Here is a 546,206-nt window from a genome sequence, read left to right as displayed (position 1 = left end):
TCACCCATTCAAAGCACTAACATACCATAGTTACTTGATCTTTGTGTATGGGATTATATTAACAAAAAAAAGTGATGATCTCTTGCTATTTGAAATCTCTACTTACTCCTGTGTCCTGAACTAGCATGAAGATATCACTATGAGTGATAAGTAGTTATGTTGATGTACTAATTGTTATATTTTTATAGATTTCAGATTTGCTGTTGTATCGGGCAGAATTTAACTGGTGCCTATCTTGCAATAAGGATAACATTGGGTGAAGTCGTGATGTAGGTACATTCTGTATTGCAGAGAATTCATAAATGAATGATGCAAAATAAAGCAGTTTCAAGCCATGTAATAATTGTGTTACAACTATCACAGATAAACCACATGGCATTTGTCATGAGTGATGTCAAATGAAGAACCACATAATATTATTAAAAATAGAAGTAGTTCCTGTGATGTTGAGAGCTTGGATAATTTGTTAGAAAGTAAGTAATGATATTAAAATTAACTGGAATAATATCTTTCAACAGTGAAGCATCTGGTTTAGTAATAGAAGTAAAATTTTCTTTTCTTATTAGATTAACTTTAGAGTTGGGATGTTTTTGAAGCTATTATTTTGACTTACATCATTCATGTACATGAAAACTGAAGTAATATATCCATGTTTGTATATAGTTATTTTTGATAAGTGTAAAGAATATCTGAGAAAGAGAAGAGAATAATATCAGATTTAAACCAAAAATACAGACATCTGTTTATCTCCAAGCTGTAGTATTATAGGTTAAAATTTATTTGATAAAGAATTAATGATAAGAGAAAGTCATCTACAATGACATGTAATAACTAGAAGCTGGCAATCCAGTCACAGAAGATCAGAAGGAAACCATAAGTTGGTAACTTGTTGAGAAGGGCCCCAGTGCCAGACATGATCAAATGCCTTGGAAATATTAAGAGCATCTATATCATTTTCTCCAAATTTCTCCATAGTCTGTGAGGAGGTTTCTAGGTAGGGAAGAAGTAGTTGTTGACGACCTTCTCCATTGCTTTGAGAGCAATGAGATGATAATTTGATGGCTAACGTTTTTAGAAACATGTTGGATAAAAGCATGCTTCTATGCTGAGATAAATGCTAGAAGTAGAAGAGCTTGTAAAGGCAATGCAAAATTGGAGAGAAATAATTATGAAGTACAAACTCAGTACAACTGCAGAGATACCATCTGGGTCAGAGAACTTATTACTATCAAGTCTATTCGGTATTTTTCTAATATATCTTTGTTAAAACATCAGAGCATCAGAGATGCATGTGGTGATCAGTTCATGGTATTACATGTGACTTGTCTTGGTTATTTATATGAGAGTTGGACGAAAAATCCGAAGATAAGTCTGTCTACTTATCTTTGGATGATATTACCATAGTACTGTCAGGATATGAAAGAGGTGGAAACAAGGAATGGCAAATGCACTCAACAACCTTAGTGAAGGGCTAGAAGATTTGACAGACAGTGGAGCAGGAGACAGGGTTTATTGCATTTCTACCCTGTGAAGTCTGCTTTGGATTTGTTGATAATTTTCCTACACTTGTTTCAGGCTGTGGTCTATGAGTGAGAATCTAGTTGAATATATGCAATATATTTATAATGGAATGCAAGTACACATTTTTTAGAGAACAAGGGTTTGAAAGGGGTCAGGTGATTGCAGTGGAGTTGGGAATGACAGCCATTGATCCCAGTAAGGATTATTTGGTCAGAGTACATCTTTGGATCAGGAGAGCAAAAACAGCATAATAAGTAATGTATATTCAGTTTATTATCTTACATTTACAGCATCACAATAGGAACTAGATTACATGCTGCCCAATCAACAGAGTGGTAATTTACTGAATTAATCGAAACGGCCTTCACGTGTTTACACGTAAATAATTTCATGGGTGCGAAGTATCCATCGAAAGTAATATAGCATTTTGGATACTTTTAAAATCACATGGATTCGATATGTGAATATCTTTTTGGTTGGTTATAGGATTTTGCATGCTATGAAAGAAAGGAATCTATAGTGAATCACTGTATACTGTAATAAATTTAGTTTATTACAGTATACAGTGATTCACTGTATACTGTATATTCACTGTATATTAATCCTTTATCCAAGTGTGTGCAAACAAAGTTTGCGCCTGAAAGTATCTTTCTTCAGGACTGGGGTAAAGTAGTACAACACCGGGCGACTCCTTGCAAAGGTGGAGCAAGCTACCAACACTGCTGTCTCAGTATCTCCCACAATGCAAAACACATCTCCTTGCGGATATGTATAATGTTAAGCATTAAGGGAAGGACCACTACCCAGACTAGTTTCGACCTTTATTGAGGTCTCTTCAGTGGGAGCCAGGCCCAAGTGGAGATACCAAGGCAGAGGCATTAGCAATGTCATCTCCTCCTGTAGGAGCTGCCAAACGGTGTGCCACCTTTTTATTAAATTACTCTGGATTTAGAGAAAGATGTTGAAAGTTTATTTTTCACTTGGTCAGACAATAATAAATTTAGTTTAATCCTTTATCCAAGTGTGTGCAAACAAAGTTTGCGCCTGAAAGTATCTTCAGGACTGGGGTAAAGTGGTACAACACCGGGAGACTCCTTGCAAAGGTGGAGCAAGCTACCAACACAAGTGAAAAATAAACTTTCAACACTGTATACTTTTTTGTGTGGGGGTGGGGGAAAGGAGGAGAAGATGAATACATAATGAATTTATGATAGCAAATATACGCGCTCGCAAAGCTTTGCCATATAAGACAAATCTGGTGTGCTGTACCGCAGTGACAATATCAAAATCTTGGAAGATTTTAATATTTTCAGTATCAGTGTTAATTGAAACCCCTGTTTCACTAAATAAGCATAAAAATCTCAACAGCTTAGACTCAGTGACTCGTCAGCAGCCAGGTAACTTTTATATAAACTTAACCAAATAAATAATTAGTCATTAATTATTTATTAATAATAAATAATTAATGACTATATTTTCTGTTTCTTTTCTGGTAAGATGAATTCTGTCATCGCCATCTGAAACCAACTAACTTGTCCTTAGTTGAAAAGCTCTAATAAAGATTCTTTGCATCCTGGGATGCTAGATTTCAATAACAGTCTTGGTCTATGTCATATTTAAAACCAAATAATAATAATATGAGATGCTGTCTCCATTAAAAAAAAAAAATATATATATATATATTGGTTGTGTTTCACTTAAAGGTAGTGACTGCTGGAAATAATAAAGACCGCTGACTAGATAAACAACTGAGTAAATTAAATAGCATTTACATTAAAATAAACCAAGCTGTAATGATGACGCACTTCTGATCACGTAATAAAAGAACGGTCAGTTAATAGTGACAGTTATATGCGCGCCTATCTCACTAGTAAATGAAATTTTGGTAAACGCTTCGTGTAAGCTTGAGAATCTATTTCATGCACGTGAAATGGTTAAGGTATATAAATTTTTTTAAATATTATTTATTATTATTATTTTATTTATATGATTTTTATTTTATTATTTATATTATCTTTTTTTAATTATATTATTATCATTTTTTAAATTATTTATATTATCTTTTTTTAATTATTTATATTATTTTAAAATTTTAAGTCATGACTTAATTTGCGACTAGTAACGACAGTAAACTGCTGCGTTTCTTTTAGTTACTAGTGAAACTTGCATCCAAACGATAGAATACGTTTTGGTTGACAAAACCATCGCTGTCGGCTTATTTTGTAATTCATCCACAAATAGCAGCAATGTTAGTCTATGTCAGAAGGTAGTCCAAAATTAACTTACATCTTCCTTGAAATGAAAATCTGCATAGATAATTAACATATAGATAGTAGTTAATGATCAACTATATACTTTTCGGCATTTTACCACAAAAAGAAAACCCAGTACAGAGCCTCTAAGCAAAATGAAAGATTATAAATGATCACGATAGACTTCAGTTCAAATTTATTAATGATTCTGATATTGAAACACCACCATGCGGGTGTTATTGGCGTTAAGACATTATGATTTGGAAGAAATAAAATAATATAGGCGCAGTGAGATGTTAATATCAGAAATGCTATCATAAACTCGAAAGGAAGTTCGTTGTTCCTTTTAACAAATGCATTTATATACCGGGTTTCGTACACCTTTAATTCCTCAAAAGAAGATCCAGGACTAGATCTGCAGGTCTAGAGTCGTTGATGCTGATAGACTAAGTAAGTACCTTCCATGGAATCTGTTATTAAATTACTGATTAACAACATGCATATTATTGAACCGTTCTTCATATTTAATAGTATCACAATCATGTAGATACTATCAACTCCAAATACATATATATTATTTCCACTTCATGTGGAAATAATAAAGGCGATGAACTTGATAATAATCTTAAAATTATGAGCCTTCTTTAATAATAATAACATCATAAGTCAAAACTCTAGAAACAAAAATTACAAGTTGTTACAAAACAAACTATCTACGAAGACATAAAGTTCCAGTAATTACTATGTATTCCGCAAGGGGTCCCTTCCTTCGTTCCTTCAGTAATAACTTATAATTAGCATTTGCCACTACACAGTGTCATTAGGGATCTGAAGATGGGAAAAGGGGGAAGAAACGAACAGGAGATCATACATATATTTATTATGACAACCATAACAAAAGCAGGGACTTTTCGTTTCCCTCCCTTCCTGTAAAGTAAGAGGGGGAAACGGATGAATAATTCCCCTTCTCGGTGAAGCTTTGGTGCCCATTCGAAATACGCAAAGGTAATTGAAAGCTGTCCACCCCTTTTCATGACAGCCATGAGCACAACGTGTGTTTACTGATTGTACTATGAAGGAGGGGGGGGGGGGGCTACCAAGTTGCACGTGCAAGGGTAATTAGCTCGGGCTTCTCCCGCCTTTTGTGGTTGAAGTGCAAGCGACTAGCCGTATCTGAGAGGCACACAGCAAATGCGGTTTGGCCATACAAAGGCAGATAACCGTTGCTAGTGGCTTGGACAGAGGTGATAAATACGTAGATTCAACTACACACGATGAGCAAGATTGTTTTTTTTTTTTATTATTTCTTTTCTTTTCGATTCTGTACTATGAAAGATGCTGTTTGTTAAGTTTGCTTGTCTTTAAATATCTGAAGATTTTAATGAAATCAAATAAATGTTTTCTTTTTTGTTTTTCAGTTTTATGAATTACTTTATGTTGTATGAATTGCGTAGTAATTTTAAATATGAGAAATAACGTAATATATTTTTAATTGGAGGGAAGCCATAAGTGAATACAATCAGCAATGTATACTGACAATGCAGACTTTAATGGGAGGGATGTTTAGCGGGGGAAACGGTTAAGAAATACTTATTCAGTTGTTTTTACTGTTAAGATTTCGTGTTTTGTTTTGGTTACCTCTTTTCGTATTTATTTATTTACCTGTTTTCCCAAATTGGTCCCCTGCGCTTTTTTTTTTTTTTTTTGTACCAGAGGTAATTGCTCGTGAACCATGAACTCCCTCTCTCTCTTTTCTTTGATTTCGCCACTGGCTAGAGGCGAACTCTGATCAGACTTTATTCATTCATGATCACTGGTACAATATACAGTATATATGTTGTATACAAATGCACCTGCCTTCATGACACGTAGGGATATTTTTGAATCCTATATTTCTCAATTTAATATATACGGATGCATAATACTAAATACCACTTTGAATCGATTATTAACTTTTAGCAAATATAACAACAAAATTTTATACAAGCATAGCGCCTTCTTAGCGCAATTGGAAGAACGACGTACGTTGCGCCCTTCGATTGGAAAAGGCTTAAGTTCGATTCTCGTCGTGACGGGAGGAATCTTTATATGGACTTTTTTAATTGAAGGTGAGGTAGCAGGGATTTTTCTCCCGGAAATTCGGGTTTTTCATCCCGCATACAGACAAATCGGCCCATGAGAACATACGCAATTTACAGACAAAAATACTAGTTGTGGTGGTGGGCAGTAGATGACATTAATGTAGGTGATTGGTAGTAGAAGTTCGGCGCAGTAATGGAGAGGGAGAGTTGTACAGTGGGTGTCCTCCCTCGATGAGTCTTCGGACTCCTTGGAGGTGTCACGAATAATAATAATACCCCCGTCATATGACACGTTAGGTTACATAACACCCTCATACAGCGTATTTCGTCGTATAGCTAGTCACTGCCATTTCTTTATCTCCCACTTCTAGGTGCATGTAACGTTTTAAGCAGTTATATATGTGCGTGAGTGACGTAGATGAAGTATTTATTTATATCACATTTAGAATAATTTTCGCAAACGACAAAGTTATTATCAATTGTTCGCATTAAGGCAACACATAAAGTAGTTTGTTCATTAATCTTCACAATTAAAAGGTTTTTTTTCCCCTCATTTCGGCATTAAAATTTTGGAGAGTAAATTATTAACTAGTGTAGCTCTTCTCTCTTAGAACATCTTTGTTTTTCCCAATTGTAACAGCAACAGTGCGTAAGTTTATCCTGAGGCCTAACTCCGTGTTCAATATACCATCGTCACTAAATTTAATAATTTTAAACTTAGCATGTAATGCTATAGGTTTACATGTCTTCTTTTCAGTGGAAGCAACAGCATCCTTATTTTGAATTTCATCTACCATTGTTAAGAACAATAAAATAAAATAATACTTATAAACAGTTATAAAAATTCTCTAAAACCGTCGTATGAGCGAATGTCAGTACAAATCGGCATTGGCCATAATTAAAAAGCGTCGTATGAGCGAGTCGTCGTAAAGCGAAACATCATAAGGCAGGTATTGCTGTACATACAAACGAACCCGTCAATCATTGTTTAGGAGCGAAGAAATGGCAAAAAAAAAGGTTATTTTTTATCTAATTTATAACGACTTTTCAACTGAAGGTTGAAAAGTCGTTATAAGTAGTGTGAAACTTAGTTTATTTCGCAAAAAGACACTTGTTCAGAGAACACGTGCAGTTAACAAACAATACGTTATGGTATTAGCTGCTTCCGTAGTAATTCCAAATAACTTCCAAACCAACTCATCTTTGTCTTTTTGGTTAACAATTTAGGGAATTAACTTATTGTCTTTGATGCATAACCATTTAAAGGCTTCGCTTGTGTTTCATCTTTAACCTCATTTGAACATCTGTAAAATTAATTTACAAAATTGTTAATTAGTAATAATATTAAGCAGTTTAATCATAGATTAATATATGATCATAGTTAGTAAAAAGAAATTATTAAATAATCGACAGCGGTAACACCGTTATCATCAAAAACGTATGCAGTTTGCTAATGGTAATACCACTAGCGACACCGACGTTAGAAATGAGAAATTGTTAATTTAAGTAATGTTGTTCACTTAAACTATTTGATTTTTTTTTTTTTTTTTTTTTCAGGTTAGTGGTTGTTGATTGCTGCTTAAGTTTAGGTTTGTAAGGAAACCACCATGTCTCATGTTATGATATCTTTAAAACAGTTCTTCCTGCTTGTATGACGTCTCTAGCATCATGGGTTCCATTGCACATAGCATCATTATTCTAGTTCTGCAGTAATGTTTCGAAATCGACTTGAAACTTCTGATTCGTGCTGGATCGTCAGTATGAATCTTGTTAAACAGCGTTTCTGTGAGGATACACAGATGATGGTTTTCTAAATATGGGTATTTAGGGTGATTTGGAACTAACCATCCTAAATACTATGCAGCACTTTCTGGGCATTGTTCTAATCGATGGAAACTTATCCATTCGCTGGAGGAGTACCTGACGAATTATAGTGGCTAATGCTTCTCTTCATGTGTACAGCAATTCAATCACAGACCATTATATGAAATGAGCATCCATATTAGTTACATAAACAAATGTAACTGAGAACACTAAAGATAAAGTCCACAATTAATCTGCCTTTGTCATTTATTTAATTTTGTGCAAATAACTTTATTTAAAATTCTTAAATAAAGTTTTATATAAGAATTCGAATTAGACCCTTCATAGCTCAATTGTAGAAGAGCCCTTTAGTTGGAAAGACCCAAGTTCGAATTCCGTCTATGATGTGAGGGATCTTTAGCAGATGTTTTCAATGAAACGTTGAGTTAGCTGGTCTGGTGTGGAGGTGAAGAGTTTTCTCCAGGAAACTCGGGTTTTCTGTCCTTCAAAACATGCAAACCGGCCACGTGAATACATAGATCTATATGCATACTCGTTAATACTTGTCCATAGGAAATGCAGTAGTGGGAATAGAAAGCCAGCTGAGTTAATTGCCCAAATTCGGACTCAAGCTCAATGCACGAGAATTTGGAACTGAATAATTAAGAAATTATTTTGCCTCTGCTTTTTTTTTTTTTTTTGAGTGAGTGAGGAGGCGATCGCTATTATCTTCCCTTTGAATATATCAAAATCCCGCTAGTTTCACAAGAATTCAAGAAAATAAAAGTTGAATGAAATAAAAGAAAAGGACAAAAAACATCTTTTTCAGAAATGCATAGATAGATGTACCGATGGGATTCGAACCCCAGATCTACTGTTTACAAGACAGGCGCTTTAACCAATTAAGCCATAGCTCATTATTTTACAACTTTGCAACTAACCAGTTTGTTGCAGTCTCAGCTTCTTGTCCAATACTATGTTATTGTCAGGTTACATCCCAAAGCATCCCTATTTCTAAGAAGGAAAATCATCATGATCACGCTTTTCAAGGATTTAGGCCTAGAGTGGCTTGTTCTGGCCTTAGAAGTCATCATTGAATCTCTTTAGAAGACGTCCTAGTTTTCGTTTTCATCATAGTTTGTAATTTAAAACTGGTTTTGGTAAGCATTCTGTTTTCATTCTTTTAATATGTTCCATCCATTTTGTCCATAAAAATGTACAGCTCTTCATCACAAATTTATATTATCATTCTATCCTTCTCATCCGTCTCTTAGGACGGATTAAGTCCCTCCTGATGAAGGGCTTACGACGAATTAATGCAGTCGGTTTGTCATCACTACTCTGCTGCATCCCCTAAGGTCAATATTCATAACTGTAATCCGTATGTGTTCACGGGACAGATTTGCCTGTTCTGGGGACGAAAAACTGGAGTTTCCTGGTGAAAAAAAACCTTCCACCGCTGTATGAGACCGGCTTACGCCCCTTTCATCGAAAGAGACCAAATAAAAGTTCCTCGCGTCACTGACGGGAATGGAACCCAGATCTTTCCGACCAAAGAGCTTCGTCTATATCGACTGAACTACGGGGACTCAACATCATCATCATCACAAGGAAATTTGGCTATCCAGGATTTGAAGGTATGATTTGATCATTATTCCCCAACAAAAATATATCTAATACCATAAAATGCAGTCACATACTAACACCAGTTTCATAATTGGCAGGATGCAATCCCGTTTGCAAGCCTGCCAAATCCAAACTACCATATGATTTATTCTTCTGTCTGATGGATAAATGAGTTAATACCAAGAATGTACACTGTAGCGAATACTTTCCACTCCTCCAATGTTTGAAGTGTCTTGATGTACAGTAATAACATTAGATCTAATCACCACTGAGCATTCATAGTCTGTAATCATGGATTTATTGGTTGTGCAAGTAGCCTATGAACTTCGGATGATTCAATGTCCTGCATTCAACGATGTTTCCATAGTATCTTTTTTACATGAGTTATTATGCCGTCTTGAATGGAGGAAAACTCTTAGGACTTTTAACTGACGTTAAATTATCTAGTGTCTTAAGAAGCAGGAAGGAACTGAAAAACATACGTAGCAGATTAATAAGTTGGGATTGATTGCTCTATCCGAATAATATGTAGTTGCGGAAAGCCAAGTTGCCCATCTATCTATCTATAGAAGAAAGATAATGAAGGTTAAACTTAATAGTGACAAAATTACTTCTTATAAAGAGGGAATAAATGGGAGAACTTTAGTAAGGAAATTCAACAGCAGGCGCCGTGGCTTAGTTGGTTAAAGCGTCTGTCTAGTAAACAGGAGATCGTGGGCTCGAATCCCACCGGTGCCTTTCTTTTCTATTTAGTAACAATTCCTCAAAAGCGATCCCAAAAATTTCCCCACAAAGAACAAATTTTTAACCAAAAATGAAAAAATAGAATTAAAACATTAATATGTAGAAAAATTATAAATAATCATAATTTGAAAAGCACTGATGATACCTGAACCCACAATCTCCTGTTCACTAGAATGCGAGTTTTAACCACTTGTTATAGACGCTCTAATCCATGGCGTTTTCTTGTTGAAATATGCAATAACTTTCTTGTTATATTATATGACGAAATAATATTATTTCATTGCCATGTAGATGGCAGCACAAAATAGGCTGTAAGTGATGTGGCGAAAAAGAATCAGTGTTGCGTGAATGTTGATAATTGAACCCAAGTTCAATTACAGAAAAGAACTGCAGTTATTCATGAAAAGTTGTAAGTGTATGCCACGTTGTGGGCATGTCTTCATTGCCAGGTTATTACAATACAAGTAGGATGTCATAAATTAATCATTGGTAGCTGACTATGAATAACAGTTAACCAAACATAACCTGGTTGACCCCTACTACAACTGAGTTACTGTAGCCGAATCTCACACGTCAAACCTTGTATGGATCCTGGGAATATCAAGAAAATATCGAATGCTGCTAGACCAACAATTATCAACACGGAGCCTTACAGGTGGGAATAGTTTTGCAACTACCCATGAAAGGAAGTTAAGATTCTGCGTAGTGCTACGATATGCCAACTATACCCCAAATATCACCACCACGCTCATCTGATAAATGCGCATGTGGACTCAGGTGTCTTATGTGTATATACCATGCGATTTTAATGTTATCAAATTTGACATAAGCCACTGATCTTAAAGAGTGGGGAGGGGTTACGGATGCTAATCTTCTTTAAATTTGTCCAATGGACTTGTTTTTATATTATAAAATGTAACCGGCTTACTTGAAGCAAGACATCCCTTTAACAAACCATTGCTATTCTCTCGAAGAATTTCTATTCACATTAATCCAGGATTATATTCTATCTGTTACTAGTCTCTCTAATACCTCTACCACTACATTGACGTATATCTAAACACCACCGACTAGGATTCTCTCTCTGTGTCTGTCTGTCTTGTGCAATGGCAATGTTTTTCCCTCTTTCTACAACTCGGAACTATCCCTCTCCCAGACTACAACTTATTGAAATATTAATTATTAATTTTTTACTGAAGAACCAAGTCAAGGGAAATGCCGACTCCACGCTTATTGGTATATAGGTGGCGATATCGTACTCCTTCCACAGCTTTATGATGTGGAAGGAGTACGTGAGCTTTATTAATATGAAGCTCACATTAAATTCTAATTTACATTCAGGGGCGCGCCGGTCATATGTGCAGTGTGTGCGAAGCACACTGTTTTTTAAAGTGATTTTTTTATTGGAGGGGGGGGGGGCAATAGGAGGGCCAACTAAAGTTTTGCACATAGGCGCCGGACACTACTGGCGTGCTACTGGGTATAGGGGCGCCAACTAAAGTTTTGCACACAGGCGCCGCACACTACTGGCGCGCCCCTGTTTACATTCCGTAATTGTTTGCAACTAAACTATAAATTAAAAAAAAAAGAAGTAATTTTTTTCCTTTCTGGCTATAGTAGTGGCCCCATACCTTTTGCCTTATCTCCACTTCTGTTCATGAGGAGTACCTTGTTTTTTAAATAATTTCCGTAACATTCTCTTTCTCACCAGCTCCTGAATATTTCGTCTGTCATGATTCGTCTATTTTATTAATCCTCCTGAGCTTTAGTATACAGTCTGACATTGCCGTAAATAACTGACTTGAAACTCAGTCCCAGACACTGTTGATTTGTCTTTCATGCAGTTGATCAAGCCACGACAGATCGCCAGTTGATTTCCTTAATTTATCATAGATCACCTCTTCTGTAATAACTAATTGCGCACATACTCTTTTTCTTTTCTTTTTTTTTTCTTTTTCCCGGCCTGGTTGGCCGAATGGTTAGCGTATCTTCTCTCCAGCCAAAAGGCTGCGAGTTCGAATCGCGCCAATGGGCATGGATGTTTGTGATTATCTGTGAAAATAGTGGTAGATGGCGCTGGTATGGATGATGAAGGTTGCGGTTAGTGGAATGGTAAAGATGGAAAATTTGGAGCAGGTGCCCTCCCTCGATGAGTCTTTGGACTCCCTGGAGGTGTCATGTAATAATAATAATATTTTTAATATCACATAATCAACTAACTATTTTATAGTTGGTTAAAATTATTAAAACATTTTAAAATTTTTTAAAGTAATTATCATTTTAGTAAACGTCTGGCAAATGTAAATAGAAAAGGAATTAAAATGTTTTGTTAAATTAAAAAAAAAAACGCTGTTAAAAATAAATATTATTTGTTCGAATGTTACAAAACATATATAAAAGCGTTTTGAAGTGATTTTATCGAAAGTAGTTTTTAATATTTGGAAATTATACATTTCGCATTTTATATTTTATATCGCAACACGGAATGTACGTGTTGTGGTAATTTATATACTGTATTTTTAATATGATGAAAAAAAATACGCAGACGTCGACTTGCGTATGAAAGTTGTAATTGACATAATTTGAATCTTCCGACCCGCTGAACTGTCCTGTACGCAATTAGCTCATTCAGTGACTATCAACTATCCCAACGTCATCATCCTCTCGTTTGTTTCCATCGAGATCGGAGGGCTGATGGTTCGAAAGACCGGGGGAAAGCAGAGGAAGTACAGGTGACAGAACATCGCAACGGGTCAGTCCCATCATTCATTTCCTTTCTATGTTCCCTTTAAACTTTTCCGTTTCCTCATATTGCCGTGGGCGAGCGGAACGATATGAAAAGCAGAGCAGCCGAAGGTCTTATTGTGCGACTGTTGGGTGGAGTCACCGGAAACGGAAACGAATGACTGAAATCCTACTGGTGGTAAAAAAAATATCCTAACATTTTAGATGCAGCACTGAAATAAATGCAAAGAATAAATAAATAAATCTCAACTCAGGTATATTATTGAGTAATGTTTAGCTATCTGAATTTCTTTACGTATATTGTAATAATGCTTTTATATATTTATTTTTGTTTCTTTCTCAAGCCTACAGGTGGCTGCTCTTGCATGTTGAAATAAACATAATGTAAATGCGTAAGACTGGTCAACCGAATGAGTCTTATCGCGTGTACAATTACTATAATCTAGGCTCAAAGCCCTTTGCCCTTCAGCATGTAAACTTAGTAAGCCAAAAAGCTAAACGTTTGGCGTATTAAAAGCAAAGAATTTCGAGAAATGCAGTATTGCCTGGTGTATAAGCAACCAGCAGTGCATCCGCAATTTTTCCGAGTTATATGACATAAAAATTTTGTTTATTTTATTTCTCTGTGCAAACATGTCCTCCCGCGATGAGTCTTCGGACTCCTTGGAGGTATCAGGAATATAATAATAATAATAACATATTTATTTTATTTTAACAAAATTATGAAAACATCTGAAATGTAAATAATATTATTACAAGGTTCATAAAAGAAACTATTTAGGATAGAGAACCTGAAAAAGTATATTTTGTACCGGAGTAGAATTGAAATTATGTAGAATGATGTCACAGTGCAAAGAAATGTAAATATATTTTAATTAAAAAAATGATTTTTCAGATTAAAAATATAGACCTTACCATTTCAGAAAATCTTTAAAGAATTTTTTAGAAATTCCAAAAAGTTGATAAACAAAATCTAATGACGGCATTCAAAATACATATATATATATATATGTATATATATATATATATATATAAGTAATTTTAAACCTGGTTTTACTCCATTTCCCAAGTAAGCAAATAGACAAACAAGTCAAGTTTGTGCCTGCAAGTGATGCAAGTCTAGCTGATCCTACAGGTAGTGCAAGACCAAGGCAACTCGTGGTAAAGGTGGCATAAGCTCTGATCACTAATCTTAATATTTACCCTTAATGCCAAAACACATCTCCAAGAAGGGGATGTATGATGTTTTATATTAAAAGCAAGGGGCCACTACCCAGACCGGTTTCGACCTTTATTGAGGCCTCATCAGTAGGAGCCAGGCTAGAAATACCAAGATTTAGTAATACAGAGCTTATAAGTATTTTACCAGAACAAGTTGCCATAAGGTGTTTTAACCTTATTAAATAAAAATCTCTGGAGGAGATATAAATGTAGAAGGTATTTTACCTTGGGTATAGTAAATGTTAAAAATACCAAGTAATTTTAAACCTGGTTTTACTCCATTTCCTAAGTAAACTTGACTTGTTTGTCTATTTGCATACTTGGGAAATGGAGTAAAACCAGGTTTAAAATTACTTGGTATTTTTAACATTTACTATACCCAAGGTAAAATACCTTCTACATATATATATATATATATATATATATATATATATATATATATATATATACTGTGTATTTAAACAAATATTTAATGCCTAACAAACCGAGAATAAGTTAGAAAAATTTAATGATACAACTATTTTCGGCTTCATCAGGTATCTTTGTAGGTAGAAGAAACAATAATAAAATACTGAAGATATTAAGAAAATGGAGAAGCACAGGTTAATTGTATTAGATAATTAAAAATAAAAAACGTTGTATTAAAGTTCCAGTAGTTCTATTTACAAGTGCCTATGAGTTGTGGAAATACTTTCTGAAAATGAAAGCTGTGCCGAACAAAGCGGCCTTTTGCAGCTGCCCAATTTTTAATCCATCTAACTCGAGTGCTTCTAGATGTTTCTTCAATGTTTTAGGGATGGCGCCTAAAGCACCTATTATTATGGGAACAACTTTCGTTTTCTTTTGCCAGATTCGTTCAACTTCGATTTGCAAATCGCGATATTTTGTAATTTTTTCATTTTCTTTGTTGTCAATCCGACTATCTCCTGGCACCGATATTTCGTAAACGTAACACCCTTGTTTTCACTTTTTTCGACCACTGTAATATCGGGTGTGTTACATTCCAAGCTTTTGTCAGTCTGAATTTTGAAATCCCAGAGTATTTTAGCTTTTTCATTCTCAACCACTTTCTGGTGAACTTTATGCTTCCAGTAGTCTTTAGATACTTCAAACGCATACTTTTTACATAAATGCCAGTGGATTATCTTAGCTACGTTATCATGCCTTTTACGGTACTCAATTTGTGCGATTTTGCTGCATCCGCTTATAATGTGGTCTACCGTTTCTTCCTTTTCTTTACACAATCTACATTTACTGTCTTCTTGAATTTTTTGTATTTTTGCCTTCATAACGTTGGTTTTAATGGCCTGTTCTTGTGCTGCAAAAATTACCGATTCTGTTTCTTTCTTTAGTGCTCCATTTCTCAACCATTGCCAGGTCAAGTTGCTGTCAGCGCTGTCCTCTATGCTGTGAAGGTATTTTCCATGCAATGCCTTATTTTTCCATCTTTCGGTTCTCACTTTTACTTAGTTGGTTTTGTATTCCAATTTTATCTCCATGGGTTTAAAAAATCCTCTTTCCTTACCTCAATTAGAAATTCTTCCGTTTTTGCTGCAGATAATCATTTAAATTTCGTTTTTCTTCTTCAATAACTTGCTTCACTTGTAATAATCCTCCACCTCCTTTTTTGTGTGATAGATATAGCCTATCAATGTCATTGCGAGGATTGAGGGCATGGTGCATTGTCATTAATTTTCGAGTTTTTCGGTCTAAATTTTCCATCTCTAGCTGGGTTCATTCAACAATGCCTGCTGAATATCTCAGAACAGGTATCGCCCAGGTATTAATTGCTTTTATCGAATTTCTAGCATTAAGCATTGACTTAAGGAGTTTTCTTAATCGTCTTATACACTCTGCTCTAGTTCTTTCTTTGATCTTATTGTGCAGAATTTGTGAAGCTTCTAAAATTCCCAAATATTTGTAGCTGTCTTCGAATTTTATTGCCTTGATTCTTTCACCATTGAGCAGCTCGATTTCATTCAGATCTTCAAACTTTCCTCTTGTTATTCCAGCAATTGCACATTTGTTTAAACCAAAATCCATTGAATTTTGTGCACAGTGTTAGGCAATGATCCGAGCTCATTCTCTGATTTTGCATACAACTTCAGATCGTCCATGTATAAAAGGTGAGATACCTTTGCACTCTTTTGCGCAGTTTGATAACCATGAGCAGTTTTATTTAAAATTCTAGTTAAGGGGATCAATGACAAGATAAACAATAGAGGAGATAATGAGTGTCCTTGAAAGATACCCCGTTTTATGTTTACCTCTCCAATTTCTTCTCTATTCAGAACCAACGTTGTTTTCCAGTTTTTCATGCTGGATTGCAAAAAATTTTGTACGTTTTCGCTAATACCGAATACATTTTAAAATCCAACTATGATTATAAAAACATTTTAAAATCCAACTATGATTATAATTATAAAAGCACCGAATCAAACGCTTTTTTATAATCTATTCAATCCATATGAAGGTTGGTTTTTCTAAGTTTTCAATTTTTCAGAATCATTTTATCAATCAGCAATTGGTCTTTTGTGCCTCTTGAATTTTTGCTGTTACCTTTTTGTTCAATTGGGAAAAGAGAATTTGCTTTAAGATACCTGTATATTTTATCAGCTAGTATGCCTGTGAGTAGCTTAAAAGTTGTTGGCAGGCAAGTTATTGGTCGGACGTTTTCTGGGTTTGGACCTTTTCTTTATCCTTTATGATCAAAAACGTTTTCCCTGCTGTGAGCCACTCTTCTTTGCTTTTTCCTTCTAAAACATCATAAAATTGGTTAGCAAGTCTTTCGTGTAATCCTGTTAGATATTTCAACCAGTAGCCATGTAATTCATCCTTCCCGGGTGTTGACCAATTTTTGTAATATATATAGCATGAAATCTCATTATGTTGTACTATCATATTGGCACTACATAGTAAAAAATAAACGAAAAATGCGCGCTCACAATTTTCTTTTCTTGATCATAAAGGATAAAGAAAAGGTCCAAACCCAGAAAACGTCCGACCAATGTTTATTTTTTACTATGTAGTGCCAATATGATAGTACAACACAATGAGATTTCATGCCGGCTGGGTGTCGACAGGTTAAACAGGGCCCCGCTGTTTTTTTCAGGGCACCAGGGCGAACATTGGAAAGTCAGGTACTAGAACAAGCTCCTTTACTCAACATCTAGAAGAAGAAGAATAAACCCAACATCAGAAGAACTGAAGATAGGAACCATCAATATAAGAAGTATTAATGGAAAGGAAATCCAATGGCATAGCTAGTGGAGGATGAGGGGGGGGGTTCCACCACGGGCAGCACTTTTCACGTGAGACACAATTTTATTTTTCGACGATTCTTTTATTTATGTTAACTAATTAATAATTAGTTTTTAACAACTATACTTACAACTAAAGTAAACATAAACCTAAACATAGTGTTTTAATTTCTTTCCCTACGTCGTTTTGACTTTTTGTAGTATTTTTGGTGTGTATTGAGAGGGGCGGCAAACTCAGGAACCTCCCCGGGCGACAAAAGCTTCAGCTACGCCACTAAGGAAATCGAACTTGTAGATGAACGTTATGTGAACAAACTTCAAAATGAAGAAAGGAACTATGAAACTTATTTGTGCCTATGGTCACGCAGAAGGTGACCTCTAAGGAAGAAGTGGAGGAATTTTTTTGAGTCATTGGAACAGGCGGCTCACATAAAGAAAATGGAAAAATTGATGTATTAGAGATCTGAACAGAAGAGTAAGAAATGAGTGCCACCAGGCATATAGGAACGTTTTGGGAAAATTTGGAGAAAACGGCAAAGCTAATAATAATGGTAAATATTTGCTGGACTTCTGCTCAGAACATGGACTAGTCATTACTTGAACCATGTTACAACATAAAGATGTGCACAAATTCACATGGAGAGAAAGCACAAGAAATAAGAAATATCTCATTGATTACGTCAATGTTGATAGTGATATCATCATGCTGGCTCAAGATACAAGAGTGTACAGAGGATTCGAAATTTTAAGTGACTATTGCTTAGTAATAAGCAGGATAAAAATGGATATCACATTGAAAAGAAAAGTACACGGTGGCCATAAAATAACTTTCCCTTTTTGGAGGCATCTGTAGATAAAACATAAACGGAATGAGACCAAATTTTATATTGAGACTTTTGAAGGCAAGGGGAGATGATTTCCGCGAAGAAAAAAAAGAAGATTTAGTACCAAATGTCGCCTATAGGGGAAATTTTGGCGCTGGCGGAGCTGAAAACAAGCGGATAATTACATTAAAGGCAGATAAAATGGAATAATAACATTTCGACGGTGTAAGCGACAGCCGCGTCACTCATTCATTCCAGCTGAATATGTGGCGCGTTACAATGATAATAATAATGATAATAATTAAACTAAAACAACAACTTGCGAGAGACACGGAAATTAATGTAGTGATTGAACTCACAGGAAATAATGTTTTATTCATCAGAATCAGGGTCCCCTGGACCACATACACGATTTTCAATGTGCTGACCTTTCTTGTGTACAACAAATTGCACCGCTGTTACTGTCTCTTCTTACACTGCTTTCCGTCCTCTGCCAGGTCTAACTCCTAGTGATTCAGTTTCTTGAAACTTCTTAATCATAGCTCTCAGTGCTACAGCTGACATAGGACCTGTACACAGGTTATGAAGCCTTCTAAATTCCCGAAGGGCCGCTAGGAATTGCACTGTTTAAGGTAAAAAACAACTTAATAAGTAAAGCACACTGAGGCATGATAATACGCATATTGAGCATAATTCATCAGTCATTCGAATAACTGCCTGAACGTTCGCAATCCCTTTTTTAAGTAGAATTGGTGGCGCTGCTGTCACGTAAGCACAGTAAAATTTGCATAATCCTTTTTACCTGCGTTTACTGATATCTGACTACTTTCAGCTCCGACAGCGCCAAAATTTCCCCTATCGGAAACATTTGGTACTAAATCTTTTTTTTTTTTTCGCGGAAATCATATCCCCATGCCTTCAAAAGTCTCAATATAAAATTTGGTCTTATTCCGTTTATTGGTTGTTTTAGCTATAGATGCCTCCAAAGAGGGAAAGTTGTTTTATGGCCACCCTCTATGTAAGAAAGTTTAAAAAATAATTAAGCTAAGTGACTCTTACCGGTGAATTGAATACTCGACTATACAAAGATTATTGAAGAAAATATGAAACAAATCGAAAACAAAAGCCAAACCTTGGAGTCTCAGTGGCATACTCTGAAAAAGACATTCATTGATTTTGCTAGGGAGGTATATGGTGAAGTTGTCTGCAAGGATAGAAAAATAAGAACCCCATGGTGGACAAAAGAAGTCAAAGAAGCGGATCTGGAAAAGAAGAAAGCATATCAAAAGTTCTCAGCAAATAAGCCGGCAGATGTCCTGAAAGAATACACAGAAAGATGTAAAATAGCTAAGCTACATGTAAAAGTAGCTAAACAAAAGTCATAAATAAATATTATAGATTTATGCAAGCATACTTGAAAAGAGGATGAGAAAGATTGTGGAAGAGAAATCTGGTGCAGAGCAAACTTGGTTCAAGCCAAATAGACGTTGTCAAGATCAGATTTTAGCTTTAACACAAATCGATGAGAAATCGTGGGATTGTAGCAAGGATCTAGCAAGGAAAAGGTATACGACAAGGTGCCCGGAGAAAGGCTTTTTAAAACTACAATTATATGGGGTGAATGGAACATTATACAGAGCAGTTGTCTATATTTAAGTTGTAAATAAGCGGTTAGAATTGAAGGAAAGATATGAATATGGTTTGATGTAAAATCAGAGGTAAGACAAGGATGCACATTGTCTTCACTCTTATTAATCATCTCTATTGATCACATTATGAAAGAAATTGGCATTAGGCCTGATATCAGAATTGGAGACGTCAATCTTAGCTCTTTGCATTATGCAGATGATGTTGTGCTCCTAAACTCATTTAACAAGCTTCAGGTTCTCTGACTAAATTGAATAACAACTGTAACAATTTGGCATGAAAATCATCAATGAAAAGACCAAAACCACGAAAAAACAGGCAGGAGGACATTAAAAAAAACTGCAGTTCCATTGTGAATGGAGATACTATAGGACAAGTAAACTATTTCATTTATTTAATTAGTTTTTAGTGAAGATGGCAGGTTAATCTGGAAATAGACAAAAGAATAAGCAACTCTGTTATGGTGGGTAGCTAACTGAATAAACTTATAGGGAATAAGAGAGAAATTAGCCAGAACGCCAAACTAGCCGTATACAAGACAGTGTTTAGACCAGTTTTTTAAGTGATGGATCTGAGAGTTGTATTAGAAATAAAGCACTTGATCAAAGACTAGAGATCACAGGTATGAGAGTTCTGAGAAAAATTAGCGGAGTGAACCGATAGCACCAATTGCAGAATCATATTAAAAATGAAGATATTAGAATGGAACTTGACATTATCAACATTCAGGCATATCTAATCAGAGCTAATCTAAGGTGGTATGGCCACTTGAATAGAATGGGTGAGAAAAGAATAACAAAACAAATCTTTGATGCAAACATTGCAGTAAAGAGACCCAAAAGAAGACTAACGTCTAGGTGAATTGATTCAGTGAAAAGTGCCTTAGAAGCACGAAATGTTAGATATGACAATATGTTCAAGTGTTCACAAGTAATAGATTGATTGGAAGAAAAATTTTGATAGGAAATTAACGATAACTCAAATTTAATCATGTATAGTATCCTGAGCACCCATATTGATGATGATGATGATGATTTATTTTTTACAGAGTCGAAAACCCTGCTCTAGAAACAAAACATGGAACTTTTTCAAGCCACCTCAGGCCTCCAGTAAGTGGGACGATGGTCTCACACCGGTCGATGACATTCATCTCCCACCTAAAGACAATCACAAACATCGATGATCATTTGATATATATATAAATATATATATATATATATATATATATATATATATATCAAAAGATAATGAAAAGGACATACCTTGTTGTGTATTTTTTTTAAAAATCTGATGACGATTTTTAAATGTCCATCATCATGGACATCAAGCGTAATGAGAGACCATTTTGTTTAGTCTGTCTTTCTCTTGTGAAATAATATCGTATAAGGGACATTAGTGGCTCAGTAACACAGTGTTTCAGCTGTAAAAGATCTGGCTTTAATCCCGTCTACGACTCAAAGGACCTTTATCAAAGTTTTTGAAGTGAAGTTGAGTTAGTCCGTCTCATACGATGGCAGCAAGGTTTTCATCCCACAAACAGGAAAAGTAGTCCGGGGAACACACCTATCTGCAGACATAAAATACTTGTTGCGGTAAAAGTAAAGCAACGGGAAACCACCTTGTTCTATAATAATTCGCTAGTAAGGTGGCGGTATGGATAGAGCTGAACTGCTACCGCTAACCAATATTCGAACTGATGCACTTGAGGAGGGATTGTTAGAATGAACATCAAGGAAAATTTGATTCTTTGACTAGTTAACGTAAGAAAAATAAAATCAATAGCTGATCGATCAGTAAAATATCCTGAAGAAACAATTAGTTCCTATCGAAAGTGACAAAAATAATTGGATAAACAGGAAGGTCCTTTAACTCATCTTCCCTTTCGCGTTAGGCTCAATAGCCTGTCAAAATCAAATAACTTGGCTTCTTAGGAACTTGGTGCTGTTACAGAAGTTCTTTCGCTTTGCATGCCATAAAGAAATATTTAGGAAGCTAAAGTATTAAATTTTAAGCAGACATTCAGGCATTGTTGCAGATAACTGAAAATCAGTTATTTGCAACAAAATATTGCATTAACTGTATTGAAGAAATACTTTTAATCTTAAAGAGAATAAATTTGCAACTTTTAACTAACTTTTTGAAGACTAGTAAGCAGATTCTATGTTTCAAGACACACACACACACACACACACACACACACACACACACACACACACACACACACACACACACACACACACACACACACACACACACACACACACACACACACACACACACACACACACACACACACACAGAGAGAGAGAGAGAGAGGATAAAATCCTACTTGCCCGTGGCAGTGATAGTCAACCTCGGGAACCTGCCGAACAAAGGCTTAGAAAAGGTTCATCTAATCGGATCGAACCTATAAGCCTTCCTTCAGGAGGCCTAGCTTCGTGGATGTAAACGCAATTTCCACAGGCACCATTGCTTTTTTTTTATTTTATTTTATACAAAATAAGGAGTAATGTACTGGTAAATAGAAATTATGTTAGTAAATAACACAAGAATGAAGTACAAAAAATTTTCTCATTGCTTCAACCATTGCTGCATTTTTAGTTACCAGTACTGTAAACTGATGTAGCATTACATTCACATAAAAAGTAAATCTCACTATAGTATAAAATCACAGAACCGAAAGGCTGATACACAAGTAGCTCTAATGAGTATAACAGGCAACACAGAGAATGAAAAACCAGAAGTAGATAATGAGGAAGAATAGCCAGGCTTCTGAGAATAGGCTGTCCCTCACCAGTGCATCTTTGCGCTGCATGTTTCCCTCTCTCCTAATATATGACATAAAAAGATTAATTAAAAAAAGCAGTATAAGCAGTAGTGGATTTAGCGGCAGCTGTATTTAACTGGTAGCTCTAGCCTCCTATTCGTTGAACTAATCTCCATAGCCATTTAGCCTTATTTCTTAAATCTAATTTTTGAGACACGATCCTAATTTCCTTGCCTATATGGTTGTTAAAGAAAAAACTTTTAATTTAATATTACGGAAAGTAATTAAAACTGAATACTTTTCTTATGAAGGCTACTCCTTATTTAATTAAACTTAATTAAAAACAGAAAGTGCAAGAATGTTCGTTTCCATTTCCGCAACAGCATAACAGCATTTGGGCTCGTTCTGGGGCTAATTTAGAACAGTCGTTCATATTTCTGCCACCAGTGAGTTAATTCCGTGTGTGTAGACTAGTGAGAACTGTAATAGGATTATGGTCACGAGTTGTATAATTCAACAAGAAAGTAAAAAGTTTTTTTCTCATCCATTACTGCTATTGAATATATTATTTTGATAAACAGATAAGAAAAATTCACTGAACACATAAGCATTGCTTAATATTTGATGCACTCACCATATACTTCATGTATTATTTTTGTCAGCTGTAGATAATTATTATTATTATTCGTGACACCTCCAAGGAGTCCGAAGACTCATCGCGGGAGGACACCTACAACTGCCTCAACCACTACACCGAACCTCCACTACGAATCATCTCCATCAACATTATTATTATTTATTACAATATTACAATAATATTGTAATAAATATTAATGTGTTTCGTTACTTTGCTTTTATATTAAAACGTTTCGTATAAAATGAGAAATATTTTGAAAAAGTCTTTATATTTATATTACATATAAATTACTTAAATATTAAAAATAAACACCATCACTCTTGAGTAGCGACATTTCTATTATAAAATTCGTAAGAAGATGAAGTTGTTGTTTTCATGTATTTTCATGTATGATGCAGCGCTACCTACATTAAAAAATCTGTAATGCATCTGGAATATGATTATTGAGCATAAAAAATACATTATTTATATAATCTTTAAAATCAGTTGTGATTTTAAAAGTAATTGGAATTTTTTTTTTTTTTTGAGTATGCTTCCCATCTTTATATGACATGACTTAATTATTATTATTTTTAACCGTAACATTTGTCACAAAGGAAAAAAAAGTTGATATTCTGAGTCCATAATGAAGTGCAGTGTTCAAAATCAACAGCAGTCATGATCGTTTGGCCCTCGGTGCTAGTTGCGGGTTTAATAATGATAACTGTGATGTAAGTACAATCCCAAGGATAATTATTTATTGATTTTCAATTGTAGCCTGCATTCGTATTATTACAGAAAGCTGCACATATCAAACAGTAATGACTATTCTCTCATTAGGGTAATTTCGTGTATTTCTTCTCTCCAGGTGTAATTGGCTTGCAATGGATTAATGACATGCTGCATCCTGCTGTATTCATTAACTGATTCCGTATTAAGAATAACTATCTTATTAATGTGACTTAAAAAGTCACATTAATAAGGAGACTTGAAAGGGTGTTGTTGAATGAAGTGGATGTGCAGAATCAGGGCAACTAGAGTTATTAAGGGGAGGGGGAAGTAGATATGCAGACTTTAGGGAGACAGTTGAGTGTATGAATGTGTATAATATGCCAGAGCGAGTACGAAGGACAACAAATCAGAATGCGATAGTTCGTATAAGGCATCAAAATAGGGATGGGACAAATGGGCTTCTGCAATTCATGTATACTAATGCCAGAAGTATTAGGAACAAGAAGGAAGAATTTTTGGCCTTGGTTGGCACTTCCAGGCCACAGGTTATTGGCATTAGTGAAACATGGCTGACAGAAGATGATATAGCTAGTGGGATTAAATGTGAGGGGTATGGTGTGTTCAAAAGGGACAGGAAGAATAAAATGGGGGAGGAGTGTTATTGATGATAGCTGATGAGCTGCAGCCAAGGAGAATAGAAGTTGAACTGCAGGATAGAGAAAAGAGCACATTTAAGGCTATTTGGTGTGAGATTGAGGCTGGCAGAACAAAATAGACAATTGGGTGCTGCTATAGACCAGGTGATGGAATAGATGGTGGAGAACTTATGCATAAGCAAATAGAAGAAACGAGTGGAAGGAGGATAATTATTATGGGAGATTGCAACTATGGTAACATTGATTGGAAGGAGGAGAGGATACATGGGAAGAAGGAATTGGATTTTATGCGGTTATTAAGGGATAACTATCTGAAACAGCATGTAATGGAAAATACTAGGGGTCAGAGAGTGCTTGACCTGAGAATTTGGCTGTAACGAATATGACCACGTTGCCACCAATTGGTGCGAGTGATCATAGGATCTTGACTTGGGAGGTGGCTAAAGGTGTGGAATTTACCACCAAGACAGGGTACATATGGAATTATCGGGCTGGTAAGTATGACAAGCATAGGAGTTTGATTGGTTCAGTGCCATGGCATGTAAAACTGCAAGGGCTGGATGTTACTAGTGCATGGGAGGCGGTTAAGAAGTGTTTGCAGGAGGCAATGGCTGACTGTATACCTAGAGTCCAAATAATAAATCAAATTGGGGTTAAATGGATGAATAACACCATTAAGCTTGAGCTGCAAAAAAAGAAACAACTGTGGAGGGAATTTAAGGAGAAAGGTGACTGGCAGGCACATGAACGGTATAAAGCGCAGCTCAAGTGTGGTAAGAAAAGCAAAAGCGGATAATGAAAGAACATTAGCCATGCAGGCTAAAGAGAATCCCAAACAGTTTTTACGATATGTTGTAAGTAAAAGAAAAAATGTATATGGCAGAATGATTTTAAAGAATGCCGAAGGTAGGGAGGTAATCGAATCAGTTGATATAGTGGAATTACTGAGCGAGCACTTTGCAAAAGTATATCATCCAGGTGGTTACATCGCAGGAATGAAAGAACCAACAGCTTACGGGAATTGTGGTGAATGAAGTGGAGGTGAATAGTCTATCACAAAATCTTAATGTCAATGCTTCTGTGGGATTGGATGGTATACAAGCTCGTGTCGTACCTGAAGCGGCTAAAGAATTGTCAGTGCCCTTGACCATTTTGTTTAATTTGAGTCTCGGGTCTGGGTTAGTCCCAAGGGGGTGGAAAGAGGGGAAAATAGTTACACTGCATAAAGGAAGTTCCAAGACTGCTGTTGTAAATTACCGACCGATCAACATATCAGGAATCGTTATCAAGGTCTTGAAGAAAATAGTCAAGAGGAAAATACAGGATTGGATAGATGAAAATGGGATATTGTATGGGGGACAGCATGGTTTTGTGAAGGGTAAATCATGCCTCAGTAACTTGCTGGATAAGGGTAATGGGTTTACAGTGATTCTACTGGACCTTGCTAAGGCCTTTGACAGGATACCACATGGAATTCTAATCAGTAAACTGCAGCATATGGGGATGGATATAGGGTTGGTGAGATGGATAGGAAAGTGGTTGATGGAGAGATATCATAGAGTGGTATATTCAGGAGTAGAGTCCAAAAGACGGCCCGTGACTAGTGGTGTGCCGCAGGGTTCTGTTCCCGGGCCACTACTGTTTAGTTTGTTCATTAACGATATAGGAAAGGATCTGGAAGGAGCTGTTCATTTGTTTGCTGATGATACAAAGTTGGGAAGAGAAATAGTGAGTGCACAGGATGTCAAAATTTTGCAGGATGATTTGAATAGTTTGGAGGACTGGGCTAAGGAGAATGGATGTCATTTTAATGTAGCAAAATGTAAGGTTATGCATTTTGGGGTGAAAAGATGAGCAGCAGTATATCACATTGGTGGAATCGTGCTCCAGGAGATTGATGAGGTCAGGGATTTGGGAGTGTTGGTGGATAGGGAATTAAAGTTTAGGGGGAACATCGCAAAAGTGGCTAAATCAGCTCATCAAATCACTTGATTGCTGAAAAATACTTTAACAAGCAGAGAGAAACAGGTTATTGTTCCTCTGTATCGAGCCTTGATAAAACCCCATCTAGACTACTGTGCCCAGATATGGGCGCCATGGGTTTCTTCTGAATGGGGAGGAGGTGGAGAGGATCCAGAGACGAGTGACCAAGATGATAGCAGGTCTATGGAATGAATCTTATGAGAACAGGCTGAAGATTTGTGGGTTGCAGAAATTGGTTGATAGGCGGAAAAGTTGTGATATGATTGAGATATTCAAATTACTGAAGGGTTTCTATAAGATTAATTCAGAAGATATTTTTGAGAATATGACTGGTGGTGGGAGGACTAGCGATCATACATGGAAGTTGGGCAAGAGTGTGGTTAGCAAGGGTGTTAGAGCCAGGTTTTTTACTTGGAGAGTGGTGAATGAGTGAATGAGTGGAATAAGCTGGCAGAGTCTGTTGTGGGTGCCATGACTGTGAATGAGGTTCAAGGCGAAGTATGATAGATACTGTGTGAATGTCGTATAGTTGTTCTTGACATGATGTTAGAGCCTCCCTCGATGAGTCTATGGACTCCTTGGAGATTCCCGTAATAATAATAATAATAATAATAATAATAATAATAATAATAATAATAATAATAATGTTTTTAGTTTATGTCCACTCACGAGTGAAAACATGACCATTTTGACGATTTCCGTCCAGATTTGCGTTTGGCTCGAAACAGTTTGGCGTTGTGGATATCCTGATGTGGTGACTGAATCTACTTTGCCTGTTCCAAGGGTTAACTAAATCTGTAATCGAAGAGAAAACATTCCTCTAGCGATTCAATTTCAGTCGCTGAAATTGAATCGCTAATTGCTTTTCTTCTGCACAGACCTAAAATAGTAGAAATTATTAAAAAGAAAAAAGAAAAAAGAAAAAAATCTTTATTACTCATCCCAGCTTCCCTTTCTTAGAATATATTTCATTCTTTATTTATTAATGAATATAGAATAAAATGAATCCTAATCGGATATAAATATAACGAAAATAAAAACGATTTTCTGCATAGTAGATGCTTCAGAAATCGGTTTAACTTAATACTTAGTGATGAACAATTTTAAGAAAGCGTTCTTGTCGTGGATTTATTTTGTTCCACCCTTAACAAAATAAATAAAATGAATAAATAAAAAATCATAAAAATAAATAAATAAATAAATAAAACTCATTAAGACATGGGAATCGAAGCGACGATGTGCTGTTTACTAGAAAGAGCTAAATAAGTCACTGCGTCACCTATGGAAACCTAATAATGTTCTTCCTTTATATTAAATAATAATATTAAGGCATATTAAATAATAAAATACTACAAAAAATAAAAGTTTCTTCTGTATTTATATGTTTATGAAAGGGACTTAATATTTTCTGCAAAATTTTAGGAAGCAGTTTTGTTATGAGGTGAATTCATTCGAGGGTTACCCTACTCAGAGTAAACCTTTGCAACGAAGAATGGATAAAATAAGATCATGTGAGGCACCGGTGGTATTCGAACAAGCGATCTACGAGGCACTTTAGCCGACTAAGCCACGGCGCCTTATAACAATATGCTTCAAATGTAGTTGGATATATCAAAAAGAATAGTGTAATTAATATGACTGATTTAATTAACTTCTGTTAGGATTTTGATTGAGGCGTCATCCTAAACTTAAAAAGCAAGAAAGAAGAGAATCGCAGTTCATCTCATGTTCTTGGAAAAATTGTCAGTTTTCCGACAACATGAGCTGAATGAGATAGTTCTTATCCCATCCCTCACCTCATCTGTCTTTCCTGAAAGTAAAAACCAATGCTATGGAATCTGGAGCAGTTCACTAAAAACAAGAAAGTGGTTGTCGTTTTAATGAATTATAAACGGAAATTATCAAAACGTATTTATTAACTTTTAACAGCGATAGTCTCTATAGCGATTGAATATGCAGTCTGCCAAGAACATTAAAAACATGTCTGGTATATATCTCTCTCTGTGAAATTCTCGATTTTTTTTTTTTTTCACTTAGAAGGATACAGTTAGATTCATCAATGAATTCACTCTCTCATTGACTTTCTTCCTATCATATAGAAACGGCAATGAATATACTAAAGATGCTTATCACATTCCCCTTCCTTCCCCATGCTTTGTAATAACAAAAAAGTTGTGCACATCTACATCGAAATCATATTCATCAAAATTAGGGGAAAAAAACATACAAAGCAAAATATAATTCCTCTCTTGGCATAATACTTACGTTTTCACTACATATCAACAAAGTTCGAAATGGTTTGCCACCAATTAAATAAATAAAAGGGGTAGATTACATTTAAAAAGTTCCCACGCATTCATTATTTTGTAATAGCGTGTTTTTATAGTTCGTTTATTTTACAAGTTACCACAACTTGTGATCATAACTAGTTTGTCATGATCACATGTTATAAAAAAATTAGACACAATTTTTATGTAACTCCATCCACAAAAAGTTGTAAATTTATTAGTAGCATCTTAGAAAATAATACCGTATTGTATTTATTTCATTTAATTATTCTTGTCATATTTTTTAAAAATTTTGGAAAGCCTGCTCTAAAGGTCAAACGTGAAAATTTTTCAAGCCACTTCAATCAACAGTAATGGTATATTGATTATGATATTAAAATCGCATTCGATATACGTTTAAGATGGATATGCAAAACAGTTCACTGAGAGTCAAAACATTTTACGCAAATAAGGCCTGAACGTTAATGATAGCTATTCATAAATTTTTACACATAATTCCATGAATGTTATTGGTCCGAATGTGGTCATTGCTGTGGAAGGATCATAACTAGTTTATCATGATCGCATAGTATTAAAAATCATGGGAGATAAAGGTGGTGTCATAGTGCAAAGTTCGTTCCCAAGAAATTTTCACCGTGAGGAATCCCAAAAGGCGTGAATAGAATAATGGAAATGGCATCTCCAATTCTTTGTTAAAAATTGAAGAAGAAAAGAACATGCAGCAACGCGCCAATTTCAATCTCGCCTATCAATCTTTTTCTATATGCATTCACTTTAATCTTTAATGAAAATTAATAAACTTAATTATCTGAACATTTGTTCACGTCTCTTTCTCTTTCTGGTCCCTTTCATAAATACTTAGATGGAGCAGAGAAGTTTGTCTTCTTTCAGTATCACAATGCTTTCCTCATCAGGACTTGCGCATTTTGATTTCTGATAAAAACAATTGCACTACTGGAACTCGAAAGGTCGGTCACCGAAGATTTGCAGAAGAAACGTGGGTGGCTAAATTTATCTCAACTGAAAAAGCTTTCCCCACACCTGCAGAATTCTGTATGTAACAAAATGTTTACCATCGTCGAAAATTAACTCTTTTTTTTTTTTTTTTTTGAATATGGATATTCAAATCTTAGTTTTTCTCCTGCAGCTTTTCCCACTTAAGTAGGGTCGCTGTTTGTGGTGTCTCCTCCACAACTTCCTCTCTTGGACTGTAGCCACATCTAAGTTCTTTATTCTCAATTCCTCCTCACCATCTCTCTCCATCTCTTCTTTGGCCATCCGCGCTTCCTCTTCCCCTGCACATCCATCTGCATGACCTTTCTTCCCACATACTCTTCCTCCCTCCTCATGACATGACCAAACCATCTCAACCTTGCCTCCTGTATCTTTGCTCCCAAGTTCGTAACTTTCACCGTTTCCCTTATATAGTCATTTCTCAGATGATCCTTTCTGGGAGTGCAGAAAGGATCAGATGATCCTTTCTGCACACCCACCTAAGCATTCTCATCTCTGCTACCTCCATCCTGCTGATGTTATTTTTCCTCAGGGCCACGGTTTCCAAAGCATACTTCATAGTTGGTCTCACTACTGTCCTGTAGATTTTGCCTTTTAGTTTGATCGGCACCCTCTTATCACACAGCACTCCAGCCATCTCTCTCTCCCCAGTTCCTCCATCCTGCTTGTATCCTGCATCCCACTTCCTTCTCAGCCTCACCATCCTCTTTCATTGTTGAACCTATCTAAAGTCACTGACTTTCCTGATGACATTTCCTTCCAGCTCCAGATGTCTCCTGGCTGCCATCCACTTTGCAACACATATACTCAGTCTTACTTCTGCTCAGTCTCATACCTCTCTCTTCGAGTACTTTTCTCCAATTGTCCAGTTTGGCTGCCACTTCTTCTCTTGATTCTGCACACAGCACGATGTCATCGCATACAACATAGTCCAAGGCACGTCTTCTATCATTTCCTCCGTCACCACCCTCCATCACAATATTAAACAGGAACGGACTTAATGCTGACCCTTGATGCAAGCCAACTGTCACTGGAAAACTTTCTGTCTCTCCCAGGCAGGTTTGAACTCTTGTCTTCACATTTCTGTACATCTCCTGCACCAACCTGATATATTTCTCCGGTACCTTCTTCTCCCTCAGACACCTCCAGACTTCTTGCCTTGGCACTGTATCATACGCTTTCTCCAGATAAATAAATACCAGATGTAGCTCCCGTTGCTTCTCTCGAAACTTTTCCATTATCTGTCGTATCCCAAAGATAGCATCTGTCGTCGATCGACCAGACATGAAGCCAAATTGCTCTTTTACAATCTCCACCTCCTTCCTCATTCTTCCATCAAGAACCCTCTCTAGTATTTTCATTGGGTGGGACATCAACTTTATTCCTCTGTAATTCTTACAGTCTTGTGCATCCCCTTTAATCTTGTAGATGGGGACAAGAGTACTTTCCCTCCATTCCTCGGGAATATTTTCCTGTTGACAAACTTTTATTAACAGTTCCCACAGCAGGTGAATTCCTTCTTCCCCCAGTGCCTTCCATGCCTCCACTGGGACCCTGTTAGGGCCCACTGATTTTCCATTCTTCATCCTCTTTATGGCTTCCTTCACTTCCACTCTACTAATGTTCTGCACCATCCCCTCATAAGGCTCCCCAATATTCAGATCTTAGTTATTCCATTGAAATCCAGGTTGATATAATTACCTATAACTATGCTGGCTTTTTTGTATGCTAAAAGATTAACAGAAGGTGCAGATTTTATAAAGTCATCTTAGGAGAGTTTAAAAATAGAACACAGGGGATATAATTGAGAAATTAGGAAGCTAAAACTGAACGGCTTATCCCAATAAATGCGAAGCGAAATGTGATATTACGAAGATGTAAATGAGCAAAATCATACCTGCGATCTCCTGTTTACTGGAAAGGTGCTTTAGGATCTAAGTCACACCGCCTAACTTTAATGCTATAAAATCACATAGTTGGATAACATAGAAATAATAGGAAAAAATGGAAATAACATATTTTCACTAATAGCAGCTATGATTCTAACCTTCGTTTCTGATAGGGGCAGTCATTGAGAAATTCCCTACAAGGAAAAAAGGACCACAGTGGAACTCATGATGTCAGAATAACTGCCATGAAAAAAAAAATAGAATTCCATTCACATTAGATATCAGTGTCCTGCATATGCAGGTAGGTTGAACAAAAGACTGTCAGCCATCCAATTCATGTTTTGTTCATAAAGTTTATTTTTGGTTCTTGTTGTTTTTTTGAGAACGGTTGGATAAAAATTGGTCGTGTACTGAAATAATATATTCCAGATATGGGAAGAAAATAGTTTTTCTTTTTTTTTACTAGATGCGTTTGAAGCATCTAGGGAATAAGACGGCGAAATGAACGTCTTCGATTAGAAGGGGAGAGAGAGAGAGAGAGAGAGAGAGAGAGAGAGAGACGTGGATTGAAATCCCATTCAGGAATTGAGTAACTCATGAAGCATTTCCAGTTGAGGCTTGTTAATCAGTCTCATACGAAAGAGGGTAGTGATTATCTGCCCTAAATTCTTTCGACAAATACACAAGCCTATCTCTGTTTATCTGCAACTAACAGACCCACCCCTAATAGAAACCATTCAAGGAAAATTAGGATAATAGAAGGGAAATGACTTCTTCTTCACCAGTCATTCTTCCAGAAATAGAAGACAATGAACTTAGTACTGCGAAACAACCACAATAAAAAAAGTTATTTTCACGGATAGAATTTAGTCCTAAACTTTCCTATTCGTTAAAAATCGAAACCCAAATGGAGATGTACATGACAAACAGTAAGAAATTATGAAAGTCGTGAGTGGGATTTAACACAAATCTCTGGTTTACAAGTTTTAAATGAAACGAAAGTAAGGCTAGGTGGCTGTACTTCACTTGGTTAACTTTAATAACCTGTTGTCATATTATGCAATCAGAATGTGAAGTAGAACTAACGGTCTTCTTCCAACGTGAAAAAATTCAACCATGCATTCTACTTGGGAGGAAAAATTCACGTGTAATAGTTCATCCTGGATTGTAACAGTCGGAACAAGTAGTTGCCACCCTGTGAGGATAAAGTAAGAATAAAGAAATTCCTAAAAGCAAGATTGAAATCAAACCCAACGATCTTCTGTTTACAAGGTGCTTTAGACCAGTGCTTCCCAAACTTCTGGATGTCAGGGCCCCCTTTGCAAAAATTAAAATATTTCACTGTCCCCCTCGAAAAAAATTCGTAATAGAGAGATATATTATTATAATATTTATTGTATTTATATTCAATACAAAACATACACAGCGAATATTGCAAAAATCAAATGCATATATTACATTTTTTGCCTCTTACCGTTTGGTTCTGAAGACGATGCTGGCTGTTCTGGTAAAATATGAAATACTGTCCGTTTTTTGAGTCTGTTTCTGCTTCTGATTGTGCGCGGGAATTTTTTTTTATTTTTTATCAGCCACTTATCCACCTCAAGGTTAAATTTTTTAACGTAGAATAGATCAAATAATATCACCACTTACCGATACTGGCACACCACAGACTGATGAAATCACACCACAGAACATGAAATTAGTGAATATTACCTGAATAAGGGAAACCCCCGACCAGGAACATTTTTCTCTTTTGTGACTTTTCTCCCTTTACGGTAATTAAGCCTAACGCGAAACAGACAGCAAAGGCAGGTTATTAAAACGTGCATATGATTGGTGCGGTATTAACAAAATATCGCGCAACGAAAGATAAAAGCATAGCTGACAATTGAGTTGAAATGCTAACTCTCTTCAACCGAATTCCATATGTGAAACTGCCATAACATTCATTATATATATATATATATATATTACTTAGTTTTAAGACTTTTACGAATTTTGATATGTTGGGTTGAATTTTATTGCTGCCTTGGGAAATCGAACTCACACACATCTAATTAATAACAATAGTTTCTAGTTAGATACTGTGTTTGCCCATGCAACATATGGTTTTGTTTCAGTCTATACAGCATAGTTTCTGTATGAGTGGACATGTGATTCATTAATTAGTGTGTTTTTATCCCAGTTGTCTCTAATTGCACTATTTGTTGAGAAATATATTACACAGACTCCTCATACCTTATTCGCTGCATAATAAAAGTACTTATTTTTATTGCCTCTGCAGTATAGTGGCTGTTAGGGAGGGCGTGTTGTTTACCACTGCAAGCGAGTTACTATCTCCCCACATGAACTTGTTTAAGCTTTTTTTCATGTGTGAAGTATATGCGAAACTTTTATTGGTAACAGAAAAATAGTTCGGATGACAGTGATAATATAAAACGAGTTTTGATATGTATATAAAAATAAATATCAACAGTCCCTGATTACAAACACAAAGGGACAGGAAGATTTGGAGCTTCCCTGGAGAGCATTCGAAGTAAACACAATTAACCACTGCTTTGAAATGAAACATGAATAAGCAATATTTATTAATATTCATTAAGCGCCGAAATACGCAGGAAGAAAAGTTTGCGAACCAACACCAATGTGTGAATTATTCTATTAAAATATAAAAAATAACAAAAAAGAAATAATAAATAATAAAAGTTAAATACGTTTCTTTTAAAATAAAAAAAATCTACTTAGTCTTAGAACATTTTAAATTTGTTTTCATTATTTCACGGTCCCCCTCAACAAAACCTACGGCCCCCAAGGGGGCCGCGGCCCACAGTTTGGGAAACGCTGCTTTAGCCAACTAAACCACGGTGCCTCTTATATTGTCTCTTCCAAAATCAAACAAATTGCAAAATGGATAAATCATAGCTTCAGTCATTATCTATACTAGTCTATCTCTCGTTCATATGTGACATTCTTTGAGAAATTCGGAACAACAAGAATCTAAGCACTACAGTCGATCTCGTGTGGTCGGAGTGTTGGTCAAAAAACTTGTCGAGGAAACTTAAATGAAGAGAAGCGAAATTATTCGTTGTAAGCAGCCATTCATCAGGAATGATGAAAATAATATTCAGCTAACGCTTTTTATTCTCTTATAGAGAGTAGGCGAGGCCTTTTAACCCTATCTAGCTTTTGGAGACTGAGTGGACAGTTCAATCTCCACCGGTAGCCAATCACAGATAGCTGTCCCAATACTATCGCTAATTGTGAGCGACAACCGATGAAGAAACCGGCAAACAAGTGGTGCCATCTCTTGGTACCTAGTCCTAATAAGATATGTTACTGACTGAAATCATGTGGCTTCTGCAGTCGATTTTTTGAGTTTAAGGGAAGAAAAATCAGAGTTACTGGGAGGAAAAAACCTGCTTGCCCGTGCCAGAGATCGACTAATTCGGGAACCGGTCGAAGAAAGCCTTAGAAAAAGTTCCTCCAGTCGGTGACTAGACATGAACTTAAGTCTCTCTTTGGGTGGACAAGCACATAAGATGCAAGAGCCACTTCCACTGAGCTACACATCCGGAATGGATCGACAATAAACTTAGTTCTGGGTTACGAATCCGAAAAAAAAATAATAAACGTTGTCTTCATGGGTAGAATTAAGTCCTAAAGTTTCCTAGTCTTTATTAATCGAAAAACGTGGTTAGAAATTATGAAAAGTTAGGGGGACATTTTAAACCACATTCTCCTGTTTACAAGCAATTCGCTTTAACCAAACTAACGTACACAAGCGATGCGAGCTGCTGTGACTTAGTGTTAATTTTACTATAATGTCTCAACATGTTGTACTATCAGAATGTTAAGTAGAAGAAGCAGTCTTCTTGTACCTTGAAATAATTCAACCAAATGGTCATTTTAAAAATATTATTTTAAGTAAGAAAAAGGGAAAAAAATCAGTGGAGTGGTGAGATTTTTTATCCTGGATTGTCCCACAGAACCTATTATATTTCCCTTTATATGATTTTTTTTTTAAAGAAGGAGGTACTTTAAAGGCACCGGTGGGATTCGAACCCACGATCTCCTGTTTACTAGACAGGTGCTTTAACCAACTAAGCCACAGCGCCTTACAGTGGTCTCTCCAAAATGTAGCTTGGTACATCAAAACGAATAATGTAGTTAATATGACCTGATTTAATCAGTGTAAACCATAACTTCTGTTATGATTTCGATTGATTCGAACCTCATGTTCTTAGAGGTATCATCAAAGTTACCCAAAAATTTACCTAGCTAAGCTACGACGCCTTTCTTTGGTACTTTTTCTGTAATGCAGATGATATAAAGAAGAACAGCACAGTAAGTATTGATTTTTTTTCATCATTGTAAATTATAACCTCTCTTAGGATTTGTATGAAGGTCAGTGGAATTCTACTCCCAAATTTACCGACCATTTTCCCCGCAAAGATACAAACCAACATGAACGAATAGGCGCAACTAATAGATCTGCTCATCACACTAAGAATTAAATTCAATGGTCTATTCGAGTAGAATTAAGTGCAAAAACAAGTGATTTGTTCCTTTCATATTATTCGTGTGGAAATGGAAAAGCAATAAGGTTAACAGTGCATAACAAATCTTGAATGAAAATAGAAAGAGAAAGGTTTTGTCATAAGCGAGTTTGAACACTTAATTTCAAATAGTTTATTAGTGGGAGATGAGCATACGACGTTCAATTGCTACACAAGTGCTTTACCAAGTAAGTCACATCTAACGTCATCATCTTTAAAGGTTATTTTCTTGGATGTTGTAATAATAATCGTCCATCTAATATCACTTTGTATATTTTAATAACTGTAACATCATCAATATATACTGCCAGGGTTATGACTTGGCAAGAAAGTTTAGGACCGGATGCACTAAGCATCTTGTTAAACTTAATAGACGCACCCACGAAGTATTTCCTTTCACTGCAAGAACTCCTACAAGCATCCACCACCATTTCTGCTGTTGGGTATTGAGGAAACAGTGAGTGCAGAACGTTGTTATCCTGTTGTCAATGGATATCAAATTCTGTCCTCCTTTAAGAGAAATACTTAGCTTGGAGTAAGAAAGCCAGTTTGTTTGGTTCCACATGAATCGATAGATGGTTGATTTTATTTGTTTGATAAATTGCACTGGTGGCGTGAGATTCTTTAGTGTATACCAAAGGACGCTGGTAGCTAGTTAACAATTAGTGCTCTCCGTCTTATGGAGACAGAACCTTGTATTGTCGCCCACTTTCTTAGTACTTACTTGAAACGTTTAATGAGTACATCCCGGTTTCTATTCACGTAAGCGGTCATGTTTTCTAGGTGAACTCTCAAATATTGTTTTATTCTGCAGACCAGTGGCCAGACAGAAGGGAGTCAGTTCGGTTTTTTCATTTGCCACACCACAGCCCTATGGATTTTATGGACATTTAGTTTCATTCCTGAGGCTGCTTGGTATTGTTGGTATGCTGTTCGTATATAATGGAAATTCTCTTTGAGAGAGCTATAACTGTACATCATCAGAATATGCTGTCAGTGTTATGGCTTGGTAGGAAAATTCAGGATGGGTTGCACTGAGGAACATGTTTACTCTTCGCAGAAAGGGCCGTATGGCGATTGTGTAAAGGGGACCAGAAAATGGACAGCCTTGATTAATACTCTGCTATATGGATATCGTGAGCCTGTTGTTTATCTTTATGCAAGAGTGTGCATTTGCATATAACATCTTAATAGCTTGAATGATGTGTGGGCCAAAACAAAAGGCTTTCAAGCAGTGAATAGGTAGGGATGTTCAATGCGGACGAAAGCTTTATCTTGGGCTAGTGTTACAAGACCCATGGTTTCACTTTTCTTGTTGGCTATGATTATCAGATCCTTATGAGATGTATGCTTTCTTGGAAAGATTGTCCTGGGATAGAATAACTCTGGGACCTGGCTGTTATTTAGTTCAATGCTATTATTTTATTGCAGTCAGTGTTTATAATGGATATGTGTCGCCAGTTTCCTGATTTTGTAGCATTTGCTTTCTTTAGGATAAGCTTAATAACAGATGTTGTCATATTGGATGGGGAGCCATTGATAGTGGCTTCGACATATATTCTGTGAGAATAGGTTCAATCTGTTCCCAGAAGGACTAGTAATGTTCAGTAGTAAGCCTGTCTATGTCAGGAGATTTAACTTTTGCTAAAGAAGTGTAGGCAGTAATCAAATCGCGTAGCGTAATGGGGAGTTCTGTCTTATGCTTAATGAGTATTTATAGAAACTGCGGACACCATAAAACCAGTGCAATCAAACTCATCAGTTCACTGGAGCTGTCAGTGATTTGGTTATTTATAGAATTACATAGAGATGATTCAAAGATGATTTTCTTGAAAATTTTCGGCAACGTTGCCTTCAGGATTGATTGAGTGGTTAGTGTATCCCCTATTTAACCATCGGGATCACGTTTTAATCCTGCCGTGGACTAGAATCATCATCATCATCATCACGAATCATGGGTTCACTGCCGGTTGATGTCCGATACCTCATTCACTATCTTTTTCCACCTTTCTTTTTCCAGTGCACAGTGTCGCAGTTTCTATACATCCATTCCACACCAGTCCTTTATGTCGTCTATCCATTCTCTGTATGGTCTACCTCTTCACCTTACACCATCCATAATACAAACATGAATGTCTTTATCTTCCGTCCTCATTCGTTCTGCAGATGTGTCCAAATAATAATCTTCTGCATTAGATTCTCCTTCTTCATTTGTGACTTTCTGTTCCCATCCTATTCTTGTAATCTTCCTGTAACAATTTCCTTCAAATGCCAAAATTCTTTTTCTTCATTCCTTATTTATTACCCACGTTTCAGATCCATATAGTACACCGCTAAAAGATGCATGTTTAAGCACTCTTAGTTTTGTTTGCAGGCTGATCACTTTACTTTTCCAGATGTTATCCATGGCCTTCAGATATGTTCTTCCCTTTGCAATCCTGATCTTTATTTCTTTTTTACAGTTCAAATCATGTCATTTTACTTCCCAAATATGTGAACTGTTCTACATTTTCTATATCAATTCCATCCACTTATATCTTTTGTTTCATATTCTTCTCACCAAATACCATTGTCTTCGTTTTTCCCAAGTTTATAGCAAGTCCAAATCTCTTTCCTTCCTCATTTAAAACTTTCAATGTTTTTTGTAGTTCTCTTTCTTCTTCTTCCATAATAACAATGCCATCTGGAAATCTCAGATTGTTAATTCTCATCCCATATACCGATATTCCTTTTGCACCTTCCTTCATTTTATCCATTCTATCCCAATGGCTTTAGCAGGCCTTTAAGGCCCACAACCTTCCACGCATGCTTGGATTTCGTAACCGAAATACGAGGATAGAATGGTCACTCCTATGCCTTCATTTTATCCATTGCTCTTTCTAAATGTGCGATGAAAATGCTTGGTGATATTGGGTCCCCCCTGTCTAGTACCTCTGCTTGCTCTAAACCATTTCCCCAAATCATCACCTATTCTAACTGCTGCAACTGCATTCTGATAAACATCTTTTAATATGGCTATTAGTTTTTTATCAATTCTATAGGATTCTAGAATTGCTAATGTCACTTTTTGGTCAATAATGTGAAATGCCTTCTGAAAGTCAACGAAACAGGTATACTCGTATGTTTGTGTTTTTTCTCTTAGCTTTCTCAGCTATTAGCTGCATTGTCAAAATCTGTTGAATTGTGCTTCTACCTATCCTAAATCCTGCTTGCTCGTCTGCAAGGTATGCTTCCAATTGTGTTCTGAATCTTTCTGTCAATATCATCATCACCTTACCAAGGTGGCTGGTCAAAGCAATTGTTCTATAATTTTTACACTCTAGCTTATTTCCTTTCTTGTATAATGTCACTAATATCGATTTCACCCACGCCTCTGGCATTTTCTCTTCTTTCCATACTACATTACATAGTTGCATTTCTGTAACCATACTTTCGCAACCAGGATGTTGGTGATTATATTTAGGTGAGATCCTCCGTATCTGAATTGGTATCGTATGATTAAAAAGACCCTGGTTCGAATTCCGTCTAGATGCAAAGAATCTCCATAAAGACATTTGGAGCGAAGGTAAGTTAGTCATAAGGAACTGACACAGTTTCTTCCTCTGGGAATATGTTTTTTTTTTGTTTGTTTGTTTGTTTGTTTGTTCTGCAAATAAAGCCAACTACTCAGAACAACTCACTCGACGTACAGGGATGTATTACACTACATTTACTCTAACCATTCTTTTTTAAAATCTTCTTAGATTTTTTTAGTTTTCAATCAGACCCATTTCAAAACCCATTAATGAACTTGCTGAGGAATTCACATTTTGATAGACATTAATGCAGAAAATTACATGTTCAATGTGAAGAATGGTTACATTTTCCAACTCCTACAAGCGCATGATCTGAAATTTAATTTAGAAGTGCATAAAATTCCAGAGAAGTTACAACTGTTGCCAACTGTCGCCATGTTATACACCACATCGCAGAGAACGCTTGATGACGTAATCGTAAACCAACAAAAAATTATATAAATTTTGTGTAAAAGTGTTTTTTAGTGAAAGAAGATGATAAAATTATTTTTCGGAAAGATTATTCTACAGTAGAGAGAGAGAGAGACTTTGATATTAGTCTTGTTTATGATTTTAAAGCAATAGAAACAGAGATGCTTTAGCCAAGTATACCACAGCGGCGTATTACGTCTCTATTTTTGAATAATGTGTATTTGCATGGCATAAAAAAGAATAATCGAGATGATATTTCTTTACAGTATCATCACTTTGCCTTATACTAATTAGAATCTCATGGCCTTAGAAGCCTTCACGTATGCTAAACAACAAGAAAAGTTGATCACGTGTCAGGAACTGTCCCAGAGAATTTCTCTCTCTCTCTCTCTCTCTCTCTACCGAAGCCAAACATTATCGTGAATGGTGGAAATAAGAACATTATGTCCTGTCCAAGCCAATAAATACATGTATACAGAAGTGAAAAAAAATAAAACAAAATAAAATACAACGAAACAAATAAATTCTGAGATCAAACCTACTTTTTTATTGGATGTTAGCATAAATTGAAAATTTTATTACCTTAAACTGCAATGGAAAATTAAAAGATAAAAATAGAAATTTCAGGGTATGAACCGTATCAACCTATGAGTCGTATTTCTCTTCATATGTCAAAACGGCTCATACCCCGTTCATATGCTTACTCCTAAAAATCCTTTTATAGCTCGTTATTGCTTTGAGTTATGTTTATATATTTCTTGCCATTTACTGTGTATGTCGGCGTATAAGACGAGGCCTAAATTTTAGGTTTTAAGCTTATGTCGGTTGTATAGGACGACCCCCCCCCCAATTTCTTCTTTCTTGTATCAATGCAACGTTTAGGTATTGTTGTTATATTCGTTATTTTTATATCTATGCATATCCGTTGTTTTTTGCATAGCATAGAATTACCCTAATTAAAAGTGATTAGCCCCAATTTTAATTAATTATTAATTTTAAATTTTTTTTTAATTTTAGGATTATTAAAATTGTTATCATTTAAAATCATGGAACCAGCAATAAAAAGAAGAAAACATGAAGCTCGATTTAAAATAAAGGTAATTGAAATGGCAAAGCAAACTAATAAGTGTGCTGCTGCAAGAAAGTTTGACATAACCGAGAAGGTGGTAAGAGAATGGAGGAAGAAAAAAGATATTTTTAAAAAAATTGCCAAAGAAAAAATGTCCTTCAGGTGTTTTTGTACATTTTCACGAAAAAGGATGTATGGACGAAAATGGTGTGAAAATATGGATAAATAATGTATGGAACACGCGAAAGTTATACCAGGTGAACAAACCATTTAAAGATCACATGCGAGAAGAGTGGAATATAATTGGATGTTGACTGGTGAAAAATCATTTACAAACGTGGATCTATGCGCGCTGCATCACTTGATATTTTGTGATCAAAGCATGGAATCAAGTCAATATCAAATCAATAAAAAAATAGAGACTGTAATAAAATCATTCAAAAAATGTGGTATCATTCTTATGGATGGTATACGGAAGATGATCTGTTGTGGGACACTGATGACGATAAAAACGAAATCAATTCACCGGATTCGAACTGGGATCCATTATGACGATCATTTAAACGATGAATCTGAAGAACTATTTTCAACAAATGATGAAGAAAATGAACATGAAAATTGAGGTTAATAATTATTATTTGTTTTTTAAGACTTAACATCTATTGTAATATTTTAAATAAATTTATGTAACAAAAAATTAATCTGATTTGTTTATAAACGCTACCTATTTTCTTATATAACGATGTATAGTAGCTACCTAAATGATCATCCAAGAAATGAAAAGATTTATTTTTCATAAGTGTCAACGAAATCGTTATATTTTTTATTCATTAAAAAGGTAAAACTTACATTAACAAGAACGCAGGGGAGGGGGATGAGATAAAAATAATTAAAATAACTTCTTTACAAACATTTTTTGGTGGAATGAAAAAGATTTCTTCTTTCTTACTTTATACTTTAGAAAGAGTTTATTGAATACTATATGGCAGATTTGTGACATTTGAAAGCGACCTGTGTCTTGTGGTTGGAAATGTCTGGGTTCAAATCCTGCTTAATAAAGCCAGTAACATTAATATGAGCGTTTCAACTGAACATTAATTGCTCGATTTTATCACCAAAACTTACCCAAAACTAATAAATGTATTCATCTACTAATAAATGTATTCATCTACGTTTATCACAATAAGAAACAATGATTGACAGTCCCAGTCTAGTAAAGTCACATGGATGGCAAAGCTTGGTTGTAACTGTCTATTCATTCTTTCATTCGAAAATGAAAGATGATAAACCGAATACCAGATAACAAATCCATTCTTAAGGGAGGAAAAATAGTTCTTATTAGATAGAATGAAGATTTGAGATCAAAACACACACACTCACAATCAGAAGAAACAGGTACCTGCTGAATCATAGAATACAGGTCTAGGAGAGGAAAAAAATGGAATCACTTTCGTAAGGTACTGGTGGGATTTGAACCCACGATCTCCTGTTTACAATACAGGCGCGTTAACCGACTAAGCCACAACACCTTCCATTGACACTAAATAAAAGGTGTATTTGACTGCTTTGTGTTTATTTTTTAGGAGCGGAGAGAGGAAAGGTAGAATGCTGTCCCTTTTTCTGATTGCCCATGTAATTTTCATTATTTAAGATGGTGTTTGGCCTTTTTTGGGGGGGGGGGGACTCGGAAAGTTTTCTACTTCTTAAAAAAAATTACAATTGTCTGTGATTGGGAAAAGGGTAAATCGATGAGATTACTCGCTTAACTAAAAATAAAGTATTACTTTCTGCTTTGAAACATTGTTACGTCTCAGATTGTTGTTGTTACATTTGACCAGTGGAGACAGATTGTCTCTATGGAAATACGAGTTTATTTTAGGGTTTCAAAATTCATTTTAGGTTCAACATTTTCGCAGAACTCATCGTGTGTTATACTTAAATCTTTCTTCATTACGTAACAGGACTGTAATTATATTAATACTATTACTTATCAATAAAAAAATAAACTCTATTATAATGCACCTTGCATTGAGTTAAATAACGTGTATACTAAGCGAAACTATAAAGAAAATTGGTAGTATTTATTATTATTATCATTATTATTAAATGATAAACAATTCTGATGACATCAGGCTTGCAAGCATCCCCACATCCCAACTTTAGAAATCCACAGACTGGGTACCTTATATTTGAGTCTACTTACTGTATCGTTACTGTTACAGTGCTAGACGTGCAAAAAAGTTAATTATGGTCATCGCTAAGTAACTGCTTAAATTGGTAAGCTACAACCAACTCGTACGACTTACTGCTGAGATGATTGCACCAATTTATCGTCCTCTGCTCCTGAAACCGAGGGAGGAAAAGAAAGACACACACACACACACACACACACACACACACACACACACACACACACACACACACACACACACACACACACACACACACACAAATTCTTGGCTAGTACCTGACACGTGATCAGCTGTTTCTTGTTGGAAGATAAATGTGGAGACCTTCAAGTCCATGAGATTCAAATCACCATTAAGACACACTGGTGAAATCATAAAGCAATATTGCTGTAACTATTTTTTTTACATCAAAAGTACATTTTTTTTATATTTTAGGAAAGGAAAAAAGGACAGCATTCTACCTCTTCCCTCTCCGCCCCCTCAAAAATAAACACAAAGCAGTCAGACACGTTTTTTATTTATTGTCAATATGGAGGAATAAAAAAATAATAAATTACACTGAAATGTACGCAAAGATTTCATTTATTCTACTATATCGTGTTTTTATAAATTATCATGGTTGTTCCTGGCGGATAATTGAACGAATCAGCTCTGTTATGTGCTGGAGAACTTATTTTGAAAATAAAATTAAAAGGTCAGAGAATCAATGAAAGAGAGAGAGAGAGAGAGAGAGAAACGATAAATAAAATCAATATACAGAACTCATCTGTAACTTGTACGAGGGTGGAGAATTTCACAGTACGCGTATTCGCTAAGACACCTAGTATTCTTTTTTTTTTTTTTTTTTTTTACTTTGAGATAATCGGTGTCAGACTGTCACTGTGGAGTTGCTATTCGTCCCTTGAATACATTTACTAGTAGTCACATTTATTTTCATCGGTCATTATAGATCCAATGCTCTATACAGACCTTCCCAAGATGACTCCAAGTCTGTCAGTGGCTTTTCTTTCTCATGTCACTCCTTCAAATCTACCAATTTCATCAAACCATCGTGATTTTGGGAGACATTCTGGTTGTTTTGTTTCCGTGGAATCCAATCCAGCACTTCTTTTGTCCATCGTTGATGGTATCTTTCACCAATATGCCTGTCTGAAGGTTGAATATTTCTTCTAGACATGCTGTAAATAGCTTCGGGGCTATTTTGTCGCTTTGTCTTATATCTTTCCGTATTCGCAGTGGATATGGTATCATTAAAGTCAAGTTATGTCCAGGTATCAATAAGAAATCTGGACAATTTGTATAGTTCATGCAGTTCCCATCTTAAACGGATTTACGTCTCCTATTGGCATAAATTACGCAACAAAAACAATAATGAAAACAATAAAAAAATTAAAAGTGAAAACTCTTTTATTAGATGTAAACCCAAATTAATAGTCCCTTAAATTACATTGCACTGAACAACTATTTAATTGAAATAAGCAAATTGGTTAAATTCGTTAACTTATTTTAAAGAAAAAAAAATGAAAGATATTTTGTGTATAATTTTTAGTGAAGGGGAAAATAAGATAAACATCAGTTCCTCGGAAAGATTTTTCTCTGTAGGAAGAAAACACTTCTACCCAAATATTGCTTTTGAAACAGTTTATTGAGCAGAATGTAGCGCATTTCACAGTGACACATGCACTCTGGTTGGAAACGTCTGGATTCGAATCGAATACCAGTTGTAGGACGCCAGTAACATAATATGGACTTAACTGAAGATTAGTTAACCGGTGATATAAGAACAGCGAAGAGGATTTCTTCCCAGAAATTTGGAGTTCTCGCTCACACAAACCTACCAAAGAACACATGCAAGTTTCAGGCTAAGGAGCTACGATACGATCCTAATAGAAAACAAAATTAAGCTAAGAGAAATAAGCAAATTGATAAAATTAATGAATTCATTTTAAAGAAGTGAATTATTTTTTGTGGGCCGAAATGATTACGAAAATTTCTAACTTGTTATTTTTCAACAAAAGAAGAGAGAGAGGCCAAAGGGTTAAAAATCATGAAAGGCACTGATAGGATTCGAATCCACGATAGTCTACTTTCCGGGCACAAATAATCTATATTTGGTGATAATTCCTACTCCGTTAATTTCGCCTAAACATGTTGTAATATGTTTTATATAAGATAAATGTAATGCATGAAAAAAAAAAGTAACAGCATTGCACATTGTTTGGATATAAAGTTATCTTGCAATGCGTGCGTGAATTCATTCATGTATAAATCAACTCATAGCAAACAGTTTCAATCACAAAATCATCCTTAAGGCATTGATGGGATTCCAACCCATGATCTCCTGTTTACAAGACAGGCGCTTTAACCAACTAAGCCACGGCGCCTGTTTGTGTTGAATTTAAGTAACATGCTTACATACACACAGTTGGATGGAATAAAGAGATAGTGTGAGTAATAAGTCTTTGATATTCAAAGTATCTTGATCATTAACATTCGCAGTGAGAGGAAATAGTCATCATCTAAACCACAGAACAAAGACCATCAGAAATAAATTCAATAAGTTTCCTGGAGTAATGGTGGGATTCCAACCCATGATGGTATTTACAAGAAAGACCCTTTAACCATCGAAGATATGAAGCCTCGTGTTCAATTATGTTACTAAATACAACATAAGGGGAAAAATTTTTTTTTTCACTTACTAAGTCCTTTTGAAATAGATTTAAATTTTTTATTGAAGAATAGACAATATTTCTCGCCATAAGCGGAATTGGATCCTGTGTTTTTCCACTTAGATCTCTTAATTCGCTGAGCTCCTGTGGAGTTGAAGGCACACTATTTTGTGTTTCAGATATAGATGCTCCATCCACACAAGAGAGCCCCACATCACTATTTTTAAATAATATGTACTTCAACGATATAAAAAGAAGAGTCAACGTGATATTGCTTTATAATTTCACCACTCTGATTTATATTAATTCAAACAAATTTAATTTATGGCTTGGTTGTCTCCGTATTATTACAAATGATAAGAGACAGTCGATTCTAATGTTGAGCACTGGACCAAACTGAGGTTAACCTACTGTTTGTGTTTTTCTTCCCACTTCAGGATTGAGTTAGTCGTTTTCAGACGATGGCTACAGAGTTGATTTTCTTCCCTATGATGTAGTTTTTCTTCTCAAAGGTGGCAGTTATGTGTTCATCCAGATATAGATATGAATTTGGATAATTCATGCAGTTCGTACGGTTTCTATTCTAGATGAATTTATATCTTCTGTGGGAAGGCCATTAATAATAATGTTAATAATAGTAATAATAATAATAATAATAATCCCAGAGAATACAGAATTCATTTTATCACTTGTAAAACTGAAATTCATAAATATATAAATAACATCTCATGTAACATTTTTAAGACAAATGTACAGATTAAATCGATCGACTATATACCCCCCCCCCCGAAAAAACAGTTTAGTTTTTTAAGATATCGAGATAAAAAATAAATAAATTGTAGAATAATTTCTATGGACGAAAATAGTAATTTCTCCATCTTTTTATATGCTTTTTATAAAGTTTATTGAATACTGTAAAGCATAAATTATACATTAATATAGAATTTTCGACTGAAAATTACTTAGTCGGTCTTACAGAAATATGAACAAAGATTTTCTCCCAGAAATTCGGGGTGATCGCTTACAGTACTCATAGATCATACAAGAGAGCACACTGAAAGGTGCAGTCTATTAACAGACTAAGAAGCTAGAATAGATCTCCCTATTTGAGTAAAATTAATCTAAGAGAAGCCAAATGACGTGCTGGTAACCAGTTGTTTCTCCGAGGGTGAAAAGTGCTGGACAAAATAATGCTGGATGAAATTACGTAGGGGGGCGGGAGGAAGGATCTTCTTGTCATCAAAAGAAATAAGTTCTAAAATTTCTCACTGCTCGATATTCTTCCAAAAATCCAAGGACAGAGGAGTGGTAAATGAAAACTGTGACAAGCGCAGGTGGGATTTGAATCCACAATCGAATTTGTGTTTTCGTGAAAAATTAGCCTCGTTGTATGTATGCTGATATAGCATAGTCAGTTAGTTGTACCATAACATGTCTTGTTTATATAAACTGAAGGAGATTAGCCGGCCTCATAATGAGGTTAGGACCTTCCTCTCAGAAACTCAAGTTTTTCCTCCAAAACATAGTCTGTTCAGCAGAACACGGGTCTCATAGGTTTCAGATATAACTTCAAATATAAAGCATTTTAAGCAATCCGAAAACCATTTAGAACGAGTGCCTATTTTATTAGGAACGATAAAAAACAGTAGTATGAACTTTAAATGGCACCGATGGGACTCGAACCCATGATCTCCTGTTTACAAGACAGGCGCTTTAACCAACTAAGCCACGGCGCCTTACAACTTGAGCTCTAAAAAACATACAATTGGATGACATAAAAATAATACTGCAGCTAATTATGGCATTGATTTATCAGCAAAAATCATAACCGAAGTTATGATTTATGCTGATAAAGAATAGAAGACCTCAGCTGATCTCACCCTCTCAGCATGCTGATCAAGGAAAATTATTTAAAAACTATTTTAAAATTACGTAGCAGTCTTATGCATAACTAAGAGGATTATTTGAATTATTCTTAGGACATCTGAAGCATTATACATCCTTCACCGTTAAAGTTTTGTTCCTTTGTTTGTAAAACTAAATTCTTCAGAAGAAATTTCAGAGAGAAAAGTGTCTTCGGTTGAAAAAAAAAAAAAAAAAAGGACTCACCATCACGTTTTAGTAAAATTATATTGAGAATAGCAAAGTATTTTGATTAAAAGTGGCCATTCATCCGGAAATGTAAGATAATAAATTGAATACGAAATAACAAATCATTAAAATAAAAAAATAAAAAAAGATCGTTATTGCATAGAATGAGGATCTGAGACAAAAAATCACATATTTATGGAGAGAAGAAATAGCTGCTTTCAGAACCAAAGTATCCAAGTCCAGGAGTAAAAAAAAAAAAAGAAACAAGACCACTTGTTGTTGACACCGGTGGGATTCAAAGCGATGCCCTCCTATTTACAAGAGAGGAGCTTTAACCAACTAAGCCATGTGCCCGCAGCTGCGCCTTCATCCACGTTTTCTTCCATTTAGTAATTCTGAAAGAGACTTCATATTTAGTGAAAACTAGAAACGATTTCTTACACTGAATGGAATTGCATCCCAGATTTTAACACTCAAATACCACATTTCCACACGTACTCTGAATAGAAATATAACAACAACAAACTCTTTCCGTTCTAGTTGGAGTAGAGGACATTATTTCGGCCTCTTCTATAAAAAGATGTTTTAGCTTACTTATTTTATATTGGGCATATAAACTAAGCCCAATAAGATTTTGAAACACTTAAATGCAGATTACTAAAGAAAACATAAAATTAAACACCGAATTGAAATTAGAAGAATTTCTAAATTTCTACACAGAATTGTGGACAGATAAATATTTTAAAAAAGACAACTGGCAAACACTTAATGAAATTGAAAAGGAAATAACTAAAGAAGAATTAGAAATCAGCCTGAAAGAAACAAGAAACGGAAAATCACCTGGAGAAGATAAGCTAGGTTTATAACTATATAAATATGCAGGAACAAGATTCAAAGAAAGACTCCTATTATTTTTAAATAAAATTTGTACAACTGGAATCCCCCAATAGAATGGAAAAAAAGCAATTGTTATTCCTATCTTTAAAAAAGGTAGTAGAGATGACACCCTAAAAACTATAGAGGTATAAGCATACTAAATTCCTGTTATAAAATATATAGCAGAATTTTAAATAGCAAACTAATAAAATATTCCGAAATCTTTATTTTAGAAGTACAGAATGGATTTAGAAAAGGACGATCATGTACAGACCCGGCCTTTTTTTGGGAGGAGGAGAATCCCTTCCCCCCCAAAAAAAGCTTTCAATAAAGTCAATAAAAAAATTTTTTATTGATTGTCCATATGCAGAAAAAAATTTTTTTTATGGAAAAATGAATATGAAATTTTTTTTCAATAAAAATAATAAATTGCATTCAAAAGTACGCAAACATTTCATCATTCTACCATATCATGTTTTATACTTTGTCATATGAATTCTTTAATTTGCCAGAAAAAAAAATTATTACATGAATCGAATTCCAACAGAGTTAATATAACTTGAAGAAAGAATAAAATGGCTGTTATGGCTGGAAGACTACCGAATTAAACACGTAAGTTTGCAAAGTTGAGCAGGTCGGTATTGTTATGTGTTGATATATAAATATGTATGGACAGAACGAAGAGACAGAAAGACCATCTAAAAACGGGCTGATAAGTTTCACGATACGCGTAATGATTTGGTCATATGGTGATCAGTCAGTATACGAGCCGAATTATGATTTGGCTCGTATACTCGTATTATGATTCATATGATTCACCCTAGATTTCTTCTCTCTTTTAAACTTTGAGTTCATTAGTCTCAGACTGTGGCTGTAGGGCCACTTTTCTTTCCAATTCATTGACTAGTTTTCCACATACAAATTTAGAATCAACCTTGAGCACAGCTAGTGGAAGGCTGAAATTAAAAACAATAAAAATCCTAAAGGAGTTAGAACTACCTCATCTGCTGTAAACTCAAATTACAGTCCTATAAATCGTATTCTAGATAAGATTTATTTATGATAAATTAAACACATAATAAGTTTATTAACTTATTATAAAGTCAAAAGAAAAAAAAAAGATATTTTGTGCACAACCTTTTTTTTTTTTTAGTAAAGGGAAGTGATTGATGAGATAGAAATCAGTTGCTATGGAAGATATTTTTATCTTTGGAGAAAAATTTCATCTTCCACTCATTTTACGGTATGCTTTTGAAAGAGTCTATTGGCACATTTAGAAGCGACATGTGTCATCCTAAAAATGTTAGGATTCAAATCTATTCTGGGAAGTCAGTAACATTAATAATGACTATTTATCGAGTGAATATTAGTTAATCGGTCGCATAAGACCTCGGGAGAGATTTTTTTTTTCCTCAGAGAAATTCACAGTTTTCACAGACCAAATGTTTGTTTATATATACGCGTATATATAGACAGATAGATAAACAGACAGACATACACTTTTCACACTAATAATCAAGAATTAATAATCCTACCATCACAAAACATAAAATTAAAAAGAAATAACTCTAGGCACCGATGGGAATCGAACCCATGATCTCCTGTTTACTAGACAGGCGCTTTAGCCAACTAAGCCACGGCGCCTTCCGGTAATGTAACTTACGAAACCTACAATAGATGGAATAAAAGAAAATACTGAAACAATGCGACTAATAAGACTTGGACATCATCGGTGTACATCATGATTTTGGTTATGATTTACACTGATCATTCATTATGATTGAACTCGTATGTTTGGCGGTGTGATATCCACATAATGGAGAATCACCAGAATACTAGTCGAGAAAAATTACTTCAGGATTTCTTTAAAATTAGACAGCAGTGTTATGAGTTTAGTAAGACGGTAGATTATACAAAGTCCGCGCGGTTAGCCTAGTGGCTATGTGCTTCGCAATATGCCTGGGGAAGGAGTGCCCTAGGTTCGATTCCCGTCGACGACGTGGGAAGCTCAAGGCTCTTCCTCAGCCATAGCCAAGTTAGCTGGTCTTGAGCGTGGACAACAGGGTTTTTCCCCAGTTTATCTGGGATTTTCATCCGGCATCCAAGCAAACCGGCTCAGTGAACACACGCGGATTACAGTTATCGCCCTTAAGGGATGCAGCAGAGGAGTGGAGAACCGGCTGCATTAATACGCCAGTAACCTCTCATTAGGAGGGGGACTCAACCCGTCCTAAGACGGACGAGAAGGATAGAATAAACCAAAGCATTATATATAACTTGATAATAAAATGTATTGATTTATTTTGTTTCAATGTGGAAGATGAACATTGTCGATACCCGATCACAGGTGTTTTCTCACACACTCTAATTTTTTCCACCTCCTTGAATAGGATAAACCTACCCAAATACAGACAACGAATAGATCTACTCCGCCGCACTAAAATGCAGAGATTGACCGTCTCATTGGAGCAAAATTATATTATGATTTACCAAGTAGCTTTAATATTAAAGTGCTCATTCCTCTTTAAATAAATGATGTCAAATTGAATACCGAATGAGTAATCCTAGAAGGGGAAAAGCATTCTTACCATGAATAAAAATAAGAACAAATTATTGTAATCTCTGCTGGAGAGAACACACCATTTCGTGTTTTCCATACAGATGCCTCGTCTACATCACAGTCCCTAAATCATTATTCTTAAATCATATACACCTGAATGACATAAAAAGAAGAGTCAAGGTGATACTGCTTTATAATTTCATCACTGTTGTTTGTACTAATTAAAACCTCATCGCTTGGATGTCTCTACGTTATCGCAAACAAGAAAAAACAATCCATCCGATGTAGTATTGGCATTACTAGGCTCGCCTGCTGTTTGTGTATCTCTTCTCACTTCAGCGTTGAGTTAATCGTTCTCAGACCACTCTGGAAGATGGCTTTTCCTCCGTGTGCTTTGGTTTTTACTTCTCGCAAACTTAAAATTGAACACGTATGGTCATTGGTAAGTGTATACAAATACGAATTAAATTATTCGCGCATTTCTTGCCATTTTCATCCTAGATGGATTTATATCTCCTGTAGGAAGACAAATAATGATGATGATGGTAATAATAGTGATAATATTAATAAAAATGCCGGCTTGGTTGGCCGAGTGGTTAGCGCATCCGCTCTCCAGCCAAGAGGCTGCGGGTTCTATTCCCGCGTAGGCATGGATGTTTGTGATTGTCTTCCACCTTCATACATTCATTCATTCACCCAAGTATAGATACACTTTCCCAATATGGACTAGGTCACCATGTGAGTAGTAGACCCAAAACCTCCCTCAATAGGAGAGGACATCACCCTGCAGTGGGTAAAAAATAGGCTGTCCATCATCATCATCATTAATAAAATAATTCTAGTAAAGTTAGAATTCCTTTATCAACTGTCACACCAAAATTCACTAAGATGTAAATCGCATCTCAAAGAAATATCATATCATTATCATAACAGAAAATCGGGTTCATCATCCCGGAAAAACAAACTGTTCAGAAACACGCAATTTTCAGACAACTCTTCATCTTCAATCATAACTCCCAAATAAACCATTCAGTCCTTCTTTTTTTTTTTTTTCTTGACACAAATATACAAGGAAGAAATAACAGCGTCATACTTCTCCTTAGTGCATCCATATGATACAAAGTTAACTCAATAGTCGTTGAAATTTTTAGGCAATAGTTCTTGTTGTGGTGGTGAATACATCGCTGAATTCTCCAGGTAACCAATGGTTGCTGTCAGAAATGAAAAAAAGAAAATAGAATTACACTACACGTATTGACCATTGAAATTAAAAACTTTATGCAGATGTACATAAACGTCACTTACTCAGCGTATATGCAAAATACTTGCAAAATAAATATTGTGGGTAAGCAACCAGTGTAAGTGTTCATCCGTTCGGAAATATAAAAACAATGATAAGGTGAATACCGAATAACAAATCCTGGAGGGAAAAAACAAGTTCTTTTTATGGATAGGTAACTTTGATTCTTGTTAGGACAATAATTTCTTGTCACTTACAGTCTAAATTATTTGTTGTCAATCCCAAAATAAATTCTCTGATGAAAGAAATCTGGTGATTATGATGTGGATTTTAATTTTTTTTTAAAGGTGAAATAATTTATCCTAAATTCTAGAATGAAAGAAGAATTAAATAGAATTACGTTTAAAACTAAATAGTATAATGGAGAGAGAAAAAGGAAATAAAATAAAATTTCTATACCCGTTAAAAGAAATGTGCGAAAATTTAATGAAAAAGTTGACATAGAAGGAAGCCTTAATGTGAAAATAGGGAAGAATGCAAATGTCAGATAGTGGTTTTAATTTAATATTCTTTGAAGCTTCATCTGATATTAAAATGTAAAGAATATTAAATTAAAAACATGCGCAACTTACACGTTATATGTTTAATAAATTAATCTTTTAAATCTAATTTAATAATAAAAATACGAGGACAGAATAAGACAATATGTCTGCAAAATGAAATTATAAAACATTCGAAAAAAAAACGTTTTCATGGAACAAACTGAATTCTAGATTTTTCCACTAAGAACAAATGAATGTAAAATAATCCATAAATTGGGAAAAAAATAAATAGAAAATGAACATAAAGGTACCGATAGGATTCGAACCCACGATCTCCTGTTTACTAAATAGGCACATTAGCCAACTAAGCCGAACGTATCAAGAGATTCTGCGCTGAAATTATATAATAAAAATAACAGTTCGCTTAATCTTGATTTCTCTCTAGTATACGAACAAGTTATAATGCCGATTATGCGGTTGAAACTCATACGGTTTCTTGAATAAGAAGAATAAAGGGACGCACTGTCGGTCAGAAAACTATAGATAAGATATGAAGTCGGTGAGAGAAGGTCATCGAAGTATAGGAAAAGAAAGACATAGCCTCAAGGTTCTCCCACATTAGAAGAAAAGTCTGGAGGGAAAAAGGCATCCACCATAACAATGCGTGTCATGGTGGATGACTTTATACATGAGAATTTTATAAATCAATGTTTACAATTGTAAGATACAATACATCATTGCCTAAGGAAAAGTATAATACAAAAATTGAAAATTGCATCACAGCTTTTGTTTGTAATTGTTATTTTGTATTATTCTGTATTGTATTTTGTTTATAATTTTAATTCTTATTTCAAAAAATAACAAAAATCTGTTTTGTGTATTATAGACACGTATTAAAGAAGAATTGATTGCAGTGCTAAAATTGAAAAAATAAAATAAAATAAAAGAATTATTATTCGACATTTTCAAAAGAAAATAATGATAATAGTTCATTCAAAAATATTATCATTCCCGAGTTTGGGAAACTAATTAATTTTTATTTATATTAATTTATTTATATTTTTCTTTATATTCTACGAGTATGAAGAAAGAGTTTGATGAACTGCTGACCTATTAGTCTTTTGATTGTAATTATGTTTTCAATAAAATGATTCTGCAGAAGATGTCCTAATTTTTCAATTCCTACAATAAGAAAGAGCTCAGTAAATGATTTAATATTATCAACAAATCTCTACACACCCCACGAACAATAAGAAGAATGTTGAATATCAATCAACTTTTACCTTATCCTGCCTTCAGCATGTAGGAAAAATATTTGTCCAAGTATAATCGGTATCAAACGTCTCTAATATTGCAAAAGATAAATAACAGATATAAAATTTATAGAAAAAAATAGAAATTAGGCAAAACGTTTTTTCCTTCAAACATTAGGAAATTGGTAGGTAGCCTTCCATTTTTCAGTAATCACCGGTAGTTGAGTTCATCACTGCCGACGATTTGTGGATTAATGGCAAGAATTGCAGATAACAGCATCTATCTCGTGTTCCTTACCTTTTTTGTTATTCAGATCAAAATACGAGGGTGTTTCAAAAATAAATTAAAAAATAATCATCTAACGCCTTTTTATTCCTTATGTGACACGTAGATATAGGTCGATTTTGGCATATGTAGTTTCCAACGATATTTATGTAATTTGACTGTAGCACAAAAGGCATCTATCCCTAGCATATAGGTATCAACAACGCCATCTTGCTGGAAAAATTGGATTTCGAATTACGTCTAGGCAGCGAAGAACCTCCATAAGGACTTTTTCAATGAAGGCGATTTAGAAAGCTTTTTCTTCTCGAAAATTGGATTTTTCATTCAGCAAAATAGGCAAACTGGCTAGAAGAACACATGCAATATACGGACATAATAGACTGGCCTCGGAGTCTTAGCTGCTTCAGCTGTAATTCCAAAGCAATCAACCCTAGCATAGAAGAAATCCGTGATCAACTTCTTCAACCAGGAAAAAACAATGCTGCCCATCGTCGGTTGCCTGTCATATACTCTTTCACTCCGAAGAGATAGAATATATCTCTATAGAATTTATAGAGATAAATTCAAGAGGTCTGCGCGGTTAGCCTAGTGGCTATGGGCTTCGCAACCATATGCCTGGGGAAGGAGTGGCCTAGGTTCGATTCCCGTCTGAGATGTGAGGAACTTTAGGATCTTCCTCAGCCATAGCCAAGTTAGCCGTTCTTGGGCGTGGACAGTAGGGGGTTTTTCCCAGTTTATCCTGGGGGTTTTCATCCCACAAACAGGCAAACTGGACCCGTATACACACAGCATACAGCCATAGGATATAGTATGGCAAGGAAGGCAACGGGAAACCACCTTGCTCATAGTCACTTCCCTAGTATGGTAGCACAGCTGCTCCCACGATCCGTATGGATGAAAGAAAACTAATCATTCATCAAAATCAAATGCAAGAGCAAAACTGTATAGCAAGTGATCCAGAGTCTCCCAGTTATAAGCCCATAACCACTTACATGGGCCAATGGGGGATTGCTTGACATAATTCGTACTAGACGATACCTACAGCAACTCGGGGGGCTTGCAATAAAGCTAGCCAGATAGCGTTGTGTTGAAAATTTACATTGCCATCTTTCCAGTAAAGGAACTCAACAAGAAACTTATGCTTATGATCCCAAAACACTGAGATCCTGACCTTTGTTGAAGACATTGGAATGAATTTTTCGACAAGGTAGATGAAGATTGTTTCCGACCAACGATGAATCTTTGTTGGTTTGATTTCTGTATGTTGAATCCTCAACATACAGAAATCAAATCAGGCTGCATACCTCTATGGAATACCATATTTCTAAATCCTAACATCTTGCAGCTAATGACGAATCCGTATGATGTTAGTGTGATGGCAGATCAGGGAGTTTATTCAAACTCTCCCCACCCACGAAACTTTTCCTTTTGATTTTTAACAATCTTGTTAAAAGGCACAATCAACACGTGTTTGTTGTGTTGCTCATTGGCATTTGGCACCATTGAAATACATCCAGAACCTAATATCTTATTGTTTTGAAAAAGCAAACAACACACGAAGTTGTTGTCGTTTGCAAACAGAAGTTTGATAATAGGAACCTTGATGCTATCATATAATGAATAACGTAATTTTTTTAAAATTAAGTTTAATCCTTTATCCAAGTGTAAGCAAACAAAGTTTGCGCCTAAAGTATCTTCGGGACTGAGGCAACTCGTGGTAAAGGTGGAATAAGTGCTCATCACTTGTCTTAGTATCTCTCATAATGCAATGCACATCTCCTTGCAGACATGTATAATGCTATGCATTAAGGGAAGGGCCACTACCCAGACCGGTTTCGACCTTTATTGAGGTCTCATCAGTGGGAGCTAGACCCAGAAGTGGTGATACCAAGGTGGAAGTAATGGAGAAGTCTTATTTACCTACGAGTTGCCAAAAGGTGTACCACCTTATTACTAAATTACTCTGGATTTAGAGAAAGATGTTGGAAGTTTTTTTTCCACTTGGTTAGACTATAATAAATTTGATTTAATCCTTTATCCAAGTGTAACAAACAAAGTTTGCGCCTGAAGTATTTTCAGGACTGAGGCAACTCGTGGTAAAGGTGGACTAAGCTCTCATCAGTTATCTCAGTATCTCCCATAATGCAAAGCACATCTCCTTGCAGACATGTAAAATGCTATCCTTGGCAACTCGTATAGGTAAATATGACTTCTCCATTAATTTCACCTTGGTATCCCCACCTCTGGGTCTGGCTCCCACTGATGAGACCCCAATAAAGGTCAAAACCGGTCTGGGTAGTGGCCTTCCCTTAATGCATAGCATTTTGCTTTGCATTATGGGAGATACTAAAACAAGTGATGAGAGCTTAGTCCACCTTTGCCACGAGTTGCTTTTGTCCTGAAGATACTTCAGGCGCAAACTTTGTTTGTTTATACTTGGATAAAGAATTAAACTAAATTTATTATAGTCTATCCAATTGGGAAAAAACTTCCAACGTAATTTTTTATTGATACAGAACAAGATTTTGCACTACATTAAACAAAAGATAATATTTCATGAAAGTGTTTGTAATTAAGCTCATATTTAAACTGGATGTTTTATCTTTTATTTAATATTTTAATGTATACTTTATCCAGTGCAAATAAATAAAATAAAATAAATTCGTCTCTAGACTTTTATGCTCCAGTGGGAGCAGGATGCGATCTCTATCCTTTACTTTTGTTAATTCGGTTGGTAGTAAGTCTTCACCTTTACAATCATCTGAAGATTAGTGCGATCTCTAGTCGGCTTGGACAGGTGAAAACACGTGAGAATATGGCAAACAACTGCCGCCATCACATGTTCCCAATGGAGAACGCAAACCGCCCAGCAAATGACATACCGAATGCATTATAACTTTATATTTTTATAAAAACTTTTTTTAGATATTTTTATATAAACTTTATATTTATAACATTCTTTATATAAATAAACCCGCTTACGCCTTTTTATTTCCGAAATAAGTAGGAATATCCCATTTAGCTCTAAGTAACTTTTTGAAGACCTGTGGGCAGATGGTATATGCCCGTCAGCCATCAATAATGAGCTCGAGGTACATCAAGACTTTCAGGAGAGAGATTATAATAGATATTGCTGCAATCTTGTGGCACTACACACTAACAGGTATATATATCGTGATTGAAATAATGTGAGTTTTATGGTGGATTTTTAGAGCTCCAAGGTTCAAAACAGAGAACTGTATGAGGATGATTGTTCCAAAAAAAACAGAGGAAAAGAAGTTTGACTCTATAAGCTTGAAGTGCATGGAAGTTACTTGGCATGTTGGTGTTTTAAAATGCATAAAAGAAAACAGAAGAATGATGGTCAGTTTAGAGAAGCAGCGCCCGTGAATATGTCCGTAGAAAAAGGCATAAAAGAAAAATAGAACGTTTATAAGAAAATGGTTGTAATGAATCTGTGTGAGAGGGATCGTGAAATAATCAGACTCCCTCTTCCGGATAGCATCAAGCATTTTAAGAAAGTTTGGGTACAGCACTCAATGTGAGAACAATGTTCCAAGGGCTGACGGATTTCTGATTTATATAGAAGAAAACAGAGGAATGATGGTCAGTTTAGAGAAGCAAAAATAGTATTAGGAGTTGTAAGGCTTTGAACTAATATTTTTTTAAAACTGAAAGGGACTAGTATCTGATGCGTTTGTGCCAGACTAGACATGCCGAAAAAGAGAAATATGATCTTGTCTGGACATCTGGTCATTATCAAAGGTAAGGGGAAAGTGGTGTGTGATTTTTAATGCAGGAAATAAAAGAATTTTGGTAACCTTAAAAAATGTGGTTACTGTTTTTCGTATTAGAATAGACATACAGTAATGTATAATTAATCTCAAATTAATTAAGTAGTGTATTTTTAATTTCTGGTTGAATTAAAAAAAAGAAATGAAAATTTTCTGTGGGTTTTTGTCGGACATTTATTTGGTGAATTGTAAGCAATCACAGTAGAAGTCAATCGACTACAAAATTCTTATTTTACACCCAGCACAAACAGATAAATCGATTTTAGATAATAGATGAATCATGGCCTTAGTTGCCTTTAAGATAAATTAATCCAGCAACCATTCAACCAACTAACCAATCATGTGCTCTGAAACTATATTCGGCTTATAATTAGATGGGATATTCAGACATCTGTGTCCACGATGAGTCGTACAATCTTTCATTTGTGGTACAATGCCCCCTGCATCGCTTCGGCATAAGTGTCATCGTCTTGCATGGTTTATCAAATAGAAGGCTAATCGCATCCGTCATGTCGATAGTGTTTAATATTAATGTAATAGTTGAAGGGTATAAAGTCATATCTGTCAAAGCTTATGTGTCTCTAATTAAGCACAGAAAAGGCAGCTGTAATGTGCATACAAAGCGTAGTTTTTATTTTAAAAAAATATTCCTTGTCATTTGGCAGAGATAACACTCACTTTTCGAAAATAAGGTAGGAGAAATATAGAAAAAAAAATAAAATGAAATAAAACTCTACATCATCAGACGCTTTGAATTTATTTCTAATACTATTTTATTTTAAAGTTTAAAAAGCAGACTGCAATATGATGGTGTTACTATAGCTTTGTTAATAACATTAACAAATTAATTTTCATTTCTTCAAAACCGTGATCAATTTTCTGCTCATTCCTATGAAGATATTCTGACTTTATTTTTTTAAGAGATTCTGCTTTTAGATACATTATTTCTCATTATTATTTTTTTGATACATTGTTAGTTATCAGACCAAATCTTTACATCTTAATCCAATTTTTCTTAATCAGCTTCTGTTATTTCTGGCTATTATTCCTGCATTTGTGTATCCTAGGTTTAATGCTTGATTTAACCTCTCTGGTTGGCCGCGTGGTTAGCGTGTCCCCTCCCCAGCCAAGAGGCTGCGGGTTCGAATCCCACCGTGGGCATCCCACCGTGCGGGTTCGTGATTGTCCTACAAACTTTGTGTGGGAAGGGAATCTACGACCCTTCCACTTATTCTAGCAGAAGACATCATTGCCAAAAACCATATGAGGTACAGCAGTGACCATACGGCGTCTACGGACGTCAAATGTGAAAATTTATTTAAGACACTTCATCAAATACCTGCTAACTTACTCGCTATTTCCACACTTATTTTTGATCCCCCCCATACTTTAGCGTTGATTCATGTGCCTCTGTAGTTTTAATGGTACTTTCATATCGGCAAACAAGAAGAAGAAGAAGAAAGAAGAACCATTATAGGTTCGATTCCAGTCATCAACTAGAAGAGATTTTGCTAGGAATCGGTTTTTACCGGTTCTTTAGTTAGTCAATTTTTCACGGTGGAAAGTAGCACTCCTTCATCCGAAACTTGGGTTTTTAACCCTTGCAAAGACAATTTCAAACGATAGTATCAATTAGGATTATATGAGTTAGCGGCAGTGGTCCACGTGCTCTTGTCACCCGTAAGTCTACGAATCGTCGGTACGATTAAACTGAACCACCAGTGATTAGTAAGGATGGAGACCAACTGCTTTCGGATTTCTAAAAGTCGAGGTTAAGAAAGAGTTCCACTTCATCCCTTTAGAAAACAAAACAAAACGAACAACAGTTAGAGGATTTGCTTATATTATTTTACGTTTCTTCTTCATATTCTGTTTTTCTTTTAGAATACTAAGTTTATGTAGTAAAATTAATTATATCCAAGCTACTAATCCACACTTTAGATTTTAATGTCTCCAAATAGAACTAATCAAAATGAAAAATATTATAAACATTAATGAACAAATAGCAAAAAAAATCATGTTTATGATTAAGTGTTATTTTGACATTCAGATTAACGTTCTATCGATTCATTTTGGAAAACTCACTTTGCTGGGAAATATGAAAACTCTATGCCTTGTCATAATCAATTACATGTGCTGATAATTTCGTTTTTAGCATGTCTGTATTTCAATATTTCATTTATTCCAATAATATTTTTCTGTACTGTGCAAGGTTTGATGGTACTCAGTATATTAACAATGAAAAGCTCTCAGTTTATCTCGAACATTTCAGCTACTCAAGATTTAAAAATAAATAAATAAACTGCATACATGGGTTTCATGATTACAACTATAATATTTATGACATTGTTAGACCATGAATTTCTCCTGAAATACGCAATTTAATTAACAAAGGTGATTTAATTAGCAAACACTATTAATTAACAGAAAGAAGAATTTGTTTTCTCCTAACCCTTTCCCTTGCTCTACCATTTGAAAAATCCCTCCTATAGCCATCTGATTAATACTTCTGAACAGCTTCAACATCTTAATCATATCACCTCTTCATCTGCTGTCCACCGCCAGCTGTGTAAATCTCCGAGGTGTATTATGTGTGTTAACTATGTGTGTGTGTGTGTTCTCCAGCTGGTTTGTCTGTTTTGTGAGAGGAAAAAATCGCGTTTACGACAGGAGAACCTCTGCTTCGCACGAGAGACTGGTTGGTTACTTACTTTCACCTTCAGTTGAAAATGGCCCTCATAAAGGTTATTTGCATCGACAGGATTCTGATCAAAGTCATTGCAAACGAACGTAAATGTGACGCTCGGAGGAGATAGAAAAAATGATACTTTTCGAGATTTGGAAAGGTTATATTTAAAATGATGACACTTTATAAAGAAATCTAGAAAATTCATTTTCGTAGAAAAAATTTGACGCTTGCAAATTAGAAATACTCTCACAAGTTTTCACTTTAAACATTGTTTCAAAACATGATTCCAAAGTCCTTTTTAAAATCTTTGCTGCTTATCAGATAACTTCCGCTTAATAAAGATAAGTCATTAGTTGATCCTATAATTTCAGAGTAGATAAATGTTCGTTTTATTATATGTAAATGGTGCAGATACAAAAAAATCGCAATATATTAAAAGCAAAACTATGTTTCTATACTTAAAAAAAAAATAATTTGTGATATGCTGAAGGAGAAGGCGAATTCTACAAAATTTTCTTACAGTAGGAGGGGATTGTTGTTTTTGAAGTAAGAGCTGAACCAGTCTATAAATTGAGTATGTTCTCTTGGCCAGTTTCCCTGTTTTGCAAATAACAACGACTTTCTAAGAGGAAAAACAAACCGTATGAAACCTGAGAAGAGGGAAAATTAGTCCTGATCAACCTTTAAATATAGAATCATTTAAGTATTTTTCCAAAAATTATTTCTACAGATTTAATTTTACTCTCTCTCTCTCTCTCTCTCTCTCTCTGGAGAGAATGCAATGGTCTATAGCAGCGTTTCTCAAAGTGTGGTACGCGGACCCCGGGGGTTCGCGAAAGGTCTTCAGGGGGTCCGTGGCAATTTTCTGCTATTCATCATTAACGCATGGAATAAAATTTAAGTTTGAGATCGTAAAACGTTCCTATTGTATCACTGAATAAGGTACAGAGACATCTGCAGGCTGTGTAATATGTTTCTCAACAAACAGTGCAATTAGAAACAACTGGGATAAAAACGGCACTAACTAATGAATTGCTTGGCCCCTCCCACATAAAATGCTGTATAGTAGACAATCAAAACCATATGGTGCGCCAGCAACATATGGTTTTGTTTGAGTGAACGTGTTAAAACTAAGAAATATATAGTGAATGTGTTTCAGATATTATATAAGGAATTCGGTTGAAGAGAATTAGCATTTCAACTGAACTGTCGGCTTGCCTTTGTTAATTAGTAGCGCGATCTTTTGTTAATACCGCACCAATCATATAAATCACAGCTGCTTTATCTCTATTGGCTTACCATTGCTGTCTGTTTTGAGTTCTGATTTCACTAGCCATTTGCTGAAGGACTATTCGTTAAATACGGCGATTTTTTTTTAGCTTTCAAATTCTTAAGTATGGATCACTGGTTAAAGACTGAATTTTTAAAATGCACAAAAGAGAGGAACATAGTAGATACAAGTAGCTGTCAGCAACAAGAAAATGTTGATATTGTATCTGGATCAAGTGAAATTGATAAGTGTGTGTCGTCTGACATCTCTAAAGAACCAAGAACCAATTAGGAAGAAGATGAGAAAACTTTGTAAGTACGATATAAATTACTTGAAATGTGGATTTTCATGGACGGGAAATGAAGAGGAAACTATTCCATTATGTGTAATTTGCGGTGAAACTTTAAAAAATGAAAGCATGAAACCACGTAATTTAAATCGCCATTTTGAATCGAAACATAATGAATGAATGCAAGGACAAACCTGTCGAATTTTTTCAAAATAAACTAAAAAATTTAAAAGAATCTCAAAAAGTGATGTCGATCGTGTCAGGAGGTGAAAACATGAAGGCTTTAGAAGCTTCATATCGTGTGTCGCTATTAACAGCAAAAAATGGTGCAGCGGAAACAATTGGTGAAACTTTGGTCAAGTTTGCAGCAAAAATAATAGCGGAAATTATGATCGGAGATAATGCCAAAAGATCTTTTGATCGGATTTGCTTTTCAAATAGTACCGTTCATCGAAAAATCACTGAAATGGCTGAAAATATAAAACAAACATTGTTATAATTATCCGATATACGTAAGAGTTGTTATTATGCGTTGCAGGTAGATGAATCCACCGACATTACAAATTTTGCAAATCTTCTAGTGTTCGTTAGGTACGAAAAAAATCAAAAAATTCATGACGACACCTTTTATATTGCCAACCCTTGCCAGAACATACAACAGGAGAAGAAATATTCAACAGTATAAATACTTTATGCATCAAAACAAGCTTGATTGGAAAAGTTGTGTTGGAATAAGCACGGACGGAGCGAAATCCATGCTCGGATCTAAAAAAGGGCTTGTTTCAAGGATTCAAGCTTTTGCGCCAAATGCAAAGCCGACACACTGCTGCATACACAGGGAGGCTTTGGCTAGACATATGATGTCTACAGACCTAAGGAAGCTGTAAAAATCATAAATTATATTAAAGGTCGTCCTCTAAACGCCAGACTTTTCTCTCAACTTTGCAAAGAAATGGGAAGCAACTATACACAACTTCTTTTCCATACCGATGTTCGTTGGCTTTCTCGTAGAAAAGTCCTTACTCGTTTATTTGAACTTCGGAATGAACTACAAGTTTTTCTTGATGAAAAGTTTGAATTGAAAAAGCATTTACATAATTGGAAATGGCTCAGTCAATTAGCATACCTGCCAGATATATTTACTGTATTAAATAGTCTTAATTTATCTTTACAAGGCAAGGAAATTTCTATATTTCACGTCCAAGATAAAGTGAACGCCACGTTGGCAAAAATGAAGTTATGGCAAAAGCGGGTTGGTAATGAAGAATTTGACGCGTTTCCATCGCTTCATGAATTGATCGCAAGTTCAAATGAACAAATTGATGATGATGTGAAAATTACTATCATGCAGTATTTAAAAAGCTTACAAATGAATCTAGAAAAGTATTTTCCTGAATTGGACCTTAATATTGAGTGGATAAGATACCCTTTCAATAAAAACAAATTTATGCCAAAGGGTCTATCGTCAATAGAAGAAGAACAACTTTCATAACTAGCTTCTGATGGTTTCCTAAAAAATAAATACAGCGAGAATACGTTATCATCATTTTGGTTACAAATACAGAATGAATTTCCTGAATTAACAGATAAACCTCTAAGGTTCATTTTTCTATTTCCAAGTTCATATCTGTGCGAAGTTGGATTTTCGGCCCTTGTAGATATTAAGACGAAGAGGAATCGCATTATAGATGTCGAACCGCATCTGAGATTGAAATTAACAACTATAGAGCCAAATTTTGCTGAAATTTTATCTCACCATAAGCAATTTCACACCTCTCATTGATGATAAATTATTTCAAGTAAGTAAAACTTTATAGTATCTTTATAAAGTTGTTCTATTAACAATAAATCATATTTTTTGTTTACATGAACATAAATTCAAATAAAATAGATATTTAATTTTTAATATTTTAAATTAATTTATTAATTTTAATTAATTTAATCGTTTTAATTAATTTAAATTTATCGTTTAATCGTTTATTAATCGTTTATTAATCGTTTTAATTAATTAATTTATTTATTTTAATTAATTTAAACGTTTTAATTAATTAAATAATTAATTTTAATTAATCAACGCTTTTTAAATCAATTAAATAATGTATTTTTAATTAATTACTTAATTAATTTTTGCTTCATTAATTAATTTATTTTGATTAGTTAATTTTTTTGTTAATTTATTTATTTTTAATTAATTAATTAGGGGGTACTTGGTAATAATGAAAATTTAAGAAGGGATCCGCGGATATCTGAAGTTTGAGAAACACTGGTCTATAGTAACGAGAAATCATTACACTCCAACTCGCTGAAAACCTTGCAAGATGAACTTAAGCAATTTATCTCTCATGTGTAATAAATGTGAATATTCTTTATTCAGTTTACATTTTTATATGTTTACACGTATGGATGTCATTCCGGAGTTCAAACTCATTTTTCATGTAAGCTAACAGATTTGCACTTAAAATGCCAGCATTTCATTTTTATTTTTATTTTTTTCATTGTTAAAAATAATTAAGTACAGTACTATCAAATGTTAAACTGTTATGGCTTTAAAAATAACAATTGACATTTAATCTTCAATTTCATATTCAAAGTACTTACATTTCGCAGACTTCGACCGAACAATAAATAAGAATACATTCTTTTGATAGCTAGTATTTTAAAATTAATTCAGTGTATTTCTATGAATTAAATTTATACATGTCGCTGTATAAATTTATTCATACATCGAAATGGTTTCTCAACTACAAGGTTGAGAAACTATTTGGCTGTAAGTGCCAACTATGATTTCCAAACTTACATACCAGACAACAGTCCTTGCCCTTGTTTTTAAACATAATGTTGGCAACATGCCGAAATAAAAACCACTTTACTGTAAATAGGACTGAAGGAACCTTTTCGTTGTTGCATGTGTGTGCGTGTGTGTGTCTCTGAGAGAGAGAGATAGAGACAAAGTATTTATTTTTATCGTTTGCCTCCTGATGACGTAATTTGATTAAGCTTGAAAGATCAGAAGTGTAAACAAAAGATCATTGGCTACTTAAAATCAAACCAAATAAGTCAAGCTTTTGACTGTTTCTTTGTATTTTGTAAATTTTATAAATAACACTGGATATACTATTAGATTACAGTTGTGCTTCTGGTGTTTAGCATTTGTAATTTTAATTTGTCAAAATTCTGTTTATCAGATCTTTAGCAATTTTACCATTATTTAGTGAAACTGAAGCAATTATCACACTGGAAGAATATTTAAACATTTATTTGTTATGATAAAAGTATGATGCACTGTGCAGCTGAAATATTATTATATACAAACTAAATTTATTGGACAAACGTAATCTCCTTAAAAACATCTCGTGAAAAATTTTGCCTGAAATTTAGATGTTACTAGGCTGACATTCTTTTATACACATCATAACCATCACCTGACGTTCATAGAGGTCTGAAGTAGCTGTCCTGATTATGTAAAAAAATAATAAATAAAAATCCAAAAAATAAATAAATATAGAATAAGAATTAAAATTCTTTTTAGTCCGTAGATTATATTAATGCGCTATAGGTTTACAACCTTCCGTGAGCCATCTGTAGAGCCTGTTGGGAGTCACATAAAAATGTAAGTCACAAAGGATTTATGTCAGATTAATGCAGAAAACTTTACTCATAGCGTGAAGGAAGACGGAAAGAACAAACGCCCATCCCTGAAAATGCCTGGAAGTTGTATCAGGATGATGTCAGCAAGGGAGTATGGAGCCGGTTTTTTGCTTGGAGAATTAATAGTAAAAGAGTTGAAGACGCAGCTTAATGAGCATCCTGCTTGATTGTGAGGACCTCCCACAATGAGGCTTTTGACTGTATGAAAGTCAGGTGATGGTTATGATGTGTATAAAAGAATGTCATAGCTTTTTTTTTTTTGTTTGCAGATGACATAGCTGAAGTACTGCATTTAATGGGCAAATGAAGTTATTTGGTGCTGGTGATAAGCCCGTAAACATAAACAGTCAATCTCCTATCCGATCACTATTCTGCTATCAAACGTTATCCATTCCAATTTACATACTAACCCTATAATCTATTACACACATTAAACGACCTCCATCTTAACAAGCCTATCCCTCACAGTGATTCCAGCTCATATCATTTCAATTCAGGACCCGTCCTCATCAGACGTTTCAACATCTTAACCACAATCCAGATACACACAAAATTTTGCCAAAAGAGTATTTTCAAGTAAAGCCAAAAGAGTATTTTAAAAAATATACTCTTTTGGCTTTAACTTTCGCAAGACAGTTGGCAAACAGTCATGCGAAGAACTACTTTAACTTCCTGTTTCCCTCAATTTCCTAGTGTTCTAAGTATCTGTACTAGCTTTTTTGGTAATGCATTTATTATACATTATTTTTGTTTTGTCCTTGTTTATGTTTACGGGCTTATCACCAGCACCAAATAACTTCATTTGCCCATTAAATGCAGTACTTCAGCTATGTCATCTGCAAACTGTGAAGTGTCCATTTCATCAGCTGATATTTTTCAAAAAAAAATAAAATAATATATATATATATATATATATATATATATATATATATATATTAGCTTTTATGCTTTTACAGCATTTTACCTTGCCTTCTACAGCATCATTTTTCTTTGCTTTATTTCGTTCTTCTATTCATTTGAGTATTTCATGGGTAATCTAAGGCTTCTGCAGTTGCAATTTGGTAAATCCTAACACTTTATCATTTGACTTTCACTATTCTTCTCAAGCATGCAATTTGTTGCTTTTTTAAATTCATTTTTTTTACATCTGTCTTCAGTAGTCCAGTATTCCATTTTCATATATATTACATGAAACACGAAAAGAAACGGAATAGATCTTTATTGTAAAAAGAACAGAAAAGTCTCCTAACACTTTCCGTTGTTCCTTTATTTGTAATTAGATTTATTCAGTTTTGTTTATTTCGAAGGGAAATATGGCAAATGTAATATGAAAACAAATTTATGATACTTGTACGGCCTTTTTGCTTCATATTCTCCAAATTTTAGAACCCTCTGGAGAGAGAGAGGAGGGGGCGTCGAATACCTTTACCTCATCGTTCAATCAATATTTCGATCAGTTTGAGACGCATTTGCTTCCTTATGATGCTTATAGCACACTTGAGAATTTTCGCACAGTAACCAAATAGAAGTACTGATAGTAAAAATTCTGCAAATACCTTTTAATAGTTTAAGTTAAGGGATATTATATCCCATATTGTTTCTTAGCCGAATAAGAGACTCAAAGAGTGTCATGCCAAATATAGAAACTATATAAAGTTCGGCGATTCCAAGCGTAAGCAAATACCTGGATAGTGCAGCAACTGACCCTTGAAGGTAGTGCAAGCTGAGGCAACTCATGTAAAAGGTGGAGCAAGCTCCGATCACTATTCTTGATATTTACCCATAATGTGAACTTAAACCTGGGAGCTGTATTATTATTCAACATTATGAGAGAAGGTCACTACCCAGACCGGTTTCGACCTTTTTTGAGGTCTCATCAGTGAGTAGGTAGACCATGTTAATACTAAGTTTGAGTTTCTTATTCGGCTAAGAAACAATATGGGATATAATATCCCTTAACTTAAATAAGTTCATGTCGCCGAATTGAAGCCTTTGGCCCTTTATTATAATTAATACTTTAATAGGACACCTCTTGGCAATTCTCATTAAAGGGATGTAAGTTCTGTTCTCTACAAACTTGGTATTAACTAGGTCTACCTACTCACTGATGAGACCCCAATGAGGGCGGAAACCGGTGCCGGGCAGATCTGGCTTTGAGAGGCTCCACTTAGATGTAGGTTTTTGCCTGTCTCTGAGTGGGGCCACCGCTGAGATTATGGCTCTGGCTGGTGGTGGGGTGAGCCTGCCACTGGGTAGAACCAATGCTGAGAAGTTCTTCTCGGTGACGGGGTGAGCCTGTCATCGAGTGGAACAACGCTGAGTTGTGCGATCTTTCGGGATCGTCTTATTTTTAGAGCCCGCTTCACCTATACATAAGGTCGAAACCAGTCTGGGTGGTGACCTTCTCTCATAATGTTGAACAATAATACAGCTCCCAGGAGTTTAAGTTCACATTATGGGTAAATATCAAGAATAGTGATCGGAGCTTGCTCCACCTTTTACATGATTTGCTTCAGCTTGCACTCCCTTCAAGGGTCAGTTGCTGCACTATCCAGGTAGAATCGCCGAACTTTATATAGTTTCTACATTTGGCATGAAACTCTTTGAGTTTCTTATTCGGCTAAGAAACAATATGGGATATAACATCCCTTAACTTAAATAAGTTCATATCGCCGAATTGAAGCCTTTGGCTCTTCATTATAATGAATACCTTTTAATAGTTTTCAAACCTCATCCAATTTCGACAAGTTGTTCTGAAACTGTTTAACCTACCCCATCTTAGAGGCGGCTATTCGTCATGTTTATTGTTTTAATTGCTGAGAATTTAGATTTCCTCACAATGACTGTTATATTTGTGTTCTTCTCGTGATCTTGTGTACTTGAATAATTGGAGTGAATATGGTGGACGATATCAGCTGATGTTGTTGTTGTTATTGTCTTGTCCTTTGAAAAGTCTTAGATATTTCCATGTGCTCCTTGAACTGATTTATACAGCAATCCTATCTTATTTCAAACAAAATAAAAAAAATCACACTTCGCTTCCTAATCTTTGATAATACCGAATTCTCCAAAAGAGATAAAATCTTCTTCTTCTATGACTTACACCTCTAGCCTTTACTGGCATAAGCACACCACGTCTGCCACTTCCTCTTCCTCCTCCAAAACTAGGTATTATTTTCCACTCAAGCCACCTTTGTCGTCTGTAAACACCGTATAAATCCGAAATCAGCCTTGTTTATAACATTGTTTTCATATCATATGGGGTGGTACCAGAACCCCTTAAAAATGTTTTCTATTATCCAGAAGTGGGCGGATCTGTTAATTGGAGACCCATCTCTCACAGACCTCACTTCAATCACTATCTCACAGACGTTCTATTTTCACCTTATGTCTCTTATTCAGGTATTTTCATTGGTGCTGTTCAGCTAAAGTGGCTGATACTTCCTCTTGCTTAACTCAAACACTTAAATACACGAGCAAATACTGGTCAATATCCGTTCGCTATCCTGCTCCAAACATACTAAACCAACATCCGGCACTCCTCTTTCATTCTTTCTACCTCTGTTTTTTGGAACAGTCCTCCCCACAGATTTTCTTGAGGATTATAATTTCCAGTGCTCACAAAACATATCAATAGCTTCTTTCTTCTTTGACTAAAGCCCTGATGTGCTATAGAGAGAAAAGAAAAGAAAAAGGAGTGACGACATGCGAAATACGAAAAATGTGACCTCATTTATTTATCTTTAATCTTATATGTTAGGCTGACTGAATGGCCATTCATGACCAAGTAACTTGGCTTCACAGAAACCTAATTAATTCTGTAATAGGGTAGCTAATCTTATCTGCATAGTTTGCTTTGTATGAACATTGCTTATAATCTCTGGCTGATTTGTCTGAATAGCAGATGATTAAAAATTCGAGCTTCTAGGGGGATAAAATCCTCCGCCAATATAAGGAGACCGGATTACTCGTCTTCAGTTGAAAGCCTTTGTGAGGGTTCTTCTATTCCTAGACCTGATTTGATCCGCTACATTTACAACTAAACCATCTTCTTGATTTATAATGGGCTCCTGCAGTATTATACTAATGGGTATATATAAATAATTATAGTATGTATTTTAACAAAATACCTAAAGCTTAAAAACAAGTTTTTATAAAACTATCGATTTGAAGCGAAAGCCTTAATTTTTCCTAATCTGTAAAGAAAATGCAAACAATATACAACTATTTTTCCACATCAGCACATTTATGATATGCTGAAATGATATCAAATCTAGATTTTTTTATCAATATGTTGATAGATATGCTGATCTTCCATTTTGTAATATATGAGTGCGATTTATATATGACTGTAATGTTTATTCATGTCATTCAGATAAATTTGCAGTTATTTACTTAGGTAATAAAATGAAGAGGGTTCTTTCGAAATTTGCAAATACAAAACGACTGTAATCATAATTATTATGTTAAGTAGAAACAACAACCCAACCCTTCTTAGATATAACGATGACAAAAACGATGAATGACCTTTAAAACAAAGCAAAACAAAACAACGAAAACAAAAAAAAAAGGTCTTTGCGTCCTAATGGACCAATAATATCATCCAATCCCAAAAACTTTTAGAAGTACATGAAATGACTAAAGAACAGAAGAGCAATTTTGAGACTTTGTTCGAGGACAAATTTAGTCACCAGAATGGTTAACTCAATAGCCTAATACGGAGGAGTAACTTGGATTCTTATAAATCTGATTTATTCTATAATTAGAAGAAACACACGTATAAACCACAGTGAAAATTATTTAATTGTAAATATTTCATCCTAAGTATCTTAGGACATCATCAGTACAGTAGTTTAAAACAATAATAGGAATAACACAGTTAGGGCGCATGACTACAATAGAATCTCATGAAAACATGCATAACATGCTAAAGTAGTACAAAAAAAAAAAAAAAAACGTTAATTATTTAACACAGTTTTGTATGATAATTTCCCATACTTTAGGAATAGTAAGAACGACGTTGCGGTTTAGGTTTGGTCTAGAGCTTCAGAACTTTCTTTGTATAAACGTTCATGTTTAAATAATGATCTATGTAAAAGTTTAGCCTTTTCCCAATGGATCCTATGGTTTGGATTTTCAATTCCGTGTTGAGAGAGGCCAGATTTCTGCGGTTTAAGAAGACGAATGTGGTCTTGATGTTCCGAGATGCGTTTCTGAACAGACCTACCTGTCTGTCCAAAGTAAGATAATTTGCATGAGCATGGAATCTCATAAACACCAGGTAACATCAAGGGTGAGAATTTGTCCTTAGGAGAAGGTAATAAGTTGTAAATTTGGTTGATAGGTTTGTAAGTAGTGGCAAAATTGTATTTCTTCATAATTTTAGAAAGACGTTCTGAGATGCCTTTAACGTAAGGTATGGGAATCCTATGCACTTCTTCCTGTCTGGTTTGATGTATGCAGAAGTGACTGATGATTTTTTGAGTTGTTTTGGGATTATATCCATTTAGGATGGCTGTATTTTTGATAACTTCTAATTCCTGGTTTAAAGATTCTTCAGAGGAGCAGAATTTGTGTGCTCTGGAAACTAGTGATTTAATAATGCCAGATTTCTGAGATGGATGATGAGCAGAAGAATTGTGAATGTAGCGACCTGAGAATGTAGGCTTGCGAAAGACGGACGTGGCGATGGAACCGTCTTCTTTTCTTTTGATGTGTAAATCCAAAAAAGAGATACCCTGTGGAGATTCTTTTTCTAACGTAAAGTTGATGCGATGATGAAGAAGGTTAATTTTATCTAGAAACAGTTGTAATTCAGGTTCGGGATGATTCCATACTGCAAATACGTCATCGACATATCTTAGCCAAATTTTTGGTTTGGGTTCAAAAGTGAATATTTTTTCCTCAAGGTGTTCTAGAAACAAATTTGCTAGGTTTGGTGATAAAGGAGATCCCATTGCTGTTCCTTCCTCTTGCTTGTAAATTTGACCTTTCCAGGTGAAGTAACCTGATGCAATAACAAACTTGAACAATTCAACTATATCAGACGGAAATTTTTGAGTTAGTAATTCTATTGTTTCTTTATGGGGAATGTTAGTGAAGAGGGAGACAATGTCGAAGCTGATTAACAAGTCAGTTTTTGATAGTTGAATCTTTAATTTTTGTGTGAAACTCAGTAGAATTTTTGATTGAAGAGACTGAGTGGCCTATGTGAGGGCGGAGAAGGTTAGATAAGAATCTTGATAACTTGTACGTTGGACAGCCGATAGTCTACGACAGGTCTAAGTGGAACATTAGTTTTGTGTAGCTTAGGTAAGCCATAAATTCTAGGAGGTCTTGCATGGTATGTCTTAAGTTTTTTGATTGTTTCTTCATCTAAGGAGGAAGTTTCATTAAGTAGCTTATTTAATTTTCTGAGTTGACGATTCGTAGGATCAAAATACAATTTGGAGTAAGTATTACGATCTCGAAGAAGTAAATTAATTTTTCGGTCATATGAATTGGTATCAAGAACCACAGTGGTATTTCCTTTATCAGCTCTAGTAATGATTAAATTTTTGTTACGTTTTAAGGAAATAATAGCTTTCAATTCCGACGGTGGGATATTTAATTCTGAAGGTTTGGCATTGTAGATCACTTTAGCTACTTCGAAACGAAGTTTGTTGGCTTCAATACTGGAGAGATGCTTGATGTTTCTTTCTATATTATGTATAAAGTCTAAATATGGGAAATAATTTGGTGAAATAGCAAATTTATGGCCTCTTGCTAGAATATTTAATTCATCTTTTTTTAGTTGACGGTTAGATAAATTGACTACCCATTTTTCCGTTGGTAATTTGTTAGTGATCTTTTCTGATCGATTTAATAGATTAAGGTATATGTAGAGCAAAAATGATTTATTCTATGACGGGACTGTTAATACTGTCCACATAGTATATGCTGTGTGTGTGTCAATGCATATGCCTCTCTGGGATATGTCTGTTTTGTACGAGGGGAAAACCCGTGATTTCCGAGAGGAAAAAACCCTGACGCTTCGATGCATGTGCGCATAAACTTTGATTTTGGTGCTAAATACTGTTGTCAATATGATAACACTCAGTATTACCAAGTAAAACTTCTTGTGGTCTAAAATAGTTGAGGGTTTCATGTACTTTCAGATTTAAATTATCTTTCATTTCGTCTGAAAGGTGTGATCTTATATTTCATTGTCTAACAAGGTTGAAACTATGAACACGTATAAATTAATCTAATATTCTATCCCAAAGGCTTTAACAGGCCTTTAAGGCCCACAACCTTCCAAGCATGCTTGGATTTCGTAACCGAAATACGAGGATAGAATGGTCACTCCTATGCCTCATGGTACTCTTGGCTGTATCCCTGTGTGTTCACGGGGCCGGTTTGCCTGCTTGCGGGATGAAAAACACCAGATAAACTGGCGGAAAAACCCTACTGCCCGCGCCCAAGACCGGCTAACTTGGCTATGGCTGAGGAAGATCCTTCAGCTCCTCACGTCTCCGACGGGAATCGAACCTAGGACACTCCTTCCCCAGGCATATGGTTGCGAAGCGCAAAGCCACTAGGCTAAACGCGCGGACAATCTAATATTACTATTGTATATTAAAAACAACTGCTTTTATTTACGACTTCAATTTTGAAGGCATAAACTAAGCCAGCTCTACAAGCTACGGAAACCATTTAGCTGTAATTGCTCACCAATGATTTATAAACTTAGATACCACTAACAACAGTCCTAGCCCTTGCTTTAAAGAGTAGGTTGGCAATGTGCCGAAATGAAAACCGCTTTACGTAAATAGAGCTTAAGCAATTATAAAATCAAAAGAAAAGAATGAATAGGTGAACGATATTGGGAAAAAAAAAAAAAAAAGACAGCGAGCACCTTCCTCGGCCTGTGCACACCACCAGATGGCAAACCGCTACCATGCCATATAACGCTGGCAATCAACATAAGAAGTTCTGGAACTTCGGATTAAACTTAGTGCTGGTGAAGAAAAATAAACAATTAAACAATTAAATGAAACATGAGGAAAGAAATAGTTTGTTCTTTTCTTTTTAGAGAAAGAATAGTATCCATTGGTATCTAATTCTGCTTCTACTGATGCCTGTTTGAAATTAATTTTTCTGCTACAAATACTTTTCATAGAAATCAATAATACTCACCTGCGTGATTACTCCATCGTCATTCTAAATTATTTCAATTAATCTTCTATTGTAGATTTGTAACTGGTTCTTTTACCCACGTGATGAAGTGGTTATGTATTTAAAATAAAATTCTATACTGAGAATTTAAAAAAAAATCATGTAAGCTTGCATCCAATGAGGGAATCTATGAGAAAATAAGTGATGGAGCATTTTCGACTAGACAATATCGTATGAACCTTTCCAATCAAGAAAGGTTCATATATCGTCTTGACTTTTAAAGGCACGAGCAGCAGGGATGCGATGGTTAACCATTGATTATTGGTTCATTTTGTCTAGGAATTCACTTGAGTGCTTCAGGACTTTCACAGTAATGGCAGACGTTATGAACAGTAGAATACGAATGGAAAAATTCACAAACTGTTTTGTAACTGATAAAAAGAAGAAAAAAAAAAACTTCAGATGGTAGGTCATACATACTGCGAGGGACAATTGAAAGAAATGGACGGTACTAGTAATAGAGTAGAGATCTGCTGAAGGGAAGAGAGGAAAAAATAAGAACTCATACCGCAGCAGATGGGAAGAACGAAATAGAAGAGAAGCTAGGATCCAGTTACAGAGAAAAGAGGAAGATTGAATGCTTTGGAGACGTATTGTCCTTCTATTTCTTCAGAAAGAAATAGAAGGACAATACAAGAAAAGGAGTTGACTTAAAATGGATGATGATGATGTCGATAAAGAGAGAAAAGAAGGAATTCGATCAGAAATAAATTTGATATGGTTACAAAAGAAAACGTTTATTTCCTTATTTTCAGTTTAAGCGTTTAAATTTAGAGGTTATGAAGCAAAGCATGCATGTAGGGCGTAAGTGCGAAGAGAGAGAGAGAGAGCAGAATTATATGTACATACGACAGTACCACACACGAAATGTTATACATCTGTAATATCACACCCGTTATCCAATAAATAAAGTAAGATAATTGAGAAGTGCTGTTCTATAGACTCATAAATCACAGGTCACAGTTATAAGTCATAAGTCACAGCCAGCTAATAAGCAAAGTGGTGGTGGTTTCAAAGATATCATGGACAGAAAAAATTACCAATGAAGATGTCTTAAAATCCATTGGCAAAGCTAAACATCTTGTACAAATAATCAAGAAGCGAAAAACATCATATCTTGGCCACATCATGAGAAACAGCAAATACCAACTTCTACAAACTATTTTGGTAGGAAGAATTGATGGCAAAGGAACTAGAGGAAGAAAAGAATATCATGGTTTGACAATATCAAGACGTGGACAGGAAAGAGCAGTGCACAACTGCTCAGATTAGCACAAGAGCGCAGTTTGTTCGCCAAGATGGTCGCTGACCTTCGATAGAAGATAGCACAATAAGAAGAAGAAGGTGGTGGTTTCACTTGGGCGATAAAAATCATTCAACACTTAAAGGCATTTCCAAACCTTCGTGTCACTCTAGGATTCGAATACAGCCTATAAGTTGGAAAGCAGTAACACTATCCACTCAGTCGATTAATCATTTGCCAATATTTATTATATATATGTAATTTGCTTAGATTATAAACACAAGTAAGAAATGAGATGCATGTTACCATCATATTTTTTCTATGTATATGTAACTACGCGTTGATAAATGCACCAGATGCAGAAATAAAATAAAATACTTACTTTATGAATTCTAAATTCAAATAATTCAATTATCTAAAAATTTTATCTGAAAGATCAAACTCAAGAAATCTGGTTTACATTGGAGCGAGAAACCTGGTGGCTGGATAATAATTCGTCAACAGGGACAAATGAGATATAAACACTTATGCTAAAGGAAAGTTCAGCTGAACTAGCTAGGTCCTTCACGTGTATAATTTGAGTCAGCTCAGAAAATATTCCACAGAAAAATAAAAGAATTTGTGATAGTTCCGTTGTAAGAGTGGTGCAAAAACCGATGAGTCTAACAACCGATCTATCCGTATCTCTGGAGTGGTGGTGAAGATTTTAGAGAAGTTGATAACAACTCGAATAGAGAAATGAGTTGAAGACGAACTATATTTTGCAAGGCAAAACACGAGTTCCATAAAGGAAGTTCATGTCTGAGAAACCTGCTCATATTTTTTAATAATGTTGTAGCTGGATGGATAAAAGGAATGGATACACGATGATACTTCTAAACTTTGCTAAGACATTTGACAGGATACCACACGAAAGGCTGTTGCATAAATTAGGAGAGGGATAAAAAATTCAAATATATTGGGGTGCGAATCTGCTCTATTTAAGGTTAATCATTTAGAGTGTCGTCCAGTCTAAACCTTAATGATATTAGGAAGCAAGTGACAGGAAATGCTCATTTGTTTGCTGATGGTCTAATGTAGAGCGATCAGAAATACACACACACTTACACAATGACTCCCGTAAATTTATTGGTTAGAAAGTATAAAGTTATGCACTTTGTCATGATGACATTTCCAATGGCATATTACATTTGTGGGATTATGCTTGGAGAAACTGATGAGGATAATGATCTTGCGAAGCAATGGTGGATAAGAAGTTAAAGTTCAATTGTCACATTTCAAAAATTGCAAATACAAGTCAGAGTATAATTGAGATGCTAAAATGCAGACTGACGCTTAAAGATGAAGAAGAAGCCATTTTGTCTCTTTACGAGGCCTTGATACGATCGCGCCTGAACTATTCTGTGCAGATGTGGTCTTCTGGCTTCCGAGAGGATGAAGAAGCAGTGGAAAAGAAGTAAAGAAGAGTTACAAAGATGATATCGGGATTATGGAATGTAGATTAGGAGGAGAGATTGAGAGTATGTGAGTTGCAACCCCACTGATAGACAGGAGAAAGAGAGATGATATGATAAACTTCTTGAATGAGTGTTAGGATACAGATTAATGGAACTTTTTCGTTATATAAAAGGTGAAGAGAAGGAAGGCAGCTTCCTGGAAGTTGAATTTGTGTGCAATTAAATAAGGGATTGCAGCAAGATTTTTTAGCTGTTGAAGAGCACTGAGTGGGGGGGAATCAGCTTGCCTGTTAAAGTGGTAAGTGCATCATCTAGTGTGAATGAGTTTGATATGATATGATATGATATGATATGATATGATATGATATGATATGATATGATAGCTGATGTGGGTCACGTAGGACTTCCCTCGATGCTTCCTGACTCCCTGGAGATCTGTGATGAAGATCATCATCATCATCATAATAATAATAATTTAAAAAAAAAAACACTGGAGAAGAAGCTCTCTTAAACTATTAAAAAAAAAAAAAGCGGGTATTGTTTTGCAAACAATTATTAATGTCGAAGGGGGGAGGAAGAAAAAAAAGGATCTCCAGCAGTGTATACATTTATAATTTGCATTCTTTCATACGCGTTTTTCCCCCCTTTAAGGGCAGAGCATATAAATTTGTACCTTGACCTGTATTCACAGCATGATCCTGTCCATACACGATAAATAAAGCCCACTTCTAACAGCTTCTCACCAGATTAGTAATTAGAAGGTGAACTTCAGAATGTGCATTTTTGTGGTCAAGAAAGAACAAATATATCTAAATTTTTAGATATTTAAAAAAATCTAAAAATTTTAAATTAATACTTTATACTTAATGTATATAAACAAAAAGCTGTTTGGTTTATATACATTAAGGTGTTTTTCATAACTGTATTATATAATTACTTCTAAATTAAGTTTTACATAATATATTATATAATTATAATTAATTGTACATTAAATTTTTCATACCTGAAGCTGTCCGAAGCTGAAAAATTATCATTTAATGGTTTAAGGCGATATACGACGAAATTATTAACTGATGACACAAAAGCAGATCGTTTTGTGATCGATAATTAAAACAACTTCTCATAAGACAATTCTTTAATAATTTAAATTTTTGTTTCAAGCTTAAATTTTTAGATATCTCACAGAAGGGTTAACGGATATTATTGATAAATACGGATGACTCACTTTTGTTGCAAAGAATATTAACCCCGAAAAGCAATTAGTATTCATGAGAAAACAGTAATGAGACATTGCACGCATGCGCCAAAATGAATGCACCTCGCACTAATCGCGACAATAACAGCGGTACATGAAATGAATTTTAATAACTTGAAGAACTACTAAATTAAAAAAAAAAAAAAAACGGAAGTTCAATAGATTTTTAAATATAGCAGTTAATGTGCATTTTCAGAAAAGAAATAGCGTGTTCTTAATATATATATAACTGATTACGCTAACCAAATATAAAATCAGTAATTCAGATACAATTTCTCATTTAACTTTAGCCAGGGAAGTTCCAACATACGTCTGCTTTATAATTATTATTATACAAACATCTCCTGGAGTCAAGAGACTCAACTACAGGATTTAAATATTATGCAATATAGCCCAAAATCAGTAAACAAATGAATAAATATAATAATGCGTGCTTAATTTACTAAATGAAAGTAATCAAATTAACAAACTATTGCTCTCCGTAAACTTAGTTTTATCACTTACACAGACGTTTCCATTTCAATCCTATTTTCCTAGATTTTACATGCTATGTCATACTTTCTAAAATTACCGCATATAGCGCTGCGTGTCATTCATAAACACCTTAATTTCGGATTAAAACCAGCAATGATGTAACAAAAAAATTATTATTTTTGTAACATTATTACTCATTTTTGTTATAATTAATAAGGAAAAAAAACCTGAAATAATTATGTAATAGCGTGTACAAAGATTATAAAAATTATGTGTATAGTAATTTCCCGATTTCTTGATTAAAATGCATGATATCTTTAAGAAAGGTTTATTGACTGTAATATTATATCTCTTCTGTATGGAAATGAATTTCGCTGAATTTGCCGAAGTAGAAGACACGCTGTCTACTTCACGGGTAGGATTTTAAGAGTAAAAGCAGCGCAGAAGTTTTCTGCGCATTATGACCACTTAAACAAAGCATCTCAGTAGTTCCAGACTGTAGAGACCTTCGGTGAAGAGCCGACAGCGTTTGTTGGCTACATTCTTTGCTTCATCGATTGATTATTCTCCGAGAAGCACCCTCCATGGCGAAACGTCCAGCTGCCGAGTGACGTCGCAAATGCAGCAGCAACAGCATGAGCGCACGCGTCTATTGATCGTGGCGCTGCAGAGCAACGTCACTCAGTTCGCTTGAAGGCAGAAGCCACAAAAGTAGGGCAGTTTGCTGTTGTGTACTTGGATGATGTTTGTGTTCGGAATGTTGTGACATGTGTGTGTATGTCCAACGAACATTTGTCAATTTTTGTATACTCCGTAAGTGTAATTAAAATGACGAAACTGTAATTTTGCTATTAAGTTATCGTTCATATGCAAAGCTTTTTTTGGTGTTGTCAACAAAACCCGTTCTCAGGATCAGTGCTATTATTGACAGTTAAGCCTAATGGTATTGGAAATATTAATGTGAATTACAAGTGTCTGGTGTGTTACCGATTGGTGTGCTTTGGCAGAAGAGTTAACCTAGTTGATGTCAACTGAAAACCGTTTTACAAACTACAAAAAAGTAAAGCCAATTTGCTTCCAACTGACTTAATGTCACTTATAAATGCCATAAGGCGACATATCTAATGTACTCAAAATGACTGGTGTTATAGAGTGAGGAAATTTCGATATATGTTTTAAATATTTGAAATTTTGTCAAAATCAGCCAGACATCATGGCTGCCTTTGTTGACAGATACCACTAACCTAGTGACGAGACCCAGATGTATATAACTTCCTGCCCTCTGAACGGCTGACATATACAAGCCGTTAGTTATTTATTTTTCTTTTCTTTTCTTTCTTTTTTTTAATATCGTAGTTTCAAAGTGCTTCCCGAGGTGTTTTATCTCATTGTCCTGGCTATTGCAGTCGTCCTCATGCTGGGGGTGCTGCGCCGGCACTGGAAACCTAAGCGGTAAGTTCAGTGTTCCTTTTCGTATATCTTGTTTATATCCAACGCAACACCACGGATATTTGTCGTTGAAACGTTATAACCATATGATATTCATTGGGCTAAATTTAGGCTAAGAGATAATTTTTAGAATGGCTTTCATATTTGATGTTACTGTGTAGTTTGGAATAGTTATTTTAATATCATGATCATTAGTATAACGAAACACTAGCTTTAAAAGAATATTTACTGTAATATCTTCCAAAAATTATTGTTCGTTGTGAGACATTGCTGTTAAATAAGATATGAAAAAGAAACTTCACAGTATTTATTCAGTTATTAAATATTCTTATTCAAACAATGTCATAAATGCGTTATAAGCATGGCAACCGTCAACAAAAATAGATGATTTTGTTTTCAAAAGATTCAACATTATATATATATATAGAAAGTAGCTTGGTATCTTTAACAAAACATATATATATATATATATATATATATATATATATATATATATATATATATATATATATATATATATATATATATATATATATATATATATATATATATATATATATATACATACAGGGTGTTCGGGATAAATTTGACAGTTTCGTAAGGAAAAAGAAAATCTTCTTTGTATCTATTAAATTTAATGAATTGACAAAAAAACATTACAGGCAGAGTTAATTACAATACTATCAACAAGATTTACTCAAAATAACCACCATTAGCATCGATCACAGCTTCAATTCTGCTTCGGAACCTCGAACAAGCTGATGCTACAGTCTCCCTGGGAAGGGCCGCAAAAACTGTTTTAATTTTATCCATTAACTGGGCTTTTGTATTACTGGAAGTGCGATTGGTGTCTTTTTCAACTGCGCCCCATACAAAATAATCCATGGGGTTAAGGTCTGGGGAGTTTGGAGGCCAAACATTTGGACTGGTGAAGTCGTAGAAATTTTCAGACAACCATTTTTGACTTTTCCCAGAGGTGTGGCAAGGGGCCGAATCCTGCTGCCATACATACGGCCTACCATTGGCTACCCTTGTTATCCCGGGCTTGACTACAGTTAGCAACTCCACGAACAAAGCCCGAATTCCAATGCCAGGGTTCTTCAACACCTGTTCCTGCAGATTTGCGAGGAATTCTGCTGTACGAACGCAATCAGATCGTCTGCTAGGGATCTTTCTTCTTGCTACATCCTCGTAGTCACCATTGCAAGTCTCTAGTTCATGCCTGATTGTTTTTACTGTATTCAGGGAGCATTGGGCAGCAGTCGTAATATCCTTATTTTGATGGCGGGCACGAATCATCATGATACAAGTTATTCTCTTCCATGATTCAGGTGGGTTCCAGCTATCCATCCTTTCTGACATCTTGTATATGAATGAAGAAGGGTCCAAACTTTTAAATGAAGAGAAGTGTGTGTTAATACATGTAACTTACGGAAAAATATAATTAATTATAAATATGTCAAATTTATCCCGAACACCCTGTATATACAAATGAAATACAAATGAAATACAAATTTCATTTGTATTTCAACAAATGAAAGAACAGCTTCAAATACAACTACAACGTTTTAATGCTAATTATGTATAAAGACTGTCTATGATGTTCATAGTCTTTTAACCCTCAATGTTTAGTGTTTTTTCTTTTATAATGTCACCTGAAGAAGGCTGTTACAGGCCGAAACTAGTAGTGTGTTTATATTAAAACCTTTTTAATTAAATCTCGGTTCTAGTCATTCAATATTTTTCATATATATATATATATATATATATATATATATATATATATATATATATATATATATATATATATATATATATATATATAGAGAGAGAGAGAGAGAGAGAGAGAGAGAGAGAGAGAGAGAGAGAGATGTAGAAAGTTTTTTACCTTGGGTATAATATATGTTAAAGATACCAAGCTATTTGCAGACGCAAACTTGACTGACTTGTCTGTTTGCTTACTTGGGAAATGGAGTAAAAAAAACAGGTTTATATTAAAAATAGCTTGGTATCTTTAACATATATTATACCCAAGCTAAAAAAACTTTCTACATCTATCTCTCATCCTGAGATTTTTATTTAATAGGGTCAAAGCACCTTATGGTAACTTGTTTTGGTAAAATATTTATAAACTCTGTATTACTTAAAACTTAGTATTTCTTAGCCTAGCTCCCATTGACGAGACCTCAATAAAGGTCGAAACCGGTCTGGGTAGTGGCCCCTTGCCTTTAATACATAGCATCATACATCTCCTCCAGGAGATGTGCTTTGCATTAAGGGTAAATATTAAGAATAGTGATCAGAGCTTATTCTACCTTTACCACGAGTTGCCTTGACTTGCACTACGTGCAGGGTCAGCTAGACTGGCAACACTTGCAGGCGCAAACTTGACTTACTTGTCTGTTTGCTTACTTGGGGAATGGAGTAAAAAAAACTAGGTTTATATTTAAAATAGCTTGTTATCTTTAACACACACACACACACACACACACACACACACACACACACACACACACACACACACACACACACACACACACACACGCACGCACGCACGCACACACACACACACACGCGTGTGTGTGTGATTATATGTTTATATCTGATTATAAAGTTCATGTAGTACTATAGCAGATCAATTTTTTAGAACAAGAAAATGAACCAAACCAAGCTCGTTTCATAATTTTTCCTTCTTCTCCCTCTCTCCCTCCCTCTCTCTCTCTCTCTCTCTCTTTCTCTCTCTGTTTTCCTCTTTCTCTCGCTTTGTGGGGTGCAAATTCCCTGGGGGAGGTTCACCGCGGTATTCGATAGGGGTCACAACTTTCATAGGGATCGATCTGGGTCTCATTGAGTTTCGAATTCCTGTTCGGGTGGGAATAATCCCACCTGGGAAAACGAGTCTTTTATGTTACGAAATGAAGAACGTGAAGATCATGACCATTAAAAAAACCCCAAATTATTGAAAGCTCTGATACAGCATTTACAACATTCCACTATATTTGCAAAACACTTGTGATTTTGAAGAAAGCTACAGCAAGATTTTGCACATGAGTTTAGATTCATTAAAAATAGAAGTACCTTCAAAATGAAACTGGTGGAAACCGTAATCGATTCTAGCATTCCATTAATGATGTTAATGAACTACGAATGTAATTTAGAATATTCTTTAAAAATACTTCCAGAAAGCTTAATTTATAGCTGCCTACCGATTTTCAGAAAGTTATTTAAGGCTAAATGAGATCCACTATTTATTAGCTTTGGTAGTAAAAGGTTTAGGGAATAATAGATTTTTAATAGATTTTTTAATAAATGTCATGGCCGTCTTCAGTATTATTTGAAAGATTTCAATAGCACAAATACAATTTTATATGAGTCATAACCAAGGATGATTCTAAGCCTATTGCATTAAAGAACCGTGGGTTTAGATAATCCAGTCTCCTACTCTACAGATAAATAAAAAATAAAAATAAAGAAAAAATTGTGCTTTTTCAAACTACTTTAGGCCTTCCATTATTTCTTGTCAGAAGATAAAATTCATCCACCATAAAAAGGAAGACATTGTCAGATGTGGACTCATGCGTTGTAGTAGACCAGCATTTGAATTATAATTGAAGTCCTAACGATGTCTATTGATCTATTCCGATTCGATGGTCTACGTTACACAACGTATAACGTGTTTCTAAACCGATCTCGCTTCTGTGCAGAACTTCAGTTTTGTCAAGCGAATCCTATGTGTGGTGTGTGGTGGTGATAGCATGCTGTGCAAAGTCCAGGTCTGTTCTGCTTCATGATGCTTGAGGTATTTTTTTTTTTATGTTCGTCTTAGCATATAGCTGTAGATCGCCATTATGATAAACCTCAGGTGCAACACCAAAGAATTCTAACAGAGGAAGCTTACCCTTCACGGAACTTAAAAATAAACAAAACCTTTAAGTAAAAAAAAAAAATAATAATAAAATAATAATAATAAAAAAACCAGAATTAATGTTTCCTATTTCTTGTTGATTAGAATAAGAAATAACAAAGTTTGTGGAACAAAGAGAGTGGGTCAGCTGGACATGAATCCTTATATTGCTACATTTTTACGTGAGAAATCTGCAAAATACCATGCTCATCCAGCCTGTTTCCGACCAACCAGATGCACGATTGGCTGTACACAGGCGAGTAGCAGGGGTATAGGTAGTGTTCTCATGGACAATAATCGGTTCCATCATCTCCACCGAATACACTTTGGCGGCTAACTCTTCGGTTCAGGTATTGCCTTACATGGTAGCCACTTAGCCGGCGAATCTGGATTCTTCCAACAAGACAACTCTCTTCCACATCAATTTCACAAGGCTAGCATTGTTCAACCATTGTTCGAAGAGCATATACACCAAGCATTCTGTGTGCTTCCCTGGCCGTCTAATTCTCCTGATTAGAATCATATTGAACATTTGTGAGATCATGTAGAACGCAACATCCACCGGTCGATATCAGTGCCTCGCTCGATCACTGACCGCTGTACGTTATTCTCTCCAGTTGCTCTAGAATATCTCAGGATACATCCTGTGGTCTACTGTAGTCGATGCCAACACGGTGCAAGCGGTTATCTTGGCCAAAGGAAGTCCAACACGTGTAACAAGTGACCAGAATAATAAACCAGATGATCATAATGAGTTTGTGACTGGACAGTTAGAAGGGAAGATGGACAACCGAATAAAATAAATTCTTTAATGTCATTTATTTCACAAAGAAAGACGAATCCCCTGTAGATTTCACTGAAGTTCAGCTTAGTTTTGACAATTTCAAACCTGCTAGGCAGATTTCGGCAAAGAAATGCAGCTATGTCATGTTTCTAAATATTACCTACTATTACGGCATGAAATGGTGTGTGTTCTATAGTCATGTTTTGAAGTTAAAAATAAATAAATAAATAAAGCACTTCTCCTTTCTTACATTAAAGATCGATTAACCTGAGAATTCGCTTTAAAAAGGTTTAGTAAAAGTTGATGTAGTCAGTGACTAGAATCGAAACAATAATGGGTTTATTTATGTCAGTTTAGCATTATAGATGCTAAGTACTATTAAAACTGTAGTCCAAAGAAACAAACAGAGCTATATGTACGCTAAAGATGAAAACAATTTAATGCAACTTATTAATACGTGAATAACAAACATTTGCTGTGGATTGTCAATTAGGAAAGTTTCGAATTTACTTCTTTATTTGTACTCGTATTTTTCAACATTTTCTTTTGTGAATGTCCCCTCCATCTAAAATAGGAATTACTGGTTTGAATTTTTATGTAGAAGAACATTATAAAGGAAAAACAGAAAATAATAAATTTTAAAAAGTAGAACTCAAGGTAGAATAAAAGTATACAGGAGATGTGGAATAGAAAGGAGTCGCCATTCAGTTTATGAGCTGGATAAAAATGAATATCATAATGAAAAGAAAGAAATATGTCGAAAAGTTCTAAAAAGAATGAAAGTCGAGCAGCTTTCATGAAATATTGTTTAAGAAAACAGGAAAAACTTTAAAGACAACAACCAAGCCTGGAAACTCAAATACAGAGGCTGAAGAAAATATTGATTGATTAAGCCGTGAAGTTTTCTTCAAATGTAGAAAAATCTGAACATCGTAGTGTTTTTCAGAAGTCTTAGAAAATTAAAAATAATATTAAAAGTTCCTGGCAAGTAAGTTAGCGTATGCTTTGTAGGAATACGGAAAAACTATAAGAAACTTAAGCTATAAGTCCAAGGTAACTTATAGGAATAACATAAAATATAAATATCATAATAGGTGGCAAAATGTTCTAGGAGGCTATGAGAAAAGTCTAGAAATGATGGAAAGAGGACCATATAAGAAGCGAAAACAGTGGTAGAAAATATTAAAGAAGATACATTTGAAATTACACATGAATAAAAATAAATTTGCTAACTGAATTCTTGAAGAAGAAAAAAGCCTTCAGAAATATGAAATTTTCACAGGCAGCTGGAATAAGTCGTATTTGACCAGAACTCAAATATGGAGGAATAAAAGTTTTGCAGTGGTTATACTGCATAATCCATAGGGCCTGGTCAGGTGATCAAATTTCCTAAGACTAGAATAATACTCTAATAATACTCATTTATAAAAAACGGAAATAAATTGAAGGTTAGAATTATAGAACTTTCATACTGAGTATTCCTACTTAAGAAGTGGCTGAGAAAAATTGTGGACAAGGTAGTTGAAGACCGAAATAGGCATCAGAATCAGACATTCAGTTTGTGACTAATTATTGAGAAATAATAGGAATATAAAAAGGATCTGTATTTAAGTTTTGTAGATCTGGAAAAGACATATGTCAAGTTGCTAAGAGAAAAGCTTTTCAAAATGCTTCAGTTATATGGTATAAATGGAACATTATATCGAACAATTCATAGTCACTATTTGAACTGTAAGTCAGCTTGTATAATTGAAGAAGGTGCAGGAAGACAGTTTGATGTAAAATCTGGTGTGAGACAAGGGTGCACACTATTCTCACTTTATTCATCATCTATATGGATCACATTATGAAGGAAAGTGACATTAGGCCTGATATCAAAAGTATTAAGCTTGAAATCAGTGGTATTCGACTTAGTTGTTTATTTTATGCAGATGATATTTTACTTTTATATATATATATATATATATATATATATATATATATATATATATATATATATATATATATATATATATATATATATATATATATATATATATATATATAAACTATGAAAATATTCAGAATATGAAACTCACTGCATTTTCAGGAAAGAACCTGCAGAACAAGTAAAATATTTCAATTACTTAACTAATTTTAGTGACAATTGCAAATTAAATATGGAAATAGATAATAGAATAAGCAAAGCTTTCATAGTGGGGAGCCAGTGGAATAAATTATTATGGAATAAGAGAGAGATTAGTCAAATTACTAAACTAGTAGCACACAAGACAGTATGTAAACAATTTCTTATGGATCTGAGAGTTGAGTTAAAAACAAAGTTGATGAAAGACTGAAAACCACAGAAATTAGAATTTTGAGCTCAGTGGCAGAATAATATTAGAATTGGACATAGCAGAATGCGATTTGCCATTGTTAGTATCGAAGAATGTGCCTAATATAATTTGCATTGTAACATAAACCGAATGAGAGAGAAAAGTTAACAGATATACTTGATATGCCCGGATGATGGGAAAAACATCCTAAAGAAGATCAAGATCTAGATGGATTGATGCAATGAATAGTTCCTTCGAAAAGCGATGTAAGAAATAGCAGATTAATTTGAAAGAAAACTGTCAGTAGGAAGATAGTAGCAACATAAACTTTATTATATATTACTGACATCTTTTCCAGTACTCGTACATCCCTTGAGAGTACATATCAGGAATTTGATGGAAATAAAAGTCAATTCAATTAATATATATTATCGAATCATCTTTTCTTCAGATTTTCATAAACTTCTTATGGATGGGTTGTAAATTATGTTGAAAACAACCTGAAAAAACTTTTGCATTAGAAAACTGATAAATTGGAATATATCTGTTCATGATATTATGACAACTCTTAGCATAAGTGCAGAAAAAGAGCTTTTCGTAAAACTTAAATAAAATATAAATCTATATTTGAAATTCTTTAGTGCTATTGCACATGATTGTCTTTATAATTATTTTGTTTTATAATTAACACAACTGGCTTCTCTTTTTTTCTGATTTATTTTATAAACCTAAAATAAAAAGACATGAAAGTCTTTTTATTTTAACTTTTTATTATCACTGTTATAGAACCATATTTATCGATCCAGTTTTCTCTGATCATTAGACTTGGAAACTACACTCTGCAAGTTGATCTTAGGCTAAGTTCATTTCTTTAGTAACAAATGAAATAAAAGTTAGCAATGAGAAATGGATTTCTTTCTAAGAAGAATGAGTGCTGAAGAATAATATATCTTTAACCACTAAAAAGAAGACAGTTACATAATAGCAGAAGGGAAAATACATGAAACTATTTCGCTTTAATGAACCATTTCAGAAATTTAAATATCTACTCTGATAATTTATTATTAAAAATTTTACTGAAAAAAGTTTTGATTTTTTAAAACTTTTATCCCCAAGAGTTTGTGTTATAATTTTTATCATCAATTAATCCTTTTCCATAATTAATATCACAATTTTGGGCTCCATTAAAATTGAAACGGAATTAAAGTACCGTATTTATTAAGTGTGATTTTATAACATTTCATTTTCGCCGCTAGGATATCTGATATCTGTGTCTCGAACCAGGGCAATTTTTTCATTTTTCATTTAGTGCGTCAAATGGCGTCACATTTCAATTGTTGTTGTGTTTTGAAGATAAACAGAAGAATTATTTATTTGCTCGTTCCGAAATGTCAAGTAAGATATAATAATTACAAGTACAGTATTAGGAGTTATTATATAAAGACTTTTAAATAAGTATGTAATATATATTATAATAATTATTTTACGTATCAGTACAAAAAAGCGCGGTTAGTAGTTGGAAGGAGGCCAATCGTTCGATGCTATTGGCACACTCTCCCTCGATGAGTCTTTGGACTCCCTGGAGGTGTCAAATAATAATAATAATAAATGAATCCACATTTGTATTGATTATGCAACAGTACCTTATATCTCTTCTGATTTATAATTTTTCTAGTTTGAGTAATGTATTACTTTATGTTTCATTATTGGGTTGAATATTATACAACAAACATGGGAAACTTTCGTGTACAGCTGAAAAACTTAACAAGGTGGTCAGAAGATTGATGCTTGTAATATTTAATATGGGATGTAAACCTGTATTCAGTCGCTTTAGGTGGCGATTTTTATTTTTAGTTTATGTTTTGTGTGTGTTGAAGATGTCGACGGTATTATTTGTTTAATATTAAATGAAACAAACAAAAAAAAAAAAACTGACGCCTGAAGAGAGAGTGTCCAAAGCGACATTGATAGTGACTATCAGTCACGAAATTTGTTTGGAGGGTGGTCAGAGACAGGCAGAAACGTTCACGACTTACGACCAGGAAGTTAAAACTGCAAGGGAACGTGAAGGTAATAGGAGAAAGATGTATCAAGGAGTTTCCACAACATCCAGTGGAGGGGCAGGTGTTCCCAAACCGTTTGCAAACCTAAAAAGCCACAAACGTGTTCAGTGCATTTAATACTTGAATAGGCGTCACGGAACTTCTACACGGATGATGGCGACCTTGTAGAATTTATCTTTCTGCACATATGCGCCGCCATGTGATGTTTATGTGCATGTAATATAATGTCACAGTAACTAAGTAACGTTTTTGAAGATTAGAGAACACTTATGGCCGAAAGAAATTTTGAAGAATTCGAAGTTAAAGAGAAGTAAGTGATATTAAATATTTAATCAAAGCGTTTTACTCTATTTGCTTACTATATTGATATTGGAATCTCGGTTTTTGTTTTTCTTCATTGCGTGGTTTCTAAACTGTTCTGAAGTTATCACGTTGATCTTAATTTGGTCCAATCAGTCTCGTTTCATTAAGCATTTTGAGGCTTTGTTGCCTCAACCTATTCTCAAATTTTAAATGGATGAGAAGTCCGGCTTGCTTACTTGACTTGAAACTCGGATGAAGGATTAACGGTGGTCAGTGGGTTATTATTCGTAAACGGAGACTAACACTGCAGGCGAACCGGTTTTCGATTCTTGCCGACGGCCTGACAGTGGCAGATGGCGAGCATTATTCTTGTTTTCTGACAGTTTGCCTGTTTTGCGAGATGAAAAACAATTTTATTGATGATTATGATGATAATAATAATACTAGTAAAGATCCTTCCATTTCTTTGTTTGAAAAAAGGCTGAAAATGATTTTCTGGTCGAAGACAAGATTTGAACTCGGGTCTGTTTTATCAACCAAGCAATAACGGGAACAATCGATATGCCACGAACACTTGTTATTGATGATAATTTAGAAGATTTAAAAATGCATATTAAAATATCGACACTAATAAAGGAATTTCGGGCAGTTCTTTTATTAGTGTTTTACACATGTACTTTTTAACCAAATTCCAAATTGGTATCGATGAATACTTAGTGAGTCGACTCATCGAGATGGATAATAGTTTCAGAACAATCTCACAACAGTTTAAAGTCTGGTTAGGAACCCATTGTGAATAGAAGACAAGAAGTAGGTGGAAATCTTCCAAGAACCAGATAATGGAGAGATTCGGTCATTGAATTTTCTGATACTTCTTGTTTATTATATCTTTTAACGATTTTAGTTATGTAAAATAATTAAAATCTATTTGGAATTTATACTAATAATGACAAATTTGAAACATGTGATGTTCCTCCTCATCGTTATCCATTTATTGAGATAATGAAATTTATTAATAATCTCTCTCTCTCTCTCTCTCTCTCGCTCGCTCGCTTCTATACGTAGAACAAAGAAAGATATGATCTAATTCTGTCTCTATGGAAAAGGAAGTTAGATTCGCCTGAATACGCTGGAAACTATTGCTATACATACTTATTTTAATGAAACAGTGCATTTCGGATTATTTACTAATTAGAGTAGGGTATATTAAAAGGTAACAACATGAAACAATTAATTTTTAATCGTTATCTAATGAAATCATCGAAATCTAATGAGCTGTTTACAGGAGAGGGACTGGAAATCAGTGGTGGCTAAAGGCGGCACGTGAACAGTATCGAATTTTGCTTTGTAGTGCAGCACAGTCATTAATTTTTAATTTTTATTTATATATTTTCGTTTTGTTTTCCTCCTATCAAAGTAATGAAGATCGCTGCAGGTGATATTTCGTCAGCCGGTATGATTCCATTACCACTACTGCTGAACGCAGGTCTAAAGTGACAAGCTCCGGATAATCTTTGTGATACTAACAGTACTTCAAAATATAATTAAAATGAATATGTAAAATTATTTCATGGTGGGGAAAACATTCATAATGTTGTTTTGTAAATAATAATAATAAATTAGGAAGTACCTTTTCACCAAGAGAAACGCCATACTTAGCAATCATACACTAATTTTCATTTATTATTATTTTTTTTTACCTTATAATAAACAGGCTGCCTCTCCGATATTCAAATTTGCACCATTAGACTTATCACCATTAAATTATGCACGATCTCTCGATTTGATTACGAAAAGACCGTGAATTATGTCTGAAACCAGGGCTTACCTTCCACGTCTCGAATAGTTTTACCGAAAACCTAACAAACTTATATGCAGTGAGACAATGATACTTTTACAATACCATTGCTACTGTACAGTAATATTCTGTGTCTAGATATGTGTTTGTTCACAGGGCCGGTTTGCCTGTTTTGAGTGACGAAAAATCCGACTTTCTGTGAGGGAAAACCCACCGTATGAGACCAGCTAACTCACCTTTTGATTGAAAAGCCCTGATAATGATTTTTCACGTCATAGACGGGATTCGAATCCAGGGCTTTCCAACCAAAAGGCTCCGTCGAAACCAACTGAGCTGGAGTTCCCAAGGAAACGTCATGTATGGTTTCCTCTCTTTATTTATGGATTTTCTCAGTCGAAAATAGATACGAAGTTTAAAATAAAAACGTTAATTTTTTGGGGGTAGTGTCTTTTGTTGGTTTCAAAATATTATTTTAATTATATATAATGGCGTGTGTTAACACATTTTCCCCTCCAAAGAATTAGAGAATTCGCAGAAAAATTACTTTGAATTTACGTTTGAAAATTAATTGAAATGGACATTACATATTTAATTAAAAATTAGTTTAGATCTATCTGGAATTTTAGAAATTATGTAATAAAAACAAGTGATAGCGGACTAATAAAAAAAGTAAGTAAGGCTCAGCAATTGCATATAATTCTTTACATATCGTAGAATTGGAAATTGTTCAGTGCTGGATTTTCAATAATTGTTATTTCAAGGTACCAAAATCATCGTTTAACACACGGTCATGGTTTTTTGTTGATGTACTTTACACAGAATATTTTTTCTTCCTTAATTTTCGCCTGCAAATGGACCGATTGAAACAAAACTTGGGATGACTCGACCAATTATTTGTATGAATTCCAAATATCAAATTTCAAGAAGAAATTTGTCCAGCCAGAATCTTATCTAGTGTGGATGGACAGATGGGCAAAACGAATCTAGGTGTTTACGCAAGATGCAAAATGCACCTTAAAAATTTAATCCTTTAAGATTATCATGCTTGAAAGTTGGTTATTTAAAACATCAATATTTATTAAAATCTTAATATTAAATCCAAGATCCAGAATGGGGTTGAAAACTGTGGCGTTTTCATTGATGGACAGCATGGATTTGCTAAAGCAAGATCCTGTTTTAGCAATCCATTTACTTAGTGTAACAAGATGACAAATACATTGGAGAAGAAATGCATGCACAGTGGAATATTTAAGTTTTGCAAAGAACTTTGTTAGATTTCCACAAGATTGACAAGCTAATAATTAAATTGGCACTGATGGCGTTGGACAGTAAATTAGTGCACTGGATTGGAGATTGGCCATCTGTTAGGTGTCAGTAGGCTGTATATGGGGGCATGATATCCTAGAAGAGTGAAGTCACTAGTGCTTTGCCCCAAGTATCTATTTTCAAGTCATTGCTCTTTAACGTTTATGTTAATGATATTGGGAGAGGTCTGAATGATGATAATGCTATTTTCAGATTATGCAAAGTTGGAAAGAGCTGTGAGGAATAGAAGAGAATTGTAGCTTTGCAAGAAAACGAATGGACGGTGAATGGGAATGTAAGCGGAATTACGAGTACCAGTTCAATGTTGCAAATTGTAAGGTTTTAAAATTCGGGAAGCAAAGGTAGGCTTAGAATTGGTGGAGATATCTTAGCGGAGGTGGAGGAGTGAGGAATTTGGGGATGATGGTAAATAGAGAGGTAAAATTTCTGGGACATTTCACTAAAATTGTGAGTGCAGCATAGCGGATTACGGCAATGATGCGGAGGCCATGGACGGGGCCTCCATTGTATGTGGCTTTGATCGGACCGCATATCGATTACTACGCAGAGATTTGATCACCGGTTTTTCAAAAGGATGCTGTAAAGGATAGAGGGACAATTCAGTAAGGTGGCTCTGGTCTCTGCAATGTTGAGTATGATGATAGATTGAGGGAATGAAAATTCCAGAATCTAACAGATAGGAGGAAGGAGTGAGGACATGATTGAGACAATTTTTTTTTTTAAATCTGTACCACACACGAAAGGTCACAAGATCTATAATCAGATTAGTGCCGTGTGTGGGCAAGAGGAATAGAAGAAAGGATGAGTCTGTTCACATTTTGCTTGCTCGGCTGAGGGTTGTAATATTTAGGGAGAGCGGAGTGGGGGAGACAGTTCCAAAGGACAGAAATGGATGGAATAAAAGAGGAGACAGCGAAGTTAGTTCGGTGAGTTTCAAGATGGACTGTAAAAGGGGGTATTGGTTAGCAGTGGCGCTTGTTCTAATGATTTTGGAGAGGGGTTATTTAATTACCAGATTAATGTGAATAAGATTTTTCATAAATGGATGGATACAGGAGAAGAACAAGAAGCCATTCCTCGAAGTTGTATAAGGAGGGTATAAGATTGGGGGAGTGACGAGCAGTTTTTTTGTTTGTTTGTTTGTTTGTTTGCGTGGAGAATCGTAGTGAGAGGTGAGATTGAAATGCATTGCTCGAGAGTGTGAGTGCGGAGACAGTGAATGCATTTAAGGCATGGTATGATGAGCTAATGAAATCTTAATAGTTAAATCATATTGAAATGTAAAAGTTGCATTTTTAAAATTTCATCTGTCTGTTGTGTACATATTTACACAACAGACATGTTGTGTGTACATGTATAAAATATTGCAGATATTTTATACATGTACACACAACATAAACCTCTTAAGGAATTTGTATTGAAGTTTATATGTAATAGTTCATATCATGAAAAGCAGTTATTCACTATCAGTTGTATTTAGTAAGTTTCAGTTAGCTGAAGGTACTAAATACAACAGAAACCAGTATAATGGTTTCTTAATTAGAAGATATGCTAAATAGTTATTTATCGATACTTGCATAAATATGTAAGAACTGTTCGTGCAAATATCGTATGGTATGAGTGATTATAACATTGGTAAACAGTCATATTTTCTCTACAGTACTTTTTTATTAATGGTGAGCAACACGATATAACCATATTTTTTATGTTGAATTTAAACGAAGGTATTGTGATCGCCACAATCTCTTCATCTTTTTAAATGCACACATTTTCAGCACCAGAAACAAATAATAAACAATTTGTGCCTGGATCCGAAAATTAAACTGCGAGCTGTTAAATTATCCAACAGTATATCCACTGTTCGAAATCTACCAAACAGAGGATCAAATTATTGTCAGAATCCATTGTACTTAACGAGGTTGCATTTCACTCCACGTCTTGTAGTGTAATCATAGACTCAATATATATACGTCAGAATAAGACAAAAAAAAAAAAAAAAAAAAAAAATCAGTAGTTGCGATCACCCAAACAAATAGTTGACTTTTAATGCTGTAAAAACTTTTGTTTTATGTACGATAGCGTTTTGTAAAACTAATCATATAAATCTGCTTGATTGCTGTTCGCCATTGTTAGAATATAAATGCTTTAAATATGACGAATTGGTCTCCACAATTAGCAATTCTGATGGTTGCGTGTAGCGTGAAGTCTTTGGAGATATACGCCCAAGGTCAGCGTCGAAGAAATCAAAGCAACTGCCAGAAAAATAAACCGTTATCTTAATATATTAAAGTTATTTAAATATTTACGATAAAGGTGTTATCTAATTTCGTGCAAAAATGGTGCAACAAACTTTATCGAACATGTTACAAAAATGCCTTCATAATTTACTGCATTGATTCTTTTGACCTTCTCTCCGCACTTATTGCCGGTATCTACAAAACTTGGGTAGAATGGACCACTTATTTTAACCATTGTGCTTTGGTCAGCAGAATAAAACTTAAAATTGGATCGTAGTTAGTTAATATTCTCGGATAGCATTTTTGCGTTTTATTATTGGCAAAATTATATCTCATTATGCTGAATTGGCCATCTTTTGTCAGGTGTTGCTTGACATTGGGTGTGGCTCTACTACAGAAATAGCGCAAAGTTCCAGCTGTTTGTGATATCTACAGGACGTAGATCCACCTTGCATCATAATGGTTGGCATTCTATGAAAGATTTACCTTTTCTTTCTTTTGTTGTTGCTGCTGTCACACATATGTTTTTTCCCTCTTTGATATATTGGGGGATGCAGACAGTATATTGAAATAGGTTATTTTTATGCTTTTTTATTTCTACTTTCCCTTGGCTCTGTGAAATAAAATTATAGAAAAATTGATAAAACGTTTTGTATTTCAAAATATAAGTGTCCCGTTAAAAGTTATGTAACGTTTGTTCATGGTCTCAAAAGATTGCGAATCTTCTGGTCTTTGTGGGGTAGAAGATTGTACTTAGCAGGGCAGGTTTTCAAATTAATTTCTTAAAAGTAGCATTTGGCTAGCGATGATAATTAGTTTTGGGAGCAGCTACATAAAACTTCGACTACTGGATCAAACACTACTTCCTGATTTTGCTTGTGCATGTCTAAAAAATGGGGGGAGGACTATTTATATGGGATACTGCGTGCAGTATAACATTGAGTAAGTTTGAATCATTTATTATTATTATTATTAAGAGAGACTCCAGGGAGCCAGAGACTCATCGAGGGAGGCTACATTCTACACACACCCGCTATGATACTAATTCTTGAATTTATTCACACTGTTTGCACTCACAACATCCAAAGGCAGTCCATTCCAATCACGCACCACCCTCTGAGAGAAAAATATAGCCCTCACACCCTACTTGGCGATCTTCATTCTCAGCTTCCATGGATGCCCTCTCGTCCTTTCTCCGCCTTCCATAAATTGAAAAATTCCATCGATTTGAAATCCTGTATGACCCTTTCAGAAGTTTCTAAGTCTCAATCATATCAACCCTCTTTCTCCTGTTTGCTACTGTCTGCAGTCTACAAATTCTCGATCAGTCTTCATAATCAGTATTCCACAATCCTGATATCATTTTTAACACTCTCCTTTGTACTCTCTCCAATATATCAGAATCACAACGAAATCAGGAGACCAGACCTGCGCACAATAGTCCAAGTGAGATCTTATCAAGGCCTTGTAAAGAGGCAAAATAACATCCTTATCTTTACATGTGAACGTTCGTTTCAGTATTATAATTATTTTTTGAGTTGTATTTGCAATCTTTGCCACATGGCTCCTGAACTTCAACTTCCTATCTAATAACACTCCAAGATCCCTAACCTCATCGGTTTCTTCTAGCCTAATCCCACCAATATAATATGACATTGGATATCTAATAATGCCGAAGTGAATGACTTTACATTTACTTACATTGAACTGATACCCATTTTCCCATGCCCACAATTCCAGCCTATTCAAATCATTATGCAAGTACTGCATATTAGCAGCATTTCTGATTACCCTATCTTTCTTTGTCATCAACAAATAACTGTCGCTTGTCAAATCCTTCCCAATATCATTAATGTACAGATTGAATAACAATAGACTAAGCACTGATCCTTGTGGTACACCACTTGTTACCTTAAACCTTGCAGACTCCGATCCCCCGTATACCACATTTTGATATCTGTCAGCTATCCTTTTATCCATGCTAATATTGTATAACCCAAACCCATTTTCTCTAATTTATGCAGCAGTCTGTCATGTTGTATTCTGTCAAAAGCCTTAGCAAAATCCAAAAGTATCATGGTATATTCATTCCCCTTGACTAGTTCAATGGTCATATTGTTACAGAATGTGAGCAAGTTGCTAAACATGACCTTCCCGTAGTAAATTCATGTTGTTTATTGCAAAGTAGAGATTCACTGTCAACCCATTTCTGAATGCGGGTCCTAACCAATTTTTCCAAAATCTTCACCACCACTTCTGAGATACTAATTGGTCGATAGTTGGATACATTGGTCTTTGGACCACCTTTATGCAATGGAATTACCATATATTCCTGCGGAATCTTCCCTGTTCTGAGACTCATATTAAACATTCTAGTCATAGGAATGACCAGTTCAGCTGAACACTCTTTTAGCACAACTGCTGATATTCCATCAGTCCCTATTGCTGAATTCTTATTCAGTTTGTGCAACAGTGAATTTTCATAATCAGGCTTTTCTTTCCGTACAACAGTTGTGACTATTCTAGCCTGCTGCTTATAAAGTTCATAACGGACTTCATCCTTATGCAAACGGTATTCCTTCCACATCGTCCTTTCTTACGAATCTCTTGCTTAATAAGATTACACATCCATTTGACTCCTCTATTTATTCTTCGAACTCTTGGACACATTCTGATATCGCATCATTTAAGTATTGTTTAGATGCTTCCCATGCACTGTCGATATTCTTTCCATCCAGCAACCGATCCCATTCCACTGAACTCAGTATACTCCTCAGTTGATCATAATTTCCTGCTTTGTAGTTCAGCATGTGGTTCTGAATGGAACATTCATCAACTTAGTCACTTCCCAAGTGAGTACCGCATCATCACTTCACCAACTGGAAGCAGAATAGTTACGTCTTTAACTGAAACGCCCTCTGACCCTATAATGAAATGTAACTCTTTGACCTCGAGTTCCTTCTGTCACATGCTGCGTGAGGAAGTTATCTCGCAACAGCTCAATAAATGCATTTTCATTCTTCTCATGAGATTCTACTGATACCCAATCAATATTTGGATAATTAAAATCTCCCATTATGATTACTCTTTTCGCGCTCACCTTTTCTATTTGGTGATGCATTTCTTCATCACCAGCAACCGATCCACCAGGTCTGTAACAGCACCCGACTATGTAATTAGTCTTGTTAGCTTCCACCTCACACCAGATGGCTTCAAACTCACTGCCACATGAAATATTGTTAATAGTATTACTACAATCATAGGTCTCAACTCTAACTGGATTTAAGTCATCCGATATCATTATATCATTAGCAGCACGCCCCCTCCTCTCCTATCCACTCTATCCTTCCTAAAAATACTGTACCCATGACACTCGATACCAGTTAGTAGGTCTAATTCTGATGGCCAGGTTTCACTAATTCCTACAATCTGAGTTCGCAACATATTGACTAAGGCAACCAACTCTGCCCCTTTGTTTCTGATACTCCTAGCATTCGTGTACAGACATAATAATCTACCTGCATGTCCTTTTGTATACTCTTGTTTGCAGTCTGCCTGAGACAGTTGGACACCTCGCAGATCTTATTCTTCTCTAATGCCTTACACATGTAGACATCTTTGCACACACCTGAACTCGTTCTCACCTCGTCAACATTTCCATGACAATCCCATTCCCGTCATTAACACAGTTATATACCATTGTCGCTCTTACACTCACATTCACACCATTCCTCCCTTTATAATTTAGTTTCCCTGACTCTCTGTGTTAGGTCTCATAGTAGTTATTAGTTTTTCTAGACTCCTGATACCAAACGCATTCAGGTGTAGGTCATCCCTCTTATACAAATCCAATCTTCCCTCAAACTCACTCCACACATCCAAAAACTCACATCCATTTCTTCTACATAGCCTACGCATCGAATCGCTTGCCATTCATAGCCCTTTTTTCAAATAATTTTCATGATAGTCATGAGTCCGCGCGGTTAGCATAGTGGCTATGCGCTTCGCAACCATATGCGTGGGGAAGGAGTGTCCTAGGTTCGATTCCCGTCTACGACGTGAGGAGCTTAAGGATCTTCCTCAGTCATACCCAAGTTAGCCGGTCGTGGGCGTGGACAGCAGGGTTTTCTTCCCCAGTTTATCTGTGGTTTTTCATCCCGTGAACACACGCACGGAATTCATTTTCGTTAACCTCCTCCATGTGCACAATGACCTCGTTGGCAGTGCTAACCTTCTTTAAACTGCTGTGCTTTTTTGGGCATTACCTTTCTTGCACTGTTTGGCGCCATTTTAAACGTATACTAAATATTAAAATATCTTAATAAAAATATATGATAAAATACTAAATACACAGTAAAACACTGAAATCTACACTAGGTATACTACAAAAACACTAATTTTCTAAGGGAAAACACAATAAAAACAGATAAAAATCGCCGACTTTACAGCAGCACTAAATTCGCCGACCAACCACTATGTTTATCTTCTCTTAATATAATATATTCAGAAATCGGAGAATATTAGTTGCACATAATAATTGCAGTTTGCATTATTTCCTTTTCCATACAGACTTTCTAGTTTCGCTCTGTAGGATTTTTCACCTGAGGGAGATCAATTATTGGAAGTTGCAGGAGTTTTTTTATCCCCCCCCCCAAAAAAAAAGATTAGAGATTTTACTATTGTAAAACAAACAAATCTGGAAGGAGTAATGGGCCTGAATAACTGTGTCAGAAAAAGACAGAACTTCAACCTTTCTGTTTATTTCAAAGAGCGTATCGTAGCTGCCTTTATATGAATTCTAATATATTTACTGTTATGCTAGCAGCTTACAGTATTAGCCTAATAATGTAAATCAAAACATCACTTTCATTCTAGACAGTTTCTAATTGGGGAAAAAATCAGAAGTCATACTTGGCAGAATATTTATTTGAAAACCATTACGATTCCAAAAGCTCTATAAAGTGGGCTACTAAATTTTAATTAAATAATATTTTATATTTATATTAATTGAAACATTAAGAAATTAATGACTTTAATTATTTTATAATTATTAAAGAGTGGGTTGAAAATTAAGATAACTTTCTCCATGGGCGCCTGAAAAAGTTTGGGATTTTACTTCTTTATTTGACGTTTAACAAAATATACTATTTATTACCAGCAGCAAATCTAAATTTTCCTCTTTTCCCCCAGGTATATATGAACTACAGATTCATAATTCCATCATATTTACTATTCAAATATTTATAAATTAGTCTGCTAAATTTTTAAGTATAGAGTAATTAAATAATATTATATTTATACTAGACCTTAAGCGCACATTAGCATGCTAATACGCAATTACATCGTCAAGAGAAAAAGAAAGGGGGAAAAAACGACACATTATTGTAACTAGGTCATCGCTAAAATTTCAATTTACTCTTATATTTCCGTCTTATGTTTTATTTGCGTATTTCATGAAGATTATGTCGCATCATAGTTGACAAGGCACAAACAAAATTATTTTATTTATAGAGAAAAATTAAAACACTGAAATGTTACTTATTACATCATCGCCATCTTTCAACGTCAAATTTTCTAGTACTGTATTTATTAATGAGATTTGAATTCAAGTATTTTTCACCCCGTGGCAATCATGGACAGTTAGATTCTGCTTTATAATTAACAGTGAACGTTTATGCAGGACACAGGACATATATGGCGCAGAGGGTGAAGCTTGACGCTTTTTATGTTCCCTGTTGTCTGTTTCAGGAGCAGTGATGGGGGAGATTTGTGAGCTATTTTAGCTCGCCCTGAGTGGGCAGAAGTGGTTATACGTTGTTGAGTGTTAGGATGGCTTTCGGTCTTTTATGTTTCCAGTGGTCATTACCGTCATAGTTTCCGGCTTGTTGTATTAGTTGGTTTGCATGCGTAGATGTCTTCATAAGACATCTACTCATTTTTCTGCTAGGGAGCGTAGTAGTGGAGAGATGTAGGGGATATTTATGTCCCGGTGGATCTGGGCGTTCCTGATGAACCACGGGCGTCCAGTATCATTCGCAGGCACTTGTTCTGTAGTCTTTGTAACTTGAGGATTTTTGTCGTGGCTCCAGGCCGGGGAGGCGTATATAATTGTAAGATGGATCACTGTCTTGTAGAGTAGATTTTGTTTCTTGAGCTTAGTTTGCCGTGTCTGTTGATCAAGGGGAATAGCTGGGCAATAACTTTTGAAGTTCTGGTGCATGTGCTCTTGATGTGGCTGTTGAAGCATAATCGTTTATCGAGAAGTATTCCGAGGTACAGTCATACCCCGACTTACGCGAATCCGGAGTTACGCGGTTTCTTATATGTACGTATTCCCGTCCCGCTTCACGCCTCACCACTAGTCGTATCTTTCAGGCGCCGACCGCATTCGCCAGTGTCGCACATGCTGTGAACAAGCACTGACGTGTTTCGCGGGGTCTCCATTCATACACGATTTTTATAGGCTACAAACCTTGCGATTGTTTAATGTTATGTTCTTGATAAAAATTTTATCACATACAAAATAATAATGCCATCCAAAAGAAGCAAGTCCGATTCTTCTACAGCTAGCAAGAAAAGAAAAACATTGACTTTGGAAACAAAACTCAACATTATTAAGGATTTTGAAGGTGGAATGAAAATTTGTGAGCTAGCAAAAAAGTTCGATCTACAGGAATCCACAGTAAGAATAATCATAAAAGAAAGGTTTACAGATTTTGGAGGACATAGATTCTAACGAGGAACGAACTGTAGGCAAAAGGCAAGGAATAAAAAAAATCATTAGCTTGCTATGAAGAAATTTTGCGTGACAAGAAAAAGACCTTATGCCGTCAGACGAATCTATTAGATTTTATGAAACCATCGACATCGAAATAACTTTCTTTTTTTTATGTAGGAAAAACTACAATTATGATTATATTTCTTAAAAAAATGTAGGTGTTTTTGTAAACCTTTGGTCCCAATTGTATGTTTGTATATATAAATTACATGCAAAATTATACCCCGAGTTACGCGAATTCGACACACGCTTTTTGTTGGTCCCACCTACCGCGTAACTTCGGGGTTTTACTGTATTTGCTTCAGTTTTCCAGGGAATTTTAGAGTTGAACAGAGTGATGTCTCCTTTTGGAGATGCTCGTCTTCTTGTGAAGAGTATCGTTGTACTTTTCTGGGGGTTTAATTGTAGTCACCAGTCTGTAAACCATTTTTCTAGATTCAGGATGGTGTCTTGTAGTTTTTTGGTTATGAGATGTGGTTGGCGGGATCTGGCTGGTATAGCCGTGTCATTTGCATAAAGGGCGATGGTGGATGTGAGAGGATTTTGAGGGATGTCTCCCATATAGATGTTGAACAGGATCGGGTCTAGCAGTGATCCTTGAGGAACTCCAGCGAGGATTTTCCGTTGGGTTGAGACTATTTCATTGATTTTGACTTGCATCCTCCTGTTTGAGAGGTATGATTTAATCAGGTGTATCATGTTTAGTGGAAGGTTTGCTATGATAAGTTTGTAGAGGAGGCCTTGGTGCCAGATCTTATCGAAGGCCTTTGAGATGTCTAGGAAGACGGCTCCAGTGTGCTGATTCCAATTAAATCCTGTGGTGATGTATTCTACCAGTCTATGGATCTGTTGGGTGGTGCTGTGGTTTTGACGGAAGCCAAATTGTTCTTGTAGAATGATATTTAGTTGGTTGACATGATCTTGGAGTCTGATGAGGATGATTTTCTCTGCTATTTTCCCTAAGTTGGATAGTAGGCTGATGGGACGGTAATTTTCAGGTAGGTGTGGGTCTTTACCTGGTTTGTGAATTGGGATGATGTCAGCTATTTTCCATGACTGGGGGAAGTGCTGCCATTTGAGGATGGAGTTTATGATGTTTGCCAGATGTGCTATGGCTTTGCATGGTAGTGCCTTGATGACTTTGTTGGTGATGCCGTCGGGACCTGGGACTTTTTTGATCTTGAGATGGTTGATGATGCGATTATTTCGGTAGGTGAGGTAAGCATTATAGGGCTTGGATTGTCATCGGGACGATTTACTATGAACTTGACTTTACGATGGATCTTGTATACATGGCTGATGTTTAGGTTCTCATATGCAGGACTGCATTGTTTCTCTAGGTTTCTTACTATGGCTTCGGCTTTGTCAGCATCTGTGTATGCAAAGTGCTGTCTGCTTGGAGAGGGGGAAGAGATTTGTGCTTGTTCCTGAGGTTGTTTAGGAATTTCCACATGGAATGATCTGCTGTGAAGATGGAGGTGAGCTTGTTGTTGCTGATTCCTGTGGTTCTGGAGAGCTTCTCGGACAGATTTGTTTAATCTGTCGAGGGTTGTTTTGTCCTGGGGAGCACGTGTGTTGTGGTATCTTTTTCTTTGTCTGTTTTTTTTTCCTTATTAAGTCCATGATTTCTTCCGGGAGACGGTTTTGTTTGTGGGTAATCTTGGATACTGTGGCTGCTGTTATGGCTTTGATTGGTGAGGTTCTTTATTGCCGTGTCTATTTCTTCCTTAGCTTTTATATGGGGAACCGGACCAATGTGTTCTGGTGGCACTTTCCTAAATTTCTCCCAGACAATGGAGGTTTGGGGAAGAGGTGACTGGTCTTTGTTCCCTAAGTGAAGTAGGATTGGGTTGTGGTCTGATGATAATTCGTTCAGTGCTTGAATGCTGTACTAGTATTTGATGTTGTGTAGGATGGCGATGTCTAGGATGTCGGCTGTGCCAGTTGGGCTGCGGTGGGTTCGTTCGGTGGGTCCTGTTACGACAGCGTTGTTTAATCCTGTGTAGCTGAAGAGGATACGGCCATTTTTATTTGTGGTTCTGCTGTTCCAGGAGGGTTGTTTAGAGTTTAAGTCCCCAGCGACGATGATGGATTCATTTATGCCCAGTACAGCATCCAAGTTAGAAAATAGCAGGGTCTTAGCGGGGGAGTTGTAGGCGGCATAGATTTTAAGTCTTCCAGTTGAGTTTGTGTGGACTTCGACATCGGTGAGTTCTAGGTTGTGGGTTGGGGGGTTGAGTATTCCATTGTGCCTGATGCAGTTCCTGATAAATATGGCTGTACCACCACCTCTGTAGTCCAGTCGGTCATTTCTATACAGTGTGTAGCCTGTCAGTTTTGGATTGTCTGCAGGTCTTAGATGAGTTTCATTAATTAGGATGATGTCAGGGTTGTATCTGTGAGAGAATTCTTGAAGCTCCAGTGTCTTGTTTTTTAGGCCATTGGCGTTCCAAGCGGCAATCTGTAGTGAGTTTGGGAGTAATCTAGTTTTGTTCATTAACAAGCATTGATAAGATGGTTTGAGTTTCTTTTAGAAATCTTTTTGTAGAGTTTCGTGAAGGGGTTGATTTACTGAAGTCTTGAAGCATGTTTGCCAATGAGGCTGTGATGACTGTTGTCATGTTTGGAAGAATTTGGTCCTGCTGGATATCTTTGGATGGGCGGGCTACTTCGGCGTATGTCCTGCTTCGACTGTGGCTTTCCAGACTGTTGGTATTTTCCATTTGTGAGAGCTGGTGTTTTGTTGTCTTTTGTTGGGTATCAGGCAACTGGGGGCTGTCGACTCTGGTGCCTGTAGGCAGGGTTGAGAGATCTGTTTCCTTTTGTTATCTCTTTTGTTCTTAGGGTAGTGACTGCAGCCTCTGTAGTTTGCCGGGTGGGGCCCCCGCAGTTCGCTGGTGAGGTCCTGGGTTTTGAGTAGGTTGCTGTGGGGTGGTTTTACCCACATTTGAGGCATTGTAGTCTGCTCTGCAGAGTTTCTGTGCGTGTCCGTACTTTTGACATGTGTAGCACTGGCCCGACGAGGTTCAGTTGTGATTTTCAGACCACAGATTGCTGTTATGTTGTATATGTTCTTGTGTGTGTGTTAGGTATCTCTACGAGTACTAGGGGCATTGGACTCTTGTCGACCCGTAACATTCTGCTGACCTTGACAGGTGGGAGATCGTGGAGGCGGAGGTCTTCAATTATTTCATCTGTGCAGATGTTTTCTGTTACTCCCCTGAGTACAACTTTTAGGTTTTTCTCTGACTTCAGTGAGTAAGTATGATATCTAATATCTAACTCATCAATGGTTTTTGTGAGTCGTCTGTAGTCGCCTACTGTGGCAGGCTGGATTTTAACTCCGTCGTCTACGTTTTTTGCCCATGAATAGGCAATTTGGTGGTTTTGCATAATAGGCCTGAGGGCCGTCCATCGTTCATTTACCCGTAGTACAATTGGTGGGACTTTTTCATTGTTGGGTGTGGGGAGGTCAGTGTTGGGGACATCTTCTTCCATCCCCTCGTTTACCTGAGTCTCCGCTGTTTTACGCTTTTTTCGAGCATGGGTTTCTGTATGGTCTTTTGGTGTGGGAGCAGAGATTATCAGGTTTATCTTCCCTTGGGTTGTCCCCTTCTGTGGAGTCATCTGTCGGTGAATATAGGTTTAGAAACCCTGGGCACTCTACCTCAAATTTGTTCAAGTTTTTGAAGAGGTCGAGCGCCAGCTTCTTATCCAGAAATTGAACAAAGTCGTTGGGACTTAAACTGTTCATGTTTAAAAGTATTCAAATATGCTTACCTGAGAAATATTTATAATGGCGAAGAGAACGGGCAATGGCCGGTAAATTGCATCAAAAGTCAGTCTTACCTTGTACTCCACTATCAAAGAAGATTCACAAAATCTGACTCACTAATCACCACTGAAATCAAAAACATTCTTCGCAACAACAACAACCATCATGCCGGTCTCTACATCAATCCACTCAGTGAACATTTATCCTTATAAGGACTAGCTTAAAGGGGCAAAGCAAGAATACTTTTCATCTTCCTCATTATCTGTAGAGGACAGTGTAGAAATAAGGTGTTATTGAGCTATTAAAGCTCTGATCATGGCAGCAGGGTAACAGCAATAGTCGATCCTCAGTTAGAACTTCATTGGCTACAGCATTGCCATATTTAAAGGTAAAGTCATCTCTAAAAATTCGGATGATCCCTAGGCCACTCAATCGTGGGCGAAAGACCGTCCATCTCAGCGTTGGCTCCACATAGTGATGGCCTTCCACCCACACGCCACCACCGAGCAGAACCGCTCAAATTCCGAAGAAAATCATTCACCGACAATGCCCCTCAGCGGGCCGTGCCAGAGAACACTTTCCCCGGAGACTCAAATTGCCCCCTTAAGGCCAAAACCTTAAGAGAGCGTACTCATAGCTCTCGAATCTCAGCGCCCAAGGGGGTAACAGCAACAGCCGAACCTCAGTTAGATCTTCATTGGCTACAGCATTGCCCTCCAAGGGTATTAATCACCGCATCTCATGGTCGACCAACCACCCTTATATAAGGAAGCAAGAATGCCTTTCATCTTCCCCGTTATCTGTAGAGGACTGTGTAGGAATAGGGTGTTATTGAGCTATTAAAGCTCTGATCATGGCAGGAGGGTAACAGCAATAGCTGAGCCTCAGTTAGAACTTCACTGACTACAGTATTGCCATCCATTACCCTCCAAGGGTATTGGATTGAATTAATCAATCACCCAATCCCCTCCAACTACCAACCACCTTTCTTAAAGTTCTTAAAAGAACTGGGCGATGGACTGAGTCCTTGACTCTTTATCCCGTCATTTGAATGAAGAAAATCTGTGTGGATGGAGTGTTATTGAGCTAAAAGCTCTAGTCATGGCTGGGTAACGGCAATAACTGAGCCTCATTTAAAACTTCATTGGCTACAGCACTGCCATCCGCCACCTGGAAGTCCTAAAGAGGACTCTATTCCCTACGGCTACCAACTACCTTGTCCTTATATAATATAATATAATATAATATATAATATAAGGACTGGCTTAAAGGGGCGAAGCAAGAATGCTTTTCATCTTCCCCGTTATCTGTAGAGGACAGTGTAGGGATGTGCTATTGAGCTATTAAATTAAAGCTCTGATCATGGCAGGGGGTAACAGCAATAGCCGAGCCTCAGTGAGAACTTCTTTGGCTACAGCATTGCCATCCATTAGCCTCCAAGGGTATTGGATTGAATGAATCAATCACCGCATCTCACGGTCAATTGATACCAACTACCTTATAGCTATTAAATTAAAGCTCTGATCATGGCAGGAGGGTAACAGCAATAGCCGAGCCTCAGTTAGAACTTCATTGGCTACAGCATTGCCATCCATTACCCTCCAGGGGTATTGGATTGAATGAATCAATCACCGCATCTCACGGTCGATTGTTCATATTCTCCTTCCGAATCCTATTATTTTCACCAACTACCTTATAGTCCTTATAAGGACTGGCTTAAAGGGGCGAAGCAAGAATGCTTTTCATCTTCCCCGTTATCTGTAGAGGACAGTGTAGGGATAAGGTGTTATTGAGCTATTAAAGCTGTGATCATGGCAGGAGGGTAACAGCAATAGCCGAGCCTCAGTTAGAACTTCACTGGCTACAGCATTGCCATTCATTACCCTCCAAGGGTATTGGATTGAACGAATCCTTTTTTCTTCTCATAACCACCAACTACCTTGAACGTTTAATGACATGTATATATAAATCACATATTAATAAAGAAAAGGTGTGTTTGCAAATTTCGTTACGTGATATATCAATTTGCTATTTCTCATGAAAATTGGTGTAGTTTTATTTAATATATCGGTTACTTTATGGTTTTATATGTAAAATTAATAAACCGATTTCTTGGACTCGATTTTTTTTTACTATATTGCAACTCTGCTTCGTAGTTAATACATAAACTCCTGTTAGGCTGGTAGAAGGCGATAGATTGAATGTAGTATCTATTCTTACAAAGAAAGATGAATTTCACATTGGCTAAGGAGTGAATTATAATATGTTATCTGAAGTAAGAGTCGAATAACTGAACGATTATTTTGCAAAGATTTGCCATCAAGATGAAGGTAAATCGATGTCTGATGTCACAGACTTCGTGCGAGCTTTGAGGTAGACGAACAGGAAGTGTTTGGGAATTCGAAGGAGGATAAGATAGTGCCATTGCATAAAGGTGGATCCAAAGAAGCAGAGACTGAAAATTACACACCTGTTGCCAGGTTTCGGAAAAGTTAGTTAAAGCCAGAGTTCAAGAATGGGTGGAAGAGAATATGATACGTTATACATGACAGCGTGGCTTTGTTAAAGGGAAATGTTGCCTTAACAATTTATTCAGTTTCTGTAATAGAGGACGGTAAATGCAATTTTTTATGTGGTTATCGTTGCATTTTGCAAAAGCATTCGACAGGATCTCACACAGTAATCTGTTAAGTAAAGGATATGATGAGAAAGGATACGGTGAGATAGATAGGCGGATGGTTACCAAACAGAACAGACATCCAAGACTAGTGGTGGAGTAGCATCTGAGGTTAGGAAGGTGTCCAGTGGCGTGAACCAGGGGTCTGTTCCTATTTATCTTGTATATTAATGATATGGGATAATTTAGTGAGTGATATCCAATTGTTTGCTGATGATTCTAAGTTCGAGAGGGCAATACTAAATAAAAGAGATCCTTCAAGATGACTTGAATAAGCTGATATTGTGGACAAGGATAATGTTTGTTTTTTTTTCCGACTAGAAGTCATATTAACAAAAATAAATGGATAGCTTGGATACTTAAATGCGTGCTTGCTAGTATAGTAGTAGTAGAGAAAAGGAGTCTTTATCCCTCTATAAGGTTTTGATATGTCCATCTAGCCTATTGTGCTCATGTTTGATGGCCTGGGTTTCTAAGGGATGTGGAGATGGGTGAGAGGATTAAGGGGTGGCTAACCAAAATGGTTTCGGGACTATCGAATGATCCGTATGAGGTTCGATTGAAGATTTGTAATTTTACTGAAATTGCCAAATAGACGAAGAGAGAGGTATGATAGAAACATTTAATCTTCTAAAAGATTTTATAGAGTGGATGTAGGGAGAAATTTTTCGATATATGGCAGGAGGGATGAGAGAGGACAAGTTTGGAATTTGAATAAAATGTAGATAATAAGGTTTAATTTTTTTTAAAATTTTTTTATTTTTTACTACGAAGCTAGTGGATGAGTGGAATGAGTTTCGTGAGTGTGGTGTCATTGAATTAGTTTAAAGACAGGTATTATGATTAGGTTCGGACTGCTGAGGTGTCTTTTGGCGCCTTGAGGGAGCAATGAGAGGTTCGATACCATTGTGAATAATAATAATTTTCAACGACTTTAAATATTTAATTATCTTTGAAGGTGATACAAGCAACTATAGGATTGTATACTAATTTTGCAATGCCACTGTCATTCTGTACATCAGCATGCATCGAAAAAAAATATTCCATAAATTATACAAAAAATTATATTTGTGTTTCAGTCTTCATCGAAGCATAAAGAAGCATCGCGACTATTGATTTAATGGTTAAATTTATTTTTATTACTGTGAACGGATTTTTCCTCTACTATTAGCCAAATGATACCTTATATCAAGTAGAACACGGTGTTTCAATAATTATTAAAAATGCATACTCTCTCAGCTTGGGGAAAAAGTATTTCTTTAGCATGAAAGTTATTTTCGTATTTTAAAAACACTGACTTTATTAAAACTTTAAAAAAAAAATTAAAATGAAATGTGAAATGTGAAAAAATTATCACGAATGCTGTAGTATGGAAGTCGCGAAGCAGCTAAATCGAAAGGGATGTGACGTCATGATAATAACGATACTTAGTAAATCATAAGAACAACATAGTTAACCGGGGAGAAAATTGGTTTGAGGTATAAAATTTCAGGAATTTGTTTTATAATTCTTCTTCCTCATGGGTCTAATTTCATTCCCTAATCTTGGCAACGAAAACGGGGTTTGTATTTCATCATTTTTGCTAGCGATTTTCCACCTATTTGAAAAGTTGTTGTGCCTCACAACAGCTGTGGCGCCGGATTGGCTGCCCGCTTCACGATTCATGTTTCCTACCGGTAGTTCCATCGATTGCCTTTGTCAAGGTGACACCTCGTTTGGTGGCAAAGAGTTAGAAAGGCGAGTAGATGCACATTTTTCTGCCCATTTCGTCTGCTAGTATTGCTAATAATTCTCCATTTCTACTAAACAAAATTATATTGATTTTTTTCAGTTTATATTTTTAAATTTTATATTCTATTTATTACTCAGTTTTAAAATTTATATTTTAAAACTGAGTAGTAAGAAAATGCAAAATAATAAGAGTACGCTATGCTACAAAAATTCATAAAAAAAATAAATAAATAAAATACAGAAACCTGCAGCGTAGATATTATTTCAAAATATTGAGGATAATCATCGCAACAAATAACATTCATGAATTGAGATATGAAAATACAAAATCATTGCTTATTATTAGTATTATTAACAACAATAGTTGCATAAATTGAGAATATTTTCTGTGCCAATAATAAAATTCGATAATGCGTCTTTCAGGGATGTTTTTTCAAATATATTTTACAATTTTTTCTATAATTATTATCATGAATTACCATCGCTTTTATTCTTATATAATTTTAGTCTTTCTTATTTTTCATTTATTTATTTTATTTTTTATTGAATATACTGGGAAATCATTTGCATGAAAATTGGTTGATATTAAACTTTAAAAAAAAAATAAAGGTAATTAGCACATTAGACTATTAAATTTAAATTTATTATTACATGGTACGTCCACGGAGTCTCAGAACTCGTAGCAGAAGGCCAGCACACTATATTAATCTCCCTCATGTGGCTACTCCATACTACACTAATCAACCTTCGCGAATATATTTTTGCCTATTAATTGCGTGTGTTGTCTGCTCTGCGGGAGATAAAAGTCGAGTTTCCTTGGAAATCCCGTATAAAGATTTTTCCCGTCACGATGCAGAGAAATCTGTGGGTATCGCATGTTTCTTCCAACTGTGCTACGAAGGCCGAAAAACAATGTGGAATTATAATATACAGTAGTTTGCTTTTAATACTCAAAAATAAGCGAATATTATAACGCTGATATAACAATGTTATAAAGAAAGTAAATAATCTAATGTCTTTTATATAAATAGTACCGGCGGAATTTTCTAACTCCAACTTTTGGAGATCAGTAGGCAGTCGGAGTCCATTCCACCTTTTTTTTGTGTCGTCGCTGATACTCAAGGCGATTTGTAATCTAAAGAATAATACGAGTAACAAATAGCAGACGATTTTGTCATCTTATGTTCCTAATCCTAACTAGTATTCTCATTTGAAACTCTTGTTATCATTTCGAGGTTTTTTAAACGTTTTCCTTGCACTATTTTAATTCATGCTGAATACGGTGCGTAGTACATCTATCACTTTAACTGACATCTCTTCCTAGACCATTTACATAGAATGGGCACGCATACTTTTTTTTTGCATTCTGTCCTAGAGTGTTCAGTACTTTTGGCAACATATGTTTATATTTAAGTTACAACGTCATTTAATACCAGTGTGAACAGAAACGGATTTTAGAGATAGGTAGTCTAAACATCCGTTTATGTTTATGATATAGCTTCTCTAGAAGATCTAAAAGATATTGAGATTGTCTCACTATAGTGAGAACCCTGTTTGGAAAGGTGAAAGTGAAACTGCATGAAGTCAGTTTGAGAATGTTCGACACAAAGAAGCGATTGTTATGTTCTATAATGAGAAAATAGCACTTTCCTTTGATGGGATAGCATTATAAAATTAATTATTTTAATAATTTTACAGAATCAGCAGCATTGGATGAGAGAGAGGGTTAAGCTTAACTTTTTTTTTTTTTTTAACTTCACGTTCATCATATGATATTCAAAACATAAATAAAGAGGAAAAATCGACAAAACTAATAACTTATTTGGGGGGGGGGGTGAGAGACTCAATCCAAAAACTGTCTTTTTATTTTTTCTTTCTTCTTCACTTTCTTTTTTTTTTTTTTTTAAATAAAACATAATCACATATGGTATATTGTCTCCTCCCGCAAACAAATAGCTTTATTATAAAAACAAAATTGAGGTGCTTTACATATTTTATTAGCGCGACCCACTTTTGACGACATTCATGGCAATAGTTCCACCGTCAACCGGTGTAAAAATTCCCACCATAAAGAGAAGTCCCCTTTACTCATTAATACTTATTTTTTTTTGCAAACGAGCGTTGCCATTCGTAATTTACTTTTATTTGTAGAACTCATTATTAGCACGACGTGCTAAAATATAATTAAAAGAGAGTTCCGTGATACTAATATAAAAATACTTATTATCAGTGCAGTGCTATTTAGAATGACCAACAGAGATTGCAGAAAAGATATAATTTGAAACAGAAGCTTTAAAAAAATAATAAAAATAATGGTTGCTGTTAATATTATTGCTATAATGTTAGCGTCCATTTTGTGAGCGTTTTTTCCCTTGAAAAAATGTCACCATATGTTTCAAGAAATAACTTAAAACATCTGTAGCCTGAGATGTGGCTCGTTTTTCAGGCCATTAGAGGCACATCAGTATATATATACAGGGTGTTCGGGATAAATTTGACATATTTATAATTAATTATATTTTTCCGTAAGTTACATGTATTAACACACACTTCTCTTCATTTAAAAGTTTGGACCCTTCTTCATTCATATACAAGATGTCAGAAAGGATGGATAGCTGGAACCCACCTGAATCATGGAAGAGAATAACTTGTATCATGATGATTCGTGCCCGCCATCAAAATAAGGATATTACGACTGCTGCCCAATGCTCCCTGAATACAGTAAAAACAATCAGGCATAAACTAGAGACTTGCAATGGTGACTACGAGGATGTAGCAAGAAGAAAGATCCCTAGCAGACGATCTGATTGCGTTCGTACAGCAGAATTCCTCGCAAATCTGCAGGAACAGGTGTTGAAGAACCTTGGCATTGGAATTCGGGCTTTGTTCGTGGAGTTGCTAACTGTAGTCAAACCCTGGATAACAAGGATAGCCAATGGTAGGCCGTATGTATGGCAGCAGGATTCGGCCCCTTGCCACACCTCTGGGAAAAGTCAAAAATGGTTGTCTGAAAATTTCTACGACTTCACCAGTCCAAATGTTTGGCCTCCAAACTCCCCAGACCTTAACCCCATGGATTATTTTGTATGGGGCGCAGTTGAAAAAGACACCAATCGCACTTCCAGTAATACAAAAGCCCAGTTAATGGATAAAATTAAAACAGTTTTTGCGGCCCTTCCCAGGGAGACTGTAGCATCAGCTTGTTCGAGGTTCCAAAGCAGAATTGAAGCTGTGATCGATGCTAATGGTGGTTATTTTGAGTAAATCTTGTTGATAGTATTGTAATTAACTCTGCCTGTAATTTTTTTTGTCAATTCATTAAATTGAATAGATACAAAGAAGATTTTCTTTTTCCTTACGAAACTGTCAAATTTATCCCGAACACCCTGTATATATATACTGATAATAAAAAAAAATTTTTTTTTTTTCCCCTTTGTGCAGTCCTCCGTTCTTTTCATTTTATTTTGCAACTCCTCGTTTTATGTATATTAGAGGAATATTTTAAGAAAAATGCTGATACAATCCAAACACATCTTCAAAAGAACTGAGTGTTTCAAACTCGTTCTAGGCTGTTTGATTATTTGTTTAGATTAAGCCAAACAACTTCTGGTTATGAGGCGAAGATATCATAACTCTCACTTGTCTATTCTATGGCCAGTTTGCATATTTTACTGGATAGAAAACCCTAGATTCCACGAGGAATATAAGCCTTATAGGAGACCCACTTATAGTTGCGGTCTTTATAAAAGTGTATTTCACATTACTCCGCGAATTGATCCCGAGGTCTTTCCAACCAAAAGGCATCGTCGCTACCGACTACGCTACGAATATACGTTACCGAGGACATTGCAATTCCTTAAACAAAAACAAAGGGTGGATGTCAATGTAGCATTGTGCTTATTTCTCTTTTTTCCCCCTTTCTTTCCGGGTGTCATGTTGGTAGACTGCATCCATAATTCCACTATGGGTGCAGTTTTAAAAATTCCTGTTCTGTTTATCAAACCCGATGTGTCATGTGATCGTATTAAGGAAATATTCACAAGTAATATTTCAACAATGGATCCGGTAGGAGAAAAAATAAAGCTGTTTGGGTCAAGTTTCAAAACCTTCTACTATTGTGTAGCTTAGTGTCAAGGTTATACGGTTAGTATTCCGAGCATTCCACTAGAGCAGTGTGTCCATGGTTACCATAACAAAACTCTGGAGCAAAGCCAATTCCATCATTTTTATCAAAATTGCCTGCAACTGCAATCACCATTGTTTGCGCTTTTATGTCTCTGCCACCTTACCTGTCTCCTGAACATGCGATAAATGATTTCTCTTTCTGGAGCGAGTCGGTAAAAATAAAGACAAGTAATATTCTAAAGACGTGACGTGCACTTGCTTTAGAATAATTGGATCGGATGTTCCACCCGGAATGAGAATTGGATGAAAATAAACATTCTAGTCAAGCGCTGGACGACATTATGAAATAAAACACCTTAATTGGTTTTCTGCTTTCTTTTTTGTTATTGTTTTTGTCTCGAGACTTTTCATTTTATTTTATTTTTCTATTTAATGATTTTTCTTAAATGCACAAACATGATTTCGAGGTTATGTAAGTTCGTAGATATCCAAGAAGATAGAAAAAATATAAACGTCAGAAAGAGCAATCTCTGTATGGCTATTAATACCTTTCAGAATTCAAGTAGAGAGAAGAATATCAGTAAAGCATAAACAGAATACCAGGCCAGAAAATTGGACGTACCAACCATAAACACAGCTTGCATCAGCAAACATTCAACGCTCCCCTTCCAAATGGACAAATTGTATGAATCTTTGTAACAATCACGCCCATAAAAAGTTGTAAACCCGTAGTTCATTATTAGGGACTGCTAAAACATTAAATAATCCGGGAACTCTGCTTTAGAGACGAAACATGGTAATTTTTAGGCTACTTCAAGTCTTCGATATGTAGTATGGGTAATGTCACACCGGTCGGTGAAAATACCACCTTCGAAACCACCTAGATTCTTTTTAATACGGTCATAATACAATAATCTCATAGCCTTAGCTATGAGATCAGTCCTTTTAAAAGTTCTCATCCTAGACAGAATTCTAACCCATGTTTTCCAACCAAAGGACACACATCGTCGATACTGGAACTTACGGGATACTGATATATCTTATAAGTTCCAGACCATAGGAGAGCCCGGTTATTGGACCTACCGGAGGAATGTAAAAAGGGGGGAAAAAGTCTTAAATCACTTGTTTCTTAGTTCAAGTATTGCATTTTTTTTTTTTGATATGTTGTTATAGTGTTACCTCTTTCGATATATCAATAGTAAAAACATTATGGCAACTCTACCAGGTTTATTGTGGACAACGCTGCATACTTTATATATCAACGATAAACTTGGCAGCACTGCCATAACATTTATCTCTTTGATGTTATGGCAGTGCTGCCAATTTATCGTTGATATATAAAGTATGCAGCGTTGTCCACAATAAACCTGGTAGTGTTGCCATAAATTTTAGTCTAAGATGAACACATTACAGCGCTACAAAAAAAATCCAATACTTGAGGTTGGCAACGACTGTTTTGGTATCAACAAATAACTGAATTCTCAGTAGCATAAGCTAAAGCTATAAGAGTATTATATTTCTTAATATACGTTTTCGGACGGTTTTTATTTCTTTATTTTATTTTATTTATTTTTATTTTATTTTTTTCCTGAAGAGGAACACGAATCTCTGGGAAACTCTTCAGTATTTGGTCTGACAAGAGCAGCAACTATTGCCAGAAATATGAAAATCGGCGAATTGCCGAATACTGTCATTACGAAAGTACATAAAATGGCTAGAAGATGGAGAGAGAGAGAAAGAATGTCACACGGATTGTGTCCATTATTATTTCTGATAATATTTCAGATCAGGTCAGTTTTTGTTGTGAATCTTAGTGAAAAGACTTACGTTTCTGCTTCAACGCTGAAGAGTGTAAGTTCCAATAACTCCTTGACATGGATGCTTGTAAAACGTTCATGGAAAACAGGAGAACAACAACAGATTTTTGATCCCTAGCAGGATGCTTGACCTATCTGCTATGGGTCTAGGTAGAATATTAAGTTTATTAAGCATTTTGAAAGGGCCTTTCACATGAAGGTGAGTTAGTCAGTTTCATACACAATCGATAGGATTTTCCCTTCTGGAAACACGGGCTTCTCATCCCCCAAACACAGCCTGTGGCAAATAATAAAACAATACACTCAGTTATTAATATACACTCAGTAATATACACTGACTTTCCTCTTCCAGTTATACAGATCTTGCAGGCAGAGACGCCGAAATCTTTGCCATCACCAACGACCTTACATAAATTGTTCACAAGCCGACCAGAATACCAGATAACCCAAATCATTCCCCAAATACCCTAGACCTCTTCCTTACAAACGATCTTTCCAAATACAGTGAATGTAGTGATCCCCCTGGGTAATTATGACCACAACCTAGTACTCACACCTGCACAAGAGTAGTCTGGCATTACAACAGTGCTAAATGGGACAGCCTCCGAGACTACTATGCTTCATTCCCATGGTTGGACTGCTGTTTGCAGTTTTCCAATCCTAACATATGCACTGAACACATCACCAAAATAATCCTCACTGACATGATAACATACATTCCCCACACTACTCTGAACTACCGTCCCCTATCCAAACCCTGGTTCTACAAAAAATGTTCCAAGGCTGTGCAAACGAAAAATCAGGCATACCACAACTGGCTCAAATTAAGAACACCAACCTCCTTCAGTATCTATACTGAAGCCCTAAACAGATGCAAAAAAATTATCAATGATTCCAAAACAGAATTTGAACGGGCAAAAGGGAGGAAGCTTGCAGCCTGTCCTAGCGGCAGCCATGCCTTTTGGTCTCTGGCCAAAGCAATTGGTCGCAACTTTTGCCCTACACTACTCCCCCCACTATCATACCCAAATGGCTCATTTACAATATCACCCACAGAAAAAGCTAATCTCCTGGCTTCACACTTTGCCTCCAATGCACGCATAACCGACAATGGCAAATGCCCCCCCCCCCGTGATTCCAACTGCCCAACACACAATGCCCCTGTATCCTTTTGCCAGAAAGAGATCATAAACTTGTCAAAATCAAAATTAGACACAAAAAAAAGCCCCTGGCCCTGATGGCATTCCTCCAATTGTCCTGAAAGTCTGTGCAGCAGAACTGACTCCTATCCTATGCCGTCTATACGCACTCTCCTACTCCACCGGTATATATCCCAAAGCCAGGAAATTGGCCTATATTCAACCCATTCCCAAAAAGGGGTGATAAATCGCTGCCATCTAACTACCGCCCTATCTCACTCGCCTCAATCCTATCTAAAGTGATGGAGAAAACCATTAACTCTCAACTCCTACTCTATCTTGAAGGTACCCAGCTATTAAACGACCACCAGTATGGATTCCGTCGATGCCGATCAAGGTGACCTGCTGTCATATATCACCCATCTCTGGACATATGCCATGGAAAAAAGTTGGCGAATCCCAAGTAGTCGCACTTGATATCTCTAAAGCCTTTGACCGGGTTTGGCACAAAGGCTTATTAAGCAAACTCCCATCATTTGGACTGTCTCAGGACTTCTGCAGATGGATTGGCAACTTCCTGTCAGGACGCACACTATGTGTGATGGTAGATGGCTCCCTATCCCCCCACTATCCAACAAATGCCGGGGTCCCACAAGGTTCAGTTCTCTCACCGACCCTCTTCCTTCTATACATCAGTGACCTACTTCAGTTAACCTCCAACCCAATACACAGTTTTGCAGATGACAGCACATTGCACTCCTCCCTTTCATTTGATAAACCTCACCCTGTACAACTCACTTCAACCCACAGAACATCAACCGCAACTTCCCTTAACGCAGACCTCCAAAACATCCTCCGATGGGGCTCAGATAACCTCTTCAACTTCAACGCTAGTAAAACCCAGTTCTGTCTTATTTCACACAAAAAAGAACCCTTTTCCCCCCAGTATTATTTTCGATAACACTCAAATTCTCAGACAAGCTGAAATCTCTCTTCTCGGAATTACCACGACATCAGGCCTCTCCTGGCATAAACACATCACAACCATTGCTTCCTCAGCTTCCAAAAAACTAGGCTTTCTATTTCGCTCAAGACGCTACTTCACTTCAAAACAGCTGGAAACCTTTCACAAATCGCAAATCCGCCCAGCTATCGAATACTGTTCTCACATTTGGAGTGGGGCTCCTAAAAGCTCCCTCAAAATGCTTGACTCAATACAGAGGAGAGCAATTAGACTGATAAATGATCCATCTCTTACTGACTCACTCTCACATAGACGCTTAGTCTCTGCAATTTGTATATTCTAGAAATATTTTCATGGAAAATGCTCATCCGAAACAACATCAATAATTCCCCCACACTCTACTAAACCCATTGGAAGTACATTGGAAGGGAGGTAGCTGTACCATTGCAGGTACAGCTACCTCCCTTCACAGTACACCTTGAAACCCACAGAACAAGTTTCTTTTTCTTCTCCTTCATCCCTGCTACTGCTGTACTGTGGAACAATCTTCCCCCCCCCCTGATGTATTTCCCAAGGAATACAATATACGGGCTTTTAAATCGAATGTTAACAAGTTCCTCCTCTCCCATCCCGCTACCCATATACGGTACTAAAGTACTATAGGTTGACCAGCCAACCTCTCTCGTATATGGGCCCAACATTAAAAAAAAAAAAGTTATTAATATACACTCGGTTATCAATAAACAATACACCTCCGTTATTTTGGTCATATCGAAGGTTTTCAGCTTTTCTTTAGTCGGATAACTATTTTAAATATTTCGTACACTGTTGTATTTTTATTCTGAAGACTTGGAGATTTTAATTCCAAGATGTAATTGAAAACACAATGATGCTGGAATTAATCACGTTCCTCGATCAGTCCAAACCCTGTTCTCGAAAAAATCTGTAGAATGTATAAAGAAGTGGCACGGACGCATAGTACGCCTCTCAACTGTACTCAATGCTGTTGGATATATGTACAGAAAATTTTCTAAACTAATTTTCTACGGAACCATTCTTTGCTTGAAATGTACCGGAATCCATAATACCAGTGCGGGATAAAGAGTGAAATTTTGAAGCACAACAGGAGGAAAAAATAATGGAAAATTGCCACAGGTAGTGCTGAAAAGTGCGTCTAATTTTTTATTTAAAAATTTTATTGGTTGTTTATGATTTTCAAAGAAGAAACTGATTGGAAATAATAAACTTGACAGAACGAAGAAAAATTCATTGAATTATAATGAATAATACATGGTGATGTCGGTACATATGACTCACCCGTCAATAAATCATTTCTTTCTGTCTCTCTTTTTTTTTTCCCACTCCCGGTTACTTAGTGCACCTGTGTTGTGGTTTTTCCAATCAAAAACGTTAAACAAACTGCAAACTTTTTTTTTTTTTCAGGTGCATTACTTGTAGCTGAGTATATTATAGTATGCGAAGTGTGCAATTTGTGTTCACTCCATACCACGAATCAGAATATTTGTACTGTTATGTAGATTAGAATAAATGTACTGTTGTGAACACCTGGTAGTGATTTTATGTTATTTGAGATAATTGTTATCACATATAAAATATACCTTTTGAGAAACCGAGATCTAAACGTTTTGTTGCTATAGGAACTGCTTCAAGCTATTTTAGATATATTGCTGACAAAATATATTCAATGCTTTAGTTGCCCTTAGCCTTTCATTGTTACAGTACTCTAATGGGGGGGGGATAGTGAATATAAACTCGCAACCATTTTTTTTTGCTAATTTCTATAATGAATTATGATCACAATCATCATTACAATAGAATACCATCAATTGCCATTCCAGGATTTCGCCTTTTCTGCTTTAATTCAGTATGTTTATAATTCAACAAATCAACCTTCGTTACCGTAGCAACCCCCGAACATCTCTTGTCTGGAAGACAAGAGATGTTCGGGGTTGATGAATCATCAGTGAGAATTGTCTACAGCCAACTAAGCACCAAAAGTCTGGTGATGTGTGATCTCCTTTTTAAAGACGTAGTGCACGCTGTCGCTTTTGCTTCTACAAATGAGGATTTTATTCTGCTAAACCAGTTGGTCTTGACCTTTTTTTTTTTTTTTTATTCTTTAGTCGTTTGGTAATTCATTGTCTATTCTTTAAAAAAAAATCTTAACTGGCAACAGTTACTGTTTTGTTCATTGTATTTTCTTTCTGTCTCTCTGTTTTTTTAGGCTCATTTCGATGAAGTCCAAGTGCATCTAATATACTTTTTTTTTCTTTCTCATAAATACTAATTAGTTGAAATTGAATGCAGACAACGATCAACTACAGAGTTATTCGAATCTGGTTTTGTGATTTCTTTTATTTTCTTTATTCAATCCACTTTATGTACAGTATCTTATTTCTACTCTAATGTATGTTTTTTCTGTGTATCATAAAAAAAAAATATGTTGTTGATGACAAAGATGAATGTAACGCAATGTGATGTTTCTATGGCAACAGTAGGATTACATTTAATAGCCGCCTGGTAGAATCCGAGACTGCATCCAGTCTTGCTCACGTTGAACTGGATATTTTATGCATTCTACCTATAAATAGTTGTAGGCCTATATTAGTTGTTGGGCTAATGACTAGATAATCCGAAACCATTTTCTAGAGACCAAATTGTGGAACTTATTTTCGAACCTCTGATAAGCAAGGTGCCGGTTTTGTACCTGGTGATGGCATTTATCTATTAGCCTAAAGACATTTAAATGAAATGGTACAAAAACCACTGATGTTCAGATTTTCTGTCTTTCTTCCTACACATTTAAATGTCGAAGTTGTGAGGATTGTTGTTCAACTTTACCAAGAATTTATTTTCATTCTTATGTCTTCTCATTAAAATTTGTACTTGAAGGAAATCAAATCCAGGAACAGTTTTCGTTTCTGAACGGTTGATTTGAATGGATAATATTTCAGTATTATTGATCTATCGTGTCGGCTGTTCAGACTATTTGAACAAGATTTTAAAAATTTATTTATTTATTTATTTTTATTATTTATTTATTTATTTATTTATTTTATATTTATTTGTTTGTTTTTTTAAGGCTACGGCTTCAGCATCCATAGTTTGTTAATTATTCTATCCATTGCTAAAAAAAACGCAATTTACATGTGTCTGCTGTGCGACCACAGATGCGAGACCCCGCGACACTTCTGCGCGTGGCAGAAGAAGACGACTCCATTCCGATAATAGGGTAATCAATACATTTCGTGGGATGGGTGTATTATTTTACGGCAGAAAATTAGTTTTACATATAAAACTAATTTAATATAAAAACATTTTACATATAAAGCACTTGATTTCTCGTGTTGGCGACGAATACGTACATCGCCTTATTCCTTTCTCCCCTTCAACATGAATCGACTCTTCTTAGCACATTGCCAGCCAAGGTTCTCGCTTCTGTGGTCGGATAGTAATGACAAACACATTTTTTTTTTTTTTAAATGAACTTTATTCATTAACGATATTGTGCTGCTTAAAACGCAAGCATACTTACTGTCTTTACTACATCGTAAACACAAGTAAAATCGATTTTGTTCACAGAGACACGGAAGCATATCTGTCACGCCACATCCATCTTAAAAACCATTTTATTGTATAGAGAAAATGAAGTTTCATTTGTTTCTTAGCATCCTCTGCTACCTGGTGTAAGGAATCAGAACCGTTTGTTGCCATAGCAACATTAAAGCATAACGTTACATTCGTGTATCTGTCTTTAGACATCGCAAACTTACACCAACTGCCCTCCCACCTGATATATACACAGGCAAAAACTATTGTTGTCATGGAAAAACATGGAAGCTCAACGTCACACCCGTCTTGACATCGGAAAAATATACTGAATACTGTTTGCATACACCACGTGGTATATGCAAACAGAGCCTACCGTTGCCATGGAAACATGGAAGCATAATGCCACATACGTCTTAATTAACGTATCTTTTCGTATGCTTTTCGATTTAAGATGGGGTAACTTCATGCACTGATGGTAGGGTATTCCTTCATGAACTCGAATTATTATCCCTTTTTTTTTTATCCCAAGTATTTCCAAACAAAGTGCTTTGTCGAAGAAGCTATACAGGTTCAAAACAGAATTATACTAAAAAAATTTTTGAATGTTTTTTTTTTTTTTTTTTTCAAGCAGCTTTGAACCAAGAAATAGTTTAACAGAGACCTCTGTTCACTGGTGTATCCATTCGACCACATTATGGTTAATACAACTCTTATAATTTTTATATACAATACGGTATTATATTTAAATGATGCAATATCCGAAGATTTCTTTAAAGTCCGAAGAATAAATAGAGTAAAAGGGTGAAATTGACGTGTAATCTTATTAAGCAAGAGATTCGTAAGGGAAAAGATTAACAGAAGAGTAACATCTGTTGTACTGGAAGCTGTATGAGTATGAAAAGGAACTGGATCTCCAAGTAAAGACAACCTAAAGGAATGCTATCGTTATGTTGCAAGTAAAAGAATGAATCAATATGAAAGAATAACTGTATGAATGTAGATGTATGCGTGTGACAAATGCAGAAGATATTATTCAACTAAATGTCCATTTTGCTACAAGATACCAACCTGGTGTATGCAACATTGTGCTCACTGCTACCTCTTCACTAGATGAAGTTATTAAAGTTTATGAGAAAGAGTTACTAGAATTGCTGCACAAAGTGAGTAAAAATTCGGCAACGGGGGCCAATGGGATATATCAACATGGTTGCCAAAAGAGGGTTCAGCTGAACTAGCTATTCTTTTGATCAGGCCGTATAATTTAAATCTCAGAACAAGAAAGATTGCTCAGAAGTTGAAAGAATTTTTAACTCCATTGTACATGGGTGATGCAAAGACCGATATATCCAAATATTGACCAATCAGTATCTGTGGAGTGGTGGTGAAGATTTTGGAATAGTTGATTAGGACTTGTATTCAGAAATAGGTTGACAGAGAAGCTCTACTTTGTAATGAACAGCATGGATTTACTAAAGGATGATCATGTTTCAGCAACTTGTCATATTTTATAATAATGCTATCGTTGAGTTAGACAAGGGAAACGGGATTCACCATGATACTTTTGGTGAATCCCGTTGCTAACTCTTCTAACAGGATACAGCATGGAAGGCTGTTGCATAAATAAATTGTAGAATATGGGATTTTATTATAAAATATTAGCGTGGATAACAGGATGACTGAATGACAGATGGTGACCAATAGTGTACCACAGAGATCATTCCTTGGTCCATTGTTATTCGATCTGTACATTAATGACATTGGGAAGGATTTGAAAGGTATTTACTGATGATGCAAAGATGGGCAGGGTAATCAGGAATACTGCTGGTATGTAGTGCTTGCAGAATGATTTGAATAGACTGGAATTGTGGGCTAGGAGAAACTGCACCTGATCAGTTTCTCCTAGCAGTGGGATTATGCTAGGAGAAACTGATCAGGTGCAGGTATCTTGAAGTTAGTAGATAGGAAGTTCAAGTTTGAAGAGCTATATTGCAAAGATTGCAATATAGCTATCATAGGATAGCTATATTGCAACTCAGAGGATAATCGCAATGTTTAAACGAACCTTAAGCATGTGAGGATAATGAAATCATTTTGCCTGTTTACAAGGCCTTGATACGCCCTCACGTGGACTTAGTGTGTGTAGATCTTGTGTCCTTTCCGTGATATACTGTAGCTAGAGAGAGAGTTCAAAGGAGAGTGTTAAAGATGATATCGGGATTGTCGAATACAGATTATGAAGATAAACTGAGAATACAAACAGGAGAAAGAGGGATGATATGATTGAGATTTAAACTGAAAGGATCATACAGGATATCCGAATATGAAATTTTTCATTATAGATGGTGGGGAGAGGACGAGAAAGCATCAATGAAACTTGAGAATGAATGCAGTGAAAGAGACCGAGAACTAGATTCTTTTCAATTAGCCATTCCAATCACGAACCACTCATAGAGTGGTTCGTGATTGGAATGGACTGCCTTTGGATATGGAAAGTGCAAGTAGTCTGAATGAATTCAAGAAAATGTATAATAGCTGGTGTGGGTGATATACACGTATAGCCTCCTTCAATGAGTCCCTGACTCCCTGAAAATCTCTCTTAATAATCAGAATTCAATTTTGGATTGTCGATATTTCCTTTGTTTTCATGAGAACTATCATGAAGTCGGGAGGTCTTTAGGTTATTCAAGGAACTCGTGAGTGGTAATACTTTTATAAATATTCGAACGTTACGAAAAATGTAATGACTTCTATTAAACTTCGTTATTTTTAGTTTTTTCACAGATTGTGAACACGCACTTGTCATTTTTTTTTCAGTCCGCAATCAAGTTATTCCAGGATTGTAGCTCAATGAATCCTTACATAAATTTGTCCACCCATTCTAATTTTTGTTTCAGTCGAACGATTTGCAAGGATACAAAGGAATATATTTTTGTCGAAATTATAGATTGCAATAATACTGTTTGACTGAATGGAATTAAATAAAATTCAAGATAATCAAAACCAAATGTTTGCATAGTTCGATTTTGATTTTTTCATTGTATTGTATTAGGGAAAAATATTCGAAATGAGAGTAATTATTAGTCGCAATTCAGTGGAATTTAACGAAATATGGTAGTTTGGATTTCTGTCTGTTTAAATTTATCATTTAAACGAAATATGGTATTTTGGATTTCTGTTTAAATTCATCGAATCCTCCTCATCATCATTTTCCTGATATGTACCCTCAAGGAGTGTTCAGGTTACTATGACAACACTACATGATTCAGTTTCCATTATTATTAATGTCCTGTCAACAATTTTCCTCCAAATCAGTCTATTACTTCTCAGCACTTCAACATTTCATGCTTCTAAGGCATTCTGACTGATTCAATCCACCTAGACCTTGGTCTTCCTCTGGATCTTTTTCCTTCCATCTTGGCATCAAACACCTGTTTTGCTAACCTTTTCTCACTCATTCTATTTAAGTGGCCATACCACCCTAGATTAGCTCTGCTGACACATTCCGGAATGCTAACTTCAAGTTCCTTTGTAATATCTTCATTTTTAATATGACTGTGACGTTGATGCCATCTGTTCACTCCCCTAATTTTTCTCAGAACCCTCATATATGTGGTATCTATCTTTGATCAAGTGCTTAATTTCTACCTCAACTCTCAGATCCATAACTTAAAACTGGTTTAAACACTATATTGTATACTGGTAGTTTGGTGTTTTGGCTAATTTCTCTCTTATTCCATATAAATTTAGTCAGTTGGTTACCTACCATATAAGCTTTACTTATTATATTATCTATTTCCAGATTTAACCTGCCATCTGCACTAAAAACTTTAACTAAATAAATGAAATATTTTACTTGTTCTATAAGCATCTTCATTCACAATGCAGCTGAAGTATGCTATGCTGTTACCTGTTTTCACAGTTTTCGTCTTTTCATTGACGATTTTCATGCCGAATTTCTCACAGGTATTATTCAATCTAGTTAGAGAATTCTGGAGACTTCCACTAGATGTGTTTAGGAGTACATCATCTGTATAAATCAAACTTAGCTCTTTGCTTTGACATCTCCAATTTTAATAGCAGGCCTCAGTGGCGCACCCATAGGGGGGGGGGGAGCCCTGTCCCCAAAGAAAAAGGAAAAAACACTAGAAAATTTTCCAAATATCTTTTCCTAATTAAAATTCTTTTTTTTTTTTATTTATGTTGTGTCGTGTCTTCTATTTCTATGCTACTTGTGAATCAGCGATCATTGCAGATGCTCAGTCGTAGGTCGTATGCGACACGTAGTGTGTATTCTCAGATCGTCTACTCAACTCTCCCCCTCCCCCAAGATTAAACCCTTGAGTGCGCTGCTGTCAGGCCTAATACCACTTTCTTTCATAATGTGATCCATATAAGAGTAGATGATGAATAAGAGTGGAGATAATGTGCATCCTTGTCTTACCCCTGATTTTACATCAAACTATCTTCCTGTGTTTCCTTCAATTCTAACTGCTGACTGACAACTGAAATATAGACTGTGTATTGCTCTGTATAGTGTTCCATTCATTCCATATAATTGTAGTGCTTTGAAAATCTTTTCTCTGGCATCATGTCATATGCCTTTTTCCAGATTTACAAAACTTAAGTACAGATCCTTGTCATATTCCCATGATTTTTCAACTATTTGTCTTAAAGTGAAAATCTGATCTTGACAACCTCTATTTGGCCTGAACCCAGCTTGTTCTTATCCAAGTTTCTCTTCCACAATCTTTCTCAACGTCTTTTCAAGTATGATTGCATAAATTTTACCTGGAACACTTAGTAGAGAAACTCCGCTGTAATTCTCACATGCAGTTTTATTTCCCTTTTTTATAGACCTTATCTATAGGATGTTTACTCGAATCATCGGGAATTCGAGCTTTTGACCCAGGCCCTCTGAATTATACAGTGTAGCCACTGCAAAAACTTTTATACCTCCATACTTAAGCATATCTGGTGGAATATCATGTACTTCAGCTGCCTTTCCACATTTCTAGTTTTTTACAGCTTTTTCTACCTCAAGTATTGACATGTACTCCTCTTTGCATTCCTCTTGCAATTCTAGTACGATTTTCTATCACTGCTTGTTCCTTTAACAGTCTTTTAAAGTAATTACTCCAAACATCGAGGATACCTTATCTTCAGTTTTCATGTCTTTAATCGTTAGTTTCTTTTACGGTACTCGTCCCTCCATTTTTAAGCTTTTTCAATAGCCTCCAGAACATTCCACCTGTCTGATATTTATTTCCATACTCTTACCAAAGTCTTCTCCATGACTTTCATTTAGCTACTTTTACATATAGCTTAGCTATCTTATATCTTTCTGTGTATTCTTTTAGGACATCTGCCGACTTATTTGCTAAGAACTTTTGGTATGCTTTCTTCTTTTCCAGGACTATTTCTTTAGCTTCTTGTGTTTGCCATGGGATTCTTATTTTTCTATCCTTGCAGACAACTTCACTACATACCTCCATAGCTGAATCAATTAATGCCTTCTTCAGAGTTTGTCACTGAGACTCCAAGGTCTAGTGCTTGTTTTCAATCTGTTCCATTTTTTTCAAATAATGTTTGTATAATTGAGTCTACAATTTATCTGCAAAAGCTACTCAACTTTAATTCTTTTTTAAAAGTTTCTTATATACTGTTCTTTTCAATGTGATATCTATTTTTATCCTGCTTATTACTAAGTAATGTATTTAATTTCAAATTTTTTAGAGAATTTGGAACGAAAACAATAAAAATAGTAAATAAAAGAACAAAGAATATGTAATGAGCAAGTGTCCAAACTTCACATTCTGCGTCAATTAATAAAAATCCCAGTTTATTATTTTATTTTTTCCCTGTCTAGTGTATCCAATAAATATTGTTATTGTGGAAAGTTTTTTTATCTTGGGTGTATTATACGCTTTGCATTATGGGATACATAATAAGGCTAGTGATATGAAGTCATTAGCCACTATATACAAGTAGCTTAAACTTGAATATATTTCACGCGCAAAACATTGTTTTGCTTACTTGGGATAAGGATTAAAAACCAAGTATAAAATTTCTTGGTATCTTTAACGTAAAGTATTTTTATTGTTAAGTTGCTAACCGATTATAGCCGGATATTAGCCATCTAGCGGCTAATTATATAATTAACTATTTGTTGTCACAGTCTCACAGAGCAGTATTATTATCCTTACATTTTTATGACACACACACAGAAATAAGAATTTACAGACTTTGAATTGCATAATGAAAATGTGTTGAAATAAATTACAGTCCAGAAGGGTTTCGAGATAAGCGAATTTTTTTTTTTTTTTTTCATGTGAAATTCTCTTAATAGCAATTAAACTGAAAGCATTTTGACTTCCATAAATAATTAATTCACTTTATTTTGTTAAATAATAAAAGGAGTAATTCATAAAATTATGAATAAGGTAGACATCGAGCAATCTGCTGCGATTTGTGCGTGCGTGTGTGCATGTGTGTATGGCTTGATGTAACGCTCTTCCCGAAGAAAAAAAAAAATCTCGTTTTAATGACAGCTTTTTTGCCGTGGATAATTGCATCGTTTTAATCTCAATTTCTTACCAGGTAATTCAGAAGTTAATGGAATCACCTGGTCGGAACCATCCTGTGTAATTTGCTCCATGTGATCATCAAAATAAAACGCGGACAATAAAAACAAAAAAATACTAGATGTTTAGATCGCCCAACAACGATTAGGGAAAGTTGCATCTTAGCATCTAAACTTAAATGAGAAGACATTTTATTGTCTCTTCCCCTAAATGTTATACATTAGTGTGCTTTACGGTGTGCGATGTGATTGTCATCTTGGGACATTATCTTGTCTAGTTTTAATGTGCCATAATTAGCTCATCATTCTATTCATCACCTTGCTTCAACTCCCTTAGCAGGTAATTGGGTACTCTTAAGCAATTCTTTCTCGTATATTTTTTTTTCTCCATCCCCCAAAGCATCAAAACATTTGCCAGCTAGAATGAGCGGACGTTGGGAAAAATTAAAAACTGCTAGAAAAGGGATATGATTAATAGTGAGCGCAAAAGTGTAATTATTTAAAATGAGTAGGTAAGTCCCAGTTGAATAATGGCCCTCTATTTCAACCATTAAAATAAATCACTGTGTTGTAGGACGGTTTCTCAGACATCCTCATTGACGTCCTTTAGGAATCATGTTTGTTACGCAAATTTCTTAAAATTTGTTTGGTTAAATGTTACTTGGTTAGTTAGCAGAAGAATGAAATAGTCAACAAAGAAATTCTAGGATTATTACCGAAACTTGGGAATTCATATATTCAATCCTAGAAAAATGTAACAGAAACGGACTGCCTCAAAGGTGATTACTAATTAAAACTAGTTAAAACTAATTCTTCACGTACAGATATTTATTTGGACGTCTTGCTATATTATTTTGACTTTGTATCTATATTAATAATAGATCGCATGCAAAACTATGTGATTTCTTGACTTTAGGATATCGAAAACACATTAAAACATTCACCCAAGTTCTCTAACTGGCAATTTCTGTGATTTCTTTACTGAAAACTGTCATGAATATCTGAATATATTCTTTTGGATATTCAGAACACAGTTCGGCAAATGAAATTACTTGGTCACCACGCAAGGAAGATGTTATATGTTATCCAAAAATGGATGGTTATTATTTACTTTAAATATGGCAATCTCACTTAGGAAACGTTGGAACCTATAGAACATTTATATCATGGATGAGATTAAATTGCCATGGAGAACTTGTTTTAAGAAATTAGCTTTACTTTTTTTGCTTTTTGCTCTAAAGTTCTGGTAGATCAAAAATAATGTTTTTTTTCTTCTTTTTTTCTGCAAAGTAGTTTTCGTCTACAATGTAACGTCTGACCATCCTCATATATACCCCTCAGTACTCGCACTTTTTTACTAATGCAGTTAGAGATCTTAAAAGATTACCAGGATTGCGTCCGTCACATCTGTCTAGTTATTTTTTTTATTCATAAAAAAATGCTGACCATATGCCTGTGAAAGGAGTATCCTGGGTTCGATTCCCGTCGCCGACGTGAGGAGCTTAAAGATCTTTCTCTGACATAGCCAAGTTAGCTAGTCTTGGGTGTGGACAGCAAGGTTTTTCTCCCCAGTTTATCTGGGTGGTTTTCCTCCCGCAAGCAGGCAAACCGACCCCGTGAGCACATGCAGCTACAGTCATAAAATATACAGGGAGGCATAGGGCTAGTCACCTTATCCTCTGGACGGGTACGACTTAGAAGGGATGAAGAAAGCTCTGTAACAAGCCAGTGGGCCTAGCACGTAGAAGGGAAAAGAAGAAGAGATGCTGACTATTGAAGTAGACTGATGAGTATTGAAGAGCGTGTTTTGCAAGAGCAGAAAAAAGGGTCCTGTAGTAAAAAAAAAAAAAAAAAAAAATTCGGTGCAATACATGCATAAGACAATCCCGTATATCTTTCTTGTCTCATTTTAGTAAATCTCCAGAATACACTCACTTCAATTCAGCATCACGCAAAGCAAGGTATCTAACGGTGAATAGAAGTGGGAGGAAAAAAATCCGCCATCTAAGAATTTTTTTACAATAATAATTATTCGCGGTACATACAGGCCTTTAGGGTCCACGACCTGTCCAAATTGGATTTCGTAGTCATAAATTTAGAATAAGGTGGTTAGGCCTAAATATTTATTCCTGTGTATAAATTGCGTGTGTTCTCCTGGCCAGTTTCCGGAAGGGGAAAAAACCCTTCCACCACCTGTATGAAACCAGCTAACTCAGCTTTCATTGAAGGTTCTGCATATCCTAGACGGGATGCGAATCCAGATCCTTCTACTGAAAAGGCTTTGTCGAAACCGACTGAACTTTGGCGACTTCAAGAATTTTGTGTAGCCCTTCGAATGCCATTGCTGGTTTCAAAACATACTCGATGTACCATAGGCTTGGAATAGCACTAGTCTAAATGCTTTAAAAATATCGCTAAAAAGTAGACCGAAACGAATGTAATCAAAATTCTTAGTGAGTTTAATAGATATCTATATAAATAAGATGTGGAAGGTTGGCGTAGAATTAGTAATAACAAAATGATATATTACATATTACAAAAAATAAGAATTGGGCAATAGTGTAATTGAAATGCTGAACGTCAAAGACAAACAGGAAATTCATTGTGCAATACCGGAAGTGCCGCTAACTCGATGCCTAAGAATGGAACGATAACGCAGTAACATCAACAGATATATTCTAGAACTTTATTTTGATCGGCTTACGTAATACTAAATAAACGAGAATGGTGTGACAGTAATTTTCAGTATTGTGATCTCACCAAACCCTCCATTATTACTTTCATCTGATACAAAAAAGGAGATGTTTTCGTCAATAAATAAAGTCTAATTTTGTCAAGTTTTTTTTTAAGTTCCATTCTATAAATATGTTCATATCGTATTATGCATGTTACAGAGAGAGAGAAAGAGTCTTATTACTATCATTAAATCCGAGAAATGATTTTCAATACGTCCACAATTTCCTGTAACGAGTTTGCCTTACTCGTATCTAGATCGCCACATGTTGGTGCCCATCGTTACATAAATGGCATATTGTTGCGTGATTAAAAGTGAGTTTTTTCTACTATTTTCTTCAAGTATTACCTTGATATACATTTCGGTTAGGTCTTATCTATCAACTGACATAAAATAAGCCCTCCTTAGAAATGACGTAATAAACTATCGCCTCTCCAGTCTGAACCTCAAGTTTCATTTTTTTTTAAGTGGGTTATTTTAATATCTCGGGTTCTTAATACAAAGTGAAATATTTAAATCATAATAATAACAGCAAGATTATTACTTTTATTATTAAACGATAAGGTGCTGGCAGATTTCACAATCCTGTCATGAACGTCAAAGGCGTATTATGCACTCAAAACTTAAGGTTTTGATCCACCTCGATCAATCCATCTTTTCAGTAAGCCTTTGATCAAGATACCCTCGGGCTTGATGACTGAGGTGTGATGGAATACGTGCACCACATTCTTTTGTTTCTCCTCCACTTCAAACGAACGTCATTGAGCAGATAATGGAAGATGTTTTCTGCCAGGTTTTGCAAGACGGTTCAAAAGTTCTGTGTTTGGCAAGACATATGGCCCTATTAATCTGTTTCTTTCCAAAGATGGAAACAGATTAATAGGGCTATATGTTCGTGGAGAATCGTTGCTGAATGTTTTGACTGAATAAATGCATGCAAATTTTGTTTGGCTCACACGTGATTCTTGTGATAATTGTAAACGTCATCTCGATTGAGCATCGCTTCGTCTGTGAAAAGCACATGCAAGAAGTCGTTGGTTCATCGTACGCAGTTGCAGAAATCACTGTCAGAATAATACTAATCGACGGTAATGACATCTGGCAAAAGTGCTTGAACCAGCTGGAAATGGCAACAGGTAAGGTGCATTTTCATGTAGGAACCTTTCTAGAAGTGTTTTGGAGATATCCTGTTCCTCCATCTGCTAGTGCGTGGATTCCATGCACTCGATTCAGTATGCTCTCCTCGGTTTCAAGTATCCTCATGATTCTTTGTTCCCTCCATTTCGTGCTCACAAAGACGGTAATGAGGACAGTAAACATTAAGAGCATGGAATTCGACCAACACGAAAATCCTCTTGATAAAGCCGACATGCTTCGTCTACGTTCGGTTAGAATACATGCCCATAATAAAAGTGAATATCAGCCAATTCAGTAAATGCGAACCCACCCTCCATTGCAAAACACCGACTTAATATGCCATAGAAATACGGAAACAAATAGCAACTGCCACTTCTTTCTCAACATCTTAGATCTTTTCACTTCGCCAATATTACCACACACACACACACACACACACACACACACACACACACACACACACACACACACACACACACACACAGACAGACTACAAAGTCTCCGTAACTCAGTCTCGGTTTCGACGATGTCCTTGGGTTGGAATGAATTGACTTCGAATCCAGTCCAGGACGCGAAGAATTGTTATCAGGAATTTTCGACCGAAAATGAGTAAACCGTTCTCTCACCTTCCACTTCATGCCTACGGAGGGATTAGAACCCGTAGTCTGTTTATCGGAGAGAGCATACACATTAAGCACTTCGCCAATCACGTGGAAAAATTAGTGGAAGCAACTAAGGCCTATGTTTATTAATTGTGTGCGTGTGTATGTGTGGGTGGGTGGGTGTCCATTGTTGGAATGAGGTTCTAATCCCGTCTAAGATGCTAATTATTATAACAGTTTTTTTAACTGAAGGTGAGTTCTCCTTCGGAGGAGATAGTTTTTCTTTCTGAGTTTGTCATCCAGCAAAATAGGCAAACCGTTTTAGTTGCTTTGTTCGTATAAAAACAACAAAAACATGCTAACTCAAAAAATAAAACTTATTAACTCAAAAGAGCTTTTGAGTTAATAAGTTGCATGTTTTTTTTAAAAAAATCATTCACTCTATTGTTGAACTGATACTTGTAATTATTGATTAAGAAAGCTTTCATTAACTTCAGAGTCGAACTGTCAAAAAAATTTAACTGTCCAGATATTGGCTTCGGATAAGAACTTTTTGCAGTTAACTGTGCAATGAATATGAGTCACACACGTATATTTTGTTCCAGTATCCCACATGTTTTCCCATCATAGATTTTGCACAAATACCATAGCAACAAGATCGATTCATGCTTTTTTTTTTTTCTTCTGGAAGATACGTTTCACTGGAAAATAAAGGTTATGTTTTTCTACAGATAACACACAAGTGAAGTAACTAGAAACATTAGGAGGTAAACGCGTGTAATGGTGGCCAAGCATAGACATTTTCTTACATGATAAATAGATGAATATTATTTCAAGATTTCAAGTCTTTGATCAACTGTTTTATTTCCAATCCAGTAATCCGATTCCTATATAAAACTCTTTTGAATATTCTTCTATACCGCAAGTTTGCCTTTTGATGTATGTCTCTCGGTTAATGTGTTCGCTAGCTGGTTTGTCTGTATTGCAAAGAGCAAATCTATTACTTTTCCATGAGAGAGGTTAAAAAGTCATTATAAACGTACCATCTGTGCAAATTTTGGAAATATACTAAACTATTTGAAATGTTTAATTATGTATGTTACGTTTATATTAACATTAGAATTAGAATTAATCATTTGTCATGTGATTTTTCACTTATAAGCAAAATGGGAGCTAATTTGCATAATTTTTGTAACAATAATGCAATCTAGTATATACTTGTGCATATTCTACTCCTCTCCACTCTGGTTCCGTTTCAAGTTTATAGTTCTCTGCATAGCCTATTGTGCTCTGTGGCGCCACGTTAACGCCTGGATCTTCCCCCCCCCCCCCCGCCACACACTCGTTAAGTGCATTTTTCGTTTCGTGTTTCCATCCGTGTTTTTCGACTATGGCTGGACGAATTTTATTGAAATTCAGTATTTGAAAAATTTTATAAAATGTAATCTTGTATCGTTTTTCTTAATGTTTATAACATTAAGAAATCAAATTTAAGATGAAGTATAAATCTTAGCAGCAGCGATCCTTAAATGGAAAAGATTAAAATCTATCCATCCAGTTAGAGACTAATTAATTTAAATCCTTTCAGAAACATTGTTGTCTAATTTCATCAAAATTGAACGTAAAATTGAAAACAAGTGCAAAAAATAAATATAGTACTGTAAAACAACAAAACAGAGACACGATATAATAAAATGTCATTTTGTATTAATTTTGTATTAATTAACAAAACAAATACAGAAACTGAAAATACAATAGTTGTAACATTCACTCGAGCCAATAAACGTATGATTTGAGTACGAATTGCCAATACATTGTTGCTATTTAGTGCGCATGTCCAATATTCGCAACAAAAAAAATAAATAAAAAATAAAAAATCACTTCAAAATTCGTCTGCTAGAACAGTAAATTAATTCAAAATTATTCCAAATAACGAAGCCAAAATTCTAACATATGAATATAATATTTTCAAGTTTTTTCAATGTTGAATTGATGCAGAATAGTAAATTGATAGGGCTTGCAATTCCGTGGAGTGGGTTATTGTTTGCTGGCTCTGTATAGTACATAGTGCAGCTAATGATATTTAATGACTGAGATCTAATAACTGTATATGTTGCATTAAGAATCAGTAGACAATTGTAGGGTTGATAACCTCTTTTCGTAATTTATAAATGGATTTGTACCGTGTTCAGGATCTTATCACAGTGAAATAACGCCAAAAAAAAAAAAAAACGGGTTTTTCCCAAGATAAGTAATTACTGTGATTAAAACACAAGGAAATAGTTAGTTAAAATCATCCATGCCGATAAAGAAGTTTAAGGAGACGTTCCATGACTGACTCACTCACCTCAAGAATTTTCACTGAACCAAAACTAAATCTGAAACGTACCAAATAAAGCAAGACGGAAAAAAAAAAAAAAAAAACTTAAGTGATCTTCAGTCCGATTTATTTGTGCGTGTTTAGTCATGAATAACAATAGGAAAAAATAACAAAAGAGTTCAAAATAAATATTACTAAACAAATATCAGACATTTGTTGTATTAGAAATTTTCCGGGAATGAATTGGAGGAAAAAATATTTTAGTTATTACTTTGGAAATACATTTATAAATAAGTTTGTAATTTCAGATGTTTGATGAGAATTGAAATGCCCCTTAGATAAATGCAGTAACTTGCTTGTATGTGAATTTCGTGCCATTCAACAAAAATAGGTTAAACTTATAAGTAGAAATTTAATTGAGTCAAAGTAGTTGATATTTTGACTCATTCTGATTGGTTGAAAGAAACATCTTTTATTCTTATCAGCAAGGAATACAGTATCATCATATTCAGAAGCTTGAATATATAATCAATACATTTCTTCAAAGTCAAAGCAATATACCACAAAGATGTAAACGATTCTTTTTCTTTTTCTATAAGAGCTTTATCTTTTGAAGATGAAAATTTTAATATGTATTCAGTTCCTGGATTCTTATTTAATGTTTGATATTTGCTGGTTAACCCGGATCCTAACCTTGGCTTACTTCTGGGTTCCTGCAAACAAGCATTTATCCCAAATTCCCATTTCCAAAATGGGTCAGTATCGTGTATATAAGTAAGTGTTAGAAAATTTAACTAAATTGTACTGATTATATTTAATGTGTAATGAAATAGATGAACAAACATGTTATATCATCCGATTTTCTTTCACCTTGAGAGGGGTTATTAAACATTTCACAGAAAATCTAATCAAAGATTCATATGAAAAACTAAATTGAGTGGAAGGATTTTTAAAGTTGTCATCTAAGCCAGCGCTTCCCAAACTGGGGATCGTTACGTTTGTTGAGGGGGCCGTGGAATAATGAAAGCAAATTTAAAATGGTTTAAGACTAATTACGATTTTTTTTTTCGTTGGGGGCCGTGAAATATTTTAATTTTTCCAAAGGGGAGGGCTTTACATCCACAAGTTTGGGAAGCACTGATCTAAGCTAAAAAACTATCAAACGTGAATGAATACCCGGTCCTTCGCATATGTCAAGTAATACCAATACCGACGCAGTTATGGCAAAGGTGGAGTAACCTTAGTGATATTATGATATTTTCATGATGCCTGAATTGATTAAACTGTTATTGAAGATATTGCCGCTCTAAAAGAGTCGTTTAATTTGTTTGGTAAAAAAAAAAAAAAAAAAAAAAAAAAAAAAAAAAAAAAAAAAAACTTTCATTCTGCCTTTAAAATTAAAATCGTGATAATCAAAATCATAAAAAGTAAAAATTTATAAAAACAGTAGTTTCTCGGGTTTCATCATAAGTTATTCTTTTTTTCTTTATTTCTTTAGGATAAGTTTATTTGGCATTATTGTATTTTAGCATTTTTTATTAAAAAAATTCACACATATGAATTCCTTTTTTTTTCGTCATGATCTATGTTTAAATATATTTCTAATAATTTTTATTTATTTTTTAGAGTTCAGTGTTCAGTTCAGTAAATTGAGGTGGTGCTAGCATTTTTTTTTTTTTTTTTTATAATCTGAGCGTGTTTTGTCTCTGATTTCATTCTTGGTAATAGTGGTTCCACCAATTATTCAATACATTGTTTGTAGTCTGGTTTCGTAAATATATCTTAACTGTTTTTCGTAACAACAGTGACCTAATGACACCCACCACGATAATCTTCACCATTGATGAAAACAGTTAACGTTAAACTCATGAGATAAGGCTTCATTTAAGAAGTAGATGTTGCAGGGAAAAGAGGTCTGTTAAACTAGGAATGTAGAGAGCATTACAAACGTATCACAATTTCCTATGGTTACAGTTTATTTACAGCACAAAACGTGAACATTTACTAAAAGTTGTGCAGTGGAGTTATCGGAGAGAACAATGGATGTCTTATTTCCTGCGAAACTTTTCTCAAATATGGAAATATTAATGTTTTCGTAATGCTTGAATTACTGTTATTATTATTTTAGATTTTATTGTACAACACTTCTTTTGACTGGTTTGACCTGGGCAATTATGAAAGTTAACGTTACCCCTTTCCTTGATGACAATACATAATAATAATAATAATAATAACTTTTATTGATATCAAAAATATTTACGTACAATATATACAATAATCGTCTTAAGTGACATTGCAACATATTACAAAGTACTGCAACTAAGTGTGCTGCAAATTATGGTTCATTTTCACATTAGATTTCTATAAAAAACAAAAAAAAATTCATTAATTTTTTATTAAAATTATGATTATGAGTTTACAACACATATTGTTCTGTTTTTTTTTTTGTTTTTTTTGTAAGAATGAAATTTATACAATTTTTTCCCTTTATAATCTATTAATAATAGTTACTGTAGTTGCGGTTGAATAAGATTACACTTTTAAAGCATTTATACAATAACAATAAATTACATATATTTACAATTTTTGCTTTTGTGTATTTAAGCGCTGTAACTATAGTACTTAAATGTAATAAATGGATTTTTTTTTTCTTTTTGTTGATCTCGGTTGATATGAAATGTCTCTGCTTACATCCTCGAAGCTTTTTATGAAGCTTATCTGAGGATGACACCGGTCAATTATTGTTTATTGGTTTGATTGTTGTGTTGGAAGTCGGCTGGTGTTTGATAGGCCTGATATTCACTATTGCCGTAGGTTGAGAAATAAATAAAATAAAATAAAAATAAATATATAATAATAAATAAAAATAAATACATAAATAATAATAATAATACCATCACGTATCTTTTGAATCCGTTAATTATTTATTTGACAGTTTCCTTAAAAAAGATTACGTAATGATCTTAACTTTTTTTTTTTTTTTTACAAAATATTTCATAGTGTTTATAAATATTTCAATATTCTCAGTGTAAACTAATTCGATTTTCTTGTTGCTTTAAAACGGATGTAACACAACTCTTCTATATTTAGCAACAATGTTATATCCTCACAAACAAAGCAGGCGAGTTATGCATAGCTTCAAGGTAAGATTGTCCTCACTACTCGCAAATCGGACAAATCACGTCCGAGTCCAGTGCAGAACAAAATATGGCCGCATTTCAACCAGTGGGCATGTTACAGGAATAACTGGAGAAAACAGAAATTGAAAATTAAATTATATTAAAAAAAGAAATGATGTTCTTCCTTTTATAAATTAGATTATTGTTTAAATCCTTAATCCGACTTAGCTACTTGTATATAGAGAGGCTGTTGACTTCATATCAGTTTCCAAAGCAGCTTAGTCATGAAAATACTTAACGTGTAAACTTTTGCTTGCATATGCTTAGGTAAAGGATTTACACGCGTGAAGTATATTCATGACTAAGCTACTTGTACTGTATATCGAGATTGTTGGCTTCATATCAAATTGCAAGTAGCTCAGTCGTGAAGATAATTGACGTGTAAATTTTTGTTTGCATATGCTTAAGTAAGGAGTTAAAACAAAAATATAATTATTCTTTAAGTATGATTTGCTTTCTGACTATGAAAAACGTTTTTTCACATTTCTCTATAATCCGGAGTATTTTAATAATATGAAGATACACCATTTTGTAACTTTTATATGGAAAATATGTTTTCCGCATTGAGTTCGAATTTTTACGAGTGAGAAAAAAGGAGTGAAGGTATATATATATATATATATATATATATATATAAACGGAAAGCGAGAGAAAACAGCAGCGGCAGTTTAGATTAGTTTTTGTTTGGCGCGTCCTTGGTCAGTTTTGGAATTGTGGTGCGTTTTATTACATTATGTGTCTTGTAGCTCATGCAATTTTTGATTCAGTGCTCTTGCCAGAAGAGTACAAAGTCCTGTAGCAGTGCCGGTAAGACTATAACTGCACGGTAAGCGTTTTTTTTTTTTTTTTTTTACTTCATTGATAATCATGGAAAAACAGCTAAATGAGACAATATTCGAAGAGGTATATAAAGAATTTATAAGACTAGGTGAACTACTTAACAACAATTGGCCGGGAAAAGTGAAATTGTACGACGCGTTTTCCCCCGGAAAGTGTCACAGACGTTGTCGTAGAAGATCAAATAGAATCGGTGCCTTCTACTCCTTCAGACTTTGTAAAAGTGCGCGCACGCAAAAAGCGAAGGGCAACAGAAGAACCGCACAATGACAATAATGAAATGGAACAGGATTCTCAGGGTTCGGACGCCGCTATTTCTCCCAAAGAAAAGGTGCCTCCGATCATCCTTAGAGAAAAGCAGAAGTGGGCAGCTTTAAGATCCACAATATCCAATCTGCACATTGGCTTCATTAAGGCCAAAAACATGGATGAAGACATGAAGATCCAGCCAGCAACAGTGACAGACTATAGAAGGTTGTCCAAAGAACTGGACGACAGAGGCATCCAGTATCATACCTTTGCGCTCAGCTCCGAAAAAATCTTAAAAGTGGTCCTTCGTGGTGTCTGTGAAGACATTGACACAGCAGAAATAGCTGCTGACCTGAATTCTCAAGATCTGCCTCCAGTCAAGGTCAGCAGAATGTACAAAGCAGACAAGACTCCCATGCCATTAGTCCTAGTTGAGATTCATAAAATATACAAGGATATCTACAACTTAAAAACAGTCTGTGGTCTCATCGTCACACCAGAACCACTCCGGAAAAGATCATCTTCTGGGCAGTGGCACAGGTGCCAGAAGTTTGGCCATGCCCATCTATGTAGAGCAGAATATAGATGTTTAAAATGTGGGGACAGCCACCCAACCAATATCTGCACAAAGCCGAGGACCACCTCGGCCAAATGTGCAAACTGCGGTGGCCTTCATCCTGCGAACTACAAAGGATGTACTCAGCACCCAAAGAACAGATGGATGTAGGCAGTCAATCAGCCCTCCTCCTACAGTATAAGAACACCAGAGGCCCAGGCATCAAAACCGGAGACTCAGCGGCCAAAATCGGAGACCTCCAAAAATAGAGACACCCAAAAGCAAACAAGAAGTTATGCCGATGTGACCCACAAAAATAGACCAATACCAGAACAAAATCAACCAACAGCACCTAAAAATCTAATAGCTGTTATTACGGCCTCACTAGCAAACATGCTACAAAATTTCAGCCTATCAAACCCTACTGAAACCTCCACTAAAAGATTTTTTTGTGAAACTCAGGTCATCCTCACAGCTCTCATAAATGAATAATAACAAACTCATTCCAGCATCACTTCAGATAGTTGCTGGGAACGCAAATGGCCTCAAAAACAAAATTCTGGAACTGCGAAATTTCACATATAGATATATTAATCAGTGAAACTCATTTAAGACCATCAGACAATCCTACAATAAGGGGCTATCACCTATACAGAAATGATAGACTACTCTCCAGAGGCGGCGGCTCTGCCATCTTCATTAAAAACTACATTAAGCACCACTCTGTGAGCAATCCTTCAACCACTAACCTTGAGATCACAGGCGTGGAAGTTGTCACCAGCTCCACTGGCAAACTGAAAATCTACCCAGCTTACAACCCTCCCCAAAAATCTCTACTTCACTCTGACCTAAATGCCATCTTATGCGTCAGAAAGCCCACCGTTATAGCCGGGGATCTGAATTCCAAGCACCCTGCGTGGAATTGCACAACCACCAACAAGAATGGTTGTATCCTTTCTAATTACTTAGGATCAAGCAACGCTGTTGTAGCAGGCCCCACCGAACCAACTCATCTCAGTACGCTTGGCACTGCTGACATCCTGGATATAGCTATCCTGCAGGATATCAAACTTCAATACAGCATCATATCTATGGATGAACTATCATCCGATCACAATCCAATTCTACTACAGCTGAGAAATCAAGAATACCTGTGTCCTCCTTCTTACTCCTGCATTGCATGGGAAAGACTGTCAACAGCACTCAAGGATTATATTGGACCTGTTCCTCACATACGCACAAAAGAAGAAGTAGAAACTGCAGTTACAAACCTCACACAACAAATTAATTCTGCTATAAAGGTAGCTACCTCCTACAAATCTGCCCGCAACCCAGATCGTTTGCCTGAAGACATCATGAACTTGATCAGAGACAAAAACAGAGCTAGGAAAAGATTCCGTAACATGCGTGCACCATAAGATAAAACAGCTCCAAACAGGATAAATGGGGCAGTAAGAGATGCACTTAAAACGCATAGAAACCAAGTTTGGGATAAAAAGTTATCCTCTATCTCACCTATTGATCACTCTATCTCGGGGTTACTGAGAAACATCAGAAATAAAAAGTTTCCTTCCCCCATAATCTAACCAGGGCTGAGTTCACACAGATGTAGATAAGGCAGAGGCCATAGTGAAGAATCTAGAAGAGCAGTGCAAACCCTCTTATAACAACTTAGATTTCAATCACTTGTACAAACTCCACAGACAGGTCAGATACGCATTAAATCTCCCAGATATCAGCGTTGACCATATTGCACCCACATCACCTGTTGAATTATATGATATTATTAAAAAACCTTAAGAACAATAAAGCTCCTGGACCAGACGGCATCTCAAACAGGGTGATCAAGCTACTACCTCGGAAAGCTGTAGTGCACCTGACCAGTATAATAAATGCAATCTTAAGATGTCACTATTTTCCTTCTACCTGGAAACTGGCTGATGTAATTTCTATACATAAACCAGGCAAAGACCCACACCTACCGCAAAATTATCGTCCAATCAGTCTTATATCTAATCTGGGTAAGGTTGCGGAGAAGGTCATTCTCTCACGACTCCAAACCTCAGTAAATGACCTAAACATCCTCCCTAAAGAACAGTTTGGTTTTCGGCAACACCATAGTACTACCCAGCAAATCCACAGAATTGTGGAATACATCACCACCAGCTATAACTGGCGCCAGTACAGAGGAGCTGTTTTCCTAGACCTATCCAAAGCATTTGACAAAATCTGGCATTTTGGACTCCTACACAAACTTATCTCGGCCGGTACCTCACTAAAAATGGTTCATCTAATCCATTCATATCTTCAGAATAGATCAATGCAAATAAAAATTAACGGTTCTACTTCGTCCCAGCGCCATATCTTTGCTGGAGTGACGCAGGGAACCCTACTGGCTCCATTGCTGTTTTCTGTATACATGTCGGACATCCCGCACAATCCGATGTCTTCCATTTTGGCCTTGTATGCGGACGATACAGCAATACTAACCAGATCGCTCCGATCCCATTTCGTTACCAGAAAGTTTCAAGAAAACCTCCTAAAGCTGGAGGGTTGGTTCTCCAAATGGAGATTGGAAGTTAACCCCAAGAAAAGCTCAGCCGTTCTTTTCTCAAAAAGGCCAATGTCTCCTGCAGGAGATGTGTTACTATTCAATACCAAAATTCCCTGGCAGACAGAAACAAATTACTTGGGTGTAATTCTCGACAAAAAGCTATATTTCAACCAACACATCAAGTCTACGTGCGCAAAGGCATCTAAAACTATAGCTCAGATCTACCCGCTAATTAACAGAAATAGCAAGTTCAGTAACAGAATCAAATTGCAGCTATACCAGATGACGATTCGTCCTATAATTACCTATGCCTCTCCAGCCTGGAGCCACACCTCTAATACTAACATTATCAAGATACAACGAGTGCAGAACAAGTGCTTGAGAATGATTCTGAACGCCCCGTGGTATGTTAGAAACAGTCAACTTCATAGAGATACAAATATTCCCTATATTTTCTCTTTTCTACAATCCTTAGCATCCAAGTTTTTCCTAAAGGCGTCCACACACCCCAACGATTTAATTCAGCAAGCTGCAGCATACGAGCCAACGGACATATTCAAATATAGAAGACCAAAAGTTATATTAGTCTCCTTTAGCGATGCATAATATCCATGCCCATTCAGGGCGAGCAATCTGCTCATAAATTTTACTCCCACTGTAACCACAACAGATAGCGGGGAATATGAAAAGCATTTTGCTTCACCCCTAAAGTCATAATTGTCAATTTTTACGAGTATTGTTTACCCCAGTTCTCAATCTTACAAATGAGAACAGGTTAATATCGGTCTGAATGGTCCTATAATGCGTACAAATACCTTCGAAATGAATGGGTATCGAGGCCATATTTTGAGAACTGTGAAAATAATTCACTTGCATATTTTTGTTCGATTACTCTTGAGTACAGGATCAAAACAAGAATATAATTTTTTTTTAAATTGGGGGGGGGGTTAAAAAACCGAAATAGGGAGATTTTAGCACGTGCCACATTCCCAATACTTCCTAATTTATGTTCCATTATAAATGAATGATTTATCATAACATTTTATTATTTGATTAGGCATCCATGACGACATTTTTATTTGATTTTTATCTTCATAGGTTTTCACTAATTAAAATTTCAGAGTAAGTTTTAATTAACTTATGACTCATGGTTTATTATTATGGTTAATTGCTATAAATTAAAATAATACTAATATCATGATAATTATGTGAATATCACTAAGGAATACTATCTGACATCGTCGGTTATTTTCCAGATCACAGTTTCTGTTGTTACTAACTGCTAGAGGGCACTCACTGTTTGAAACAAATCCATGCGTTTCCACACGGTTATCGTTTTGTAGTAAGAAATCGATGTTTGCTTCTCATTATGCATTTCAAACGATATCTTTCTTTATGCTTAAATTATAATTGAAAATATTTTAGAAAACGCAGTTAATTTTGTGTTAGTGATTGTTTACACTATACAACTAATAGAAGAGAAGTCGTAGTTATTTTTTTGCTATTTTTACAGGTGGAAGAGAAGCATATTAGCTTTTGTTGTTCACCAAGGAAAACTGACTACACTTAACACAGTGCAGTTTACCAAAGTCGCAATTGAGTTCAGTGAACTAAAATTATAACTTGAGGCCAACACCCACGCGCTCGGTCACAACGCTAAACGTGACGTAATGTTCAACTCTGCAGGAAAATTGCAGCGATTCTAAATGAATGGTCGCGTTGCTCCGCCCAGATCGAGACACATCCAGAATGATAAGATAATTCGGTTGAGTCATCAGCCAGCAATGATGAATCAACAGGTTGAAGGAAAATAAAATAAAAATCAAGGTCTTCTCAAGCCGACAAAGTTGTGTTGCGGCTACGCAGCCTCCATCTCAGACAGGAATCGTTTAGACCAAGTAATCACTATTTTTCAGAGAGTAAAAATAACACAGGAGTGACTCATGTTTCCTGCAGCGGTGCTCTTTTTCTCTGTCTCCTTCCTATCCTGTTTTTCTTTTTATTTAATTGTTTCGTTTGCTGTTTGCTTTATCAGACTACTCATCACAACACGTTTAATTACCTTCGTGATTTGTTTTATTGTTTCGAGTATGAAGTAACCTATCGGGTTACAATATACAACATAATCTTCATGATAAAAGTCACATTCAAAGAAAAAAAAAAGCAAACAAAATTGTTTCTTTTTAAATTTGAAAATAATTAACATAAATTCATTCTGTATTCAGTTGAAACTGCACAAAAACATTATTATTATTATTATTACCTGAGCTTCGGGAATTCATTGCAGAATGACATTTCATCTACATCATCAGCAATTACTTTTTTTTTTCAGATAATCTTTCGCGCACATGTTAAAAATTACAATTAAATATGTCGGCCTGAGATAAATTGACAGCTGACCATTCATACAAAGATTTCGCTGACCAGTTTTTTTTTTTTTTTCCCTTTCTAGCATAAAGTGTCTCGTGATAATCACGTTATTATTTTTTTTTATTAAACTTTTTTTTTTCAGGACAATACGATCAATGGCCATGTTGATAATGCTTAAAAACTATTTGGGATTGAGCATCCGTAGCTCAGTCAGCATAGACGAAGCCCTTTGATCGGAGAGATCTGGGTTCGATTCCCATCAGTGACTGAGGAACTTTTATCTGGTCTCTTTCGACTAAAGGTGATTTAGCCGGTCTCATACGGAGGTAGGGGGTTTTCTTCCCCCCCCCCCCCAGAACAGGCAAACCGGCCCCGTGAAGACACATGGAATACGTCCCAGGACATATACCGGTCCCGAGCCAGGTTCAAATAGGCGGTTTGGGGAAAGCAATGGTGAACTACCCTGTAAAAATCTCACCAGGAATACTTTGTGAACAAAGCCTGCAAAGTCACCTACGGTCGGAAACGACTGAAAGGGAAAATTAATCAGTTTGGGGTTGGCCGAGCGGAAAGCATATTTCAAAATTTCACCCCGGCATGGATGCCCTTCGGTGATGGTGGTGAGAGATGATTTTCATCACCCGGTGTGATACTATCATCCCGCTTATTGGAGGCATGAAGCTTCCCGAAAAAAATATCGAGGTTTAATTTCATCGCTACATAAGAGCTTTCCTATTATCTAATCTTTTTTTTTTCTCGCTCACAATACTAACATGTTTTATAACCTTCGTAGAGGAATTGTCACTTAAAAAAAAGAAGAAAAAAAAAAAAGAGTGGAATTATATAAATTAAAATTTTGAATTAATTATAAATTAAAATTAATATAAATCAAACTTCAGGAATTACAAACGCATTATGCTAAAAATGCTAAAAAAAAGTCATCTGAGAATATCCCTGTAGTCTGTGCAGATATTTCTAAAACGGATTATAAAGCAGACCAGAAAACTATTGAGGATGACATGTAAATATTATCTTTCTTTTACAAGTTATCTTGTGGATAAAGTGTGAAATGACCTCCTGGAACTTTGTGGACATGGCATCTAATAATAATAATAATAATAATAGACATCGGGCTGTTATACTTCTTTTCATTCTGATTACTTTTAGGGGAATATTATGAAGGTTGTTAAGAACCCTAAAGAAATTCCATTCAACAAACAATACCAGCACTTCGAATATCATTTAACTAATTGGTGCATCATAGCAATGCTGAATCACGCGGTTATTGCTCTACCACTATACCTGCCCGAACGCTAAACAGATAATGATATCATCAATCATCTTTCGAAAATACAGCAGAAATTGCAGAAAGTTTTTCCGCTTGTTTCCAAAGTAAATTATACTTGCCAAGAATTATATTCTTGTTTTCATCCTTTAACCAAGCTTAAGCAAACAAAATTTGCGCGTGAAATATCTTCACGACTGTGTTATTTACATAGAGAGGCTATTGACATCGCATGAATTTCCTCAGTATTCCATAATGCATAGCACACTTCATTTCGGACGTATCCATTACTAAGTATTATGGGAAAGGTCACTACCCAGATGGTTTTGATATTTATTGAAGTCTCATCAATGGGAGCTAGACCCGGGAAAATAGTGAGGTTAAATCAATCGCATCCCATGCGCCGTGCTGTACAGTCATATCAGAAAACTGAATACATGGACTCAAATCTCGTTTAGGATGAGAACACTTATAACGGTTTTTTAAACGAGACGAGTTAGTTAATCTCAGACGCTGATGGAAAGGTTTTCCTCCCAGAAACCTTGAGTTTCATCCGTAAAAGAGACAAACCAGCTGGAAAATGTGCAGTTAACAGACACAATACACTGTCCCTGCCCTCATAGCCTGATTTGCTTCATTGTAATTCCAAGCAACCCAACACGTACTAATATAGTGAAACGCAGCTGACTTGCAGCAACACTCACCGAGTCTGCTCCTGGCCTTGTTCTAATTCAAACTTCTCTCCTCCACAGCTGATGTTACCAAACGTAATTTTATACGATAAGGGAAATCGATCAGTTTGTTATGCGAAAATAATTCGGTAGCGACTATGCCACGTGACAAATGTTTATTATTCAAACGTATATTATAATGAAAATGATGAAACATCACTGTCACGACGACCAAGAAATTGATACACATTCGAACACAAACTATCCAGAACTATATCATTATTCATATTATCACCTGGCAACCCATACTCTATTCATTTTGCAATGTACACGAACCAATCTCTTTCATTTTTGGGACAATTTGCGCCATCTACCTGACGTTTCCATATATCTGTAACATATTTACATATACAATCAATGAATAAATGCGTGGTTTATTTTTAATATATTTTTTATAATATATCATTTAATATTTCATAATATATCATTTAATATTTCATAATATATCATTCGGTATGAAGCTGGTTGAAGAAATTTTTTTTTTTTTAGTTTTAAACCTAAGTAGTAAATATGGATAATCTCGAGTAAACGTGATTTCTCGTGATTCTCAAACAAATAAATAAATATAATTTAGGTATAGTTTCTTGGAAAATTCCCATGCTACTCCTCTTAAACAATATTATTATAATTACGGCTATTATAGCCTGTTTTTGTTCAGGAGTGTCCCTTATTTTAAATACATTGGCTATAATTATTCAAAAAAGGGTATATATATATATATATTTTAGGGCATTATGGGTGCGTATAGAATGCAATTATAGCAGAATAAAGGAGAGGGAAAATTTTTGTACATACCTTGTTTTGATACTGGAATGTCTTCCAATTCCTTGATCCTGTTGAAGGTTGTTTATAACGAGGGGGAGGAAGGGAGCGTAGGGGTGTTTTGACGCGGGAAAAATAAATTTGGAAACCCGGGTTTTGTATTAATAATATATATATATATATATATTATTGTGTTTAAGGGCGCTTTTGGGGGGGGGGGAAGGAAAAGGGTTTACTTATGGGGAAACTGGGGCAGGGGGGAGCGTTAACGTGGTGTGGACCGTTTTGGTCGACTGACCATCATCGGAATATTTTCATGACAGCAAGTTGAATCTGCCAAATAAGGGCATTTGTTGTCGCTGAATGGCCGGAGGCGTAGCTAATTTGTAAGTTCTGGATCGTCCAACATTCGGAAATTAGGTAGAGGCGGTGGACGTTGATTGAATTTTCATCGCATTTTATGGCAATAGTTTCGGATATTCTTAGCATCGTTTCGTTTCGTTGTCTTGTTTGTCTATGATTATGGCCTTGTCGATTTGGGGGATATGTTTCAGTTCAAACGTGAGCTGCAATTTCTGTCTTCCCTGTACTCTGTGTTTTATTTTTCTTTTTGATGTTGCGATGTTTTTTTGTGTTCAGATATTCCGGAATGGGAATATTGCAATCCCTGGAGTGCTCTTGTAATCTAGTCCGTAAGGACCTAATTGTAGAGCCAGTGTAGGTGGTGTCACAAGGAAATTTGTAGACTACGTTGTGGTGTTCGAATATTTCTTTGTGTGTGAGATTTAGTGGGTTTTAGGAGAGTTGCTAATTTTTGGTTAAGGCAAAGTACGGCAAAATCCCGTCATAACAATAATACAAGCAAAACAGACTTCCCTACACGTATGGTCATCAAATTGCCATACATCCAAACCACATACAAAGCCTACAAATATATTTTCAAACACACGGACTATAAGCTAATATTCACCACTAGCCAAAAATTAGCAACTCTCCTAAAACCCACAATCTCACACACAAAGAAATATTCGAACACCACAACGTAGTCTACAAATTTCCTTGTGACCTACACTAGCTCTACAATTAGGTCCTTATGGACTAGATTACAAGAGCACTCCAGGGATTGCAATATTCCCATTCCGGAATATCTGAACACAAAAAAACATCGCAACATCAAAAATAAAAATAAAACACAGAGTACAGGGAAGACAGAAATTGCAGCTCACGTTTGAACTGAAACATATCCCCCAAATCGACAAGGCTATAATCATAGACAAACAAGACAACGAAACGAAACGATGCTAAGAATATCCGAAACTATTGCCATAAAATGCGATGAAAATTCAATCAACGTCCACCGCCCCTACCTAATTTCCGAATGTTGGACGATCCAGAACTTACAAATTAAGCCACGCCTCCGGCCATTCAGCGACAACAAATGCCCTTATTTGGCAGATTCAACTTGCTGTCATGAAAATATTCCGATGATGGTCACTCGACCAAAACGGTCAGCACCACGTTAACGCTCCCCCCCTGCCCCAGTTTCCCCATAAGTAAACCCTTTTCCTTCCCCCCCAAAAAAGCGCCCTTAAACACAATAATATATATATATATATATATATATATATATATATATATATATATATATATTATTAATACAAAACCCGGGTTTCCAAATTTATTTTTCCCGCGTCAAAATACCCCCTACGCTTCCTCCCCCCCTCGTTATAAACAACCTTCAGCAGGATCATGGAATTGGAAGACATTCCAGTATCAAAACAAGGTATGTACAAAAATTTTCCATCTCCTTTATTCTGCTATAATTGCCTTCTATACTCATCCATAATGCCCTAAAAAAAAAAAAAATATATATATATATATATATATACCCTTTTTTGAGTAATTATAGCCAATGTATTTAAAATAAGGGACACTCCTAAACAAAAACAGACTATAATAGCCGTAATTATAATAATAAATATAATAATAAATTTAATTAATTTCTTTATTAAAATAAAAGTATATCACATATTGGATAATCTCACTTAAGAAAAGCTGAAGAAGTTCATCATTATCTACGTTGTAGCAAATTGCTTCCAGAAAGGAAAACTGACAGTTATAAAGAACTAAGGAAAAGTCATGATCTTAGATTTCGTATCCAACTGTCTGATATTTTTCCTGTGACATGACAATAGAATTAATTTGCTGTGATATTGAATTTATGTCCGGATGCCATGTATTCATTGGAAGAAAACGACTCTTCAGTGGCGATGAATTTCATCTTAGCTAGGTGGTTCAATATATTTTGCCATCATAAGGTTTTCTTTTGCGCATGCGGAAGCCGTGTAGAAGGCGTCGTTTGCACAATACTAGACAGCAGTATATTTGAAGCGTAGCGAAGATAATGGCAATCAAAAATCATAATACTTATCGCATCGTGTTAAATAATAGATATGATATGTGTACATCAGTATGTACACACACATACTGATGTGCTAAAATATAGCATACTGAAGTTTGTTATTTTTATTTTTTTATTTCAAAAGAACATTTGTGACTACTCAAACGCAGAACGTTTTAAAATTCTAGTGCGCATTTCATAACACTCAGATCTTATAATTGTCATGGAAACATTACGTCACATCTATCGGTTGCTTCAAAAAATAAATGAAATACAAATAAACCGTTTTACTGTAATAGATAAATTAAAAATAATTATAGTGAACTAAATAATTCAATGGAACACTAACACTACTTCTTCCACGATTTATTATATTTCTCTATTTAGTTTAAAAAGGATTAAACTGAATTAAACTGAAAATCTGTTTTAACCGCAAACCATAAAGCACACATTTTTTTATCTAGAAATTCAAACAGAACAGTATAAATTAAAACATATTTCCTTATTGGTAAGCTTAAGTTGAAGTAAAAATAAATAAATGATGAGGTGGAGAATGTATTATAGAACAAGGAAGGACGTTATCATTATTACTGTTATTCTCTGTTTTTATTATTCTCATAATTCGTATTATTAAGAAGCCATCCCAAGAGTTAAAATGGACAGGTAAATTGAAGATGTACTCTTATTATGGATGATTTCAATGATCTTGATATTGATTGAAATGCTTGGGTAGGTAAAAGACAGAACAATAATAGGTTTTTGCATGTATTAGATGATTGCTTTCTGAACAGTGCATCAGGAGTAATACAGGAGGTAAAACTGCTGTTTTGGACTTGGCGTAGACTAATGTCTGTTATTAGTTTAATGATCTCTAGGATTTAAAGTTCTTTACGGCGAACAACCCTCATGTGATTACCAAGGAATTGGCAAAAGTTAGTTTGGGTGGTAATGGTTAGCTTATTTTAATTTTTTATTTTTTTTTTCAAGGGACGACATCGGACTGGGAATTTTTTACCACTTCACGTGGTATCAACTGTTAAAGAGTATTGATACTAATTATAATTTGATTAATACATATAACACTTGCAAATAAATTTAACTCATTTTGGGGGGGGGGGGCACTTATAAAGGTGTCTCGCTTCCTAGAGTGATTTGTACTTTTCCATTGAGGGAAGTTAACATGTAAATTTCAATAAGGAAAAGATATCGAATAGAATTTATACGGGAGATGAGGTTTTATAATAAATATGACTATGTTTAATGACCTCACTGCTTCAACAAAAGCAAATTATGAAAAGTAATTTATTTACATTACGCCATATTAGAATATGCTAGTGATACAATAGTTACGGATGAACTAAAACAGATTAAGCTCGTCCCAAATATACAAGACTAGATATTACATTAATTTTCGCTAAGAATTTTCGAAGAAAGCACTGAACTCGTCTAAGAACCATTAATCATGGTCGTGAAATACTTAAGACTGAGGACTTTGTAGCACACGAAGGCAAATCCCATTCCAATTTACATATGAATCATGCACTGATGTAATAACCTACAGAGACTGGTAGCTCGATAAATAATGGAGACATTAATATCTGTAATTATTTTAGATTACAGAAGTAATATCATAAGCGACTTTCGGTATGGGTGTGTCTGATTATTTTGCTTGTAAAAAATAGGTTTTGCTTTGTTCTTTGTGTAAAAGTTTTTATTAAGAAAATGAGCACAAAGGAAAGATGCACGCCTAGATTTCAGAATTAGCATCATCATCATTAAATTCATATGGAATAAGAGAGAAATTAGTTAAATTAGCTGTATACAAGACGGTGTTCAAACCAGTTCAGAATTAGCTCAACTAACAAATTTCACAGAGATTGGTTTTAGAACCTTTCTTGTCGCTTAGTTTTCGTTAACAATGTCGATTGGAAAATTACTATTTTGTTATCTGAGTTTCCAGTTAATATCAGAATTAATAGGGCAGGAGTGATGGTCTTATGTTACAAAAGATTTTAAACACCAGAACTTCAACTTATGTAAGTTGAAGTTCTGGTGTTTAAAATATAATTTCAAGTATAAGCCAGTTTATAGAGATAGAAATAGGAGAGATGGTGTCAGTCCACTATTTAAATATACACTGGGGAATATTGAAGTTGATTAAGTTGACACTGACAAGCATTTTGGTGTAATAGTACAATCCAACATGAAATTTGAACAGATGGGTTCGTTGTTTATCCGTTGGCCTACAAGTATCCTTTCGATCTATAAACAAGACATGCTTTTCTAGGCTCAGCTAAAGATAAACGTCTGCTTTTATACCACCTTAGAGTGTATCACATTCCTTGCCAGTGTGGATTATTGTAATTGCTTTTGGCCAAAGAGGTACATCTGCAGCTGTGCGTCGTGATGAACATTGAGACTACATTAAGTTCCACAAGCCAGAGCAGTTTCGACTTGCGGAGCATGCTATCACCGCTGGACACCGAGTCTTAATTTTCCTTTGGAAGAAAAATTAAGGTTCTCCATAAAAATAATAATCTCAACGTTTATGCAAAGGGAGTTGTGAAACCTTGCTATATTGACTGAATCTAAATAGAAACGACGGATTTTAATTATCCCTCCTATTTATTACACACACACACACACACACACACACGCACACACACACACACACACACACACATATATATATATATATAAGCGTCTGTATTTTTTATTTTATGTTTTATTGCTTATTCTTTTTTATTTTATATTTATTTATTTATATTTTTTAATCATATAATTACACCATGAAGCTCTACATTATGCATGTGTAGTTCGCGCGTGTCATTGTTGAATATACCGGTTTCTGTTCTTGTTTAATTTGAAAGTCATACTGAAGATGCCCTTGATACTAGGGCGAAACTTTTTTGATAATTAAAATACGTAAGGTAAATCCGTTTTATGTTATTTATTATTGATAAGCAGTGCAGGAAGTTCTCAATCATCACCACTGCAGTTTTATTGTTGTTGTTGTTGTTGTTTGTTTTGTCTTAATAGCAAAAAGTAAAAATAATGTATGAAAAATATTACAGCAAAGGCGCTGATTTTCTACAGAAGTTTTCAAAGAGAGAGAGAAAAGCTAAGTATGTGGAGAGTAATTATAGAAAATGAGGTATTTTCATATAGCTATAATTTAGACATATATGCAAATAAGTTGAACGAGTTAAAGTTAAATATTTGTTTACTGGTGAGAGGTAGACGTTTAAAATGGCCTTACATTTAAAAATAGACAGCAGAACAGTATATTGAACTTACGGAAATGCATAAATGTAACCTTCAGAAGCTTTTAAGGATTTGTCTTAATATTGAATTTCATATTTTATTGTACGCCATAAACGGCGTATAAAACAGTTATGCCATAATGTTTAAATGCTTTTAATAATGAAGGGGATACAAATCCTTTGATGGTTGTCTGCCAGTAAGCGAAATTCTAAGAACTAGGACTAAGATCTATGAGTTTCATACCGAAAAACTATCGGCAAATCCAAGTGTAAGTAACCACTTGGTAGTACAACGCCAAGGCAACGCGTATCAAAGGTGGAGCAAGCTCCCTCACTATCCTTGATATTTTCTCATAATGTAAAAACACAGCCCCTAGGTGATGTAATACTGTAATTACATTATGAGGAGAGGTCACTACCCAGACCGTTTTGCCTTTTGGCTTTTATTCTATGTTACAATATACAGGCACACCCTTATGGCATTCGTATAGTGAAGGTAGGTAAGTTCTTTTCCACTTAAACCTTGTTATCTTCGAGGTCTACCTACTCACTGATGAGACCTCAAAAAAGGTTGAAACCGGTCTGGGTAGTGACCTCTCCTCATAATGTAATTACAGTATTACATCCCCTAGGGGCTGTGTTTTTACATTATGAGAAAATATCAAGGATAGTGAGGGAGCTTGCTCCACCTTTGATACGAGTTGCCTTGGTGTTGTACTACCAAGTGGTTACTTACACTTGGATTTGCCAATAGTTTTTCAGTATGAAACTCATAGATCTTAGTCCTAGTTCTTAGAGTTTCGCTTACTGGCAGATAAACATCAAAGGATTTGTATCCCCTTCATTATTATTAAGGTTGCCAGAAAAATAGCCTTTTGGCTTTTATTCTATGTTTAAATGCTTTTTTATTGTTTACAAAACGTAGTCGAACCGAGAGCTGGATCGAGACCATGAAACATCACATTTTGTTGAGTAATGTTCTTTTTTTTTTCTAACTGAAAATTAAGAAATGCTCGAATGAAGCATTTCTGAATTTTCTATTTAATTAAATTTCTTCTATTTACTGCCTGTAAATAGAAGAAATTACCGTTATGAAGAGGTTAATATGGATGATGTCCATAAATTCAGGAGAGATAAATACTCATTGAAATTAATAATTCGGAAATAAGAAGGTGAAGAAAAAAAAATTCCATTCTTGGTCTTTGTTAAAAAAAAAAAAAAAAAAAAAAAGTCGACAGATTTCTTCAAGAATAAAGGCCACCTTTGCCCTGATTGGCCGAGTAGATAGCTCTTCATCTGTCTAAATAGGCCTTTTGTCTAATACCAATACATGGGTGTTTGCGAATGTCTTTAGGTGAGAGATGCACTTCATCGCCCTGCTTATCCGGAGGCCTGTGACTTGAAAAAATTTCATGTTTAATCTTGTATTAACAGAGATTCCCCATTATTTAAACTTCGGCTGTTCCACAATGCTAAATGTGCAATAGATTGATTCACATTTCATAGGTGGAAGTGGCATAACAAATAATTATTTGTTTGTAATAGATTTAAGATTTTTACATAAATCTCAAAAGTCAGAATTTAATGGATAAATCCAGTAAATTCCAGAATATTAAATATTCGGGGAGCCAGTGACCCCCTAATTTAATTATGACCTCCCCCTATTCTAGAGGGGGGTTCATAATTTATTTATAGTGTTACTACATATCCCAGCATTTCTCAACCATTGTTAGCGAGTTTGCCATTCGCTAAAATAAATAAAAAATAAATAATATAAATTTGATTTGGGATTATCCAGTTTCTATAACAAATATCGATAATGATGCAGTTATTCGAATAATAAATGTATGGAGATAAACTCTAAAAAAAATGTTCTCGCATCGAATTACCTTTCATCACATTCACTAATGTAAACAGCAAAATCAATGATAAGCGACAGATGACAGTCTAGCCATCCTGACCTAGAAATCGTGAGGTTTCTGCAACGACATCTTCATTATCACTTTATCTAACCTTGCAGCCATGTCGTTAATTTTAGTGCATGTCTCGCCTAAGCTCAATATTTTTCTTACAATAGCTGCCATTCATAGAAAAAGAATGCCTTAAAAGAAAGAAAGAAATCGTACCAAGTCCAAATATTACAGTAGCCCATTTGGCAGCTAAATATCGTAACGAGACGAAACAAAAAAAAAAAAAAGAAAAAAGTCAGCACTCTGGAACGTAACAATGTTATGCAAAACTTATCACGTGGATTATTAAAATAACATTTCATATGTTTCGCTGACATGCTTATATAGCAATTAAACACGACAAATTATTCAATTGTTCTATATAGTATATACAACAGTTTTTGATTCAAGCGAAAAGTTATAAAATGAGTTCTGTGTTCTCTTATTATAGCGCTCGCCAGGTTGTTTATTTTCTTGTATTTTAAAAAGCATATATTAATATCGAAATGTTTCATTAAAGTTGAAAACATGTTTGCCAGCTCATGACGCAAAATCCTTGATTTCAACCACATCATTTATCTCTCTATGAGAGTATAAGAAAACTCAAACGTTGACACTAGTTTAGAAGTTGAAAAAAAAAAAAAAAAGAAAAGAAAAAAAGTAGAAACGCGTGAAGTGGGCCAGAAAGCAGACGACATTCATTGAGTAAGAAACCACACACTGCAACGAAGATTGATGTTACCTGCTTGGGAAGATAGATACTCCGCCTCTCTCTCTCTCTCTCTCTCTCTCTCTCTCTCTCTCTCTCTCTCTCTCTCCCGGGAACGGGGTTGCATTCCAGTTATGTCAAGAAACGTCACACTCTTAACTTTCTGCCCGGAACTACGGTTATGTAGTTTTGGGGTGAGGGACGGAATAATGGGGGGGGGGGGATTCATGGTGGGTGGATGAAGAAGTGCTTTCGCGAACAGTTGTGGAAACACTGACTTGAAATTAAAATCGCGCGTCTCTCTCTCTCTTCCCCCCGCCTCCGGTATACTTGTTACGTGCACACGTCATTGTGCAGTTTTGATTCGTCTGCTTTCGTACTCTTCGTCTGCTGGCAGAATGCGCACTTAGTGAACGGCTCCCTATGGGTATTCGGTGCATACTCTCCACGAAGAGTTCGTTCTGATGTGCATTGTATTTCACTTTTGTGTTTATTTGTATTATCTCAGAGCCATCTGGTGGTACTAGCACTAATTATGGTATGGGCAGAGCTGTGCAAACTAAAACGGATGCTGAAGAACGCTAAAATTAGGTAAGTCAGAATCGTTTGTTGTCACATGTTTGAAATTATTGTAAGACTCCCTCATTTTTGCTATAAAGGAAAATACTGCAATCTTTTTAAAGACAAAACATTTCTATGTATGTAAATTTTCATTGCATTTGTTCATCCGTATTATGTTATATATAAATGTATCTATTTTTAATTACAAGCGCCTGCTTAGGCCAACTAAGAAAATAGCTGCCGAGGGTGGATTGGGAGTAATGCCGTTTTGTACAAAGCATAGGGCTGTATTTCGAGACGAGTAACTGTATGAAACTGAAATGTTTTTTTTTTTCTTAAAAAATTATTGTTTATTAACATAAGAAGAACAAAAACGAAGTATTTATTTCCGATTGACCCTTTTCTCTTTGAAGGTATTTTATAGTATTCCAACAACCAATTAATACGAGAAAGGTAGTTTGTTCCCATGAGACAAAGAAACAAAAAATCGTTTTGTGTGTGTGTGAGAGAGAGAGAGAGAGAGAGAGATACATTCGTTAGTTTAAACCGGATATACATAATCGGGAATCCTGCACTAGAGACCACAGATGACTTTTTAGGCCACTTCATCTTTCCAATAAACGAGAAGGTAGGCTCACATCGGACGATGCAATTAATCTTCCACCTAATGACAATTAAAAACATCCATGCCTATGAGAAGATTCGAACCCGCAGCTTGTTGGAGAACTTTATTATATCGAACAAACTGATTTTGTTTGTTCAACAAATAACTACATTTTGTTTTCTTTTGTATATTTATTTGACATTATAGATTACTCATTTACTGTAAATACTAAAAAAAAAAAATCTTGGGAATTAAGACAAGCATTTTTTCTAATAATCATAAAATTTTCTTCAAATTTGGAGAGTTTTTTCTCTTCATGAATTGCCATTCGTTTTTGTCACCCTTATATGCGTTTCATCACTAAAACATTTTCCCCTAAATGTATAGAAATTGACCAAAAATTAAATGGTTATCATTTTGTTTAGATTTCCTCTGTTCGCAAACAACATTTCATCTATAGAAAATTATTCCAATATAGTGTACAATGAAGTTAAAAGTAAATGGATTAAGTAAATTCGACTTTACTATGGGACGTAACCGCGGCAAAAGAAAGAACTTAATGATTATAAGGTTAATTAAACAATTTGTGGCATTTTCTATAGTGTGGCGAAAAAAGCTGTTGGATTTATTAAACCAAAAGATCAGTCACATCTTAGAGGTGGAACTGTAAATAAATAAATTTCTTTGTCATAAGTAGTAAGATGAGTATTTGTTACTCGACTGGTGCAAAATAAGGACCACTAAAATAGAGGATTAAGTTGTGTGCAATTACGTTAGCGACTAAGCTGTGAGGCATTGTACTGTATATATTTTGTAAATTGTTATGTGTGTTTCGGCCAGTTAGCCTGTTTTGTGGGAAGGAAAACCTCTAACTTTTTGAGCCCGGCTAATTCATCTTTAACTGAAAACTTCCTCTCGTCCTATATAACATTCGAACCTATATCTTTCCAACTAAGGAAAAAACTGCTGTATTGAGGTACTGTTTAGGGTACTAGAAAAATCGTAGTCACGATCTTAGTTAAATCCTCTCGGCATCAGTTGTTGATCGAAATGATATAACTCAGTACTTGCCAAAAGCAAATTTAATATTATAATCATTATGTATTGACTTTTATTTTATTCGTTTGTCGTTCTCCTCGATTCTTGACCGCCCCTTAGGACTTGTTGAGCCCTTCTGATGAGGGATTAAGTATGTATTTTTTGACTGTAGCAGTGTGTGTGTGTGTTCACGAGGCAGGTTTGCCTGTTCTGAGGGACGAAAAACCCGAGTTCCCTGGAGAAAAAACCCTCTAACTCAGTATGAGACCGGCTAACTCACCTTTAATCGAAAGAGACCAGATAAAGGTTCCTCACGTCATTGACAGGAATCGAATCCAGGTCTTTCCGACCAAAGGGCTTCGTCTATACCGACTGAGCTACGGAGGCTCTATGTATTGACTCAAACATTTATAATGCACAGAGTCAGGAAGCATTGAATTTTAGTCTTTTTTTTTTCTTTCGAAAATAACGATACATATTTAATATTTCTTCTTGCTTTAAAGTGCTGTTTTCAATGGCTTCATTACCAGACGTTTGTTGGCTTATTTTATCAGTAAATGGAATGATTGTATGAAGTTAATGTCCCTGTGAATTGTAATATTTTATTTTTGATTTGATCACTTATACATCAAAAGAAATTAATTTTCTAAAGTTATTTTCTAACAGTAAAATTCGACTCACTTTTTCTTCACCTAACAATGGACACAAACTTCTTCTACTGGCAGATTCAATATCATTAAAATTGTCAACTCTGACAATCCTATGTTGCAGTTAAGTTTTATTCAGGCTGGGCCTTATTATCCTCCGGGCTTTATTTGTCACAAGTATTTTAATTCATGAATGGCCTGGTTGGCTGAGTGTGGTAGTGATTTTCACATCGGATGATTTTCATCATCCGATGTGAAACCGCTACCACTCACCTTCTTAAATGGAGGCTTGAAATGAATAACAAAATTGCAGGTTTGTTCTTTGTGGATGCCTGGATTATTCTGCTATAGATTTCCAACCTTTTCTCGATAGGATTAGCTGAAAAAATAAAAACGATTAATTTTTGATTGAATCCACCACTATATCAGTAATGTGCGAAGGGTTGTGAAAGATTCACAGTAGTTTTTATTTTCCAACAAAGCTGTAAATGTGAAGTTTCTTTTTTAACTGAAAAAATCACGTGATCGCAGAGGTGTTTCATGTCATCTTTCGATGTATAGCGACTTGTAGTTGAGTTGCAATGGGAAATGTTGGACTGCATGCAAGTAAAAAATTTGTAAATCACTAGTGAAATGATTAAATATATATATATATATACCAAACTAATACCAACCAAAAAGCAAGAAAGAGATGTGGATATGATATTACGACATTGTTTACAATGCCCCGCTACAAGCACTTTCTTTCTACTTCTAATTCTACTTTCCTTCCTTTCTTTTTTTATTTATTTATTTATTTTATTTTATTTTTATTTTTACATCTTTCATTAATAGAAAGCCAGGAAACAAAGACAAATGCCTTCAAGAAAGCAAGAAAAAATAAGAAAAATGTAGTCTCTAAAATTGTTTGGATATTCTTAATTGCACCAGATAAAAAAGTATTGAAAGTGAATATATCGGTTAAGTCCCCGCACTTCCAAAAAATAAATAATGTCCAAACTTAACCATAAGTCTTTATAATAAATTTAATGAAACCTGAACCAGACAAGCGAGTTAAAATCAACTGGACTTCATCCACACACCTGCTTTCTCTTTCTCCTACAATTTGATAGGATTTAATAAGTCCTCTATAAAATCCACAAGATCTTATCATGCATATAACTCTCACTCACATCCAGTAAATTGTTAAATTGCATTAAGATACGAATGCATTTAAAATAATATGCTTGAAATATGTAATGTTGATATTTTAGTTAATAATGTTATCGTGACCAGGTCTTTGCTTTTACCCAACCTTTGGAACGGAAAACTTTTCTTTGGAGTTCCAAGGTTGTGTAAAAGCTAAAGACGTCATGTCACGCTACATTATTGACTTCATATCAACCTGAAATCTGTAGTGCACGAATTTTCTAGAAGACTGTTGTCCTTACAGCTTACGAAGCCATTGTCAAGTGTGAAATTTTAAGGATGTGAAGTGGGAGAGAATCAAAGTAAATATACTTACCTGTCAAGCACTTAAAGACAAAGAAAAAAAAGAAAAGAAAAAAAAAAAAAACAGGTTACCAAGAGGTTATCCCTGAAAAAAACAAGTAAGAAAGTAGATGACCGTGACATGTGACCACTGCTTTGAACTTTAACATAAATTATTTCCCATCATCTCAAGAAATAACCACGGAAATTCAATGGTTGTTTCAAAACGAGTGAATTCATATTAATATAACGTAGTCTTATTCACCTATAATTAAGCAAAGATTCATTTATAAACAGGCATAAGACAGGCGTCGAGGTTATTAATCAAATACAAAATGTTATTGGCTTAAATTGTACCAGAAAAGAGAAAACAACTATTCTTAATCGTCTGCTTCCTTTCTAGCCTGAATTGCTGATTTTCTAAAACAGGTAAAAATATAAATATTATTATAAAATAATAAGATATTAAAATAATCTAAAATCATATAATATATATTATAAGAAACTGTTTAAAATATAAGTTGCATTATTATTTCCTAGATAAATAAAGTATAATAGTATGTATGGAGTCATTCTTGTATCAAATAACCTACCATATATACTGTATATATAATAGTTGTAAAGAGTAGGCAATAGAAGGCGCTTCAAATGTAAAGCTCTTCAGTGCAAGGATATTAAAAAGCCATTATTCTTCCAGTGTCGAATATGTAAAATTTTAAATATTTCAATAAAACCAAATATCTGGTTTTGAAAGAATAATGGGTTTTTAATATCCTTTCACTCAGTGCTGATTCTTCGCGCAAAGAATGCAAATATAGACATAAAAAGATATATGATGCACGCAGGATTTTCGGAACTTATCTGATTTTCCTGTTTTTTTATTTATTTTTCTATTATTATCTACTTGTATATTCTCTTCTGTTGGTTGTGGTTTTTCGCAAATGGAATATATTCAGTAAAAAAACACGAAATATCTGTCGGATTATATAGTTGGTAGTTATTTATATTTATTTGTTAATAAAATTTTATATTTCAAATTGTTATTTTAATAACATTTTCAAAAGTTATTTTAATAACTGTTTTTAAATTGTGATAAACAAGGTTTATCACAATTTAAAAACGGTGTTTAGATACTTTTGTACCATATTTTTCCGATTTAATTTTTTAAGTATAAATACTACATATTAATAGAATTTCTTTAACATTGTTCTGAGGCTATTTTTATTTGTCGATGGTCTCGGGCAAGTGTCAAATTTAGCTATTATTTTCATGTGTTAAAAAGCTGACGGGAGGTAGTTCATTGAATTAACTATTTAAGCCAATGAATATTTTTTTCCCTTTGAGTATCAAATACAGATCACTTCCAATTTCAGCTCTGCGTTCCCTACAGCTTAGAATTCCAAACAGCGAAGAATCATACATATCCCTGATCTACAGGTTGCTGGGTAGAATATAAGAATGAGTTACATCTGTCTCTTTTTTTTTTATCCCTCTTTTTTTTTCACCTTGAGTTAACAATGAGGTTGTTATAGTTAACACGTGATCTGTTTGTTTGCCAGCACAACTCATCACTGGCTGGTCTCAGAAGAAAGAGAGACAGACAAGGAGAGAGAAAAAAATGGCATTTCTTCCGTTGTGATTTGATGCTGACTACGAGATCTTTGTTTTTTTTTTTCTTTACTTTTTTTTTTTGTTTATTCCTTTGGCTTTTATCGAAGACTGAAACCAATGCAAGCTGGTTGAATTAAACTTTTTGCTATCTCTGCTTGTGCTGCATAAATGGCTTTCTTGTTCTTTCGCTTGCATTTTGGTACCTATTGATCAAGACTTGAAAACATAAATATCACTTGAAAAAAATCTCTAAAGTATATTCTCAAGGTAAAAGAAAGGGTGAAAAAACACACACCAGTCAGTTGTGAGCTGTGGCAGGTTCGTGCGAAAAAAAAAAAAAAAAAGACAACTAAGATTGGGATCTCAGTTGTAACTATGAAGGGAAGAGTTGTAACGATTTTGTAATCTCTTTCTCTGTCTCTCTTTCCAGTGCATTTCATCGGGAAACTCATTCGCTTACTCTCCTTTTTTTACTAAGCAAAATTTCTATTATTTTAGTGTTCGAAATGCCAATACTTTTAAAAACATTTGTGGTGTGATTTTTTTTTTTTTTTTTTTTTGCAATAAACTTTATACGAATTATTTTTATTTAATTTCATTATTATTAGTGTGGCTTGATCAGCTAAAAATTTCACAGGAAAGAGAAAAAAAAGGGGTTTGTTAGTTTCTGTTTTCTAATTTTATTACCACCTTTCTATAATGTCATGTTGTTGCAACTGGACATCAACCTAAAAAGAGCGTACTTTTATGCTGAAGTTGGCCATCACTAGTGGAATCCCGCGTAATAATGAAAAAACTCAGAAAGATTCTATTTCAGCTCGTGCAGCTGTTTTTAATTGGTCTGAACACTTTGAATAGAGCTGTGAAGACAGTCGAAATAATATGGGGAAAGGATATCCTCCCGTGTCCTAAAAAATCAACGCCACGACACTTGGGAAGTGGATTCGGTGAGTTTTTTTTTTTTTTTTTTTTTTTGAGGGAGGGGGGGGGGAATACGATTGTCAAAGGGAACTATGCCATTGTGAACGAAGGCTGAATTGTTTCGAATTATTTAGCCTATGAGGCCACTATATTACGTATATTAATTACTTGAATTCTTGTAGCCGGTTTGCCTGTTTTGCGATATTTCGGTATCCGAATTTTTGGAAGGGGAAAAAGCCATCTCGATAATAATGAATAAAATTAAAATATTATCATAGACTTTCGCATTATATACCTGCATTCCGAAGAATCAATGTCTGTATGTGTACGTACGTACTGAATTATTAGTCTAACCCGGAGAATCGACCTTGTAAGTAGGAAAATTATCGCGTGGGATAATTTTTTTTTATTGTATTATTATTATACACTGGTAGATGCAGTGACAGCTGATAAGCTTGCTAAAATTTGCAGTATCTAGTACTCTTACTACTAATCCGTTTTGTGAGGCATAAGATTGTTAGTTTTAATATGGATGTTCTTGCGATACGAGCAATTTATTTATTTATTTAGTGAATCCATTGAGCGTAGCCATTTTTAGTGAATCCCTGTCCCCACTGATTTTTTTTTTTTTTAAATAGTCTGAAATTCTTTTCAGAATCTAAATTTACATATTTTCAAAAGGATATCCCTGCTTGTTTTTCTCAAATCACTTACGAAGAAGGACTGCTTCTAAAAATGGATTGACAGGAGTTACCATGTTCAGTTATTCATCGCTCATTCACACGTATTATGACGTCAGTAGTCGATATTTTTAATATTCCGAAATTAGGGGTAACCAGTGGGGTTAAAAAAAAGTTGACCTCCGATGCCATTTCTTGTATACACACTTCCGGTCTAGCACCCCCCACGTGGGTAATTAAATACCAGAACTTCAACGCGTCTCAACGACAGCTGTGCTGGCAAAGAGCCTCATGAAACATGCCGCGTGTGTTGGTACCAATGTGTTCCATCCCCCTTCCTCCCCCCCCCCCCCTCCAGATGGCGCACTGCCAGGAATCTACAAGCTATAATGCTTCAGTTCAGGGGCACATTCCGAACGATTTGGTAGCGAAGGTTTAATACACAGCACCTCATATTTTTATAGTCAGCTCTTGGGTGTTTTTTAGCGAACTTTTTTCTTGTACTTGAAATTGGAATTGCGTGCTATTTTCGTTTTGAATTAAGTCGTAAAGAAAGGGTGCTCTCCTACGTAAGCAAGATAAAATAATGTATTTTGCGTGTAAAGCAAGCGTAACACTACAGTCTTTAATAAGGTGTCTTCGCGAAGAAAGTGATGCTAGATGTAACAAACTGATCAGTTTGTTACAGTTTTACTATACATATAAGCCCTGCTAGTCCGGTTATGACACCACTAACTCGCCTTAAATTAAAATGCCTTTATAAATCCCAATAAATAAACGAAAATAAAATAGTGTAAGTAGAGACAAATGCAAACATATAACAACAACAACAACAACAATAATAATAATAATACCTACCAAGGAGAATAGGTGGAAGGAGTCTGCTGCAAGTGAGACAGACTGTGAAAGAAGAAGAACTTAGTCTAAGAAGTTAGATCGACAGTAGCTCGGAGCTAATGCTTCAAGCAATTACACAAGCGGGCCTTCTAAAAGCAACAGGTAACAAATCCGATTACAAAATGGAACAACAAAATAACCGATATGTGCGCTGGAAAAATAAACCTTTGCATGACCAGTTTCTTAGAGACACTGAGGACAAAATTAACGTGAACAAGACGTGGCAATGGCTACAATATGGATATATTAAAAAAGAAACAGAAAGATTTATTCTAGCAGCTCAAGAACAGGCATTACAAACTAATGCAATCAAAGCAAAAATTTTGAACATCAATAATAACAGCAAATGCAGATTATGCGATCAGAAAGATGAGACTGTAGAACATCTAATCAGTACCTGCAGCAAGATAGCTCAAACTGACTATAAATACCGCCATGATTAAGTGGCCAAAATAATTCATGGCATGTATGCAAAAAATATGGCTTTCCTACTTCTGATAACTGGTGGCAGCATAAAATAGAGACTGTATTGGAAAACGAAACAGCAAAAATTCTCTGGGACTAGAATACAAACTGATCGACATTTGGTGCACAATAGACCTGACATCACAATTATCGAACATCGAAAAGTTTGGATTATTGATATCTCTTGTACTCAGTGGTAACAACAAAGAATTGGAAAAAATTACTAAGTATCGAGATCTGCAATCGAAGTTGGTCAGCTGTGGCTGAAACACACCAAAGCCATCTCAATAGTTATCGGTGCACTTTGTGCAATTTCAAAGACGCTATCCAACTATTTACAGCAATTAAACATCAACGAAGTGACCCCATAAGACCTACGAAAAACAGCATTACTTGGAACAGTACATATTTTACAGCTCTACGTGACGGACTATTCTTAGATTCTTGAGTAGAATCTGAATTGTTCTGTATCAACAGTCAAATTGTCGTTTAAATAATATCTTGTTTTGACTGTGTATCAATTATGTGAATAAATAAATAATAATAATAAAGACAACAAAATGAAATTTATGCACGCCAAAATGCACCTTTTAACAGTTGAAAAAAAAAAAATATATATATATATATATATATATATATATATATATTGTATATATCAACATCTCTGGGGTTGTGCGTAGCGTAGAGGCACCTGGTATAGTATCTTTAAGTTCTTCATACAAAGCTGTTAATCTCAAACCGGTTCGATTGTCTACTCTGTTAGTGACCCTAGGTTGCATCCGTTATGTTCACAACAATACCTATTCATACAAGCCTCACTATTTTCAGACATAGCAAATTAATGTTGCACTTTTAGAGGAGATCCGAAAATGTGACAAAGAAGACATACCAGATTTTAAAGGCAAGATTTCATGTATTTTTCAGTAGATTATATATTGATACAGAGCGTGTGTAGGGGGAAAGTCCCGAAAAAGAAGGGCTGTAGCGTTATTTAATAATGTTTATCTACTAATGCAGATATTAAGTATTAAAGTATAAAAAATATGTAAAAGTATTAAGTATAAAATGCCCGTACTTTATGCGACATATGCCCTTACTTTATATTGTCTAATGTCGTTTCTAGCGTTTAAATTGCATGTGGACATGAAAAAAGAGTGTTTGACTTGAGAAATCACGAACACAATTATTAAAAATAAATAAATTTAGAGATGTCGCTGTAGACTATGCAACTTATATTTTTTAGGAAAAAAGTTGCGATGAACAAAGCCCTCTCAAAACAAGTTTAGACTTTTCGTGGGAAATTCTTTCCTTTGATACTATTTTTTTTTTTCTGAGCAGAGGATCTTAAAAAGAAAATTGAAAGAACCGTTTCAGGCTTATTTATGTATTAAGTATAAGGATCTTGAGGGTGCATTGTGATATTAAGTAAGACTATGTAAAACCTGGACTATGTGAAAAATAAATAATAAATATAAAGATGTCTATAAAGTTGTCTGTAGAATGTGAACATTATAACATTCCGTATATGCAAAGCATTATAAATAAAAATAATCTTAAAAACAGCACAATATTAACTATAGATAAATTAATCGATTTTAATTGTCTTTTGTGTTTTATTATGCAAACTGCTCAAGACTAATGACAGGAACAATGTCGATGTTAAAACAACTAAACGTTTAAAAAATTACCAATTATGGAATTCTTTATTTTCAAACAATGAATGCGTGCTATCATATATTAATTATAAGATACATAATATCAATAATGTATGCTCTTTATACAATAAATAATTAGTCGGTTAAAAATGTGGAAATAGTCTCTACGTTTGTTAGACGTTAGAGGGAGCCCTAATCACTCAGTGACAGAACTTTGATTTTAATTGACGGCGCCGTTTGTCCATTAAAACTATGTCTTAACTACAGTTTTCTAGATTGCAATTTGATCATTAGAACACTGGTGATGTAGTAATCCGACTGTGTGAAGGATCCTTTCCTGTCTTTCGTCATTCCTTGCAAGTCAAACTGTAGCGAATTCTCATCATTCAACATTTGTCAGCGATAAACATTTCACCCAAATGCATTCTAGGAAGTCTAAATAAACGTTGATTAATAAATGAGATGTCATCACATCATCTGTATCTACAAGCTGTCACGAGCATGTTTTTTTTTTTCTGCGAGACTTTCGATTAGTTGGGATGTATACATCTCCAGATGTCGGTAGAATTATGGGATCATGTGTCTTGCTTATGTCGTGAAAAACTAGTTATAATTCTTTTTTTTTTTTTTTTTTTTTTTTGCGGGGGGAAGCACACCTGTGAAGATGAAATTACTTTTGGTTGAGTGGTTGATAAAAAATAAATAAAGTTATATCTATAGATCGTTATCAAATATAAGAGCTGTATCGAAGACGGCTGTGCTAGATTCTTATTTTGAACCAGACGCACATGGCGTAAAGAGTAATATTAACTCTCGTATATGAATGTAACACATAAACTAAAAGCTAATATACAATAGTTGTTAATTAGAATTAATTATGTTTCAATATACAAATAGATTAATGCGAACTCACATTTTAAAGAAAAGTTTTAATTTTGCAAGAAAATAAGTACGAAGTTTAAACTCCAACTTTACCTAATAATTTATATGTGCTCCTCTCTTCCTAATAAGTTCATTAATTCACTTAGGCATGGACTGTACCAACGTAGAATACATTTTTCTTATTTCTGCATCTCGAAACCATACTTTTATAACGGATTGTATTAAGTTATCTTTTGTAACACAATTTAATTTTCCCAAGTCTCTTTTTCACTATGACTTACAAATTTTCTGTTGGGTTAATGTCAGGACAGTTACCTGCCCAATGAAGCAATTGAATGTTGAGGAACTCTTTCACTTTTTTTGAAGTGTGGTATGGAGCGAAATCCTGTTGGAAGATTAGTTCTTTGTGTTTTCATTCTGGATCTGCGGGACCACTCTTTGCTCCAATATTTTTATTTATTGGTCACTTTTCATCATACCGTCAACAGGCACAAGTGATATTGGACCGTTATCTGTAAAACAACCCCAGAAAATCTTTTTAGCTCGGTGTTTAGGAGTTTGTTGAAGGTGAGCGGGAGAAGTCTTCTCAGCCGCTGATTTGCGAACATAGGGTACTCGCTATCCTTGGACAAAGAAATGGCTCTCATCTGAGAATATGACCTTCTTCCACTTCTCAACAGTCCAATCTTTGTACACTTTTGCCCACTGGCGCCTCTTTTTCTGCATAGCCTTTGTCAACAGTTGTTTCTTTTTTTGGTCCCCCCTGCTTCCAACAATCTTCGACGGATTATTATGTCACAAACATTAATCCCACTAGCTGCCAAGTCTCTAAGTCTACAGCAGACAATCTTGGATTCTTTTTGTTTGCTTTTCCTAACCAGCAAACGATCTTGAATAAGCTTAGTTTTCCTTTTTTCGCCTACATTTTCTTTTTCCGTCAGAAGAAAAGCTATTTGTCCCCCTAAACCTCTTTAAAATCGCATTAACAGTGCACAAACCAACACCACATTCATTGGCAATTTGTCTTTGGGTCATGGATGTGTGCTGAAAAAGAGTACATATTTCTGAACGTTTTCTTGGAGATGTATCCATTTTATAGCTACATAAAATGAGTAAACACTACGAATGTCAGCTTGTTTACACTATTAAAACGCACAACACTATTAAGTAACATTGTAGACAATAAAAACATGCCGCACTCAACCAAGCTAGTGAACTAAAACCGAAACCAAAATTATTATGAACTGAGACATAAACCACACCAAAACCAAAAACTTGACGAAAATTCGACTTGCTTGGATTAATTTGTTCTACTTTATATTAACTCTTATGTGAATGTAATTACATAAACCAAAAGCTAATATGGAATAGTTGTTAAGTAGAATTAATTATTCTTCAATATAGATCATTAACTCAGGCTATGTAAAACAGCAGATTCATTTACACTGTGGATCAAAATGGAACAAATTGATATTTTAATAAGTCCCCTGAACCAAAAATCATCAGAATCCAATCGGTTTGACTCTTTCTTAGCATGACCGAAAGCAGTTCTCTGTTAGTGTCAGCATGCCTGATGAGAAATATCAAAACTGTTTCAGAGAAGGCCATTTTATTAATTTGAAATATGATGATCCATTTGGCCGATATAATGTTGGAAGAGAATACTGATATGAAATTACCTCCGTTAGTGAAATATGCAACAGTTGAAAGTTTTCTTTTACTGAATAATATGCAAACTAATTTGCCTCTCCATTGAATGTGTTGTAACCTTTGACAGGCAATGCATGAGGTGGGAATTCTTTCTGTCCCTTAAGATTATATCTTTCAGTTAGTAAGCTGATCCCGAGAAAGCTTGGTATGGGTACCAGATATTAAATATCACAACGACGAATGCTAAAATGGTATTATGTTGAAGAAAGGATATTTTTTCTGTGTGTGTGTGTGTGTGTGTGTGTGTGTGTGTGTGTGTGTGTGTGTGTGTGTGTGTGTGTGTGTGTGTGTGTGTGTGTGTGTGTGTGTGTGTGTGTTGGCCCTATCATGTTAAAAGTGACAGAAAATTTTGATGGCGTCCAAACCCTTCCTCCCGTGGGGTTAAACAGCCAGGCGCATAGTTTCAGCTATTGTACATTCGTTTGTCTTAATATGATAGATTGGCCATATTGACTTCAGGGGATATATTTTCTCTTCTCATTTTCGTATCACATCGGTCGTTTACCCCACTAATGTGTCTATTAGGCATACTAACAACGTTTAATTTTGCCCGGCATTACGTATTATTTAGTGTTTAACGAGTACAATTCTGAATATAAGAAACAAAAAATGATAAAAATGGCTACTAGTTTATTAATAAGAAGTTAAAAGAAGACCCCACGTCTTTGTCCAAAAGTAGAAAAAAAAAAACAGAAAAGAAAGAAAACGTCTTTATTATTATTATTTTTTACAAGGACCAACATGCGAGATACAAGAGTGACAAGTATAATACGAAAGAAGAAGTTCAGTGTTATTGACTATGGGAGAACATCTCTAGTTAAATTTTTTTATACTGATAAAAACAATATTGTTGTAGAAAGTTGAATGACCAATTCCAAAATAAACGATATTTAAGTTAAGAAATCTTGATGTGCATAAAGCGGTTGGACTGATGGTATTTCGCCATGTCTTGTAAAAAAATAATAAAGCATTGACCTGATTGTTTAATGAGAATCTTGCATCTTCAAGGATCCTCCCCAGTGAGTGGAAAGCAGACAAGATTTTTCCGTTGCATAAAGATAGAAGCAAGACAGATGTATTGAATTACAGACCTACTTGCATTTTTGGATTGGTTGTTAAAGTTTTGGAAAGATTGATTAGAAAAAAGATACAGGATTAGGTAGGTGAGGGAAAAAAAATTGTACAAAGATCAGCATGGGTTTTTAAAGGGAAATCTTGTTTCAGCAGTTTAACTCCCTTTTATAATAAGTTGACTACTGCGGTGGTTAAGGCTAATTCGTATACGGTGATATTTCTGGATTTTTCAGACATTTGGTAGATTACCACATGGTAAATTGGTGTATAAGTTAAGGCATGTGTGTTTCTGTAGTAACTGGCTCTCTAATAGATATCAGAATACTAGATGAGCTATGTCTCTGAAGAGAAAAGTTATTATTAGAGTTCCACAGAGTTCTTTCCTGGAACCACTGTTGTTAATTCTATATGTTAATGATATTGCAAGTGGACATTCAATTGTTTGCAAACGATTGAAAGTTGAGCAGAACTATTGAGTATTATCCTGATGTAGTGGTGCTTCAGAAAGATTTGAATCGACTGTTTATGTGGGCAGGTGAATGGCGAATCCAGTTCAACATTAATAAATGTAAAGTTTTGCAGTTTGGAACTCGGAAATGTAACGCTGTTTATTACAGTGGTACTGTTGTTATACAGGGTGTTCGGGATAAATTTGACATATTTATAATTAATTATATTTTTCCGTAAGTTACATGTATTAACACACACTTCTCTTCATTTAAAAGTTTGGACCCTTCTTCATTCATATACAATATGTCAGAAAGGATGGATAGCTGGAACCCACCTGAATCATGGAAGAGAATAACTTGTATCATGATGATTCGTGCCCGCCATCAAAATAAGGATATTACGACTGCTGCCCAATGCTCCCTGAATACAGTAAAAACAATCAGGCATGAACTAGAGACTTGCAATGGTGACTACGAGGATGTAGCAAGAAGAAAGATCCCTAGCAGACGATCTGATTGCGTTCGTACAGCAGAATTCCTCGCAAATCTGCAGGAACAGGTGTTGAAGAACCCTGGCATTGGAATTCGGGCTTTGTTCGTGGAGTTGCTAACTGTAGTCAAGCCCTGGATAACAAGGGTAGCCAATGGTAGGCCGTATGTATGGCAGCAGGATTCGGCCCCTTGCCACACCTCTGGGAAAAGTCAAAAATGGTTGTCTGAAAATTTCTACGACTTCACCAGTCCAAATGTTTGGCCTCCAAACTCCCCAGACCTTAACCCCATGGATTATTTTGTATGGGGCGCAGTTGAAAAAGACACCAATCGCACTTCCAGTAATACAAAAGCCCAGTTAATGGATAAAATTAAAAGTTTTTGCGGCCCTTCCCAGGGAGACTGTAGCATCAGCTTGTTCGAGGTTCCGAAGCAGAATTGAAGCTGTGATCGATGCTAATGGTGGTTATTTTGAGTAAATCTTGTTGATAGTATTGTAATTAACTCTGCCTGTAATGTTTTTTTGTCAATTCATTAAATTTAATAGATACAAAGAAGATTTTCTTTTTCCTTACGAAACTGTCAAATTTATCCCGAACACCCTGTATTACAAAAGGCAGAGGAAGCGAGATATCAGTGAATAAAGAATCGATGTCTCAAAGACATTTTGCACAAGTGATTAAATCTGGACTATTGTACCCAAATTATGGTCGCTTAGTTAGATTGCCACGAGAGCAGCAAGTTCAGGAAAATATTCAGAGGCGGTATGGGTTTTTTACAACGATGACAGGTGGAGGTGATGTAAATTGTAGATTGGTAAATAGGCACAGGAGAGATGTATTAAGTTATCTTTTGTATCAGATTTTAATTTTCCAAGTCTGTTTTTCACTATGGCTTACAAATTTTCTGTTGGGTTAATGTCAGAAGAGTTACCTGCCCAATGAAGCAATTGGATGTTGAGGAACTCTCACTTTTTTGAAGTGTGGTATGGCATAAATTGTTAAGAGGAGCTTATCGGATAGATACCTGGAATACTTTTCAAAGAGTAGGATAGAAAAGAAACAGACTCAAGATTTCATTCTTGGAAGCTGTAAAAAGGTGGTGCATAACAGAGTGCAGCATGACTCCCACAATAGGATTGGTGCCTCGTGCAGTGAGCTATGCTTAGTTTGTAAGGGTTGGTTCTGTGGGGTTCTGAATATCATTAACTTTGTTTTTTCATAATTTGTGTCTATGCCGTTCTTTGTGTTAATAATAATTTGCCATTTGTTAATAATAATATACTAAGCATGAACTTTCCGTTTAGAAATTAGCATGAAAATTCTAAAAGAAATCGAGTTGGAGAACAACAGTGTGAAGTTGTTTCGAGAGAATATAGAATACGAACAATAAGAATATTCATCTCCGACAAGGGAAAGATTTGCGGAAACATCTTGTTATTCACTTAGAGCTTTCACCGATGCGATCAAGCGGTTTTTATGTACTTCCACCCACGAAAAAGATTCTATCGCACATCATTAGTACCGTGGATAGGTTATAGGCATAATCTAGAAACTCTGCTCCAGAGAGAGAGAGAGAGAGAGAGCAAACATGGGCCTTTTTCCCCCAAGGTACTCCTTGGCTTGTATTAAGGTTGGGTGGTGGTCTCACACCAGGTGATGAAAATCATGTAAATTATAATTTGTACCTAAATTGTATTTTAACCCAAAAATATATTTAGAAAACATTCTTTTTGCTAAATAATGCACTGTCCATGTTCATCATCTAAGAGGTTTTTAATTCCTTCAGATTTGCTCATGTAGCTCAGTGGAAGTGGCTCTTGCATCCTCTGCGCTTTGTCGCTCGAAGTCAGACAAGTTCAAGTCTAGTCGCCGACTGGAGGAACTTTTTTCTAAGCCTTTCTTTGACCGACTCCCGAGTTAGTCGATCTCTGGCACGGGCAAGCGGGTTTTTCCTCCAGGAAACTCTGGTTTTTCATCCCATAAACTCAAGAAAATCGACCGTAGTACCCACATTATTTCAGACAGTAACATATCTTGTTAGGGTCAGGTACCGAGAGATGGCAGCACTTGTTTGCCAGCCTCTTCATCGGTGCTGCCTGTAATTAGTGATAGACATGGGCCAGCTATCTCTGATTGGCTACCGGTGGAGATTGAACTGCCCACTCAGTCTCCAAAAGCTAGATAGGTTATAAAGGCCTCGCCTACTATAGGCGTTATCTGATTGATTTATTTATTCAGATTTTCTGTTTATTTAAACTATCGTAGTCGACTTCATATGAAAAGAAGGAGAAACACACTAACGAAGTAATGGCCGTAACGATATTGTTGCATGTAATGGAAATTCTCGGATTTGCAGCAGGTGCTGCATGATTTAGGCAGACAAATCTGGAAAGAGAGAGAATGGGTAACTTATGAATCATTCTCAGTATGTTATTAATTCTCCATTCTGTAGTGATGTCCAAGTAAAGGGAAATTTTCTATCTGCATTCTTAGTTTGACGATTGAAATTATTCATGGTCGTTGCTTAAGAATGTTCTCAGTCATGCGGACATGTACGTTGTTATTGTTTTTGAATGCAGGTCAGCACATTTACGTGTCTTATTTATCAATTTATTGAAAACAATAAAGTTTTGAACTTCTATACGTTGATAGGTCCTCAGACTGGCAGGTATTAAAACATGCAGCGAGAGAAATTAATTTTTTCATTCCGACTGTGAAGTGATAGATTGCGGCTACCATGGTATGATATGATTTTTTTTTTTTTTTTACATTTCATATTGCATGTCAACTTTCTATTGGCTCTCCACAAATCCATTCAGTATTCATTCTATGGACAATAATTAGCCAGTCTTAACTTTTCGTCATTTTTTGTCCTGAAAATGTAAAGACAATACGAAAGCAGTTATCGAAGAAAAAAAAGAGAGGAAGAAACGAAGGGAGAAATTCGAAAACACTCCCTCAGGTAAGATCCTCTGTATTTCAGTCGGTGTTGATAATACTCTTTGGTTGCATTATCAAATCCTCTTTTATTCTCCGAAGAAAGCAGAACTATTTTAGTCCTTGATTTAAGTTTTGTAAATCGATAAGCACTCGCCCACCATTCATTGTGGATAGTATAGTTCGTTTAGACCAACATGCTAGACGACAATACTACAGACAACGCCATTTCTTGTTGAAAAAGACATGGATCTCTTCCGTAAAACTGCTGCAGTATATTTTCGACTGCATCGTCCAGAAGCATTGCATTTTTATTGACTTTCATCCTGCATTACAGCCAAAACGTCTCATTTTGGATGATACAATCAATCATAATGTGTTCCCCGAGATATTCGCCATTCTGATCCACCCGGTCAGAAAAGAGTTACGGCGTGATTCTTTGTTCAATATTACCGACTTCCAATGCTCTACGGAACAATCACGTTGTTCTTTACACCCATGCAACTGCTTATGTAATGTCCTTTTAACTCAAATCCTTGTAGATTCTTTGAACTCCTGAACGATCGTTTCTACATCGGACTACTAAGATTTCCATACTACTCTTCTGAGAAACCTTTGGTCCCTTGGCGTTAGCTGCCTAGGTTTCCTTTGCATTTGGTAGAGGAGACATCCTTGCCATTGGCTGATAATGTTGCCTCCAGTTGATGTTGGATGCAGTCGTTTATTAATGTCAAGAACGGATGGATCACTAGTATGGCACCTATGATAATACCTCTTTCAGACTTCTTTGTGAAGTTCTCCACATACCTCTCACAGTATATATATATGCGCGGTCGACTCTAGGGGGGGGGTATCTCTTTTTTATATATAATAGTGTAGGCTGGGCAAAGATTATAGAGAGTAATTAGTAAAGCAAATACGGGATGAAGACAAACTTGAAATTTTTACTTCTATGAAGATGAGACAAAAATTAACATTACATAATATTCTGATTTATAATATGTTTTAGAATAAAATGAATATGATTAAAGTTCATCAGTTGTTTCAGTTCCTAATCCTTTCATATCCCATTTATATTAAAATACAATATTAGTGCATTCCTGGGAATCTAAAACTGGGTGCTAGATTCCCTCCCTAATCCAGTATTGTCCAGTGAATACATATTTGCTGCAACTGAAGATAAAGAATCGAAAGAAATTTATTTGTAAATTTGAATAGCAAACCATCACGTGTTTATGAAAATTTATGAAAAAAAAAAATGACCATCTTGCGACGACGTGGAGAAACAGGTCTGTGACACTTTGTAATCTGGAGGTGGTTCAAAGTCCAAAAAAAAAAAAAAAAAGTATAAGTGCATTTTAGGATGACTAAATTGTCAGCTGGTACATCCATTGGTTATTTATTTTATTTTCTAAATACTGTGTGTGTGTGTGTGTGTGTGTGTGTGTGTGTGTGTGAGAGAGAGAGAGAGAGAGAGAGAGAGAGAGAGAGAACATCGATAACGAAAGATCTTGCTAAATCGCCCATGTTCCTCTAGGTTTAAAAGTCACCGTACATGTTGTTCATCACCATCTCCCCTTACACTTCCCCCCCAAGTATTTAACATGTTTTCCTTTGAAATGTTAGAACTGTAGGGTGAACCCGAAACCACATGAACATAATCATACCCATTTCAACAGTGTGCTTATAAATTCTCAGCTCATTGAACTATAACAGGAAATAAATGAGAAATATTTAAAACTGTTGAAAAGATTTCCAAAAGACAATTTTATGGAGGTCGAATCCCTTCCCCCTGTTTTAAAAATTACATATGAAAAATTATTGACTTATTCATTTTTAAAACGTTTTTAGGCTTTATCAGTTTGAATGGTTATGCATATGTTAGAAGCTTTCGAACATAAAAATAAAAATTAATAAAAAAAAAAAACTCTACGCCTTTTTATTTTCGAGAGTAGGCGGCGCTCTCTGTCCCTAACTTTTTGGAAATCCGTTGGCAACCGGGTTCCACCTTCATCATCGCCAGAAAATTAATGCAATTTACCCGTTCGAAAAGCGCACGTACAATAGTTAGTACTGCCATGTCGTTTTCCTAATCCTAACAAGTAGTATTGTGTGTGAAGCTGTTGATTTCTACGTTTAATTTTTTCTGAGTTCCTGGGCTAAAAGCTGCATAAACACAGAGATAAGAACTCCAACAGAAGTAGGTTTTTAACTCCCTTTTTATGCAGCTTTTAGCCATCGAAATATACTAGAAGAATTTTTACCGGAAGTTATGTTTATATTCATTTCTTAAGACTTGCAAATAACAAGATAGATAAAGAGTAGTTTATAGCATGAGAATAATATTTTCGAAGTCAAGCAACGTACAGATGTTTCTTCCCTAGTGTAAAGTTCGCTAATTTCTGATATTCTGTTATCTTCCCTCTGCTTACTGCGAACAGAGCTGTCTTTGTAACGATGGCGATATGCTAAAGTGTTTAGAATGCATAGTGAATAAGGTCAACTGAAAGAATCAGAAAATTAGCAAATAATATCATTTGCACTGAAGTTTTCCATGGACTCACAATTCAGTTCTTTTATCCACTTATACAGCTAATTTTAGGTGCTTTTAGTACACTAAAATTAGCCCACTTATAAAAGTAAAACCTTGCTGACTGCATGACTGATAACTTTAAAGGATATCTGCTTAGTTGTTACTATTAAAACAAGTAGCGACAGAACCTTGGAGATGCTAGATAAAATTTCAGATAACTTGTCATGTTATCTGAAATTCTCACATATTCTCCAAGTGTTTGCTGTCAAAATTTGCTGGGGCAACGTCCTGTGTCAACTTCCAATTATATGTTCTTGAGCCGTTTATTAAATAAAGATCCATATTAAATGTTTAAGCGTAACAGACTTACTAAAATGAACGAAATTTATTATTAGAATATGCTTCCCCCCCTTGTGCAACTGAATCTTACTAAGTATTATTATTATTATTTTATTATGTTTGCTTAAAAATTTCCTTTCCAACTAAAGCTTATTTTTCCGCTAGAGACCGCTAGTGTCGTGTATTTACCTTGAGAGGCCGGTGGAATCTTTTGGTAACAGAGCAGCGTATTGTGTCGCGGACTTCCACGTGCCGAACTAGTTTGGAGGAAGTTAACGCTGGTCACTTTTTTTTTTTTTTTTTTTTTGAAAACGTTTTTTTATTCCAGCTGTTTAGGTCTCGCGAGCAGTGTGTGTACATGTATTTGTATGCACAATACATCCCGTGTATGAGGAGCCATTTATTCATGAAGTCTGTTAGGCGGGAAAGAAGTAAAGACATTTTCGATAACGCGTTTCCCCACCATCTGAACTCAGACATACCTATTCCATTCAGGTAAATCTAATTTCATTTATCAGGTGTCATAAAGGTTGCCAAATGGATTAATTTTTGTTATAGTTAAACACGTCAGTTGTATAGAAAGTTGTGCGATGGCCATCAAAGTACATTTTGTGTTTATTATTTCAATTATAATGTTTACGTAAAAAATAGCGGCTGATTTTATATATACATATTTAATATGTTAATGTATTTTAAATGTTAATAGTTTTAATTATGATTTTGAATGATTGTAAAACTACTAGTGATAGTGATAATTTAAAACAGATAATAAGTCCGTAATTATAAGCGACAAAAGTTATATATCTTTGGTACTCTGGGCATTATTAATATTAATAATAATGAAAACAGCCTTTCTAGCAGCCCAAAATTCTCTTTAGCTTGACTGTTTTACTTTTAGAAATACAATACAGTACACTGTTTATTAATAGTAAAATTAAATTGTCCAGAAGATCGGTTTTCGTCTTATGTAGTCATAGTAACATTATATTCCATCAGCAACGAAATCTTCATTTATTATGCATTTCAATTACATTAACGCAACTCCATGTTGTCGGCAAGCTTTAATTATTCATTTTGCACCTATTTCCTTTATGTTACTGCTATTCTAGAATTGGAAACACATGTACTGTTAAGTGACTTTTTTTTTGATGATATAATGATTTTTTTTTAAATAAATGTTTTTAATGTGCATTAATTTTAAAATGAATAAATACTGCAGTATTCATACAGTACAATCCTATCGATTTTATCCAAGCAACAACAATAAAATGCATCGCTGATAATAATTATGCGTTTAACAGACCGTCTCTTGTACCTAATTTGCACTTAGTCAACCAAATGATAATTATGAACACCTCAATTTCCTGCGCGTCTTGCTTGCCTTATAACATCTAACCGTTTGCCTTGCCCGACTTTTGTCACCGAATTGATTAAGGCGTTACCATGACACCAAATGTGGGAAAACGATATTGATAACAAGTATCTAATTAAGTTAATTTTTGAGACACCCTTATTGGATTGATATTATTTGAAAAATAAAATAAAATTATAGTTATTGCATTACATTTTCACAATTAAGATTATATTATAAATTCATTTATGTTCTCTGCTTACTTGGTGTGATTTCATTTATTCGTTCAATTGAACGAATAAATGAAAGAACGCGAATTTTGCGTTAATGCGCTTGGGAGTATTCTCTCTCTTTTTCTCCCATTTTAATACAAGGTTGAATCCCCTCGATTGAGGTTGCTGTGTAAATATATGTACACAAGCTGGTTTGCATGCTTGCGGGTAGAAAAATCCGAGTTACTGGAAGATAAAACCCCTTCCACTTCTGTATGATGGACGCAAGCGTTTCTAATAGTACAAAAGTGATTTCATGCTATTTTAACCATTTCGCATATGGGTGTTGATTTCGGGGCACTGGCCACTCGCTCTCATAAGTAAACCTGCAATATATTATAAGAACATATTATTATGTGACGCCTCCAAGGACTTCTCACGGAAGAGAGAGCACCCCACTCCATTCCGCTACATACATCTCTCCTTCTCTCGTACTACTTATTTTTCCACCTATACACAACTACTAACCCCATCATCAACGCCATCTACTGCCCATCACCACCAACAACGGTATTTTTTTGTCTGTAAATTGCGTGTGTTCTCATGGCTGATTTGTCTGTATGCGGGATGAAAAACCCTGCTAACTCCGTAGGAGATCTGCTGTACCTCACCTTCAACTGAAAAAGCTCATAGAAAGATTCCTCTCGTCACAACAACGAGAATCGAACCCAGGTCTTTTCAAATAGAAGGGCGCAATGTTCTTTCGTTCTTCCAACTGCGTTACGTAGTCGCAATATTGATGGGATAGCATAATATAATAGCATTCGTATTTTACGTCGCTTTACACTTGAGTGCTGTTTTTAAGTAAATGTTATGTCATAATTAACGGTTTGAAACATCCTAATACTAACAAATACTAATTTATTAGCTTTTTTTGTTGAAGCTAATAAAGTGTTGAACGATGTTGAACTTTATGATATGAAAAAACGTATCTGTTAACTAATAAGGGTAATAATAATATATAATACATAATAATATAACTATATGATATTATAAATATATAATAATACTAATATTTAAAACTCGGTTTACAATTTAGATTTATCAGTTATTATTCTTCGGTTATTAACGAACATCATTGTGGAATATATTCGAGAAGCGGATGTTTTGTCGGAGGGTGAAATCACAAATACTTCGACCTGCCAGTAGGTATAGATTAGGATTAAGTCAGACTGTGAACTTGGATGTTTATGATTGTCTAAAGGTTTGAGTTAATTTCGTCATCAGCGTAAGATTACCATCCTGCATGTTTGGATGCTTCAAATGGATGGTTTGGGGGGGGGGGGAATTCCAAGTTTATTTCTATAAGGAGGGTTCTTTGTTATCTACGCCCATCCAGGGACTGATGTACGATAGCTTTACAATTTTTTGTGGACTGAAATCGCATAAAAAAAAAAAAGTTCCCGAGCCGCTCTGTAGAAGTTTATCCCTTGTTTGTTTTGTTTGTCATCATCATCATCAAATTCCTGACATGTACCCTCAAGGGGTTTAGAGGATATGATAGTACTACATGAAAAATTTACATCATTACTACCTTCCTATCTTCAATTTTCTTCCAAATCAGTCTGTTACTTGTCAAGACTCCAATATTATCATTATCAGATCTTATATTTCTATCGTCTAAGGCACATTGTACCGTATCAATCCACCTATTCTTGGTCTTCCTCTGAGTCGTTTTCCTGCCAACCTGGCAGAGAACACGACCCAGAGGAAGACCAAGATATAGATGGATTGATATGGTACAAAAAAATACAGTACGGCCCATTCTGTTTAAGTGACCATACCACCAGAGATTAGCTCTGCTAATGCATTCCTGGATGCCGACAATGTCAAGTTCTTTCATAATATCCTCGTTTTTAATATGATATTGCCATTGATGCCATCTGTTCATGCCTCTAATCTTTCTCAGGACTCTCATATCTGCGGTTTCTAGTCTCTGGTCAAGTGTTTTACTTCTGATCCAGCTCTCAGATCCATAAGTTAAAACTTGTTTGAACACTGTCTTGTATACAGCTAATTTCTACTAATTTCTCTCTTATTCCATATAAATTTATTCAATTGACTTTCTACCATACCAGCTTTGTTGATTCTGTTGTCTATTTCCATATTTAATTTACCATCTTCACTAAAAATTGTGCCTAAGTAGCTGAAATGTTTTACTTGTTCCACAGCTTCCCCGTTCACAACACAGTTGACATTTTCAACAATTCTGCTTATTTTCATTGTCTTTGTCTTTTTAATGCTCACCTTCATACCATATCTATTACAACAGTTATTGAATTTAGTCAGGGACTCTTGCAAACTTGTAGCGGATTTATTTAGAAGTATAACATCATCCGCATAAAGCAAAGAGCTGACATTAACATCTCCAATTCTGATATCATGTTTAATACCACTTTCCTTCATAATGTGATCCATATAGATAATGAATAACAGAGGGGATAATGTACATCCTTGTCTCACACCGATTTAACATTAAACCATCTTACTGTACTTCCTTCAATTCTAACTGCCGACTTACAACTCAAATACAGACTAAGTATTGCATGATATAATGCCCCATTGACACCATATAACTGTAGCGTATTGAACAGCTTCTCTCTTGGCACCTTGTCATATGCCTTTTCCAGATCGACAAAACTTAAATACAGATCTTTGTTATATTCCCATGATTTCTCCACTATTTGTCGTAAAGTGAAGATCTGATCCATACAGCCTCTATTTGACCTGAATGCAGCTTGTTCTTCACCAAGCTTTTCTTCCACAATTCTTCTCAACCGTTTCTCAAGTACACTTGCATATATCTTACCAGGAACACTCAATAGGGAAATACCTCTGTAATTCTCACATTCAGTTTTATTTCCCTTTTTATATATGGGTACTATGAGAGCTCTACTCCAATCATCAGGAATTCGTCCCTCTGTCCAGGCTTTCTGAACTATGCAGTGCAGCCACTGTAAGACTTTTATACCACCATATTTCAGCATTTCTGGTCGAATATCATCTACTCCTGCTGCCTTTCCACATTTCAAGCCGTTGATAGTTTTTTTCTACTTCAAGTATGGATATGTATGTCTGTTGAGTGTTTGTTTCATTTAGCAATTGTTCGAAGTAATTACTGCATACTTCAAGGATATCTTTTTCTCCTGTTTGCATGTAACCGTTATCATCTCTAACTCCTTTTACAGCACTCTTTCCTCCATTTCTAAGCTTCTTCAACAGCCTCCAGAATATCTTACCACCTTCTTGATATTTATTTTCTATGTTCTTACCAAAGTCCTCCCATGACTTTTGTTTAGCTAGTTTTACACAGTGTTTAGCTTTCTTACATTTGTCTCTGTATTCTCTAAGAGCACAAGCTGACTTATTTGCCAGTAACTTTTGATATGCTTTGTTTTGTTTGTTTATATACTTAACAAGGGAGGCAGTTTAGCCCAGACTCAAAATTGAAGGAACCAATTTAAAAATTAATTACTAATTTACAATAATTTGCTTCTCAAACTATGTTGACTTCGAACATTCTAATCGAAAAGTAATAATAACTTAAACAAGTACAAAAATAACCAAAAATACTCAGTGCGCTTCAGTAGTATTAGTGGTCTCATGTAATTCATAGAAAGTTATACTTTTGGTGTAGATACAGCAGATCGTGCATTATTGTAATTTGCGCAGATTTTTTTTTTTCTCCCGATGTTCCTTATTTTGCCGATCAATGTTCCTGAGTATAACAAATTGAAATAGAGATCCAAAATAGCAAATTTAGTCGAGATCTACCAAACTGGTATGGAGATGTTATACGGATGAATGAATAGATGGAACGAATCAAATAGATTTGAAAATAATAACAGAATAAAAATAAATAAAACTGAATGCACTGATTCAAAAAATAATTGAAGAAAGGTTCTGTTTATAGCAATATAATGAAAAAGGCACTTATTTTCATAATAATAATAGCTTTAAAAGTAAGATAACATGCTTTTAAGAGTCCACTCCTATTTTCTAACCCTATTATGTTTACGTATAAGAATTCCTCTGATTCTTAACTTTGTTATGTGCCAATAAATAATCGTAAAAAGGAAGTTTTTAACTATCTTAAGAATATATCCTTTTTGAAGTTAAATATTGTCTAACGAAACAATTAAAGCTATTGGATTCAATATAAGTGTACTCCAGCAAGAGATTACAGTTCCAAATGTATTAGCTCCTAAATAAATACTTTTTTGATGTTTTGAACAGTTCAGATAAAATCTTTTTTTAAAAAGAAATTAAAAGTCATTCCTACAGATGTTTTCGTCAGTACAGTTTAATGAAATGCGAAAGTTTGAGAATTCTAATCGTCACAGCCTCCTGTCTTGTAAACACTATAATGAACAACGGTAAGAACTCGGAAATTTTTCATTTTTTATGTGTACTATACTTATGTTCTTCCGTTTGACTGATGGAACGTGCCAGGGCTTGTCAGAACGTCACGGCGATAATTTATTGCAGTATATATCAACGTTTTTTATGTAGCATAATGAATGAAGTAAGGACAGCTGTTTCAGGAATAAGCAAGCAATAAAGTAGAAACAGACGACATTTCTTTCAAACATCTGCCATCGGTGAGTCCGTTTTTTTTTTTTTTTTTAAATAAAAATAAAATGTACCAAACGGAAAAAGAAAGTTGTTTTCTTCTGCTGCCATAAACAATCTCCCAAACTACAGCCAACTCTTTGTAACGACATTCTCCGTTGAGGCCACTGTTTTCTTTTGTGCTCTACGCTTTATACCTACGCGCGCGCGTGTGTGTGTTCGTGCAGCCTCGGGGCCATGTGAGGCCTTTGTAGCCGGTCATTAGAGCGATACCAGCATACCAACACGTGGAGGCGGGTTCTCTCCTCTGCCCATCGTCTGCCACGCTGTCTTCTATGGCAACGGAGCCAACAGCCGTATTGCTACCCCCCCCCCCAACGCTTAGCCTTTAGAAGACACCAGGAACAAAGAAACCCCATCGTACCGCACTGTCTTTTCGTGCTGGGCATCTGTATAACGACCTTTCCTTTATATGTTATTAAGGCCGCCTAATTTATAATCACAGGAAGGAGGAACAAGAATGAGGGGAAGGGGGTGGTCTCCGTAATAGATTCATTTTCAGGTGAATTTCTTCTTGAATTACGGGGAAGGGTTTCCCCTTCAAAGTTGTTCGTTTTTATGCAACCCGGTAGAGCTGAACAGTAATTAATCTTGGTATTCTTTCTAATTTAACAAAGTATAGAGGTCTTGATGGTATGAAGTACCAGAACGTCCAGCTTATTTTTATTACGATAGGCTGCGAATTCTGCCAACACCGTTAGGCACCATACCGCGAATGTTAGTTATTTGACTATTTATTAGTGACATTTATGCCAAAATATTTTTTGAAGAAAAAAAAAAATTCATGAAACTAGAAATGCACTACGAAGTTTAATTAAAATAAATATTTACCCACCCCAATTACTCTAGTTCAAGAATGATCTAAACATTTAACACACACACACACACACACACACACACACACACACACACACACACACACACACACACACACACACACACACACACACACACACACACACACACACACACACACACACCAAGACATCATAAATTACTGATGATGATCTAAGCATATTTCGATATGCAAAGTAACTCAACTATGGTTCCCTTACAGTTTGACATTTATCACACGCTTAATGACGCTCGAAAATTATTTTTGGTTTTGGAGAACTTCCATACTGAATACCAACGAATGCTTCAGTTCCTTTTTTCTTTTTTTTTATTCTAAGAAAAGAAACGAAGGCATTCTTTGGTTTTCTGTAATAACAGAATGGAATTAAATACAATCCTTTTCAAATAGGAGCAAAATTTTTTAGCTCTTGGCGAAAAAAATAATTGTAAGTAGCGCCTAGAGAAATACTTTCCCACCCGCATTGATCCCAATCCATTGAATACATTGATCAACTCGGAGATTCGATCCAAACATGAGAAACCCAGAGGTGGTTGTGACTGTTTGAGGCTCTGGGGTAATAATTTTAGGAACCCGAATGTAAATGAAGCGCAAATGAATAAAACTGAATCGCATATTCGAATCATTTTTATGGGAATTCTGCGCTTGAAAACTCTGTATCATGGACGGACAGAATGTTCAGTACAAAGAAGAAATTTATTTGATTAACATTGGATTTGAAGATCTCCGAAAGCGTGACCATTGGGTTAGGTTGAGTCAGTCTGTCAGTAATTATTTTAAAGCTCTACCATTGACTCTTCTCCTAGAATTTTGCCTTAACTCTGGAACCTCAATTACGCATTGCACAAATTCAAAAATATCCTTTGGTCACTTCTAACATCTTCGATAAACAAGGTGGAGCTACTATTCTTTCCCTCTCACACACATTTACAGATAGTGATTGTAATTGGAATTATTGTCGAAGCAGCTAAAAAGCTGAAGCCAGTGTATTATGTCTGTAAATTGCGTGTGTTCTTATGGCCCGTTTATCTGTTGTGGTGGGATAAAAAACTCAAGTTGAAAGGAAGGAAAAACCTTTCCATTTCCGTATGAAACTGGCTAACTCAGGGTTTGAACCTAGGTCATTCCAGCCAAACTCATTGTCGATATCAGCTGAAACTACGGAGGGTCTTACAGGCGTTCATGTATTGGCATGTCTCAGTAAATGAGTGGTCCCCATTCAATGAGACATTCCAACCATACTGTAAAGTATGGTTGACGACTGCACCTCTTACTGAATGCCTAAAATGGTCCGGAAAAAAAAAGTACCATGTTTAGTCTCTAGAACAGGAACTTGTTGTCTGATCCAGTCACAGTATTCAGTAGTACGACAGTGTTACAACCCTCCATGAGTGACATTCCGGTATAAAAACACGAAGCAGACCAAACTTGATGTTCAAACACTACAAGGCTTCCCGATCACTTGGCACATTCTTGCTGCCGTCTGCTGTCCCCAACTTTATCGTGAGTGATGTGGTATGGAGGGGACATTGTCGAGGCCTTTTAGAAGGCCTCGACAATGTCCATTTCATTCCGTCTAAAAAATTAAAAAATCCCACTAAAAATAATTTCTGCGTCCATTTCGCCAATATTCATGACAAAAACACAAATACAAATGACGTACATCACTATTTACATGCATTCACTTAAATATAGGATCAAGAAACATAGAGGTTATGATAATAATATAAAGAAATGGAACATTTGTGATCTGTTTTTGTTCTCTTACAGATTGGTGTTTCAGAGAAGAGTAGTTTGTTTAGTAACTTTTTCCAGCAGTCATCTTTGAAGAAATCGGCGAGTTTGAATTCCACCATGAGTATGGATGTTTGTGATTGCCTTTAGGTGGATTTCATCGCCCAGTGTGAGACTACTGCCTCGCCTTTTTTTGGAGGCCTGAAGTGGCTTGAGAAAATTATACGTTTGGTCTGTAGAGCAGCGTTTCCGGATAATGTAAAAATTTTAAAAAATACAAAAAATATATAAAATTGATAAAAATAGAAAAATTCTTAGCACACTGTACTAATAATGGTTAGTCCAAATAATGGTTTAGAGCAGTAGTTTTACAACCTTTCTTGGGTGGGAGTCACACAATTATAATAATAAAAACAGCTGTTTTTATTTCTTTCTAGTCGTAAATTAACTAGAACTAATTAAAATTATTTATCCCCGCAAGGAAGAGCACCGTAATAGAGACACTTCCTTGTCGTTATCCATTGTTGAGTGTAAAACCACCCTGAATTACCAAATTTAGTCTTCGCACAGCACCTACATTTAGCATACGTATTCTTGATGATAACGGTTTATTCTTTCCCAGACATTTTCCTCCCCTCCAAATCCAGAAAAGTCATAAATAGTCTTTTTCCAAGTTTCCTGTCTCTCTCCATCATTTCCTTTACACCAAAAAATCAAAACCAAACTACTTTTCTCTGAGATATTCCACTGTTTTGTGATCAGCCTTTCATAATCTTTGTACGATAACCTTATTCCTCCAGAGTTATTACTGCTTTCTGTTTAGGACAATAATCCCCATGGTCCAGTCATCACTCATCACTTTTTTTCCCTCCAGATCAGTTTATAGCTGTAACCCAACCATTTCAATCCTGAATTACCAGAAGATCCGATCAAATATTCAATAGGCAAATGATCTATCCAAGAGGATTTTCCATTCTTCCTCTTCAGCCTCTGCCAGACCTATTTCCCCTATCATCTGTCTCACCTCTGCATTCAATCCAGTTTATTTCGCTAGTACTTTTAATTTTGTTTAGCAGCTCTCTAAATTAAAAGTACTAGCGAAATAAACACAGCTATTTCTGCCATTACATCTCGATGTGTTATGTAAGCATTAATACTCATATAATTTGTCTCATCTTATAATGCAAATATTTTTGTCTCTTTTTTCTCTTGTGTTTAAAATTTCCAAATCCGTGGAAGGTTCCACCACATCATATCACTTGCTTGTGAAAGTGTATTTAATGCCCGTATTCAATATTTGTCGATGTGGAATCGAGGCAGGGTTCCGCTATCATAATGACAGCAGAACTAAATTAGTTGGTCTTGAATGGAAATGTTAATTTTTACTTCCGGCAACGCGTATTTCTCTCCTTCTAATATAGGCAAACAGATCTGTGAATACCCGCATTTGACAGCTATAATAGATTGCGAAGTATAGCGGTGGTCACTTATCCTGTTAAGATGATATTCCATGTTAATGGCCTCACTAACTTCAGTAGGTATTATGAGAATTTGATGATGATTTAAAATCTCCGGTTTGTATAGTTTAATAATAGTACAAGTTTGCCTTATTTTCATACCCTCGATGTGCACTCTTAGCGTTTTGAATATAGCCTATTTTTTAACAATATTCAGTGACGATATGAGTAATATACACACTCACCCACTCACCTTGTATAATTTTCCTGTTTCCATGGCAGCAATATCAAGATTGCTGCTGTGGAAATAGGAAATCATAATATTATAATTCGTCCAACTCTGCTAACATTACAAACATACAAACTCCTCTGCTGACAAGTGACATCTATTGTGTCTATGAAAACATGTAATGAGATATCCATTTATTCAAAGAAACAAAACTTTTATATAGAAATGTACGCATGTATAAAATGAGGGCGTAGTTTCTGGTCTGAGTGCAGAATAATTTTAAAATATGCTGTTTTTGTAGATACTAAAATGTCAATAGCTAGTGAGGAGAATGTTAGTAATTTAGACATCGATTTACTTCCATTTTGTTTTCATTGTTGTGCTACTGACAGCTAGTTAATGCCATGCGGCATTGGGTTTTAGAACTGTCAGTTTTGTTAATATATAGCTGTCAAGAAATATTCCATCTTCGTCAACATTAACATTAAAAGACAAGTCATGAACGCCGAAATTTATGTTCATTCGTGTACGATTTGTATTTTTCCTCAACGGACCAAGCAAAGGGTGCGTTCGTCACACACAACCTATTTTTCTACCTTGACATCGGTGCGTGACCCTGTACTGTTTTCGACCTTAACAATTGCCTTCATAGCGTTTTTGTTTTTTTATCTTGGAAAAAAAAAATCCAAGGATAACTTTGCTTGGCACGCCTAATTTTCTTTCTTGAATGGTATTATTATTAACGTTGTTAAAGGAAGAATCTGGGACGGTCATAGTGGAAGTTTTCTTATTTAGAAAAAAAAACTTTCCTAAAAAGAGCTTTGTTTTTCTTAAATGATGTCTCTTAGGCAATTAAAGTCTTCATTGTTCTCTTCAACAGAATGCACTTAAAAGAGGAATTTCAGTTCTGCATGTCCCATCTAAATAAATGACCAAAGAAAAGAGGAGGAAAAGATTATATAAGAATGTGTTGTTTGTGTATCGTGTTTTATAGTGTTGTGAAGACAGTCATTGCTTAGTGACCGAGTCGAAGCAATAAGGAGGTCATCAGTCCGTTTTTGTTTGTTTTTTTTTCTTTCTCATTAACCATCGCAATATTTTGCTTTCATATTTCAAATGTTGCTATTCATAGAAAAAAAGTTATGATTATGGCCAGTGGCTTTTATCGTCCATTGATGCAGTCGACCAATTATAATTAACCGTATTCTAGTTAAGGTGATATATTATAGTCTGACTTCAATATAATGCTTCTCAGGTGAGTGAAAACTCGGTTAGCGTTATACTGGATATCCAGATAAATTTTAAGTATTCTGCCTATAAAATAGAGCATCCGTTAATCAATCGGGTTCGACGATGCCCTTCGTTTGGGATGAAACGTGTGTTTAGAAGAATGTGAAGAACCTTTTTCAAGGCTTTTCAGTTAAAGGTGAGTTAACCGATCTCATACGGAGATGGAAGGGCTTTTTCCCCCAGAAATTCATGTTTCGCATTACGCAATCAGGCAAAGCGACCAGAACAAATGCAATTTACATATACAGTATACTTATAGGTAGAGGGCTAACCACCTTATCCCAGAATTATGATTAGGAAATCCAAGTATACTTGAAAGGTCGTGGGTACTTAACGGCATGTTAGAACCGTTATATAATGATGTCCTCATGGCCTTGTTAGCCAAGTGGTTAGCGTATTTGCTCTCTTACCAATAGGCTTTTGGTTTGAATCCTGCCGTGGACATGAATGTTTGTTATTATCTTTAGGTGAGAGAATTTCATTGCTTGGTGTGAGACCACTTCCCAGCTTATTAGAGTTTCTCCACACTACTTCTTAAATGTATTTTTGTCTATTAATGTGTTCGCTGGCTAGTTTGTTTATTTTTGGGAAAGGAAAAACTCCAGTTTCTGGGCTGGGGGGGGGGGCGCAGCTCTGATACCTTCATATGAGATCAGAAACTTACCTTCAGTTGAAAACGCTTTATTAAGAATCTTCGTGTTCTGGATGAGATTCGAACTCGGGTCTTTCCAACCAAATGGCATCATTGTTATCGACTAAGCTACGGAAGCACTCTCTCTCTCTCTCTCTCTCTCTCTCTCTCTCTCTCACGCACGCCTAGGTTCTTCACATCCTAGACCGTATTCGAACCTAGGTTTTTCCATGTGAAGAGCATCCTCGTTGCCGATTAGGATACGAAGGTTTGATGAGTAGCGTTGTAATAGTAAGTTGCAAACAATCGGTTATTCCGGTTATATTCACTTGAAACTACTAAAATACAGTCCTTGAATGAAGCGATCAAGATGAGTACGATATTGGAAACTGGTTGTTATTGAGATGAGTTGTTTAAATTTAAAAATAAATAAATGTTAATGAAAAAATTGTATGAAGTTGATCTCAAGTGGCTCATCAACTCATTACGTCTAATAATAATCGAGGTGCTTTTAATGAAAATGAATTTCCTGATGTTGCAGTCATGCGTTATCTTTAAAGCAAATGTCATGATTTCATATCTGTAATATTTTTTATATTATTTATTTTATTTAATATAGATAATTTAATTATATATAATTAAGTATTTAATATATTTAATGGATAATATATGTTTTTATTATCCATTAAATTAAAAAAAACCTAAACTTAAAAAAATTAAACCTACTACTGAAAGCATTCACAAGAACGCGGTACAGACTTTAGAGGAGGATGTTCCATACTTTGCAATAGGAAATAAGTGGGCAGCCCAGTTCTGCAGTGGACCTGCATCGTTTTAAAATGACTCGTCTCAGCCTTCCGTCAACTGCCACAAAGTCCATCCACGATTTAGTACCGTCAGGTAGACAAATGACCATTTGATACACTGCCAGATGTACCAAATGGTCACGTTTGGAAGTGGAATTGATGTTAACAATAATAAAAGCAATGAAACTTTCAAAACTAATCATCCTTTCCTTTAAATTTCCTTTAAAATGTGTTTTTAAACACAGTTTAAAAATAGTATCCCTTATGAAATATGACGAATATACAGGGTGTCCCAAAATTCACGCAAGAAGTAATTTTAATAGAAAACACAGGTTTTTAATTAAAAATTGTAATTTCTTATTGATTCATAAAGTATACAGTATAGGGTTATGCATGGAATAGCATATCGGGTAAATGGCCTCCACGGCTTTGCTGGCACATACGCACTCTTTTGTCGAAATTTTCCATGACCATTTTGCATAAATGTGGCTGAATTTCGTTGATACAGGCGCTCAATTTCCTCCTTCAAGGCGTGGGTGGTCGTGGGCTTGTTGGCATAAACCTTAGACTTCAAAAAAACCCAAAGAAAAAAGTCCAACGGCGTTAAGCACATGATCTGGGCGACCAATTCTGATCACCAAAACGGGAAATTACACGACCAGGAAATGACTCATGCAGTAATTGAATTGTTTCTCGGGCTGTATGGCATGTGGCACCGTCTTGTTGAAGCTACATGTCGTCCACATCCATATCTTGCAATTTAGGCACAAAAAACTGGATTATCATGTCGCGACAGCGAGCACCATTAACTGTTATTACCTTACCAGCCGCATTTTCGAAGAAGAATGGACCGATGACGCCTCCAGCCCAAAATCCGCACCAAACAGTGACACGTTGTGGATGCATTTGTTTCTCAACAATCACTGGTGGATTTTCTGAACCCCCAAATGCGACAATTTTGTCAATTAACGAAGCCATCAAGATGAAAATGAGCCTCATCTCTGAAGATTATTTTGTTCGAAAAGCATCCACTTGTTGTTCCATAATCCATTCAACGAACTCTCTTCGCTGTGTGTGTGGTCATTTTTAATAACCCTGAACTGTCAGCTGTCACGCTGTCTTTTTTTTCTCGTTGGTAACACTTTACCGCACAAATGGCGCTAAATTTAAATCTTGCGTGAATTTTGGGACACCCTGTATAAGCAGTAAAATAGAATTCAAATAATAAGATATAACATAGTCAAAATGGGAGGAGGGACAAACTTCCATAGCTCCAAAACAAAGTTATAAATCTTATTAAGCACACTTATAATGAAAGATGATAAAGGCTTACAGTAATTATTCGAACAGGCTTTAACTTGGTAAATTATTGAAATTTAAAATTTTCAAAGCTGATCGGAAGCTTACTGAATTACAAACTTCTAGGCATGATCAATTTGTACTACTTAAAACTCACAGATACACATTCTGTTCAAGAGCTGTATATTTGCCTTTTATTTTTATTTTATTTATTTATTTTATTATTTTTTTTGAGTAGGACAAAATTCCGACAGCTATTTTGAACTCCTGGTTCTCATCAGAGACCAGACAGTAACTGTCTGAATACTATACTAGTTCGTGTGTTTGAGAACTATTAATTTTCGTTGTGGAGTTATTTGGAATTCCAACCGAAGCAACTAAAGCTAGCGAGACGATTGCATTATATAACCGTTAATTGTATGTATTCTTCTGGCTAGAAGTACCTGTCTTGCAGGATAAAAACCTCGAGTTTCCGTTGAAAACAAAATTATATTTGTTTTCGCTGGGGTAGCTGAATGGTTAGATACGGTTTTGTTGATCTTATCGGCTGTTTAAGCCGCCTGTGTTCATACTGAACAGGTGTTCGCCAAATAAAGGGAGAGTTAATATGATATTTCTTAATTAAAAATCGCTAGCAAAAAATCCTAACTGATTAGACAGATGCCTTTTACTGCACGCAGTCTAGAGACAAGTGAACCTGTACACAAATGTCCGTTATCAGTTCTATGTTATCTTTATAATTTACTAGTTGAAAACTGAGTCGCGATTAGCGTATTCTTGTGTCATGGAGAGTAGCACCATTTTACTAATTCTTAATGTAATCAAAATGCCTTTTAAATTTTGTAACTTTCTGTATAACACAATATATATATTTTTTTTTCGTTTTTTATTTCTAGAAGCATCAGTGGCAGGAAGAAGGATAAAGATAAAGAGGGAATCAATGCCGACAAAGATAATCCCCTCTCTCCAAAAGAGCCTTCTCGCACTTCACGCGCTGTTAGAGACACCAGGCAAGTACATCCTGAAAAGGACTCGGAGAAGATTGGTGTTTTGGGTAAAGACTGTACCATCGTGGTCACTGGACAGAAGGACGTCCAGCATCACCAAATTTTAAAAGACTTTCATAAAGACTCTTCCCTATCGCCTACTCTCACTCCTAAGGATGATGAATTCAAGGAGGTTAAAGATACCGGAGATCTCAAGGTTTGGGAAAACTTAGTGGACACTGAGGATAAGTGCGGTGTTGGTAGACAATGGCACGACTTTTCGACTTTCTTGGACTCCAACATTGGAGATGAGGATAAAATTAGAAACAACGACACCCTCGTGAGTATTACTGATCCTGAAGACAGGATATACGACAGAAACTCAGTCCCTAAAGAGAGCAGTCTTGAAGATCATGATGAAAGGTCGGAGTCGGATGGAGAGAAGTCGGACGTTGTAAAAGTAAGTATTTGAAAAGCGGGGTAAAAGAAGTTATTGTGCCAATTGGAGGTGTAATGGAAAATAAAAATTAATGTAGGTTTATTTCCATTAGAAAATAATATGTTTATTATTTAGTATTGAATCGAGAAAAAAATTCATTGCGAGTTGTGGAATTTCTTCTAAACTTCCAGTGCAACTAATGTTTGTATATTTCTTCTTTATAATATTTAATCTCGAGCTAGAATTTCAAGTATTGTTTTTTTTTTTTTTTTTTGAGGGGAGGGGGAATCATGTTTAAGAATAATTCATTATCGAGCTCTTCAAGAAAAAAGACGAAACATGTATTATTACCGAGACCTCCAGGGAGTCAGGGACTCATCAAGTGAGACCACATATTACCCACACCATCTGTCATACCTTTCCTTGAATTCATTCACACTACCTACACTCACCACTTCCAAAGGCAATCCATTTCTATCATGCACCGTTCTGCGTTTCGTGATAGAAATGGATTGATTTCCTTCTAGCTTTCACGCCTATCTTGAGTGCATTCATTTTCAATTTCCTCGTCTTCTCCCCCATCCTCCATAAAAAAAAAATTAAAAATGCATATATTGGTATCCTAATGACTCCTTTCAGAAATTTGGGGGATCATATCACCCCTTTCTTTTGCTAGTGTCTGCACTCCACAAATTCTCGATCTGTCTTCATACTTTAAATTCCGCAGTCCCGGTATCTTCTTTGCACTCCTGCCACTGTATCTATATCATCTCGGATACCAGGAATCAGAGTTGAATCTAGATGAAAAGTCGTCAAAAATGATCAGGAAAAGTGAAAAAAAAAAAAAAAATCTTTCTCGACTTTATTATCACAAAGTTTCACTTTGGTTTCAATAACACTAAAGCACTCACTAAAGTTACCGCACTTATAACGTGAAAACTTTTTAAGCACACATTTTCAACTCTCCTTGCAATAATTAAGTCGACTCTACCGCTTCTGATGAGTTGGTTGATGTAATTCGCGTGATTTGTCTAGATCAGTGGTCGCTATCGACGCCAAAGGAGTCGATATGACATTGTTAGGGGTCAATTTGGGCTCAGGGGTCGACAGAAAAATATAAGACATCATTGTATGGGTAATATTTAATTCGGTTAACTTGGATTACTTCCATGACAAAAGACATGGAGGTAATGACAACGTAATTAAGAGTGAATCGTGGGATCAGTACCTCCATCTTACAGGTCCATGAATAGGACCTGTAAGATGGAGTAAGGTCATGAAAATAGTTACTGAGGCCAATCAAGTAGGCCAAAATGACGCATTTACCAATAAACGGATGTTGGTGGTTCCTGCCAGCCGGGTGCAGTGGGAGCGAGAATGCAACATGTGCGTGGTTCTTATTTACTGATACAAGTATTCGATCCCAGTCTCATTTTTGCGCATCGACATACAAGTGAGCGTTAATGTTCTAAAATTCATCAACATACATATTATAATTCAATCGTTATTCATTCACGAACTAAACTTCTCTATGTTGAAGAGTTGAGCAGCGCTGGTAGTAATACCAGTAGTTTATTAATATCACTGGTAATACCAGTGATATTATTAGTGATAGTAATAGTAATAGTAATATAATAATATATACTATATTATACATACAATAATCATTGTAACTATAAAATAAACAATCTAAAAACTCACATAAGCGTCTTTTTTTGCTTGTCCTATTATAATTACGTAATAGTAAAATAGAGGGGGGGTCGATAAAAAATCAAGAAACTCTTGAAGGGATCGACGGGCAAATAACTTTGGCGACCCCTGGTCTAGATGATTGATTTCATAGCTGATTTGTAACCAACGACTATGTTCGAATCCTACTTGCCATAGATCTTAAGAAAATCTTTAGGTGATAGATGATTTTCATTGTCCTCTATAAGGCTACCATCGCTACTTTACTTACTGGAGAGGCTTGCATTGAGACTTGGGTTTTTCATCCCTCAAAATAGAAAAATAGGCCTGAAGAACACGCAATTTACAGACATAATACACCAGTCTCGGTAGCTTTAGTTGCTTCATCTAAATACTGCACCTTCCTTCATATAGAAGGAAGTCATATAAACGAATGGACTGAATGGTCTGAACTTAGCGCTTGCCGGAAATTGAAAAGAATCAGTCTACGCATTTTGCACATAAAATATAATTTACTTGAAAACATTTTACGAACCTGTCATTTATAGTGAAAAAAAGTGTAGTGTTATTTTTTTAAATTTAATCTTTGCATGCGCTTACAGCTTATATTTTCGTTAATATAATCGCCATCCATCTTGATAACTTCTTCCTACCTGCACAGCAACAGAATTTCGTCTGCAGAACGGTTTCTGAATATCCACAGGGAACCAGTTAGTAGCATTAAAGATGCTACTGACAGTGGAAACCTTTGCACTCAGTGATGCGGCCTAAAACAGTAACACATTCTGTGTGACCTTAGTGGATATTTGTGTACATATTCTGTGCATAGAATTATCCTCTGCCTTCATCTAAATGCTGTACCTTCCACCACAACAGAAATATCTATGTGCAATTTGACCAATATCAACCATAAATGCTGTCCTCTCTACATGCCGAAGCACTCTCAAACAGGTAATGCTGGTAATTTGCAGGATTTTACTACTGCTTTTTCAATCCCATTTATTTATACATTAGATGTACTTCCAAATAAATAATAGTTTATAATTTAGCATTAGACAGTTTTGTCAAGAAGAAAGGAAGAATCGGCCGAGTAGTTGAGCGGATATCGTCTCTGTTCTCCAACCGGCATGTTGTGGGTAGAGATGTCTTGATGTCGAATTCCGCTATAGATGTCTGGATGTCAGTTGTCCGGTATGAGACCACCATCCTTCACAATGGAAACCTGGGGGAACATGAGAAAGGTTCCATGTTTGACCTCTGGAGCAGTTATTGGATTATCTGATATTTGCAAAGTCTCTGGGATCTACTGTCAAGTCGCCTTTGTTTATTATTCTCCATAATTGAACGCAGATATCAAAGGTAGACTCATAAGGATGTCTGTCGTCGATTTCTGGCTCCTGTATCTCACGTATTTCTCTTGGATTCCATTTAGCATGGAGGATGTCGTTAATATTTTGGCCACTGAATGTAGGTGACAAGAAAATAGAAGGAATGATGAAGATAGAGAAATCTCAACGTAACATAAAACATAAAAGAGAATTTTATGAAGATACAGGAGCCAGAAATCGACGATAGACATCCTTATAAGTCTACCTTTGATATCTGCGTTCAGTTATGGAGAATAATAAATAAAGGCGACTTGACAGTAGATCCCAGAGACTTTGCAAATATCAGATAATCCAATAACTGCTCCAGAGGTCAAACATGGAACCTTTCTCATGTTCCCTCCAGGTTTCCATTGTGAAGGATCGTGGTCTCATACCGGACAACTGACATCCAGACATCTAACATAAAACATAAAAGAGAATTTTATGAAGAAGAAACTTAACTGGAATCTCTAACGAAAAATCTACCAAATAAATTGTAAAGCACAACTTCCTACTCAGTTCCCTCTAATGAACAGTTATAGGGATCGGGTTTTGTAGATAGAGTAGTTTATTCTATTGCATTGGCTAGCAGTAGTCACGAAGACAAAAATGATGCTATAATGTGTCTTGGATGGATGCTTACTTTTCGATTTCGTCTCCCCCTCCCCATTGTTGAAAATGATGTGAATATTTCCAACTAATACTGTATTCATGCCCAGTATGGTGCTTTCAGTGGTAAGACTATATATTAATTAATGCCTCTGCACATCAGGGTTCAGTATGACAGTTTCTTACCCGAATAAAATAGGAAACCTGAATAGTTTGTAAATGTACAAAATAAATATACCTAGAAAGATTGTGATGAAGAATTTTGAATTGCAAAAAGGAATAGGATAAACTGCGTATAAACGTTGATGTAAATGACAAAAGGAAAAAAAAGTCATAAAAAGCATGAAAAATGAGGACTTCAGGAAGATAATGGATAACATAAAGAGTAATATATGTACTCGAGAATGGGGGAGTAGAAATATCGCAGGAGGGTGGAGTGGCACACTGAAATAGATTCTGATAATGATGATATACTGAAGGGTGCAAGCCATAGCTGCACTTCTCCAAACTTAAGGGCTGTTGAACAAACAGTAGATAATCTGAAGGGGGGAGGAATTCTTAACGACTACAATATTCAGTTTAGATTCATGCGTGGTACTCGAAAAGAATAGAATATTATGGCACTGAAAAGGTACTCTTGATGTTCTCCAGTATTTCTTTTCGCATAGCCCTCTGTGTAATTTATCAGCATAAAACTGTTTTACAAAGAAGTGGGATGTTAAAGTAAAACGCAAGAAATTTGCATTTGCATTTTTGTAAAAATGAGTGTCGATTAATCGACTTTTTTTGTTAACTTTCTATACGTGGCTCGTAATTTTTTTTATATCGTTTATATTATTAGGTGCATTTGGCGAAAATACAAAATACCTAATAGAGATTTTGATGGCAGTTGTATTGGCGATTTTTTCTTTCTAACCATTTCAATTTTGGTTTAAATTTGTAAAAATTGGGGAACTGTTAGTGCTCAAATGATGCGAAATAAGATTGCATCTTAACTTGAGATGCTCTTGTAAGTTTATGGTAGCACTTCCTCTTCCGTAATGCTAAAAGAAAGGCCGGTATTGATATTGATTCGTTTCTAGTCGTCGACTAGAACAGTGCTTCCCAAAATTCTGGATGTCAGGGGCCCCTTTGGAAAATTAAAATATTTCACGCCCTCCTCGAAAAAAACGTAATATATAGACATATATTATTATAATATTTATTGTATTTATATTCAATACAAAACATACACAGCGAATATTGCAAAAATCAAATGTAAATATTACATTTTTAGCATCTTACATACACATTTGACATGCCACATTATCTTATATTTTTATATAGATAGATATATTGTTATTATACATTTGCAGTACAAGCACATGAAACGTAAAACGATTAGTAATAAAGAAAGAATTAAAAACATAAGAGAAGTTTAATAACAATTTAATGTGATGGATGTGTTTCAATACTGCTACACCAAAAATCAGGTGAAATATTTGAAACTACAATTCTTAGATTTCTGCTTTGAAATGAAACTTATATGAATAAGCATATATTTACTAATATTCATTAAGCGCCGAAATACGCAGGAAGCAAAATTTGTGAATTTTGCTTCCTGCGTATTTCGCCCTTGATTTTTTTAATAAAAGAATTAGGGTATGTATCAAGGCCTAGTTAAAGGAAAACTATGAAGCTGAAAGACAATAAAACATATTCAAATTATAAATCTATTATTCTGGCGGGCATTCTGTTTCTTTCTTTCATACAACTGTCTCTTCTGCAAATTTTCCTGCTTCTCTTTCACAAGGGCCAGTCTCTAAGCATTGCTATTTAAAAGTTTCGGTTGCACGAAAAATATTTTAAATTTGTTTCTGTGAAATCTCTTTGGGCTTGTCAGTGATTAAATTTTCTTCATATTCTTTAGGATCTTCCCGCTGTGCATCTAAATTTAGCAGGTTGGAATCACTCAGTTTCTCGGAATGAGATTTAATTAACTTAGATTCATTTGAAAAGCCTCTTAAAATCATTTGCACAATGTGGAAGAATGTGCTTTCAAATGGATCGCATATTGCTAACAGTAATTTCATTCGACTTTGCGACTTTATAACCAGGCTGAGATTTCTCTGATTTAGTCAGAAAAGTCTTGGAAGGCATTGGCTTCCAAAAAAAAAAGGCTAGTTTCATCGATATTAAATATTTGTTGGTCACAATAGCCCCTTTCTTATACAATTTTCTTCAAATCTCTGGATAATTTGCGGCCACCTCCTTATCGGCACTTGCAGTCTCCGTCTGTGATTAGAACATTATGTAGGCTATTTCTCAAACCACCCAGCACTAACGTGGAATTCTTCTTTTCCATCATTGATAGCCCTTTCTTTCAAGGTTGCAAAGAGACTTAATGCTTTTGATTTAATAAGGTCAGTTCTTAGCAGGATCCGTTTTTGGTTACAATCTTCGATCGTGTACAAAGAAGTCTCTCTAATTCAATCATTATAATACTTTGTATTCAGCAGCTTTGCTTAAAATTGCTCTTATAGTTGAATCACCCATTTTTGTGTTCTTGTCTTATCTTTGCTCTAGACTCGCCTTGTTCACTTTCTTTAGTGAACTATCTTTTCGGATCATTTTCACACTTTCACTTTTTTGCTCACTAATTCTTTTACTCATGATGAAAGGTTGGGAAAATACTTTTAAAAACATATATATAAGGAAAGTAATTACGAAGGAGGTCCGAGATATGATCAGGAAAATGCTTTGTAATTAGCAGACGACATAAATTTTGGCAGTAAAAATTTGGAACATAGTATACATAGCTTACATGGAAGTAGTGTAGTATGCCATTAAAAATAACTTTGTAAAATGTTTTAAATCAGTAACTAAATTATTTCATTCTGGTGAGTGATTTTTCAAAATAGTTAGCCATAAAAAATGTATAGATAGAAAATTTTTTAAATGTGTAACATTTATTTTTAAGATGTATATAGGCGCACTAATCGACTTTGGGTATCGAAAAAAAATGACGCACTACTCGAAAATGCACTAATCACATTTGAGTCCTATATGTGCTTGTTTGGCTATATTTTTATGGAGTGTGTCTTTGGTTTTGAAAATAAAAATGGATACGTAACAATTGATTATTTCACTCTTATAGTATATAGATTAAAACTCAATCAAACTCAATTAGATCAAAATTAATTCAGTCCACAATTATAAAGAATCGATATAAAATTTACAAGTTATATCTCGTTTTAATTCTTTTATTTATCTGAAATATTTCTTAATTGAAAGATAAATGTTCTAATTCACCTCTCTGTGGAATATGAATAAAATAATTAGAAAGGGAAAAAAATGTACGCTATATAAGCTGTGACAATGGCGGTAATACTTAAAGCTCAGGGCGCAGATTAAAATAAATACAATTTTAAGGTGAAAAAAAATACCTTACTGTAATTACGTACATCTATTACTACAACAAAAAATGCTAAATGTAAAACAACCTCGCTTGTTTTTCCTTGCTATTGGACGTCTACGATAGCATCTCTATAAATATGTTTCGCTATATGACTTGTGAATATAGATGTATTTAGCAAAATACGCAGTGCGGTTTAAATGAAAACTAGGGTAACTATACAGGCGTGTTGACGTCACAGTAGTGATTCACCTATAAGTTACGTGAAACGAGACAGCTAAAAGTAACAGGAAAATGTGCACCATTCCAGTTAATGATGCGACCCCGTTCATAATAAATCAAGGCGGGGACTACCCACACGCAAACCAGGTGTTACATGGTGTGGTAGCGTCTCTTCACCTTGGCGTTTCACCTGGTGAATCACCATCTATAACATAATGACATTCAGGAATCCAGACTTAATCTCGAAAAACGAGATGTCAATAGTTACTGTAAGAGTAGGGGGGGGGGGGGACAGACACTATTGTAGTTGCTTTTCCTTCTTCGGAGATGATGCGTATTAGACTTTAGGAAGTTACCAAGACAATGACTCAGGTTCAGGTGAAGAAAATGTCAACTTTTTTGTAAGAAAACAAGAAAAGAGTCGCCTGTATATATAAATAATTACATAATAGAGAAGAAATTACCATTGCTTTCTATATCATTAGAATGAATCATATGTAAAAAAAAAAAATTTTTAGTAACAAATGAAATGTTTAAATTTACGGCTATAACTAAAATTCTGTTTAGCATTTAGCAGCAGGGGCGGCTCGTGCATAGGCACTACGGAACTGCAGCACCTCCAATTTTTCTCGATACATAAATATATTTATTAATTTATTTATATTTGCTTCTAATATTTAATTTTATCATTAACAATCCTATACAATTCTCTTATTTTGTATAAAAAATAATAACAATCCGTCTTGTAGTACTCAGGAGGGCGAAGATCGCTAGCAGCACTGTGTTTACCACGGTGTCATATTGCTACGCGCACAAGCATATCACGTCATAGTGAGATGCGAGCTATTAGCATAATGCGGCACTGTCCGTGGCGCAGTTCCGCTGTTGTTTATATGCAGTTTGCGCCAGTAGTAGAGTGTTCGTAGTGCTTATCGTGTTTACTCGGTCTCTTTAAATATTTGGACGTTACAATTAAAGACATAACATTTGTTATAGTTTTTATTTTAAAACATTATTGGGGTTATGATAATGGATTTTATTTTTAAGTAATTTTTAGTTATACCAAACCGTATAATTTTATCGATAATAAACAATATTTTTCCATGTTTATTTTTTTTTATTTTAATTTTTACCATAATTTTGATATTTTATCCAAACACGTATACACTGTACTTACAGTGTGTATGTATATTTCGAAAGTTGCAGCACCCCCACGATTTCAAGCCACGAGCCGCCACTGTTTAGCAGTTTATTTATTTATTCGTATGGAGTTTCCCCCGTTCCTCCATCGTCCCTTAGAGCTGGTTGAGTCTTCCTAATGAGGGATTAAGTATGTATTTTTTATGACTGTAGATCCTTGTGTGTTCACGAGCCGGTTTGTCTGTTCTGAGGGACGAAAAACCCGAGTTTCCAGGTGAGTTAGCCAGTATGAGACAGGCTCTACTAAACTTAACTATACGAATTTAATTTTATTTGAATACACGTAATATTGCATTGAATGCTTTAACACGTGTGCTAACTTATGTAACACAAAAGAAGGATGCAGCATACGTACATTATGTTCCGTTTTATTAACCATAAAGAAGTGTAATGATCAGCTATTGAAGTTTGAATGTTCAACGAAATTCAATTCTGTTTAACACTTTACAGAATAAGAAATCTAAATGAGCGAATGACATCATTACTGTTACGTGATGATGTTAGTTGGCGAGAAGGAAGAGATGACGATAAAGATGTATAGATGAGTTTTAAATTGAACAATCGATCAAAATTGGCTTCTGCGATCAGATGTGTAATGATATTTGACTTTCAAGGAGTTTGTCCTGAGTTAAAAAATTCCTCAAGAAGGTCAAAAGCTGTTCTCTTTAAAGTAATTTATGTTAGCAATATACTATTACCATTTAACGGATCGAATTTATGTTAGTATGATATAATATTTGAAATCAGACCATTGATTCAAACCGGAAGTTTAGAAAAGGCAAAAATCGTGTAGCGATTTTCTTCTAGCTCGTATTCTAATTCGTAAATTGATTTAATTGATTTAATAGCAAAATTAAATAAAATAAAAATTCCATTTCATTTATTGAAATGTGGGGATTGGAATTTTATATCGTTCTGGAGAGAAATTCCAATGCTAAAGACGGAATGTGTGCGATGCTTTGTATTGTAATTGAACGTGTGTATAATTCAATATAGAAATTGACAAAAAAAGTGTTAATAAATCACTCTTATATTTAGTATTATTATTAAATCCGATGCAAAGATGCGAAATTTTATAATAGCGACGTTAGAACAGAATTCTCAAGAGAAAAATGACCTTCTTAGTCTCATACACACAGTAATTTCCAATAAAAACTTAGGTGCGACCACCTGCACTAAATGAAGGTTCTCCAGATTTTTGTCTTAAGCCTTCTTTGTTTAATGTGTGTGATCTTGTAGTACGTTCTGTAAGTTTATTGAAGATTGCTGTTTTGCACACACACACACACAAATCCCCGAGCCTGACATCGAGCCGTATAATTCTCGATTTTCAGTAAGGTTCCTTTCTGACTCTTCAATCACAGAAGTCTAGAAGAGAATCAACTTCCTTAATTTATCGACTAATACAGTGGGCATCTGATGTGTTTCGTGAGTTCGGTAACATCTTACTATGTTCTCTGCACTGCGTAACCATGTTAGACTAATTTAATTTTCATGGAATGAATGAAAACTAGATTAGTCTAAACTATAGAACAAAACTTCGTTTGGGATTTAGAGTCATAGCGGGTGTCAACCTTGTTTCTGTTTACTCATTACCGTGTTGGTTTTCACTGGGAGATTTTTCGTTTTAGCTTTTCATTTAAACAAACATCTTTCCTTCACTATTTAGTCTGGAAAAGTTCAAAGTTTGCCTCTAGCATGATATTGCCGCGTCGGAAATTTCATTCGACGGATTATGGGTTACCGGGAGATAAGGTTGCCTATAAAAAATCTGTTTCTTTTGCTACAGTAACAAATCACCTTTCCTTCTGTCGTTGCTATCCCCAAGAAGTGCCTACGCCTGTTTTATGTAACTTGAATCTTTTCAATCTGTTTAAGTTTAAAATAAATAAAAGAATAAATAAATAAAAGAATAATAATAATAAATCAAATCAAATAATATATTTCATTTTAAGATTTTTCCAAATTATAAGCAGATGACATACGTATAACTCATCCAGGTTACATATTATTATAGTGATTACATAAACAATATTTAGAGTCAACAGCGCCGTAAAAGGACAGTTAACAATAGATATAGAAGATAAAATATGTACAGAAAAGAAGAGCATGCGCATCATTAATTGACTATTTAGGCATTGGTTAATTTTCTCAATTTATAATATGCTTATTGTGAACAAATTATTACTATTCTTATAGAAGTTAGTTTTCTGTCTGATCAGATTTCGGTATACTATTTAGGCTTAAAAATGGGCACTAACATAATCTGGAAACCACATATTCAGAAATATGCAACAGAATAACAGTTTTTTTTTTTTTTTAACTGCGACAATTTCGCTTGGATATAGACTGCCATACAGTACGGTATTCCTAAGCTGAGGAAGAATGTATCATACCATATTGATATCCTTAATTTTTCTACAAAATTAATTAATACGTATTCTAACCATCAATAAATACAGAGACACTGCAATGAACTGTAAATATACGCTGTCAGATAATTAATAGACTTAGTTTTTTCCATTACTTTAACCCTTTTAAAGAATTTCAAGTCTTTCTTTAAAATTTTCACCTGTGTTTTTTGTACACCTCCATAATTATATCAAAGGGTGTTTTCCGATTTTTTATTTTCATCATTATATTTTGTAGTTTTGACATAGTAATGTTTCCTTGTAAGTCATTCTTTGTTTTATAAAATTTACTTCTTTATTAGCTTCATTCGATTTACGTAAATCATGTAAATTAGTAGAAAGCCCCGGCTAGTAGCTTCTTTTCTTGAAACCAAACTTTTCTCCCATCATAACTTGTAAACTAAGTGATAATTCGTTTTTAAACTAAGTGATGATTTGCTTGTAAGCTAAGTATTGAAGAAGATGTTAGGTAATTCCTGTACATTGAAATACTGTAATATTTCACTCGAGAATGAAACATGTCAACTTATAGAAAGCTGGTCCCGAAGTACAGATGTTCAAGATGCAACACCTTTTCAAGGAACATATTCCGACCAAATATTGGGACCTTCCTGTAACAGAAGTATTAATGAGCGCTAAAAGATGCTACTATAATTATGTAGGTGAATTTAGTTTTGATATAAATTTTAAATATATGATTAATTCAATATAGCAATTTGTTTATTAATATTAGCAGTCATGAGAAACCCACACAGTTGTTTTTCATGATTACGTACTTATAAGATTTATGTATTTATATTTAATATTCTTTAAGCTTTGGGTGACATCAAAATGATGAATGGCATTCTTTATAAAAACTAAAAACTACACTTTTAAAAAGATTAGTTTAAAAAAAAAAAGAAAAAAAAGGAGCTAATCCTCAGCTAAGTGGATTCCTTCTTTGCATAATGAGGTGTTTTTAGGACCAATACTCGAAATTATGAAGATAAATTCAGTAAGGAAGTACAGTCATCCCTCGACTTACGTCCGGGTTCCGTTCCATCCGGAAGAACGTAAGTTGATACATTAAATCAACAGTGTTATAGTGGTTAGGGACTTAATCGTAATAAGTACACTGTCATTTTAATTTTTAAACCCTTATTAGAAAACTGTACTGTGTGTTACTGCCACTATTCCAATGTGCTTTGCTTATTCCTCTTCTTCTTTTCATCACAAATTTGTTCATAGCAAGCAAACACATCATACACTTTCGTTTCTACTAATAAGAAGCATTCAACATTGGAGTTCATGTCTTCAGCTCTTTTGAAAACCTCGCTAACTGCAAAGAATATTTCTTCAAGACCCTTCACTGTAAATTTTTAACTACTTCTTCCTTTCTTGTTTTCCTCTTCTGCAACAGTTGTTCCTCCAGTTCGACCAATTTTTCGTTGGTCAACTCTTCAGGGAAACTTTCTATGAGTTGAATTATGTCGTCATCATTCACTGCGAGATTCAGATTGTTTGCTACGCCCACTATTACAAACTTCCAAAATCATGCTCAAACCTTTTAATGTCTTTTTCCATATGCCAGTCACTTCATCTCAAGCCACAGCAATATTTTTAATAGAATGAAAAATATTGAATGTTTCCCAGAATTTCATGAGAGTTTGGTCATTTCCTTCAGTGGCAGAAATGGCTTGGGAAAAAGTTGTCCGTATATAATAAGCCTTAAGTGTTTGGAGGGAGAAACATGCCTTTGAACTTACAAGACGGATAATCTGGAGCGTTATCTAGAATTAATAAAAGTTTAACTTTTACATTTTCTTTCACACAATAGCTTTTTATTTCATTTGCATAACAGTTGATTAAGGCATCCTCAAACAATTTTTGAGTCATCCATGACTTCTTGCTCCGATAATGAACTAGAAGTATGCTTCCTAATGTTTTGGAAGATTCGTGGATTCTCACTGTGCAATATCACAAATGGTTTCAGTTTATATCCAGCCACATTACCTGTAGCAGAATCATAATATGGGCATTAAGAGCTTTGAAACTAGGTATAGATTTCAGCTTTTTGTGGATGAATGTCCGCTTGGGCATTTTTTTCCAAAACAAGGACGTCTCATCCATATTAAATAATTGCTGTGGCAATAAATTTTCCTCCATAATAATTTTATCCAATTTTCCCACAAACTACTTGGCAGTCTTCTTATCACTTGCAGATTCTCATATATTTTCACATTATGCAGCACAAATCTCTGCTTGAATCTCATGAACCAACCGGAAGAAGCGTTGAATTCGTAGTCATAATCGGTTCTGCTTTCTCCTTTAATATGTTGAAGAGACTTAGTGCCTTAGTGGTCATGGCCACAGTGCTAAGGGGGGGGGGGGGTATGCGCTTTTCGTTCAGGTCCTATATATATATATATAGCCGAAAATGTTGTTTATTTCCTTATGGGATCACGGACGTATCTTCGAAAGGATGTAACTCGAGGGATGACTGTATAAGAAAAGAACAAAAATCATAAACGAAGTAAGCACCAAGAGAGCATTATTATTGGGGGCGGGGAGAATAGTTGTTTATGCTAGTCAGAGGAATAAACAGAAAGAGAACGTTCTTTATAAACATGCTTCTGTGTATTTGCATAGAAGCATATAAATACAGTGTACAGTCTAAAACTGTACCCCTCAAACAGAAATTCTTATTGCGGTTACAAAAACCAAATGAATTAGAAGCCAGCGTAATCCTCGTTTAAAAACTTAACCGGCATCTCTTAAATAATAGCACGTGATTAAATGCAGCCGGCCTAATAATGCACAGCGCAATATTGTTTGCAAGCTCCTAGAAGCTTATAACAACTGGACGACGTAACTAGACCACGATTTGTGTACAGTCGGTCGCCGCTGCAGTTTCTAACCATGATAATAGCTTTTTTTTTTTTTTTTTTCATTTCACTCAACATATTAAATCCTGAAGTTTTACAGATTCTTTTGAGGATACTCTATATCCATATAGAGATATCTAAAGTTGTCTTAGATATCTAAGTTACAGTTTGTTAAAACTCAAAAGTATTGTGAATTTTGGGTATCTTCAAGACGTTAAAAATTATTGATTATTTCTTTAAGTCAGTAAAATTCCATGAAATGACTTACATTTAATCATACAAAACAAAAACTGTGACATGCTGTTTTCCTTGGGTGAAAAATGCTACGTTGATAAGAATATTGTTGAGCAGTACTGGCCTCAAGATGGATCAGACGGATTTTTCTCTATATGAAGTTTTCGTGAATTTATTTAATACACGCATATTGGTGGGTGCCTTAAGTGGCTTGGGAAAAAAAACAAACAAACGTGGTTTTGGTCTCTGAGTAGAGTTCTTGGGGTATATAATCCTTAGTCCACTAAATAAATCTATATTTACAACCCTGCTCGAGTTGGATTTCCATAAAAATATATGCAGTGGGGGGTTTACTTAGACGATGATCAACTAACAAATCTGATATAATTTCAATCCTATAGCCAGTGATCCATTTGAAATTGTGTTTGAAAAGATTTATGACCCTGACGACTACAATAAAAAAATAAATAACCTTCACTACCTGTGCATGAGTGGTGCAACGTTGTTTTTTAAAAAGTCATTGCTTTTCAAGAACTAATTTCACAGTAAATGTGACATAACCCGCATAATATGACCTCCGTAAATGAAAAGCACGAACTGTAGGTTTTCCTTGGATAACATGACACATGACGGTACTTTTTGGATGCTACGAATGTAGGTAATGCAGTGATCTTCAGCTAGTTATTCCTGTCTAACTCTGCTAGTCGGTGGCACACGCTAAAAATAGGGTAATGCAATAGTTCCCAGGTACACGTACCTTAATGCGGGGGTTGTTGGTCTGGGGATTAAGTTTGCCAAAATGTCACTGTACTGTTCTTTTTGGCGTAATTTCAGCTGTCAACAACCGTTCCAATATTTTAATTACTCACACAAATGAAATATTTTGATATTCTGGATTCTACATTTATGAGTTTCACATTTGGAAACGTAGTGGAATTTCTTTCGTCGCCAGACAACCTTGTTATGCTCTTCATTTTTCATTTACACGCAATGCATTGGACTGCATTCATTTTAACTTTCAGCAGCAAATATCTCTTAAAAGCTATATTATCCGAAATCCGTGTATTCAGATGCTCTTCTATAATGAACGCAGCGAAGCTCATGGCAGAACAAAATAAATCAGGTTTTCTATTCTCCGTGCATAAATTAGCTTTTCGTTGCCGAAGGTCGCCCGAAATTCCTTATCAAGACTCACTACTGTAAGTTGAATTCTGTAGCCAGAGAGTGCTCTTATTATTAGAGGTATTAAGGCTCAAAGGCAACTTCCTGTACTTCCAGTTCCACGCTGAATATTATTGATCCGCCATTTTTATTCGTCGATATTTCTGATATTGATTAACAGGAGTATTCAACAGTGAATAGCTTTCAAGATTCGAAGCGTCAAATTTAATTAACTAGAGTACTTTAAAAAAAAAAAAAAATCCAGTGAGCACATAGGCTCTTTGGGATGTATGACACGACGTGCGCCATTGGACAGGAAAGACTGGGATTCGATACAGTGAAAGCGGACAACAGTGGGACGTGTAAAGGGCACTTTAGGAACCTAGATACAATATGTGGTATTTTTTGCTTAGATATTACCTGAATTAGGAAGTAGAATATCTAAAACTTGATCGGGAGTGGAGTTTTCGGAACCATGGCTAAGAACCTAAATACAAAATCCCCCCCCCACACACACACAGTAAGTAACCAACGAACCATTTCAAACACCTCAACAGGTAACATCATTAAACCGATTTCGACTGGATTTAGAATTCATTCATTTCTTAAAGTCCCAGACTAAATGGGGAGAGTTTAATGAGTATGGATTAGAAAATAAAGTAAAATATAAAAAAAGAGATCGCATCTTTTTATCGATTTCGACCAGTTATTCCTCGAATGCTTCATCTACTTCTAAAAATTGTATCCTCCTAAAAAGCATCTTATATGCAAACATTTTAGCCAATTACTGAAAAATTAAGATGTTGGCTGCAATTTAAAAATGCCTGTCTGTCACGCTTCTGAATTCAACATTTCTTTTAATGTAACAGCAGCAACAATAACAGAGGCACATATTGGTGGATTATTCTCTAAAATGCTAATTTGAGTCCTGACAATTGTCTTTTTGCAGGAGCACAAAGGAGACAAGACGTGTCTAAATTATATACTACATAACTCGGCTCTGGTTCGATAGAATTTAATAAAATCTATAATATACACAAAAGGTGTCTATGTGATTTATTTACTTTTCTATCGGATCATTTTTATTGGTAATATTTGGTCAAATAGTATTCAGACTGCTATATTAATCATTTAAAAATATATCAGACAGTAGAGAAGGTATTTTAATTGATCTATTAATAATTCTGTGCTAGCTGGGCAGAATTTAATGAAACGAATGTCTTAAAGTTTGTGGAATCATTTAGGCCATTTTGCTGGCAAAATTGCGAAAATTGTCTAAAGGCTCAAGTTCACTTGTGATAAATGATGTTACTATACACGAACGCGTTTTATGATTGTGCACCATGATTTTCAATTCAGTTTTTGTTTGTTTGACACGACAAAACGTGTCAAAATTATTCATAAATAATGCTTGGTATAAACAACACCAAGAGGGGGAAATATACATTTATTAAACTCACTAATATTTCTCTGGTTTTCTGCCCAGCATGATCAGAGCAAAATGATAACTGTGCCAGGCATACAACACTAAACTAAGTAATTGTAGAAACAATTTAAATTGTAACTGACATCTAATGGCTTTACATGGCGCCCTCTATGGCTCGGATAACTACAAAGTTAACATAGAGAAGTCCGGTCTTAAAATTATAGTCTCCCAGATCTTTGGTAAATTAATGCAACCATACTTGTTGAGATTCGGAGAGTACTTCGTAGATGATGTTGATTCTAAAAAATAGTGTCTTACACCTATAATGACTTCTATATAATAAAGATATCGTCCTTCATGCGATCCTATGCGAAGAGTATCCAGAGTATAGTGTACCAATCATGACTTGCCGTACAGATGATCTCGGATATGATTTTTGTCTTCTTCAAGGCGGATGTTAACTGATGTTGTTTATACCGTTACGCATTATTATGAACGACCTTTCTTTACGTGTGAAAATGATATATTGCAATAACCCTAAATCTGTCTCTGAAAGAAATTTAATAAAATTGGATTTAAGACAAAAAAAGATGTCTGTGCTAATCGACTATGTTTTTAGTCGGCCATTTCATTAGCATATCTCAAGGAAAAAAATATTCGAATTGATATTAATTTCAAATCATTTTCGCATTGAACTAGCTGGGTGGAATTTAATGAAATATTGTAGGTAGGCTCTGTGTTAGAATTTGTTGAGCAATTTAAGTTTGATTTTAGTCTGACCATTTGTAGTGTCATTACGCAAAGCAGAATTATAAATATAAGGCACATCAGCCCAAAACGGATCGAACGGATTTATAAAACACATTTTAACTTTTTCCACACTTATAAAATCCAAGTGTGGAAAATTTGTTGTATATCATGTTGTATACTCTCGAGAAAACAAACGGAAATATCGACAGTCGGAAATCCGATGGTGAACACTTTTAAACTGTACTAAATGTAAATGATTATGGGTGTTAACCTAATCTTTCTCTAATAATAATCTGTGGTACTTACAAGCTCTTAAGGCCTACTAATAATCCTTAGTTCTCATAACCATAATTGTAAGATAAAATAGTTTTAATTTTATGGCTAAATATATTTGTGTGTGTGTGTGTGTGTGTGTGTCTGTGTGCGTACGTGCCGGTTTATATATGCAGTATATATATTCTCGCGTTATTAGTCAAACCACTTTTTAAATACGTAACAAGAGCAATAACACAAATGTTTTTTGTTTTTTTTTAACATAAATATCATTTAAGGAGCATTCGAACTAAGAACGACCTAGGTTCGAATCCGGTCTTGGAGCGAAGAACCTTTATCAGGGCCAGAAACTGAAGCAGCCGGTCTCCATACGGAGGTGACAGAGATATTCCTCTCGAAAACTAGTTTTTCATTCCGCAGGCGAAAAGAACTGGGCAGAAGAACACATGTAATTAACAGCCATAATATCCTCTGATGATATTATTAACTGCCCTATCGAAACATTAATTAGGTTAGCAAGAAGTTGAGTTAGTTACTTGGCCGTGAAAACAAGCTCGCCTTCCTAAAGGAAAGCGAGCTTGAGTTCCAGTGCTTTTTTTAAATTTAATTTGATTTTATTTTTCTTTGTTTATGTTTTATTACACAACATAAAAGTTGGAAACAGTATTTTGTTAGTGCAGCTTGCTTTTGTAATATTTAATTAAATTTGCACAGAAGCTCTAGCCGAATAGGGAATTTGTTTCACTGATCATCTCACAAAAAAAATAATAAAATAAAATAAATAAATAAAATAAAATAAAATAAAATAAATATATATATATCAATAACTGCTCGCATCTTTTCACTGGCAAATTGTTTTTAAAAGTGGGTCAGAGAGTGACTTTCTAATTTAATTCTTCTTTATTTGTAGAATAAAGCTCAGTGTCGTGTTGTAAATAGTTTTTGTAATTAACAGACCATATGTCAGACAAAAACAAAATTATCAAAACTTTACCATCGGCAATTGCTTCCTCCCTATTATATATATTCCACACGATGAGGATTGCTTTATAAATTATCAATACTCCATTTTTCAAATCCTAAAAAAAAAAAAAAAAAAAAAAAAAAAAAACGTTTCATCTTCTCCTCGCTTAGTGGCCCTTTAGTTGAAAAAACACCTGGGTTCGGTGGAAGCTCGTGGAGGACACGAAACATATTTGTAAGGCTTTTGAAGGAATTCATCGGTTTTTCCAGGAAACTTGGTTCTTCGCTTCTCCTTCATCTCTGAAAACAGATAAGCCTGGCAAGAGAACGCTTGTAGTTAACAGATATATATAAGACGCTTACCTGATGCCATAAAGTTACTCGTGTGCATTCGTAATCAGCTGTACTCAGTAATTACACTTTGGAAAGTAAGATTTTAATGTTTGGATTTAACATCTTACATGAAATCTTAAAACTGATGGATCTTCAGTGCTGTCTACATGAAAATTTCCGACCAAGTTCAAAACGAATGTCTGAGTTTAAGTCTATTAAGATAGTTTCATTTATTCCCTCATTAGGGTAAATTCTTTAAATCTGTGACTAGTAGACGCCATAGTCAATGATGTACAAAAATACAGGGCTACTAAAGCTCTAAGGTATACTTAAAAAAAAAAAAAAAACGTGATTTCTCTTAGATATTTCCTGTTAATAGAAAAAACATTTTTGGAATGCGCATAAAACTTCTCCGACAAAGATCTTATCTTTACTTTTGATGAATCGTTCAAAAGAATCTGCGTAAGTTTTTATAGTGCAAAGTATTGCAAGAATGTCAACATTGAAGACTATATTTAAATATCCAGCGCCCAGAAGAACGTAGATGCTTTCCATTGATTAGTAAGGTCATGGAACTCTATATTTCCTTTCAAACCTATTCTTTAAGAATCTGATTCTTTGAAGCACTTTGGCATTCGTCCTGTTTATTCTTAACCATCTCCTTGTTGTCCTATCCCTGGAAAAATCGGCAAGACAGTCGGAATTTAAAAATAGAAGCTTGTCTGGAGTATTTTCCTTTAGCATTTTCATAGTTTTGTGTGTAGTGCTCTTTGTTTTTTTTTTAAAACTGATATCATAACATAATATTTGTATAAACTCAACATTGTCCTGTGATATGAATCTTCGGAATATTTTGACGAAATGTCATGTATATATCGTACTATAGGACTATAGTGCAAGGCTAATTATCGTTTCTATTGTTTTTCTGCCGAATTACTACGAGTTCCTTGTATTTCGTTATTTACTTTGTATTTACGAGTTGTATTTTGTAATAATCGATTTGATGGATCCTTAGAAAATAGTTGTATAAATAGGTTGTGTGCGGTGTGATATTGACATGTTGTTAAAACAGGACGAAATTTATGCAATCTTAAAGCAATTTTTATAACAAATTACTTGGACAAAATAGCTTTTGAAATAGCTATTTCATTAACTGTTATTACTTTAACTGAATTTTTTTTCTTGATATAGTAATTATTTTAGATACCTTAAAAAAACCGGATTTCTCTTTAATTTACTTCTTTTAGCCTTGCAAAGTTTAGTAAAACTACGAATTAAATATTGACTTTGCCGCTAGGGGGTTACGTTGTAATTGTTGTCAATAACATTAGTCGATTTAAGCTGTAGAATACATTTTCGTTCTTGTGTAAAGAGAGATTAAACTTCTTTAAATATAACTGAAACAGATAAAAAAAAAAGTACTTTCTGATAATTCTAATTTCTGTTTTTTACAAGTTAATACTTTCAGAAAAAATTATCTGTAATAGATAAATGCATGAAATTTGCGGAAATGTTCTTCGCTACACGGGATTCATTTGCGTAATGCAACACACGATGCTCGTGACACTGTTGTGATTATTTTACTTTCAGTTAAGTTTTCCGCGAATTGGAAACTGCAAATGATGCAGACGTGCCCGTTAAACGAAGAAATTTTCCGATACTCAACCCAGCCATAAAGTCATCGTCACTTTTCACAAGAAGTCGGAACCAGCTTTATATCAATCTCCTTAAATCTTATTTATGTTTATCAGTAGTTTATTGAAATGACCAAGAATAGTCGAATAGTAATAAATAATTGTCAGTAAAAGCTTACTATTTTATTTGAATAATTTGCTTAATTCGGTATCTTTATATCATTATAAATACACGCAGTATTTTGTTGGTAAAAATCCCTTTGTTGAACAACGGAAATAAAAAAAAAAGATTGTTTCTCATATGCAAAGTTTGCAATAATAATGAAACTTCAGATGGTGAACTCATTATTTTTCTTGTAAAACTCCGAAGAGGTGGAGGGAAGTGCTGTGAAACTTGTAGGAAGGAAATATAGCTAAAGTAACTGCTGTGTCGAAACATGGAGGGCAAGCTGAGTGCTAAATGCGTCGTAAAAACCTTCACAGCAGCTCAAAGAAATCAGGCAGATCTAAAACGACACGTTGATGGTGAAACCAACACAAGAGAAAGATGCCCGAAAAGAAACGCGGAGCAAGCGTTCTTTACTTTAGAGAAAGAAAAAAAAAGTGACACTGAAAACTTGAATGCTTGAGCACAAATATATGTTGTTACATTATGTCAATATATTTACATACGCGTGTAATATTTATATTAGTATTAGATTATTGGTTGACTTGTTTTAGCCAAATTATACCCTCTCTTCCAAGTTTTAGTGCGTTTCTATAGTAGCGCAGTTGCGAGGACTACATGGTATTTTTCTTCGATTGCCAAAACTTGACGTTGTTCGAATCCTGTGTAAATTTATGTAAGAGATGAATGTCATTGCCCATTATGTGACCACATGGTGGCTTATTGAAGGCCTGAAATGGAAAAAGTTCCTTGTTTAGTCTCTAGAGAAAGATTTCCGGACTGTATAAAAATAAATAAAAATACAAAAATAAAATAAAATAATAATGAAAAAAAACATAGAATTCCTTAGCCTGCCCATGAGCCTCCGTAGTTCGGTCAATATAGACGAAGCCCTTTGGTCGGAAAGACATAGGTTCGATTCCCGTCAGTGACGTGAGGAACCTTTATGGTCTCTTTCGACTAAAGGTGAGTTAGCCGGTCTCATACGGAGACCCGGAAACTCGGGTTTTTCGTCCCCCAGAACAGGTAAACCGGCCTCGTGAACACGCATGGATTACAGTCATAAATACGTCCCAGCTATACGCTGGTCCTGAGCTCGGTTAAAGTTGGAGGGGGAGGGGAGCAATGGTGAACTACCCTGTTAAAAAGCTCATCAGGAATACTTTGTGGGCTCACCTACGCTCGGAAATGACTGAAAATGGGAAAATCAGATCAGCCTGCCCATGGTACTGATATACCGTGTTTGCAGCCTTTCTTGGATGGTAGTCACAAGCCACTTCTTCGTACCCAAATAAGCGGGGCAGTGGACTCATACTAGACGATGAAATTCATCTCTCACCTATAAAGATTTGCAAACATCCATGTCTACGACGGGACTCAAACATTCAGTCTGTTAGTTGGAGAGCAGGTATAGTAATCAGGTCTATCAACTAAAATATAAATTATTTATACTATACAGTTGATATACTTGTGTGCGTGTGAATGAGTGTAATAAAAGTTTCGCAGGTTTGTTATCGATGTGTGTGTGTGTGTGCGTGCGTGCGTGCTATAGATTAAGACGTATGTGTGACCTTATGTTCATTGTTTTCATGCAGTGGATTCTGCTTATCCACAGAAATCAATTTGTGTTTTTGCTGTTATTCGAATGATATCATCATTAAATCGTGTTTTTTATTTAGTTATTGTTATCAGAAGTTTTCTTATTGCAGATTAATTAAGAAATTACACATCAATGAGTAATTATGTTGTACTATTGGACGATACGGTTTACATCGTTAGTGTTTAAAGCCGTGTCATTTCGTTCAGAGGATTCTCCTGTTACCTTTTAGCACGTGCCAGTAAGTGTTATAGTGGCATCACGTAAACTGAAGTCTTAGGGACAAATTATAAGAGAAGCCATATTATTTGTGTTACCGATTAAGTCATGAAATCAGTTCTTTAGTTCCAATTTGTCAACTGTACAAGAAAATTCTCTTCATCGCCACGTGCTTCTGAAGGGGAGGAAAAAAAGAAGGAAGTTTTGAAATTTCGTTTAATTTTCTGAATGAAATCATCAGTAATTGCATGCCGAATTGCAGGCTGCGAGATTCGCCAAACAAGCTAATGACTGACTCTTTATGGCATGGAAAAAGTAATTTCATCTCAATAAGTGTGATTTGCTTTATGTAAGAATGCTTGCCTTTTTTTTATAATAAGATTGTTTTGTTTCATTTGTTTCTCTGTATAAAAAAAAAAGTCTTCAGTTTCCTTTGATTGTGACTAAGACGAATGTAACGTAATGCTTTCATGTTTCCATGGCAATGATAGGTTCAGGCTTACATCTGACAGCAACACAACAGAGCAGACAATGAATTGTGCTGTTAGCAGTACAGAATGAAATAGCTGAGCCGTCCATAGTTCAGTGATGCTCGCTACTACTTCCCCTCTGCATTCGAGTCCAACTTACGCTACAAATATGAGGACTGCGCTTCTAAGAAAAGAAATAGGCAATGTTTCAGTCGTAGTAGCTTCTAATTTATGTATATATTACTGTTATATATAGGTTTCCGCTGAATTGATGCTACTTATCAAATGCAAATCAATAAAAAATGTTTGCTGATATACAATTGTACCCAAACGTTGAGCTGCGGTGATGAGGCAAAAATATTATATGGTAAGCAAGCATGTAAATATACTCATGTTCTTATACATTTATTTAACAAAATAAATGTTTAGCAACATGATTACAGTGTGCAAAACTTTCGAAATGACTCTGTGTAAATATTGCAATATGGAATGCTTTAAGGTAAGTGTGAGGACTGGTATATAACTGCTCGGCGGTGAACTGTACTAAAGTGTACAACACTTTAGTTTCTCAGTACACTTTTCCTTGCTTAAAATCTCGGGTGAGAGAGAGTCTTTATTCGGTTCATGCTTCCTTGTTTTGTGTAAATCTCATAGATAAAAGATAAACTTAATTTAAAGTAAACACATAATCAGCCGAAGGACAGTGATTTAAAAGTATAGGGATAACAGCATCAATCTTCAATACGTTTAGTGAAATCTAACAAACTACCGGACAGAAGCAAACGAAACCGAGTTTCTGTTTTTATCCGACTTCGTTAAACATATTTTCAAAATAAATCTCCGAGAACTGTCACCGGTTCGACACGTAGCTTAAAAGTGACATACAGCTCCTCGCTAACTCTTTGTGAGACTCTACAGTTTAAAAATAACTGCGATGGGAACTCGAACAAACTATATATAGATAGATGAAGGAACAATCTTCAACGTGCGAAACGAAGTATTAGGTAACATGTTAAAACGCAAGACCATTTGTTGTCCTTGGAAAATTACTGTGAAATCTGACAATCATGTGTGTTGCCTCCTTTCTGAAAGATTTTTTTTTTTATCTTTCTTAATTTGAAATAATTTATGTCGTGTGAGCAAAGTGGATAGAATGCAAATCGAGAATATAATGCAAGTTAAATGAAATTTTCAATTTATATGGACTTTGCAAAGGCATTTGACAGGATGTATCTTTGAATTCAATTACGTAAATTGGAGCAAACGACTGTGGATAAGAGGATGGCTGGATTGACATCAGAAAGTAGTTTGTGGCGGTGTAGATTTCAGATGAATGCGTGTGACTAGCGATGTGCCATAGGGTTCTGTATCCAGGACACTTCTATAAATTTAACTCGTATATTAATGATATGAGCAACGATATTAAGGGAAATAATCAATTTGCTTATTATTTCCCCTAATATCCTCCACATGCAGGATGTTTAAGCACACTGACATTACGAGCAAAGACGAATTGCTATTTGTTTTGAGGGGGGGGGGCATATGGCAAAAAGTGGCTAAAATCGCTCATAGGATTACGCAGTTATTGATGAATACATACTGACAAGCAGAAATAATATTATTATATCTCTTTATAAGACTTTGATATGATCCATTCGGACTTTGTGTACAGACCTGGCTGGGTTTCTCGGTGATGAGGAAGAGGACCCAGGAGCGATTGATCAAGATGATGGCAAATGGAATGCTTCTTATGAAGATAGATCGAAGAATTGTGCGTGGTAGTAATTGATTGATAGGCAGACAAGAGGGAGCATAATAAACATAAGTAATTTAAGATTTTGTAGGACTGATACAGAAGAAATGTTTCAGTACACGTCTTCGTTGGGGGGGGGGGATAGGAATCATTCCTGGAAATTAATAAGAGTGTAGTTAATAAGAAATTTTTGCTTAGATAGTGGTGATTGGGTTGCCAGATTCAGTAGTGGATGCTTTGTTGTTGGTGATTGAGTTCAAAGTGAAGTATGATTATATTGGTCAGTTTGTTTGGTGTAAAAGTGGCTAAAATCGTTCATAGGATTACGCAGTTATTGATGAATACATACTAACAAGCAGAAATAAGATTATTATATCTCTTTATAAGGCTTTGATACGATCCATTCGGACTTTGTGTATAGATCTGGCTGAGTTTCTCAGTGATTTCTAGTTGGCCTCCTGCGATAAGTCTGTAGACACGATGGAGATGTTCGTGTAATAATAATAATAATAATAATAATAATTCAAATTAAAGCTCGTTTTATGATCTATAGGGTGATGGCTGTTAAAATTGTCTTGCAATAATGTATTCATTTGTATAGCATTTCTACATTTCAACAAAACTTTAAATTGACGGATTTTGATGAAATTTTATAGTTAGAGCTGTACTAAAATTGTGGTAAACTAGTAATTGTGGTGTAATTTGGACTGATTTTAGTACCTACTTATTCGAATTGATATAATTATATGCTTTAGTATTTTACCAACTATTTTAATGAAGGAATTAGGTGACTATTTGCAGAATAAAAATTCGTTCAATTAATAGTCCATAATTCGTATTAATCGAATGAACTGTCGCCTAGACTTTCTTTGACTGCAGCTTTGAGCGATTTGCAAAAAAAAAAAAAAAAAAAAAAAAAAAAAAAAAAAAAAAAAAAATCCAATCAGGATCCTGGCTCTTCAAGTCACTGTTCTGTATTTCCAGTACCCAGACTTAGCTGGTCTGCGTACTGAAATTCAAATATTTGAATGTTGTTTTTATGTTCTCAAGCCAGATTTTCCTGAAAAATTGTGTTACCTCTTTATAACAGGTTAACTCATATCAATTGATATGAGTTATGTTTTAGACAGGACTCATGTTTTTTATTATATATATATAGAGAGAGACTTTATGCTTTAGACAGGATTCGAACATCTTTCCAAACATCGAACGCGCACGAGTCGCTAGCATTCTGCTTTAGCTAGCCATGAGGCCTTCACGAGGGCAGAAATTATCACGAAAAAAACCCACATTTACAGATATAATAATAATGAAACCCAGCTTTTTGAGCACACTAATTTAATTAATTAATAACATAATTATTATAATATTTATATTTAATTAAATATAAAAGTATTCTAATTTTTTGGGTATGTGAACCAGGGAAGCTGAAATTATGCAGATTATTTTTGTTAAAGAGATTGTTATTTCATTTTAAAAACTAAATTATATCCCATATTTACAGAAAAAGGCGTGAGAGGCTATAAAAATACGAGCTAATAACTCCCATAATGAGCATTAAGAAGCATTGTTTGGTAAGCAAACCACCCTCTTTTAGGATGTTTTATGTAATTTCTTCTCTATAATTTGGCGGGGGGGGTATCTATTTAATATGGATTCTCAAGGTTTTTCTCCCTCTTATGGTCTAATTTCCAGTTTATTTTTGAAAATGGCGCTAATTTACAGATATATATATATATATATATATATATATATATATATGTTAATGATACCAAGTAATTTTAAACCTGGTTTTACTCCATTTCCCAAGTAAGCAAACAGACTAAAAGTCAAGTTTGCGCCTGCAATTGATGCAAGTCTAACTGATCCCACAGGTAGTGCAGGACCAGGGCAACTCGTGGCAAAGGTGGAACAAGCTCCGATCACTAATCTTAATATTTACCTTTAATGCCAAAACACATCTCCAAGAAGGGGATGTATAATGCTTTGTATTAAAGGCAAGGGGCCACTACCCAGACCGGTTTCGACCTTTATTGAGGTCTCGTCAGTGGGAGCTAGGCTAGAATTATAAATACCAAGATTTAGTAGTACAGAGCTTGTAAGTATTTCGCCAAAACAAGTTACCATAAGGTGTTTTAACCTTATTAAATAAGAATCTCTGGAGGAGATATATAAATGTCGAAAGTATTTTTACCTTGGGTATAAATATGTTAAAGATACCAAGTAATTTTAAACCTGGTTTTACTCCATTTCCCAAGTAAGCAAACAGACTAAAAGTCAAGTTTGCGCCTGCAATTGACTTGACTTTTAGTCTGTTTGCTTACTTGGGAAATGGAGTAAAACCAGGTTTAAAATTACTTGGTATCTTTAACATATTTATACCCAAGGTAAAAATACTTTCGACATTTATATATATATATATATATATATATATAAAGATGCTGCATTATTTTCTCCAGCTGCAAGAAAGTTATTCCTGCACTTGATAATTTCCATGCTTCAAATATTGTAATCGTTCATAATTAATGCAATCAATATATAGTAAATATAGATTTACTATATATTTTATGAATCTGTACCGTAGGCGGACTGAGGGTTATATATGTAATCTGGGAGCTAATGTTCGTTCTGGAGTTCAAACATGGTACTCCTTTAAAACTCGCGATGGTGGCAGTCTCACATCAGGCGATAATAATTACTTTTTATCTATAGAGACATCCACAAACATTTTTGCCAGGAATTTTGAACCCACAGACTGTAAAGAATAGAAAGAAGAGACATTATCCATTCGACCAACCAGGCCGGATTGTATGTCCTATGTTCCAGTGAATACCGTATGCTATTTCTACAGAAGTCATAAAATGCATTATAGATGGAGGTGCACCTCACTATCCAAAACACATGTTATTACTTAAGACATACATCATCATCATCATCTTTGTACTTAAGATGATGTACTTTGATGTACTTAAGACACACACATCATCTATGTTACAAAGTTGATATGAATCAACACAAAAACATTGAGTGATATCATTTATACAAGGTAAGATGTAACAAAATAAGAAAGAAAATTAGAATCTTTTTAGAAAATTGTTGTTTACCGCGTACAAGTGAAAATCTATATGCAGGATATTATACGCCTGTGCTACAATATGCAGCGGTGCAGCTTTAATCTCAAAGGCAGTTTCAACTTATACAGTCCAAGCTCTTCGCGAAAACTACCTACAAGTTACTTATAAAATTGCCATTTCTTCCAAAAACTATAATATCGTACGCCTAAAGACCCACATTCCTCTGAAAATACCTTGTAGTGAAGGATACAAGATATGGTGTGACAAGGCTCACATCCGTCGGACTGCACATTCCCTAGTTATATGGGTGACTTAGAAAACAATCGAATAAATCGAACGGGAGAGACAGCTCATGTCGCAAGAACGCCACGCATATATTAGAATGATATCAGCATATCTTATCTAGCAAAAGAATCTTCAAGGAGCCAACAAAGGCGATTCACTTTCAGGTAGTTAACAGGAAAGCGAGTATAAAATTCAGCGAAAACAGTCCATTGAAGACAATTTATCGAACGAGAATATTTCATCAATTTGCAATTCGCCGAAAACACAGTTCATCGAAAAATCACAATTCATCAAAACTACAAATGAAAAGATGAAGTATAATAATTGTTTTTGAATCAAGATAATTAATAATTTTTCGATAATAAACTGAACTGTAATTATTATAAATTATGTGGAATCTTTAGCGGGCTTTCTGGGGTGTGTTTCTTTTTTTTTCCTTTCTCAATATTGGTTCTTACCTAAAGCCTCTTCCTAGGGCAGGAAGAGATAAATTATAACAAGTGTGAAAAAAAAAAGAATGAAAGAGAACAGTCAGTTATTCAAGAATGAAAACATTAAAAAAAACCTTCGATTATAAAAGCGAAAATTGACATATCAAATGAAGTACAAAATTTTATCACTGCTGTATTTAACCACAGAGCACTAAAATTGAAATTAATTTTATGAAAAATGGCACTTTTGTTTTCTAGTGCTTTGCAAGTGTTTCCAAAACATCGTGTTAATTAAATTAACGTGTGATAGTGATCAAGGTATGTTTCCAGTTCTGTCTTTGTTAACATTTGCATCAGAATATCAGAACTTTGCAATTCGGTGAATAATATTAATATTAATCTATACAGATGGTCACCACTCCACTTGTAGCAAAAACTGGCGTGGGATCCTTGTTCATTACTGATCAATAATAATAATAATAATAACTTAAATATAAAGAGCCAACAGGCTTCATTTCGGCGATATAAACATTAATTAAATTAAGGGGATATTAGATCCCACATTGTTTAAAAACAATGTGGGATCTAATATCCCCTTAATTAAATTAATAATAATAACATTTACTTATCTTATTAATAAATTAAGTTGCAATTTCGGTGAATGTCTTTAGATGGCTTCGACAAACCCTTTCCCCTTTAGCGAACCAAGTAGTTAGTGTATACACTCTTTAACCAGAAGATGAATTTATTTCATCGCCCAATGTGAGACCGCCTCCCCGCTTATTGGAGACTTTAAGTGGCTTGAAAAAGCTCCATGTTTAGTCTAGAGCAGGGTTTCCGGATTACCTAAAAAACAAATCAAAATACAAAAAAAAATTATTAATAAAATATAGAAAATAATCCTTAGCCCACCCATGGTATTAATGTACCGTGGTTTGCATAAAATTTGGAACCACGTAAAAAAAAAAAAAAAGTTTGAAAAGTTCCATCTTTGGTTTCTTAGAGCAAGGGTTTCGAATTATATAATCTCTATCCCACCTACGGTATTAATATTTTAATATTAATATTAGTGTATTAATATTTTATGTATGTTAATCCACACCTTTCGTGTGTGGATTAACATAAAATGCAAGTTCGTCGAATATCTTATTTCTCCTCAATTTCTATTACACGCACTATTTGACTATCAAGCTCAAAGAAAAAAGCTTGATCAAGCTTTTTTCTTTGAGTTTTTCTCCTTTCGAACAGCTAGCGATGCCTTTAAAACGACACACATTGTGTGTGTGTGTGTGTGTGTGTGTGTGTGTGTTCGATAGCGTCCACTTTGGTTTCTAGATTTTCATGTGACTGAATAGCTTTTGCTTGCAACAAACAATACATGACAAATATATGACAAATAACTCCAAATCGCCTAAAAATATCTCTTAGAAGGTTTTTGTTTTTGTTCCTGAAAAAAAAAAAGAAGCAAATGATAGTATTGAGGTCGTTTAATCGCTTCTGAGATACTTGAATTCGATTTTTTTTCATCTCTCAAGTTTTAGCTATGTTCTCATCTTCAAAGAGCGATTCGTCATGAAGATTTTTTTATATTTTTTAATATTATATTATTTAACATTTTTATACTAAACAATATTTTTATTGTTCGATATTAAAATATTAAATTAATTTTAATTTAATTAATTGAACATATTTTTGCTGTTTTGCGTTTCATTCATATATAAACAAAAACGACACACGCTCGTAAGACTTATTCTAATATAAAATTGCTGAAATGAGATCTGTGCGTGTGTCTATGTGTTCGATACTGAAGATATACAGATATTTTTAAACTTTAAACTTACGTTGAAGAATCCCCCTTTGTAGTGCGGCTCCATCTGTCATCCACTTTCCATTATGTGCAAACTGATGCTTTTCTCTTGAGACACAGAACTACACTAACCTCTTTTTTTTCGTTCCAGCAAAGCAAGAGGAGGGCAGGAGAGGGTAGTAATTAAATAGTCGGATAGAAACTTTACCCTCTAAGGACTCATCGATTGTTACTGAATCTGCAGTTCCTATCGGCTGAGAGAATGCGTGACCCCCCTTTTCCTCCTTCGCTCATTCCGGTAATATCGAGGGGATATAAAATATCACGCACCTTGCAGAGAAGGAAGGGATTGCAAAAGCGGTATTGATCACAGGCTTCTGCTTTCTTCATCTGATTGTTGAAATGAGTCTCGTAAAAACTGCTACTCTTCTGTCGATTCACCCCCCCCCGCTTCTTATTTCCGAGATGTGATTCGTTCTCAGCCTTCTGAAACTCGGCCGTCATATTCTCTCCTCTCATTTCGTTTAGAAGTGGAAGGAGAATCTGAAGAGTGGAAGTTTATTCATAAGAGCTGTCTCATTGTAAACACAGCATTGATACTCGAATATGAAGACGAAGTCTTTTAAATTTCAGAATTTTTTTTACTTCTTCCAGTAAACGTTAATATCTCGTTTTTTAGGTAAAAAACGCCTAAAGGAAAAAAATTCCAGGATAATAAGGTTATTTTGTGCTTTTATTAAAGTTCACATACCTTTAGCCGAGTTGAATGGCTTGCAAATATAAAATTTGAAGTTGAGCCCAAGCAAAGCAAGAGGAGCACAGGAGAGGGTAGTAATTAAATAGTCCGATAGAAACTTTACCCTCTAAGAAACATTATTCATGGGAAATCTTTCCGTGAATTTTAAATGCCAGGCTTTAGATCCGTCACATGCTTGACATTTTAAAGATTCGATATTAGCAAGTTGGTATTTGTAGTCCGAAATGTACGCTGCCTCTGAACAAAACATGGAAAATAAATTTGATGAAGAAACAAATGGTTTACAATTATAATAATCAAAGAGACATAAATGCTTTTCTATAATTAATGTGCTCACTTTTCTACATTCACCCTCTAATATTGAGTTCACACGTAATGCAAAAAGAGATTAAAAAAAGAAGTAGTAATTTTGCTCGTGAACAAAATGGTGGGAAGAAGATGTGATTGCGATAGTCATGTGATGGATTGCTGGGGAGTGCTAAAATATGAAAATAACAGTGCATAATTTATAGAGGAGTTTTTTTTTTATGAAAAAAAAAACATATGGGATCTCACTCTGTGTTGCTATTTTCAAGTAGTTTAAACATTTTAAATAGTCTGGGAAAGCTTGAAGATAATATCAGAATAAAACTAGACCGGTGAAATGCCTTCAAAAAAGGAACTGCGATGACTGGGTCTGTTTAGAGTATCTAAGTCCGACAGAAAATAAATGAGCACTTTTCATCAGTCGACTAGCTATTACAGCACGACATGCTCCGGCTGATAGGTCATTCATTAATTGTGTCAACATATCTGTTCCGTTGTTTGCAACATCTTCCTCACTAGCAGCTTTCTTTGCGTCTTCTGTTTCTTACCACAGATGAAGTTATTGGAAAGTTGAGTTTACATTTTGGTGAAAAACGAAGCCTTAGTGAAAGAAAAAAAAAAAAAACTTAGATTTTTTAGGAGGAATTTTACTATATATCTAACACAACTGAATAAGTTTAGCAATGTCTAGACCAAGCACTATAAACGAATGAAGAGGAAAAACGAAGGCAGAAAAAAGTAGCATTACAATGGGATGGATTATCAGGGGGAGAGAATAAACATTTGACCGAAAATGTTGATTCTTTGTTGTTGATTTATATTTCGGTTCATTTTTTAACCATTCTTCAAGGTAATCGCAAGGAATATTGAACACCAATCCACGTTCTTATTTGGTAATCTTAATTATTTGTGAAAATTGGTCAGATGGTTCGTTTTTATCTCAAAAATTCCTTCCTTTGACAGGAATAAAATAAAAAAATTCGACTCTTGCTTGTCGGAGGCGTATTCAAGATTAATAGCTATGCTACTGCCCCACCAAAGATTTGTCTTGTTTTCTAATCTATCTCTGGCTTCTCTTCTCCACCTCCCCTCCTTTCTTCATCACTTTTTTCTCCACCCCTTTAGACCCTTTGCGAACCAGTCTCTCTTTCATCGTGCCATCGTTGGCAGCTGACGGAATGCGGTAGACTCTTCATTAAGGACGTGCTTAACAGAAAAAAGTTGTACATCTAAAGCAACACAGGCTTGTGGAGGTTGTAAGTGGCACATTTTTTTCAGTGGATTAACTGGGATCGGCAGCAACTCGAACGCCTTTTTCTTTTCTTTTTTTTTTTTTAAAGCACATTTTCATTCGAAGCACGTATGAGGCTAATGCGGCATGGACTTCCAGGATGAATTAACCAACTCAGTCTTTAAATGAACAATGACATTCTTGATGTAGGGGAAAAAAATAAGACAAAGACTATCTTTCTAGAGATTATCGACTCAGAAATATTCGGGTCACTGTATAATAGGTTATTCTGAAATAATGAAAAAGTGTCGAAAAATAATCCGAAGAAAGAAGAAAAAAAAAAGCAAAAATATAAAACGCCTTTTCTGGTGATGTTCTAAAATCGAATTATCTTTGCTTTGGACGACTACTTTAAAATACCAGGAAATAACAAAATAACATATATTACTTATTTCATATAATATTTTTTTTCTTTTTCATATAAATAGTAAAACTGGATTTTTTTCGAACTCTTTCGGTCGAAAAAAAATTTGCTTTTTTTTTTTTTTCATACTTATCGCAGGCGAAAATAAACTTATTTTTTCCCCAACTCATTGGATGAGATACCCTTTGAAATGAATGCATTTCCTACGGAAAAATGCGAATTAATCTTCTATTAAAACAGAGCCGCTAATAACCGTATCTCTTGTATATAGTTAGGCATTTTATCATCTAAGTGTGGATCAAAATTAGCGACTTCACGTATGGCATAATGAGCGCTGTCAGAAAGAGCTAACTTAGGAATTGGATATCTCCCGTTCCCCTGCTCTGTTGTAGTTAGCCTTTTAATATTTATTGCATTTTGCTAGTCTATATTAGTTCTTCCAAATACCTTATTAGCATTTCAGAGATGGACAGGACTCATGCCTTGAAAAGACTGTTTTGAATTCTGTCTTTTGTACGCATAAAATTTTTACAAATTTCCTACTTTGTTTTGTTTTTAACTGGGTTCGAATCCCGTCTGCTACGCAAATATAAGGGCTTTTGAACTGAAGGTAGGTGATTCATATGGAAATAGCAGGAATTTTTCCTATCCGAAAATCTGGTTTTTAATTCCCGCAAAACAGAGAAACCGGCTGGAAAACACGCGCAGTTAGCTTACATGGTATACCAGTTTCATGATCTTGGTTTCCTCTTTCCGAAATGTCAACCAATCGAACAAATATAAGATGACATTTTTTCCTCCTGCAAACTCCTGTTTTTCTTCCCACAAACTAGTCTGGTAACACCCATTAGACAACGAGCAAGGTCTACAGTAATCTACACCAACTGGAATCGGATATATCAGTGATAGCCTTAAGTAATTGCAGGATAATTTTGATATGCACTCTGTTATTAAAAGCTCTACCTGATATAAGACATTCGTCTCTAAATTTCCGTTAACAACCTTCACTTATTTTGGTTTATACACTGAAATGTTTCTGCCGTTGTAGCATACACAGAAATAAGTCGGACGAATCGACTATGAATACAAGACGCTTTTGACAATGATCCGTTTACTCAGTCAAACACATTGAGTTGCTGCCATTTGTCCAACCACTCGCAATGTCAACAAAAAATGATATTGTTCCCAAATCATCCCAATCAAGTGTAGTTTAGTCGAGTGTAGACGAAACGATAAAGGGAAAATATAATTTCTGATAGTTTTGCAGAGACTCTGTAGCTCCGTTGGTATAGACGCGCCGTTTGGTTGAAAATACCTACATTCGAATCTGGCCCATGACGTGAGGAACCTTTATCACGTCTTTTCAATCAGTTGGTGAGTTAGCCAGTCTCATGCGAGAGTAGATGGGTTTTTTCTCTCTGAAACTCGGGTTTTTCGTCCCACAGAACAGGCCAACCGGCCCAGTTCTACACTGGCCTAGAGCAGGGCTTCCCAAACTTTTATGGGTCGAGACCCAATTTCGAAAACGGTAATTTTTCGCGACCTACTCACTTGTAATGCATATTTTAAAAAGAAGGGGATTTGAATAAAAATATCGCTTTACTACATTTAAATTTTTATTGAATACGCTTAATTAATATATAAATGTATTAATTAGATACATAATGAGGTGTATGTGAAGAATGGGCTTGTTTTCTATTTTTGCTGATGACGTAACTGACGTCCACATTAATATGTGTTTTTTTCAGACCCAAGGTGTTTGATAATTGAAGTTTATTTCGAAATTTGTTTTTAATTCCTATCATTGCCGAAAATCAAACTTACACATGTACGAAGTAGTAAAAGGAAGCAGCACTCTTAAAGCTGTGGTACAAAGAGGCCCACCCAAAATCAGCTCGCGACCCACACTTTGGGAATCTCTGTCCTAAAGGAAAGCAAGCTTGCCGCATTACATTGCCTAAAGCTCCTTATTAGGAGACTGAATCCGTCTTGAAGGGATGAGAAATGGATGAATGGTTTTGCAATAACATATCATGATTGTAGCTTCATTTTGTTACGAGTTGCCTCAGTATTACGCCATACTGAGTCATATCATTTTTACTTTTTTTCTTTTCAGTTTCAGTGTAATCTAAGCAGTTTTATATCGATTTCTCCTACATGAAATTAGAAAAAAATAATTACCTAAATAGATTTGTTCTTAAAATGACTTTGGAAATATGGCGTGAGATGTTTATTTTAGTAATACGAAAGATTTGGAAAGGTTTGCCTTAATGGAAATGCACAGGCAGAGCAATTTGGTTACAAATGTTCTTGGGCGCAAGCTGTATTAATGTCTTTATCTTTTGCCAAATGTACATGTAAGTGCTTCGCTTGTATGGAATCAATGGAACTTTGTTGTACTTAGCTGTTTAGCGTGCCATTACAAGTTTTTTTTTTTTTTTCATTACAGGAATCGCTTGAAAGGGAAATTGTGGAGCTGAAGTCATTGCTTCAAGAAGAGCGAGACAATGCTTCACACTTACAGCAGGAGTCATCGACGGTACGTATTGAAGCTTTATTTTTCCTTTATGATATGCCGGTTACTGTATGAACGAAGTGATGTATATGCCCAGAAATGAACAGAGTTGTAGCTTTTATTACCAGCACTTATGACAGACTACTTCAAGGATCCATTAAATTCTTTGGAAATGTAATAGGACAAGCGAGTGTTTAATGGGCATTGTTACTGATAATGATTTGCACTTAAGGGATGCATCATAAACGAGTTGGAGCACTGTTGCTAGCTGATCACGAGTCTGGTTGTTCACTATCGCTTGTATATTTATAGCCTTTCGAAGAAAATGGTTTCTTTGCTTAACACTGAGTTAATCGGGTATAGACTGAAGAGAAGATTACATCACAGCGACTTATGATCCTTTGGATCAGACTCGATCTTAGTTGCATAAATTATTATGCAACTAAGATCGAGTTGGATGCATCATAAACGATTTTGGATGCTCGATCTTAGATGCATCATAAACGAGTTGGAGCACTGTTGCTAGCTGATCACGAGTCTGGTTGTTCACTATCGCTTGTATATTTATAGCCTTTCGAAGAAAATGGTTTCTTTGCTTAACACTGAGTTAATCGGGTATAGACTGAAGAGAAGATTACATCACAGCGACTTATGATCCTTTGGATCAGACTCGATCTTAGTTGCATAAATACGTCGAAGTAAATATGGTCGTGGAACGTCAAGGTAATACGTATGTCAATCGCTTATATTCTCAGTCCTTTTTTGTTAAAAGAACGTCTTTCTTTTCTGTTTGAAATCGATAGTCACCATCACCCGATCATTTCCTTTGAAATACTACAAAAGATTTACATCTTGGGAGGTTTAATTTTCTGACTACATAATAAGTTATGGTGTTAGGTGATAATGTAAAAAGCATTAAGCCACAATGATATCTCTAGAAGCCTCTGTTGATCCTCCATAGCTCAGTCGGTATAGACGAAGCCCTTTGGCCGAAAAGGCCTGGGTTCGATTCTCGTCCATGACACGAGGAACCTTGGAATGTCCCAGTTTTATCTGGTCTCTTTCGACGAAAGGTGAGTTAGCCGGTCTCATAGGGAGGTCGGGTTTTTCGACCCCCAGAACATGCAAACCGAGCCCGTGAACCTAGTCATAGGCCTGATTCGTCAGCTATGCTGGTCCCGAGCCCGGATAAAATTGGGGGGGGGGGGGGGGGGGGAGTGAGATGGTGCCGTACACTTCCCTGTAAAAAGGGCCTCACGGCCGTCGTATCATCATACGCTAAAAAAAAAAAAAAAAAAAAAAAAACGAGAAGCTATCGTTTATATGCTTATTATTAGGATTTTTTTTTTTTTTTTGCTTTGTTAAGCAGAAAAACTAAAGTGTTATGTGTATTGGCTTTTCTTGGAATGTTCCAGCTTTATATGCAAACACGGGTTTTTCATCCCACTAAACAGGGTCAACATATATTATGCCAGTTGCTTTTGGCATAATGCATTAGTGGGACTAAGAGAAGGAACTAGATAATCTAGTCTATGCCTTCGTCATCCTCGATGGACCGTGCGTCCTTATGGAAGACCGATAATAATATTAGGATATAGCTTTACTAGTATTGAGCACCTTGTTAGGGAAAGCATTCTGTCTAAAACTAGTTTCATCTTTCATTCATAGATTTCAAGAGTTAAAGAATTAATTGTTATATTTGATAGTTTCTTATTAACTTTATGGTCTACACGCTCATAGTTATTGCTAATAGCAGTAGGATTCTGTATAATAGAGTTTTATGTTTATTTATTTAAACGTGGCTAATTTAAAGCAAAACTGAATTGTGTCGTTAAATTTCCATATTATCCTACATACTAGATTTCGTCAAAAATTAGTTTCTGGTTCTTGGAACATGTATAAGAGTTGGAAAGCCAGGAATAGGAATTAGAAACTGAAAACTGAATAATAATCAGATTTATGTGTTTACACCAGTGAAGTATGATTTGCAATTTAAACTTTTGGCTGTCTTCAATCTCGTTTTGCACATTACCAATATTTTCATCAAAAGAATTCTTTAAAAAGAATTTCATTCAGTAAACGTCTGCACTGACAACTTGCGATTTTACTAAGGAAATGTTGTCTGCTCGAGGGAGATAGGGGAGGCTTTTGAAAAGATGTGGAATGTAATTCTACCCTCCTGGCCTCAACTGCTCACGAAATCCGAGTCATCTGATGGCGTGCCTTTCAAACTTATAAGGGCATTAACCGCCGAAATATTTAAAAAAAGGCGGATGGGAAAGAAATATGAGGAATTAATTTAAATCATTGAACAAGATCAGATTTAATTTTTGAATAGCTTCGTGTATACTTTCAGGTTTATTTTTATTTTTATTTTTTAGAATGACATTTGTTTTATGTTAGCACCTTCAGTAACTAATTAAAGTACTTCAGTAACCAATCTCAATATGTACTTCGCATCTTTAAAACCCTTGTTTCATAAGGAGGACAATGATATGAATGCCGCGAGACCCGAGCATAAGACGAATCGTTTCTTGAGGAGATTGTGCTGCAGTATGAGCTGTGTTGTCATGCAGGATCCCAGAAGATCTCGAGTTTTTCGAGCGTCTTATTCTTAATTATGTAAAGTCAGGTCTTAAAATAGCACCGAGTAACATTTTCAGTCAGTGCTGTGTTAAGATCCCATTTGAGACTCCAGCATTTCATTACAATTAATTTAGCGATGTATTATAATGGATCCGCTTTAAATTTGTAAACAATTTCAAAACAAATCAAGTAGTAATTATTTACAAGCTCTTACTGTGTTACTTTATACACTTTATACACAAGATAACATCATTGAAGTTTCTAAAATGTTATTCATATTAAACTAATTAATTCACTACTCATTAAACTACGATGCAAATTAATTAAACTAATTTGCATCATAGGATTTCTCTGTTAATACGTTTAGTTAATTTTGAGAATTATGCATCGAACTCTCTCATTTGTAACCATCATTCTAAGAAAAATTCCTAATTTAGAACAATCACAGAAATTTATTGGGTGATGGAACTATTCCCCCAACCAAAGGCTAAATTAGATCTAATATAAAATTTTCATTTATATTTAAAAAGGTAATTAAATAGACATTCCTAGTTGTGTAATTTTAGAAGTTGGGGATGACAAGATATTCGGAGTCGAAACGTAAAATAAGAGAAAGGTTTTGAGGATGAAGCTCAGTTCTGTGACTTGGCAACTAAACACTCCCTATTAATTTCTATCAACTAATCAGCTCTGCTTAATACATCATTTTAAACCACATGACAAGCTCCTAGTCAGTTTTGCGCTGTTTATTATCTGATGACGTTTTTCCACAAAACTGGCCAGCGCACCGTTACATTGGGAGGGGTTGAACCCTCCTAATAAGGGATTAAGTATGTACTTTATATATCTCTGTTGTGTTCACCGGACTGGTTTGCCTGTTCTGGGGAACGAAAAACCCTCTACCTCCGTATGAGACCGGCTAACTCATCTTTAGAGACCAGATAAAGGTTCCTCACGTCTTGGACAGGAATCGAACCCAGGTCTTTCCGACCAAAGGTCTATACCGACTGAGCTACGGAGGCTTTATTTCACATAATTCAGCTTCAGTTTCAACACCTTTCTCTTATTATACATTTCAGTTAACAAGATATTCGGCTCCGAATATCTTGTTAACCCAAGCTTCTAAAATTACATCCTCAAGTAGGTCTTTTTAACTGCCGATTTAATATAAAAATTTCATGTTAGATTTAATTTAGCCTTTGGTTAGAGAGCAGGTTGGCTCTATCACCCAGTAAGCTTTGCTTCTGTTATTATAAAATTTTAATTTTTTTTATACATATTGAATGTTTATATAAGCTGTAACTGAGGCCACTAGATGCGCCTATAGGTTAGAACGGTTTTATTGTATTCAATCGCATCTACAGGTTCATTAAAATACAACCATATGGCTCTCTAAAAAAATTATAAATAAATTAATAAAAGGAGTAAGTGCATATTTTCCGACTAATGTTAGAATCGGGTTCTCAGGAAAAATATTGTACATCAAATGTTGTAGGGATAATCCCACGGAACTTTTTTTTTTTTTTTTACAATGCAAGACTGCATGTGCAAATCATACAACAAAAGATTCATCAAATGGCTTGGGCAATACTGTTCAGTTTTTAACCCCCCCCCCTTTTTTTTTTCTCTGTGCGATTTTCTGATTCGTTCCACGATAAATTTATGTAACTGGATTAAATATATTATAATCAGTCCAATCTCTATCATCTATATTACAACATGATATTTACATAAAACTGGGCGCGGATTAAGACGTCTTACGAGAAAGTTATTCTGTACTATAAGACTATAAAGTGAACCGAGAGGTTCGTTAACTTTTAAATGGATTTTGAAAGAATACAATTCTTGAGAAATTCTGGAAAGAGTCCAAAACAATCTTTAAAAAGTGCATTTCGTAGTTGCATCATTGTAGAGTGATGCCATTCATTATCCAGCTGTTGGATGAGCAGTCATGTTTTGCTTGTATACTGCAGATCAGCTGCTGCTGATCTGCAGTATACAAGCATTTAATTTGGTATAGTAATTTAATTTGGTATAGTAATTAGTAACATAGAGTTTGCAATATATAATTTTATATCCATTTTTCTAATTTTATCACTACAAATGATCGATTTCATCTTAGCAATTAAAAAAATTAGATTTTTTTACGGTACCACATCCGTTCACCTATTGGGTGAATCTATTGGATGTATGATCCTTCACGCCGCAGGAAGCTATTGAAAAAAAATACGTTATCATTCCAAGCACGTCCCATCTCCCCAGAGCATCTGGGTATGAGTAATTCTCTTCATATTCCCCTCATAGTTTGACTTGACTACCTGAAAAGCTCTTTTCCACTCCACAACTTAAACAAATAAAATAAATAAAAAATACACCGAATTGGTGATGGGAAAAAGTTAAAAATGAGCACAAAATCTGACAGAGAAGATTTTCAAACTCTTTCGATTTACATCCGAGGATTTCTTATTCAGCAAAAGCAATACATCTCAAAGATCATTGGTTTGAAAACAAAATTATCCATTAATTAAAGGACGATGCATGGAAATAGGTTTGGTAAATCGATGATGACTCATATCTGGCGCGCTGTTAGAAGTTGATTCTCCAAGTTCTGCGAATTGTTGAAACCATCGACTTGAAGAACGTGTGATGTCTGTTAGGTTCAGTTCAGGGATGGGATGTGAAAGATTTTTCTGTGCGTTATAATAGTCTGATCTCGCATGTGACAATAAAATATAAAAATATTTAAATTTATTAAAAAAAACCCTACTTTTTTGTTCTTATTACTAAACAGTATTAATTTTGAAAATGTTTTTCCATCAGTAAGTTTTTTTTATCTACCACTTTAATTTGAATAATTAGGAATCTTGTTTGTCTATCGTGTAAATAAAAGTTTTACAAATATTCTCTCTTAAATCGCTTGTTGAATTCTGGTAGAGAAGATTCTTGCGAAAAATAAAATTCAATTTCAGATACGTTTTGCAGCAAGTAAAATTTATATATAACATATGTTTACATGCGATGGTCTTGATTAATAATAAAACTAGTTCTTCATCATTGATTCCACTTTATACGTTTCATTTAACAAGCGAGAGGAGGGTGCTAATGCTCATGTGTGCCCGCATCTCGTGTTATTCTAGTCAGAATCTGTCGAGTAAATTTCTGTGATTTAATTTACTGCGCATGAGTTATCATCAACATCGTTATTTTCTGCCTTTTACCAGAAGACTGGTTGCTAACCTAGCAGGCTGTGGGCTTCAATCCAACAGTGGCATGAGAAGTTTAGGAAAGTTTTAGTTGGTAGATGATTTGCGAAAATGGACTTGCCATGGTTTACAGATTTCAAAGATTTACATTAAACATGTGAGTCTGATACTCTAAATTTTAATTTTAAAATTAAGTTTAAAATGATAATTATAACTTAATAATAATACCCATTAGCAACAACAAAAACTAAAATGCTGATTTATTGTTTTTATTGTTTATTGTTACACTAACAACATAGTGGTCTACAGTACATTTTATAAACTTTGAATGACTTTTTTACGAGATTGTTTTGTGTAATATGTCTGCACCGCGATTAAGAATAAAACTCAGAAATTTAAACTTAAAAACACACAGTAGATAATTGCTTTGACAACTCTATTCCGTGTATGGAGTACACTTTGCCAGGTTTTGATTTTTCCTTGTATGGTTGATTTTAGCAAACTTTAGTTTATCATCAGGACCATTCCATGCAAATTATGGACTGTGAACCTTCGATTAATTATTCTGCTTAGCTTGCATTTCGTCACTTTATGCTATCGATCCGAGATTCTCTTAATGACAGTTCTCCGGAGGATTTTTCACAGGCATCGGGTGATTCAGCCTAACTCGATACTCTTTATAAGTAATTAATTTAGTTTTGCATATTTGCAAGGCTCTTTATTTTGACGTGGAAAAGCGTTTAGGTAAGTCAATCAAAAGGTTCCTATCTGTGTTTTCCCCTCAACCTAAAGGTTGGTGGGGTAGCAATGCTATTTTACTAGGGAATTATTACAGAACGTTAGTTACCCGTTGCTTTCCTTGTCTAGCAATATTTTGTATCTGTAGACGGGTGTGTTCACCAGGCTGGTTTTCTTGTTTTCAGGGACGAAAAATCCGAAAAAAGCCGCCCAAGAGAACACACAGAATGTGCATACAAATCATATTCTAGCATGGTTACGAAATCCAAGGATACCTGGAAGGTCGTTGGCGCTTAAAGATTCTGTTAGAGCCACTGATGATGATGAGGAATAATTTGTGGTAACTTTTACCATGTATACTCATCGTTCGGAATACTTCTGAGCGAACTGCCTTTTCGTTTATAGCCAAAATTTACATATTGTGTAGGCGCATCCATTTTCCTACAATCGGAAGAATATCCATTGACTTTTCGTAGGATATTGTATACTGCCAATCTTGGTGTTTTGTTAATCTTTGACTGCTAAGAGATTCGGCCTGAAACAAAGAATCTCTCTCTCCCTCTCTCCCCTCTCCCTTTCTGATACGAGGAAACGTAATTTGTGGATCTTGCTATAGATAGAAAACTAATTGGAAGCGCTTTTTTTTATCCACCTGTCATGTCAGTTCCCTGAGAAAGTTCTTCTCTACGGAGTTGATGTACTGAACTAATATTCCGTGAGCTAAGTTTATTAAATCACTAAAAATAGTCAGTATGATGAAAGTTGTCATATTTGAGAAAATTTAAAAATATGCAATTTTGGTAGTTTGCTCGCCACTCTTTCGTTACTCATTGTAACAATTATTTCCTTATAAACGCATACTCTAAAATTTAAATTGCATTAAAAAAATCAAAAATCAACTTGTAGTCAGTTAATCTCCAGTTGTGTCATTTTTAAAAAAAAATGCATGCGAAATTTATATTTTCACAGTTGTTTTGAGTTTGATTACATCTATGAGTTTAGTAATACAATACTAATAATTTATTATTTATTTTGTTATAATGTTGTACCTATAAGTGGCGCAGTAATGTCCAAAACAAAGATCAAGATTTTTTTTATTATTTATTTATTATGAATTGTATTTTTAGCTGCTTGACTGCTGACCTTTCTTGCGTCATTCGTTGATCGGAACTTCTTTCCAGCGAATATCTTCCACAGTCTTTGAAAGTATCACGCAACAGCTAAAATAGTGGCTTTACTAGTTTGAGAAATGTTGCCTCAAATTTTAATTTTCTTCAGCTTTCTTTCATTGATCATTTCCTGAGAGAGAATTAGGGCCATTGAGGCTACAAAGTTTATGGGGAAAAAAAAAAGTTTGAAAAGCCGTCCTTTTTTTTTTTTTAATCATTATTTAAGCCTGGATGTATACAAGTATTGCTAAGGATCACAGTCATTGACAGCCACAAAGTTTCCGCTAGTTTTCCAGAAGTTTGCACGAGGCCAATGTCCTTCGAACTACTCCAGAAACAATGAGAAGTGATGAGCAGTTTATTTTCCCCTGAATTAAAAGTTATTAAAAACTTTGTGGAACACTGTGGATCAAGATTGACTGAACTGATTGTCTCACTTCCAGGCCTGTATCGAAGTAATAGTTATAGCGAAGCGAGGAAAAGTATTTTTTATAAAGTACTCTTGTAAACATTTTTTGTTTGAATATAGCAAAACTTTTTAGTGGAAGTATTTAATAAAGGCACAGTTTTCAAGTCTAATGATTCTTCAACATTTTTCTCCTTTCATTTATGTCCACACAAATACCTGAACCAAGCTTATTTCTGTTAAAAAAATGCATCTCTTTATAATATGACATTTACCATGAGAATAGTAAAAACTAATTAATGTATAAAATAAAATCTTTGTAATCAGTAAGTGTAATCGCGATCAAACTCAAACTAAGTTGATGATTAAACGCCACTACTTATTAAATATTATAAATGATTACACACTCTTCTACATCTACGTAACATCAACTAAATTATGAAAACAAATTTAATCCTCTCTCTCTCCCCAATAAAACAGGTGGTAATCTGTGACACCGATCCGCAGCGCCACCTACAATTGTCGATTACGCGTAGAGAAATGTAATAAAAAATGCGTTTCTTTGTCGTCTTTTTGTGTTCTCGCAATTGCTTGACTCTTGAAGCAGCTTCTCTCCCCAGATCCTAATAACTGGAAACCCTTAAGGGTATCAAAGGAAAGTTACTCAGAGTAATAACAGAGCAGAGGCGAAGGCTCGAATCATCGCTATTTTAGAAACCAGGTGCTGCCAGATTAATGAGAAACTGTGCAGGGGTAGCCTGGCGTTTGGAATGAAACCGAGAACATCTCCGTTAATAAATGGGATCTTACACAACACTACTTATTTTGCTTTCTATTTAATCATTTTTCACCGCAGCAGGAATCTTAAAAATCCGGTGTAACGATCTGAGCAATCTTTGTCGTAATTTCCTTGATGTGCTTCGCTTTTTATGCTCTTTAATGGGATGTGAAAGTTTTTTTTTTTTTTTTTTTTTTTCACCTGATGACTTTCTTCAATTTATTTCGATTTTTCCGGATGTGCATTATTTTTGTGTCCTGGTATGAAAAACTGCTATGATGGTGTGTTTGTGCGCGAGCACGTGTTCTTTCTAGATACTTTGCTAACAGAGGGGGATTAATGCTTACTTCCTATTCAGTTCACACGACAGTCATTTCATTCCCCCCCCCCCCAAGTGCTATTAATGGGTCATTTCTAGAAAACGCCATACCGTTTGAGATTTTTTCGACACCTCTCCCTATGTCTTAAACGCATCTGATTGTTTTTTTTTTTGTTTGTTTGTTTGTTTTTGTTTTAAAACGACTTTATTTAAATACGTAAAGTTTTTCTTTAACATTTCCTGATCCATTTATTTCACAAATTAGAGATCAAAATATCGTAACACGAACAGTGTTACCATATTTTGGAATATCTATTGCAACCTATATGCGGATTCTGCTTTTATTTCACTACTTTTGGGGGGGGGGGGTTCAAAGCTTTTTAAAACTATTACGGTGCTCCACTTATAACCTGAATATTTTGAAATTTTTCTAAGTAACTGCTTTGACGTCTTTGTCACGTTTTACATGTAACTATGTGTTCCGTTGTTGTTGCTATGTCCCAACTATTCGTATTTGGAGTTTTTCTTTGGATGCTTCGGTTTTTCTTCTCAATAACACGAAAACATGAATGCACTCTCTAAAACACTTAAGAGCTAAAGCCGTAGCCATCCTTTATGAACGTACGTCTTATGGTGAAAAGCTGAAATAATAATATATCCTTACCCCATCTTGGTCACAATGTCACACTTTCTGTTCGCTCTCCTAAAAGTCACTAAAGACAACCTAAGTGAAATGTAATTATAGAAGTATTACGATTTGCTGCAAATATGGGCTATCATAAGGATAGCCTATCAATAATTACAAGGTTAATAAATAATACAAGGCAATTTTATGGTAAAAACACTTCACGATTTGGTAACCTAAAAATTACATCTTAGATATCGTTTTTTTTTTTTCTTTCGATCTTATTGTATAAATATACAATAAGAAAACAGAAAACTTTCAGGATGTAAGTTAGAAATTGATATCTTGGTATCTGAGATTGGTTTTTTTTTCCTCCGGGTGCTCCGGTTTCTTCTCAAAAATACGAAAACATGAACACATCTAGAACACTTTTTTAAGTAAATTCAGCATTATGTAAATATTATCTGTTAATGGTAAGATTCTCTGATTCGCATACTTAGCACGAGCTTTATAATTTCTTTCTTGAAATAATATAATAAAAAACATATCTGAGGAAGTGTAGGTTGGCAGCAGTTTAGAAGGAAGCGACTGTTTTATTGGCATTATTTTTAATAATTAGCTGTAGCTGCTGTGCTTTGCTCAGATTTCAGAGGGGATCTGTCAGCCAAGCATACAACATACCTTTCTGATTTGCAGCCGATCTCCTCCTCCTTCTTCCCCACTTGGATCACTTTTTACATCATGCGATATCACTTATTTTTAATAATACAGCTGACAGATAAATGATCAGTTGAATAGTGCAATATGTAGCGATGTCTGTGGCATTTTACTTTACAATTCAACCATCATTTGGGTCAAATTGCGTGAAACTTGTCACGGGACCTTAGACAATGTAAGAGACAGTTATATTCCAAATTTCACGAAAACCGTTGAACGACATAACTAATGCAGGTTTACGAGTAGAAAATTTATTTATTTGTTATTTTCAAATTGCGCTTTTTTACGCTTGAAAATTGCATCCTTATGCTACGTACCAACGTCTTTCGAATAAAAGTGGTCGATCGATAATATTCAGCTTAGAAGTGAAGTTAAAGCACTTCGAACTTGGGCCTTAATGATTCCTGTAATAAGAGTAGAGTCAGTAACTCGCTACAGCACGTGGCTTAAAAATGCATCACTGCGTGGCTTTTGATAATCATTAATGTATCTAATTATATTTCTTTCCAGAAATAACAATACTTATTAATGTATGTAATTAATTTAAAGTGTCGTTTGCAGTTGGCCTTGTTAACCAACTTTTATTCCCTTAATTGAATCATTAAAACGAAACAATTAAATGAAGTATTGCGAACGGTGAACATGGTATTTGGCTGCGATGCTGTTTTGCTCATTTTATATATCTCATATTCATTACGCTCACTGATATCGTCAAGTAATAACTTAGCTTTTTTTTATGTATAAGATTAATGTTCAGTAACGATAGTGTACTTTATCCCATTTCCGTACAAAATCGCCAAACGGATTTGTCAGCCTGGTTGGCTGGTTCGAATCCCACAGTGGCATGAATGTTTTGTGAATGACTTTAGGTGGGAGATGAATTTCATCTCCTGATGTGAGACCCCCCCATACTGCGTATCGGAGGTCTGAAATACCTTGAAAAAGTTCCATGTTTGATCTCTACATTTCAATGTCACTTCCTTCCACAAAAGGTTGCAAACTATAATATACTGTATTTGTTTGTACCATAGGATTTTTTTAAATATATTTCCTTTTTATTTTTATTTATTTTTACATGGTCCTGAAGAGATTTGAAACGTTTTCAAATCTCTTCAAATCCCACATAAAATAGCCAGCGCTGAGGATTCTGAGTCAGCATTGTTGCCTTTCTGTCGGTTTTATGTTACAAGTATCTTTGGACCTAATTTCCGCAAGTACTTTGGTACACATGGTTTTCAAGATTATTTTCATACCAACTAATATATTATGCAGGTTTACTTTGTAAATAAGATGTCATTTTTAAATATTGTCACTTTCAGGGAGGTCTGGAAAAACGTCTTTTGTGAACGACAAATTTTAAAACTGGAAAAAATTTTGAATATGATAGAATGTAATTATTGCTTTATCTTAAGAGATCTCAACGCCATTTGCAGAGTATGTGCTAGATCACAAACTAGTAGTTGTTGATAATATTTGGCGAGTTTCTGTTTTGCTTACTTTTTTTTTTTTTTTTTCATGGTCGTGCTGTAATCGGCTCGAAAATAAACCCATTTCTTATCGCCCAAATCATTTTAATAACTCCATATATAAAATATTCGGATGTTTGACATCATTACACGGATGTAACGTTTATGCTTTCTTGTTTCCATGGCAACAACAAACTGTGCGTGAGTCTACCAAGTGTCATGGAGGTTTCTGTCATCAAGAAATACGAAACGCTTCGCTACTTCAAACCTGTTAGCATTCAATCCAGTTTACGTCATAAATAGTTGTCCTTGCTTTTAAGACTGGCATAAGTATTAAAGCGCGCCTAAGTTTCAGTGTTTATTTTATTTTTAAATTTAATTCAATTTTTATTTTGCTTTATTATTTTTTTTCATAACTTGTAACACTTTGTGATATTACGGAAGAGAGGAAATACTGGAAGTGTGTGATATTTTGTAAGTGAAAGGAGTCAGGAATTACTTTAAAAAAATAATATTATTCTCTCTCTCGAATTGTTAAAAGCATTTAATTGTCAGAATTTTAATTTATGGATAAAATCAATTACGAGCGAAACTCGTCTGCCATTTTTTTTTTTTTTTTTTATGATTCTTGAAGAAAATTTTGTCTTCAACTGAACTAAAAATGAAAATAAAAATATTCAGGTTATTCTGTTAACTATCCGAAATATATTTTTTTAAATGTAGGTACAGTTGGCACCAGGATTTCAATCGATAAATATTGCTAATTATATAATACAGTATTATCCTACCATACCCGAATCACAATACAAGCAGAAAACGAATGGAAATCCCTATCCTAACTAATTCTTGGTCCGATTCTCAAACCTCAATCAAACAGTATGAAATACAATGCAACCCGATACTACTCTCATTATTAATGCCAAATAGAACAAATGTTCCTTGAGAATTTGAAGCAGATGATTAGCAATCTGCCTATAACGGTACAAACAAACTATCATATAATCAGTATGTAAGTCAAATTACGTAAGTAGCATTGACAATATCTCTTTATTTTTAACCCTTACGTGCTGAATATAAAATTATCTTGCCATTAACTAAACAGGATTCAGCAGATCCATTTATTTTCAGACCTACTTATATTGTTGTTGTTATTATTATTATTATTATTATTATTATTATTATTATTATTATTATTATTATTATTATTATTCCATGAAATCGTCATGGATTTTGAGAACTATAGTGTATTGTGGCAGGCTACAATACACTATACAGTCCAGCACTGTTATACACTGCGCGTCAGTAAATATCAACGGAACACTAGCTATATTTACAATTATTAATATAGGATATTTCGCTAAAAATAAAGATATCGGTATGATACTAAGAAAAATAAGAAGTCAGCATTCAGATACATCTGTAGAAAATATTATTTATTTCAAAAAATATAACAAAAATAAATCTTTAATAACTTATTTAATAATATATATCATAAGTCTGAAAAAAAGAAACAAAAGTTCACTATTAAACATAAAATTACATGGAATTAACTACTAAAAACAAAAGTATATCTTGAACCGGGGTACGCTTGACGCTTAGTACAAATATCACAATTTTCAAATTGAAACAAAAACAATGACTCAATATGATTCACTTCCGACAAATGAAGCTACTGATACGCATAAGTCATTGAATACACCTGGATTAGTGCAGCAAGCAAAAAATGAAATAAAATAAATGATAAAAATCAAGTCTGTGAAACTTTGGATCAGCATAAAAATTTTGGTTGTGTAATTATTACGTATGATTATTATGATGGTTTTTATGTTCAGATGTTTACTTTTGATTATTTTTCATTGACAGTATTTTAGGTTTGTACTCTCAAATTCTCTAATATGACAACTGCAATTAAATATCTCTCTCGACAAAGTTTTATATGGTAGAAATTTAACGACCCAGCAAGCGTGTGATTGATAGTGTATCATATATTCACCGTATAATATACAAGCATGTTTTTCTATCGAGTTAGTATCGCTTTTAGTTTCTTTTAGAATAGCATCCGCGCGCATCTCCTATACTCTAGGTGTGTGCTCTCTACCCTAGTCTATAGTAGGTTCGGTCCATAGGTGTTGCCGTTTCCAGAAACTGTAGCCAGTTGTCTTCCAGAAGGGATACTTTATGCAGGATGGATGCACATATTGTTCAAGATTCTTCAGACAGCAGAATGCAGAGCTATTTCGAAAACAGTTCCAAGTGTGATGTCGATACATGGCTAACCCTTACACAAACGACACGATGATAATAACGGCTACCGCTGGCCGTACGACATCGTATTCGGTAATGGCGTTTACCGCTGGTATCTGCAGTTCGCCGCAGTGCACTGTGGTGACATTATTACAGAAAATGCAACGGCTGTGAGCAGTATAATTATTTTCTGAGAATTTTGCTGCAAGTTCCCAAGATTGGGACACGAAAAGCAACCAACGAATGATCCTTCAGATTTGTGCTTTTTGAAAAATTTGTAAATGTTTAATCCGGACTAAGCTTCCCCACCCCACCCCCCACAGATATGGTGAGGTATCGCCTCTATGAAGTATTATGCGGCTCGCGAAGGTGAGTGTCATGCGTCTTCAGTATGTAATATTTTGGTAAGTATAGTATACATTATGCGCACGCATAAGATGAGTTCTCTCAGATTATTCTTAAATATTAGCATGGCATATTAATTAGAACCCTTTCAAATAGCTCTTGAAATTAATGCAAACAAACAGAATACAGTTCTTGCAGCGTACTTGCAACAAGAGTGAATTATGCGCAATGCCTGCTCTATGATATTAAGCTGTCATCATTTTTAATTAACGAGTTGGAATCTCACTGGCAGATCTTTCTCATAACATATGCCACAGTATATTAATGTAAATATTTCCTTCAATGCTAAGATGCATTTGAATAGTTTATAATTGTTAACGGAAACAAACTACATATGGCGTTAATTTAGGAGGATTTAGTGTTGCAGCTGTTTTTTGCATGCGTTTTTGTAATATTTTTTGCATACGTTACACATCAACAACCACACGATATTAGAAATTTTGTACCTTTTAGCTGTACCTTGATGTATGCGAATATGACGATGCTTCTAGAACTGTAATTTAAAATTATGAATTTATTTGCTTATTAGGAAATAAAACCCTAGTTTATTTCCGTTTTACCAATAAAAAATGTAGATGTACTCATCTCCAGCTTTTTTTGTGAGGAAACCATTCCATAAACTGTCTGTTAATAATTCACAGGTAGCGCATAAGACACCGACCTTGACCTAATATTGATTTAAGTAGTGCAGTTAGTGTTGCTTTTACATATCAATATATATTTGACGTAATAGCTTCGCTTTTGCGTGCATTTTAGTATAGATTTATTACATGTTATATTCGTTATTGCACGTTTATTTTGTAACCGACAGGTGAATTCCACCAACCCTATTGGGAGGCATGAAGTGACTTAATAATAGTTCCATGTTTAGTCTCTCAAACAAGGTTTCCGGGCTATGTAAAAATAAATAAAAATCCATCGTCGTCTTCCTATCCAGGTTCTAGGCCAAGTAGCCTGTTCCGGACTCAGTCCATCGTCAATCTTCTTCTTCTTGGTCGTCCCCATTCCTTGTTCCTCTAAGATTATATGTTACATCTTTTTTGGTAATCTTTCTCTCTGCATTCTTGCTATGTGATCTAGCCAGTTTTTCCTATATTTAATCATTGACTCTGTTATGGAATTGATTTTAAGATTTTTAATTATTTCACTATTTCTTTTTTTATCTAATAGGATAAGTTTTTCTAAATAATTTTATTTCTACCTCCTGAATTCTCTGTATATCCCTTTCTCCGAAGGTCCAGAATCCGCTTCCATATAATAGTGTAGGTTTGACTATTGTTTTAGACGAAGTCTGTACTGTGTTTCTGTACGTAATTAGCTTTAAAGGTTCTGTTGATTACTCCAGTGATTTTTATACAATTTGTCATCAATTATTTTATTATTTATTACTATTTTACTTCTGACAGGGTTATTTCCATGAAAAGCCATGACTTTAGTTTTCTCCGTTGACATTTCTAGGCTATATTGTTGTATAATATTTAAATTATAAATTGATTTCTGCAGTTCGTCTTCAGTTTTTCCAAATATGATCTGATCATCAGCAAAGAGTAATGTGTCTATTTTTGTATATCGATGAATAAAAATCCAAAATAAATCAAATGATAATAAAAAAAAAATTCCTTAGTCTATCCACGATGCTGATAATAGGTTTGCAACCTTTTTATACGTAACACATGAAATAAATCAATTTCTCAGGTTTTTTTAAGGCGAGCGAAGATATTAAGTGAAAAATGCGTTTTTTTTTTGTTTTTTTTTTAGTTCATCTGCTTTTGCATTATACTAAAAAAAAATGAATCACTTTATCAAACACTTGTGTCGGATACGATTATTATGTCTGATAAAAAAACACGTAATTATTATTACTAATTTAATAAGCCGAAAGGCTAATTATTATGTTTGGTATTGATTTGTTATAGTCGATATTAATATGTTTACCTAATCAGTAAGGTATTTTAATGATTTAAATTATGATAATTGATTAATCCGTATTATTTTCAATTCTCGTTTCCATTAATAAACTCATAGTTATCGATTGCACATGTGGGATTATCTGTGCAATACGTTTTTCGTTAATTATCTCCCTTATTTCGCGCAGATTTATCGACAAAATAAAATGTAGTCGTACAAGTTTCTAATAAGTCATGAATCACAAGACCAGTTGTTTTTAAATTATGTAATTCCGAGCATTTGGGAAAAATAAAATACATGAGTAGATAATAATTTTTAAAAAAGTGACCAGAAATTTCAGGGATCTTAATCATGCGACACCTTTATTCGGAATGACTGAATGTGAGTAAAAGACCTGTTTTTCCCGCAGTAAGCCACGGTGTAGTTGCGCTAAGGAGGAACCAACTACAGTTATCGATAGCTTACTGTCAGGTTAGTGTGAATAGTTTTTCGGCACAATTTTATGTTATTATTTTGCTCATCTGCATTCATGTATCAAAAACTTACATGACAGAGAAACGGAGATCACGATTCTATTTGTTAAATCTCCTTGTCAAGTGATGTAGGTCAATTTATTGCTGTGTTTTCTAGAAATAAATTTTATTTACTAAAACTGTTATTGTTTTAATCTAGAATGTTTTTTTTTTTTTCTTTCGAAATAATCAGAGTATAGAGAACATGTAACAAAGTTTGCTGGGCGGAATGTGAGGAAATTTAGGATCGTTGTCGAAATTTGTGGAGCCGTTTTTTTATTTTATTTTATTTTATTTTATATTTGGTAGAATCGCTGGGTTCTCATCACTTAAACCAGGCAAAGTGGCTAGAAGAACACGCTATTAACAGACATAACACGAGCCTCAAGCCTTAGTTGCTTCTACCGTGATTTCCACACGGCCATTCGTTGTGAAAGTCCCATAATAATAATAATAATAATAATAATAATAATAATAATAATAATAATAATAATAATAATAATAATAAGGTAATTCTTGGCAAAGGTGATGCAAACTTTTTTAATTGATTCGATGACCTAAAAACTCTTCCTGTCAGAGGAATTTTCAAGTTTGGAAAAGGCGGGGGGGGGGATACTCGATGTGAAGTGTAGATCAACATCTGCCTGTTTAAAAAAAAGTTTCTGAGATTGTTAAATCTGATATTCTGTGAGAATCCTTGGAACGAATTTTTGCTGTCACTTGCCGCATGTTTAAACCATCCAAATTGCTGATACCATATCAACTCTTGGAATTTGCTTCTGCTTCTCTAATCGTGAGAATCGGTCTGTTAAAATATTTTCTTAAACATCATATCATTCTTACATGATGCAGACAGTTGACGTCTCTTTCCCCACCCCATTTCGTGGTGCGACCATTCAGAGTTCGGAGAAAAATATGAATGTTTTTTTTTTTTCTTCCCTCCTGGATTCAACTGTGAATTAAATCCTCCAAATATGTTTGGAAAAAATAAGCCTGATATTTCATTTCTCTGGATATTACAAGTATTTTTATTTATAAAAATACAGACTGTATTTTTGAAAATAGAAACACAAGAAATTAATTATAACACAGAAACACCGATAAAATCTTCGCTCTGCAAACCGAATATTGGAATTTACTAAATTAAGAACATAAGATCTTGATTATACGAGTTGTAGTTCGATCTCGAACATGTAGTAACAAATGTCAGCGTCTAGGCCTGTGGAATTCAGGCTTATCTCTCTCTGAGAGCGATTTACAAGCTACCGATGGAAGGAATAGATAAAAGAGACACGCATTTCTTCCCCAGCCCTCAAGTAAGACTTTTTTAATACGTAAACTGTGTGTGTGTGTGTGTGTGAGAGAGAGAGAGAGAGAGAGAGAATTTTAGTTGCGAAATCCCCTCCTGGTACATCGGCTGGATTTCACACTGCTTTGCAATTGGCTGTATCTGGTAAACAGCTTTCAAAAACAGAACTAGCTATTCAAACTTGTTCATTAGGGAAACAAAATAAACTACTCTTAATCATGTCATTGGCGGTCGTTCCGCGTGCTGTTTGCGGCAAGCCATCCACCAACCCTCCCCCCCCCCTTCTACCCCGAGTTGTCAGCTGCACTTAGCACCCGATATTGCCAGCATTGTACCATAAGCGCACGTGCTTTAAGATGGTGATACGGGAGACTAACCAATAGTGACATTTTATGAGTGATGGAAGGAGGAGTCAACTGTGGGGGAAATCTAATTCGGAAGTGCATTTTCCTGTAGGTGACAAGAACGTCGGTCTCTTTGCCTTTGTCTCCCTTTTATCTGATGGTTTACATCCTTTCTTCCATTTTACGCTTCCGTTTAAATGCGAACTTCACTGCTGAACTCCGTCAGTAAAAAGAAGGAAATGGAATGTATGTATGCTAATTTTAGATTAGTATGGAGAGTCAGAGAATTCTGCAGGTATCCCCGAGTTTATTGCCCTCATCGTGGACGTGAATTATAGCTAAAGCATCCTGAAAGGAAAAAAAAAAAAGGGAGGGAGGAATATCATTTATAATTTCAACATTTTGTAAAGATGATAGTTTGATTGGATGCTTCGCATGTTGCGCTTACCGAACAGTTAAATTTGACCATTTAATGGCGTAGATAATCATTTTAGCAGCTAAGAGCTGTTGATACTATAATAGTGCTAAGAATGGTGCTATAATTAGAATGAATATTTTTATTATAATAAGAACGACGACAACAGTAACAATAATAAATACGTTTATTTCTATCATTAGTCTTTACGAACCGTGCAAAATTATTATTAATATAATAATTACACTCATTAAAAATATGGTTATCACATTTCAAATATCATATCTCATCTTCGGCCATTTCAGTATCATAAATCTTGAGCAAAAAGACATTCTAGTAATCATTGATGAATCTATTTGTGACTTTAAGGTTAGCTGGCGTGTTTTTGTTCTTAAATATTACGTGGTAACGAGAGAAAAATGTATAATATTTTATTATCTTATTGTTAGCAGTCCAGGTCTAGATTTCATTTACATTCAATTTTGCATCCAACGATTCTCTTTTGTTGGAAATATCTGGGTTCAAATCCAGTCTAGGACGATGTGAAGAACTTTTTTCATGACTTTTCAGTTAAAGATGAGCTATCAGTTTAGTTACTCCAGCCATAATTCAAAACAACTCAACTCACATCCAGTCTCAAATATTTTAGTTAGATATCGAAGTGTGCACTTATCCTCATCAGTATCTGGACGACTTAGAATTTCGTCATAGGAAGGATACGCTTAATCTTAAATAGATATTTAAGCAGTTCATAAAAAAGTTTATCTGTCAGAGCCATCGGACATAAAATCCTGTGTATGTTATTAAGTATTGCAATTTTTTTTTTTACTTTGTTTACTAGCGATGTTGGATGAACGTCATTTATGTTTTATGTTGTCACATGTGTGTTTTAATATTTAAATATGCCTTCACTTAAAGATATTAGAATAAAATACTGAAACAATGTGTAGTTATATTAACCTTGTTTATTATAGTCTGTTAACCTTGTCGCTTCGCCAATCCCATATTTGTAGATCTTGTAAAGGGACTTCAGAGACTTGTTATGTAACTTTTTATCATTATAATATAATTCTAACGATGAAATGAATTACAGTAGAATTGTAATTTCACCATATCCTACGCTCAAAGGATTACTCTCCAAATGTTACCCAAGATATGGACGAGATTTTCGTTTTTTATATACAGAGGGATTGGCTATTTTTTATGTATATATAACTGTATTTGATGTTTAACCTCATTTCACTAAAAAAAAAAAAAAATAGTAAGAAGAAAAGTAACAGGTTCCAAAATTTTTAACAAGGAGAGATACAATGGTAAGTATAAAGCAGCTAGGAGAAAGAACAAGAAAAAGGCGAATGGCATTCTTTGGTTATTACAATTTTTTATCCTTTTTTTTTTTTTCAGTAGGGGTAGATGTGCAGTGCCATCCTATATCCCCTTACAAAGAAATTGGGAAGCTAATTGCATGTTTTTCTAAATATTCCATTTTTTCGCTATTGTGGATGGTTATGCGATATCATGAGAACCCCGGATCTAACTTTTTCACCGCAGCACATTCCTAGCGCTTCAGTCACATTCTGTCGAAAGAGAAAAGAGGGAACGTTGCATAGAGAAATAAATTCAAAATTGCCCCGCAAATGAACGTAATATAATATGTACTTTTCACTTTCGTTCTTTGAATACCAACCAGAGAATAAATTATGCTCTCTTTTTTTTTTTTTTCCCCTTTCTTTTGAACTCTTTCGACTACGAGATGGACAGATGAGAGAGAAAGAGAAAGAACAAGTCTTTTCTAATCGTTTGTTCGCGAATTACATACAGTCAACATTTGCAGGAGATGAATGGAAAGGAGAAGAACGCTAAATTAGATTAAATAGAGTGGCAAATGTAATTTGGAGGGCTATTAATCTGTTCCTGTCAAAGCTATCAGCTGATTTTAACAAAGCATCGAATTAGATTCGACATACGAGAAATCTTCACAAGATTTTAGAGTTGGTTGGCCTAAAATCTTCTCAACGTCACATATAATCTCAGAATGCTCGCAGCCATCTCGAAGGGGTAACTTGCTTTTTATTACTGAAATCAGATTTTTAAAAATGGTCTGTTTCGGGGCAAATTTCAATACTACATTCCTGGGATAATATTTATTCACTTTTCTTTTCTCTCTCTCTTTTTTTTTTTTTTCCCCGTAAGTACGATCGAATAATAAATTACAATTAATACTATATTGCAGCTTTTTATATTTTTTTTCTGTTATTTCTTTATTCAGTTTTTTTTATTTTTGGATCGAAAGTAATGTAAAATTAAATTACCTAAAGAATAGAGTAATGACTAGATTGGATAAATGTTTGTCTTTTGTTTGATCTCTGGAACAGGATTCCTTTGTTACCCACATAAGGACAACGTTTTCAGAATGAAATAATTTTTATGTAATTTAAACCATACTTTTCAGAAATCTTAGTACTTATAAAATCAAACTTATTTTTAATTTAAAAGACAGCAATACGGTTACATAGACAAGGCGACGGTCCCATCAACAGCAATTGAGATTAACTTTATATAGGACCCTGAGTCCAGTGACCACGTATGATCAAGTCATTAATTTATTGATAACTACTAATTTATTGATAATAGAGTAAATCAACAAATGTTGGCATTGCAAGCATTCCTATATCAACAATCGAAATCTCAGAGTAGAGATTTGTTGTTTGTTGCAATGGCATACACACATGCACCGCAAAAAGTTTAAAGTTGGAAATTTATCACACAGACAAAACATGATCTTTTCATGTTAATTCGTATAGTCTTATTAGCCTAGTGTTCGCATATCGCTCATCAATAAGTTGTGGATTTGAATTCCACCTTAGCACGGATGTTTTTGAATGTCTTTAAGTGGGAGATGAATTTCATCTCCCGGTGTGCGATTACATCCTGCTTATTGGAGGCCTGAAGTGCATTGGAAAAGGTTCATGTTTGGTCTCCAGAATCAGTTTCTGGATTATTTGCAGCCCTTAGCTCACCCATAGTATAAATACTAATGTACTAACATTGTGAGTGGGATTCAATCAAACACACTCGCGCACACACACACAAAGCAGATTGACAAGCAGGAGAGCGGTCGCACTCCAGTGAAGATCCTCTGTAACCAAGCCAGTTTTGACAGTACCGTAGATCGGAAAGATTTAGTTTGAATTCTGTCTAGATATATCTGTAATAGTTGGTTACTGCTGATGTTGAGGTCAGAACCTAAAAGATTTTAGGTTCTGACCTCAACACCACGAAAAGTTGTAAATCTGTCATTCATTAATATTGCCGTGGATGAGCTAAAAGTTAGATAAACCAGGAATCGTGTTCCACAACCTGCCAGACCGGATTGCATTATACAGAAGAGAATAGGTCCGCTACAAGGTCTGTCAGTGTAAACCACAGTCAGAAAGATTCATATTAAGTGCCAACTCGTTACTCATTTTGAAGCGTTGTAAACACAGTTTGCGATTTGTCAGGTATTTAGACATAAAAAAAAAATTACAAAGTTAATTTTAGCTAATTTTGATTTATTTTGGTTCTGTTCAGTAAGGAGAACATACTAGTATTAACACAAAGCAAATTTAATTTAGTTGGCCGAGTGGATAGCGGATACGCTATCCAGCTAAAAGGCTGCAGGCTCGAATCCCGCCGTGGGCATGGATGTTTGTGATTATCTGTGGAAATACCAGTGGTGGTCGGTGGTAGATGGTGTTGGTGTAGTTCCGGGGATTGAATGAGTTGGTGATTGAATGGTGGAGACGGAGTTGTAGAGCAGGTATTCCCCTCCCCCCCTCGATGAGTGCTTGGACTACCTGGAGGTGTCAAATGATAATAATAATAATTTACTTTGATTTGGAATAGCGCAAAAATCCGTTATAACCGAGGATTTTTTTTTTTTTTTTTGCAGTCCCATCACGAAAAGTTGTAAACCTCTCACTCATTAATATTGCTGTGGATGAGCTAAAGGTTAGATAAACCAGGAACCGTGTTACACAACCTGCCAAGTGCAAGGAAAATATTTTCTCCTTACCAACTGAACAGAACCAAAATGAGACATTAGTAAGTTACACACTATTCAGTGAACCTAATTTCAATCCCTTAGGACGAAATGGCACCACTTATCTGAAATAACAGGTTTCAACTGACTGATAGAAGCATGAGTTCTTTTTTTACAATAAAATGCAACAAAACTCATAGCATCAATTAAATCCTATGGACATCAATTATAAGATTACCCAAAGAGTGTATGACCGTTTTCTTTTCAACTATTGAATTAAAAAAAAAAAAAAAATTAATGGGCAAATTGCTGCTTATAGAGAGAACAAAGTCGTACTGAGGCCAGTCACAGTAAAATGGTAAAAAGTTACCCAGACGTTTCCATTTCCGGTAGTCTTATTACAAAAAAAAAAAAAAAAAAAAGGAATAATAATAAAAATATAGCGAATTATTATACGTCAGATATTTCAGTTTTTCCTCCCCCCCCCCACCAATCATATCAAATCACTATCGTTTCTTCAAGCATCATTAGATCGTAATTCTTTGGCTGACCCTTCCAATCAACGCGATGCCACCAGCAGGAACATTCATTTAAACGTGCCTGCTTAGTTGAGAGGTTGAAGTCGTTATCTGCCGAGGAGGCTTCTTTTTAGCGGGGGTTAGTTACGTTGGCGCCAACTGACGTCTGTCCAATATAACGTTCACTTCCCGCTACTCTCCAGAAGTTCATTCTTTATCCCAATCTGTCTTCAGACCGGATAAGTTTTAAAGCAAATCTACCCTAAACCGGAAATGTTGCCGTCCGTGACTATGTGTTATATAATAGGCATGGGAATGTACGGGCTGTAAGAAAATGAAATGTCTCCGTTTAGTAGAGCACAATAAATGATATTGCATAGTTAAATAGTAAGCTCGTCTTAAATAATTTGTTCGCACTACTTCCACTCAGCTTTTAATCGTAATTGCCCGAACTTAACTGCCACCTAGAGATAAAATAAATTTCATTGTTATGTACTTTATTTCACTTAAATGGACATTTATATTTATAGCTAACTTGCAAGTCGTATTCTAAATTGCTTTGTTGATAATGTGTTCTCGTTTTTTATTTTCTTGAAGCAAAGAAATTAATATTTTCTGTGAAATTCAAAAACTAAAATGGTCAAATGAAACTGTCATAAATTTTCATCTAATAGAGAAGTTAAAAAAAAAAAAACATGCATGCTTGCGTGCAGATGAAGTTTGTTAACTAGTTTGCTATTTCTATTATCTTACGCATTTTTTTTTTTTTTTGTTTGTAAAATTACTCGGTTTCTTTTGTGAAATTTTATGATTGAAATTATTTACTTTGTTATGTAAGAACTAGTTGTCTGCGTGTACTTTTAATTGGTGAAGAGATTTTCATCTTAGAAAATTAATTAAACTTATTAAAGAACAGAAACGAAGTTTCGAATTCGTTTCTGTTGTTTAAATGTTTCTGCCATTGATGCCACCTTCTCGAATTTTTCTCTAAACTGCTCTCTGATTAACCTGTTTTATTTCTAACCCAATTCTCAGATCCATACGTTTTTACATTGTATTCTGCTACTTTGGTGTTCTGGCTAATTGCTAGTTTATTATTTTAACTAATTTCACTCTTATTCCATATAAATTTATATCCTTGACGTTTTATCACACCAGCTTTGTTTATTCTGTTGTCTATTTCCATATTTAATTTCCTATCTTCACTACGTTTTCCCATTCAGGATGCACATGTTTTTTCTGTTCCCATTGTATAGTTTTGTCATTTTAGCCCTGATTTTCATGCCAGATTGGTTGCATTTGTTATTTAATTCAGTTAAGGAATCTGCGTTTATTAAGAATGTAAGATATAACATTATCATGCATAAAATAAAGAACTCAGCTTATTCCCGTTTGTTGAATTCATTTCTTTCATAATGTGATCCGTAGATGATAGATAGCAGTGGAGATAGTATGCACCCTTTCCTCACCCGTGATTTTATATTAAACCATCTTCCTGTACCCTCAATTCAGCTGCTGAATACAACTTAAAATATACACACGCTTCTTGGCACCTTTCGGTATGCCTTTTTTACAGATCCACAAAACTTAAATTCAGATCAAAGGTTTTCTCACTTTTGTTTAGCTACTTTTACACATTGCTTTGTTCTCTTGCATCCCTCCGTATAATTTCTGAGCACATGCTAACTTACTTGCTAGGAACTTCCGATACTTTTCTTTTTCCTTATGTCAGCCTCCTTCTGTAATAACTTGCAGAATTCCTCCACTTTTGTTTTTTTCCTTGCTAGAGCATTCTGTGAGACATCATTAGATACCAATCAATCTCACCGTGCAATTTCCCATCACTCTGCTTGAAAATTCCTGCTACTCAAGAAGATTGTCTTCCTTTAGTGTTAAATACTATAGCTACTCCTTCTGTCCTTTCTCTAATCGTTATTGCTTGAATTTTGTAGTGACTATTTAGAAGATGCTTTCCTATTTCAGTCTTTGTTTAGGTTTAGTTGAACACTAAACATAAGTTTTAAAAGAGGTAAACCGTGAATAGACATATCGATACAAAATAAATAACGGAAAAAACTCACGTAGAAAGATTATTTAATAGTATAATTTTCGCCTATGTGTCACAGGCATCTTTTCCTAAGGACAAGCTTCCACATCTTAATCATCCAGGTGTCTACCAGATTCCGTGCTCTTGTGGATTATCTTATTTCGGACAAACGGGAAGATCTGCCTCTATTCGGCTAGAAGAACACCAATCTTATATTGAATACTTTAAACCTGAAAAGTCTGGACTTTCTGAACATGCCATCTTCACTAGACACAGAGTTCATTGGAGGAAGACAAAAGTTCTTCACAAAAGTCAGTTTCTCATGGAACGCCTTTATAAAGAAACATGTGAAACTCTACTTCATTCTCCTAACTTAAACAGATCCGACGTCTATCTCCTTTATGGGAGATAGTACTTTACAAATCAGCTAATCTTTCCTAACTTTTTATTGTATTAATTTTTTTTTTTTTTTTTAGGAAAGTTATTGACCTTTTTAGTTATCTTACACCAGCTACTTAGGTGGCGCTTTTTGCAATTGTCAGTTATTGTTTAATTTTGAGCTTAATGTACTGAAGATGCCTGTGACAATTATACTATTAAATAATCTTTCTACGTGAGTTTTTTCCGTTATTTATTTTGTATCGAACACTAAACATGTCGACGTGGTACTTCTGTAATTCTTCTTCTATTACCATTCCTTTTCGATTGATATTTCTTACGTTGATGGTGCTTGTTTTGAATTCTGCCGATGTTAAGTTTGTTCCAGTAACCGATTATCGACGTCAGGGAACCAGGGCTGTTCGCCCTGGTTCCCTGACGAACCAAGTGGATTCCCAATCAGAATAACATGTCATTATTTTGTAGCATTTTCTTTAGGTTTAAATACTGAATTTAGCTCACATTTGGGCAACTATCCAACTTGCTAGTCCATCTTCATTAGTTTAGTATCCAATTGGATGTCTACTAATAGTGGGGGGAGCACCACCTCGAGAAAGTAAAGATTTTACATTAGGTCAGAAGTCTTGGTCTGCATTTCTTAAACGGCTCCTATGAAGATCTTCCATTTATATAGTTCAGATCTTTACGCAACCGTGCAGGATATAAATATACACTTGCGCGGTTGCACAGGTGTGATGTATTTAGCGAAGTACAGTAGAGTACTCTCCCTCGATGAGTCCTTGGACTCTCTGGAGGTGTCACATGATAATAATAATATAACATCATATGTAATGATACATATGATGTTAACTTCGTACCGACAGCACTGTTATTTTTTACTTCTTGTGCGATTCTTGGCTATTATTTTGTTACATATTATGTACTTTCAAGTTTCATAGAAAGGAAGGTAGGAAGTCTGAATTTTGTCGCTTATCAACCATTGGAGCTGCTTTTCGCATTTACGGATACTAATACATTATTTAGGAATAAAATATAATAAACCTTTTTTTTATTTTTTATTATATAGTTAGAGTGATTTACAGCCATTACAATTTAAAATGATATATTGTATTGATATTTTTTTGGCACCTTCATAAATTAGCGCCGTAGACACATACCTAAATAGTAAGACACATACGTAAATAGTGCACTCTAAATTGTAAATATTGTTCAGTGAGTATAATTTCAAATGTTCTTTCATAAGTTCTTTTTCCAACTATGTAATGCACCTCTTCAGACAACTGAAGCATAATATTGTATATATGTTGGCATTTTTCCATTCTCTCTATTTTTCCAACATACAAGAATTGTATTCACTTCAACATACAATATTGTATTCAACACGAATATTATATATATATATATATATATTTTTTTTTTTCACAATTCATTTTTACTTGATTGGAATGTTATTCAAAAAACTTTAATGACTGTTACCGAGAGATAAAAAGATGACATGGTATATTTAAAAAGATACTACTAGTTAACAAGTTTAACTTTAGTAAAAGTTTAACTTTTCTCTTTAGTAAACCTAAAGAGAAACATCTTCCAACTCAGTTTCCTGGAGTGTACAAGATTTTATGTGATTGTGGAAAGCCATACTATGGCCAGACTGCTAAATCCATCCTTCTACGTTTGGATGAACACCGTAGAGATATCTCCTATAACAGGACTAGAGCCAGCGCTCTCTCTAGCCACGTTCTCTTTTCAGTTAACTCAGACGAAGGCCGCCAACACATTATGAACTGGACTCAAACTTCTAACATCCATGTGTGCTATGATGAGCTCGAAAGAAAGATTGTCGAATCTAGAGAAATTTCTCTAGATTCTTCTCATATCAACAACAGCCTAAGTTTTAATCTCTCTGACGCACACGTTGCCTCTGTTCAGTATTGGCGCACTCGCGACAGCGCGTAGTATACGTTTGTTTGGAACTCGAGCTCGCATTTTGTTTTCAAACACGCTACTGTCTTTTTTGTACTTGTTCTGTTATTACAATTTTAAGTCTCTGTAATTCTTTATATATTTCTTTGTTTGTGATACCTGAAGATGTTGATCAATTCAACGAATTCAACACGAATATTATATATATATATATATATATATATATATATATAATATTGGTGTTGAATACAATACTGCAGAAATGTATTCCTGTTGAAATCTGTCAATAGATCGATAAAGCATAAACTGTGGGAACCAACGTGTTTGGGTTGAAACCTCCAAATCCCTAAAGGATATAGAACAAGTGATCGCTCCCGCCTAAGGACAATTGCTGGAAAGGTGTTATCCATGCAAAAGGATCAAGCTTAATACATTAACGAAAAGGCACTGAGACGCCGAATCTCAAAGTCCGTGACTGAGAAGGTTGCAGGTGTGAACTTGGAAAATGGTTAGCATGTCACTGAAAGGCTTCCTGCACACTTCCCATCTCCATGGGGGACGGGGTCCCTGGAATCAGCGGATAGTATAGAGTACCGGCATGATAGAGCCCGACGACACTAAAGAACATAGATTAGCAAGGTAAATCTCCTGGGATTGTAGAAAGGGAGGATTTAGCTGGCACGAAGGCAAAATTAATGACTTCGGTAAGCAAATCCTTTCATACTGTGTTAGTTAATCTTCTGTGCTTGCTATTAAGTTAATCTTTCAAAAGATTAACTTGATTGTGCAAATTTGAATGAATGGAGTACAAAACCGGCTAGTTCGAGAAACAATTAGGCAGCATGGGAACTACATATTCACACCAGTGCTTCCAAACGTTTGTGGAATTGAAGGCTACCGTCATTCATAAAGCCTTGAAGTAGTTACCTTATCCAGAAATATTTTGGAAGTGTAGTTACTATATCGGTGGATGTTTGCTCATGGCCAGTTCTCCTCTAAAAGGGTTATATGAATATTGTTTTTATCCTTTACCCAAGGGTAAACAAAAAAGTGAAAAAGTAAAGTCATGAAATTAATTAATTTCATGACTTTACGTTCGTTTATTTATGCTTATGGCTACATGAAACTGGTAAGTGAAGAGTACAATCATAATTTCCAGCAATAAATGATTAAAATCTTAACATATAAAAGTTCATTACATAAAAGGCACAACCAGCTTTCTAAGTCTTTCCTTTTTTTTTTTTTTAATAAAGCAAAAGAAACTTGTCATAATTAAGCTAGAGCCAATTATCGTCCTACTGTAACAGGTATGACAAGGCTGCATGTTCTCACAATACTTCATAACATAAATGTAGCTGTATCCTAGGTTTAATTAGAGAGCAGTTGTGTCTTGTGTGAGAAAACTTATCCATTAGAGGGGGCCCATTTCACATTACATCATCTTCTAACATAGGAGGAGTTCTGTTGACACCATGACGAAGACTATGAGAGTGACTACGAGAATAACGTCTTATTAGTGAGACAGGACCGTGATCTTCTGTTTCCTCCATAACCACCGCCACATCAACTACAGGTCTAGGCTGGAAGGCCAATTTAAGGCCTCATCCGTCACTTTGTGGATGTCCTGTAGGCCACCACCGTGAAATTGGCGCCTTGAGCAGTCGTACACAATATGAGTAATTGTTTAAGCCACGGGAGAACAATCACAATAAGGGTGATCCGACACCCCCCATTTATGTAGAAGGTAGCCATATCTGCCCTGACTAGTTCTGATCCTGTTTATTGATGACCAAATCTTCCTAGGAAGATCAAAACCAGGCTGCGGATCACAGGGATCTTCTACTAGGAAGCCGTTTGTTGGTAGATTGTTGGACCAGTGTTCTCTCCATATGTCAGATATTGATGGCAGCGCAGCTGAAGAGAGTTCGTCCATGGACCAGGGAGGCTTTCTAGATTTGAGGCGTAGACTAGGTGGGTTTATGAGAGTCTGATGTAGGGGAAGGAGTGGGTTGCTCACTGCTTTATTAAATTCCTTAATCGAGGCTTGTCTTCTCCGTATGTGTGGTGGAGCAATGTTAGATAGAACAGGCAGCCAGGAGAGAGGGGTGCTTCTCACTGTCCCACTAATTGTGCGCATGGTAGTTTAGCTGGGTGTCTATAATGGTAGTGTGTGTACTTCTTTCCCAGACAGGGGCACAGTATTCTGCTGCAGAGAATGCGAGGGCTAGTGTAGACGACCTTAGGACTTCTGCACCACAACCCCAGGTTGTTCTAGCAAGCCTTGAAATGATATTATTTCTGGTTTTAATTTTATTGGGGAGGTTGATGATGTGCCTTTTATAGGTTAGGCTTCTGTCCAGGCTCACCCCAAGGTATTTTGGGTGAGCCTCGTGTTCTACTATTTTTCCACAGAAAGAAAGGTTGAGTTGTCGATTCACCTCTGCATTGTACAGGTGGAATACTGAGGACACTGTTTTCGTTGGATTTGGCTTCAAGTACTACTGCTTAAAGTACTCTTCCAGGGTGTTCAAGTCTATATTCAAGGTTGATTCTAGGTTGGTAAAGGAAGTGGATTGATGTAAGAGCGCTAGGTCATCGGCATACATATACTTGCTTGATCTGGTATGAGGTAGATGTTAAAAAGTATACAGAGCCCTGAGGAAGACCTTTGTGAAAGAATCTGGGCCTGCTCTTTTTTTCCGCCAATGTGGACCCCGATCTTTCTGTTGGAGACAATAGAATCAAAAAAGTTGTAAAGTTTTTTTACACTTTATAATATTTCCTAGTTTTAGGAGGAGGCCCCTGATCCAGACAATATCATAAGCAGACATTAGGTCAATGAAAGTGGCTCCAGATTTAAGTTTCTTCTGGAAGCCTGCTTCAATTTGAGTTTGTCAGGGCCAGGACCTGGTCACAGCAACTTCTTCCAGGAGTCAGCTTGTTCAGTCGGGAGTGCTCTTTCGATGAGTGGTGAAATTCTTTCAAAGAGCTTAAAGGTGGTGCAAAGCAAGGAGATAAGTCGCAGGTTTTTCACATCATTTGGATCTTTCCCTGGTTTGGGCCCGGCAATTATTTTGGCTTCCCACCACAGCTTTGGTAGTTTACCAGTCATGATGATTTCTGAGAAAAGGGCAGCCAGCAATGTTTGGCCATGTTGACCAAGATGTTTTACGTTCGTGAAAAGTCATGAACGTAATATTTTCACTAAAACTTAAATGTATCGACACGTATTGCAATCATCCTGACAAGAGTCGCCGTAGCTCTACTATTTTCATAACAGATGGACCTTCAGCGTTGCAGTTTAATTTAGAATTACAGTTAGAGTAGAATTGTAATAAGCCATGTTGAAAGGTTCTTTACAAACTTAATTAAAAATGAGTTAAATTGTCATTGATTAAAAACCAAATTAGAAATAAAAGCAATAATCAGATTTTAAAAAAATCCGAAATAATAAAAAAATATATTTCTATTGGGTGCTCATAAAAACATACAAAAAAAATTATTGCGGGTAAAATAATTATAATAACAAATCCGAGTCCATTGAGACTGAAAAAAGTAATGGGGTTTCAAATTACGTTCACTGGATGCAATTGGAATAACAGGCTTCGTCACTTACTCTCGTTAGGTGCGTCACTGGGCTACTGAATGACGTCATAGTGTTATATATTGTAATGTCGTTTTTGTAAATAGATTTTATTTATATACTTTATATGTTCGGTTTTTTTTTTCGATTTCTCTCACTGCCAGTGAAATTCTGATATAAAAAAAAATTAAAAAGCACTCCTGATATTATAATTATGTTAATAATATTCGGAGTGATTTTAATAACTGTTCTTTGAGCTTCTCTTTCAGAGAAAACAACATGGATGTCGCATAGAAGGAAGGGGGGGGTAAGAATTGTATGCAAGAGGTTTCAGCATTCCCTTAAACTATTTTGACGATTTTTTTTTTTTCACCGACAGTTTAGCAAAATGAGATCATATGACTTGCCACTGAGGGAAGACTTTCAGTGCATGCTTTTTAATTCGGATTCTATTTTTCGAACTATTCGAACTATTTTAATTCGGATTCATAATGGTGAGATCGCGTTTAAGTCACAACCTACTATTTAATTGCAATAATTATTACCAGCTTCAGCAAACTGCATCAAATACAGCAGGACTAGTTCCTATGGCGCTTCTCCACTATAATGTACAGCCTTATGGTGCACAAATCGTGTAAAAAAAAATCCTTGAAATGGAAGGTGTTGGAGCATCCTCTATTCAATGTGAGCATTTCTTCATAGCTTGTCTTTAGAAGCAAGAGATCAAAAGAGCAGCAGACGGCATTTCCGCTTCTATCCAGAAGTGCAGCGCGATTAGTTTAATCAGCTAAATGAAGAATTCTTCTAATAAATCTGTACAGTAAATCAACGAAAAAGCATGTCTCGGTGCTCTTTATATGGCTCCGTACAGCTTTTGCTATTCTCCTTGGGCTGATTTTGTTAAAACGCTTTAACTTTGCTTTGTTTCTACGAAGTCTTGTCCGATATATCTCTGCCCTTTTACAGAATGAATTTAAATCTTATCATAAGTTACGCTAATGTTTTTAATTAAACGTTAAAAACATTTTTTGTGCACAAACTCACCTCTGTCGCGATGTGATTAATGCCATTTATAAATAATAACTAAAACTTTTTTTCTATTAAAAAAAACAAACTCTTTTTACATATTCTTAATACAGCACAGTTTTCTATATATATACAAGTCACCACCTGGCCAGAACACCTCCGCAATGCAGTCGAAAGAAACGGGCGCTTCTAGTAGACGACACCTTGGTTCTAATCCCGCTGTGAGTAATGGTTATAATAAGGACTTTTCATCTGAAGTTGACCGACGACTGAAGACTATTATTCCTCTCCCAATGTCATCAGCTTGTATTAAATTATCATGGTTTACTGTATATTTTAATACCTGTTATACAAACATTCTTGCTTAGCTTTTTTTGTTCTTTGATTTTCGTAGAAATTTATTCATGATGTCAATGCTTGGTGTGTGTGTGTGTGGAGGGGGGGGGAGTAGATACGCGTTCGCCAGTTTATCAAAAAAAAGTTGTTATTATTCCTGAAATAGTGGAAAATCTAATGTATAGATTCGTTTCCCTTTTCACTTTTCTTTAGAGACTCAACCTGATACTTTTTCAAGCCACTTCGGCTGTACAGTGTAGTAATCTCACGCCAAGAAGTGAACGAACATTCCAATGGATTCAAACCTACAGCCTGTTTAATTTGAGAGCAGATTCACTATCCACTCGCCATCCAGAGCTGGAATGTAAGGCATTCGACCATTCTTACATCAAATTACACTCTTTGGAGAAGGGGAGAATTAGGAAAATAGCATTATTTAAAAAATATATATCTTTAATGAAAAAGTATGAACATTTCGTTAACAAACAAAATTTATTTGTTTACAAACAAATTGTTCGTATAAATTAACAAATTTATACGAACATTATTTTTTATAAAAATTTAAAATTAATTTTCAAATTAATTAACTGAAACGAACCTTTTAGAAACAAACGAATTAAAAACGAACAACTAAATTTTTGCAAAACGGCTCCCAAGTGTGTGTGTGTGAGAGAGAGAGAGAGAGAGAGAGAGAGAGAGAGAGAGAGAGAGAGAGAGAGAGAGAGAGAGAGAGAGAGAGAGAGTGAAATGTATATCCGTGCGCTATACTCTCCGAAATAGTCATTCACTGGTAGTTTTGATAGAGCGCAATTTATCCCAAAATGATTGACATATTAGACCATCTTTGACCAAACGACAGCCACGGGGATCCTTTTATTATAGCCGAGTTGGTGTTTTGCTCCACTTCTTCAAAGCAGTGATCGCATTCAAGGCTCCGCGCATTCGAAGAGGATTGAATTGCCTGCTCTATCCTCATTTGGCCTTTCAGGTCATCCCAGAGATTTCCCCATTGCATTTAAGTCGGGACTTGGTGGCCGTTAAAGCACATTGTAGTAATGGCGTTGCCGAACCATCTGTCTATAATTCCCCTTTGTATGAAACATATCTCGTTTGCACATCCAACGGCCAATTCTATATAATTGTCACAGGGACTCTATTGAAAGTAAGAAATAATCCAAAATGGCTGTGTAAGATAAGGAGGTGGGGGATTTTCATTAAGGGCGATTTCGGAAATGAAGCAAAACTGGATACCGTCGTTAATTAGGTTCGATTTTTATCTCTACCAGGATATGCTGATATTTTAGGGGGGGGGAGGAAGAGGGCTGTGAAATTTATTATGTCTACAACGTAAACTAATCACGTTTAATCAAAATGCAGAGTAAAACAAAATTACCAACTTACGTCGTAGAGCTTAACAGTAGTCTAAACTTAGAGAAACGGATTGCTTAATATAATGCTCATACCGGTGATGTTATCAGGTAAAGCTAACAAAATTTCAGATTTACTGTGATACTTTTAACTGAACATTCACGCTATTTGTATCCGTAAGAGTGTGTAGCTCATAGGCTTCATGGGGAGTGTAGCTCATTGGCTTCTTGAAGCTATCACACATTCGCTGCACGTATTTATCTTACATTCGTTCTTGTCTCCGGTGGTAATTGCCTGCTTCAAAATGTTCCATTTGGAGAGTGCACCAGTAAGTATAAAGCAAAAGCATAACCTGTTTATTGGAGGGGGGGGGGGCACTTTAAAAGGTAGCATTCAATTACTTTTATCATCATTTTAAGGAAACTCGTTTTTTTTTACGGCAGGTCTACCAACAAAAAAATAATGAAAACCCATAATACGGTAATGAATAGACCAAGTAATGCTTGGAATTCTATTTTAATGACTTTTTTTTTTAACGTATCTTACACCTTCAAGCTTAGCTTTCCAAAATGAATGAATGAAACAATTCACTCTTACTAGTACTTTTTAATAACTTTATATCTATAGATTATTCTAAAAAATAGTTTATTAAATTTGATTTCAGAAGAATTGATCGTGTATCGGAGTATGTGCACCCATCAAAGTGAATGATGCTTAACAGAATGGGATTGTCAAGGCACGTTGAGTTTAGCCCCCTGAACTATACATAGGGTGATCCATTAGTCATGGAACTGTCGTAGAAAGGGCCCGCCTTTTGTGAAGCAACTGCATACTTTTTTTTAACATCAGCAGATTTTTTTTTATTATTTAGAAAAAACTACATCACATAAATGCCTTCCATTTTCGGCTTCACAAAGTTGGGCCCTTTCTACGGGATGCTCCATGACTTATGGGCAACTTGTATATTTGCATCAAGATATGTTTTTGTCATGACTTTAGATCGCGATTTCATTGTACATATATGTAACACAATCCGTAATTAGTGGATAAGGTTTTTAACATCAGATTTATTATTATTTATGAAAAACCACATCACGTAAATGGCTTTCATTTTCTGCTTCAAAAAGACGGGCCCTTTCTACGGAATGTTCCACGACTTATGGGCCACCTTGTATATTTTCAAGATATGTTTGTCATGAGTAGATCGCGATTTCATTGTACATATGTGACCCAATCGATAATAATTAGGTAGGCAAGAGTATCTCTTGCCTACTCCGATTCCATTTAAATAACAGATTAAGAAGAAAAAAAAACAAAAAAAAAACATCCTATTAGTGAAAACTGAAGTGCATGCTGGTAATAACACTTCCACATCTATAATGATACAGTGCGTAATCTTATGCATATATACGCACCAATTTTGACACGTCATTGACTAATGATTTAATGGTTTTTCATAAAAAAAGTAATCTTATCAGCAAACATATTCTGAACCGAGTTAGTGATCGAGTTAGTGACAATTCATTGAAATCATTTCAATGAATTGTCTCAGTGAGTCAGCTTATTGAGATGATCTCGTAACTTTCAATGACCGATTCATATCGGTGATTCGAATTTCAAACTGAAAACGAACAAAAGTTGTTTATTTATTTGCACCACAAAAATGCTGAATTTCTCACAGTATTAAAAAGAACACATTTCAATATATGATTTTAATACGAACAGGCATTCTGTCTTGATAAAAGCGATATTACGCTCAGTATTGTTACTCCCATCTCTCAAACCTTTTCAAAGCTGACGATATCGGTCCCCATGGGTACAATAAAAACCCATGGGGACCGATACGCTCAAAAGCTGTAAAGGGATTTGCCAAAGTTCAAAGGGATGCATTGAAAGTTTTTGGAAAGGTTTCAATAATCGCAATTGCTGTGCCTCGGATTTCACACTCCTTTCGTATTGACTGCCAAATCAATTGCGTTGCCAAATCAAATCAATCAGTTGTGGTTTCATGAATATACTACTTCAGTTTTTCTATTGTTGTTGAGTGTGTGTAATGGTGGTTAGCGGGTATCGCTCTATTCATTACATTCTTCATCCTTTGATCTAGAATCTAGATCAGGGGTCGCCAAAGTCATTTGCCCGTCGACCCCTTCAAGCATTTCTTGACTTTTTATCGACCCCCTATATTTTACTATTACGTAATTATAATAGGACAAGCAAAAAAAGACGCTTATGTGAGTTTTTAGATTGTTTATTTTATAGTTACAGTGTTTATTGTATGTATAATATAGTATATATTATTATATTACTACTACTATCACTAGTAATATCACTGGTATTACTAGTGATATTAATAAACTACTGGTATTAATATCACTGGTATTACTACCAGCGCTGCTCAACTCTTCAACATAGAGAAGTTTAGTTCGTGAATGAATAACGATTGAATTATGATATGTATGTTGATGAATTTTAGAACATTCACGCTCACTTGTATGTCGATGCGCAAAAATGAGACTGGGATCGAATACTTGTATCAGTAAATAAGAACCACGCACGTGTTGCAATCTCGCTCCCACTGCGCCGGCCGGCAGGAACCACCAACATCCGTTTATTGGTAAATACGTCATTTTGGCCTACTTAATTGGCCTCAGTAACTGTTTTCATGACCTTACTCATCTGTACTGATCCCACGATTCACTCTTAATTGCGTTGTCATTACCTCCATGTCTTTTGTCATAGAGGTAATCCAAGTTAACCGAATTAAATATTACCCATACAATGATGTCTTATATTTTTCTGTCGACCCCTGAGCCCAAATTGACCCCTAACAATGTCATATCGACCCCTTTGGCGACCACTGATCTAGATCAACATTCGCGCTTACGAAATGGGACTTTTTACATGAAGATCTGTACTAACTCTAGCCGTTGACAATCTCTATTCTTAAAATTTTCAGCACTTTCAGACTTTTTTGTTCATCCTTTAAAATTTTATTAAGGCAAAATCGAATAGGTCAGATGGGGGAGGGGGAGTGTTTAACTCGCTTAGCAGAAGTTAGCAGTTATATCTGTCTAATAGATAGATATAATTGCTGGAATAATAAGGAATTTATCTATACTGAGGGCGCTTAAAAATTTCAGGAAACATTTTATTCTATCCATTGTTTTTTTTGTTTTTTTTTTACTATGAAATGTTTTTTTCCTTGAAAACACAACTTGATATAAACAGTTTTTTATGTATGTATTTGCAAAATTGATCATCGTAGCAGGGAAAACGTAGTCAGTACTCTATGATTAAACAGAAAAAAAAAAAGCCGCTTTACCTTAATAGCTTTTAAAACACATAAAAGATGCGTAAATTGCTACTGTTTATTGAAAACATCTTATTCTAAACAAGACGTGAGATAAAGTGCATAGTAAGGCCTTGCTCTCAGAGGCAATTGCTCTCTCTGCAGTTTTCCCTGATTCCTTATAACGGAGGAAGTAATAATGGTCACGTGTTTCCCACTCACTTTGGCCAAGTTCTTTAAGAAATCTGTTAGTGTACGCAAGTTGAGTCAACTCCTTCTTTTAACTTCAGGTCTGTCATTCTTCAGGCAATGAACGACTTGCTATCTGGAGAAGGCGATAAATTATCCAGGCTAAGTGAAAGTGATGCTAGTTCTAGATTTGTGACAAGGACTTGTTTTCTGTAAGAAGGGGGAAAAAAAGTAAAATAAAATACGCGAAACGAAACAGGAAATTCGACTGACTTTTACGCATTTGTTTTCAAGCAACATGCAACTGTTTAAAATGCTAATTGATAAAAACTGGTATCGTCTTCCAAATTGTTTGTTTATTAATAGATATTAATTAATAACTGATTAGATTTTGTTTTAGTCACGTTTATAGTATTTTGATGAATGAATTATATTATCTCTTAAATAATACAAAATTAGTATTTAACTTCGCAGAGAGCAATTTAGAGACTGTTTGACTTATTATAATTTCAGAATTCAGCAGTGAAGTCTAAAATGTTCGACAGACTTATTCATTCCGTTTTTAATTTTCGTCACCTCGAATATAAACATCACTTGAGCATGTAAAAATAGAATTGGGAAGATAAGCGCTTATTTTTATGTATTGATTGAGTGCAGTTGTATAAATTCTTGGAGAAAAAAAAAATCCTACCCTGAAGGAGATCGTAAATATTAATTCTTATGTTAATTTTTATAATTCTTTAAGTTCGTGTTCAGAATTCTAGTAATGTGAGATTTTCATCGCATTTTACTAAATTTAGTTTTCAAGTGGATTAAATTAAGACACATTTCCAATATTAAAAACAGTAACTGGATATAAATTGATGTTGCGATTAATCAGTACCAAGCAATTGGTATAATTATGCCTGTTTAGAGAACTTCTCAAGTTTTTCTGTTTAACGAGGGAGGGAGGGGGGGGGATAAGGAACTTAAGTTTCCGAATTGGTTAGTTAGTTGGCTATTTTAGATTACGCAAAGTGCTTAGCTAAAGCTGTAAGGAGAGTGTACTTTGTAAATTGCGTCTTGTCGGTGTGTGCCTGCTGTTCGGATGGGAAACCCGAAATCCGAGAGGAAATCCCTTTCACTTCCTTATAAATCGGTTAGCGCTCCTTGGGTTGAAAGGTTTTTAAAAAGTTTATCTGGTACTGTGACAGGAATAGAATCTGGGTGTTTCCAACCGAAGGTCGTCTTTGTTACAGAGGCGAAAAGTATCCGAAAGAGAGAGAAAAGCTTTGCCTGATAAGTGGGGAATAGCAACCTGCTGATGAACGAGAAGTATATATATATTATACTTATGTGTATATATATATATTTCATATTTTTTTTACATAATCCAAAAACAGTGCTTCAGAAACCAAGCAGCTAACTTCTTCAGGCATCTAATAAGCAGGACGGTGGGCTCATCCGGGGGTAGATGAATTCATCTCCCACTTAAGGACAATCACAAACATCCATACCCTCGGCTGGATTTGAATCCGCAGATTGGAGAGCAGATACGCCACCACTCGGCCAATGTTATGGAAACAATGAAACATTATTTAATATGGAGAATAGGTTCTAACAGTTTTTATGATAAGAGATTGATTATTTTGCTGTTACTTAACCTATTGTGTGAAAAAAAAACAAACCCCTCAGTATATACTGAATTACTCCTCGTACAGAAGCATATATTTGTTAATTGATATGGCTAAACTTTGTAGCGTTCCAGAAGCGGGGGGGGACTCTCCTCAAACAGTGAACTGATTCAGGTTGAAAAAGAAGAAGAAACCTTGTAAATGTTGAAAGTTTGTTTCCGTTACAGACGTAAAAATATTTCCACTAACATCAGTTGATGGACCGGAAACTAAATGTCGAAAATCATGAACTGTATGAAGGGGAAGTCAACCTTCCGACCGGAAGTGGTATTTAAATCGAGAACTACCAATGGAGTCCTTCTCCCCGCCTTGTTAATCATCCCACTTGAACTAATTTTTTCGAGGGAGGTGGGGACGTAATCGTGATATGCTGCCTACGGATTCTGTGCTTTTGCGACTCGTGTGTTATAGGTTTTACAGTCTATCTTGTGAACTTGTTATGTATATATAATTTGATATTATTAGATAAAATCGATTTTTATATTAAAAAATGTGCCAAAGCATCGTAATAAAATAATAAGTTCTTCCCAAAGCCCTTAGGCTGATTTGCATTTAACTGTAATTCAGTTCTTTACACTTCAATGTAAAAATTCATTTATATCGTATTTATCACAAAAAATACACTTTTTCTTTCTTCCGTTCTAACTTCTGACAGTGCCTAAATCGCTAGCAAAAGATTTCTCTTTTGAGTTAACTCTGTTGCAAATGTCACTTTCTCAGCATCCAAGAAACCAGTTTTTTTTTTTTCTTTCGCTCCAGGCTTAACATTACCTTTGAACAGCTATTAACCATACAGATCACAAATTTGTCCAAGCATTGAATATCATGTTTCATATCTAAATGGTGCCCTTCCCTAAAATCGTTGTATGGATAAGATTTAATTGATTAAATGACCCATCTCTCATCGATTCACTCCACTCTCTTTCACACATCATTTTGATTTCTGCATGCATTTTCTAAAGCTATTTTGTATCTCTTCATTACAAGACTTGACATCGGAAAATTTCTCACCATCCTCTAAATCTGTTAACATGTGCAGCAACCAATCATTATCCCTTTACGGTTCAAATCTAAACCATAGAACACATTTTCTCCCTCTTTGTCTCCCGAAAAATATAACCTGCAGGTTTTTAAATCTGACAGTAAGAAATTTCTTCTTTTTTCTCAACTTTCCGGCCATCCATATACAGTAGTACTGATTTACAGTAGATTGAACATTCGTTCATCTTAGGGATCCACATTGAAAAAAAAAAAAAAACCCTTCATTCTCTTCGAGTGTGCGATCTACTTCCAAGAGCCTCTGTTGCATAGTTGGTAATTAGCGTGCCCCTTGATTGGAGAGTTCGAGGTTCACATCCCGTCCAGGGCGTGGAGAAACTTTGTAAGGACTGTTTGAAGGTGAGTTAGCCGGTCTCAAGCTGACTTGAAAAAAAAAAAAAGTTTTCTGCCACAAAACACGAAGAAGGGCCAACGAAATCTGTCATGTACTCCAAATAGTACTGAACTTTCTACTTTTCGAAGAAACTTGTAGCAAACATTACTTAATTTGGCAGATTGGCAACTTTCGTGTATCTTTTTTGTTAATTAATAACTTTCAAAAAATGTAAACAGCAGTATATTTCCCTTCTTGATAAATTATCTCTCTCGATAATTAAATCTAATTTGCTTCTCGTAGTTTTTCGAAAGAACGAAAAATTGTTGGTAAATCTTCTGTCTCAAGAACAAACAGCAACAATCTTTTGTGCGCTGCAATGATCGATATGTAGTGAGATTATATTAGCAGAATAGCCTTCATGAAAACATCTGTCTTAACATTTGTTCATAAGATTCAATTTTGTCTGCCTGCTTTCACATATGAATGGTGCGTTTAACTCTTTTGTAATATGAATATTACTATTGTAGGTATCCAAACTTTTTCTTATGTGATGAGACGCGGGGAAAGATTTTGTGTGCTTAATAAGCAGTAAAAGAAATCATCATATTTTAAATGCATAGATATCCAAAATCGCAATAAAAATCGCTAAAATACATTACAGTAATTACATTTTGAAATGATTTAGTGTTTTGTTTTTCAAAACAGACCTTCTATGTTTACATTTTTCTTGATTCGTATAATTTTTCGATGAGAATTACTTATCCCAGTATCCGTATGAACAATGAAACTCGCTTAACATTTTAGAGAATGGCAAAATACGTTGTATTTGCTAAAATGTATTTGCCAACATTCATCAATCTTTTGGGTCTTATTTTCAGATAAATAAAACGATAGCACAAACAATTGATACGATTTCGAAGTATTGAATAAATATCGGTGATCACTAGTGGCAAAATTTTTGCATTCTTTCAGGCAATGCCGCAGTGTTTTCTTTATGAATTCTTTCGTGGATAAGAAAGCTATCTTTATTTAGATTTAAAAAAGATGCAAAACTTAGTAATATTTAATGAAGTTATTTATTTATTTATTGTTTCATAAAAGGATAAAATAGATAGCACAAAAGCTCATTATTAATACACCGTGTATATTATTGGCAAGTAGCATGTGCGTACTTGAAAGTTGACTGTTTTTCCTCCAATAAACAGGGGGGGGGGAAAGAAGGTAAAAGAAATATGTGAAAGTTAAAATATATAGGAAGAAGGAAGCATTTAAAGAAAGTATGGGAAAACAAAGAGAGGTGAGGAACTTGAGGTGGACGAAAAAAAATTCAGGAAGCAGTGGGAGGGAGGAAGAAGGAAGCATTTTAGGAATTTATGGGAGGAGGGAAGAATAAGAAAAGTGTAAAATAAGAAGATTATGCTAATCAGGGAAAAATAGGAAAAGATAATATATGTCACCAAACAAAGGAAAAGATCTGAGCAATGTGTTTTTTAATCACCCAGTAATTGGTGGGGTAGCAATGTGACGTTATTAAAGATTGTTTCCCATTGCCTTATTGTCTGTTTGTAGATATGTGTATTCAGGACCAGTTTGGCTGTTTTGCGGAAAAGTTCCAGTTTCTGGGAGAAAAACCCCACCACCGCCATATGAGACCGGATAACTGACCTTTGATTGCAAAGTTCTGATAAAAGTCGACTCCGGTCTATGACAGGGAGGGCTCCCTCTAAACCAACTGAGCTACGGAGGCTCCTGAGCAATGTAATGTTAATAAAAGATAAAAATGAAGCATCCTGATAGATGAGAACGCAAGTAGGAAAAATGCAAGGAGTAAGTACTTTAAAGAACTACTGAACATATAAAATAAAAGTGGTGCAAAGAGTACAGAAATAGATATAACAAAGAAGTGAAGAGGACACTAGGGAAAATGAAATTCTGGCAGGCATGTAAGCCACCTGGAGTTGTAATTGAAATGATAAAAGTCCTGTGTGAGAAAGAGACAGAATTTAATGGAAGGAGAAGGAAATTGCAGGGAAGTGGAAGAAGAAAAGAGATTAATTTTATCAATTATACTGGACCAACAAATATAGAGGGAAATGTTAGTGGAAAATTGCTGAAAGCATTGAAAAAATAGTATAAATTAAAACTCGGATAGCTTAGACAGTCACATGAAGTTTGAACTTTTTATCCCGTAAAGGTAAAAGCACAAAACTGATCAATGAAGGTTACATACACCGATCAGTTGTACCAAGAAAATGTATTCCAGAAAAAAAAAAAAAAAAAAGAAAAGACATATTTAGCGTGACCAATCTTCCCGGATTCTAATACATTGCCCCCTTCGTAAATGTCTGGATTTTGAAAACAGTCTCGTTTTCAGAAAGTAGTTCGATGAGCTGAAGCATTTCAAATAATTACATTAAAAAGTGTAGTTAACTGGAAAGATGTCGAGTTTTTGCACAATAGTTTCACGAAGGAGAGTTGCTAGATAACCAGTTATTCGACGAAATTTCATTTTTGAAAAGATAATATATCTGCTTAAAAAAAATTCAGGAATTGAACGAAAATAAAGTAAGAATTGGTTCCCCTATTATACTAGGTATTTGTTGATCTGCAGAAGGCTTAAGGCAGAGCGTCAAGCAATATGACAAGTGCAAACAATTTCTATTGCATTTCTGAAGGTTATTGACAGAAGATAACAAAATAAAGATTGCTTTAGGATGTATGGTATGCAAATGATTCGTTCAACCAGAATCAAACAAGATCTATAAATATTTATAGAGTGGCAAGAAAAAGTGTAGTTGACTAGCAAGATGTAGATTTAAAATTAAGTTGTCTATTAATATTAATATATAGAGTATCATAGGAGGAATACGCCAGGCTTCATGATTGTTTCCTTGAACGATTTTAAATAAAAAATTTATGTCGATATGGATCTGAATCTGGACAGGTGGGAAGATGTGATCATTTTACGATTGTGACTGTGCATGTATCGTAGTCTAGTCACGTAATCTAGTTTTATATGCGTTCTCGAAGCATGCCAACAGTCTTTCGTTGTGTGTTTAACTGTGTGCTTTTTACTGAAAACATGCTAGATAAGTTTTCATACTAGGAATGCTAACATCCCCTTCAGTTATGGTTTTTGTAATGCAACCGCTAGAACTTCTGTTGAGGAATACCAATGGCGAGTTCCAGCATAATCAGATTTTATTTATTTCTTCATTTTTAATATGCACTGATCCGCGCGGTTAGCCTAGTGGCTTTGCGCTTCGCAACCATATTCCTGGGGAAGGAGTGTCCTAGGTTCGATTCTCGTCGACGACGTGAGGAGCTTAAGGATCTGCCATAGCCAAGTTAGCCGGTCTTGGGCAGCACAAGACCGGCTAACTTGGCTATAGCTGGTCGAAAAAACAGTTTTTTTTCGACTCTGGGGTTTTTCATATACAGTCACGAATATCGCCCTTAGGGGATGCCGCAGAGAAGTGGCGAACCGGCTGCATCAATACACCAGTAACCCCTCATTAGGAGGGGCTAAACCCGTGTTAGGAAAGACGAGAAGGATAGGATAGGAATGTCCACTGACATTCAGAAATGTCTACATGACTAGAAGGCAGACATTTTTAACAACTATTATAAGAGCGAACATGGAATTTTTTCAAGCCATTTCCAATCTCCAATAATCAGAGGGGAGGTGGTCTTATATAGAGACGAGATTCATTTAGCACCTAAAGACATTTACAAACATTTATCCTCACTGGAATTCGAATTCACAGCCTGCTAATTGGAGAGTGGATACGCCAACCACTCGGCCAGTCAGCCAACATCTCCTTTTTCAATTTGCGTCCTAAATGATATTAAAACATTTTGTAACTTTTATTTTATTTTATTTTTATTTTTTAACAATTGCCATTCTCTTGCCGGTTATATACATGTTGATATACACGTTTTGCTTATTATAATATTCAAGGAATTAATCTCTGAAGTGTAGCAGATTCCTTCCGGAGCATCCCTTAGATATAGATTTGTGTTCAAATGAATCCTTTAGTATACCGTAAGGAGGATGACTCGATTTTAGTGGTTTTAATGTGAGTAACCTTTTCAAGTGCTTTTGTATTTAAAGGTTAGCCGGGTGCACTTTCCCCCCACAAAAAACTTGGCTTTTTCGTCCCGAAAACGGATAAGTTGACCTGTCAGATAAACATTATTTACAAATATAACATTTATGGAGGCAAGGATTAGCCATCTTATTCCGTCGAATTTGAACTATAGGACTTTGCAATGTTTTACATAATGCGTGCAAAACTAAGGATGGGAATAAGAATATTGTTAGATATTTATATTTGATTTCTACGTATGTAACACCTTTTTTTTAACTCCATTTTTCCTTAAAAGTAAGCCATCCATTAGTTACAGTAAGAACATGACTTTCAATCTTGCTGAATAATCCAGAGCTAAAAGGTCATCAATTACACCTCTGAACGATAATTGGTAAATCTGTTTTCCAGTAGAGGTTCAAATAACTTTCCAAGTTATTGGAACTTTTATTATTCGAGGTCAAGCGAAATTTAGGATGCAGCCATTGCCACCATCTGATGTTAACCTCCGATTACTGATTGTCAATATCCATGTTCCAATTACTAAACATGTTTGTGTTTTGACGGCCGGCAGTTTGGTAACCTAATTTCCTATCCTTGGCAAATAAGCGAAATATGCCCACGCTGTCAGTAATTAATTTTTAATTATTGCAAGATTAATATGTCGTTCTGGACAACTGTTCAGCTTGCACATACTTTAGAGCAGTATCATATGTAAGAATTCTTCAGGCGATGAAAGAGGAAGCATTGTAACGGTTTCGTCTCAGTAAATTACAACAGCATGAAACCTACTCAAACCATCTACTGGATAATCCCTCCTCACTAGAATACGCTAATAACTGGGAATTCTCTGCAACGTCTCCGACTTCAGATATACGGTAATAATATTTCAACTTGTTGGTAATTATAGTATTGTAACTTTGTAATTTGAATAACAAAACAAATAATAATAATAAACAACCTTATCATAGTTATCACTTTCTTGCAAGTGACGTACGTTATGCTCTAACATCTAATATTGCCCAAAATACAAAACAAATTTTACCCTCAATACTCACAATGCTAACAGAGGAAGCAAATAATAATAAAATATTTTTTTTTTGTCCAAAATTTCCTAATGATTCCATGTTTTAAGTCTCAGTATTTCGTTTATTATAAATTTTTTTTAAAAAAAAAATTATCATTGGAGAAGACAGATGGGGAAGGACATGAGATTTTTATGTTTATCGAAACTTGTTACGCTTATCGAAAGGAGGGCTGGGTTATAAAATTTCAGGATAAGAAATATTGTCTTAGAGGGATTTTTATAACAGTCTCACAACACTGCTAACTGTGCTCAGAAGATTAGAAGATCCTTTAAAGCTCCTAAAAGTTTTGTGGGTGGGGGACTCTTAGTATTTGTCTTTTATTAATATATTTTGAATTTATGAATTAGTTATGAACCCCCCCCTCCCCCGAAAAATATGGATTGGCAATTCCCAATCTAACCCACGAAATGTTGGAAGGTATATAAAAAAAGGTTTTTTTTTTCATTCATTTATTTATTTTTGTATTATTTTATGATAAAGGACCCTATCCTCGACATGTTGAAAAACTCACATTAATACTTATAGATTAGAAGGATATTATTAATCCATTGATGTTAAAGCTTCTCTAGCTTAAGAAATTTACCAGAGTTTATGAGAATATAACCTCCGGAATATGAATTGCCTTAGATCGGCACTACTAAATTTCGAAACTTTTAAAGTTTCTATCTTATCTGGCTCTAACATCAGTGGACTAATAATATCCTTGTAATCTATAATTTAGTATGCCATAATGAAGCCTCTTAAGTTCTTTATTTTCAGTAATTTATTTATGCATCTTGCTACCGAAAGTTCATTTATGAATAATATAATTAACTTTCCAGCATGAGATTGCTATGGTACTGAATTAAGGGCTCTTGCCCTCTTTAGGCCTCTGCCTCGCTGATGAGAACCAATTGTTCGAAACAGCAATCAGACCAGTGAAACTTGAACGACCCAATTGTTCGAAACAGCAATCAGACCAGTGAAACCTGAACGACCCAATAAAAAGGCGACTATATGAATTCCCGGGCAAAGTCCATGTCTTTTAAGTCGTGCCAGTCCAAGGCATTTCCTATGTTGAAAGTCGCATTCTTATAAACTCGCTGGTAAAAATCGAAACATTTTAATTTTTTATCTTATCTGGCTAAAATCAATGGATTAATAATATCCTTCTAATCTATAATTTACTATGCCAGATTGAAGTCTCTTAGGTTCTTTATCTCAATAATTCACATTAATACTTTCGGAAACTAAATATTTAATAACCTGTGTCCCAGGTTATCAAATATTTAGTTTGATAATCTGGTTTCTCTGGTTATCAAACTATAAAGCAGGTTTCCCAGGTCCTGGGAAACCTGCTTTAGAGAACTAACATGGTACTTTATCAAACTACTTGGTAAGGTCTTGAATAAGTAAGCTGGTAGTCTCATCCTGAATGATGAAGATCATCAGTTACCAAAGGGCTTTTGCAAACATTACCTTACAGGGGGGGGGGGATTTGAATCCTAAGCTTGTTGTTTGCAAAGTGGAGATGCTGCTGTTCGGCCATTAGGCCAATAATCCCTTTCTGGATACCAGAAAGTGTTTTTTCATAACACTTCTGGCCAATAATCAGGATGGTAATTTCTTATCGATCGGTACATGCCATCCGCAGTGGCGCACTCAGGATTTAACCTTTGGGGGGGGGGGGGCGAGTTGAGTAGGCGTTTTGCGAATACACACTACACATCGCATACGACCTATAACTGAGCATCTGCAGTGATCGCTAATTCATTAGTAGCACACAACATAAATAAAAAAAAAATGAATTTTAATTAGGAAAAGATTTTTGGAAATTTTTCTAGTGTTTTTTCCTTTTCTTTGGGGGGTGCCCGAGCCCCTTCCCCCCCCCCCCCTCTGGGTGCGCCACTGGTCATCCGTCACTTTCACAAACATCTTATGCTATCGTGCGATTCGGATGCACAGTCCGCAAACAAATTTTAAGGGGAGGAGTTCGTATCCTGTGATGAACTCCCCCACTTGAATGTATCCCCTAGATATATATGCGCCTTTTTTACTTCCGGGCATTCATTCCTTTTACAAAAGTTAATTCAACTCCAATTAATTGTAGGAAGGTTTAGTTGATGTCCAACCACGCATAATGACGTTCGGACCTCGGTCGGAAAGACTTGAGTTTCGAATTCTCTCGAATCCAAATTTTGAATTTTTAAAAAGCATTTTCAACTAAAAGTGAGGTAGGTGGTCTCGTACGAAGGTGGAATTTTTTTTTTTTTTTCCATCCCGGTAACTGTTTTATTATTATTATAAAATTATGTAACACCTCCAGGGAGTCCAAAGACTCATAGCAGTGTGCCAACAGCATTTTTCCTTTCTTGCATGCAGGCAAACCAGTCCTATGAGACAGCCAGTGTCACCAATTAGCATGCATGCCAAAAACAAGGCAACACGCCGACTACAATAGAGGATTATGAAAAAAAAAGGCAAGAGAAGAGGACGAATAAAAAGATTGAAATACATATATAGATACATACATATATAGAGTTACGAAGGCCTCATGCCTAGCACTTACGTGTTTAATTCCGAACTTTGGTTTCGAATGTCACTTGGTTTAAAACCAAATTTTTACCCAGTTTTACTAAAGAAACTAGTTTACTGTATTCATATTCACATTTTGTGCTCCCAAAAGAGTTAGAGTTTTTACGTGTATTAAGTTCACAACTGGCCCAGGTCTGTAGTTCCACTTTTCCACATGTGGCGTCACCTTCTGTCACACGATATTTCTGCCACAAGCAGCACGTGATCAGCTATTTGTTAGCTTTCGCATCAATACTGTAATCGTGCGTTGTTCCAAAGGGAAAGAATATATAGCAGGATGTGCACGACAATGCAACTTAAATATATTTTATATGAAAACTTGGCGAAAATTTAGTAGTGTGTATATTAGGAAGTATAGTAAACTAATCATTATGATCTTTTGTGAACGATGAACCAGCAAATACCATTAGCTTTTCAATGTGTGTGTGGTTGTGCTAAATTCAGCTTGTGTTATTCTGAAATGAGTACATACAAATCGTATATGTGATTTTTTATTTTTTTTTCTCTGCACTTGTGGATAGAGGAAAAGGACCGGCCCGCATATTAAATAAGGGGGGGGGGGTTAAGTGACACTAACAAACTTTTCGGTATTAGCCACTTTGGACTATTTTTTTTTTTAACAAAATGATTATTTTGATTGGCGAAAAGGTGCATTATTTACAGTGCACCTTTTCGCCGTATGCACGGACAACTGAAAAGTAGAACTTCTATGTTATTTCAGCAAATTTGATGTTGTAATGCAGATTGAAATAGTTTCTTTCAAGAATGTTGTGGGAAAGAAAAAAGGTAAGTAATGAAAAGTAATAAAAAAGTTATCAGTAAATAAAGTAATATCTTAGTCATTAGAGTTACAATTACAAAATAAAAAAAATATCGCGTAACCGCTGAAGTCAACTACACAACAGTTGCGGTTGATCCCCATTGCGTTCGAATTCCTTTCCATTTTATTTAAGGCTGTTGTAGGTTTTTTTATGAATGTTTCTATGCATTATTTTGAGACTGCCATTTTACAGATCTCTTCATTATGTTGTTACCATTTATGGCAGATTGATAAGATTGCAAAAAAAAAAAAAACCGTGGGAAAATTTACCGTTCAGGGGTAATTAAAATCTTACCCAATTCCCTGCTAAAGCCCCTGATTTTAATTTTACAGTTTAAAAAAAAAACTATGTAAAATCAATGGCTTAAAACTTCTATATAAAAAGCCCTTAAAACAGGGCTTAAAACCTTGTATATACAAATTTTCATACATATATAATTACAATCGCATATGTGAAAAGTTGTACACAAGATTTTAAGCCGTGTCTGTGTGCGTGCGTGCATAGTTTGCCTGAAAATCATGGGCTTCCTTGTCTTAATCCGCATTTATATGGGGCGGAAAATTTTGGATACTGGAAATTTTGCAGCTGGAAATGTCTCCAAAAGTCCCACCATATCATTCAAACTTTTCCCAGAGTACTTATATATATATATATATATATATATATATATATATATACACACACACATATATATATATATATACATATATAAATAATAATTATTATTATATGAGTTTGGGCCCTTCACCACAATTCCTCGAGAAAAGTATATTTTTAAAGTATCTAGAGTGCCCTAACATACCACTTTTTTTTTCATTTTTTTTTTCATTGATTTCTCTGTTGGACTTAACCAAAATCCTATGGAGTAATTAAAAAGAGAAAGTAAACATTAACCTTCTATACCTGTGTCAATTTTATGACTCAACAGTTGCCATGCATTTTCCTCCTAGATTTTAGGCGATTTTAGACATACATCCATAGAGTTTAGGAATGGATGCCAAAAATGCATAAATTATTAAAAAAAAAAGCTTTTAATTCTAGTTATCTTTTCAAATATTTTAAGCCATAAGTACCGATCTTCTGCTTGAATTGAAGTGCCTAAATACTGAGGTATCTTCTGACTAGGCCTACATGGATGCCTACTCAGAATGAATAATACCAGTATTTGGTGCATTTCTAAATGCCATTGGTATGATAGTATCAGAGTTGTAAAGCTAACTTGGGCCCTAGTATAAACATTTTTCTGAGTGCCTCATCTCTGAACATGCATGCTTATGAAAAATGTTACAGTATTGTTCATTTCTTAGAAAATGCTAATTCAGAAAAGTAATTCCCTGTTATTCCTACTGTCTCTGTGTGTGGTTCTTAAATAAAACCTAGCTTCTCTGCAGCATGGTTGTGGCCTCTAAATCACAAAGATCATAAAAATATATTCACTAAATCTTTGATACTATTTTCAGATATAGGAAGGTTTTTTTTTTCTCTCACTGACTAATTTCTGAAGATTTTTTCTATAGGGCTACCAATTTAAAAGAATTCATAATTTTAGTAGCATTTAATCAATGAGTTTCAAGTGAATTAAGTTATTGCATATATATTATATGTGTGCACTTCATGTCTGAAACTTGACATTGCAGATTTATCTTGTAATTTCGGTTTCATTTCTGATTGCTTCATTGTTAGTTTTAGATATAATTTTTGGAATGATAATAATTGAATTTTTTGAATGGGTGTTATAGACAATATCCTATAACACCCATTCAGATGCTTATAGACTTCCATCCCCCATCCCCTTTTTTCCTGTTTACCAGTGTCTGCACTCCACACACTTTCAATCTGTCCTCACAATCCACATTCCATAATCTTGATATTATCATTGTAATTCTCTTCTTTGCACCATTTACATTTGGTCTTCTGGGTTCAGAACTTCTGAACCCAGAAGACCAAATAACATTTACACACAGCAGTCTAGGTACATTCATATCAAGATCTTGTAAAGAGGCAAAATTACCTCCTTATCTTTACATATTAGTGTTTGTTTCATCATGGCAATTATCCTCTGAGTTGTATTTGCAATTTTTATGTTTCAATAAGGAATTACCGCGAGTAGGCATATTTAAATAATTATAATATCGGAATTAACTCATAAAATATTATTTATTAGTGTAATTTTCACCTGAGTATCACAGACATCTTCGGTGCAAAGCTGACAGAACAATAACTGACAATTCCAAAAGGCACCACCTAAGTAGCTAATGTAAGATAACTAAAAAAGGTCATTTCCTAACTCATTAAAAAATAATAATAAAATAAAAAACATTAAAAAAATATTATTTTATATATATATATATATATATATCCATCGTCAGGCTAGTCCCCTGACATGGAGAACATAATTCTACTTGTAAGCTGACAGAAAAAGATAATCGAATTGAATCTATGGGAAATGACCCTGGAATGGAAAGGGTAAAACAAAAATGGAAATGACAAAATATAATACACATAGCAAACTGGAATGTAAGAGGAATAGCATATAAAGAAATAGAATTAGACCAATTATTAAATGAAAGAAATTTTAAAATAGCAGTAATCACAAACAAAAAAGAAATTAAAAGGAACTATGAGAACCGAAAATTTTAATGTGATATACAGTGGAGTCGACAGAGACCAAAGAGCACAAGCAGGAGTCATGATTTGGATTCATAACTCCCTTTCAAAACAGTTAAAACATCATAAATTATGGAATGAAAGAATAATAGAAGCTAGAATAAAAATAGATAGAGGCTATTTAACAATAAATGGTTTATATGCCCCAGAAGAAGGAGGAGAACAGGATAATATTGATTTTTATAATCAGCTACAAAACATACATAATAAAATAAATAAAAATGATTACATAATTTTAGCAGGAGACTTAAATGCAAGAATTGGAAACACGAAAATTAATAATAATATAGGAATACATGGAGAACATACTCTAAACAGGAATGGTAAAAAATTGATTGACTTTGTAGTTTACAATAACCTAAAAATAATGAATTCCTTCTATAAACATAAAGACATACATAAATATACTTGGGCAGCAAGAGGATGGAAATCAATATTAGATGATTTTATATTAAATGAAAAGACATCAAAATTTTCACTAGATGTTAGAGTTCACAGAGGATATGAAATAAGCAGTGACCACTTCCTTGTTAAAATAAAATTAAGATTACCACTTAAATGGCTACAAGTAACAAGAACAGAAAGAAAAATTGAAACATTTGTTTATAAAACTAGACTATTGAATGACACAAATGTACAATGGCTATATGAACAAAGAATTAACCAATATCTAGATAAAATAAAACAAAATGAAGAAATAGAAACAGAATGGCTTAATATAAAAATGATACTAAATGCAGCAGCAAATGTAAGCTTAGGAAAGACCAAAAAATTCAATAAAAGGAAAATATTGAAGATCTGGGATGATACAATGAAAGAAATAATCAAAAAGAAAAAAGAAGCCTATCACAAATCGTTTAGATGTAAAAGATGAAATATTATATAAAAGAATAAGAGCCATAGCTAAAAGAGAAGTCAGAAAAAGATATAGAGAATCATGGAACGAATTTGTTTCTAATTTAGAACATGATTTATATAAAATAAGATCCAACGTATATAAGATTTTGAAACACTTAAATGCAGATACCAAAGAAACATAAAATTAAACACCGAATTGAAATGAGAATTTGTAAATTACCACACAGAATTGTGGACAGACAAATATTTTAAAAAAGACAGCTGGCAAACAATTAACGAAAATGAAAAGGAAATAACTAAAGAAGAATTAGAAATCAGCCTGAAAGAAACAAGAAACGGAAAATCACCTGGAGAAGATAAGCTAGGTTCAGAACTATATAAATATGCAGGAACAAGATTCAAAGAAAGATTATTATTTTTAAATAAAGTTTATTCAACTGGTATCCCCCCAATAGAATGGAAAAAAGCAATTGAGATTCCTATCTTTAAAAAAGGTAATAGAGATGACCCTAAAAACTATAGAGGTATCAGTATAGTAAATTCCTGTTACAAAATATATAGCAGAATCTTAAATAGCAAACTAATGAAATATTCCAAAAACTTTATTTTAGAAGTACAGAATGGATTTAGAAAAGGACAATCATGTATAGACTCGGCCTTTTGCCTAAAATTAATAATAGAGAAAAGAAGAGAATACAATTTAGAAACACATATTGCATTTATTGACTTTGAAAAAGCATTTGACAAAGTTAAAAGAAACATATTATTTAACATATTAAAAGATAGACAAATACCAAATAATATCCTAAAAGCTATCACAAGTATATGACACCACTCGTCATACATAACCCACGCATAAAGTCATTCGCAATTATGGCCCTCCTTTTAAACATTTCACTGTCATACCATGGCAAAAGACTAATCATTCTAACTCTCTCACTCTTTTCTTTTGCTACCTCAAACAATTCATTCAGGTCTTCTATCATTTCCATTTTATCTCCTTTCAAATTATTCGTACCTGCCACAAAAAAGGGGTAATGGGTTTACAGTGATACTACTGGACCTTGCCAAGGCCTTTGATAGGTTACCACATGCAACCCTAATCAGTAAACTGGAGCAGATGGGGATAGATATAGGGTTGGTGAGATGGATAGGAAGGTGGTTGAAGGAGAGATACCACAGAGTGGTTTATGCAGAAGTGGAGTCTAAAAGACGGCTTGTGACTAGTGGTGTGCCGCAGGGCTCTGTTCTTGCACCACTGCTTTTCAATTTGTTCATGAATGATATAGGAAAGGATTTGAGAGGAAGTGTTCACTTGTTTGCTGATGATGCAAAGTTGGGTAGAGCAATTGTGAGTTCACAGGATGTCAAAATTTTACAGGATGATTTGGATAGTTTGGAGGACTGGGCTAGGAAAAATGGATGTCAATTTAATGTGGCAAAGTGTAAGGTTATGCACTTTGGGGTGAAAAGAATAGCAGCAGTATATCGCATTGGTGGAACTATACTCCAGGAGATTGATGAGGCCAGGGATTTGGGAGTGTTGGTGGATAAGGAGTTAAAGTTTAGCGGGCACATTGCAAAAGTGACTAAATTAGCTCATCAAATCACTTGGCTTCTGAAAAATACTTTAACATGCAGAGAGAAACAAGTTGTTGTTCCTCTGTATCAAGCCTTGATAAGACCCCATCTGGACTATTGTGCCCAGTTATGGACACCAGGGTTTCTTCGTGATGGGGGGGGGGGGGGGGGGGAGTGGAGAGGATCCAGAGACGAGTGACCAAGATGATAGCAGGTCTGTGGAATGAACCTTATGAGAATAGGTTGAAGATTTGTGGGTTGCAGAGATTGGACGATAGGCGAAGGAGGGGTGATATGATTGAGACATTCAAATTACTGAAGGGTTTCTATAAGATTGATCCAGAAGATATTTTTGAAAATATGACTGGTGGTGGGAGGACTAGGGGCCATGCATGGAAGCTGGGCAAGAGCGTGGGTGACAAGGGAGTTAGAGGTAGGTTTTTTACTTGGAGAGTGGTGAATGAGTGGAATAAGCTTCCAGAGTCTGTTGTGGGTGCTACGATCGTGAATGAGTTCAAGGCAAGGTATGATAGATACTGTGTCAATGTTGTTTTTGACATGATGTTAGGGCCTCCCTCGATGAGTCTGTCGACTCCTTGGAGTTGCCCAGAACAATAACAATAATAATAATAATATATGAAAATAATCAAATACAAATAAGATTAAATCACAAGCTATCATATACGAAAGAGATAAACCAAGAGGGTCCGACAGGGATGTCCCCTCTCATCAACTCTTTTTAATATCTACTTAGATGAAATAATAATAAAATGGAATAAAAATTTACATCAAGGAATTAAACTTTCTTCTACAGTAAACTTAAACACTCTCCTCTTTGCTGACGACCAAATAATAATTACAAATTCTGAAGATAACTTACAGAAAGCTATTTTAGATCTAAATAAGATAGCCAAAGATTATGGTATGATAGTATCAACAGAAAAATCAAAAACTATGGCCTTTAAAGGACAAGATGCATGAACTTAAATAGTAATAGATAACAAGATCTTAGAACAGGTGAATTCATTTAACTACCTAGGATGCATAATCACATATGAAAATGAAAAAGATATAAACATAAAAATTGCAAAATATTTAAAAATGACAGGTGTAATTAACTCAATATTTAAACCAAACCTAGTTCAAAAACAAACCAAACTAAAAATATACAATACATTAGCCCTACCAGTCTTAATGTATGGAAGTGAAATCTGGACAATAAAACAAAACGACAAACAAAGATTAACAACAGCAGAAATGAAGTTTATGAGAAAAACTGCAAAGTATACCTTATTTGATCACAAAAGAAACAAAGAAATTATGAAAGAATTAAACCAAGAACCAGTAATAGAAAAAATTAAAAAATATAAACATAAATGGATGGAACACGTTCAAAGAATGAAAACAGAACGATTACCAAAACAAGCCTTAAAGTACAAGCCATTAGGAAAAATAAAACATCGTTAAATCGTCCTCTTAAACGATTCAACGATGACTTCTAAGGCCGGAACAGGCCATGCTAGGCCTAAATCCTTGATACGCATGATGATGATACACACACACACACACACACACACACACACACACACACACACACACACACACACACACACACACACACACACACACACACACACAATTAAAAAAAAAAGAAGAAAAGATTAGCTGATTTAAAAAGTACTGTCTTCCACAAAGGGGATAGACGTAGACCGTCACATCTGCTTAAGTTAGGAGAGTGAAGTAAAGTTTCACGTGTTTCTTTATAAAGCTGTTCCATGAGGAACCGACTTTTGTGAAGGACTCTTGTCTTGTTCTAATGAACTCGTATCTTTAGTGTTGATGGCATGCTCTGCAAGTCCAGACTGTTCAGGTTCAAGGTATTCAATATAAGACTTGTGTTCTTCTATCCGAATAAAAGCAGATCTTCCTATTTGTCCAAAATAAGATAACCCACAAGAGCAAGGAATCTGGTAGACACCTGGATGATTGTGATGTAGAAGCTTGTCGTTTGGAGAAGTGAGGAAGGTGGAGATTTTTTTGATTGAGCAAAAGGCAACAAAAATATTTAGTGGTTTTAAAACTTTTGCTATGCGTTCGCTAATGCCTTGCACATAAGGAATAGAAATACGAGTTATTTCTTCTGTATTTGAGGAGGTAGAGATACCAAAACTGCTAAAAGTTCTTTTGATGAACGAATTCTTATTACCATTAGATAAAAAAAAGTTGAAAAAATATGTTGCAATTCTTTCTATAATAACTAATTTGAATAACATAAGGAGTGGGCCCGATGAACCAGTGTTTTAATAGTTCCAGTGTTTTGACTTGGATGGTGATGAGATTCAGCATGGATATAATTGCCTCTATGAGTCTTCTTCCTAAAAACAGAAAAATGTAGGCTACCATGTGGTTGGCGAAGAATTAAAAGATCTAAAAAGGCTAACTGTTTATTTACATCTTCCTCTAGGGTGAATTTGATCCTTTGAAGTTCATTTAATTTAGAGAGAAACTGTCGTAATTTATAAGAAGAGACATTCCATATAGCAAAAATGTCATCTACATATCTGAACCAATGAGTAGGTCTAGGTGAAATGTTGTCAAAAATATGTTATTCAAAGTACTCAATAAAGAAATTGGCAATTGCAGGAGAAAGAGGATTGCCCATTGTTGTTCCTTCAATTTGTTGATATAACTTGTTTTTAAAGGAAAAATAACCAGAATGTATTACAAAATCAAATATTTTAACAATGTCTGAAGGAAATTCTTGTTGTACTAATTCAATGCTGTCAGATAAAGGAACATTAGTAAATAATGAAACATCTAAACTAATCATAATATCCGATGCATTCAATTGAAGATCCAAAATTTTACTTTTGAAATTCAAAGTATTGTTTATATAAGTAGCAGTTCTTCTAGTTGAAGAAGTGTCCAGCAAATTCCTTGCTCTTGTGGGTTATCTTATTTTGGACAAACAGGAAGATCTGCTTTTATTTGGCTAGAAGAACACAAGTCTTATATTGAATACCTTGAACCTGAACAGTCTGGACTTGCAGCACATGCCATCAACACTAGACATAGAGTTCATTGGAACAAGAGTCTTTCACAAAAGTCGGTTCCTCATGGAACAGTTTTATAAAGAAACATGTGAAAGTTTATTTCACTCTCCTAACTTAAACAGATACAATGGTCTATGTCTATGCCCTTTGTGGGAGAATAGTACTTTTTAAATCAGCTAATCTTTCCTAACTTTTTTTTTAATTGTTTGTGTATATATATATATATATATATATATATATATTATTTTATTTAATTATTTATGTTTATTTTATTTTATTTTATTTTATTATTTTTATTATTATTTTTCAATAAGTTAGGAGGTAAAGGTTTCACGGACCAATGTGCAGTTTTGGGGAACAGTAGCCAACAAAATTTGGTTCCTTGAACTAGCACAGACGTCTCGATATTCAGAGTTTCCTGTGCTGAAACCTGAGAGTACACATAGTGTGCGTAATATAATGTGTATTGTTTGGTTGCAGTCTTGATCGCGGTGAGGTGGAAAGCAGTGGCAACAAACTATAAATTGTCTATATTTGAGGAGAGGAGAGGGAGATTGGTGAGATGACAGAATGAGATGGAAATCATACGAATTTGAATAAGTTAGGAAATTTAATGACCTTTTTTAATTATCTTACATTAGCTATTTAGGTGGTGCCTTTTGGAATTGTCAGTGATTGTTCTATCAGCTTTGTACTGAAGATGCCTGTGATAGTCAGGTGAAAATTATATTAATAAATAATATTTTACGTGAGTTAATTCCGGTATTGTAATTTTTGTAATGTGGTTTTTGAACATCAAATTTCTATATATCATAACCCCAGGGTCCTCAACCTCATAAGTTTCTGGTAGCATAATCCCACTACTATAATATGCTGCTGGAAACATCATATTGTATGTTTAAACACCAAATTGTATAACTTTGCATTTACTAACATTGAACTGACAGTCATCATTATTTGCCCAAATTTCCAGCCTATTCAGATCATTCTGAAGTGATGGATATTAGCAACAATCCTGATTTCCTTTCCTATCCAATTATTTGCATGATCAGCAAATAATTGAATATCTCCTGTCAGGTCTGATCCCTGGGGTGAACCACTAGTCACCTTAATTCACATTGTGGAGGAAATATAAACAAAAAGATGATCAACATTGCTTATGAGCAGTGCAAAGTTCAAGCCAGAAGGGTGACTAGTATGGCAAAGAAGGCTAAATCCGATTATTACAGAAAATTAGCTAAGCAGGGCAAAGTAAATCCAAAAGAGTTTATTTGCTATGTTGCAAGTATGATTATGGAAGGGTAACGTTACTCAGTACTGTAAAAATAGTGTCTACTGTGCCATTGTAATATATATCATACTTAATTTCTTTACGTTTTGAATCTATACTTTGTTCGAAACATATACTTATTTATCTTGTTTATCTCAACTCACTTAACTTTTTTATACTTAATAGTCATGACTCCATCCTTCTTAATCCATTGCTTGATTTAGTCTACTACAGTTAATCCTTTCTGTCAATTAGACTCCCCCCTTTTCTCAATGTCGTAAATGCTAAATCACTTGTACCTAATTTTTAGAACTTAGGAATTGCTTCTGGCTGGAGTCAATCCCTTTGTCTAAATAGTAAGCATTTTTCTATATTGATTTCTGAAAAATTTATTTATTTATTACGACACTGCGCCATCAGAAATCGCAGATAGGACTTCCATTCCATTAGAAAAAACACTCAACAAAGCACGGAATTATCTTTTACACTTATCACCATATCAAGCAACACAATACTCTATTCTTCAGTCATGGCTACTTATCTCCCTAGGTCACACAGGTTCAGTCTTTTTATGAGAAGTGCATTGGTATGTAGGAATCAGGCAAGTTATTTGACAAACAAAACAATTTATTCATGTTAATTAAAGTACAATAAAGTTAACATTAAGCACACAATCTGTTTCCCAACTTGATACTCCTCAGCAATATTAACTTAGATCTTAAATTATCCAATCTAGTTCAGCAATTCTCCTTTAAGTAAACAGACTAAGGCAATACTTGTGCCTACACTTAAGTCATACAAAATAACAGACCTACACATACTATACCACAGGCAAATTTTGGACAATAAATAACATTATGCACATTAACTTTTACCTTATAACAACGCTATCTTGTCTCACACAACCAAGCAAGTTAATTCTCAATGGTTAGCTAATTGCCTTCAGTCCTGAAGTAATGCTAACAAATAAAATCAGCTAGAGCAATCTCTGCCACAATTTCTGCCTCTAGTTAAATCACATATAATAGACCTTATTTGGTATTTAGTCATCTCGTCCACATCAGTAGATCCTTGAGATCGTTACCATCTTCTTCCTTCTGATATTGCGTACACACACGGGCACTGATTTCCGATATCGACGAGGGCACTTTCACAGGCAGATATCATCAGGATCCTTGGGGGCTGGAAATCCAGAACTTTCCACACTGCATAAACGACACATCTAGCATCTTCCGGTGTCTGTTGGCTGGAACCCCTTGAGCTAGAATCAGCAGGACATACTTGAACCGGGAGCCGGAACAGAAACTGGGTGAAAACGAACTTATCCAGTGACGACCATCGAAACGACCTCTGCTCCTGAGCGGTCTTCTAGTTCGACTCACCTTCTCCGAAACGAACCCTCTTCATGACGACTGACCTTCCTCAAAAAAACAATTCATTCAGACATTTTTTCTTTGTCCTTTGTTGTTGTACAGCAAGTCATTAGTTAAATATTAAACAAAATTACAAGTATGTTAAATTAATTTGAATTCCTAAGTAAAATCAGTATAGAAAGAATCTAATTTAAAAATTCTGTCGATACAAGATTTTACAGTACTAATGGTAAGAAAGTGGCAGAAGCAAAAGAAATATTTGAGTTGCCAAGTGATCAATTTGTAAGATTGTATCATCTTGGCAGAGACATTATAGTTACTGATACGGTGGAGATTGATGTGAGAATTGACATAAATGAATGGGACAACATGTCCACTTGTGTGCTATGTGAATGTGCAAGAGAACTGGCAATACTTCTGATTGTACTTCTGACAAAATTGTTTGAGTCTCAGTTCTGGCAAGGTTCCAAGGGAGTGGAAAGAGGATAAAGTAGTTTCATTACATAAAGGCAGCTTCAAGACAGAAGTAGCAAATTACAGACCAGTTTCTATCTCAGGAGCAGTAATTAAAGTATTGGGAAAGTTGGTTAAAAGTAAAATTCAGAAATTGGTGGATAGGAATAAGATACTCTATTGTGGGCAGCATGGCGTTGTGTGCAAAGATAAAAAAATCAGAACTCCCTGGTGGACACAGGAAGTTAAAGAGGCAGTGAAGGAAAAGAAGAAAGCATATCAAAAGTTCCTGGCAAATAAGTCAGCTTTTACTCTTACAGAATACAGAGACAAATGTAAGAAAGCTAAACAGTGTGTAAAACTAGCTAAACAAAAGTCATGGGAGGACTTTGGCAAGAATATAGAAAATAAATATCAAGAAGGTGGCAAAATATTCTGGAGGTTGTTGAAGAAGCTTAGGAATGGAGGAAAGAATGCTGTAAAAGGAATTAGAGATGATAAAGGTGAAATGAAAACAGGAGAAAAAGATATCCTTGAAGTATGGAGTAATTACTTTGAAAAACTGCTAAATGAAACAAGCAGTGATGACAGCACAGTGATAAAAAAACACTGACCAGGCATGCAGTCAGGAATACATATCCATACTTGAAGTAGAAAAAGCCATCAAAGGCTTGAAATGTGGAAAGGCAGCAGGAATAGATGATATTCGACCAGAAATGCTGAAGTATGGTGGTATAAGAGTCTTACAGTGGCTGCACTGCATAGTTCAGAAAGCCTGGACAGAGGGACGAATTCCCGATGATTGGAGTAGAGCTCTCATAGTACCCATATATAAAAAGGGAAATAAAACTGAATGTGAGAATTACAGAGGTATTTCCCTACTGAGTGTTCCTGGCAAAATCTATGCAAGTATACTTGAGAAACGGTTGAGAAGAATTGTGGAAGAAAAGCTTGGTGAAGAACAAGCTGGATTCAGGCCAAATAGAGGCTGTCAGGATCAGATCTTCACTTTACGACAAATAGTCGAGAAAGCATGGGAATATAACAAAGATCTGTATTTAAGTTTTGTCGATTTGGAAAAGGCATATGACAAGGTGCCAAGAGAGAAGCTATTCAATACGCTGCAGTTATATTGTGTCAATGGGGCATTATATCAAGCAATACTTAGTCTTTATTTGAGTTGTGAGTCAGCAGTTAGAATTGAAGGAAGTACAGGAAGATGGTTTAATGTTAAATCTGGTGTGAGACAAGGATGTACATTATCCCCTCTGTTATTCATTATCTATATGGATCACATTATGAAGGAATGTGGTATTAAACCTGATATCCAAATTGGAGATGTTAATGTCAGCTCTTTGCTTTATGCGGATGATGTTATACTTCTAAATAAATCCGCTACAAGTCTGCAAGATTCTCTGACTAAATTGAATAGCTGTTGTAATAGATATGGTATGAAGGTCAGCAATAAAAAGACAAAGACAATGAAAATAGGCAGAATCATTGAAAATGTCAACTGTGTTGTGAATGGAGAACCTGTGGAACAAGTAAAACATTTCAGCTACTTAGGCACAATTTTTACTGAAGATGGTAAACTAAATATAGAAATAGACAACAGAATCAGCAAAGCTGGTATGGTGGTAAGTCAATTGAATAAATTCATATGGAATAAGAAAGAAATTAGCCGGAACACTAAATTAGCTGTATACAAGACTGTGTTCAAACCAATTTTAACTTATGGATCTGAGAGCTGGGTCAGAAGTAAAACACTTGACCAAAGACTAGAGACCGCAGATATGAGAGTCCTGAGAAAGATTAGAGGCGTGAACAGATGGCATCAATGGCAATATCATATTAAAAATGAGGATATTAGGAAAGAACTTGACATTGTCAGCATCCAGGAATGCGTTAGCAGAGCTAATCTCAGGTGGTATGGTCACTTGAATAGAATGGGAGAGGAAAGATTAGCAAAACAAGTGTTCTCTGCCAGGTTGGCAGGAAAACGACCCAGAGGAAGACCAAGATATAGGTGGATTGATACGGTACAAAGTGCCTTAGACGATAGAAATATAAGATCTGATAATGTTGGAGTCTTGACAAGTAACAGACTGATTTGGAGGAAAATTGTAGATAGGAAGTTAGTAATGATGTAATTTTTTCATGTAGTACTGTCATATCCTGTACACCCCTTGAGGGTACATGGCAGGAATTTGATGATGATGATGATGATGAGATATCTATACATGATTTAAATAAATTGTCAGTTTCAGCAAAGGACAGTGGTTGTCAATTTGATATTGCAAAATGTAAGGTAGTGTGCTTTGGGAAGAAAATATTACATACTTTGTATCATATTGATGGTACTTGATTGCAGGAAATTGATGAGGCTAGTGATTTGGAGGTGATGGTGGACAGAGATTTAAAGTTCACAGGGGCATATTTCAGAATTTGTCAAAATAACTCAAATATTTACTCAGAAGTAGAATGCACACTGACAAATAAAGATAAGGAAGCTATTATCCATGTTTTATGAGGCTGTGATTTGGTTGCATCTTGTCAACTGAGCGCAGATTTTGTCACCAGGATTTCTTGGGGATCAAGAGGTGGTGGAGAGCATTCAGAGACAAGTGACTAAGCTGGTGACATTGTGAAATGGTCCCTGTCAGGCTAGGTTGATAGTGTGTGGTTTGCAGAATTTAGTTGACAGGCAGAAGAGAGGAGTGATAGAAACCAATAAGTTACTTGAGGATTAAATAAGATTGACACAAAAGAACTTTTTCAATATATATGATGAGTAGGGCAAGAACAAGGGATTTGCCTTTGATGTTGTATAAGAGTGTGGTTAGTAAGGATGCAGAGACTAGAATTTTTGCTTGGAGAGAGTGGTGAATGAGTGGAATGGACTGCCAGAGGTAGTTCTGTATGTCTCTGATAGTGATTGAGTTTAAGGAGAGATACAGTAGGTATTGTGTGAATAATGATTACCTTTATCTAAGTGTAAAGTGCATGTCAAGTGCCTGTGTAATATCATCTTCTGTCTGCGTCATTGTAAACATATATTATTTTTTCTGGCTATATATGTAATATCTGTTTTCTTTATTCTATTCCTAATTCTTTATAGCTTTAGTCTAAAATGCTTTTTCTCTCTTCTCTTTTCTCATTTACTCTACTGCGTACTATGATTATTCACCTTCCGTATTTACTAATCGAATGCCTATGAATACTGGAAATTTATTTGTCAGACTGCGCCACTAATATATCATTTAATTGGCATAAGACTAAATAAAATTTCCGGTAGATTTCCCTCTTTCTCACAAGTGAAGTTTCTTTTATCAATGTTTACTTTAACAGACATGGTTCATAAATGAACTGCATTTTTATTGCCTTAAATTATTTCCCCCCTCACAAGTCCGATTTATTTAAGAACAGTGCAGTTGTAAAATAAAAGATCAGGCAGCTCTCTTTTAACAAATAATTAAAACATATTTATTTACAAATTATACATGAATTAAACAATAGGGAGATTGCTTTCTCTATCCATTTAAAAAATCTTTAGCATAAATTAGAACCTTTTTATTTCAACACTAATTAACTTCTTTAACTCACAATCTTATTTACTCTCCGCTTACAAATTCAGCTTATTAAACTTCTAGTTTATTTACAAAGAGGTTAGTTAACTCTCTGTTAAGTTATTTTTTACAATTTATATATCAACTTCCAATATGCCAATCGATTCTCTTAATGACACTTCTTATTGCTATTAACCAAATTCTTAAAAGTCTTTCTATAACATACTATAAGAGGAATTGTACAAAAGTATGGAACTTATAAGGGCTCTATCACACATTCAGTCAAAAGTCTTGCACCAAAAGTTTAAGGCAATTCTTTCATCTCAGATCTTGAGCTTCCTCAGGAATGTCTGGCTTCAGTAATAACTCATTGGGAAAATAGCGGGCTGTGGACTGCGGTACTCATTCAGCTCCGGCAAAAGGTTGTTCTCCTGTTTTTAGCCAGCGATCTATATTAAAGGATTTAAGAAATGCAAAAGAGAGAGATATTAAATATTTTTAATATATATAAAAAAAAAAAAACAATAACTAACAACACCCATGGGTTAAGGCTAAAGTGCTTGGAGAAACTCATGTCAGAAGTTCAATGGAGTAAAATAGTATTAGGAAAGGATCAAAAAAAAATTTAATTCTTCCAGTATTTCATCTCATTTACTTTGAGCATTGTTTCAAGTCATTCTACCCTGGTCATTTTTCCTCTTACTTGCTACATAATGAAAATTTAAAAACATATAAAACTTAAAAAAGTTATTTATTCCTTAAAAAGAAATAAACAATAGCACAAATAAATTAAATAAATTAAATTAAAAGAAATAAATTAAAACAAGCATTGCTATTAACAGAATAATTTCTAAAGCAATCATCTAGACCAGGGTTTCTCAAAGTTTTCCTACGACAGAACACTTCACAAATCCTGAAATTTTAACGGAACAACTTGGTTAGAGTCGAGTATCATTGGTCTCGCATTCAATGTAAAGCTAAGTGCACACTTAGTTTCAGGTGCGCTGTTGCATCACAAAAATGCGACAGTGCACGCTACAGGAGTGCCGGGCCACATCACATCGCATTGACCTTGCTTGCGACCGCATGTTTCCTAGAATAGATACCTCCGTACTTCACTAGTGCTCAGAGGTGTTGATAACAGTGGACGGCTATCAGCCAGAGGCTGAGTGAAGGCCAGCTCACGCTGCCCTTAATAGTACAATCCACTTGCAAGTGAAGAACACCTGATTTTCAAACATGTTTGAACTTGTCAGTATTTAAAACCATTCCAGGCTCATATTAATTTTGATAATTTTTTGCAGAACACTTATTCACTTTCTGCAGAACATAGTTTGGGAAATGTTGATCTAGACAATCTAGAAATCATATCTGTTCACAGTATGCAGAACAAAACACCTTGTATATTTGTGACCCATATTTTTTCAAATGAAGCATTTTCTGAAGAGGTTAAGAACATATGAACATCAATTTCCTGGTATGTACCTTCAAGGGATGTTCAGTTTACTATGACAGCATTAAATGATTAAGTTTACACGATTATTAATCTCCCGTCAACAATTTTCCTCCAAATTAGTCTATTACTTGTGAGCACTCAAATATAAAATTAAGCATTTTAGTTTATATTTACTGTCTATTGAAAAAGGATTTATTGAAAATAAGTTAACAGAGATTTTGTACTGAAAATAACAGCATATCACCAGTGTTGTTAGACAATTCATTCCCTATAAGAATAATCAACCTAATTTTAATAAATATGGTTGCATAAAACTTCCCAAAATATGGGAAACATTAATACTTCAAGATCCCAGCTTACATCCTAGGTTGCCGACAGCTGACCAAGGAGTAAGACAGGGATGCCCTCTGTCTTCACCACTTTTCAATATTTACATTAATGAAATATTAATACAGTGGAACACCTTAAACAATCAAGGTATTGAAATTTCCCGGAATAACAAAATAAATACACTATTATTTGTAGATGATCAGGTAATAATATCAGATACGGAAGACAATTTACAAAGAGCAATATATAATTTAAACATTATAGTAGAACAGTTTGGAATGAAAATTTCCATAGATAAAACTAAAACAATGGCATTTTGTGGACAAACTCCAATTAGAAGCAAAATAGTTATTAATAATAAAATAATAGAACAGATAAATACTTTCAGTTATCTTGGATGTGAAATATCATATTATTATTAAGGAGAAAAAGACATAAAATTAAAAACTTCAAAATTTTTACACATTATAGGCCTGATAAATAGAACACTCAACCCACATTATTATATGGCAGTGAAATTTGGGCAATAAACAAACAAGATAAATCAAGAATAAAAACAAGTGAAATGAGATTTATGAGAAGAACTGCAAAATGCACATTATTAGATCAAAAGAGGAACAAAGACATTTTAAAAGAACTAAAAACAAAATCAATAGAAGAAAAACTAAACAATTATAAATAAAAATGGATTGAACATGTTAACCGAATGGCCAACACCCGACATCCAAAACAAATACTAAAATATAAGCCAATTGGAAAGAGAAGGCATGGATAATGAGACCGGAACAGACCAATATGGTCTATACCCATAATTAGTGTTATGATGATGATGAGAACAATAATCAAAGCACTCCAGAATCAGGGAGTTCCTGGAGAATATACGGACCTCTGGCAGGAAATATACCACACTGCAACAGCAACAATCCAACTTCACATGAATAGCAATAAAATATCAATTAAAAAAAGTTGTCCAACAAGGAGACTCTCTATTGTCCAAAATTTTTACAGCAGTCCTTCAAGAAATATTTAATAATATAAACTGGACAAACCTTGGTATAAAAATTAATAACAGAAACTTAACACACCTAAGATATTCAGATGATATAAGTTTTGCAAACGCTCCAGAATACCTATATCATGAAAGCAGAAAAGTTGGTTTAAAAATAAACAGAGAAAAAACTAAAATCATGTTTAATCATTTTGTAACACTGAAAAATATAATAATAGAAAACAATTTCTTGGAAAGAGTCTCTTCATATACATATTTTGGTCATCTCATTGATCTAAACTGTGGACTCCATCTGATCTGATCTGATTTTCTCTTTTCAGTCATTTCTGACTGTAGGTGATGTTGTAGCTATTGCCCACAAAGTATTCCTGGTGAGATTTTTACAGGGTAGTTCACCATTGCTTTCCCTAGCCCCTCAATTTTATCCATGTTCGAGACTGGCATATGGTTGAGATGTATTCATGATTGTAATCCATGTGTGTTCACAGGGCCAGTTTGCCTGTTCTGGGGGATGAAAAACCTGAGTTTCCGGGTGAAAAAATCCCCTAGCTCTGTACGAGACTGCCTAACTCACCTTTAGTTGAAAGAGACCAGATAAAGGTTTCTCATGTCACTGACAGGAATCGAACCCAGGTCTTTCCGACCAAAGGGTCGGAAAGACCTGGGTTCGATTACTGACTGAGCTATAGAGGCTCTGTGTACTCCAAAAGGAAATAAATAGAAGAGTTCAACTTGCCTGGAGTGCATTTAGAAAATTGAAAAGCATTTTTCAAAACGATGATGTCCCATCATGTTTAAAAAGGAAGACATTTAACCAGTGTATACTTCCAGTCATCACATATCTTTGTGAAACTTGGTCTCTAACAGAAGTACTGGCAAATAAACTAGCAACAACTCAAAGAAAAATGGAGAAGCTGATGCTAGGCATCACATTAAAAGATAAGAAATGAAACACCTGGATAAGAAGCCAGACTTGTATCACTGACATCGTTCTTCACCACAAGTGACTAAAATGGAAATGAGCTGGACATCTATCCAGAAGAGAAGATGAGCAATGGGCCACCATACTAATGAACTGGATTCCAAAAGAAGGGAAAGGAGGCTGAGGATGTCCTAAAAGAAGGTGGAGGGATGAATTGTCAAACTTTGTTGGGAAAAATTGGTCAACCATTGGCAAGAACATAGAAAGGTGGAAGGAACTGGAGGAGGCTTTTATCCAGCAGTGGACAGAAAATGGCTGACAAGAAGAAGAAGTCAGAGAACTAGAGGCCATCCATTGGAGTTCTGTAAGAATTTGGTGAATAAGGGTGTGTGGATCAGATATTTTGTGTGGAGAGTATAGGTGAGTGGAATGGATTGCCAGAATTGGTTGTCCCTGACGGTGAATGGATGATTCAGGTAGAGGTATGATAGGATTTGTGTGTATGATGGTTGATTTGGGTCTCCAGCAGTGAGTCTCCGGACTCCATGGAGGCGTTAATTATTTTTACAGTAAACAAAAATGGATGTTTAGACTCATATGGAGAAAACTGTCTGTAATAGAAGATTCTGGTAGAAATGTTAATTGTAAGAGTTGTACTTTCATCCCTAGCCATGTTTCAGTAATTTGATGTATTAAGTGTATTTAGAATACTGAAAAAAAGCAGTTGTTTCAATCCATTTGGAGTTGATAATCATGTATTATTTTCATATTTTAATTCAGTTACTCCACATCCATTTCTTGAAAGGAAGAGAAAATAAAAAGGAAATGCCTGTGATCACATTCCATACTAGACAGAGTTTTCAGTAAACAAGTTCAACATACACATAAGATATTTTGTTACAAATTTATAGGTGTTTAATTACTAAATGATAACTAATGCTTAATAATTGATTTATTCCAGTTAGCTTCCAATGGACCAAATTATTATTATGTTATGTTGCAATCAGCCACCTCATTGACACCCCCTCCCTCTTTCTAATCAGTATTTGATAATTAAATTCTGTTATCATTTATTTACTTCTTGTCACATATATAAGAATTGCTTCTGTATCCTATTCTAGCAAATCATGCTGATAATATTATTCCCTTAATCATTTTCTATTGTTTCATTGTTTTACTTGAGATAATTTACACTATTCTTTGAGGAACTGTTTTTGAATTGCCTTTGTTCTTTTATCATTCTGAATGCTCTTAGCTATCAATAATTTACTGTCAAAAATATAAGCTGAACTAGATACCATATGTGTTTAGCTGAAAGAAAGTCTGAGACTACTGTATATCATCAGCCTTGTAAGCTTGTTCATCTTACTGTCAAAAGCATATTCAGCCTTACAACCTTAGAAAAAAGGTTTTTCATGGAATATGTATTTTCTCATCTTGTTTTTACATGCTGCATTATTTTTCCAGGTTTACTTCTAAATTAATGTTTGATAGATATTTTTTAATGCGAGAAATGATTTAGTGTAGCTTATGGTATGCTTAAATTATATATGTTCATTACTTAAGCAATAGACCTCCATGGAGTTAAGACTCATCATGGGAGGTCCCACTCTTACATCCACAGTTCATCATACATCTACTTAAATGCACTCACCACACTCCAAGGCAATGGATTCCAATCACCCACCACTCTCCATGCAAAAAAATCTACTCCTCATCCCCCCCCCCCCCACTCACATCCATATTATACAGCTCCCAGGGCTGGCCTCTTGTTCTCATCCTATCTCCAGATATTCTATGAAAAATCTCATCCACACTAATTCTGGTAATTACTTACCCCTTACCAACTTATACATCTCAATCATGTCTTCCTTCTTTCTTCTATCCACTAGGCTCTGTAATTTGCATTCTCTCAATCTGTCCTCATATTCCACATTCAAAGACCAGAAACCAACTTAGTCATTCATCTCTGAACCCCCTCCAACATCTCATCATTCTTTTGAAAACCTGGTGACCAAATCTGTGCACAGTAATCCATATGTGGTCCGATCATAGTCCTGTACAATGGAATCAAAACATCCTTACTTTTACACATCAGTGTTCTCCGCATCATTCTCATAACATATCATAAAACTGTGTTGACCTTAAAATTTTAGCAAAATGTCCATGAAATTTCAAATCCCTATTCACCACAATCCCCAAATTCTTCATCTCATCCACCTCCTCCAAACTATGTAGTTTTCTTTTTCTTTTCCTTTTTTCTTTTCTTTATTTATTTTTAAGAGAAAAGAATTTGTATTTGCAGTTTGATATTTACAGTTCATTGTAATGTTGTGTTGATTTCTAAATGTTACTTCACAATGTACATAATATTTTCCTCTTTCTTGAACTATTTTGTTTCTTTTTTTAATGCTTATAGATATCTCTTCTCATCTCAGCTTTCATTACATATCAGACCTGTTGGCCTGTTGCAACAAAGTAACTTGAATTTAAAACTGATTCTCTTAATTATTTCCCTGGAAGCTGAGGAAGGATGTGGTTAGGAAGTTGTGAATGCAACTTTTTTTGAGTGCTTTTCAGAGAAAGATATGATAGATATTTAGACATTGCTTAACCTTGAAGGAGCCTCCTTCATGGTTACCAACTTATCATGTGGTAAACTATCAAATGCTTTTGAAACAAATATCACTGTATATGATTCTCCCTTATCTAACACACTTACTTGCTACCTTATCCTAAAACGCAGTAAATTTCCAATAAATTTAAAGTTGGAGACAAGGATGTAGCTTATCTCCAACTCTATTCAATATATATATTTATATATTGATCAGATTATTAAAATATGGAAAACAACAATAAAATAAGGTATTCGGTTAACCAGAATTGTTTTCAATGCAGTGCTATATGCAGATCATTAGATTATATTACAAGACAATGAAGATGACTTTCAAAATCAGTTTATGAATTAGACAAAACAAAATGAGCCAAAAAACAGTTTAAAAATTGCACAAAAGAAAAGTCATGGCATTTAAAGGTCAAGATTGTTAGATCAAAAATAGTGATAGAAAATAAAATAATAGAACAGGTGACACATTTTAGTCTTCTTAGGCTGCAGAATAACATATCTCAAAGATACAAGCTAAAAAAATAAAGAAATTTCAGAAAATCTGTGGAACAATTAAAAGGACAATGAATAATAAAAAAAAAAAACAAGATGAGAAAGTAACTAAACAAAGTAATGGCCACTCCCACTCTATTATATGAATCAGAAATATGGACTATTAAAAAGAAATATGAAAGTAAAATACAAGTTGCAGAAAAGAGATTTTTAAGAGCAGCTAAAGGATGCATAACATTGGACCAAATAAGAAATGAAGACATCAGAAGAGGGCTAGGTATTTATAATGTAAATGAAAACATCAAGGAATATAGAGAGAAATCGAAAGAGCATATATTTAGGAGGAAAAGATATTGACTACCAAAAGAAGTAGATAAATATAGACCTTCTTGAGGAGAAGATCTACATCTTGTAACCTGTTCCACTCATTCAACACTCTTCAAGCAAAAATCTTGTCCTCATGCTGTTGTTTTTTTCTCCTTTTTGTTCTGTATTGAAAAATTTCTTCTTCATCTATCATATAGAAACCTCTTTAGAATTTGTTATATCATCTTTTCTGCTTCCAAATTTTGTAACCCACAAATCTTTAATCTATCCACATAGCATTCTTGAAGTTACTTGCCTCTGAATCCTCTCCACCATTTCCTCATCTCCAAGAAACCAAGTCTGTGCACAATCAATGTGATCTTATCAGTGCTTTATAAAGATAAATAATAACTTCCTTATCTATAGTTGTCAGTCTGTTCCTCAATCAATACCCAAGTGATCTCTGGAGCAGTTTTGCACATTTTTACAATATGTTCTGTGAACACTATCACCAAGATATCACCCCCTCAAATTTGTAACCTCATCAGTTTCTTGCACTCATATAATATACACAGCTTGTAATCTTCTCAATCCAAAGCATAACCCTACACTTTATCCCACAGAAATGATAACATTATCCTTTGCCCATACTGTCAGTCTGTTTAAATTACTCTACAGGATCTCTTCTTCATGTTTAATTATTGTCCTCCCCAGCTTAGTATCATCACAAACAACTGGATAATCTTCCTCAAATCAATCCTGATATCATTAATGTAAAATTTGAATAGCAGTGGCCCCATGTACAAACCTCTGTGGCATACTACTTATCACCTGCCTCCTCCTCCTCCTCCTCAATTCTGCTTCACCATATACTCAAACATTTTGCCTTGAAATAATTTTGGATCTTTAATATCCACTTTTCCTATATAATTTTACATAGCTGAAATGAAGCCACATGGCTCTTTCTTTAGTAATTACTTGTACTCACTGACCAGGAGTTCACTTACAAAATATACATTTCTCTGACATTTGATTTCTTTAGCATTGAATAAGAGTTTTGCTCTCTTAATAAATAATAACTTCCTCATCTATAGTTGTCAGTCTGTTCCTCAATACCCAAGTGATCTCTTGGTAGCAATTTTCAAGGCCAAGCAAGGTGTGTTTTGCTTGGCCTTTGAAGAGAACCAACCAGTTCGAAACAGTTGTCAGGCTAGTGAAACCTTAAAAGAATGTACTAATAAAAGGTGAACATACTGATCTTTGGGTTAATAGGAGGTGTCAATGTCTTTTTTTTGGATAATGTACACTTTACTACAGATAATATAAAACTGACCAAAATTCATTAAAAATCGAAGCAACCAACAAAACTTGTTGATTGCTTCAATTTTTAATGAATTTCAAATGCAAAATGAATGCAAAACACACATGGCATGAAACCTTGTTAGCCGAGCAAAACTTCAGTATGATAATACAGACTGCAGCATGAAAAACATTCTGACCTCAAGGGAAATTCACACAAAAACAAGAATTAGGCTGTCCAAATGCTGCGTATGGTCAACACTGCTGTATGGAGTAGAAACCTGGACAATATCAAAATAGTGCGAAAATAAACTAAAAGCCTTTGAGATGTTGATCCTGAGAAGGATTCTTAGAGTCTCATGAACTGCCAAAAAAACTAATTTAGAAATATTAGAGATAATTGGAGAAGATAGGAATCTGTTGAAAACCATTAAGAAAAGGAAAACCACCTACTTTGGTCACATACTAAGGCATGAATCCCTACAAAAAACACTTCTAGAAGAATGATACAAAGAAAAAGAAGAAGAGGAAGACAAAAAACAGATTGGATGAGAAATATTAAGGACTGTACCTTTTTTGTCTAGTCCTTAATAAAAAAAGAAAAGGTTTAAGAAAAGGAAAATCACCTACCTTGGTCACATACTAAGGCATGAATCCCTTCAAAAAACACTTCTAGAAGGAATGATACAAGGAAAAAGAAGAAGAGGAAGACAAAGAACAGATTGGATGAGAAATATTAAGGACTGGACCTTTTTGTCCTATGAAGAATGCAAAAGAGAAGCACAAAACCGTACATGGTGGAAGCTCATGGTAGTCAACCTTCTGGAAGGAGATGACAGCTTGGATCCCTCTATGTGCGATTATTTCACATCTTTTATCTGCCTGACTCAGACAGCCAACCGCAGGGTCGATTCTGTAATGTTTTAGATTAAAGTTAAATTTTACTGCACCAATAAGAAAAATCACTACTTATGCAATTCCTATTTAATAGTTGTTTTTTATTGGTTGGTTAATTTTTAACTTTAACCAAAAACGGTATGGAATCAGTCTTCATGGCAGCAAAATTTAAAATTTGAAAGTGAAAATATAATACTGATTATTTTTTGATACCTTATTTCAAGGGTCCCCTTCATCCTGGGCCCTGGGTACCTGTTGCACCTACCTAGTTACGGCACTGTTGAGAAGTGCCATAATTGCCTTTCAGTCAATGAAAAGATTTTGCAGGAGAAATGGTGTATAGTTAATAGATGTGTGGAGTGAATTTGATGGATGTAAGGACCTGTATATGCCTGATAAACTGCACTTAAATGGTTTAGGTGTTGGAGAAAGTGTTGTTTTCAGTGGGAGATTGAAAGTGCAAAACAAGGGAACTATAGATATATTAGGTGAGGAGCAATCAAGAATGTGTCTAGCCATCTCTGGGACAAATGAGTGTGACTGTAGGAATGACTGTGTGGAAATAGTCACCCTTGGGATAGGCAAGTATGAGTTCAGGAATGATTGTGAAGAGCTGAATGCAGTTACCCAGGTTTCGAATCTGAATGGGCAGGTAATGACATTATTTAAGGGCAATAACTGTGGGTCCAAGGAGATGTTGAAATACATGTACAAAAATGCCTGAGATATCAGAAAAAAAGAGAAGAGTTTTTAGCATTGGTCAACTCATCATCATCAAATTCCTGCCATGTACCCTCAAGGGGTGTACAGGATATGACAGTACTACATGAAAAAATTACATCATTACTAACTTCCTATCTACAATTTTCCTCCAAATCAGTCTGTTACTTGTCAAGAATCCAATATTATCAGATCTTATATTTCTATCGTCTAAGGCACTTTGTACCGTATCAATCCACCTATATCTTGGTCTTCCTCTGGGTCGTTTTCCTGCCAACCTGGCAGAGAACACTTGTTTTGCTAATCTTTCCTCTCCCATTCTATTTAAGTGACCATACCATCTGAGATTAGCTCTGCTAACGCATTCCTGGTTGCTGACAATGTCAAGTTCTTTCCTAATATCCTTATTTTTAATATGATATTGCCATTGATGCCATCTGTTCACGCCTCTAATCTTTCTCAGGACTCTCATATCTGCGGTCTCTAGTCTTTGGTCAAGTGTTTTACTTCTGACCCAGCTCTCAGATCCATAAGTTAAAATTGGTTTGAACACAGTCTTGTATACAGCTAATTTAGTGTTCCGACTAATTTCTTTCTTATTCCATATGAATTTATTCAATTGACTTCCCACGATACCAGCTTTGCTGATTCTGTTGTCTATTTCTATATTTAGTTTACCATCTTCAGTAAAAATTGTGCCTAAGTAGCTGAAATGTTTTACTTGTTCCACAGGTTCTCCATTCACAACACAGTTGACATTTTCAATGATTCTGCCTATTTTCATTGTCTTTGTCTTTTTATTGCTGACCTTCATACCATATCTATTACAACAGCTATTCAATTTAGTCAGAGAATCTTGCAGACTTGTAGCGGATTTATTTAGAAGTATAACATCATCCGCATAAAGCAAAGAGCTGACATTAACATCTCCAATTTTGATATCATATTTAATACCACATTCCTTCATAATGTGATCCATATAGATAATGAACAACAGAGGGGATAATGTACATCCTTGTCTTACACCAGATTTAACATTAAACCATCTTCCTGTACTTCCTTCAATTCTAACTGCTGACTCACAACTCAAATAAAGACTAAGTATTGCTTGATATAATGCCCCATTGACACCATATAACTGCAGCGTATTGAATAGCTTCTCTCTTGGCTCCTTGTCATATGCCTTTTCCAAATCGACAAAACTTAAATACAGATCTTTGTTATATTCCCATGCTTTCTCGACTATTTGTCGTAAAGTGAAGATCTGATCCTGACAGCCTCTATTTGGCCTGAATCCAGCTTGTTCTTCACCAAGCTTTTCTTCCACAATTCTTCTCAACCGTTTCTCAAGTATACTTGCATAGATCTTGCCAGGAACACTCAGTAGGGAAATACCTCTGTAATTCTCACATTCAGTTTTATTTCCCTTTTTATATATGGGTACTATGAGAGCTCTACTCCAATCATCGGGAATTTGTCCCTCTGTCCAGGCTTTCTGAACTATGCAGTGCAGCCACTGTAAGACTCTTATACCACCATACTTCAGCATTTCTGGTCGAATATCATCTACTCCTGCTGCCTTTCCACATTTCAAGCCTTTGATGGCTTTTTCTACTTCAAGTATGGATATGTATTCCTGACTGCATGCCTGGTCAGTGTTTTTTTATCACTGTGCTCTCATCACTGCTTGTTTCATTTAGCAGTTTTTCAAAGTAATTACTCCATACTGCAAGGATATCTTTTTCTCCTGTTTTCATTTCACCTTTATAATCTCTAATTCCTTTTACAGCACTCTTTCCTCCATTCCTGAGCTTCTTCAACAACCTCCAGAATATTTTGCCACCTTCTTGATATTTATTTTCTATATTCTTGCCAAAGTCCTCCCATGACTTTTGTTTAGCTAGTTTTACTCACTGTTTAGCTTTCTTACATTTGTCTCTGTATTCTGTAAGAGTAAAAGCTGACTTATTTGCCAGGAACTTTTGATATGCTTTCTTCTTTTCCTTCACTGCCTCTTTAACTTCCTGTGTCCACCAGGGAGTTCTGTTTTTTTATCCTTGCACACAACCTCACCACATGCCTCTCTGGCAGAATCAATCAATGTTTCCTTCAGAGTTTGCCACTGAATCTCCAAGGTTTGATTCCTGTTCTCAAACTCTTTCATTTTCTTTTCAATAATATTTCTGTATTTTAGTCTACAGTTCACATCTGAGAGCTGCTCAACTTTTATTCGCTTTAAAACTTTCTTACATGTTATTCTTTTCAATATGAAATTCAATTTTATCCTGCTCAAGACTAAATAGTGATCACTTCCAATTTCAAATCCTCTGTACACTCTGGTGTCCTGCACCAGGGAGAAAACATCACTATCAACAATAACATAGTCAATGAGACTTTTCTTATTCCTAGCCTCTTCTCTCCATGTGAATTTGTGCACATTTTTATGTAGGAACATGGTGTTAGTAATAACCAGTCCATGTCCTGAGCAGAAATCCAACAGATATTTGCCATTATTATTAGCTTTGCTCTTTCCTCCAAATTTTCCCAAAATATTTTTGTATGTCTCACAATCATTTCCTACTCTACTATTTAGATCCCCAACAAGGACCAACTTTTCCTTTTTCATTGTGTCAGTTGCTTTTTCTAAAGCCTCAAAAAATTCCTCCACTTCTACCTTAGTAGAACCTTCTGTGGGACCATAGGCACAAATAAGTCTCATTGTCCAGTTCCCCATTCTCATATTTGCCCACATTACTCTACTTGAGACTGACTGCCATTCAAGAAGATTAGCCTCGTATTTTGTGTTGAATACTATGGCTACTCCTTCTTTTCCTTGATTGTCATTGCCTGAATATAACATTTTGTATTTATTGCTCAGAAAGATCTCACCAGTTTTGGTCTTTTTTGTTTCAGTCACCCCTATTATGTCGATCTGGTACTTATCTAATTCCTCAGCTAGCTCCATTTCTTTGCCATTCAGGCTTCTTACGTTGATAGTCCCGATCTTTAACTCTGGTGATGTTGAGTTGGGGTTTGTTTTCAGATTTGTTCCAGTAGCTGACTTTTCGCTGTTCGCCCTGGTTCCCTGGCGAAAACAACGGGGGCCTTGTTTAACCGGGTGACGCCCCAGCCGGCATGAAATTTTGTCATGTTGTACCATCATTTTTTATTTTGGTTTAACCAATAAGAATACAATTTGGTCGGCTAAATCCCAAATTGCCAGCCCATCCTCGTTCGTTCGGTATCAAAGTAGATACCCAACAGGGTGCACCACGAGAAGGTGAGGATTGGACATTAGGTCAGAAGCCCTGGTCGGTTCTCCGCATTCCTTTAAAGGCTATGTGGAGGTCTCCTCTCAGTTATACAGCTTTGACCCTTAAACACTTTGACCCTTTGACCCTTAAGCAAATTATTGGCAACAGCGAGACCTGGTTGTCAGAGAATGATGTTACAGGGATAATGTAATAGATATTATATTTTCAAAGAAGATAGAAGAAATAGAGCAGGAGGAGGGGATATTATTAGCGATAGCTGAAAAACTACAGCCAAAAAAAATAGAAGTTAAGGAAGATTGTAGATCTAATGAAAATGGTTCATTTGAAACTGTCTGCTGTGAAATAGAGGCCAATAATACAAAATATATTGTGGTTTCTGCTATCGACAGGGGTCCAGAAGAAGATGTGGATGGCATACATTAGCAGATTAGTACAATGAGTGCAGGCCAAGCAATTATCATTGGAAGGAGAAAAAGAGCACATGGCAAAATAGAAATGGAATTTATCCAGTTACTAAGGGATATTTACTTTAGCACATCATGCAAGGTACCAGGATTTTGAGAGTGTTGGATCTGGCAATAGCCTCAGAAAATCTATCTATAACTTCACTAACAACTCTACCTCTAATCGGGGAAAGTGACTTCCCAGTCTTGTCCTGGGAGGTTGCCACGTTTGCTCAGCATGTGGAAATTTCAATCAAAAAAGGGTTTATGCGAAATTACAAAGTTGGCAATTACAACAAACTTAGGAGACAACTTGGAACATAGCATAAGAATCTACATGGAATGAATGTCATTAGTGTTTGGGAAGTGGTCAAGGATTGTTTGAGCAAAGTGGTATCAGGTTACATACCCAGAGTCAGGAGGATAAACTGAGTAAGAATCAAGTGGATGACCAGCAATATAAAGCAGGAGCAGCAAAAAAAGAAAGCATTGTGGAAGGAATATAAACAACAAGGTCATCAGCATGCATGTGAGCAGTGTAAAGCACAAGCAAAAAGGGTAACTAATATGGCAAGGAAGGCTAAATCAGATTTTGAGAGAAAATTAGCTAAGCAGGCCAAAGTAAATCCAAAAAGAGTTTTTTCACTATGTAGTAAGTAAGAGAAAGAATGATTATGGAAAGATAACTTTACTCAGTGCTGATGGTAGGAAAGTGACAGAAGCAGGAGAAATACTTGAGTTACTAAGTGATCAGTTGGCAAGAGTATATCATCCAGGTGGTGACTTTGCAGTTACTGAAGTGACAAGAGACTAATGTGAGCATTGAGGTAAATGAACTGGGGTTACTCAGTATATTGAAAAATATCAATGTAAATACAGCAGTGGGCCTGGGCAGGAAGTTGTTTATTCTAAGTCTCAGCTCTGGCAAGGTTCCAAGGGAGTAGAAAGAAAATAAGATAGTTCCACTACATAAAATTTGCTGCTTCAAGACAGAAGTAGCAAATTACAGATCAGTTAGTATCTCTGGAGTGGTGGTTAAATTATTGGAAAAGTTGGTTAAAAATAAAATTCAGGAATGGGTGGAATGGAATATGATACTATATAGGGAAAGCATGGCTTTGTAAACGGTAGGTTCTTCCTTAGTAATTTATTCACATTTTATAATAAGGTGACTAACAGAATTGGATGAAGGGAATGGCTACACTATGATATGCTGGACTTTGCAAAGGCCTTTGACAGTATACTACATGGAAAACTATTACATAAGTTGGATCAAATGGGAATGGATATGAGGCTGGTGGCATGGAAGGGGAAATGTAGCTGATAGACAGACATCACAGGGTGGTGTATGGTGGAATGGAATCAAGGCAAATGAGGGTGTCTAGTGGAGTGCTCCAGGGCTCTGTACTAGGACCACTACTGTTTAATTTGTACATTAATGATATAACAGAAGATTATTTGAATGGAGATATTCAGTTGTTTGCCAATGATGCAAAACTAGGGAGGGTAATAGTTGATAAAGATGGTGGTGTAGATAACTTATAGGATGATTTAAATAAATTGGCAGTGGGGGAAAAGGACAGTGGTTGTCAATTCAGTGTTGCAAAATGTAAGATAATGTACTTCTTCTTCTGTAGCTTGTCCCACTTAAGTAGGGGTGCTGTACTCTATACTCTGGGATGAAAAAATTACACACTTTGTATCATATTGATGGTGTACTAGTTTACAGGAAATCGATGAGGTTAGGGATCTTGGGGTGGTGGTGGATAGAGATTTGAAATTCAGAGGACATATTGTAAGAGTGGACAAAATAGTTCAGAGGATTATAAATTAAAGATACCAAGAAATTATATGCTTGGTTTAATCCTTTATCCAAGTGTAAGCAGACAAGTTTGCACCTGAAGTATTTTCAGGACTGGGGCAACTCATATATAGAAGCTGATGACTTCACATCACTTGCCTCAGTATCCCATAAATGCAAAGCACATATCCTTACTGGTATGTATAATGTTATGCATTATGGGAAGGATCACTACCAAGACTGGTTTCGACCTTTATTGAGGTCTCATCAGTGGGAGCCAGACTCAGAGGTCTGGCTACTATGGCAAGTGACGTGAAGTCATTAGCTTCTATATATGAGTTGCCCCAGTCCTGAAAATACTTCAGGTGCAAACTTGTTTGCTTACACTTGGATAAAGGATTAAACCAAGCATATAATTTTTTGGTATCTTTAATTTATAGTATAACTAAGTGGAAAAACTTCCATCAGCTCAGAGGATTACTTGGAATGTGAGGAACACATTGATAAGTAAAGATAGGGAGGTTATTTTCCTTCTTTATGGTGTTACGAATCAGAAACATGTTGACTACTGTGCACAGATTTGGTCAACTGCATTTCTTGGGGATTAGGACTTTGTGGAGAGGATTCAGAGACAAGTGACTAAGCTGGTGACAAGTCTGTGGAATGTTTCCTATGAGGATAGATCGAGGGTGTGCAGGTTGCATAGTTTAGCTGTCAGGCAGAGGAAAGAGAGGGGATATGATAGAAAAAGTTACTAAGAGGATACTATATAGATACTACTATATAAGCCTGCAGAATATTTTGCTACTTTCCTGTTATTTATTTTCTATGTTCTTACCAAATTCTTCCAGTGACTTTTGTTTAGCTGGTTTTATTTCTTTGCTAGATACTTTCGATATGCTTTCTTTTTCTTGACTGCCTGTTTTGCTTCCTGAGTCCACTATGAGGTTCTCATTTTTTTTTTTTTTTTTTTATCCTTGCAGACAGCCACATGCTTCTCTGGCTGAATCAGTCAGCCATTTCTTCAGAATCTGCCACTGAATCTTCCAGGTTTGGTTCTTGTTTTCAACTGTCATTTTTTTTCTTGAATAATGTTTGCGTATTTGAATTTACAGTTCTCTCCTTTACATATCGCCTAAGATAGTTGTCTCTCAAGAAATTCAATTTCCTTATTCCCAAATGCTATATCTTCATTCCAGTCTATACTGCCATAATTTAAATCGGCCATAATAATCATCCTTTCCTTGTTCACTAACTGAAGTTGCTTATAAATTTCACCACCACCCTCCACATTCACTACCCTATAGCAGCATCAACTAAATATCTCTTCCTCTCAACCTTACCTTCATTTCATGCCATACTGACTCAAAACCATTGCCACTATTTACATTTCGAATCCCCACTTTATGCAGACATAATTCACTTGCTGTCATCAACAGTCCCCCCCCCCCCCTTTTCATCCTTTCTGTCCTCACGTAAATATCATACCCTTCTATTTCTATTCCCATCACGATATCATCTTTATCCAACCATGTTTCACTTATTCCAACAATTTTTGGGTGAATAAACTTGATCACTGAAACCATTTCATCTCCCATATTTCTTATGCACCTAGCATTGATAAATAAACACAGCAATTCACTTTTAGGTCTATAATCAGTCCTGCCCATGCCACTTGTAGGTTGTGATTGCCATGGACCTAACCATTCTCATTTGCCCCTATCGCTGCTTACCCTATCTCTTCAGACTCAACTACACCCTGTACATCCTAGGCCATCCCACTCCCATACTGACCATCCTCATACACACATTTACTACTTCCAACATCCACTCTCCTTATTATTATTATTATTATTATTATTATTATTTGACACCTCCAGGGAGTCCAAAGACTCATTGATACTGTATCTCCCTGTCTGCTCTGACTCCTCCTCATTTCCCTCTCCATCTTGCATTCTCATTCTATCATGATCACTAACAGTACTTCTCATTTACAATCACTTCAATCGCACCAGTTCCTCTCTCTTGATCTCACGTCACTCATAGTTCCTGCTTGCAGCAATAGTGTCTCTAACTGACTCTAACCAAATAAATCCATTCAAATGCAATACACTGACCACCCTTCTAACCACAGTTATCTTTCATGCTCATCAATAACCTTCAATATCCATTCTTACATGCTCTTTTATGTCCACCCAAGTGGTTGTTCAACAACTACTACCAGCTCACTTATTCATCTGCTTCTCTTATATAACACATCAAATATCCTGCTAATTCTACCTCCTGGAAAATACACCTTATGGAATCTCTCATTTAACACACCTCTAATAATGTAATCTCCATACATCGCTGTTCTCAAGTCATTTGTCACTTCTTTTCCCTCTGATTTTCTTCATCCTAACCTTTTACACTTGTCCATTCTTATCCACCAAACTTCTCATCTCACTATGTATATTTTTCATTTCACTTCTCATTCTGATCAATTAATTTTTCAAGTCTTGCATCCTGGACAATTACACGATCTGTGTAATTGCTCAGAATGCAAGACTGCTTCCATAGTGATGCTCACTTTCATTTCTTCAGTGATACTTGCTTTCACTTCCATAGCCCCACTTGATTCCATTCCATGATTTATACAATCATTTGCTCATGCTATTATTCCATTCTATGATTCATACAGTCATTTGCTCCCATCCACTCTTTCATTTCATCTGCTAGTTTCACATTTACCAATAACTAGTAGTCCAACAGAATATCACACTTTTGACATATCCATACCTTCTGTCGCCTCCTGTTCAGTTTCTTCAAACACACTCTCCACTTTTTGCCATGTATATATGTTGCATTCATGACAATGTACCATTCTTGAAAAGTCCATGCTGTTAATTTCATTTGATTTTTGCAATTTGCTGATCTTGTTCATACTGCCATTTTGTCATCATTCACTGCAAGCTTCAAAAATAGTAAAAGTTTGTTTCAAACACACACAAATCTTTACAATCACAGTCGCTAAGCTATGAAAAATAAACAAAACTACACCAAAACACAAATCCAAATTATTACTTTACTCAAAAATAGAACTTATTATTTCAACAACAAGTTACAACAGCCTCTCACTAAGTGTCACTTTATCAAAAGTTTTTTAGAATATCTAAGTATACTACTGTATATGCATCTCCCTTCTGTCAGCTATCCTTATATTCATATCTTCAGTTTCTTAACTGAAAATTCCACATGCTTAGCAATCTTCCATATTTTTAAGGTTATATGATCACTCTTTCCTATAGGATTACTATTAAAGTAATTATTTATTTATTTATACAACAAATAGATAAACTGAATCACCTACATATTTCTGTTTCACAACAGGCTAAACTATTTTTTTGGTGTTTAAGGAGAAAATGTTTTGCAACTAAAGAATGTTCAGTAATAACAAGGAGTTTATTAGTTGTGAAATTCTGAAAATTGCACTTTCTAGCTTTGCGCATCTACAAAGAACTGGTGGCGTCATCAGGGCTTAATTAACATTAGATATATGTCAATGGATAACAAAGTTGTCTAAATGCTGAAAAACTATTACAAAAAAAAAAAAAATTCATGCTGACAAATAAACGTGTTGGGTGTCATGCATTAGCTGTCTGCAGTTAAAATGTTTCTTCCTGATTGGACACTTTAACCAAGCCTTATATAGAAGGAAATTTTTGTTCCAGACTTCTGAAGAAATCAGTTTTGATTATCCATTCATGCAGATCACTGAATAAAAACCAAGAATTGATATTGAGTAACATGAAATCACTTATTAAATATTTTAACATCACAGACTTCAACTTTGCTAACAAGCACCCTCTGTGATTAATTGTAGTCAGCTAATGCATGCCATGCAACTTCACATTTATTTGTTAGCATTAAGAAAAAAAATTTTTTTCTTGTAACAGTTTTTCAGTGTTTAGACAACTTTGTTATCTATTTATTCATTTATTTATTTATACATTTCTGATGTTAATTAAGCTCTGGTGATGCCATCAGTTCTTTGTAGGTGCACAAAACTAGTAGCTGCAATTTTCGTATTTTAAAGACTAATAATTCCTTGCTATAGCTGATAGTTTGCTGGTGATTAAACCAACAAATTAAAACTTGTAATGCGGAGGAACTGTTGATGATGTCAGAAATGCATTATCAAAATTGATAAGTCTTTCAAAAGCACTTTGACTTTTATGTCTTAACTTTTCTCTGAAAATATAAAAACAATAATGATTATTATTAAAATTCTGCTTAATGGATAGTTGTAGGTAGTTTTTGGTATCGAGTCCACATATTAATTATTATACAAGGTGGGTATGATGCTCAGAGTACAACATAAAAGTGGCGTTTCTACCTTTACAAAAAATATCAAGATTCCTACATCCACCAAAACTGCCACGTCACCCCATGAAAAAAACAGACGTCTATGAGATTCATTGCTCTTGTGGCATTTGTTATGTATGTCAGACGGGAAGGTCCGCATGTCTGAGCATGTAAAAGATGTCGAAAAAAGAAGGGAGCAGCACAAATCAGGTTTAGCATTCTACACAGCCACTACTGGCCGTCAAGTAAAAGGCAACAGACAAACATGTCATAATTTGATAATATTGTTTCACAAGAAAATTTAAAGAGGCTGCACAAATGCATATGATCCCTACACTGTGCAATAAAAATCAAGGCTGATTTTACATCAAGTGTGGTCTGTTTTCATCAAAAATTTAACTACCATGGACTTAGGATATAGTACACGCGAAGCACAGAATGACAACAACTAGCAATGTTCCAGCACGCATACAGTAACAAATACATCATTTGTATTCTGATTTCTCAATTATTTAACAGTTGTGAAGTTATTAAAAACATCTAATATGTGTAATTAATTATCAACAAGCTTTTGTTATGTAAAGCTTTTATGTACAATTACCCTTGATGATGTAAGTCTTATGACACATGAAACTTGTTGGATTTTTTAATTGTTTATTTTTAATAAACTCTTTATATTAATATGTGGTCTCAATACTGAAAACTAATTACAGAACTGCTTAACCACAGAAACCTACATTTACATAATGGATAGTTTCTTTTCTGTAAACAAGTATAACATATTTTATGTTCATTTGCAGATGATAGTGGTAAAGAATTTAAGTTATATATATATATATATATATATATTGATTTACTTAATTTTGAACTCTTATACCGAATTAAAAAAAAAGCTTGCAATATATAACGATTTAAAATAAAAAATAAATAAACTTGAAAAATTCTTTTTAAAATGAGAATTTTGGTAATGTGATCTAATTTTGGCAATTTTAATTTTAGAGAGAAGGGTTAAAGCAAGAGCTAGAAAAAGAAAAGATGCTTAGGTCAGAAGCTGAAGCTCGTTTACAGGAAATGATGTTAGAAAGTGAAAAATGTAAAACTAGGCTAGCCAGTCTTCAAGAAGATTGTCAAAAGTAAGTAAATATATTTATTATCTTTATTTTCTTATTTTTTTATGTGACCACTTCTGTAAGGTTATAAACTTATCATACAGTACGCTTAGATATCTGGGCCCTTCTTTAGAGAACAGAACCTTTTCAAGCCACTTTAAGTCTTCAAGCAGAATTATGGTCTTACCACAGGCACTAAAATTCATCATCTAAAGACATTCACAAACATTCATGGGTACAGTAGAATTCAAATCACAGCCTCTTCGTTGGAAAGTGGAAACATTATTCACTTGGCCACCCCAAACTGCTGAAAGTAAACTGTAAATAAAGTTCAAGAATTTCTCTTTAAATTCTGAAAAAAGAAAAAAAAAAGCTTTATTTTTTCTAAATTAAAAAAAAAAAAACTATGCATTCATCATGCATTCTCTTGCTTATTTTAGTCCAAAAAAAAATCTCATGTAAACATTCAGTTTAATTCCAGATGCTAACTTTCAAGCAAATCTGAAAACACACACCAACTCAACATCACCAGAGTTAAAGATCGGTACTATGAACATAAGAAGCCTGAATGGCAAAGAAATGGAGCTAGCGGAGGAATTAGATAAGTACCAGATTGACATAATAGGGGTGACTGAAATAAAAAAAGACAAAAACTGGTGAGATCTTTCTGAGCAATAAATACAAAATGTTATATTCAGGCAATGACAATCAAGGAAAAAAAGGAGTAGCCATAATATTCAACACAAAATATGAGACTCATCTTCTTGAATGGCAGGCAGTGTCAAGTAGAGTGATTTGGACAAATATCAGAATGGGGAACTGGACAATGTGACTTATTTGTGCCTATGGTCCCACAGAAGGTTCTACTAAGGTAGAAGTGGAGGGAATTTTTTGAGGCTCTAGAGAAAGCAACTGACACGATGAAAAAGGAAAAGTTGGTCCTTGTAGGGGATCTAAATAGCAAAGTAGGAAGTGATTCTCAGACATACAAAAATGTTTTGGGAAAATTTGGAGAAAAGAGCAAAGCTAATAATAATGGCAAATATCTGTTGGATTTCTGCTCAGGACATGGACTGGTTATTACTAACACCATGTTCCTACATAAAAATGTGCACAAATTCACATGGAGAGAAGAGACAAGGAATAAAAAAAGTCTCATTGACTATGTTATTGTTGATAGTGATGTTTTCTCCCTGGTACAGGACACCAGAGTGGACAGAGGATTTGAAATTGGAAGTGATCACTAATTAGTCTTGAGTAGGATAAAATTGAATTTCATATTGAAAAGAATGACATGTAAGAAAGTTTTAAAGCGAATAAAAGTTGAGCAGCTCTCAGATGTGAACTGTAGACTAAAACACACAAAGATTATTGAAGGAAAAATGAAAGAGTTTGAGAACAGGAACCAAACCTTGGAGATTCAGTGGCAAGCCTTGAAGAAAACCCTGATTGATTCAGCTAGAGAGGCATGTGGTGAAGTTGTCTGCAAGGATAGAAAAATTAGAACTTCATGGTGAACACAGGAAATTAAAGAGGCAGTGAAGGAAAAGAAGAAATCATATCAAAAGTTCCTGGCAAATAAGTTAGCGTGTGCTCTTAGAGAATACAGAGACAAATGTAAGAAAGCTAAAGAGTGTGTAAAACTAGCTAAACAAAAGTCATGGGAGGACTTTGGCAAGAACATAGAAAATAAATATCAAGAATGTGGCAAAATATTCTGGAGGTTGTTGAAGAAGCTTAGAAATGGAGGAAAAAGTGCTGTAAAAGGAGTTAGAGATAATAAAGGTGCAATGAAAACAGGAGAAAAAGATATCCTTGAAGTATGGAATAATTACTTTGAAAAATTGCTAAATGAAACAAGCAGTGATGACAGCACAGTGATAAAAAACACCAGGCATGCAGTCAGGAATACATATCCATACTTGAAGTAGAAAAAGCCATCAAAAATCTGAAATGTGGAAAGGCAGCTGGAGTTGATGATATTAGACCAGAAATGCTGAAGTATGGTGGTATAAAAGTCTTACAGTGGCTGCACTGCATAGTTCAGAATGCCTGGACAGAGGGATGAATTCCCAATGATTGGAGTAGAGCTCTCATAGTACCTATATATAAAAAGTGAAATAAAACTGAATGTGAGAATTACAGAAGTATATCCCTATTGAGCGTTCCTGGTAAGATATATGCAATTATATTTGAGAAATGGTTGAGAAGAATTGTGGAAGAAAAGCTTGGTGAAGAACAAGCTAGATTCAGGCCAAATAGAGGCTGTCAGGATCAGATCTTCACATTACGACAAATAGTGGAGAAATCATGGAAATATAACAAAGATCTGTATTTAAGTTTTGTCGATTTGGAAAAGGCATATGACAAGGTGCCAAGAGAGAAGCTATTCAATACGCTATAGTTATATGGTGTCAATGGGGCATTATATCAAGCAATACTTAGTCTTTATTTGAGTTGTAAGTCAGCAGTTAGAATTGAAGAAAATACAGGAAGATGGTTTAATGTTAATTCTGGTGTGAGACAAGGATGCACATTATCCTCTCTGTTATTAATCATCTATATGGATCACATTATGAAGGAAAGTGGTATTAAACATGATATCAAAATTGTAGATGTTAATGTCAGCTCTTTGCTTTATGCAGACGATGTTATACTTCTAAATAAATCAGCTACATGTCTGCAAGATTCTCTGACTAAATTGAATAACTGTTGTAATAGATACGGAGGTCACAATAAAAAGAGAACGACAATGAAAATAGGCAGAATCATTGAAAATGTCAACTGTGTTGTGAATGGAGAACCTGTGGAACAAGTAAAACATTTCAGCTACTTAGGCACTTGAAAGTTTATTTTTCAGTGATTTTTTAGTGGAGATGATAAATTAAATATGGAAATAGACAACAGAATCAACAAAGCTGGTATGGTAGGAAGTCAATTGAATAAATTCATGTGGAATAGAAGAGAAATTAGTCGGAACACTAAATTAGCTGTATACAAGACAGTGTTCAAACCAGTTTTAACTTATGGATCTGAGAGCTGGGTCAGAAGTAAAACACTTGACCAGAGACCGCAGATATGAGAGTCCTGAGAAAGATTATAGGCGTGAACAGATGGCATCAATGGCAATATCATATTAAAAACGAGAATATTAGGAAAGAACTTGACAATTGTCAACATCCAGGAATGCGTTAGCAGAGCTAATCTCAGGTGGTATGGTCACTTAAACAGAATGGGCGAAGAAAGATTAGCAAAACAAGTGTTCTCTGCCAAGTTGGCAGGAAAACGACCCAGAGGAAGACCAAGATATAGGTGGATTGATACAGTACAAGGTGCCTTAGACGATAGAAATATAAGATCTGATAATGTTGGAGTCTTGACAAGTAACAGACTGATTTGGAGGAAAATTGTAGATAGGCAGTTAGTAATGATGTAAATTTTTCATGTAGTACTATTATATCCTGTACACCCCCTTGAGGGTACGTGGCAGGAATTTGATGATGATGAACTTTCAAGCATTTTACAACTTTTCATTCATAATCCTGCTTTAGCTTATATCTGCCCAATTGTTATGTTTTCATTTCTTAATCTCATCTGATGTTACAATATATATATAAATAAATAAATCTCTGATTTCATTACATCACACTTCTTTGATACAGGATGTTACAACAAATCTGCTGTCTTGTGCATTCGTTATTAGGGTTCTGAAAGGAGATTAAATAATTTAGAAATTTTTACATTATTTTTACTATTATAATTACAGCTATTTTGCCTGCTTCAGTTTAGGAGTACCCCTGTTTAAATGTCATTGGCTATTTACTCATGGATTCTTAGGGCATTATGAGTGTAGATGTACTAAAAAGTATATGTAGCCTAAGGAATAGAAAATTGCACATACCTTTTTCTGGGTGTTGTGGCTTTTCCTCTGTCTGCGATGTCGAAAACTGCAGAGTGTGTGTGTGGGGGGGGGTAGGCAGTTTGGTAGAATAAGTTAGAAAAACCCGGGTTTTTTTCGTAATATATAGAAACATATACTTTTATATAGGGTGGGGAAAAAGTGAAAGGGTTAGTTTTTTAAAATAGGGAGGGGGAAGGGGAAAGGTGGTTGACGGGGTGTGGACCATTTCGACTATTCGTGGTCGTCATCTGAACACGTTGGGAAAGTGGAAGCTATGTCAGGTCGGGTGGGTGCTTCTGCTTTAGGGGTGTTTGTGTTGTCTCCTATTGGTCGGGGTTGTGACCTCAATTTTATGTTGTGAAGCTTCCAAACCTCGGAGATTATGTAGGGCCTGTGTACGTTGATAGAGTTCGCATCACACTTTATAGCTATTGTTTCCGATATTCTGAGCATTGTTTCATTGTCTTGTCTGTCTATTATGATGGCCTTGTCTATCTGCGGGGTGTGTTTTTGTTCAAGGGCGTGAACAGCTATTTCCGTTTTTCCTGTGCTTTGTATATGATTTTTCTTTTTGATGTTGCGTTTTTTAGTGTTTAAATGTTCTGGAATAGGGATGTTACAGTCACGGAAGTGTTCTTGTAGTCTTGCCCATAAAGACCTGATGGTGGAACCTGTGTAGGTGATGTCACAGTCTTTTGGGCAGGGAAATTTATAGACTACATTGTGCTGTTCAAATATTTCAACATGGATAATTTCTGTTACATGGTCCCAGCAAGTATCAGGATCTGGAGAGAGGAAGCAGTTTGACCATCAAAAGGAGATATCTGAGATCTTTCTATTTGTCATTGTTGTAGCACCAAAGGATACAAGGTTGTAAATAGCTGACGGGATGGCATTTCACTGGACATGAAACTTATATATTTCATCTCTAGAGGAGAGAGGTCACTTCAATATTGTTATTGGAATGAGAACTAATTTAAAGATCAGTAGTTTTGGTTGAGTGGAGAGGATTATTGGGTATTCTGATTGGTGGATGAACAACTTTGCCTGAGGTTATAGCAAACAGCTCATCATCCTTTCCAACTTGATCAGGGGAATTGGCAAAAGGGAGCTGTTTGCAGTTGTGGACATTGAAGTCACAAGGCGGATAATTTCGTCATTAGAGAACTGGATTGCTGGAAATGAAGCTTCAAGGTTCATAAGGTCAGAATCATTTTTCAGAATTTGGGGAAACAGTAGAGGTAGCAGATGTATGATGTATAATAAGGCAAAGAAATCATAAGCCACAGAAGTTAAGAAAAATCAAGATTAGGCATCATCTGGCATGGACTCAGATCAAATCACAAAAAAGAGCATAAACACCACCCTTGTGATGGAAGCAATCATACAGAATATAATTTTTGAGTAATTTTTGTGATTTGGTAAAAAAACAGGAAATTGGATATTTTGCTGTCTTTAGGTAATGGCACACATCAGATTTGGTATTTATGTCACAAATGTTGGTGAAGTGAATGTGGGAGAAATTTTTTTTTGTAAGGTTTTTTGAGTTATTAATTTTTTTTTGGATTTTTTGAAGAGGATTTTTTTTATATTTTTATCATAGTGATGCTGTATCTATTTGAATTTATTGGCATGATGGTGTTTAAGAGGTGAACAGAAAAACTGCAGGTGAACAAGCATTGGGAGGAGATAGACCCTTAGCATGCTGCCGCCCATACACAGAGAATCAAGTCTCCATGTTGTACCGTGACAGTGCTCCTCATATACTATCACCACCACCACACAACTTTCTTTCAGGCACAATCTGGCATTATCTAGACTGCAATGGGATTATATTGTGTATTAAGAGTTTCGACAGTGAGTGCTAGTTAGGTGGCAATAATGAAACAAATGTTAGTAGAGTAGAATAGACAGTATTGAAAATAGAAAATGTTATATTGAACATGCAGCAGTATTAATACAGGAGGATGAAATAGACCTAGATAAGGAAATAGTGTGTCTGTGTTTTATCCTTCATAGGACACAGCGTGAAATTAAAAAGTTGCAGAAGTGGCAACAGCAGTGTGCCCAAGGTAAAAATCATGTGAACAAACAAGAAAAACAAGGTAAGGAGAAAAGTATGTATGTATGGAGACTATGATCAGTGGAGTACTTAACAAAAGTATAACAAAATCATGTTTCTTGGCACAAAGGTTACTAATATTAGTCATGCTACCTAGATGCAGAAAGATAAGGCAAAAAGAATTAATTATCTTGGTTGGCACTAACGATCTGAGAGGTGAGAAGTATTCTATGAGGGAGGATGTGAAGGAGTTGTTGAACAAAGCAAAAATCAAAAGAGAGAAGATGAAGATTGTAAGTCTCCAGCCATGCTATGATGGAGGCAAATTGAGGAGGAGGGCATTGATATGCTTCTGCACAACCTGCAAATCAATATGTAGGTTGTGCAGAAGGAATGTCTTCTTCTTCTTCAACCTTCTGGTTCTGTCCACTGCTGGATGAAGGTCTCCCTCATGATTTTCCAGATCACTCGGTTTTCTGCCTCTCCCATCCATCTCACTCCTGCAATTTGTTCCAGTTCATCTCTCCACCTTTTTCTTGGTCTTCCTCTTTGTCTTGCTCCATCTATTGGTCTTCACTCTGTTGTTTTTCTAGTCCATCTCCCATCACTGTATCTGGCAATATGGCCAGCCCATTTCCACTTAGCCTGTTTAATGTATTTTATAATATCCATAACACTTGTTTGAGATCTTATCCAGATATTTGTCTTCCTATCTCTTATTGTTATTTTTAGTATACTGCTTTCCATGCGAGCTTTTTGTTTAGGGCTTCTGTTAAAGTCTATGTTTCTCCATCATATGTTAGGACAGGAAGTATGCACTGGTCAAAAGCTTTCCTTTTTAGACTCATAGAGATGTCACTTCTGAATATGTCTCTCATTATCCCATAAGCCATCCATCCAAGGTGAATTCTTCATTCAATCTCTTTTCTTTGGCACTCCTCAAAGGATAACAATTGGCCCAAATATACATATGAAGTAACTTGTTTTATTTCATGGTTTTCAACTTTGATAGTTCTATGGTTTATTTATTTATTCATCATTATTTTTGTTTTTTCTCTATTTATTTTTAATCCAGTTTCTCTGGAGGCTTCATTTAGCTGATTTAGCCCTTCTTCCAGATCTTCAAGATTATCTGCTATCAGGACAATATCATCAGCAAATTTCAGATGATGCAGCCTTTCTCCATTTATGTTTATTCCTTTTGTTTCCCAATAAAGGCTTCTAAAGACTTCCTCTAGTGCAGTGTAAATAATTTGGGAGATATGGTGTCCCCTTGCCGGATGCCTTTTTGTATTGGGAACTTTTCACTGTTTTTATATAATTTAATTACAGAAGTTGCATTATTGTAAATATGTTTTAGTGTTTTAATATATGGTTTCTCAGTTCCCTGGGTTTCAAGTGCTTTTAGTGTTGCAGATGTTTTAACTGAATCAAATGCTTTTTCATAGTCTATATAGGCCAGACATAAGGGTTTATTGTATTAAATTGATTTTTCAATGAGCCATCTTAATGTGTGAATATGGTCCAAAGTATTGTAATTCTTTCTAAATCCAACTTGTTCACAGGATTGCATTCCCTCTAGTTTAGATTTTATTCTATTATTTATAATTTTTGTGAAAACTTTATATATGGTGGGGAGTAGGCTTATAGGTCTGTAGTTTTTAATTTCTTCCTTATTACCCTTTTTAAAAATTAATATTAGAAGTGAATTGTTCAATTTTTTGGTATTTTTCTCTGTTTTAGGCATTTATTAAAGAGTTTAGCCAGCTGTTTGATGACAGGGCTTCCTCCCAGTTTTAAGAAGTTACCATAATTCCATCTTCTCCTGGGGCCTATAATGTAATTAAAAGGATTTGTATAATGCCAATCTGGATGCAAATTAAAGTGCAAATTCAGGAAAACTTAAACAATTAGTGTGGATGCAGGTGAATGTGTGTGAAGGCACTCATGAGGTGGGTGAGTGAGTGTGAGAATGACCAAAAGTGTGGAACCTTATCTTGCAAGCAAAAATATTGAATAGGATGGTCAATGTGGGAAGTAAAGGTGGTTGTGGGCCTAAAGAGATGCTGCAGTTTCAATCATTCAGGAATGATTGGGAAGACATGTATCAGTAAATTAGTACAATGAGTGCATTGAGTGATTATTATGGAAGATTTCAACTATGGATATATAGATTGGAAAGAAAAGAGATCATATGACATGAAGGAAATGGAATTTATACATCTACTGAGAGATAGTTACTTGAGGCAGCATGTGATGGAGGGGGACTCAGAGTGAAAGAGCATTGGACTTGGTCATACAATCAGAAGAGCTGTCCATAACCAAGGTGGTTATGTTGCCTCCAACTGGGGAAAGTGACCATGTGGTCTTGACTTGGGAGAATGTAAAAGAGAAATATTCTGTGAAGAAGGGTATATGTGGAAGTACAAGGCAGGTGATTATGATAAGCATAGGAGGAAGCTTGAGGCTGTGCCGTGGCATAAAACCCTGCAAGGGAATGATGTTAATAGTACATTGGAGATAGTTAAAGGACATCTAGAGGAAGCTGTATTAAATTGTATACCTAAGGTATGGAGGGTTAATCAGGTAGGAGTTAGATGGATGAGTAAAATCATTAAGCATGAGTTACAGAAAAAGAAATTGCTGTGGAGGGTACATAAGAAGAAAGTGATTAGCGAACTCATGAACAGATTCTAACAAGGATCAAGCAAGAAATGTGACCAGTATGGTAAGGAAGGCAAAATCAGATTATGAGAGGAACCTAACTGAGCAGGCCAAAGGAAATCCCAAAGATTTCTTTCATTATGTGGCAAGTAAGAGGAAGAATGACTATGGAAGATTAACTTTAATGAGTGATATGATACTCTATGAGGGGACAACATGGCTTTGTGAAGGGTTGGTCATGCCTTAGTAATTTACTAACTTTTTATAATTGAGTGACAGCACAGCTGAGTTGGATACAGAAAATGGCTGCATGATATGACATGAAACTGTTTTGCAGGTTGATAGGAGAAAAAGAGGGAATAATGATAGAAACATTTAAGTTACTTAAATTGTTTTATAGGATTGATTCAGGGGAAATGTTTTAGCACTTGGCTAGAGGGAGCAGAACAAGAGGTATCTCTGGAAGTTGAGTAAAAGTGTGGTTAGTAGGGGCATGCAGACTAGATTTTTTGCTTGGAGAGTTGTGAATGAATGGAATGGGTTGCCCAGAAACAATTGTTAGCACTTTACTGTTACAAGAAGAGGTATGACAGATTATGTGGCTAGTTTGGATCTCCACCGATGAGTCTTCAGGCTCTCATGCAATAATAATATGCCAACTGATCATTAGCATCATTACTAGGTTCAGTCTTGCATGTTATCTAGCAGCCAGTCTGCAAAACTGCTTTATTGCTGTACCCTCAAATATGGAAGTGGCTCTAGATCTCCACATTATGTTCGATATTTCTGTGAAAGTTATCATGATTGTAAGTTGGGATGGTGGGGACAGAAGCTCATACACCTTATCTCATGCAAGATTCTTACACTTCATGTAGCTGTGTTTCTGTGTAATTTCATGCATATTATGTAAATGCAGTAGCTGAATAACCAGTTTCACTGTTTGCAAAGATGAAGGTAATGTCATAACCTTGTTAACACATTTTCCAAAGTAAATGTGTTAACAAAGTAAATTAAGTTTGACAGACCATGCACGCCTTCACAAAAAATTAGATTTTCTTTCTACTTCATCAGAATCTGTAAAGCAATAAACAAATTACTGTCTGACCACAGATGCAAGACCCCTCGGCACTTCTGTACATGGCAGAAGGCAAATACATTCCAATAATAGAGTAATCAGTGTGTTTCTTGGGATGAGTGTTTATTATTATACGTCAGAAAATTAGCTTTTCTTTCATGAAAATTCAAATAGTGGTAATTAGTGGTAACTATTTTGCTTGTACAACAGTTGGAAAATTTTATGAATTAAAGCACTTGATTTCGCGTGTTGGTGACAAATTCGTACATTGCCTTATTCCTTTCTTCCCTTCAACATGAATTGACTCTTAGCATTGTGCCAGCCGTGGTTCTTGATCTGTGATCAAACAGTACTACATATATTTCCAAGTTCTGAGAGGCTATTCTACTTTATTGTTTTTGAATAAATCTTGCTTTCTATAGCACCATTTATATATAGCAAAATTTTTACTTAATTTTTAATTATAATTATTTAACTCATTCTGTTTTAACTGTTCTCCTTCCCACCTTTTTTTTAAAAAAAAAACACTGGTCAAGAATGAGAATCATAAACAGTTTTGGAATTTTTTTTTAATTTTGAAATCTCAGGTGGCATCCCTTACAGCATCTTGCACTTCCTTCATTGAAGGAAATCTTTTACTTTTAATGTGAGCTTTATTTCTTGGAAAAATTAGGAGTTGCAGCACGAAGTCTGGTGAAGTACAGAGGGTGTTACTATCAGATATGATTGCATGAGTAATGACCAGTTTTCATTGTCCACTGTTTGCAGGCATGTGCCTAAATCATTAGTGGGCATTGGACAGCAATGATAACTAATGGATGCCTTGTCTTTTGTTAGTACATGTTAACTCTTCTAGTTTTGTCACATTGGTTCTCCCCCTCCTCCCCTAAGATCCTATCCTGATATTGTCTCTTTAAGACTTTCTTTAAAATGCTTCGACTAGTTTTTATAAAGTCTTATAAACTCAAGAAGCTATACAAACTTGTCCATAGCAGACTTTTACAAACATCCATACCCATTGTAGCATTCAAACTAACAACCTCTTGGTTGGAGACTTGTGGGAGTTGAGGTCCTTCCCTGACAATATGCTTAGATTTTCACAAGGTGCCTGAATAACCCTGAATAACAGAGCTCATTATAAAAGTTCTACATCTTGTACTCCTGTTTGTTAAACATTTATTTTAATAAGATACATTTATAGGTCTTCATATAATCTTTATTCTCCCTTATCATTGATGGCCAGTAGATGGGTAATTCTTGTCAAAGCTTTGTCTGACATTACCCTACACAGTGCATGATATCTGATCTGGGCCAGATTCTTTCTCCATTTTGAAGTCTTATTTTGCAGAATGCCAGAAACAGAAAAGCACACAGCATTTTTGCTCATAGGCTGGCTTCCAACTGATGTGAAGATGTAAACTGTAAAACCTTCTTCCCACTAGGAAATAATACTGAGGAACCTCTTATGCCTTGGTATCATTACGAGCTTATCTAAAAGTTACCATTTCTTATAGGCTATATTCAGCTCTCCTGCTCAAATTGAAGCATTCAGTTTCATTTTAGTTTCAAGCTTTCAAGATTTCTTATCAAATTAAAACAGTATTTTTTTGATTTCTTTAACTTTGTAGGAAATCTTTTATGAACATATTTCTGCTAATAATTTTAAAATAATTCATTTGATTCTTATCAGGATGCTTTCTTTTGCCCAAATTGACTCTAAATGCTTATTTTAATGAACGTAGCTCTTGACACATCCTTTCAAAGCCATCACATAGTTGATTTATGAGTAGTATCAATTAGGTTGCATTGTAACTTATAATACAAACTAAGTGAACATATTGAAAGTCGAGGCTTACTCTAGACATTAATAAGGGTATTAGACTAGTGTGAATATATCTGTATTATTGTAGATATTCTTAATATAACACAAGTGAATTGTTGCAGATATAAATTAATTTATTACAATTTTATTTTTTATTCTATTTGTATTTATTTGTTGTTAGAATGGAAGAAATGGTGCATACTATGCTTCAGTTCAGATCACAGATCGAACAACTGAAACATGAAAAATCAACTCTAGCTTTGTCCTATGAAGTGAGTACAGTTAAGTATTTAAAAAAAAAAAAGAAAGAAAAAAACCATAAGACAAGTTTGTTGAATTATCTAAATGCTTCATGTCTTGCAGTATTATTAATGTAATCTGAATTTAGAATTGAAAAACATTTGTTAAACATTTATTTTAATAAGATACATTTATAGGTCTTCATTTAATCTCTATTCTCCCTTATCATTGATGGCCAGTAGATGGGTAATTCTTGTCAAAGCTTTGTCTGACATTACCCTACACAGTGCGTGATAGCTGATCTGGGCCAGATCAGATATCATGCACTTTGTAGGTTTAAAAACAAAGGATTGTTTTTAAACCTACTTCAAATTCAAATTAGTCTTTAGTTAATAAATATATGATACTAAGTTGTGAGTTTTAAATGAATATGCAAGGTCTTAAACCGAACGAATGGATGCACATTGGATGCCCAGTTTATTAGACCCACCTTTGTTTTGTTTATAAGTGGTATACTTACTAATAAAAGTAGTGTTCTCTTTAGTGCTCATAACAGCCTCAACAAGTTAGAGTTGGGTGTCATGTGGTAGTAAAGTATTTCACAGGGATGCTGGCATGTTCAGATTTGATTGCATTCTACATTTGCCTCAGACTATAGCAAATCCTTGCCATGAACAGTTCATTCTGCCTTAACCTGTAGATGCTTAGTTGGATTGAGATTCAGTTACTGAGTAACCGAAACTGTTGCTGACAGTGACGAGTTGAGGCTGAGAGCAAAGATCATGAATGATCTATTAGCAGAAATGTGTGTGAAAAGTGGGATGAGTTTGAGCAATGAATGGACTGCATTTGAATATTTTTGTGAGTTATCCAGAGAGAGTGTTGCTGGATGGGATGGTAATGACTGCAGAGAATGGATCCGAGCTAGTAATATAAGGTAGGAGGGATTAAAGGAGTGCTTATAAATGGATAAGTGAGGAGAATGAAAGAGATGTGGGAGTTCAAGACAGACATGGAAATAGAGGGAGTCAGGGTGGACAGGAGGACACAGCATGAGAAAGTTCGATGCTGGAAGATGAAGTTATTATTATCATTATTATTTGACACCTCTAGGGAGTCCAAGGACTCATCGAGAGAGGGCACCTGTTCTTCAACTCCATCTCCACCATTCAATCATCAACTGACTGCAAGTACACCAACGCCATCTACCGCCAACCACCACTGGTATTTCCACAGACAATCACAAACATCCATAGCCCATGGCAGGATTCGAACCTGTAGCCTTTTGGCTAGAGAGTGGATATGCTATCCACTCGGCTAACCAGGCCAACAAGTTAATGTGTGAAAAGACAAGAAAGGAATGTAATGGCCTGGAATGTGGTGGAGTATTTGGATCTAGAGAGGATTCTCATTTGGGAATTGAGAGAGACCTCTGGGGGAAGGCATAGAGGAGTCATATCTGAGAAGTGGTATCATGGAAACTTGTTATAGATCGAAATGAACTAGTATGTTTGTATGTGAATGCCAGAGGTATCAGAAATAAATGGAAGAAAATTGTTGAAATAAGTGAGATATGGTTGGATGAGTATGACATCCTGAGAGAAATAAAGATGGAAAAGTGTAATGTTCTTCTTGAGTGCTGTTGATGATAGAAAAGGAGTTGTACACATGCAAGGCAGAGCAAGGAGAAAATAGTGTCAGTGGTTTACAGGCCGTATGATATAGGGCAGAGATGGATAGAATGAAATTTTTAGTTAGATGTTTCTATACGAGATCTGTTAATGTGGAGGAGAGTGATGGTAAAATGTATAAGCAAGTTAACTAAGCAAATAAGAAAAGGGTGATCATTACAGTAATATAGATTGGAATGATGAGATATCATCCAGAAGTAAATGAATTTTTCAAGTTGAACAACTACCTTAGGCAGTATTAGGTAGTTATAAATGAAGTGTCAAATCTCTTTCCAGTTGGTGAGAGTGACCATGAAATGATTACCTTGGTGGTGGCTAGCTGAGGACTTCTGTGAGGAAAGGATATATGTGGAACTACAAAGCTGGAGATTAGCAGAAGCTCAGGAAACAGTTTGCAGCTATAACATGGAATGAGGAGTTTGATAGAAAGGAGATCAGTGCTATTCGGGTGCTATTCAAGAACTATACACTGCTCAGAAAGAAGTTAACGGACACTCTCATGAATAAGATGCATCATGCCATTAACAGAGTTTGAAAGAGGCATTGTAATAGGATGCCATGTTGCAGGCCTATCTGTTCAGCAAATTATTGACAAATTGGGCCATCCCAGGTTCAACAATCAGTGATATCATACTGAGATTGAAGCACAGGGAGTCAACTGAGAAGTGGACGACTCATCTCACATTCTGTAAGTGTGATGAGTTTTTACATACTATCCTTCGTAGCATCGGTGATGCTACGAAGGATAGTATGTAAAAACCGGCATTCGTCGGCCGACACATTGAATGTGGAGTTCCAGGCATTGATGGAATATGAATCTGCACAAAAACATTCAGAACCAAGGTACACAACATGGGTTTCCATGGTAGGAATGCAATACACAAGCCCCACATTACCCGAACTAACATGCAGCGTTATCTTCAGTGGGGCAAAGAACGTGTACAGTGCGACATAGACGTTTGGAAAGTTGTGTTACGGAGTTCAAATCATGCTGCTCCCTCTACCATGCAGATGGACGGGTGTGAATGTGGCGGATGCCTGGTGAACGTCTCTTACCAGAGTGCGTAACCCCAACTATGAAATTCGGAAGTGGCAGTGTGATGGCATAGGCCTGTTTTTCTTGGTTTGGCCACATATTTCTGTTTTTGGTGCTATGAACATTGAACTCCAAGACATGTATGAACATTCTGAACAATGTAATGCTTCCTACTTTGTGGTGTTTCTATGGAACTGACCATTGTCTCTTACAGCAAGACGTAAGGCTGTTGTAATTGCCTGATTTGTGGACATGAATGTCACCACACTTGACTGGCCTCCACAGAGCCCTAATCTCAATCCTATTGAACATCTGTCGGATGAACCGGAGCATCGAGTGAAGTAAAAGGACATCCTCCTCACAACTGTCCAGGACCTTATTACATGCCTACAGGAAGAATGGTCCAAAATTTCCATTGATCGCTATCATACACTTGTAGAAAGTATACCCTGTAGGATTGCTGCAGTAATCCCAGTGAAAGGAGGTCCTACATGTTAAGGTAGGGTGCTATGACTGTTTGTTCCTCACACTATGAATACCATATTTTCGATGTTTTATGGTGTCTCTTGACTTCTTTCCAAGCAGTGTATATCAGAAGCATTTTTAAACCTCTGACTCCAAAGGTCAGAAGGCATTATGGAGGCAGCATGAGATTAGTGGTAATAATCAGTTGCATGAGGAGTAAAAAGAACAAGCAAGGAAGGTCACTCACTTGGTAAGGGTAGCAAAAGTGCAGTATGAGAAGCGTTTAGCTAAAAAAAAATATACTTAGGGAGTTCTTTTAATATATTATCAGAAATAGAAAGAATGATTATGCTATTGCAGGATGATATTCATCAGTGAAAATGGTAAAAGGATAGTCATTGTGGAGGGTATAGTTGAGGTATTCAGTGCACACTTCATAAAGGTATTTCATCCTTATGAATGTGACATCATGCAGAATTTGAGTGCAGTGGAAAGGGAGGAGGAGGAGAGACAGACTGACTGTGCACATTGAGCTGAAGGTATATGGAGAGTTGAGTAAACATGAAGTTAATAAAGCTGTGTGACTTTATGATATATAACCTTGTGGTTTGAGGAAATGTACCAGGGAGTTGAAATCTGTCTTAATATACTTGTTTAATATAAGTTCCAAAGGAGTAGAAGGAAGTTAAGACTGTACCTCTTAAGGAGGAAGGCAACAAGACATGACTCAAGCTTCAAATTATAGGCCAACCTGTGTGTGTGTGTGTGTGTGTGGCAGATGTTGTGGTTAAAGAGTTCAAGAGGGTTAGTGAGGAGAAAGATCCAGAATTGTGTCGACAGCAGTGGCATTCTCTTTGATGGACAGCATGGGTTTTCTAAAGGAATATCACATTTTAGTAATCTGTTTACAGGTGTATGAGACAAAAGAGATGCATACACAGTGGTATACTTAGATTTTACAAAGATGTTTGATAGATTGCCATATGATAAGTTGATAGTTAAAGTGGATTGGATGGGGTTAGATAATAGATTAGTATTTGGTTTGGAGATTGGCTATATGATAAGTATCAGCAAGTTGTGTATAGGGAAGCAATATTTCAGAAGAAGAAAGTCAGTAGTGGTGTGCCTCAGTGGTCTGTTGTAGTGCTATTGCCATTTAAATTGTATGTTAATGATTTGGGGGAAAGTTTGGATGGGGATTTTCAGTTGTTTACAGATGATTCAAAGTTGAGAAATATGAGAAGTAGAGCAGATGTTGTGGCTTTACAAGAGGACTTGAATAGACTGACTGAATTGGTATGGGAATTGGTTGCCAGGTCAATGTTGAAAAATGTATGGTTTTAAAATTTGGTAAATAAAGATGGGATGTAGACTATATACACTTGTTTGGGATATATTGGAGGATATGGAGGTAATAATAGACCTTTGAGTGATGGTGAATACATACCTAAAATTTACAGAACTTACTAAAATTGTGAGAACACTGACATAAAATTAAGAAGATTATGTTTCCATTGTATAAATTCTTGATTGGGCCACATATGGATTGCTGCACACAGATTTGGTCACCTAGTTTTCAAAAGGATTAAGAGATATTGGAAAGGATATGCAGGAATTTGACTAAAATGTTTTCTGATCTCTCTCTCTCTCTCTCTCTCTCTGAAATGTTAAGTATGAAGAATTGTTGAAAAAATACAATTTGAGGAGACATGATAGAGACACATATGTTAGGACAAAGTTTTCATCGGATTAATATGGAAAAGGTTTTTCATAGAATGATGGGAATGGGGAGAGGGAGAAGTCTGATGATGATGATGATAACAAGTTATCAGGTGGATAGACTAATGAACGAAGGTATGCACAACATCAGCAATTTAGTTTGGTTGTCACTTGAATACTGAATACTTGTCTATTTGAACTCTTTTGACAACAGTGTTCAAGTAGGCTGTAGCAGACAGTTGTCATTCCTGGTGTCAAAGAAAACTTTATACAATCTCTTATTACACCACCACCAGCCTGCAATGATATTACAAGGCATAATAGCTCATTGAATCATGCAGTTATTGCCATACACCAGTTCTGTTGCTGCTACTTCCATGGAAAAAAGTTTGTATACTGTTTCTGATATACATGTTCCTTTTCAACCCACTGTTGTGTTGCACTATGTTTAACCTAATTATGGCCAGTCTACTAGGCTCCACTGGTTGTTCACATCATCAAGCTCTTTCTAGCCATAGACTGTCGCTGGCTGAATGTTTTCTAGTTGCTATTATTGATCTACACCATGGCTTCTCAATTAAGTAAATGGCCACTAACTTCAACGTGCTCACTCCCTCCTCTGTGAAGAAGAAGATATCAACAAAGAACTTCAATTTCTTCTTACAACCTTTCAGCAAAATGGTTATTCAAAACAAACAGTTAATAAGCTACTATTTAATCCACCTTCTCACCATATTGAAGATAGAAATAATGAAAAGGCTACCTATCCCTACCATAAATCAGTTCCGTTTCGCCTAAAATAGCCAAAGTTATCAAATAATATAACATCTGGACTTCTTTCACTCCTCTACTTAAACTCCATTTCTTGCTCAGTAGGCCCAAGCAAAATCATAACAACTTGAAATATCCTGGTGTTTACCACATTTGGTGCAACTGCAACATACCTTATTTTGGCCAGACTGAAAAATCCATCGAATTATGTCTAGAAGAGCATAAAAGAGACGTTGCATTACAGAACTAGAGCAAGTGCTCTGTTGAAACATGTCCTGAATTCTGCTGATTCTAATGCTGAAAACTGTTCATCCAGCCGTGTGGACATATCGGAAAATATCTTTCAATGCTATGATGAATTGGAGAGAAGAATTGTAGAATCTAAAGAAATCGGCCTCACTCCAGTACATCTCAACACTAACCTCAGCTATAATCTCTCAGACTGTCATTGTACTGCTATCCAACTTTGGCATTCATGAGACCTCGAATGCATGTGCACACCCAACAATGAAGAAATACACGGAATGTCTTCAAAAGTTAATAGATTAGTGTTTTAATGTTTAGATTTTTTTCTCTCACAATGTTTGTTGATATTTCCCTCGTGTTATGCATCCGAAGATGTCTTCTAAGAAGACAAAAACTAAGTCGTGCAGTTTATTTAAATAAAATAGCATTTCTATTTTTTATCTCTCAACTTATAGTCATTTAATTTATTTCTAATATGTCTCTTAGCCGAGTCAATCAGTTATATCATATATATATATATATATATATATATATATATATATATGTATATATATATATATATATGTATATATATATATGTATGTGTGTGTGTGTGTGTGTAGAACGTATTTTACCTTGGGTATAATAAATGTTAAAAATACCAAGCAATTTTAAACCTGGTTTTACTCCATTTCCCAAGTAAGCAAACAGACAAACAAGTCAAATTTGCACCTGCAAGTGATGCAATTCTAGCTGATCCTACAGGTAGTGCAAGACCAAGGCAACTCATGGTAAAGGTGGCATAAGCTCTGATCACTAATCTTAATATTTACCCTTAATGCCAAAACACATCTCCAAGAAGGGGATGTATGATGTTTTGTATTAAAGGCAAGGTTTGCTTACTTGGGAAATGGAGTAAAACCAGGTTTAAAATTGCTTGGTATTTTTAACATTTATTATACCCAAGGTAAAATACATTTATATCTTTGAACCTCTTTTTTATATCTTTGAAATTTATATAATTTATATCTTTGAAAAATTTTTGAACCTTTTATTCCCTCTGTTACATGTTGCCTAAGACATTTGTCCCTCAAGAATTCTAGAAATTCCATTCCCCTATTGCTACATGCATCTTCCTCTCTCCAAAAAATCTCCTCAAGAGATTTTTATTTAATAAGGTTAAAACACCTTATGGTAGCTTGTTCTGGTAAAATACTTATAAGCTCTGTATTACTAAATCTTGGTATTTCTAGCCTGGCTCCCACTGATGAGGCCTCAATAAAGGTCGAAACCGGTCTGGGTAATGGCCCCTTGCCTTTAATACAAAACATCATACATCCCCTTCTTGGAGATGTGTTTTGGCATTAAGGATAAATATTAAGATTAGTGATCAGAGCTTATGCCACCTTTACCACGAGTTGCCTTGGTCTTGCACTACCTGTAGGATCAGCTAGACTTTGCATCACTTGCAGGTGCAAACTTGACTTGTTTGTCTGTTTGCTTACTTGGGAAATGGAGTAAAACCAGGTTTAAAATTGCTTGGTATTTTTAACATTTATTATACCCAAGGTAAAATACGTTCTACATTTATATCTCCTCCAGAGATTTTTATTTAATAAGGTTAAAACACCTTATGGTAACTTGTTCTGGTAAAATACTTATACTTATAAGCTCTGTATTACTAAATCTTGGTATTTCTAGCCTGGCTCCCACTGATGAGGCCTCAATAAAGGTCGAAACCGGTCTGAGTAGTGGCCCCTTGCCTTTAATACAAAACATCATACATCCCCTTCTTGGAGATGTGTTTTGGCATTAAGGGTAAATATTAAGATTAGTGATCAGAGCTTACATACATCCCCTTCTTGGAGATGTGTTTTGGCATTAAGGGTAAATATTAAGATTAGTGATCAGAGCTTACATACATCCCCTTCTTGGAGATGTGTTTTGGCATTAAGGGTAAATATTAAGATTAGTGATCAGAGCTTATGCCACCTTTACCACAAGTTGCCTTGGTCTTGCACTACCTGTAGGATCAGCTAGACTTGCATCACTTGCAGGTGCAAACTTGACTTGTTTGTCTGTTTGCTTACTTGGGAAATGGAGTAAAACCAGGTTTAAAATTGCTTGGTATTTTTAACATATATATATATATATATATATACACACACACACACACATTACCATAGCTAGCAGGTGCCATGGGTGCACAGGGACAAAGGGGACCTGAAATGGGGTATCAAAAAAATAATCAGTATTATATTTTCATTTTCGAATTTTAAATTTTGTTGCCATGGGGACCGATTCCATCATGTTTTTGGTTAATGTTAAAAATTAACTGAATCTGTTTCTATCGTATTTGTATTTTTATTTATTTTTTCCAAAAAAAAAGGGAGAGCCAAAAATATCTTGCATAGGGCCGATGAAAAGCTGGTTATGGCATTGTATATTGCCAAATGTGTAAAAATGTGCCTACCTGCCTGAAATTAGATGCATGACACATGCAAAACATATCCCAGCATGAATGTGTTACTCAGAGCTGCTTAGCTTCCTGAAATATTCCTTTAAAATATTCATATATCTCCCACTCATGCACCATCAGTCCATCATGCATGACTGGAGGTTCACATTGCATTGTCTTGCAAAAATATCTTGAAACTGTGCCTTAAACCCATTCACAGTTTTCACACTCTTTGTATATCTTCCACTCATTCACCATCACTCCATTTCCATGCTCTATATGATATTACAATTATGAGGATGAAATACCTTGATAAATTGATCATTAAAAATGCTTCAATGGTATTCTCTACAACAGTCACCAGTCTATCATTTTCATCTGATATCATCCTTCCATTATCATTCTTTTTTCTCTTAGCTTATCAAACTCTTTTGAATTTTTCTTGTTGCAGTTGGTTAATTGCTGCTCATACTGCACTTTTACTTTCCATACAAATGAGTCATCTCCTGGATGACTCATTTGTATGGCTCATTGTATAGAATTTTCCTTGCCTTAATTGGCAAGGAAAGTTCTACTCTTTGTAACTGGTATAACTATTTTACTCCCTCTGTAACGTCTTTTCCTGCCAAAGTGGCTGTTTAATATCACCATCCATTTTGTATCTGAGTTTTGGAATCAATTTAGACGTTGCTGATGTTAGAAGTTCTTTACCTTTGTTTCTTTAAGGTTTCTTAAAAATTCATATTTTCCCAGGCACCTGGGAGCCATTCTAATTTATATTACCATAATTACAATTGCTGATAACGATTCCCCCTTCTCTTATTTGGTAAGCTAATTAGCTATGCATTTTCTTTGTCACCTTTTCATTTTGTCACTACACATTTTCATTCCTTCACCAACACTCCTTGCATCTCCACTGTGTGCAGGCATATTTCATCTATCATCAACAGCACTGCCTCTCCTTATAAATCCCCCCCCCCCCTTTCTAGCTGTTTCACTTACACCAACAATTTTGGGCAAATCACCTCATTTATTTCAGCAGTTCTGCCCCCCCCCCCAATCTTTTTTTTTTTTTTTTTCCCCTCTGATATTCCTGCCATTTGTAATAAATACAGCAACCTATTTTTGAGCCAGTTATGTGTCTGCCACTACGCAGTAGTGACAGACATATAACTGGTAGCAGTAGTATGATATAATTCTGTGACATACCTGATCTTGATCCCTCCTCTTTATCATCACCTATCCCATATTTTTTCCTAGGCAATTTACTCTGTATCTTGGGCCCTTCCCGTTATATTGACTACACATATGTTCACTACTGTTTCTAACATCCACTGTCCTTATGTTGTTTTTCTAGTCACCTTCCCTACCTCCCTCCCCTTCCTTTGCCATCTTGTATACCTGCTGCTCTCTTATTCTGATCTCTCATTCCTCCCACTGCTCTCCTTGCTCTCTCTCTTTCTCTCTCGATTCATTCATATTCTTTTATTATTATTATATAAGTATCTCTATGGAATCAGACTCATTGTGGTAGACCCACACAAACAATTATTTGCATACCTATCATCCCTCTCCCTATCATTCATTTTTCAGGGCATTCATGACTACCTCTGGCAATCCATTCTACTCCTTCATCTAGTCTGCATAACCTTCCATGTCTCTTACACAGATTTTTTTTAGAGATACTTGTGCTGTAAAGATAAGACTAAATACCACATCAAGGGTCCTATCCTATCTTGATTTATACTCACGTTTAGACCCACACTTCACTGTGTAGCCATTTAAAACCAAAATCCTATGAATAGTTTGGTTAATCCTTATTCCAGTGCCTGTATGCCTGTTTTGAGGGATGAAAAAACCTCCACCTCCATATGAGACTGGCTAACTTGTCATTTGGTTGAAAACACCTGATAAATGTTATTCATATCATAGACCGAACTTGAACCTGGGTCTTTCCAACCAAAGGACTCATCTAAACCATCTGAGCTACAGAGGCTCTACATCAAGGATAAGGACGAATAAAGTATTAAGCTTTAATAACCAAATATTTTAACTTGAAAATTAAATAATCTATTTTAATAGTGAGCCATTTTAATAATTTCAATAATCTGTTTTAAATAATCTATCATTCGTGCACTGATGAAAACCTGCAATTTTCAACCTGAAAATTGCAGGTCCTCATCAGTGCATGATTTGTAGTAGGGAGAGAACAAGAGATCACCACTGCAGACAAATGGCAACTTAATTTTAAAGAAAGTTGTTCACAAAAAAAAAGCTAGAATAATGAAAAATTTATCGTATTGGACTACACACTCCTTTAGGTGTATAGAATACCCTGTGATATTCTATACATCTAAAGAGTGCTTACCAAAAAAAATTATGATAATCATTTCTGGAAAAGATTAAACTGAAGAGGCTGTTGCTGAAAAGGAATGCAATGAGAGCAGTCATCAAGAAATCTAAAGAGGTAAAAGGGGATTTCAGAGCAGGAGAGTAAGATATGTGCTCAGATATGGTCGAGTTCTTGGGGATAAGGAGGTAGAGAGGATCCAGAAACGAATATCAAGATGATGACAGGTCTGTGGAATGTTCCCTATCAGGAAAGATTAAGGAAAGAAAGGATTGTACAATTTAGTTGATAGGCAGAAGAAAGGAAACATGATAGAAATTTTATAAATTACTATAGGGATTTCATAAGATTGACACAAAACAAATTTTGCTTAGGAAGCATGCATGATCCAGGTGTTTTTCCTCATGATATATCTTTGTGTGTATCTTTGGTAAATATGTTCAAGGAGAGATACGATAGGTATTTAAGTATGAATATCTAAATGATTCCTTGAACTTTCATAATAATAACAAAGGCCAGTGAGTTTGCTTTCATGAAGCCTAGTTGTTAGTCACATCTAAGAATGAAATGTATTTGCTTCATTCCAAAGAGTTTTTATGTGAATCTGCACTCATGAATGTTTGTCTGTAACCCTATAGTACATTTTGTACTGTGAGCGGGGCTGAGGATTAGATGGTCTGGGAACTCACTTTGGAAACCAAACGTGGTAGTATTTTTTCATTAGTTGCAACAACAAAGATTTCATTAGTTTCTTATATTTCTTCAGCTATTAGTTTTTGAATATAAAATAAAAACTTCTTTAAATTTGTTTATACTTGCTGCTATAAACATGAATATATTCTTGTCTATTTAGAGCAAGATTAGAAAATATCAAACTTGTATTGCCTCTCTGGAAAAAGAAAACTTTATGCTATTGAATGAACTGAAAAGTTTGGAAGCATCTGTAAGTTCAAGTAAAGTATAAAAATTTGTTGCATTAGCCATGTTTTCATATATTTAAATTATTTATTTAAATATATGTTTATTTAATAGTTCATATAATATATAATAGTTTATTTAAATTATGTGATTACTTGTATTTTCATTGATTCATGATGCTGTGCAAAATCCCATATGGTATCTAGCTTTTTTTTTTTTTTTTTTGCTGTAATAGGTTCTTTGACTAAAAAAACATAAAAACGGGAAATTTTTTTAATAAATATCAATAAAAAAAACTATCAACAACTATACTCAGTGGCCAAAATATTAAAGACATTCTCATGGAACCTGTGAAACTTGCAAGTATCAGTTGTAAATAGGATGCATATAATAGACTCTATGAGGCTATATTCATTGTGATTGAATACTATACAATCGCTTTAAAATGAGTAACTCTATTTTAACCATTATATTAATCATCATCAGGAACCACACACATTCAAAAAATACAAGTTAGCAGCATTCAACTGTAATAAAACTTACTAATTAATCTTGACTAACCTAATTTCTTGTCTAAAAAAAAGTAATTTTTCATTAAAATAAGATGTCATTTATTTTTGTGACTCCCACCTAAAAAAAAAGGTTGTAAACCTATATATAGCATACATTTTTAAGTTGTATGCATGCAGTTGGAGATTGTGATAATGCCCTGGAGTTCTTCTCATCGTGGTGAAGGGAAAAAAAAATTACGTTGACCTCATTAAAAACAAAGAAAAAAAATTACAGTAGTATTAGCTATAATTATGAACTTCAAAGTACAATGCTGGTCCCCTTCCTTTTCTGATGCATTGCTCTGTCATACACAACTGTCTCATCCCATCTTCTGTAGCTTATACACCAAGCTCTCAATTCCAGCAAATGGATTTTCTTGGACCTTGCAAAACCATTTGCTTTTTGCAAGGTCCAAGAAAATCACTGTATACAAATCTCCCTCATCCAACGCATTTGTCACCTTATCATAAAATGTAAGCAAATTGCTAAAAACAAGACCTGCCCTTCACAGACCCATGCTAACCATCATAGAGAATCTTATGTCCATCAACCCCCCATCCTGTATTCTGTTTCTAACCAGTTTCTTCAACATTTTACCACAACTGCTGATATACAGACCTGTCTATAATTGGAAACTTTTGTCCTAGAATCATGTTTGTGGAGAGGTACTATTTTGCCTCCTTTCCACTCAGAACCTTCTCCACTGTAAGACTTGCATTAAATAACCAGGTCAAGGGCATGGCTAACTCATTTGTACATTATTTAAAATATGTGGTTATTATTATTATTATTATTATTATTCCTGATACCTCCAAGGAGTCCGAAGACTCATCGCAGGAGGACGCCTACAACTGTCTTTACACCTAATCTCTACTACTGAATCATCTCCATCAACGCCATCTACCGCCCACCTCAAACACTACCACAACTAGTATTTTTTTGTCTGTAAATTGTGTGTGTTCTGAAGGGCTGATTTGTTTGTATGCGGGATGAAAAACCCGAGTTTCTGGGAGAAAAAACCCTGCTACCTCCGTATGAGATTGGCTAACTCACCTTTGATTGAAATCGATCAGATAAAGATTCCTCCCGTCGCGACGAGAATTGGACTTAGGCCTATTCCAATCGAAGGGCGCAATGTACCATCATTCTTCAAATTGCGCTACGGAGGTGCTTATTTGCTATCCATTCCCACAGTTTTATTAGTATCTAACCCAAGCTTCTTTCACCTTTAATTTTTCTAATCTTTACCTCTCTTCTACATGTTGCACAGCATCATTCACACCTTGCACCCGTATGATATATGCTGATGAATCATACACACAAATTCTATCATGCCTCTCCTTGAATCCATTCACCATCATGGAACTCACAACCAATTCTGGCAATCCATTTCACTCACCCAGACTCTCCATGCAAAAAATCTGGTCCATACACCTTTACTAACTATACTCTTACACAAATGCCATGGATGGCTTCTAGTTCTCTGACTATTTGTTATATATTGAAAAATTTCGCTTGCATCAATTTTATAAAACCCCTTTAATATCTTAAAAGTTTCTATCATGTCCCCTCTTTTCCACCTATCAATTAAACTTTGTAACCCACAGACCTCAACCTATCATCGTAGGTTGAGGTCTGTAGGTTACAAAGTCTCTGAATCTTTTCGACCACCTTCTGGTCCCCAAGAAACCCAGGCGACCAAATCTGTGTGCAGTAGTTAAAATATGGCCGAATCATAGCCTTATAAAGAGGAATAATAACCTCCTCATCTTTACTTGTTAGCATGTTTTCAACATCCAAGTTGAGTTATTTTACCAACTTTTGCAATATGCCCTCTGAACTTTAACTCTGTCCACCATTATCCCCAAGTCCCTAACCTTATCAGTTTCCTACAAACCAATACCATTAATATGATACACTATGCAACCTTTTGAACCCGAAGCGCATAACCTTACATTTTGAAACATTAAGTTGACAATCATTATCCTTTGCCCACAATGCCAATTTGTTTAAATCATCATGCAGGATATTTACATCACCTTTATCAACTATTGCTCTCCCCAGTTTTGCATCATCAGCAAACAACTGAATATCCCCTCTAGTTATCCCACAGAAACTCGATAAATTTACTCTCCTTGTTATCCATACACTATATCTTCTTTCCAATCCAAATTCCTATAATTATAATTTAAAAAAAATCTCCCATTAGGATCATCTTTCTTTTACTTGTCCAAAATTTGTCTAAATATTTCACAATGAATACTCTCCACATTCCTTGACCTATTATTTGTTACATCACTTAATAATTTTTTCAAAATAACTATTCCAAACATCCAGAAGTTATCAAAATTTAAGAGATATTTCAAATACTTTACTCCATTTCAAAGCTTTTTTAATAATTTTGAACATCCCAAACATTTTTGACCTTAGAATATTTATTTGCCCTATTCTTTCCAAAATCTTCCATGATTTTTTTAAACTAGTTTATGCATAACTTAACTTTCATACATGTTTCTCTATATCCTTAAAGAGTACATGCTCACTTATTAGCAAGAAACATTCATGATTTGTTCTTCTTATGGTCACTTTAACTTGTCATATCCACCATGAGTTCTTATCTTTGCCAAAAACCTCATTACATGTCTGCAGATCTCTTTAGTATTTTGAAACTTACTTTTCTCTGATAATGTTTGTTCATTTGATTTTACAGAACTTTGTTTCAAAATTGGAATACTCATTTTTATGCTACCAAATGGTAGTTGGTCGTCCTTATTTTAGGTATCCTCTTCATTCTAGTATCTGGGACCAGTATGAAGACATCACCATTGGGAAGAATTTTCTTGCTCTCTCTCTCTCTGTTTGTGTATGTGTGTGTGTGTTTCTCTTCCAGACAAATTTGTGCACCTTTATTCCTGTTATTAATAGTGTTAATGACTGTTCCGTTTACTGAATTTCAAGAATCTGGATGGTAGTTGCCATATTATTACCAGAGCTCAAATTAAGCAAAATTCTTCTCACCAAAGAAAAAATGTACTCACCGAAGACTCCCACCATATTTCATTTGTGCCCCAGTACGTAAATAGGAGTTCCATAACATGATTAATCATGCTGTATCGTAGTTTGGAGAACATTTCTTTTTGTGTGAGAACCATTCCAAAAAAGCAGGCGAATAAATAAGAATGAGAAGAACAGTAAAAACAATTTTTTTATTTTATTATTTTTTTTTTTTGAAAAATATAATTTGTTACATTCATTTTTGTCATTAGAATGGCTCTTTATATTATACGTATTCTTCTGATTTGTCTTAAAGTTAAATAAAAATATTCTGTTTTGTCCAGTCTACAGCTACTTTCCCGTTGGCAAAAATATGCTTGCTGTGGGTGAGCATATTTATTGAGCCCTGATTATTAGTTCTCTTTTCTCCAGATTTTCCCAAACATTTCTGTATATATGGGAAAATCTGGAGAAAAGAGAACCAATAATCAGGGCTCAATATTTACGTCTCCAGCAAGATGTAATTTTTCCTATTTCTTTTATATCAGCTATCCTCTCTAATGATTTAAAAATTGTTATGATTTATTTCTCTAATAAAATCTTTTGTTGGCCTATAAGGCACAAAGAAGCCTTACTGGTAATTTTCCATTTTAAAATTTACTCATGTCATCTTTGTTGAAATTGGCTCACATTCAGACATTGATCTTCCTTTTTTTTAATGTTGAATACTACTATAGCTACACACATTTAAGTGGATGAGGAAATATATCATGAGAAGGTGAGGATAGGACAGTGGTTCAGAAGCCTCAGTTTTCATTCTCTGCACTCCTTATCAATTTCTTAGGTCTCTTCCCACTTATCTTGCTTTGACCTTAAGAATCTCTCTCAGTAATGCATATGAATGGAGTCAAACTTCATTGCATCTAAAACACAGTCTTATTTTATTTCTTGTACCTATTTAAAAAAAAAAAAAAACCTTTCTTCACTTGTCCTTGCTCTTGATAACACATTTCCAGATGTGATCAGATTTCTCTTCTTGTGCTGACTTACATCTGTAGCCTTTTCTCATACAGAACACATTCTAGCAGTAGCTTCTGCAGTCTAATAAAAAATAAATAAATACTAAGTATATACTTCTCTGCTCAAGGAACTATACTACAAATCTCAAATTTGCTGTGCCTTTGAATATTGCTCACCCATTTTAGTGATGTACCGAAAATCTCCCTGAAAGTGTTAATGCTATCTCTCTTATAGATTCACTCCAATCAATCTCTCTCTCTCACAGAGACTTTCAATTTTTGCATTATGCCTCTTCTGAACAGTGTTCTGCTGGACTGCCACCATCATTCCTCCACTCTCTTTCAAGGCTGTAAGAACTTAAGAATAGAAGAAGCAGTTACTGGTGAACATCCATTTACTGTCCAGCTTCAAGCCTATCAAACCAAGTTCTCTTCATCTACTTTCATTCTGTCCTCTCCATTCTTTGGAAAAGCAAATCTATCTTCTCCAAAGACTACAACCCTCAAGGGTTCAAAAAACACATCAGCAGATTCCATCTGTCTTTTTATCCTTTTGTCAGGCACAGATATGCTATATTATAGGTTTTGCATTAATTTATGGGTTTGATATTAAAAAAAAGTAAATGTGAAGAGAAATTTATGAGCAATCAAAAGAATGAATGTAATATTATAATTATTATTAATATCCCAAAATCCTATGGAGTCAAAGACTCATCTAGGAGGTCCTTTTGTCAGACACACACAGCTCATCATACTGTGCCTTAAACACACTCAAATTCTCTGTAGACACCACACTGAGCGTGTGGTGTCTACAGAGAATGCTCACAAGAGACACCACACGCTCAGTGTGGTGTCTCTTGTGAGCAGGCAAGGCATTATAATCATTCACAACTCTTCATGCAAAAAAAAAACTTCTCACTCCCCTGCTCACACTCACCTTATACAGCTTCCAGGGATGATCTCTGGTTCTCCCCTGATCTCTCATCATTTGCTGTGAAACCTCTCCATCATTGATCCTATGACAACCCCTTACTAACTTGTAGGTCTCTCTCATATCACACCTCTTCCTTCTATCCACTAGACTCTGTAAATTGCATCTTCTCACCCTTTCCTCATATTCGACATTCCAGAGATCAGAAACTACCTTAGTAAGTCGCCTTTGACCCTTTCCATCATCTCTTCGTCCTTTTGAAAACCTTATCAAAACCTTATACAATGGAACAAGAATCTCCTTACTTCTACAAGTCAGTGTCCTCTGCATCATTCCCAGAATCCTTTGTGTTTTCCTCACAAAAATTGGCAATGTGTTCTCTAAATTTCAGATCCTTATCCACTATCACCCCAAGATCCCTTATCTCCTCCAACTCTAACAATATATCCCACCAAGCATAAATTCTACAACCGAAATTTTAAAACCTTATATTTTGCAACATTGAACTCACATCCCCATTTCTGTGCCCATTCACTCAATTTATTCAAGTCTTCTTGTAATGCTACAACATTTTCTCTACTCTTCATAGTTCATCCCAACTTTGCATCATCTGCAAACAACTGAATATCCCCATTCAAATCTTTGCCAATATCATTAACATACAAGTTAAATGGCAATGGCCCTAAAACAGATCCTTGAGGCACATCACTAGTGACTTTCCTCTTCCTGGATATTGCTCCCCCATATACTTGCTGATACCTATCAGATAGCCAGTCTCCGATCCAATACATTAATCTAATATCCAACTCCATCTGCTCTAGTAGTTTGATTATCAATATATCATGTGGTAATATCTATCAAAAGCCTTTGTGAAATCTAAGTATACTACTGTATATCTCTCTCCTCTGTTCAAAGAAACCATCACCTTATTGTAATAAGTAAGTAGATTACTAAAACATGACCTCCCTTTATCAAATCTATGCTGTCCATCAAAGATAATACCATTGTTGTCAACCCAATTCTGGATCCTAGTTCTCACCAGCTTCTCCAACAACTTAACCACAACACCTAACACACAAATTCGCTTATAATTTGATGCCTGAGTTCTATCACCTTCCTTATGATATGGCATAATCTTGCCTTCCTTCCACTCCTTTGGAACTGGACCCAGTGCAAGACTCATATTAAAAGAATATGTTAAGGCAGATGTCAACTTCCTGGCACATTTCTTCAGAATACGTGGTGATATATTATCAAGTCCGACAGCCTTGTTAACATCAAGTTTGCTCAATTCCCCATACATCCCTTGCCCACTTACAGTCAGTCCATCAACTGCTCTCAGTCTTTCCATGATGTCACATTCACAAGAATGAAAGACTTTTATGAACTGTTCATTAAGTATCACCACTATATATCTTCCACAATAGTTGTCCTTATACTGTTTATAGGGCCGCCATAGCGGAATTGCACCCTTTGATTGGAAAAGACCTGGGTTTGATTTTCATCATGATGAGGGGAATCCTTATATGAGCTTTTTCAGTTGAAGTTGAGTTAGCCGATCTCATACGGTGGTGGCAGGGTTTTTTCTCCCAGAAACTTGAGTTTTTTATCCCGCATACAGACAAATCAGCCTTCAGGACACATGAAGTTTACAGACAAAAAATACTGTCGTTAGTGATGATGGGTAGTAGTAGTGGAAAGGAAGAGATGTATCTTGCGAAGTAGAGTAGTGTGCCCTCACACGATGAGTCCTCTGACTCCCTGGATGTGTCACGTAATAATAATAATATTTTCTCCAATCAGTGTCGTCTTTCCATAATCATTCTTTTTTTTTTGCTGGCTACATATCGAAAGAACTCCATAGGATTCTTTTTGGCTTCGTTAGCTAACTACTACCCTTATTTCACTTTCTACCCTTACCAACCCAGTCACCCTCCTTGCATGGTCTTTGTAATCCTCATGGAAATGGTTATTACCACTTCTCTTATGCTGCCTCCATAATGCCATTTTTGAATGCTTAATCTTTTCATTCATCCATTTCACACCTACCTTATTTAACCTTCTGACCCTTGAAATACATTTAGACATTGCTTCTCCTACATAGTCGAATATCCCCCCAAGCTGCATTGATCTCTTTTCCAGCTAACTCCTCATTCCATGCTACACCTGCAAGCTGTCTCCTGAGCTCTTCATAATCACCAGCCTTGTAGTTTCACATATACACATATATATGATGAAATTGTTATTTTTTATGTGTATTTTTATATATACTTCCCTCTTTAGTATATTAACTTTTTAGTCTACTGGCTGTGCCTTTGTTAATAATTATACTATATACTTATGAGATGAAATATTATATAAATTTCTTTTACTAACAATTATTTTTATTTTTGACTCCGAGTGTCCCTATATGTTATTATATTTGCACAAAGAGTTCACTCCAATTGGTGCAATGACTTTAACTCACTCTTTGAGAATCCAACTAATCATTGACTCAATACCAAGTACAAAATAAACACATTTAATAAAACTAAAACAATATATATACACTTCTAGTAATAATACATAACTATAACTACAGATTATATGGATCCAAGGCCTTATTTAAAAATATAAACTTACTCTTAAGACTAAACACCTTTTCTTTCACAATCACAAAAAAATGTTCATAGTCTTTTTCTCTTTCTGTTAAGGCTCTTTTCCAGAAGTTATACAGCTCTGTACTTCATTTTCAGGATCCTTTTCATCAATCAATATAACATACATAAAGTCTTCTTGACTATATCCTGTTTTCCTTTTAGTAGTAATACTCATCAGATCAGGCACCCTTAATACCTAAAAATCTTCTTAATCAATATATTTTCTAAACTTTCACTTTCAGGCATCCTTAATACCTATAGAATTTCCTTATCAATATTTTCTCTAAGAAAAACATTCACTTTAGAATGTAAGCAACAAGTTCTCCTTTCATTCACAATACTAAATTGACAGTCTTAACTTATTCCACCTTAAAAACTTACAGTTTCAAGATTTCCTTTTATTCATTACTTATTTCTCCTTGAAACCTAATATTTTCACTATTCCCTTTTCGGAATACATTATGAAATTTCTTTTGACTGCCGCACACAAAAAAATCATCAAGTTCCTTCTAACTTGAATGTTTACCGGCCAATTTATAAAAACTTATAGTTTCAAGATTTCCTTTTTATTCTTTACTTATTCCTACTTGAAACCTATTTATTTTCACTATTCCCTTTTCGGAATACATTATAAAACTTCCTTTGACTGCCGCACACAAAAAAATCAAGTTCCTCCCAACTTGAATATATCTCGGCCAGTGTTCTAAAAAACTTTCCGAACGCTCTCTTGTTTACAACTGTAACTTGGATACGCAACGCTTTCCTTGTCAGCTGTCAATCACACATCAAGTTCTCTCCGGGAGCATGCGCACTTCACAAAAGTCAGAAACTACGCACTGAAATAAAATGGCTGACTCGCTGTATCCATCAGCGCTAAAGAAAGTCTTTCACAAACACAAAATTCAACATTTTAAAATACAACAAACTTTCTTATAAGTAACACAAATAATCAGTTTAGTAAGTACTTCAATATTTTTACTTCTTTATATGTTACTTCTAATATAACATTTTCATAACGAGCACATCACAAGTGCAGACACTGCGTGTATGAAAACAAAAACTAACAAGCATAATTGATACGTAAAAATATTCAGAATTTTTAATATGATTATTTTTACAAAATGATCAAATCCAAGACCCTCAATCCTTATGTGCCCTCTGTTACATACTGTCTGAGGTAGTTGTCCCTCAAAAACTCACTCATTTTCTTTACTTCCATTTACTATCTCATCATCCCAGTCTATATTATATCTTATCCAGTGGCTTTAACAAGCCTTTAAGTACCCACAACCTTCCAAGCATGCTTGGGTTTCATAACTGAAAAATAAGTTAAGATGGTCAGCCCTAAGTATTCATTACTGTAATCCATGTGCGTTCACAGGTCCTGTTTGCCTGCTTGTGGGATCAAAAACCCCAGATAAACTGGCAGAAAAAACTCTGCTGTCCATGCCCAAGACTGGCTAACTTGGCTATGGCTAAGGAAGATCCTTAAGCTCATCACATTGTTGATGGGAATCAAACCTAGGACACTCCTTCCCCAGGCATATGGTTGCGAAGCGCAAAGCCACTAGGCTAACTGCACATACTCCCAGTCTGTATTGCCATAGTTAAAATCCCCCATAATAATCAACCTTTTCTTATTTGCTTGTTTTTTGTTCTTATTTTATTATTTTTCTTTCCTCATCCAACCATGTCTCAGTGGCCTGTTAAAGCCACTGAGACATGGTTGAATGAGGACGATCCTGTTAACTCTTTCTCTATCATCAATAGCACTCTCCCTCCCTTTTACCTTTTCTATCCTCACGAAACACATCATACCCTTCCATCTCTATTCTTGTCAGCAGGACGTCGTCCTCATCCAACCATGTCTCACTTATTCCAACAATTTTTGGGTGAACAGACTCAATTAATGCAACCATTTCCTTAATATCGACCATATATTATTATAATATATGGTTATTTTATTTTTACAATAATATTATTATAATCAATTATATGTTGTTATATAATATACAGTCATACCCCGACGTATGCGAATCTGGAGTTATGTGGTTTCTTATATGTACGTATTCCCGAATTGCTTTACGCCTCACCACTAGTCGTATCTTTCCGGCGCCGGCCGCATTCGCCTGTGTTGCACATGCTGTGAACAAGTACTGACGTGTTTTGAGTGGTCTCCATTCATAGACGATTTTTATAGTCTACAAACCTTGCGATTGTTTAATGTTATGTTCTTGATAAAAATTTTATCACATAAAAAATAATAATGTCGTCCAAAAGAAGCAAGTCCGATTCTTCTACAGCCAGCAAGAAAAGAAAAACATTGACTTTGGAAACAAAACTAAACAGGATTTTGAAGGTGGAATGAAAATTTGTTAGCTAGCAAAGAAGTTCGATCTGCAGGAATCCACAGTAAGGGATCCACAATCATAAAAGAAAGGTTTACAGATTTTGGAGGACATAGATTCTAACGAGAAACGAATTGTAGCCACAAGGCAAGGAATAAAAAAAATCATTGGTTTGCTATGAAGAAATTTTGCATGACAAGAAAAAGACATTATGCCGTCAGATGAATCTATTAGATTTTATGAAACCATCAAAATAACTTTCTTTTTTTATGTACGAAAAACTACAATTATGATTATATTTCTTACAAAATATATGTTTTTGTAAACCTTTGGTCCCAATTAACTAATATTTTGTATGTTTGTATATATAAATTACATGCAAAATTATACCCCGAGTTACGTGAATTCGACTTACTCGCTTTTTGTTGGTCCCACCTACCGCTTAACTTTGGGGTATGACTGTATTATATATTATTATAATATATGGTTATTATATTATGTTGAATTAATGCATCCGAGTTATTGTTTTGTCTGTTTCTCTGTTTCTGTGCCACTTGATGACTTCATGTTTTATTATTATTAAGACTGCCATAAATATGCTATGTATATAAATACGCTAATATGGATGTGCCATAAATAAAATTAAACAAAAGTTTTTATTGTTATGCATACGTCTACTCTTAATATAAATTAAGAATATAAATTCTGAATATTTCATCATAAGTAATTTAGCTTTCATAAGCCTAATTTTGTTAGGATATGGTGTCTCCCTATGCTGCCTTCTTGCTGTTTGGTTTGTCACTAGAGAAGAAAATCACCTATCTGTCTAAATCCAGTAATCTCACCTGAAAAAAAAAACAAATAGTAAAGAATTTGAACTCAGACAAGTGTTGTATGGCAAAACCACTTATCTGTAATAATAAACATCTTTCTATTACAGTTTCATAAAGTAGTGCAGTGACATTCATTACATTATCCAGATATTCAAGAAAAGATAATTAGAAATTGTGATAATAATGATTATTCTCCTTAATCTGTTTACTTATTAGAATAAAAATTTTCAAGAAGAAAGAGAACGTTCCTTTAGTAGAGTTTTGCTTGAAAGATTACAGCTTGTAGAACAGGAAAATTCATCTCTTGTATTGGAGAATGAACAGCAGAGATTGCAGTATGAACATTGCCTTGATGATGTTGCCAATCAGGTTGTTCATGCCTTGTTAGCTCAAAAGGTAAGTATATTCTAATTTCGTATTATAAAGTTTTTGGCATATTCAGATGTTTTATTGTATATCTTAGTACTGTTTATTACAATCATGAATTTTATTATAATCATTAAATCAGATCAATAAACTACTGAAGAATGGTGAAATAATGAAATGTGTAATTGCTTACATTTTCATATTACTGCTAATTCAGAATTAATGTTGATTTTTATCAATCCCAGTTTTCCTATTAGATCTTCCCAAATCATGTTTAGTCAACATGATGTTGACATCTTCAGTGAATAGCAAAATTCACAAAGAATGAGCAGTATCAATGCAAAGCACATACAAAAAGCTAGATCTGATTGTATAATTATGGGTTGTGTATAATTTTATACGAATGGGTCATAAGTTCTGTACAAAGCTGTTTCTCAGAATTTTGGTAGGTTTTTTTTTTTTTTTTTTCAGATTGGACTTTCTTTTTGTAATGTTGCTTCTGAATCTCCTTAAAAATTCTCCCTTATTCTTAACCTATCCTTAAGTAATAATTCTTACTTTCTTTTATTCCTAAGGATCATTTTAGTCTTCTTTTAATATCCATAACTTCTTATTTCTACAACAGTGATGTAATTTTGTGCTCCTGAATTGTAATCTTATCCGATCTTTCATTTTACTTTTGAGGCTTTTGTATCTTTGGTATGTAGTGATTCATTTAATGGATTAAGACATGATTCTAGAGCTTGACTGATAAAACTATTAGAAAACAACACAAAATGAATGAAGGCTCATAAATGAATCATAATGCTCAATATGCAGCTCCTAGTTTACTTATGCTCCATTGATGGAGCATAAGCAAACTCAACCCATCCTAAGGGACGGACAAGAAGGATAGAAGGGAAAAAAAAATAATTGGTGCAGAAAGGGCGAGGTCAGAGTTGAATGCGTTCAGAGGCAGCAGCGAAGAAAAATATAAGTTTTTGTTATTTTTATTAGTTTTTTAGAATTACTTTAAATTATACAACGTAAAGTATAGTCTGTGGGTAATTTGCAATTAGGGAATTTGTACTTAAAAATGTAATATTTTAGTATAGTTTGTAGTAGTTCCTTGTGCAGTATTTGAATAATGGAGCAGCTGCAGCTCAGTTTGCCAATGGCTTATCAGCAAGTCCTCCCCCATTTAAGGACTGTGTTTTATGCAGCATACTATAGGATTTGATGGTATGTGGTACTTGCGGCATGTATACATCTCGACAGTTAGATATGTGGCAGATGAGAGATTGGGGAGTGCATATATGTAGAAAATAGGAAGAATGTTTTGATTAAGAATGTAAATGAAAAAATAAAAGTAGGGAGTATAGCAAGTCGTGAAATTTTCAAAGATGGTTTTAATTGGGAGGATGAATGGCGAACAATAGTTGGTAGCTTGCGGAGAGAGATAGATGCACTGAAAGAGGAAGTGGAATTCTTGGGAATGAGTTGAGAAGCATGAAAGAAAAGATTAATCAACTGGAAACGATGAATGCAAAGTGAATCAGAGTAGGAGAGAGGAGTTATGGAAATGATAGAAGAATAGATGATAGTGGAACTAGCAAACGAGAGAGAGAGAGAGAGAGAGAGACAGAAAAATGCAAGAGCGTGTTGGAACCAGGGATGGAGAGATGACAGGTAAGTAGGGAAACAAAGAAAAAAGTGTTAGAGAGAGAGAGAGTGAGGAATGCAGGTGAGCAAGGAAGAAACAGAGTGGTAAGAGGTGTGATGTATGGAGACTTGATCTATCTGTTGTGGTGTGCAAGATAGAATGCCCGAGGAGTGTTTGCCTGGAGGAACAACAGAAAATTTGGCTATGGCAATTAAGCGAGGTGAAAGGGTGGATGAGATATGACTGTGATGTGGACTGGGTGGCAAGAGATCTGAGGTTCATGCTTGAGGTTGTACAGAAAAGACTGAGAGAGTGAAGGTAGTGTGTGTGTGTGTGTGTGTGTGTGTTGCCCAGGTATAATAATGTACCGCTGCGAAGAAGAGCATTGGTAATGAATAGTATAATAGCCAGAATGTGTTGAAAGAGAGGCTTGGAATAAGTGGATGCTTGAAGGGCACTTGAGGACAGAAAGGAACTGTATGTGAGAGACGGCTTGCATTTGAATGAGGAAGGATGTAGGCATCTGGAGAGAATACAAGTCAGAATACTGACTTGGTTTTTGAACAAGTCAGTGTGTCAATGCAGGGAAACTAGAAGTATCAGGGTAGATTGTAGCATGGGTGGCTTCTTGTGGAAATAGGTGCTGAAGCTGAATCCAGTGGATTCTGGAGGAGTAAGGATGAGTATAGAAACAAAGACAGTGCCTTGATTCTTTATACTAATACCAGGAGTATCCAGAATAAAGGAGATGAATTAGTGTTGCTTATAGTATCAGCCTGTCCAAAGATTTGGGATCTCTGAGACATGGTTGGTAGAAGATGATATACTGACAGGAAGAGACATAACAGGGTATAGCCTTTTTCGACAGGATAGGAAAGGCAAACACGGTGGAGTACTGCTTATGATAAATGATGAGTTATGTCCTCTCAGAGTGGAGGATTTGGAGGGCAATGGCACTAATGGTTTTGAAAGCATATAGTGTGAGGTAGAGGTGGGCAGGACAGGATATTTAGTGGAGTGTTGCTATAAGCCATGAAGCATAGAGAGTGAAGAGTAGATGTTTAGGCAGTTGCACTTGGTGAGTGCAAAAGAATGCTTGTTATGGGAGATTTTAACTACAGCAGTATAAATTGGAAATAGGAAATTGCATGTAATAGTAAGGAAATGGAATTTCTGCAATTCTTGAGGGACAAATGTCTTATGCAACATGAGTTTTAGATTTGTTCATAGTATCAGGTGATCTGATTATAACTGAGATGTCATCTCTATCCCCAGTTAGAGAGAGAGTGACCATGTGGTTTTGACTTGGAAGATGAATAGAAATGCAGCAGTATCAAAGAGGAAAGGAATGCATGTGGAATTATAAGGCAGGTGATTATAATAGATATCAGCTTGGGGCAGTTTCATGGATGGAGGAATTTGAAGGATGAGAAATTATCATTGCTTGGGAACTTGTGAAGGAATATTTATTAGCACCAGTAGCAAGTTGTATATCATGAGTGAAGAAGAGAACACAATTTGGTGTAAAGTGGGTGACAAACAATATCAAATAGGAACTGCAAGTAAAAAGAGGTTAGGTTATGGAAGAGATATAAGGAGAGGCATGGAGAGCAGATGCATGAAGAATATAAGACTCAGGCCAGGAGAGTGACTAGTACAGTAAGGAAGGCAAAATTGGAATATGAGAAGAGATTGGCCCTGAGATCCAAAGAAAATCCTAAGGAATTCTTTCCTTATGTGGACAGTAGGAGGAGAATCAATTGTGGAAAAATGACATAGTTGGATAAAAATGGGATTAGATTGCCTCATGCAAAGGGCATAGTGGAGTTATCCAGTAAACATTTTATTGGGATATTTCATACTGGAGAAGTAGAAGTACAAGAGGAGTGTGTTTCTCATACTGTACTCTGGATGTCAATAAAGCAATGGGAACTGGATGGAATTTTGTTACTGGTTTTGAGAGAATATGCTAAAGAAATGACAGCTCTCTTGACTTGGCTTTTCAATGAAAGTCTGGCCATGGGAAAGGTACCCAAGAAGGGTAAGATGGTGCCATTGCATAAGGGAGGTAGCAGATTGGAAGTGTCAAATTATATTCATCAGTAGTCATTAAGATCTTAGAGAAATTAGTGAGGAATCATTTACAGCATTGGATGGATGAGGGTAATGTTATCTGTGAGAGTCAACATGGATTTGCTAAGGGGCATTCTTGTTTTATTAATATAATTGTCTTTTATAATAAAGTGACAAGAGCAGTTGATGAGGGAAAGACATTCTGCTATTTTTTTTTTTTTTTGGAAGTTGCAAAGGCATTTGACCAGTGCCGGCCAGAGCAAATTTTTGAGTGTGTGCAAGATTCCCCCCCCCCCCCCCCTTCGGTCGAAAAAAAGATTTTTTTTTCCACCTTTCAGTTTCATATTTATATTATTTATTAATATATCAAATTTTTTTATATTAAAATATTAAATTACTAAATAAAATAAATAAATAAATAAATGATCATTTCCGATTAATTTTGTTTTTTAAATAAAAATATTCTATTTATAAGAGAACACCCCTTGAGAGTGCATGTCAGGAATTTGATGATGATGAAATGAAATGTTTCTGTTCCAGGGATTATCAAAATAAAAATAATTATTTGGAGCTTATATAATTAGAATAAAATATAATTATCTTCGTGTATATGTATAAATTTAATATTTTTGAAATATATGATATATCCAATTTAATTAATTTTTTTATTTTTTATTTTTTCTGCCATAGTATAATTGTAACAGATCTTTGTAAGTTTTCTGGCCTTTTACTTTTCTGCCTGCGGCATTCGCCCATTCCCCCCCCTGCCTCGAGCCGAGCCTGCATTTGACAGGGTACTACATGATAAGCTGATATTTAAGTTGCAGCACATTGGTTTAGATGTCAGGTTAGTGAACTGGATCCAGGATTGGCTATCTGATAGGTATCAGAGAGTAGTGTATGGGGAAACAGTATCAAGGAGACAGAAGGTTACATGTGGAGTCCCACATGGCTCAGTACTGGGACCTGTATTGTTTAACCTTTATATCAATGACATTGTCAGTGGATTGCAGAGAGATATTCATTTGTTTGCAGATGGTGTGAAGCTGGGAAGGATTATTAGTAATAGTGCAGATGTGGTAGCCCTGAAAAAGGATTTGAATAAACTGAACAGATGGGCAAATGAATGTGATTATTAGTTTAACACCCTAACCGGCCATGAAATCTTTTGATGTAAAGCTAAATCTGGATGCGATTCTGTAATACCCATTGAATAACATGGATAAGAAGTGCAATTCTTCTTTCACTATGCGTTATTCCCGCTTCCTATGCAGGGTCCGCGTGTTACTTAGATGCGACTTCTTGTTAGTACCACTCCCAACTGACCTGTCACCTAGCCTGCCGCTGGAGATGGGGGGGTATATTTTTGACTATAGCAGCGTATGTTCACGGGGCAGGTTTGCCTGCTTGCGGGATGAAAAAAGCCAGATAAACTGGTGGAAAAAACCCTACTGCCTGCGCCCAAGACCGGCTAACTTGGCTATGGCTGAGGAAGATCCTCAAATTCCTCATGTCTTCGAAGGGAATCGAACCTGGGACACTCCTTCCCCAGTCATATGGTTGCGAAGCACAAAGCCACTAGGCTAACTGCGCAGACTATAAGAAGTGCAATTAGTTCTCACTATTTCATCCACTTCAGCCAGTAGGGAGGTTAATACAGCTACATGTAATATCTTGAAGTTTGGGATACTTCAATGGGCGGCTGCATACGCTGGTGGAGCAACTGAACTGGAGGAAGTGGAGGGAGCAAGGGATCTTGGGGATGATGATTGATAGAAACCTGAAATTCAGGGAACATATTGAAAAGGTGATGAAGGTAATGCAGAGGATTGCTGCAATACTGAGAAGGATGCTGGCCTTCAGAGATAAAAGAGATAAAAGATCCATTGTATAAAGCCCTGATCAGACCACTATTGTTCTCAAATTTGGTCCCCAGGATTTGAAGGGGATAAATTAACTCTGGAAAGAGTGCAGAGGTGGATGATTAAGATGGTATTAGGACTTACAATTAGTTATTAAGATATTCTGAGGGAATGTGGGACTGCAGAGTTTGGTAAATAGAAGGAGTGATATAATTGAGACTTTTACACTGTTGAGAAGTAGTTACAGGGTCGACAGTAAGGAGCGGTTTCTTTGCATGGAGCGTGGTTGAACCATGGAATTCATTGCCTGGTAGAGTGGTGAGAGCATGAATAGTCAATGGGTTTAAGAAATGGTATGATAGACTTTTGTTTTCGGTGGATCTCCCATGATGAGTTTTGTGACTCCTTTGAGGCCTGAATCATAATAATAATATTATCCATACTCAAGATCTGTCTTCCTGTATATCCTAGCTATCATGCCATTTATAATCATCGCCCTTCTCTTCAGGTCTGTGCTGCCATACATTGGCAACTCTATCACTCACTCTCTTTTGCTGCACTATATCTAATGACACTCAAATCCCATACTACTGCATTCAAATTTGCTCACAAATCATTCATTCCAATCTTGCAGTCAGTTCTTCTGCACTTTCTCTTTCCACTTCACAGCCTGTCACTATTCTTATTATTCTCCCCTTTTTTGCAAACACACCCTCAACATCTACTCTGTTTGAACATGTTTTGCTATAATCTCCATGCAATACCATCACTTTTCACCCTTTCTGCTGCCATCATAAATCTTTAGCTCCTCTTCCACAGACATTTTCCTTACATTTTCAGTAGCTAGTCTTCTCTAAATTTGCTATCACCCTCTGTATCCTACCCCACCTTCACTTCATCTGCATTGCTTATGCATCATTTGTGCTGCTTTCAGTTACTTTCACAAGATACTTGCATTCTGCTTTTCAATGTTCATACTACTTTTGTCCTTCTTCACATTAATATTACCTCTTTTATCTAAAGGATAATCATTCTCCTTGTGACATTCTCACTTACCACATTAGCACTCTCACCTTCAGTCATTTGGACCTCGTGAATTATCCACTCCTTTTAAACTATTTACACACCCTCCTGCCAGCCTGGTTAAAGCCATATGATCAGAGAATACTTGCCATAAATACACTTTATGAAATGACAAAGTTGAAAATCCATTTCTAACAAAGATAAAGTAGATGTATTTTGATTTTTACACGTTAGTAAACATTACCCTGCCTTTGAAGAATTCATAACTAAATTAAGGTAAAAATGAACACACTTCAAAAACACAACTTCTACAAAAGTTCTCTCTCCCACAGACAAACACATTAATCTCATAACTAATTAACCAAAGAAAGAAAAAAAAAACTTATTTTAACAAGCTGCCTTCCAGAGCACAGCTTCCTTCTATGTATCTTTCTTATGACAAATGTGATCTACGATCATCAGTTGTTTTAAATTGCAGCTGTTACCATTCCCCTGACTGGTTGACTTCACTAACTGGAAAGTACCCCCCCCCCCCCCCCGCCGCAATACGTACTCTATACCAAATAGTGTATATGGAGGTAGTGGTAAATTATGATGGCCAAGTAGGTATCATCTCCAGGCTGCAAGTTTGAAACCCACTGTGGCCTGGATATTTTGTCAAAATTTTAGGTAGCAGATGATTTTCATCACCTTCTGTGAAAGACCAGTACTCTGCTTACTTAAAAGCTTGAAGTGACTTGAAAAAGATTCATGTTTGTTCTCTAGAAGGTGATTTCTGGATTATGTAATGCTGAAACCTCTAACTGTATAAGGCTTATAAACTTTTATGGATGTAATTTGCATTTAAAAAGAAAAAAAAACAAAAACTGACAGTTTATATTCCAGCAGGTTGTGTTAAGGGTAAATAATTGGTTGTGTTGAGTACCTTGTAGCATGTGAGTTCTGTCTCTACTACTATATGTTGTTGAGAGAGAGAGAGAAAATAGAAGCCATTTTGGAGAATTTATCATCTTTGTCTGCCCAGTTAATATAATTTTATTATTATTACATGACACCTCCAATGAGTCTAAGAATTCATTTCAGAAGGGCATTGGACTCTGCTACACACATCTCACCGTCACCCCTACTACTTAATTCTCCCATTACACACAATTTCAATCAACACCATCTACCACTCATCACCAACGACAACACTATTTTTTGTCTGTAAATTGTCTGTTTTCAAGGCTGATTTGCCTGTGTGCGGGATGAAAAACCTGAGTTTTCAAGAGAACAAAAAATCCTGCTTCCTCAATATGTGATCAGCTAACTCACCTTCAACTGAAAAAGCCCTTATAAAGATTCCTCTCACATGATGAGAATTGACCCTAGCTCTTTTCCAATCGAAAGTGCAATATTCTGTCATTCTTCCAATGCACTACAGAGGTGCTAAAAAAAATTCATTGAGCTGGAGTCGAACCAGTGACTTATGGATATCTGCTAAGTACCTCTACAGTCCACTGCTCTACCAACTGAGCTATCAATGGTTTACATCTAATTTGCAGAATAATTTTTATTCTGCAAATTATATGTAATTTAAATTACTAATTGTTTTGTTAGTTTAAAGTTGTCTGTTGAAGCAAAAGAATGTATAAGCTAGGATTCATAGAATAAAGATTATTTCCCTATATCTGCTCTCCTTAAACCAAAAGGGATGGATGATGCTACAGAATGTAGGATTTAAATTTATCTTGGAAAGCAGTCTACCAGAGAAACATAACTGACATAAAATTTATACTTAACTAATTGTAACTAGAAGTAATCAATCTAACACATCTGTTTCCATTTCCAGCTACTATTCTGTTGACACTTCTGAGGATGAATCCCAAGTGATTTAATTGGATTTTGTTAGCTAATATTTGTGTTAGTGAGGAACAGTCAAAAGATCTTTAAATCAACTGAGTATATTACATTACATTACATTAGCCAGTCGCTATCAGCCCTGGGGGGACTTTTGGCCTCAAGCACCACATGTCGCCACTGGGCACGGTCCTCTGCGATTGTCTGCAACGTTCTGGTCTCCAGCCCGACAGCCTGCAGGTCTTCCTTCTCCTGATCTGCCATCTCCTTCTCGGTCTCCCTGGCAGCCTCCCACAGTTGTCTCACAGTCCCGGGGCCCATACGGTACATATGCCCCAGCCACTGAAGACGCCGGGCTTGCAGCTCCATCAAGATGTCTGCCGAGTTGTATAAAGCGTGTATGGCAACATTGGACCGCCTCCTCCATACTCCATCTGCCATGACCCCTCTATAGATACATTGTAGCATCTTGTTCTTGAATACTCTTGATCGACTTGTCTCGCTGTGAGAGTCCATGCTTTAGCACCGTAGAGGAGAACAGGCTTGATCAAGGTCTTGTATAGTCCCACCTTTGTAGTCCAAGACAGCAAGCGCAAGGCGAAAAGGGGATGCACCTGATAATAGGCCACATTCGCAGCATTTGCCCGACTCTGGACATCAGCATCAACTTTGTTGTCTTCAGTCACGAAAGAACCCAAGTACCTAAATATCTTCACCCTCTCAAACTGTGCAGCTCCCTCTGAATCTTGAGCAGCATGGCGACTCATAAAAAGATATTTTGTCTTCTCGGTGTTTATCTTCATACCAACTTCTTCTGCAGCCTCTTCAATAGCAGTAACCAATGCCACTGCGTCGTCCCATTGATGCGCCATGACGTTCAAGTCGTCTGCGCAGCCAAGAATCCTAACTTGCACCCCCATGTCGACTCCACCTGCCACTTGCTGAGTGTTTCTAATTACTTTTTCCAACATTAGATTGAAGAGAATCGGAGAAAGCCTCACCCTGCTTCACACCGGTCTGTACTTGAAATGGGTCCAAAACTTCACCTTCTGCTTTCAATCTTACTCTTGAACCAGCTACGCACACCTGCACCATTTTTTGGAGTTTTCGAGGAATTCCCAGCTCTTCTAACACCTGCCATATTTTTGGGCGTATTATTGAGTCATAGGCTTTAGAAAAGTCTATGAAAATATTATGAACTTCCCGGTTATATTTCCAGCACTTTTCAAAAACTTGGCGCAGTGTGAAGAGTTGGTCTATTGTAGAACGGTACCTCCTGAAGCCCATCTGGTAGTCACCAAGGCACTCTTCTGCATATGGTGTGGTGCATTAGCATGATGTTAGACAGCACCTTGTAGCCAGTCGACAGCAGTGAGATGCCCCTATAGTTGCCACATTGAGCCTTATCTCCTTTTTTATATACTGGGGTGATTAGCGATTCCTTCCACTCGTCCAACAGCCATTCTTCTCGCCAGATCATCAAGATGAGCGGTGCAGCTGCTCCAGCAGGACGTCCCCACCATTCTTCAGGAGCTGCGCCGGTATGCAGTCCACTCCTGGAGCCTTATTATTTATCTGCATGCTGAAAAATATCTACGCCACCGAGCAAGCGCATCTTTTGAGGTTGTTAATAGATTTCCACTCTCATCTCTTATGGTTGCTGCTTGTGTCTGGGTGCCTCGCATGGCTTTGATCGTCCGGTACATCTCCCTTCCATTACTCATCACCCTATTTCTCTCTATATTAGCCACTTTCTCATTAAGATACTTCCGCTTTTCTCTGCATAGACACGTATTCACCACTCTTCTCACCCTCTCATATGCAGCTTTCTTCCTGCTATCTGCTAGGTAGTTCAATAGTGCTTCCCTTCGTTTTTCTATAGCTTCTTCACACTCTCTATTAAACCATGCTTTTCTCCTCTTCTTTTTCTTTCTTACAGTTCTTGAGACAGCTAACACGACTGTATTTTTGATGGTGTCCCACATCCCATCCGGATCATCCTCTTCCTCCTGTAACTCTCCAAAATGATTCTGCAACTCTAACTGGAAAGCCCACTTGCCTTCCGCTGTTTTCAACTTGTCCAGGTCCCATGCCGATCGTATGGTAGGACATGCGGGCTTCTGAACTGCAGTTCTATGCCTGAAATCGTAGGCTACCAGATAGTGTTCGCTATCTTCATCTGCTCCTCTGAAACTTCTCACATCCGAGATGGAGCTGTGGTGATGTCGATACACTAGTACATGGTCTATTTGGTTAGCTGTTCTACTGTCCGGCGATCTCCAGGTTTGCTTATGGACGTCTTTATGCGCAAACATAGTGCTCTTTACAAAGCATTCCGTAGCGGCGGCAAAACTCGCAAGTTGGATCCCGTTATCATTGCACTCCTCATATAGGCTCTCACTACCCACCAAAGGGCACCACACACGCTCTCTCTCTCTCCCCAGCTTCGCATTGAAATCTCCCACTACTAGCTTGACATCATAGGATGGTAGATTAGCACAAGTACGCTCAAGCACTTCATAGAAACAATCTTTAGCTTCCTCCGAGCCCTCTTCTGTAGGCGCATGACAGTTCACAATAGACACATTTTGAAAACGTCCCTTAACACTAGTAGTGCACAGCCGATTGTTCACAGGTTTAAAATCTAAAATATTACACAAAATTTATCACTAACTTAAAACACAGTTCCGAGTACTTTTCATCCTCTGTCATCACCACTATAGTATAGCGTGTACCCCTGATTGCGGGTCGAGCCATGTCCCGCCATCGTGCCTCTTGTACAGCACAAAGTCCAATTTTATACTGTCATAAGACATTTGTCACATTAAAAAGAGCTGCTTCTTTCACCAAACTACATATATTCCAGGTCCCAAAACAATTAATAATCAATGTCGCAAAGGCGGCTGAATTCCAAGGCTTCTGTGGTGCTTGTTTCGTAACCAATAGGGTTTTTACAGGAGGGGTGGTAGGTCCCTCGCTAACTGTCCACTTATATTAGGATTCCTTAACTATATTGAGCAGCATAGTACTAGCAACAGAAATCCTTAAGCAGTTGCATACAACAAAGTACTGTAATAAGCTTCTACTCAAATTAGGCTTAGTTGCTCAAACATTCTTTACCACTACAGTTTCATAAAGCATACTCACTAAAAACCAATAGACAATTTACACAAACCTATATGTGATGTGCTCAACCTAAACATCATAATTTTAAAAGAAATATCTCTTCTTCTTCTTCTTCTGCAGCTTCTCCCACTTAAGTGGGGTCACTGTTTGTAATGAATCTCCTCCACACCTTCCTGTCTTGGGCTGTCACCACATTCAAGTTCTTCATCTTCAAGTCCTCTTCTACCAGCTCCCTCCATCTCTTCTTTGGCTGCCCACGCTTCTGCCTTCCTTGCACATCCATCTGCATGACCCTTCTTCCCACATATTCGTCCTCCCTCCTCATCGCATGACCAAACCATCTCAACCTTGCCTCCTGTATTTTTGCTCCTAAGTTCGTAACTTTCACTGTTCCCCTGACATAGTCATTTCTCAGACGATCCTTTCTGGTCACACCGCACATCCCCCTAAGCATTCTCATCTCTGCTACTTCCATCCTGCTGATATTATTTTTCCTCAGGGCCACAGTTTCTATAGCATATGTCATAGCTGGCCTCACTACTGACCTATAAATTTTGCCTTTCAGATGGATCGGCACCCTCTTATCGCATAACACTCCAGCCATCTCCCTCCAGTTCCTCCAACCCGCTTGTATCCTGCATCCCACTTCCTTCTCAGCTCCTCCATCTTCTTCCACTGTTGAACCTAAGTATCTAAAGTCTCTCACCTTCCTGATGACATTTCCTTCCAGCTCCAGATCTGTCTCCTGGCCGCTGCCCACTGCGCAACACATATACTCTGTCTTACTTCTTCTCAGTCTCATACCTCTCTCTTCCAGTACTTTTCTCCATCTTTCCAGTTTAGTTCCCTCTTCTTCTCTTGAATCTACACACAACAAGATGTCATCTGCATACAACATTGTCCAAGGCGCATCTTCTCTAACCTCCTCTGTTACCACCTCCATCACAATATTAAACAGAAATGGACTTAATGCTGACCCTTGATGCAAGCCAACTGTTACTTGAAAACTTTCTGTCTGTCCCAAACAGGTTCGAACACTTGTCTTCACATTTCTGTACATTTCCCGCACCAACCTGACATATTTCTCCGGCACCTTCTTCTCCCTTAGACACCTCCAGACTTCTTGCCTTGGCACTCTATCATATGCTTTCTCCAGATCAATAAATACCAGATGTAGCTCCCTTTGTTTCTTTCGATATTTTTCCATCATCTGCCGTAACTCAAAGATAGCATCTGTTGTTGATCTACCAGGCATGAAGCCAAATTGTTCCTTTGCAATCTCCACCTCCTTCCTCAATCTACTATCAAGAATCCTTTTTAGGATCTTCATTGTATGGGACATCAACTTTATTCCTCTGTAATTTTTACAGTCTTGTGCATCCCCTTTACCCTTGTAGATGGGGACAAGAGTGCTTTCCCTCCATTCCTCGGGTATATTTTCCTGTTGGCAAACTTTCATGAACAGGTCCCACAGCAGGTCAATTCCCTCTTCCCCCAGTGCCTTCCATGCCTCCACTGGAATTCTGTCGGGGCCCACCGATTTTCCATTCCTCATCCTCTTCATGGCTGCCGTCACTTCCACTCTACTGATCAGTACATCCTTGTCTCACACCAGATTTAACATTAAACCATCTTCCTGTACTTCCTTCAATTCTAACTGCTGACTTACAACTCAAATAAAGACTAAGTATTGCTTGATATAATGCCCAATTGACACCATATAACTGTAGCATATTGAATAGCTTCTCTCTTGGCACCTTGTCATATGCCTTTTCCAAATCAACAAAACTTAAATCCAGATCTCAGTTATATTCCCATGCTTTCTCGACTATTTGTCGTAAAGTGAAGATCTGATACTGACAGCCTCTGTTTGGCCTGAATCCAGCTTGTTCTTCACCAAGCTTTCCTTCCACAATTCTTCTCAACCGTTTCTCAAGTATACTTGCAGAAATCTTGCCAGGAACACTCAGTAAAGAAATACCTCTGTAATTCTCACATTCAGTTTTTCAGTTTTATTTCCCTTTTTATATGGGTACTATGAGAGCTCTACTCCAATCATTGGGAATTCATCCCTCTGTCCAGGCATTCTGAACTATGCAGTGCAGCCACTGTAAGACTTTTATACCACCATACTTCAGCATTTCTGGTCGAATATCATCTACTCCTGCTGCCTTTCCAGCATTTCAAGCCTTTGATGGCTTTTTCTACTTCAATTATGGATATGTATTCCTGACTGCATTCATGGTTAGTGTTTTTTTACGACTGTACTATCACTGCTTGTTTCATTTAGCAGTTTTTGAAAGTAATTACTCCATACATCAAGGATATCTTTTTCTCCAGTTTTCATGTCACCTTTATCATCTCTAACTCCTTTTACAACACTCTTTCCTCCATTCCTAAGCTTCTTCAACACCCTCCAGAATATTTTGCCACCTTCTTGATATTTATTTTCTATATTCTTGCCAAAGTCCTCTCATGACTTTTGTTTAACTAGTTTTACACAGTGTTTAGCATTCTTACATTTGTCTCTGTGTATTCTCTAAGAGCACAAGCTGACTTATTTGACAGGAACTTTTGATATGCTTTCTTCTTTTCCTTCACTGCCTCTTTAACTTCCTGTGTCCACCAGGGAGTTCTGATTTTTTTATCCTTGCAGACAACCTCACCACATGCCTCTCTGGCAGAATCAATCAATGTTTTCCTCAGAGTTTGCCACTTAATCTCTAAGGTTTGATTCCTGTTCTCAAACTCTTTCATTTTTCCTTCAATAATCTTTGTGTATATTAGTCTACAGTTCACATCTGAGAGCTGCTCAACTTTTATTTGCTTTAAAACTTTCTTTCATGTTATTCTTTTTAATATGAAATTCAATTTTATCCTGCTCAAGACTAAATAGTGATCACTTCCAATTTCAAATCCTCTGTACACTCTGGTGTCCTGCACCATGGAGAAAACATCACCATCAACAATAACATAGTCAATGAAACTTTTCTTATTCCTTGCCTCTTCTCTCCATGTGAATTTGTGCACAATTTTATGTTGGAACATGGTGTTAGTAATAACCAGTCCATGTCCTGAGCAGAAATCCAACAGATATTTGCCATTATTATTAGCTTTGCTCTTTTCTCCAAATTTTCCCAAAATATTTTTGTATATCTCACAATCATTTCCTACTCTGCTATTTAGATCCCCAACAAGGACCAACTTTTCCTTTTTCATTGTGTCAGTTGCTTTTTCTAAAGTCTCAAAAAATTCCTCCACTTCTACCTTAGTAGAGCCTTCTGTGGGACCATAGGTACAAGTAAGTCTCATTGTCCAGTTCCCCATTCTCATATTTGCCTAAATCTCTCTACTTGAGACTGACTGCCATTCCATTCAAGCAGATTAGTCTCATATTTTGTGTTGAATACTATGGCTATTCCTTCTTTTCCTTGATTGTCATTGCCTGAATATAACATTTTGTATTTATTGCTTAGAAAAACTCTCACCAGTTTTTGTCTTTTTTGTTTCAGTCACCCCTATTATGTTGATCTGGTACTTATCTAATTCCTCAGCTAGCTCCATTTCTTTGCCATTCAGGCTTTTTATGTTGATAGTATCGATCTTTAACTCTGATGTTGAGTTGAGGTTTGTTTTCAGATTTGTTCCAGTAGCTGACTTTTCGCTGTTCGCCCTGGTTCCCTGGCGAAAACAACAGCGGCCTTGTTTAACCGGGCGATGCTCCAGCCAGCATGAAATTTTGTCATGTCGTATCATCATTTTTTATTTTGGTTTAACCAGTGAGAATACAATTTGGTCGGCTAAATCCCAAATTACCAGCCCATCGTCATTCGTTCCAAGTAGATACCCAACAGGGTGCACCACGAGAAGGTGAGGATTGATGATTAGGTCAGAAGCCCTGGTTGGTTCTCCGCATTCCTTTAAAGGCTATGTGGAGGTCTCCTCTCAGTTATACAGCTTTGACCCTTAAGCACCACTTGATAAAGTAAGTAATTACATATCATGTCTGATAATAGAAGTGCAGAAAAATTAGCAGAACTTGGTGTTAAGAAGGTACGGAAATCAATCACACTTGAAAAGAACTTGAAGGTGATTCGAAGAATGGAAGATGTGCAGACACATGTTAATGTCTGTAGAAGTATGAACTTATCTCCATCAACTGTTACTACAATTATGAAAAATGCAGATGGAATAAAACAGTCTGTGCAACAATCTATGGCAGCACTAAATGCAAAGCATGTACATTATAGCAGGGGTAAACTTCATGAAAAAATGGAAAAATTATTATCATTATGGGTGGATGACTTGGATCAGAAAAACATTCCTCTGATGCAGGCTGTTATAACTGAGAAAGCAAAAATAATTTTTGAGGATCTTAAAAAGACAGATGGAGGCAAAGAAACATTTTTAGGAAGCAAAGGTTGGTTGGTTCATGAGATTTAAGTCTTGAAGTAAGTGCCATAGTGTCAAATTATGGGTGATGCAGCAAGTGTAGATGTTGTGGCAGTCGCTGCTTTCCTAAAGAATTTCAAGACTGTGTAGAACAAGGAAGTTATCCTCCTGATCTCATTTTTAATGTTGATGAGACTGGGCTCTACTGGAAAAAATTGCCATCACGCACCTTCATTTCCTGTGAAGAACGTTCCGCTCCAGATTTTAAATCTGCAAAAGATAGATTTACGGTTTTGTTGGGTGAAAATGTCTCTGGAACTTTGAAGCTTAAACCAATGTTGGTGTACCATTCACAGACATCACGCGCCTTCAAGGGTCTAAAAGCCATGCTGGCAATCTATTGAAAATGGAACAAGAAAGCTTAGGTTACACAAGACGTTTTCATAGACTGGTATACACAAATTATTTTTGTCCTGCTGTGCTTCGCTTCTGTAAAGAAAATTATTTGCCAGCCAAGGCATTGCTTCTCTTGGATAATGCCCCTCAACATCCTCAAAACCTTGCTGAAGTAAGAACACCATTGGATGTCATGCCCCCAGACACAACATCACTTTTACAACCAATGGATCAGGGGATTATATCAATCTTCAAAGCTCTGTATAACATTTATGGAAATGGTAATTCTTGGACACTTCAGGAAAAACTATTAAAGACTATTGGCGGTTATTCGATATTTTGAAGGGCATTAACAACATCAAGCTAGTTTGGAATGAAGTGTCACCAAAGTGTTTAAAAGGAGCATGGTGAGAACTTCTTCCAGCATTTATGCATGACTTCAAGGAATTAGAGCAAGAGGAGAATGTTACTGAAGACGTTACCAAGCTTGCGTGAGAGGTGGGATTGGACGATATTACAGCTGAAGATGTGACAGAAGTCTTAGAGAGCCATGATAAACAGCTTTCCAATGAAGACTTAAAAGAATTATCCATACAATTAAGTCAACATCCAAAGGAGGAGAAAGAAAATGAAGGGGGGGTCCTCTGAGAGATATAAAAATGGCCGATTTACTGCATATCCTTGCAAGCATAGAGACATTGACCGATGAACTCTGCGAAATGGACCATGATTGGAAATGGAGTGTGAACGTAAAAAGGAGTGTAATCGCATCTATTTGACCTTACACTAAACTCCTTAAAGAAAGAAAAAGAAAATGTAGGCAGTTAACACTGGATACTTTTTTCAAAAAAATGCAGGTGATCCGAAACCAGGAACTTCAGCATAGAAATATGTAATATCTTTTCAAAGTTTCAGATTTTTGTATATAATTTTGTTTTGTTTTCGTTATTAATAATTATATTTTAACAAATATATATGTATGTATTATCAAAGCTTTAAATATAATAATGTTACACATACTTCATGTGCATATTTTTTGACTGTGCGGAACATAACCTTGTACTGCCCATTAAAATTGGGTTCGTTTTATGCCGACTTGACTCGGTTTACGCCCATTTCTTCAGGAACGGAAGTGAGGCATAAACTGAGGGCTGCCTGTATTTAGTTTAATCCTTTATCAAAGTTTGCACCTGAAGTATTTTCAGGATTGGGGCAACTCATGGTAAAGGTGGTATAAGTTCTGATCACTTGTCTTAGTATCCCATAATGCAAAGCACATATCCTTATGGGTATGTATATTGCTATGCATTATGGAAAGGGTCTATCCAGAGAATTTTAATAAGGTGTTGACATCTTTTGGCAACTGGTAAATGGTGATATGACTTCTTCATTACTTCCACCTTAGTATTACCACCTCTGGGTCTGGCTCTCACTGACGAGACCTCAATAAAGGTCGAAACCGGTCAATGCATTATGGGTATGTATAATGCATGCCCATAAGGATATGTGCTTTGCATTATGGGATACTAAAGCAAGTGATCAGAACTTATACCACCTTTACCACGATTTGTCCCAGGCCTGAAAATACTTCAGGAGCAAACTTTGTTTGCATACACTTGGATGAAGGATTAAACCAAATATATAATTGGTAGCATAGCCATGTGAAAAAATTTCCATTAACTCTTATTAAACAGGCATGGCAGTGCTGCTGACAGTTCCCTGGAACATTCCTTTAAGATGCATGGTGATATGTCATCAAATCCTGTCGGTTTATTGACATCAAGGTTATTTATTTCCTCAAATACATCCTGCTCACTCACAATTACACCATCCTCTCTCCTACATCCTCTACACCATTGTTTCTCAAATTGTGGTACATGTACCACTAATGGTACATTACGTTATTTTTGGTGGTACAATTTTTACACAAAATATTTAAATAAATGTTCAGAAAAATGTATTTATTACCCACCATTTACTATATTTCATTATAATGTAAAAGTTTCATTTACGAATATAAATAAATAATTTAAATTTAAAATGTTTTATTCTTTGATTATAAACACTCCATTTGGGATGTATTGATTTTTAACCGGGAAATGCTTTTATGGTGGTACATATATTTTTTGATTCTTATTTATGTGGTACAAAATTTAAAAAGTTTGCACCTGAAGAACCCCTGCACCAAAGAAGTTTGAGAACCCCTGCTCTACACTAAAGTACCTCATGATTCCACCCTAATCAGGATGAAGCATCCTTATAAATTGATTACTGAATGCCTCAACAATGTCTTCTGAGCAGTTACCATTCTACCATTTTCACCCATTATCATCATCTTACCATGATCATTCTGCCTTCTACTTGCCACATATCTGAAAAATTCTCTAGGATTTTTCTTTGCCTGATTTGTCAGTTTCTGTTCATACTGCAATTTTGTTTTCCTTACTGAGTCACTCTCCTGGCTTGTTCTTTATACTCTTCATATAACTGATTATTACAATTACTCATCTTGTACTGCTTCCAAAGTACCTTCTACTTGCAGATTTCATGCTTAAGCTCTTCAATCATCCATTTTACACCTACCTTATTCAGCCTTTTTGCCTTTGGAATACATTCACATATTGATGCTGTTATGTATTTCTTTGTTGGTTTCCAAGCAGCATTTATTTCCTTACCACTCAACTCCTCGTTTGCTCCAAGCAGTCTCTTAAGCTTGTCATAATCACGAGTCTTATAATTCCACATACGATGGTGGTCTGAAAAGTTCATGGCCTAACAATGAAAACACGAATTGATAATTTCAAAATAATCTCCCTTATGACTAATACATTTATTCCAGCGATGCTCCAGCACCATATCCCGTCCCTGTAGTGATTCTCAGTAAGAACTGCAAAATACCCCTCTACAACTGCAGTCACCTCTTGATTTGAAGAAAAACGCTGACCATTCAAGAAGAGTTTTAGTTAGTTTTGGGAAGAGAATAGAAGTCAGAGGGAGCCAAATCTGGGAAATAGGGTGGCTGTTCCAACAATTCATAATACAGATCCCTTAATTTTATCATTGCCAAAACACTCTTGTGGACAGGTGCATTGTCCTGATGAAAGTTGATTTTGTTCTTCTGCAAACTGGGTCTTTCTCATGAATTTTTTCATCTAGTCTGGTTAAAAGATTGGAATGATATTCCCGGTTATTGGAAAAGATTTTTGGAAAATTTTCTAGTGTTTTTTTTTTCCCCTTTTTCTTTCCAGGGGGAAGCATTGGAACCCCCTCTGGGTGCGCCATGATCTTTCCTGCTGATGGAACCGACTTTTGTCTTCTTTGGCACTGAACAACGGCTTCTGTCCACTATTTAGACTTCTGTTTGGATTCTGGTGGGTAATGGTGAATCTAAGTCTCATCCATAGTAATAAATTGATGCAAAATCAGTTTTATTGTTAAAATGCTCTAAGCACTGTTCAAAGATTTTCATGCGGGTGCATTTCTGATCTGCTATGAGCAAGCGCAGCACCCATCTTGTGCAAAGCTTTTTCATGTGCAATTCTTCATGCACAATATATCCTACACGTTCTTTTGAAATGCCTATGGTCTCAGCAATTTCACACACTTTGACTCGCTGGTCATCCAATACCATATCGTGTACTCGATCAATGATTTCTGGTGTTGTTACACTTTTTGGACATTCTTCACATGGATAAATTTCAAGGCTGGTATGGCCATGTTTAAACTCGGCAGCACATTTCTTAATTGCAAAAAATGAAGGAGAAGAGTACCCATAAACTTTTAGGAACTTCGAATGAATTTCTTTCAGCGTTAAACCTTCTTTTACAAAGAATTTTATAACTGCATGATACTCAATTTTATCCATTTCAAGGGATGCAGACAACACTTTTGTTTCAGACAGCTGTATAAAACAAACTACTTGATAGAATGACTTGCAATTTCACATGGATGCTTATGACAGATATACCAACTTAGAAAAAAAAATCTTGCTGATAGTGTTGCCACATATGGTCGAGGCTGAGGACTTTTCAGAACACCCTCGTATATCCTTTCTTCACAAAAGTCTCCATATGGCTAGCATGAATGATCATGGCTAAATCAGTGATCATGAAGTGATCACATCCCAGGTGATAATTTTTTGTTGGTTTCTTCCTCATGTTCAATGCCAGAATTATCCTGCTCATTCTCCCTCCTGAATAGCAGACCTTATGGACTCTCATTAACTAATCCTCTAACTATGGAATCTTTATATACTGCTATCCTGGAATCACTAGTCACCTCTTTTACTCTTTTTCTTTCATTGTATTCTCTTGTACACTTTCATTAGTTTCCACTAAACATCGCACTGCATATTCCTCATTTCATTTTTCATTTTCAACTGTTTCATCAAATCTTGCATTCCAACAATTTCACTTTCTGTCACTCCTGCAGTCTCGCTACCTCTCTTTCTGCGACACTTTACTTTCGTTTACTCATTCATGCTTTCTTTTTCTCCCTTATCACTAATTTTTGCTTCCACATTCTTTCACTCTCCCAGTTCCACTAGCTTTCATTTCATTTATACCGTCTTCTTTCTTTTCAGTTTATTTCACATTTATTGCCTCGTGGTCTAATAACATATCGCACTTCCTACAAATGAACACTTTCTCTCGTCTCCAACTCATTCTCTCTCTTTCTCTCTCTCTCTCTCTCTCTCTCCACAAACACATCTCTTACACTCCACCATGCATACATATTACACTGTTAAATTGTGAATGAAACTATGTTGTGTAATTTATTTTTTTTCATTCACATTTAACATTGCTTATTATATATTAATCATGATTTGTATAAGAATTATTTATTGTTCCTTAATTAAGGATTACTATTTAAATATTTATTCTAAACTTAACCTACTATTAATTTATTAAATAATAATATGTGTAGAAATTTATGATAACTAAAATATATATATAAAGTAACGAAAAGTGTTATTATAAATAATTGTATACGTAATAAAAAAGCTGATTAAGTAGCTCAAATATTCTATTTATTCTTATTTGTAAAAATTTAACGTTATGTAATCACTTATGTAGTAGTAGAGCGTTGTATTACATTAGCGAAATGTTTGCGTTCATTGGTTGTCATGGAGACGCATGAAATAAACAAGCACGAGTCAAAGAGTGCGTGACCTTGGAACAAAAAGGAGAAAGAAAGGCATTAAGAATTTTAATTAGAGAAAAGGAGAGAGTTTTGCGGACCCTAAAGGAAGGTAGGACACAAGCAAAGAAGTGAAGGAAAATTATAAATTCTTTAGGGCAGAAATTCATGAAAATAGTGCTTAGAACTGAGCAAAAAAACGTAGTGAATCATATACTCAGCTGCAAGTGAAATCAGCTGTTGTTGTAGAGGAAAATTGATGTCGTAATCGGATAAATAAAGAACTGGACATTCAGGGAAATTCTATTAGTTCCAGTTAGTCTAGGATTACGTCTTAATTCTATGTTGCCCTGAGAAGAATTATAATGAATTTAACTAGTTGGAGAAAAGTAAACAAGGACAGATATCAGTACCTTATTGCTGTTGTTTAGAGTAGTGAAGCGCGATTAACAGTAGTTCAATTAAAGTGTTGGAGAATTTTATTTAATGTGTTCCGCTAGCTTAAATAAGTTAATTCATCAGTGTGCTCACAATAAATTGATGTATTGAAGATTGTATCTGGTAAGAGTAGTCATACATGTTTGTTTATTCTAACATTAACTATAACGTATCCTCGAAGTTCAAGGTCCGAAATAAAATTGCTTGGAATATTGTCTACCTTGATTAGTGCCTGCTGTGAATTTAAACATTAAGTACAACTGATAGATATGTGCAGACTGATCAAATGAGAAGTTTTGTTTTATTAACTTGAGTTAAGAAAGCTTGTAATTTTGAAGCTGTGAATTGTATGTTAAAGTTTGGAACATTGAACTGGAATGAGTGACTTAGCAAGATGTATTAAGTTATTTGTATTGTTTCATTTAAAAGTAGAATTCCTGTATTAGTTATATATCATATATTAAATGTTTTATTTTATTAATCTAAATATTGTGTTTGCCTGAATTCCCTTTTATTGCACCGTTCATAAAAAAATTCGAATCTTGCGCGTGCCCCAAGTAGAATAGTAAATAATTCGGCCTAAATGAGAAGACTGCTAACTTAATTAAGAATTGATCCTACTGTTTTATATAGACTAATCTAAAAATAGGGTGGCGCAGTATAATTATAAATTTCCCTACTTTTGGATCGGTGATCAATTTGCAATTAGTTGTTTTATTAATAAGAGTGACTTGAAACAAGATGGCAGACTAGAACACAACATGAAAATAGAACGTCACGACAACACTGACTACATTGAATCATTTTTGAAAAGTCTATTGTTAATGCCACTTGATTTTCTCGGTGCTCACCTAGTCACACTGGTTGCGCCCATGTTGTTGACCTCGTAAGTATCACCATTGTGTTATATTTAAAGAAGGCAATATCAGCTAATAGGTTGCACAGAAATCATGGAGACACACTTTGTTATCGAAAATAAATAGTACAACACTAAAATTCATGAAATGTTGCCAATTATCACTCAAAATAGCACTTATCTTTCCAGAACTCTTTCCACGAATTATCCTTTATCTTTTCTTTCCATTTCTTTCTAATTATCTTTGCATTAGTTATAAATGTACAAACACAGAAGAAGTTTAAGGAATGGTATAATAGAATTTATGTTGTCTAAGAAGGGCCTTTGGTGATGAGTCTTGTGACTCCAAGAGATTCCTGAATATTAATAATAATAATAATAGTGAGAATAATTGTTATTCAATTCTTTGAGACTTCCCCCCTCCCCATCCAAGACTGAGAATTTACGCTTGCAGTTTTCATTTGTGCATTACTATTAATAGTTAAACTGCTTCAGTATTCTGTCATTCTTGACCAATGTTATTGGTCATGAATGACAGAATAACATTGGTCAATAAAGTGAATTGCAGAAGGTCCCAGTTATAAAACAATTTTTCAGAAATGTGTAAACCTTCATGAAGTCAGAAAGGCAATTCTCAAATCTTCCCTTTCTGAAATTATAATAATATTTACAATTTTTAAAAAATGAATCACAAAAAAATATAGATTTACTTTTAAAATTAACAATATTCTTGTTTTATATTGTCAGAACTTGCGAGAAGACTGTGGCAAACTTCAGCGTAAAGTGCAAGATTTAGAATATCAGAATCATGCTTTAACTACAATGTTCAAGCATTGTTCGTTACACCAAACCAATAGCACATTTTCAAATCAGGTTTGTAATTGGTTAATTAATAAAAAATTAGATTTCTAATGAAAATATTTTTATTATTAAAGGTATTACTATTATGTGTTGTTATTATTTCTGCTTAACTGAATGGTGGAATTTGAATCATACAGTCTGTTTGGGTTTGATTCCCACTGCAGGCATGGATGTTAATGAATGTCTTTAAGTGGTAAATGATTTTCATTGTCTAGTGCAGTGGTTTTTAACCAGTGTTCTGTGAGAAGTTCTGGAATTTGTCAGCACAAATTGATTTAATGATGGTTTAATTGATGTTTAATAAATTAATAATTAATTATCAGCTAATAAGTCGCACAGAAATCATGGAGACACACTTCGTATAAACTGGATTAATAATAAAAAATCAGCTAAATTATCACTTAATTATTAATTTATACATTACAAAATAACCAAGGTGTTCCGTAAAAATTTCAGGATTTGTGAAGTGTTCCGTAGTCGAAAAAAGTTTGATCTAGTGAGAGATTACCAAGATGGAAGGGATGTCTCCCCTATTGCATCTGCATATGAATGAAAACATAGGGGTCCAGAACCTCATCTCTATAAGGTGCAACGTTCTTCATTCTGCTAGGAAGCACATACAGATCTGTGTGCCCACCCAATGAGATGCTCCTCCACCATAAGTGTTCCTTTCATGGATATTAGAGAGATGCTAACATGATCCTGGTTCTCTCCATAAGAGTACACTTAGTATCACTTTGTAAAGCAAAGTGGGGATTGTCCATAAACAGTATTGATCCCATTGGTTTTGGCTCCACTTGACATGGAGCCTGGCCCATTTCAAATGTTCTCTCCTGTGGCATGGAGATAAGGAAACGAATAGATACTAATGTTTCTGTAGCCGATGTGAGGTCAGATCGTAGATGATTTAGGGTAGCATTCCTGTTTTGGTGAGCAGATAATTGGAGATATCAGTCACTGTGGTTGTAGCCCTTTCTTCACTGTATCTTCAGGATGTTATCTGTGACTGTGGGAGTTGGTTTCACAGTATGTGAATCATGATGCGATTCATCATACAATTGTCTGGCTACCTCTGCCTAATTTGCATTATATGCATATTTGCAGTGGCTCATTTGCATATAATGTTGACAGCACCAATCTTCTTTATACAATAACCAGACTCAGCATCTTTTCTTACATAATGTACTTGACTTTCATATGTTTCTCTACAAGTTCCACAATTCTTTTCTTTTTTCCTTAATTTATTGAAACCATTGTAGTTTTAATGAAAACTAGGGGAAGAAAAAGAGTAAAAGAGGTGACTAGTAATTCCAAGATAGCAGTATATGGAGATTCCATAGTTAGAGGATCAGTTAATGAGAGAGTCCATAATCTGCTGTCCAGAAGGGAGAATGAGCAGGATAATTCCAGCATTGGACATGAGGAAGAAACAAGCAAAAAATGATCACCTGGGATGTGATTACTGATTTAGCCATGATCATACATGCCAGCCATATGGAGACTTTTGTGAAGAAAGGATATACGAGGGTGGTCTGAAAGTTCTCAGCCTCGACAATAAATGGCAACACTATCGGCAAGATTTTTTTTTTCTAAGTTTGTCATAAGCAACCATGTGAAGTTGCAAGTCATTCTATCAAGTAGTTTGTTTTATACAACTGTCTGAAGCAAAAGTTCTGTATCCCGTGAAATGGATAAAATTGCGTATCGTGCGGTTATAAGATTCTTTGTAAAAGAAGGTTTAACGCTGAAAGACATTCATTCTAAGTTCATAAAAGTTTATGGGTACTCTTCTCTTTCATTTTTGACAATTAAGAAATTTGCTGCCAAGTTTAAATTTGGCCGTACCAGCCTTGAAAATTATCCATGTGAAGGATGTCCAAAATCATTGCTGGAGTGCTTGATATATTATTGGATGACCAGCGAGTGAAATTGCTGAGCCTATAGGCATTTCAAAAGAATGTGTAGGATATATTTTGCATGAAGAATTGCAAATGAAAAAGCTTTGTGCAAGATGGGTGCTATGCTTGCTCACAGTAGATCAAAAGGCGCTAAAACAATAACTCAGGAATATTATTCCAATCTTTTAACCAGATTAGAGAAAAAAATTTGTGAGAAAAGATCCGGTTTGCAGAAGAAAAATATCATCTTTCATCAGGATAATGCACCTGCCCACAAGGTGTTTTGGCAATGAGAAAATTAAGGGATCTGCACTATAAATTGTTGTAACATCTACCCCATTCCCCAAATGTGGCTCCTTCTGACTTCTATCTGTTTTCAAAACTAAAACTCTTCCTCACTGGTCAGTGTTTTTCTTTGAATCAAGAGGTGATTGCAACTGTAGAGGGATATTTTGCAGATCTTACTGAGAACCGTTACAGGTACGGGATAATGGCGCTGGAGCATTGCTGGAATAAATGTATTAGTCATAAGGGAGATTATTTTGAAAAATAAAAATAATTTTGAAATTATAAATTTGTTTTTTCATTGTTAGGCCGAGAACTTTTCAGACCATCTTCGTAAAGATGTTAAGCCCAGTTTTTTACTTTTTTGCAGATAATGTTATACTCTTAAATAAATCTAGTAAAAAGTCCTCAGGATTCCCTAACCAAATTGAATAACTGTTCTAACAATCTGGCAAGAACATTATCAATTAAAAAACAAAAACTATGAAAATAGGCAGGAATGTGGAAAACAACTATATTGCAAATGGAGAACCTGTAACAAGTAAAACTGGTCAGTTATTTAGGAACAAGTTTTTAGTGATGATGGCAAATTAAATATGGAAATAGATCATATAATAATAAAAGCTACTACTATGGACAGACAAGTGAATAAATTTATATGGAATAGGAGAGAAATTAGCCAAAACACCGAAGTAGCACTATACAAGACAGTACTCAAATCAGTTTTAACTTTCTGAGAGTTGGGTTAGAAATAAATTATTTGATCTAATTCTGGAAAGCGCAGATATGAAATTTCTGAGAAAAATTAGTTGAGTGAACAGATGGCCTTGGCAGAATCATATTAAACATGAGATATTAGAAAGGCACTTGACATTGTTAGCATTCAGGAATGTGTGAGCAGAGCTAATCTCCCAGTGGTATGGTGTCGCTTAAATAGAATGGAAAAAAGGAAAGGTTAGCAAAACAGGTGTTTGGGGTGGCAGAAAAAAAGACCCAGAGGAAGACTAAGATCTAGATGGATGTGTGCAATTAGAAGTGCCTTAGAAGACTGAAAGAAAATTGTCAATTAGTAGTTAGTACTAGATGAAAAGTTTTACATTATTACTGTCACAATATCCTCTATATATATTATTATTATTACTCTGACACCTTCAGAGAGTCCAAAGACATCGAGGGAGGGCACCTACTCAACAACTCTCTGTCTCCACCACTCAATTTACCAACTACAGTGAACCATTACTATCACCATCATCTACACCAATGCCATCTACTGCCCACCACCACTAATATTTTCAGAGACAATCACAAACATCTGCCCACAGCAGGATTCAAACCCACAGCCTTTTGGCTGGAGAGTGGATGTGCTAACCACTCAGCCAACCAGGCCAGCCTGAGGTCAATGGACTTTAGAGGTCATTATCTTGGGTTTGATGAAAAGGATGAATTTCTGAATATCTTCATTGCTTTCAGGGGCATTATGTACATGGAATTTTAGTTCCTTTATCATTTTGCATATAACATTAATTTTATTTAAAGAAAAGAGGAGGTGACAGAACTCAAGCATCAAATTATTGTCTATCTGTGTGTCAGGTGTTGTGGTTAAAGTGTTGGAGAGGTTGGTGAGAACCAAGATCCAGAATTGAGTTGACAACAATGTATTTGTTGACAGCATGGATTTGCTTAAGGGAAATCACGTTTTAGTAATCTACCTTATTTATAACAACAAGGTGAAGCAGCATTGGATGTGGGAAATGGATACACAATAGTATTCTTAGACATTGCAAAGGCTTTTGATCGATTGCCACATGACAAGTTGATAGTCAAACTAGAACAGATAGGGTTTGATATTAGACTAGGGCATTGGATTGGAGATTGGCTGTCTGATAAGTATCAGTATGTTGTTTGTGCAGGAACAATATTTCAGAAGAGGGAAGTCACTAGTGGTGTGCCTCAGGGGTCTGTTTTAGGGCTATTGCTTTTTGATCTGTATGTTAATGATATTGGGGAAGATTTGAATGGGGATATTGTGTGAAATGTGAAAGTTCAGCTATGGTATGCAAAATGGGATAGGAAAATATTCTTTGGGTTTGCACCTTTTGAGTATTTCGGAAGGGACCTTTTCGGGAGGAAAAAGAGAACGTTAGTAACAATGTCCCATGTAGCAGTGAGTTGGATGCTGTCTGGTATGAAGTGGAGGCTAACAAAATGAAATATATGATAGTGTTGCTATAGACCTGGCAGCAGGGGATGGAGAAATGCATTGCTAATTTAACCTTATCAGCACTAAATGAGTCATCATTATGGGTGACTTTAATTATCCAAACATGGATTGGGTAGATGAGAAATCTCATGATAAGAATGAGGAGGAATTTATTGAATTGTTGCAAGACAACTTTTTCAAGCAGCATGTGAAATAAGGAACTCAAAGTCAGAGCGTTGGATTTGTTCATAGCGTCAGAAGGGGTGTCTGTTAAGAATATGACTATTTTACCAGTTGGTGAAAGTGATCATGTTGTGTTTTCTTGGGAGGTGTCTAATTATATTGATGTTCCCATTAGAACAGGTTATATGCTGAATTACAAAGCTGAAAATTATGATCAATTTAGAAGAATACTATCTTTGGTCTCATGGTATTAGTTACTGATGTATGGGAATCTTTGAAAAAGTGTTTAAATGAGATGGTATCTGAATATATCCCTAGTGTTAGAAGAATAAATAAGTTGGGAGTGAAATGGATATGAATCCTTATTAAGAAAGAGATCCACAAGAAGATGATGATGGGGAAAGCATATCATGAGAATGAGAGTGAGAGGTGTTAATGAACTGTATAAAGCTCATATCAGAAAAGTAATCAGTATTTTGTGGAAAGCTAAATCACAATATGAAAAGAAATTGGCTATGCCAGCTAAAGGCAATCCAAAAGAATTTTATCATTATGTTAATGCTACAAGTAAAAGAAAGAATGAAGGTGGAAGAATAACTTTATTGAATGCATGTGGTACTCTAGTGTCGGAAGCTAATGAGATTGTTTAATTAATGAGTGCTCACTTGGCTAAGCTATATCAACCAGGTGTATGTAACATGGTGCACAGTGCTACTGCCACATTCAATGAAGAGTTAGAAGTACTTGAAAATGAGATTAAAGAGTTGTTGCATAATCTGGATAAGAATTTGTCAATAGGGACTGATTGAATATCAGCACGTTATATATTCAGCAGAATTGGCTAGGCCTTTAACATGTTTGTATAACTTGAGTCTCAGCTCAGGAATGGTACCACATGAATGGAAGGAATATAGGATAGTTCCATTGTACAAGGGTGGTGCAAAAACTGATGTGTCTGACTACTGACCTATCAGTATCTCTGGTATGGTAGTAAAGATTTTAGAGAAGTTGGTAAGAACTTGCATACAGAAATGGGTAGACAAGCAAGCAAGCTATACTCTACAAAGAGCAGCATGGATTTACTAAAGGAGGGTCATGTTTTAGCAATTTGCTGACATTTTATAACAATGTTATGGCCAAGTTAGATAAAGGGAATGGATACACTATGATAATGTTAGATTTTGCTAAGGCATTTTGGTAGGATACAACACAAAAGGCTGTTGCATAAACTGGAGAATATGGGATTGGAATATAAACATTTGACTTGGATTGGTGGATGGTTAACCGACATATATCAGAAAGTTGTATATGGTAGGTGTGAATCGACCAGATTTAATGTGTGCCTCAGGGTTCAGTCCATTGTTCAATCTATTCATTAATGACATTAGGAATGGTCTAACAGGAGATGTGCAATTGTTTGCTGATGATGTGAAGATTGGTAGGGCAATCAGGGATGCTGCTGATATCCAGCACTTACAAAATGATTTGAATAGGCTGGAAATTTGGGCAAACAAAAATAACTGTTAGTAAGTGTAAAATTATGTACTTTGGCATGATAAGATTTCTAGTGGTGTATATATATTAGCAGGGTTATGCTACAAGAAACTGATGAGGCTAGGGATCTTGGTGTAATGATGGATAGGAATTTGATGAAAGGTTATATAGCAAAAGTTGCAAATGCAACTCACAGGATAATTGTGACATTGAAGCAAACCTTGACATGTAAGGATAAGGAAGTCAGTTTGCCTCTTTATAAGACTTTTGATAAGACCACACCTGGATTATTGTGTGCAGATTTGGTCTCCTGGGTTCCAAGGCGATAAAGAAGAGTTATTACAAAGATTATATCCAGATTATGGGATTTAGATTATGAGGACAGATTGCAAGCATTTGGATTGGAGACTCTGGTTAATAAGAGAAAGAAGGGTATGATAGAGCTCTATAAACTTTTGAATGGGTGTTATAGGATATTGTCTGATGAAATTTTTCATTATATAGAAGGTGAAGAGAGAACACGTGGTCATCCATGGAAGTTAAATTTGTTTTTAGTCAAGAAAAGGGTAAGAGCTAGGTTTTTCTCTCACAGAGCAGTGAGTGAGTGAGTGGAATAGTTTTCCTCTCGGGGTAGTGATTGCATCTAGTGTGAATGAGTTTAAGGGAAAATATGATAGCTGGTTTGGATGATTTATAGCCTCACTTGATTATTATTATTATCTGAGACCTCCCTTTACTCTCTAGAGGTCTCAAATAATAATAATATTATTCAGTTGTTTGCAGATTATGCAAAGTTGGGACAAATTATGAAGGGTAGAGCTGATATGGTCTCACAAGAAGACTTGAATAGATCATGGGAGTGGGAATGATAGTTCAGTGTTGTGAAATGTAAGGTTTTCAAATTTGGGAAACAAATTTGAAACATTACTTTTGGTGGAGATATATTGTTGGAGGTTGAAATAAGAGATTTTGGGGTTGACGGTGGATAAGAATTGAAAATGTAGAGGATACATCGCAAAATTATGAGGTCAACGCAATGAATTCTGGTAATGATGGAAAGGACATTGATTTGTAAAAGTAAGGCGATTCTGGTTCCATTTTATAAGGCTCTGATTAGGGCAGATATGGACTACTGTGCACAGATTTGGTCACCTCATTTTCAAAAAGATGATTGAAGCAGGTCCAGAGGCAGTTGACTAAAATAGTTTCTAATCCCTGGAATGTTAAATATGAAGAAAGGTTGAGTTGATGCAATTTGCAGAGTCTAGTGGATAGGAGAAAGAGGGGGTGATATGATAGAGATTTATAAGTTGGTAAGTGGTGTTATGTCGTGACATTTCCTTAATTTTATATTTTTATTGTGTTCTTCTTCCTATGTTATTAGTCTTAAATTATCGCTGTGTAGTGTTATCACTTTAACTATGTACTTCTATGGTCTATACTCGTGAAACTAACATAACAGTACACTCGCATTTACTGTAAAATATCTAGACAATTGGCCGATTCTTAGAATGATTAAGTATATTAAATAATTAACAAAGGGTAGACCTCTGAAAGGAGCCCTATCCTCAGTAATAATGGTCTGGAGTCATCTCCTAAATCAGGTTCTAGCAATATTTATTTGATCAAGCTGTGCCAGCCAGATCCCTAGGTTAGAAATTCCTCTTAACCAAGGAGTAATAACCTTCAGAAAATATACTAAGCTAATCAATTCACTAATTACTTCTTATCTCAGTTTATCTATGTCACTTAGTTTACTTTAGTTTGCAGTCGTGGTCTCTGTCAAATAATTCTATCCCACTCAGATTCAGATATTAGCAAGCGGTGCATTGGATTCAATTCAAGGCACAAACCAGGTTAAGATATTCAAGATACATTTATTAAATTCCTAAGGTTACACATTTAAAGAATAAACTCAATTGGAATATAGGTATCCTAGGTAAAAGGTTATACAACAATTTAAGCATAGGTTAATTCTATAGCACAAAATTTGTTAGCATCCTTCAAATATCCTTACTAGTCTACACATTCTCTCAAATTAATTCAATCACATTGGTAACTTTATAGATCATTACTCACAACAATTCAAACTACAATTCATTCAATTAATTACTTGAGAAATTGGCCTAAGACTTAAAACACTGCCATCCAATGTTTGCTATAGTCCTTTTCCTACAAGTATAGAGTTCTGAAACATAACATCTCTTTTCTTCTATATCACAATATTCCTTTCTTTCTTAACAAAGAATCACAAAAGGTTTTATATTACCATATTTCTGGAAGTATATTCATTCTGTCATCTTATCCTTACTTCATCCCACGGAATGTCCGGTCTTCTTCTAGACGATTGTCTCACAGGGTAGGCTTGGACTTCATTGTTCTGCCTTTCTTTTCCATCATGGACTAGAGACAGCATGGCTCGAATCGATCCACGTAGATGTATATGGCAGTCAGTTCCTTCAAGCTTGCTTGGAATGCTGCCGATTATCTCCTCATCGATTCCTTCCATACGACATCTTGAAACGATGGCCGTGAATAACTACATGCTATCAATAAGATCCCGAACTTGAACTTGCCCCGACTTCACAAGAAAATCCAAAGCAAAACAAAGACCAAAAAGACCCCCTTGAAAGGGGGAAAACCTCTTTTATATCCACTACCTTTGGCACCCTCTTCACTCCCATACCCTTCTGCTCAGCACCCTCTTTTTGCGCACGTGTCGTTTTTTTCTATTCGCGTCTTCCTGGAAAACACCAAGCACGTGCCGCTCCGCACGTAGACAATTTACCATAGGCTATGCAATTCACCCGAGGTTTTCGTTAGTGGATTTTGAACTTCAGTTATATGTCTTAACATATATATTACAAAGAATACTTCTTCCATTATAAATTCTTACAAAAAAAAAAGGCTTCGTTTACCTTTAAGTAATATTACATAAAATAGTACTAGTATATGGTTCATTAAACAATTTGTATCTTTACCTATATACAAACATTTTCGTTGTTGTTTAGCTAAAACATGTTGAATCCTGAATAAATTATTTCTTTAAGGAAATCTTTTTCATTCAAGATCCAACAGTGGTTGTTATAAAAACAACCACTATAAGAATATAAGAATGTTATACGAATAAGAACATTGAAGAGATTTTTCATTAAATGGTGGAGATTAGGGAGAACAAGAGGTCATTCCTGGAATCTGTATGAGGAAGTGGTGAGAAAGGGAGTGAGAAGCAGGTTATTTTGCATGGAGAGTTGCGAATGATTGGAATGCATTGCCTGAGAGCATGGTGTCTGCAGAGAATTTGAATACGTTTTAAAGCATGGTATGATGGGCTATGTGTATGACAAAAGGAACCTCCTAGATGAGTCTTTGACTTTGAGGTCTTAGTGTAATAATAATAATAAAATGAGTGTTTAGTGCCATAATGGCATCAGCTTGACTTTACCATTGAATATTTGACAATGGCTTCAAATGTCAGTAATGTGATGATTAATTTTTTATAATCAAGTAACAAGAGCAGTTGATAAGAGAAAGGTGTATATTATCTTTTTTTAAAAAAAAAAAAAATTGTAAGGCTTTTGACAAGGTATCACATGATAAGTTGATATATAAATTACTACATACTGGTTTAGATATTAGATTCATGAATTGGGTTGTAGGTGGTAGATATTGTTCATCATCTGGTGACATACCACTGTCCAGCTTATTGTTGGTGAAGTGGCAAATGTTTGGTCTCCAGAACAGAGATTCCAGTTTCTGCCCTCTCTCTCTTCTCTGTGCAGTATGTGAGTGATACCCTTCAAGGCCATGACAAACATACTTTGAGACCCATAACCTACTCAATTTCGAGGGTACATCAGTTAAAACTGTGGTGCTGCCTGGCTGACCACCAGTTAGTGCTCAGGCCTGAACCTGTTAGTATCAAGTCATGGAGCTTCTTGTTCAACTGGCACAGAATCCCATTGTCACATACTCTGCCAGGTTGTGCCTGGAGAATGAGTTCCATATAAGAAAATTTCATTTCCTGAAAACTAGGTTTTTATTTTTTTTCTTTCAACTGTCCTCTCTAATGGTTCCAAATTCTGTTTCTTCTCTAAAGTTTTCTGTAGTTCTGTAAGAACATATATTTCATTGTCCAATTTCCTGTTTTATTATTTCCTACAATAATGATCAAGGAAAGGAAGAGTAACTATAGTATTCAGCACTAAACATGAAGATAATAATCTTGAATGGCAAGCAAATTCAAGTAGTGATGTGGACAAACATCACAATGGAAATTGTGGATCAGACTTATTTGTACCTATGTTCCGGAAGATTCAGACGGTTCTTCTAAGGAAGAAATGGAGGAGTTGTTTGAATTTTTCAAGTCATTGGAGAGGGCAGCTAACATTAAGAAAGGGGAAAAGTTAGTCCTTGTTGGAGATTTAAACAGCAGAGCAGGAAATGAATGTCAAACACGTATGTTAGGGAAATTTGGAGAAGGGAGTAAGGCTAATAATAATAAGTACCTGCTGGGTTCAGTACATGGACTAGTCATCACTAACATGATCCAACATAAAGGTGCACACTGTTCCTGTTGTTTATCATTTATATTGGATGAATTATGAAAACAGGTTGGCATTAAACCTGATGTCAGAATTGGATATGTTAATATTATTTCTTGCTTTGAGCAGATGATATACTAAGTGCATTGCAGGTCTTTAAGATTCTTGACTAAATTGAATGACTGCTATAACCAATTTGGCATGAACATTAGTAATAAAAAATAAAGACTGTGAAAATAGATAGGAACATTGAAAACTTCAGCTGCATCCTGAATGGTGGACCTCTAGAACAGGTTAGACCTTCAACTATTTGGAGCAAGAATGAGGTATTGGATATGGAGTGAATAGCAGGATGGGCAGAGCTGGTGTAGTGGAAGTTAACTGAATAAATGTATGGAATAAGAGAGAAGTTGGTCAGAACACTCAACCAGCTCTATACAGGACCGCATTCAAACCAATTTTGACTTGTGAATCTGGAAATGGGTTGAATGGAAGATATCTGATCAAGGACCAGAGAGCACTGATATTAGAGTTGTGAGAATAATTAGGAGACAATGTATGGCATCAGTGGTGGAATCATATTTTAAAAAAAATGAAGATATTAAAAAGGAACTTGACATTGGAAGTTTATTTTGCACTTGGTTAGACTATAATAAATTTAGTTTAATCATTTATCCAAGTGTAAGCAAACAAAGTTTGTGCCTGAAAATATCTTAAGGACTGAGGTAAGGTGGTACATCACTTGGCAACTCGTAGCAAAGGTAGATCAAGCTCTCATCACTCCTCGTCTCAGTATCTCCCATAATGCAAAGCACATCTCCTTGCAGACATGTATACTGCTATGCATTAAGGGAAGGACCACTACCCAGACCGGTTCATCAGTGGGAGGCAGACCCAGAGTGGTGATACTAAGCCATAAGCAATGGAGAGGTCATATTTACCTATACGAGTTAACAACCGTTGTACCACCTTATTATTAAATTATTCTGGATTTAGAGAATTTTGGAAGTTTATTTTGCATTTGGCTAGTTGGCAAATTTATTATAGTCTAATAACAGAACATGAACTTGTGAGTTGTATGACATTTGACAGTAACCAGAATTTAGATTAAACTAACCTGTCACAATTATGTTTGTTTCTGCATTTATGGTTTGTAACAACAGACTTATTATTTTTTTATTTTTTATCTAGAACTGAATATGAGTATACACTAAATTTCTGCATTAATTTTATATTTTATGCACATATTCTGTCTTTTTCCTCCCCCCCCCTAACGTATGTCTAATGTAAATATTTCAGCTAGTTAAGGATAGAAGTTATCACTCTTGGCAAATACCGGATATTAAGTCTCCAGATACAGAGGGTAGTAATAACTTATTATTTGGAAACATTCAGGTGGGTAATACTTCAAGATATTGCATTAAATCATTTGCATTTCATCATGTAATATGAAGTGATCTCTCAGTTATCTAACCTTCAAATATCTAAACCCTGACATACCTGATCCAGGAATAGATGAGCAGGGCAACTGAATTCCTGTAACAGCACCTTATAACTGGACCTCAATTTAAGTGATCAGCAAAATCTGTGCCATAAAACATCTGATGGAAAAATTAATGTGTTTTTCAGTATAGCTACATGCACAGTAGAATATAACAAATTAATTTTATAAAACAAGTTACACTCAGTGTATTACCAGAGATGGAAGCTAGTATCAACAACATACCATACACAATCATATCACACAAATACCCATAAAGTAAAGTTGTCAGGTATGGAGATAAAAAGTTATTCCTAGTCCGTTACATGTAAAGCTGCTGAATTCTGTGCTCATTGAGTAAGATCATGTGGTTAGTTCCATCCATCGAATTTTCATTTGTCCGAGGTCCCTTGATTAGGCATTTTAAGGCAATTTAATGCACCGAGCATGCCATCCACCTGAGGGTAAGTATTTCATGTCTGTCATCATCAATTCCCTATTATGTACCCTCAAGGAGTTTCACGCTACTGTGAGAGCATTACATGGTTAAGTTTATATTATTATTAATCTCCTATCAACAATTTTTCTCCAAATTAGCCTGTTACATGTCATTACTTCAATATTGTCACATCTAACATTTCATTCTTCTAAGGCACTTCTGACTGAATCAATGCATCTAGACCTAGGTCATCCTCTGGGTCTTTTTCCCTGCCATCTTGGCATCAAACATCTGTTTTGTTAATCTTTCCTCTCCCATCCTACTTAAGTGACCAATACCACCTTAGATTAGCCTTGCTTATACATTCTTCAATGCAAACAATGTCAATTCCTTCCTAATGTCTTCATTTTTAATGATTCTGCCATTCAGGCCCCTAATTTTTCTAAGAACTCTCATAACTGTAGTTTCTACTCTTTGATTAAGCACTTTATTTTTAACCCAACTCTCAGATCCATAACTAAAAACTGATTTGAAAAACAGTACACATGGTCTTGTATACTGCTAGTTCAGCATTTTGGCTAATTTCCCTCTTATTCCATATAAATTTATTCAGCTGACTTCTCACCATACGAACACTGCTTACTCTGTTGTCTATTTCCAGATTTAACCTGCCATCTTCACTAAAAATTGTGCCCAAATTGCTGAATATTTTACTTGTTCTTTAGGATCTTTATTTAGAATGCAGCTGAAGTTTTCTATGCTCCTGCCTATCTTCATAGTTTTGGTCTTTTTATTGCTGATTTTCATGTCAAATTTGTTATAGCTGATAGCCATAACAAATTTGGCATGATTCTCTAACTAAACTGATAGCTCAGTTTAGTTAGAGAATCCTAGAGACTTTCACTTTTTGTGTTTAGGACTACAACATTATCTGCATAAATCAAACAGATAAGTTTAATATCAAGCAATACTTATGTAGTCTTTATTTGAGTTGTAAGTCAGCAGTTAGAAATGAAGGAAGTACAGTTGAAAACTGATCGAAAACTCGGCCTATTGTTAAATCTGGTTTCAGACAAGGATGTACATTATCCCCTCTGTTATTTATTATCTATATGGATCACATTATGAAGGAAAGTGGTATTAAACCTGATATCAAAATTGGAGGTGTTAATCTCAGGTCTTTACTTTATGCAGATGATGTTATACTTCTAAATAAATCTGCTACAAGTCTGCAAGATTCCCTGACTAAATTGAATAACTGTTTTAATAGATTTAGTATGAAGGTCAACAATAACAAGATAAAGACAATGAAAATAGGCAGAAGCATTGAAAATATCAACTGCATTGTGAATGGAGAACCTATAGAACAAGTAAAACATTTCAGCTACTTAGGCATGATTTTTAGTGAAGATGGTAAATTAAATATAGAAATAGACAATAGAATCAATCAAGTTGGTATGGTAGGAAGTCAATTGAATAAATTTATATGGAACAAGAGCGAAATTACTCAAAACACTAAATTAGCTGTATACAAGACAGTGTTCAAACCAATTTTGACTTATGGATCTGAGAACTGGGTTAGAAAAACGTGGCCAAAGACTAGAGACCACAGATGTGAGAGTCCTGAGAAAGATTAGAGGTGTGAACAGATGGCATCAGTGGCAGTATCATATTAAAAACAAGGATATTAGGAAAGAATTTGACATTGTTAGCATCCAGAAATGTGTTAGCAGAGCTAATCTTAGGTGTTCTCTTCCAGGGGTTGGCAAGAAAAAGACCCAGAGAAAGACCAAGATATAGGTGGATTGATACAGTAAAAAGTGCCTTAGAAGATAGAAATTTAAGATTTGATAATGTTGGAGTCTTGACAGGTAACAGATTGATTTGGAGGAAAGTTGTAGATAGGAAGTTAGTAATGATGTAAATTTTTCATGTAGTACTATCATATCCTGTACACCCCCTTTTAGGTACATATCAGGAATTTGATAAGTTTAATATCTCTGATTCTAATATCAGGTTTAATAGCACTTTCTTTCATAATATGCTCGGTATAGATTTACTATTACTTGACACCTCTAGGGAGTCCAAAGAGTCATCAAGGGAGGGCACCTACTCTACAGTTCTGTCTCCACCACTCAATCCACCATCTACACCAATGCCATCTACTGCCCACCACCACCATTAGTATTTTCACAGACAATCACAAACATCCATGCCCATGGCAGGATTCAAAGCCAGAGCCTTTTGGCTGGAGTGCAGGTACGCTAACCAGGCTGGCAAAATATAACACTCCCCGGCAGGGAATTGAACCCCGGTCTTCCACATGACAGGCAGGGGATGATGAAGTATCTGAAATTAAAACAGCATAAAGAATCTACAGTAATACAATAAGACTTCTCTTCCATCAATCCATATTGTCAGCTCTCCATATAAATGTAATGTGCATTTTTATGTTGAAACATGATGTAAGTGATGACTAATCCATGTTGGGAATGAAAATCCAGTGAGTAGTTTACCATTGTTATTAGCCCTGCCTTGTCTTCATAATTTCCATAGCATTTTGGTAAGCTTGTGTTTGTTTATGCTTTCCAACCGTCATGCTGTAGCGTGGATCCCCATGAATATCTTTGGCTGGGAGATGATTTTCATTGCCTGGACCACTGTCTTTCTTATTGGATGCCCGAAAAGCTACCTGGGTCAGTCTTTGTGCCAGTGTTCCTCGATTAACTAACCCTCATTCCTCCTACAATAATAATGGGCAATAGGCCTGCAACCTTTTGTGGATCATTTTTGAATTAAAAAAAAATGCCGACCCCGTTTAACATGGGATAAGGCATAGTGAAAGAAGAAGAAGATTTTAATTTAAAAAAAAAATCCATCAATCCATATCTTTTCCTACAAAATCTACCATCATGGCTGGTCACCTCTCATTTTTTATTTCATATTTTAGATATGTAAACCTTGTCATTAAGCAGCCTGTTTAGATATTATTGCATTGTTAAAAACATAGATTAATCAGATTGACCCACTAAAAGGCACTTTGAAATATTAGTAAGTATCCAGTTGTATACCTTGTTCATTTACTCGATACTCAAGGTGCAATTTTATAATTTGTACTCACTGGTGATAATACTTTTGAAACTCCCTCAAGTCTACTTCGTGAAGAAAATACCCACTGCAGTAATATAGTGCAGTGGGTATCTACTTCATGATTAATTGGGACCAAAAACATCCTAGTAAGCAAATTTCACAGTTGACAACCAATGTGGACCAGTTTCCTCTTCCTACAAAAATCAACAAAATTGATAGAAAGGGGAATAGTAAATCCCTTTATGTTTATTAAATCCAATCCTTTTTGACTTATTAAATTAGTAATCAACAAAATTGTTGCATTATGTTGCTGCTGTATTTGAGAGAATGTGCTAAAGAACTTACAGCTCCGTTGACCTGGCTTTTCAATAAAAGTCTGGCTGTGGGAAAGTTACCCAGGGAATGGAAGGAAGATAAGATAGTGCCGCTGCATAAGGGCGGTAGCAGACTGGAAGCGTCTAATTATAGGCCTGTTTGTGTGTCATCAGTAGTTAAGGTCTTGGAGAAATTAGTGAGGGACTATATACAGCGTTGGGCAGATGAGAGTAATGTTATCTGTGAGAATCAACATGGATTTGTTAAGGGGTGCTCTTGCTTTAGTAATATGATTGCCTTTTATAATAAAGTGACGAGCAGTTGATGAGGGAAAGGCATATACTGCCATTTTTTTGGATTTTGCAAAGGCGTTTGACAAGGTGCCACATGATAAGCTGATATTTAAGTTGCAGCACATGGGTTTAAATGTCGGGTTAATCTAATGGATTCAGGATTGACTGACTGATAGGTATCAGAGAGTTGTGTATGGTGGGGCAATATCAAGAAAGCAGAAGGTTACAAGTGGGGTTCCACAGAGCTCAGTACTGGGACCTGTATTGTTCAACCTTTATATCAATGATATTGTCAATGGATTGCAAGGGGACATTCAGTTGTTTGCGGATGATGTGAAGCTGGGAAGGGTTATCAGTAATAGTGCAGATGTGGTAGCCCTGCAAGAGGATTTGAATAAACTAGACAGATGGGCAAATGAATGGGGGTGTCAGTTCAATGCAGCAAAATGTAACGTCTTGAGGTTTGGGATCCATCGATGGGAGGATGCATACTCAATTGGAGGAAGTATGGGAGATGAGATCTGGGGGTGATGATTGATAGAAAACTGAAATTCAGGGAGCATATTGCAAAGGTGGTGAGGGTAAATCAGAGTATTGCTGCAATACTGAGAAGGATGCTGACCTGCAGAGATAAAGGAGTTATCATTCCGTTGTATAAGACCCTGATCAGACCACACTTAGACTATTGTTCTCAGATTTGGTCTCCAGGATTTGAAGGGGATAAATTGACGGTGGAAAGGGTATAGAGGCAGATAACAAAGATGGTTTCAGGACTTTACAATATGAGTTATGAGGATCGACTGAGAGAATGTGGACTGCAGAGTTTGGTGGATATGAGGAGAGGTGATATGATCGAAACTTTTAACTGTTGAGAGGCAGTTACAGGGGTAGACATTGGAGAGTTCTTTCACTTGGTGGAATGGCAGGAAGGAGCGATGACAAGTGGGCCATCCCTGGAAGTTATGAAAGGAGGCTGTGCACAAGAGGGTGAGGAGTGGTTTCTTTGCGTGGAGGGTTGTTGAACCTTAGAATGCATTGCTTGAGAGAGTGGTTGGAGCGGGAACGGTCAATGGGTTCAAGGAGTGGTATGAAAAACTTTGTGTTTCCTAAAAACGACCTCACACGATGAGTATTTTGACTCCATGGAGGCTTGAATAATAATAATAATAATAATAATATGGTACTTTAATAAAAAAAAGATGTAATTAAATAAATGTGTTTGGGGGGGGGTCTTTCTTTTTCAAGAAGATGTGTTAAAATACAAACATGGTACATTACACTTTAATGAAAAACGTATTTCTTTATTTTTTTCTCTCTTTCTCAATCTGAGCAAATCGAAACAAAAACAAATCTAACTACTACATAAGTATGCAAAAGAAAAAAAGTACTTGTCATTAATGAGCATTATAAAATTTTACTGGTTTGAACCAAAAAAAAAAACTATTAATTTTTATGGCTATTTTGCCTATTTTTCTTTATGAGTATCCCTTTTATGATGTTATTGGCTTTTTATGCAATTTTTTTAAGGCATTATGATATTTTAAAGATATAGATACATGAAGAATATAAGGAAGGAATAATTTTGGACATACCTTTGTTGGATGTTCTTGGTTGTCTTCTTTTGGAGTAGAACCAGGCATATAGTGATAAACATTTATATACCACTGCTGAAGTATGACAGAAAGGAGTGTAGGTGGCAAAATGTGGACGTAGAAAGATGTGGGAGAATTGCAGATAAACCAAAGGTATGTGAATTTAAAACCCAAGTTTCAAGGGTGGGCTGTGAATTTTTTGGGAAGAAGGTGAAAAGATGGAATATTTTTAGGGAAAAGGAGAAGGATAGAATATGATGAATCAAGATTAGGGGTGGGAGTAATAGGGTGTGAGCCATTTCGACTGAGTGTCGTCTTCGAAGCTCGCACGTTTTTTGTCTTGGGTTTGTCTGTGTTATTTTCCATTGGTTGGAATTTTTTTTTTTTTTTTTTTTTTTTTTTTTTTTTTTTTTTCAAATGCCTCAAAAAATCAGTCAGGTCTATTTGAATGCTGTTGCAAGATTTACAGTATGCAAACTTCCACTGTAATCTTTCAGTATATCTCTGTTTTATATTTTATTACAAGACAATTTTATAACTTTTTTTCCCCATAACTTTCCAAAAAGTTATGAAAAAAGTAACATTTATAAGATTTCTTCTGGAATTGATATTATTTTGTTTATAGATATTATTCAGCATTCTTTAACACGTCTTGTTTCAGAGGTTACAAGAACATCATATCCAGGATGACTCTTCTAGTAGACAATCTTTCCATAATTCTCCATCCCATACTAGCCAATCAGAAGACAGCACAGAGTCTTTAGCAAGCCTCTGCAGTGATTACTCCATCCATAGTGGCAGCAGCAGTAGCAGTGTATGTAGCATTTTGCTTTAATTCATTCATAGAAAAGTGATAGTAAAAAAAAGTGCATTAGCTCATAGTCAAATATAAAAATTGGGTTCATAATTTGGCTAGTCATCTGTAATATATAAAATCATCACCAATATTATTCATAGTATAATGTTAAGGTTGAAATAATTTTGGTATAAGATTATATCAGATCAGGTTTCTGTAGTTTAAAAAAAAAAGTCAAAGTAGGATATAAGACTGGATAAATATATTTAGAAAAGTATCACAGTTGGTTTCATTGTCTTCTTTGCTCCCAAACATGATAATAATCATCGTCATCATCACTGTTCCCTGATATTTATATTCAAGGGATGTTAGTTCCTAACATCTCTTGATTCCTATGATCCAGCATAAGTAAGGTTTCATTACTAGTTGTTTATCAATGTTTTTCCTCAGTAATATTTTGTTCTTGAATCTGTAGTTCATATTTGAAAACTGTTCAACTTCAATCATTTTTAAAACTTTCTTAGACAAATTTTTATCATCATCATCATCAAATTCCTGCCATGTACCCTCAAGGGGTGTACAGGATATGACAGTACTACATGAAAAAATTACATCATTACTAACGTCCTATCTACAATTTTCCTCCAAATCAGTCTGTTACTTGTCAAGACTCCAACATTACCAGATCTTATATTTCTATCGTCTAAGGCACTTTGTACCGTATCAATCCACCTATATCTTGGTCTTCCTCTGGGTCGTTTTCCTGCCAACCTGGCAGAGAACACTTGTTTTGCTAATCTTTCCTCTCCCATTCTATTTAAGTGACCATACCATCTGAGATTAGCTCTACTAACACATTCCTGGATGCTGACAATGTCAGGTTCTTTCCTAATATCCTCATTTTTAATATGATATAGCCATCGATGCCATCTGTTCACACCTCTAATCTTTCTCAGGACTCTCATATCTGCGGTCTCTAGTCTTTGGTCAAGTGTTTTACTTCTGACCCAGCTCTCAGATCCATAAGTTAAAACTGGTTTGAACACAGTCTTGTATACAGCTAATTTAGTGTTCCGACTAATTTCTTTCTTATTCCATATGAATTTATTCAATTGACTTCCCACGATACCAGCTTTGCTGATTCTGTTGTCTATTTCTATATTTAGTTTACCATCTTCAGTAAAAATTGTGCCTAAGTAGCTGAAATGTTTTACTTGTTCCACAGGTTCTCCATTCACAACACAGTTGACATTTTCAATGATTCTGCCTATTTTCATTGTCTTTGTCTTTTTATTGCTGACCTTCATACCATATCTATTACAACAGCTATTCAATTTAGCAGAGAATCTTGCAGACTTGTAGCGGATTTATTTAGAAGTATAACATCATCCACATAAAGCAAAGAGCTGACATTAACATCTCCAATTTTGATATCAGGTTTAATACCACATTCCTTCATAATGTGATCCATATAGATAATGAATAACAGAGGGGATAATGTACATCCTTGTCTCACACCAGATTTAACATTAAACCATCTTCCTGTACTTCCTTCAATTCTAACTGCTGACTCACAACTCAAATAAAGACTAAGTATTGCTTGATATAATGCCCCATTGACACCATATAACTGCAGCGTATTGAATAGCTTCTCTCTTGGCACCTTGTCATATGCCTTTTCCAAATCGACAAAACTTAAATACAGATCTTTGTTATATTCCCATGCTTTCTCGACTATTTGTCGTAAAGTGAAGATCTGATCCTGACAGCCTCTATTTGGCCTGAATCCAGCTTGTTCTTCACCAAGCTTTTCTTCCACAATTCTTCTCAACCGTTTCTCAAGTATACTTGCATAGATCTTGCCAGGAACACTCAGTAGGGAAATACCTCTGTAATTCTCACATTCAGTTTTATTTCCCTTTTTATATATGGGTACTATGAGAGCTCTACTCCAATCATCGGGAATTTGTCCCTCTGTCCAGGCTTTCTGAACTATGCAGTGCAGCCACTGTAAGACTCTTAAGCATTTCTGGTCGAATATCATCTATTCCTGCTGCCTTTCCACATTTCAAGCCTTTGATGGCTTTTTCTACTTCAAGTATGGATATGTATTCCTGACTGCATTCCTGGTCAGTGTTTTTTACCACTGTACTATCACTGCTTATTTCATTTAGCAGTTTTTCAAAGTAATTACTCCATACTACAAGGATATCTTTTTCTCCAGTTTTCATGTCAAATTTATCATCTCTAACTCCTTTTACAGCACTCTTTCCTCCATTCCTAAGCTTCTTCAACAACCTCCAGAATATTTTGCCACCTTCTTGATATTTATTTTCTATATTCTTGCCAAAGTCCTCCCATGACTTTTGTTTAGCTAGTTTTACACACTGTTTAGCTTTCTTACATTTGTCTCTGTATTCTGTAAGAGTAAAAGCTGACTTATTTGCCAAGAACTTTTGATATGCTTTCTTCTTTTCCTTCACTGCCTCTTTAACTTCCTGTGTCCACCAGGGAGTTCTGATTTTTTTATCTTTGCACACAACCTCACCACATGCCTCTCTGGCATAATCAATCAATGTTTCCTTCAGAGTTTGCCACTGAATCTCCAAGGTTTGATTCCTGTTCTCAAACTCTTTCATTTTCTTTTCAAATTTTTGACATCATGCGTAAAACTAGATGATGGTCACATCCAAATTCAGATCCTCGGTATACTCTTATTATCTCAGACTAAACATAACTTTTCAGCAATAGCATAATTGATAAGACAATTGTTTAAAAGTCAAAGCAGGCTAACTGTCAAAAGCTCTCCATTTGATCAATAAGAAAAGTGGAGAACTAATTGTTCCTTCTGACCCAGTATCCAATTTTTGCCTTCTCTTTAATGTGCCTTGTTATTAGGTATTTGTATTGATACTGAATGAATGAAGATGGGTTGACAGTTTGGGATTTTGTTAACCAAATTTTACTTTATATTGGTTGAAATGTGCAGTATGATAGTGCAACATAATCAGATATTATGCGAGCTGGGTAAACATGTGCTAACACACCACTCTCCTCACTGTTGCTTTCATGAGCAAACCAGATGGAATGGTGAAATATCATTTATTTCAACATCGTCAGTAAAATTGAAGATAAGCATCAATGGAAAAGAAGTGGAGCTAGAAGAAGAATCGGAGAAGCACTGTATTGATATAATTGCTTTATCATGATGATGAGGAAGATCAAAACTGGTTCATTTCATTCAGAGTAATAAATATAAGTTGATTTACTCATCTTCATGATAAAGCTACCAACACTTGAAATCAGGAAAGGGAAGAAATATCTATAGGGTTTAACACTAAACATGAAGAAAACTTCTTTAATGGAAGCCATACCTATGTAGAGTAATGTGGGCAGAGAAAAAATGGGAAAAGCTATTTTTGTTGGAGGCCTAAATAGCAGAGTAAGAAATAAATCCCAAACAAATGAAATGTTTGAGAAAATTTTGGAGAAAAGAGCAAGGCTAATAATATAAATTAGCTACTAGATTTGTGTGCTGGATGTAGCACCATGCTGTGGCATAATAATATATGTAGATTCACATGAAAAAAATACACACAATCTGAATGTATGTTAGTTGGTCTCATACTCTTTTACTGAAGAGTGCTTCTCTTAGACACTTGTGTTTTTCTTGAATTTTATGCAAACAATCACTAGTCTCCACAGCATTGTTGCAGAAATGACCATATTGAGCAATTGCAGAAACTGTCCGCGTGCATTGCTTTTCTTTATTCACCAGTTTGTATATATGTCATTCTTCAACCAGCATAAATGTATTTTAGAAACATGTATTATTTTGGTGAATAAAAAGATTTTCATGTATATATTTTTTTAACTTGCTTATTGCTATCAATTTCATGGAATTCTTTTTTTTTTTTTCTGCAATTTCACATTTCTAAGTGGCAGACAAGCACTGAACTAAATATATGTTGGTTACTCATACCAATGTCATTAGTAAGGAATGCAGAATACACTGCAAATGGATATTAACAGTAAAAAAGTTTGTGATTTATTCTTACTGCTGCAGACTTATATTCATTTGTAGAAACTGAAGATTCACAATCACTCATCTCACTCTTTAATCATTGTTCTTCATCAGATGGGGAATTGCTTTCTAAATACAAAAGACTGTTGGGATCATCATCATAATTATATGCCTATTCTGTAATTCTATCCTTTTCGCATGAGCTGTTCATCAGTGGCTCTTCTATATTATTAATCATGGATAGTCTGGGTTTGCTAATATTTTGTTGAAAATTACTAGATACAGGCCTTTTCTTGTTAAACAGAATGATTTATTTATAACAGCAGTAAATGGATTTTTACTCATTATCAATTCTTTCCAATAACTGAAATAAAAATGGCCCTTTATGGTGAAAAGCATCCCTTTCCTTGCAATCATTTCACTAAATACAGTACAGAGGCAACTAGTCTATATACTGTATTTATTGCAGTTCTTAGACATACTAATTTACTGTCTATTAGAATCATTAGTGTAATTAGAGACAACTGGAATGCATAGATGCAAACAAAACAAAGTAGAAGTTTTTGTCTAGTGTTAAATATGGTATCTAACTAAAGATAACTTCCTAAACAACTTATTTCAAATTTTCATTTGCAGAAATGCATGGTCAGCCTATTCATGAACCTTTTGACAACTGGCATATGGAAATATGACTTCTGCATTGCTTCAACCTTGGTATCACCTCTGGGTCTGGCTCCCATTGAAGAGACCTCAATGAAGGTCAAAACCGGTCTGGGTAGTTACCCCTTCCCATAATGCATAGATTATACATGTCTGCAAGGAGATGTGCTTTGCATTATGCGATACCAAGGAAAGTGATGAGAACTCAGTCCACCTTTGCCATGAGTTGTCCCAGTCCTGAAGATACTTCAGGCGCAAACTTTGTTTGCTTACACTTGGATAATGGAGTAAACTAAATATATAATTTATAGTCTAACCAAGTGGGGGGAACCTTCCAAAATTAGCCAAACATTTAGCCAATGTGCTCTCATAATATGCTGGCACACTCTTTCACACATAAAAAAACTCAGCCCACTTTAAAGCCAGTATTGAAACCTCGCACTCCAACAAACAAATATAATGGTCAGTTTTGATGTCTCCTTTCTATTCACGAATATCCCATTAAGACACCCTAGACCTTATCCAAGCCCTGTTTCAGTTCGCCATGAACTACTATTTCGTTAAGGAAAATTCTACAAACAGAGAGAGAGAGAGTGGAGAGCCACGGGGTCTCCACTTTCTTTACTACTAGACAACTTCTTCATGGAGACCTTTGAAGAAAATGCCTTAAGCTCTGTCCCTCATAAACCCACTGTTTGGATATGCTACGTATATACTCTCAACATTTTCTTACCACATCTAACCAATCAACATCCCGGGATCCAGTTTATCTTAGAAAAAGAAAACAACAACACTCTTCCCTTCCTAGACATTCTGATTACATGCTAGCGTGATGGATCCCTGACATTCTCTGTTTCCAGAAAAACCCATCCATAAAACAGCTTCAGATTTGGGAAGTATCATCCTCAGATCTTCAGCCCAGTGGCCTAGAACACCCAATTTTAGGGCACCATTTAGGACTCTAGGCCTATCTTTAGTTGCCTTTATCCAGGGTTAGTGCTTGTGTGCACATATCATTGCTTTGTGATCCCCTGATTATGTCATAACGTTGCTGAAATATAGGAAGTATTAATTAAAGTTATTATAAAATTAAAGTCCGTTCAGTTAGCCAAGTGGCTGTGCACTTCGCAACCATATGCCTGGGGAAAGAGGTTCGAATCCCCTTCGGTGACGTGAGGAGCTGCAGGATCTTCCTCAGCCATAGCTAAGTTAGCCGGTCTTGGGCGTGAACAGTAGGATTTTTCATCCTGCAAAGTAGGCAAACTGGCCTTGAGATCTCAACACTATGGATATAGGATATACCAAGGCGTAGAGCTGACCACCTTATCCTGTGAACGGTTTGAGGTCCGATGATTAATAAACCCTCAACACCACAAGGTTAAAGAGGGAAAAGGAAGATGAGATGAGATTATAAAATTAATATTTAGCATACATTTCCTGAAAAATAATAGTTATGAATAGCCAACACATATATCCTTTCAACCAGAAATACTGACACTATATCAATATGCAACATCAAATGTAGAATCTGTAACTTAGCTGCAGAGATAACAACATTAGGCTTGACATAAGTTTTGTTTCTAGATGTTTGCCTTATAAAAGAAACAGATCATCTTGCCAGCTCAATGCCTTCAAGAAACTACATAAAGATGGCAGCATAGTCATCACCAGAGCTGAAAAGGGAAGCACTACTGTTATCCTTAATGCTAATAAATACAATAGAAAAATGGATATCGTTCTCGGAGACTTCTCCACCTATAGACCTTTAGATTTATGATCCTAACTAAATCTCAGATAATTAATAAGTCTACTCAAAAAAAGTTTCTTCCTAGCCTCCTTCATCACAAAAAAACTTACTCTTCAGTTTCTGCTATCCCCACCCCCTTCCAGATATAAAGCTTACCTAAAATCTACAAACCCAGCTCTCCCTTAGCCCCCATAGTAGATGCTACTAATTCCTCTTGCCTACGAATTATTAACACAGTGAAACTCTCCCCACCCCCTACTGGTCATATCACATCACACATAAAATCTATTCCTATGTTAAAACTTCTATTGAAAATCTAATTGTTAAGAATACTGATATCCTACTGAGTTTTGACATCACCTCACTGTTCACCAACATTCCCTTAAATGATGCCTTATTATTTTTAAAAAAAAAAAAAAGTTTCCTCCTGATATCACAGATCTCTTTTCCTTTGCTATCTATTCTGGATATTATCTTTGAAGAACAAAATTTTTAAACAGATAGAGGGTACCTATATAAATTCTCCCCTCTCACCCCTTGCCAATTTTTTCAAGGAAGATTTTGAAACACAAGCTCTTGACTCAATCCCTCTCAAACCTATCTGGCTATGATATGTGCATGATGTGTTTCCTATTTGGTCTTATGGCCCACAGACATTAGATTCTTTTCTCTGTCACCTCAATAGTCATCACCCTGGAATCCAAATTACAATGGAAAAGAAAACTAATAATATTCTATCCTTTCTAGTCACCTTAGTAAATAGGAAACCTACTTGCACAGGCAGATACATTCACAAAATTTTTCATCTGCCCTCCTCTGAACAGTATGTTATCATTAAAACATTTAACCAGACCGGCAGCGGCCTGGTTAAGTGTTTTAATGATAACATACTGTTCAGAGGAGGGTAAATGGAGGGAAGACCTTAAATAATACATCTGCAGTCATGGCTATGGTCATGCAGGCTTTGAAGACCATGTGTTTCAGATATGGCTCATAGAATAAATTGGAAGAAGACTACCTTGCTCTACTGCAGTATATTTAGAACAGAAGGACTGTTTTTAAATCTGCTGCTGTTCTCAAAAATGGCTGGTTAAATGTTTTAATGATACACACACGCATTGATATCCTGGCAAAACACACACAGATATATATATATATATATATATATATATATATATATATATATATATATATATATATATATATATATATATATATATATATATAACATACCTTTTTATCTAATGGCTACAGTTCCCACAGTATCAAAAAAAAAAATAAATAAATAAATACATCCTTCCACTTCAGAAAGATTTTAGTAATACTATCACTGTCCTTTATGTCTGAGGCAATCAGAAAAAGGAGCCAGAATCTTAAAGAAATAATACAGCCTTTGCACCACTTGAAACTATAACTGCCTTTATCTGCTCCACTAAGGACTAACTCCCTCCTTTCTCAGTTCCTGGTGTATATAGAGTTCCTTGTTCCTGAAAATTGGCTTACTATGGACAGAAAAGAAGATCACCTATCCTCCACATGGACAACCTTAAAAAATACATTTGCAATCATGGCTATGGTCACTCAGGCTTTGCAGACCATGTGTTTCAGATATGGCTCATAGAATAAATTGGAAAAAGACTACCTTGCTCCACTGCAGTAAATTTAGAACAGAAGGACTGTTTTTAAATCTGCTGCTGTTCTCAAAAATCAGCCAGATTTGAATAAATATGGTTGCATAAAACTTCCCAAAATATGGGAACCACTAATATTTTGAGATCTCAGATTATATTCTAGGCCACCTACACATGTCCATAGAGGACACCTCCACATTGTTAAGACCTCCAGTCTTCTGTGAAAATGCTTCGTTTAGTTTTATGTATGTGTGTGCATGCACGTGCGCACTACAAGTTTATATTGTACTTCCCGAAGATATCTCTGTAACTGGATGAAATACTGGAAGAATTAAATATTTTAAATTATTTTTATGTGCTCTTTTGCTCCATTAAACTTATAACATGAAATTGAGTAATCTGCCATAATTAATAAATAGTAGGAAGAAGAGATGTGATTCAGTTGCATCATGTGGATTGTTGAGAGGGACTTAAAATATGTACATCGGGAAAATTTTCCAAGGAGTAGAATAAGAGACTATCCCTACTGAAAGTTGCAAGGGATAAGAATAATGAAAATAGAAAGAGTGAAGGATAAGGTAGTATGTTTGTGACAGACTTTGTAGCCTATAATAATATTATCCATATTGGTGCATTGAGGCACCAATATGGATAATATTATTATAACATTATCATATTGGTGCCTCAATATGATAATGTTATCATATTGAGGCACCAATATGATAATGTTATTATTGTCCATGGTTTTATAGGATTTATTATTTAGTTTTTAGCTGTCAGGCCAGTGAAACCTTATCAAAATGGACCAATAGAAGGTGAATATATGGATGCTAGGGCAACTCGTAAGTGCCAGTGAGTGTATTCCTGTGAGCTCTCTGGTCAAATTTCATACGAAACTTTCATAGTTTCTACATTCAGCTTTGAAATAATGCTGGACTTTATAGTTTCTACATTAGTTTCTACTTTCTACATAGTTTCTACATTCAGCTTTGAAATAATGCTGGACTTTATATCTACTTGATTTATATAATTTTGCATTGCTGAACTGAAGCCTTTTGGCTCTTTATTTTAGTAAATACTTTTCACACCGACTGAGAGTTCCCTTATGAAAAATGCACCTCTCTGACACTTTGAATTCTTTAGTACTCAACGAGAGTTTTTGCTCTTTGCTGCTTTCTGTCTGGTCTCTGAGGAGAACCAACCAGTTTGAAACAGCTCTCTCAGGCCAGTGAAACTTATCATAATGGACCAATAGAAGGCAAATATATGGATGCTTGGGCAAAGTGATCATGTCTTCTATAAGGTCCATGCTAGGGCAACTCATAAGTGCTGGCGAGTGGATTCTCGTAAGCTCTCTGGTTAAATTTCGTACGAAGCTTCCATAGTTTCTGAATTCACCATTTTGAAATAATGCTGAATTTTATATGCACATGATTTATATAATTTATTATTTAGTTTTATTTTTTTTATGTGACACATATAGGGTGATAATATTCTCATTCTTTTGCAATTAAATAATTCTGATGAACCACACGCTGCCAAATGGTAAACAACCTGTTTTGAAGAATCAGGACAATTTATGTCCAACACCAGTGGCAAATATTCAGGGTGTGCTAGGTATGTGATGCACACCCACAGAATAGCAATATCACCAATATTATTTTGTATTTATTCCTGTTAAAGACTCCCCTAATTGTTTCCTAGCTTCACGTGAGGCCTAAAATTAAACACAGTATTATTATTATTATTATTGTTGTTGTTCTGGGCAACTCCAAGGAGTCGACAGACTCATCGAGGGAGGCCCTAACATCATGTCAAGAACAGCTATTTGACATTGACACAGCATCTATCATACCTTGCCTTGAACTCATTCACGGTCGTAGCACCCACAACAGACTCTGGAAGCTTATTCCACTCATTCACCACTCTCCAAGTAAAAAACCTACCTCTAACACCCTTGTCAACCACGCTCTTGCCCAGCTTCCATGCATGGCCCCTAGTCCTCCACCACCAGTCATATTTTCAAAAATATCTTCTGGATCAATCTTATAGAAACCCTTCAGTAATTTGAATGTCTCAATCATATCACCCCTCCTTCACCTATCGTCCAATCTCTGCAACTCACAAATCTTCAACCTATTCTCATAAGGTTCATTCCACAGACCTGCTATCATCTTGGTCACTCGTCTCTGGATCCTCTCCACTTCAAACCCATGACAAAGAAACCCTGGTGCCCATAACTGGGCACAGTAGTCCAGATGGGGTCTTATCAAGGCTCGATACAGAGGAACAACAACTTGTTTGTCTCTGCATGTTAAAGTATTTTTCAGAAGCCAAGTGATTTGATGAGCTGATTTAGTCACATTTGCAATGTGCCCCCTAAACTTCAAATCCCTATCCACCAACACTCCCAAATCCCTGGCCTCATCAATCTCCTGGAGTACGGTTCCACCAATGCGATATACTGCTGCTATTCTTTTCACCCCAAAGTGCATAACCTTACACTTTGCCACATTAAATTGACATCCATTTTTCCTAGCCCAGTCCTCTAAACTATCCAAATCATCCTGTAAAATTTTGACATCCTGTGCACTCACAATTGCTCTACCCAACTTTGCATCATCAGCAAACAAGTGAACACTTCCTCTCAAATCCTTTCCTATATCATTGACGAACAAATTGAAAAGCAGTGGTCCAAGAACAGAGCCCTGCGGCACACCACTAGTCACAAGCCGTCTTTTAGACTCCACTCCTGAATACACCACTCTGTGGTATCTCTCCTTCAACCACCCTCCTATCCATCTCACCAACCCTATATCTATCCCCATCTGCTCCAGTTTACTGATTAGGGTTCCATGTGGTATCCTGTCCAAGGCCTTGACAAGGTCCAGTAGTATCACTGTAAACCCATTACCCCTATCCAGTTCAGCCGTCACTGTGTTATAAAACGTGAGCAAGTTACTGAGGCATGATCTACCCTTCACAAAACCATGTTGTCCCCCCATACATTATCCCATTTTCATCTATCCAATCCTGTATTCTTTTCTTGACTAATTTCTCTAAGACCTTGACAGTGATTCCTGATATACTAATCGGTCGATAATTTACAACAGCAGTCTTGGAACCACCTTTATGCAGTGGAACTATTTTCCCCTCTTTCCACCCCCTCGGGACTAACCCAGACCCGAGACTCAAATTAAAATGGTCAAGGGTACTGACAATTCTTTAGCTGCTTCTCGTACGACACGAGCTGGTATACCATCCAATCCCACAGATGTATTGACATTGAGGTTATGCAATAGACTACTCACCTCCACTTCATTCACCACAATTCCCGTATAATCTACTGGTTTATTCGTTTCTGCAATGTCACCACCTGGTTGATATATACTTGCAAAGTGCTCACTCAGTAACTCAACTATATCAACTGATTCAGTTACCTCCCTACCATCGGCATTCTTTAAAATCATTCTGCCATGTACATTTTTCCTTTTACTTGCTACATATCTAAAAGACTGTTTAGGATTCTCTTTAGCCAATGTTCTTTCGTAATCCTTTTTTGCTTTTCTTACCACACTCGTTACCCTTCTGGCCTGCGCTTTATACTGTTCATGTGCCTGTCGGTCACCTTTCTCCTTAAATTCCCTCCATAGTTGTTTCTTTTTTTTGCAGCTCAAGCTTAATGGTGTTATTCATCCATTTAACCCCTACTTGATTTATTATTCGGACTCTAGGTATACAGTCAGCCATTGCTTCATGCAAACACTTCTTAACTGCCTCCCATGCACTATCAACTTCTAGTCCTTGCAGTTGTACATGCCATGGCACTGAACCAATCAAACTCCTAAGCTTGTCATACTTTCCAGTCCTATAATTCCACATGTACCCTGTCTTAATTGAAAATTCCACACCTTTAGCCACCTCCCAAGTCACGACCCTATGATCACTCTCACCAGTTGGTGGCAGTGTGGTCATATTTGTTACAGCCAAATCCTCAGATGTAATTACTAGGTCAAGCACTCTCTGACCCCTAGTATTTTCCATTACATGCTGTGGCAGATAGTTATCCCTTAATAACCGCATAAAATCCAATTCCTTGCTCCCGTGTATCCTCTCCTCACTCCAATCAATGCGACCATAGTTGAAATCTCCCATAATAATTACCCTCCTTCCACTCATTTCTTCTATTTGCTTGTGCATACTGTCACCACCATCTTTTCCATCACCTGGTCTATAGCAGCACCCAATTGTATATTTAGTTCTGCTAGCCACAATCTCACACCAAATGGCCTCAAATATGCTCTTTTCTCTATCCTGCAATTCAACTTCTATTCTCCTTGGCTGTAGCTCATCAGCTATCATCAACAATACTCCCCCCCCCCATTTTATTCTCCCTGTTATTCCTGAACACACTATATTCATCACATTCAATCCCACTAGCTATATCATCTACAGTATACTAATGATTCATGAAAGGACACTTTTCAATGCGTAAACATTGCATCACACTTTCTTATTAGCCCAGATGTGAGAGTACAAGTACGCAAAAGGTGAGGCAGGGTGTGCACTGAGACAATAGCACCCAGAAATCGATGGTTGTAATTGGTTGTTGCGCCAACCAATCCAATTTTCTATAAATAATTTATAACTTTTTTGTCCATATCTACAGTGGTAAACAGTGCTGACAATCTACTGAATGTCCTGTTTTCTGCCAGAGCTTTCACAGACTGTATAATTATAGTCGAAGGATGTTGGAACTTATGCATAAATAAGTAAGTAAAACAAGTTATTTCGGCCTTTCTTTGGTTCAATCTGGAAAAATAATTTCCCAAGTGATTACTTTTTTTGTGATTTCTGTTCGTATTTTATGGCTATATATTTAAAAATCATATCAAAATTCAAGTTATCCATGTGTCACTCTAGTCTCTAATCTCACCGCTAAGTGTAAACCCTTTGTGCTTCTCATGTAAACAGTGCTAGTGAAGCATAACTATTGTTCATTTGACCTTTATGCTTTTCATATTTAAAATTACATTAATCGATAAATTAAAGTATTCAAAGTTATCCTATAATTAATTGCATTTGACCAATTAAGATGAGTGCTGATGCACTAGGTAACTATGCACTCCTAAAACTTTCATACATCAATAAAAATGCAATCATACAGTCAAACTGATCTGAATTTTGTAGCAAGGGTTGCATTAGCCACACAACAGCACACACACACACACAACTTAAATGGGCATGTGACACCACTGTATAACACATTATCATCAGTTACAAGGTGCAGCAACAGAACCTATTTCCTGTTCTTGTTGTCTGCCAAGAATTGTAATGCCAAATACATTTTGTAAAATAGAATAATTATCCCCTAAACCTAATTTTTTTAATAATGCTGTAGTTTTATTAATAATATATTTTATTTCTAATATAGCTCTGTTGTTGTGTATATTTAGCAGCTGGTATCACACCCAGGCCTTCCAAAAATGAGTTCTCCACCACAGTGGCTCCATGAAAGAGCTGTTTCTCTACATCCGAGAGCACGAGCAACATCCTTATCACCCTCCCATTTTCCTGGAAACACTTCATACTTGTGCCACCGACCTGTTTTGCACAGGCCAAGGGGAGATTTCACAGCACCACATGATCAGAATTATCTGAGAAAAGATACTTTTAGCCATACATTTCAGAATGAACAGGTAGATTGGAGCAAACGAAGAAATGCCCATCCAAGACCATGCTCTGGCCTTCTGGAAGACCACATGTGGAAAAGAGTGCACCAGGGAATTGGTAGTCCTCCTGTATGGGAAAGCAGGTGGACACAAAGAATTCAAGCACAAGATAGAACAAGGAATCTGAATATTTCTTCCAGAGACTCAGTAACAGAACTCGGAGGTCTAGATACTGTAGAGACTCCTGATGATTGCCTTAATATAGAAGGTCTGCCTCTTCTAGCTTCTACACATCGATTACTAGTGTCTAGTCAGTATAGGCCTGCCCCTGATGTCTGGGCTCCACATGAGGAATGGAATTCCAAAAGTGATATCGCTTTGAAGGATCAGGACAATTTATGTACAACACATTATTCTCAGTTACAAGCTGCAGCAACAGAACCTGTTTCCTGTGTCCATGAACAGTTTCAAGAAAAGAAACCTAGTGTTATTGTAACAACAAAACCGGCCACATTTATACCTCGTCCAACAACTTTAAACATTGTCCCTCATATTATAGGAGATCCTGCCCACAACTTTACATTTCCTGCTTTAGAGCAAAAAAGTCACATCATTAACGAGTGTGGAAATGTATATGAAGAGATTGATTTACCAGGTTTTCCTGAAGAAAACAGTAGAGCAGGTGAGAAAAGTTTTCATGGTGGTAATCAAAGTGAATCGGTAATACAACAAATAGCATATCAAGGAGATGAGTCTTATTACAGCAATGTAGAAGACCAACAGTTATCAAGCTGTGAAGATGAAGTTGCCATGAACACTGTAATAAGAAAATCGCAGGGACATCATTCTTCTACTGCTGCAGAAGCTGAATTTGATGTTCATTTGCAATCTGATTCTACAAACGAGCTCCCTGTTCCACTTCAGGATTTGAGTCAGAAACATTGCCAACAAGATATTATGCTAATTAACATAGACACTTCAAGCCTTAAGCAACAGATGAATGAAGTTCCAAAATCCTTCTCTGTTCCTCGAGAGGGCTCCTCTCTCTCTGTCAATGAAAGTCCATTATCTGTTGGAGAAGGACGTGAGCATGGAAGTAAAGATGAAGGTTACTCAACAATGTCAAGTGATGTGCAAAGTGAAGTTAGTGGTGGGGCATCCTTCCAGGATTCACATAGACCACAACGCATGGGAATGCTTGTAAATCACTCACCCAGCTACCTCACTTTCGAATCATCCATTCCAGAACCTGTTGCTGAAGGAGATGAAGATTCAATGCTTTCATCCTGTGACAGTGGTTTAGGCTTCCAGAAATCCCAAATGGAGGTGCAACAGTCCCTTGAAGAAGTGGAAGAAGACACATCTTGTGGATTTGAAAGGGATTTAGATAGTTCACTTATTAGGTGTGAGAAGGCAAACAAGAATCCCTTGGAGACATCTAGTACAAAACATGATGAGCCAAAATGTGACATATCCCAAAAAATAGATGTAGATGTGATTTCTTGTTCCGGTGATGAAGTGTCTTCCATTCAAGACACAAGTACAAACAGTAGTGTTGAAATTAGTAGAACTGGAGTTTCTCTTAATCATTCCAAACATACTTTATATCCTGTTTATGATAAAATATTTACTCTGTTAACGCCACGTGGTTATAAAGCAAATAAGAATAACCCTCGGAGGGTTACACTACCTTTTATTCAACAGCCTGATTCTCTTTGTGATGCCACTTATCCCTTCAAACAAAGAATACAAACAGCAGAAAAGTCTACTAGCACAGAGCCTCAGAAGCAGTGTCCAAGTCAAGAAATGCTGCGAGACATATTTAGTGACAGCAGTTTATCAGTATCATCTGCCGACAGTAGTAATCACACTAAAATTCAAGATATGCTTGAAAACGAACAATTTTGTGGCATACTTGAGGAACAGATTACAGGTATACCTAATATTGAAACATTGTGTAATAAAAGTGCAATCACAGTTGATGCAGAATCAAGATGGACTGAATCTTTTGAATCAGAACAAAAAACTCTACAAAACAGTACTAATGAGAAACCATATCAAGTCTGTGTACAGCTGCAAAACAATCGTAGTCATTCTGTTTTAGTTAAAAGGCCCACAGACTATAACACTTTACAGCGTGCATTTTCAGATTCTCGACTTTTTGTTAGGAATTTAGGTGGTATTAAAAGAGACCTTATGAAATCAGCTTCAGTTGGTACAAAACGGCCTCCTCTGAGGCTAAATCTTTTACCATTAGAACATCATTTTTCTGCTTGTGATCTTACTAGTCCACCACTAACACCATCCAGTCTAACTCCTCCTTTGCGCCGTAGCCAGAGGCAAATTCTGACAGGTCAAGATCATCACCATCATTCTCAAAAACAAAGATTGACTGGGAATTCTTCTACTGAAAGATTGCATAAAGTAAGTTTTGTTATTCTTACTTTTGCTAGTTATTTTGTTAATGGTGTGCAAGGCTATTATGCTTGATGCTTTTTTCGTAATTTTTTTTTTTTTTTGTTGTTGTTGTTAAACTGAAGGGGTCTTTACAAAAAAAAAAAAAAAAAATCAGAAGGGTAATTATATACGAGAAATATGTGTTATGTTGAAATAAGTATTGAACAGCACTGTGTTTTTAAAAAAAACTTGCATATGATGGAAGTTTTTCCCCACTTGGCTATGCTATCAGTTATATATTTGGTTTAATCCTTTATCCAAGTGTAAGCAAACAAAGTTTGCATCTGAAGTATTTTCAGGACTTGGCCAACTTGTGGTAAAGGTGAACTGAGTTCTGATTACATGCCTTAGTATCTCCCATAATGCAAAAGTACATCTCCTTGTGGACATGTATAATGCTATGCATTAAGTGAAGGGCCACTACCCAGACCGGTTTGGACCTTTATTGAGGTCTCATCAGTGGGAGCCCCAGTCCTGAAAATACTTCAGGTGCAAACTTTCTTTGCTTACACTGGATAAAGGTTAAACCAAATATATAATTGATAGCATAGCCAAGTGGGAAAAACTTCCATTTGGCAACTGGTATATGGTTATATGACTTCTGCATTACTTCCACCTTAGTATCACCACATCTGGGTCTGGCTCCCACTGATGTGCTTTTGCGCAGAAGTGGTCCCTTTCCTTGAGGTATGAGAGGATCTGCTTAGGGTAGGTTTTTGCCTATCTCTGAGTGGGACCACTGTTGATATTATGGCTCTGTCTGGTGGTGGGGTGGGGTAAGCTTGCCACTGGGTAGAGCTAATACTGAGAAGTTCTTCTCAGTAATAGGGTGAGCCTGTCACTGAGTTGAACGGTCCTTCGGTCACTCATAGGGAGTGGTCTGAGGGGACTGCCTAATTTTTAGAGAAGTCTTTATTTAAACAGCACCTCAAGGTCGAAACCGGTCTGGGTAGTGGCCCTTCACTTAATGCATAGCATTATACATGTCCACAAGGAGATGTGCTTTGCATTATGGGAGTTACTGAGGCAAGTGATCAGAACTTACTCCACCTTTACCACGAGTTGCCCCAGTCCTGAAAATACTTCAGATGCAAACTTTGTTTGCTTACACTTGGATAAAGGATTAAACCAAATATATAATTGATAACAGCTTGCACACTTTAATGTTTGAATCCTTCTTTGGTCTTGACTGCTTAGTCTGCTCTTCAAGTATATTTACCACCTGTATTTGCAATAATATGTGCCAGTTGACTCATTTTTCTTTCAACATGACCAGTCTAGTCCTTTTTGCTGTTGTTGGATGCACTGATATAGTAGTCCACAACATTCCATTTCATCCCAAAAATGCTTGAAGAGTGGATCTTGTGCAAGAGACAGAGAATTGAGTTTTTGTCCAGCATCATTTCTCTTAAACTGTGCTGCAGTACTTTGAGAGAATATGTTATCATTATGTTATATTGAAAGAGACACTGGTCTCTCCCTAAAACCTTCACAATCTAGGAAGCATTGCGTTATCTAAAGATATCACACATGTATTGCCATTCATCCTTCCAGACAGCAGAGAAATGGTCTCAGATTTACACCTGTCCCCTGCCACACTTCACAGTTGAAATGGTGCATTTGAGCATTAGACTTTTTTCAGACATCTGCCATACACACACTCACCTATCTGATTAGAAAAGAGTGTAGTATGATTTGGTGCTCATATATCACAGCTTCCCAATGTTCTACAGTGTAAGTTGTAGTGTGGATTGCCGATTGATGTTTGGTTATATGCTGGTTCTTTTTTGGGATGCTGAGATGGTGTAGCTCCTTATATAGTATCTTATTAGTAATGCAAGCTTCTGATTGCTTCTATACAACTGCCAGTTTTCTTACCACCTTTTCTTTTGATTCCTTAGTATTAGCTTTTGAGCTTCCTATGTGTTTTCTGAGTGTTTCTTGGCATTCTCACATTTTCATTGGGTCAAATGCGGTTCACAGTTGATTTTGAGTGTTGGTCCTTTAACTAATCCACAAATAGATAGGTACCTGATGTGGCATTATTCCTTAAACACCACTTTTGATGTTTTATATGCCATTAATAGCATAGACAATATGCAACAATTAGAATATCATCATCATCAAATTCCTGACATGTATCCTCAAGGGGTGTACAGGATATGATAGTACTACATGAAAAATTTACATCATTACTAACTTCCTATCTACAATTTTCCTCCAAATCAGTCTGTTACCTGTCAAGACTCCAACATTATCAGATCTTATATTTCTATCTTCTGAAGCACTTTTTTCCATATCAATCCACCTATATCTTGGTCTTCCTCTGGGTCTTTTTTTTCCAGCCAACCTGGTAGAGAACACTTGTTTTGCTAATCTTTCCTCTTCCATTCTGTTTAAGCGAACCATACCACCTGAGATTAGTTCTGCTAATGCATTCCTGGATGCTGTCAATGTCAAATTCTTTAATAATATACTTGTTTTTAATATGATATTGCCATTGATGCTATCTGTTCATGCCCCTAATCTTTCTCAGGACTCTCGTATCTGCAGTCTCCAGTCTTTGGTCAAGTGTTTTACTTCTGACCCAGCTCTCAAATTCTTAAGTTAAAATTGGCTTGGACACCGTCTTGTATACAGCTAATTTAGTGTTTTGGCTAATTTCTCTCTTATTCTATATAAATTTATTCAATTGACTTCCTACCATACCAACTTTATTGATTCTATTGTCTATTTCCATATTTAATTTACCATCTTCACTAAAAATCGTGCCTAAGTAGCTGAAATGTTTTACTTGTTCTATAGGTTTTCCATTCACAATGCAGTTGATATTTTCATTGCTTCTGCCTATTTTCATTATCTTTGTCTTGTTACTGCTGACCATCATACCATATCTATTACAACAGTTATTCAATTTAGTCAGGGAATCTTGCAGACTTCTAGCAGATTTATTTAGAAGTATAACATCATCTGCATAAAGCAAAGAGCTGCGATTAACATCTCCTATTTTGATATCAGGTTTAATACTACTTTCCTTCATAATGTGATCCATATACATTATGAATAAGAGAGGGGATAATGTATATCCTTGTCTGACACCAGATTCAACATTGAACCATCTTTTTGTACTTCCTTTAATTCTAAACTGCTGACCTACAACTCAAATAAAGACTAAGTATTGCTTGATATAATGCCCCATTGACACCATATAACTGTAGCGTTTTGAATAGCTTTTCTCTTGGCACTATATCATATGCCTTTTACAGATCTTTGTCATATTCCCATGATTTGTCAACTATTTGTCATAACATGAAAATCTGATTGTGACAGCCTCAGATTTTCCGGCTTATTCTTCACCAAGCTTTTTTTCCACATTCCTTCTGAACTGTTTCTTAAGTATACTTGTGCAAATCTTATGAGGAACACTCAGTAGAGAAATACCTCTGTATACAATTAGAATATCTTATCATTATCACAGGAACCTTTATGGAGTCTGAAAACTCACTGCTGGAGATCTGCACTATCCACATAATAGCATAGGTCTCCTGCAATGAGTAATTGCAGGAATGAAATGAGCAATGAGAAAGCACTTACAACAAATTCTTGCAACAGATTCCCACTATCCAAGCAAAAAATGTAATCATCACACCCTTGTTAATCCACTCCCTATTAATTTCCAGGAATAGTCCCTTGTTCTACCCCTTTAGCAAATGCTGAAAAATTTTCCCTGCATCAATCCTATAGAACCCTTTTTAGTATAACTTCAACATTTCTATCTTATCCCTTATTTTCTACCTATAAAAAACTTCTGCAGTCATCATAAAAAGAATTCCACAACTAATTCACCAGGATCTCTCACCGCTGGATTCTCCACAACTTCATCATCCCCAAGAATCCCAGGTGAGAACTGTGTGCCATAATCCAGATGTGACCATAGAAAGAGGAATGATGACTTTCTTATCTCGGCTTATTAATCTGTTCTTCAATAACCAAGTAATCCTGTGTGCTGCTTTGGTTACTTTTGCAATATGCCCTCTAAGTTTCAACTCCGGGTCCCTACACCCTCTCCATCAGTTTCCTGAAATACAGTTCATCAGTGTCATACACTGCTTGTAATACTTTCATTTCAAAATGCATAACTTTACATTTTTCCACATTAAAGTGGCTCTCATTATTTTTTCTTATACTGTCATCCTCTTTAAACCACCCTGCAAGATTTGTACACCATCTTGATTAACTATCATGCTACCAAATTCTGTATCATTACCGAACAACTGAATATTTTCCTTCAAATCATTTCCGATATAATTTGTCATCATCGTCACCTCAGATGTACCCACAGATGTACCATCCTATTTAAGTGACCATACCACCTTAGATTAGCCCTGCTCACACATTCTTGAATGTAATGTCTATCATATCCCTTATTTTCTACCTATAAAAAAACTTCTGCAGTCCTCAATCTATCATCATAAAAAGAATTCCACAACTAATTCACCAGGGTCACTCACCTCTGGATTCTCCACCTCTTCATCATCCCCAAGAATCCCAGGTGAGGAGAACTGTGTGCAGTAATCCAGATGTGACCATAGAAAGAGGAATGATGACTTTCTTATCTCAGCTTGTTAATCTGTTCTTCAAAAATCATATCATTTTTAATATGATTCTGTCATTGATGCCATCTGTTCAGGCCCCTAATTTTTCTAAGAACTCTCATATCTGTGGTCTCTACTCTTTGATCAAGTGCGTTATTTCTAACCTAGTTCTCAAATTCATAACTTAAAACTGGTTTGAACATGTTCTTGTATACTGCTAGTTTAGTGGTTTGGCTAATTTCTCTCTTAATGTATATAAATTTATTCATCTGACTCCCCACCATACCAGCTTCACTTATTCAGTTGTCCATTCTCAAATTTAATTTGCCATCTTCACCAAAACCTGTAGCTAAAGAGCTGAAATACTTTCTTATCCTACAGTGAGACCTAGTAGTCGGAGAATGATGTAGTTTCAGGGATTGAATGTAATGGATATTGTATTTTCAGAAAAGATAGAGAAATAGGGCAGGAGGAGAGGTATTATTAATGATAGCTGAAGAACTTCAACCAACAAAAATAATAAGTAGGGAAGATTTTAGATCTGCAGGAAATGGTTCATTTGAGGGTCTGTTGTGAGTTAGAGACAGTGGGAAAGAATATATTGTTGGCTGCTGCTATAGACCTGGGGGTTTAGAAAAGATATGGATGAAATGCATCGGCAGATTAGCACAATGAGTACTAGTCAAGCAATTATCATGTGAGACTTCAGCTATGGGGATATAGATTGGAAGGAGGAAAAGGCTCATGGCAAAATGGAAATGGAATTTATACAGTTTCTAAGGGATATTACCTGAAACAGCATGTGATGGAGGGTGACAAGGTGCTTGAGAGTGTTGGATCTGGTAATGGCATCAGAAGCTGTATCTATAACTATGGTAGCAACTCTACTTCAAATTGGGGGAAGTGTCCATGCAGTCATTTCCTGGGAGGTTGCTCACCATGTGGAATTTTCAATAAAGAAAGGATTTATGCGGAACTACAAAGCTGGTAGATAAGGAGACAACTTGGAGCAGTGCTATGGCATAAGAAACTACATGGAATGAAGTTTCTTATGCCATGGCGGACTGCATACCCAAGGTCAGGAGGAAAGCCTGGTAAGGATTAAGTGGATGAGTAACAATATAAAGCAGGAGCTGCAAAAAAAGAAAGCATTGTGGAAGGGATATAAAGAAAAAGGCCATCAGCGTACTCGTGAGTAATATAAAGCACAAGCAAGGAGGATAACTAGTATGGTAAGAAAGTCTAAATCAGATTTTAAGAGGAAATGCTAAGGCAGACTAAAGTAAATTCAAAAGAGATTTTTCCCTATGTAGCAAGTAAGTGAAAGAATGGTTATAGAAAGATAACTTTACTCAGTGCAGATGGTAGGAAGATGACAAAGGCAGAAGAAATAGTTCAGTTACTAAGTGATCACTTTGCAATAGTACAGGGTGTCCACAAATGTTTACCCTGATTTCAACTGGCTATAATATTTTAACAATGAAACTAACTGAATAAATTTTGTTGCAGGTAAACTTGGGCATTCATAAAGTTTCCATACTGGTATCTTCAGTATACTGCTTTTGCAACCAGGAGCACTGCTGCTGAATTTCTTTAAAAATGGCTTCAGTACAGGAAAAAGTCCAATGTGTTCTGTGGCTAGCAGAAACAAAATCGCCAGTTACAGTGCCAGTGTTTGCGTACCACAAAGTGTATGCAAACGTTTGAAATTGTATGCTTACAAAGTCCAAATTGTCCAGGAGATAAAACCAGATGATTGTCCAAGGCATGAAGAATTTGCTAACCTCATTTTGAACTGCATCGATGAGGATAATGATTTTTTGCAGCATGTTTGTTTCTCTGATGAGGCAACATTTTACGTGAGTGGAGTAGTCAACAGACACAATGTAGGGATCTGAAACTGACATGCCATAAGAGAACACATTCGAGTTAGTCCAAAACTCAATGTGTGGGGTGGACTAATGCATGATCGAGTGATTGTCCCTTTCTTCTTTCTTGAAAAATAAATTAATGGAAATGTGTACTTAGACATGTTCAATAATTATGCCATTCCTCAGTTACAGGAGATGCAACCAAATGTTATCGTTCAACAGGACGGAGTCCCCCCCCCCCCCCGTTGGTTTCGTGATGTTCGCAATCGTCTTAATCGAGAATTCCCAAATCACTGGATTGGCAGAGATGGTCCAATCACATGGCCCCCAAGGTCATGGACATTACACCCCTAGACATGTTACTGGCAGTGCACATGCTGAAATTGTTCATTGACTTTTTTTTCTATATGTTATGCATTGAAGTCTAACTTTGTGTTCCATTTCAAGTATCCACTGAAGAGTTATAATATATTATAATCAGGGTAAACATTTGTGGACACCCTGTATATCACCCAGGTTGTAACTTTAAAGTTACTGAGGTGACAGAGACTGATGTGAGTATTGAGATAGATGAACTGGAGGTGCTCAGTATATTGAAAAATATCAATGTGAATACAGCAGTTGACCTGGATGTTATGTCAGCTTCTGTGCTATGAGCATGTGCTAGTGAACTGGCAATGCCTCTGACAAAGTACGTCTCAGCTCAGGCAAGGTTCCAAGGAAGTGGAAAGAGGGTAAGATAGTTTTCATTACCTAAAGGTGGCTCTGACAGAAGTAGCAAATTACAGACCAATTGGTATCTCTGGAGTGGTGATTAAAGTATTGGAAAAGTTAGTTAAAAGTAAAATTTATGAATTATTGGATATGAATATGATACTCTATAGGGGACAGCATGGCTTTTTAAAAGATAGGTCCTGCCTCAGTAATTTATTCACATTTTATAATAAGATGACAGCAGAATTGGATAAAGGAAATGGATATGCCATGATACTGCGGGATTTTGCATAGGCATTTGACAGAATACCTTGTGGAAATTTATTACATAAGTTGGAGCAAATGGGAATGGATATGAGATTGGTAGCATGGATAAGGGGATGGCTGATGGACAGATGACTGAAGGTGGTGTATGGTGGAGTGAAATCAAGGCAAATGAGTGTGAAATATTCTGTCCTAGAATCACTATTCTTTAATTTGTACATTATTGATATAGCAGAAGATTTGAGGAGAGATATTCAGTTGTTTGATGATGATGCAAAACTGAGGAAGGCAATAGTTGATAAAGGTGATATAGATATTTTGCAGGATGACTTAAATAAATTGACAGTATGGGCAAAAGAAAATTGTCAATTTAATGTTGTAAAATGTAAGGTAATGCACTTTTGGATGAAAGAGTTACATACTTTGTATCATATTGATGGTACTAGATTCCAGGTAATTAATGAGGCTAGAGATCTGGGGATAGTGGTGGTGGAGGATAGAGATTTGAAATTCAGAGGACTTATTGCAATATGTTTACCCTGATTTCAACTGGCTATAATATTTTAACAATGAAACTAACTGAATAAATTTTGTTGCAGGTAAACTTGGGCATTCATAAAGTTTCCATACTGGTATCTTCAGTATACTGCTTTTGCAACCAGGAGCACTGCTGCTGAATTTCTTTAAAAATGGCTTCAGTACAGGAAAAAGTCCAATGTGTTCTGTGGCTAGCAGAAACAAAATCGCCAGTTACAGTGCCAGTGTTTGCGTACCACAAAGTGTATGCAAACGTTTGAAATTGTATGCTTACAAAGTCCAAATTGTCCAGGAGATAAAACCAGATGATTGTCCAAGGCATGAAGAATTTGCTAACCTCATTTTGAACTGCATCGATGAGGATAATGATTTTTTGCAGCATGTTTGTTTCTCTGATGAGGCAACATTTTACGTGAGTGGAGTAGTCAACAGACACAATGTAGGGATCTGAAACTGACATGCCATAAGAGAACACATTCGAGTTAGTCCAAAACTCAATGTGTGGGGTGGACTAATGCATGATCGAGTGATTGTCCCTTTCTTCTTTCTTGAAAAATAAATTAATGGAAATGTGTACTTAGACATGTTCAATAATTATGCCATTCCTCAGTTACAGGAGATGCAACCAAATGTTATCGTTCAACAGGACGGAGTCCCCCCCCCCCCGTTGGTTTCGTGATGTTCGCAATCGTCTTAATCGAGAATTCCCAAATCACTGGATTGGCAGAGATGGTCCAATCACATGGCCCCCAAGGTCATGGACATTACACCCCTAGACATGTTACTGGCAGTGCACATGCTGAAATTGTTCATTGACTTTTTTTTCTATATGTTATGCATTGAAGTCTAACTTTGTGTTCCATTTCAAGTATCCACTGAAGAGTTATAATATATTATAATCAGGGTAAACATTTGTGGACACCCTGTATATCACCCAGGTTGTAACTTTAAAGTTACTGAGGTGACAGAGACTGATGTGAGTATTGAGATAGATGAACTGGAGGTGCTCAGTATATTGAAAAATATCAATGTGAATACAGCAGTTGACCTGGATGTTATGTCAGCTTCTGTGCTATGAGCATGTGCTAGTGAACTGGCAATGCCTCTGACAAAGTACGTCTCAGCTCAGGCAAGGTTCCAAGGAAGTGGAAAGAGGGTAAGATAGTTTTCATTACCTAAAGGTGGCTCTGACAGAAGTAGCAAATTACAGACCAATTGGTATCTCTGGAGTGGTGATTAAAGTATTGGAAAAGTTAGTTAAAAGTAAAATTTATGAATTATTGGATATGAATATGATACTCTATAGGGGACAGCATGGCTTTTTAAAAGATAGGTCCTGCCTCAGTAATTTATTCACATTTTATAATAAGATGACAGCAGAATTGGATAAAGGAAATGGATATGCCATGATACTGTGGGATTTTGCATAGGCATTTGACAGAATACCTTGTGGAAATTTATTACATAAGTTGGAGCAAATGGGAATGGATATGAGATTGGTAGCATGGATAAGGGGATGGCTGATGGACAGATGACTGAAGGTGGTGTATGGTGGAGTGAAATCAAGGCAAATGAGTGGGAAATATTCTGTCCTAGAATCACTATTCTTTAATTTGTACATTATTGATATAGCAGAAGATTTGAGGAGAGATATTCAGTTGTTTGATGATGATGCAAAACTGAGGAAGGCAATAGTTGATAAAGGTGATATAGATATTTTGCAGGATGACTTAAATAAATTGACAGTATGGGCAAAAGAAAATTGTCAATTTAATGTTGTAAAATGTAAGGTAATGCACTTTTGGATGAAAGAGTTACATACTTTGTATCATATTGATGGTACTAGATTCCAGGTAATTAATGAGGCTAGAGATCTGGGGATAGTGGTGGTGGAGGATAGAGATTTGAAATTCAGAGGACTTATTGCAATAGTTGGAAAAATAGCTCAGAGGATTACTTGAATGTTGAGCATACTGACAAGTAAAGATAAGGAGATTATCCCTTTTTATGAAGCTATGATTCTGCCACATGTTGATTACTATGCACAGATTTGATCATCTATGTTTCTTGCAGATCAGGAGATAGTGGAAACGGTTCAGAGACAAGCGGCTAAGCTCTTGACATTTCTGTGGAATGATGTTCCCTATGAGGATAGATTGTAGGTTGCAGAGTTTAGCTGATCAGGCAGAGGAGAGGGGATGTGATAGAAACTTACATGTTACTGGAACAATTCTATAAGATTGACAAAAGAAAATTTTCAATACATGGGGGAGTAGAAGGAAAACAATAGCTAACACTTGGAAGTTGTCTATGAGTGTAGTTAGTAAGTGTGCTGACTAGGTTCTTTAGACTGGTCATTGGAGAGTGGTGAATGCATTGAATGGATTGAGAGCACCCCAAGAGTGAATAAGTTTAATGAGATGTATGATATATAGGTATTGTGTTAATGGTTAATGTGGATTTCTTATGATGAGTCGTTTGACTCCATGGAGTACCCCTATAAATAATAATAATAAATAATAGGCTCTCCATTTAGAATGCAACGGAAGTTTGCTATGTTCCTATGTATTTTCATAGTTTTTGGTCTTTTTATTGTTGGTTTTTATGCCAAATTTCTTACAACTGTTATTAAATGTAATTAGAGAATACCGGAGACTTGCACTGGTTGTGTTTAGAAGTACATCATCATCTGCATAGAGCAAAGAGCAAAGTTTAATATCTCCAATTCCAATATCAGGTTTAATGTCACATTTCTTTCATAATGTGATTCAAATAGATGATGAATAAGACGGGAGATAATGTGCATCCTTCTCCTGATTTTACATCAAACCATCTTCCTGTATTCCCTTCAATTCTAACAGTTGACAACTTAAATATAGACGAAGAATATGGAAATGACTTCTATTGGGATTAATTGATCAAGTATTTTTTTAGAACAACTATGTTTTCCCAACTAGTTTCACCAACTGAGGCTGTTGGCATCTTCAGGGTACATAACTGATATAAGGCACTTAAAGCTAAAAACTGTTACAGACTATAAATCAACCGATTCCAATTATATTTGACAAAACAAAACGCATAAAACACATGCATAGCACGTGTATGATCTCACTTGTTGTTATTTAGGAACGTTCTATAATTGGCACTATAATTCAGTTCTTCCATGTTTAGATATCTAATAAGGGTTTTCTAGATCTCAGGCAAGATTAATCCTTGGTTCCTGTTAAGGTTTTGTAGAACGGGCAACTGTTGTGGCTTCTTTAATAATTTGGGAGCGGAAATCCTTCTCTATGTAAGAAATGGAGCTTTTATCCCATTCTATGATATGGTTAGTTCTTGAGAAATGAAAGGATAAACCAGATTTTTCTTCTCTATTGTTATTAACGTCTCCAATGTGCTCCCTTTGTCTAATCTCAAGGCTTCTTGAAGCCTGGCCGATGTAATTTAAACCGCACAAGCAGGGTATATTGTAAACTCCAGCATATTTAAAGAAAAGATAGCTATCTTTTGGAGATCTTAAGAGTTGTCTAATTGTTTCTGTAGGTTTAAAAGTTACTCTTATTCTATGAGGTTTGAGGAGTCTTGCAACTTTATTAGAAACTGTCCCCACATATGGAATAACGATTGTAGAAATATATTGTGTCATCTCTTTGTCTTTGTGGGGGTCAGAGAAAAGTATCTTGTGGACGAGTCTCCGAGGGTAGCCATTCATGGCGAGGTTGTTAGATATTGGTGATAATTCATCTTGGATATTTTGTTGATCTGCTGTAATGTGGAAAGCTCACTTTTTTAGCATGTGTACAATGCTAAGTTTCTGAAAAATGTGGTGGGAGGAGCTAAAGTGCAAATAACGTTCTGTATTTGTGGGTTTTTGGTAAACTAAGAGGCTGAGACGACCATTCGTTTGCTTCTTAATTAGGGTGTCCAGAAATGATAATTGGTTATCTTTTTTCAAGATCTAGAGTGAATTTGATTGTATGGTGTAATGAGTTGATCTTGTTTAGAAAATCAAACAGGTCCTTTTTTGTGTGGTTCCAAACAATGAAAATATCATCTACGTATCTCCACCATACTGTTGGTTTAGGGTCTACTTGAGATAAAATTTTACTTTCAAGATCCTCCATAAAAAGATCAACACACGATGGTGAGAGAGGGCTACCCATTGCAAGGCCAGTCAATTGCTGATATATGGTTTTATTCCATAAGAAAAAGTTTGATGTTAAACAATGACGGAACAGGGAAGTGATATCTTGCGTAAATAAAAACTTCCTAAAATGTCGATAACTTCTTCCACAGGAATGTTAGTGAATAGAGATGTAACGTCCAGGCTTGCTAGTAGGTCAGTATTGGAGATGTTGTTCAATTTTTGTACGAAATGTTGCAAATTTCGTGTGTAAGCATCGGAATTATGAATGTATTGTTTGAGGAGGCTTGCAAGGTGTTTAGATAACAGATAGGTGGGCGAGTTGATACCATCTACAATAGGGTGTAATGGTATTCTATCTTTGTGTACTTTTGGAGCGCCATATAGTCTTGGTGTTAGTGGATGCATAGACTTCAGTCTTCGTTTTAAATCTGTAGGCCAGTTCACCATGCGATGCAATAAATCGTTGGTATCATTGTGATTCATGTTGGATCTGTGACTAGGACATGGTAAACGGACGTATCTGATAGTAAGTTGCTAATTTTATCTTCGTAATCCCTGGTGTTTAAAATCACTGTGCAGTTGCCCTTATCTGCTTTTAATATAATGATATCTTTTTTTTTTTCTTTAAACTATACATTGTTCTTTTTTCCAGAGGAGTGATGTTTGTGTTAGGGGTTCTTGAAGATGAGAGGATAACACTACTTTTTAATCTAAGATCATTAGCTGTGGGTTCCGGTAACAACGAGACTACCTTTTCTATATTACAAATGATTTGAACTCTTAAAATGCAAAAAGGCCAGACTATTAAATCATCTTATTTGTTTGAAAAGATGTCGGGACAACAACATCATTCCCAAGTTTCTATCTTTAAAGAAACAATTCCATTCCAGATGAGCTAAACATAGTTATTTTAAAACATCGTTGGCACTTTTACGTGAACGGATACAACACACCAGATTTCTATTAAGCAAAATAGATTTACAATGTTATCAGTTTTTTGAAGATATCTCTAGTACTTTAGACCAAGATATATGGTCACTTCTAGACAGAATGATCAATATTAGCTATGAGAAAGCCTTTATAACAAGCAAACAGAACCAAATCAAAAAATTCAACGATGTTTATGCAAAATGTTTTAAATCTAAACCTTCTCTGCCAGACAGACAACAAAGTTATTTTTAATCTATCAGATCATGTATTAACAAAACCAGAGATCTCTATACTCAAGAAAGGTTTTAACTTTGCGATAACACCTGATCATATTCCTAAAGTGGATATCATTTGTAATATAGAAAATGCAATCTCGTTGTTACCGATACCCACAGCTAATGATCTTAGATTAAAAAGTAGTGTTATCCTCTCATCTTCAAGAACTCCTAACACAAACATCACCCCTCTGGAAAAAAGAACAATGTATAGTTTAAAGAAAAAGAAAGATATCATTATATTAAAAGCAGATAAGGGCAACTGCACAGTGATTTTAAACACCAGGGATTACGAAGATAAAATTAGCAACTTACTATCAGATAAGTTCGTTTACCATGTCCTAGTCACAGATCCAACATTAAAGAATCACAATGATACCAATGATTTATTGCATCGCATGGTGAACTGGCCTACAGATTTAAAACGAAGATTGAAGTCTTTGCATCCACTAACACCAAGACTATATGGCACTCCAAAAGTACACAAAGATAGAATACCATTACACCCTATTGTAGACGGTATCAACTGCCCACCTATCTGTTATCTAAACACCTTGCAAGCCTCTTCAAACAACACATCCATAATTCGGATGCTTACATACGAAATTTGCAACATTTCGTAAAAAAAAATTGAACAACATCTCCATCTCCAATACGGACCTACTCGCAAGCCTGGACGTTACATCTCTATTCACTAACATTCCTGTGGAAGAAGTTATCAACATTTTAGGAAGTTTTTATTTCTGCAAGATATCACTTCCCTGTTCGGTCATTGTTTAACATCAAACTTTTTCTTATGGAATAAAACCATATATCAGCAATTGACTGGCCTTGCAATGGGTAGCCCTCTCTCACCATCGTGTGTTGATCTTTTTGTGGAGGATCTTGAAAGTAAAATTTTATCTCAAGTAGACCCTAAACCAACAGTATGGTGGAGATACATAGATGATATTTTCATCGTTTGGAACCACACAAAAAAGGACCTGTTTGATTTTCTAAACAAGATCAACTCATTACACCATACAATCAAATTCACTCTAGATCTTGAAAAAGATAACCAATTATCATTTCTGGACACTCTAATTAAGAAGCAAACGATGATCATCTCAACCTCTTAGTTTACCAAAAACCCACAAATACAGAACGTTATTTGCACTTTAGCTCCTCCCACCACATTTTTCAGAAACTTAGCATTGTACACATGCTAAAAAAGTGAGCTTTCCACATTACAGCAGATCAACAAAATATCCAAGATGAATTATCACTAATATCTAACAACCTCACCATGAATGGCCACCCTTGGAGACTCGTCCACAAGATACTTTTCTCTGACCCCCCACAAAGACAAAGAGATGACACAGTATATTTCTACAATCGTCATTCCATACGTGAGGACAGTTTCTAATAAGGTTGCAAGACTCCTCAGACCCCATAGAATAAGAGTAACTTTTGAACCTACAGAAACAATTAGATAACTCTTAAGATCTTCAAAAGATAGCCATCCTTTCTTTAAATATGCTGGAGTTTACAATATACCCTGGTCGTGCAGTTTAAATTACATCAGCCAGGCTTCAAGAAGCCTTGAGATTAGACAAAGGGAGCAAATTGGAGACGTTAATAACAATAGAGAAGAAAAATCAGGTTTATCCTTTCATTTCTCAAGAACTAACCATATCATAGAGTGGGATAAAAGCTCCATTCCTTACATAGAGGAGGATTTCTGCTCCCAAATTATTAAAGAAGCCACAACAGTTGCCCGTTCTGTACAAAACCTTAACAGGAACTAAGGATTAATCTTGCCTGAGATCTGGAAGACCCTTATTAGATATCTAAACATACAAGAACTGAATTATAGTGCCAATTATAGAACGTTCCTAAATAACAACAAGTAAGATCATACACGCGCTATGCATGTATTTTACGTGTTCTGTTTTGTCAAATATAATTGGAATCGGTTGATTTATAGTCTGTAACAGTTTTTAGCTTTAAGTGCCTTATATCAGTTATGTACCCTGAAGATGCCAACAGCCTCAGTTGGAAACTAGTTGGTAAAACAAAGTTGTTCTAAAAAATACTTGATCAATAAATCCCAATAGAAGTCATTTCCATAGTTTCATGGGCAAGAAAATAAAGTTTTAACATGAATAGACTAAGAATAATTCATGTACAAATTAAATGGCATTGGTTCAAGCACAAAGCCTTCCAGCATACTATAGTCACCTCTGTTCTCCTGGATTCTACTCCTCCATATACTACTCTTTGGTATCCCTCCATCAACCACCCTTGTATCGATATTGTAAGTATAAGATATCCATTCCTATTTTTTGTTGCCATTGGGGGTGGGGGAAGTAGAAGGGAAACCAATGGTTAACACTTGGAAGTTGTAACAGAGTTTCATGTAGTAAATTTTCTTGCTAACACTTTTATATAATCTAGCAGTATCATAATATAGCCATTTCCTTTATTCACCTCAATTGTACTGTATAATTTTGTATGTCTGACAATCATTTCCTACTCTGCTATTTAGATCCCCAACAAGGACCAACTTGTCCTTTTTCATTGTGTCAGTTGCTTTCTCTAAAGCCTCAAAAAATTCCTCCACTTCTTCCTTAGTAGAAGCTTCTGTGGGACCATAGGCACAAATAAATCTCATTGTCCAGTTCCCCATTATCATATTTGCCCATCACTCTACTTGAGATTAGCGTCGTATTTAGTGTTGAATACTATGTTGAATAAAATCAAACATTGAACCCTTAAATTTACAAATTGAGAATGTAAACAAGTTTCAGTTATCTAGGACATAAGCTGAGTCAAGAGATGGTCACTCAAAAACTGACATTAAATACCAAATTGCTAAGGCAACTGTGGCCCTGCGGAAGTTAAAACCATTGTCGAGAGATAACAGAATAGCAATCACAACCAGACTAAGACTAATTGACACTTGGGTGAATTCTATCCTCTTGTATGGTTGCGAGGCTTGGACTTTATTGAGGGAAGATGAGAGGAAACTCCTTTCTTTTGAAATGAAAACTCACAGAAGACTTTTGAGAATTCCCTATACAGCTCACAAAACCAATGAAAATGTCCGAAAACTGATTGATTCAATAGACAGTAAAAAAAGGGAAAATGTTCTGACAGTCATCAGAAGAAGACAGATGAAATGGTTTGGAGATGGTAGAGAGGTACTTGAGACTGCCTGCCATTCAAGAAGATTAGCCTCGTATTTAGTGTTGAATACTATGTTGAATAAAATCAAACATTGAACCCTTAAAGATACAAATTGAGAATGTAAACAAGGTTCAGTTATCTAGGACATAAGCTGAGTCAAGAGATGGTCACTCAAAAACTGACATTAAATACCAAATTGCTAAGGCAACTGTGGCCCTGCGGAAGTTAAAACCATTGTCAAGAGATAACAGAATAGCAATCACAACCAGACTAAGACTAATTGACACTTGGGTGAATTCTATCCTCTTGTATGGTTGCGAGGCTTGGACTTTATTGAGGGAAGATGAGAGGAAACTCCTTTCTTTTGAAATGAAAACTCACAGAAGACTTTTGAGAATTCCCTATACTGCTCACAAAACCAATGAAAATGTCCGAAAACTGATTGATTCAATAGACGGTAAAAAAAGGGAAAATGTTCTGACAGTCATCAGAAGAAGACAGATGAAATGGTTTGGAGATGGTAGAGAGGTACTTGAGACTGCCTGCCATTCAAGAAGATTAGCCTCGTATTTAGTGTTGAATACTATGTTGAATAAAATCAAACATTGAACCCTTAAAGATACAAATTGAGAATGTAAACAAGTTTCAGTTATCTGGGACAGCGCTTCCCAAACTGTGGGTCGAGGCCCCCTTGGGGGCCGTAGGTTTTGTTGAGGGGCCGTGAAATAATGAAAACAAATTTAAAATGTTTTAAGACTAAGTAGATTTTATTTATTTTAAAAGAAACGTATTTAACTTTTATTATTTCTTTTTTGTTATTTTTTATATTTTAATGGAAAAATTCACACATTGGTGTTGGTTCACAAACTTTGCTTCCTGCGTATTTCAGCGCTTAATGAATATTAGTAAATATTGCTTATTCATATGTTTCATTTCAAAGCAGTGGTTAATTGTATTTACTTCGAATGCTCTCCAGGGAAGTTCCAAATCTTTCTGTCCCTTTCATAACGCATTCGTAATCAGGGACTGTTGATATTGACTTTATATACATATCAAAACTCGTTTTATATTATCACTGTCATCCGAGCTAGTTTTCTGTTACCAATAAAAGTTTCGCATATACTTCACACATGAAAAAAAGCTTAAACAAGTTCATATGGGGAGATAGTAACTCACTTGCAGTGGTAAACAACACACCTCCCTAACAGCCACTATACTGCAGAGGCAATAAAAACAAGTACTTTTATTATGCCAGTGAATAAGGTATGAGGAGTCTGTGTAATATATTTCTCAACAAATGGTGCAATTAGAGACAACTGGAATAAAAACACACTAATTAATGAATCACATGTCCCCTCATACAGAAACTATGCTGTATAGATTGAAACAAAACCATATGTTGCATGGGCAAACACAGTATCTAACTAAAAACTATTGTTATTAATTAGATGTGTGTGAGTTCGATTTCCCAAGGCAGCAATAAAATTCAACCGAACGTGTTAAAATTCGTAAAAGTGTTAAAACTAAGTAATATATATATATAATGAATGTTATGGCAGTTTCACATATGGAATTCGGTTGAAGAGAGTTAGCATTTCAACTCAATTGTCAGCTATGCTTTTATCTTTCAGTTGCGCGATCTTTTGTTAATACTGCACCAATCATGTGCATGTTTTAATAACCTGCCTTTGCTGTCTGTTTCACGTTAGGCTTAATTACCTTAAAGGGAGAAAAGTCACAAAAGAGAAAAATGTTCCTGGTCCGGGGATTCCCTTATTCAGGTAATATTCACTAATTTCATGTTATCGGTCTGTGGTGTACCAGTATCGGTAAGTGGTGATATTATTTGATCTATTCTACGTTAAAAAATTTAACCCTGAGATGGATAAGTGGCTGATAAAAAACGAAAAAAAAAAATTCTCGCGAACAATCAGAAGAAGCAGAAACAGACTCAAAAAAAAAGGACAGTATTTCATATTTTACCAGAACAGCCAGCATCGTCTTCAGAACCAAACGGTAAGAGGCAAAAAATGTAATATATGCATCTGATTTTTGCAATATTCGCTGTGTATGTTTTGTATTGAATATAAATACAATAAATATAATAATAATATATCTCTCTATTACGATTTTTTTTCGAGGGGGGGCCGTGAAATATTTTAATTTTTGCAAAGGGGAGCCCTGACATCCAGAAGTTTGGGAAGCACTGATCTAGGACATAAGCTGAGTCAAGATGGTCACTCAAAAACTGACATTAAATACCGAATTGCTAAGGCAACTGTGGCCCTGCGGAAGTTAAAACCATTGTGGAGAGATAACAGAATAGCAATGACAACCAGACTAAGACTAATTGACACTTGGGTGAATTCTATCCTCTTGTATGGTTGCGAGGCTTGGACTTTATTGAGGGAAGATGAGAGGAAACTCCTGTCTTTTGAAATGAAAACTCACAGAAGACTTTTGAGAATTCCCTATACTGCTCACGAAACCAATGAAAATGTCCGAAAACTGATTGATTCAATAGATGGTAAAAAAAGGGAAAATGTTCTGACAGTCATCAGAAGAAGACAGATGAAATGGTTTGGAGATGGTAGAGAGGGCTAATGGCATTCCAAAGCAATCACTAGAGGAAATCATTCTGGGATCAAGGGTTAGGGGCCGACGTCGATTAAAATAGACTGATAACATCAAAAAATGGACAAATTCCTCCCTTTCTCAACTGAGATCAAGAACAAGAGACCAAGATGATTGGAGGAGGCTAACAAAGAACATCATCTACCATCCATGAGTGACTCAACGGTCCATTTAAGACTACGGGAGAGAAGATGAAGAAGAACCTCAATCATAATAATGGCCTTACTATTCCTGAAGTATGGGAAATTGTCATCCTCAACTTATATTAAAGAAATAGTTTTTTGTATAACTGATCTAATTTTAATTTTTATTTTCAGCCGAAGAGTGTTAATCTATGCATACATGACTATACGTAGAGGAATTCCAATGTTAATGCATGCACTTTACTGTTTCTTATTCAAATTCCTTATTGATATTTTCTGTTCATGCTGATGATGTCTTACAATAAATAAGATGAAATATCTGTATAAGAAATTTGTGTTTAATGTGGTACAGTTGTCATTCTGCACTTTGATCTTAGCAAAAAATGCTGAGCAGCAATATCTGTATATCGGATATCTATGGTAATAGATATTCCACTGGTCTCATTATGCAATTAAATCCCTAAGAAGATTATGTGAAAAGAGTATCAGGAGAATAAGAGAGAGGTATTATCAAATATATAAAGCTCAATCCAGAAAAGTCATGAGTATTATACTAAAAGCTGATATGTAGTATGAAAAGAAATTGGCTGCACAAACTAAAGATAACCCAAAAGAATTTTTTCATTATGCTGCAAGTAAAAGAAAGAATGATTGCAAAAAGAATAACTTTACTGAATGTAGACAGTAGGTACCCTAGTATCAGAAGCAGATTGAGGTAGTTCAAATAAAGAGTGCTCACTTCACCAAGATCTATCAACTTGGTCTATGTAACACAGTGCTGCTACATTGTATGAAGAGAATAGAGGTGCATGAGAGAGAGAGAGGTTCTAGGGCTGTTGCATAACCTTAATAAGAATTTTGCAATTAGGACAGATGATATATCCACACATGTACTAATGGAATGTTGAGCTGAACTGGGTAGGCATTTGACATGTTTGTATAATTTTTAGTCTTAACTCAGGAAACATTCTACAGGAGTGGAAAGAATATATAACAATGCCATTGCACAAGGGTGTTGCAAAGACTGATGTGTCTAACTATCAACCTCTCAGTATCTCTGGAGTAATTGTAAAGATTTAGATAAGATGGTAAGAACCAACAAGATATACTTTGCAAGGAACAGCATGGGTTTACTAAAGAGAGGTCATATCTGAACAATTTGCTCATATTTTATAATAATGTTACAGCTGAGTTGGATAAAGTGAATGGATATACTATGATTGTTTGACTTTGCTAAGCCATTTGATAGGACCACAAGAAAGACCATTGCATAAACTTGAGAATATGAGATATAAATATTGGCTTGGATAAGTGGGCAGTTGATGGACAGGTATCAGAAAATGGTATGTTGGGGATGTGAATCTGTCAGATTTAAGGTGACCAGTGGAGTACTGTAAGGATCAGTCCATGGACCATTGTTGTTCACTTTATATATTAATGATACTGGAATGGACTTGACAGGAAATATTCAATTGTTTGCTGATCATGAAAAGATAGGCAGGGCAATTAGGAATGCTACTGATATCCAGGACTTACAAAATGATTTGAATAGACTGGACGTGTGGGTAAACAGTAATGGCTATCAATTCAATGTTAGTAAGTGTAAAGTTGTGCACTTTAGCATGATTATGATATCAGCAGCATATTATATCGGTGGGATTATGCTTGTCATAACTGATGAGACTAAATCTCTTGGAGTTAATAGAAATTGGTGGATAGAAAGTTGAAGTTCAAAGGTCGTATAACAAAAATTACAACTCGGAGGATAATTGCATTGCTAAAACGAACATTGACATGTTAGGATATGAAAGCCATTTGCCTCTTTACAAGGTCTTGATATGACCACACCTGGATTACAGTCCTCTGATTTGGTATCCTGGGTTCAAAGGGATGAAGGTGTAGAAAGGTTGCAAAGAAGAGTTACAAAGATGATATTGGGATTATGGAATATAGATTATGAGGTTTGATTGAAAGTATGTGGACTTCAGACACTGGTAGAGAGAAGAAAGTAGAGTGATAAGATAGTGGTCTATAAACTTTTGAGAGGGTGTTATAGGATATTGGTTGATTAAAATTTTTCATTATATGGAAAATGGAGAGGATACAAGAGGGGTGGGTATCTGTGGAAGTAAAGTTTAGAAAGGGGGAAAGAGCTAGATTTTTCTCTCATAGATGGAACCATGAGTGGAACTGTTTGCTTGTTGACGTAGTGAATATATCCAGTGTGAATGAGTTTAAAAGAAGGTATGACAGCTGGTATAGGTGATGTATGGCCTCTCACGATGAGTTCTTGACTCCCTAGATAATAATAATTCTATCCATAAAGATAATGTAGATAATATGAAAATTGTCTGTCATGGTTTATGTTTGTCAATTGCTTATATAAACTTACACAAGTTATATAGGTATTATTTCTGGGAAAACTCTCATGTTACATAAACAAAAGCAGGCAAAATAGCCGTAAAAATAAAAATTACACAAGTTATATTTTTTTTATACTTCCTTTAGACCTCAAAGTGGCCATATGATAGGCAACACAGTCCTAGTGTATCGCTAAGTTCACTTCATTCTACAAGCTCTGAAGGAGTTTGTGGGGAGGAAGAAGAGGAAGAGTTTGGTGCTGCAAGTCTCAAATGCTCAAGGGTAAGTATGCGATTGAATTTTGTGTGTGTGTGTGTGTGGGCACGCATGTTTGCATTTAAATTCAGTTAAGGTATGCAAATATGATAATGATATTAATGTCAATGAACATGGTAATGAATCTGGTGGAAGGGTGACATGTACACTTTGGATTTGGACTTATTAAGTGTGCTTGAATGGAAAAGAGCAAGTTGCCCAACTGGGTCTAGACTGCAGATGTAAGTATACAAAAAATTCAGGAGGAGCTTTGTATGTCTGTACACAAATTATCAAGAACAAAGGGGGTTGAGTTTGTGTTGCCTTGGTGAATACATTATGGTGTAAGATTATTGGCATCATTGAAGCCTAGTCTCAGAGTAAGATGTAACTGGAATCACAGAAGTGATGGGGGGGGGATACTGCTAATGTTATCAGATGACTTGGAATCAGTTAGAGCAGAAACTCATGAAAGCAGTCATAGTAATACTTCTCCATTGAGCCTATCTGGTGTGAAGTGGAAATGCTCAGAATGAAATATATGGCAGAGTATAAACAGACTTCACAGTTTAATAGCTTGACAATGAATGCATCTCCAATTACCCTGATAAGAACTGATTGAGTAACATGATGTGTGACTTAAATTATACAAGCATTGATTGGATAGCAGAGAAAATGCACACTAACAAAGAAGAAAAATTTATGGAGCAGTTGTAAAACATCTTTCTCAAGCAATGTGTGAAAGAATCAACTCATGGTAAAAAAATGTTAGATTTGATCATAATAAAGGACCTCATTTAAGGATATGACTGTTTTGCCACACTTTGGTGATCGTGCCATAGTAATTTAGGAAGTAGCTTAGTATGTGACTCTTCCAATTCAGAAAGGTAACATGCTGAACTACCAAGCTGGAAATTATGACAAACTCAGGAGAAAACTGTTCATTTCCATGGCGCCATTACTGAATTGAGAAAGATATCAGTGATGCAGAAGCTTTGAAAAGCTGTTTAAATCATATAGTATCTGAATGTGTGTCTCTGGAGTTTGAAAACATAGATGGGAGCAAAATGGATGGACAAATTTAGTTGCCACAGTGTGGCCGCTAACTTAGATGATGAGAGACAGAGAGGGGTGCAAGAGAAAGTTCTGAAGTTATTTTATCTCCTGAATCAGAATTCAGCTGAGATTGAATTCTGAGTTGTTCAGATAAAGGAGTGTTCATCTGAACAATTGATTTTGGCCTTACATTGTTGTATAATTTGAGTTTCAGCTCAGAATTGATCCCACAGAATAGGAAGAATGGATATAATCCCATTGTACAAAGGTGGTAAAAAGTGATCTAACTTTTGACCTATCAGTACTTTGGTTGATGGTAGTCAAGATTTTAGAAAAGTTGGTAAGAACTCACATGCAGAAATAAGTTGACAAACAAGGTATTCTTTGCAAGGAACAATATGAGTTTACTAAAGGGAAGCTATGTGAGCAGTTTGCTCATATTTTGTAATGTTATAGCTGAGCTGCTTAGGGAATGGCTACACTGTAATACTGTCGAAGTTTGCTAAGATATTTGACAGAATGTCACATGAAAAGTTGTTGCTATGTAAATTGGTGGATTGAGATTGGAATTGTTCCAAAACTTTCAAGGGCTTGACGAAGCTTTTCAACTCAGAAAAGCAGTTGAGAATTTTGAATCTCAAGATTCATAATTTTGAGCTCACTAGAAATCTGGCTAGAAATTTAAAAATGCTTATGCCCACTATCGCAAAATTTATAATGAAAAGAAAAGACTGTCTTGAAAACAAATGATTCATAATTTACTTGATTTTATAGGCTATATTTTCATACTTCGTATTTTTCTGAAAAAAAATTAAGTTTCATTTCTATAGATAAATAAATAATTGTTTAAGCATAAACTGTTGTTTTATTGAACCTTTTTTGACAATACTATGATCATACAGCATTCTTGAGAACATGGCCCCTGTTTTTAATACCTACGAGAAATAAATTCCTGCTTTATGCGTTCTTGTTTTCTGCGCATGCATGCAAAATGAATTAACTCATAAAGTCAGGAACTACCTGTACTTAATTAATTTTATGATTCTTTTCTGTACAGATAACTATTGTTTTGATCCAGAATTAAAGATTTATGGTTATACTGATTATGTATGTCTTACTTCGCAATTGAATTACATGAGAAAGCTAACATCACATTTCTGAGTTGGGAGGGAGAAAAAAAAAACTATCATAAAATTTTTTGATATATACACCATCAAGAGATGTTCAGGCAACTATGACATGATTAAGATCACATTATTAACCCTCTCATACATGAATTTTTGTATTCATTTATAAAAAATTATAATGGCATGATACAGTACCATTTAATATTACAGTATTACCATGAATTCATTAATTTTGCTAAATTTATGTCCTGTACATATAAAAAATGATGTCCTCATCTGAGGACATCATGCACTAACACCAACAGACTACGGACATATTTCTATGGTAAGGAATTTATTTTCATTGAAAGATATTACAAGTATGACAAAACAGATTATAAACAATTTATATTTTGCTGAAACTCTGCATGAATGATCGAAATTTGGATTACTTAGTACGTACAAAAAATTAGAACAATTAGAATTTGCAAATATCGCCTTATGTCCTCCCATCTGTTAACTGACATAGCATCAGTTATAACATCCATGTTCAGAAGACCAATACTGCCTTACACGTGAGTATTTTATGTATTTCATGACAAGTATAAATACAATTCCAAGGTAAATTTTGAGTTCAGTCACAATAAGTGCTAAATTATCTTTGCCTTTATGGCATGCATACAGATTAGTTTGTTTCACAATTTCATCCATCAATTCATCTAGAAACAGCTGTGAAAAATAATCTACAGCAGCGCTTTCCAAACTGTGGGCTGTGGCCCCCTTGGGGGCCGTTAGTTTTGTTGAGGGGGCCTGTGAAATAATGAAAACAAATTTAAAATTTTTAAGACTAAGTGTGCCATGTCAAATGTGTATGTAAGATGCTAAAAATGTAATATTTTTATTTGATTTTTGCATTATTCGCTGTGTATGTTTTATATTGAATATAAATACAACAAATATTATAATAATATATGTCTGTAATATGAATTTTTTTTTTCGATGGGGGGGCCGTGAAATATTTTAATTTTCCAAAGGGGCTTTTACATCCAAAAGTTTGGGAAGCACTAATTTACAGGGCGCTCTCCGTGAATATTTACTTGGTGTTTTCCTCTAAACTATGGTTCAGTGCCCCCAAAGGGATTATCTTTCTCACTAAACCACACTGGTTGTCTCTGCAATGGCATATGTTCAATGTCCAGCTAGTGTGCAAAATACAGCTGTTGCTGTATTTTGCACACATTTATGATTAACAGCTGTTGCTGTATTTTGCACGCTTTTGAACGTTGTGAGTCTGACCAACAGGGGAAGAACACTGAGCATCACTGTCTTCACTTGAACTGTCACTCTCTGTAGGATCATCAGAATCACTCAGTTCCAAACCATCTTCAGATTCCTCCAACAGTTTTCAATCTCCTCTTCAGCAAGTCTCTTGTGGTAATAGGCTTTTTTATGTTTGGTTATCCATCTGTAAAAGAGATGATAATGCCAATTAACACACTATTCATTTATGTTTGCAAAAATAAAATAAATAAAATTATAAAAATATTGTACAAGAACTTTCTAACCTCAAACTATTTGCTGCATAGATTACCTTACAAACATATTGTCTTCATGTGAGGACAGGTTGTTTTCAAGTTCGTTTTATGAATATGGTAATAAACATGAACAAATTAAATATTCACACTTCATCTACAAGGTATAACAATATATAAAACCATACTAACCATTCCAGAAGACTCATAAAATAACCAAATTCAAATCAACAAAACAGCAGCTTTTCACTTCCTCCTTGATACCACCATGCACTGCAGAGAGATTGGTATTCCTGTAACTCTGTTGAAACTCCTGCCATCTGGCGTGGTTTCTAAGGACACTTTGGTCTCTGGGGAGACCAAAGTGTCCTTAGAAACCACAAGGAGATTATTAAACCTCTCACGAATAAGGGCCTCATCTGAGGCCCTTATTCATGAGAGGTTTAATAATCTCCTATCAACAGTTTTCCTCCAAATTAGTCTATTACTTGTTAGCATTCCAGTATTGTCATTGATTTCTTTTAAAGTTACATGGTCGTCATAGTGAAGAACTTATGGAGACAAAAATACACATGTTGGAGTTATTACTTTACTTATGATTAAGAAAATAATACATAGCATTTCAAACTCTGTATTGAGGTCATCATCAGGAAAACATACAATTGTACAGGACACAAACTACATGACACTACACAAAAGTAAGATAAATCTAAATGCTCTGTTAATTGTTTACCCTGGTCTGACCTCTGGTGAAAAAATAAATAAATCAAACAAAACAAAATTAAATTAAATAAAAGTATTACTAAATAAAATATATACAAAATTCAAAATTAATTCACAAAAGAAAATAAACTTTTTATACATATTAGTATAATAATATATAGATGATTAAAAAAAATTATAGTGGAACTACACTGAACTATTTCTATAGTTCTCTCATATTAAGGATTTCTTCTGTTGTGTTGGAATCGTTCTGGATACTATATGGGTTGAAGATAAGTGTTCCAGATTCTTGGAATTATTAATCATCATCTTTGTTTAGATTCAGATGATGTTTCAGCATATCACAGGCTTCTTTGAACTTTATTTCAAACCAGGTTTTGGTGCAGTGTAGGGACTTAGTGCCTTTCTAGTTGATTCTGTGACATGTTTGAAGTGCATGGTCAGATAGACCTGTTTTACCATAGTGGAGGAATTTAATGTGGCATTTATGTTCCTAAATGGGGGTGCTTAAGGGTCAAAGTTGTATAACTGAGAGGAGACCTCCGCATAGCCTTTAAAGGAATGCGGAGTACCGACCAGGGCTTCTGACCTAATGTCCACTCCTCACCTTCTCGTGGTGCACCCTGTTGGGTATCTATTTGGATACTGAACGAACGAGGATGGGCTGGCAATTTGGGATTTAGCCGACCAAATTATATTCTTATTGGTTAAACCAAAATAAAAAATGTACAACATGACAAAATTTCATGCCGGCTGGGGCGTCGTCCGGTTAAACAAGGCCCCCATTGTTTTCGCCAGGGAACCAGGACGAACAGCAAAAAGTCAGCTACTGGAACAAATCTGAAAACAAACCCCAACTCAACATCACCAGAGTTAAAGATCGGTACTATCAATCAACGTAAGAAGCCTGAATGGCAAAGAAATGGAGCTAGCTGAGGAATTAGATAAGTACCAGATCGACATAATAGGGGTGACTGAAACAAAAAAGACCAAAACTGGTGAGATCTTTCTGAGCAATAAATACCAAATGTTATATTCAGGCAATGGCAATCAAGGAAAAGAAGGAGTAGCCATAGTATTCAACACAAAATACGAGGCTAATCTTCTTGAATGGCAGTCAGTCTCAAGTAGAGTAATGTGGGCAAATATGAGAATGGGGAACTGGACAATGAGACTTATTTGTGCCAATGTTCCCACAGAAGGTTCTACTAAGGTAGAAGTGGAGGAATTTTTTGAGGCTTTAGAAAAAGCAACCGACACAATGAAAAATGAAAAGTTGGTCCTTGTTGGGGATCTAAATAGCAGAGTAGGAAATGATTGTGAGACATACAAAAATATTTTGGGAAAATTTGGAGAAAAGAGCAAAGCTAATAATAATGGCAAATATCTGTTGGATTTCTGCTCAGGACATGGACTGGTTATTACTAACACCATGTTCCAACATAAAAATGTGCACAAATTCACATGGATAGAAAAGGCTAGGAATAAGAAAAGTCTCATTGACTATGTTATTGTTGATAGAGGGATGTTTTCTCCCTGGTGCAGGACACCAGAGTGTACAGAGGATTTGAAATTGTAAGTGATCACTATTTAGTCTTGAGCAAGATAAAATTGAATTTCATAGTGAAAAGAATAACATGTAAGAAAGTTTTAAAGCTAATAAAAGTTGAGCAGCGCTCAGATTTGAACTATAGACTAAAATACACAAAGATTATTGAAGAAAAAATGAAAGAGTTTGATAACAGGAATCAAACCTTGGAGATTCAGTGGCAAACTCTGAAGAAAACATTGATTGATTCTGCCAGAGAGGCATGTGGTGAGGTTGTCTGTAAGGATAGAAAAATCAGAACTCCCTGGTGGACACAGGAAGTTAAAGAGGCAGTGAAGGAAAAGAAGAAAGCATATCAAAAGTTCCTGTCAAATAAGTCAGCTGGTGCTCTTAGAGAATACAGAGACAAATGCGAGAATGCTAAACACTGTGTAAAACTAGCTAAACAAAAGTCATGGGAAGACTTTGGCAAGAATATAGAAAATAAATATCAAGAGGTGGCAAAATATTCTGGAGGATGTTGAAGAAGCTTAGGAATGGAGGAAAGAGTGCTGTAAAAGGAGTTAGAGATGATAAATTTGACATGAAAACTGGAGAAAAAGATATCCTTGTAGTATGGAGTAATTACTTTGAAAAACTGCTAAATGAAATAAGCAGTGATAGTACAGTCGTAAAAAAACACTAACCATGAATGCAGTCAGGAATACATATCCATAATTGAAGTAGAAAAAGCCTTCAAAGGCTTGAAATGTGGAAAGGCAGCAGGAGTAGATGATATTTGACTAGAAATGCTGAAGTATGGTGGTATAAGAGTCTTACAGTGGCTGCACTGCATAGTTCAGAAAGCCTGGAGAGAGGGACGAATTCCCGATGATTGGAGTAGAGCTCTCATAGTACCCATATAAAAAGGGGAAAAAACAAAAAAGACCAAAACTGCATGCGAGAATTATAGAGGTATTTCCCTAATGAGTGTTCCTAGCAAGATCTATGCAAGTATACTTGAGAAATGGCTGAGAAGAATTGTGGAAGAAAAGCTTGGTGAAGAACAAGCTGGATTCAGGCCAAATAGAGGCTGTCAGGATGAGATCTTCACTTTACAACAAATAGTCGAGAAAGGAATATAACAAAGATCTGTATTTAAGTTTTGTCGATTTGAAAAGGCATATGACAAGGTGCCAAGAGAGAAGGTATTCAATACGCTTCAGTTATATGGTGTCAATGGGGCATTATATCAAGCAATACTTAGTCTTTATTTGAGTTGTAAGTCAGCAGTTAGAATTGAAGGAAGTACAGGAAGATGGTTTAATGTTAAATCTGGTGTGAGACAAGGATGTACATTATCCCCTCTGTTATTCATTATCTATATGGATCACATTATGAAGGAAAGTGGTATTAAACAGGATATCAAAATTGGAGATGTTAATGTCAGCTCTTTCCTTTATGCGGATGATGTTATACTTCTAAATAAATCCACTACAAGTCTGCAAGATTCTCTAACTAAATTGAATAGCTGTTGTAATAGATATGGTATGAAGGTCAGCAATAAAAAGACAAAGACAATGAAAATAGGCAGAATCATTGAAAATGTCAACTGTGTTGTGAATGGAGAACCTGTGGAACAAGTAAAACATTTCAGCTATTTAGGCACGATTTTTACTGAAGATGGTAAATTAAATATAGAAATAGACAACAGAATCAGGAAAGCTGGTTTGGTGGGAAGTCAATTGAATAAATTCATATGGAATAAGAGAGAAATTAGTCGGAACACTAAATTAGCTGTATACAAGACAGTGTTCGAACCAGTTTTAACTTATGGATCTGAGAGCTGGGTCAGAAGTAAAACACTTGACCAAAGACTAGAGACCGCAGATATGAGAGTCCTGAGAAAGATTATAGGCGTGAACAGATGGCATCAATGGCAATATCATATTAAAAACGAGGATATTAGGAAAGAACTTTACATTGTCAGCATCCAGGAATGCGTTAGCAGAGCTAATCTCAGGTGGTATGGTCACTTAAACAGAAAGGGCGAGGAAAGATTAGCAAAACAAGTGTTCTCTGCCAGGTTGGCAGCAAAACGACCCAGAGGAAGACCAAGATATAGGTGGATTGATACGGTATAAAGTGCCTTAGATGATAGAAATATAAGATCTGATAATGTTGGAGTCTTGACAAGTAACAGACTGATTTGGAGGAAAATTTTAGATAGGAAATTAATAATGATGTAATTTTTTTCATGTAGTACTATCATATCCTGTACACCCCTTGAGGGTACATGGCAGGAATTTGATGATGATGATGATGATGATTTATGTTCCTCTTTTCTTATTGGGATGCTGCCTCCTGTTTCCCCTATGTAGGGTAGGTTGCAGGTGCACTGAATTTTGTAAACCCCCTGGGTGGACAAGGTATGGAAAAGGATCTTGGGATGAGCTGAGTAAATTTCTTCATTTTGCAGGAGGTTTGAAAGCTGTCTTAATATCATATTTATAAAGTAATCTATATATTTTGTCTGATAGGCCCCTAATGTATGGCTATGGCATTCTTGTGATCTTTTTTGCTTTTAATGGTATTTTTGTTTAGGATCTTGTGAACTGTTTTTTTTTTATTGTAGTCATTTTTTTATAAATGCTTTGGTAAAAAGTTCACATTTTTTGTTCAGTGCCTACTCATTGGAGCAAATTGTTAAGGTTACATATTTCAGTGGGTGCTGATGACCCCTAGTTTTTGTGCTGGATGGTGGTATGAATTTTTATGTATGTATTGGTCTGTGTGTTTAGGGTTTGCAATAGACCATGAAGGAAAAGCAGCCAGAGGGAAGACGTGTGACAAGTCTGAACAGAAGACGAGAGAGAGGGCATGGATATGTCAAAAGTGTGATATTCTTTTAGGCTATGAGTTATCAGTAAATGTTAAAATGGTTAATTAAATGAAATAATTGTGGAAGCAAATGAATGTATGAATTACAGAAAGGAAGCAGTTGACACTGGAAATGAAGAAAAGTGGGAAGGAGAAAATTAAAGAAATGAATGACTGTAATTTCCAGGATGCAAGACTTGAAAAGTTAGTTGATCAGAATGAGAAGTGAGATGAAAAGTGGTGGATAAGGATCAGAGTGCAAAAGATTAGGATGAAGGAAAGCAATGAAGCTGAGGTGATGAATAACTTGAATAAAGAGATGTGGTAAATGAGAGATACCCTATAGTGTGCTTTCCAGGAGGAACAATTAACAGAAAATTGATTCTGTAATTGATTCATTATATATAAGAAGACGAGCAAGTGAGTTGGTAGTGGTTGTTGGAACAAATGACTTGGTTGGACATGAGGAGAATGAGATGGATATCAGGAGGTTGTTGAGGAGAGTTAAAGATAACAATATGGTTGGAAAGGTAGTCAGTGTGTTGCTGAGGTATGATAGTGGTGAGTTGAGAAGAAAAGCAGGGATCACGAATAGTATGTTGGCAGAGCTGTGTGAGGAGAAGGGAGTGGAGTTTGTATGTGTGGGATGCATCTAAGGAAAGGATAGGTTCATACTAAAGTGATGGGCTGCATCTAAATGGATTTGGCATGAGTCAATTAGAGAGACTTGATGTGAGGAGGAGCAGTGAGTGATGTGAGTAAGAGAGCAGAGGAAGTAAGAGGTGAAGCAAAAGAACAAGAGAAAGAAACAGATGAGACTGAAGTGGTTGTAAATGATAATAATAGTAGTAATGTGAGAGATAATGATAAGAAAACAAAAATGGAAGATGGACATGGAGATTGGGGGAGTCAGGGTGGACAGGGAAACACAGTATGAGGAGAGTGTATGTTAGAAGTAGTAGTGAATGTGTGTATGAGATATCCAGTACAGGAATGGATATGCCTGGGATGTAAGGGATGTAGTTAAGTCTGAGGAGATAGGGTAAGTGGTTATAAAGGCAATTAGGAATGGTTAAGTGTGGGAAAATCACAGCCACTGTGTATGGGTAGGACTAGTTATAGACTTAAAAGTGAATTGCTGTGTTTATTTACAAATGTCAGGAGCATCACAAATAAGGGAGATGAAACGGTTTTGCAGGTTGAATTTATTCACCCAAAAATTGTTGAATAAGTGAAACATGATTGGATAAGGATGATATCCTAATGGGAATAGAAATGGGAGGGTATGGTGTTTTTCATGAGAAGAATAGAGAGGACTAAAAGGGAGAAGTGCCATTGATAACAGCCAAATTATGTCTGCATAAGGTGGAGATATGAGAGAGAAATAGTAGCAATAGTTTTGAGTCACTAATAGTGTGAGGTGGACATTGACAAGAAATATTCAGTTAGATGCTGCTATGGGCTAGGGAATGTGCAGGAGTGGTGATGAAAAAATGTATACACAATTTGAGTTAGCAAACAGGATGTTCATTATGTTTGATTTTAATTATGATAGTATAGATTAGAATGAAGAGACAGAGCATTTGGGTATAAAGAAAATGAATTTTGTGAGTTCTTCATATACAACTATCTTAGGCAGTATGTAAGGGAGGATATGCTAGGATCAAGAGTCTTAGATCTAATTATTTCATCAGAGGATGTGATTATGAGTGGAGTGTCACATCATCATTCACAGTTGGTGAGAGTGATATTGATATCATTACATGGGTGGTTGCCAGTCATATGAAGACTTCTGTGGGAAAGGATATATGTGGAACTACAAAATTGGTGATTATATAGCTCCAAGCCATCCCAAAAGCTGGGGATCGCTTGGAGCTATAGTATGGCAGGAGGAGTCAAGTGAGAGGGAGATAAATTCTGCATAGGAACTGAGCAAAAGATATATATAACAACCTCACTGTGCAATTGTATTCTGAAGGTCAAAAGGCTGGATTTCATGGGTCTCAAAATGCATGAATGAAGGGATTAACACTCCAACCGGCCATGATGTCTATAGACATCCAGCAAAATCTGGATACAATCCTGTAACACTTATTGAATAACATGGATAAAAAGTGCAATTTGGTATCACTATTTTATCCACCACGGCCGGTAGAGAGGTTAAGCATGATGATATCTGGAAGAAGAGAATACTGTGGAGGCAGTATAAGATGAATAATGGTAACAGTCAATTGCATGAGTAGAATAAAAAGCAGGCTAGTATGGTGACTCAGTTGGCAATGACAGCAAAAGTGCAGTATGAGAAAATTAGCAAATCAGGTCAAGAAAAACTAAACCCTAGAGTTTTTTCAAATATGTGGCAAGTACTTTTTTTTAGAGCAGACTTTTGCAGTCACACTTGAGATGCTATTCAACCCCACAACCTGCTGGAAGAGCAGGTATGCTATGCTATCCACGTGACCAACCAGGCATCTCATGAGAAATCATGAGAAATTCAAGTGTAGAAGAAATAGGAGAGATGTTTTAATTGTGAGTGAGCAAGTGGTATGTGAGAAAGTATATAAGTTTGATGTCAATAAGGCAATAGGATTTGATGACATATCATCATGTGTCTTAAAGGAATGTGCAAGGGAGTTGCAGTAGAACAATGTTCAACTCATAACATTGTTCTGCTGCATAAAATGGTGGTGATAAGGTTGTGGCTGCAAATTATAGGTCAGTCTGTCTATTTGAAATTGTGGTTAAGGTATTGGAGAGATTAGTGAGAACCAGGATACAGAAATGGATTGATAACAGCAATATTCTCCATGATTGTCAGCATGGGTTTGTTAAAGAGTTTGTTTGGTATATTAAAATAGTATCAAAAGCTTTTGATAGGCTATCACATTAAATAAATTGAAACAGATGGGATTGGATAACAGAATAGTGAGTTGGATTGGTCACTGACTCAGTTAGGTATCAGAAAATTGTACATGGAAGTGTAGTATCCCGAAAGAGGAAAGTCACTAGTGGTGTGCTGCAGGGATCCGTGTTGGGACTATTGTTATTCAACTCGTATAGTAATGATATTGGGACGAGTTTAACTAGTGATATGCAACTGTTTGCAGATGATGCAAAATTAGAGAGAACAGTGCAGAGTCAAGCAGATGTTATGGCCTTACAGGACTTAAATAGATTGTATGTAAATAGACTTGAGTAAATTGTATAGAATGTATAAGGCCTTGATGAGGTCTCATATGGATTATTGTGCAGATTTAGTAACCTGATTTTCATGGTGATGAGGATATGTTAGAATGGGGTTCATAGAAGATTTCCAAAGGTGGTAAATGGCATTTAGAATGTGGAGTATGAAAACAGATTGTGAGAATGTCATTTACAAAGCCTCGCGAATAGGAGGCAGAGGGGGGATTATGATTATTATTATTATTATATAGGTATTTCCATGGAGTCAGAAGACTCATCATGGGAGATCCATTATACACACACTAGTCATCGTTCACACAATACCTATCATACCTCTCCTTAAACTCTTTCACTGAAGTACCCACAGCTACCTCTGGCAACCCATTCACTACCTTCCAAGCAAAAAATCTAATCCTAACACGCCTTGCTAACCACACTCTTACACAACTTCCATGGGGACCCCTTGTTCTCTCTCTTCTTGTTATGTACTGAAAAAAATGTCTTCAGTACCAATCCTATAAAATCCCTTTAATAACTTAAATGCTTTTATTGTTTCCTATTTTGTGCCTATCAGTTAATTTTTGAAGCCTACAGACCATCAATCTGTTCACATAGGGAGCATTCCACAGACCTGCCACAATCTTTGTCGCTCTCCTCTGGATTCTCTCCACAGCTTCTTCATCCCCCACAGAATCTGGGAATCCAGATGTGGTCTTATTAAAGCCTTAAATAGTGGAACAATTACCTCTCTATCCCTGCATGTTAGTGTGTTCTTTAACAACCATATAATTTGGTGTGCTGTTTTGGTTACCTTTACCCTCTAAACTGCATCTCACTGTCCACAATCACACCCAAGTCCTGGCTTCATCATTTCCAGCAGTTCAGTTCCATCGGTATAGTACACAGCTTTTGATCTCTTCCCAAAGTGCATCACCTTTCACTTGGACACATTAAACTGGCGGTCTGTTTAAACAGACTGCTATAGTGCGGCCACAGATTCGAGACCCTTTGACACTTCTGCACGTGTCACAAAAAAGAGAATCCATTCCAATAATAGGGTAATCAATCCATCTTCTGGGATAAGTTTGTTTATTATTACAAGTAGGGAAAATTTAGCTTTTCTTTTACGAACATTGTAATTTTTAAACTAGTACAGCGACAGACAAGGAAGCACATGATTTTACATGTTGGCAACCAATTCATACATCCTTCATTTCTTTCTCCCCTTCAACATGAATCGACTATTCTTGGCAGAAATCCAAGCAAAGCTCTACAAAGTGTGGGCATACTATAGTTTGTTTAAGTCTTCCTGCAGGATCTCTGCATCACTTTCATTTGCCATTGCTCTTTCTAGTTTAACATTGTCAGCAAACAACTGAATATTTATATTTCCTGTCAGATCATTTCCTATATCATTGATATACAAATTAAACAACTGAGGACCAAGTACTGAGCCCTGTGGTACACCACTTGCCGTTTGCCTTCTTCTGGACTCAACTTCTCTATAAACCACGCTTTGATATCTGTCCATTAGCCATCCTCTAATCCAAATCACCTGATTGATATCCATCCCCATTTGCTCCAATTTATGCAATAGAGCTCTATTTTGAATCTTGTCAAATGCTTTTGCAAAGTCTAGCAATATCACTGGGTATCGCTTTTCCTTATCCAACTCTATTGTTACTTGATTATAAAAAAAAAAAGTATGCAAAAATACTAAGGCAAATACCCTTCATAAAATCCTGTTGTCCCTTATAGAGTATCATATTGCTATCCACCTAGTCCTGAGTTCTGTCTTTCACCAATTTCTCCAATACCTTAATCACCACTCTTGAGTTGCTGATTGGCCTATAATTTGCTACTTCTCTCTTGGAGCCTTCCTTAAGCAATGAGACTATTTTTCCCTCTTTTCACTCCATTAGCATCTTCCCAGTACTGAGACCTAAATTCAAGAGCTTGGTCAGAGGAGCTGATTATTCCCTTGCACATTCTCACAACACATGGGTCAATATGCCATCTAATCCTATGGCTGTATTTGAGGTTCTGCAATGTTTCAAGCACCTCCATTTCTTCAACCTCTATGTTCCTATCATTTAATATCACATCTTGCATTACTATGTTGCCACCTAAATGATACACCTCTGCAAAATGCTCACTCAGTAATTCAATTATTTGGTTGGTTCTGTCACCTCCCCATCATCGGCACTTTTTAAAATCATCCTTTCATAGGCATTCCTCCTTTTACTTGCCACATAGCAAAAGAACTCTTTAGGATTTCTTTTGGTCTCATTAGCTAGCTGACACCAAATCCATATAGATGCAAGCCATGCACCTTTATATAATCCATCCTTCCTTCCATCAAACTCACTCTACACCATTCCTCCTGCACAATCTACACACTGACTCATTCATGATCATAGCTCTGTCTCAGCTAACTTCTATCATACCTTGGTAACAGATTCACAACTTTTATTTTCTCACTTTTTTTTTGACATGCACTAGCAACTCTTTCATGTTTTCTTGCATACCACACTTGTCACCTGCTAAATCACTCATTTTCACACTTTCGCTCTTTCATGCTCTGCTTTCTCTCCCTACCCATTCTTTCACATCTGAATCATACTATCTGTCAGGTTTCTCCAGCAACTCAATCTCACATTTCTGTGAGAGAACGGTCAATGAGTTTAAGGAGTGGTATGATAGACTTTGTGTTTCTTAGGGAGAGACCTCCCCCTCGATGAGTCTTGATAGACTTTGTTTCTTAGGAAGGACCTCCCACAATGGGTCTTTTGACTCGATGGAGGCCCGAATAATAATAATAATAATAACTCCACATAACTGCGCTCTCTTTTCCATTACCTTCTGGTCATTCTCTTCATTTTTCACTGCATCATTCATAGTCACTCATACCGCTTGTAACACTAACTACGCCAATCACATTGTCACTCATTTCATCTTTCAACTCACTGCTATCTCTCTTCTTACTCTCTTCATACTTCTGGCATATGCTCGCAAAACACTTTTGACAAACACATACACCAGTTTCATTGTCCTTCCAGATTACTATGTTAATATGGAAGAAATTTTTCATAGAGTGGAAAGGGGAGAACAAAAGGCCATCCTTGGAAACTACATATAAGGAAGGTGTGAGCAAAGGAGTGAAGAGCAGGTTCTTTGAATGGAGAGTGGTTAGTGAGTGGAATTCATTGCCAGAGTGTGATAACTGAATGAGTTTAGGCATAGTTGGATGAGTTTTCTGTATGCTAGTGTGTACTTCCCATGATAAGTTTCTGACTTCATGGAGACCTTATGTTAATAATAATAGTAATAATAATTGGAAAAAGAGTGGTGTATTGATTGATGAAACTAGGGTTTGTTTTTGTTAGTAAAAGCATTTACCAGATTGGAGATGGAAAAGGGGGGGGGGATTCACAGTCATTGAGGTTGTAACTAAGACCCTGTATATTCGTGAAAGTGATCTAGAAGATCTTAACAGATTTACCTTTGTTCCATGTGAAATCTGTTTCACTTTATTGTTTAAAGTAATAAGTTGAAAGTAGGATCAAAATGTAATGCGCAGTATAAGCTTATTACTGGCATATATATATGAAGAATTTCACATATCTGTGCAAATCATAGCCTCTCCCAACATACCTGCTGAATAGGCCTCAATATTTTTAATTGGTAGCTGTTCTGGAATCCTTCCAGTCTTCTTTGTTAAGCTTGGGCCAGTGTCAAGTTGTGTACGTATACACTCAAACAAGAAAAAATGTGATTTTTTTTTTTTTTTTTTTTTTTTTTGTATATGCTAGAAGACATAAGAGAAAAAATAAATTGCCAATATGCTCTGGAATTTAAACATGCTTTTTGGTCATTTCAAGTCTCCGGTAAGCATAGTGGTAATATTACACCATGAGATGAAAGTCATCTAGTGGCGCTAGTACTACAAAAATGGACACAACATTTCAGCTTCCACTCCTCACTTCTAGAAGTGCCTTTGTCTCATTTTATTGTTTGTTGGCTGGATGACATATTCAAGACTATTAATATGCCCAACAGCATGAAAGATGTAGCAGAGGATTTGGTGTTGCAGTAGATGAGCCAGGTTTCACAAAGTTCAGTGTATATCTAGATTGGGGTGATTATTTCCATCAGCATTTTAGACTTAAAGGGTTTAGCTTAGTTTAGAAGTCTGCAAATCATGTTCTGTCTTGGCTATCTGAAGGAAAACATTCACTATTTATTCCATTTATAACGTGTTTCATATCAGTTTTTATCTAATTATACATCAAGATCTTGAATGATATGAATTATAAATTGCTTGATTAAAATTACCCATTCTGATTAAGCATTTAAAAAACAAAATCATATACTTTGCAGGATCCTGATTTAAGCAGTGAAAGTGGAGATGAATATGACTTAATGGAACATCATAGTTTTGTACAACAGTGGCTTCAGAGGGAAAATTCAGAAGTTCCATCCACAGCACAAGTAAACATAATTCTTGACTTTCTCTTGTCACCGAATTTTGCTAATTAAGTTTATTTCGTTTGAGGCTAAAGCCTAATGCTGGAATACTTAAGCATGGTATATTACATCTGAGATCTTATTATCTTCTATGAATATATCCATCTTTTGTAAAGTAGCATACTATGCATATATCCATAGTAGAAGCCCTGAATATATCTATCTTTTGTAAAAGTACAGTCTGACATAGTGATCACACAGTGTTTGATTTTTGGTATTCCTTGTACCACACTGCTTGAAAACTGATAATGCCAAGGCCACTCGTGGTGAAGTTTGTAAATGCTTTTATGATTACTGTGTTTAACTAAAATCACTCTCATTTTACTGTATTTTGCTTTCAGACTAAAAGCTGGTATGTGTGTGTGTAGAGAGAGAGAGAGAGAGAGAAAGGGAGACCATGGAATTTCAACTACAGTATATTACACTAAACTTGTTCATTTCATAGATTTTTAACAAAAATTAATATAAAATCTTATTTTTTAATATTTTATTCTTATTTTATTTTATTTTTGTTGAGTAATAATAATATATTGAAATTATTACACTAGAATGCAGGAATTGTAGCATAATCAACATACTCCGGAAAATATTTCACTTGGTTGGGTAACTTTTAATGGTATACAAGACAATATAATAATCTCAAAAAAATAAAATAAATAAAAACTTCCCTGCACTCATTATTAATGATCTGATATAATTAATAAATAATAATTCATGTTACCAATAAATAAAACAAGTTCATATAGAATCCAGCTGGGAATATCTTTAGATAGAAGTTTGTTATGTCAGTATTTCTCATGAAAAGCTTGGTCCAAGTTTTCATGGGAAATATATATATATGTAGAAAGTTTTTTACCTTGCGTATATATTATATTAAAGATACCAAGCAATTTTATAAGCTAGGTTTTTAATTCTTTTTCCCAAGTAAGCAAACAGACAAGTAAGTCAAGTTTGCAGCTGCACGTAGTGCAAAACTAGGCAACTATTTGTAAAGGTGGAGTAAGCTCTGATCACCTTCCTTAGAATTTTCCCCTAATGCAAAGCACATTTCCTTGCGGAGATGTATGATGCTATGCATTAAGGCAATGGTCTCTGCATGTTACAACGAGTTGCCTAGTGTTGCACTACATGCAGCCGCAAACTTGACTGACTTGTCTGTTTGCTTACTTGGGAAAAAAGGATTAAAAACCTAGCTTATAAAATTGCTTGGTATCTTTAACATATATATATATATATACCAAGGATATTTAGTACTGTAGGTAGAATAGAGATTGAATAATTTAGGAATCCTGCTCTCAAGACCAAACACGATCTTTTTTTCAAGCCAGAAGGGTGGTTATTTCAGACTGGACAATGAAAATCAACTGCTAAAAACTTTCACAAACATCCATGCCACAGCTGGATTCAAACCTAGATCATGTTGGTCAGAGAGCAAAGATATTATCCACTTGGCCAAGTAGGCTAGTTTTTCTTTACCATCTAGCTTACTGGAGACTGGAAGTGGTTGATAGGTTTACAATATTTCTTTGGTGGGATTCACATGTACAGTGTGCCTGTTAAGTAATGAGACAACAGTTATTATATTAAAACAAAGAACTATATTTGGAATTATCAATTACACAGATTCAAAATAATCTCCCTCCAACTCCACATTTTCATCTGTCATATAGTTGTTCGGCGGCATGGTGGAAGTCCTGTCCAGGAACCTCCGTCAGTCTTTGGGTCACACCACATTGGATGTCCTCAAAGTCACTGAAGCACTCCCCCTTTAAAGGCACACTTCATCTTTGTGCACACTGTTGTGCAACAGAAATCAATTGTTGTGGAACAGTTCTTTCTTCACACATTGCATGTGGGCATACAGATGTTGCATTACACCTGAATAGTACTGACCATTCACTGTGGTGTCCTCAGGAACAAATTCATGGTGGATAATCCCAGCAGTGTCGAAAAAACAATGATCATTGTCTTGATACATAATTTTTGCAACCTTACTTTCCTCTGCCAGGGAGAAGACATTCTATGCCATTCAATGCTATGGCATTTCGTGTCCAGATCAAACTGAAAACGGCAACTTTCATCACCGGTGACAAATTTTTGCAACACATCATGAACTCGATCACTGCATGGGTGAAATTTTGACAACGTGCAACCCGGTGCTCTCTCTCTTTCTCTCTCTGTTCGTGTGTCAACGTGTGTGGCACAAACCTTGAACAAATGTTGTTGTTGGCCAGCCTGGTTGTCTGCATGGTTAACATATCCGCTATCTAGCCAAAAGGCTGTGGGTTCGAATCCTGCCATGGGCATGGATGTTCGTGATTGTCTGTGGAAATACTGGTGGTGGTGGTAGTCAGCAGTAGATGGCATTGATATAGATGGTGAAAGTAGTTGCGGCTCATTGTAGTTGGTGGATTGAGTGTGGAGATGGAGAGTTGTGGAATAGGTGGAAAATAGTTGTGGAAAAGACTCATCCCTCGATGAGTCGTTGGACTCCCTGGAGTTGTCATGTAATAATAATAATAATAAATGTTCTTCTTATGCAAATCTGTTTCTAAGATTAATCTGGCCATTTCCTTACTGACACTAAGCTGTACAGCGAGTAGCCTAGTGGTTATTTGTCTGTCATGGACAACAGTTTCCTTAGCTTTCACCACATTTTCATTTGTCATGCAGAAACAGTCCATCCACAGCATAGGTCATCCTCCAGGGACTTTCTATCTATCCCAATGGCTTTAGCAGGCCTTTGAGGCCCACAACCTTCCAAGCATGCTTGGATTTCGTAACCGAAATACGAGGATAGACTTTCCAGGGACTTTCTCTCCTCTTTAAAAATTGAAAATCAGCAGAACACCTCTGCACGGCTCAGACAGTCATCGCTATAAATTTTTTTAAGGTCTTGGTATGCTTCTGTAGCAGTTTTTCCTAATTTGCAGTAAAATTTTATCACAGCTCTTTGTTCCATGATGCAAAGAGTTGCATCATGGAGCAAAGCATCATGGAACACTCTTACTTCAATGGTTGCCACATGAAAATTTCTGTGTCACCTGACTCGAAAGTTACACCTGCGATTACAACACGCTCTAGTGGTCAAAACTATAAACACGTTTGCTATTTTTATTCAAAAGCTGTCCTGGTGAGTTTGTTACTAACCACTTTCTCGTGCAATAAACTGAGGTGCTATGATGGTCTTTTAACTTATGCAGTGGGGTTAATGACTGAAAAAAATTACTAGAGAAAGTGCAAGTGTCAAACCAATATGCAAATTTAAGGTTGGTTATTTGCTGTCTGTTTTCAAGGCTAATATGCTTATTGAATGATCACAAAAGGAACTATTTTAGTCATATCAATGTATATAAAAAATAAATAGTTCATTTTCATCACAATTAACTGAAAAAATAAACAGCTTAACTGTGTCAAGAAAGGCTACAGTACTCCAGCCTTTCTTGACACAGATACCTGGACATCTATAGTAGCCTCCTTAATCTCCAAAATCTTGTCATTTTCACTTCAACTGTACAGTTGTTTATACAAATCTGGAATCTTTCCACTCGTAGAAATAATATCATCACATTTGAGATAATGACCAAAAAACTCTCCAAAATGACTCAATAATTTAGGAGATTTTTTGGTCATCCATTAATAGATGACTTTTGGATTTTCTGTTTAATAGTTGAATGATTAATGGAAGTCATAGACTTGCTCAGATCATTCCCTAGAGGACGTTCTGTTTTCTGCCTTTTGCATACGTATGTTCATGGGTGCTTTTTTCCTTGAGCTGGCTTCCATCAGTCCTCCACTTTATTTTATAAACATGAATAGCTGTTGGTCAACATCTGTGAATTCATAAGCACCCATGAATTATTATTAGTTTTGGTTTTGATACTTGCTCTTTCTCTAGTAATTTTTTCAAACTTTTCATCATCCTCTTTCATTGTCTGTCTTCCAGAGCATTCCTCATGCTATTTTCCTGAATTTAGGGATTATAGTATGACGACAACTGTTTAAGAGTGACAGCCTCCAGCTGTTTTCAAGAATCACATTGGTAAGTTTCTTACTAACCACTTTCTCACACAATAAACTGATGTGCTATAATGGTCATATGACTTCTGCATTCGGGTTAATGTTTAAAAAAATTACTAGAGAAAGAGCAAGTATCAAAACTAAAACTAATATGCAAATTTAAGGTTGGTTATTTGCTGTCTGTTTTCAAGTCTAATGTGCTTATTGAATGATCACAAAAGGAATCATTTTAGTCATATCAATGTTTCTCCTCCACTAGTGATTTAATAGTGTCATTTACTACTTGTGATTTCTTGTCATTATTTTTTCTGAGCATACATAAAAAGTATCGAAGATTAATGTTTTTGCTGAGATTTAAATGCATGATTAAAACATAATATTGTAAATCTCTCATAGGTAAAAAAGCCAAGTGAAAGCATAAAATTGAATTCATATATATATATATATATATATATATACTGTATCTGTTAAAATTGTGGTTATCAGCAGTAAAGTAGCTAAAATATATAATTAAGAAACAATGATTTATCATTTGTATCAGTTCTGTTTAACTTTTCAGCATCCATTCTTCAGTTGCCTTGGTAATGTACTACTTTGGGATATACTCAGTTTCATTCTTTTTTTTTTTTTTTTTTTGTTTCTTCTTGCTTTTCAGAGTTTCTCAAAATTAAGAAAACGTAGGAAGTCTTTAAAAGCCAGTGAATGATTGAAAGGCTGATGTAAGATGGAGTTCACTGCATTGATATACGACTCCTAGTATGCAGAAAAGAGTCATGGTGATTACATCCTTATTGTAGCCACTAAATCTTTCTGGTTACTATTTTTTTTTTTTTTAAGAGTATCAGACAAAAATTATCAGCATTAGTGCTGGCTGAAAGAGAAGGGTTATAGGAATAGAATGTGATGGATTTATTATATTGTTGGAGTACATACAAGATATGAAGGGCAGGGGTGTATTGCTTATAATTGCTGAGGAGTTGAATCCAACCAGAATAGAAATCTCCAGTGATAATGATAGCATAAATAATACAAGCAGTGGGATCTAAGTTGTATGTTGCAAGAAAGAGGTTAACAGGACAAAACTTTTACACAGTTCAGTGTTGCTACAGAGCAGGCTGATTTGAGAAGAACTGTGAACTGCATCACACAAGATAAATTTTACTGATACAGTGACTATGATTATGTACAGTTATGATTTCAGAATGGTGATAGACGACAGAATGGATACATTCAAGATGAGGAAAAAGAGAATTTATAGAATTCCTCTGACTACCTGTGGCAGAATGTGATGGAATGCACTCCTAGTACTAGAACATTGGATCTGGTAATATTATCTGACAATCTATTAATGAGATGACTGTTGTCTCCAGTTAGTGAAAGTGATCATGCAGTTGTGATTTGGGAGGTGGCAATGCATGTGACAGCTTTGACTAAGAAAAAACATATATGAACTCTAAGGTAAGTGATTATAAACTGAGAAGGTAGTTGAAACAGTGTCTTGGCACTTGATGAAGATCATAGTTAGAACTATTCCATCAAAGATAAGTTTTATGTAATATTGCAAAAAACAGTATGCATTTTTGTGAAACTTTATTTATTAATGATAAACAAGATTGTTAACTTCGCTAAAGACCCATCTTGATAGGTTTTGCAGTGACATTTGTGTAATACAGATTACAGTTAATAAAGCCAAAATGGTAATGAGAACAAGAACAAATGGACATGTGGCACAAAAATTGAATATTATTATTATTATTATTACCCCAAGACCTCATGGAGTCAAAGCCTCCTCTGGGAGGTCCTTTTATCACATGCACAGCTTATCATACCGTGCCTTGAACACATTCAAACTCCTTGTAGACACCACACTCTCAGGCAAGGCATTCCAATCATTTACAACTCTGCACGAAAAAACCTGCCTCTCACTCCCCTACTCACACCCTCTTTATACGGTTTCCAGGGATGACCTCGGGTTCTCCCCCGATCTCTCCCCCATTTCCGTACCCAATCACTCAATTTATGCAATATGGTCTTCTTGTAAGGCCACAACATCTTCACTACTCTTCATGGTTCGTCCCAACTTTGCAAACAATTGAATATCTCCATCCAAATCTTCACCTATATCGTTAATATACAAGTTAAACAGTAATGGCCCCAAAACAGACCCCTTGAGCACCCCACTAGTGACTTCCTTTTCCTGGATATTGCTCCTCCATACATAACTTGCTGATACCTATCAGTCAGTCTCCAATCCAATGCACTAATCTAATATCCAACCCCATCTGCTCTAGTTTGACAATCAATTTATCATGAGGTACTCTATCAAAAGCCTTTGCGAAATCTAAGTATTTTACTGTGTATCCTTCTCCTCTGTCCAAGGAAGCAGTCACTTTATTGTAATAATTAAGTAGATTACTAAAACATGACCTCCCTTTAGCAAATCCATGCTGTCCATCAAAGATAATACCATTGTTGTCAACCCAACTCTTGATCCTAGTTCTCACAAGCTTCTCCAACAACTTAACCACAACACTTGACACACAGATAGGTCTATAGTTTTATGCTTGAGTTCGATCACCTCCTTTATGAAGTGGCACAATCTTGCCCTCTTTCCACGCTTTAGGGACTTGACCAAGTGCAAGACTCGTATTAAAAAAATATGTCAAGGCAGGTGTCAACTCTCTGGCACATTCCTTCAGAATACATGGTGATATATTATCAAGTCCCACAGCCTTATTAACATCTAGTTTGCTCAACTCCCCATACACCTCTTGCTCACTTACATCAGTCTCTCCTCCCCATCATCAACTGCTCTCAATCTCTCCATGAAGTCACTTCACAAGATTGAAAGACCTTCATGAACTGCTAAGTATCTTCACTATATTCTCTACAACAGCTGTCTTTATACCATTTTCCCAAATCACTGTCATCCTTTCATAATCTTTTTTTTTTATTTGCTGGCTACATATCAAAAGAACTCCTTAGGATTCTTTTTGGCTTCATTAGCTAACTACTGCTCATACGTCACTTTTGTTACCCTTACCAACCAAGTCACCTGCCTTGCCTGGTCTTTGTAATCCTCCTGGAATCGGTTATTACCACTTCTCTTATGCTGCCTCCATAATGCCCTTTTTCTCTGTATTGCATGCTTAATCTCTTTATTCATCCATTTCACACCTATCCTATTTAACCTTTTGACCCTTGGAATACATTTAGACATTGCTTCAACAAAATAGTTCTTGAAAATCCCCCAAGCTGCATTGATCTCTTTTCCAGTTAACTCCTCATGGAATGAGGAGTTAGCTGGAAAAGACCATATATGCCCTTTTCTCACAGAGGTCCTCTCACTGCTGGAAACCACCCAGGTAATCACCTGATGGTCACTCTCACCAATCGGTGGGTGATTGGACACCTCATTTATAATTACATCCTCTGATGAGATGATCAAATCCAAGACCCTCAATCCTCATGTGCCCTCTGTTACATACTATGTGAGGTAGTTGTTCCTCAAAAACTCAAGAAACTCATTTTCTTTATTTCCAGTTGCTATCTCATCTTCCTTGTCTATATTGCCATAATTAAAATCACCCATAAATGATCACTCTTTTCTTTTTTGCTTGGCTAATTTGATTATACATTTCATAGTCGCTATCATCCGCATTACCAGGTCTATAACAACAAGCAACCAAGTATTTCATTCTAGTCACCTCTATCTCACACCATACTAGAGGATAATATGAATCCTTTATTTGTAATATCCAATAATTCAGTGTTTGAATTATTGAGTTATTTTTTTCATCAGATTCATTATGTGCATCCTCAAGGGGTTTTCAGATACTGAATTATTTCTGTATTATTAAAATGGAGATTTTGACTGGTATAATTTTGGAAAAGTGAGTTCACGTATGAAAAATACAACTTAAGATATAGGATTGCTATAATATTTAAAAGATTTTTGGCTGCTTAAGGTTTCTGCATATATCTGAAAACAGTTTGAAACAGTTGCCAGGCTGGTGAAACCTTAATCAAAAGAACTAATAAAAGCAAAAGCATACAGGCTACCGAGAAGAATTCTGTACTATTGTATGCATTTATGTATTTTGAGTAGTGGCAGCTCCAGTGCTGAAAGTTGCATTTACATAAACTTTCTAATCAATTTTGAGACTCTAATTTGGTTATTTATCTATGAAATAGCAGATTCATAATATTCTCTTTTACAATGCCAAATTGAAGGCCTTCTATACCACTTTATTAACTATTGTATTCATCACTTAATTCTACAATTCGACATTTGAAGTAATGATATTTTTGTTATGTGATAATGTGAACAGCGTATGCCATAAGTACTCTGAATAATTAATATTTGTATAACCATTACATGTTAAACCAGTATTGAATTGATATAACACTGTCCACGAATGATCAACAGCATTGTCATCTTGAACCACTATCACTTGTGGAATGAATTATAATAATTTTGGGACTGCTGTTGTTTCTATTTTGTTCATCTTAGAAGCTTATTTGAAGGATCATGTAGACATTGATATTAGTCATGACTGAGGTATCTATTACTAACAATGCAACTAGCTGTCATATTCCAGACTTCCAGCTGCATAAACATTGTTAATAGACAAAATAAAGTGATAGAACAATATTCTTCTCTAAACATATTACCCATTTCTTTATATTGAAATGGTAATACTAATCTTGGTGACTTATAAATGTTATTTAATATCAAGTAATGCCTTTGCATTATGAAGAATATGAAGAAGAGGTAGACCATACAGAGAATGGATAGACGATATAAAAGACTGGTGTGGAATGGGTGTACAAAAACTGCGACACTATGCACTAGACAAAGAAAAGTGGAAGAAGATAGTGAAACAGGCATCAGATATCAACGGGCAGTGAGTCCATGGTTCGTGATGATGATGATGAATATCTTTGCACCCAAGTTAGATGCAGAAGTTTCAGTTACAAAGATATGTGGCTGACTCTCACTGTAATGAATTTGTAGAGATCACAGGAATAGTTATAGTTTATTGAAGTGTATTTCCTCAAGAATAGGATCATGCTTCTGAGGGCTTTGGTCCAGATTTTTCATAGTTTGTATAATGGTGTGGTTATCTGGTTGGAAGAAATGCCAACTAGACCTGCGTGCATTATGAAGAATATGAAGAAGAGGTAGACCGTACAGAGAATGGATAGACGATATAAAAGACTGGTGTGGAATGGGTGTACAAAAACTGCGACACTGTGCACTAGACAAAGAAAAGTGGAAGAAGATAGTGAAACAGGCATCAGATATCAACGGGCAGTGAGTCCATGGTTTGTGATGATGATGATGAATATCTTTGCACCCAAGTTAGATGCAGAAGTTTCAGTTACAAAGATATGTGGCTGACTCTCACTATAATGAATTTGTAGAGATCACAGGAATAGTTATAGTTTATTGAAGTGTATTTCCTCAAGAATAGGATCATGCTTCTGAGGGCTTTGGTCCAGATTTTTCATAGTTTGTATAATGGTGTGGTTATCTGGTTGGAAGAAATGCCAACTAGACCTGCGTGGTTTAGTTGACTTTCATACGCAAAGTCAACTAACCACTTTACTTTGAAGTAGCTGATATCATATTTGGTCTCAGAGGCAGTGGTTTTAGCTTCTGTTTCTTTTTTTTTAATGATACCATTCAAGGACATTGCATGCAAACTGAAGAAATCCAATCTACCTTTTTGGAATCAGTAGTAAAGCAGTTCCAACTCATCAGAACTATTACTTTACTACTTGTATTCAGATTGTATTCCCAATGGTCTGGTATATAATAATTTTCATACTAAGGAGTGAAATTCACATTCACAAGTTTTGTGGTTTGGCCAATTTCTCTCCTATTCCATATAAATTTATTCAGCTGGTATATATACCCACCATATCAACTTTGTTTGTTCTGTTGTCTGTTTCCAGATTTAACTTGCCACCTTCACTAAAAACTTCACTAAAAACTGTGATTAGATGGCTGAAATGTTTTACTTGTTCTATAGACTCTCCATTCAAAAAGCAGTTGATGTGTTCAATGTTTCTGCCTATTTTCGTAGTTTGGTCTTTTTATTGTTGATTTTCATGCCCGAATTTATTACAGCTGTTATTCAATTTAGTTAGAGAATCCTGGCGACTTGCACCAGATGCTTTTAAGAGTATATCGCATCGTCTGCATAAAACAAAGAGCCAAGTTTGACACCCGATTCTAATATGAGTTCCTAATGCCACTTTCTTTCATAATGTGATCCATATAGATGATGATTAAAAGAGTGGGTTTGTTGAAAAGACTAAAATAATAAAAAATAAAATAAAAAGACCAATGAATAAAGACTGGTTTTACATCAAACCATCTTTCTTTATTTCCTTCAATTCTAAGTGCTGACTTACAACTTAAAAATAGACTATGTGTTGCTCGGTACTTGTATAATGTTCCATTTACCCCATATAATTATAGCATTTTGAAATGGTTTTCTCAGAGCACCTTGTCATATGCCTTTTCCAGATCTACAAATACAGATCTTGTCATATTCCCAATGATTTCTCAACTATTTGTCTTAAAGTGAAAATCTGATCTTAACCACCTCTATTTGGCCTGAACCCAGTTTGTTTTTTTAAGTTTCTCTTCCACAATCTTGGAATTGTTCAATGAACACTTTATTGGAGTATTTCATCCTGGAGGAGTAAATTTTAATACTAGAGGGATAGAGCAGTTTCGAGGTGCAGGAGGGGAGTGTGTTCCAAATTCTGAGTACTCTGGATGTCAGTAAAGCTGTGGGACTGGATGGTATTTCACCACGCGTTTTGAAAGAATGTGCTAAAGAACTGACAGCTCCTTTGACCAGGCTTTTCAGTGAAAGTCTGGCTACAGGAAAGGTGCCCAGGGAATGGAAGGAAGGTAAGATAGTGCCAGTGCATAAGGGTGATAGCAGACTGGAAGCGTCTAATTATAGGCCAGTTTGCATGTCATCAGTAGTTGTTAAGATCTTGGAGAAATTAGTGAGGGACCGTATACAGCATTGAGCAGATGAGGGTAATGTTATCTGTGAGAGCCAACATGCATTTGTTAAGGGGAACTCTTGTTTTAGTAATATTCTAGCCTTTTATAATAAAGTTACAAGAGCAGTAGATGAGGGAAAAGCAAATACTGCCATTTTCTTGGACTTAGCAAAGGCATTTGACATGGCCACGTGATAAACTGATATTTAAGTTGCAGCACATGGGTTTGGATGTCAGGTTGGTCAACTGGATTCAGGATTGGCTGTCCGATAGGTATCAGAGAGTTGTGTATGGTGGGGCAGTTTCAAGGAGGCAGAGGGTTACAAGTGGGGTCCCACAGGGCTCAGTACTGGGACCTATATTGTTTAACCTTTATATCAGTGACATTGTCAGTGGATTGCAGGGGGGATATTCAGTTGTTTGCAGATGATGTGAAGCTGAGAAGGGTTATTATTAATAGTGCAGATGTGGTAGCCCTGCAGGAGGATTTGAGTAGGCTAGACAGATGGGCAAATGACTGGAGGTATCGGTTTAATGCAGAAAGTGTAAGGTCATGTGGTTTTGGACACATCAATAGGATGCTGCATTTTCTATTGGAGGAGCTATGCTGGAAGAGGTAGGGAAGATAGGAGATTTGGGGTTGATGATTGATGGAAACCTGAGATTCAAGGGACATATTGCAAAGGTGGTGAAGGTAACAGAGATTTCCTGAAATAATGAGAAGGGTGCTGACTTGCAGAGATAAAAGAGTTATCATTCCGTTGTATAAGACCCTGATCAGACCACACTTGGACTATTGTTCTCAGATTTGGTCCCCAGGATTTGGAGGGGATAAATTAACTGTGGAAAGGGTACAAAGGTGGATAACAAAGATTTTTTCAGGACTGTACAATGTTAATTATGAGGATAGGCTGAGGGAATGTGAACTGCAGAGTTTGGTGGATAGAGGTGGGGGGTGTGAGAGGTGATATGATTGAGACTTTTAGACTGTTGAGAGGTGGTTACAGGGTTGACACTAGGGAGTTTTTTCGCTTGATTTAAAAGCGGAAAGAAATAATGACAAGGGGCCATCCCTGGAAGTTACGGAAAGAAACTTTGAGCAAGAGGGTGAGGAGTGATTTCTTTGCGTGGAGGGTGGTTGAACCATGGAATGCATTGCCTGTTAGAGTGGTGAGAGCGAGAATGGTCAATGAGTTTAAGGAGTGGTATGATAGACTTTGTTTCCTAGAAAGGACCTCCCCTCGATGAGTCTTGATAGACTTTGTGTTTCCTAGGAAGGACCTCCCACGATGAGTGTTTTGACTCCAAGGAGGCCTGAATAATAATAATAATAAAACCACTGGCAGTATTTCCCTCTTGCATCTCTACTTTGTATGGGCATAACTCTTTCTCTATCATCAATAGTACTCCCTTTCTACCCCCATGAAACACCTCATACCATTCCATCTCTATTCCTGTCGGGATGTCGTCCTCGTCTAACCATGTCTCACTTATTCCAATAATTTTTGGGTGAACAGACTCAATTAATGCAACCATTTATCTGCCTTGTTTCTTATACGAGGCTGATGAAATGCTTTTGTATACAAACATTTGTATAAAAAACATTTGTATACAAACACAACAGCTCATTCCTGGATCTACAACTAGTTCTGCTGATTATACCACTCATTCTATGTGATTTCTCCATGCTCTTCAAGTCCAACTGTTTCCTGTTGATCCCAGGTCATCCCATTCCTTTCCTGTCTACACATGCATTCACATCCTCTTGGAGCATCCACCTTTCTCACATTGTGTTCCACCCAGGTAATCACCTCATGGTCACTCTCACCAATAATTCCTCATTTATAATTACATCCTCTGATGAGATGACCAAATCCAAGACCCTCAATGCCCTCTGTTACATACTGTCTTAGGTAGTTATCCCTCAAAAACTCAAGAAACTCATTTTCTTTACTTCCAGTTGTATCTCATCATTCCAGTGTATATTGCCATAATTAAAATCGCCCATAATGATCACCCTTTTCTTATTTGCTTGACTAATTTGATTATACATTTCATTATCACCACCACCATCCACATTACCTGGTCTATAACAACATCCAACCAAGTATTTGATTCCACTCGCCTCTATCTCACACCATACTGCCTCAAAACCGCTGGCACTATTTCCCTCTTGCATCTCTACTTTGTATGGCCATAACTCTTTCTCTATCATCAATAGCACTCCCCTCCCCACTCTTTTTATCCCTTCTATCTTCACGAAACACATCATACCCTTCCATCTCTATTCCTGTCAGGTTGTCGTCGTCTTCCAACCATGTCTCACTTATTCCAACAATCTTTGGGTGAACAGGCGCAATTAATGCAACCATTTCATCTGCCTTGTTTCTTATACTTCTAGCATTCTACAATTAGTATATATGTGTGAGGAAATGTGGAAAATGTGTTTGTCAAGACGTTGAAAAAAAGAAGCGAGATCATTTGGATCTGCAGAAAGTGTGATATGTTAATAGACTGCAGGGAGTTAAATGAGAAGCAAGACCAAGGAGTGACTATTAGATGAAGAGTGAAAGGCAGTGAGGGACATAAAACTGAAAATAGTATCAGCCAGAAGGATGAGTGGCAGAATGCAAAGTGAGATCATGTGGATTTGCAATCATATATTGACAATCATATTCTCTTGCATGCAGAGAATATGATTGTCAATATAGAAGAAAGAGCAAAAGAGGGTGTGATTGCAGGAACAAAGGAGCATGATTGATAGAGCAAAAGCAAGAGGGATTGCTGATACAAAAGTGAACATGACTGCCTGAATGCAAAAGTTAAAGATTGAAATTATTAAGATAAGAAATAAGATGAGGCATATCCAAAATGAAATTAGATGTAGTAAAGAAAAAGAAGATGAACGATTCAAGAGTACTGTGTGGAGACTCCATTATTAACCCTCCGGAGCTCGCGGTGGTAAAATTGCAGCATAGGTCGAGGTATATCTGAGCGATACGTTCATTACTAGTATGTGCTAAAATGCAAAAAAACATAAAGAAAAACACTGCAAATATAATACATGATGATAAAAATTAAGTGGATATTGAATCCAACATTATTTCATAGCAAATATAGAAACTACAAGAGTTTCGTGCCGAATATATAGAAACTAAAAGTTTCGGCAGATGCAAGCATAAGCAACCTTATGGGCAACTCATTGTAAAGGTGGAGTAAGCTCCAGATCACTTTCCTTAGTATTTTCCATAAATGTAAAGCATATCTCCTAAAGGATATGTATGATAAAAATAAGCCTTTGGCTCTCTATTTCAGTAATACATGATTTTATTTATTTTCAGTTACAATCTAGAAATTATTGAACAAAGAATAAAAAACAACTAAACCATACTATACTGACATCAGGGGTCACGGTATCTCTCAGATACAATTTACTGTCAAACATCACAAACCTTTATATAACGTGTTAAACCAAACTGACAACAAAAAACAGTGCGGAATATCACTCATAACATATGAATGCACACATACTCATGACCTCCAAGCTATACACTGAATTGTGTAAGAATATTTATATTAAACATTTGCATGTATCTGTCAGATCAGCGTGCTCTGGAGGGTTAAAGGTGTGATGGATGAGAGGGTGTTTTCCAGGTGGGTAGGATGAAAAGGGTAATAGATACTTTGAATATGAGAAATAAGCATGTTAGGGAGTTAGTAGTGGTGAGTACAAATGATTTGATTAGACATAAGGAGAATATGAGGATGGATATCAAAATATTATTGAGAAGAGCAGTAGGTAAAAAGTGGTTATGATAATGATGAATTGAGATAGCATGCAGAAATCACGAGTGGTATGCTAGCAGAGCTGTGTGAGGAGAAGGGGGCTCAGTTTGTTGATGTGTGGATGCATTTTAGGGGCAAATGGATTTTGTGTGAATCGACTGGAAAGACTGTTGCTAGAAGGAAAGGTAATGAATGATGTGAACAAGAGCTCAGAGGTGAATGTGAATAAGCAGACAATGGATCAAATGAGATGGAAGCATTTGTGAACAGAGAGGAGAGTAGTGTGAGAGATGAGAATGGGAGAACAGAATTGCTAGCTGTACGGACGGGAAGGGAGTCAGGGTTGTCAGCAAGGCACAGTCTAAGGAGGATGGATTCTGGAAACAGTGATAAATGTATGTATGGGGATGGTAAGCATAAGAATGGGATGGCCCAAAATGCATAAGGAGTTTTTTTTATGTTGCTCCTACCACGATATATATTTCAAGCCACTTCAGGCCTCCAGTAAGCAAAGTAGTGTGAGACCTTGTGATTGTTTTTAGGTGGTAGATGAAATTCATCTACCACCTAAAGATTCATCTAAGGACAATCACAAACATCTGTGCCCACAGCAGGATTCGAACCTGCAGTCTGTTGGTTGGAGTGTAGATATGCTAACCACTTGGCTAACTATGCCGAGTAGTGAAGAGGAAGATATTTGGGATAAAGGGTTATGAAGATAAGTAAGCAGGAGCTGTGAAGCAGTCACAGATGAGGGGTGGCATGAGTATGACTGGTTGCAGACCAAGAAATGAATTACTTTGCTTATTTACAAATGCCAGGATTATCAGAAATAAAGGAGATGAAATTGTAGCATTCATTGAGTTTATTCATCCAAAAATAGTTGAAATAAGTGAAACATGAGAACAATATCCTAAGTGGAATAGAAATTGAGGGGTAGGATGTTCTTCCTGAGGAATGGATTGCTGATGATGATAGCAGATGATTATGTTTATGAGAGATTGAGATTCGAAGGGAAAATAGCAGGAATGGTTTTGAAGTAGTATGATGGGAGGTGAAGGTTGCTATGATTTAGTTGCATGTTGCTATCAGCTAGGGTAGCATTTCTCAACCTTTCTAAGCCCAAGTACCAGTAAAATGCCTAAAACAATTCTGCAGACCACTAAGTTACAGAGGTGTAGCTGGGGGAGGGGGGAGATTCATCCCTAGTGGCACCTTTTTTGGCGTTTATGAAATCTTGCCTTACTGTCTATAAAACAGCAACTGAGTGATGAAATAGACTTCAACAATGTGATCGACGAATTTGCGAACAGAAAGCAAGAAAAATAACATTTTAGAATGTTGGAATTAAAGTTTTACTTCAAAAATAAACATAGTGTTTTTAATTTATTTCCATATATGTCATTTTGACTTTTCGTAATTTTTTTTTAAAAAACCTATGTAGGAATTACCAACATTTCGGAAAAACTGTGCCATTTATAACATAATAAATCTAAAAGCATGTTTTGAAAGATATGGCAACATAATTAATTAAATTGGAAGTAAACAATTAAAAGTGTTTCATCATTGAACAAGTTTTAATTTTTATTAAACAAATAAATAAGATGATATAATTATGTTACTACTTACTTTTAATGAGATGGTTGAGCTTCTCGGCACTTGCAGAGTTGCTGGATATCTGGCTCAATATTGGTCAACTTCAGTCGAAGATCAGCACACACACTAAGACGATTTCTGTATTTTGTTTTTATTTGAAGGAGCGATGAAAATCCTCTCTCACAAAGATAGGTTGCAGAAAACTACAGGACGATTTTCAATGCTGCTTCAGATAATTCTGGAAATTCACTTCTCACTGAAGACGAGATCCAAAATCAAGCAAAACCAAGATCACAGAATTGCATTTTAACCCACTTTCACTTGAAAGCTCAATTAACTGTTCCTTTTTCGATAACGAAAGGTTGTTCTCATGACTGCAAGCCTGAAATGGATCACGAATCCACAGAAATTTCTTATAAAAGTTATTTAGAAAATATGTTTCAAAATTCCATTTCAGATTTTTGAGGTAGTCACAAACCCTTTCCACAAACTCAGAATGAACAAGAATATTATTTTCCACTAAAAAGGATTCCAATGTTGAAAAAGTTGCAAATTCTCTGTCTTTTACATAATTAATCCATAAACCGTTTTTTCTCGAATGCCTTTATTTTGTCGTAGGCATCAAGAACAGTTAAAAAATTTCCCTGAAGGAAGAGATTTAGTTCATTTAATTTCTAAAAAATATCTGAAAGATAGGACAGTGTTGATAACCATGCTTCGTCAGCAAGGAGTGATGCAAAATCAGAATTACGTTCATTTACAAATAATATGCCTTAATTGAAATAACCTTGTTAGTACTTTGCCCCTGGAAAGCCAGCGAATTTCAGAATGAAGAAAAAGTTGTGTATTATATTCACTCCCCATTTCATCGCAGAGTACTGAAAATAACCTGTTATTTAACAGTCGAGCTTTAATAAAATTAACTAGCTTGACAGCATTGTATAGTAGCACAGTTTTAAATTCTGGTGCATTCCTTTGGAGGCTAATGATTCCCTATGTATGAAACAATGCAACCAATTCATATCCGCAGCTACTTCTTTGACCTTAGAAACAACCCATTATGCCTGCCTGTAAGAGCGTGAGCTCCATTCGAACATTTTTTATAGCCTATACATTTTTCCCACTGGATCCCTTTGTGTATTATATAATTATTGAGAGTGTGAAATATTTTCTTCTCCAATTGTTCGGGAAGACAAAGTTCTACAAAACAGAATACCATCGTGAATGTTGTATCATGCGCATATCTTACATAGCATATTAACTGCGCATCATTTGTAACATTAGTAGTCTTGTCTATTTGTAACGCATAATAAGGGCTCTTAACTTTTTCGATTAATTGAGATTGTATGTCACCTGCCATATCATTAATTCTGCGACCGACAGTGTCATTTGAAAGAGGAATCAAATCAACATCTTTTAGTAACTTGTTGCCAAACATAGTTACCACATTTTTACCACATCTTTTATAGCTGGAAGTAGTAAATTTTCCCCGATAGAATGAGGTTTCCCTGTTTTCGCTTTGCGCAAACTTAAGAGAGATGCTTCCAGTGCTTTGCTATTAATGGAACCCATGGCTGAAATTATATCTTTCCCATGATTTAATGTCCCTAAGGATTGCTGAAAAAATTCAATTGGCTTATTTTTCACATCACAATGTTTAGTTTCTAAATGTCATCGGAGTTTCGCAGGTTTCACATACTCGTTCGACAACACTTCATAACACAAAACACATTGAGGTTTCTGTTCACTTTCATCTCCACACCAAGTAAACCTGAATTCCAAATATGAATTGTTATATTTCCTAGTGTATTTTTTCTTTGAACTGCTCGTTTCTTCTACTTTAATAGTATCAGATTTACTGGCTGTTACAATGCGTGTATTACAGTTAGGGTTAGCCTAGATCGTCGGCTTGTCGAGAGCTCCTGAAAAGATTAGTAGTATTTTGTGTTAACATTAGATATTTTACTAGAATTTTAAGTAGTATTGTTTGCTTTTTGTTTCTTGGTGTGTCTGTGCAATTTTTGCGTGTTTTCTGTTATTTTAATTATTATTTTTAAGAAAAGATAGCGTACACATGGCACCGATAAAGAAAAAAATGGCGGCCAGGTCGCCATGTTTGTTTAAGAGTTTTGATGTAAACGAATTTATGCAATGTGCTGTCTGTGTATGCCTTGCGAAGAGCGGTGGGAGTCTGGTTAGAAAGTGATAGTGGAGTTAATATGTGTAGAAAGTGTAAAGAGAATGAGGACTTCAAGCGTGTTTCGTGTGTTGAGAGTGATATCGTTAACGATAGTCAGAATGTAGAAAATGGTGGTGTGCTAGAGAATTGCGTGGTAGTGCCAGATAGGTGTGAGAGCGTCGCTGAAAGTGTAAATGAAGGCAGAAACACAGAAAGAATGGATGATTTGATCGATAATGAAAATGGTGAGATAAATGCGAGTAGCGAAATTGCCCGTTTGAATGTTGCGATACACAGAGCTAAAAGACAACTGGAGCGTATGGAAAAATGTGTGTTGAACGTACCGACAAATAACCGGCGGAAGTCTGTGACGGCAAATAATAGAATGTTCGTAAACGTCAATAAAATGAAGGAGCGAGTGCTGTATGGGGATTCACTATTAAGAGGCGTAATAATTGAGAGTTTAACGAAGTCGCACCAGCCGGGTGCGAACATAAAGGACGTCAGCGAATCTATTCGACTGCAAAAACAGAGGGTGAAAGAGATGATAATCGTGGCAGGAATGAATGATTTGAAAGAGGACAAAATGGAAATGATAGAGGATGTGAGGGAGTTGTTTGAGGTAGCAAAAGAGAAGAGAGAGAGAGTTAGGATGGTGAGTATCTTACCGCGGTATGACAGCGAAGTGTTTAGAAGGAGGGCCATAATTGCCAATGACTTTATGCGTGGGTTATGCATGGAGAGTGGTGTGGAATTTGTGGATGTGTGGAATGAGTTCGATGGGCGAAAGGACTTATATAAGATGGATGGGTTACATTTGAATGGAGTTGGTGTACGGAGACTTGAAAGAGTGTTGATGAATGATGTGGAAGTGGATGTACAGACTCAGGGAAACTAGATTTATTAAGAGGGGGGGGAGTAGATATGCAGACTTTAGGGGGGGGGGGGGCAGTTAAGTCTATGAATGAGTATATTATGTCCGAGTGAGTACGACGGACAACAAATCAGAATGGGATAGTTAGTATAAGGCATCAAAGTAGGGATGGGACAAATGGGCTTCTGCGATTCATATACACTAATGCCAGGAGTATTAGGAACAAGAAGGAAGAGTTTTTGGCCATGGTTGGCACTTCCAGGCCACAGGTTGTCGGTATTAGTGAAACATGGCTGACAGAAGATGATAAAGCTAGTGGGATTGAATGCGACGGGTATAGCGTGTTCAGGAGTCACAGGGTGAATAAAAAGGGGGGAGGAGTGTTATTGATGATAGCTGATGAGCTTCAGCCAAGGAGTATAGAAGTTGAACTGCAGGATGGGGAAAAAAGCACATTTGAGGCTGTTTGGTGCGAGATAGAATCTAGCAGAACAAAATATACAATTGGGTGCTGCTATAGACCGGGTGATGGAGTGGATGGTGGGGATAGTATGCATAAGCAAATAGAAGAAATGAGTGGAAGGAGGGTAATTATTATGGGTGATTTCAATTATGGTAACATTGACTGGAAAGAGGAGAGGGCACATGGGAGGAAGGAATTGGATTTTATGCGGTTATTAAGGGACAACTATCTACGGCAACATGTATTGGAAAATACCAGGAGGCAGAGAGTGCTGGACCTAGTAATTGCAACTGAGAATGTGGCTGTAACGAACATGACCATGTTGCCACCAATTGGTGAGAGTGACCATAAGGTCATGACGTGGGAGGTGGCTAAAGGAGTCGAATTTACAATTAAGACAGGGTACATGTGGAATTACCGGGCTGGTAAGTATGACAAGCTTAGGTGTGTGCTTGGCTCAATGCCATGGCATGTAAAACTGCAAGGGCTGGATGTTGATAGTGCATGGGAGGTGGTTAAGAACTGTTTGCAGGAGGCAATGGTTGACTATATACCAAGAGTCCAAATAATAAATCAAGTAGGGGTTAAATGGATGAATAACACTATTAAGCTTGAGCTGCAAAAAAAGAAACAATTGTGGAGGGAATTTAAGGAGAAGGGTGACCATCAGGTGCAGGAACAGTATAAAGCTCAGGCCAGGATGGTAACAAGGGTGGTAAGAAAAGCAAAAGCAGATTACGAAAGGAAATTGGCCACACAGGCTAAAGAGAATCCCAAACAGTATGTTGCAAGTAAAAGGAAAAATGCTCATGGTAGAATGATCTTAAAAAATGCTGAGGGTAGGGAGGTAACCGAATCAGTCGATATTGTGGAATTACTGAGCGAGCACTTTGCAAGAGTATATCATCCAGGTGGTGACTTTGCAGGAATGGAAGAACCAACAGCTTATACTGGAATTGTGATGAATGAAGTAGAGGTAACTAGTCTATTACAGAACCTCAATGTCAATACATCTGTGGGATTGGATGGTATACCAGCTCGTGTTGTACGTAAAGCGGCCAAAGAATTGTCAGTGCCCTTGACCATTTTGTTTAATTTGAGCCTCAGGACTGGGTCAGTCCCAAGGGGGTGGAAAGAGGGGAAAATAGTTCCACTGCACAAAGGTGGTTCCAAGGCTGCTGTTGAAAATTACCGGCCAATCAGCATAACAGGAATCATTATCAAGGTCTTAGAGAAAATAGTCAAGAGGAAAATACAAGATTGGATAGAAGAAAATGGGATACTGTATTGGGGACAGCATGGTTTTGTGAACGGTAGGTCATGCCTCAGTAACTTGCTCACGTATTATAACACAGTGACGGCTGAACTGGATAAGGGTAATGGGTTTACAGTGATTCTACTGGACCTTGCTAAGGCCTTTGACAGGATACCACATGGAATTCTAATCAGTAAATTGCAGCATATGGGGATAGATATAGGGTTGGTGAGATGGATAGGAGGGTGGTTGACGGAGAGATATCAGAGAGTGGTTTACTCAGGAGTAGAGTCCACAAGATGGCCTGTGACTAGTGGTGTGCCACAAGGATCTGTTCTTGGACCACTGCTGTTTAATTTGTTCATAAACGATATAGGAAAGGATCTGAGAGGAACAGTTCATTTGTTTGCGGATGATGCGAAGTTGGGTAGGGCAATAGTGAATACAGATGACGTCAAAATTTTGCAGGATGATTTGGATAGATTGGAGGTCTGGGCTAAGGAGAATGGATGTCAATTTAATGTGGCAAAATGTAAGGTTATGCATTTTGGGGTGAAAAGATTGGTGGCAGTTTACTGCATTGGTGGAAACCGTGCTCCAGGAAATTGATGAGGCACGAGATTTAGGAGTGTTGGTGGATAAGGAATTGAAATTTAGGGGACACATTGCAAAAGTGGCCAAATCAGCTCATCAAATCACTTGGTTGCTGAAGAATACGTTGACAAGCAGGTTATTGTTCCTCTGTATCGAGCCTTGATAAGACCCCATCTCGACTACTGTGCTCAGATTTGGTCACCTAGGTTTCTTCTTGATGGGGAGGAGGTGGAGAGGATCCAGAGGTGAGTGACCAAGATGATAGCAGGTCTGTGGAATGAATCGTATGAGAACAGTTTGAGGATTTGTGGGTTGCAAAAATTGGTTGATAGGCGGAGGAGGGGAGATATGATTGAGACATTCAAATTACTGAAGGGTTTCTATAAAATTAATTCAGAAGATATTTTTGAGAACAGGGCTGGTTGTGGGAGGACTAGGGGACATCCATGGAAACTGGGCAAAAGTGTGGTTAGTAAAGGTGTTAGAGCTGGGTTCTTTACTTTTAGAATAGTGAATGAGTGGAATGCGCTCCCTGAGTCTGTGGTGGATGCTGTGACAGTGAATGAGTTTAAGGCGAGGTATGATAGATACTGTATGAATGTCGAATAGTTGTGATGAATATGATTTGGGGCCTCCCTCGATGAGTCTAATGACTCCCTGGAGTTGCCCGTAATAATAGTAATAACCTGTTTCATTTGCTCTTCTTTTCAAAGTCCTAGTTCTAAGCCACTTTTCCATTATTAAAATAACATTTCTGCAAAATATATAAATATAGAAATACTGGGGTTAACTTATGACACACTTTGTTCAAGTATCACTTAGCACTTCTGAAGATATACTGAGCCTCGGTTGAAGAAAACCTTCAATAATAAAAATCAATAACAACAAGCAGTTGGTTGAAATGTGGATAACATATGTTCACTTCAAATATGACAAAACAGCAAGGGAAGGCAGAAGCAATAAAACTATACTGTTTTTCACTTTACCCCTCTTTTATTATTCATCATTCTGCAGCTACAAATTTAGCGGCAGAATGACAAATAATAAAAGAGGGGTGAAGTGAAAAACAGTATAGTTTTATTGCTTCTGCCTTTGAACATTCTGACGCTATTTGTTGTTGTTTTTTTTAAGGCTCCATTGGATTTCAATAATTTTTACTTATTTGTTTTGTTTGGATAATTAAAAAAAAAAAAGTTTATTTAATTAATTTAAGTCTGCCTGCGGATCACCTATCCCATTGTCGCAGACCACAGGTTGAGAAACACTGAGCTAGGGAATATGGAGGGAGAGACAAATTTATGGACAAATTGGTGCTTAGTGAACAGGAGAAGGGTGATTGTTTTTGTGACTTAAATTACAGTAATATTTATTGGAGAATGAATAAATAACATGAAGGAATAAGGAGAATTAATTTCTTAAGTTTAGGGGACAGCCATCTTAGGCAATACGTAACGGGGTATAGGAGGGTTGACAGTCTTAGATTTGATCATATCATCAGAGAATATGATTATGAATGGAGGGTCTAAACTTCCTCCAATTAGAGAGGGTGACCATGAGATGATCACCTGGGTTGTAGACAATCATATGAGAACTTCTGTCATGGAAGGATATAGGTGGAACTATAAGGTTAGTGATTATGAAAAACTTAACAGACAACCAGGAGCTATATCACGAAAAGAGGAATTGGATGAAAAAGAGACAGGCACTGCTTGTGTACTAAATGTCTGAGTGTATTCCCAAGGTGAAAAGTCTTATAAAACAGAGTAAAATGGGTGAATGAAAGATTAAACATGAACTCTGGAAGAAAACCCTGTCACAAGATAAATATTGGTAATAATCTTTTGGTAAAGACAGAAAGAGTACATTGTGAGCAGAAATTAGTCAAGCCAAGAAAACTTCAAGTGAGATTTTTTTCTTTATATATATATATATTGTTTAAATGTGTGGCAAGGGAGTGAGTAGCAAGTTCTTTGCATTGAGAGTGATTGATGAGTAGAATGCATTACCTGAGAGTGTGGTGAGTGCAGAAACAGTTTGATTATTATTTTTGCATGGACACCTCCACGGAGTCCAAAGACTCACTGTTAGAGACCCAAACTATCCACACAATATCATACTTTTCCTTGAATCTATTAATAGGCAAAGCATTCACAACTGACTCTGGAAAGCCATTCCATTCGTACGCCATTCTCCAAGCAAAAAATCTAGTCTTCACACATTGTTAACCACACTCTTACCCAATTTTCAGGGATGACCACTCTCAATGCAAAGAATCCTTTAGTAACCTGCTAAAATACTTCCTCTGTATTAATCTCATAAAATTAAGTAACTTAAATGTTTTTATCATATCCCCTCTCTTTTTTTTTTAATCAACCAACTTTTGCAGCCCATAAACCCTCAATCTGTCCACATAGGGAGATTCCACAGAGCAATCACCATCTCAGTCACTTGCCTCTATATTTTCTCCACCACTTCTTTATCCCCAAGAAATCCAGGTGACCAGACCTGATCATAGTAATCCAGATGTGGTCATATCGAGGCTTTATAAAGAATGATAACTCCCTTATCTCTGCTTGGTAAAGACAGCAAAAGTACAGCATGAGCAGAAATTAGTTAGTCAAGCCAGTTACTGTGTTTTTCAATAACTAAGTGATCCTGTGAGCTACCATAGTGGTATGCTCTCTAAACTTCAGCTCTCTGTTTATTACTATCCCCCCCCCCAAAAAAACCCCCAATCTCTGCCTTCATCAATTTCTTGGAGTAGAAGTCCCTCAGTGTGGTATACAGCTTTTTATCCCAAAATGCATAACTTTATACTTTTCCACATTAAACTGATATCCATTATGTTTTACCCATTCTGTCAGCTTTTTTAAATCATCCTGCATGTTCTCTACATTACTTGATTTACTATTACCCTTCCCAACTTTGCATCATCAGCAAACAACTGAATATCTCTTCAAATTATTTCCTATATCATTTATATACAAATTAAACTGTAGTGGTCCTAGCACAGAGCCTTGCTACACACTACTTTTTAGACCACCCACACATAACCTCCAGAACATTTTTTTATTTTGCAGCTCATGTGCTTTATGATACTACTCATCCATCTAACTCCTACCTGATTTTCTCTTCTGACCTTGGGTATACAGTCTGATATTGCAATGTGAACATCCTTCCCTTGCAGATTTATGATCTTTTGCATGGGAGTGTGAACCTCTTGCAGTGAGGCTTTTGACTCATTGGAGGTCTGATATTAATAATAGTAATAAGAAGAAACTACATGGTAGAGAAGTTGGCAATGTATGTCAAAGGCTATCAGAAGATGATATATCTGTCTGAATCTCCAGAGTCAGGAAAAGAAATCATGTGGGAGTTAAATTGATGACTAACAGTCTAAAGGAGGAAATATATACATACAGTAAAACCCCGTTTTTACGTTCCCGCAATTTACGTTTTCCTGCCATTTACGTCATTTTTCGTTGGTCCCATCTTAAGGCCTATTCTTATGATATATTGTTTTCCCGCCATTAACAATTTGATGTAGTTTGCGTTTTTTTCTCAGGTAGAAATACTGATTTTCGAATCTATTTCTGCAGAAATATGCGCATTTCTGTTCCCAGATGGCGTTGCTTTGGGCTGTAGTTTCGTTTCCGCCATCACGGTGACTTGCACGCTTGCAGCAGTAATGTAGTGATGAGCGATACTGTGATTTTTCAATCACAGTATGAATTGATATTGCAGAATTTCTGCTACGTAATTTAGCATGTGAGAGTTGCTTTCAAGTTGTGGTGGTGATTATCCATGTTAGTAACATGGAGAAAAAAGACAGAAAATGTATTTCGGTAGAAGAAAATATGGCAATTCTGCGACATGTGGATTGGCATACCGGAACACGTGTGCATTTAGCAAAAGTTCTTGCACTCTCCGTGTCCACTTTGAACACGATAATAAAAAACAGGTCACCTCAATGCAAAGCAATGTGGCGCTATGTCAAAAAAAAAAAAAAAAAACGGAAAGCAAAAAAAAAATCAACAATTAAAGATTTTTTTAAATAGATAAATATAAGTAATTGTAAATTCATTTATTTTCAGTTATTAAATTTCATAATCGAGTATGTAGACTCACATACTAGCAGTAAGTCATCTTTCAGCCTTTTTTAAAATTTTTTTTACATTTCCTGATATTTACACTTTCCTGCTTTTTACACTTTTTTCCATCAGTCCCGTGAAAAGTGTAAAAAAGGGGTTTTACTGTATATATAAAAAAAGTGTTATGGGACTGATATCTTTGGTAAACACTAACATGTAAGGATAAGAAGTGGTATAAAGAGCTGGCTAGAAAAATAATAACTATGGTGAGAAAGGCAAAATTGAATTATGAAAGAAATCGGCTGAACAAGCCAATGAAAATCCAAGAGAAAGAAAACATCAGATGATGCACCCTGTTGTTTAACTTGTTTATAAACGATATATCAGTCCACATGATATATCGTTAACTGAGGATCTTCAGTTATTTGCTGACAAAGTTGGAGAGAATTATAAGTAGCACTTCTGATGTACATATAATGTGAACGGATATAATGAATTATAGATTTAATGCTAAAAAAAGATACAAACCATGCTATTCTCTATACAGGACCATAGAGAATAGCATGGTTTGCATCTTTTTTTTAGCAATCTGTTCACATTATATGTAATAGAAGTGAGAGCACAGCTGAATAAGGGAAATGGATATACCACAATACTTCTGGATTTTACTAAAGCATTTGTTAGGATTGCACATATGATATTTTTATAGAAACTTAAAGGGATAGGTGTGCAAAATAGACTTAGAACATGCATAAAAGAATTATTGAATGACAGATATCAGAAAGTGATGTATTGAGATGCTGCATCTAAGAGAAGGAGGGTGACTAGGTCTAGAGCTAATAATAATAATCTTATTATTAACTCCAGATCTCCATGCAGTCAAAAGACTTATCATGGAAGGTACACACACTCTTACATGCAAAACTCATCAAATGGTGCTTTTAAACTGATTCAGTGTATCCACATTCACCACACTGTCAGGCAATGCATTTCACTCACCAACCACTCTCCATGCGAAGAACCTGCTCCTCATGCTCTTCCTCACATCTTCCTTATAGAGTTTCCCTTGTTCTACCCCCCCTCCTCCCCCGTTCTATGAAAAATTTCTTCCACATTAACCTGGTAACAACTTACAAATTAAACACAATCACATTCTCTCTCGTCCTGCTTCTATTCATGAGGCTTTGTAAATTGCATTTCCTTAATCTGTCTTCATATCCCAGATTTCAAAGACCAGTTACCACCTTAGGTTAGTCTTCTCAAGAAGATTTACTTAAGTACCTGATCTAATATATCTAATATACCCTTTCTAATATATCACCATGAAAACCAGGGAACCAAATCTATGCACAGTAATCCCTATGGGACCTGATCAAGGCATTCTATAATACAACCATAACCTCTTTATTTCTGCATGTTCAAGTCCTCTTCATCATTGGCATAATCTGACGTGATGATTTCACAACTTGGGCAGTGTGACTTGTGAACTTTATCTACCACCACACCCTGGTCTTTTTTCTCTCCTCAACCTCCAAAATTTCCCAACCAAGTTGTTGCCTTACCAACTTTCAGAACCTTACACTTTATAGCATTGACTTACTTACTGGAGACTTGAAAAGTCTCACTTCCACATTCACTTTACTAACATCTGTATTATTATTAACATAAAATAATATAAACATTTATATTATTAACATAAACATAAATGATGCCTGCCATCACTTGCAGTCTTCCCGACCAGACATCTTATTTCTGATAGAAACCTATATCTCAGCTAAATCTACTATTGTCCATTTCCAGTGTCCAAACTACATGCTTCACAATTCTTTTCACTACAAGGATGGCACCTATGCCTTTGTGAAATCTCTCAGAGAATGACTTGGAATCCCCTTCTTTTGACCTGCTCTGGCTCAAGATTTCCTTGCCCCATTTAGTAACTTTTATTTGTTGCATTTACCATCTCTAAACACTAATAGCCACTCAGATCTCTTCAGGTCTGATCTCTCAATGCACACGTGGTCGGAAGCATTGGAAATGTCAAAGGTGAGAGCACAAGTTTCTCCAAACTTTCCAGGATTATCAGGGATTCATCTGAGTAGATGTACAATTTGTGTTAGATTATTACTTATAGCAGAGACTTCTGTTTCTCATCCTGCGTAGTCAGTAATGTTGGAGTAGGAGAAGAACCAGTTGGAATTGTGGACGTTGAGATTGCCCATGAAGATGACTACACTATTTGGATAACTGGATTGCAGGTGGAGTCATCTTCATGGGCGATCTCAACGTCCACGATTCCAACTGTTTCCCCTACTCCAAGCAGGATGAGTAACAGAAGTCATTTGCTGTAAGTAATGATCTAACACAAACTGTACATCTACCCACTTGAATACCTGATAATCCTGGAAAGGTTCTGAGAAACTTGTGATCTCACTCTTGAGATTCCCAGTGCTTTTGACCATGTGTGGCATTGAGGCCTACTAAACAAATTGCCACCCTCTGTAATTGAGTAGCCAGCTTTCTCTCTGATTGTTGTTTGCGAGTTATGGTAGATGGTTCCCTCTCCACCAATGCTGGAGTGTCTCAAGGCTCTTTGTCATCTCACCTACTCTCTTTCTCCTGTACATAAATGATCAACTCACAATAACTACAAATACCACTCACAGCTTACTTACTAGCAAGTACTCTCCACTCATCCTACTCATTTTGACAAACCGTACAGTACTCTTACATTCCAGGCTACACAATCTACAACTATTGTTTTGAACATTGATCTATATACCATCTTCCAATGGAGGTCAGGACAACCTTGTTATGTTCACTGCCACCAAAACACAGTCTTGCCTTTTCTCGCACAAAAGAGATCCCAGATCACCTACTTGTACCAGCAGTAATGCATAAATCACCAGACTGTTCACATGCTTGGGGTGGGTGGTGCACCTAAAACTTCCCTTAAAATCCTTGATTCCATCCATAGGCATGCTGAATAGATGATCCCTCTCTTACAAACTCACTTCAGCCCCTATCTCCATATGCACAGTGTTTCAGCACTGTGTTTTCTTATCCATGGTCACTGCTCCTGTGAATTCACAACCATTATTCCTCTACTTTTTGTTGCACCTGTTAATACAAGAACTGCAGACGCACTGAACCTGCTTCTATCCATCCTCTTTTATTCTGTCCACCTCTTTCCTCTGGAACAGTCTTCCTCAAGAAGTATTTCCAGACAACTACAACCCTTCAAAAAAAAAAAAAAAAAAAAAAAAAAAAAACCTTCAAGCTCAGGCCTCTACTACATCCCACATGTACCACTAATGTACTTATAGGTTCCTTGACCTGCCATGTATGGGATCACAATATTAAAAAAAAAAATAATGATAATAAAACGTAATAGTATGACAGTGGTTATCACACTGGTATTGAAAATCATGTGCCAGTCTTTCACAAGCATGCATGCTGGGTGAACAGAGATGTTATGAATGATTAGTTACTTAAGATCATTCATTGCTCCATTTTCGTATACTTCTATTTTATCATTGTCCTTTCACTATATCATATCTTATTCCTCATATTATTTTATTCTATTTAGTTTATGGCAGTCATCCATCTATCAAACTATTCCATTGTGTCTAATGGATGAAGATGAATAGAAGATGAAATTGCCCATTTGTTTTGTATTATATACCTCAAGTCTGGTGGATAGAAGATGGACACCCCTTTGTCTTCTGTTCACTACACTCTGCAGTTTGCATGTCCTCAGTCTATTCTCATAAGCAACATTGTACAGTCCTGATATAATTTTTTATTATCTGCTTCTGCAGTTTTCCAAGGTCACGACATCCTCTTCAAACCCAGTGACCAGATTTGAGCCCAGTAATCCAAATGTTATCTGATCAGGACTTTATGCAGTGGAATCACCATTATTTTATCTCTGCTAGCATTGTCCTTTTCAGTATTGCAGAAATCCTCTTGGTTACTATCACCATCTTTGCAATATATCCCTAAACTTCAAATTTCTGTCAGCTGTCATTCCAAAAACCCTTGTATCCTCCACTTCCTCTAGTATGGTTCTACCAATAGAATATGCCCCCCCCCCCAATTGGTGGATCCCAAATTTAATGACTTCTTTAATGCAACTTTCATTTAGTTTCCTTAAAACCGATATCCTCATTCATTTGTCAACCTGTACAGGTTATTCAAATCTTCCTGAAGAGCTACAGTGTCATCGCTATTACTAATAACCCCTTCTAAGCTTCACATTATCTGCAAGCAACTGAATTTATCTCTACAATCTCTGAACTTTGCACATCAAAGTTAAACAGCATAGGTCCCAGTATACTGAGTCCTGTGAATTCCCACATATGACTTTCCTTTTTCCTTGATATTGCTTTCCAGTTTTGCCTGAAGATAATGAATAGGGCTTGTGAACTATGTGGATGTCCAAGCACAGTCTCTATTCATAGTGCAAATTTAGCATATTTCACATGTATTTAAATTGATTAATTCATCACACTTGTAACAAAGATATAACATGATACATGTATAAAATAAAATACTTTTTTTTCCCTTGTCAATTTCTTATGGCCTTTTATTGCACCATGAACTTTTTCAAGTCACTTCAGGTCTCCAATATGCAGGGTATCAGAATTATTTATCTAGCCCTTACTTAATCATGCATGGTACTACTGTACTATAAGTTTATGCCCTTTCACAGGTGGGATTTACATTAAAAAAGAAAAATATACATGGTGTTTATAAAGTTAAGTACATGCTTCTTTATTATAGTTATAAAGCATGAACAATAATAGTGCATGTTCTTTTTAATATAGGTGTGATTTCAATTGAAAGTTTTGTTTGTACAACCAAATTTAGCATGCTGTGCTCATCCTGTATTCCTGTGGATTTTTCTTTTTTAATAGAATGGCTATGCGTATGATGAGGATGAAGTGGGAAACTGGAGTTTTCATGTATCTGCAGAAGAAGTGGGACCTTCTGGCACTGAAGTCCATTGGGAAAGTCAGTGGAGTGTTTCAGGAGATGATCGATTAGATAAATCCTACTCTTGTCAGCTTGAAAGGATTCAAGAACATAGTATGGAAGATGACTATCAGGATGACTTTTGGAGTCACTCAGTATGGAACTCTGTAATTTCCAAAGAACCTGCACCCACCTTGCCTCAAGAAGATAAAGTGAAAAATATTAGCAATAATAGAGATAATTCCACTGTCAGTATAGAAAAAAAGAATGAATCTGAACTTATAAGCAGAAATATGGATGAATCCTCTGAAAGATGTATATCGACTATGACGTGGACACCTTCACATTCAGATAACACTTCAGTTAATGAAAGAGTATCTCCAGTAGGAGAAGAAGTGGAAGCACTTTTGCAAGACTGGAGCGATATCAGCAGTAGGCAAGATTCTTGTTTTGATGTTTCTGAAACAACAACAGAAGCTGAAACATCTGTTAATCTTCCCCAGAGTAATGTAGAATCAGAAGAGAAAAACACTGCAAATAATTTGCAGCCAGAAGCTACAGAATTTAATAGGGACTTTTACAGGTTATGTGTAGTTGGTTCTACTCGGAGTTTAAGTGCTTCTGAATCAGGTAGTCATATAGACACAGAACATCCTTCCATGCATACACAGGTTGCTTTGGTTACTAATATGAATGAAATCCATCAACAATGTAATCTAGAAAAAGATGAGGGAGAAGAAAGTCAGAAAGATGAAATAGATTTGTCTATTTCAGTAAAAAGGGAGGAAGAAACAAGGACCAAATCACCTGCCACAAAAGAAAGTCATAACACAGAAACGGAAGAGGTACAAAATGGAGTGAAAGCAAACTCAGCTATTAAAACTAAAATGGAAACCACTGTGATAACATCTTGCTCAATATTAAATGATAACCATCATATTGATGAACCTTGGAATGATTCAACTTTTGAAAATCTTCAGAAGAATGAAGTAGTAGTAGTAGTAGCTGAATTGGACTTGAAAGATAAAGAACAAATGAGCATGGCAAGTCCAGCTGCTGAGAAAGCACATGATAAAGCAGAAATAGAAGTAAATATTTCTTCAGAAAAATTTTGTAAGAAGAATGGATTAAATAGCAGCCAGCCTTCAGAAGTTAAATATGCATCTGAATATGTGCTGCAAGTAGAAAAATTTGCTAAAAATAACAGTTATGCATCACCAATATCTGTGCTCAGCAATACATCAAAAGAAATAAAGAATTTTCCTTCTGAACAAACAGAGATGATAAAACACCGAAAAATGCCTCCAAAAATCCCTCCAAAAAGAAATAAAATGAAAACAGCAGTTGTAATTTTACCTACAGGACCCTCTTTGGGAAGGTCTGCTAAAGCAACCAGTAGTTATGTTGCAGTGGAGAGCAAGCGATCCCCAACTGAAAAAACTAAAATTCCTGTAAGAAATCCAAGTCCAGAGAAAAGGACACGGAGTTCCAGAAGTCATGTCAAGTCTCGAACACACACAGAACTGGATGTTCGAAGAATTAGGGATGAGAAAAAGCACTCTGCAAGTAGAAAAAGTTCAAATGCTAAGAAAAGTAGTAGTCGTAGATCTGTCAAACTGGATACTCAGAAAATAAATGAGAATAGGCTTCAAAATAACAATGATAATAATTTATTGCAAAATGTTAAAGAAGCTGTTAAAGTTATCAGGTCTGTTAATGAGGAGGATAGGCTAAAGAAAGATTCAACAAAACATTCAGGTGCAAAAAAAATTGCTCTTGAAAAGATGGAGAAAACTCATAAATTAGATGATTTGGCAGGGAAATCTGAGAAAGAAGATTTAATAGCAGAGCTTGAGCATCATTTGGCCATAGATTCGTGTAATATGACAGTTGCAGACAAAATTCAAGAACTAAATGCTCTTATTGCCAGAAATGAAACTGAGAGAATGCCTATTTCACTATTTACTAGAGATAATAAAATTCCCAGTCATGAAAATAAAGATTTTCATGACTCATCTTTAGAGAGAAGGCATAACATTCAAAAAAGAGAAAAGGCATTAACAAAAGACTCAGGCATCAAAGAAGGTTGTGGCACTTCTTGGGTTCATGTGGAAGCTGATATTGATTTGAGTGATCCCAAGGTAAAACACTTTAATTTCTGACTAGTATATATGTGTGTATATGTATATATATATATATATATTTATATTATTCCTTGATGGATTTGTAATTTCAGTTATGGATTCTTATTCTGGGGCAATCTTCTCTACTTCTTCCTTAGTGCTTTGACAGTGGATCGTCTCAGTTGGAGAATGCCAGCTAATAACACTGATTATCTGTTTATCTCTGATTCCTGTGATGTGCCCTGTAAATGTTATCTTATTATTGTATATTGTTTTTATTACTTCCTGATTTATCTATACTTTGTGGGAACTGATTCACTTAAATTGTATATTCTCCTTTCCATTACACATTGGGTTGTGATTAAACTTCATTATTCTTTCAATGTTGTATTCCGTGTGTGTGTGTGTGTGTGTGTGTGTGTGTGTGTGTGTGTGTGTGTGTGTGTGTGTGTGTGTGTGTGTGTGTAAATATATATATATATATATATATATATATATACTCAATTCGGCTTGGGAATGAACGAGAGAGGCTCTTTTCTGTTCCAAAAATATGGTGACCAAAACGAGGAGGTATTAATTTGCTTCATTGACTTCAAGAAAGCATTTGACAGTGTCCAACATACTATAAAATGATTGAATTATTAAAAAGAATTGGATTAGATGGTAAAGACATCAAGATCATTGAAAACTTATATTGGAACCAAAAGGCATCTGTTCAAGTTGATGACATTATTACAGACTCCATTAACAGCAAACGAGGAGTAAGGCAAAGATGTGTGCTGTCGCCTCTTCTCTTTAACATATACTCAGAAGCCATATTTCAAAAAATCTTAAAAGGAAGAGAGGAAGGGATTAATGTAAATGGTGAAATCACCAATAACATCTGATATGCTGATGACACAGCTCTCCTGGCTGATAATATTCAGGATCTTCAAAATCTTCTGGAACTAGTGAAGGAAGAGAGTGAAAAAATGGGATTAAGAATAAATATCACCAAAACTAAATTCATGGTTGTAAGCAAAAAACCAATTCTTGATTCAACACTTTCTTTAAATGGGAAACAAATAGAAAGAGTGACAAAATTTAAATATCTCAGATGCTAGTTCAATGAAGAAATGGCAAGAAAAAAATTTCTCCCGATGAAATCAGCACTGTGTAACCGCAATTTAAATTTAGAGATTAGAGTACACATATTTAAATGCTGTGTATGGTCTGTACCGCTATACAGTGCAGAAACTTGGACCTTGAAGACAACATAGATTTAAAAAAAAACAAAAAAACTTTAAAGTTTTTGAAATGTGGTTATACAGACGAATATTAAAAATTCCATGGACAGCAAAAATTTCCAATCGAGAAGTACGGGAACAAATAAGGAAATCACATGAACTTTTAGATACCATAAAAAGATGAAAAACTGCATATATTGGTCACCTACTTCATAATGAAAAATATAAGCTATTTTAATTGATTATAAAAGGGAAGATAAATGGAAGAAGAGAACAAGGAAGATGAAAAAATCTTGGCTGGCAGACAGTGGACTGGCACAAACTCTGAGGGACTGTTCACAGTGGCTGAAGATTGGTTAAAAATTTGCCACTGACCTCCAATAGTAGATGACACTCAAAGAAGAAACACACACAGGGTGTGCTGAAAAGTTGTGATAATCACAATGAAGGAATCAAGGTAGAATCACGTAACTTGCACATTTTTCTACATATTTCCCACAAAGTGTTATACACTTGTTACAACGCTGCTGCATCATTTGCAATCCTCTGAGATAAAAAGTCTTTCCCTTGTTGCACAAACCAGTATTCAGCTGCAGATATGACTTCATCATCTGTGGTAAACTTTGTTTCTTTAAATTAGGAATAGGAAATAGTCAGATGGGGCCAGGTCTGGCGAATAGGGTGGGTAAGGTAGACATTGAAAGCCCAAGTTGTGTATTGTCTGTTGGGTTTCATGAGTAGTGTGAGGGTGGGTTGTCCTGCAAAAGCAACATGCTCTGCTCAGAGTCCCATGATGTTTTCCCCTCAGTACCTCCTTCAGTTACTTCAGAGCTGTTGAATAAACTGCTGCTGTAACAGTTTCACCTTTTTTTGAGGTACTTGGTAAGGATTACACCATCTATATCCCAAAAGACAATGGCAGGAACCTTCAATGCTGACTTAGCTTTGGAATGTCTTTAGCCATGGAGAACCTTTGTGTCTCCACTCCATTGACTGTTGTTTGGTCTCTGGGTCAAAGTGATGAAGCCATGTTTTTATCAACAGTCACAATACAAGCTAAAAATTTTGCACCTAATTTTTCAAAATGACCCAAAATCGCTTCAGATGAGAGCACGCATTCTCTATTTTGGTCGGCATTCAAACATTTGGGGACCCACTTTGCTGAGAGCTTCTACATGTCCAGATGTTGGTGGATAATGACCCTAACTCATTCCCTAGATATCCTTAGCGTCTTTGCAATATTTTTGGCTATCATCAGTGATCATCGCAAATAATAAATATACTGTCTGGCCACAGATGCAAGACCCCCCCCCCTGACACTTTTGCGCATGGCAGAAGGGTAATCAATGCATTTCGTGGGATGGGTGTTTATAATTACGTCATAAAATTAGTTTTTCTTTTATGGAAATTCTAGTTTTTAAAGTGGTAATATTTTGTTTGTATAACAATTGGAAAATTTTATGTATAAAGCACGTGATTTCGTGTGTTTGTGATGAATTCATACATTGCCTTATTCCTTTCTCCTCTTCAACATGAATTGACTCTTCTTGGCACTGTTCCAGCTAGGGTTCTCACAACTGTGGGTGTACAATATGTGTGTGATAGCAAGTACATGGATCTGTAGTTATTAATATTCTCTGTGTTGTCTTTTTTGGGGGGAAGTACAGTACTTGCTGTTTTTCATTCTCTGGCTGTTTTGCCTTGCTGTATCCATGTGAATCTTCTTGCCAGGACATTGAGAATCACATCTACTTTGTTATGTTTCTTCCGATTTTATGTTGTGAGTTCCTGAAACTTATCTTTTTTTCATGCATTGCTAAACTACAAATGATGCCTGATGTAAAAACATTAGACACCAAGTGCTGGAGGTTTTATTTTCGTTTAGATAAAATTTGATTATTATAGAATGTTTTGTTGTTCATTTTATTCCTGTTTGTGTGTTTTTGGATGATTTCAGCCATGAAAGCAGGATCATTTGCCTTAGTGTAGAGTGTCAGTTTTTAATATCAGTCTTGAGTGCAACTATAGTGCCTACTGCTGTCTGTAGTCAGGGATTAGGAGAGAAGAAACCTATTAATATTCTTGAACAGGCTAGATGTTTTAGTCATTGGGAAAATTTGTAAGATGGCTGTTCCAGAGTATAGAGATAGATGGATGAAACAGGAAGAAAAGAAGCAAAACCCCCATCAGAACTGCCCTCTTCTAAACATCATCATGAATTATTAGGAAGTTTTTGATTAGAATGGTATTAAGCAGATATAATAGCAGCGACATCTTCCAGGAGTTTGATTCCTTTTCCTCTCCCTTGTCATTTATTGAAAAATTTCTTCTGTATCACTTTATCTTAATCCCCTTTCTTGCTCTCTTCTGTCCGTCACCTAAACTTTATGACCCATATTTTCAATCTGAAATTCTACAGCCCTGTGGAATTTCTGCAGAGAATCTCAAGGCAAGCGACAAGATGATGATATCATCATAAGAACCATAGATACAGTTACTATTCAGTGGAAGGATGTCATTTACATATAGAAGAAAAGGCTGTGCAATAAAATAGAACCTCGAAGAACTTCTGAATTGAGAAGAATGCAGATATATATATATATATATAGAAATAGAGAGAGAGAGAGAGATCTTAGATCTTTCTACGGCAATATGCGATGATTGGCTATAGAGAGAGAGAGAGAGAACTCGGGAAGAGTGTGGAAGGTAAACTAAAGGATGGCAACTTCAATGCTGGGCCCAACAAAATTCTTTATATTTAATTAGTCTTCCTTAATTTTTTTCCCTTAGTAGTTTAGAAATTAGTTTGCATTATAGGCAATCATTGCCTGTGTCTTTAAGTCTTCCTTCTAAGTAGCAGTTACAGCATTGTATTGAGAGGGTTTTAGTTAACTCTAGGTCCAGTTCTGTGTCACCTTGTGGGCACAAATCCATTTCTTTGACACCATTTCTAAACCCTGTCTATTTGAATGTATTTCAAATATATTCTTGTATTTACTAAAATAAAGAGCCAGAAGGCTTCACTTTGGTGATGCAAAATTATATAAATTAAGTGGATTATTAAATCCAAATCATATCAAAGCCGAATACAGAAACTATAAACGTTTCGTGCGAAAATTGACCAGAGCGTGCAGAATACAATATACCACCATACTATGAGTTGCCCTAGCCGAACCTTATAAGAAGCATGAACACCTTCTACCTAATCCACTTAATTTATATAATTTTGCATCACCAAAGTGAAGCCTTCTGGCTCTTTATTTTAATGAATACTTTATACACTAACTGAGAGTTCACTTAGGGAAAATACATCTCTCTCTCTCTCTGTCGCTTCGAGTTCCTTAGTACTGAGAGTTTTTGCTCTCTTAGGTTTCTGCCTGGTCTCTGATGAAAACCAATGAGTTAGAAACAGCTGTCAGATCAGTGAAACCTTATCAAAATGGACCAATAGGAGGCAAATATACTGGCGCTTTGAGCGTTTATGCTTCCTATAAGGTTCGGCTAAGGCAACTCGTAGTATTGCAGCGAGTGTATTCCTGCAAGCTCTCTGGCCAATTTTTGCATGAAACTTTTATAGTTTCTGTATTCGGCTTTGATATGATGTTGGATTTAATATCCACTTAATTTATATTCTTGTATTTTATTTATTTTGAGAGTTTCTCTTACGAGGCAATGAGCTGCACATATATCTCAGTGTTTTTCTAATGACTTCAACTGTTAATAGCCAGTAAGAATATACTCTACAATAGTTGATTTTTCACTTACCACTAAATGATTGCAATGTCCACCTTTTACCAAAACTTAAAAATTGTTCATGTATAATGTTTTAGCTTTGATCAGATCTATCATCCAACTAACTATTCAGTTCCTTTGCTATATCCTGTGACCTATGGTTCAGTGGATTTTTTCCCATTTGTACCATTTACTAACTTTAGCATCAAAATTGCCACATATATGCTTATGTTTCAATAATTCCTGCTGTGTGTATGTGTAGGTTCACCTCTTTCCAATGTAGTGAGATTGTTGGAAGATGTCATAAAAAAGATTTGGAATCAGTTGTTCCAGTATATTATTATTATTACAGGCTACTCCAAGGAGTCCTTAGACTCATTGAGGGAGGCCCTAAACATCATGTCAAGAACTATCCAACATTTTCACAGTATCTATCATACTTTGTTTTTAACTCATTCACAGTCATGGCACCCACAACAGACTCTAGCAACCTATTCTACTCATTCACATTCACCACTCTCAAGCAAAAAACCTAGTTCTAATACCCTTGCTAATTACACTGTTACTCAGTTTCCATAGATGGCCCCTAGTTCTCCCACCACCACCAAACCTGTTCTGAAAAATTTCCTCTGAATTAATCTTGTAAAAACCCCTCAGCAGTTTGTATGTCTCAATCATATCACCCCTTTTCCACCTATCAACCAGTTTCTGTAACCCACAAATCTTCAACCTGTTCTAGACCTGCTACCATCTTGGTCACTCACCTCTGGATCCTCCTCACCACCAAGAAACTATAGCGCCCAGATCTGCGTGCAGTAGTCAAGATGGAGTCTTATAGTCTGACAACAGAAGGGAGAGTTCTCATTGGCAGACTGCCAAGAAGAGTCAATTCATGTTGAAGGGGAGAAAGAAATAAGGCGATGAACGAATTGGTCAACAACATGTGAAATCATGTTGTAGACCAATTCGTTCTTGTATAACAGTTGGAAAACAGTTCGCAGAACTGTTTTCCAACTGTTATACAAGCAAAATAGTTACCACTTTAAAAACTACAATGATCATAAAAGAGAAGTTAATTTTCTGATGTTTAATAATAAACAACTCATCTCACAATACAGATTGATTACCTTATTATCAGAATGGATTCTCCTTCTATTGACATGCACAGAAGTGTCGAAGGATCTCATATCTGTGGACGTACTATATCAAGGTTCAATAAAGAGGAACAATAACCTGCTTGTCTCTGCTCATCAAAGTATTCTTCAGTAACCATAATCTGAATTGCTTTAGCCACTTTTGCTATGTGCCCCCCCTAAACTTTAACTCCCTATCCACTAACACTCCCAAGTTTCTGGCTTCTTTAATTTCCTGGAAAACAGTTCTGCGAATGTGGTATACAGCTAGTAATCTTTTCACCCCAAAATGCATAACCTTACACTTTGCCACATTAAACTGACATTCATTCTCCTTTGCCCTATCTGCCAATCTATTCAAATCATCCTTCAAAATTTTGACATCATCTGTATTAACTATTGCTCTACCCAACTTTGCATCATTGGCAAATAACTGAACAGTTTTTCTCAGATCCTTTCCTGTATCGTTAATGTACATATTAAAAAGTAGTGGTTCTAGAACAGAACCCTGTGGCACACCACTAGTCACAGGCCTTCTTTTGGACTCTACTCCTGAATAAACTACTCTCTGATAGCTCTCTATCAACTACTCTCCTATCCATCTTACCAACCCTATATCCATCCTCATGTGCTTCAGTTTACTGATTAGAATTCCATGTGGTATCCTGTGAAAGGTCTTTGCAAGTCCAACAGTATCACTGTAAACCCTTTACTTTTATCCAACTCAGCTGTCACTGTATTATAAAACATGAGCAAGTTACTGAGGCATGACCCACCCTTCACAAAATCATGCTCACCCCCCCCCCATACAGTATCCCATTTCCATCCACCCATTCCTGTATTTTGCTCTTGACCAACTTCTCCAATATTCCTTAAACAACTCCTGATGTGCTGATCAATCAGTAATTTACTACAACAGTCTTGGAGCCTCCTTTATGCAATGAAACTATTTCCCCCCCTCTTTCCATCCCCTTCAGGACTAACCCAGAGCTGAGACTTAGATTAAACAATATGGTCAAGGACACTGACAATTCTCTCACTGCTTCACATAAAACTTGAACTGGATCCAATCCCAAAGCTGTATTCACATTAAGGTTCTGTAATATGCTATGCACCTCAATTTCATTTACCTCAGTTCCCATATAAGCCTTTGACACTCTCATTCCTGCAATATAGGTAGAGTCTCTGCTACTAATGGCTCAAGCAAAAAGTTAAGCAAGTTTGAGCATGGTTAGTAGTTGGAAGGGTGTACGCATGCTGTTGGCACACTCTCCGTCGATCAGTCTCAGAGCACTCCCTGGAGGTGTCACATAATAATAATAATAATAATATCACCACCTGGATGATATACTCTTGCAAAGTGTTCACTTAGTAATTCTACTATTTCGACTGATTCAGTTACCTACTTACCATCAGCATTCAATAAAATCATTTTGCCATATACATTCTTTCTTTTACTTGCAGCATATCTAGAGAACTGTTTGATATGCTTAACTTTAGCCTGCATTGCTAACTTCCTATCATACTCTTCTTTTGCCATTCTTACCACACTAGTTACCCTTCTGGCCAGTGCCTTATACTGTTCATGTGCCCTGGTGACCTTTCTCCTTAAATTCCCTCCACAATTGTTTCTTTTTTTGCAGCTCCAGCTTAATGATGATCTGCATCCATTTAACTTATCCATTTACTTATACATCTATTTACTCTCCTGACTCCATGTATATAATTACCTCCCTCAAACACTCCTTTACCACTTCCCATGCACTGTCAACATCCAACCCTTGCAGTTTTACATGCCATGACACTGATCCAAGCAATCTCCTAAGCTTGTCAATACTTATCAGCCTTGTAATTCCACATATACTCTGTCTTAACTGAAAATTTCACACATTTAGCCACCTCCCATGTCAAAACTATATGATCACTTTCACCAGTTGGTGGCAACATGGTCATATTCGTTATAGACAAATTCTCAGATGCAATTACTAGATCGAGCACTCTTGAACCCCTAGTATATTCCATCACATATTGTTTCAGGTAATTATCCCTTAGTAATTGCATAAATTCCATTTCTTTCCTCTCATGTGTCCTCTCCTCCTTCCAGTCTATCGTCCCATAGTTGAAATCCCCCATAATAATTACCTGTCCTCCACTTATGGTGGAGGTGTCCTGCACATATTCTGAACTTCATTCTTGTTTTGCGTATTGCTAGGATGTTGATTTAATGTTACATCATTTTCATCACCACCATCATCATTTCCTGATATGTACTCTCTATGAGCATACTGGATACCATGCTAGTACTGCACTATTACATTATTACATGCTTTGCTGTCAGTTTCTTTCAGAGAGATTAATCTGTTATTTATCAGGTTTCCACTATTCCTTTAGGTCTTTCTCTTAACATCAAGCATCTCTCTCTCTCTTTTTTTTTTTCTTTCTTACTTCTTTCATTCTGTTTAATTAACCATATCACCATATTAGTAGATTGGCGGCAGTTTACTACATTGGTGGAACCGTGCTCCAGGAAATTGATGAGGCACGAGATTTAGGAGTGTTGGTGGATAAGGAATTGAAATTTAGGGGACACATTGCAAAAGTGGCCAAATCAGCTCATCAAATCACTTGGTTGCTGAAGAATATGTTGACAAGCAGGTTATTGTTCCTCTGTGTTGAGCCTTGATAAGACCCCATCTCGACTACTGTGTTCAGATTTGGTCACCTAGGTTTCTTCTTGATGGGGAGGAGGTGGAGAGGATCCAGAGGCGAGTGACCAAGATGATAGCAGGTCTGTGGAATGAACCGTATGAGAACAGGTTGAGGATTTGTGGGTTGCAAAAATTGGTTGATAGGTGGAGGAGGGGAGATATGATTGAGACATTCAAATTACTGAAGGGTTTCTATAAAATTAATTCAGAAGATATTTTTGAGAACAGGGCTGGTTGTGGGAGGACTAGGGGACATCCATGGAAACTGGGCAAAAGTTTGGTTAGTAAAGGTGTTAGAGCTGGGTTCTTTACTTTTAGAGTAGTGAATGAGTGGAATGCGCTCCCTGAGTCTGTGGTGGATGCTGTGACAGTGAATGAGTTTAAGGCGAGGTATGATAGATACTGTATGAATGTCGAATAGTTGTGATGAATATGATTTGGGGCCTCCCTCGATGAGTCTAATGACTCCCTGGAGTTGCCCGTAATAATAGTAATAATAATAATATTACCTCTACTCATACATTTGTGAATGCTTATTATGTCAAGTTCTTTTATAATACTTAATTTTAATATTATTCTACTCCTGATGCCATTAGTTCATTCCCTTTCCTTCTGAACTCTCATATGTGGTTTCCAGTCTTTTATCAATTTTTACTTCAGACCAAAATTTCAGATTTAGAAATTGAAATTGATCTGAACATACATAGCAAATTACATCATATGTGACTCTTAAGCACCCCATGGACATGGGGTGCTTAAGGGTCAAAGCTGTATAACTGAGAGGAGACCTCCACATAACCTTTAAAAGAATGCAGACAACCGACCAGGGCTTCTGACCTAACGTCCAATCCTCGCCTTCTCGTGGTGCACCCTGTTAGGCATATACTTGGATACCGAACAAACAAGGATGCGCTGGCAATTTGGGATTTAGCCGACTAAATTGTATTCTTATTGGTTTAAACCAAAATACAAAATGATGGTACAACATGACAGAATTTCATGCCGGATGGGGCGTCGCCCGGTTAAACAAGGTTTTGCCAGGGAACCAGGGCAAACAGCAAAACGTCAGCTACTGGAAGAAATCTGAAAACACACCCCAACTCAACATCACTAGAGTTAAAGATCGGTATTAACAACATAAGAAGCCTGAATGGCAAAGAAATGGAGCTAGCTGAGGAATTAGATAAGTACCAGATCGACATAATAGGAATGGCTGAAACAAAAAAGACAAAAACTGGTAAGATCTTTCTGACAAATAAATACAAAATGTGATATTTAGGTAATGACAATCAATGAAAAAAAAAAAGAGCAGCCATAGTATTTGACACAAAAAAAATGGCTAATCTTCTTGAATGGCAGGCGGTCTCAAGTAGAGTGATGTGGACAAATATGAGATTAGGGAACTAGACAATGAGACTTTTTTGTGCCTATGGTCCCACAGAAGGTTCTACTAAGGTAGAAGTGGAGGAATTTTTTGATACTTTAGAGAAAGCAACTGACACAATGAAAGAGGAAAAGTTGGTCCTTGTTGAAGATCTAAATAGCAGAGTAAGAAATGATTGTCAGACATACAAAAATATTTTGGGAAAATTTGGAGAAAAGAGCAAAGCTAATAATAATGGCAAATACCTGTTGGATTTCTGCTCAGGACATGGACTGGTTATTACTAACACCATGTTCCAACATAAAAATGTACACAAATTCACATGGAGTGAAGAGGACAAGGAATAAGAAAAGTCTCATTGACTATGTTATTGTCGATAGTGATGTTTTCTCTGGTGCAGGACACTACAGTGTACAGAGAATTTGAAATTGGAAGTGATCACTATTTAGTCCTTGAGCAGGATAAAATTGAATTTCATTTTGAAAAGAAAAACATGTAAGAAAGTTTTAAAGCGAATAAAAGTTGAGCAGCTCTCAGATGTGAACTGTAAACTAAAATACACAAAGATTATTGAAGAAAAAATGAAAGAGTTTGAGAACAGGAACCAAATCTTGGAGATTAGTGGCAAGCCTTGAAGAAAACCCTGATTGATTCAGCCAGAGAGGCATGTAATGAGGTTGTCTGCAAGGATAGAAAAATCAGAATTCCATGGTGGACACATGAAGTTAAAGAGGCAGTGAAGGAAAAGAAGAAAGCATATCAAAAGTTCCTGGCAAATAAGTCAGTTTGTGCTCTTAGAGAATACAGAGACAAATGTAAGAAAGCTAAACACTGTGTAAAACTGGCTAAACAAAAGTCATGGGAAGACTTTGGTAAGAACATAGAAAATAAATATCACGAAGGTGGCAAGATATTCTGGAAGTTGTTGAAGAAGCTCAGAAATGGAGGAAAATGTGTTCTCAAAGGAATTAGAGATGATAAAGGTGATATGAAAACTGGAGAAAAAGATATCCTTGAAGTATGAAGTAATTATTTCAAAAAATTGCTAAATGAAACAAGCAGTGATAGCACAGTGGTAAAAAACACTCAACAGGCATACATATCCATACTTGAAGTAGTAAAAGCATAATTAAAGGCTTGAAATGTGGAAAGTCAGCAGGAAGATGATATTCGACCAGAAATGCTGAAGTATGGAGGTATAAAAGTCCTACAGTGTCTGCACTGCATAGTTCAGAAGGCCTGGACAGAGGGACGAATTCATGATGATTGGAGTAGAGTGTTCATAGAGCGCCCATATATAAAAAGGGAAATGAAACTGAATGTGAGAATTACAGAGGTATTTCCCTACTGAATGTTCCTGGCAAGATCTACGCAAGCATACTTGAGAAACGGTTGAGAAGAATTGTGGTAGAAAAGCTTGCTGAAGAACAAGCTGGATTCAGGCCAAATAGAGGCTGTCAGGATCAGATCTTCACTTTACGACAAATAGTTGAGAAAGCATGAGAATATAACAAAGATGTGTATTTAAGTTTTGTAGATCTGGAAAAGGCATATTACAAGGTGCCAAGAGAGAAGCTATTCAATACATCACAGTTATATGGTGTCAATGGGGCATTATATCAAGCAATGCTTAGTCTCTATATGAGTTGTAAGTTAGCAGTTAGAATTGAAGGAAGTACAGGATGATGTTGAAAGTTTAAAGTGTTGGTATCTTGCTCCACCTTTGCAAGGAGTTGCGCAGTGTTGTACCACTTTACCCCAGTCCTGAAGATACTTTCAGGTGCAAACTTTGTTTGCACACACTTGGATAATGGATTAAACTAAATTTATTACAGGATGATGGTTTAATGTTAAATCTGGTGTCAGACAAGGATGTACATTATCCCCTCTGTTATTCATTATCTATATGGATCACATTATAAAGGAAAGTGGTATTAAACCTGATATCAAAATTAGAGATATTAATGTCAGCTCTTTGCTTTATGCAGAAGATGTTATACTTCTAAATAAATCCGCTACCAGTCTTCAAGATTCCCTGACTAAATTGAAAAACTGTTGTAATAGATATGGTGTGAAGGTCAGCAATAAGAAGACAATGAAAATAGGCAGAATCAATGAAAATGTCAACTGTGTATAGAACAAGTAAAGCATTTCAGCTACTTATGCACGATTTTTAGTGAAGATGGTAAATTAAATATGGAAATAGACAACAGAATCAACAAAGCTGATATAGTAGGAAGTCAATTGAATAAATTCATATGGAATAAGAGAGAAATTAGTCGGAACACTAAATTAACTGTAAATAAGACAGTGTTTTAAACCAGATTTAACTTGTGGATCTGAGAGCTGGGTCAGAAGTAAAACATTTGACCAAAGACTAGAGACTGCAGATATGAGAGTCCTTAGAAAGATTAGGGGCACGAACAGATGGAATCAATGGCAATATATTAAAAATGAGGATATTAGGAAAGAACTTGACATTGTCAACATCCAGGAATGCATTAGCAGAGCTAATTTCAGGTGGTATGGTCATTTAAACAGAATGGGCGAGGAAAGATTAGCAAAAGAGATGTTCTCTGCTAGGTTGGCAGAAAAACGACCCAGAGGAAGACCAAGATATAGGTGGATTGATACATTAAATAGTGCCTTAGACCAGTGCTTCCCAAACTTCTGGATGTCAGGGCCCCCTTAGCAAAAATTAAAATATTTCACAGCCCCCCCCCCCCCCAAAAAAAAATCGTAATAGAGAGATATATTATTATAATATTTATTGTATGTATATTCAATACAAAACATACACAGCGAATATTGAAAAAATCAAGTGCAAATATTACATTTTTTGCCTCTTACCGTTTGGTTCTGAAGATGATGCGGGCTGTTCTGGTAAAATATGAAATACTGTCCTCTTTTTTTTTTTTTTTTTTTTTTTTGAGTGTTTCTGTTGCTTCTGATTGTTCGCAGGAATTTTTTTTTTTTTTTTTATCAGCCACTTATCTATCTCAAGGTTAAATTTTTTAACGTGGAATGGATCAAATAATAGCACCACTTACCGATACTAGCACACCACAGACTGACAACATGAAATTAGTGAATATTACCTGAATAAGGGAATCCCCGGACCAGGAACATTTTTCTCTTTTGTGACTTTTCTCCCTTTAAGGTAATTAAGCCTAACGCGAAACAGACAGCAAAGGCAGGTTATTAAAACGTGCATATGATTGGTGTGGTATTAACAAACGATCGTGCAACTGAAAGATAAAAGCATAGCTGACAATTGAGTTGAAATGCTAATTCTCTCTTCAACCGAATTCCAAATGTGAAACTGCCATAACATTCATTATATATATATATATATATATATATATATTACTTAGTTTTAACACGTTCGGTTGAATTTTATTGCTGCCTTGGGAAACCGAATTCACATACATCTAATTAATAACAATAGTTTTTAGTTAGATGCTGTGTTTTGCCCATTAAACATATGGTTTTTTTTCAGTCTATACAGCATAGTTTTTGTATGACGGGACATGTGATTCATTAATTAGTGTGTTTTTATCCCAGTTGTCTCTAATTGCACTATTTGTTGAGAAATATATTACACAGACTCCTCATACCTTATTCACTGGCATAATAAAAGACTTGTTTTTATTGCCTCTGCAGTTATAGTGGCTGTTAGGGAGGGGTGTTGTTTACCACTGCAAGCGAGTTACTATCTCCCCACATGAACTTGTTTAAGCTTTTTTTCATGTGTGAAGTATATGCAAAACTTTTATTGGTAACAGAAAACTAGCTTTGATGACAGTGATAATATAAAACGAGTTTTGATATGTATATAAAGTCAGTATCAACAGTCCCTGATTACGGACACGTGATGAAAGGGACAGGAAGGTTTGGAGCTTCCCTGGAGAGCATTCGAAGTAAATACAATTAACCACTGCTTTGAAATGAAACATATGAATAAACAATATTTACTAATATTCATTAAGCGCCGAAATACGCAGGAAGCAAAGTTTGTGAACCAACACCAATGTGAGAATTTTTCCATTAAAATATAAAAAATAACAAAAAAGAAATAATAAAAGTTAAATATGTTTCTTTTAAAATAAAAAAATCTACTTAGTCTTAAAACATTTTAAATTTGTTTTCATTATTTCACGGCCCCCCCTCAACAAAATCTATGGCCCCCCAAGGGGGCCGCGGCCCACAGTTTGGGAAGCGCTGCCTTAGACAATAGAAATGTAAGATCTGATAATGTTGGAGTCTTGATATGTAACAGACTGATTTGGAGGAAAATTGTAGATAGGGAGTTAGTAATGATGTGAATTTTTCATTTAGTACTATCATATCTTGTAAACTCTTGAGGGTACATGGCAGGAATTTGATGATGATGTGTCCATCCATTCATTAGCAGCTTAGTATTTCAGCTTGTACTCCAAACTAGTTATCTCTGCAACTGCTTATGCTCATCAGCATGAATAGTGCTGATAGATTGGTCCACTGATGCATTGTATACTCCTGGTTGGGTGGTTTCGGGCTAATTTCTCTTCTTGTGCATACCTTTTTTTTTTTTTCAATTAGTACCCTACTATACCAGCTTTGCTTATTCTGTTATATGTTTAGTTTGTCAAATTTTGCGTAAATAGCTGATATGTTTACATGTTTCTATTTTGATTGTTTGTCATCTTTCTATGGCTGATTTTTATATCAAATTTGATGATTTTGCACTTGCATCTACAACTGGTTTTGTCCTTGTGCTGCCATTTTACATTAGTCAAAGAGCATTTCTCTGTACTTCAAAGTTCTGGAATGTTTACTGAGCTCTGTTTATTACATCAAGTCAGGATCAGTTGTATGATCTAAGCTTGTATATGTTATACATGCATGCATGAGTCATATGCAGTAGCATTTATATAGAGGTGTGAGTAGGTTATTATTTTAGCAAACTCATATTAAACAGTCATTATGATTAATAGTACTACCAGATTATAAATGCTATTATTATAAATGTTTACCTGAGCTCTTGGAAGTTTTTTCACTTGGTTAGACTATAAATTATATATTTAGTTTAATCCTTTATCCAAGTATAAAGAAACAAAGTTTGTTCCTGAAGTATCTTCATGACTGGGGCAACTAGTGGTAAAGGTAGTATAAGTTCTCATTATACATGTCCACAAGGGGATGTGCTTTGTATTATAGGAAATAGTAAGGCAAGTGATAACTTATACCATCTTTACCACAAGTTGCCTTAGTCATGAAGATACTTCAGGAACAAACTTTGTTTGCTTACACTTGAATAAAGAATTAAACCAAATATATAATTTATAGTCTAACCAAGTGAAAAAACTTTCAACAAACTCTAATCCAGAGTAATTTAATAATAAGGTGTGACACCTTTTGGCAACTCGTATCGGTAAATATGACTTCTCCGTTACTTTCACCTTGGTATCACCACCACCACTGGGTCTGGCTCCCACTGATGAGACCTCAATAAAGGTCGAAACCGGTCTAGGTAGTGGCCTTTCCTTTAATGCATAGCATTATACATGTCTGCAAGGAGATGTGCTTTACATTATAGGAGATACTTCACAAGTGATGAAAACTTATACCACCTTTACCACGAGTTACCCCAGTCCTGAAGATACTTAAGGCGCAAACTTTGTTTGCTTACACTTTTGGAAACGATAGCCATAAAATGTGACGAAAACTCAATAAACGTCCACCGACCCTACATAATCTCCGAGGAACCTCTATGACATAAAAATTAGGTCATGACTCCGACCAATAGTAGACAACACAAGTACACCAAAGACAGAAACTCCTAGCCAACATGACATAGCCTCCACTTCCCCCACGAGTTCTGAAGATGATGCCTGTCGAAACAGCTCAAACCCCGTTACTTCTTCCCGACTTTTTCCCTTAAATCCCTCCTCTTCCACAAAAAATAATTTCTATCCTCAGATCCTTCTCTCAACCTCCCAAACACTCTTTACCCACCCTGAATAATATTATAATACATAAAAAAAAAATTTAAAAAAACGGGGATTTTTTCAGATAATTTCTTCCACTTTCCTAAACCCCCACCCTTCCTTTAACAGCAGATGAAGGCACATCACCAGAATAAGGAGACAGGAAACAACATCCAAAATGGTATGTCCAAATTTTCTTCCTATGTCATTCTTCGTATATTAGTTTTGTAACACTTCAGTAATGCCCTAAGTTTTGGGTCAAGTGCCAGTGACATTGTGAAAAAAGGGGCACTCCTAAATGAAAGTAGGCTATATTAGCCATTAAAATAATAGTTTATTTTTTTATTTTAGAGGAGTTACATGGAATTTTCTAGAAATAATACCTATATTATAGTTTCCTTTTCATAATCTGATTTTGTCTTCCTTGCTATGATAATCACCAACATGCTTGTTCTTTGTTCTGTTCATAAACTTGCTGATTACCTCTCTGTTTACATTCCCTTCACTTTTCTTTCTTTCTTTTTTTTTTTTCATCTTCTGTTTAATGGTTCTACACGTTTTATTTATTTATTTTTTTACTATGATTTATTTTGGATGAAAATCTTGAATGAAATATGTGGTTTTTATCAGAGTTGTTTGGATTTCATAATTCGTTTTTATTTCCAGGCCCGTGCAAATCTCTTGGACTCCATGATGGCAAGCAGCAGTAGTAGTAGTAGCAGCAGTGAAGATGAAGGAGAGGATGAAGTGTTAGAACATAAATATCACCAACGGCTTCATGCCTTGCATCGTTTTCGTCGCCACCGAAAAAGAGGTAACCTTCTTCTTTTAGCTGATCATTTTATGAAACAGTTCATTAAGAACATAAATTTTATTTATTTATTTTTCTCTTCATGATTTTAATCTCCTGAAAGGAAATTAGTAACTAGTTTAGAACTTGTTGAATCTAATGGATAGTTTGTTGGAATTATGTAGCTTAGTTTATTTGAATTTAGTATCCCTTTTAACCTAGATAATTTAATCTTTTCATTCACCCATTTCACACCTATCTTGTTTAACCTTCTAACCTTTGGAATACATTTAGACATTGAATCTGCTAGATAGTGCTTGAATATCACTGAAGCAGCATTGATCTCCTTTCTATCCTACTCTTCATTCTATGTTACAGCTCCAAGCTGTCTCCTGAGCTTCTCATAGTCACCAGCCTTGTAGTTCCACATATACGCTTTCCTCACAGAAGTCCTCATGTGGCTGGCAATCAACCTGATAATCACTGCATGGTCACTCTTACCAACTGGAGGGAGATTTGAAATTTATAATAATGAAACCTTCTCTCTGGAGAAGTTTTCAGATCCAAGACCCTCAATCCTTGTGTACCCTGTGTTACATACTGCCTGAGGTAGTTGTCCCTCAAACTCATTTTGATTTTGAGTTATTATCTCAGTATTACTTCTAATTACTATCTCATCATCCCAGTCTATATCGCAGTAATTAAAATTACCCATAATGATCACCCTTTTCCCATTTGCTTGGCTAATTTGCTTATACATTTCCTGATCACTGCCTTCTACATTACCAGGTCTTAAGGAAAACTTAAGTACTTAAGAAAAATTTGTTAACAACAAAGAAAGATTGTATAACTCAAGTGAAAAAGATAAAGCATGGAGTCAAATGGATAACAAAAGGAATAAAAGGGAAATTGCAGAAGAAAAAAAGATTATGGAAGGCATATAAAGAGAGGGATGGTGAACATTTGCATGAGGAATATAAGACTCAGGCTAGGATAGCAACGAGTATTGTAAGGAGAGAAAAATTAGAATATGAATGGAGACTGGTACTGTGATCCCAAGGAATTTTTTTAGCTCTGTGGTGAGTAGGAAGAAAAATAATAGTGGATAGAGATGGGAATTAAGTGACCAAAGCAGATGACATAGTTGAGCTATTTAATGATCACTTTATTAGTGGTCCATCCTGGTACTACAGGCTTTATTCCTAGAAGGATAATGACTGTTGAAGTGTTAAAAGTGAATGAAGAGGATGTATTCAGACTAGATGGAATTTCATCACGTGTTTTCACAGTGTTCCATCCTGGTACTACAGGCTTTATTCCTAGAAGAATAATGACTATTGAAGTGTTAGAAGTGAATGAAGAGGATGTATTCCGAATACTGAGTACACTAAATGTCAGTAAGGCGGGGGGGGGGGGGAGATTAGATGGAATTTCATCACGTGTTTTAAGGGAATGTGTTGTGGAACTGACTGTGCTATTAATTTGCTGTTTAACAAAAGTCTCACAATGGGGACAGGTTCCTGAAGAGTGGAATGAGGATAAGATAGTACCATTGCATAAGGGTGGTGGTAGAATGGAGGTATCAAACTGAACCTATTTCTATTTCTTTTTCTTCTGTAGTTAAGATTTTGGAGAAATTAGAACTAGTATAAGAATTGGGCAGATGAGCAGGCCAGCATGGATTTGTTAAAGGGTATTCTTTGTTTTAGTAATCTGGTTACCTTTTACAATAGAGTAACAAGAGCAGTGAATTGTGGGTAAGGCATACACTGTCTTTTTTTTTTTTTTTTTTTTCAAGGCATTTGAAGGGTGCCACATGACAAGTTGATTTTTAAGTTGCATCATATGGGTTAGGATTGGTGATTGGCTCTCTGATATCAGAGTTGTATATGGGAGAGCAGTATAAGGGAATAGGAAGGTTAGTGGAGTTTCACAGGGTTCAGTCCTGGGACCATTGCAGTTAAATCTTTGTCAGTGATATTTTCACAAGACTACAGGGAGATGTTCAGTTGTTTGCAGATGATGTGAAACTTGGGAGGGTTATTAATAATAGTGCTGATTTTTGGCTCTTCAAGAGGATTTGAATAAGCTGGAATGGGTAAATGAATGGGGATATCAGTTTAATTCAACTAAATGTAATGTTTTAAAATTTGGGATCTACAGATGGAATGCTTAAAAACTCACTTGATGGTGTTATACTGAAAGAAGTGGAGGAAGCAAGGGATCTTTGGGTGATTATGGATAGAAATTTGAAGTTCAGAGGACATTGTAAAAAGTTGTAAAGACATTTCAGAGATTTGCTGCAATGCTGAGGAGGACATTGACCACAAGAGATAACAGTGTGGTGGTCACATTGTATAAAGCTTTGATCAGACCACATCTGGATTTCTGTGCTCAGATCTGGTCACTGAGATTTGAAGGGGATGAAGTAACCTTGGAGAGGGTGCAGAGACAGATAACAAAAATGATATCAGGACTGTACAGTGTTGATTATGAAGAGAGAATGAGGGTATGCAGGCTGCAGAGTTTGGTGGATAGAAGGTAAAGGGGAGATATGATTGAGACATTTAAGCTGGTGAAGAGTGATTATCATGTTAACACTGAGGAGATTTTTCATATGGTAGAACAAGGCAAAGGAGCAAGGACAAGGGACCAGCTCTGGAAGTTGCAAAAGAAGGTGGTGAGTAAAATGGTTAGAAGTAAGTTTTTTTGCATGGAGAGTGGTAGGAGCATGGAATGCATTGCCTGAGAGGATGGTGAAGGTGCAGACTGTGAATGAGTTTTAGGGGTGGTATGATAGACTTTGTGTTGACTAATTTTGACCTCCCATGACAAGTCTTGTGACTCTGTGGAGGTTAACAAAAAAAAAATAATAATAATAATAATAATGTTCGTTAGTTAGTAGAATAGGAAGGTAAATTGGGTATAATATTACTTATGGTAGGAGATGAATTGTGTTCTCTCAAGCAGAGGAGAAGTGTACTGATGGCTTTGGCAGTATGTAAGATAAGGTAGAAGCGATAGGACAGTATATTTAGTGGGATGCTGCTATAGACTAGAAAATGTAGATGGTGGTGAGCAGTCAATGTTTGGCAAGTGCAAAATGAGTGGTCATAATGGGAGGCTTTAACTATAGCAATATAAACTGGGCTGAGAAAACAGGATACACTAATAAGGGAACTGAGTTTTTGGAATTCTTGCAAGATAAATGTCTTTGGTAACATGCAGTGAAGGGACTATGAAGAATCAAGAACTTTTGACTTGGTCATAGCATCAGAGGATCTGATTGAAATGGGGATTACTTTTCCTTGTTTGGTGAGAGCAACCATGCAGTCCAGAACTAGAGGTTGAATAAGCATGCAGAAGTATTAATGAGGAAGAAATTATATGGAATGGTAGGTCAGGTGACTGACAGACTTAAAAACTAGCTTATAGAAGTACAGTGGATTAAAGAAAAAGAATCAGTGTAGAGTGAAAGAGGAGCAAGTTAAGAAATATTTGCTAACAGCTATGGCACATTGCATACCTCAAATGAAAAAGATAAAGTGATTTAGAGTAAAATGGATGACTAGAGAAACAGGAATTGCCAATGGAAAAGAGATTATGGAAGGCATATGTGTGTGTAGAGAGAGAGGTTGAGAACAGTTGCATGAAGAATATAAGGTCAAGCTAGGAAGGTAATAACTACTATAGTAAGGAGACTAGTTCTGCAATTCAAGGAGAATCCCAGAATTCCTTTGCTATGTGGATAGTAGCAGGAGGAGAAATAATTTTGAACAGATAATCTTCCTGAATGGAGATGGTTGTCGGGTGACCAATGCAGATGTAGAGCTATTAATTATCACTTTATTAGGGTGTCTCATCTGGTAAAGCATGCGTTATTCCTACAGGGATAAGGAGGTGTGAAGGAGTAGAGGGTATGTAGTAGATGTATTCTCAAATACTGAGCACTCTCAATGTCAGTAAGGCAGTGGTACTAGATGAGATTTCATCACTAGTTTTAAGGGAATGTACTGAGGTAATGAGTGTCATTGCCTTGCCTGAGTCTCGTAGTGGGATGAGTTCCTGAGAAGTAAAAGGAGAGAGAGAGAGGAGTAGAATGTGTATAAGTAGAATGACAACAAACTGAAATGATGAAGCATCTTCTACAGTGTAACAAAAAACAAGCGATGATTTTACATCCAGTTTGGTCTTCCTTAATCCATCATTACACACTTATATATACCAGTAGCCAGTGTAATAGCAAATGCATGCTTTCCATTGTTTAAACATTTACAGATATGTTTCACTAGAGATGCCAACTGTTATTACTTGCTTTCTAGTTTTTAGTTTATTCGTGTTATTTCCTGATGAAGTGAAACAAAGTACTTTACAAATCTAGTCGAAACAATCACATAGTTTCTATTCGACATCTTTGTTTGTCATTTTATACTGAAAAAAACAGTTGATGCTATTTTTATCATCATCTGTGTGTGTGTGAGAGAGAGAGAGACATAGAGAGGCATAAATGAATGAGACTTAAGACATAAATCAAACATTACTAAAGTAATGTTCGACAGGATCAAATGAATACATTATTATCCAACAGTTTTCATTATTAAACTAGCCCTTGGTTCAAGAAGAAATCTCCCCTTTTATAATTCTGTTTTTATTGGGAAAAAAAATTAAATGATTTTTTTGAAATACTAAAACTGGACCATTTTAACAGCAAAATTAGGTAAAACAAAACTATAACTATTATTCATTGTTGATAATAATCACTGATAATGAATTATACAAGAATGCAATTTCCTACATTATGATTATCTATGATCATACCATATGCTCTTTCTAAGCCATTCTGTTACAATAGAGTTTGAACCTTCATATGAATATCCCCTCTTCAGAGAGGGAGGACATCCTTATAAACAAGTCATTCTCTTCATAACTTTGGTTCTTAAATAATAGACCAAGAATCCACAAGGATTTTTATTCTGTTAAAATATTAAGTTTTGTTGAATCTAAATTTTTTCAACAGAATTTCTCAGATAACTGCAAGTTTTTTAAAGCACCCTAATATTGATATTAGCAAGCAGAAGACAAGAAAACAAATTGTAATTGCATTTGCACATCATCCTTATTTATTGTGAGGGAGAGATTTCCATTGTTTAAAAAGGAGTACAATTCAGAAATAATCTCTGAAATTTCAACACTTAAAATATATATACACTTGGTCGTCGACTTACGACCTACTTCCGCTCTGACTGACAGGTCGTAAGTTGATCTGGTCATATGTCGGCCGTATATTTATTAACAGTATTCTTTAACCTTTCTAATCTTTTTATCATCTTTATAATTTATTTTTATAATCTTTTAAATTTATAATAATGTATATTGTACATAACGTGAAAAATAATACTGTACATACTGTACTGTAAACACAAAAATACAGTCTAAAATTAATGTAAAAATTAATATAAATGAAATTTACAAAATCAATTTTTAATCTTTGCTTGTGCTGGGTTGTGGATCGTCAGGGTCATGTTCTTGAGTTGAGGTAGGAGATGTTCTCTTGATGAGGAACATGCTGAGCTTTGTTTGAACAATTTGTTTCTTTTTTTCTTTATATATCTCACGATAACAACGCACAGCATCTTGAATGATACGTTCAGCCTTTGTGAATAGTTCGACATTAGGGTCCATTGTTTCGAAACTGGCAAGAGCTTTATTCAGTTGCGAAAAAGAATCTGATAAATTCTTTGCAGTGAATTTCTTTTCTGGCTCCTCTTCTTCCACTCTCGCTTTTTCTTCTGACACTCTCTGTGCTTCCAATTCAATCAACTCTTCATCTGAAAGTTCTTTTATTTCACAATCTAGCAACTCCTCTACATCTTCTCTTTCACATTCTAATTTAAGATTTTTTGCAAGTTTAACTATTTTTTCTGTAATCACTTCCAGTTCCTCTCCTTTTTCAAGTCCTTCAAATGTATTCGCATAACATTTTAGACACTTTTTCCAAATTCCCGACATACGATTCTTTGTTACACATTCCCATGCGGTCGAAATATTATTGATACACTGAAGAATGTTGTACTGCTTCCAAAGGTCTCGCAAAGATAAATCAGCATCAGAATCTATCGCTTCGATGGCTTGTGCGAATGTCGTTCTGAGGTAGTGAGCCTTGAATACTGAAATAGCCCTGATCCATGGGTTGAATGAGAGCGGTTGTGTTAGGTGGCATAAAAACCACTCTAACATCATGTTGAAGGTCGTCCAGATGAGGAGGGTGGCCAGGGACATTGTCCATAATCAATAAAATCTTGAAAGGGATGCCTCTCTCTGCACAATATTCATGAGCCTGGAGAATAAAGCAGTTCATGAACCAGTCTTCGAACAGTGCTTGAGTCATCCAAGCTTTAGGGTTTGAACGGTAGTAAATGGGCAGTGTGTGCTTGTTGGTGTGCTTGAATGCACGAGGTTTTTCTGAATGATAAATGAGAAAAGGCTTTAGCTTAAAGCCTGCGGCATTCCCACCAAGCAATAAAGTCAACCGATCCTTAAAAGCTTTGAATCTTGGCATCCTTTTTGCTTCTTGGTGTATATACGTACAATTAGGCATGCGTTTCCATTGCAATCCGGTTTCATCTACATTAAATATTTGTTCCGGTAGATAACCTTCTTCTTTGATTAAAGAGTCGAAACTATCAACAAATTTTTGGGCTTCGTCTTCATCTGCACTTCCTGCTTCTCCTGTGACATGTACATTATGCAAAGCAAATCTTTTTTTAAAACGCTTAAACCATCCAGTACTAGCCTGAAAATCTTCTGCGTAATCGTCTCCGGCACGTGATTTTAAACTCTGAAATAGACTTCTAGCCTTCGCTTGCACTGTGCAAAGCTCATGGGTGAATTTTTCTGTATTAAATCTTCCATTCACATAAACAACAATTTCTCCATTTCATGGATGGGTCGCTGTCGTTGTTTGGTTAAAATTGTAGACTTCATAGGTGTGGAACATTTCGCAGCTTCCTGAATTCTTTCTTTATCCTTAAGTATCATCGATACCGTGGAATGTGATAACTTCAAGTCACATGCTATCTTATTCACTTTCTTTCCACCTTCATACTTCTGGATAACTTTCATTTTGCACTCTAAATCAATAGTTTTCCTTGACTTCTTAGCTGACGTATCTGTAGATTACTAGACATTTTATGGGTAATATTTCAGTAGAATTTTAATTAATACACCACACGCAACAGATTCTTGAAAGCGACTGAGTGTATATGAAAGATAGTTATCGTACGATAACTATCGTATCCCATAGTTATCGTACGTGCAGCTGCCTGATTTATTATTAATTTATTTTTTATTATTTTTTTTTTTTTGTGGTCGTAAGTGCAGACGGTCGTAAGTCGACGACCAGGTGTATATTATAGCTATAAAAATTATAGTATCATAACTTTTAAGTACAGGTATCCTTCGATTAATGCGGTTGATTAATCCCCCGATGTTACCGTGTATATCAAAATCGCGTTAATCAAATCTAATAATCAATGATAAAAATTACAATTCGTCCATGATCGATTACTGTATTAATAATTCGTAGGAGGAATGACATCATCATGCTCGCGCCACAAGGCTTGCATATTTTTGCGTGGTAAATGTAACCCTGCTGAGCTCGCTGCTGTAAAAATTGCAGCGTAGGTCGCGGTACATTCATTACTAGTATGTGCTAAAATGCAATAAAACATAAAGAAAAAACACTGCAAATATAATACATGATGGTACAAATTAAGTGAATATTAAATCCAACATTATTTCATAGCCGAATATAGAAACTAAAAGTCTCGGCAGATGCAAGCATAAGCTACCTTATGGGCAACTCGTAGTTGAGTAAGCACCAGATCACTTTCCTTAGTATTTTCCATAATGTAAAGCACATTTCCTAGAGGACATGTATTTATCATACATGTCCTCTAGGAGAAATATATGAAATAGAGAGCCAAAGTTAAGCCTTTGGCTCTCTATTTCAGCAATACATGATGGTTTATTTATTTTCAGTTACAATCTAGAAATTAGTGAACAAAGAATTAAAAAAAAAAAAAAAAAAAAGCCATATTATACTGACATCAGAGGTCACGGTATCTCTCAGATATAATTTATTGTTAAATATCACAAATCTTTACATAACGTGTTAAACCAAACTGACAGCAAAAAACAGTGCGGAATATTACTCGTAACATATAAATGCACAGTTACTCATGACCTCCAAGCTATACACTGAATTGTGTAAGAATATTTATATCAAACATTTTGCATGTATCTGTCAGATCAGCTACGAGGCTCCGCAGGGTTAAAGGCACGTTAATCAAAACTCTTGCCGCGTATATCAAGGGATTGGCGCAATTAATTTCGTCACGTTAATCAAATCCTGCATTAAGCAAGGGATAACTGTACTGTATCTTTCTAATAGGTTCTGTTTCTACAATAGTCTTTCAATGTGGCAAACTTGTATGGACAAAAGCAATGGTACTTTTCCACTGTTTTTTGAGGTTGATTATATTAATAAATTCACTCACACTGAGTGAGTTTGTTATTGTGACAGAGTTTATCACAATCACATTAGTAATAATGGTTTGTGGTAAACAGTAAAAATGAAGTGAAAATTTTCATATGTACATGAAATATTTATAATTTCTTTTCTTTTTTTACAGCTTCTGATCGAGATGCTGTCATCGGTTTCATTCCTCGAATTCGAGCATCAATTATTGATCGTCATGATTTCTTTTATCGTTTTGGTGAAAAAGAAATGGAAGCTGTTGCCTGCTTTGACTTTTTAGATGAACTTTCTACCTCACCTAGTGATGCTGGATCATGTGAAATACTTGGAAGAGAGAACATACCTTATATTGTAGACAATAACAACACTATCAATGGCAGTAGGGACAATGAAAGCGCACTGCAGATCTATAATTTGCATGCAAATGACCCATCTGCAGACCAAACTAGAACTAATCGCTTCTCCCTTGATGAAACAAAGCTTGCATCTCATAGGCAGTTGCCAGAAGGTCGTTTGTCTTCAATGACACTCAATTCCCAAGATGGTGAGCCAGTGGACCATATCTCACTTAGTGATTCCTGTGCAGAAAGTTATTCATCTTCAACCCAGAGTCTGAATCAGATCAGTTGAAATTGTACAGTTCTTTGGTTTGACTTGCTTCCTCTTAGTTTTCAAATAGGATAAGGTATGAGTGTTCAGTCCTTGATGCTGTAACATTCATATTCCCTTTGGTGATATGTATACCTCATTGCTAGCGTGTACACTATTCTGGAAGCATCCTTCGTAATTATAGTCCATAATACTCGGCATTCACCTGCAGCTACATGATGCAATAAGAGGGAACTAGTGTTGACTAAGTGGATAGCAGCTCCACTCTACCTGATGTGATGTGATATCACTTTTCAGAACAGTTAAAAGAAGCTCTATTTTTGTGACAGTTAATACCTATGGTATGTGCAAAACCCACAAAGCTTATTGTAAATATATACTGATAAAGAGCATATTCTTTTGGAGCTGTTCTGCCTTAATAGTGTGTGTGTGTGTGTGTGTGTGTGTGTGTGTGTGTGTGTGTGTGTGTGTGTGTGTGTGTGTGTGTGTGTGTGTGTGCGTGTGCACAATGCATCTGCTCTCCCATATATAGGCTTGTGTAAGCCTAGGGCAGCCATAACTTTTGTGCCAATAGCAGTATTCCATGACTGAGTCTTTAGTATATACTGAAACTTTCAGTTTCAGCGGCTATGATTGAAAGTTGGGTGTTATTTCAATTGCTGAAAGTGCCTCCTTGATGTGGCATGGGAGGCTTGCTTGCCATGGTGATTAATGAAGAATATTTATTTGTGTTATTTATGTAAATCTAATTTTTTTATTGTTTTTGTTGAAGGTGAGTGGCCTACTTTTCTTGTACATGACAACAAATGGCCCTAGAGTTAAAAAAAAATAATCTAATGTACAAATCTGTGATGGACTTTTTTGTATCGGATATGGTGTATTTTGAATGTTGTTGTAAATACACGTCCATCTCCAGAAAATAAGTTTGTGACTATTTTCTTTCACATTCCAGTAATAAGCTGCAGAATTCTCTTTAACATCTGTACTGAGAATTTGTCATTCTTTATACACCTCTAAGTATGTAATATTTTAAATAAAATGTTAATCTAATTTTTATTAAATATAAACTATTACAATCTTGTCACTGTTGAATACAAGGAAAAAAGATGCACATGACTCTTAATAAACTGATTTATATATTTTACACATAAGTTATTCTGTACAAATTACCTTCAGTAGTCTTTTCTTTTACATATTACCCAAATTAATAGAGGTAGGGAATTTACTGCTTCATCACATTTCCATTATCTTCTACAATGAGAACTGGTTTTAAGTTAAACAAATGAGCTTATTCCATCTTCACTCTTTTTATAATGATTCCCAACATAAAAAATTGCAGAAGTTAGTATTCTGACATAGATAAGTTGAAATTTGGAAACTGTAGTAAGAACTACAAGGACTAATAAGATATACAAATTACTTTCAGTAGTCAATGTGGACTAAACTCATAGATTTATTTAGAAGAATTTAACATAATACAGTAATACCCTGACTTACGTGAATCCAGAGTTACGCGGTTTCTTATATGTACGTATTCCTGTCCCTCTTCACGCCTCACCACTAGTCATATCTTTCCGGTGCTGGCCGCATTCACCAGTGTCGCACATGCTGTGAACAAGCACCAACGTGTTTCGCACGGTCTCCATTTATACATGATTTTTATAGTCTTCAAACCTTGCGATTGTTTAATGTTAAGTTCTTGATAAAAATTTTATCACATAAAAAATAATAATGTCGTCCAAAAGAAGCAAGTCTAATTCTTCTACAGCTAGCAAGAAAAGAAAAACATTGACTTTGGAAACAAAACTCAACATTGTTAAGGATTTTGAAGGCAGAATGAAAATTTGTGAGCTAGCAAAGAAGTTTGATCTACAGGAATCCACAGTAAGAACAATCATAAAAGATAAAGAAAGAATTCTCGCTGCTGTGAAAAATGCCCAATCATTGAATTCAAGAATAATTTGTAAATGTCATGGGATTATTGGTGAGAGGAAAACGATGCTTAAATTATGGTGTGATAATCAAGTGAGAATAAAAATTTGTCCAGTTGATCAAACGACAATATGTAGCCAAGCCAAGCTGATTTTTGAGAGGCTAAAAGTAGATGCTGGAGAAGCAGCCAAAGAAGAAAATTTCGTGGCCAGTAATGGTTGGTTCAACCGATTTAAAAATCGCTGTAACTGGCATAGCATCGCAGAGAGTGGAGAGGCGGCAAGCACTAATAAAGAGACTACGTCTTCTTTTCCTGAGACACTTAAAGCTATCATCGAGGAAGGTAGCTATAGCAGTCAAACCATATTTAATGTAGACGAGACCGGCTTGTTCTGGAAAAAGATGCCTAAGAGAACTTTCATCGCATGCGAAGAAAAAAACGTTTCATGGCTTTAAGGCTTCCAAAGACTGGTTGACAGTAATGCTTGGTGGAAATGCAGCTAGTGATTGCAAGTTAAAACCTCTCTTAATTTATCACTACAAAAATCTAAGAGCTCTAAAAATCTAAAGTCTAAAAAAATCTAAATCTAAAGCTGGCTTGCCAGTGATTTGGAAGTCAAATTCTAAAGCTTGGGTGATAGCTTCTATTTTTGAAGACTGGTTTGGTTACCACTTCATACCGGAAGTTGAACATTATTGCCAGTTTAAAAAAATTTCGTTTAAAGTTATGCTCATTATTGATAATGCACCTGGTCACCCTCCTGCAACTTTAATTGATTTGATCCACGTGTAAAAGTTGTTTTCTTGCCTCCAAATACAACCAGCTTACTTCAACTGATGGACCAAAGAGTTAACAAAACATTCAAAGCTTACTACACACGGCGTTCATTTGCAAGTCTGAATAAAGCTATGAGGCAAAATGAGCAACTGTCTGTTAAAGAGTTTTGGAGACAGTTTAATGTTTTAGATGCTGTAAGGATTATCTGAGATTCTTGGGGTGAAATTTCCCAAAAAACCTGGAATAGTGTCTGGAAAACACTTTGTCCATCCTTTGTTAAATGCGAAATAGAAATGTTTCCAGAAACTGATCAAGTTGCTGAGGCAATAGAAGAAGTTGTCAACCTTGCCAGGCAATTAGATTTAGAAGTCGACAGTGAAGATGTCAGTGAGCTGTTAGACTCACATAACAAGGAGTTTACAATCGACGAGCTCATAGAGATGTATGAGCAAAGCGCTACTGAAGAAACCAAAACATGGATTCTAATGAGGAACAAATTGTAGCCACAAGGCAAGGAATAAAAAAAATAATTGGCTTGCTATGAAGAAATTTTGCGTATCAAGAAAAAGACATGCCATCAGACGAATTTATTAGATTTTATGAAACCATCGACATCGAAATAACTTTCTTTTTTTTTATGTACGAAAAACTACAATTATGATTATATTTCTTAAAATATATAGGTGTTTTTGTAAACCTTTGGTCCCAATTAACTAATATTTTATATGTTTGTATATATAAATTACATGCAAAATTATACCCCGAGTTACGCGAATTCGATTTATACGCTTTTTGTTGGTCCCACCTACCATGTAACTTCGGGGTTTTACTGTATTTCAAATTATCCATTGGCTGACCACATTGTCAAGAAAATAATTATAGAACATACAAGTTCCAAAAACTAATACCTGTTTTAGTTCTTTTTAATAATGCAAACTACTGCTAAATAGTAGCTAATTACACATCACTTGATATATATTATGTGCAGTGTGTACATTATTATATAATTCCTGTAGGTGAAATAATAAAGGTCTTTTAAGTTGATTAAATGAAGTAAGGACTTCCAAATATCATCAAGAATAAGGCCCTGGTTTCTATGTAAGGTGCCTTTCGAAATGAATTGCTTCAGAAAGTGGTCTTGCTGAACACATCTCCAAACAACATGCAGTGGATTAGCCATCTGCGTTGATGCTTAAATGGAAGGAAACTTTTCATTAGAATGTTTAAAAAATCTTCTTTGTTCTATTTGTTCACAAGGCATGTTAAACAGAAACTAGGGCCTTATTCTTCAGGATATTTGGAAGTCATTAATTCATTTACGCAACATAAAAACCTTCATTATGCCAATAATCACCTACAGGCATTACATAATAATGTACATCCTTTCTTTTAAGCTTACACAGTGATCCGAATGCATTTTTGAAAATTATGGAGACAACTACCGTGTTTGAATAAAAACTTTAGTTTAATATAACTAAAATCTACATTCGATGTTTCGACCTTTATGTCAAGGTCATCTTCTGGAGCATACAACTATACACAGAAAACAAGCTACACTATAATCAAACTGGTTTGTTAAAGACACTGACCAATCGCTACAACAATTGTTGGCCTGACCTCTGGTGGAAAAAATAAAATAAAATAATACATCAATGCTAGAGTCCTATTATTAGAGTCCTACTATTATTATCTGTTGGTTGTAGAAATACATTGGGCACAACACAAGTATCTATCTATATACATATATTAACATCATGTACATTCCAGCCAGTTGGTATGGAATGGTTTCTAATACTAGCAGAAGATTGGCTAGAGTCCTAACTTATGCTGGATCTTATATATTAGGTAGGCTGAATGTGTGCCATCCAGATCCTTGGAATTTTCATGCCATCTTTGTTGTTGATATTTGGGTGGTTTATCAGTATTTCGCAGGCTTTCTTAAATTTCCTTTCGTACCAGGTTTTTGTGCTGTGTAAAGAGCGGGTGCTTTTCCAGTTGATTTGGTGTAAGGTGTTGAGTGCGTGGTCTGAGAGGCCTGCTTCACCATAATAGTTATATTTAATGTGTCTAATGTGTTCTTTCTTGCGTATAGGGATTGTCCGTCCTGTTTCACCAACGTACGGTAAGTTACAGGTGCAGCGGATGCAATAGACTCCAGGATGTGCTAATGGGAGGAGAGGATCCTTAGAGGAGTTGAATATGGTTTTAAGTTTAGTGGGTGGTTTAAAGGTGGCATTGAGGTTATAATGTTGTAGGATTCTGTTGATTTTTTCCGATAACCCTTTGATGTATGGGATGGCTATGGTTTTACTGTAATCTAGATTCGTTTTTGTTGTTGTTTTATGGAGTATTTTATTAATAGTATTTTTGTTATAGCCATTATTTATGAATGTGTCGCTGATGATTTTTAGTTCTTGTTTCAGGACTTGCTGGTTAGAGCAAATTGTTGTAGCTCTGTTTTTAAGGGTGTTAATGACTCCATATTTTTGTGATAGGTGGTGGTATGAATTAGCATGTATGTATTGGCCACCGTGTGTGTCGGTTTTCGGTAGACCGTGAAGGATAGACTGCCTGAAGGAAGACATATGACTAGTGTGTCTAGGAACAGGAGCGAATTTTGGTTTTCAATTTCGATGGTAAATTGTATGCGTTCGTGTTGTTTGTTCAGGTGGCTAAGAAATGTGTTTAGCGTTTGTCGCCCGTGCGGCCAGATCACGAACACGTTGACGACGTGTTTGCAGTCGCATATAGAGGATGAAAGGGATAAGATACAATTATGATTGTGGGAATAATGATGGAAAACGGAATAGTAAAATGAGAAAAACATTAGAAAAAGTGTATAGAAGGAATGCTTCCCTAGAATATGATTAAGAATGTGTGACTATGAAGTGGGATGCAGACAACATCATCATTATTATTATTAACATCAGATCTTCATGGAATCAAGACTCATCAAAGAGAAGATCCACACTTTCATACAAAAAGATCAACTTCCTGCAAGAATGGCCTCTTGTTCTTCCCTTGCTCCTGCTTTATAAAAAATCTCTTCTACATTAATGTGATAAGTAACCTCACTATGAGTGTGGTATAGAGGTCATATTTATTTAGTACATTAGATCTCTTTTTAGATGCACATTGTGTGCTTATATGAAACATATGGAGGTATGCAAGAGAAGGGATAGGATTTTGAGTGAGTTGCAAAGGTTTGGAAGTCTTGAATTGAGATAAAAGAGCACAAATTATGGATGAAATGAGAACTAGAATGAGAAGAGAATCTTGGAATATTTTTATAACAATTTTACGGGATTAGAATCTATAACACATTAGTGCCAGGAGTGAGCTAAGAATTTGAAAAATTTAAGTACATAAAATAAATGCTGCTAATGATATGGGAGGGGAATTATGTCCATATAAGGTAGATGTGAAAGAGAGAAATAGTGCCAATGGTTTCAAGGCAGTGTAGTGTGAAGTGGAGGTTGATAGGGAGAGATATTTAGTTGGATGTTGATATAAGCCAGGGAATGTGGAGAGTAGTGATGAAGAAATGTATAAGCAACTTTGGTTAGTGAACAAGAAAAAGCATAATTATTATGGGTGATTTTAATTATGGCAGTATAGATTGAAATGAAGAGATAGCATTTGGGAATAAGGAAGATGAATTTATTGAGAGACAACTATCTCAAGCATTATGTAAAGGTGAATCAAGAGTTTTGGAACTGATCATTTCATAAGAGGATGTAATTGTGAGTGGGGTTTCACACTTCCCTCTAGTTGATGAGAGTGATCATGAAGTGATTACGTGTGACTAGCCATATGAAGACCTCTGCGAGGAAAAGATATATGTGGAAGTAGGCTGATTATGAAAAACTTAGGGGATATCTTGGAGCTCTAGCATGGAATGAGGAGTTGAGCTGCTTGGGAACTGACAAAAAAAAAATACATGACAGCAGTGAATGTATTTCAAAGGTCAAAAGGCTGAATAAGGTAGGTTTAAAATGGATGAACGAGAGGATCAAGCATGAAATCTGGAAGAAGACACTTTAGAGATAGCACAAGAAGAATAATGGTAATAATTATTTGCATGAAGAGTATAAAGAGCAGCCAGGAGAGTGACTCAGTCGGTAAGGACAACAAAAGTGCAGTACGAGTAGAAATTAGCAAATCATGCCAAGAAAAACCCTTGTGAGTTTTATTTTTTTTCAATATGGGCAAGTAGAAGGAAGAATGATTATTGTGAGATGCTGTTAATGGATGAAAGTGGAAGATTGGTCACTGCTGCAGAGGACATAGTCGAGGTGTTCGATGAGCAGTTAATTAAGGTATTTCATCCTCTGTGTGAAATCAGAAGCTCAAGTGTAGAGAGAAGAAGACGATGGTGAGTGAACAAGAGGTATATGAGGAGTTAAGTAAGCTAGATATGAATAAGGCAATAGGATGACAAATCTTGACATTGGACTTGACATATCACTACATGTCTTGAGATAATATTCCAGGGAGTTAGCAGCCTTGGCCTACTTGTTTAACAAGAGTCTTGCAACAGCACAAGTCCCAAAGGAGTGCAAGGCAAAATTGTACCATTTCACAAGGGTGGCGATAAGGCTAAGAAATTGGCCAATCTGCATATGTGGTAATAGTTGAGAGGTTGGTGAGATATAAGATACAAAAGTGGGTTGATAACAGTGGTATTCTTTGTGCTTGTCAGCATGAGTTGTAAAAAGGAGGTTGTGTTTTACAAACTTTCTTACGTACTATAACAAGGTGACGAATGTATTGGACAACGGAGATGCATATACAGTGATATACTTAGATTTTTCAAAATTTGGATAGGTTGCCATACCACAAGCTGATCACTAAACTGAAGCAGAAGGGATTAGATGATAGATTAGTGTGTTGGATAGGTGAATGGCCATTGAATAGGTATCGAGTTGTATGGGGGGGGGGGGGAATATCTCCAATGAGGATAGTCACTAGCGGTGTCTAGCAAGGGTGAATTTTGGGACAACTTATTTAATTTGTATATTAATGATATTGAAATAGTTTTAACTGGTGATATACAAGTATTTGCAGATGATGCAAAACTAGGGAGAGTGATGAGTAATCAAGCAGATGTTTTGGCCTTACAGGAGGACTTCAATAGATTGTATAAGTGGGCAACAGTATGGAACTGTCAATTCAGTGTTGCCAAATGTAAAGTTCTGAAATTTGGTAGACAACAATAGGATACAAAGTATACACTTGGCAGGGAAATTTTGGTGGAAGTTAAGGAGATGACTTAAGGAGATAAGAAGTGGTGATGGACAAGGATCTGAAATTCAGAGGTCACATTGCACAAGCTGTGAAGACACCACATCAGATTATGGCAATAATGCAAAGGACCTTAATTTGTAGAAATAAAGAGGTTCTGATTCCATTGCATAAGGCCTTGTATGGATTATTATGCCAAGATTGTGTCCCCTGGTTTGCATGGTGATGAGGATATGTTTGAAAAGGTCCAGAGAAGACTGACTAAGGTCATAACTGGTCTTTGGGATGTGGGATATGACAACAGATTGAGGGAATGCAGTTTGCAAAGCCTTGTGAATAGGAGGAGGAGAGGGGATATGATCGAGACATTTAAGTTGGTAAAGGATTGTTACCAGATTAATGTGGAAGAAATTTTTTGTAGAATAGGGGAATGGGGGGTAGAACAAGGGGACATACCTGGAAGTTGTATAAGGAGGGTGTGAGCAGGGGCATAAGGAGAAGGGTCTTTGCATGGAGAGTGATTCATCAGTGGAATGCTTTGTCTGACTTTGTGGTGCATGCAGATACATTGAATGCGTTTCAAGCACAGTTTGATGAGCTTTGTGTATGACACTGTTTGCCTTGAGAGTCTTTAGACTCCATGGAGGTTTGGTATTAATAAATTCAGGAACTTTACTTTCAAGGCCAAACGTTATACATTTTCAAGCCATTAATAAATAGTGGACAGCATTCACATACATCCACCACAGGATGATTCAAACTCGCAAACTATAGCCTAGATTGTAGAAACATAATCTGGAGCTCACCAAATTGGTATGTGGATGCTTGAGATGTGTTTAAGAGAAAAAGATCTCTGTGGGAGGAAGCATGTATTTAGAGAGACTACTGCTTAGTAGGTCTATGGAAATCATTGATTTGTTTATGTATAAATACTAGGATTATTAGAAATAATGGAAATGAATTTTTTGGCCTTAGGAAGTTCAGTTTGATAATTATCAGTAAATAATAATGTAGTATAATAAAGTAGTTACCAGTGAAACCAGGAGACATTATGAAAATTGACAGATCTTGTTTAAAAAAAAAAAATGTGTTTAGCAAAGCAGGCAAAAGCAAATATGAGGAATCAAAGGAAAAGAAATGATTATGTAAAAATAATTGATCAGTGCTGGTTGTAAAATAACCATTGCAGGAATCGTGAAACTCTTAACGATCACTTTGCTAAGATGTTTCATAACAGTGAAATAAATGGTATATCTGCATGTTGGTGGTGCAGAAATAGAAAAACTAAATTACAGACCCAGTTTGCATTTATGGAACAGTAATTATAGTTTTATAGAAATCAGCACTATGATGGATGGGGTTAATAGAAATGCTCTCCTTTATGAGGCAGCACAAGTTTGTTAAAGGACAGTCAGCTGTGTTTAAGCAGTCTAGTTACACTTGATAATAGAGTAATAGTAGAATGTGTGAGTTGAATGTGTATAATTTTTTAATTTTGCCAAGACATTTTGACCAATAATCATATTCCTGAAACATATCATTCCTGACGTGGTGTGTAAGAGGATAAGAAGTTAAGTATTTTGCATGGAGAGTGGTAGGAGCATGGAATGCATTGCCTGTGAGGCTGGTGAGTGTGCAGTTCAATGAGTTTAAGGAATGATATGGTTGATTGTGTTGTCTAAGGCAGACCTATCCCAATGAGTCATATGACTCCATGGAGGTCCATAATAACATAGGAAATTTTTTAAAGCTCCAGTAAATAGGTTTGGATAGATTAGTGAATTAGATAGATGACTGGTTGAGAGAAAGATAAGAAATGATTATGTATATTGAACCATGTACAAAGTATCTCACTTATCATATTTGAAAGAGGAGTCTTTGTCATCTTTAAATGACTAGCAAGATACTCTGTGCATAGCTCACTGCACTTCATCCTGTCTGTAAATGATGCATTGTGAATGATTGTGGGGTGGAGATTATTCACTTTACACTTACTAAAGATTACTAAGATTTCTGAGGAAATCTTAAAAAGGCTGCAGAGAAAATTAACTAAGGCAATTTCAAAGCTGTAGCATGTAGATTATTTCTATGATGAATCTGTGTTCTTAGTCTTGGTTTCTCCATGACTGCAGGTTGGAAAGATGCCAACTTTCTCTATCCTGAACTAATCCTCCATATAGGTTATAAGGATAGATTAAGAGGGTGTAAATTATAGTCTAAATAGGAGAGGAGTTGTTTGATTGAGACATAAGTTACTGAGAAGAGCTTACTAGGTATCAGGATTTTTGCATCACCCTTGCCATTAGTCTTTGGTTGTGTGTGTGTAAAAAAAGTTACAATTATTAGACACACGTATTCACAAGAATTTTTATTATCACAAATATTTTGGCCAGAAATGAATGGACCATCGTCAGTATATCAGCATAATCACAAGGTGATGCTAGAACAAAGAACGTTAATCCTATTTACAGAGTTGAAATTTTGCTTGTGATTATGCTGATGTACTTGATAGTTGCATTAATTTGGGGCCAAAATATATGTGATAATAAAAATTCTATAATAAATAATAATAAAAATCAGGGGTTTTTTTAAGTAAAGATGAGTTCTAAATTAAAGATGCCAAGAAATTATATTCTTGTTTTAATCCTTTTATCTGAGTGTAAGCAAACAAAGTTTATGCCTGAGGTAATTTCAGGACTGGACAACTTGTATATAGAAGTTTCACGTGCTTTCTTAACATTCATACTGTCTTCTTCAACAACTGATTCAGTTACGATGCCATATTCCCTACTCTGATTCAAACAGGCTTCGAATAGTTGCACTTCCTGCATACCCATTTTTTTTTTTTTTTTTGCACCTTCTCGGGGATGTCCATTTGGTCTTTCCCTTTGTTCTACCATACCCCCCCCCCCACCTCTTCAGTGTCAACCCTGTAACCGTCACTCAACAGTTTAAATGTCTCAATCATATTACCTCTCCTTTCATCTACCAAACTTTGCAGTTCACATGCCCTCAGCCTGTTCTTATAACTGACATCTTACAGTACTGATAGTATTTTTATTATCTGCTTCTGCAGATAATAAAAATACCCCTTTTCAAGATTAATTTATCCCCTTCAAATCCTGATTACCAAATCTGAGCACAATAATTTAGATGTGGTCTGATCAGGGCTTCGTACAATGGAATCACCGCTCTTCTATCTGCTAGTCAGTGTCCTCGGTACTGCAGCAATCCTCTGTATTACCCTGATGACCTTTGCAATATGTCTCCTAAACTTTGAAGTTAAGTTTCTACCAATCATCATGCCAAGGTGTCTTGCCTCCTCCAACAGAGTATGACGAATCCCAAACTTCAAGATCTAACATGCAGTTAGATTTTGCCCTCTTTCCAGCTTATACAATCCTTTTGAAGGGCTGTCACATCTGCACTATTAACTAATAACTCTTCCCATCTTCATCATCAACAAAGAACTGAACATCCCCCAGTACAAGTTGCAGTACTGAGTCCTGTGGAACCCCCACTTGCAACACTGATGCCACTCAACTTTCTGATATCTATCAGGCAGCTAATAACCAATTCAGTTCACTAACCTAACATCTAAACCCATTTGCTCTAACTGTAAAATTCAAAAACAAAAAAAAAGTATTTACCTTTCACTCATCAAATACCCTTATTTTATTATTAAAAAACTAATCAGATTGCTAAAACAAGAGTTCCCATTAACAAATTCATGCTTACCCTGACAGATATTACATTGATAATATTACACTCGTCAGCCCAATGTATACAATCTCTCACTAATTTCTCCAAAATCTTAAGTAGTATAGAAGAAATACAAACATCTCTATTTTGACAGCTCCATTCTACCACCACCTTTATGCAATGGCACTATCTTACCATCCTTCCAATTCTTGGGCACCTTTTCCTTAGTTAGATTCTTACTCAAAAGCCAAGTCAGTAGAATTATCAGTTCTTTGGCACATTCTCTACAAAATACATGGAGAAATCCCACTAGTCTCATTGCTTTATTGACATCCAGAGTACTTAGTATTTGAAACACTTTTCTCATACACTTTGAAACCTTGAACCCTCTATTCACAAAACTTACATTTCCAGGATGAAATACCTGAATAAAGCGAATTAAACAACTCCACTATGTCTTCTGCTTCAGTCATTCTACTACCATTTGTGTCTTACAATGTCATTCTTCCACAGTCATTTCTCCTCCTACCTGCCACACATCAAAAGAATTCCTTTGGATTTTCCAGGATCTCAGAGCTAATCTCTTTTCATATTTGAGATTTTCCTTCCTTACCATGCTAGTGACTTTCCTGGTCTGAGTGTTATACTGTTCATGCATCTCCTCCCGATCTATTTCTTTATATTTTTTCATCTTCAATTACCATTTGATAACATTTGTCATCTGCTTTACACCAAATTGTGTTCTTATTTTTACTCAAGGTATACAACTCACCATTGCTGCTAAGAAATATTTCTTCATTAGTTTCAATGCACTGATATTTTGCCATTTCCAGTTCTATCCACAGAATGGCCATTAGCAGATTTCTAAAGTTATAATTACCTGCCTTATATTTCCACATAAATTCCTTGTTCTTAGATGATTCTACATGTCTATTCATCCCCCAAGTCAACACTGTATGGTCACTCTCTCCAACCAGGGGCATGGAGTTATCTCAGTTACAATCAAATCTGCTTTGTAACCTTGTGTTCCTCCTACTACCTGCTGCCTAAGGCATTTGTCCCTCAAGAATTTCAGAAATTCCATTCCTTTCCTACCACTTGCTGTTTCCTCTTCCCAATTTATACTACTGTAGTAAAAATCTCTCCATAATGGTCACGGTGTTTCCTGGGTTATAGCAACATCCCACAATATCCTGACTAGCCCACCTTTCCATCATACCATATGCTCTCTCAAGCCTGTTATTGTCATTTCTCCCACAAATCCTTCACCCTGAGAGAGTACAACTCATTACTTGTTGAAGTAATGTATTGTTGAAGTAATACTTCAACAATGCATCTTCCCTTCCTATCATGCCAGAATATGCTATACCCTGTTACTTCTACTTATGTTAATATATCATCTTCCATTAACCATGTTTTATCAATACCAATTATCTTTGGACAGGCTGAGGCTATTATTTCCACCAATTCATCTCCTTTGTTCCTAAAACTCTTGTCATTTGTATAAAGAAACATCAATGCATTATCACTGTTTCTATTCTTTTATTATTATTATTATGTGACACCTCCAAGGAGCCCAAAGACTCATCGAGGGAGATTACCTGCTCTACAACTCTCCATCTCCACCACTTAATCTATCAACTAGAACAAACCACTCATCACCTACACCAACACCATCTACTGCCGCCACCACCACCATTAGTATGTTTTTGTCTGTAAATTGCACATGTTCTCAAGGCTGATTTGTCTGTATGCAGGATGAAAAATCCTGCTACCTCTATATGAGATTGGCTAACTCGCCTTCAATTGAAAAAACCCATATAAAGATTCTTGTCACGATGAGAATCGAACTTGGGCCTTTTCCAATCGAAGGCTGCAACGAACCATCATTCTTCCAATTGCGTTACAGAGGTGCTTTTTTTCCTTATTATTATTATATAATTCTTATTACTTATTCACTCCAAACTCCATTGGACTTTGCATCACACCAAACATTTTCCCACTTTTACAACACTTATTTCTTTGCACTGACACTCTCACCTCACTTGCTCAGAGTACCACATTCTCCTAGAAGCTTATATCATTCTTATTCATTCAAATACAGTCCATCTCTTGCATGGTGCACCCGTCTATCCTCAAATGCTCTCTCCACACTCACCATCCTCTGTTTCACACTCTTCTGCCATATATAACCTAGGCTCTCTTGCCAGCTGATTCACACCACCTGTCAAGTCATTTGTATCCACCATAACAATTATTTCATCCACCCTTTCACCTCACTTCTAACTGCTCTGTTCCTTCCTTTCTCACCTGCATCCCACTCCTCTCTCTCCCTCCCCTCTGATATTCTCTCTCCTTGCACTCACACTTACCTGCCTTCCTGTCATTTCTCTATCCATAGCTCATGAAAGGTCTTTATCTCATTCTCCTGATTTACCTATTCTCTCTCTCTCTCCTTTTATTATTCCCATTATCTGCTCTCACTTCAACTCTTCTTTGCTTCACATGAGCTAAACTTTTCAGTTCTAATTTCTTCTTTCACATTTATGAACTCATTCTTCATATGTTCCACTTCTTTCACTTCTCTGTACAAGCAACCTATTGACACTCACCATTCACCCATCCGATCATCAACATCCTCCAAATCTACTCTACTCCCTAATGTTATCTCACCTTTCACATGATGCTCATCTTCTTCAATCATGGCACTCATCTCTCTCTCTATCAACATTCATTATTTTCTGAGACACTGCTACCAAAGTTTTTTATGCTATAATAATAATAATTTTTGTTTATATTTACTTATGTAGTGGGTAATTGGTTTTATCTTCAGAGATTGTAAAATATCTTCATTTGTTTTATGGTCCCACTTGGTATGTCGAGCTGTTTCTGAGCAATTTTATTCCTCCATATAAAAAAGTTGGTTTAGACAGCATTATCTGATTCTGGTGTGTTTTTATACCAAGTGTGGCTTAAATATGTTATTTATTATGCCATTTACTCCAACAAAATTTGAAATTTTAATATCTATTTCTTTTTCACCTTTACATGATAAGTCACATCCCAGGTATTTTAAAGTATTTACTTGTTCTGTTTTATTATCTATCACTATTTTACTGTTTATTGGGTTTTCTCCTTTGAAAGCCATTATTTTTGTCTTTAGTTTTGATATTCTCATATTATATTGTTCTGAAATTTCATTTAATGATTTTATTGATCTTTGTATCTTCTGATGTTCTAATACAATTTGGTCATCTGCAAATAATATTGGATCTATCTTTATTTGTGGATTTATTTGTATGAAGAGGAGTACAGCAAGTGTGTGTGTATACACACACTAAAATGCATAGGTGATAGGATACATCCTTGCTGTACTCCTCTTGATATGTCTTTCCATTCTATTTGTTCTGATTTGACTGCTATTTTTAGTAGTCAAATCAGAACAAACATGTTAATTTTTATCAAAGACTTTTCACAATCAGTGAAGGCCATGTGTATTTCTTTTTTGAAATTCTCTTCTTTTTTCAATTAATATGTTTAGAGTGAAAATTGAATCTATGCAAGATTGGCCTTTTTGGTCTCCATTCTGTTCTTCTAGTATTTTGTCCTCTACATTACTGTTTAGTTTCTCTTTTAATATTCCTGCATATATTTTGTACCCTGCGTTTGGCAAACTCTTCTATAGTTATTGCAGTCATCTTTATTTCCTTTGTTGTAAATTGGGATAACCAGTGCATTTTTCCAGGAGTTTCGAGTTTTTCCAGAAATCCATACCACATTAAAGAATTTCAGAAGTCTTTCATTAAAATTTTCATCTGCATTTTTGTGTAGTTCCATATTTATATTCTCTTCTCCTGATGTTTTCCATCCAGAAGTTCAGTCCAGAGATTTTTAAGTTACCCATTTTTCTAAATCCATTGTTTGTGTGTGTGTGTGTGTATATATATATATATATATATATATATACACACACACACACACACACAGCTTAGAAAGAAGTCAATGGACACCGCAGTGTGAAGAACAAGCCATGGCACTCACCTTAATAAGATGTAGGATCTCCTTTCACTGCGATGACTATAGCAGTCCTATGGAGCCTACTTTCCACATGTGTACGATAGCAATCAATGGGAATTTTGGGCCATTCTTCTGTAGGCATGACATGGTGCACTGTCTTGTAGAAAGAGGCAATGGATCAGCTCTGTAGAAATTCCAATAGTAGGAAGCATTGCAATGCCCAGAACACCCAGACACAGTTGCACTGACTTTGTAGCATGATATTCCTTGGAATAGAATTCTAAACCGATGACACAGCTACATACAGTGCTCAACCAGAGGGTGGCCATGGACCCCCCCCCTCAAAAAAAAAAAAGGAAAAAAACACTAGAAAATTTTCCAAAAATCTTTTCCTAATTAAAATAATTTATTTATGTTCTGTCATCTCTTCTATTTCTATACTGCTTATGAATTAGCGATCATTTCGGATGCTCAGTCATAGATCGTATGCGATGGGTAGTGTGTATCCTCAAATAAGTTCCACATGAATACGTGTCTTAATCAGCATGAAAAGAGAGAAAGAGCAAGAAATTGATGTCGTATTTGTAACTGAGCACCCGGTTACAGAAGAAGAAAAAAAAGACGAAATCATAATCTTAGTCCATCTAAACTTGTTATAAGTTTAAAAGCACTCTTAACATTCCTAAATGATGCAGTTTTTTGTCTTCTCTGATTCAAAAAGGCAAATGCACATACGAAATTTTTTATTGTTAATATATCTTAATAAGTTTAGATCATCTATAAGCGGCAATTTGAAAGAAAAGCAAAAAAAAAAAAAATCACTTTTCTTGAAATTTATTCGATAACTTCATTTCTTTATGAAATCTCTGTAACGTAGAAGTTTAAAGCAAGCTGATAAATTTTCTTACAGCAATATGTTCTGCTTACTTCTTTCATTATAACCACAGAACTCTTGTTCTTTCATCTACTCAAAGAATCTGATATGTTCTTTCTTTAAAAAAAAAAAAAAAAAAACCGAAGCTATGAATGTTTTTCTTCTTCACACCCTTTAAAAATTAAAAGATTGCAAATATTAACAGGAATAAATGAATTTCTTTTTAATATTGCATTTCTTAAAAAAAAATATTTTTTTACTTAATATGAAAACCAAAATTTACTAGACGTTTAGACCAGAATTATAACTATATTTATAAAAAAAAAAAAATAAATTTATAAAAACGATGTATTTATGCAATATGTTGCATGACTAAACAAACACACATAATAACCACAGTAATAAGTTTTACATTGTACAATAAAATAAAACAATATACTGCATCTTTAAATGTGCATTGTGTACATGTCCATGTACCACCACATATACAGCTGTCGTGTACATTGACATTCTGTAAATGTACTTGCCCACCCGTTTATGTTTCAGTTTTCCTTGAGGATAGATCTATAATGTGAGAAGGACCTGTATTTCAGCGCCTGCACTCGCATTCATACGTACCTCGATCCAAAAAATAGCAACCCTTACGATTGCTGTACTAGAATTATTTGACTGGTTTCGCTTTATCCACGTTAGTTGATCGGAATTACACGACTCAGAAGACCTACACACCACTCTCTTCTTACCTCGTTGCACACCTCATCCTCCCAATCACCAACTATTATGCTACAACCTCGAATCCAACCCTGTGCAAATGTATGCCCGTTCTCCCGCCAATAGTGAAAATGAAAAATCAATGGAAACATTTATACGCAACACTACCACAGGTAGGTATTCAAAAATCTGGACCTGAAGGGTGCCGGATTTTTGAAAATACCGGATTTCGGATGGTTATATATGCTGTATATTTTTAACAGAAAATGACTACCTGTACAGTCCTTTAAAGAAAGAAAATTAAACACTAAATGAAAAGCTTATGAAATTTTAATGTTCATCAACTAAATATAGCGGTTCTATAGAATTTTAGTTCAACTGAATAAAATAGTTCCTCAGAATTTTAATTAATAAAATGTTGATGATGGTGACAGCACATCTGGTTGACTTGAAGTTAATGGCAGTGGATTATCAAGTGTGGACACCACTGCTGCTTCCTAGCTATTTTCTTGAATATATCGTGCAGTGTCTGCTGCTTTGCTCTAGTCCAGCCAGTAGTTCAGTTGTCAACGTAATTAACCTGTCAATAGAGATTCTTTCTCTCACATTTTCGTCACTGCTTTCATCTTCATCACTACCTATAGAGGCATTTCTCTCCAGACTTTTAATCATATCTACAATTTCAGAATCAGTGTAATGATGAACTGTAGACACATCATCGACATTCATCCATTCCGTTAAAACATCTTCATTTATCCTTGATGAAAGCTCCTTGGCATCAGGATTAGTTACATATTTAACATAAGCAAGATGCAAGACGTTGCTAACTATAAGGGTGAAGCAAAAATGCTTTTATAATCCCTGCTATCTGATAAGGATTGCTGTATGAGAAAAAGTTTATGAGCTAAGTGCTCTGCCTGAGTGGGTGCGATTTAAAGATCTTCATTTGGAAGTAGGATGGCCTTGGCTCTCCTGTATTTTGAGAAGTCTGTTTCATCATAATTTGATACTTGTTGCACTAATTCATTTGGATGTGAAGAGGATGCTGAGAAGAATTTTCCTGTATCCCCTACATCTACTCTTTCCTGCTGAAGACTGCAGGAAAGAGTAGATGTAGGGGATATTTGTATCCCGGTGGAGTTGGACATTTCTGATATACCATGGTGCGTTTAAGATCATGCGGAGACATTTGTTTTGCACTCTCTGTAGTTTGAGGATATTTGTGCTTGAGGTATGGCTCCAGGCTGGGGACGCATAAGTAATAATGGGTCGAATCATCAACTGATAAAGGAGCAGTTTTATTTAGGTATCCAGCTTGCTATACCTATTCATAAGAGGGTAAAGCTGTGCAATGACTCTTGATGCTTTTGTACATGAGGCTTTTATATGTGAACTGAAGGTTAGTTTTCTGTCCAGCAGTACACCCAAATATTTGGCTTCTGCTTTCCAGGGAATCTTGGTATTAAATAGGAAGATGTCATCTTTGGGAGATATTGAGTTTTTAGTGAAGAGCATGGCGATACTCTTCTGAAGGTTTACTTGCAATATCCATTCCGAGAACCAGTGCTCTAATCTCTGCAGGTTTTCTTGCAGTTTCTTGGTGACAAGGTGCGATTTAATAGATCTGGCTAGTATAGCTGTGTCGTCTGCGTGTAGAGCAATGACGGATGACATTGGATTGTGCGGAATATCCGCCATGTAAATCGTGAAAAGTGTCGGTGTCAGTAGGGACCCTTGAGGAACTCCTTCCAAGATGCGTCGCTAGGTAGATAATATATCATTTAGTTTGACTTGCGTTCGTCTGTCACTAAAAAATGACTTTATAATCTGGACTAGATCTAATGGAATGCCAGCTAAAATCAACTTGTATAGTAGTCCAAAGTGCCATAATTTGTCGAATGCCTTTTCTAAGTCAAGAAAAACTGCTCCGGTGTATTGGTGCCCATTGTAACTTGTGATAATGAATTCGATTATTCTATGAATTTGTTGGGTGGTACTGTGAAATTGACAAAAACCAAACTGTTCTGAAGGAAGGATGTTTAATTTTTTTGCTGAAAGTTGAATTCTGGAAAGGATAGCTTTTTCTGCTATTTTTCCCAAATTAGAAATCAGGCTTATGGGACGATAACTTTGAAGCTGCTGAGGATCCTCGCCAGGCTTGTATATAGGAACTACGTCTGCCAACTTCCATGCAGAGGGGAAGTACATAAACCTGAACATAGCATTTATTATTGTTGTAAGATATACGATGGCCTTTCGGGGTAGCAGTTTAATAACTTTATTGGATATGCCGTCAGGCCCTGGAGCTTTTTTATTCTTTAAGCTCTTTATAATGTCATAAATTTCGGCTGGGGAAGTAGGTGTGAGTTGGCTGGTACATGTATCAGGCCGTTTTAACACTGACGTGGCGGTGGGACTTTATAAATATGATTGAAATTTAGATTATTGTATGAAGGGCTACAATGTTTTTCTAAATTTTTAGCTAAAGTTTCGGCTTTTTCTGCAATCTGTGTAAACAATGTTCAGGTCAGATTTGAGAGGAGGAAGAGATTTGTTTTTGTTTTTGATGTTTCTTAGGAACTTCCAAACGGTTTGATCACCAGGTGATATGGAGGCTAATTTGTCTTCCCATAGTTTGTTTCTGTGGGCTTTAAGTGCATCTCTCACTGCACTGTTCATTTTGTTGAGATATTTTTTGTCTTGGGGTGCTCTGGTGTTGTGGTATCTTTTTCTTGCTTTATTTTTTTCCCTGATTAAGTTCATTATGTCATCTGATAGTCGTTTAGGCTTAAAAGCAATTGAATTTGAGGTGATAGATGCTATGGCTGTGTTGATTTGAGATCAATACGTTTATTGACTGCAGAATCAATTTCTTCCTTGGAATTAATATGAGGGATGGGATCAATGTAGTTTGGAAGCATTTTGGATAGTTTTTCTAAGGGAATGAAGGTGTGAGGCGAAGGGGGAAGTCCCCTCTGATAACCCAGTTGGAGAAGAATAGGATTGTGGTCTGATGAAAAAAACTGTGGTGAGTTGGCATTGAGGGGCCAGCCACAGTTGCGCAATTTGAGCTTGTGTAGTTAAAGAGGATGCGGCCATTCTATTTATAGACCTACTGCTCCAGGCGTGATGTTTTGCGTTAAAATCTCGGGCAATAATATCCGGCAGTTTAACGCCGAGGATAGCATCCAGATCTGTGGTCAGCAATGTTTTTGATGGTGGGTTATAAGCAGCATAGATTTTTATTTTTCCGACAGAGTTTGTGATGACATTGATACCTGTAACTTCGAGATTAGTGGTTGTAGGAATGGCTACAGCATGATGGTTGATGTGATTTTTGATGAGGTGGCTGTGCCACCACCTCTGTAATCCAGCCTATCACTCCTGTAGAGTTGATATCCTTTGAATTTAGGATTGTCAGCAGGTCTCAGGTGAGTCTCGTTAATTAATAATATATCCGGATTATATCTGTCATTGAATTCCTGCACTTCTAGTACTTTATTTGTAAGGCCGTTGGCATTCCATGCAATTATCATTAGAGAATCTGGGGTAAATTGTTTCCTATGCATTGGAGAGTGCAGATAAAATGAACTGTGTTTGCTGCAAGAAACTTTTTGTAGTGCTTAGTGATGGATTTGCGTTACTGAAATCCTGTAACATATTTACAAGAGAAGAAGTGATAATGGCTGTTATATTTGAATGTGGATTTGGCATATTCTGGTCATGGATTGCTTTTTTAGGATGGGCCACCTCAGCATATGTTCTTGTTTAGTGTTGAAGATTTATTTTCTTGGGAGGGGCTCAATTGATGGTGGGTGAACACCTGTCATCTTGTTCAAACTAATAGGAGCCTGATGAACTTGAACTTCTGGGGCTCTCGTTTCTGATAGTGAGGTAGACTGACTGATTAACTCAGTTTGCCTGTTTTTTGGGTGGCAAATGCACCCTCTGTAATTTGCAGTGTGGGGGCCACCACAAGTAGCGCACTTAGCCGAGGTGGTTTTTGGCTTGGAACAGGTATGTGTGGGGTTGGTGTCACCACAATTTAAACATCTGTATTGAGTTTTGCACAACTTCTGGGCATGACCAAATTTTTGGCATCTATGGCACTTTCCAGAAAGGCCCTCTTCCTAAGTGGCTCTGGTGAGACCTTAAGCCCACAGATTGTCTTCAAGTTATAAATATTTTTATAGATATTGTGTATTTCCACCAATACCAGAGGCATAGGGGTCTTGTTTGATCTATACATTCTGCTGAACTTTATGGAAGGCAGATCTTGTATGTTGAGGTCAGCAGCTATTTCAGCTGTTTCAATGTCTTCAGATACTCCTCGGAGTACCACTTTAAAATTTTTTTTCCGATGTAAGTGTGAAGGTATAGTATTGTATACCTCTTACATCCAACTCCTTGGTTAAATTTCTATAGTCAGTCACTGTGGTGGGCTGAATTTTGATGCCCTCCTCTGTGTTCTTGGCAGTGGAGTAATTTATCTGCAGGTTGGCTATGGTGGTTCTTAAGGCTGTCCATCTCTGCTATTCCCAGAGAATGACTGGAGGCACCTTTTCATTGGTGGAGGCGGAGGAATCTGTGTTGGGGACATCTTCATCCATGCCATTTTCGTTTGCTGACTCCGAGGCGACAGTTTTGCGTTTTTTGGGCGCGTGCCTCTCTCTCTCCTTGATCTGAATGAGTAGAGTCAGCGATTACTAGATTTAATTTTTCCACCATTTGAGGAGCATCTTCATTTTGATCTTCATCAATCTTGGGTAAAAAGTAAAAATTTAGGAAGCCAATATTCAATACTCAATATTCAAGCTCGAACTTCTTAAGGAGTTTCTTTATAAGCTGAAAGCCAGTCCTTTATCTAGAGAGTCTATAATTATGTCAGATCTATCATGTATGATGGCCATTTGATGGAGATCTGAATGTTTCCAGCATTCATCATCATCACGAATCATGGGCTCATTGCCCGTCGATGTCCGATGCCTGCTTCACTAATCTTCTTCCACCTTTCTTTGTCCAGTGTACAGTGTCACAGTTTTTGTACACTCATTCCATACCAGTCTTTTATATCGTCTATCCATTCTCTGTATGGTCTACCTCTTCGGTTTAAACCATCCAAAATACCAAACATAAATATCTTTATCTTCCAGTCCTCACTCATTCTACAGATGTGTCCAAATAATTGCAGCTTCCGTTTTATAATCTTCTGCATTACATTCTGTTTTGGTCGTATCTTCTGATAGAGCTATTCATTGGAGATTTTCTGTACCCATCCTATTCTTAGAATCTTCCTGTAACAAGTTCTTTCAAATGCCAAAATTCTTTTTCTTCATTCCTTATTTATTACCCACGTTTCAGATCCATACAGTACACTGCTGAAGATGCATATTTCCAAAACTCTTAATTTTGTTTGCAGACTGGTCACTTTACTTTTCCAGATGTTATCCATGGCCTTCAGATTTGTTCTTCCTTTTGCAATCCTGATCTTTATTTCTTTTTTACAGTTCAAGTCATATGTCAGTTTACTTCCCAAATATGAATTGTTCTACATTTTCTATATTAGCTCCATCCACTTGTATCTTTTGTTTCATGTTCTTCTCATCAAATACCATTGTCTTTGTTTTTTCCAAGTTCATAACAAGTCCAAATCTCTTCCCTTCTTCATTTAACAGTTTCAGTGTTTTTTGTAGTTCTCTTTCGTCTTCTTCAATAATAACAATGTCATCTGCAAATCTTAGATTGTTAATTCTCATTCCGTGTACAGATATTCCTTTGGAATCTTCCTTCAGTTTGTCCATTGCTCTTTCTAAATGTGCGATGAAAATGCTTAGTGCCTCTGCTTGTATTAAACCATTTTCCCAAATCATCACCTATTGTAACTGCTGCAACTGCATTCTGATAAACATCTTCTAATATAGCTATTAGTATTTTTATCAATTCCATGGGATTCCAGAACTGCTAATGTCACTTTCTGGTCAATACTGTCAAATGCTTTCTGAAAATCAACAAAGCAAGTATATATGTTTTTGTTTTTTCTCCTAGCTTTCGCTGCTATTAACCTCATTGTCAAAATCTGTTAAATTGTAGTTCTGTCTTTCCTAAATCCTGCTTGCTTGTCTGCAAGGAATGCTTCCAATTGTGTTCTCACTCTTTCTGTCAATATCATCATCAAGGTGACTTATCAAGGCAATGGTTCTATAATTTTTATATTCTAGCTTATTTCCTTTCTTGTGTAATGTCACTAATATCAATTTCACCCACTCCTCTGGCATTTTCCCTTCTTTCCATACTATATTACATAGTTGGTGCATTTTTGTAACCATACTTTCACCACCATATTTAATCATTTCTCCAGTAATGTTATCGTTACGAGGACTCTTGTTGTGTTTTAGCCGTCCTATTGCTTTTTTTACCTCTTCTCTTAAAATGTCCATATTACCTGGTGATGATATCGGCTTTAATTGTTCAGTCAGTTTTCCAACGCTATCTGAATCTAAGTTTTCTTCATATAACTCACTACAGTATCTTGTCCACCGTTGTACAATTTTTTCTTTATTCATCAATACTTTCCCTTTTTCATCTTTAATTGTGGTCTGTGTTGGTTGCCACTTTCTATTCATGGTTTTGATCATTTTGTATAACTCCCTTGTTTTATGCTCTCCATAGTACTGTTTTATATTGTTGCATTGGCTTCTAACCATTTCATCTTATCCATTCTAACTGCTTTTTTCACCTCATTACGCTTTCTTCTATATTGCTCTTCTATTTGTTCTGATGTATCTCTTCTTATCTTCTACATTCTTTTCTCCTGTATTAACTTCGGTGTTTCTTGTGTAATCCATTTCTTCTTGTTCTTCTCTTCTTCTGGTACTGTTTCTTCAACTGCATCTTCTATCGCCTTCATTACTCTTTTCACTCTTAAATTCGAGTTTTTTTTTTCTTTCTCCACACTTTTAAGTTTCTCTTCTAACACTGTTCTGTACCTTCTTCCTGTTTCTGCTTCACTTATTTGTTCTGTATCTCTTCCATTCTGATGTTGGGGTTTATATTTCTTTTTTATTTGAAAATATTTGAAAAGTTCGACATTGCTGCTGTACTGATGTTATCCATCTTCCTTTAATCATAATCATATCAATCATGTTTTTGGTTTTCCCATCATTTGATTGCCACGTCCATTTTCTACACTCCTTTTGTTGGAATCTTGTGTTATAGATCATCATCTCGTGGTCCACAGCAAATTCTAACAATTTTCACCTGATTCATTTCTTTCTCCAAAACCATATTTTTCCATGACTCTTTCCCAACCATCATTATCTATTCCAACTTTGGCATTCCAATCTCCTTCAATAATTAGCACATCTTGTTTTGGTATTGTTTCTATTATCTCTGTCAGATCTTTCTAGAATAAGTCAATATCTTCATCTTCTCTGTCAGATGTGGGTGCATATATCTGGACTATTGATATATTCCACTTTTCGATCCAACCCCGATTGCTCGATTGGTATCGCAGGCCTTGTTTATCCGGGCGACGCCCGAGCCGGCATGTTGTTCCTGTTGATTGTATAGGCATCAGATAAAAATCGTGTTTTTTCTTTATGGTCAGAGCATCGACACTCACCTGACCGACTCTCCTCCTTTATCCAGGCTTCGGACTGGCATGAGACCCCTAAGGATCCCGTGGTGGAGTTACTTAAACATTATTTAGAGACACTCATATCAGCGAAAGTGAGCTATGCTACAGTATATTCTGAACTGCCTTTTTTCAATCGGACGTAGACAGAATGTCTACGTCATAGATATATATAGCAATAGGTATTCTGGGAATCGAAACTTAATAAATATCCGTGCCAATTTAAAATCTGCTTTACAAATAATCTGTTAATCCCTTTACATACAAAGACGTCTGTGACATGTCTTTTGTTTATTGCACCAAAACTGATTTTGAATTTTGGTTTCACATATAAATATAACAGAATATAGACCCTAGACAACCTTGTGCCTATTTCCTTTCAGCCGAGAAAAGTTGCCAACGGCGTGTATCGGCTATTTCGTTTGCATTTGCACAAATTCATCATTATTTTTCAAATAATGATGAATTTGATCCAGCAAATCACCCTCGCCCAAAAATTGGCAGAAAAACGACCGCTTTCTGATTTTTAATTCGTACGTTAAGGGGTTAAGCATGTGATTATAATATAATAAATAATAAGCAAACGCCTTTTATTCCCTTACAAGGAGTAGGAAAGGAAAATCAGCAATTCATAAATTGTAAAAATTCGCGAAGAAAAGTCCCTTGACGTATTTCGCTGGATTGTGTATTAAATCAAATATTGCACGGGTTATGATCAGCCTACATCCTGCGGTTTGGCTTTCAGCATTACAACAGACTGCTTTTCCTGTGATTTTTTCTCGTACAGCGTGAACGAAGCTGTATTCACAGTTCCGTTCAGGTGAAATTGTCGGGTATGAATTACGCAAAACCCGCATGCAATCCAACAAATTCCTTTTCATTCACGTAAAGTTATTGCCTGATGCAGGTTTACAGCTACCTTTATCATTGGACCATTCTTCTTTGAGGACATTCACCAGTCGGGTTCTGTGACCAGCTCAGTTACTGCCAAGAGGTATCGCGATATGATGAACAATTTTGTTGCGTTACAGCTACAGCCACGCCTGTGCATGGATTCCAATTTCATGCAGCATGCCCCCCCCCCCCTTTGTCAGGTTTTATCGGGATCGTCCTGATAACTTCCCAGAGCTGAAAAATAGCATAACGCAGCATGTGTGCGACATCAGTCCCGAGCAGCTGCGTTCTGCCGTTCAACACACCGTGGTAAAAGATGCCATTTGTAGCATACCGAGAAGAGCAGTACATTGAACAGTACAGTCCATAAATGCATAATTCTACTTTTCTACAATAATTCTACTTTTTACACGCACAGAAAAATTACTACATCATATAGCGCCACCTGGTAATGAATTGTGAACAGATATCGCTTCCACATGACGCACAATATATTCCTACAATCATAATTGGAGGAATTGTGATGCTGCCAATTCGGTGCAACTATGCTTGCATGAAATGGCTGTGAGAAGGGGACTGACAGAGTTTGAAAGAGGCGTTGTTTTAGAATGCAATGTTGTAGGGCTATCCGTTCAGAAAATTGTTCACAAATTGGGCTATCCCAGGTAAACAATTTGTGATACCATACTAAGATGGAAGTGCAGGGACTCAACTGCAAGTGCAAGTCAACTGCAACGCCCCATCCCACTCATCAAACGTGACTGTAGGATGCTACAAAGGATTATATGCAAAAACTGCCATTCGTCGGCAGAAACGTTAAATGCAGAGTTCCGGGCATCGACTGTACCACGAATCTGCACAAAAAAAGTTTAAGAACCGACTCGCAACATGGGTTTCTGCTCTAGGACCCCAATATGCAAGCTCACACTACCCGAGCCAACACGCATCGTCATCTTCAATGGCGTAAAGTGCGTGTACAGTGGGATGTGGAAGCTTGTGGAACTTTATCCCTATAACTTGTAGCATTGATGGTTCTACAAAGAAGCACATACAGGCCGGTGCATCCACCCAATAAGTTGCCTTTACAAAGCATCACACTATCTCCACCATAAGTGTCCCTTTCATAGATATTTTAGAGTGACTATATGTCCCTGATTCTCTCCAGATGTACACCTGGTATAGCTTTATAGAGCAAATCAGGACTCGTTTGTAAATAATACCGAACCTACCCCGGTCTTGGGTTCAGATAATGTAGACTACCCCATTATAAACGTTTTCTCCTGTGGCATGGAGATAGCAGCAAGCAGATTATCAGTCAAATAGCATAGAGAGCACCTTGAAGCTTGATGCATTACACTGAAAGTAGATACCAATGTTCCTTTAAGGTCAGATAATAGCTGATTTGGTGTAGCACTCCTGTTTTGGCTAGCAGATATTCAAAGCAATCGGTCATTGCCTTCCTTTAGTGTATCTTGGCGATGGGTTTGGGTCTGTTGGAATTTTTTCCACAGTCTGGAAACCACAGAATGACTTACATGCTACCAGCTGTCTACCTCCACCTGACTTTGCCAATCTTTTAGTCTTGCGATTGCTGGTCATTTGAATTCATCGGTTAAATGGTGCCTTCACGGCATAGCCAAGAATTTTACTATCATGAAATGTCGTGTTCTCGCTCTAGACACGAAATGGAAACCACTCCAAAACGTCAACTTTTATGTTGTGGCACATTTATATCTGATATCCTGACAGCGCTACTCATTTGTGTATGATAACCAGACTCAGAGTCGCTTTGTACATATGTATCTATCGTTCGTTCTTTAAACAATAATGAAAAGTAGTGTACATTTTAATATCTGTTTGGTAAAAATTGAAAATATAATCAAAAGTTACTGAATCTATCTCTTCATAGTAATGCCCTCTCCCCATAATCTTATTATTATTATTATTATTATTATTATTATTATTATTTTATTCACATAATTGATACACAGTTAAAACAAGATATTCAAACTACTATTTGACTGGTGATTCAGGACAATTCAGATTCTACCCAAGAATCTAAGAATAGTCCGTCAGGTAGCGTCGTAAAATATGAACTGTTCCAAGTAATGCTGTTTTTTGTAGGTCATATGGGGTCACTTCATTAATTTTTAATTGCTGTAAATAGTTGGACAACTTCTTTGAAGTTGCACCGATAACTATTAGAATGACTTTGGTGTGTTTAAGCCACAGTCGGCCAACTTCGATTACCAGATCTCGATATTTAGTAATTTTTTTTTTTCAGTTCTTTGTTGTTGATGTTGTTATCACTGGGTACTGCGATATCGATAATCCAAACCTGTCGGTGTTCGATAATTTTGATGTCAGGTCTATTGTGTTCCAAATGCCGATCAGTTTGTATTCGAAAGTCCCAGAGAATGTTTGCTGTTTCGTTTTCCAATACTGTTTCTATATTATGCTGCCACCAGTTATCAGAAGTAGGAAAGATATTTTTTGCATACATGCCAGTGAAGTATTTTGGCCATTATTTATATATATATATATTGGCCATTTTTAGTAATAATAATAATTATTATTAACAGGCCCTCCTTTAACAAAATAATGCCTTTAAAATTTGTTATGTTGCTTGCTCGTGTCAAATATCAACTAACTCGGTAAACGATTGAAGAACAATCTAGAAGAATTTTCTAGTCAGCAACTAGATTCAAACTTAGTTAAGTTATTTAAATTAAGGGGATATTTAATCCCACATTATTTCAAAGTCGAATAAGAAACTCTAAGATAGATATCAAAGAGTTTCACGCCGAATATAGTAAGCTATAAAAGTTCGGCGAGTCCAAGCGTAAGCAAATACCTGGGTAGTACAATACCGGGATATTCATTGTAAAGGTGGATAAAGCTACGATCGCTATTCTTAGTATTTGCCCTAATGTAAAACTCATCCCCTAGGAGATGTATGTTGTTTTACATTAAGGGAGATAGGTCACTACCCAGACCGGTTTCAACTTTTATTGAGGTCTCATCAGTGAGTAGGTAGACTAATAAATACCAAGATTGTAGCTTTATCCACCTTTACTTCGAGTTTCCCGGAATTGTACTACCCAGGTATTTGTTTACGCTTTGACTCGCCGAACTTTTATAGCTTGCTATATTCGGCTTCTATCTTAAAGTTTCTCATTCGGCTTTGAAATAATGTGGGATTAAATTTCCCCTTAATTTAAATAATTTTTACATCGCCGAAGTGAAGCCTTTTGGCTCTTTATTTCATTAAGTTAAGTTAAGTTACTTAACGCAGTCTTTCTTTTGATTTCTTAGCATTATGGAAGCAAAAGCCTACCATTAGACTTTAATTTGTTTGGTTTTAAAATGATGACAGATATTTATCAATCTAGCAAAGATTGATAAAATGTTTGCTAGATTTTATCGATCTCTGAATTTGAACCTTTCAAGTTCTATATTTTGTAAACAAAACGGTGCATTTTGTGATCGCATTCTTGCATAGAGTCACTGCTCCTTATCACAGCAATTGTACTCCAGACAATTTTATTTTGAATTGTGACATTAGAGTTCAACTGAAAAGTAAAACATTTCAGCACAGTTTTTAGTGAAGATGGTAATTTAAATATGGAAATAGACAACAAAATCAATAAATCTGGTATGGTAGGAAGTCGACTGAATAAATTTATATGTAATAAGAGATAAATTAGTCAAAACATTAAATTAGCTGTATACAAGACAGTGTTCAAACCAATTTTTACTTATGGATCTGAAAGCTGGGTTAGAAATAAAATATTTGACCAGAGAAGATATGAGAGTCCTGAGAAAGATTAGGGGCATGAACAGATGACATCAACGGCAATATCATATTAAAAATGAGGATATTAGGAAAGAACTTGATATTGTCAGCATCCAGAAATGCATTAGCAGAGCTAATCTCAGGTGGTATGGTCATTTAAACGGAGTGGAGAGGAAAGATTAGCAAAACAAGTGTTCTCTGCCAGGTTGGCAGGAAAAAGATCCAAAGGAAGACCAAGATATAGGTGGATTGATACGGTAAAAAGTGCCTTAGACGATAGAAATATAAGATCTGATAATGTTGGAGTTGACATTTAGCAGACTGATTTGGAGGAAAATTGTAGATACGAAGTTAGTAATGATGTAAATTTTTCATGTGATACTATTATAATATCCTGTACACCCCTTGATGGTATATATATATCAGGAATTTGATGATGACGATGATGAGTTCAATTGGTAATGAAAATGCTATCTGGTTGCAAAGGCTTAGCTTTGAATAGCATTTCGGACGTGAAAAAGTTTTATAAAGTTTATTGTGACTCATATGGAAGTGGCGTTTGTGTCTATAGTATTAGGCAGACTGAAGAAAGACGTTAATTCTAATAGCCTTCTAGAGGAACTTTTAATAAGCCTTTTTTTCGACCGATTCTGGAGTTAATCGATTTCTAGCACTGGCAAAGCGGGTTTTTCGTCCCGTTAACTTTAGAAAATCGACCCATTTATTTCAGACAATAAATAAAGAGTTAGAATTAAGGATCACGAGATGGCGGCACTTGTCAGCCGTCTCTTCACCGGATGCCGTTTATAATTCTGTGATGGTCTTCGGCCAGCTATCTGTCATTGGCTACCCCCTTCAAGCTCCCAAAGTTAGATGGTTGAACTGCTGATGGACTCTCTATAGGGGAAATTAAAAGGGATTAGCGGAAATTTTTATTTTTTAATTTTTTTTTTTTTTTTCATGTGAAAGAGAGTTAGAAAGGAACGGAGATGGATTTTTTTATTTTATTTTTTCAGAAACTTTGGTGTTTCCATCCATAAGGAAGGCAAACACATGCAATTAATACATAATAAACTGGCTTTGTATCCTTAGTTGCTTTGGCTATAATTAAAAAAAAAAAAGCAAAAAGAACTGTGCTACTATGATGCTCGGTTTGAAAACAAACTTGTAACAACTCAAAAAAAGCGTTAGTGGAATTTTTTTTTTAAAGAATAATCAATATTAAATTTAATTAAATTACATCCGTCCAGAGTGTAGCTGTTTTGCCAATAAAAATAGTGCAGTTATAGCAAACAAACAAACAAAAAAATTAATTAATCACTCTCAAACACTAGACTCAAAATTACTGTAGTAGACTGTTTGCAAATAACTAAATTTTGAGGGTGGAACAACCCATGTCATGTGGGACTTCGAAAAGTTAGTACTGATGAGCTGAGATGGTGAACAAAATTGTTGCACCAGAAATGTCTTGTAATTGTTGTAATAGAACTTTCTGCATGTGATAGGAGTACTTTACCATAACTGTAGGCAAGCCATTGAATTAGCTGTGGTTCAAGCCGTCATAGAAAGAAACGAGAAACAAGATGATAAATCCCAAATTTCATCTGCATACACACAGATGAATCATACAGCACTGTAAATGTATCTAATCACATGCTATAAACGTAAAAGAAATTATTAATATATACCATTAGTTCCCTTCCTATGTAAATAAACAATAAAGTAGTTAAGTATTGAGTAGTGGGTGGTAGATGGTGTAGTGTAGACGGTGAATTGCTCTCTGTCGAAAGAAAGCTGATCAAGTGGTTGATGCGCAATGCGGAACGATCTCCTGAGATGAGCACTGCATTGTTTAACTAAATTTTTGTACATACATATTATTTATTAATTTATCTCTTTCTGACTATTTATTAATATCTTGTATGCATTGCTGTAATTTTTGCTGTCCTTGAGCTAATAAACCATAAATCATAAACCAACCAACTAAATCTTGCAATGAGGGTGTGATTCCATGACGACCTCTTTTATTATTATTATTTATTCACATAATTGATACACAGTCAAAACAATATATTATTTAAACAACAATTCGATTGGTGATACAGAACAATTCAGATTCTACCCAAGAATCTAAGAATAGTCCGTCAGGTAGCGTCGTAAAATATGAACCGTTCCAAGTAATGCTGTGTTTTGTAGATCATATGGGGTCACTTCGTTGACGTTTAATTGTTGTAAATACTTTTATTATTATTATTATTATTATTATTATTATTATTATTTTAACGGTGTCTCCATGGAGTCAAAAGACTCATCGCGGGAGACCCGACATTGACACACTAACCATTATTTACACAATACCTGTCATACCTTTCCTTAAATTCATTCACAGTTGAAGCATTCACAACCAGTTCTGGCAAAGCATTCCACCCATTCACAACCCTCCAAGTAAAAAATCTAGTCCTAACACCCTTGTTAACCACACTCTTACACAATCTCCAGGGATGGCCCCTCTTTCTCTTAAGAATATCATCAGTATCAATCCCGTAAAATCCCTTTAACAATTTAAATACCTCTATTATCTCCTCTCCTACGTCTATCAGCTAGTTTTTGGAGCCCACAGATCATCAATCTATCCTCATAGGGAACATCCCACAGACCTGCAACAATCTTTGTAACCCGCCTCTGAATCCTCTCTACCACTTCCGCATCACCAAGAAATCCTGGCGACCAGATCTGTGCACAATAGTCCAAATGCGGCCTTATTAATGCCTTATAGAGTGGAACAATAACTTCTCTATCCCTGCTTGTTAGTGTGTTCCTCAACAACCATGTAATTTGATGTGATGTTTTGGCAATCTTAGCAATATGCCCTTTAAACTTAAGTTCTCTGTCCACAATAACTCCCAAGTCTCTTGTTTCATCAACTTCCTGCAGTTCAGTTCCGTTAATATAGTAAACAGCATGCGATGGCATCCTCCCGAAGTGCACCACCTTACACTTAGCCACGTTGAACTGACAGCCATTTACCTCAGTCCATAGCGTTAGCCTATTTAAGTCATCCTGTAAAATATCCACATCATTTGAATTGATTATCGCTCTTCCTAATTTTGCATCATCAGCAAACAAGTGGATATTTCCATTCAAGGTATTTCCAATATCATTGATGTACAAATTAAACAATAGAGGACCAAGAACTGAGCCCTGAGGTACACCACTAGTCACTTGCCTTTTCCTGGACTCAGCTCCTCCGTAAACCACTCTTTGATATCTGTCCGCCAGCCATCCTTTAATCCAAATCACCATCTTCGGATCCAAACCCATTTGCTTTAATTTATGTAACAGAGTTCCATGTGGAATCCTGTCAAAAGCCTTTGCAAAGTCAAGCAGTATCACTGAGTAAGGATTTCCTTTATCCAACTCCACTGTTACTTTATTATAGAACGTAAGCAAATTACTTAGGCAAAACCTACCCTTCACAAAACCATGTTGCCCCTTATAAAGTATCATATTGCTGTCCACCCAGTCCTGAATTCTAATTTTAACTAATTTCTCCAAAATCTTAACCACCACTCCAGATATATTGATTGGTCTATAATTTGCAACATCAGTCTTAGAGCCTCCCTTGTGCAATGGAACTATTTTCCCCTCTTTCCACTCTATTGGCACTTCACCAGAACTGAGGCTTAAATTAAACATCCTGGTTAGAGTAGTTGCTAATTCTCTTGCACATTCTCGTAACACATGGGCCGATATGCCATCTAACCCAATGGCAGTGTTAGCATTAAGGCTCTTTAATATATTAAGCACCTCAATTTCATCTATCTCTATACTCTCATCAGTCAATGGCACATCTGACACTGCACTATCACTACGAAGATGGTACACTTTTGCGAAATGATCACTAAGCAACTCAACTATTTGATTAGCTTCAGTAATTTCCTTACCATCAACACTTTTTAAAGTAATCTTTCCATGGATATTCTTCCTTTTACTAGCCACATAGCGAAAGAACTCTTTAGGGTTTCTTTTGGATTCATCAGCTAGCTTCCTCTCATAATTAGCTTTGGCTTTCCTTACCATACAGGTTACTCTCTTTGCCTGTACCTTATATTGCTCATTGGAACGCTCATCACCTTTTTCTTTATACGTCTTCCACAACCTTTTCTTTATCTGCAATTCTTGTTTAATAGTTTTAGTCATCCATTTTACTTCTACTTGATTTCTCCTTCTGACTCTGGGAATACAGTCTGATACAGCTTTCTTCAAATACTCCTTGAGAATCTCCCACACACCATCAACATCTCTCCCCCTGAATTTCTCATGCCATAATACAGCTGAAAGCTGACTTCTCAGCTTGCCATAATCACCAGCCTTGTAATTCCACATATACCCATTCTTAATAGAATATTCAGTACGTCTTTCAATCTCCCAGGTCAAGAATTAATACTTGGATAACTTCTTTGAAATTGCACCGATAACTATCGGGATGACTTTGGTCTGCCAACTTCGATTGCCAGATCTCGATATTTAGTAATTTTTTCCAGTTCTTTGTTGTGAACGTTGTTATCACTGGGTACTGTGATATCGATAATTCAAACCTGTCGATGTTCGATAATTGTGATGTCAGGTCTATTGTGTTCCAAATGCCGATCAGTTTGTATTCGAAAGTCCCAGAGAATTTTTGTTGTTTCGTTTTCCAATACAGTCTCTATTTTATGCTGCCAGCAGTTATCAGAAGTAGGAAAGATATTTTTTGCATACATGCCAATGAAGTATTTTGGCCATTATTTTTATATATAATTTTTAATAATAATAATTATTATTATTAACAGGCCCTCCTTTAACAAAATAATGCCTTTAAAATATATTACACCGTCATGAATACATAGAAGCAAATCAAAGAAAATAAACACAACCATTCTTGAATAACAGAAACATTAAAAAAAAAAAAAGAAGAAGAAGAAGAAGTGTTTACAGCATTGTTAGCAAAGCGGTTAACATTTCCTCTTTTCGAATCCAACCAGAGTTTCGATACCTGTTTGTATTACACCTGTTAAACCCTACCACGTGAATCACAATTTTGAGGTTAGAGATTTACCGCCTCCCCCATATTTGTGAAAGTTTCAAAATTGCAAGTTTGGATTTTTTTTTTCTTCCCAGTGCTTTAAATCCAGAACCTTACACTTTTTTCCGAGGCGGCGGTACCCTAGTCGCTAGAGTGCGCCGGGTCTCCCCCTTCATTGTTCGGAGCCTTTAAATTGGTCATAGTTTTTGGAGCCCTTAACTAGGGACTCGTTGCATTGTGCATAAGTACGGCTCTGTCCTTCCCATTTATTTTAATTTCTTAAATCTCTTCATTTCCCCCCCCCCATACAATCTTTAATATAGCTTTACATATATATATATATATATATATATATATATATATATTCTGTTAATCTTTCTATTTTAATAACTTAATCTCTCTTTTGTTTGATCTCAGTTCTTTTATACTCGTATGTAGTGCGTCCTCTAAAACCATTAGAGTTTGAGGATTATTATATAAAAAAATAATAATTCTGTGTTTTAACATTTCTAAAAAATAAAAATAAAGAAGTCCACTACAGAAACATAGGTTCGATTTTTAACATAATACGAATGAATTATAGGATAAAAGTTGGAGCAGAAAAATTCAACTAGGTTAAAGGTTGGGTTGAGATTGTTGGATTGACCAAAGATGCTAAGGCTATGAGACCAATTAGGCCAAAAATAATGTAAGTATGGACTTTTAAATATAATCAATTTTGGATATGTGATCTGCTAAGACGTTAGTTTTGCAGTAGAAGAGATGCCAAAATTATATTTAAGATATATCTGAGATCAGTACCGTCGACAGGGTGTAGCATAGAGGCAGCCTGCCTCACGGCGCAGCTTAATAAGGGCACTCGCTCAGCCATATTGCGGTAGGCGCCGTCGCTACACTAACAGGAATTATTAGCGTAATAAGTGCGGAAAGAAGTTTTTCCAAGCTTAAACTGATTAAAAATTCTTTGCGAATAGCAATGACCCAAGAAAGTTGAAAATAGCAGTTAGAGATTTTCTTATATTTTTGTCTTATAATCCATCAGGGGAGATATTTAATTGTTTTCCTCAGGGTGCGATCTAATCTGGCGACGGCCCTGCCTGAGATACACATACCATTGGTTAACATGAACTGTAGTTATTGAATGCATATATATTATAGAGTATCAGGGTGACCACTCAGGAAAAATATTTCGTAAGAAATATTTTTCCTGAGCAAGAAAAAGATTCTAAATCTGAAAAAAAAGTACTAGCTTTTTATTTCCTTTCGTTTCACTCTGTTTTGGGCATTTTACGATATCACTACCTTATTATCATAGATGAACTCAATGTAAAACCTCTAAATTAACACATGTACGACAAAAATGAAAAGAAAAAAAAAGTCAAAACTCATCTCACTGTAGTCATCTGTGAGTCCAAGAGCTGCAGTTGTCATTCAACATAAAAGTCCCAGTTGTAACTCTAGCACTTAATATGTGTATTAATCTAATATATAACTTTTAGTGTTTAAAATAATGTAATGCATATTTTTTAGTGTTTAAAATAATGTAACATTAAATTTTCAGTTATTTAATATGCTATTTACATATATACATATACAGGGGTGCCCATTCACAAGAAAAACAAGGAAGTATTTATTCATTATTTTTGGCAGATTTTGCTAAATTAATTAACCCTTCAGAAAGAGTAAAATCTGTAGCTGATGAAAGTTTCTATTTTTCTTTTGTCAAAAGGAGTCCATTCATCAAGTGAGTTTGTAGTTGATTTCTTATTTTATTCTTATTTATTGTCACTGCTGAAAATATTCTTTCAGTTGCTGCTGATGAACGAGGGAGGCACAGTACAGCTTTAACTAATGTTGTTAAATTAGGGAACATTTGTTCTCCTACAGCATTTTTCATTTCAAAAACTTTATTCCAAAAAAACTATTTTTCATTTCAAAAACTTTATTCCAAAAAAAAACTTTTTTCAAATGCTGTAGAACAGTCTTCAATTAGCATTCAATAGTTATCATTCTCTATCTAGCTCTTTGTAACGCCCCTAGATATTCATTTCTATGTCTAAAAACTGCCCATTGTCGGTTGGATTTATCTTTTCAATGGGGTCCAATTTACGCTGTGCATAAATAAAAGATGGGTACTCATATTGAAATATTTAATTTTTCCATTTGTTTTCATTGCTGTAGTGATCTTATAACGCGTGAGAGGTGTTTGAATAGCAAAGAATATATTTTCATTAGCTAATACCAGTCGGATTGCGTGCGTATGGGTTCGGGGGTGGGGAGGAGAAGGTTAGTGAACAGTGAGAAGGGGAGGGGAAAAAAGAGAGAAATCATGCTTGTATCACTGAATGTGACATATGGGGAGGTGGGAGAAGAGAAAAATATTAAACTCATATGTCTAACTCTCATGTTGTTGTTATTATTATTATTCGGAAGGAAGGAAGTACTAGATCTGTTGGTCAACGTACTAGAACACTAAAAATTTATAAAAAGAGTACTAGATCTAGTACGAAAGTACTAGATGTGGTCACCCTGTACAGTATATTAACTGTAACCATTGAATTACATATGTTGTTATGAAGTAGGTTTCGTTAATTGTCGATAGATGGCGCCCAACGTGAACTGTCGTATATTGCTTGTTTGTTGATGAACACATAGCACATTGGGTGTCCTTGCTTGAACGTGATCGTTGTTGCTCAACATAGCCACCTGTTTTATAGGTTTCTCTCTTCCTGTTAGAATACTGATATTTTACTTAATTATTTCCCTATTCTGTACTCATTAAAGGCCGAAAAGTAAGTCTTATATTTGTATTATAATTTCGAACTTTATTTAATGTCATGTAGATGTAATACTGAGTTAAGAAATAGCTAGCATTCAATTTTTTTATTATTATTATATATGATACTGTGTGCTAACTCATTTTAATTATAGCCAAAGAGGATATTATATTAGAGCCTAAATGGTCTGACTCATTTCACCACATTCAGAGGTTGTTTTGGTGATAAGTTATGCTTACGTTAGATTTCCCTATTTGTCACTGTCAAGGTTAGATTCCGATTTTCGGTAATTTAATATCACACATGCTTCAAGTATTTTTGAAACCCCAATTTGCTTGTGTGACTTAGTATACGCCTACTTATTCAATTTTGTCTGAGGGTAATGGATATGCTCTTTGATAGGTATGTATATTATTTACTTAAAATATCAGTTTTTATTTGGAGGTATACTTTCAGAGTGAATGCCTAGGAAAAAGTATTTCCTAGGCATTCATTTCACTTCATTTCGCGAAGAATTAAAATCTGTTTCATTATATTCCCAGATGAGTCTTTCACTCCATGAGGTCTTGGGGCGGTAATAATATTTTCATATATATGTGTGTGAGTGAGATCTTTTATGTATGTATGACGAGAAGCTTATGTAAACAAAGTGCAACCGTGCGTAATCTGCCATTAAAATTTCATCTTTCTCTTAATATTTTAATAATTCCTTAAAATAGGAACAGGGAAAAAGAGAAAGCGCTAAAGAATGGTGTATATATATATATATATATATATATATATATATATATCACACACGAGAGGTACAAGAACCTATAGGATATCAGTGCTATATCGAGGTGCAAATAAGGATTGAGAAAGAAGAAACCTATTGACATTCTATATAAAAAATTGTAGATTGAAATTGTTGGGAAAAAACACATCATGGGGAAGGCTGTTCCAAAGAACAAAGTAAAGAGATGTTGGACAGCTGCTGCTGCTCTTGTCTTAACAGGCCTAACAGCAAGTGAAGGAATGATATTTGTCAATTTGCAGGAGCAGTGATCATGGAAGTACCTGTAGAAGAGACACAGAGCTGAAACACTGTGATAGAGGTTGAAGTGAGTCTTTCAAAGTTAGTCCTTCAAACTAACTAACCACATGGCCAGACCCAAAGAATTTTTAATAAGTAAGATTTTGAAAGAAGTTTCTAATAGAATATATCTTACAAAATGTTTCCTTCTTAGTCAGTATCATTATCAGCATCCATGGGTCCAATGGCTGTTGGTGTCCAGTGCAATTCCATCATTCTTTGCTATTCCCCTCTGACCTTTGCCAGGTGACTCAAATCCTGCAAACTTTCCACATTACTCCTTCACATCATCTACCTGCTGTCATCTTGGCCATCCTCTTCTGTTTATACTATCCATTGTACCAGACATCAAGGTTTTATCTTTCTGCTCTCATCCATTCTGCAGGTATGTCAAAAAAAAAGATTAAGTTTACTTCAAATTATTTTCTATGTTAGATTCTCTTTGCAGTTTACTTTTTTGTGCAGTTCTTCATTCATTAACTTTTGCATCCATACAATTCATAACATCTCTCGATAACATATTCTTTCAAATACCAATATTCATCTTGCAGAATCTTTGACCATTACCCATGTCTCGCAGCCATAGATAGCACTTGTAAATATGCATGTTCCCAGCAGTTTCAGCTTTATGGCAAAATTCATTGATTCACTTTTCTATCTTATCATTCATTGCCTGTAGGTTTACTTTAACTTTTGCTATCTGAGATTTTTTTTTTTTTTAATCACTATCATGATCATTATCATCACCAAACTGTAAGCAATTGAGACTTCTGCAGCATGTTGCTGAATTTGATATTACTTAAAAGAAAATCACAGAAGAAACTTATTTAGTGTGGAAAATTATGGCATTAATAAATTTGATACATGATGGAATTTTCACTTGATTACTAGCCTAAAACTAACCACTGAGTTATTCATTTAGTAAACTTACAGAACTAATTTTAGGTAGTACCTCTGATATAAAATTATCCTCTCTAAATAAAAATTAAATATTTGAAATCTTGTGTGTGTGTGAAGCATTTTGTGTAATTCATAATTTTTTTTTTTTTTCTTCTCTGAAGCAAAGAAAAATCTATTTAATATTAATAGATATTTTGAGAATTTTGATGTATAAAAATTTAATATATTGGATTTTAATGTTCCATTTGGGGATTGTATTTGAATAGAAGTGGAGATAGAAAATTTGTTTTATTCTAATAGGTTCTGACAAGTTTCCAAATATTACTCCATTTGGAAATCTTGAATATATCGTTTCCATTTACTGTTCAGAAAGACTAGATATATTGTCTTGTTACAATATATTATCTATTCCAACATGTTTCCATTTACTATCTTAGAACAAATTCAAAATAAGTATAATCGGAACCTATTACAGCAGTGTATTACAAATACATTACATATGGTCATAGACACTGACTGCAAGTTCAAAATTTTTTGAATAATCTGAATTTTATAAATTTTTGTTTAGCAGTTCATATAAACCAATAAAATTGTTCCATAAAATAGAGCATCACAGGCTGAAGGAACATTGTGGTTCAGCTATATAGCTGAACCACAATGTTCAGCTATGTAGTATGCATGTAGATAAATGGTATATATAGTAAAGTTGATCTTTGATTTAGGGATAACCATTGGTGCACTCAGGGAGGGGGCCAAGGGGGCCTTGGCACCCTCCAAAAGAAAAAGGAAAAAAACACCAGAAAAATTTCCAAAAATCTTTTCCTAATTAAAATTCTTTTTTTTTTTTATTTTATTTATGTCGGGTCGTGTCTTCTATTTCTATGTTCGTTATATGCTCCTTATGAATTAGCGGTCACATAAGGTGGGAATACCCTATAGCGCTTGAGAATCCTGGGTGCTGTGAACGCAAGGCGAACGAAGTAGTGCTCAGGAGCTACTTCGTTTGCCCGAGTTGGGCCACAGGAGATCACGGGTATCATGTATTAGTGGTTGCTGCAGATGCTCAGTCATAGCTCGTATACAATGCGTAGTGTGTATTCTCAAATCATATACTCAACTCGATCCCCCCCCCCCCAGATCAAATCCTAAGTGCGCCACTGGGGATAACTGTAAGAAATCTTTTTTTTGGGGGGGGGAGGGGATATGTAAACCACATTAAAGATATTTTACTTGGTATTATAGATATTTTGGTTTGTGCATCACATCATTACCATAGAAGAATAAATAATGGACAACTCATATATATAATAAATTAACCAATTTGCTTAACATGTAGTTTATCTCATTCTGAAATGATGAAGATATGGTTATCTTTACTTTTCCAAAGAAAGTGCTGATTTTCTTCATCCCTTGATCTCAGTGATAGACTAACCATGTCCAAAATTAATTGGAAAATTGTTATTATTAGTCTTTTTTTTTTTTTTTTTTTTATAAGAATAATCATTATTTATGGTAGTCAGTTTTAATTGAATTGAATTTTCCGTTGTTTATTCTTCTACACTAAAGATAGTTTGTGATACAAACTGAAACATCTGTAATTTAACAGCATAATCTTAGTAAAATATGTTTATTGTGGTTACGTGTTTCCT

The 546,206-nt window shown here is 35.7% G+C and overlaps 1 protein-coding gene and 6 non-coding genes across 12 annotated transcripts; 2 read left to right on the top strand and 5 right to left on the bottom strand.

Annotated features, from left to right (window-relative positions):
• Nucleotides 1-9,947: 9,947 nt before the first annotated feature.
• Nucleotides 9,948-10,021, top strand: TRNAT-AGU (transfer RNA threonine (anticodon AGU)). Its single transcript has one exon. It is a non-coding gene; the product is annotated as a tRNA-Thr (tRNA).
• Nucleotides 10,022-35,713: 25,692 nt separating this feature from the next.
• TRNAT-AGU (transfer RNA threonine (anticodon AGU)) lies at nucleotides 35,714-35,787 on the bottom strand. Its single transcript has one exon. It is a non-coding gene; the product is annotated as a tRNA-Thr (tRNA).
• Nucleotides 35,788-42,738: 6,951 nt separating this feature from the next.
• On the bottom strand, nucleotides 42,739-42,812 carry TRNAT-UGU (transfer RNA threonine (anticodon UGU)). The gene has a single exon. It is a non-coding gene; the product is annotated as a tRNA-Thr (tRNA).
• A 2,970-nt stretch (nucleotides 42,813-45,782) lies between these two features.
• Nucleotides 45,783-45,856, bottom strand: TRNAT-UGU (transfer RNA threonine (anticodon UGU)). Its single transcript has one exon. It is a non-coding gene; the product is annotated as a tRNA-Thr (tRNA).
• A 1,947-nt stretch (nucleotides 45,857-47,803) lies between these two features.
• Nucleotides 47,804-47,877, bottom strand: TRNAT-UGU (transfer RNA threonine (anticodon UGU)). The gene has a single exon. It is a non-coding gene; the product is annotated as a tRNA-Thr (tRNA).
• A 2,801-nt stretch (nucleotides 47,878-50,678) lies between these two features.
• TRNAT-AGU (transfer RNA threonine (anticodon AGU)) lies at nucleotides 50,679-50,752 on the bottom strand. Its single transcript has one exon. It is a non-coding gene; the product is annotated as a tRNA-Thr (tRNA).
• Nucleotides 50,753-80,091: 29,339 nt separating this feature from the next.
• On the top strand, nucleotides 80,092-506,212 carry LOC150109601 (uncharacterized). 6 transcript variants are annotated; one of them, XM_090413762.1, is made up of 16 exons: nucleotides 80,092-80,777; nucleotides 192,719-193,268; nucleotides 228,747-228,836; nucleotides 314,021-314,154; nucleotides 325,836-325,926; nucleotides 337,463-337,552; nucleotides 349,060-349,239; nucleotides 372,743-372,868; nucleotides 384,760-384,855; nucleotides 391,331-391,483; nucleotides 404,987-407,623; nucleotides 429,443-429,577; nucleotides 445,939-446,049; nucleotides 476,892-479,090; nucleotides 495,891-496,038; nucleotides 504,708-506,212. In XM_090413762.1, the coding sequence occupies exons 1-16, from the start codon at nucleotides 80,740-80,742 to the stop codon at nucleotides 505,181-505,183; spliced, it is 7,254 nt and encodes a 2,417-aa protein (XP_090269888.1). In that variant the 5' UTR covers nucleotides 80,092-80,739; the 3' UTR covers nucleotides 505,184-506,212. The 6 variants fall into 6 exon arrangements, with proteins under 6 accessions (XP_090269888.1, XP_090269879.1, XP_090269906.1 ...); XM_090413753.1 differs by having other exon boundaries at nucleotides 404,984-407,623; XM_090413780.1 differs by lacking the exon at nucleotides 445,939-446,049 and having other exon boundaries at nucleotides 404,984-407,623.
• The last annotated feature ends 39,994 nt before the right edge of the window (nucleotides 506,213-546,206 follow it).

The sequence above is a fragment of the Typopeltis vanoorti genome, chromosome 2 (genome assembly GCF_054136105.1).
Source record: "Typopeltis vanoorti isolate ZY-2024b chromosome 2, IOZ_Tvanoo_1.0, whole genome shotgun sequence".
NCBI classification, from domain to species: Eukaryota; Metazoa; Arthropoda; class Arachnida; order Uropygi; family Thelyphonidae; genus Typopeltis; species Typopeltis vanoorti.
This window is presented reverse-complemented; position numbering and strand designations above follow the sequence as displayed.

What these genes read in the sequence shown, in the direction of transcription:
- LOC150109601 (XM_090413753.1), top strand. Translation starts at nt 80,740, where the DNA reads ATGCTGGGGGTGCTGCGCCGGCACTGGAAACCTAAGCG. An exon ending in ATGCCTTGTTAGCTCAAAAG is followed by an intron (nt 349,240 to 372,742) that starts GTAAGTATATTC and finishes TTATATTGTCAG; the next exon opens with AACTTGCGAGAAGACTGTGG. An exon ending in TATTATTTGGAAACATTCAG is followed by an intron (nt 384,856 to 391,330) that starts GTGGGTAATACT and finishes GTCTTGTTTCAG; the next exon opens with AGGTTACAAGAACATCATAT.